Below are 490630 nucleotides of genomic sequence, written 5' to 3'. Positions count from 1 at the left end.
GCAGGTGAGGAGGCCACTGGGGTGGCTGGTAATTAATTGCCAGCCCAATAGAATCTTAGCAACGACATATGTGGCTAATGAGAGCTGCCACCACCGAGCAGTAATTACCACAAAAGTAAATCACGAAGCCTAATCATCTCTAATCACTTATTACCATGCACTCTACTACTCAACTAAGCATGCATGCCTGGTGACTGGTAATTTACTGTACTCATAGTAATCATGTATGCAATCCCGATGGTGGTAAGTGGTAGGTGAGTAATTGCGGGCCACTACGGTGGCTAGTAATTAGCTGCCATCCTGGTGGCATCTTAGCCACCACATACGTGGCTGATGATGGCCACCACCACTAGGTAGTAATTACCACAAAGGTAAATCATGAAGCCCAATCACATCTAATCACTCATTACCATGCACTCTAGTACTCTACTAGCCACCACAGACATGGCTGATGAGAGCCACCACCACCAGGTAGTAATTACCACAACAGTAAATCATGAAGCCTAATCACCTCTAATCACTCATTACCATGCACTCTAGTACTCTACTGAGCATGCAAGCCCAGTGACTGGTAATTTACTGCACTCATAGTAATCATGCATGCAAGCTTGGTGGTGGTAACTAACAGGTGAGCAGTTGCAACCCGATGCCATCTTAGCCACCATAGACGTGGTTGATGAGAACCACCACCACCGAGCAATATATTACCACAAAAGTAAATCATGCAGCCTAATCACTCATTACCAGGCACTCTAGTACTCTATTGAGCATTCAAGCCCAATGACTAGTAATTTACTACACTTGTAGTAATCATGCATGCAAGCTTGGTGGTGGTAACTAGCAGGTGAGTAATTGCAGTGGCTAGTAATTAATTACCATCCTGGTGGAATCTTAGCTGCCACCATAGATGTGGTTGGTAATCTTAGATGCCACCACCTCTAATCACTCATTACCATGCAAGTTAATACTGCCACCTTGAATTAATCAAAATTCGAGCCAACCACCACAATGCTCTCACCTTGACAGTTCCTTGTAGTCAGGCCACAAACTTAAGCTTCCCCTATTCCATTACATTCACTATTTTGTCTTCTATCCCTCTCAACTGTTTCTTTCTCCCTTACACTTAGATTGCAAACTTAAGCCTCCACTATTCCATTTCCTTCACTATTTCATCTTCTATCCCTCTCGACCATTTCTACCTCCCATGCACTCTTCTTGCAACTTTTGTCCCTCTCGTAATGGACCCTCCACAGTCTAGGAGCTCCTCACTCGCTCTTCAAAAGCCCAATTTGGATGCTCTCAGCAACTTCACCAGGTTGGGATAGGAACTAAACATGAATAAGGGACAAATAGTGTGTCAAGGTTGGAAGATTACTATCAGTGAAAGTGTGATTGAAAATGCGCTAGGCATTCCTGGAGGCAATTTGCAAGCACACTTCTTCGAGAAGCAGTGGAAGAGACAGGATATTCTAGATGTATACCCCAATGCTCAAATTAGTAAAGATGGTGGAGTCAAGCTTTCTAGCTTGCAACAGAGCTCCAAGATGTGCTAAAGAAGACAATGCAATTCTTTCCTGATATGAGAGGAACCGTGAAGTTTTGACAGGTTCAAGCAGCAATAGAACAATTGAAAGGACGGGATGTATCTTTCTCGAGAGTGATCTCCAAGAGTGTAATAACCAACCTAAAGAATTGTGTGGATGGCAAATCCCAATTGTCATCTCAGTCTGCTAGATTTGTAATGCACCTGATGACATCTACCCTCAAAAGGGATTTTTGAGCAATACTATAAGATGTCTCAGAAGGTGACTTTTCTACAAGAGAAATCCATTGATGCAGCAAAGGCAGTGCAACTTGAGAAAAATCTCAGGAAGGGTGCAGAGCCAAGGTAGAGGAGGCAGAAGTGAGGGCCTTTCAGGCACGAGAGCACACCGAGGCTGCTGCAAAAATGGTCGACATGGAAATGTATAGAAGAGAAGAAGCAGAGAAGTGCATCAAGGAGCTCCGAGATAGGCTTGAAGAAGTTAGAAGTGATGCGGACATCACAGACAAGGAGCTAGCAATGATGCAAAAGGAGCTTGAAGATCAAAGAGCTGAAAAGGACGGTCTTTACAAATGGCTCTACAACATGCAGAATGCATTGAACATAAAAAAAGACCAGATAGAGGAACTGAAAAGGGAGAATGCAAAAACCAGAGCAGTGATGCAGGATCTACGAGAAAGCTTCAAGGCCATGAAGGATGGGGCAGAGAGTAGCCGAGGTGGAGAAGACAATGAGGTAGCTCTCCAAGCTAGGAAGGATGCAAAGAGCAACCACGGTGAAGCAAGTTGCAATAGTCAGAGTGGGGGTTTTTTTTTCCCGAAACACTGTTGGAAGTTCAAAGAGTAAGCTACAAGACCCTATAGCAAGATTACAATAGGGTTGTGCACAAGCTTGCAGTAGCTTTTGAAAGTTTTGAAAAGTAGTCCTTCATCGTGAGAGATTTCCAAACTAGAGTGGAAGTCTTGGAAACGGCCCATGTTGATGTTTTTGAGCAATTTGAGAAGCTTCAGGAGAGGCTGAGGGAATCAGATGAAGCTATTATATGGAGTGAGCAAAGAATGGAGGAGAAAATCTATAGCCTTAGGATGAGGGAGGAAGGAATCAAGAAGCAACTTCATCATGTACAGAGTAAGATTGTGGTATTGACGGCTAGTTAAATTGGATGCCTATCCTACTATGCAGCAGCAGGGTTCGAAATGCATGGTCTACCATACCCCCATCATAGATGACTGCATGATCCGATGGCCTACGTGCTACCACCCTGTGCACGTTTTTTGCTTCAGGGTGTTTGTGCATGCAAGCTCAGTATGTAAAGAATGTCATTTGCCATTGTCCAAGTCATGGATAGATCAAATGTGCATGCCTGCTACAGCTATCTACGATGAGAAAGTAGATGTTGTAGCTCAATTTGCCATTTGGGAAAAAATTGCAAAAGACAAGGAGCTGAAATTGAAGAAGGCCAAGCTCAAGCCTGACTGCGAGGAAAAGGAACCTGAAGGGAGGAACCAATCCCCTTCAAGAAAGGAGCAAGAAGGGCTGAGGCTGCAACAAAGAAGCTCAAATTAAGGAAAGAGGAAGCAACATAAAGGGAGAGGTACAATTGTCATGATCCCCTATGACGTACACACTACAGAAACAAGAAAGTTTTCTTGTTTTAATCAGTTGGTTGTTTGAAAATCCCCATATGATGTGCAAACCACGAACTCCTTTAATTTTCTCGCAATCGTGCCGAATTCTCCTTTGCACTTCTCCACTTTCACTTCATGGAACACTCTACATACTACACTATTCTTAAGGCTTTGTTTACTGTATATTGAATGCGTGCCTGTGGAGAGGTTGGTTGTAAGCCATGTTACAGCATCATGGGCATCATTGAGTTTTTCTTGAGGGCATGTTAATTGGTGTTTAAACAGAGCTTTCTTAACAATAGCACCACATCTATCATGTTCACCCTTGCCATGCCTAGACCCAAAGAAATTCCACATCATGTCTAGACCACAGTCAGGGATTTGAACCTCGAGAAAAAGTAGAATCCACGCACTGATTAAATTGAGAGGCAACACCATCTGACCACACCCAATGTTCTTTTATATTTTCTACATGGGGTTTTTCCTTTTTCAGCCATTCCCAATGCAGTAGAAAAGCATGCTACACAAATCAGGTGTCATGTTCCCTATCATCTGAAATGTAAAAATGGTATGTGCATTGCACTGACCTGGACTCCTGTGAGTCAGCAAGCAGATTAGCGTCAGTCGTAGAAGAATCAAGCAAATGACTATATGTGATATACACAAGAATTGTTATCTCCTCGTTCTACTAGTGAGCACTTTGTATCTCATCTTGTTCTTGAAATGAATAATTTTCATCAAAATCTATGACAGAGGCAATAGTATCATGGGGGAAATTGGCAAGGCATGTCCTAAACTGCTTATCTTGCCAGCTCCCTTGGCTGAGTGCTCTTATGCAATAGTAGCCATCTCTTTTTATCGGATCCTTCAACATTGACATTTTCAAATCTCCTCCATTTTAGAGCAACATGGTTGTCTTCCATTTGGATAGACATAGAATGTCTTCTTCTTCAGCTTCAGACTGCAATGCTTGCATGTGCCATGAGTTCATTCAATGCGGTGCCACTCACGGTCTCCCTTTGGACAAACCACTGGCTCCCAAAGAGACATTAGGCTACAAAACTTGCTCTCCTTTGCAACACATGATGAGGATCCAAGTGGCCTATAGACTGCACATTCATCGGGGAGACATGGGCATCGATTCCCATGGAGCAATGCTCCAACACGGCTAGATCTCAAGTCATTCATAGCTTGCTAGTAGGCTAGGTCAAAGTCTACGTGTGTTTTGCAACAAGCATTCCTATCTCTAAGTTTCCTAATGATGTACTAGGTCTTACAGGGCTTACAATGCTCAAAGCTCCTCTATCCAATTGAAATATCAGAATTCTGATCCATAAATTTGAGATACAACTCTGTCTTGCTAACCCAACATGTGGGAACAACAGAACAGTGAACCCTCTTTTAAATGGAACAATAGTACAGTGAGCCCCTTTTTTGCACTACTAAAACAAGAAAAAACACAATACATGCAAAAACATGGTCTAATTAAAGTATATAATGAAGCAAAATAATTTTCAACCACCGTGCTAGTTTACGAGATAGTCACAATTTCAACTACAGCTAGTTTTGGATAGTCATAATTTCAATCACCGGGCTGGTTTAGGACATGTTTAGGACAGTCAACCACTAGGCTGTTTAGCACACATTTAGGACAGTCACAATTTCAACTACTGGGCTGGTTTAAGATAATCACAATTTCAACCATCGAGCTGGTTTAGCCTGATAGTCTCAACTTCACATATTAGACAATAACAAGTATATTGCTTTTCATTTTTGAATTTCACAATTAGAAAATAACAATATATTGCTTTTCATTTCTGAATTTCACAATTTCAATCAATAATTGATGTTTGTCTTGAACTAGCACCAGACTAGTTTAGGACAATCAAATTAAGTTCAAGCCATCCCAATCTACAAACTAAGTGGTATATGACCCAAATAGCAAGAAATTAAATTTAACTAATTTAAGTACTAAGAAGCACAATAACTTTAACCACCGGGAACATCAACAACTAATGTCTATTCAACCACGCTGGTTCAGGACAATCACATCGCTGGTGATTGAGTTGAAGTAACCACAGTTGCATGATGTTCCAACCACTAGGCTGGTTTAGTAAAATAACAATAAATTGCCTTTTTGATGCAAAATATATTGTTGTTAAGTTCTACTCAACCATGCCACCGGGCTAGTCAACTCTACTAATGTCCATTCAACCACACTGGTTTACGACAATCACATAATTGCTGATTGAGCTGAACCAACCATGGTTGCATGATGTTCCAACCACTAGGCTGGTTTAGTAAAATAACAATATATTGATTTTCTGTTGCGAAATATATTGATGTTAATTTTTTGCTCAACCACACAACCGGGCTGGTCAACAACTAATGTCTGTTCAACCATGCTAGTTTAGGACAATCACATACTGGTGATTGAGCTGAATCAACCTACGATTGTGTGATGTTCCAACCACTGGGCTAGTTTAAGACAATCACATCTAGTCCAAGCCTAGTTTAAGAAATGAAAGAAGTAAACTATCCCAAAGCTCAATCACAAACAACCACCAGGCTGTTTTAGGCACCACTGACCTACGTTGTATGATGTGCTCCTCAAACACCTTGCATCCCGTCTGCTTTTTACAAAAGTCCTTTCTATTTGGAGAAACTCTCATATTTTTGTACCAAAACATCGTCATTGTAGCTTTGACTTTCACACTTAGGCTATCTCTCCTTTTCATATGCTTTGTTAAAGCCCACAGACTTCTCAGATCGGCGTATTGCTTCTGCACTACGTTCAATTATTGGAGCCACGATGGTCCTTCTAATTGACAACATCTTCGACATTGTGCGCCCAAGCCATTTCTTCTTTGTTTCAGGGGACACCAACATAGCTAATGTCACCCTCTTTGCAACTAGTTGATCTAAGCTATGCACCCCTTTCACTTTCTGTAGGCCATTTCTGAAGTTATAGAGCATCGCCTCTTGGGCGTGCATCTCCCGAGGTGTTGGTAGGGTTGTTACTCTGCAAACTTTAGGGTACATGCTAAAGCTTGTGAAGACTCGAGATTGTTATTCACCTGAATGGCCTGATGTTGCTACCTTGAATGCTCCCACCAATCATAACACCACAGCTCGTGTTCTTCACTCCGATGGCAATGATCGAATGCGTGCACACTTCCTGCTGCTGCTCTGTAAGGAGCCTTCTTTCTTCTCATTGTTTCTCCCTTCACAAATGTTGCAAAGGTGTATTCCATTGCCATTTCAATAGTGTGCCATGGCAATTGTTTTTTTATTGGACGTTTGCTTATAGAGAGCTTATAGAAGTTATTGCACCGCCACACCCACTCAATATTACCATCTTGAATGACACCCTTCTACATAAATCAGATAGGTTGACTCAATGGCATACATACATCAATCATCCAAATGATAGCCATGATTTCTATAATACTACAGTAGAAAGTGATGACCATAAAGCACTAGTAGGTGGAGGGGGCACTTTGGAGTTTTACTAACATAACTCAATAGGGAAATGCTTCCCATTTTGTGATAAAGTATTGTGTTGATCATATTGTGCTAGTGATGTCTAGTTATGCATACTATGGCCATCCATGAAAGAGTATAGCTCATGTCTGGGCCAATATAGTATATGTGAAAGTTATAAGGAAGGGGACTATGACCCATGCAAGATTACAAAGGAGTTAAGGTCACATACACTTAGAGCCTTCTGTTATTCTTTTTCATAATGCTAATGAGGCACAATAATTTGATACAACGTACTATGTAGATAAAGGCTACTTATAAGAGCTAGTTATGTTCCTCCTTCACATGATTTTGCATGATTTAGGTTCATTCTTTAGTGTTGCTAGTCGATTGATTACATTCTTTGCATTTCTATCTAACTGGTTTAGGTTCATTCTTTGGTGTTTCTATATGATGAAAAGTGGAAGCAAGGCTCATGTAAGGATTATTTTGATGTAAGGATGATAAAGCCTACTTATAAGAGCTCGTTAAGCTCCTCTTTCACATGATTTTGCATGATTTAGGTTCATTCTTTGGTGTTGCTAGTTGATGGATTTAGATTCATTATTTGTTTTTGCTATCTAACTAGTTTAGGTTCATTCTTTAGTGTTGTTGTTCGATGAAAAGTGGAAACAAGGACTCAAGTAACTTGGTGTACTCTCATAAGAAGATAACTTGGTGTACTCTCATAAGAAGATGTCTCAACACTTGATAGCATGGCTCTCAGATTTGCAAGAACTTTATTATGATGAAAAATGGAAGAAAGGGCTCATGTATTTTGGTAAAGCCTCATACAAATACGTGACCCTCACTTTTTGTAATAATTTTATTATTTGGTATTGCTCCCTTGGTTCCACTTAGCTCAACTATGAGGCTTCTCGCTTGTGGGTCGATCACCTTTGACCTTTAGTAAAGTTTTTGGGAAATGATTCCCCACTACTTTGCCTACTTGTCAGCTCTTTGGAATGTCCTTTCGTTGGTAGTATCGTAAAGTCTTTTAAGTGTTGAGAAGATTATTAATCAATAGTTTGCACTTATTTGGATCTCTAAACTAACACTCCACCTCATTATCTCTTTGTACAATAAGGATTGTAGTTGATATTTGCTCACAAAGGCTCTGCATAACTCTATAGTTGGTAAATCATTATGAGATTTCTACTGTGTAAAAATAAATACATAAAACATCTACAACTTATAGCCATATAATATTATAGTCTAAGCTTGATAAAGTTATGTTTAACATTTCAATGTTTACCCAACCAAATAAAAAGGAACTCAGAGGGAATTCACCCCTTTAATGAGGATAGTATTCAATTAAAAAACTAAATTTCTCACATGGAACCCAAAAGAAATCCACCCCTTCAATGTTGATATTTCCTGATGAAACAAATCTACATTCCTCCTGTTTCATTTATTATTTTTCATTATATGAAAAAATAAGACTATTTTTAAGCATAGCATTTTGAGGACACTTTATCAAATTAATATAGAAAAGTAAAAGGCAACACCAATTTGAGGTACTGATACATTTCAAAAGAACATCAAATATTTTGTGGATTATAATACATGGTACACATGCGATTTGTTTTTACTTGGGTTTTGAAGATCAAAATAGTGTATTTTCATTAACTTTTTTGGTACACATGCGATTTGTTTTTACTTGGGTTTTGAAGATCAAAATAGTGTATTTTCATTAAATTTTTTTGTGAAGTAGTTAGTGTCCAAAGTAGAGCACACATTGATACATCAACTTTGTACTTTTCCCTTACTCATTTTTTCACTTTATAATATCCCTTTCTATACTTTAATATTGTGTATGCCTTTTGATGTTTTTAAAGGAGTACTTTATGAAACTTGGAGAGAAAGAAAAGTAGCCAAGAGGGCAATTGGGGACCTTATTGATGTCATATCTACTTCAAGGTCATCACTCTTGATGGAATTTATCTATTAACTACCTAGCTCTAGCCCTGACCTTAAGGGGTTCATGCACATATTTTATTTTCATTGTAATACAAATTAGGGTGTATTAGTCATCTCTTGTGCACTCCTCTCTCTCTCTCTCTCTCTCTCTCTCTCTCTCTCTCTCTCTCTCTCTCTCCCCTCCAACATGGTATCAAAGCCACTCACGCTCTATCCTTTGTAAGGAGAGTGTAAGCCCTTGCCTTGTCAAGGCATACTTATATAAGACTCTTTCTAATATGCATCAAATACATTATATGTTTACAAGAGCTCTTTGGTTTACATGTTTACGGTTCGGCTTTCGTCCACCTTGGCGGCAAGCTGGCATCTAATTAGGGCTGCGGTCATCCTTGCGGTCTGGGAGACCAAGAACCAAGCTGTGTTCAAATCCCTTCACCAAAAAGAGCAAAGAGCCTCACGCATCATCTCGAGAGTCACAGTGAAGCTATCATATTTTAGCCTTATCATCGCTCTGATAAGGACTCGATAGTTAGTGAAGCACTTCTAGATCTGCAGTCTACCATGAGATCTAGATAGAATGTTAGCTGTAAGCAGCGCAGGTCCAGGGCGGGTAGCCCATCTAAGACCAATTTTTGTATCGACAATCTCTTTTTGTGCTGGTTAACCATCCCCTCTAATAAGCTTGGTAATTTTTTGTTTATTTAAGAAAAAAAAAGAGCTCTTTGGTTACTTCATTTGTTATCATACATATTTCAAAAATGAGAGCCTAAAGATATTGTCAAACAATGTGTTCTTAAATATGTATTGTGAGAAAAAAAGGTATTGTGAATGAGGGTGACGAATCTAAAGGAGTACTTACATGAGATCAACTAAGTGACTATCAATAAATGCATGTGTGTGTGCACACACGAGGGCATGCACATGCACCATCAATATAATGGCACTTCATGATCATTTTCAAAGATCTTCAAAGTTGAATATGCACTATCTCCTTCTAAGTCTTGTTCAAAAGCAAGGCATTGACTTCCCTTCCAATATGGTATATTATATATGAAAGCATAGTGCCATGCTAATGTGAAATTCTTGTAGAATTAATGGGAGCTTGCATTTCAACTCATCACAATGATGTCCCAATTACATGATGATGACATTGGTCAAATTTTATACATCTCCCATTGAGTGCGAGTGCGCTTCTTTGTCTCATATGGCATCCTTGGTCATCAAGCTTGTATTGCGTCTAGCACCATTAGACCATGTTCTTGTCTAAAATTCTTAAAGAAAAAAACTAGACCTCATCTTATGATATGTAGATGAAAAAAACAAGGATATTCTCACCATCACATGGGATCCTCACAAGGGAATTGGGAAAACCTTGTAGGTGAGACAATATTACGATGGTGATGGCATATGTAGGGTATGCCATGAATAGGATGTCATAGGATTAATGTTTGTATCATATATAGTTGCTCCATGTTGAGTTGGGGTAGTGTACCTTAGAGAGACACCCATACTTGTGGTGGTACAAGCTTGCATTTAGACTGGACACAAAACATGGCCCACTAAGTGTAAAGTGGCATCGTCCCTTGCAACCACTAGACCGCGTTAGTGTCCGAATTCTAGGTATAAATATTTGAGGAGCAAATGTTTGCACTAAAGTCAAAATTGTTTGAACTTGGCATTAACTAGGCCTCGATCATTGGACAAGTGTTCTAGAATCATACATTCAATATGGAATGCAAGGTGCAAAGCCTTAGCTTAAAAAGTCTAAGGTGATAGTGAGACAAGGGAGGGCCAAATATTCCAACAAAAATACAAAAGGAAATGGTGATACTAAATAGGTTTGCAAGATCTATAGGAAATCTATCAATCAGTTTAGGGTGAAGTGTGGAAAGGTGAAGGAGGTGTAAGGTATAACATATTAACTTCTACGAACCTTATGTGAGGCACTAATGCTTCATGGTGTTTGGGAACTAGTAGAGCCAAGTCTGAGAATATATGGAGATGAATACTTGAGGTTGAATATTCTTCTAAAGATAAGATCTTGCCTTCCCAAGTAGTGGGGTCCTTCATTCATTAGTGTACAATCTATGAAATCAAAGCACGCACATGTGCATGCGTGCACACACACACACACACACACACACAGATACTAAGAGAGTTAATATATAGGTCTATCCAAAGATTTCCTCCCCCCTCGCCCCCCAAAAAAAAAGAAATCCCAAAAAAATGAGGAATAGATTAGAAAATCACACTAACCAAGTCCAAGGCTATGCTAAAGCATTACCTTCTAGTAGAACAGTTGTTCCAATAATGAGGAAAGAAACTTAGAATTGTATTTCAAAAAAGATTGCTAAGCTTAGTAATATAAACATGACATTCCAATTAGATGTTTAAATTTTCTTAATGATTGATAAAGACTACTAAACTTACTTGAAACAACAATTGATCATTATATATTTTTGGACAAACATTATTTTTATTGTGAATGTTCTTCCCCCTTTGCAATGGCTATTTGCCATCTCCATCAAATTGCCTTGCTTGATTGTTAGTCGACAAGGTGACACTTGATGAGCTTAATAAGTACATCTATAGTTTCTACTAATGTTTGTCTTAGCAACATGGTATTTTTTGTATATTCAACGTGGAACACCACTCTTGCTTTTGGCAGTATTAGTGGAGTATCAATGGACCACCCAAATCATGCTAATGCTAGTATACAAAGCATTTTATACACTATCTTGCTCTATCAATGCTGTCTTACTATACTGCATTCTCCCCATTTCTTGCTTGATATCTATTTCCTTTCTTTTTTCGCATTGCTGTTCATATCCTATAATTCTTGCAAAAAATAACATTACACAAGACAAAATGTACATTATTAGAGAGGTATGGTGGTGAAGTTAAATGAAAGTTCTCTTATTGTAACTAGAAAAAGCTATGGATGTGGACTTTCATGAAAGTTCTATTATTAGAATAGCTACCAAATAGACAGGGTAAACCAAAGTTTCCCATAACATTGGTTGATGCATGTAATTAGCAAAGCAAGACAACCTATCATAGAACGAACAAGTGCATACATAAACAAATAGGAAAACTCAAGCAAAGAGAGAAACTGATAGCAAAAATCGAGCAATGACAAATCGCTCAAGCATGTATAAGTAAACAATGAGTTGAAACCCAAGCTCGGTTGCTAATACTCATGTATAAGTAGACTGTATAAGTAGACTATAAGTTAAAACCCAAGGTAGTTTACTATTACTCATGTACTTAAAAAAAAAAAACTCATGTACTTTGAATTTTGTTCAAGTTCTTCATCATTTAGTGACAGGATCCCTGCGCTTCAACAAATGCCCCCAAGTCAAAGACACATGTCTTAGTTCTAGCGAGGATCGCCACCCTTGGTGAACATGCTGCAAGGGACTAGTCTTTAGTGGTTCCACAACCGAAATCCTGGCAACTGACAGCTTTTCCATTTGAGCTTGGACCTGAAGTTGTGAATTTGATATAGTATATGCTATGGATGAAATATCAATGTTAATATACTATATATATTCTATGGACAATATATGAAGGCTAGTATTTTTAAGAACTTAATATAATCCACAAAAACTAAATGAATTAAAAAAAGGCTAAAGTTTTTGTTCAAGATCATACAATTGCCTTTACTATGAGAAAAACCTTAACTTACTAGTGAAAATGTAATTGTTCAATATCGACCCTTGTACGATGTGGACACAACATGATGAGGAACCCCTCCTTTCCCTTGTAAGATGTAGAAACAACATAACATAGTGTATATGAAAATACATCTCAATAAAGGAGATTTTTTACAAATCTTCCCACATTGTTGCGTGATGAGGAAACCCTCCTTGTGGCGAAAACTTGTGCAAGCTGCTTTGTGAATGTCACTATCATTTAAAAGGTTCATTCTTGGGTTGCATTTCAAACTTTTGTGTTTCCTTTTAAAGACAAAATGCTCCTAAATTCATCAATTTGAAGCGTTTCTTCTTACTTCTCCACTCTCTATATCCTCATCATTGGTAGCGTTTCTTCTTGGTTCTCCACTCTCTATATCCTCATCATCACTCTCATCATCATCATTGGGGTCAAAATTAAGGTTCTTCATCTACCTCCTCGTCATTTATGTTGAGTTTCACTTCATCGGTCTCTTCCTCCTTATCATTTACATTGAGAACCCTTAGATCTTTCTCATATTTTGTGGTCACACGAGCTTGCACATCATAGTATGTGTAAGAAAAGTCAACGTTATGATTGACATGCCATGAGTGTTTGGTGCTGTCCATGGCGAAGGGAGCTGCCACGGTGCCTAGCAGCCAGCCACCACTATATGGAGGATAGTGCTCTCTCTTGTGAGGTTGCATTGCCACGATGCCTAGCGGCCAGCCACCACTATATGGAGGATAGTGCTCTCTCATGTGAGGTTGCGTTCCATAAGGAAAACGTCAATGTAATGCTATCATTAAGGCCTTGTAAGGAGCCTTGTGTAGTGCTATCAGTAGGGCCTTTATGCAAATCTCTTTAATACCTTGTGAGAGGGCCTCCTTGTGTCCTGGCTGAGGTTGGGGAGGTCACTGGTTTAGCAGGCTAGGAGATCCATCCTTGTGTGTTTGCTGCAAGAGGCTAAAATTACCCTGACGTAAGATTGCAAATTGTTTCAGCTAATTGCTAACTGCTTTAGCGAATATGGAAGGAGATTGGCCAATTAGAGTCTTCCAGCATTGGAATGCTAAACCAACATGCCTGCAAACAACCTTGCTAGGCTAGAAGTCCAATGCCTGGAAAATTGATCTCCATCATTGCTATCAACCATGGGGACGTGGATTTTAGCTGCTAGTGGGCAACGCATAGCCCTACTCTAAGCACACCAAACGTAGAAACTAGTGGGGCTAGCATAGCCCTACTCTAAGAGGAAGTTCCCGCGCTGTGCCAGCAGAGCGAAAATGCCATGTTTTGTCAAACCTTTGCCATGCTCAGAATGTTCCCACCATGCACATTTTAGGCCATAGTTCAGCTATCGCACCGCTTGGGTGGAGAGTGACTCCTAGTGGGCATTTCGGGGCCAACGGTAGAAAACACCAATGAGCTGCTCCTAAACATATCTTGAGACTTGGATGTTAATGATATGTCAGAAATCCTTCAAATTTGGGCGCGAGAGGAACCTCTCCACTCATGCTCAAGGTTGTGAATTTCGCATTCTATTATTGAGGTGACTTGTTGCACAAGTAATGGAAACAAGAAAAACGCGGGGTGGGGTAGTTAGGGTCCCGTCGTCCTGTTGGCTGCCAGCTGTCAGAGCCGGTGCAGAATGCCAAATTTGGGGGTCCCGCTGCGAAAGCGAGCCACCATTTTAGCGGCACCCCTAGATTTTGGGCTTGAGCGGTGATTGCTCTGCGACGTCACCTTCCATCGGCAGAAGTTGGGTTGATTGATTGGGCTGGAGAGGCTGGACGAATATTGTGATTAGAGGAGGGAGCCGCAGTAATTAGGAGAGCATTGGAATTCGGGATTCTGGGAAGGGGCGCGGAGTTGGGTTGCGGGCAGTGGCCCTGGTCCCTGGGCAGTTTCGGGAAGGGCTTGTTTGGAAGTTGGGGGCAGGGGGAGACCAACTGTCCGAGAGAGCACGCGCAATGAAGCGCCAGGGTTCCTTGCGACAAGGTTTTACGACTGATTGAAGCTGGTGCCGTGCGTGATGAATTGGCAATCAAGGAGGCGTTATGCGGAGAGCAGCGGGAGGGAGATAGGTTGGGCACACGTGTCTCTTTCGATAGCATTCCGTCAAGCAGATTCCTACCGGAGGCAATTGGATTTAGGGGCACATGTGAGCCTGAAGCTCATCGGACCCTATCGGAGCTACGGGGACATGTTAGGATTGAAATTCGATAGGTGAGAGAAGCACTCCTATTGGATAGCCGCCTCTTGCCGGACCCTGCGTGCCTGTAGTCCGTTTGCATGAATCCGGCATCCGATTGCCTTCCGGTAGGCTTCCGACTACCTTCCCTGCCTGAACCACCCCAAAAACGCTGCATGTGCCCAGGGTGAGAGGAGGCGATCAAAAGAGCAGCAAGGGAGAGGGTCAGAGGGGGAGACTGAGTATGCAGGGGCGAGAGAGGAAGCAGGGGTGGGGAAGGAGGAGGAACACAGAGAGAGAGAGAGAGAGAGAGAGACAGGTAGGTGAGCACTGAGAGGCCGAGGAAAAGCTCAGGAGTAGATTGATCAATAATATGTGCGATTGAGAGGATAGGGAAGAAGAAGAAGAAGAAGAACATGCACAGGGGAAGAGGAAGAGCTTACAGAACAGAGTAGTAATGAAATTTGAATGGAGGTGGTATCCAGGTAGCCTTATCTGTATTATTGTCATCTATCTTCTTTTATCTGCCGTTTAGTGCTATCAATAAAAAATGTGACCAGTATTCATGAGTTGCTAGCAGATCATCATCCGCTTCTTCATCTTCTTCTTTTATCATCTCCACAGTGTCTTAATTACTCACCCTCTCCACGGCAATCGTGCCTCCTACACACCCCCAAAAACACCTCCTATATTTTACAGCTACCTCCCATCTCTTTTGTCTTTCCCACCTTTCCTTGCTTCTGCTCCCTCTCCCCCCTTCCTCGTCTTCCCGCCATGCCTCTCCTCTCTCCCCTCCTCACCGAAATCCTCATCCCTGTCGCTTCCCTCATCGGCATCGTCTTCGCCCTCTCCCAATGGTACATCGTCTCCTTCGTCTCCGTCGACCCTAACTCCCTCGACGATTCCTCCAGCCAGTACCTCCTCGAAAAGGAAGAGGAGGGCGTCTCTTCCTCTGACGTCGTCGCTAAGTGTTCCGATATCCAGGATGCTATCTCCCTCGGTAAGTCTTTTTTTCTCACTAGAACAGCTCGAGAGTAAGGTAGTTGGTTGCTTTCTGTTCGAGGCTAAGGATCGCTGTAGGATTCCGGCCACATTGCTTGCTCTGGGAGGCCACCTCTGCTTGTAACCCTTGGTGCGATTGGCTCCGATACACGGCATAAAGATACTTTCTTGCTGCCTTGCTCTGTCTCAGCAAGCTTCGAATGATTGTTGAGGGGTGTTGTTGCTCTTTCTAGCTCCATCTCCAAGGTTTAAAGGGTTTTGTTCAGACATTTTGTGAGTAGCCGAGTTTTGGCTGTCCAAGGGGTGAAGCTCTTGCTGCACACATTTATTCTGGAAGGCCGCAGCTTGCACTAGTTATCTTATCATAGCGATCCTTGTTTCCTTGATGTAGGTGCGAATTCTTTCCTACTGACGGAATACAAATACCTCGCTATTTTTCTGGGATGCTTTGCCATCATCATTTTCTTGTTCCTGGGATCGGTGGAGAACTTCAGTGTGACTCCGCAGGCTTGCGAATATGATACCACGCAGTTATGTGCTCCAGCGCTAATCACTGCGGCGTTTACGACGGTTGCGTTTATCCTGGGTGTTTTGACGTCGGTGTTGTCAGGCTATCTTGGCATGAGAATTGCAACCTATGCCAACGCCCGAACCACATTAGAGGCCAGGAAGGGCGTAGGTAAAGCTTTCATCACCGCATTCCGATCTGGATCGGTAATGGGCTTTCTGCTGGCCGCGAATGGACTTTTGGTTCTCTACATTGCCATCAATCTGTTCAGGCTGTATTATCAAAATGAGTGGGAGGGACTCTTCGAAGCAATCACTGGCTACGGGCTTGGTGGATCGTCGGTAGCTTTATTCGGAAGAGTTGGGGGAGGAATTTACACGAAAGCTGCAGATGTGGGAGCCGACCTGGTGGGAAAGGTCGAGAGGAACATCCCTGAGGACGATCCAAGGAACCCTGCGGTAACAATTCGTGAGCGAATGCTTCGTGTTGTGTTATTTCCATAGACAAATTTGCCGTTGAGAGACTGGAATTATCGTGGACGTTTGCTCTTCACAAGGTTTCGATACTCGGTACTTATCTTCGTTTCATCCCGATACGCAGGTCATTGCGGACAATGTTGGCGACAATGTTGGAGACATTGCTGGCATGGGTTCCGACCTGTTCGGTTCCTTTGCCGAGTCTTCCTGTGCAGCTCTCGTTGTGGCCTCCATCTCCTCTTTTGGGACTACGCATGATTTCACTGCCATGTGCTTCCCTCTTCTCATCAGTTCCATGGGCATTATCGTGTGCTTGATCACAACCTTGTTTGCTACCGATTTCTTCGAAATCAAGGATGTGAAGCAAATCGAGCCCACGCTCAAGAGGCAACTGATCATCTCAACTGTTCTGATGACTCTTGGCATCCTTCTTGTCTGCTGGCTTGCTCTGCCAACTTCGTTCCACATCTACGATCTGGGCAGCACTCCTAGGCTTGTGCAGTGGTGGTAATGCCTTCTGTATGCCTTGTACATATCGTTCCTGCCAATGTTATTTCTGTGATGCATCCTTTTCCTTAAGATTGCTCAATGCGGCTGTGATCCAGGGAATTATTTTTCTGTGTTGGCGTTGGACTTTGGGCTGGTTTGATCATTGGCTACACAACTGAGTACTTCACGAGTAATGCGTACAGGTATCTCTCACGTCTTCCATAACAGTGAATTGGTTCGCTTTGGGCTTTGAAGCTGTTAAGGCTGATGTGATCAATCTGTTTCGCAGTCCTGTGCAAGATGTGGCAGACTCGTGCAGGACAGGAGCGGCTACCAATATTATTTTTGGGTTAGCCCTTGGCTACAAGTCTGTCATCATTCCCATTTTCGCCATAGCTGTTGCAATTTACGTGAGCTTTGCTCTGGCTGTATTCTACGGGGTCGCGGTGGCAGCGCTCGGCATGCTGAGCACTATCGCTACCGGTCTTGCAATTGATGCGTACGGGCCAATCAGTGACAATGCCGGTGGCATAGCAGAGATGGCCGGCATGAGCCATCGGATTCGCGAGCGCACCGATGCTCTTGACGCGGCCGGTAACACCACAGCTGCAATTGGAAAGGTATAGGCTCTGTGCAGGCAGGCTTTTGGATCAATCGAGACCATCTTGCAAAAAGCAGGAAAATTTGTGCGAACCTAAGCAGATATGGTGTTATGCCCATTTATGCAGGGTTTTGCAATCGGGTCAGCTGCGCTAGTGTCGCTGGCTTTGTTCGGAGCTTATGTGAGCCGTGCCTCCATTTCAACGGTGGACGTGCTGTCGGCGAGGGTTTTCATTGGTCTGATCGTCGGAGCGATGCTGCCGTATTGGTTCTCTGCTTTAACGATGAAGAGTGTGGGCAAGGCAGCGTTGAGCATGGTGGAGGAGGTGAGGAGGCAGTTCAACACCATCCCTGGCTTGATGGAGGGTACGGCCAAGCCGGACTACGCAACTTGTGTGAAGATCTCGACGGACGCGTCTCTGAAGGAGATGATTCCTCCCGGAGCTTTGGTCATGTTGACGCCGCTGATTGTAGGCATTCTGTTCGGAGTGCAGACTCTAGCGGGGGTTCTAGCCGGTGCCTTAGTCTCTGGCGTGCAGGTATGGCAAACCGTGGGTGTGGAAGTTTATGGTTTATGGAGATTGTGTTGAAAGCGTGTTCAGGGAGGATGATTGATGTGTGCAAATCTGCAGCTATCACGAAATTTGTAGGAGGCTTGCACACGAGGTCGAGCATTTATGGCCGAATCACTTGAGTTTTACAGGCTCAACGTTGATTGTGGTGCAGAATCCAGATCACGCTTGCATGTTGTGGGTGCGTTTGGAAAGTCGGCTGCGGATAAGGATGCATCGCTCTATTAGACTTTCGTGCAAGACTGGGATATTTGTGTGTGAGTGAGTTTTGGGACAGAGAGCATCGTGTTAGATGCTTGTGCGAATATATAGGGATCTGAGAGTATATGCGGTTGTGAATTGCGTTGCAGATCGCGATTTCTGCGTCCAACACAGGAGGAGCGTGGGACAATGCGAAGAAGTACATAGAGGTTGGTTTTCCATTTAAGTCTGATGCGGGGGGGATGGTTATGGGAAGCCATAGCCGTGCAGCAGAGAAGCAAGCAATGAGAATTGGGTGTTTGAAGGGTTGCTGAGAGAAGAAGTGGTTGTTGTGATGCAGGCAGGTGCGTCGGAGCATGCTAGGACGCTGGGACCGAAGGGGTCGGACGCGCACAAGGCAGCAGTGATCGGGGACACAGTGGGTGATCCCCTCAAGGACACTTCAGGCCCCTCGCTCAATATCCTCATCAAGCTCATGGCTGTCGAGTCCCTCGTCTTCGCTCCTTTCTTTGCTGCCCACGGTGGCCTCCTCTTCAGGATCTGAAATCAAATTGCAGCAGCATCATCATCTTCTTCCTCATCACCAGCTTCTGCTCCTCACAGTCCTCCTCCCTCGCACCACATTTTCTCCTTCTGGCTTCTCCTCACCCGACTGTCTCTCTCCCTCTCTCTCTCTCTCTCTCTCTCTCAAATCTCTTCCTCTCTCCCTTTTCTTTGGACAGTTTTCTCCTCCCTCCTCTCTTCTTCATCAGCATCGGGAAGCCGGAATCACGGCCCTTTTTTCTTCCCCTTAGGAATTTGAGGTAGGTGCTTGAGAGATAGCTCACTTGATCCCCCCCCCCTCTCTCTCTCTCTCTCTCTCTCTCTCTCTCTCTCCCCCCCTCTCTCTACCCCAATTTTGTGCCATCTTTCGAATTGGCAATTCTTCTTTCTTTTATGCGGACCACCACCATTTCATTGAATTCTAAAGGGCTTCTTCTATGGTGTTAGTTTTTTTAGCATTCCTTTTTGTGCGTGCGTGTCAGTTTTTTTAGCATTCCTTTTTGTGCGTGCGTGTGCGTGTGTGTATGTGAGGAGAAAGATCTCTTAGGCAAGAGCACAAAATTCAGAGTGGACTAAGTTTCCATTCCCCTTGTCCCTCTCCTTCTCCAAGAATTAAAGATCTCTTATACTGCCTTGGCAAGGACAAAATTTAAAGTGACCAAAGTTTTTTACTCCTTTGTTTGAATTTTAAACTAAAGTTGAGTAGGGGGACACATGAGGGTCTTAAATCCATGGCCTCCTTCATTTGCCAATTTTCACCCTTGAAACCTATCAAAGCGAGTTCCAAGATTCTAGGTGAGGTTTGTCTCAACTCCCAAAGAGTCTTAGTGACATGGGATTCATACAACCATTGTTAATGGTTAGATTCACTAACCCTAGATTGGATAGTTAATATGTTTGAATCTAACTCATTGAAGTTTTATTAAGCTCCCTAAGCTACTTCAGGTAGAGCATATAACCTACCTATCCTTGAGATAAACAATTTCCTTCCATATGCCAACGTTTACTATATTTGAAAGGAGCTTTGTGGTGGAGCCATATATAGATATGTCTAAGCCATTTCATTTGATCCCTTCATTATGAAGGGGTAGGCATTTCATGTAACCTATAAATCATTAAGATGTATAATTTCTTTTCCATATGCTAGGTTTCTTACAGTTGCCAGGTGTTTGGTTGGAGGTTTATTAATCTAACCAAGTGTATGTGCCAAGCCCACCTCATGGGACTTGAAAGGGGGGGTAGGATTTCCTTATCTAATAATAGGTGCTTTGTTGAATGTGAGTTTATATAAGGGTGTTTACACCCTTGCTTGCCCATGGGCATGTCCAAGGCTCATAGACAAGGAAGATTTCCTTGTCCATAGTGCACCCACGATGGAGATTCAGTAAATGCTCCTAGATTGTGGTTTTGGGATAGCATGAAGCGATTTTGGGATAGTTTGAAATTGCAATGAATACCCCTAGTTTGGTTAACTAACATCTCAAGACATGCTTGGAAACTCTTTAAACATAATAATATATTGATGTGAGTCAATGTCAGGCTACTCATCTTTAAGAATAGTAATTTATTTTTGGTATATATATATGTACACAAGTCAGGGGTATGTATAAACTCTGTTCATGGGATTTGAATTACCTAGCGATGGGTATGTATAAATTTTGCGCATGGGATTTGAATTGCTTAGTGTCAATCGGAAGGATCATGATTATTGATTAATTAATTATTATTTGTATGGTTGCTTTTCAGAGTTGCTTTATGTGGAACCTTTAGACAATCCTTGAAGCTATTGATGTAGGTTTAGTTATTAACTTGAAGGCTCTCATTATCATATATAAAGCTCCTTTTTGAAGTTGCTTTATGTGGAACCTATTGACAATTCTCGAAGTTATTGATTTGCCCATGAGTAGAGATGTGATTCAACTTTGGTTTGCAAGACTTGATTTGGCACATAATTGCTTTAAAACCATGGAAAATGTAGATTGCATGTTGCAAACCCAAGGAAGAGAGGGGGCCCAATAGTATTGAATCACTTGGTCCTTAATAGATGATCATGGAGTTTTAGGCTTGTAAAAATATCAATTGAATGTCAAGCTAGATTTATGGGTGTCAAATCCTAGCTAAAGCCATGTGGTTGTCATTACACCACATCGTTCTTATGGATAGTTTGATCTTAGAAGTTCCGAATGTGTGAAAGACATGTTAAATGATAATTGTCAAGCTGGATTGACGTGTGTATAAACCTTGTTAGAACCACATGGTTATGTGTCATGACACCATGTCCTTATTGGTGATTGTTTGATCATAGAAATTCCCAATGCGTGAACTACATGTCTTATAAATTCCCATGATAAGTGCTCTAAGGATAAATGTGTCGCAATACCACATTCAACTGACTTTGAACTACATTGGTGCTTTTGTTCCATGGGGACATAATGGTTTACTTTGATTGGAGGCTTATGTTTGGGCAAAGGTTAATTTATTCAAATCTCTAGTTAATTTTTTACATCTATATAGCTTCAATTTTTTGTTTTGAAATTCACCTTACATGTTAAAGAGTGTAAACCTTACCCAACTAAAGAATTAAACCCTTCTTTTATCTCTATATATTTGAGACCTACCACGAAGCTATAAACTAATATAATATATGTATTAGAAACCATACAACTTATAATAACCCCTCTCCCCTTTATTTGTTCCCTCTTCTCCTTAAGGAAACGTACTTGGCACCTTCCTCCCTCTCTTTATTCCATGCCCCCCTTAGTTTAATCATGGACTTGCCCATTTGATTTCACTCTTCTTTTCTCCACAATTAATTAAAAGTATATTGGCATGAGGAGAATTTTGAAAGTCTTGAATAAAGAGTCTTGATGTTATGTCTAATACATGAAAAAATGATGAGGCATCCTACATAGTGCGTTGAATAGAAAAGTTTGACTTTAGAAAGATACAGTAACCATGGAAAAAAAATGATAGGTCAAAGATCACGAGCTCTTTGAAAGATTTGGTTTGCCTCTTGTTGCTAATGGATATGGATCAATTGGGTGGTGAGAAGAGAAATATCATGAATAATCCCTCTTTGCAACCTTGACAAAGTCTCCCACTCTTATCAAGGACCACGAAGAAGATTGCCAAAAGCCAATCACAAAAAAATAACACTAAAGGAGAGGAAAAATGAAAAGAGTTCGCTAGAAGAGGAAGGTTGCAATGTAGCTTTGCCTATAGCTTCTTGAAAAGAATGAAGGATGTTAGAGAAGTGGGATCTTGTAGGGATAAAGGTTGACAAAGTTTGTCACAATGAGTTAAGGTTAGGATATGAGAGAAAGGCGCATGTCTCTTGGGTTTGCATCCTTTCTTGGAATTTAAGTGGGTGTTGTAACAAGTCAAAGCAAAGGGGGTGATTGTTTGTGATTAGAAAGTTGAAGCCTAGCATTTTTCTTCTTCAAGAAGTTTAGTGTTGTTGTAAAGATAGGGTATGATTTTCATGTAACTAATTGGCATTTGAAGTGTTTGCCAACTGTCTCAGTGGGAAAAGGGTTGGCACTATTGAACTTTTTGGCTTGAAGAAAAATCAAGATGGCTTATTATTAGCCATTTTGCTCATCAATGAAAGCTTCACCTTTAGAAAAGCTTGCATCTATGTCCCTAATTCACCTCAAGACAAAAGACACTATTGGAAAAGGGCACTGCCAATATGGTACGAATTTTAACATCCCATTTTTCAACACAGATCATGGAGTTATTCCATGCTTTAGTTTAGTTTACAAACAAAAGCCATTCCATCTAAGGAATCTTGTCAATGTAATTGGGACACTAAAAAGCCACATGATTGGCACGTGCTTGAATAGGTTGGAGATGGTCAAAGTTTCCCTCAAAAAAGGCCCCATAAACATTCGCACTATTCCTCTTTTGGGAAATAGAATCGATCTAGTCTTCCTACTTGAAAGGTAGCTTCTTTTTTGTGTTGTTACAAGAGAAGCTTCCATTCTCACTAGGTCAAGTTCGGCAAGGTCGATCAACCTTTGATTAAGGTAAAGTGCATCCCACATGTCTCAATCGAAGTTTGAGGTAGTTGTGCTTTGATGCGAGCAATCCCTAAAGTTCTTTATGATGTCCCAATCGTCACCCAAGATCCCTCTAGCATCATAAATATAGGCTTGGGTTGAAGGCAAGATGGGGGCTATGACGGCCATAAAAAAATCAACCCATACAACAAAATCCAATGCCCCAGGAGATCTTGTCACAGCCACCCTCTTGGTAGAAATAGAAGTAGCCATATAAGAATGGGAGTTGGATGACGTCGATCGAGCTAGGGTGAAAGGTAGACAGGCTTGGTTAGCCCAGGGGGACTGCTTGTCGAACACATTTTTCCAATCAGTCAGGTAGAAAAGTAGAGAGTCGATTGATCGGGTGGTACGAGACAAGGAGTGGGTGTTGGAGGTCAATGAGTTTGTGTAGGGGATTGAATGCAGATTAATTGCACCTCAGAGATAGATGTTGGCAAGATCGTTCTAAGTTGAAGAGCTATCAAGTTGTGATGACTTCAATGTCGAATTCTTTCGTGCTTTTAGGGACATAATGACCTTGAACCTATCAAGGATGGTAAATGCGGCAATAGAGAGAGGATTCTTGTCCATCGACCTGATGAAATTGTTCCCTAGCAAACAAAGAAGAGTTAAGATTGGTGACTAGCACCCAATAACAATGTTTAATACATCATATTTTTGCCAAGGCAGTGGCCCTACGGATCCGAGAAGTGTGTGTGTCAATGGTTGATAGAGACTAGAATGGGTTCGTCAAAAGACGGGATATTTTTGAAAACATCCTAAATGTTTCTCTAGCTTTAGGCCACTAGCATGGGCTACTGTTTGTTTGGTAGTGTGGGACTTTAGGAACCAACATGTGTTCAAACATTAGGTAGCCTTAGAGCATAGGAAGTCAACCAACTTAGCATTGGTGAAGGTAAACTCTCAAGATCTCAACATGGTGAAGGCAAACTTTCAATATCTCAACATGGTGGTTAACTCTAGAGACTCCTTGGTGAGTCAGGTTCTTTTGGAGATCGGAGTTTGGCTACCTCACGTTAAGTTGCTAGTAGCATTAGCCAAGGGCATGATGCCCACTAGTTAGGTCAAACAAAAATAGACCATTACGAAACGAAGCCTTGCATGGGAAAAGAAATCAATAGATACAAATGGTTGTATAGCCTTGCATAGAGTCAAATGACGAAAGTAAGTCTAAATTACTTATAAATTATATGTAGACACTTATAACTATGAAGGAACATTCATACATTAAAAAATACATGCTAGGATAGCTTTTACTTCTGTCGTTAATAAATGCAAGAAATGTATGTTTTAACTTGCTTGACAAAAGCTTATGAAAATCTTTTATGTAAACTCATTTTTTTATTTCTAGAAAGCAATCATATGATGGAATTGTATTCTTATTGAATTTTAATAGTCATATCTATCATGAAGACTTAAGAGGACATGTGGTGGTGGGGATGCGTCAATTTTATGAGCAAAAACCTATGAGCAGGTTTATCCGAGCGTGTTTTTCAAGAGATTTTTAAAAATGTTTTTCTTTAGGAAACATGGTTTTTACACTTTTATTTTCACTAGAACTAGATCTCTTTATCATAAAAATATACAGACTAGTCACTCATTCATTTTTACACAATATAATTTTCTTATTTAGAGACATCCCTTTGTACCCCTGTTATTACCTTAAAAAAGTGTTGATTCCTTTAAGAAACATTCCTCATAATCACTCTCAATGTAATAATACTATGCATATATAATTACTTATTAACACATTTATATCATATGGCAATATCTTTTTAGTGTTTTTATAGCATATTTATGGACATGTTTCTAAAGAAGTTTAAATTACTATAAATAAGTATTAACTTGGGCTTATATATCACTCTCATAAAATACATGTAATATTTAATACTATATATGAAAGATTTTCCAAAATATAACTCCATAGATGTGCTCAAATGGGGTGTTCCAATCAATTTGAGTGGTTGAATGACTATATTTGGACATTGGATATGAAAGTTATGTCACTTTTAAAAGTGCTGTCCAAGGTAGTTTCGCCAGCGAAACTACCTTGGGAGACTTGCTTCAAAGGGGTTTCGCTGGCGAAACTACCTGGATGGCTTGCTTCAATGAGTTTTCTTTGAAGAAACTCTTTCATGAAGATAGGTTGAGAGAGGGTTTTCAATGTCACTCCCTATTAAGTAAAAGTTGTAAGAAGGATTATAAGGAAATTTTCATAGAGAAGTCTACTCTACATGTGGGTTTCTTCAAAAGCCATCCCATTATGCTCTCACCATTCCTACAAATTCACCTAAAGATTTTTGTATAAAATAGGAATTGCTATAATACTTTGCATATTTCTAAGTGAAACTATGTTTTCTTCTTATCGATTTTTGCCATATTTATGCATAGTTGGAAGCTTTTTTTTTCCTTCGCTCGGACGCTCGGAAGATTTCGCTCAGAAAATGCTCGTCCCCTGGTGGTGGTAGTCGATGAGTTGTTCAAGACACGATTAATTATACAAGTTGAAAATTTGAGGTGGATGCTTTCATAGTTCGCTCCCCTCTCATGTCTTTCCATCAAGCATCTAGTGATCATTTTTTGACTTTGATTTGTCTTAGCCTTGATCTACCAAAATATTAGATAAATACATCTACTTTGTATCACTTCTGAGCCATATGAGTAAATAAATCGCATTTTGATTTGTTAACATGTGAGCACATGTAATGGTCCCTAGCACCAAAGTAAATAAACCTAATCTTTATGTGGAAGTAAAAGATGTTAAGGATGGTGTAAATTGCACCATACCTATAGGGCAATAAGGGCAAACCCTAACCCTAAGGGGTACTCATATATATATTCATGTTTATGTTCAACATATACACTGCTCCAACAGACATATTAGGCGCCCATAACCCTATAAGCAGCAAATGTGCCAGCTCATGCCAAGCTCAGCTCTAATGACTCACACATCAAACGACCTCGAATGGAATATTGAGAGATTTTGTCGGCATCTCTATGTTGGCCAGCCTTACTATAGGCACGTGGTAGATAAGTTTGCACTTGGGTTAGGTCCACTTGACCCTAGGTTGGCCAATTACCAAAATTTGGCCAAGTGGCACAACCTTACTTGCATGCCACATCATCATGACCCTACATCTACCATGTCATCAATTGCAACCCTAGTGCCACACCACATCATTGCCATGTAGATTGACCTGCCACATTACTAGTCATGTCACCTCTTCATCCACATCATCATCCAGTTGCCACATCAATCCTTTTGCCATGTCACTTTACCACGTTGGTAGCCATAGTACCATCCTGCCAGCTCAGTTGCCTTGTCATTTAGCACAGCCAGCAATGCCATGTGGCACACCCTCATGCAAGGCACACTTACCTCTCCACAGGCACACCTATCCTCTCCATGTGAACACACAGTCCATGTTAGCAGGCCTAGTCAACACACAGCACCACATCGACACATTTTTGGAGCAACATGTGAACACACACTACCACATCACGCTCCATGCCACCTTGTCATTTTGATCACCCTCTTGGCATCAAAATTTGGCCATCCTTCCGAGTGCCATAGCTTTTGATCTAGGTGGAATTTGTATGTGATCCAAAACACAAAGATGATCGCCAAATCGTGATCTACACGTTGAGCACCTCATATCTACATTTTTCATTTTCCACAAGTTAGCATAATTGAATCCTCATCATCGAAACAACCTCTTGATCCTTTGTAGCATACCCATCACATAAAATGAACGAACTAATATTCATTTTGCTGCATTTAATGCTTCAACGCGTAGTCTAGTTATAGACTAGTGCATACATAGAGGAGATAGCTCCACCAAGCCAAGTAAGCCATTGCCACATTACCCCATTAGTTTTTCCACTGACGTCAGCCCCATCGGATCTATTGTCGATTACATGTTCACACATCTGACACCAGTTCAGTACTCTTGGCATTCAGCAGTTCATCACACAGTGTGACACTCGGTAGAGTTATCCCTTTCTTCAATTTAGGATTGTTGCACATTTGCACACACACATGCCACCCATGTACAATCATATTTATTGACTATTTTCGGCATTGGTTCCTACACATATCCATTAGCCTTGTAAAACCTCTTGGCTACTCTTGACATTCAATTGTCATCACTTTACTATAGGCTTGATCCTTGGCACATAGTTATTCCTCCATCACCTGACTTGGTTTTGATAGTTCAATGTAATCCCCAAGTGGAAGCTTTCACATAGTGTTCTCATGCGTAGACACTCGCCTGTACATGGGTAAGCCTCTTGCACAAAGCACCAGACCGCCTCCAGCATGGATTTATTCACATCACACAATTATTGATACAGAAGTCATGACTCTGGATGAGATCTGTGAGTCAAAAGAGAACCTACTTTGACGATTGATTGCCACAGGGTATGTTCCAATTTAAGACATATACTTAAGCCTCATTGGCCTTGGGAGATTGGACATAGGTGTTCCACATGCTAGCATGGATGAGCTTACAATTTTTGATCATGTACATTCGATGGTAAGCCCTCAGCATGAGACACATTTGATGGTAGGCCCTCAACATGAGGCAGTCCCATCTACATCAGCACAGATTGATTCTTATGATGCACAACCATCATTTTCATGCATGGATTCGGCTCCATCTACTGTCGTAGGAGTTCATTATTGATCATGTAGTTTTTTAGCAGGTAAATCCTCAATATGAGGCACTCATATCTATAGATCGGCACATCAGTCTACAAGACATTTCAGCATTAGCTCCGTTATGCCACATTGCATCGCCCTTTGATCTAATGATCACCACCTTGTTCGAACAGCAGATCACTCCTCAGCATGAGGACATTATGCATTAATGTAGTCCTATCCTAGTGCAATGGAAATCATCAAGTTCAGCCATAGTGCAACTTGGGGAACCTCAGCGTTTCAACATGCACTTATGGCTATAGTATACAGCCCTTACTTGATGCAAATTAGTGGTTGAGCAAACTCACAAGGAGAGTTAACATGTGCCATTCTAATCGATGTGAGTTTGTAGATGATGGCATTGGCGCCAATCTCATTGGTGTCAATCACATGGAAATTGGCACTAGTGTCATTATCTAGAACCCAAATTAGAATGGCATTGGTGCCATTCTCCACGTGACTGCTGACACCAATTAGATTAACATCAGTGAGATTTGCACTAGTGCCAGTGAGTTTGTGAAGAATGGAATTGGTACAAATCTCAATGTGAGAGTCAAATAAATCTCTTACATTTTCCCTCTAACCCATGTGATTTTCTAGATGATGGCACCGATGCCAATCTCACTGGTGTCAATCACATAGAGATTGGCATTGATGCTGATCTCATTGGTGTCAGTCACATGGAGATTGACAACGGTGCCATTCTCTAGAATCTAAATTGGAATGGCACTAGTGCCATTCTCCATGTGACTGACACCAGTCAGATGCACCAGTGCCAGTGCGTTTGTGGAGAATGGCATTGGTGCAAATTTCAATGTGAGAGTCAAATAAATCTCACATTTTTCCTATCTCCATGAGACGGATAGCAGTGAAATTGGCACCAGTGCCATTGTCCACAAACTCGCATGGAGATTGGCACTGGTGCCATTCTAATCCATGTGAGTTTGTAGATAATGGCACTAGTGCCAATCTCACGGATGTCAGTCACATGGAGATTGGCACAAGTGCCACTACCTAGAATCTAAATTAGAATGGCACTGGTGCCATTCTTCTTGTGACTGACACTAGTGAGATTGGCACCAGTGCCATTCTCCACAAACTCACATGGAGATCGGCACCGATGCCATTCTAATCCATGCAAGTTTGTAGATGATGGCAGTGGTGCCAATCTCACTGGTTTCAGTCACATGGAGTTTGGTACCAGTTACATTCTCTAGAATCTAAATTAGAATGGTGCTGATGTCAATCTCCATGTGACTAAAACCAGTGAGATTGACAGCAGTGAGTTTGCATCAATGCAAGTTAGATTTACACCAGTTCTAGCCATTCACAAACTCACATAGAGATTGGCACCAGTGCCATCCATGCTCCACAAACTCAATGTGAGAATCAGATAAATCTCTTAAATGTAAATCATTCATTTTTCCTAGTAACAATCTCCATGTGACTAACACCAACGAGATTGGCACTAGTGCCATACTCGACAAACTCACATGGAGATTGGCGCCAGTGCCATTCTCTAGCATTTAAATTAGAATTGTACCGGTTCCATTCTCCATGTGACTAACACCAATGAGATTTTTTTCATATTTTACTTTAGGATGGCATTGGTGCCATTTAGATTAGATTGGCACTAGTACCACTCTCCACAAACTCAGATGGAGACTGGCACCATTGCCATTCTAATCCATGTAAGTTTATGGAGAATGGCATTGGTGCCAATCTCCATGTGACTAACACCAGTGAGATCGGCACCAGTGTCATTCTCTACAAACTCACATGGAGAAATCCACTGGGGTCAATCTCCATTTGAGTTTGCGGAGAATGGCCTTGGTGCAAATCCCAATGTGCCAGTCAAATAAATATCTTATACATAAATCATTCAATTTTCCCGAGTAACAATCTCCATGTGACTGACACCAATGAGATTGGCACTAGTGCCATTCTCCACAAACTCACATGGATATTGGCACCAGTGCCATTCTCTAGAATCTAATCTAGAATGGCATTGGTATCATTCTCCATGTGACTGACACTAGTGAGATTGGCACCAATGCTAGCCATTCTCCACAAACTCAAATCGAGATTGGCACCAATGCCATTCTCCAGGTCGTCCTTAAATGAGATTGGTAAACATGCCAATCTAATTCAGATTTTAGAGAATGGCATTGGTGCCATTCAGATGAGATTGGTACCAATGCCATTCTCCACAAACACATAGAGACTAGCACATTTTTCACTTAGAATAGCAGTGGTGCCACTCTACAAGTGACTAACATAAATTGTTCCCATTTTTTCACACAATTTTTTTGGCATTTCAAAGTTGAATTTACCTTAATCTTTAAGTTGAATTTCTTGCCATAATCTACCATATACATTGATCAAATGGCACTAGAAGAATGGTTTTTCAACGCTAATTTTCTCATTTTGTGCAATATGGCACTATGAGAATGGCACTTCACAGCTGAAATTCACACATTCTTATTCTATATTATGCCCTATATATTGATAGGATGTCACTAGAAGAATGGAAATTTAAAGCTTTCTTCTTCGATTGCCTCTTCTGTGTAGTGATCACATGACAATAGGGGAATGGCATTTCACTCATCACAATGGCACAGTTGCCAATCTACATGTGAGTTTAGGGTTCTTAGTGGCTCCAATGCCATTCTCTAGGCCCTAGTATGAGATTGGCACAAGTGCCATTCTCCTTAAACTCACATGGAGATTGGCACTGGTGCCATTCTAATCCATGTGAGTCTATAGATATTGTCAAATTGACAAATGTACAAGAGGCATGTTTCTAATTTGAAAGGAACAATTTCTAAATTTTTTATCTTAAATGAATATTGGTATCATGTCAAGAACTTCTATGATGTTTTATGAATTCCAAAGGTCTCCAACCCTTGATGACATTCAGGGTTCCTACATAGATACTCATGCATTCACAAAATTATAAAATACTTAACACACTCCAGTGAAAAATTGAGCATCATCCAAAGATCATTACATCATCACTATGGTATTTATTTATCAATCTCACTGGTCCACGTTTTTCCATTCTCTCTATGAGATTAATGGAGCATTAAATGATTTATACATCCACATTAAAAAACCACATAAATGAAGTCAAGCATTTTCTAATGATCTACTTTTCTAATCCATTCAAAATGACATGAATAAAAGTTGAATTAAAAGGAACCCAACTGATCAAGGTTCCTGCAAAGATACTCATGCGTTATTCCTATGTAACATATATACACACATATACATACATACATACATACATACATATGTACGTACGTACATACATGTTGAACATTTCATGATTTATTCATTCAAATTAAAAAACCATGTACATGAAGTCAAGCATTTTTTAATGAGCTACCTTTCTAATCCATTCAAAATGAAATGAATGAAAAGTGAATTCAAAGGTACCCAACGGTTGATCGAAATCAAGGTTCCTACACAGACACACACACACACACACACACACACACACACACACACACACACATACATATATATAGACATATATATATCAAGGTTCCACTATATATATATATACATGGAACAATTCGTGATTTATTCATCAAAATTTAAAAAACCACGTACATATATATTGAAATTTGGATTTTGTCATCCAAATTACAAAACAACGGACACACACACACACAAATATATATATATATATATGAATTTATTTCAAATTTACATATGAAATTTGAACCGAATGTTCATAATTAAAATTCAAAATTTAAATTTAAAATTTGAAACTAAGAATTCAAACTTTGAAATTCTAAAGAGTTTGAAATTTGAAAGGAAGAGAGAGAGAGAGAGAGAGAGAGAGAGAGAGAGAGAGAGAGAGAGAGAGAGATTAGGCACTTGGAAGGGCACGCAGGATTGCCAAAGGCACACTCGAAGTTCCCAAGGCGCACAACTCTCAAAGGGTGACTTCCCAAAAGCCCACAGATTTGCTCCCAAAAGCGCACAGAGAGAGAGAGAGAGAGAGAGAGAGAGAGAGAAAGAGAGAGAGAGGATTGCCAAAGGCACACTTGAAGTTCTCAAGGCGCACAACACAGACTCAATTCTCAAAGGGTGACTTCCCAAAAGTCCACTGATTCGCTCCCAAAAGCAAGGCAGCCTGAACGTTGACTTACTTCTCCCAAGGGCACAAGTCTCTGTCAATTTGCTTCTCCCAAGAGCAATAGGTCTTGTAGAGGCTGTCTTCACTGAAATCGTGTAGAGGCTGTCAACGAGCATGGTCGATTCACCAAAATCGTGTCAAGGAGCGTGTTTGCTGGTCGGTTGTAGAGACGCTAGAGCGAAGACTGTGGTTTTGCAGACGAGCTCAAGGCTGGAGTTGGAGTGGTCGCAGATTACTCGAGGAGGGTGTAGACGAGCGTGACGGTTTGAGGAGGTGCAGACGAGCGTGCAAAGAAGACGGCTCAACGAGGGCTCTTGCCATCGTCTTGTAGACGAGCGTGGAAGAGGAGCAGCAGACGAGTGCACAAGCACGGAAGAGGAGCCGCCAAAAGTCTAGTCCATACGAGGAGAAGAGCTGCGCCGAGTCACACAGGCCGAGCAGAACAGTTAGGGTTTGTGAATTTTTACATAGCCTTATTTACTAAGTAACTAATTAACATATTAAGTAATTAATTAATATATTAGTTAACTAATAAATTTTCCTACCATGCACAGAGTGGATCAATCAACTGACCGAAGGCTACCTTCGACATTTCGTTTGAGTTAGCTAATTAGTTCTCATCTCCATTCTTCTCCTCTCCCCTCTTCATATTTTGTCATGGTATCAGAGCTTCCTTGTCTTCCTTGTCATGGTATCAGAGCTTCCTTGTCTTCCGCTGAGACATTGAGATTCTTGAGAGTGTGAGAGAGATTGTGAGATTGAGAGTTCTCTTGAGTGATTGTGAGATCCTTTCCTTCACTTCCGTTGAGAGAAAATTCCGTCCATTTGGTGAGATATTTCCGTTCATCTCCTTCAAGAGTTTGTGAAAGATTTTTCGTTCTTCTGCGAGAGAATTCTATTCTTGAGAGATTGAGAGATCTACGGTGAGAGAGAGTGTTCTGCTTCCTTTGTACTTGGAGTAAGAAAGGAAAGATAGGGAGTCTTATCTCTGCAAAGAACAAGTAAAGCTTTAGTGAGATCTCTCTTCGAAGAGAGAAGAGAAAGAGTTATGTTTGGAGCTCAAGTCCTGCGAGACTCCAAGTCTCTCATGTAACTGGAGAGCTCCAATTGCTTCGACTCCTCCAACACAGCTTCATCTGCCAGAGCCTTCAACAAACAGCTCCAAGGCTCCAAACGAAGGCTCTTCAACGGACTACAGCATAAGCTCATGAGCGAAGGCGGACCAGCGCAAAGCTCATGCACAGCACTCATGTAGTAAGGCCATTGCTCCGCTTCTCATCTTCGCAGAGCAAGATAGAGCGCAACAAGTCTGGCTACTAAAGTCATGTCTGGCTCCAACCCGAAGGTCTCCTTTAATAAAGCCAAGACTTGCTTGTCTTCTACGACAAGCAAGGCGACTGCTCCATCAACGGCCGCTCCTACAGCGACACGCTCTCCTCCGAAAGCTCCCAACGTCCTGCTCTGCTGCAACAACTTCGCAACCAACGAGCGCCTCCTGTAGCTATCTCCAACGCGAGCGACGGGCCTCCTCCAAACAGCAAGCCTACCTTCCAAGCGGCTCTCACACTCACACACAAGCCGGCCGCTCCTACAACGACTACGTAGCTCCAAAGCCCAGTGTCTTCAACGGTCGCTCCGCACAACAACGGGTTCATCGCGGGCTCACGGGCCACCTCCATCGCCATCTACGCTCCAAGAGCTCACGATCGGCCGCATGCGCGATCTCCAAGGCTCTCATAGCCATCACAGCCACCAACGGCTCCTTTCTGCAGGCTCTCTAGCCATAGCGCGCACGTAACAACTCTTACACAAGCTCCAACAAGCCATTCTATGCATGTTGTAGGACGCTTGTAGACGGAGAAGACGACGGAATCTCCAAGATTCCGTCAAAATCTTGGGTAGATTTTGGTGCCTCGCGTTTCGACATGTGGCAGATAGAGTTTTGCCACGTGGTAACCTCACCTCTAATTGCCACATCATCAGGCACCAGGATGTGCCACGTGTAGCTGTCTTATCCTCTGCCACGTCACTATTACCACGTCATCAGTCTATCCACACTACCACATCAGCATTGACACGTCAGCAATCCACGTCACCAAGCCACATCATCAGGCCACATCACCAAGCCACGTCATCAGGCCACGTCATCAAGCCACATCATCAGGCCACATCACCAAGCCACGTCATCAGGCCACATCACCAGGCCACATCACTAGGCCATGTCACTAGGCCACATCACCAGGCCACGTCATCACTGCCACGTCATCTTTGCCACATCAGCAGTGCCACCTCAGCACTGATCCCTGCAGGCACAGTCCCTTGCCAGGCACACTGTGCACACACTGCATGTGCACACTCCTGCCACCTCAACACAGAGCTTCACTGGCACACCTCTTGCTAAGCATAGTGCCACATCATCACTGCATGTGACTCACAGTGACACATCATCATTGAGCACCATTTGCACTCCTTTTGCCCCTCCACCTAGATCAAGTCATATCTCTTGATCCAGGAAGAATTTGAGGGTGCTCCAAAAAGGAAAGTCGCTCGTTTTTTCGTGCTCTACGTGCTCGTTACATCACGCGCACATTTCGGCGCAAGTTACACTCACATTCGTGCCTCGCCGACAAAACCACTTCCTTCATGCACATTTGCCTCTACATCGACGCATCTGACCCAGCACTTAAAAAGAACAAAAGAAAAGGAATTATTTGCTGCTCTTTCATCGATCAACGGTTGGTTTAGATCTAGATCAGAGTAGACTAGATTGCCATAGAGGGGACGCTTTGAATTTCCCCAAGTTGCCAATCTAAGCCATGCCCGAAATTCCTGACTAGTACCTACTCGGAGTCAGTCCATACGCTCACATCCGATTTCACATCATTACATTACCTGAAACCTTACGTTCATCAGTTCAGTGAGCAGACTTCAGAGTTCAGAGGCATTGCAGATTGATTCAGTGGGCAGATATCACTTGATTTCACACACACATGCCACCATTGTAAAGCCTATTCGGCTATCTCACGGCATTGTGCACATCATTTTCAGCCTTGTAAAGCCTCTTGGCTATTCCGGGCATCATTGCCACAAGCCTTGTAACACAGATCAGATCTTATATACTGCAGTTCTATCTTCACCGACGGTACAGAGATTTCACTTGGCATCTTCAGTGTATTTGCAGTTGATTCATACAGAGTTTTTCCAGGACACTTTTTTGAGTACATTGTTTGCACCATGTCGACTAGCAACCTCAATCTGGAGGCATCTGTTAAGTTAGACAACTCCAATTACGGTACATGGAAATACCGAATGGATACCATTCTTGTGCTTCAGGACAAATGGGAGTATGTCGATGGATCTATACCTAGACCATTGGCCAATCCAGCCACCAGTAGCTCTACTCCATCTGTTGTCACAGCACCAGCAACGGGATCTACATCGGGATCTACATCTACACAAACAGTTTCCGCACCAGTAGCAGATCCTACCATTGCCCGAGCTCAAGCAGAATGGGATTAGAAAGACAAGTATGCCTATCACCTGATCAAGCAGAATGTGCAAGATGTCATGCTAGGACAGCTCAACACAGTCAAGACATCAAAAGAAGCATGGGATATGTTTGCAGCTCTCTACGAGTCCAAGAACACATCCAGGATTCTCACCCTGAGAAACCAGATCAACCAAAGTTTCTGCAACAGCAATGAAACTGGTCATGCTTATGTACTCCGCATCAAAGACTACAACAATCAACTTGCAGCAGTAGGAGAGACTATGAATCCCACAGAAATGGTTCAAGTAATCCTGAATGGACTAGGAGAAGGATATGAGAATCTAGTTCAGAGTATTGCCATCCAACGGCAAATTCCAACACTAGAAGAACTTCAGTCAGTTCTACTTGGTGAAGAACTCAGGACTCAGGCCATTCAAGCACGTAAAGGTCATTCTAATGATCAGGCATTCACAGCTTCAGACAGAAGCAGAGGCAAAGGCAGAAACAGAGGTAGATCATATCAGAAAAGTGGTCATCATCAACAAAGTCAAAATCAGCATCAGCATCAGCATCATCCTCAGCAACATCAAAATCAGCAAAGAGGAAATCATTCCAACCGAGGAAGATTCCAAGGATGAGGGAATGCATCCACCAATGTGTCAAACATCCAGTGCAACTACTGTCACAAGTTTGGATACTATGAAAGAGATTGCCGCAAGAAGCAGTATGACCAAGGCGGTCAATCCAGCAGTAATCGAGGGAATTCCCGAGGAAGAGGAAATCATCGTGGTGGACATTCTAGTCACAGTCATTTTGCAAATGAACATGGCAATATGTTTCTTGCAAGTGAGGAATTGCATCAGACTGATACAATGCACCTAGACACTGATTTCAATCCCAAAAAAGATTTCAGCTATCAAGTCGAGCAAGTGGAATAGGATCCTTGGTACATCGACAGCGGTGCATCATCTCATATGACAAATAATCAGGAATGGTTCACAGATTGAAGCCATTAGAAGGTCAAAAGAATGTCATCTACACAGCAGACAATACACCGAATCCGGTTCAAGGGACAGGTGTTATCCCTATGAACAATTTCACTGGTACAAAAGGATTAGTCAAAGATGTGCTCTATGTTCCGAAGCTCAGCAAGAACCTTTTGTCAGTAGGTCAAATGACAGAACACAAATACAAAGTCATCTTCGACGGTGATGAATGCCCTATCAGAGACAAGTCCAAAAGAGGTCAGCTAGTAGCAAAAGGTGTCAAGGAAGGACACTTATACAGGATGCTAGCTACAGTACCAGATAAGCATGCCATGTTAGTTCAAATGCAACAGATGCCACTATCTGCAAAATGGCACAAGAGATATGGTCATGTCAACTTCAAGTACTTGTTAGATCTCAGGAATTAGAATATGGCAATTGGGATTCCGAAGCTACAGTTTCTTGGAAAAGTTTGCGAAGCATGCTGTTTTGGCAAACAAAAGCGAACCAACTTTGTCAGAAGTACCTCTCGTGCACGAGGTATTCTTGATTTGATTCATACAGATGTATGGGGTTATGCCCAGACCCGCAGCATCAATGGTTCACTTTATTACTTGACCTTCATCGACGACTACAGCAGATATTGTTGGGTCTACTTTCTGAAAGAGAAATCTGAAGAATTTGCCAGATTTCAAGAATTCAAAGCCATAGTAGAAAACCAAACAGGCAGAAAGATCAAGGTCATGAGATCAAACAAAGGAGGTGAATACATGTCTTCAGCATTCATGAACTTTTGCAAAAATCACGGCATTCGAAGACAATTCACATGTGCAGATACTCCTCAGCAAAATGCAAGAGCTGAAAGGAAGAATGGGACTTTAGCAGACATTGCTAGAGCAATGCTTAGTGAAAAGCATCTTCCGAATCAGTATTGGGCAGAAGCAATAGCTACAGCTAACTACTTGCTTAATCGGCTTCCTACCGAACCGATACAAGGTATGACTCCTTATGAAGCATTCACTGGACACAAGCCACGCATTGGGCATCTCCACATATTTGGTTGCATAGCATATGCCCACATACATGATGATCATCGCAAGAAATTGGATGCGAAGTCACGCAAATGCATCATGGTTGGCTACAGTGAAGAAAGCAAAGCATACAAATTGTATGTTCCCATCAACCGCAAAGTCATTATCTCCAGAGATGTAATCTTCGATGAGGAATCAGAATGGAAAACCTCACCTACACAGGAGATAGAAGCATCGACTTCTCAGTCATCTACAGAACAGGTTGATGAAGAAGAGCAAGAATTGCCAGCAACACCCCAAGCAGCGCCACAGCAGCTCAGACGGTCTACTAGGGAAAGCAGACCACCAGCCAGATTGACATATGCTCAGAAAGGCAAAGAAATTCAGGTGGAAACCACCAACTATGCTCTTATGACTACCATCATGGCTACAGAAGAACCAGTGTACTTTGAAGACGCAGTAGACAAGCCCGAATGGCAAACTGCTATGAATGAAGAAATGGATGCTTTGTATAAAAATAACACTTGGGAATTATGCGACCTTCCACCAGGAAAGAAGGCCATAGCCAACAAATGGGTATACAAAGTGAAGTACAATCCACATGGCAGTATTCAGAGATACAAAGCCAGATTAGTTGCAAAAGGATTTGCACAACAATATGGCCAAGATTATGATGAGACTTATGCTCCAGTAGCAAAGATGGATTCCATACGGTTCTTGATATCACTAGCGACACTCAGTAAATGGAATGTGTATCAGCTCGATGTCAAGAATGCATTTCTCAATGGTTATCTAGACGAGGAAGTCTACATGCAACAACCAGCCGGTTATGTTGAACCAGGAAAGGAGAACAAGGTTTGCCATCTCAAGAAAAGTCTCTATGGCTTAAAGCAAGCACCAAGAAGTTGGTACAGCAGAATTGACCAGTATTTTGCTGATCTGGGATACGTGAAGTCCAATGCAGATCATACTCTCTACTACAAAGTTCAAGGGGAAGATATTACTATTGCACTTTTGTACGTAGATGATCTAATTGTGACAGGAAGCAAGGATAGCTTCATCAGAAAACTAAAACAAGACTTATCTGTAGAGTTCGACATGAAAGATCTTGGACTTATGCACTATTGTCTTGGAATTGAGTTCTGGAGAGATTCAGATACCACATTCATGAGTCAGCTCAAGTATGTTGACAGTCTCCTGAAGAAGTTTCATATGGCCGATTGCAAGATTGCAGCCACTCCCATGGAACAGAGTTTGAAACTTACTAAAGATTCAGAAAAGCCTACAGTCAATGACAGATACTACAGGCAACTCATTGGATCTCTTATATATCTGACAATCACACGGCCAGATATTTGTTATGCAGTAAGCTCACTAGCACAGTTTATGGCAAATCCAAAACAGTCTCACTGGAATGCAGCCAAAAGAGTCTTGAGATACATCAGAGGTACAAGACAGTTTGGGATAGAATACAGAGGAAGTCATCCACGGTTGCATGGATACTGTGATAGTGACTATGCTGGAGATCATGAGACTAGGAGATCGACATAGGGATATGCATTTTTCCTTGGTCAAGGTGCTATATCATGGTTGTCAAACAAACAACCAACTGTTTCTTTGTCCTCGACTGAAGCAGAATATAGAGCACTCACTACAGGTGCATGTGAGGCTATATGGCTCAGAAGACTATTGTCAGAAACAGATTACTTTGATGAGTCAAAGCCAACAACAATATACTGTGATAATCAATCGGCTCAAGCATTGGCCAAAAATCCAGTATATCACTCCAGGACAAAGCACATTGATGTCAGAGAGCACTTCATCAGAGAAAGAGTGTTACTTGGTGACATCACACTGCAGCATTGTGATAGCAAAGAAAATGTTGCAGACATCTTTACCAAACCACTCGGTAAAGAGCTATTTGAGAAACACCGACTAGCTCTTGGTTTGACGCAGAGGAAGGACATTCCCATTAAAGGGGTGTGATGGAATGTAATGCTCAGTCCTTCTTCGATTCCCCAGAATCATCATCTTGAGGGAAGGCCTACTTCATGATGTTGATCTTGAGGGAAGGTGTTGAGAGTTCACGCTTAACATCATGTGATCATGTGTGCATAGCACCATCACATGATCATATGTGCATAGCACTAACCTTATAGAGTGCTATAAAGGAAAGGGTTAGATTCCCTAACCCTAACCCTAAAAGGGTTTGTATATATTCTATTTTTTCAACTAATTCTAGTGTACAGTTAGTCATTTGTGGTGTGCTCTCTAGCTGTGCCCTCTCTCCTCATCTCCACTCTTCTCCTCTCCCCTCTTCATATTTTTTTATAGTTAACTAATTAACTAATAAACTAATTAGTTAACTAATTCACTTATAAACTATTAGTTAAGAAACTAATCCGTTAACTGAATTAGTTAACTGATTAACCAATCAGTTAACTACTTAACTAATTAGATAACTAATTAACTAATTAACTAATGAACTAATGAACTAGTTAACTAGTCACTCAACTGACCAAAGACTACCTTTGACATTTTGTTTGGATAATTAGTTCACTAATTGGATAATTAGTTAATTGATTAGTTAATCAATTAACTCATAAACTAATTAACTTATTAACTAATTAACTAGTTACACACACACAATTAATAAACTAATAAATCAAGTAGTTAACTAATTAACTAGTTAGCTAATTAATTAACTAATTAAGCTTTAATTAACTAATTAACTAGTTAGCTAATTAAATAATTAATTAGTTAAGTAGTTAACTAATTACTTAACCAATTAACTAGTTAACTAATGAACTAATTAACATATTAACTAATTAGTTAACTATACGAAGAGTAAGAGACTTGGGTTCCATGATGGGGGACATCAAATGTTTTAGTACGTCATTATAAAAGCGTCACACCTTAATCCAAATGCACTTGGGGTTGGGGATAATTATTCAATGGTTATAAGTTCTCATACGGAGCCCTAGTATCAAAAGGTGTTGTTCTCCACAAACCCACATGGAGATTGTCACTAGTGCCATTCTCCATATGGGATTATGTAGAATGGGACTAGTGCTAATCTCTATTGGAGTCTAGGATTATTGCGAATGGCACTGGTGCCAATCTCTAGAATCTATGCCCCGGTGCCAATCTCCATTTGAGTCTATGATTATGGAGAATGGCACTGGTGCCAATCTCAATTTGAATCTAGGATTATGGAGAATGGTGCCAATCTCTAGAATCCATGCACTAGTGCCAATCGCCAATTTGAAGTAGGGATTATAGAGAATGGCACCGGTGCCAAATTCTATTTGAGTTTGAGATTATGGAGAATGGCATTGGTGCCAATCTCGATTTGAGTCTAACAATTTTCAAGCCCACATGAAAATTGGTACTAGAACCATTCTCCACGAACCCACACAAAGATTGGCACCAGTGCCATTCTCCACAAACCCACATGGAGATTGGCACTAGTTCCATTCTGTATGTGGGATTATGGACAATGGTACATGTGCCAATCTCCATGTGAATCTGGCAATTTTCGAAACCAGATGGAGATTGGCACCAGTGCCATTCTCCACAAACCCACATGGGTATTTGCACTAGTGTCTTTCTCCATTTGGGATTGTGGAGAATGGCACTGGTACCAATCTCCATGTGGGTTTATGGAGGACGGCACCCTTGTCATTCTCTATAATCCCGGATGGAGATTGGCACCAGTGCCAATCTCCATGTGGGTTGGAAAATGGCACCACTGTCATTCTCTATAATCCCAGATGGAGATTGGCACCAATGCCTCTCTCCATGTGGGTTGGAGAATGGCATTGGTGCCAAACTCTGTATGAGTCTGAAAAATTTCAGATTTCTCTATGAAGAATGGCATTGGTGCGAATCTCCATGTGGGTATATGGAGATTGGCACTAATGCCATTCTCCACAAACTGACATGGAGATTAGAATCTCCACATTTGGAATTTAGAGAAAATTTTACCGAGTTACCAAAATATTTAGGAAAATAATTCATGCTTTCATGGAAATTTTGTTTAGACCCATTCCTTGATTTGGAGATTAGCAAAAACCCGTATAGGGAGTGGCACCAATGCCATTCTCCATGTGGGTTTGTGGATAATGGTACTAGTGCTATTCTCCATAAACCCACATGGAGATTGGCACTAGTGCCATTCTCCGTAGGAAAGCCAGGCTCAGTCACTAGTACCATTCTCCACATGAAGGTTGGCATTAGTGCCATTCTTCCCCTTGCAAGAACTACTGTTGTTCTCTCTCTTCCAAGCATAGTTTCATTATACCTTTTCAATGAGATGAATGACACTAGTTCCACCACTATTTCCATTCTGCCCTTTGCAAAGGAGGTAGATTGGCATTCTTCCATTGCAAGGGGGCATGGCACTACTGCAAAAGTGTCTATGAGTGTCTTTCTTCATACCTCATATTGAGAATGGCTTAATTGCCATCTTCCAGAACCTCAAAGAGAGATATGGGACAATGGCCCTAATGCCAATCCCTAACACCTCATGGATAGAATGGCACTATAGCCATGCTCCACAACCACACACTGTCAATGATTTTGGACTTGTCAATTCAACATGTTTGGGATTGTCTTATGAAATATTATGGTTGTAATTTGTTCTAAATTTTATTTTGTGTAATCTTAATGGCAGAGGATGGCTATTAGATGTGGAGACAAGGTCATGATGATGGTGGGAAATGAAGTAGTTGCAATTGGTGCAGTATGTGTAATAGATCCAAAGGAATACTATAGTGGTGTGAAGACTGGGGTAGAAAATGTGTCGGTGATAGTGGAGAAGTCTATCAATAGTGACACGCTCTTGCCATTTCCCACCACGGATGCAGTACTAATAGATGAGGCACTCTAGAGTGGTCTAAGACCTCTTTGAAACATGTTAATGATTCTTTAGATGTGAGCTAGTAGTTCGAGGCTGCACCAAGTGAGCCTGAGAAACCTTATGTTAAGGCAATTCCAATTCCTTCATTGGAGACTGACAATCACATTTGTGAATCTTGGAAAGAGAGAAAGGTTGTCTTGTGGGATGAGAGAAAAACAAAGACCATGGGGGAAGGTGTGATCTTGTACATTTTCTTGAGTGACTCTTTAACTATCTATTGGGTAATGATTGCATTGGTGTGGGTATTGAGAAGAAAGAAAAAAATACACGAAGTGCCTTAGGGTCTATGCAAGATATAGGCTCTCTCAATCTAGTTAAGTGGCCCATCAAGAAGATTACCTTACTTGATGGAAGCCCATTGCAATAATATGTGCCCATGGACCAGGTTGTTGGGATGGATGATGTGGTCAACGACAACCAAATGTTGAAAAATGATGCTCCAGTTTCAAAGAAAAAAGGTACGCTTTCATCAATAGGGTGCCTAAGCAAAGAGAGCCTCCAACGTCAATGTACAAAATGTTACTAGAGTTGGTGCATCAAGTTTCTTCCATCGATTGTTGTGGGAGTAGGTGTTGCCAACATGCTGAGAGAGACATCTTAATGTCTGTAAGGAAGAATTTTTGGGGTAGATCCTTGGAGTCTTGAACAAACTTTATATACGATGTGTTGGCATTATGACTCCAATGGGAGGATATGCTACAACTTTAGGGTAAATGGTGGGAGGATATGCTACAACTTCAGGGTAAATGGTGGGGATGGGTGTTGCAGAGCATGGTATGAGATGCATGGAATCCCTAGGGAATCATTTTATCGATACAGGAATCAATTCAAGAGTGGCGTGCAACTATATGTGCATGGGAATACCAAGACTGTGAGGAGGAATAGGGAACACGTAGGTATGGGTAGGGCTCTCATTCAAGACTTTGTGGATAACAGCACGGAGCATATGCCTCACAAGAGTAGAACCATGTTAGATGGTTCTAGAGAGGAAAAGCACATGATACTTGACGTATATAAGAAGATAGACATCCTGCATGAGGTCAACGATTCGCTTAATCCAGTGGTTATGAGGCCCTATCCACATCCACATTTGGCAGGATTTGGAAATCAGACTTAAAAAATGTAGCCCTTGCTAAGACGAGGGAATTCTCTAAATGCAACTTATGCAGTCACATCAAGGCTCAATTAGTAGCCCCACAAAAGGTCAAGATCAACACAATTTGCTGATGGAGGAAAGGAAGATGCATATGATACAACAACAAAGTTGCAAGAATTTGTACTGTGCATGGTGTAGGTACTTTGAGATGGATCCACAAAAATATATATGCATAATCCATGATAAGATGGACCAAAAAAAGACGGAGATTCCAAGACTTCGGGTGAGGTCCAAGGACACCGACTCTGCATGACCATTACATGTTCACCCATTAGAATGATTACCCATGGGAATGGACACAATCATTATGGACACTTCACCCTCAACGGTTTGTGCCAGCCATCTAACCCCAACCTAACAATTGGATCACTCTCAATTTGTTTGTGAAACCTCAAGAGGATGGATATGCATGACCTTAGAGACCCTGCTACTACTGGTGAGATTCCAAGAAGCAGTGTTTGCCTTCTGAATGCTCTGTTCTCAAGTAATATTTTGGACTCCCATTACAGTTCTGAAGGTGCACAACTTTCCACAAGGGGATCTAGTTTGTGTGAAATTATAGATGCCAACATCACAAATGCAAACCTAGAGACTGTATCAGATGGTGACCCAAAGTCTACCATGGATGCCATGACAACGTCCATTGTGAGGGCTGTAGACACTGCAAGAATTTGTTGCCATCACATACACACAAAAACCCACCCTCTTAAGATGGAAGTGTCGCTGTTGAGCCACCATACCGAAAGTTGCTAGAGAACTTTCTACTCTAGCTAGATAATTGGATTTGAGTACAAAAATAGATACTTGTTTGCATACCTTCCTCTTCTTGTCGCATGGGGCATTTTCTAGATAGTTCAATTGGGCTTCTTGATGGTAGGGCACACACATGAGGACTTTGATGCAATGTTCAATAGGTTCTTTGAGATTTTGTGAGTGGGACAAACGTTCACTTTCCCTCATCTGATGGATACGTCCAAAAAATATACATCATCTTCACTAACACGATTTCTTCTTACATGGGTTCCTAACTTTAAGGATTATGTGGATGGCTACCTATATAATGGGCAAGAATAGTTGGTCATGCAAAGCCATTACAATTTTGGTTTTTCATGCAAGGTGACATACCTATGATGTAGTACAAGGTGCATCCAAAATCATTGAATTGGATGCCCATTGAAGGGGGAATTGAACTGTGGAAAAAAGATAGCGAGGGACGGCCATTGTTGCCAACAGGTTGTCTGGTTATACGACCAATGGCTGAATTTGTGAGAGACCACTTGCAGTAGTATCAGGGATAAAGGATTACATTAAGTTTTGGGAGAGAGGTGCAAATGGAAAGAATGCATCGTATGAGTCCTACATTAGGTCAGTGATAGACTGCTAGAAAAACATGATCGGTGAGCTCAAACACGAAAACATCTCAAAGACGGGAGTGTATAGAGGTTTTTTACCAAGAACATAGTCGCCTAATGAGGAGGAGGATATGGATGCTTGCATTAAAGAGTTTTGAGTCTATGAGGAATGGAATGATCACTATTGCAGGCCTCTAAAAGATAAGTCGAGAGAGAGCCGAGGGAAGAGTTTAGACCGATGGTGGACATTAAGCAAGGTGACTTTTGTCTTGGTGAGTCCATCAGACCCTGTATGCCGCATATGGCTTGGGGTTGCCGTATCAAGTGTCGAGATGGATGCTGCTTCTCCTAGCTTCAAGAAATTATTAGTCCATAGAGTAAGACAAAGGTCCTTAGTGACGCAGATGCCTATGTTGACTGTTGGAACAAGTATTAGGCGATGAATAGGTTGGATCCATAGGTATGGGAGTGTATTGATGCAGTGGTCTGGTCGTGGACATCAAAAGCCATAAGTCGACCCAAGAAGATTAAGATTCCACAAAGTGTATGTATCAAAGCATAGGAGAGCTTGCTTGGTATCAGAGCATAGAAAATGGTGATGATTTTCTCCTTGTTGATCTCCCAAACTTCCAGTGTAGTATGTTCTCTGATGTGATGTTTCTCAATTGTTGTGATCTTATCGATGCATATTTGCATATTATTATATGACAATTTTTAGAACTTTTCTTTCACCAACAATTACTTTGTTTCTAGTGGTTCACTTCACATGGTGTTTGTTAACACCACCAGTTGCCGTTTATTAACACCTCAAGTAAATTATCCATGTTGTCCCCAAACAATGTTAATTAACACCACCATGTGGTGTTAATAAACATCGTTTATTAACACCACGAACAAGATGATGTTCAAACTCTTCCACAAATGCTCTGTTCCGGTTCTTATACCGAATGAAGGTTTCACAACCATGAAGTTTTCCATCATAATTGAAATTTCAAAATATCAACAACATTTTTAATATTGGCATAATTCTCTGGATTAATACAATTTCCCACAATCAATGAGAATTTTCCCAAATTTAATGAAACCTTTCCAAAATTTAATGAAATCCACATAATTTTGAAATTCACAAAATGCAACTTTTGTCCCACTTTATCTAATACGATGTTCAAATGATTGGGGGAATTTTGGACTCAAAAAGAGCCTTTTGGATTAGGCCCTTAAGATTTTTGATTAGCAAACCATGGTGCCAATAGGAAGGCTTGGCATTAAAAGAATGGACCATTGGCCCCTCATTGGTGGAGAGACCTCCCTTTGTCCCCGTTACGCTCCCTCTTGCCCCTACCTCTGCTAAGTCTTGTTTTCTTTTTCAAAATTGGCAAATATTTTCCACCACTTTGTCTAGCTTGAAGAAAATCTGCAATGTTATTACGCTATGGTGGTATTGCTATTGTCATTTCCTTGCCCATTGAGCCATATGAATTCTTAGCTATCTTTCTTCTTTGTGCACTCTCTCCCATTCATCCAATCATTGTCTTTTATATGATTGACTTCTTGTCTTCTATCTGATTCTCCTCTTGCCTCTGGCTGTCTCTGAGGATTTGATTGCTACCCTTACTCTTCTTGTTTGCCATTCCTCCTTCATTCAAAGTGCTTTTTTGTCTCCTCCTCCTCCTCCTCCTCCTCCTCTCTCCTCTTTCATAATTCTTCAAGCATCCTATCGTATGCTTTTATTGGGGTCAGGAGTCCTATCCTTGCATCAGGTAGTCTTCCATTCTACTTTGTTCTCACCATATGGGTGATGATAGGGCTATGAGGGATGGAGATTTATAGTAGTAAGGAACGTAATGGTACAAGAAAGTACTATAATATTGAGATAATGAAGGTGTGTGTTTACCTTTATATAGAGCTACATTTATTTTGAGCTTCATTATAATATGACACCCCCCCCCCCCCACACACACAAAACCCCCTTTGGACTTAAAACTCTTTGATAATTATAGCCCCATGTTAGCTCCCTAGTGCTTGAAACAAAGATTAAAATTTTCAAAGAGGTTTGGATTAACATCAATGTACATTTTGTTTGGCAATCCAATGCTTTCTCAAATCACTTCTGGTTGCTGAGCACCTTTTATGTTTTTGGGAAGCTTGCAAAGATTTCCATGGATACTTCCTTTTACTCATTTGAGTTAGACAAATTGCTTGAAGGACCCAGTTGTACCATGATAGAACCACTCAAACATTTCACAAAGTGCATTACTTCCATCAACCCCACCTCCGTGCCACATACTTTTAAAATAAGCACTTTGAGTTATGTATTGAAACTTCTCCATCAATTGGGCACTCCAAACATTCAACAAACCATATTTCTAAAGGAACCATGATAATGAGCATAAACAATGTGTTGCATCCATAGGATATTACATGAGGTAAACATCAAAGAAATAAATTTAATTGCAATTAAAATTAAAAAACACTAAACTTAGATCAAACACACAATGTAATGAGTAATGTGTGATTCACCCTATTCAGGCCCTATCCATCAACCATGATGACTTTATAGCTGCTTCTCATTGTTTATGGAAGGCTTTCTCAAAATCTTTACCCTGGTGTCCAATGCTTTCCAAAGATGTACTCTCAAGGTTCTCACATGAGGACCAGCTTCCAAATTAGTGGTGCACTGATGTTAACTTTGTGGTAACAAGGGCTAGAAGCACAGTCTAGAGCAACAAAAATGAGATTGTTGTGTGTGTGGAGTAGTAGCATAGTTTGGCTTGTAATACCTTGAGCTTGAAGTCAGAGTGAGGAATGTCATAGAATACAAATAAACAAAGTACTCTCTAGTGAATTACTTGTAAAATCATGATCTAGTGAGAGAAAGGCTAAAGTAGAGAGAGAAATACTAAAAGCCTATACTTTTTAAGGTCTCTTGCAAAAAGGTGTAGAGACCCCAAGAGGTCTCCTACAAAAAGTGTAGAAACCCCAAAAGGTCCCCTACAAAAGAGGTCCCACCCTTGAGGTTTGTACAAAAGTGTAGAGATTCCTACCCTTGAGGTCTCCTACAAAGTGTGTAGAGACCAATGTACATAAATATCTCTCAATGGAAAGAATCTCCCACTCTTTGGGGTTCAGTGTTCAAGTTCACTTATGTGTTCATGTGATTGACCTCCATTGCGTCCATGCTCCCATACACTATCATTTCCCACCATGTCCTTGTTTGCCTTAGGCAGATGCCCATCACCCATGGGAGTATTTGGATGATGCAAGCGTGACATCGGAGACATCTATAAAGTACAACAACAACATCTTCAACATTGGAAGGCTATACATAAACTGCTGATGCAACGAGGAGAAATTGAAAGATAAATCCCAGTCTCTATGGTTTGACCATGCAGTTTGGTACATAGTGAATAACTTGACTTCCTTCTTTCTTGGAAGACCACTAAAGCTACAGTTAATTCATTTTTACTATTTATGAAGACATCGGGCATGGTCTTATTTGGCAAGGCATCTATCACATTCATGTATATCAGGGAATTGATGTGTATCCATCACATTGATGTATATCAGGGAATTGATGCTCACAATAGTGAACAACTTGGCAAAGAGCCCTTCTATGCCCCTAATCCCCCATCCCTCCCCGGGTGTGCTCTTATGGAGAGAAGATATCTAGGGACAGTATTTCAACAACTTTAGGGGTACTAGATCCTTAGGGAAAGGGGGCAGATTTTAGCAAATGAGGGGAGGCTTTGGAAGTAGCATAAATATACATCCAGCACAATCACCACTCCCAAGGAGAATTGAGTGGCAACGTTCTTTTGAGATTTTAGTCCATTTGGACATAGGAAACACTCAGGTGAGACCATAGAGGTGGCAAGACTATTTCTATTACTCAAAGCGCCAACATCAGGATGCCAATGAAGCACCTACTCTATGATGACATGGATTGATTGGCTATAGGTATGTTCTACACCCTTTGTCAGAGTTGTCACAACCCTCCCTCATGGAAACTTATCCTTGATAGGTCACCGAAAAAAGAAAAGAAAAAAGATTATGATTCTGAAATTTGATAACCCCCTTATGGATTGTTTTTCAGTAAAGAAATTGATTGGCTGCTTCCTCCTTAAAAAATATCTCCCTAATGTGAACTTTATATTGAATGATATCTCTATTAGTTGGATTGTTAAGAGTAACATTGGGAAATTATTGATGAAACCTTGGCTCACTTTTAGGGAAAAAGGGGACCTCCCTTGCCATTGTTTGAAACTGGAACGGACCCGCTTTGTTAACCATACTTAGAACCACATAGCATTGTTGGATACAAATTTGATTCAAAGTGAGAAATTAAGAGATGAGATACGAAAGGGCTTGAACCACATCCCTAAGGAACTAATTAATATTGAGGGGTTACTTAACACTATAATGGATGCTTGGCATCAACTAACCATGTTTGTGGAGAGATAGTACATAGACCGATTTAACCATCTTACAATACCATTTCAAGAACATAAAAGAGCATTCTTGAAAAGCTTGATTGATTCCAAGTTCCCTAAAAAGGTACCCTTCATCACTCTTACGATATAATGAGCAATGTTGAATGGCTTAATGCCAACCTGTTGATCACTTCTACATAGAAATCAGCCTCTACCCCGGCCTTTATTTGCAAAAAATTGATAATTTATCTAACGAAGGAGAGATTGAGTAGCACAGACTTTGCACAGGTCCAAGAGGGCAATATCCTTAACCAACTGGCTAAGGAAATACTGGACTTCCAGGTTTGTCCATAAATTAAAAAATACTCATTACCTTATTTGATGTGCACATACAAAGCACAAAAAAATTCTTTTAGGTGGATAACAAATGCCCATGCTTGCATCTTCTTTGAGATAACAATATTTATTGATTCAACCCTCAAAGCCTACCTGTTGGAACCACTGATGGTGGGGGCCAGTGCCACAATACAGGATCATAACATCCAGGATTTAGGAGTACTCTCCAAAGCATTCTAGATTGTGAAATCAGTATATGATATAAAGATAAACTTGCCACAAAAAATAAGCTCGGTATTTATAGTAGGTATAGGAAAACATCCCCTTAGAAGGGGAGGATGGATTGATTCAAGTCATGCAACAAGTGATTGCTTTAGCCTTCTCACATGCTAGTAAGAAGTTCATTGGCCTACGAAAGAGGCATGAACCCTACTAGCATATTCGGAAAAAATGTGGCAACCCCTCAGTCTCAAAATAGGAGTTGGTAAAGATTAATACCTGGTTACTCACCAATATGCACTTGACCTTAGGAGAGATTATGTTTAAACAAATCTCTGGTATCCCCATGGGGTTTGCTTGTTCTCCACTATGGTGTAACCTTTACCTCTACTGGTTCGAATATAACTTCACCATTAGCTTGTGGAAATTAAATCAGAGACAAGACCTGGAGAGATTTAAACACTCGTCAAGATATATGGATGACATCATACTAGTAAATGTGCCAAGCCCTGGGTCCCTTAACCCGTCCTCATCAAGGCACCCCCTCAACCCTTACTAGATTTACCCCTTGGAATTCTTGGAAATAAAAGAGACAAGAAGGATGTATGCAATTGAACCCCTTAATGACCCCCCTGGAACAAAGGCCACATTCCTTAATATGGCCATGACGGTGACAAACCACAAGAATGGGGTGGCGGTCACAAGCAAATACGAGAAATTGGAGGAGTTGGACTATGAAGTATGCCAGTATATATAGGCGGATGGGAATAGACCAAGATCCTTTGCGGAGAAGGTCATCCTCTCTCAGGCGATACCGATAATTTATACTCAGAGTCAGGACTTTAATGCCTTTCTACAAATCAAGAAACTCATAGGGACGTTTGTTGGAAACGAATTCAAACTGAAGAGGAGCTACGGGATCATCATGAAATACTTGGAAAGAGACTTCCCAGGTAGCACGGTGAACACTTGGAACATGATATGATGGCTGGGTACATCCCTTGCCTTCTTGATAGCATGATAACCTTTAGTGGGGCAACAGTACGACCCGATAATATGATGATGGATGGATAGTTGCCCACACTAGATTATGAGGTCCAGACCCATTGCGAGATTGAGGTACGACAAGCAAAAACACACGCACGCTCACACACACGCACGCACACACACTTGATTCCCATGGAGAATGAGTGCATGGTTATGTGTGCAAATAGGCCCAATACACACTCACATAGGTCTACAGGACAATGACACTTAGGTATGGACATGCAGAGAAATCAAAGCCTCTGACTAGGTATACATACTTTTAATGAGGGGGACGAAAAGGAAGAGCATAGACCAGAGATATTGACATGGGAATGATTATGTTAGCACCCCCCAATAGGATTTATGGACAATCTTTGGAAACTTATGACTACCCCATAATGAGGGGGAGTCCTTGATACACAAGGCTAATGTTATACGAGTTAGCCCTCCCAATTAACCCTAGTTATATTAATTGGCCTGCATGGCCAATGGGCACCTCCTACGTATAGACACATGGGATATGGAGAAATAAATATGTAGGCATATGATAAATACATATTTACCAGAAAAGGACAAAGAGTTACAGCTTGCTTAGATCCATGAAAAATCTATGTACCTTGGTACCCTATGTGAGGGACCAAAGGGAGTGTGAAACACATTCGAACCCATTGGCCGCGAGCCCTTAAAGGAGATGTTGTAGATCACCTTGAGCCAAAAAGGACCCATTTAATGCATACACCTTTGCCAACGACTACACAAATGAAGGAGGCTTTGGATCCCTTTGATCCTTCCCACCCTTAGTTCTCCCACCCATAGCATTGGTCAAATCCATTAAGGAACAAGAAGAGCCACGCCTTGCCTCGACCCACAAGCCAGTGTTCCCCAAAAATATTTTTGGTTGCACAATGAAAAACCTGCAATCTCAAAGTTTGTAGGTTTTTGGATCAACCTAGTCATCACAAACTTGAGATTTTATGATTCGCCCTTATGAGAAGGGAAATTTGAGCACTTAAATAGCATTAAAATTTTACCCTTTGTCATTAAGGCCTTTGAAAAACTTCATCCACATATCCTAAGAGTTTAAAAAATTTACATTTATGATTTTATAGGAATTGTAGATAATATTGAAGTTATGGAAATGTGAATGGACATGTTACAAGAAGGAACACACTTGCTCATACATTCGTGAAAATGTAGATGAAAATACATTTAAGAAAACATGTGGATACATCTTCATTGAAAAAGCACCAAAACAGCTCAAGGATCCATGATATACTTTCATACCACTTCAGAATATGCATTCTACACGTTTTTGCTGCATTGCGCCATAACTGTATAGCCGGCATAAAATCAAATTCTGCTAGAGCTGGACCTTCAATTGAAATCTACATAAGAGCATCCAAGTCCTTGGTTTCGAATCTATTTCTCAACTTGTTTTTAATGATGTTCTAAATGTTGAATCCCCTTTCACAAATAGCTGTGCTACTGCATTGCAACATTACAATTTCTGCAACTTGAAGAAGCATGGGATATTTCTCACGTAGCACCTCATTTCTACAAATGAAGCACCACGTATCTTTCATCATTTTGCCTTTCCGATCTGATGCTACTTGTATTTTAAAAATATGAATTCCCTCTTCATTGCATCATTTCCAAACTGTTGTACCAACACTCCTAGTTCATTTCCTCCATAGATTTTTAGCTTGAGTTGAAGGAAATGTGGAGGGTGCAAGAATTTTAAAGCTCTCTAACACATGATTTTTAGAAACCGAGCTTTGCAAGTTACTTTTGACTTCATTACAAAAATAACATTGAAATTCAAGAGTTTCAGTGAGATCGTTGCCAATAACACACCTATCAACTCTTTTTCCATAATAGATCTCTCTTTTCAAAGACCTGCGCATAGTACATAACCATCCATCTTGACCGCCCAAACTTAGGAATAGAAGGGAATCCATAACCATCATGACCTTGCATATTTATATTGATGTCTTTCGGCCCCATAAACTCCATCTCTAGGAAAGTGAAGGTCGAAGCCACAAGGCTAGGAATTATTGTAACATCCACATGATACTTTTGAAAGGCATATGACAAGCTTGCAACATGATCCATCACGTCACCCAAAAAATGCAACATGTACATAAACTTGAAGTTTGTTTTTTGGCCTGCCCAGAGGAAAGGCTATAGTGATCGGTTGGTTTTGGTGGAGATGATAAAATGCTAATTTTGACGTGCTCATTGATTGTAATTTTGTCCTCATCCAATTGGTGCTTTCTATTTTTCTCCCCCTTTCTCTCTCTTGTTCTCTCTCTCAAGTTCCAGGGCAGGCCTTTTGAATGTATTCAACTTGTTGGCCTGCCCTGAGGAGGGAAGGCTTTAGTAAAGGCTACTTCCCTTCGGAAAGGAAAACGACGTGGATTTTTGCTATCTTGGTCCCCATTTTTTTCTCCCGCTTTCTCTCTCTCTCTTCTTCTTCTTCTCTTCTCTCAGCTTCCAGGGCAGGCCTTTTGAATTTATTCAACTTGTTTTTTCCCCAAGAGGGGCATTTTGCAGATTTAAGTCTGGTAAACCCAAAATGGGTTTCTCTGAATGAGCATATATGTTGGCGACGATTCCCTGTCGCGATTCAAGCTATATGAAATTCATGGGATTTCTTCGTCGCTTGAGCCGCTGTACAATTGCACACAATTCTCTTTGCACAGTTCGTAGGAATCATAAGCCAAATTACATCTACTTGTCTGACGAATCACACGATCGTAAGCCTACCAGAGGTCGATTGATCGACAGTTGTCAATTTCTTTCCACGTGGGGTGCAGCATAAAATGACGAATCAACTCCCTATTGAATTTGCAATCTCAGAAACCCCGTTATCCCTCTTTGCTGGATCGTCACAGCCTGAAAGCCTTGGCTTTGATACCAATACAACCATTCCGAGCTCTTCTAACGTCATCGTCAATTGCTTGCTGGTTGCTAATATCATAACTCCTTAACCCTCACACATTAGGGCCCAGAACCAACAAGCTGGACCCCCCGTAGGTACTTTATTTCACAGAAAGAAATTTACAGAGTACACCTTTTTGCAGTTCCAAGCTGATAACAAACGTGAGAAAGACTGAAAGTACAACGGAGAGAAACTCCTTTTCTGGGCGAGTGCCAAGGGTCTAATTTGTAGCCACTATTTTAACACATGCCTTGGTTAAGTCCTTCCAAGCCTTCTAACTTCCATGGTCACTTGCTTTGGTAAGGTTCTTCCTTAGCTCCATGAAAATAGGGTATTTAGACCCCTCTTGGTACCTGCATCAATTTAATGAAGCAAACCACCGTGTCACCCATTAACCGTTAGCTTTTGATGCAAAAATAATCTATAGACTAATCCTAGTCTCTGTGGTCTTACTTCATGTAAGTTGCTTTGATTAAGCCCCACGACTGTGAGAATTGAACATGATGGACAACCCTCCAACCTCGTATGTGGTAGCCTCAACACCTAAACTGTACTCTCATATGCAATTCCCTTGAGCAAGGCAATGGCTCTGTCCTCAGTGAAGGTTGGATAAACAAGTGTTTTTGTCAATAGCTAGAGCGTTGGGCCTCTCTGCAACCTCTAGACTCATCCATGGCTACCATAACCACATGAAGAGGCTAGCTAGTGGATCCGTCTGCAAACCGAGGTACATGCAACAAGGAAGCCTGATGGAGAAAGAATTCAAGAAAGATATAGATGCAGGTCAAAACAAGAGCAGGAATGATAAACTGTCAATAGAGGCAGATATACATGACAATTCAAGAATGAGGTGCTAGCTAACATAGACATGGTGATTGGTAGTAAACCTTGGAATGGGTCTCGACCTTAAACGACCAACTCATGAGCCTTTTAAGAACATTGCACAGCTATCTCAACCAAATCCTAGACACAAGCATGAAGTAAAATTATGAGCATCGACCAAATTTGGATTACGTCGCAGACCTTATAGTGAAGAGCATATCTTAGTTGCAGCTATAAGACTTACTTTTACTAAGGCATCATTTTCCATAACTGAGTAGGAAAGAAAAGAAACAATTGTGGCATAATTGTACATGACCATCTCAAGGCAACTTAATTATAACCAAACCTCTCCAATCGAGGTTGGAACATCTTGCTTGACTAAAGTCAACCATCTTGGCCTAAACCAAGTCTCCCTGACCGAAGTTGGGCCTTGTTGACAGAAGTCAAGTGTCTTTGACCGAAGTCAATGCTTTAACCGCTTACAAGAACTCTGACCATAATTATAACTAAATGAAGAACTCTTTAATTATGATCAAATAAATGGTCAGCTTTGTACTTTACTTGGATATTTACAGCTTGGTAACATTGGCCACCGCCTAAGGAAATATAAATATTTCTAACAAGATTGAATCACAACTCTCACTCTTTAGACTTCATTTTGTATCCTAGGTGCAAAATTGATGCGAGTAAAAATTCAATTTCCAAGTGCTTTTAAAGATTTGTTACAACATATGAATGATTGACTTGTTACCCAAACATAACTCCTTTGTAGTTAGCCACACCTAGTTACATGGTGTTTTGTGATTGCACACTCGACCCTTGTCGTTGGCGTAAACCAGTATAGAGTTATCTAATCCCATTCTCTGCAACATAAATGTCTAATGCGGACATTAAACCCTTTGATAAAGAGGGTACATGTTGGAAGTTACTTTCTAGAATCAAACTTTTTTTTAAGGGGCAAAAAGGAACTTTTATATTATGATAAGAGAGGAACTTTACATCCAAAAAATAAAAGTACTCCTAATCAGGATAAGCAGTACAAACTAGGCTAAAGTATGTCATCCTCTCCTACATAAGACTGCATATATAGAGCCATAGGCTTCCTCCATCGCATCTAGTAGTCTCAAATCCTCCTCCTCCGCTGCCTCAACCTGCAGCTCAGCTCCTTTGCTTCTACTAAAGACCATCTCATTTCTAACCTCCACATCGACTTGATTACCACCACTCCGCATATTTGCCACACTTCATGGAGTAGATGACTAATCCCTTTATATTCTAGAAATTAAACATTCTTGATCGAAGGTAACCCAGCAGACCTTAAATTCTCAATTATCATTGCCATCAATGAGAACCTGCCGGAACGTGCAAAAAGCCTGCCAATTGCCGGACATGCTGACTTCCCACTTTGGAAAGCAAATAGCTTGTTTCCAATATAAATTTCACTCCTTGGTAAGGTGATCACAGACCATGTTGCATCTACAGAGTCATTAGCCAGAAAAGGTACTAGGTAATGCACATTTGAGGTATTGAAAACGTTCAGGTTCATATTATCCCTGACCAAAACTCGTTTCAAATCTACTGTTGCAGATAATGTGCACACAATATTGATAACACATTATTGCACTCAGGATAATGCCTTTTTAACAGGAAGATACATGAATGATTTTTCTTCACATTCTCAGCCAGGAAACCCTGCTTTCCTTCACAAAAGTTGTGGCAGTAGACCAAAAGTTGTGGCACATTGAGACCAAAATTGTGGCACTAGACCAAGAAGACATTCTTAAGTACTATTCTGCATACATGGAAGCTGGTAATCAGCTTGGCTCTGATATTATAGAACAATGCCGCGCTATGAGTTGTAATGTCCACTAATGCAACAAAGGAAGTCCCTTACAATTTTTGGACCAATGTGAAGACTGGCCGTCCGGTCTGATCAAATTTGTCACATTTAACGAGTAGTTGATCGCCCAAATGAAAAGTTGATGAATCAACTCCCTGCAAAAACACAAGCAAGTAGATTCAGCTCAAAATCCAACCATATTAACACAAAGCTACAAACAAGTACATTCAAAGATGATATATAGAAAAACACTTCAACAGCTTGTAAATCTTTTATCGGTTTGTACACTTAAGGAGGCTAGAAGCCTGTATAAGCTTAAACATATTATCATTTTCAAACATGTGTCAACAATCAGTCTGATATCACGTTAGAGACATCACCTTGTATTACACTAACCCTTTGAACAAGGGTCACCTATGTGGACAAAGTGCCAGGATACTACATACCACCTTTCTCGCTTCAGACATTACAAGTAGATAAAGAAGCACAAACAAATCTGGAAAATACACAGCCAGAAGAATGGACAAAAGACCATGTATAGATATGTAGAATCAAGTACAGAACCTGCCATGAATTGAACCACCATCTGCTGCAAATAAGAGCACAGGTATCATGCATGGCACCACCAAGGACTCCGTACGCTGCACCTTCTAGTGTGGAGCTCACGCTAACTGCCATGTGACTCTCGAAGACCTCAGTTAGCTGTTCAAGGAGAGCCCTGCTGCTCAATATGATACATTCCCTAACGTATAACGTGTTCCATATTCCCAATTCTACGATAAATCATGGAGCAGGCACTCAGATTATCCACCCAGCCGATTCTCGGTGGTAGCAAACTCTCAAAATGCGATCTTACGTGAAAGCTCCTGCTTGCAAATTCCACCAAGCCCCAATTCCCTAGATGGATCTAGTATGCCACATGTCTTCATTCTAGGGTACCTCTTAAATGCATCTTTACTACCCCTCTCTTGAGATATCAATTTATTTATTTATTTTTTCCAAAAAAGAGACTTCTATTAAGTATTAAAGAAAACCGTTAGAGCAATCTCCATATGGGAATACGGGATACACCATGCAACGCATGAAAAGCTAGCCAAATATGCCAAGAGGAAATGCTAGCCAAAATCTCCAAAGAGGTGTCCACTGAAACATGTGAAGCTCTGAAAGGAATATGTGGTACATCCTGAAGAGAGCAGGGCTCTATCACCTGCCAGCGGATCGAGAGTGCCCAAGAAGAAGACTCACCCTCATAAAACACATGGGGCTCAGTAAGGGATAACCATGCGACCGAGCCCCAAGTCATGAAGAAAGGGAAAGTATGAAAAATGCTGAGTATCCGAGTAACTCCTTTCCAAACAATTCTCCCTTGATTGCAGTCCCAAAGGCAATGTCGCACTGACTCCTCTATAGAATGACAACGAGGGCAAGTGGGATCAGCCCCAAATCGTGATCTCCACAGGTTCACTGCAATCCCTCCATGAATAGAAAGCCAAAAGAAAAGAGTGATCTTTCTATTTCAGAGGGATTTCTAGAGCCTCCTCTAGAAATTCCTACGCAAATCTGCGGTGATGAAGCAGCTATCCCAATGGGGGGCTCTGGAGGGAATCCAACCTCTACTGCTCAGCTGAAATCTCCTGGCATTACCAACCGTGAAATGAAAAAAGGGAATCCCCCTCTCTCGGTGCCCATGATCTATCCACTCCCACTCTCCTGGGTCCCACTGCAAGCACCTGATAGGTGCACCTCCATATAACCACAACCTCCAGGATTCCAGGGCCAAGAGCAGAGGGTCGGGGTCTAAGTACCACTGCAAGCCTGCTCCATGGTCCACAAAACCAGCAATCCTGATAGGTTGAAAGGCAACCTCTAGAATAATATCATCCGTTGATCTAGAGAGTATACCTCCATTCCCAATGTCAAAGACTAGAGCATCTTTCCCGAGATCTCGAAGAGCGATCACCTGTAGAGGAACTGTTGTCCTCGAAAAAGCTCCCATCCAAGTGGTGGAAGTAATAGGCATCTCAATTGTCCATTCCACTGGGATGGCTGTATCTATCTGCTGAATCCTGCATGCTACCCCTCTGAGGTGACTCAGGGAATGTAGCCTCTGATCAAAAGCCTTCCAAGTGCCTACTGTGTAGGTGGGGCCTCTCTCCCATCTAGACCACTGCATATAATGGAAAGTGCCCAGTGGTCTGCCATGCTCATCAAGTATACTATCGTTCCAAATGATCGGCTGCCTATCAATCTCTTCAACGGTAGAGGACCGAACCCTTCGAAGAGTGTTCCTGAAGCTCCCCCAAGCTTTTAGAATGGCAGTCATGAGAGGAGAGGCAGGAGACCTGAGAGAGGCAGAAGTAAAAATCCAACAAGGACTGTCCACCTAATCATCTCCCAAGGTAGGTGTGCAAGCCTGAATGCGTCCAAAAAAGAAATCCTTCCAAGGTTCCTGCCCAGGCATGAGTCCCCTCACCACCACCTTACAAAGCAATGCCCTGCACTGCAAGTCCGGGTCAATGATATTAAGGACCCCTTCTCATGTAGGGAGAATAATGGTCTCCCAGGCCACCCTCGCTGCAACATCTGCCATGCCATCAAGTCCACTCCATAAAAAATTCTTGACTGGTCTAATTAGCTGAGTGATGCAATCCCTACCGGCACCAGCAAGAACACACAAACCAGGCGGTGGCCAAGAGAACCTGGTTCACTACCACAACTCTAGAGGAAAGGTAAAGTTTGGCTGAGCTCCAAAAAAGAAGCTTTTTTCTTATACTTTCTAGTATTGGGGCAAACTGCTGTGTTGGAGAGATGCCCAATCCTACCTGGCATCCCAAATATCTGACAGGAACACCCCTCTGAATCCAGGAAAAGCCAATGTCAACTCCCCATCCTGGAGTGTCCTCATAACTGATCCAAAAGCCAAAGGATTTATGCCAATTAATGTGTGCCCCTGCAGCTGAGCAAAAATTATCCAAGGCTGTCCGGAAAGAATCAAGTGACTGTGAAGAGGCCTCAATAAAAATAGCAGTGTCATCAGCCAACTCACAGTCAAGAAGCTCCTGCTCCTGTCTCAAGGGCAATCTCAACCCATAAAGCTCAGCCTGAGATCTAAGGAAAATACTCATAGCTTCTGCCACAAAAAGAAAGAGGAAGGGGGCTAAAGGGCATCCCTGACGAACTAATCTGAAAATCCGAAACTTGTCACCCTTTACCCCTCCAATCAAAACTTGGCTGTGGGCTGATCTATAAAGGGAGGCCACCCCTCTAATCCATGCATTTGAAAATCCAAATCGTAGAAGAGTGCCCTCAAGAAAACCCCAATCTACTCTGTCATAGGCTTTCTCAAAGTCCAAAAGTAGAACTGCCAACCTTTGCCCGCTCTGCATAGCCCACTCTGTGGCTTCCCAAAAGGAAAAGATATTATCAAACATGCTCCTACCACGCACAAAGCTTGTCTGAGTATCATGGATGAGGTCTAGAAGAAGGGGCTGCAATCGGATGCCCCTAGCCACATTTCCACACTAAATGCATTTAAGACCCCTAGCCTTAGACATGTCACCCTCATCAAGGACCTTGACATTAATCCTTTTGACCATTTACATGAAGCCCAAATAAATATAATACAAACATTGATCCTTTAAAGAAAAATGTCCATTGACCCTTCCGAGGTCATGCTACCTCAACTTGAGCGTAACATTCCTTCTCTCTTCAGGCATCAGCATCCTCGATGATAAAGTCTGGGAACACTCTCTGAAGCTGGTATACGGATACCCAAATAGCTTATGATAGAGGTAAACCATGCCATGCAACCAACACCGTGGGTATCTTCCGATTGCATACTTGCATTGTTCCTCAGTCCAGGATTCAACTTGGTTTGCGTCCTACATTATCCTATATCTTCTGAAACAAAACAACACCCTCGATTAGTGAGTCACCTGCATGCAAAAATTTCTTTAAACGAGAAACATGAAACACTGGGTGCACCTTACAACCCTGTGGTAATTCTAATTTATAGGCCACCTTGCCTATTCTTTTTAGAATTAACCATGGCCCATAATATCGGGGTGATAATTTAGCACACTCTCCGGAAGTCAAAGACTTAGAGTGTGAAGGAACTCTGAGAAAAACTTTTTCTTCTTTCTTAAATTCTCTAACGGATCTGTTTTCATCCGCATATGCCTTAGCTCTATCCATAGCTTGGCGGATGTTAGCTCTCCCAAGTGCTAGCATCTCCCGCATATGAACCACAAAGTTCGGGGCACTAGGCACTTTCTGAGGTTCTCCAATTGTAGTTGGATTTGCTGTAGAGGAATGCTTTCTATCATTGTAGGCAAATTCTAACAGGGGCAACCACTTATCCCATGTATGTTGCCTCAATGACACATATGCTTTAAGCATATCCTCTAAAATTTGCTTGATTCTTTCCGTCAGACCATCCGTTTTTGGACGATCTTTACTACTCATTCCTAACTCAGTCCTTAGTGCCTCAAACACTGCAGTCCAAAAATCACTCGTAAATTTGACATCCCTGTTTGACACTATGGATTCGAGTAATCCATGCAAACGAAATATATGCTTAATAAATAAACCCGCCACGTGCGAGGCACTAACAGACTCTCTAGTTGGAATGAAGTGAGCCATCTTGGTAAGACAATCAACTACCACAAGAATAGAATCGTATCCACCTTGTGTCATAGGTAGACCTACAATAAAGTCAATGGAAATGCTCTCCCACCTATCTAGTGGAATTTCCAAAGGCTGTAAAAGTCCGGGTGGCTTCACCCACTCTACCTTACTTACTTGACATGAAAAACAACGTGTCACATATTCATGAATATGGTTTTTCATTTTTGGCCAAAAGAAATCTTGCTTCACAAGATCATACGTTTTCTCGACTCCTCCATGTCCCGCACATGGGCTATCATGGCATTGTTGAATGACTCTCTGCCTGAGATAATTCTGATTAGGTACTACTACCTTGCCATTCTTTTTTAGCATACCATCTCTTATGGTATATCTTGCATAAGTTTGGCCTTTTCTAGATGCCAGGTCACCCTTTCCCTTGGGTTTAAATACATGAGCCTTAGGCCGAAGACTCTGAACAAAGTCGTCCACCTTTTGAGTTTCTTTAATCTCGGTCATTAGAGCACTCTCTAATACCGTGAAACTCATATTATGCATAATGTGTAACAACGCATCAGCAACTTTATTATCCTTCCCTCTTTGGTGCCGAATCGTCAAGTTAAACTCCTGCATGAGTTCTGCCCACCTAGCTTGGAGGCCCCTCAAGTCAGGTTGTTTACAAAAATGTTTCAGAGTATCATGATCAACATCAATATAAAACTTTGATCCATATAAATAATGTCTCCATGTTTTCGGAGCATGGATAACACAACATACAACTCTAATTCATGAGTTGCCCAATTTCGTTGAGAGGGAGAAAGCTTCTTGCTTTCAAAGGCTACTAAAACTCTGATCCATATAAATAATGTCTCCATGTTTTCAGAGCATGGATGACAACATACAACTTTAGTTCATGAGTTGGCCAATTTCGTTGAGAGCGAGAAAGCTTCTTGCTTTCAAAGGCTATTGGCATCGGTTTCAAGGAAAAACGGTTTCTCGGGATCAACTATTTTTAATACCGGTCTTGAGACCACAGCTTGTTTTATGGTGTTAAAACTTTCCTGTTGATTCTGTCCCCATAAAAAAGGTACTTTATTTGAGGTCAAATCAATGGCGATACTATTTCGGAATATCCTTTGATATGCCTTCGATAAAATTAGACAAATCCCAAGAATGATCGCAAAGCGGTCAAACTCTGAGGGATAGGCCAAGTCAATAATGAATCCTAAATATTCAAGTCTTATCATACACAGTACAGTTTTCTTTTTATTTACATAAAGACTGGCTTTCCTCAAAGTATTGAACACTATTCTTAAGTGTTTGTGATGCTCAACAATATTTTTGCTAAAAACAACAATGTTGTCAATAAAATGTACTACAAACTTTTCGATATACGAGCGTAGTAAATCGTTCATAAGCATGATGAATGTAGCACGAGCATTGGTAACTCCAAACGGCATTACCAAAAACTCATAATGTCCAAATCTGCTTCTAAAAGCGGTTTTATGCACATCCTCGGCTCTAATACGAGTCTGATGGTAGCCACATTTAAGATCTATCTTATTGAAAATTATGGCCCCATGTAACGCATCTAGCAGATCATTAATCCGAGCCATCGGATACTTGTGCTTAACAGTGATATTATTCAATGCTCTGTAATCTATACAGAGGCGAAAAGTATCATCTTTCTTTTTTTTTAGATATCATTGGCGAAGCAAAAGGTGAGAAACTGGGTTGAATCTGCCTCAGCTTGATGTATTCTTCCAGTTGTCTTCGTACCTCCGCTTCTTCGGTAAAACTTAACCTATGGGGAGGTCTATTTACAGGTTCTATCCCCGGGATTAGTTCAATCTTATGCTGAACATTCCGCTTTGGAGGTAACCCATAAGGTAACTCATCCCTAACACAATAAGAGAACTCCTCTGCTATTTGACCAGCCAACTTGGCCATCTCTCCATTTTGGGTAACATCAGTGCTAGACGAAGGACCATCAATCGGCTCTACCGATGCTGTATAAAGAAACAAAAACTCTTGAGCTTTAAGAACTTCCATTACGGAAACCAATGGTCCTTGAGGTATATCTTTTTGACCTCGTGAGACATACAACACATCATTCATCTTGAATTGATAAATGTGCTTTTTTCAATCTATGGCTGGATTCTTCCTAGAATGCCAAGCCTTACCTAGGGCTATATCTGCGTGAGCAAGCTTTGTCATTTCAAAATCAAGCTTGTCTGTATAGTCCTGAATTTGAAGTTCCAACTGGGTAACCCTTTGGCCCCATACTCCAGTTGAACTTCCGTTTGCCATTCTGACTGTGTATGCATAGTCAGACGGGCTAGTCTTTAATTTCAGCCTCTTTACAAGCTTGGAGTTAATTACATTGTGCGTTGACGTTGAGTCAAACAACACAATGATGTCATGATTGGCTACTTGCCCCTTCATCTTAATTAACTCCGTATCGTTAAAGGCTGTATACCCCGTTGCTGCGAGCTTTGATAGAATATTATCAAGTGCATTGTTTACAAGCTTAGCAACAGATAGCAACAGACACACATAACAAAACACGTACTGACCTTTGAGAAGATCCCGCTAGCAGAATTCTCATCTGTTCTGCTTTGGAAATTTTCTCAATTTCCATGTCGCATTTTGAGATCACCATCTCAGCCATCCAACGATCCTTGTTTCATGGGCAATCTTTCCACTGATGAGGCTGAAGGCATCCAAAACACAAGCCTCCTCTCCTCGCTTTTTCTCTTTGCTCTGGGTTCAAAGAAGACTTTGACCAAGCCCGGGCTACCATTGGTGTAACTTTTCTTTTCACTCCAATGGTGGTACTTGGTTTAGAAGGAGTCTCAACTGGCTTCGCTTGCTTGGCTTGACCACTAGGCTGTGAGGCACTCCTTTTGCTAATCCACTTCTTCTTAAACCCAGTTTTCTGCGGGTACTCATACCGAGTCCTAACCCGCACAAACCCACTTGGTCTGTTCCCTTTGGCATCCTCATAGTTTAGGGCTATGGCAATTGCTTCATCTAGCGTGTTTGCATACTTAGCCCAAACTTTCATCTTGATCCGATCGTTCAGTCCAAAGATGAAATATTTTACCTCCACCGACTGAGGTAGAGGTTCGTAAATTTTCATTACACTTTCTCTGAACTTATCAGTGTATTCAGCTACTGATAAATTTCTCTGACGAAGGTTTCAATACTGATCCCAAGCTCGGGATGCTTTGTCTGGAGGTAAGAAGTGTTTTCTAAGTTCTCTTTTAAACCCCCCCCAAGTAGTGGATGCCACTCCATCTTTCCGCTGTTTTATCCACCACCTATCTGCTGCCTCATTAAACATATGGGTGGCCTCGCGGATTTTCTTCATGTCATTCCCGATTTCACAAATGGCGAAGGCCTCGTCCGATTTGTGTAACCAGGTCACTATGATATCGGAACTACGGTCAAACATCCGACTAGAATACTTTTTTGGCCTATAATTGGCAATATTAGGCGCCTTAGCCCTCTTAGGCTCGACCGTATGAACACTGGTTTCAGGCTCCATTGGAGATTTACCCTTCTCTTCAAGAGATGGTCTAGCAGACATACTATGATCCATTTTTCTAAGCTCGGATTGCCCTACATTTGCTTGCAATTATTGAGCTAAAATATGTTGCAAGGCATCCTCCAATAATGCAATTCTACCAGATAGTGTATGACATGTTGGGCACGACACCGGTGGGGTCGGCCAGGCTCTCGACTCTACGGGATCCACTCTAGAAGCTTCTTCTTCCACTTCCATTTAAGTTGATTGGTTTTTTTTTTTTTTAAAACACCGCCTAAAATTGTATTTACAAACTGCTTTTCAATCTCACAACCACAAAAGGTGTCTAAACAGGCATAACCATCAACTAAAAATAGCTGAGAACCAAGATGAATATCTTTTCCCTATACTAGGGAAATATCTGCAATCTCAAATAACTCAAATAACGGGGGCAAATAAACTAGCATGTACCACAACAAAATTTAAAAGGCATAGAAAGCTCCTTGGTTATATTTCAACTGCATGAAGAGATCAACTTGTCCCTGCAAGCCACTCCAATACTCAGTCGAACTCCTTGAGCGAATTCATGCATATAAGCAGACCCACAAGACCAGCCTCTTCTCTATTCTAATTATGTGACGTCGATTTTGCTCTAGCTGACCAGCAGGTCTTCATGAGCATAGTCTAGATTTATATTCGCGACTAAATGTAACCAACCTCCCCCAAAAATATTTCACAGCCAACGCACGTAGCTCTGCTGGCTATTTGAAAATTTCACAACTCATTCCTCTGACGCCCCATCAAAGAAGCGAACACCAGAAGCAAGGTGCCGGCGATGTAATGACGTAGAGAGTAAATGCCTTTCAGTTATGTCTCTTCGAGATTACAATGTGCTAGATAATGAACACAAATTGAAGACCGCGCAATCACTACAGGCGCAATTTGATGTAGATAATTCGTGAATCATAATGTCACCACACTCCCTTTGTTGTCAGGATCCGATGCAAATAATGCATGCTTAATTAGTGTGAGATTCAATGAGCAGCATGGACAATTCTAGACGCCGCTTCAAACAAAGACTCCGTTTCTTCTTTTTTTTTTGCCAAACCCAAAAATAATCACCATCAACCAATAAGCGTGGATGTGGTATATTGATTTCTCCAGCCTGGACCACCTGATACGCTTCACCAAATCGCACCCTCTTTTCTCATCGCTCAGTCAGAAAACGTGCCGCCTATCTCAACGCAATCCTTTCGTGATCTGGATTCGCCCCTTTCACAAGCTTAATTGTGGACTCCCCAAATTGTTACCTAATTTTTACGGTATGATGCCAAATGATACATTCCCTAACGGCACTCAGATTATCCACCCAGCCAATTCTCGGTGGTAGCAAACTCTTAGAATGCGATCTTACGTGAAAGCTCCTGCTTGCAAATTCCACCAAGCCCCAATTCCCTAGATGGATCTAGTATGCCACATGTCTTCATTCTAGGGTACCTCTTAAATGTATCTTTACTACCCCTCTCTTGGGATATCAATTTATTCACTTGCCCCTAGGCACATTTCCACACTTAATGCATTCAAGACCGCTAGCATTAGACCCATCTAGTCAGTCACCCTCATCGAGGACCTTGACATTAATCCTTTTGACCATTTACATGAAGCCCAAATAAATATAATACAAACATTGATCCTTTAAAGGAAAATGTCCACTGACTTCCGAGGTCATGTTACCTCAACTTGAGCGTAACACCATACATTTCCAGTTGCTCCTTGGCTGTGTGCCAACCTGCACACTAGAATGCCTTGGATGCTGGAACTGAAACTTAGCTAGCTATCTACCACACATTGGCTGACCTGCTGGCCGACTACGGGAAGCCCATGGGGCATATGAATGGACCATCTGTCATGGGCATCTACAGCCTGTGGCATGGCTACATATGTGGCAGTTCTGCAGCACAGCAGCCCACAGCAGCAAGCCTCAGCAAGGACAGGATGACATCAACGTGTACAGCAGCTGACATTAGCAGGACAAGCCAGGACTGCACAGTGCAGCTCAGCAGTATGGTATGGCTGTCTGTAAAGGGGGCTTCCATGTGGATGTGCAGGAGGTACCCAACTGTCACGTGGCAGCAGCAAAGAGCTAGTAGGGTTCTCAACATCATAGTCCATGGGATTCCCCACACCCCTCCTCTGTCATAGATGCTGATACCTTTGTGACCATTATCTTGGGGGTGCTAGAGCATGGCATTGAGGGGGTTGGCGAGTAAGACAAGTTCACCTTCTTGCAGACTTCAATGCTAGAATTTAGACCACTAAGCATGGACCAAGTATTTACATTTATATACATTACCATTGGTCTCCCTAAGGACTTTCTATCGCTGATCCATCCGAGGTCTTGCTCCATTCAAAGTGCAACATAACATTCTTGCCCTTTTCAGGCATCAGCATCCTCCATTCCAACTGGTACATAACATTCTTTCCCTCTTCAGGCATCAACGTCCTCGATGATGAAACTTGGGAATGCTCTTCGAATCTCGTAAACAGATTCCCGCGTAGCCTAAGATAGAGATACTGCAAACCTTGGAGGACCTAGAGTCAGGAGAACTATAGGCAGAGTCACCAACCATACGAATTGCAGATCAAGAGCACTCTAATGTCCAATCCAAATTGTACATAACATTCTTTCGCTCTTCAGGCATCAACGTCCTTGATGATGAAACCTGGGAATGCTCTCGGTATCTCGTAAACAGATTCACACATGGCCTAAGATAGAGATATTGCAAGCCTTGGAGGACCTAGAGTCAGGAGAACTATAGGTCAAGTCACCAACCATATAGAATGGAGATCAAGAGCACCCTAATGTCCAATCCAGCAAGGAGCCAATAGCAGAAAGGACAAAACAGCTTGTATGGCTGAGAGTTTCATTGTATAATGTTTCAGAAAATTCATGCCAAGCAATCAACACCATAGGTATCTTTTGCTTCACACCCCCCCCCCCCCCCCGGGCGGGTCTAGGATTCTTGCTGGCTTGTGTATTGCATTTTCCTGTAACTCATGTAACATAAACAATTTCATCAATTAATGAATCAATTGGTTCAGAAATCGTTTTAACAAAGAAACATGAAACAATGGATGCACCTTACAACATTGTGGTACTTTTAACCAGCAACCTTGCCTACTTTCTCAAGAATTAACCATGGCCCACAATATTGGAGTGATAGCTTAATGCATTGTCATGTAGCTCAGGACTAAGTGTGCGCAATGTCATGTAGCTAAGGACTAAGTGTGCAAAGGAATCTTAGCTAAGGATCTAGTGTGCAAAGGAATGCATTGCTGATGAACCCAACTACTAGCACACATTGGCTTATTCACACAATCCTCGAACAGAGGATCCCAATAACACAAATCACTAGCAGAATAGCAGCGGCATAAAACCGCATGCTTCCCAATTTTAACCACCTAGGCCAACATGCTCTCCATTGGCAAGGCCTTCTGTTCTATCAACGTTCACGAATTGGAACTATAACCCGCCTATTGTCCGTTGCACTTTGACGGCGTTCAATTTCTAATCATCCATCTACCGGTTATCCATTATACAAAATGCATCTCAAACCATGACAATCCCAACGGTTTAGTTCGCCACTCTAGCATCAGCCCTCAATTGATCATTGGTGGACTAAGCCCAAAGCCTCACACAATTATACGTGTGATCAACAAAAACCCTTCCATTGACCAGCTTGGCATTCTGATGCCAATTTGTAACACTCAAATCTCTTTGTACCTGAAGATATTCACAAGTTTCGAGACAATCTCTCCACCAAGTCATAGCATTCTTTTTGTGTAGACCCAGCTTGGGTTCTTCTACCTTAATCGTGACTCTCTCACCATTTTTCTTTGTAGCGCATAGCAAAATACATCCCATTTCCTTAGAAAGCTCTATAGTATTCTTAGCTGCTTGCTAGGTCCTAAACCTTTTCCAAGCATTTATTAACCTTTTGCCCCTTTGGGTCTTTAAATAATTTATTGACTTACCCCCAAGTGCATGACTAACAAATTTACCTACATTACCATGCACGGAGGTTCCTAGAGTCTAGCCACTGGAACCTTGTCATCAAGGACCTTGACACACAAATCTTTGACCGAACTATTTAAAGACAACATAGCAACTAACTATTTATATCTATATGCATTACCATCTCCCGAAGGACTTTCTATCACTGAGGTCTTGCTATATTCCAAGTAGAACGTAACACAACTAGTATGCATACTGCACAAAACATGTCCAAAGAGATGGTTAACGCCATTCATGTGCAACAAGGGTTCTTGGTTCCGTCTTTGGATTCTACATTTATGACTTAAAAGCAAATGAGTATCCTCAAGGACACATTGGGAATGCTGCAAATAGAAACACTTGTTCTCACCTTTCATATGCCTACAAGGGCAACCTTGGTAAAATCAATAGCACGATCCTCAACACTAATGAGAGCTAAATCTACTAGTAGAGAAATCCCATCATACTTCTATTCAAAGGGCATTAGCATTATCATTAGCTTAGGGAGGGGTAAGCTCTTTTCTATAAGCTCCCTAACCTAGGCTAAATAGGATATCTATCCCTCTAGCTCTTACTTAAATTTACAAAACCTATTATAATCATGTTGAGGTTTCAATCTAGAGCATTAGGATGATGATAAGGCTTAGGAGGAGGGGAGGCCTATAAGATTATGCCACCTTTTGACACTTCATGGACGATGGAACATGCCTCTAGTTTTATTGTGTTTAGAGCATTTTTTGTTTTCCATATTTCACGTACTTGACTCTTGAGTCTTGCTTACTTGTATTGAGAGTCAAAGCCCAAGGTATTGGATTGTGGCAATGTACAATGTGAGCCATTACATGTGGACCAAGGCCTCCTTTTTTGTATCTTGTATATTTATATACTCTAAGATCTACAAACTAACTATGACATTTCTAAGCCATCTCGTCCAGTTGTATTTCACAGAAAGAAAGAAAGAGCGAAAGAAAGAAAGTTTATTAAAGTCTTCGAAAGACCGATGGGTCTAAGAGACCGTGAAAAACCTAGTACAAATGAGCTATGTGGTGGAGCTACTAAACGAGCATCCACACCATTGCAAAATACAAAAAATGCAGAATGGTAGTACTAAGTCCTAGGTACAACAACATAGTCATGTTAGTGGTTGACCATATATCAATCTCATTATCATTATCAGGACATCAAGGTAGATGGGGCTATGGAGGCATGCAATCGGTGATAGAGTGTTGTCAGCCACTCAAAGGTGCTGCCCTAGCACGTCTCTTGGTCATAGCTCTGCGTCTAACCAGGGCTACAGTGACCCCTATCGGTCAGGCTCCAACTCTAAACAGGGAGGGGATATCTCCAAGTGTGATTTGTGTATCAACCCTTTGTCTAAGCTGTCGGGTCACTGGCACCGGGTCATGGTCATGTCGAGGCCTCGTCTCGTGCGGATTCATGTGATGGCTGGAAAAAAACCACCAATGAAGAAGTCGACTCCTGTCTCTGTGCTCGAAGTATCCTGTTGCAGTGTCTAAGTACCTCATGAATGAAACCTGTCAAACATCGCTGGTCTGGGTAGAAGAGGAATCGGGCCAGAATCCCGCAGCTATCTCTGAAGAAGCAGTAGAAACGCCCTCGGATCTCATAGTAAACAGGACACCTGAAGATGAAGTGCTCCTCTGTCTCAACCTCTTGCATGTCACATAATATGCATATGCGCCTCTCCCTGGGTAGTCACTCTGCTCTACCGCTTTGGATATGAAGTCTATGAAGAGACCCGGAACTGCCCAATAGAGATCCTCAGTGAGTGGGGTAAGTAGATCTGTGTGTATCCTCGGGGGTCCATGAAACCCTCCTCTGTGATATGTAAACAATCATCTCTGTAGAAGCTAAGCTTCATTGGGAGTTCAACCACGTCCGAAATGTGTGTAGCAAAAAAGGAATCCTCACGGATAACCTGGTTGACCACGTGTGATAGGAGGGGAGAAAACAAAGCATCCATACTGTACTGGAAGGGAGGTAGACTATCCATGTGGAGCCCCAGTCGCTCAAACCATCTCTCAGTGCGTGCATACTAGCACCTCTAGTCCCCTCCTCCTACAAGTGCCATAGAAGAGGACAGTGCTAGCCATGGTAGCTTGCTATGTCCAGAGGTGTAATCCCCATACTCCCTAACTTGGTACAGATACGTGATGACCTGAAATGCAGCATCTAGCTGTAATGGGGGTGTGACCTAAACTCAACCTAAACGATCTGGTGAGGAACGGATGGCTTACCACGAATCATCTGTGATAACACGAGAACCTGTAGCCGCTCCACACGGGCCCACTCTGTATCTGACAAGTATGGCCCTCAGTATGGGCTGTTGTACAGACCGAGGAGTCGAAAAGCAACCCCTTGGTCCGTGGATCCTGAAAGTGCAAGCGGAAGCACTGTCTCTCTAGTCTGGCCAATGAAGCATATCCTCTGCCCAAGCGTGTCTGCATCGCGGGTCTCATAGTGAAGATGGGTCTAGAAAAGACAACCCCAAGATAAGTGTATGATGAAACTATCTCAACAGGTGACCCATCAAATGTAAACTGCTCCTGGCGCATGACGGCTCGAGATGTATTGAAGATCATAACCTTGGTTTTACCCAGGTTGACCTTCAAATCATGAATTTTCTTTCAAGTCAAGACTTTGGCGTGTTTTGGAAAAGTATTGACTCTAGAATATATGTTGACATTTGACATGAGTCATGACTGAAATGGGAAGTTTAGAGCTGTAATACAGTTTCTTTTATTTTATATTTTGTGAGACCCTGATGTCATATGTTGTGGCATTCATGTTTTGGTCAAATTATTCTTGAAACTTATCACTTTCCTTTGTCAAGTTTTAATATTTATAATGTATTTCTGATTTTGAACACCGGAATTTGGATTATGGATAGATCACAGCTGATGAACCTTATAATCTAATGTCTGGACCTCAGATTTAACATTGTTGATTTTTGAACCGTGAAGAATTAAAGAACATACAAACTTTGAAAACTGTAAACCTTAAAACTATACAATGCAAATACTGCATTATTTCAATCTGTTCTCTTGAGACGCATTGAAATGTAACAAAGAGATGTCAACATAATTTGAAAGACTGTCCATCCTTGCTCAAAGAACAAACCGTGACTGACCTTGTCAAAGAAAAATTTGCCAAGTACTCCATTACTCATCCGCAGAACAGCGCCCAATGCTTTGACTTGATGGACATGCACTAGATATTCAGAGCCAACCTCAACTGCTGCTGCTTTTCTTAAGATTTTAGCTTTCCATTCTGATTTTTCCACTTCGAGATTCTGTAAAATTCTCTGAGATACCTCTGACCCATCTTCACCCTTGTGTGCTGACATGTCTTTCCCACTCTTTCCATATTGAGATTCATTTTCATTCCTGCATTTTTTGACTGATGTCAAAGGAATACCTTTAACATCACCATCGGCAACTGGAATTTGTGTCTGATCATTCTTAGAACTCTGCACACCTGAGTCTGTTGCTATATTCTCATCAGGCGTCTGATGTAGCAGCACTGTACGTTTTATCACATCTATTTTGGAGAGAACATTATTTTCCTGAGTTGGCTTTGGTTTTCCTCCATTGCCCCTAGCACCAAGAGATGGGAATTCATACACTACAACTTCACGCTCAGTTCTAGATACAGCTGTTGATCCTTCAACTGAAACAGCTGTTTCTGTTGTTTCTTTTATGGACACTGCAGGTGCAGTTGCTTTCAGTGACAGTTTCAAATTACCACGCACATCCCGTCCTATGCACATGACTTGTAGTTTCTGCCCTACTGAAAGGGCATCAGAAACTCGAGTAACCTGCCAAATAACAATCATCGTCATAAAGGAACATAGATAAAGTTCAGTACAGAGGCCTCCACAAATTTGAAAAAACATGATAACCTTACCTTTTCATGGGAAAGTTCAGAAATATGAAGCAGACCCTGCTGTCCTCCATCTAGCTCCACAAAGGCACCAAAATCTTTTATAGTTACCACTACCCCATTGTACATGTTTCCAACCTCTATTTCTTTTCCCACAGTCGACTCAACCTAAAGGCAAAGGGCAAAGCTGCAGATTATTGAACACCTTAAATAAGACAGGAAGACATGAACTTGCTCTGTTTTGAGCCATTTCTGATGTGACTCTCCACACACCAACCAAAACACAAAAGAGTCACGTGGCTGCAAAAAAGAATCACAACGAACTTGACATCCTAAAGAAAGCTTCCAGCACAGCACATTATGCTACTGCACTAACAGAACTAAGAAAATCAGATATGTTAAGTAGTATCTATGAGGAAGCGACCAAAGACCAATGCATGCTAATCTTCAGTCTGCTATTTTCAATGCTTGAACCTGTTAAGAGACACAGTCCAGTCATAACCAGGGAAAAGATCCCAGAATCATGTCATCCAGAATCCATGAAATCCTCAGGACTGATGCACTTTGCACTCATGATAACATATTAGGATTCCTCAAATAGCTGTTTTCCAACAAAAAACTAAGCTTTCTTCAGAGTATTGTGTGATGTGATATAATCCTCCACCTTGGTTGCCTTTTAGCTAGACTCTTTTTACAAGTGCAGAAGGGCCATTTTGACAATCACATGTCTTGTTTGGAAAAATTTACAGATTCCAACGTAAACAATACTACAAAAAACGATGCATGCTTCCTTCAACCGTTTTCAGAAAGGATTTTCACACATTCAGTATCTCTTTTTTTCCAAAAAAAAGAAGACAGAAATCTTACTAATGTCTTCAAAAGATAGAGCGAAAAAACCCTGATAAAACAAAAGCAAAGGCATGGGGTCACTACACGGGCAACCACACCCAAGGCTGTTGTCTTGAGAGAAGAAAATAAATACACTGTGTTTTGCCTGCGGGAGAATACCCAAATGCAAAGCACAAGAGGGAGACAAGTCCCTGGCAATTGGCCATCCTCCAAGTGATGGGACCTGTGTATGATGTCTATCGACCCAACTCTGCTAAGGGGCTTTAGATCTGGCGAGGGCTGGCACTATCAAGTAATAAAATCAGAAATGGAACCCTGCTGCTGGTGCTCCGCCTGATCAGTGTGTATGGGTCCCTCCCTCCTCTATAATCTGTGGGAGGTAGCTCGTTGAAAAGCACTACTGCTCTCTCCACAAGTCAAATAGTAAAGAAGAGATGTATATGGTTGTCGAGTGTTGGTCCACACAAGGGTAAGTCTGTGGAGTAGTACTTTCTGGTTCTCTACTCCACCGCATCCCTAACTGCACCTAGCATGAGTCAGTGGAAAAGAAATCTGTGATCGTCCTTTGGCTGGGCTCTGGCGGGCCCTCCCAGGCTTTGTTCTACGCTCGTAGACAATAACCTGTCGTTGGGTCTCGAGGAGGAAATTGCAATACGTCATTGATCAAGATGGACCGATAATCTCTGAATGGGCCAGAACCGCTCATGCCTAAGGGTGCAGTCCACAAATTGGATAGTACACAGGCCTCTAAATGCAATGTGCTTCTCTATCTTGACCTCTTGCATATCACATGAAGTGTAGATTCGTTTCTCATGTAGCCCTGTCATGTCTCAATATGTAGCCTATGAGAAGATCCTCGGGACTGCCCAATTGAGATCCTCAGTGCATGTGGGAGATGGATCTCATTATCGCCCGGAAGATCAGTAAAAGCCTCCTTCGAGATCTGCATGCAGTGATCTCTGTAGAAACTGAGTTTACCGAAGGATCATGGGGTGCTAGCAAGGTCTGTAGATGTGAAGTTGTACAAGATCATCTCTGATGAGCTGGTTCACCTCAGGGTGGATGGAGCCTCAAGACTATACTGAAACAATGGTAGTTTGTCCATATGGAGTTCCAGGCCTACAAACCATCTACGAGTCTGAGCATACCAACTCCTGTGATCACACTATGCCTCTAGTGTAATAGAGGAGGTCACAGCCAGACATGATAGCCTATGCCATCAGGATATCTGGTGCTGAAGTCCCTAACTCTCTGAAGACATGTAACCACTTGAAAAGCTGCATCAAGCTATAGAGGGGAGCCCCAGCCTCTGCTCACAGAATATGATGTGTGATCACTATTCAATGGCTTACTATAGATCATCCAAGCAAGAAGTAGAATCTGTAGTCTCTCGATGCAGGACCAATCTATCTCGAATAAATCTGTCCCCCAAAAGGGACTGCTGTACATCACAATGGGATGAACAAGAGAGTAAACCAGAAGAGACTTGGTTCTGCGGTTCTAAAAATGGGACTGAAAACACTTACACTAGAGTCTAGTAAGTGTGGCATACCCTTTTCTCAAATGGACCTGCATTGTCGGTCTCATGGTGAAATTAGGCCTGAAAAAAGGGCCCCCAGGTATATACACCCCATCGAAGGTAAATTGTTCTTGATTTGCAACTGCTTGGGATGCGTCGAAGATCATCACCTTAGTTTTAAAGGATGACCTTCAGATCATGCGTCTCACAGAAAGTCTAAGGTGCATCCATGTGTCACTGGAGACCCTCGACTAATGAGAAGAGTAAAACCGCATTATCTACACATAGGAGAACCAAGGACTCGAGCTCATCAATGTATAGGCCAAACAAGGGCCGTGATAGAGGACAACCTTGTTTCACCCCAACGGTACTCATGATCTCCTTCATCCACCCAATCAATGTCCTGACTCTACCTGTTACCCGCTCATATAATGTGTTGATTGCCCAGATGATGTTTTAATAGTAACCTAGATCAAGTAGTCGTCTGAACTCGGCCCGCAACGTTGTGCTAAAGGCTTTGCGAAAATCCACAAAGCAACAATAGACTCTCTGCTTTTGTGATCGGGCCTCGTCAATGGTAGCTCTTAGAGTGAAAATGTGGTCGACCATAGCATGATTTACTCAAAAACTTACCTACCCTAGAGCTCCAAATCCCTCACACTCCACGAGCAAACTAACTTGAGTGTCAAGTGTTGATGCATAGTCTTGGACATGACATGTCCGATCATAAATGTCCTATAGTTTTACAAGCTCATGGGATCCCCTGCCTTATGGGGTAGGACAATGGTGTTAAGGATCAAGTGTAGGGAGGAAACTAGTGCCAACGGCCTCTTGGAATAGGCTTGTTAGGATTAGGGCTAAGAAACTAACTCCATGTGCAATGTACTCTATGCATAACCCTCCATGATCTTTGGCTCAAGCTATTGCACAGCTTGAGAGTTTCGTGTTTGATACAGTTGGTGGTGAAAAGTGTGTTAGAATGTGAAGCCAAGTTGAGTCAATTTGGTGTGTTCTAGTGTGTTCTAGTATGAGTTCTAGTCTAGTATGTCCTATGGATGCCATGTGTCACATTGAGAGTTATCCCATATGCAAGGTGTTCATATGTGTGTGTGTGTGCTCTATAAGTATCAAGCTACAAGCTCTTTGGTCTACATGTGAGTACTTTCATTTGGGTTCATTGCTCTAGTCATTTCATTTCCATTTCATTATGTCTCTATTTGAGTATCACTTCCTCTCTCCCTAGCCTACCCTCTCTCTCTCTCCCTCTCCACCATGTGCCTTCAAAGTGAACAGTAGGTAGGGAGATGAAGGGATGCCCCTGTGACTCAGCATCATCACCAAAATCAGTTAGGAAAATTAGAATCGAGTCGCGCTGAAGATCAATGATCGATATCAAGTGGCCTGAGGTCTTGGCGTTGAAGTCTCCAAAAAGGAGAATGCTTGAAGTCTCCAAGAAGGAGAACTTACCTATGGCTTGAGAAGTCTATGGTATCTTAGTATATGGACGTACACGAAGAATATATGAGGTCTCCGAGGAAAAGTAGCATATTATGAAGAATGTGTCACATGAGGATGTGCTCCTAATCTGGATCATAGAAATCTGGCGTGTGGATTGCGTCACTCCACCGAGATCATCCCAATGGCACACGATTCATATAAAACTATGATGTTGCCTGATCCTCGTACCCCTCATGTCTCTCTAGTCTTGTCATGATAGGCTCACTTCCATGTGTAACATAGACTGATGGCTCTGGGTTCTGGTGAGTCTCTATGTACAATATCTCGTCCTATGTGTGACTCTGAGAAGTTCCTAGGCTCTGAGCATAAGGTTCCATTACAGCTCGAAATGGTACAACTTAGGGTTTCAGTCCTTTGAGTCTCACGGAGGAGGGAGCAAAGTCCGAAGATAAGATCTCAAAAGGATCTTGTAGGCCTTGTCCATTAGGGAATATTTGTCCTATCCTCTCCATTGGTGATCAAGCAAATCAATCCCTGAGAAAAGGATGATGACATTTGTCTAGATTAGATCCCAATGCTGCCTAAAAGACAAGTGTAATGCCATCCCTTGAGCATTTAAGCAAACAGGCCTTTAAGGCAAGCATCTCCTCATCCATTTAAAGAAATGGCCTCCTTTGCCTGGAATAGCTGCCCATAGATGGAGGTGGTCAACTGCAGGATCTCCTCTAGGTGTAATTGCCTTTGGCCATCTCATCCGTCAAACGTTGGGTATGTTTCCCTACTCATCTTCGTCCAATGGTCAAGAAAAATAATCACATCATCTTGCCTAAAGGAGAATCTCAAACTACCTGCTTGAAGTCTCCAAGAAGGAGAACTTACCTATGGCTTGAGAAGTCTATGGTATCTTAGTATATGGACGTACACGAAGAATATACGAGGTCTCCGAGGAAAAGTAGCATATTATGAAGAATGTGTCACATGAGGATGTGCTCCTAATCTGGATCATAGAAATCTGGCGTGTGGATTGCGTCACTCCACCGAGATCATCTCAATGGCACACGATTCGTATAAAACTGTGATGTTGCCTGATCCTCGTACCCCTCATGTCTCTCTAGTCTTGTCATGATAGGCTCACTTCCATGTGTAACATAGACTGATGGCTCTTGTCCTATCCTCTCCATTGGTGATCAAGCAAATCAATCCCCGAGAAAGAGATGATGACATTTGTCTAGATTAGATCCCAATGCTGCCTAAAAGACAAATGTAATGCCATCCCTTGAGCATTTAAGCAAACAGGCCTTTAAGGCAAGCATCTCCTCATCCATTTAAAGAAATGGCCTCCTTTGCCTGGAATAGCTGCCTATAGATGGAGGTGGTCATCTGCAGGATCTCCTCTAGGTGTAATTGCCTTTGGCCATCTCATCCGTCAAACGTTGGGTATGTTTCCCTACTCATCTTCGTCCAATGGTCAAGAAAAATAATCACATCATCTTGCCTAAAGGAGAATCTCAAACTACCTGTAAGCTGGTAATCTCAGCCCTTCTCGAGCTCCTCATGGAGAGAGAACTTACTTCTAGATACCATGCTTAGCTAGAGAATCTCCAAACAAGAACTGCCTTGTGGCGTTGTCCTTTGTAAACTCAAGTTGATGCAAGAAACTTGTGAGCTCGCACTAGAAGGGGGTGTCTCTGCAAGCTAGAGCATACATATTCAAGATCCCAATTCAAAGTTCCCCTACCATCAGCCCCCATCCCAGTAGATGTCCCCCACTAAGCTCATCCTTGTACAAAGCATCAAGTGCCAAGGCTGAACTAAGGAAGACACATCCACCACCCCATAGCTCGATATTGTTTTTTTTTTTTGGGTGTTTTGGGGTTTGTGGAAGGGGGGGGGGAGGGGGGGGGCGGGGGGCTTCTCTTGCTACAGAGCACTTGCCTTTGGGTCAGGCCCTCCATGGGCAAGGTGTCAAAAAGCTCCTCTCTATCCAATCAGCCCTGATGCTTGGGGGGGGTTTCACAACCCCTTGCTTAGCATCTAAAGGAGAATATGTCGAGGACTTCTCCTTTGTTGGCTCTTTTCAAGCATTCTTGGCTTCATACATGAATCTAGTCCAAGCCTTGGCTTTGTGGGCTGTAGGGGTTTGAACTTGAGGAGGGCTTGTGGATGGATCTTGTTATCTCCCCTATCTGGGGAATAGTCACATCGGCACAATGGGGCCTATCCCCAAAGAAGATCTGTGTCATAACCCCTACTTGGAGAGGTCATTTAAAATCAAGGACAGCTTTTGGCCAAGTGATCTATCTATCTACAAAGTAGGCACTACCCTAGTAGACTTAAAAACTACACCGGCTTGTGATGGACCTATCTATTCATGGTCGCTTGAATCACCTCCTGAAGGAGGAAGTCGGGGACCTCATCAACTAGGTGAACCTTTTGTACTCAGTCATCAAAGAGGTCAAAAGCCGTTATCTCACGCATTTAGTATCTAAGATGATAGATTGCCGAGATCTATTTTATGCATCCCATTTGCAAAAAGATTTTCACATGTAGTGACCTTCTAAACTAGCATATTGGTTTCATGTAAACCGTTTACAAAACCTTGAATTGTGTTGATTCCATGAGAAAATTATGGCAAACTCGTCAAAGCTATTAAAAAAGTCATTTTCGTTCTGGATGAGCCAATAAATGCATATGAGAAAACCTACCATGTCTTTTGCCTGATCAAAGCTGGCTTGGTCTTTTGCTATTACACACACCCTACCCTCGTCATTCACAGTGAGTCGGACACCTGTGAATACAAAGAAATGTACAGTCAAAAGTTGTTCGTTTCCAGAAAATGCAATCTTTGCATGCAATTACCATCAACCATTTAACGTGCAGAAAAAATGTTCATGAGAAAGCTTATCAGTAGCATTCCTAGCTGCTTCCTTTAAATGCAAAAAAATATAGCAGTAGAAAGACTGCTATCAGACATCGATACATTCTTCTTTGAATCTCCCAAATGGATCAAGTTAGGCATACAAATCACTCAATTACTATGGCTACATAAGCTCGATACATCATATCTTTATCAAGCATCCATTGCCTTGAAGAAAATACCTGTGACCCGCTGAATGTTTTTCACATTCGTCCCCTGTGGGCCAATCAGACGCCCAATGTGCTCCTTTTGAATGGAAAAATAGCCTGGCACGTTTGAAGCTAAACAGTTATTGACAGATGCTAGCAGCAATAAATGTCTGAAATTACCAAAAATTTTGCCAAATAAGTTTCGTACCTATTAGATTTAAAGTTTTCTGTTAGCAACTCTATAGCAGTTACTTAGCTAGGCTTTGCCTATTCAGTTCACAGTACAGAGTATGATCGCGAGTTGCTCGATTATAGGTATATACCAGTACATGAACTTGAATGAACCCACTGAAGTACCAATTGCAACACAAACGTGGCATGGCCATGAAGTGCAGCGTCTACCTTTGCGTGGAGCATTCTCCTTTTGTTCAGAGTGTGGTTCTCGAATTTCTTGTTCCATCATGTTAAGAATATGCTCCCGTGCAACACGAGCTGGTTCTAGGGCCTCACAGAGAATCTCTAACGGAATACCAGCTGGTTTTATGTCTAATTGTATTGCAGTTATCCCAGATCTGGTGCCAGCAATCTTAAAGTCCATGTCTCCTACATGATCTTCAAGCCCCTGACAGAAACAGAAGCATCGTAGTAGTCAAAATGTGAAGAACTCCGTTGATGGAGTACATCTAACAGACAGCAGTTGTAAAGTCTCTCATTTGAACCATCCAAATAAAATGCATGCAAGCACTTGTCTGCACTTAAGAACATACTTCTACATTTGATTGCTATTCACATAGAAGCCATGCCTTTGCCAGTTTGCAGAACCAACACATAGATCAGAGTCCACTTGCACAAGAAAAGACACCTAGGGGGTCCCCAAGTGGATGCTAATTCTTTGCACCGTACGTGTGGCACTATGTCAAATGTCCCTCTACAATCTGACCTAGTTCTAATTTTAGGGTTTCCTACGAAACCCGACGTTTCTTTATATCTTTAAGTTGTGTGCAATTCATTTCATCATCTGAAGCTTCATCCAAATTTATGTGTTCTCTCTCTGATCTAAAAATTTCACATATGATTTCAAAGCCTCTCTCCCATGGCATCATGCCCTTGTGAATCCCTAGAGGTGATCTAGAGGTACGAAAAAGAACCACGAGAAGTTCCATTACTCCAAACTCGAGGCACACAACTAGCACAAAAATGCGAGCACTCACACAGCTTAGGGCAACAAGCACACAACCTTCACATCGAAGAAAAGTCCAGTGGCACCCAGAATTATCATGGGTGGAAGTTCAAAATGAAGATGCTATGCATAGGAAAGAGCTTCTGGAAGATTGTCAAAGACAAACCCAAAAAGCCACTTGCAGATGCCATAGCAGAACTAATTGCAAAAAGATGGACAAGCATTGTCTTTGTCTATTCTCACTGCAAATATTACATTCTCTCTCATTACATTCTCACTCATTACATTCTCACTGCAAATATTACATTCTCACTCATATAATGAATGCGGAAACTTCAGCACGAGCATGAAAGACAATGTGACATAACTTCAACGTGAACAATGCAGGTAGAGCATCGAAGCTCAAGGGACAGCTTCATTCTTCGAGAATGAGAGAGAGAGAGAGAGAGAGAGAGAGAGAGAGTCTATTAAGAAGACCAAAAAGCGTCTATGAGACTAAAAGAATATGATACAATGAACTGATGGGTGGAGCCATTAAAGGGGCAGCAACACCCAAGACAAATACAAAATCCATAATCCATAGTCGTGCCCATAACGGTGTCAGTACATAAAAGGGGAAAAACACTCTCTGAGTTGAAGTCAGCGAGAGGTGTCAACCCTAGGACGGGAACACGTGCACGTGTGTGTGTGTGCATGTCACCGGGGCGTGAAATTCAAAGTACTTTAATGTACTACAAGACCATGACAACTTTGGTTTTAAAAGTCCAAGCGTGGGCTTAATAATGTGTAATTAAACGCGGCATGGTGCCTAGCACATAAGCGTAATTAATCCCTAGGCCCAAAGGCATTCCAAGAAATTAAAACAGTGGTTGTTGGAAAATGATGATGTGGCATTTTTAATGGGCCCCCTAGAGGGCCATGTACCTTCAGTGGCCCCCCTAGAGTTCCAGGTGGCTCTAGTGCCTTCTACATGCTCCTTTGCCATTCCTGGACCTTCCTGGGCCTCACATGTGTGGTTTTCTCTCTCATCTTCTCCTTTTGTTGAAAATTTGGACTGGTTTTTCAGCCTCCTTCAGCTGAATTCCGTTTTTCTTCATAACTCCTCACCCGTTTGGATTCCTCGACTTCCGTTTGGCCCGATGGCTTCCCCTCTGCCTCCCCTTCGTAGTGATATGCTTTTCCCTCCGTGCATTTGGTAGAACGGGCAGAGCTGAGCACTTCTTTTGCTGGTCGAATTTGCAAAAGTGGCTTTTTCTGGACCTTTTTTGTTCTACCGCCTCCTGGGCCTCTCCTCTTGCAAAGCTACAGCTTTCTGTTGAATTTCGAGTGGTCCGATGCGCTGGATGACTGGTTTTCCTCAGTTTTGGAGGACTTTCCGATGATGAAACTTCTCCAAAACCTTCTCAATGCATTCCTCTCTGAAGCACGCTTCTTTTGAGCCCAAGAACTCCCACTTCTCCGCGACAAAAGTGCTTCTTTTCGCATTTTTCAGTGGAATTCTTGCTGGTCGGCTCTTGTAAATGCTCTTTCTTCATGCCTTTGCACTCCTCTTTGGCTAAGAATGCAATTGGGCATTGGCTACTATGTCCTCTTGGCGATTGAGGACTTGGTTCGAGTTTTCAGGGCTTAGTGAGTTGTGATTTTGCTACTGCAATTTCTTTTTGCCATAAGCTATTGGTTGGCCTCGTGTGCCGCCTCTTTCTTGGCTCACAGGTGCCCAGGCAGTGCTACATGAATCATTCTTTGGTTGGGTACTTTGCTGATTTTATTTTGGAGCTTTGAAAAGCTTTGTGAATGCCATCTGGAAACTACTCAAAGAGAGTGCAGCTGGGGTGCAGTGTGATTGCATCTAGACAGCCAATGGAATTGCACTCGGAAAAGAGAATGCCTTTGGGTTGAGCCTATGGGTTAAGTGCACTTATGTAATGGTGTTCTATGCTTGAAAGCCTTGCGAAGGCTTAGTGAATTGGGGCTGCATGCTCAGTTGCAGGGAAGGTCTCCCAGATGCAACTTGTAATCATTTCACTGTGAAATATAAAGAAATACCAAAAGGGGCGCCACGGTGTTTGGGGCCAATTGGGTGCACTTATCTATGTCTGTTGAGCAGGGGCATTCTAGCCTCCATCCCTTTTTCAGTGGTTTTGTTTGTGAACAAATGGGTAAATGCCAAATGGTGATCATGCAATGGTTAATGGTTGTGATATATGCTTTGTGAGCTATAAATAAGTGCTGAAGTGATTAAAGGTTTAGTTCCACTACCCTCTAAGTGATTAGAGGCCGATTTCATTTGTTCCGTTGCCGGGACACCACACACTCTTTCTCAAGAGGTGAGCCTCGGTAGATTGGTGGAAGGCTATCTTTGCTGCACTTTTTGACAGCTGAATATTACAACCATAAACATGGTGAGTACCCATGAGCAAGAGAGCTCCACAACTCCTCAAAGGAGAAGGCAGGAAAGCCTTAATGATCCAGCTAGTGTACAGCTGCAGGGAGCACAACAAATGCCTTTTGATCAGGCCACACATGAAGCTACAGCTGAGCTCAACGGTGATACTAGTTCTAGCAGTGAATCAGATGATGCTACTATGTTGAATGCACAGCTTGCAAGTGCAGTGACTGCTTTGACTCAGCTGGCTCAAAATTTGGCTCAGATTGTGCAAACAAATGCCAAGAAGAAGAAGAAATCAAGAAAGCACAAGCACGGAAAGAGTGAGTACACACATGCATCAGCTTCTCATGGCGGACCACACACTCATGCATCAGTTTCCCATGAGGGACAGCCATCAAAAATGACTCAGAAAGTGACTTCCAAGAGAGAGGAATCGCCCAAAAGAGCACTTGAGAAAGAGGTACAAAAAGTACATCCAGTGCAACAGTATGAGCAGCCAGCACAAGGCCTTGGTTTGGGTATTTCTACTCCTCAAAATAATAATATGCAGTCCATAAATGTGGCTCAACCACCTCAGCCATATTTGAGGCAGCAACCTGAATATTTTGGTACAGATTCTATCTTTGATGCTATGTTGATTTCACCGCCAATTGGGCATAGAAAACAAGCCATGTATGACAATGTGGGAATGCAGCCAGGCATGCAAGCCACAGCATATGCTCCCATGCCTAATGTTCAGCCAAGCATGGCTCTCCCTAGTGAAGGGAATGCTGCAAATATACAGCCATCTTTGGGACAGCCAATATCAAATGTATATAAAGAATTTAAGGATGGTGGTTCTCATGTCAAGTTTGATACATATAATGGAGTACAGAACAGGTACAAAGCCCTCACATTCCTTCAACAGTTTGATGCCGCATTCTTGGGGGTTTGTTTACAGAAGCATCCAAGATGAGGAAGGTTGCCACATTTTTGAAAGGCAATGCACTTAAGTGGTACACCAACCTTATGCTTCATGGAGATGCACCTGCTACTTGGCTGGAATTTAAGCAAGTGTTCTCTTCTACTTGGCTTACTCCAACTTTTGAAGTTGAAGTACTTTCACACTGGCATGACTTGTCATACAAACTTTGCAAGAATCTTGATGATTACACCAAGAGGTTTTGGGATGTTTTGCTGCCATTGAGCTCTTACAGGCATGTTTCTTTGAAAGAGCAAATAGAGAGGTACTGTTGTGGATTGCCTAGTGAGCTATGTGATTATTGCATCAAAACCAAGGTGGGTTCAATGACTCAATTAATTGAGAATGCAAGGACACCATATGCATGGATGCAGGAGAAGAATTTGGGCTTTATGGACAGCAAGAAAGAAGACAACAAACGGGCTGCCAAACACCAGGATAAGGACATCAAATCTGAAAATAAAAATTATGGCAAACGACCGTTTCAAAAGGGAGGAAAAGCCCAATTCAAAGCTGGTCAAAGGCGTGGACAGCCTAATAAACAGCCCCGTACCAAGTTATCTGATGAAGAGAAAAAGTCACTCATGGAGCAAAACAAATGTTTTATATGCAAAGGAGAGGGACACCGCTCTTATGATTGCCCATTCAAGAAAAGAGACAGGTCAGATGATGATAAGAATGGTGATAAACAGGCTGATCGGAAGGGCAAAAAGCCTAAACCTTCTGCAGGACTACTTCCAGATGTGATTGGGAGTTTGCCACATGCACATGATGAAGAGGAAATGAAAAAGACTGAGATGTGCAGAGCATGGGGAAAAATCAGAAATCAGAATTGTTTGTTTTTCTTTGATTTTGGGGCAAAGGCAAATTTCATAACTCCTGATATGGCAGGAAGGCTTGGCATCGAGCCTGAGGAAATGGGGCCATCCGGCATGTGTGATATGGCCAACCCTGAACTCAACACACCTGTCACTCCTATCATTGGCAAGTTGAGGATGCATATCCAGGGATATCAGGATGCAGAGGACTTCTACATTATGCCTTTGCCAGAGTGTGATGCTTTGCTTGGGATGCCTTGGATGTACAGGGTGGGGGCTGATGTGCAGATGAGAAACAAGAAGATTTCTTTAACTCATAGAGGCAAAAATCATGTACTTGATGTAAAGTTGAAAGGGGAGTCCATCCCTGTAGTTTCAGCTTCTTGTATTTCCAATGTAATAAAGCGTCATATTTCAGTGTACTTGATTTTTGTCAAAGAGGACAGCCAACCAGTTCAGGAAGGCTCTACTCTTTCTGCTTTAGATAGAGAAAGGGCTGCTTTTATTTCGGATTTTCAGGATTGTTTCTCAGATGCACTTCCTCAAGAATTACCTCCCAAGAGGCCCGAGGATCATCAAATTGATATAATTCCAGGAAGCTCACCGCCTAATATACCTCCCTATCATGTCAGTAAGGCACAACAGGAAGAGATAATGTCACAAGTGAAGGAACTCTTGGAAAAGGAATTAATACAGCCAAGTAATTCTCCTTACTGTTCCCCTGTGTTGCTTGTGCAAAAGAAGGATGGCAGTTGGAGAATGTGTATTGATTATAGGGCTTTGAATAAAGTCACAATTAAGAACCGTTTTCCAATTCCACGCATTGATGATATATTGGATCGGTTGGAAGGTTCCTCAATGTTCAGTCGTATTGACCTTAAAAGTGGATACCATCAGATAAGGATATGGCCTGAAGATGTCTACAAGACTGCCTTCCGCACTTCATTTGGCTTATATGAGTTCCTTGTGATGCCTTTCGGTTTGACTAATGCACCTGCCACTTTCAATAGAATGATGGATAGAATTTTTAGAGCGCACAGAAAGTTTGTGGGCACTTTCTTCGATGACATCATTGTGTTCTCTAAAAATGAGCAGGAGCACAGGAAACACCTCACTATTGTGTTTCAAGAGTTGAAAAGACACAAGCTATTAATAAACACCAAGAAAAGTGAGTTCTTCATGCATGAGATTCATTTTCTCGGTCATATAGTGTCAAAGGATGGAGTCAAGATGGATCCTGCAAAAGTTGAGGCCATAAGGAGTTGGCCAATTTTGAAAAATCTGCATGAAGTCAGAAGCTTTCTGGGGTTGTGTTCATACTATCGGAGGTTTATAAAGTACTTTGCAGAAATTGCTTCTCCCTTGCATGCTTTACAAAAGAAAGCTGTACCGTTTCAGTGGGGACCAAAGGAAAATGCAGCTTTTGAAGAGCTGAAGCAAAAGTTGTGTTCTAAACCCGTTATTATCTTGCTAGATCTTGCAAAACCCTTTGCTGTAACTTGTAATGCATGTGGAAACAGCATAGGAGGCACTTTGATGCAGGATGGCAGAGTGGTTGCATATGAGAGTAGAGTTCTCAAAGATGCTGAATTGTACTTGCATACATACGAGAAGGAAATGTTAGCAGTGATACATGCTTTGACCACATGGAAACATTACCTTCTTGGAGCTGATTTTTATGTGCAGACAGATCATCAGTCACTTAGATATTTTCTCACGCAGAGAAAATTATCTGAAAAGCACATGAGATGGGCTAACTTCCTCTCAATGTTTCATTTTCAAATTGTACATGTGCCGGGTAACAAAAATGTCATGGCTGATGCACTTTCCAGGAAACCACAGCCTGAAGCAGTCTCCAAGAAACCCAATGTTTCAGCAGTGAGCATTGCTTACAACAATGTGTTAGATGTGATGAAAGATCAGTATGTTAATGATGCTGATTTTTCAACTATTTATAATCAGCTTTCTCATGGTCAAAGGCATGATCACTATATGTTGAAAGAGGGTTTCATTTCGATGCATGGACGACTCTGTGTCACTGATTAGATGTGACAGAAAGTCATAATAAAAAGTCATGCTCCTCCATATGCAGGACGTAGGGGAATTACAGCAGTGGAGCGATACTTTTATTGGCCATCTTTGAGGAAAGATGTGGAAGAATATGTGAGAACATGCATGGTTTGTCAGAAAGTAAAGTTTGACAGGTAGAAGGCACCTGGGTTGTTACACCCTTTGCCAATTCCGGATAGACCATGGCAACGCATAGCTATGGATTTTGTGTTTGATCTTCCACGTACTCCTACTGGACATGATGGATTGTGGACAATAATTTGCAGGTTTAGCAAACAAGCCCACTTTGTGCCAGTAAGAAATAAAATTACAGCAGATCAAATGGCCAAATTGTTTTTGCAGCATGTCTTCAAGTATCATGGGATGCCTGAATCCATAATCAGTGATAGAGATCCGAGGATGACCAGCCTCTTTTGGAGAGGACTGTTTGAAAATATGGGCACTACGCTGAATTTTTCGTCATCTATTCACCCTCAGTCTGATGGACAATCGGAGCAGGAAAACTCTACCATCTTGGATATGTTTAAATCCTATGTCTCAGACCACAAAAGCAAATGGGAGCATTATTTGCCTTTGCTGGAATATGCTTACAATAATACGGTGCACACATCCACAGGTAAAGCACCTTTTGAAATAGTGGAAGGTGCCAGGAAGATACCTCCCATTTTGCATACAAAAGAGAAAATCTTCGAAGCTGATCGTTTTGTGGAAAGCCTTGAAGAGGCTTACAAGAAGATCAAATATGCCTTGCAAAGAAGTCAAGACAAGCAGAAAAGAGCAGCAGATAAGCACCGCAGGAAATTGGTATTCACAGAAGGTGATTGGGTTTTGCTGCGTTTTCACAAGGCAAAGCTGAAAAATAAGAAAGGCAAGGAAAGGTTGTACACAAAGCTGAACATGCGTTACTATGGTCCTTTCCAGGTTTCTGAAAAGATAAACGAGGTAGCTTACAGGCTGAAGTTGCCTCCGCATTGGAAGATACATAATGCCTTTCATGTGAGCTTATTAAAGCAATATCATGGAGATATTCCCGAGGATGTAGTCCCATCCCCATCTTGTTGCATAGCACTCGCATGGTGCTTTGTATGCTATGCCAAACTTGATGCCTGCAAACACCTCTACTAAAGTACCTTGAGTATGGAAAAAATCTTGTTGGCCACTAAGCCAAGATTACAAGGCCCTTGAGGAATTTCAATTAGCCTATTGACTTGGGGTCTCCTCTATTATCTTAGCTAGAGTGAACATGCCTTGATCATGGAAGGTCCCTTCTTGACGTCTACAAGGGCTTCTCAACCTTTCTTCCCTCAAGGCTTTTATAGCCTTCTCTTATACAATGTCTTGCTACATCGCACAAAATGCTTCTCCTCTATAAGAGAGAGTGACAAGATGAGGTGCAGCCTGAAGTGGAAGAACAGGATGAACTTCTGGTCCCAGAGCAGATTCTGGCACACAGAGATAGAAAGCTCAAGGGTAAAGTTATCCGTCACTACTTGGTAAAATTTCAAAATTACCCATCACTTGATGCGAAATGGATGGAGGAAGGTGAACTGGTAGATTCACCTGGGATATTGTAGCTTTACCTTGATGCTTTCTAATTAGAGCCAACTGCGGTCTGGGCTCCTACAGGTAGTTCAGCAGAGCGAGCGTCTGGAGCATTACCTGATGTTCGAGAGGGGGGTAGCACCTCCACTCCCTCAGTACAGACGGGCTCACTGTGATTTCATGAGGTCGCTTGATGACACTGTATGTTTCATCCGAGATACTGAGCTGACAGTATTTCTGCTGTGAGACTTCATGATATTGATGCATCTTGACTATTGATCACCGAGGATCACATAGATTTTGAGCAGTATATATGGATGGATGCATGCCTCTCCTAGCCATATTTTCAGTGTCTTTGTATACTATAGCTGCGGCTTTCTTGTATACTCTTTTATGCTATATTTCATGCTCGCTCTTGTGTTTTGGGGCAGCAAACTGTGGTTTGCTGTTTCAAGAGAGGGGTATGTCACGGGGGTGTGAAATTCAAAGTACTTTAATGTACTACAAGACCGTGACAACTTTGGTTTTAAAAGTCCAAGCGTGGGCTTAATAATGTGTAATTAAACGCGGCATGGTGCCTAGCACATAAGCGTAATTAATCCCTAGGCCCAAAGGCATTCCAAGGAATTAAAAGAGTGGTTGTTGGGAAATGATGATGTGGCATTTTTAATGGGTCCCCTAGAGGGCCATGTACCTTCAGTGGTCCCCCTAGAGTTCCAGGTGGCTCTAGTGCCTTCTACATGCTCCTTTGCCATTCCTGGACCTTCCTGGGCCTCACATGTGTGGTTTTCTCTCTCATCTTCTCCTTTTGTTGAAAATTTGGACTGGTTTTTCAGCCTCCTTCAGCTGAATTCCGTTTTTCTTCATAACACCTCACCCGTTTGGATTCCTCGACTTCCGTTTGGCCCGATGGCTTCCCCTCTGCCTCCCCTTCGTAGTGATATGCTTTTCCCTCCGTGCATTTGGTAGAACGGGCAGAGCTGAGCACTTCTTTTGCTGGTCGAATTTGCAAAAGTGGCTTTTTCTGGACCTTTTTTTGTTCTACCGCCTCCTGGGCCTCTCCTCTTGCAAAGCTACAGCTTTCTGTTGAATTTCGAGTGGTCCGATGCGCTGGTTGGCTGGTTTTCCTCAGTTTTGGAGGACTTTCCGGTGATGAAACTTCTCCAAAACCTTCTCAATGCATTCCTCTCTGAAGCACGCTTCTTTTGAGCCCAAGAACTCCCACTTCTCCGCGACAGAAGTGCTTCTTTTCGCATTTTTCAGTGGAATTCTTGCTGGTCGGCTCTTGTAAATGCTCTTTCTTCATGCCTTTGCACTCCTCTTTGGCTGAGAATGCAATTGGGCATTGGCTACTATGTCCTCTTGGCGATTGAGGACTTGGTTCGAGTTTTCAGGGCTTGGTGAGTTGTGATTTTGCTACTGCAATTTCTTTTTGCCATAAGCTATTGGTTGGCCTCGTGTGCCGCCTCTTTCTTGGCTCACAGGTGCCCAGGCAGTGCTACATGAGTCATTCTTTGGTTGGGTACTTTGCTGATTTTATTTTGGAGCTTTGAAAAGCTTTGTGAATGCCATCTGGAAACCACTGAAAGAGAGTGCAGCTGGGGTGCAGTGTGATTGCATCTGGACAGCCAATGGAATTGCACTCGGAAAAGAGAATGCCTTTGGGTTGAGCCTATGGGTTAAGTGCACTTATGTGATGGTGTTCTATGCTTGAAAGCCTTGCGAAGGCTTAGTGAATTGGGGCTGCGTGCTCAGTTGCAGGGAAGGTCTCCCAGATGCAACTCGTAATCATTTCACTGTGAAATATAAAGAAATACCGAAAGGGGCACCACGGTGTTTGGGGCCAATCGGGTGCACTTGTCTATGTCTGTTGAGGAGGGGCATTCTAGCCTCCATCCCTTTTTCAGTGGTTTTGTTTGTGAACAAATGGGTAAATGCCAAATGGTGATCATGCAATGGTTAATGGTTGTGATATATGCTTTGTGAGCTGTAAATAAGTGCTGAAGTGATTAAAGGTTTAGTTCCACTGCCCTCTGAGTGATTAGAGGCCGGTTTCAGTGCATGTGCGTGTGAGTGTCCTCGAAATCTTTCTTTCGGAATTTACATGCACATAGACAAAGTCAATCTATCATGAGGGTCAGGAAACCTGACGGTCTTTGGACCCAAACTTTATCTCAGCTAGAAAAACAATGTTTGGATCATTTTCAGCTTCTTTTTTCTCAGCCATCTTCTTCTACACCTCAGGTTGCATTGGCTCGGAACAGATTTATTGAGCCTGTTTCTCCTATTGTTTCTTTGCAAAAAGCTTCAATGCTGGAAATGTCTTTCTCAGATTTTGAATTGGATGAAGCCCTCAAGCATTTGGGTAAACATAAATCCCCTGGCTGGGATGGTTTGACGGTTGAATTTTTTGTAGCCTTCTGGGCTGAATTGAAGGGTCAAATTTTGAAGTTCATTAATGTAGCCTGGCAGCATCAACATCTTCCCTCAGCTTGGAAGCATGGTCTGGTTAAGCTTGTGCCCAAAAAACCTCTATGTGAGACAATGGATGACTGGAGGCCCATCACTTTGATGCCGGTTATATACAAACTTATTGCTAAAATGTTGGTACATCGGATAAAGGATATCCTTCATGATGGACTTCATCCCAGGCAATATGGTTTTGTTCCAAGACGACATATACATGACAATATCTCTAATACTCTCATCACAATGGAATATGCAAAATATTCAGCTCAAGATGTTTTGGTCATGCAGGTGGATGTGGCAAAGGCATTTGATACGGTACAGTGGGATTATGTCTCTCAAATCATGTTTAAACTTGGTTTTGAACCAAAGCTAGTTAATGTCATATATTGGCTTTACTCAGATTCCACTGCACAATGCTTTATAGGGAATCATTTGTCTGAGTCTTGGACTCTGGAACGATCATTTCGACAAGGATGCCCTCTCAGTGCCTTGCTCTGTGCCATTGCTTCACATCCTTTGCTTCTTTACATGGATCATCTGATTGATACTGGACAGTTAGTGGGGCTTCAATTTCTATATGTTAGCTTCTGCTATAAAAACTTCATATCCTACAGTGAAAATATTTATACTCCTTTTTGTAATACACTTGCAGTCTTCTATGATGGAAGCGACAACTTGGAATACAAGAGATTTTGGAGTGTTTCAAGAAACATGGATAGGATTATTGAATTTTGAAGGGTTGACTTGGAATGAATAAATAGCTTTGATTGTTTTATTTGAGGCTCCCTGAAGTAATGAAGCGAAGGATTCTAAAATTCAGTGTTATTTGATTGAGGAAGATAGACTTCTCAAATATGCAACACGAGCTTCATTGCGAATCTGATATAGAGAAGCCAATTTATCGCAAGCATCCTTTGCTGTCCTGCAAGACCGGATGTGTGGAATAATGATTCTCTTGCATGATAAAGCAATGCATGAATGTGCATTTGCATCTCTTGCATCCCATCTTGACTGTTCTTGAGTTGGAAGAGCAGCAGCAGGAGTGCTAGAGGAAGAGGCATCAAGAGGAGTACCCCCTGCAGAACAACCAGTAGTAGAAACAACCACTGAAGGATTGGTTGGCCTCAAAACAGCCCCAGAAACAATATTCCACAAATGCTTTGCAACAAGAATATGTTTCATGAGATAAGACCACATCGGATAGTTCGTGCCATCCAACTTATCATCTTCACGAAGAACTCCAGATAAATCTTGATTGTTCCCAGCCATAGCAATTGTGATAACCTGTAAAAGACCTGAAAACCCAAAAGCCTCAAGGCTATCATTGCAATACGCTGGCTGTCCCAAAAATGACAGCAAATATATGCAAATTTCTGACCCAAATCAAAGGGCAAATGCAGATCTGACCCAAATGTGACTGTGACAGACAATGTTCACTGCAAAAACAGCAAATTTGGCAAAAGCCCCAAATTTATTGAGGGCAAATAGGCCAAAAAGAGGGCAACTGTAGAAAAGCCCCAAATTTTGCTGAAATTTTTGCAAATGTGACCCAATGTATGCAAATCTGACCCAATGTCCTACAAATGTAACTGAATGTCCTGCAATTTGACCCAATGTACTGCAATTTAAACAAGAAATTGCAGACTAAATCCCAAAACTCCAATATTCTTGCAAGAAATTGCAATCAAAGGAGGTGAAAGGAAATGAAAGCCCCAAATTTTCCAATGTCCTGCAAATCAGCAAAATCCCCAAATTTCAGACTGATGGTATGAAGTACGGTGGCTGTACGACTGATCTGTACGGTGGTACCACTGTAGGTACGACCCTGTACGGTGGTTGTACGGAATAGCGCGGAGTACAAGTATGGCGCAAAGTACGATGCAAGTACATGTGACCACGGCACATGTACGGCACAGAGTACGGTGCAGAGTACGACGTCGACGGATGTACGGCGACCTTCGATGCACGGTGCCGATGGGTGTACGACGACCTTCAATGTAGATGTACGATGACGACGCAGAGTACGGTGCAGAGTACGGCGCCGACGGATGTACGGCGACCTTCGATGCAGATGTATGGGTGATGCAGGTTTGCTCACGTACGGACTGCACGACGCAGATACTATAGGCAATACGGTACAACACTGAAGGTACGAGAGATTGTGGAAGCTGGACGCCTGAATATTGGACAGCAACTGAAGAGCCTCGAACAGGCTGGGAATTTGTGGACCAGCAGGGCAGAAAACTCTCCAATGAGCAACAAAGGACTCGGGGCTGAGGAGAGCTGGAAGGCTAGAGCAATACCTACTCTGATACCACTGTAGATACGAAACAAAGAGAGAGAGAGAGTGCATGTACAAGACAAGTCGATAGAGAAGTCACGTCAATCTTAGATAAAAAAGAAGAAACACAAGTACAAAGTACTTGTACCTAGACCTAGGACTAAGTGTCCTAGGTGTCACATAGGACTAAGTGTCCTATGTGGCCTAGTAGGCACTAACACTATAAGTGTCTACACTTATGCCTACAAGGCACATACCATGGCCTATAGGGCATCACTAGAACCACCAGAAGATGGCCTACACCACTCCAGGTCCTCTAGGTCCACCTCTGTCTCCTCCTCGCCCTGCAATGAGCCTCTCGGTCCCACCCGATACAAATGAGACTGGGGGGAACCAAGAGACTCCCAAAAAAAGTGTATCTGGAGTGGTATTCCTATCCACGAGAACTGTCTTGATCAGCAATGGGGGTCCAGGGGTTCTGTAGTCCCTCCCACCAAGAGTCCAGGATTGCCTCCTCAATCTCCTCCATCGTGATATCTGCTCCTTGAAGGTAGGAGAGGGCCTGTCTGCGGGCCTCTGTCTCTCTAGGAAGTCGTCTCCAAGTCCCAAAGGATTTGGCCAATCCCCTATCCTACTGTGCCTATCTGATATGAGTCCGCTGCCCTGGCATGCATCCCTCCAGGTCTTTAACATCTGATATGAGTCCGCTGCCCTGGCATGCATCAACGGAGAGGCCTTTCCTGTCACCGGAGCCTCGAAGAAGATCCACCTATAGGACTGCTGCCACTGCCTCCCAATGCGAGGCGTGTTTCCAAGAAGCCTCCACTAGAGTAGGAGCTTCCAGGGTTTCGCAACTGGAGTAAGGCCTCTCACAACCAACTTGCCTAAGAGAGCTCTACTCTGCATCTTTAGGTTAGTAATGCCAAGCCCCTGCGTCTGTGGCAGGATCATTGTTTGCCAGGCCACCCTGGCTCTAGTGTTGTGCATGCCATCCGATCCCGACCAGAGGAAGTTCCGTACTATGCGCCGTAGCTGCCTCAAAAAGCCCCGATGAAAACACCAACACGAGGCGATGTACCAAGCTGTGGCTAGGAGTACCTCGTTCACCACTACTGCACGACCCAAAAGCGATTGTTTGGCAGAGCTCCAATATAAGAGCTTCCCTGACACTCTCTAGGACCAGGCTGAACTGCTGCTCTACCAAAATGTCAATGCCTACTTGGCAGCCCAAGTAACATGATGTCACTCCTCTCGGGATCCAACGAAAGCCAAAATGATCTCCCCAATCTCAAACCTCGTGGGTGTCCTCTGAGCCCGTGAAGAAACCAACGGATTTGGTCCAATTTATGCAAGCTCCGAAAGCCTCGCAAAAATAAATGGCTAAGGCCCCTCTGACCCTCTCCAAGCTAGCCACAAAGCCATCCACATAGAGTGCTGTGTCATTTGCAAACTCGGAGTCAAGGAGCTCCTCCTTCTGCCTGATCGGAAGCTGCATCCCTGTAATACTAAGAACCTGGGATTGCAGAAAGTAGCTTGAGGCCTCTACCACGAAAAGGAAAAGATAAGGGGCCAACGGGCGGCACTACCTCACTGAGTGGGAGAGAGGGAAGGCCTCGGTTGTGTGGCCCCCAATAATCATCTTGCTGGAGCTGCCTGCATAGAGAGTTGATACCCCTCTGATCCATCTCTCTGAGAACGGATCCTCTGCATGGTCCCCTCCAAGAAGGACCACTCCACCTTGTCATATGCCTTCTCGAAATTGAGGAGAAGAACGACAAGCGGTTGCTCCTCCTCCCTGGCCCAGTCCACTGCCTCCCAAAAAGTGAAGATGTTATCCAAGATGCTACGCTCGTGACCAAAATCGATCTGCGTCTCATGAATGATATCTGGGAGATGGGATGTCAGATGTAGACTCAAGACCTTAGCCAAGATCTTGTTAGCTGTGTCTAGAAGGGTAACCGGCCTCCATTGCCAAATGTCTGATCTGTCACCCCCCTTCGGAAGCAGGCATATGCCACATGCACCCCTGCACTTGGGTGCAAAGTGACACACTGGCTACATCGACAAGTGCGTAATAGTTCCCTAATAGGAGATTTTGTCGTATGTTGTGACCCCTTTGTGAGCCCTTGTTTAGTATGGACAGCATCATTGTCTCAGTATTGGCCGGCGTTGCCTCTCAGGTCTTTGGGTTTGCTCTACGTGTGCATAGTGAGCTCTCTCGAAGAGCGTTCTTTGTATTTCTCAGTTCTCCGAGTATAAAGCAAATTCTCCCCTGATTGGGGGAGGGGGCCCTTAGTGGGTACAGGGACCCAATCGGTGTCGATTCTACTCTCTCTTTACCCTCATCTCCTTTCTCTCTCTATGGGGTACATACAACTCTAATTCCTCGCTAAAGGTTTAAAGGTCTTGTTGTGAATTACACGATCAGATTACCATTGCATGTTACATTGGTATCAGAGCTTCGATCCAGCTTGACTACCGCAAGTGTATGGTTGTGTTGAGATCCGGAAAGGACACACAACTACCACACTGATGCCTCCTTTACGGGGCTGCAAGACCAGAATGGTCAACTTCAAGGGCATGGGGTAAGAATCCGAAATCTCCAAATAGTTCCAAAGTCCTAATCGCCAAAACTCACACGGCAAAGGCCTCCCAGCACGCATGCGAAGGCCCATGGACTCATCAACATGACCCTGCTCCCCAGGACTAGGGGAAGAGGAAGCTAAGTCCTGGCTGCCTTGAGCGTTGACCTGCTGCTGCTGAGGAGAGGTCAACGGGGGAACCTTTGCCTTGCTCATGCTTGCGGAAGCGGGGTCACTTCCACTAGCAAGCTCTAAGACTTGGAAGGACCGTGAATTGCACAAAGGGAGCTGCCACACTAAAGAGCAAACCACCAAGAAGCTTTGGCACTTTCTGAGAACTCGGGACGCGCTTCAACTCTTCTTCTTCTTGAGGGGCTGGCCAAACTAATGGAAGAAAGCTTGAGCTAGCCGTACAATGCCAGCCCCTAGACCACAAGCTGCCTGCACAAGTTGCCTTAAGCCTCTTTTGGTCGATAAAGATGTGTCTTGGAATCGGTGAGCACCAAAAGGAGGGCTGAAAGACCCACAGTGTGCTGGTCCTGTTCAACAGCAGTGTCTTGTGAGCCAAATGGCGAGCTGCAAGGCGGTGGAGTGCGTGTTGTTCAGGAAGGGGCGGGCTGGGAGAAGATCTCGACAGCAGAAGTCGTGCTGCTCCTAGCGGCAGCCCTACTATAGCTATGGTGGTTGGCAATCGTACGGTGGCCACAGCCCATATGGTGGGCTGTGGTGGCGGAAATAGAAACGAGGAGGGGGTCGCAATAGCAATGCGCCCCCTCCAGTCACACATTCATGCACTCAGCATCGTCACAGACAGGCCGGAATACGCAGGAGCCCGCGAGGGCTTAGACGGAGAGGTTGGAAGAGGGGGGAGGTGCAGTGGAGAAGCAGTTTGCAGGTACCTTCACAATGCGACCAGGGTTGCAAGCCCGACTAAGCATGAGATATGCCACACTTGCTAGACTCGAGCAGTAGTGCTTTCACTCTCATTTCTAGGATCCCTAGACCAAGACTTTTCTCTTTGACTCTTTGGTTCGCCCATCAGGTACATATAGAATCTCTTTTGGGGAACAGCCCTATTAGAGACAGATTTGCATCGAGTGGAGAGACTTGAGATTCTCTACTTTCACAGATGATTGGCAGCAAGCCTTCAGTCCTACATCAGATAGTCCTACTTAATACTTAAGGCACACCAATGAGAAAGGATAAACAAGGTTGGCTTCAAACGGAGTATAAGGCAACTGATGTATCTGAGGATCCAGAGACTCAACAGGTTTCCAGTCTGCTCGGTACTTCGAAGGTACCAGATTTGCTGCAGGTATTAAAAGATTTCATCTGCTAGAGTGATGATACTTTTTGCTGCCCAAAAATTGAACTGCAAATTATCTTAATTCTATGGTGCACAATCTTCAAAACCACATGAATTTAGTAATTATGGATTGGAACCCCTGAAAGTAGCTTCATCTCAAACAATCATCTTCAAAACTTGTTTGCATCCTTGGGAAACAGAAAATAATGAGACTTTCCTTACCAAAATATCTGTCAGCAATCTGTAATCCTTAATCTTGCCAGTTATCTCATCCACATCTGTGACCAGTCCGATTGAAACTCCAGCTACATGCCCACGAAGGGGAACTCCCGCATCCATCAGCGCTAGACTCCCTGAAATTATTATCAAGGAAAAAAATGCCTTGTGCATGACAATTAAGCAAATAGTCCTGACAGCCTAGGAAAGCAACATATAGAGCATACAATACATACTCGTTCATCAGGAAGCTTAAAAGAAGAACCCCTCATAAGCAAGCTTTAAACTGTCAAAGTGTTAACTGATTGGTTAACAATATGCCACCGCTGGTTAGTGATGTGATTTGATGGACAGTGGCAAGTATATAGACCAAGGATTGTGTCTTAGAGCTAGATGGGCCCAAGAGGATGGTAAAAGAATGAGAGGAGAGAGTGGTATAAAATGATTAGCGTTGGCCCTCCCTTCAAAAGGTGACTTGTATAAAAGGCCAAATGGTTGACTTTGGTCTTCATTGTTGTATGCACAAGTTTGGAATTCAAGCCCCCTCTTCTCTTTCAAGAGTGTCTTTGGGTGTTCTCTTGTTTCCTTTGTAGTGCCTTTGTGTTTGCCACTCCATCCCCCTTCATTCTTCCCTTCCCCTCTCCCATCTCCCCTTCTCCCTCTCTATTTTCCCATCTCCCCTTCTCCCTCCCTTCTCCCTTCTTCTCCTTCCCATTTTCTCTACGATGGTGTCAAAACACTTTCTAGTGTCGAATTCTAAAAACCAAGAGGTCGTGGAAACACATTGCAACAATTCGGGAGCCACTTGAGTGACACTTACGGACGGCTCGTGCTGCAATATATAGTCCAATCTATTACAAGGCTTGTGGCAAATGATTCCGGGAATAGCCAAGAGGATTTACAAGGCTCAAAATGATGTGCATAAATAATGCCAGAAAATAGCTTGATTAAAGGCCTTACAATGATGGCAATGTGAAGTGAAAATGTGCCAATAGTCTGCAATGTGCCCACTGATACAATGTGCCCACTGAAGACTGCTCACTGATCCAAAGATGGTAGGGTTTCAGAAAATGATGTGCATAAATAATGCCAGAAAATAGCTTGATTAAAGGCCTTACAATGGTGGCAATGTGAAGTGAAAATGTGCAATAGTCTGCAATGTGCCCACTGATACAATGTGCCCACTGAAGACTGCTCACTGATCCAAAGATGGTAGGGTTTCAGAAAATGTAATCAGTGTGAAACCACATGTGAGCATAGGGACTTAGGAACTAGTCGGGAATTTTGGGCATGGCTTAGATTGGCAACTTGGAGAAATTCAAATCGTCTCCATTGCTCTCACAAGGAGTAGCTTAGAGTGGAGGCTCCATCAGCATTCCTTCAAGATCCCCACAACACGTGAGTCACCGTAGAGACTACACACAAGGCAGAAAATAATTCCAATCCCTCGCCCTAACAATGATGCACTGATTTCTGGACGAGTCACTTTTATCGGAAAGTGAAACTAAACTATGAAGCTAGTTGAAATCTATCTTTGGATGGAGACACCTTTATGCTTATCAATGATTTAGCTTGATGCTATAATCTTCAACCTTCTTCCACTTGTCAACAATTCATATGTGGATCAGTTTCACCGATTATATGTCATCATAGTCAGAGCATATTTGGATGGTTGATGACATCAGGAACAGATGTGATACTACTTATAAGCACAAACAACCATGTGGAGATCTGGGAGGGTGAAACAGTGATTGATTAGGAAAGTCGCTTCTCATGCCTCTTTCAAGGTATGGTCTATGGGTTATGATTGAGTCTCACTAAGGATGCACGTCAGTCCTGTAAGCTGGCAATCAAGTACTGCCTCACTCTCTTAAGTCGTAAGGGTAATTTTCTTTGACAAGGTTTCCTGTGCACTTTCCTTCGCTACCATTAAGTGCACTTCACCTATTACTGCTGTATCCCAACCCAGTAGGATATGATGTGGAAACTATGGACACAACAAGAGGGATTTGTTGCAAAGTGGAAAATTTTGTTGCAGATTCTTTTGGAGACCTTATAGCCTGAAGATTAGAACCTACTCTTGCCAAATGTCTTTGTCTTTTTTTGCTTTTGTTTATGATCTTTAGAATTGCTTAGTTCAGACCTCCTGCCTGATACATTATCTCCTGCTATTCTTTCATAACCATAGTACATAATCATGTGGATAAGAAATTCATTCAGAAAACAAACCCTTCAGAGATCCTTGGTCGGAATTGGTGAAACTGAGTAACAAAGCTGAAGTAATGTTGGCCTTGGTCAGACCAGTGAATTATTCCCCATGTACAAAAAAAATACAATTATTGTTACAGTGTGCATCAGCATCAAATATAAATCACAGTAAAACAGGGGGTATACGGTACTATGGGGCTGGTGCCTGATATTCAGGATGAACAGAGTTGCAAGAAGATAGCTGTAGGAGCCCCCCTTTGGGCTCCTCGGGATACCATATTCTTAAATGAAAAACAGATGGGAATGGGTACTACAGAAGTTAAAAAGGAAACTGCAGATGTGGTAGGGGTTTCAACCCTCTTTGGCTAGGAGGAAGTTCGTATTAAATCACTTTCTGTACCCCTCAGTAATCTATTGCTGTCTTGTTGGTCTCCTTTAAAAACAAGAATCAACAAACTTAACTCTTTGTTTAGAGTGTTCCTGTAGGGAGGAGATGTTAATCACAGAAAGATTGCCAAAATGAGGTGGGAGTACTGTACTATACCGAAGCATGAAGGAGGATTAGGCATTGTTGACTTGGAAAGGTCAGCAGCTCGTTTCATGGGAAAATGGATTTTAAAAGCACTGCAGGAGAAGAACATAGGGTGCTCAAAACTGATCATAAGGCACTTCAAATACACTCATCCCATTAGGTGCAAGAGTTGGATAGGGTACCCAGAACCCACCTTGTTTGGGGGAGAGCCCTGCAACAAATGTTCAGGACTTGGGGAAGCAATGTGGAACGTATGGCAGATGTAAAGACATCATACACGCTGGAAGGGGCTTTCTAGGAAGAACAGGTACCTTCACTGCTATATTGTTTCATGGAAGGATCATGCTCTCTAGAATAGGGACCTCAAGCATGCAGTGTACCTCAACAAAAAGGGTTTTACAGTCTCGGGTGATGTGTGGAACAGGGAGTCTTGTAGCTGGTTTAATGTGTTCTAATAAAAAATGGAATGTGCTTGTGGAGGCAGCTCAATTACTTATAGAGTTCACTTCGTATGGACAGGAACATTTAATCCCAGTTCCTGTTTTCTTCAACTCCAATGGAATTCACGATTGTCTTACTAGAAAGTGGGGAGAAGGGATTTGTCAGGGGTGTGGAGAGAAAGAATCACAAAATTTGTGAGAGGTCAATGCAAGAGAAACATTCGTGCCTTCTGTGGCGAATAATCCACAAAACAGTATGGAAAGGCAGCAGAGCTGCTGCTTTGACAAATAGAGCTGTCGCACTATTTGTCAAAGGTGTCAGTTGTCCCTTATTTATTCCTTAACTGTAAATGTAAAAAAGTTTGTTCCTCGTTTATTCCTCAACTGAAAGGTTCTAACTTGTTGTGGCACAAAGTTTGTCAGTAGGTCAGGTACATGCCCACTGCTTGGTGATAAGCCACCTAAGTTGCAGGGGGAGTGGTGTCATTCAAGGTCATGTTTTACGGGCTATATGGCTTCAAAGGAATGCTATGGGGTATAATAATAAAAATCTGGATGTTTTGGTATTAATCTCTAGTTACTGCTGTCCACAGGCCCGGAAGAATATAATCCAAGAGCGTGATGCACAGATTGAACAGATCACTGCCAGTCTTAAGAAAGATGTTGCTCTTGTGTGTGCTCACCTCAAGGTTACAAAGGATATCTGGAACCTCGTGGCAGACATTCATGGTTCGTTTCAAAAGCAGTAGAAACACCTGGACACATTTCCGAACCAGAACTAAAGATAGTGTTCTCCCAGGCTGCTACAGTGTTTTCCCGGGTTTTGGTGCTTCTCTGGGTTATGCTTGGTATGTTATCTCATGGTGCACAGTGCTGGGACATATCTGGCATTTTGTGAATCTGAAAAATGTGGGCTGAGGATCCCATTGTGAAAATTCTTTTACAGCTATCAATAAAAACACCCTCTTTGTAACACCCCCCCCCCCCAAAAAAAAAAAAAGTTCCTGGGTCTATGCCACCTTCACAAGGTCATGCATCTCCTGGCATGTACATAACATTGCATAATTTAACATCAAGAAAAAGGAGATATCCAACTTGATGCCATCCCAGCACAAGAAACTTTGAAAATGGAGGACCCTTTGCAGTCACCTGCAATTCCAAACTACAAAATATATGATACCTTAGAAAGTAACATGCATGATAAAATTCATCCACCCTCCCCTCCCAGCATGCACCAAAAACATTTCTTTTAAAATGGGGGGGGCGGGGGGGGGGGGGTTACTTCAGACATAGAGAGCGCTGATCTTGCCTTCTTCCTAAGTTTTTGCCTTCATAAATATTGAGTACATCTGCATAGTATAATAGCAATTGCATAAATGCGCTTGAAGTAATGAGATTGACATTTTAAACCCTCCCAAGCTTTGGGCTCTTAAAAGATAACCTCAGCAATGTAGCTGAGGAGGCCAAATAATTATTTTTGGGCTGCAACTTGAATGTACACATCATCATCCGGAATCTGCATGCAAAACACTTTAACATGAATATACTACGAACTTATTGATACATGCACATGTTGCTATGCTTGTTGAGATATGTATGTCTCTTTCTGAGTTTGCAAGGCAGCCTCTGGTCAGAATATTTTTTAAGCAGTCCACTAAAACGACTTTCCACAAGCCCTAAATCCCGACCTTAATAGTGCCCTGCCCTCACACGGAGCAGGGATCTCTCAAAAACATTACAGATACTGGTTTACTAAAGGAGACACCTTTCATTCCTCTTCCATCTTCATGAAGGCATTGTTCCTTAAGCAGCCATGGTAGCATGTTTTTCTTACTTCAAGCATTTTCTCAAACTTCCCCAGCAAGAGTACGAAATATATGATGCTCAATTTAGTTTACCAATGGACAAGCAAGAAAAAAAGTATGAAACAAATTCTGAAAATTTTAGTTAGACCCTTGCTTTTGTTGCATAGAAACCACAACATGCCCTTTCCAGATGTCATTGGGTTATGAAGATCGCCATTCCTCACTGCTCATTATATAAATGTACATAGTCAAAACACATAATTTTAAAATGAACCAGTACAAGCCACACAAGAGTATACAACATGTAACACATGTTATAGATATCGAGGACATATCTTTATTACGATTTCTATTACACTTGCTGAAACAGAACTATGAATTCACAGCCTCACAATATACAAGGACCCAAAGGAATTTTAAAAAAGATGAATTGTAGCAAGCAAAGCACGACTTAAGACCTCAGCAGGCCCCACCAATACGCACTCACTCTGATGAACCCAACAGAGTTTGACAGAGCCCTTTGATAAAGGACAACACAGATGAGAAGACTACTAACCTCCACAAACTGTTGCCATTGATGAGGATCCATCTGATGCCATTACTTCTGAAGTAACACGAACACTATATGGAAAATCCTCCTCTGGGGGCAAAAGGGCAAGTAGAGCCTTCTCTGCAAGTGTGCCTAAATAACCCCGACAAAGATGAAGGACTCAACCAAATATCAAAAATATTTAAAAAGGGTTACAGAAACCGTAAATCTACTATGAAGATTCTTCCAAAGACATGCATAGAAGAAAATGTCTCTAATTCATACAGAAAGACAGATTTTTGGTCAGAAAATAAGCATCCCTAAAATAGACCCAAGATGATCAGAAGTGGAATCGCAAAAAACACAGCACAGTTTTGAATAACCCCCAGAGATTTCTACCAAACTACCTATCCTTATCTACCATTCTCTCTATATACACAGACATACATACATCTAGATTTGCACCTCTCTTTCTCTCAACCTTATCAATGTGAGTCTTTCCATTTTGGTCTATTGCTCATTTCCATTTCCTTTCAATTTTATTATGTTTCCATTTGAGTATTATCTTCTCTCTCTTTTCTTTTCTTTTTAAATAAAAACTTTTCTTTTTTAATTTTAAATCTCTCTTCTCTTTCTCTCTCTCTCTCTCTCTCGCTCTCTCTCTCTCATCGCACATTGGCAGCGCTCGCCATCTCCCGCTTTTCAATGTTGCCAGTTTCCCGTAATTAAACATGGCCGACACCGTCGAGCATGTTACAGAAGCAGCAACAGCAGCAACATCAATGGCCGCCACGACCGATATGCTGCACTATAGTAGAAGAGGACTTGCATCTTCTTCAAAGGACAGCGCAGTGCCTGCACTTGCCGCACTCCCAGTCGCAGGTACACCGGTTTCAGCTCCACTATCTCATCTTCCGCCCAGCGCAGTGCCCGCACTTGCCGCACTCCCAGTCGCAGGTACACCGGTTTTAGCTCCATTATCTCATCTTCCGCCCATAGCTACTTTGTACCCGCAGTTTTTTTCACCCCTCCCCTCTTAGGTTCCTTCTTCTCCTACCCCTTCTCCACCCTTTTTGCTCCCCCTCTCACAGCCCTCTGTCACCTCTTCCCCCCCTTTGTTGCCTATTTTACCTACTTTGCCAGAGGCTCCCTCCTCCTCATCCTCTCTACAGACTTTACCCATCCCCTCCTCTCCATCCCCGGTACCCGCTTTCTCTCCCCCTTTCCAGCCTTCTCCTTCATCCCCGCTACCCACCTTACCGGTTTCCCCCCTTTCTCCCTTTCTTTCTCCTTCCATGCCTTGTGCTGTTTGTCCTTGCCGCCACATCCTACCAGAGCTTCAGCACTTTGAGACCCACCTCCGAGCTGCCCTTCAGATGCTTCACAGGAAGGACGAGACCATTGCTCTACTTACAGCTCAGGTTGCATCTCTTGCTGATCGAGTGACACAGCAGGATCGGGAGATCTTGTCTATTAGGACAGATCTTCAGGTCTTACAGGCGACTCATAGGACTCTTGCTGGAGAGATTCATGGACACATAGAGCGAGTGCAGCAGATTGAGACTCGCGTTCAGCACATAGACACATCTCCCACTACAGCAGTAGCAGCGGTTGAGGAGCGTTTGACCTCCCTTCAGACAGAGGTCCAGAGAGCCACAGAGTGGGTGGATGTCGTCCGCCGTCAGCCATCACAGCCTCAAAGATCGACTGTATCAGCTACATTGGCCGAGTCACAGCAGAGGGCCACAAAGGCCCTCAACATTCGCATTCGTGGTATCTTGCCCTCGGCGACAGAGTCCACGATGACACAGGCTGTGACCTTTGTCTCTCAGACACTGGGAGTACAGGATCATGGCATAGTAGGATCATATAGAGTCGGGAGGGATCGAACTAGAGAGCAGCCCCTCATTATCAGATTCAGAGATGCCCAGGCACGTCTAGCTGCCCTCAGGAGGAGAGGGACACTCAGAGACCACCCACAGATTTCCATGGACGAGGATCTGACTCAGATACAGGTTGAGGAGCGCAAGGCGCTCATGCCTTAGAGAGATGCAGCCCGAGCTCAGGGCAAGTGGGCAGTGATCAGGGATGGCAGACTCATCACAGGCACTTTGAGGCGTGCTCCCACAGTGCTTAGAGATGACAGACCAGCAGATATAGCCCCACCTCCACCTCCTGCTACGACCGCTTGATGGGACAGGGCCCATGGGACACACCACCCGTCAGATAGTCTACGCATCGCTGTATGGAACTGCAATGGTTCTTTTACAGCACAGCCAGGCAATCTACCGGGGGCATTCTTTGGGAGAGATATCATCTTTTTCACGAAGACACACGAGAGTCCAGAGAGACCTTTGCCACGAGTGACAGGGTATACATGGAGATCTGCCTTCAGGCAGCACACCCGAACATTTGGAGTGAGAGGATCTGGAGGAGTGGCCATTTTGTACAGAGAGCATCTCGATCGGATCATCACAGTGGAGAGAGCGGATTCACATGCCCGATTCTTGTGGGTACGCATCTGCCGCAGAGCCCCTCAGCGAGATCTTTTTATTGCAGTTTGCTACATCCCCCCGGCGCAGTCGATCTATTCTTTTACTGGACCAGGCCAGTCCATATTTGAGGATCTCTCAACGGACATTGCAGATTTTTCACATCGCGGAGAAGTCATCCTTTTAGGAGACTTCAACGCGAGGACCTCAGACAGACAGGCCCTCACTTATGACTTCATGGAGGATCCAGTCATACTCCCAGCATTTCACGATGATAGCCTCTGTCGGACTTCATCAGACTGCACAGTACAACCCACAGATCAGGGACGTCAGTTACTGGAGCTCCTCACCTCGCACAGTATGGTCATTTATAACGGCTTATCCAGGTGGCCACAGTCTTCCATGCCTACATTCTCTTCTGCTTCTGGGCGTGGTACTAGCGTGATCGACTACATCATAGGTCCCCCGACTCTAGTCCCTTCCATCCATAGCCTTACTGTTAGCCCCTTCATGCCCTCTGCCGACCATGCACTCATCCACTTTACTTTGACTAATGTCTCCCATGACCCACCCCCCCCCTCGTTATCATGACCGCCAACCCTATTACGAGGTTCATTTCGACCACCAGTTCGATGATGTATATAGCCAAAACCTCAGCCGCCTACTCCGTCCTCATCTATTAGATGCTCTACCATCCACGCAGGACCGGTGGGAACTTGTACATACTTCACTCGTTTCTGCCGCTCACATGTCGTTCCCTGCCACATGTCATTCGTCTAGTCCCCCACCGGTTGGTCTTGTTCCTTGCAATGGTTGGTATGACGAGGAGTGTAAGGAACTCCGCAGGAAACTTCACCTTGAGACCAAGGAGAAGTCTCTCCTCCTTGCCGAAACCAAGAGAGACTACAAGTGGTTGGTTAGGCGCAAGAAACGCCAATTTCTAGCCTGGAATGAGGAGGAGCTGAGAAGCTTGCTTTTCAGCTGTGACTCCAAGGAATTTTGGAGAAAATTCCTCCGCTCGAAGTCTCAGAGCCCCCTCACAGATCCACATGTCTGGTCTGCATACACTTCAGCTCTATACGATGTTCCAGATCAGCCAGCCATCGATTTATCCCATTCCCCTAGGCCAGCTTCATCTAGTCTCTTCACACCAGAGAGTGTCCGTGCAGCAGTCCACCGATTGAAGAACGGGAGAGCTAAGGATCATGATGGATTGCAAGCGGAGTATGTAATCCATGGGATTGATGCCTTAGATTTTGTTCTTTCCCGTCTCTTCAATGAGTCTGTTTGTACAGGCCTACCACAGTCCTGGTTAGGCAATACCATAGTACTTATCCACAAGTCGGGGGACCCTATGGAGCCGTCGAATCACAGGACCATCATGATTGGCCACGTTGTGGCCAAGATCTATGCATCAGTTTTGGAAAGCTGTATAAATGACCATGCCGAGATGACAAGACTCAGAGCCAGAGGGCACGCTGGATTTTGCAGGGATCATTCGACACTTGACCACATCCTCACACTCAGGGCACTGGTAGAGGAGGCGAAGTCACGAAGGCAACGGCTTTATTGTTGCTTCGTGGACTTCAGGAAGGCATTTGACACAGTTCCGCGATTCAGATTGTTTCAGAGAATTCGCCAGATGGGCTTCAGTGGAGAGATACAGTGGGCTATCATGGCTTTGTATGAGAGGGTCACTGGTCGGGTTCGGACACGTGAGGGGCTCTCAGAGGAGGTATGCAGCACGATTGGGGTGAAGCAGGGTTGCCCGCTCTCTCCTACTCTCTTTGGATTATATATTGATGAGCTAGAGATGTTTATACAGATGACAGGCGGTGTGGGCTCTACTCTCTCAGGATCCTCCATTCCTATCCTCCTGTATGCGGACGATGTGGTTCTCATTTCCTCTACTGCTCAGGGCCTCCAGGCACATATTGAGGCACTCCACAGGTTTTGCCAGGACAGGGGGTTGACCGTAAACCTTGGCAAGACCAAGGTTATGGTTTTCAACACCTCTGATCGTATTTACAGCACGGATGAGTTTTGCTTCACATATGACGGACAGCCCATTGAGCTTGTTAGAGAGTACACTTATTTGGGGGCAGTTTTCAGGGGACCGGTTTTCACCATGACATATGCAACACGAGATAGGATTAGTAAAGGGTATGCTTCGTTGGCTCATCTTGAGCGTCAGTGTTTTCAGTCCCACTTTCAACATCCCGATACGAAATCCTTGCTTTTTGATACATTGGTGAGACCAGCTGTGATGTATGCAGCTCCTTTCTGGGCAGGAGACCTCGGCGCTGCAGATTGGAGACGAGTAGAGAGGTTACAGATCATCATGTTCTCTCGGCTCATTAGGGCCAAGGCTACAGTTCCGCACGAGATCATGCTAGCAGAGTTTGGAGCTACTCCCCTTGCATTGGATGCAGCGTTTCAGTCGGTCATGTATTTGCGTAGGGTTAGGGAGTTTGGAGACTCAGCAGCAGGCAGAGCTCGGTTGCCATGGTTAGCACTTGCATCTTCTATGGAGTTGGCACGATTTGGGGCCCGATACTGCTGGTACTTCAGACTCACTAGGTGGCTCACATCTCTTGGACTAGACATGGATAGACTGCCTCCCTTCCGATACAGCATAGATGCCCCTCATCTCGAGTTGACTCACCACGAGCTTAGCCAGGTCACGAGAGCAGACTTGCTGCAGCTTCATACGTATCGCACTTGGATTTATCCCACGCAGCTTCCGACGAAGATGGCCACATATCGTGACCACTTCCTTCGGATCTCAGAGGATGGATTTGTCATTCCACCAGGCTATATAGGTATCCACATGTCCCACTCACTGAGGATTGCCCTTGGCCAGCTTAGAGTCTCTTCGCATCAGCTCGAGATAGAGGCTGGTAGGATGCGACGCATGGAGGATGGACGGCGACCAGGCCGAGAGACCAGGATCTGCCCTTGTTGCACCATGGCCCTTGTTGCACCATGGGAGAGGTGGAGTCAGAGGAGCACTTCATTTGCAGATGCCCGCTATATTATGAGCTCAGAGGTAGATTCCACTGTCTCTTCACGGATGGCTTTGGACCTCTCTCACGAGTGATGGACTACGAGGATCAGCATTGCCTAGCTCTTTATGTCAGGGAGGCCACTATGCTTCGACGAGACTACCTCAGAGACCATCAGCACAGACCAGAGCGTGATAGAGCCCAGCCTGATAGAGCTCAGGCACACGCTATACCAGAGGACAGAGACCAGGAGGAGCACGAGGAGGTCAGAGCTCACACAGGACACATGCCTCCACCCTGTGGATGTACATATGAGATGGTTTGTAGACGCCGCAGGATCTTGTTACATAGGGGACGTACTCGTCGCTTCATCTCCAGACGATCCAGGATGATGGCAGCTTTTCGGAGGAGACTTACTCATGGAGATCTCGCCCCACCAGCCGCTCACCTCACCTTTGCTCAGATTTGTACTCTCATAGCAGGAGGCAGAGTCGATGGACAGGATTTTCAGTATTATTTTGGTTCTCAGACTCCGTGACACCTGGACTTGTATCTTTGCATTGGCATATTGTACTCATCCCTCCATTTTGCACCCAGGGGCGGTTTCCTTGCATCTAGTTTACTTTGTATTTAGGCTCAGATTTGACATTATGTACTTTCACTTGCATTGTATTGCGTAGCACTTAGATGATATTCGACGATGCCTCTTCTTTGTGGCACGTTGATTTTGTGCTATCTTGTATGCAGAGTTCTTGATGTCCCATGGGCCCATTTTGGCCTTTAGTGGACAATAATACACTTTCTTTCTTTCTTTCTAGATACATACATGTCATGTCTAAGATATATGCATCACTATTTGATACAAAGGTCAGTCGATTCGCAGAAATGCGGAATAGAGAAACAGGCCGGAACCATGGAGTACATGCTCACACTCAGGGGTGTCAAGGCCACGGCATGGAGACAAAGGGTCTATTGTTGCTTTGTGGATTTCCACAAAGCCTTTGATACAGTACCGAGAGCCCGCCTTCTTAGACGATTACAGAAGCTAGGGTACGACCAAGAGATCATGTGGGCTGTTATGACACTCTATGAGAGGGTTTCACGAAGAATCCAAGCATGAGCTGGATGGAAAGAGGAGATCGTGAGCACTATTGGGGTCAAACAAGGGTGCCCACTTTCGCCAACCCTGTTTGGCCTCTACATAGACGAGAGCTCGCAGCTTTTATGGAGACACTAGGGAAGGCTTCATGCTCTCTCGCTGATTCCTTGATTCAGATCTTGTTGTATGCAGATGACATTGTGTTATTATCCTCTTCTGCGGAGGGCTTCGAGAGACACTTAGATGCATTACAGTCATGTCGTGAATCGCATGATTCGAAGGTCAACCTTGTAAGGTCAAGGTCATGATCTTCAACACATCTTGAGAAGCTATGCACAGAGAGCAATTCAATCAATTTCGATGGATCACCAGCTGAGATTGTTTCATCATACACTTTATCTTGGAGTTCTCTCTTCTGGTCCTATTTTTAAGAGAGACCGGTGATGTAGGCCCGTTTGAGCAGATAATATGCTTCGTTAGCCAACCTAGAGAGGTAGTGCTTCCACTCAAACTTTTAGGACCCTCTCCTTTTCGACTCCTTGGTCCGACTAGCAGGCATGTATGGTAGCCCTTGTTGGGGACCAGATCTCTCAGACACAGAGCAAGCATGGATAAAGCGTCTCCAGGTTCTCATGCTATCGGAGATGATACGCAGTAAGCCGTCAGTTCCACCAGATCATTCAGACTGAGTTTGGGTCATCTTGTCACAGCTTGCGATGGCATCCTTCGACATAGATTGAGAATGAGATTTTCTCAAGCTTCTTTTGGCAAGCTTTTCTGGCTGTTTGGGATCTATCCTAGACAGCCAGATTTTGAGTTGTTCTTTACCTGGGTTCACTACTGGGCACTCCCACGGAGTCTTTGGTGATCCAATTTTTTCGACTTTTGTTTTCTTCCGTTGTTCTTTGCAGCAATTGCTCTTCGATTTTCTGCAAACTCACTACATGTATTTGTCCTACATGGAGATTTTCTCTTGATGTAATATTTCGGCTTACCAGTTTTTTTTTCTTGGATAGATATCTTGTAATATAAAGCATTCAAAGTTTTCACTTTAAAAAAAAGTGCATGGTGTGAGGTACGTGTGAGTTTTCTGTGTGTCTTCCTTGTCCTACGGTCACTCTGTACAGCCTCCATACAGCTCTTTTGGGCTCCCGTACAGATATTGCACGTGCAATCAAGCCTTCCGTACGGGATTTCGTACCTCTGCCCTACACAAGCACTCAAGTCTTTCTTGCAGCGTATGTCGGTACACGTTCAGCGTCCATACAGTACATTGTCCGTACGCGTGCTGTCAGGCCCTCTGTACAGGACGTCGTACAATTGCTGTACATACATTTTTCTGTCAGGCTGCTGCTTCCATACAGATTGTACTTTCCGTACTGTTTTGCGGTCAGGGTTTTCTTACAGTTTGTTGTCAGAGTTTCTATACAATTTGCTGTCAGAGTATCATACACTCTTTTTCTGTTTTCTTTTTGCCTTGGTTCGCAACCCTATGTGGGTTTTGGTCCGTACCAAATGGGTGCATATGAGTATGATAAAACTTTTCGAAAGGAAACCAAATGTTGCCCTCAATGATTGTCAAGGCAGATGCCTGATTATACAATGTCTCATTCAAGGATAAATTTTTGAATTTGCCATGGTTTATGCGCCTCAATCTTCTTGCAGTAGAGGCTTAATTTGGGCAGATATGCAAGGTTATCCCTGGAGACAGCATGCCTTCATTCGTGGGGATTTTAATAATGCTCCTCATCACAGTGATAACACTTCTGGTCATACTCAGCTGTTGGCTTTTGAGTGTCATCTTTGGTCAGATCTATTACTTCAGCTTAGTCTTGTTGACCTTTGGAAAGAATCGCAGCCCATGCTGCCGGGCTATACTTTTCAGCATAAAGCTCAGCCATCTTATCGGGCTCATCTAGATCATTGATATAGGGTTAATCCTCAACACTATGATAATCTCAATGCTAAATTATGTGTGGATTATGCATTTATGCATTTTGATCATGCCCCTTTGTGGTTGAGGATCTCTCTTCATGATATGCCTGCTGATCGGCTTCCACAAAGAAGACTACTTATTGTGAATAATAGTTATTTTGAGCATGAGACATACAAAACCATGGTTCATGATGATGTTTAGCCCCTATCACAACAGTCTCACATTGGTATTGATTATGCTTGGGAAGCTTTCATTGTGAAAATGCAGGCTGTTATTCGCAACTATGGCAAGAATTACATGAAGACCTTGAGAGAGAGTGTTGCTCATGCGAAAGTTACGTGTCAGTCTTTGACTGACCTGATTCGTTTTAGAAATCTCTCTATGGAAGAAAATCAGCTTTTATGTCAAGCTAAATATTGTCTGCAATTCAATGATAATAGGAAAATATCTAAATGGGAAATCAAGGCTCGACAGAGGGAAAGTATGAAATGGGAGTTTATAGCTCAGACTATGCTAGCTTTGGGTTTTAGTCCAAAATTGCAGCATATTATCTTTTGGCTTTACACTGAAAGCAAAGCCGCATGCATCTTATCGGGTGATATTTCTAAAGCTTGGACACTCCATTGTTCAGCTTGCCAGGGCTGTCCTCTGAGTACTATTTTATATGCTATAGCCACGCATCCTATGCTTCAACATATTGATCATTTGGTGGCGACTGACATGCTAAATGGTTTGGAGATTTTTGGAAGTCGCCCTTTGGTTGCTCAGACTTATGCAGATGACTCTTTTTTTATGCCACAGAATACTGAAAGAGACCTATCTTCGCTTATGTAGGCTCTCTCTGTGTATGGGCTGGCTGCTGGTCTTCATGTTAATTTTCAGAAAATCTCGCTTGTTGCCTTTGCATTCAAAAAATTGGCACACTCTGGTATGCTCGGGGGAAATTGTCCTGCACACTCAGATGGTACACCATCTTGGTTATCCTCTGGGTTGGATGATAAGCCGTCATCAATAGATTGACTAGGTTCTTGCTAGATTAAAGAAAAAGCTGAAATATTGGAGGTTAGCTACTTGGCCGTTGCATGTCCAGCTCTGAATCGTTCGATCTATTTTGGTGGCCTACATTCAATTTTATTTGCCATTGATATTTTTTACCAAAGGAGATCTTATAGCTTTTATGTGCACCATCATGGAAATTTTCTGGCAGTCAAAGCATGGCAGGAAAAGCTTACGCTTGCTTCCAATACAACAGTTATGTTCACCAAAATTGCATGGGGGGTTGAATATTCTTAATATTCGTGTGCACATTCTAGCTCATAAGGGGAAAATGATGCTACAGTTTCTACATGGTGATCACCCTTGGGCTGCTATGATGCGCTTTTTGCTTCTTCAAATCACTACTCCTGCTTTTGGTTACTAGCAACCTACTCAATGGGATTTTCTCAAAGCATCTACTGGTCCAAACGCTCATATTTTCTTAATTCAAAAGGGATCTCTTCTGTGGCTGATGTCATTCATGATGATGGCACTCTTCTATCTTTTCCTCTGGTTGCTGGCAAATATAGTTTAGGAATGCATTATCGCCCTCTATGGCAGGCCATTACTCGGATGATTTTCCCTTTTCAGTCAGTACCGCCTTTAGAGCTGCTAATAGGTATTTTTATGCCGCGTCTTGTTGGGGGTTTTCCCATCTGGATAGCTTCTTTCTTGCAGACATATTGCTTTGGCTATTTGTCATCGATCTTTAGCTCTGCGCGAATCTGTTTCTCATATTTTCTGGCATTGCCCTAAGACACATGACTTCTTGGATATCCTTCAGTTGAGATTGCAACTGAGATTTCCTCACGCTTCTTTTGGGAAACTTTTCTGGCTTTTTGGCATATATCCTCGACGGCCGGATTTTGAGTTGTTCTTTACCTGAGTTCGCTACTGGGCACTTTCGACCCTTTGGAAGGACAAAAATCATAGGGTCTTTGGTGATCCACTCCTTTCAACTTTCTCTTTTTTCAAGCACTCTTTGCACCAATCTTTCCGGGATATTTGCTCTCTGTAATATAAAGCATTTAGAGTTTTCACCCAAAAAGAATAAAAAATGTGTGTGTATGTGTGTGTACCTCGGTTTCTACACCTCAATTTTCTCGCAATAGAGGTTTAATTTGGACTGATATGCAAGGCTACCCTTGGAGACAACATGCCTTTATTTGTGGGGACTTTAATAATGCTCAAACTATCCATCCCCTCTCGCAACAGTCTCGCTTTGGTATTGACTATGCTTGGGAAGCTTTCATTGCTAGGATGCAAAGAGTTATTCGCAACTATGGCAAAAATTACATGAAGACCTTGAGAGAGAATGTTGCTCATGCTAAAGTTACATGTCAATCTTTGACTAAGATGAGGCATGTTAGAAATCTTTCTATGGAAGAAAGTCAAATTTTATGCTAGGCTAAACATTGTCTTGAATGCAATGACAAAAAAAAAATCTCTAAACGGGAGACACGAGCACAACAGAGGGCTTTTTTGGATAAAGGATGTTCATCCAAAGCCTTTTTAAAGGTTTACACTATAAGAGGCACTCTCAAAGTATTTGCAGGGCCCTTCTCTTGGATGGTGTTTGGACTTCTTCTCGAGCACAGCATGTTGCAGCTTGTGTTCATCATTTTTTTGCTCAATTTAGGAAAGCTGATTCTGCATCACAGGAGGTTATTCCAGCAAGGCAGAAATTATTACAGCATGTCACTCCCATTGTCTCACCAGCACACGCTTTGGACTTGGAAACTCCTTTCATTGAAAGAGACTTAAGTGATGCTGCTAAATCATGTGGTAGATGGAAATCTCCTAGCTAGGATGGTCTCATTATTGAAGTCTCCTTTGCTGCAAATGATAAATAGTGCTTGGCAAAATCAATACATGCCGATTCTTGGAAGAAAGGGCTTGTAAAGCTTCTGCCTAAGAAGCCAATCAGTGAATCCTTGGCTGATTGGAGGCCTATCACTCTGATGCATGTTATTTATAAGATCGTCACCAAAATGGTGGTTGATCATATCAAATAATATTTGCATGATCGCCTTCATCCAACGCAATATGGTTTTATTCCTCGTAGGCATATCATTGACAATATTGCAAATGCCTATGTTGGGATTTAGTATGCCAAGTATACGGAGCAGGATGTTCTCTTGTTGCAAGTAGATATTGCAAAGGCTTTTGTATAGCTCAGACCATGCGAGCTTTGGGTTTTGGATTTTATCTACCATTGATCTTTTTTACCAAAGGAGATCTTACATCCTTTATGTCCATAGAATAATGAAAAATAAATGGAAAATAATACAAACAATCCAAAGAGGGTTTCTCATTAAAAAGCTAGCGGTCCAATTATGCTCATAGAAATAGGAATGATACCAATCAAAAGGAAAGATTTGTGTCAATGTATAACCTACCTTACAAGGTAAAGAAGATGGATGCAAGCAAAATCCTGCACAAAGCCATGGGAGAACAAGATGGCACAGAGAGGGGCTCAACTCGATGGAGATGACTCCATAAAAGACACAAACTTGAGAACATATTTGAAATAATACCGTATGACTCCAAAAAAACACACACTACAATCAATAAAATATTAGATATTTTTATAAATTTACTTTCAAGCTGCACTTTTTTTACTTCATTAAAGAATTTATCTGGGTCAAATGAAGGCAACAATCTGGGTGTAAAGATCACTCAATAAGCCTAGCAATTTTCAAAGGGAGTTTTCTGGGGGGTGGGAATGGGTATTTTTACATTACAGAAAACATTTCTTGTTGCATCCCTCTATTCTTTACCACGTGCACTTTCTCATGCTCTGTTAGGCATTCATTTTTGGCAACATGGATGTATATATTGAAGTATGTGCAGCCACCACCATCAATCAAAGTCAGAAATTCTTAAATTTGGATTTCTCAAAATGGATGTGTTATACCATGGCCAACCTCGCGCCGATTCAAGCCCATAGATTTGCCAACTTCGTTAATACAGAAAGGAGGGAAACTGTAATGCACCATAAAACGTTTCTTTGGAGGTCCAACCAATGAATCAAGCTTCTGTGCATCTTCTGGAGCACCGAGTGTAACAGTGCACAACACCTGTCAACCATCAGAGATTCAGCACAGCAATAAATTCTGCCAAGGAAATTAACCAAAAATGACTTCAACACAAAATCCGTGCCATCACCATCAAGAGGAAATATTTGAACAAATTCGCTTGTAGGGCAAGTTTGCAAACTGAGCCTCGTTGTCATTCATGTTAGAAATTCAGTTACTAGTTACTTCTTTCTTTCACAACACACCACGAGACTGGCAACAACATTCATGAGATGATATAAAATCACAAAATGACCTTATTTTCATAAACTACAACCACTCTGTATGGAATTCCAGCTCATCCTTACAATCATTGAAGACACAAACGCCACAAGACTGCTGCTTTCAACCGAGGACAGTCGGGAACCCTCACATCAAAGGACTCTTCTAAAAACCACAAGCGAAGCAAGGACCTAGCAACTCTGTCAATAATCAGCAAAGCTCCACGGTCGACTCTCATCAATTATCAGCCCTCAACCACTGCATATAGTCTCGGCAAGATATTGACTCTTCCTCACCACCATGAGCCCTAAACTCTCAAAGCCATGGAAAGTTGATTGGATCACAAAGAAACCACCACAAGATCTCCACGTGATAAACATGCAACTGCCATGTTGCACGGCTTGAGGGTCCCCCAAGAGCCACTTCACAACACCCCCTTCTAAACCTTAGAGACATGGAAACGTCCACACCATGATCATTCCCAACAATCCCCCCTTGATCTGAGGGAACAAAAACAAATGTTTAAAAATACACCCAAATAATGTAGAAGACACCTGAACAAAAGACGGCGCCTGTCCACAGAGAGCTGAGCTAAACATAAAAGAAGAACAGATCAGGAAAAAGTGGCCATCCACATAGGACAAGACCAGAAACATTAGGTCAAAGAAAAGATCTGATATTCTGCCCAATCATCTTCTGCATTCGAAACTTCATCAGCAACTGCAACGAGATATTAAGATTTGCCTACAGAGAGCAAAAATCCGCAGTACCATCAGGTGCAAAGGGCCAAATCTGAACAAAGAGATTGACCAAGATAAAAAGCTGTCTGCAACCATCGAAAGAAGCAAGCCTTTAGAGAATCTTTATCAACAAAAGATCTGTTTGCAGCTGTCAAACAACGAAGCTTTCAAAAAATCTTCATCAATAGCTGTCAATGCACTTGTAGACCCATCACACTTCCACTGCACCAAGACTCCTCACACCTCACAGAATTCTTCCACTCTGACTTTCTACAACCTCAACCGACTGCTCAGATTGTCCAATACCTTGCGGTCTCTCAGCTTCTCCAGTACCTTGCAGCCTGTCAGATTCTCCATTACCTTGCAGTCTCTCAGTAACTTCCCCTCGTCACTCTGATTAGAACAAGGATGCTCTGACACAAAAGTTAGCAATTCAGACATGAATATTGTCGTTAACAGTTAGACATGAATATTGTCGTTAACAGTTACTTCTTTCTTACACGACACACCATGGGAGAAAATCCTTCCTTGATTTGAGGAGGGGGCAAAAACAACAGTTCCCTTGTGGTGGGCTGCCAAGCTACAAGCCCTACGGGAGCAGGATTCTCTAAAAAGCAAAGGCCGGGGCGAATAAAGGCTAGGGATATGCCCGCTTGGAGACTTAGGACGTCGGTGGTCAATGGAAAGGTTGAAAAAAACACCCAAATAATGTAGAAGACACCTGAACAAAAACTACGCCTGCCCACAGTTAGCGGAGCTAAACAAAAAAGAAGACCGCATCAAGGAAAAGTGGCCATCCACGTAGGACAAGACCAGAAAATTTGTTGGGAAAGTTCATAGCCAAGGTGTGGAAACACTAGGCCTAGAGTGAGTGAGTGTGAATGTGTCCTTAGTTTGGTAGGTGAGCCACTTGGGCCACTTGTGTGTAGGTTTTTCCTTTCTGGGATTCAAGGGTCATAATATTAGATCTGATCCTGTGTGGTGTGACATCATCAATGAGGTGTATGTGTGTGAAGATAAGGCTATCCTCAGCCTATAAAAATTAGGCTCCATGTACTCGCTATGCATCAGTCGATCTCCATCACTACCTTTGCCTCAGATATGCATTCTCATGTCGTCTCATCTTCATTGTTATTTAACTCAGCCATGGAGCACTTCCATCCTCCATAGCTTGAGGTCCCACAATTGGTGTCCGAGCTTCTGCAAACATGGTAACATGGCCAGCGGGTCAGAGGGAGCTAGCACTGCCGGGGAGAGTTTTCCTTCAGAGTATTATCAGTCGACCAGCAGTAGTTGTTTCTTTCTGCCTATTGGAAGTATTGCAGCTGCTCCACGTTTTATAGGTGAATCAATGCTACAGACTGATTGTTGAAGGCTTTCTGAAGCTATTATGCTGTCCATCATTTTCCCAAAGTAGATTTTACAAGGTTTTTATATGCTGCTGATCGTCGATGCCATTCTTGCTAGTAGTCACTGGTCGATTTGTTCTCTAGCTATTTGTAGCTGCGACTTATGTTGCCAAGAGCCTTCCTAAAGGAAGTTGTTTACCGCCTGGATAGTCTCTTCTAAGCTATTATCTCTTGGTTGCTGATATGCTAAAGATCTAAGCGTGGTCTTTCGCCATCAAGGATGTCACTTCTTCTCATGAGGCATATTCTTCCGAATGATGCGGTTCATTGTACTCTGCATCGTTTTCTAAGAGAGGACATTTCTCAAAGCTCCAGGCCTTATTTCTGCTCGTCACCATTGATTTATTCAACTCTATTCCACACCAATTTCTCCTAAAAAGTAACGGTTTATCTGATGTTGTCGTCGAAACTCTTTCAAGTCTCTTATTTGACAAAGTTGAATCTTCTCAGGCTTAGAGTTCTTTGCAATCTCTCTAACTGCTGCGAAGTAGCCGGTTACTCAAAGAAAAGGTGTAAGGTTACGTGAGATGGTGAAGACGATGAACCCAGAGATGTATTCATCTTCAACGTTTTTGTTTTTCTCTATGTTTTGGTGAAGGTTTTGCAAATAGTCTCTACAATCGACATGTGGTAATCTCATCTTTGGCCCTTTATCTTCTTCCCCTGGCTAGTTGATATGTTAATAGCCCGTCAACCAACGGATGATTGGGCTGTTTTTAAAAGGAACCATTTTTAGTAAGTCTTTTACGCATTTGGTGGCCGTTTGACAATTGTTGATCTCTTTGTCAAAGCGGTAACGGTGGCAAAGTATGTATGAATTAGGTTGTTGATTAGCAGAGTCTTGGAACCATTTTTAAGTCTTTTACGCATTTGGTGGCCGTTTGACAACCATTGATCTCTTTCTCACAACGGTCATAGTGGCAGAGTATGTATGAATTAGCCTATGGATTAGCAGAGTGCGCCATCAACCAGCTCGAATCGTGGCAAAATCCTTCGACGAAGTCTCTCTCTCCGGTTTTACTAAACTCTTCTAGATCCTGGCAAAAATCTAAGATCCTTTGATGCTGCTTGCTACAATTTGAGCTCATCTTCAGGGACTTATGACTAATCTCTGTTTCATGTTCTTTTCCAAATATTTCATAACGCTAAGGTTTTCTGAGACCATTTCAAATCATGACACGTGGCAAGTTCTAAGGCCTTACGTCCAAAGTCCAACAGCCAAGATTAATGCAACACGACTTATTGTTGAAGGTCACACAGCTGCACTTGGCTGAGCTTCCTATCTTCAACATTACGCTACCCTTATCAACGACTTGCGATATATCAGGATCTTGACTCTTCACTCTATTCTCATGGCATCACTGACTTTACCGTAGCACCTCTCCCTCCAGGGGCCAACCATACCTATCTTTTCTTTAGCATTTCTATCCCCCGCCGCACAGCACTTTCTACCTCGTTGAGCTCTTACTCCACTTACCATGATATATGCTTTGATCGCGATCACTCACCTACTTACTCTGGTTGTCTATACATTCTTCTCGCATACATTGACTTTATACCCTTACTAGAAGACCGTGCTGCCCTAGTCACTCGCTCACTACACGAGGATGCTCTTCACACCTTCCCCCACACCACCCGTCCACCACCTCCTGGGACCGTACCCTGTAATAGCTGGTACAATGATGAGTGTAAGGCTTTACGCTGTCAGCTCAAATTCGAAACAAAAAACAACCTTCCAAGCGAATCAGCGATGCTACGCGAGTACCGCCGTCTCGTACGCAAGAAGAAACTTGACTTCGTGCATCGGAACGAGGAGGAGCTACTGAACATTCTCTTCAATAACAACTCTAAGGACGTCTGGCGAACATTTCTAGAGGGATGGTCCTCCCCACCACTCACTGACACTCAGGTGTGGTCTGATTCTATGATATTCCAAATCAGCCAACCCCTAACCTATCACATATGCCACGCCCCACATCCTCCACCCTCTTCACTAGGGGGGGGTAAAGGATGCCGTAATGAAACTTCATAATGGCCGAGCGAAGGATCATGAGGGACTATGCACTGAGTTCATTGATATGGGATTAACCTCCTAGCCCCGAGCTTAGCCAAGCTATTTAATGAAGCCGTTTGCTTGGGGTTTCCACGCACCTGGACCATCAACACTATCTCACCCATCCACAAGGCAGGGGATCCCATGAACCCGGAGAACTACAGGACCATCATGATTGGACATGTCATGTCCAAGATTTATGCATCAGTACTTGATTCTGAGGTCAGCAAATTTGCGGAGTGTCGAGGACTCAGAGCAGCGGGACAGGCCGGTTTCAAGCGCGATCATGGGACCATGGACCACATTCTCGCGCTCAAACTACCCCCTTTCCAGTACAACATGGATGCTCCTTTCTCTCCCCTCCTATCACACGAGGTCAACCAAGTTATCCGTGAGAATCTACTACAGCTACACACATTCCGGACTTGGTTGGGCCCGAGTGATCTTCTAGTGAAGCTGGGCCTCTACAGAGATCACTTCTTACATATCACAATGGAGGGTTTCACTGATCCACTAGGATACACGCAGATTCACCTACCCCACTCGTTGAGGATCTCCCTTGGGCAGTTCCGAGCCTCTTAACACAGACTTCGTATCGAGAGTGGCCGAGCAGAGCGGTTACCTAGGGAGAGGCGCATATGCACACTGTGTGACATGCAAGAGGTTGAGACAGAGGGGCATTTCATCTTTAGATGTCATGTTTACTATGAGATCCGAGGGCGTTTCTACTACCTCTTCAGAGATAGTTCTGGGATGTTAGCTCATGTCCTCTCCTACCCAGACTAGTGATGTCTGGCTGGTTTCATTCATGAGATGCTCAGACACTGAGATAGGATACTCCGAGCACGGAGATAGGAGCAGACTTCTCCCTTGACTCATACCTCTCAGAGCTCTATCACAGAGTTCTTTCAGCCAAATCACATAGACCCCCATGAGGCGAGACCTTGACATGACCGCGACCCGACAGCTCAGACAGAGGGTTGACTCACAGATCACACTTGGGGACATCCCCTCCTTGTTTAGGGTTGGAGCCCGACCGACGGGGATCACAACCGCCTTGGTTAGACGCAGAGCTACGACCAGAAGACGTACCAGGACTGCACCCTTGAGGGGGTGACAGCGCTCTATTGCTGACCTCATGCCTCTGCTTCCACAGCCTCATCCATCTTGATGTTCTGTTGGTGACGATGATGATGATGATGGTTATGATGGTGATGCCGACGATGATGCTGAGATTAGTATATATATATATATAGTCGGGATATGACTATGCTGTACTTAGGACTTAGTACTACCATTTTGCATTTTATTGCATTCTGCATTGGTGTGGACGCTCGTTTAGTAGCTCCACTACCACAACTCATTGTATTCAGGTTTTTTCGCAGTCTCATAGACCCATCGGTCTTCCGAAGACTTTAATAAACTTTCTTTCTTTCTTTCTTTCTTTCTCATCGAGTGGCATTATCTTTGATGAAAATTTCCAAGGAATCGGATTCCATACATGGTGGTAGATGAAAATGCAACTAATGCTTATACAGGAAGGCCTCTAGGAGGTTGTATCTCAAGAAGATGATGCAGCTTCCAACCCACATCCGACAAAATGCAATCACAAGGCCATATCCATTATTGGGCTAGGACTTGTTGATTCTCTGGTGCACCACATCGACTTCAAGTCCAAGGCTAAGACGATTTGGGAAAGAATTGAAGGTATTTTGGCAATAAAATCACCAACTCGAACGTGTCTTTGAAAGTAAAATTTTATAATCTCAAGATTGATGATGGTCAAGAATTAAGTGATCATTTGGCCAAGTTTTGATCACTAGTTCAACAATTAGCTAGTATCAAATGTGAACCTGCTGATGAAGACAAAGTAGCTTTGTTAATTAAAAGTATGCATTGTATTTTCCGTTTGGAGCATACTTCAGAAATATTGTGTATCGCAGTCACCACTTATGAAGATCTTGAAAAGAAAGAAGGAAGATCTAAGTGCCAACAGCTTAGACTAGAGTTCAGCTTTAAACTAACTGAAAGAAAGGTAAAAGAATCCAATGCAGATATTGTAAAAGTTGGGACACATTGAGGCCAATTGCTTCAAGAAGATGGAAAAAGAGCAAGAGAAGTATTAGGCAGATCTTGTAGCTGAAGACTAAGCATGTTGCTACTGCTCAACTCAACTTAATAAGAATGATGATCCTTTCTGAGTTGTCAATTATCTGCTTGATTCAATAAGGGTACTTTGACTTGGGTAGCCCCAAAAAATTATGTATTTTCTTATTGTGTGAGAGCCTAGTTCCAAGCTTTGGATTTCTATCTTTACCTAATTAAGAGTAAGGGAAGGTGACTAAGTTATGTTTTCTACCGCCGGTCACAAGCTGACTGAGAGGTTTGCAGCCAAAACATAGGAGGTGTTGGACAGTAGGACATGTTCTTTGCAGCACTGCGGTGATGTGGTCTTACCACCTTTGCTTCGATTGGGAAAAGCCGTAGCCAAAGTGTGCGCCTAGAGTGTGTGAGTGTGAATGTGCCCTTAGCTTGTTAGGTGAGCCACTTGGGCCACTTGTGTGTAAGTTTGTGTATTCTAGGATTCAAGGGTCATTATCTCAGATTTGATCCTATGAGGTATGACCTCATCAGCAATGCCACAAGAAAACTTTCTAGAATTTACTGGCGTTTCGTCTAAAAATGCCTAAAAATTTACATTTGATATAAATTTTATATATTACATAATACACATACGTCTTAGATACAGACATACACACTAAGCACTTTGAAAATTAAAAAGATACAGCCTACAACCTACAAATGACAGCCCACCGGCAAAGAGTCAAGTCTCGACCTATAGGCTATAATTTACAAAGACAATGGACATAGATCTTACTGGTTGCAAGTGCATTATGCATATGCCATGGCCCATATTTTAAACAGTAAACTTTATACTTCAAAATCAAGATTCATCATGATTCATTCAACTTTCAAAGTTCAAGTTTAATGTTTAAACTTGAATTTTTAATGCCCATTTGAAGTTTGAACTTCAAAGATTCAAGATACACATTGCGAAAGATGGTCCAATGGAGCAGATTTCATTCCTCAAGCTCAAGAGTCAATCATCCATTCAAAAGACAACAAAATGTAATACATGTCTGATGTCATAACGATATATTGTATACATAATTCATGAAACCAAGCCTTGAAGACCTACAGGCTACAAGCTAGCTGCTACACTCTAGTCTCAAGAGCTAGGGGAGCCTGAGACCCCGGCTCCTCTCCAAGATCTGCTGCCTCATCACTATGATCAGAAGATTAATCTGCAGCCTTTGCAGAAAAAGAGAAAGTATCACACCCTTGAACCAACCTGTGCCTCACACAACTGATCGAAGTCCTTTAAGGTCATGGTGTCTGTCAATGCCGCCTCCTCCTCCTGCTCTGCCTCAAATTTGCCTTGACGTCCTCAGGATGACTATGCAAGAACACATATATGTGATTCCCCTCATGAGGCTCGTGCTCGATGCTCCTAACCACAAATCCGAGGAGTTGCCTGCTATGAGGATCTCGAGGCCATTTGCTTCGCCTTCATTACTGTTATGCTCAAGTTGAGGTAACATGACCTCGGAAGGGTCACTTGACATTTTCCTTTAAAGGATCAATGTTTGTGGCAACATATTCCTATGTTGGTGGATAGAGATATGAGAGCCTCACTTGATGCACGCTTCACCAACATAGAATTCAGGACTGCTCTTACTGCCCTTCATAAGGGTAGTTGTCCAGGGTTAGATGGACTTACACCTTTTTCTTTTGGGCTTCATGTAAATGATCAAAAAAGGAATAAAGGTCAAGGTCCTTGGTGAGGGTGATATGGCACTAGACTAGGTGGATCTAAGGCTAAAGGGACCTAAATGCATTAAATGTGCCTAGGGGCAAATGGTTTCAATGATATCCCAAGAGAGGGGTAAATGATGCATTAAGGAAGGACCCTAAAATGAAGACATGTGGCATACTAGATCCATCTAGGGAATTTTGGGGCTCGTTGGGAATAAGCAAGCTGAAGCTTTCACGTAGATTGATTTTTCTGAGAGCTTGCTATCACCGAGGTTGGCTGGGAGGAAAATACTTGTGCATGTGCTTGTGATTCGACGTAACATTCTAGGAGCAAACATAATTTCGTATAATATTTGGTATCAGAGCACAGATTTGATTTCTTGTCGAAGAAAGGAAGGATTGCCAGCGATTTCCAGTCGAGATCAAGGGATTAGCTGCGCAATCTTGTGGGAGATGCTGTCGCAGGTATTGGAACTCTGGCTTTTGATATCCACGTTACGTGATGAGGGGTAGCGCTGATGAGCAGCGCACAACCAAAGTTACTGTGTGGTCACTGTGGTGATATTTACGGCATTAATTGTTCATGGACGTCATCGCAGCGTTGGTCACGGTTTGGTGCTCCTTCACATCGCGTGAGGAATTTGGTTAGTTCTGAAGATTGGGCTCCTTGGCGTCACAGGGGCTAGCTGTTGTCATATTTACGTAGTAACTGGCTGGCGAAGCAAAATACCAAAGGTGGAGCATAATAAATTTCCAAAACCTCGCACCTTATAACTTGACCCGTGATAGAATCTTGTCCACGGTATTTGAGCGTCTGCAGTGTGTCTCAGCAATTTGTGAATCAAGGGGCTGTGTGATGCCCAAAAGTGACGACGAATAACGCGAACCACGGATTGTATTTCGGCATGATATGTTCACGGACGTCAAACCGAATGATGATTGCGTGACTTGAGTGTGATGCGACGTTTTAATTAAGAAGGGATTCAAACACTTGGCATACGAGCTACGCGTGTAAGGAAGCTTTCCACCACCTATTGGGCAAAGGAGGCAAAGGAGACTTTTGATCAGTACCAACACGCTCGAAACTTGGTGCTTCTCATCGGTTGGTGCAGTAAAGGGACCCGAGATGTAAAGGCGAGCACAGTGTGTACGATTACCAAGGGTTCATGTGTCATTTGGTATAACGATGGTGAGCAAAAGACCGCAGCTACACCAGCGATGATCGCACCACCCATGAGACCAGCCTGGCGTGTGTTGTTTGCGTGGAGATACCAGGGGTCTTTCGATTCTTTTTTCCCTCTATTTTATTTTTGGTTGAATTTCTAAAGCTTCGAGGTGTGAGCTGGATTGGGAAAAAAATTATGCCTTTGGATTTAACGACTTGAGGTTTCTTAGATTGCAAGAGTTTCCCTAGTATAGGAAAAAGCGGATTTGGTTACAGTGTGATTTCCCTGGTTAGCTATAAATTTGGAAGTTGGACTCGTGATTTGTAATTACAGTTTCAAGCAGTGTTTTATTATTTATAATTAAAAAAAAAAAAAGCACACCCATTGACTTAAATGGAAGTAGAAGAAGAAGCTTCTAGGATGGATCTCGTAGAGTCGGGAGTCTGGCCGACCCCGTAGGTGTCGCGCCCAGCAGGTCATACACTATCTGGCATAATTGCAATGTTAGAGGATGCCTTGCAACATGTTTTAGCGTATGTCTGCTAGACCATCTCGTGAGGAGAAAGGTAAATCTCCGATCGAACTGGAGTCCAGTGTTCGTACGGTCGAGCCTAGGAGGGCTAAGGTGCCTAATATTGGCAATTATAGGCCAGAAAAGTATTCTGGTCGGATGTCTGACCGTAGTTCCGATATCATTGAGACCTAGTTACACAAATGGGACGAGGCCTTCGCCATTTATGAAATCAAGAATGATATGAAGAAAATCCGCGAGGCCACCCATATGTTTAATGAGGCAGCGGATAGGTGGTGGATAAAACAACAGAAAGATGGAGTAGCATCCATGACTTGGGAGGGGTTTAAAAGGGAATTTAGAAAACACTTCCTACCTCCTGACGAAGCATCCCGAGCTTGGGATCAGTATCGAAACCTTCGTCGGAGAAATTCATCAGTGGTGGAATACACTGATAAGTTTAGAGAAAGTGTAATGAAGATTCATGAACCCCTACCTCAGTCAATCCAAGTAAAAGATTTTATCTTTGGATTGAATGATCGGATAAAGATGGAAGTTCGGGCTAAGTATACAAGCACGCTAGATGAAGCAATTGCTATAGCCCTAAACTATGAGGATGCAAAAGGGAACACACCAAGTGGGTTTGTGCAGGTTGGGACTCAATATGGGTACCCAAAGAAAACTGGGTTTAAGAAGAAGTGAATTAGCAAAGAAAGTGCCTCACAGCCTAGTGTTCAAGCCAAGCAGGCGAAACCAGTTGAGACTCCTAAATCAAGTACCACCATTGGAATGAAAAGAAAAGTAACACCAATGGCAGCCCGGGCTTGGTCGAAGTCTTCTTTGAACCCAGCGCAAAGGGAAAAAGCGAGGAGAGAAGGCTTGTGTTTTGGATGCCTTCAGCCTATTCAGTGGAAAGATTATCCACGAAAGAAAGATCGTCGGATGGCTGAGATGGTGGTCTCACAATGTGATGTGGAAATGGAGGGAAGTCCCAGAGCAAAACACATGCAGATTCAGCTAGCGGGATCTTCTCAAAGGTTAGTACCTTTTTTGTTATGTGTGTCTATTGCTAAGTTAGTAGCTAGTGTCCCTGATAATATCCTGTCAAAGCCCGCAGCAACGGGATATACAGCCTTTAATGATTAAGATGAAAGGGCAAGTAGCTAATCATGATGTCATTGTGTTGTTTGACTCAGCGTCAACGCACAATGTTATTAACTCCAAGCTTGTAAAGAGGCTAAAACTGAAGACTAGCCCATCTGACTATGCATATACAGTCAGAATGGCAGATGGAAGTTCAACTAAAATATGGGATCAAAGGGTTACCCAGTTGGAGCTTCGAATTCAGGACTATGCTGAGAAGCTTGATTTTGAAATGACTAAGCTTGCTCATGTAAACATAGCCCTGGGTAAGGCTTGGCATTCTAGGAAGAATCCAGCCATAGATTGAAAAAAGAACATATATCAATTCAAGATGAATGATGTGATGTATGTCTTACGAGGTGAAAAGGATATACCTCAAGGACCGTTGGTTTCCGTGCAGAGCGGGTGAAGCCACCTGGACTTTTACAGCCCTTGGAGATACCACTAGGTAGGTGGGAGAGCATTTCCATGGACTTTATTGTAGGTTTGCCTACGACACAAGGTGGATATGATTCTGTCCTTGTGGTGGTTGATCGTCTTACCAAGATGGCTCACTTCATTCCAACTAGAGAGTCTGTTAGTGCCCCGCAAGTGGTGGATTTGTTTATTAGACATATATTTCGTTTGCATGGATTACCCAAATCCATAGTGTCAGACAGAGATGTCAAATTTACCGGTTATTTTTGGACTGCGGTATTTGAGAAACTAAGGACTGAGTTGGGAATGAGTAGACAGGATCATCCACAAACGAATGGTCAAACGAAAAGAATCAACCAAATTTTAGAGGATATGCTAAGAGCACATGTGTCATTGAGGCAACATACATGGGACAAGTGGTTGCCATTGTTAGAATTTGCCTACAATGATAAAAAACATTCCTCTTTAGGGTTTAGTCCGTTTGGCGAGCTGAACTATGGTTATAGACCAGCGAATCCAACTATAGTTGGAATACCTCAGAAAGTGCCTAGTGCCGCGAACTTTGTGGTTCAGATGCGGGAGATGCTAGCACTTGCGAGAGCTAACATCCGCCAAGCTATGGATAGAGCTAAGGCGTATGCGGATGAAAACCGATCCACTAGAGAATTTAAGGAAGGAGAAAAAGTTTTTCTCAGAGTTCCTTCGCACTCTAAGTCTTTGACTGCAGGAGAGTGTGCTAAATTATCACCTCGATATTGTGGGCCATGGTTAATTCGAAAAAGAATAGGCAAGGTAGCCTATAAATTAGAATTGCCATAGGGTTGTAAGGTGTACCCAGTGTTTCATGTTTCTCGTTTAAAGAAATTTTTGCATACAGGCGACTCACTAATAGAAGGTGTTATTTTGTTTAGGAGATAGAGGATAATGTAAGACGCAAACCAACAGGAATCCTAGACCGAGGAACAATGCAAGTACGCAATCGGAAGATACCCACAGTGTTGGTTGCATGGCATGGTCTACCTCTATCAGAAGCTACCTGGGAATCCGTATACCAGTTACGGAGAGTGTTCCCACACTTTATCATCGAGGACGCTGATGCTTTAAGAGGGAAGGAATGTTACACTCAAGTTGAGGTAACATGACCTTGGAAGGGTCAATTGACATTTTCCTTTAAAGGATCAATGTTTGTATTATATTTGTTTGGGCTTCATGTAAATGATTAAAAAAGGAATAAAGGTCAAGGTCCTTGGTGAGGGTGATATGGCACTAGACTAGGTGGATCTAAGGCTAAAGGGACCTAAATGCATTAAATGTGCCTAGGGGCAAATGGTTTCATTAAGGAAGGACCCTAAAATGAAGACATGTGGCATACTAGATCCATCTAGGGAAGCAAGCTGAAGCTTTCACATAGATTGATTTTTCTCAGAGCTTGCTACCACCGAGGTTGGCTGGGAGGAAAATACTTGTGCCTATGCCCGTGATTCGACTTAACATTCTAGGAGCAAACAGAATTTCGTATAATAATTACCAGTACCATCTGCAGAAGTGTACCTCTCAAGCAGACGTAGGTTGGCATTTACATACACCAACCTGTTGAGCTGCTCCACGCTCAACCTAACATAATTTATGAAGTATAAAGAAGTCAATTCTCACAACTTAAGAGTTATTTTTCAAAATATAACTTACAATCTATATTTACTAACTAAGCAATTAAGAACTTACTTGGATCTCTTCCTGGTATGTATGTCTGTAGACTGTACATATACTCTATATCCCTCAGCTAGACTTGATGTGCAATCTTGTGAGAGGATGCGAAGAGCTAGAATCTGCAAGGAGGGATTCAAAATCCCATATTTTTTCGACCAAGTAAGAGCCAACAGCATGTTGCCTCTTTCCTTGGAAATTGCATGGCAGAAACGACCCATGTCATTGCGGAACTCCACTATTCACTTCTATTGCCATTTGTAATACAAAAAAGACTATAATAATTAGATAATATAAAACAATCAATTATTAGATTCTAGAATTTAACAGTGAGCAGGCTACAGTAACTTACTAACTTGCAAACCATGCTAGTAGCTAATCTTGATTCTTAAATCACCTCACCTATTCTGAACCGATGGATTGCATGCTTTCTCCAAGTATTGGGTCCATCCACTCACAAGAACACAATCATTCCATTTAGCAGACTCCTTCTACAAGGGATGGAGCATATGACAACCTGGATTGGCCTATGAAACCAATCCCATCTCTTCCTCTAGATTCCTAATATGTAATCTTTCCTAAAAATTTACCAAAAGAGGTGTCAGGACTTAGTAACAAGTATTGCAACTTACAAGTTAGAGCTTGTTACTTAGCACTTGCAAGCTACAAGAACTTTATTTTCACCTCCTCTATTCGAAGACACGACAATCCTTGGTGGCTTTTCAAACCTTCAGCATGGACTCATATAGCATGCCCATAGTACAACCCTCATGGTCGAAGAATCTAAGCACCAAATATAAGGGCTCTATGGACATCTGAGCGCAAAGGGCTTCCTGCCAAAACTGATTGTCGAAGACAATCCTCTCTACATTCCAGTCCAGCCAATCTGAGTTGGTCATCATTCAACAAAGGCTCTCTTTGATCTGAACCAGCCTAGGAAAATTAAGCCCTTTGTGAGTCCTTGGTGAAGAAAAAAATTCCAAGAGAGAATGATAAACAAATTTAAACAATCAATAATTTTATGAATTGAAATTTGAATGATGATTCAGCCTAGGAAAATTAAGCCCTTTGTGGGTCCTTGGTGAAGAAAACAATTCCAAGAGAGAATGATAAACAAATTTAAACAATCAATAATTTTATGAATTGAACTTTGAATGATGATTCATGATTCAAATTTCATGTCTGCTAAGAACCAAGAAAATGTAGACAAAGTGTGTCTTTGAGGGTATCACAAGCTGCCACTTGCAAATACTTCTTCTCAAGGAGACTTTCTAATCTCATGTATTTAGAGCCATTGTTGGTGATGGATTGCACCACATTGTTTTCACCAACCTCCTTGATGGCTGCCTCAATATGACCCCATGTCCACTCTCTGGTAATGTGAAGGTCGGAATGTGAAGCATCAATCACCCTCAAGAAGATGCTGCCCACACAACAAGTAACCAAGATATTAATCATATGTCTCCTATTTGTGCCACTCCATCTGTCGCCAAGTATGGTGCACCCATACCAAGTCCAAGCTTCCTTGAGTCCCTCCATGTCTATCTAAATTAATCTCATCTTCTTCTTCAAACTTGTGGCGTGGAGAGCCTCAAAACTAGCATGTGTAAGGGATGATGTAGCTACCAGAGCATGGTAAAACTTATTGTAGGCAAGAGTCCTTGTGACATTTAAGGGAATATTGCAAGCATAGAAGAATTGCTCCTATGCAATTTCAGACTCTTGCTTCACGGGTGGTCTCCAAGCAGCCTGTATATGAGTCTCTCTCGGAGTGATAGCTACTTGACCCCATGTCCTCTTGGCAGGAGGCTGTGGAGGAGCTGATGGCATAGCGGACAGCCCAACTGACATGGATGCCGATGGAGTGGTGCCATGTAGAGCCTAAATAGAGACACTCCCATGCACTTGTGATGTTGATGCACATGGGCTCCCATCCTACTATGAGTGTGACATGACCGAACCCTGCACATCCCCAGTATCTGGCTGGGATGATGTGATAGTGACCGTTGCCACTATGCCCAACTTATGCTGCTCAATCGACACATTAGCTTGAAGAACCTGATCTGTGAACACAGGATGGAGCAGCAACACCAAATTCGATAGAGGTACCTCGATGTGCCAAGAAGATCCCTTCTAGAATGGCATGTCAAGGACCTTTACCCTGGCGCTCAAACTCGAGGGGCAGATCACGTCAATGTCTCACCACAAAACTTGCATACTAACCTCCTTGTGCCAGATGTGCCATATCTCTTAATAAACAAGATATCTTGCCACACATCACCTTGTGCTTCCACCAGCACGTCTCGAGGCCATGGAATGGATAATGGGATGAAGAAAGGCTTAGAAGTGTTGGAGAGGGAAGGCAAGTAGAGGCCAAAGCAAGGGATTGCAAGGCTAAAGGCTGGAGCAAGGGTTGGAGAGGATAGAGGAGGCAAGTACAGATATGGAGAGGCTAGAGCAAGGGAGAGGTCGGAGAGACTACAATAAGCCAATACTAGCTAGGCTGTAGGGGAGTGTACGAAGTGATAGCCAGGTCATTTGCCATGTAGCTATATGCCGAGTTTGTGCTTGGTCATCGGGTAGACTACCTTAGTACCCATCCAGGATCAGGAGTGGGACATGGTGAGATGGGGCATCAGGAGCGTCAGATTGTAGGTGTTCAGCATCGATGCGAGGCACCAGAGCTGCACACTATCCCTGCACTGGCATTGCAAGCTGTTGGAGCATGGATTAGGGGCGATGTTCATTCAGTGGCCTCATCCTTGCACGACATGGTCTCTGCCCTATCGAGATCACTTTCGATTCTACCTCCCCCACCTCCCACATTTATGGAGCCTCCCACATCTACACCACCTCCCACATCTACACCACCTCAGCATGAGTTGGAGACTCGAGACGCACGGATTGCACAGTTGGAGGCATTGTTGGCTAAGTCTAGGGATGAGGTTGGTTATTCTGATTATTTTAGTTTATTTTTTTGTTGCGTGTTTTGAACTGAAGTTTTTTGGTTAATTCTCACCATGTGCGTGACATGTTTGCATTGCAGGCACATCTATTGCGACAAGATATGGAGTCTCGTGTACGACTGTTGGAGGTAGATTTGGAGGAGCATAGGGACAGTCATTCTTCCGCAGGCTGAGGGTGGCCTGGGGGTTATCGATCCAGAGCTTCAGAGTCAGGCCTTGTTATGCAGGCAAGCGCGAGTTGGAGCAGAGATCTAGCGCTCAAAACGATGAGTAAACAGAAGCATTGAAATTTGGCCTCAGGATTTTGTATAAGGCGTTTCGCCCAATCCAGCAACATTTCGGCCGTTTCACCGAAACATTTCTAGAAGAAACGTTTCTACACATTTCAGTGACCCAAAATGCGTTTTTTGGTCACACTGCTCATCAAAGAGGTGTATGTGTGCCAAGATAAGGCTATCCTCAGCCTATAAAAATGATGCTCCACGTACTCACTATGCATCAGGCAATATCGATCACAACCTTTGCCACAGATTTGCTTCTTGTCTCGTCTCATCTTCATGTTAATTAACTCAGCCATGGAGCACTTCTATCCTCCATCGCTTGAGCTCCCACAAAATATAGGTCACCCACATAGTACAAGACCCAAAGTAAAGATCTGATATTCAACGTGCCCAGCCGTCTTTTGCATTTGAAACTTCATCAGCAACTCCAAAGACATATGAAGATTTGCCTACGGAGAGAAAAAATTCGCAATACCATCAGCTAGAAAGGGCCAAATCTCAACAAATCGATGGACCAAGATAAAAAATCTGTCCCCCACAACCATCGAAAGAACAAAGTCTTTAGAGAATCTTCATCAACAAAAGATTGTCTACAACTATCAAACAACAAAGTCTTCAAAAAATCTTCATGATGAACAATCATCACAACGCACTTGCAGGCCCATCACGCTTCCATTGCGCCAAGGCTCTTCACACCTCACATACTTCGTCCGCTTCGATTTTCCAAAACCTCAACCGACTACTCAGATTATCCAGTACCTTGCTATGTCTCAATGTCTCCATACCTTGTAGTCTCTTAGAAACTCCACTCGTCACTCTGAACCTGATGCTCTGATATGAATCTTAGCAATTCAAAGATTAATATTATCGTTCACAATTGCTTCTTTCTTTCACAACACACCATGGAATAAAGACTAGCAACAAGATTCCCATGAGATCATATAAAATCACAAAATGACCTTATATTAATTGATAGAGTGCAAGGACTCCGTATGGACTTCTAGCGTGTCCCTACACGGCTTTTGTCTTCTTACAATTATGGAAGACCCAAGACTATTGCTTTCAACCGAGGACAATCGGGAACCCACACATCAAAGGACTCTCCTAAAGACTATAAGCCAGGCAAGAGGACCTAGCAACTCTGTCGAGCAAAGCTCAATGGTCAACTCTCATCAATTATCAGCCCTGAACCACCACATATGGTTCATCAATTATCAGCCCTGAACCCACACTCCTAAAGACTATAAGCCACGCAAGAGGACCTAGGAACTCTGTCGACAATCAGCAAAGCTCCATGGCCAACTCTCATCAATTATCAGCCCTGAACCACTGCATATGGTCTCAGCAAGATATAGACTCTTCCTCACCACCATGAACCCTAAACTCCCGAAGCCACGGATAGTTGATTGGATCACCAAGAAACCACCAAAATCAGCTAGTAAAAAATTATTGGAAGGCCTAAGAGACAGCCACTGGCCAGTGCTATTATTTAGCGCTTTCACCTCTCCTCTTGTCAAGGTATTAGGGTTTGAAGAATAGCTTTTGCTTTTACATTCCTGCTTTAATTTCTTGAGATTGTAATATACATCTACTTTTGAAAAAGAGATGATTTTACTACTACTGTTGCTTCAGAAGCACAAGCTAAGTGGATAGATCATGGGCACCAAGAGAGGGGGATTCCCTTCTTTCGTTTCACGGTTGGTAATGCCAGGAGATTTCAGCTGAACAGTAGAGGTTGGATTCCCTCCAGAGCCCCCCATTGGGAAAGCTTCTTCATCACCGCAGATTTGCGTAGAAATTTCTAGAGGAGGCTCTAGAAATCCCTCAGAAATAGAAAGATCACTCTTTTCTTTTGGCTTTCTATTCATGGAGGGATTGTAGTGAACCTGTGGAGATCACGATTTGGGGCTGATCCCACTTGTCCTTGCTGTCATTCTCAAGAGGAGTTAGTGCGACATTGCCTTTGGGACTGCATTTTTTGCAAAAAGAGACTTCTATTAAGTATTAAAGAAAAACCGTTAGAGCAAGCTCCATACGGGATACATCATGCAATGAAGCTCAAGAGCCAAAAAGAAAGGATTGAGGCTGATAGTGCCATCTCAATCCGGTAGAAACCTCCGAGAAAAAGGGAGAACCTCTCCAAACTCAAAGAAATATAGTCCTTCTAGAAGAGGCTGCCCGTCAAGGGCCCTGCATGCTAGCCCATATGGCTATCAAAGTGTGAACCGTGTCAGACCAAATACCCGTGAAAACCTGTAATGGGTGTATCTGGGTGCCATCCAAATGTGCCAAGAGGAAATGCTAGCCAAAATCTGGCTCTCCAAATGTGCCAAGAGGAAATGCTAGCCAAAATCTCCCAAGAGGTGTCCACTCAAGCATGAGATGCTCTGAAGGGAGTAAGTGGTACATCCTGAAGAGAGCAGGGCTCTATCACCTGCCGGCGGACCGAGAGTGCCCAAGAAGAAGGCTCACCCTCATAAAACACCTGGGGTTATTGGGATAACCATGCGACCGAGCCCCAAGTCATGAAGAAAGGGGAAGTGTGAAAGATGCTGAGTATCCGAGTAACCCCTTTCCAAACAGTCCCGGTAAGAGATAACCATGCGACCGAGCCCCAAGTCATGAAGAAAGGGGAAGTGTGAAAGATGCTGAGTATCCGAGTAACCCCTTTCCAAACAGTGCGAGGACTGTTTGGAAAGGGGTTGCTCGGATACTCAGCATCTTTCATACTTCCCCTTTCTTCATGACTTGGGGCTCGGTCGCATGGTTATCCCAATAACCCCAGGTGTTTTATGAGGGTGAGCCTTCTTCTTGGGCACTCTCGGTCCGCCGGCAGGTGATAGAGCCCTGCTCTCTTCAGGATGTACCACTTACTCCCTTCAGAGCATCTCATGCTTCAGTGGAAACCTCTTGGGAGATTTTGGCTAGCATTTCCTCTTGGCATATTTGGAGAGCCAGATGTACAGAGGCCTTGGATGGCACCCAGATACACCCATCACAGGTGTTCACGGGTATTTGGACTGACACGGTTCACACTTTGATAGCCATATGGGCTAGCATGCAAGGCCCTTCACGGGTAGCCTCTTCTAGAAGGACTATATTTCTTCGAGTTTGAAGGGTTCTCCCTTTTTCTCGGAGGTTTCTACCGGATTGAGATGGCACTATCAGCCTCAATCCTTTCTTTTTGGCTCTTGAGCTTTTCATGCATTGCATGATGTATCCCGTATGGAGCTTGCTCTAACGGTTTTCTTTAATACTTAATAGAAGTCTCTTTTTGCCAAAAAAAAAAAGAAGCACAAGCTAAAGCTAACAGCAAAAGGTGATTTCAGAAAAAGGCACTTAGAAAAACATTCCAATTGCAATACCATTATGGTGGAGATCAGGTCTCTGCAACTACAGCACGTAAAAAGGCATCTCCAAACATTGATCAAAATCAACATGAAAATTTTTAAAAACTATCTTCATATAAAAAGTATAGTGGCTAGCCACAAAGACCTACTAAACCATCATTGATGCTTCCACTTGCACATTATAGCTATGCATATAAGGCATCCCAGAAAACAGCAATCATGAGAAACACACCAAAGTGCAATACTCATCTCTTAAACAGGAAATACTGCTCATTTGGGTCTAGTTGATGTGAAAGAACAAAATAATAACAAAACTTGGAATGCATACACGACAAGAAACCTCGAAACCTACCAGATGTGCATGCATGGGCAAACATACTGAATACCGAATTTTTAATGCCTTTAAACTTATATTTATCAGTGCAAGATAATAATCCTACCAAGCATATGGAATAAAAAGTGCCATAACACATGATGCATCATCGAGGGTAATACAACCCAGGGTACAACCTACTCTTACATGCAAGCCCAGTAGAGAATTAACCTTTCTAATGTTGGAAAAAAATCAGATGTGAGCCCCAATAGAAAGAGGGTACTACATGGTAAAAAGCCCAGGGCACAACCTATCTTTACATGCAAGCCCAATTAAAAGCAACCTTTCTAAAGTTGAAAATTAGTAGATGTGGGCCCAATAGAAACAGGGTAGTACATGCACTTTTATTCATACTCAGTTCTGACATCTGCACATAAGCTGCATTTTACAATAGCACACAAATCTCAAAATATAACTCGTTGATGCCCATCTCAAAAGCATACTGACCACTTTCCTTCAGCATTCGAGCATAGAAATGCTATGTCTAACACACTAAAGTTTGAGAAAATCAACTTAGGACATCAAGTTGATTCTTGCAAGACAACCTTAGCATAAACCAAAATACAAGCACTTAAAGCATGAAGGGTGCTTAGAAACCTATCAACCTCCAAGGTCCTTTTTAGGTATCAACAAACAAGGGATGTAGTGCAAAAAGCTTACCACTGGCACACTTTAAATTACCTGTGTATTTCCCCTTGAAAATAAAGAAGAACCATGCAATGGGACATAAAGACCGGCTTCACATTGCACGTCTCGCACATCATTGAGGTTTCTTCCATCAACTCTCTCTCCTTTTTCAAATATGTTCCTGCGTACCACCTGCAATTTGTTGTCAAGTTTTATTCACCCAATATCGGAGCTTTTAAAAAGAGCTCTCAAGCAAGCAGACACTACTGATGATCCATGAAAAGGGGTTGAATAATCCCGCTGTCATAGAAGGACATAGGCATAGTAAGTCAACAAAAAAATAAACACAATCTAACATTATACATAAAATATGATATTATGCTCTCTTATTGATCATGCATTTACACTGCGTTAGCCAATAGGTAGCAAAGAGAACAAGAAGGTGAGGACAACATCAATAAGGGAAGTGAAAGCTAACACTGACCCACAAGAAGACTTATGGTCAGCAAAAAGAAAGCAAGGGACAATATCAAGGAGGATTTGAAACATGAAAAAGCTAAGGATGGACTCCTCAAAACTAGAGGCATCAAGAAGGCAAGGATGAATAAAACATTGTTGCCAAAAGAGAAGAAGTCTGACAATAAATCATCTGCACGTGAGGTCATCTGAAGGCAGCACAAGCACTTGTTAAACCATGAGGCAGCAGCGCACCTAAACAGGAGGTCTTGGCCCCGCCGATCCTAGCACAATTGTTTGACCATGTTGTATGTCATGGCTTCCCTCCTGCTTGGAGTACCACCGCCATTGTGCCGATACACAAAGCAAAGAGATCCCATGGATACTAGGAACTACGGCATTCTCATGATTGGTCACATGCCTGCCATGCTTTATGGGTCGGTACTAGAGAGAGAGATCAGCTCCTACACAAAGGCCCATGGGCAATGAGCACTGGGGCAAGCTGGTTTTAGAAGACGGCATTCCACTCTAGATCATATCTTCACTCTACGGCCGGTCATTGAGGAGGCAAAATCGTGATACCAGAAAGTCTACGCCTGCTTTATAGACTTTCGAAAGGCCTTTGACCCGTCCCACGATCTTGCATGATAAACAATTATAGGAGATGCAGATTCCATATGTCATGTTTTGGAGGGTGATGAGTCTGTATGAGTCAATCAAAGGGAGAGTATGTGCCCCAAGAGGCCTGTCAAGCTAGGTCAAAAGTACGATAGGAGTGAAGCAAGGATGACCCCCCTCACCAACACTACTTGGGCTATATATTGAGGAGATCACAACATCCATTGACTGCCTGTGCCCCCCCCCCCCCCCACACACACACACACACAGACACAGAGAAAGAAGAAAGAAAGAAAGATATATTAACGTCCACAGGAGACCTCGCGGCTCTATGGGACAAAAAAACACACACCAAAATCATCAACATCAGTTAGAGACTGAGAGTCTTTGGGGGAGTATATCAGCTCAGCCCCAGTTTATTTAGATGCATAACTAGCTACTAATTTTATCCTAGAAAAAAACGGCTTAAGAAACATCAGTTTAAGATGGAGAGTCTTTGGGTTTAGATTTGAAATCACGGATCAAGGCTTGTCCATCCCAAAAACTGAGAGTCTTTGGGGGAGTATATCAGCTCAGCCCCAGTTATTTAGATGCATAACTAGCTACTAATTTTATCTTAGAAAAAAATGGCTTGAGCAACATCAGTTTAAGACTGAGAATCTTTGGGTTTAGATTTGAAATCACGGATGAAGCCTTGTCCATCCCTATATACTGCCCTTTTTCCATCTTTGCATGCATCCTTCACTTTAGTAAGTTCAACATTCCTTTGATTGAGCTGATTCGGGGTAAGCTCCTCAAATTTCCATACGTGTGTGCCTTTCAATTTGTTTGTCTGTCAGAGAATCTTGACTCTACCTGCCCTCTCTGTGAACTCAACTTGTACTTGCGTTCTCTTCTGAGAGATCCAACTGATATCATCCACTCTATATGTGGTATCTCCTTCTTGAGACTTGTGATCTTCTCTTCTATTGTGTATCCCTCCGTAAAATTATCCACAGGACATCCCATACAATCCTTTGGCAGCCCCCCTATGTGCAATCTCTTCTTGTTTTTTGCTATGGCTTCCTGCTGCTCTTTTACCTCCGTATATAAATCTGCTTTGTTGGTTTTGTTGTTGGCTAGAATAGCCATCTCATGCTTGGCTGAGCTGAGCTGAGTGGTGATCATCTTTTCGACCGTGGAGACAAGTGTTTGTGCTGGTGGAGATGAGCTGCATTTTTGTAAAACTTCAGCAATGATTTCCTGCTTAGGTGGTCTATTAGATTGGGTCAAGAGCACGATCGGAGTGAAGCAGGGCTCCCCTCTCTCACCGATTCTCTTTGGGCTTTACATTGATGAGATCACTTTCTTCATAGACCGCCTAGGAGGTGAAGGATCACTACTGGCCGATCTCATGATACAGATATTGCTATGCGCCGATGACATAGTCCTTATCTCATCCTCATTAGAGGGGTTGCAGAGACACTTGGAGACCCTAGAGGTGTTTTGGAGAGAGAGAGAGACCTGACAGTCAACCTTGGGAAGACCGAGGTTATGGTCTTCAACACCTTATATGTTTTCCAACTCCTTCACTTTCTTCCCGAGAGCTGCTACTATAAGCCCGAGCTCTCTTACTTCCCATGTTAGGTAGTAGATCTGCTCCTGCGGGTCTGGTCTAGGCCTTCGCTTGAAATGCAATGCATAAGGGCTGGGCATCGCTGCTACATCGAAATAGGAGGGCTTGTTGAGGGGCGTTGGTGCAAATAGCTTCGTCTTCAGAAATTCCATGATGCCTGCTTTAAATGCAAGAGCCCTTTAGCTTGAATTAACCCCTCGCCAAGGGGCTCAGCTCGGCCTGGGGTGGTTCTCCCACGAACTGCTACTGATGCACAGGGTTGGAACGAGTTGGAGCGGAGGTGGAGCGAGTTGAAGCGGATGTAGAGCGGAGGACTAGCAGGGGTGGACCGGAGGTAGAGCACGAGTAAAGCGGAGGTGGAGAGGGCTGGAGCGGAAGTGAAGTGGGGAGAGAGAGAGAGAGAGACAGAGAGAGAGAGAGAGAGAGAGAGAGAGAGAGAGAGAGAGAGAGACGTCCACGGAAGGCCTCACGGGCCTATGGGACAAAGTACACAAAAAAATGAACTCATACGAGCCTCAATGGGCTGAAGCAAAGGGTACGCTAGGACCCTTGCTGAGTACTAATCTATGCTAATAGAATCATAATCATAGAAAAAGTCAACTACAACTGCATAGTGGGCCATATCAATCAATCTATCCAACCGTTGGGACGAAACCGAAGCTTGGTATAGTGATGGCTCTCGAGTGGGCTGCGAAGATGTCTCGTATCTGCGTCTGTCGAGCTGTCTCGCGTTGCAGTGGGGGACGCGGTCTCCTCACTCTCTAGACTCTCTAGAGTGACCCCTCGTCTCTGTCAATCTCCCCTAAGGAAAGCTATGATAGGTCGGACCTCAATGGAGTGTACTCTGGGAGCTCTCTGTCGCACATGTGGCCTCTGGGTATACGCGTGCAGACCCGCTGCTCTCTGGGTATACGCGTTGCTCTCCCTACCTCGATCCTCAGCTAATGGGACGAAACCCGCATCTGACCAATGGCAATCCTCAGTGCATGGGAAACTCCTCTATCCTCCAGATATTGGGGTCTGATGATGAATCCCTCCTCTGATACTCTTAGGAAGTGGTCACAATAAAACTGAGTCTTGGTTGGGAGCTCCTAGTCCTCCCCTCAAGTCCGGGATGTGTGAAGCTGGAGGAGTTCTAACCGTATGATACGGTTGATCTCATCTCGCAGGATCGACTCAGGGGGTGCATCCATGATGTACTCACATGGGGGAAGCCTGTCCATCTAGATACCGTGCCTGGCAAGCCATGTAGATATGCATGCATATCATGTGTCTGCCCCGCTCTCTGCGAATCGTCTGGATGACTCTAGGGCCAACCTCCGAAGTCTCCAATAGGGTAAGTCCCAGACTCTGTGGATGAAAGTCACTGTCTGGAAGATGGCATCAACTTGCAGAGGTGTCATGGCGAACTCTGCCTGTACTATCTCAGGGCCATCACTTCATCTCAGAGAAAGAGAGAGAGAGAGAGAGTTGATGATTAACCTTGGCAAGACAAAGGTTATGATTTTTAACACCTCAGGGCCATCACTTCATTGGCATAGCGTCACCTACCAAGGATACCCCTATCAAGATTCAAGGGGCAGTCTTTGCCGGCCAATCTTCATGATAGCCAGGGCACCTCTTACATGAGGGCAGGGAGCTCTGGCTCAAATGGAGCAATACTGCTTTCAGGCATGTTTTCAGCGCCCACCGACGAAGGGATGGCTATTTGACACACTAGTGAGGCCGACAACCGCGTTACAACAAGATTGACACACTGGTGTTGGCCTCACTAGTGCGTCAATCTTGCCTGTCACACTGTGTCAACCTCACCACTAGATTGATTCCATCTCCCAGACGGTTACTTATCTTTACAAGGTTTGGGCCTAGCCTAAACATGAGGGCAGGGAGCTCTAGCTCAAATGGAGCAATACTGCTTTCAGGCATGTTTTCAACGCCCACCGACGAAGGGATGGCTATTTGACACACTAGTGAGGCCAACAACCATGTTACAACAAGATTGACACACTGGTGTTGGCCTCACTAGTGCGTCAATCTTGCATGTCACACTGTGTCAGCCTCACCACCACTAGATTGATTCCATCTCCCAGACGGTTACTTATCTTTACAGGGTTTGGGCGTAGCCTAAAGGTAGGCTTCCAAGGGCGGCATTGGTGTCACCTCTACAACTAGCTGAGAGTGGAGCTCACATGGCCTGGTATGTACGCATTTCCAGATGGCTTGACAGACACGATATTTAGATGGATCGTCTCCCCCCCTTCCAATACTTCTTGGATGCTCCTGATCCCTTGGTCACCCGATTCTACCGTGACCATTGTTGGAATTATCGCCATAATTCATGGCAGTGACCAATGTATAGTCAATAAGTGGGTTAGGGGCACTTTTCTCTGCTTTGCTTTCATTTGGTATCAGAGCAAGCTCCTGGACCTGCTCTTGCTCCTGCCCGTGCAGCCCGCCATCGTACCTCCATCCGTACAGCTCCACGTTGCCCCCCTGCCCGTACAACCCACGTGTGGGATTCGTCCGTACACGTTGTCCTCGTCCGTACATTTTTCGACCGTACAACAGATCACGTGCCCACCGTACTGCACCGTACAGTCGTACAACTGCACTAGGCCTTCCATGTGGAGACGTACGTACACACCTCAAGCTACGGTGTACAAACTATAGTACGGGTTGTCAGTCCGTACTTTGGAGCGAACGTCATTCCGTACACTTGGAGCAGCCGTCATTCCATACTTTGGAGCAGCCCCTCAGCTAGTCTGTACAACTGCCTCGTCTGTATAGTTGTGTCCCTCTGCCTCGTCCGTACTGTGTATGGATTTCCATACCTGCAAGCGTGCTCCAACTATATGTTGTACGGTACTTTTCAATACCTACATCCTACGTTGACGGGCAACGCCGTACATTTTCGTACATGCACGTGCAGCGCCGTACAATCCGTACTTGCGCATCTGCTACAGCAGCGTTGCTGCTATCTGTACAGGCTGCTTGTGTACCTATAGCTCTTGGAAGCAAATATTTTGTACATGTTTTTGGAGGGTATCCTTGCAGGTTCCCTTTGCAGATGGGCAGATTTAGTCACATTTGTGAATTGGGCTTTTTGTCAAATTTGGGGCTTTTCATGGATTTGCCCCAATTTCAGCTCAATCTCTCTACAAAATTTGGGGCTTTTGTTTTTGCACTACAATTGTCTGCAAATTTGGGGCTTTCACTCCCTCTTTAGGGTGCAATTTCCCTGAAGAAATTTAGGCTTTTGGCATTCGGATGCAATTTCGCGATGTACTAGCAGTTTGGGATTGTTGCAGGCAGTTTTGGACTCAGTTTAAGTGACATTGCAGACATTTTCAAATTTTGCAGTTTTTGGGCATTTGCAAGACATTTTGGGTGCATTTTACGCCTCTAATTAGCTTTGACGAAAAGCTGTCATTGTGGACAGATTTTTTGGCAATTTTGGGTTGTGCATCTGAAATCCCAGAAAGGGATATTATTTTCACTTTTGCTGCATTTGTTTTTCTTTGGCAGTTATGGCCCAGAACAATCCCAATGAAGTGTTTGGAGTGCTCACACAAGAGGATAAGTTGGATGGTACCAACTACTCCTTATGGAGTTTTATGGTACGCAATATCTAAGTTAGCAAACACTTGTGGGATTATGTCAATGGGGATGAGACATGGCCACAGAATGTGGTTGCACCTGTCAGGTGGAGGAAGGGGTAGAGGACAAGCTCAGGGCAGCCTACACATCAGCATAAAGCTGATTCTGGACAGCCTTCTAACAAGGCTAAGAATGATGTAGAGAAGCCCAAGAGAAAGGGTGTTTGTCATTATTGCAAGAAGACGGGTCCCTACATAGGAGAATGCAAGACAAGAATTGCCAAGGACAACCAACTTAGCGGAAGAAGACTATGACTTTTTGACTTATATTTTTGATTTTCAGGTGGCTGCTCCGGAGATTACAGCCACACCTGAGGATGACTCTTATGCTTTTCTGACTTGCAGTTATGATCCTTCTAAGGATTCATGTGCTTTCAATGTCAATAAGACATTCAATAATTCGTACTTTGATAGTGGTGCCACCAAACATAGAACTTCCAAGAAGTGTTTGTTTGATTCTCGGCATCCATCACCCGCTAGAAAAAGGGTGTCTTGTGCAAATGATTCTTCTTATTTAGTTTGTGGTATTGGTGAGGTTGTACTTATAACCACACATGGCACAAATTTCAGAATGATGCACTTGCAATTTCTTCTCCCACTGCTACTATGCAGAATGCGGAGTTATGGCATGCTAGATATGGGCATATGAGTTATGGCAGCTACACTTCAAAAACATTATATGGTTGATGCTTTGCCTCCTTTGCAGTCACCTCCCCCTCATGCCTTTGAAGGGTGCATACTTGGGAAGATGCACAAGTTTCCCTTCAAGGTTCGAAAAATACAGCTCATTCATAGTAATGTCTGTGGTCCCATGAGGAGTCCTGCATTGGGTGGTTATCTCTATTATGTCACATTTATTGATGACTACTCAAACTACACTTGGGTCTATGGTTTAAAGAAAAATCAGATGTGTTTAAGCATTTTCCACACTTTGTGGCAAAGGTTGAGAATGAAACAGACCCAATTCAGCCACCGGCTAATTTAGTTCCTCCACAAGTAGTAGAAGATGCTATCAGGCAAGAGATTACACAAATACACGCAGCCAAATCTATTCCCAATTGGTTGCTCCAAACTCTCAGGGAGAGTAAACTTGATGCTCCTTTGCCTGGCAGAACTCGTAGTGCAGCAAGGCATGAAGGGGGGGCTCTTCCTGTTGAATCAGCTCATGCAGGTACTCTTCTTGATGAGCAAGAGCCTAATACTTTTAAAGAAGCTAAGGACAATGTGCCCTGGATGAACGCCATGCAAGATGAGTTGCAGTCCATTGAGAAAAATCAGACCTGGAATCTTGTGGATTTGCCAACAGGAAAGAATGCCATAGGTACCAGATGGGTTTTCAAAGTAAAAAGAAAGTCAGATGGGTCCATTGACAGGTACAAGGCACGCCTGGTTGCAAAAGGCTATGCTCAGAAGAAGGGCATTGATTATGAGTAGACATTTTCTCCTACTTCCAGGATGACCACTATCAGATCAGTTATCGCTATGGCTGCACATTTTGATTGGAATGTTCATCAATTAGACATAAAAACAGTTTTTCTTAATGGAGACTTGTTGGAAGAGGTTTAAGTCAAACAACCTCCTGGCTTTGAAATTTCGGGTAATGCACATAAAGTTTGCAAGCTGAATAAAGCTTTGTATGGGCTGAAACCAGCCCCACGTGCATGGTACTCCAAGATTAACACCTTCCTTACAAGCAAGGGGCTCCATAACAATCAAACTGAAAGTACCCTCTACATCAAGAAGGATGGGGGGATAATTTGGTCATCATTCTTTATGTAGATAGCATGCTGCTCACAGGGTCACAAGAAGAAATAATTGTAGATTTCAAAGCTGAATTTAAAGCTACATTTGACATGTCAGGTTTGGGCATGTTACATTTTTATTAGGGGATCTAGTTTATACAAGAAAGACGTGGCATTCTTATGTCCTAATCCAAGTATGTACAAAAGCTCTTGGATCGGTTCAACATGCAAGATTGCAAGCCTACAGCCACTCCCATGGAGCCAGGGCTGAAGCTTACTATGTATGATGCAAGTGAATCAGTAGATGCCACATTCTACGGTCAGGCTCTCGCATGCCTCGTTTATTTGTGTAATACACGGCCCGATATTCAGTTTGCAGTATCACAGGTGAGCAGGTATATGCACAGCCCAAAGATAGCACATTGGCAAGCTGTAAACGCATCTTCCGTTACTTGCAAGGCACAAAGTGTTACACGAGGGCAAGGTGCTCTGTCGTCTTGAAATACTATGCTTTCAAGCACACTTCTAGGACCCCTCAACAAAAGGATGGCTATTCGACACATTATTGAAACCAACGGCCATGTACGCATCACCATTCTAGAGAGGTGATCTATCAACGAGACTGAGTGGCAGCGCTTCGAGAGATTGCAAGTGACTATGGGATCTAGGATGATTCAGAGCAAGACCTAAGTCCCCAACAACATCATACAGGCAAAGTTAGACATAACACCGCTCCAAGTTGATGCCATCTTTCAGACAGTCACTTACCTCCACACGGTGTGGGCCTTACCTAGAGGGAGATTACCGAGATTGGCACAAGAGTTGTCTATACAACTAGCTGACAAGTGGGGTTAGTATGGCTTTGTATGCACAAATATCCAAATGGTTTCCCAGCCAGGGCATCTAGATGGACCGTCTCCCCACCTTTCAATACAGGGATGAGATCAACCATATTATGCGGTTGGACCTAGTCCAACTTCATACTTCAGATGCTTTTTTTTTCCTTTTATATTTTTCCTTTGGGGGGGTCATGTCCTAAGAGCATCAATGGATGGAGTGATTATCAGACCCGAGTATTTGGAGGACAGACAAGTCTCACATGCTTTGAGAATCATCATCGAACAGATGTGGATCTACTTGCTTGGAGTACCACCACCATTGTGCCAATACACAAAGCAAGGGACCCCTTGGACACTAGAAACTACCATACTCTTATGATTGGCCAAGATTTATTGATCAGTGCTAGAGAGAGAGAGAGAGAGAGAAAGTTCATTTAAGTCTTCGGAAGACCAATGGGTCTATGAGACTGTGAGAATCCTTATACAAACAAATTGTGAGGGTGGAGCTACTAAAACAAGCATCCACACCAATGCAAAATACAAAAAGCCGGAGCTAAGTACTACATAGTCATGTTAGAGTGATCGACTACACATCAGTATCATCATTATCATCATCAGTTCATCCAGGTGGATGAGACGGCGGGAGCATGAAGTCGGCGATAGAGTGTTGTCGGCTACTCGCGAGTGTTCTCCTAGTCATACCCCTGTCGGTCGAGCTCCAACTCTGAACAGAGATGGGATATGTCACGAGGGTGTGATTTCTCGCGCATGCATGTGGGCAAGACCCTGGGAAAACAAGGAACGTGGTTAAGGGTTGCTTGATGTGCTAGAACCCCTAGCAATTGTGCCTTGGGGGAAAATGAAAGGTCTAGGGCCAAGAGGAGCCCAAAGAACCTTGGTTTGGTCCCACTAGAGGGGGCAAGGGGAAAATGAGCTTTAAAGTTGGTCATTGGTTGGGGCCAATCTATCTTTGTCTTGGTACAAGGGCACTCTAGCTCCCAATCTGTTGGTTATACTTTTCATGAATTGTTAATGTACCAGTGTTGACCAGTTACTTGTTAGTTTTACTGCCCTTTAATTCATTGCAGGCCGGTCTCATGGTTCCGTTGCCGCGACATCACCAACTTTCTTAAGGGGGTGAGTTTGTGGTTGCTTTGGTGAGGACACATCACCGTCTTCTTTAAGAAGGTGAGGTTGTGGTCGTCTCTCTTGCAAGTATTGCTTGCTGTAGTTGTGTTGCAGCAAGGAGAATTCAGCAAGTATGTCACACAGTGACAAGGATTGGGATAGCAGACAGGAGTCTGCTCAAGATGGACAATCTTTGTTTGAGGGAGCTTCTATTGAATGCTGATAGGTAGCCATATGGGCCTATGCCATTGAATGGACAGCCAATAGTCACGCCAAATGGACAAGGTGCTCCATTGAACCAGTTTCTTCATGGTCCTAGTATTGATTTGCATGGCGAAGGCAATGGTTCTCAGCATGCAAATCAGGGACAGCAAGTCATTCCGCATCCCTTAGTGCATCCAGGATATTTTTGTGGTGGTTCAGTGTTTCGAGAAGTGGCTGGCCAAGTTGGGAATGGCCAAGGAATGCTTGGAAATCACCCTATTGGTTTTTAGCCTGGAATGCAAGGTATGCAAGGGATTATGCTTGGGGGTATGCAAGCCGGATTGCAGAGAGTTATGAATGGAAACACTAGCATGCAGCCAGGGATGCAAAGTGGAATGCATGGCATTATGGAGCTCTTGCAGGTATGCTTGGTATGCAGGGCACTGGGCCTGGTATAGCAAACCCTCCTATGGGTCATGGCAATGTTGGTCACGCTTATGCTATCCATTGTGATGTATGTGGGAATAGTATTGCTGCAATCCTCATCCAAAATGGACTGGTTGTTACCTACGAGAGTAGAATGTTGCAAGATGCTGAAAGAAATTTGCAAGCATATGAGAAAGAGTTGTTGGCTGTGGCTCTTGCTCTCTCTGCATGGGAGCATTACTTGCAAGGGGCTCATTTCACTGTGCAGACAGATCATCATACCTTGAGAGAGTAGGTTGCCTGAGAAGCATATGCATTGAGTCCTAAGTTGGATGCAATGAAGGACTAGTATGAAGAGGATGGAGAGTCTGAAAGGCATTATGATTAGTTGTCTGATGGACAGCAGCATTTGCATCATACTCTCACACATGGATTCCTTCATATGCATGGTTGTCTCTGCTGTTACAAGCAGTTTGGGCCTAGCATGCAGGGCATCAATGTATTGATGCTCTATTGAAAGCAGTTGAGACTTTCTTTGGCCAAGTTTGTGACAAGAGATGGATGCTTTGGTAAGGATTTGCACCGTATGTTAGCAGATCAGTGATGTAGCTTACGGTTTGAAGATACCACATAAAACCGGCCTCTAATCACTTAGAGGGCAGTGGAACTAAACCTTTAATCACTTCAGCACTTATTTACAGCTCACAAAACATATATCACAACCATTAACCATTGCATGATCACCATTTGGCATTTACCCATTTGTTCACAAACAAAACCACTGAAAAAGGGATGGAGGCTAGAATGCCCCTGCTCAACAAACATAGACAAGTGCACCCGATTGGCCCCAAACACTGTGGCGCCCCTTTCGGTATTTCTTTATATTTCACAGTGAAATGATTACAAGTTGCATCTAGGAGACCTTCCCTGCAACTGAGCATGCAGCCCCAATTCACTAAGCCTTCGTAAGGCTTTCAAGCGTAGAACACCATCACATAAGTGCACTTAACCCATAGGCTCAATCCAAAGGCATTCTATTTTCCGAGTGCAATTCCATTGGCTGTCTAGATGCAATCACACTGCACCCCAACTGCACTCTCTTTGAATGGTTTCCAGATGGCATTCACGAAGCTTTTCAAAGCTCCAAAATAAAATCAGCAAAGTACCCAACCAAAGAATGACTCATGTAGCACTGCCTGGGCACCTGTGAACCAAGAAAGAGGCGGCACACGAGGCCAACCAATAGCTTATGGCAAAAAGAAATTGCAAGAGCAAAATCACAACTCACCAAGCCCTAAAAACTCAAACCAAGTCCTCAATCACCAAGAAGACATAGTAGCCAATGCCCAATTGCATTCTCAGCCAAAGAGGGCATGAAGAAAGAGCATTTACAAGAGCCGACCAGCAAGAATTCCATTGAAAAATGCGACAAGAGGCACTTCTATCGTGAAGAAGTGGGAGTTCTTGGGCTCAAAAGAAGTGTGCTTCAGAGAGGAATGCATTGAGAAGGTTTTAGAGAAGTTTCATCGCCGAAAGTCCGCCAAAACTGAGAAAAATCAGTCAACCAGCGTGTGGGACCACTCGAAATTCAACAGAAAGCTGTAGCTTTGCAAGAGGAGAGGCCTAGGAGGCATTAGAAACAAAAACGTCTAGAAAAAGCCACTTTTGCAAATTCGACCAGCAAAAGAAAAGCTCAGCTCTGCCCGTTCTACCAAACGCACGAAGGGAAAAGCATATCACTGCAAAGGGGAGGCAGAGGGGAAACCATCGGGCCAAACGGAAGTCAAGGAATCCAAACAGGTGAGGAGTTATGAAGAAAAACGGAATTCAACTGAAGGAGGCTGAAAAACCAGTCCAAAGCTCAACAAAGGGAGAAGATGAGAGAGAGAACCACACATGTGAAGTTTAGAAGGCCCAGGAAGGTCCAGGAATCGCAAAGGAGCATGTAGAAGGCACTAGAGCCACCTGGAACTCTAGGGGGGCCACTCAAGGTACATGGCCCTCTAGGGGGCCCATTAAAAATGCCACCTCATCATTTCCCAACAACCACTCTTTTAATTCCTTGGAATGCCTTTGGGCCTAGGGATTAATTACGCTTATGTGCTAGGCACCATGCCGCGTTTAATTACACATTATTAAGCCCACGCTTGGACTTTTACAACCAAAATTGTCACGGTCTTGTAGTACATTAAAGTACTTAGAATTTCACGCCCCCGTGACACCACATCTTTGTAGTATTCATAATGCTTGAAATGTGAATCTTCTCAAACCTTTCCAGGAGATGTGCTAGGGGATCTGCCTCCTATGTGTAGCCAGAAGTTGAGGGACTTGACGAGATCTTAGTTCCAGAGTAGGTATTGGCACATAAGGGAAGTGGATATAAGAGTGGGTGATCTGGCACATACACCTAAGTTGTTTCAGCTTTACTTGGAAGCTTTTAGCTTGAGCCACCTTCGGTTGTTTTTCTTTTAAGCTCAATGAAGCGTAGGTTTAGAGCACGGCCTGATGCTCAAGAGAGGGGTAGAACCTCTGTCTCTTTGTTACAGACAGGCTCAGATATCTAAAGGTCGCTTGGTTACATTATCTGGTACTACTTGCTGACTGTATATCTGCCTTGGGACTTCTATGACCAGTATACTAGTCACTATGAGCTTTTTGCAGTGTATATGGATTGCTACCCTAGGCTCTCAACAATCATATATGCTATGCTAGTTTATGATACATGCTTGAATGATGGTATATTCACACGTATTTCAGAATGCAATCGATGACGCTTGCAATGTTTCACGAGAGGGGTATGTCACCACAGCCTGATTTCTGGCACATGCATGTTGGCCTGCATGTGGACAGGACCCTGGGAAAACACAGAGCGTGGTCAAGGGTTGCTTGATGTGCTAGAACCCCTAGCAATTGTGCCATGGAGGCAAATGAAAGCTCTAGGTCCAAGAGTGTAGGATCGATAGGCAAAAGAGAGAATACAAGGTATAAAAGAGTTGATAGATGAATAGCCGTCACGTCAACTAGAGTATTAGAACTGTAGGATCGATAGGCAAAAGAGAGAATACAAGATAAAAAAGAGTCGATAGATGAACAGCCGTCACGTCAACTAGAGTATTAGAAAAGAAAGAGTACAAAGTACTTGTACCTAGACCCTAGGACTAAGTGTCCTAGGTGTCACATAGGACTAAGTATCCTAAGTGGCCTAAAAGGCACTAAAACTATAAGTGCCTATATCTATGCCTACAAGGCACATACCATGGCCTATAGGGCATCACTTGAACCACCAGAAGATGGCCTACAAACCCCCCTCCATGGGACGGGCTGAAGTATTCTGGAAACATTTCAGAATACCTGGTATTTTTGGATCATGGTGGCACATGTTCATCCAAAAGGATATAGCCACCTATGAATGTACAAGGGATGTCAAATCATGTAACAAAGGGAACCAAGTGTAAAGCCTATCTAGGGACAAGGAAGTGCCTTTGTAAACATATCTGCTATGTTGTCCTCTGTGGGAAGATAGGACAACTCTATGTCTCTTGTTGACAACCGCTCCCGAACATAATGATAGTGAACTTCAATATGCTTGGTACGTGCATGAAACACTGGGTTACGCGCAATGGCCAAAGCACTTTGGTTGTCAGTGTAGACAATCGTGGAGGATGTCTGGCGAATACCAAGATCTGTAAGTAACTATCGAAGCCAAACACACTCTACTGTAGCAGTGAAAGCTGCCCTGTACTCAGCCTCACAGCTAGTTGTGGCAACTGTCGGTTGCTTCTTGCTGAGCCAAGAGATGCATGAATTGCTAAGCAAAAAACAATTGCTAGTATGTGACACTCTGGTGTCGGAACAACCTGCCCAGTCACTATCCGTGTAAGCATGCATGGTAAGTGAACCCTGATCACCATAGAAGAGGGCTAAATCCTGAGTGCCTCTGAGATATCGGAAGACTCTCTTCACTATCTGCCAATGCTGTGAACTGGGCATGTGCATGAATCCGCTGAGCTGAGATACTGCATACTCTAAGTCAGGTCTGGTGTGACATAAAATAAATAAGGCATCCGACAGCCTGCTGATAAAGAGTGATATCACATGATGGGCTCCCATCATTAGCTGAAAATTTGAAGCCAGTGTCCACTGGAGTAGAGATTGGCTTGCAATCCTCGAACTGAAACCGATCAAGGAGCTGTCCAATATACTTGGACTGAGACATCATGATACCCCCCTCAACATGAGCAAACTGAATGCCCAAATAAAGTGGAGCTGTCCCATGTCTGACATTTCAAAAATCTGCTGCAAATCAGACTTGAAAGCTGCAATATGCTGAGTATCTAGCATATCATCCACATATAAAATCAGCACTAAAAAATCAGATCCACTCCCACTGACACGTCCCAGCACTCCTAAAACCCCTGATCTGCAAAACAAACACACACAACGTGAGAAACTGAGCAGGCTGCTCACCACCCAACCATGACATCTACGGGATGTGATCCCGAATCAGGAGATGTCCCCTCCGAGCCACCAGCTGAGCTACTGGCACGAACTCCCAATCAGATCCAAACCAGCCTGGTGTCCCATACCACCAGGTGGCGCTGTGAAGCCTGGGATCTGCCACTGGGCCTAGGGCTACGCTAAGATGCAGGCGCGCGTCCGCGACTCAATCTTGGATTAGACCTAGCACCAGGGAACAAAACTTGCTCCCATTGGCACACTGAGAACTGAACCCCCTGGGCCCCTTTTATAGACTCGGGCCCCGAGCGCCAAAAATAGCGAAGACCCCAAACTGGTTCGTACCCTTGCCACTCAACACGAGAATCAAGCCTGCCTAGCTCTAAGCCTCCCCAGGCTACCTGAGCTAGTCTTGTGTACCCAGTACACGTCAGATACCAATCCGTGCACATGACATACTCCCCCTCCTCTAAGAACTCACTCCTCAGTTCGCTAAAAAACTCGGAAATGTTCTCTGGAGGTTTTGTAATGTCTCCCATGTTGCATCCTCCTCAACACGATCCTTCCACTTGATCTTGTATTCCGTGATAGATCGATTACGAATCTGTCTGTCACGAAATTCAAGAATACACTCAGGTTCGTGTGAAATAAAAGTCAAATCTGTAACTTCTATTATCTCGTGAGGAGAAACAAGTTGATCATCCACACCCAAGACTTCTTTCAGTCTACTGACATGAAAGACTGGATGGACTTTAACGTCCCTATCTTGGGCACTTCTAATAGACTCCTTAGCAAACTGCAACATTTCCTGCATGTCTAGCAAGAAGTTCTTAGCAGCATCATTTTGAATTCCTTTTAACCCAACCATAACTGGTGACTTAGGTTGAAACTCGTACATAAGCATAAAAGGACTGTAACCAGTACTAGAATGCTTTGCATTGTTGTAAGCAAATTCTATCATAGGTAGATAATCTTCCCATGAAGACTGTCTCTTAGATACATATGCCCGAAGCATGTCTTCAACCAACTGGTTAACCTTCTCTGTACTGCCATCGGATTTGTGCATGATCTGAGGAACTCATGCTTAGAGTAGTTTCTAACTTCTCAAAAACAAGTGTCCAAAAGTTACTTGTAAACTTTGAGTCCCTGTCACTGACTATGTCAGATGGCAAACCATGCAGCTTAAACAAGTGGTCCACAAACTCGTGAGCCAGCTGAACAGCTGAAATAGTTGTTCTAGTAGGTAAGAACCTAGCCATTTTTGTCAAACGGTCTACTATGACCCAAATGGATTCATGACCCTTGCGTGTTCGAGGCAAACCAGTAATAAAATCCATGGAAATACTTTCCCATTTATTACTTGGAATCTGTAATGGCTGTAATAAACCCGCGCTTCTAAGGCGTTCTGCCTTAGTAACCTGACAAACCCGGCAACCTACTACATAGGTCTCAATAAATGCACGCATCTTAGGCCAATAAAAGGTATGTTTCACAAGAGACAGAGTCCTATGTATACCCGGATGTCCAGCACTAGGAGCATCATGACACTCCCAGAGAATCTTGGATTTAAGGTCCAGAACATCTGGCACACGAATCTTTTCATTCCGGAACAGCAAGCCGTTCCTAATCATCCACTGACCTCCCGCCGCCTGTACCGTAGGTGGCACAATCCCTGAGTCTTGGTCAACCATGGAGCTCCCATCCTAGACTCTCTGCCAATAAGAATTGAAATGATTATCAGTTGCGTATAGCCCTCTCAAGGATTGAAATAGGTCTGAGGATATTTCCGTAAATGACAGAGATTTACAAACTTAACTCGACTTAAGGAATCCGCCACACTATTCAAGGAACCCTTACGATAACGTATTTCAAAATCAAAATCTTGCATTAATTCTGCCCATCTAGCTTTCCGTCCCCTCAATTCGGATCCATCACACACATACTTAATTGACTGATGATCAGTCAATACAAGGAACTTTGAACCATACAAGTAGTGTCTCCAAACCTTAAGGGCATAAAGTTCCTTTTCTAGTGTGGGCCAACGATATTGGGTGTCGTCTAGCTTCTTACTCGCGAAAGCTACAGGTCTGCCCTCTTGGAATAGAGCTGCCCCAATCGCATAATCACTCGCATCGGCCTCTAAAACATAAGGCTGGGTAGGATCGGGTAATGCAAGAACGGGTGCTTAATTCTGCCCATCTAGCTTTCCGTCCCCTCAATTTGGATCCATCACACACATACTTAATTGACTGATGATCAGTCAATACAAGGTCAAACCAAAAGGTAATACAAGGAACTCGTAGTGACCATACCTAGTTCGGAATGCGGTTCTATCTATGTGTTTAGCATAGATACAGATTTGGTGATAACCCGTACGCAAATCAATCTTAGTGAAATACTTCGCTCCGGCCAAACAGTCTATCAAATCATCGGAACGAGGTAGAGGATATCGATTCTTAATTGTCACTTTATTTAATCGTTTATAATCTATACACATTCTCCAAGTGGAATCTTTCTTCTTTCTTAAGAGGACAGGTGCCCCCCAAGGTGATTTACTTGGGCGAATGTAGCCCATATTCAGGTAATCCTGTAGCTGTGTAGCTAACTCATCCTCCTCAAGCTGGCTCATCCTATAAGGTGGTACACTAATAGGTTGAGCCCCTGGGACTAAGTCTATGCGATGATCGACTGCCCGTTCTAGAGGTAAACCTTCCGGCAGTTGAGCAGGGAATACATCCTGAAAACTATCTAACAACATTCTCAATTCACAGTGTTCAAACACACTTAAATCATTCATGTTAATTACAGAGACAACAAATGAAGAAAGCGGAATCAAAACACACTGATAGACATCATAATGAGAAGTGTTTATATATTCCGAAGCTGTATCGCAGATACAATAGGTCCCTGAGAAGAGGGAATTTTATCACACTGAATACAAAATTGGGTGTCCTTATCTATAAAAGAAAGTGTATGCTCCGTCCATCCAATCTGAATATTGTGGGTTTTTAACCACTCTATTCCGATTAACAAGTCTACATGCTCCAGGTGCATAACATAACATGTAAGAGCCCCTGTGTAAGCTTGAATCTGGATAGGAAGCGCTTCAACCTTGCGATCCCAAAAACTGCTTTCCAGCTGGAAGCTGCACCTCATAGGTGTGATCACTAGGTACCGTGGACAGCCCCATCTTCTGCACAAATTTGTAATTAACAAAGTTGTGAGAGCTGCCCGGATCAAAGAGAATGTGAACCTGTTGGCCCCTAACTTCTCCATAAACTCGGAAAGGATCATGGGAACCAAACAACGAAGTATTGAAAGTGCAATTACAAGAAAGTGGGCAGGTAATGACATTTACTGAAATACCTGTCATCGAAACTTGGTTCGCTCCCTTGGCTTTGGTACCTGGACCCGCCTGGAGCTTCGGTCCGAGCGCTAACTTTTGATTCTTGCCCTTTGGACATTCATTCTTGGTGTGGCCCCGCTCCTCGCAGTAGAAGCAACGTCCTTCTTTTTTAAGCTTCAAGGTGCGAAGGAAATGGGCTCGACCATTCTTTGCCTGAGTCAAGTTTTTCTTGGAGGCGTTGTCCGTAGACTTCGTCTCCCCGGTACCAGTCGTAGGTTGAAAGAACTTGCATTTGTTCTTTCCACTTGTGTCGGAAACTGTAGTTGCCTTTGCACCGGCCATGGTATCATCATAAATATGTGCGTAATTCATGGCCTCTTGCAACGTTGTACATTTGTTGTTCTTGATTTGCAACTTGTACAAATCTGGCAAACCATCCACAAAGAAACCTAACAAGGTCACTGGATCCATCTTTGTGGCCCTGGTCTGCAGATCTCGAAACCTTTGAAGATAAACTTCAAATGATAAGTTCAGCTTTGACATATCGAGGGCTTTAAGCTTGCCAACGATATCATAATCGTCCTCCTTCTTCAGGAACTCTTTCCTGAAAACCCCTTCGAAATCTATCCATGTCTCTGGCTTAGGTTGGAGTTCCTTCCACCATAGCAACGCCTTTCCTGACATGAAGCCGGCTGCAAGCTGGTTTTCTTTTCATCTGGGTACGGGTGGAACTGGAAGTATACCTGCCACTTGTGTAACCAAGTGTCAACAACCTCCTTAGTTCGAGACTTTTGATCTCCTGGAAAAGGGTCTGGAGTTATGTTCGGACCTAGCACTGAAGCCATGGCATCCACATGCGTGAGTGCCTGCACAGTGCTAGCCAGAAGGGTGAGAGTCGCCTAAATCCCTTGGAGTTGCTGTGTCAACCCCGTTTGATTCGCATTAACCTGCTCGAATTTTCCATCCAGAGCAGTGGTGAATTCACTTAAGGCCTTCTTCGTAATCAGATCGTCATAAAGACCCTAGTCTTCCTCTCCCACAGGAGTGTAATCCAAATCCTGATCTCCCATGGTGAACTCGGGATTTGCAAAATCAGACATATCTGAAATCTGATTTGAAACGAATATAAACTGAGAGAAATAACTGGGGGAATCAAAGCTGAAAGGAGAGTGGAGCAAAAAAAAAAACCATCCCAAGAGATGCTGACGAAAGAAGATGCTAAAAACTGGCGAACAGCGGCGCAAATATCCCCGAAGTTCTTCCCTTGCTGGATTCGCTGCAGGCTGCAGTGTACGAAAATCTGCAGCAATCCCTACGGTACGGAATCCTCCTGTTGGCCGTACTGACGCAACAGTACGGATGCCTGTCGCGGCTGTGCGGTTGCTGACGCGATCTGTATGGATGCTGACTCGGTCCGTACGGTTGCTGACGCGATCTGTACGGATGCTGACGCAGTCCGTATGGTTGCTGATGCGATCTGTACGGATGCTGACGCAGTCCGTACGGTTGTTGACGTGGGTTGTACGACAGCTGACGCGGGTTGTACGAAATCCTGATGGCGCAATCGAGTCGATGGGCAAGGAGGGCTTCTCGCACAAGGCTATGGCTGAGCTTGGGACCTTGCCAAGTTATATAGGGAATAGGGCAGCTAATCTAGGAAGCTATGCTTCCCGGAAAAGCTCACCCTCCCAACTTTGGAGGGTGGTGCTTTTTCGAAAAAAGCAACACCTTCCCTCAGAGTGGCTGCACCCTATTCCAGCCCCTTGCGCATCACCCTGCCCTGGCCGAAACTCCTTCCAGCCATGGCGCACCACACAGCCACACGCCTCTGTGTCCTCTAACCCTACGCAGCCCTGACCAGCCTCGAACTCCACGCCTGCCACTCAGCTCCTCTATCGCCTCTCCTACCTGCACTCTCCTAGCTACGCCTCAGCCCTCTCCCACCTAATCCCTTCAGCAATTCCGAATCTTGCTTTCTCTTTCTCCTACCTTTTCCCTACATCCTGACCACCCTGATAACCCATGAACCAACCAAAACTTGCAGAGCAAATTTCGAATTTAGGGCATACTTGGAGGGAGAAATCGTCCAAAGTATTCGCATCAGAAATTCCTACCTCAGGAGTTGGCTCTGATACCAACTGACACGTCCCAGCACTCCTGAAACCCCTAATCTGCAAAACAAACACACACAACGTGAGAAACTGAGCAGGCTACTCACCACCCAACCATGACATCTACGGGATGTGATCCCGAATCAGGAGATGTCCCCTCCGAGCCACGAGCTGAGCTACTGGCAAGAACTACCAATCAGATCCAAACCAGCTTGGTGTCCCATACCACCAGGTGGCGCTGTGAAGCCTAGGATCTGCCACTGGGCCTTGGGCTACGCTAAGATGCAGGCGCGCGTCCGCGACTCAATCCAGGATCAGACCTAGCACCAGGGAACAAAACTTGCTCCCATCAGCACACTGAGAACTGAACCCCCTGGGCTCCTTTTATAGACTCGGGCCCCGAGCGCCAAAAATAGCGAAGACCCCAAACTGGTTCGTACCCTTGCCACTCAACCTGAGAATCAAGCCTGCCTAGCTCTAAGCCTCCCCAGGCTACCTGAGCTAGTCTTGTGTACCCAGTACACGTCAGATACCAATCCGTGCACATGACACCCACGGACATAAAGAGTGGGTTCTGTGGGGCTATTCTAAAAACCAAGAGATAGTAAGTGTGCATGAATTTTGGCATACCGTGCCCTGGGTGCTTGCTTCAAACCATAAAGGGCTTTTCTCAGCCGCCCTACCTTGTTTTCAAAATTAACAACCTCAAAGTTGGGAGGTTGTGTGACATAGACTTCTTCTTGCAGATCCCCATGTAGAAAAGCAGTCTTGATGTCAAGTTGGTGCACTTGCCAATGGTGATGGGCTGCAATGGCAATGACACATTTGATGGTAGTAATCCTGGATGTGGGAGCAAATGTCTCCTCAAAGTCAATGCCTTGTTGTTGGGCATGCCTTTGTATCGATCTATACTGCCATCATCTTTCCTTCTTAATTTGTAGACCCATGGAGTACCAATGGCATGCTTGCCGAGAGGGAGATCTACTAATTCCCATGTGTCATTTTTGGCAATGGATTGTAACTCAGCTCTCATTGCATCCATCCACTCTTTGCTGTCAAAAGCATCTTTATGGCACAAAGGCTCTTCATTGCAAGCTGTAGCAAGGAGTGCAAACTCAAGAAAGTGACCATGCATCTGTCTATTCCCTAATCTTGTCCGGGCAGCAAAACGCTGATCTTGTTTGCTGTCCCTCAATGTATCAAGAAGCCACCTGGGAACTTGCCTTTGCTGTCTACTGACAGCACTTTCTTCAATCACTGCATCATGAATAGTGGGATCATTTTGTGCTGGAAGAGAAACTTGCAAATCAGCATGGGGTAGTGGCTGATCATTGCTTGTTGGAGGACCTGCAGGAGGCTCATGTTGCTGGTCAAAGTCTTCCTCTGAGGAAGGCAGAGGTAACCAAGAGTCAAAGGCATCAAACATGTCAACATCTGGCTTAGCTTTGCAGTCCACAAGAGGAGAAGCTAAATGTTCAGCAAAGATTACATCTTTACTGACAATAATCTTCCCAGTATTTGGTTGGTATAACCTATAGCCTCTGCTCTCCTGGCTATAACCAATAAATATACATTTGATTGCCTTGTCATCAAGCTTATGTCTCAACTGAGATGGTACATGAACATATGCAAGAGACCCAAAAACTCTCATATGTGAAAGTGAAGGCTTCCTGCCTTTCCATGCTTCATAAGGTGTAACAGTCTTCAATGCCCGTGTAGGTGATATATTCAGCACATAGTTGGCACACATCACTGCATCAAGCCAAAATTTATTGGGCAAAGACTTGGCCTTAAGCATGCATCTGGCCATCTCCATTGTGGACCTGTTTTTCCTTTCACAAACACGATTCTGTTGAGGAGTGTAAGGAGTAGTGCATGAGTGAACAATGCCCCGTGAAGACAAAAATGCATCAAACTCCTTTGACATATACTCTCCCCCCCTATCTGTCTTGAGGGTGACAAGCTTGCATCCTCATTCATTCTCAACCATATTCAGCCACCTTTGAAAGCATAAGAACACTTCAGATTTGACTTTTAAAGGATATACCCAGCAATATCTTGTGAAGTCATCAATGAGAGTCATAAAATATTTGTACCCTCCAATGGCAACTATCCTCATTGGGCCACAGACATCACTGTGCACTAGCTGCAATTTCTTTTGTGAGAGTTTTGGACAATTCTTTTGGAAAGGAAACTGATGCATCTTACCCAAAAGACAACCCTCACAAACATATTTGGAAACTGTGAGAGTTTGAGGTACATCATTTGTCATCTGCTATGAATGTAGCTTTGCAAGAGCTATATAATTGAGATGACCCATTCTCTCATGCCAAAGATGAGTTTCAGCAAGCTGTGAATCTGAAATAGCAAATGCTTCAATAGAAAGTGCAGCTGAGTGATGATCAAGGTGATAAACACCCTTTTGCAAAGTGCCAGTGAGAACTATGGCATTGTCATCATGAAGATCATAAACTAGGCATCTGTAGCCATTAAAAATCACTCTGAAACCTGAAGTGGCAATTGCTGAAATTGAAATCAAGTTGCCTTCAATTCTAGGCACAAAAAGAACATTTGTCAGAGTGACAGGATGGCTTGAAATGGATGTAAGCTGCACATCTCCAATTCCTTTTACAGCATAGGAGGCATTATTAGCACATGTGACAGTTCCCCCTCGAGGTGCATTAGCTAAAGAATGAAACAACTGTCTACAAGATGTGACGTGCTTGGAAGCACCACTATCAAAATACCAAGACTGAGCATCATTAGCTACTAGTAAAGAGTGCATCAGCTTTGGAGGGATCAAATGAGCAATGGACAGCCCATGCCCAATCATCCTGGAGAGCATGTGCATGTGAAGCATCTGCTGGCTCATGGGATTCAATAGCATGTGAGGCATTAACTGTCAATCCTGCTTTCTTTTTCTCCGAAGCAATACGCTTCCTGCATTCTGAAATGTCATGTCCAGGCTTGCGACAATAGTTGCATCTTTTCTTCTTTGACTTATCTGCTGTATTTTTAGATGCATGGGAGGAATTGCAACTGCTATGTGCAGATTTAGGCTTGCCCATAGGCTTGGAAGCCTTGCCTCTTCCTGTCTGCTGTGAAGCAAATGCATGATCAGGAATAATGGCTTGTCTATTAGCACGTCTTTGCTCTTCCTGCAAAAGCAAAGTAACTAGCTGATCAAAAGAATAGTGGTCTGGATTACCCATGGCCACCTCAAGGCTATCACTGCACAGAGCTGGCTGTCCAAAAAATGACAGCAAATATCTGCAAATTTCCAACCCAGATCAAAGGGCAAATGCAGATCTGACCCAAATGTGACTGTGTTAGGCAATGTTCACGGCAAAAACAGCAAATAGGCCAAAAAGAGGGCAAATGTAGAAAAGCCCCAAATTTTGCCGAGATTTTTGCAAATGTGACCCAATGTATTGTAATCTGACTCTATGTCCTGGAGAAAAGACTCAATGTCTGAAAATCTGACTCAATGTTCTCCAGTCTGACCCAATGTATTGCAATCAAATAAGAAATTGCATATCAAATCCCAAAAAAATAGCCTCAAGGCTTGCAACTGCAAAATTAGGACTTGCTGTCCACAAATTGACTCCAAAAGTGCACCTGTCCCAAAGTATAGACCTCAAGATGTAGGCTTTCACTGTAGGAAGATAGGATAACAGAAGCCCTCAAAAGGCCCAAATTTTGAGAATGTCTGCAAATGATTTCACACGTGCCAAATGTTGTACCAAATCTCGGAGCAAGTACAATGCAAGTACAGCGTACAGCGCAAGTACTGAACTAATGTACGAAACAGTACGAAATCCAATGTATGGCTGTACGGATGCATGATGTACGTCTGTATGAAAACACATTACAAGACAAGTACGCTGACTGTACAGAGTGCAGGTACAGAGAGCAGTACGGAGCTGTGTACAGAGACGTACATAGTGCAGTACGAAAACATGTACGGAGACTGCTGTACGATTGTACGGCAATGCAGATACGAATCTGTATGGCTGTACGGCGGCGCAAGTACGGAGCCGTACGATGGCTCAGATATGGGAGTTGTATGACTGTAAGTACGGTCGTCCGTACAGCCGTACGGACTGTACGGATGAAGAAGCAGAGAAGCTGAAGGGAGCTGGTGTGAGTCTGGGGGCAGGAGACGAATCTAAACGTGGCTCTGATACCACTGTAGGTTCGATAGGCAAAAGAGAGAATACAAGGTACAAAAGAGTCAATAGATGAACAGCCGTCACGTCAACTAGAGTATTAGAAAAGAAAGAGTACAAAGTACTTGTACCTAGACCCTAGGACTAAGTGTTCTAGGTGTCACATAGGACTAAGTGTCCTAAGTGGCCTAAAAGGCACTAAAACTATAAGTGCCTATATCTATGCCTACAAGGCACATATCATGGCCTATAGGGCATCACTAGAACCACCAGAAGATGGCCTACAACAAGGGACCAAAGAACCAGGAGCAAAATTAAAACCTTGGGAACAAATGAAGACATGGGCTGCCACAAGGCATGCCCGTGCAACTTAAAAAAGAAGAAATGAAAGCCTTGGAACAACGTAGGGGCTGGCCGATGTGAAGAGGAGGGGCGTGAAAGCTTGAGGAAGAAAAGACGCACGAAAACGGAAGGAAAGACGGTGCCATGAGCTCCACAACAAGTAGAAGGGCTGGCATACGGAATTCGGCGGTGATCCCAATGCAGGGCCTAGGCTGCCGTACGGCCATTTGGATTGTACGTACGCCGTGAACCTTGATTGCTGGTACAGCTATATGGAAGAAGGCAGCCTTCCTTGCTTGGACTCTACAGAAGGGATTTCTCACTGCTATGCGGGCTGCTTGACAATCATTCACTGCAGATTTGCAGAGGTGCTTCTCAAGGAGACTCTCGAAATCCCACAGGAATAGACATGAAGCAAGATAGATTCTGAGTGTAGCTGCCATCAGATCCGCATTAGAGCTAAGGACGTGCATAAAAATCGCTTTTAGAAGCAGGTTTGGACATTATGAGTTTTTGGTAATGCCGTTTGGACTTACCAATGCTCCAACTACATTTGTCAAGCTTATGAACGATTTACAATGACCATATATCGGAAAGTTTGTAGTATATTTTATTGACGATATCCTTGTTTTCAGCAAAAAATATTGATGAGCATTGCAAAGACTTAAAAATAGTGTTCAATACTTTGAGGAAAGCCAGTCTGTACGTAAATAAAAATAAAATTGTGTTTGTGCATGGTAAGACTTGAATATTTAGGATTCATTATTACTCCTAAGGGGGTGGAAATGGATCCAAAGAAAGTGGCCGCGATACTTACTTGGCCTATCCCTTAGAGTTTGATCGCTTTGCAATTATTCTTGGGATTTGTCCAATTTTATCGAAGCATGGTAAGACTTGAATATTTAGGATTCATTATTACTCCTAAGGGGGTGGGATTGGATCCAAAGAAAGTGGCCGCGATACTTACTTGGCCTATCCCTTAGAGTTTGATCGCTTTGCAATTATTCTTGGGATTTGTCCAATTTTATCGAAGCATGGTAAGACTTGAATATTATTACTCCTAAGGGGGTGGGATTGGATCCAAAGAAAGTGGCCGCGATACTTACTTGGCCTATCCCTTAGAGTTTGATCGCTTTGCAATTATTCTTGGGATTTGTCCAATTTTATCGAAGGCATATCAAAGGATATTCCAAGATTGTATCGCCATTGACTAATTTGACTTCAAATAAAGTACCTTTTATATGGGGACAGAATCAACAAGAAAGTTTTGACGCCATAAAACAAGCTGTGGTCTCAACACCAGTGTCAAAAATAGCTCATCCCCAAATAGTTCATCCCCAAAAACCGTTTTTCATAGAAACTAATGCAAGTGGCAATGCGGTAGGAGTAGTTCTCCTCCAAGAGGAAAAGCAAGAAGATTTCTCCCTCTCAACAAAATTAGCCAACTCATGAATTAGAGTTGTATGGCATTGTCCATGATTTGAAGACATGGATACATTATTTGTATGATTCAGAGTTATATGTTTGTGTCGATCATGATATTTTAAAACATTTTTGTAAACAACCTAGCCTGAGAGGCCACCAAGCTAGGTGGGTAGAACTCATGCAAGAGTTTAACATGACGATTTAGTACCGAAGAGGGAAGGAAAATAAAGTTGCCGATGCGGTGTGCCGAGATTAGAGAAACTCCAAAGGTGAACTCATCCAGAGCCTTTGGCTTAAGGCTTATGTGCTTTAACCCTGGGAAAAGAATGATTTGGCATCCAGAAATGATAACCTTACGCAAGATATACCATAGTGGATGGTATGCTAAAAAGAAATCGCAAGGTAGTAGTACCTAATCAAAATGATCTCAAGCAAAGAGTCATTCAACAGTGCCATGATAGCCCCTGTGCGGGACCTCCAGGTGTCGAGAAGACATATGATCTCGTAAAGCACGATTTCTTTTAGCCAAAATGAAAAAACATTTTCATGAATATGTGACATGTTTTTCATGTCAAGTGAGTAAGGCAAAGCGGGTGAAGCCACCTGGACTTTTACAAAATGGAAATACCACTAGGCAAGTGGTAGGGCATTTCCATGGACTTTATAGTGGGTCTACCTACTACGACACAAGGTGGATATCATTCTATCCTCGTGGTGGTTGATCTTCTTACCAAAATGGCTCACTTCATTCCGACTAGGGAGTCTGTTAGTGCCCGCATGTAGCGGATTTGTTTATTAAACATATATTTCTTCTGCATGGATTACCCAAATCCTTAATGTCAGACAGAGACGTTAAATTTACTATATTTTTTTGGACTACAGTGTTTGAAGTACTAGGGACTGAGTTGGGAATGAGTAGTGCGGATCCTCCACAAACGGATGGTCAGATAGAAATAGTCAACCAAACTTTAGAGGATATGCTTAGAGCATATGATTCATTGAGGCAACATACGTGGGACAAGTGGTTGCGACTTTTAGAATTTGCCTACAATGACAGAAAACTTTCCTCTATAGGAATGAGTCCATTCGAGCTGAACTATGGTTAGATACCAACAAATCCAACTACGGTTGGAATAACTCAGAAATTGCCTAGTGCCGCGAGCTATGTAGTTCAGATGCAGTAAATGCTAGCACTTGCGAGAGCTAACATCCGCCAAGCTATGGATAGAGCTAAGGCGTATGTGGATGAAAATAGATCCCCTAAAGAATTTAAGGAAGGAGAAAAAGTTTTTCTAAGAATTCCTTCACTCTTAGTCTTTGACTGCAGGAAAGTGTGCTAAGTTATTGCCTCAATATTGTGGGCAGTGGTTAATTCTTAAAAGCATAGGCAAGGTAGCCTATAAGTTGGAATTACCACAGGGTTGTAAGGTGCACCCAGTGTTTCATGTTTCTCATTTAAAGAAGTTTTTGCACCTAGATGACTCACTAATCGAGCGTGTTGTTTTGTTTCAGGAGATAGAGGATAATCCAAGGTGCAAACTAACAAGAATCTTGGACCGAGGAACAATGCAAGTATGCAATCGGAAGATACCCACAGTGTTGGTTGCATGGCATGGTCTACCTCTATCTAAACCTATCTGGGAATCCGTGTACTAGATGGGGAGAGAATTCCCAAATTTTATCATCGATGATGCTAATACTTGAAGAGGGAAGGAATGTTATGCTCAAGCCGAGATAACATGACCTCAGAAGGATCCGTGTCACGGGGACGTGGTGGTGATGGTGAAGTGTCCAAACTAACTGTCACTGAATTTAGCCTAGGGTGCCAAGACACGGGCCTTAGTTAATGCCCAAAAGGTACCTATGATTTCATGTGCAATAAGTGCAATCCTAGTGCTATTAGAGTGGTTTCAATTTCTAAGGTATTGCGCTTCAAGTATATGGTTAAAGGAATCAATGTCAAGGTCCTTGGTGAGAGCGAATTGACATTGACTAGATGGGGTCCTAAGGTCAGGGGCCTAGGTGCACCGAAATGTGTAATTGCCAAGGGGCAAATGGAATTAAATGATACTCCAAGAGAGGGGTAAATGGTGTCCCAAAGGATGGACCTAGGAATGTGACATGTGGCATCCGGAACTGTCTAGGGACTTGTGGGCTTTGTGTACAGCGTGCAAGGTGAAAAAAAGGTGAGAGACGTGCATATGATAGCTTGCTGACATAGAGGTTGGCTGGGAGGAACATTTGAGTGTCATCGCTTGTGAAATTTAAAGAATCGTTATGTTGTTTGTTTCAATAGAGGAGATTATGAGCGCTATTGGGGTCCAACAAGGTTTCTCGTTATCACCAACCCTATTTGGCCTCTACATAGACGCGCTCTAGACCTTTATGGAGACACTAGGGGGGGCTGAATGCTTTTTCAATGGTTCCTTGATTCTGTATGTAGATGACGTGGTGCTATTATTCCTTTCTATAGAGGGCCTCCAAAGACACCTAGATACGTTACAGGCATTCTATGAATCACATGATTTGAGGGTCAACCTTGGTAAGATCGAGGTTATGATCTTTAACACATCCCAGCATCTATGCATAGAAAGTGGTTCACTTTTGATGGATCCCCATTATTTCATCATACACATATTTATAATGTCTCTTCTCTAACCCCAATTTCACAAGGAGACCACCAATGCAGCCGGTTTGAGTAGAGGATATGTTACATAAGCCTAGCTCGAGAGACATTGCTTCCACTCACACTTTCACGACGCTCGAACCAAGGCTCTCTCCTTCATCCGACCAGCAGGCATGTATGGCAGCCCTTGTTGGCAGTCAAGTCTCTCAGATGCACACTAGGCTAGGGTAGAGCGACTTTAGAGGTTCTCATGTTATCGCAGATGATCCGCAGTAAGCCTTTAGTTAACCACCAGATCATCCAAGCTAAGTTTAGGTCATCTCTGCTGCTGCAACTTCAAGTGGCAATCCAAGTTATTACATATTTGTACCGGGTCAAGGAGTACAGCACTTGCACCTTAGGGCGACGTAGATTACCATGACCATCACTATCCTCCTCTATGGCACTAGCGGCTTACAGTGATAAAAAATGCTACTATGCGCACAAATGCAGGTGGTCTGACATATTGGGGCGCCGCATGGACAAATTATCCCCCTTTCAGTACAGCATTGAGGCTCCATCTATCCCCCTCAGATATCACGAGGTCAAACAGGTCATACGTGAGGACATCCTATAGCTACACACATTCAAAACCTAGTTGGCACCGAGTGAAGTGCAGCGTCTGCAGGGATCATTGCTTGCGCATCTCTGCGGAGTCATTGATCTACCAGAGTACACCCGGATCCACCTCCCACATTCACTAAGGATCTCTATCGGACACTTCCACGTTTCATCACATTGACTCTGCATTGAGAGTGGATGAGCTGAGGACATACCCAAGGGAAAGTCGCATCTGCACCTTGTGTGATCAACAAGAGATTGAGTCAGAGAAGCACTTCGTGTTCAAATGCCCTATATACTATGAGATCCGAGGCCGCTATCATTCTCTTCAAAGACGGCTTCAGACTCCTCTCCTAATTCTTATCCTATCCAAATCAAAGATGCTTAGCAACCCATCCATGAGGCAGTTAAGTATAGAGAGCGCTATTGAGATCGCAGAGATAGAGGGCTAGACTTATTGTAGAGCATGAGTATGAAAATCTTCCAGCTAGATCACATAGAGATCCAGGGCGAATGACACAACACACTCGACAAAAGCAGACACACAAATGATGCTTGGGGACATCCCATCCATGTTCACGGCCCCAGCATGACCGACAAGGGTTAATGTGGCTCTTGTCATATGTAGAGCCATCGCCAAGAGGCCATGACGACCCACATCCATAGATAGTTGCTAGCATTCCATCTCTAACCTCATGCAAGTAGAACCCCACCCATCACCGGGCCCATCATGATATATCACTCCCCGTTTATGGCCTCCACTCACGTATCTAATAAATTGATGATGATGATGATGATAATGATGTTATGACTATTAGTACTTAGCATTGAGCATGAGTGATGATTCTCGTTTAATAGCTCCATCCTTTGATGTTCTGACTATGTAGTAATTAGGATTTAGCATGGGTGATGATGCTCCTTTAGTAGCTCCACCCTTTCAGCTTGTATCATATTTCTCTTCGGAAGACTATAATAATCTCTCTCTCTCTCTCTTTGCGATTGAGAAGGGAGCTAGAATGCATCAGCCCAGACATGCTACAGTCTGTACCCTTTGTGACATGCAGACAGTTGAGACAGAGGCACATGTGGCTCTACAGTGCCCCCAATATGCACATATCAGGGAGGACTACCAGCAGATAATGGAGGACTCCGCTCAGCTGACATCAGTTCTCTCTACTGCCTCTCCAACAGCATTGGGATCTTTTGTCACTCGTCTTTTTACCTAGCGTCAAGAACTCATAGACTCCTGACCCCTCTCCTTGAGGAGACTCTATTTTACATTGTATTGAGACGGGTCCCAAGGGTCATTTTTGGCCCCCCGAGGACGTTAATAGACTCTACTTCTACTTCTCTCTCTCTCTCTCTCTCTCTCTCTCTCTCTCACACACACACACAATCAATCAATCAATCAATAGTTGGTATGACAATGAGTGCAAAGCGTTTAAGGAACGTTGGTTCTCTAAGATCAAGGACAACCCAGTTAGAATCAAACTAGGAAAGAGTATTGACGCTTAATATCATGGAAGAAACAACGGTTTCTTACCCGCCATAAACAAGAATTCTTAAGTGCTATTTAGAGTTGCGACAAGAATCTAGATGACTGAAGGAGCATATCCTCTCACACATACAAATCCACTCACCCAACATACTTGAGCATCCATTTATACAAAGGTCTGCATACTGAGTACCTGTCAAAGGCAAACTCAGCAGTGACAAGGCTAGCACTAAAAAAGAAGGCTAATAGAAAAGAAGTGCATTCTCTTTGTTCAAGCTACAACTTCTTGTGAAGACTATACAATTTCAATTTAGTCTCTCCCAAACGAGTATTTCTAAGCAAAAAATGCTAAGATAATCTGGCTGATATGGCAATGCACTACTTAAGATAGAAAGAATTAATCGCAATATCAACAAGCTACAACAGGATGAAAACTTCACATTGTGAAATTTGCATGTCCGCTAATATGGCGGAAACACATCAAGATAGATCTAGGAACATGCCCAAACTCATCCTCTAAACACAAAACACACATACAGTCTTAATCTCATGACAATCACTCACAATGTTGAAAACCATAACTTCCATCATGCATAGCTGGGACTAGCTGCCATGACATCCCCATCAACATCATCAATCCCCAACGATGGGTGTAGACCATGGTCTAAACATATGCTCTCACCCATACATATCCACACACATACTTGAGCATCCATTTATACAAGGGTCTTCGCGCTGACTCCTGAGTTTCTATCATCACTCGGGAGGTGAAGAGCAAACTCAGCCATGAAAAGAAGAACTCTAAAGAAGAAGGCTAAATTAAAAGTAGTTCATATTCTCTTTATCCAAGCGACAACTACTTGTGAAGACTATACAATTTCATTTTAGTCTTGTTAGAATTATTGGTATATTCTAGGCAGTGGCCAATGTAATGTAATAAGTAGGTTAGGGGCACTTTTCCCTCAATCATTGAGGTTCAATCCCTAACTATGGTTAGTGGATAGGATAAGGGTTTTGTCACTTAAATAAAACTTGTACTTTCTATCTCTTCTATTCAAGCGTTCAGCTCACTCTTGCTCTCACTCTTGCATTCTACTCTCCCAAATCTCACGTTTGATATTAGAGCAGGTTCTTCCTGCCCGTGCTTCAACTGCTCCCGGTACTGCCTCTTGAGCTCCAGCTCCCGCTCCTGCCCGTCCGTACAGCTGTACTCCTTGCAGGTGTTTTTGGCAGGCATTCTTGCAGATAGCCATTGTTTGGCTTGCATTCTGGGAGCGCATTTAGGACTTTTGTAGTTTTTGCAGATAATTGCAAAATTTGGGGCTTTTGGTTGATTTGCTCCCTTTCAGATGCAATTCTTGCAAAAATTTGGGGCTATTGCATTTTGGATGCAATTTGCAGTTGAAAGATCATTTGGGAGATTTGCAAGCAGTTTTGGACTCAGTGTGAGTCAAATTGCAGACATTTGCCACTTTTTGCAAATATACTTTGTAGATTTTTGGGCATTTGCAGAGCATTGTGGTGCATTTCAAGCCTTTGATAGACTGTGAGAGCAACTGTCATTGTGGGCAGAATTTTTTGGCAGACTTTGGTTGTGCATTTTACATCCCAGGAAGGGATTTTACTTGTCTAGTTCGCTGAATTTTTGAATTTTCTAATAAAAATGGCTCAGAACAACCCCAATGAGGTGTTTGGAGTCCTCACATAGAGGATAAGTTGGATGGCACCAACTACTTGTGGAGTTTTATGGTTCGCAACATTTTGGTTGGCAGACATCTCTGGGATTATGTCAATGGAGATGAAGCATGGCTACACCTGTCACTCCTACAGCTAGAGGCAGGGGTAGAGGTCAAAATGCAGGACAAGTGATTGGAGCAGCAGCTGCTACTCCAGTCAAGTCGGATGGCACCAACTACTCCTTGTGGAGTTTTATGGTTCGCAACATTTTGGTTGGCAGACATCTCTGGGATTATGTCAATGGAGATGAAGCAAGGCCAGAAACTGTGGCTACACCTGTGACTCCTACAGCTGGAGACAAGGGTAGAGGTCAAAATGCAGGACAAGTGATTGGAGCAGCACCTGCTACTCCAATGGCTCCCATAGCAGAGCAGAAAAGATGGGATTCTAGGGATGCACAAGCTCTACTTGTTATGTCTCTTTCTATCAAGAGGTTCATTATTTCTCACACTCGATCATGCAAGACCTTGAAGGCAGCTTGGAGGATTTTACAGAGCATGTTTGCAGCAAGAAATAATACCATAGTTTCCTTCCTGAAGAGAGAGCTATCTCGTACACATATGGATGAAGGAGATTCCATGAATGGTCACCTCACAAAACTTCAGGATTTGAGGAAACAGTTGTTGAATATGAAGGGATAGAGAGAGTGAGAGCAAGAGAGTGTGAGAGAGACAAAAGCTTGGAAGCTGTAGTTGCACAATAGAGTGTAAGAAAGTACAACACAAAGTAGTGTAGATAAGGTTTTGTCATAGTGACAAAACCTTAGTAGTCACTAACCATAGTTAGTGAACTAACTGCAGTTAGGGGGAAAAACCTCTAAAGGAGGGAAAAGTGCCCCTAACTAACTTATTATATTACATTGGTCACTGCTGAATTATAGATATAATTCCAACACCCCCCTGCAGTGCCAATGTCATGTACAAGGCTGATCAATCACCAAACGGATATAAGTTCAGGGCACTGCGAAATGCCTCAAACTTCTCACGTGGTAGTGCTTTGGTGAAGATATCTGCAACGTTGTCATGTGTGGACACAAAGATCATACTGATCTCTCCTGCATGTAACTTCTCTCTGACGTAGTGATAGTGAACCTCAATGTGCTTCGTGCGAGCATGAAACACTGGATTCTTTGCCACGGCAATGGCACTCTGACTATCAGTGAGAATTGGAGAAGGACCCTCCAAAGACAGATGAAGATCAACAAATAAACGTCTCAGCCAGACACATTCCACTGTTGCTGTGAAAGCTGCCCTGTACTCAGCTTCACATGATGAGGTAGCCACTGTAGATTGTTTCTTGCTTAGCCATGAAATGCAAGATTTTCCCAAAAAGAAACAATTGCCACTAGTGGACTGCCTAGTGTCATAATCACCAGCCCAATCTGAATCACTGTAGGCATGCATCTGCAAGTCACCCCCCCTGGGAAATAGTAAGCCAAAAAACTTGGTGCCTTGCAAATAACGGAAGATGCGCTTAACTGCCTGCCAATGCATAGTTTTAGGGCTGTGCATATACCTGCTCACCTGAGATACTGCAAACTGAATATCAGGCCTAGTATTGCAGAGATATATGAGGCATCCAACAGCTTGACTGTAAAGTGTGGCATCAACTGATTCTCCTGCATCATGCATTGTGAGTTTCAGCCCCGGTTCCATAGGAGTAGATATGGGCTTACACTCTTGCATGTTAAATCTGTCCAAAAGTTTCTGAACATACTTGGACTGAGACATAACAGTGCCACGTTTCTCATGAGAGAACTGGATCCCCAAATAAAAATGAAGCAGCCCCAAATCTGACATATCAAAATGGGTCTGCAAATCAGTTTTAAAATCTGCAATTTTGTCATCATTGGACCCTGTGAGCAGTAAGTCATCAACATAAAGAAGGATGACTAATATTTCCCCCCCATCCATCTTGATGTAGAGGGTGCTCTCAGTAGGACTATTGTGCAGCCCCTTGCTGGTTAAAAAGGCATGTATTTTGGCATACCATGCACGAGGGGCCTGTTTCAGCCCATATAAAGCTTTATTAAGCTTGCAGACTTGAAGTGCATTTGCTGTAATTCCAAAACCCGGAGGTGGTTTGACATACACCTCTTCCAGCAAGTCCCCATTTAAGAAGGCTGTTTTGATGTCCAACTGATGAACATTCCACTCAAAATGTGCAGCCATTGCAATTACTGATCGGATGGTGGTCATCCGGGATGTAGGAGCAAAAGTCTCCTCATAATCTATGCCCTTTTTCTGAGCATAGCCTTTAGCAACCAGCCTGGCTTTATATCTGTCAATGGAGCCATCTGGCTTCCGTTTGACTTTAAATACCCATCGTGTGCCAATAGCATGTTTACCCTGTGGCAAGTCCACAACATCCCAAGTCTGATTTTTGGCAATGGACTGCAACTCATCGTGCATGGCATTCATCCAATGCACATTACATTGTGCCTCTTCAAATGTGGCAGGCTCCTCTTCATCAAGGAGAGTACCTGCATATGCTGATTCCACTGAATTAGCACCTTCCATGTGCCTTGCTGCACTGCGAGTCCTGCCAGGTAACGGGGCATCAAGTTTACTCTCCCGGAGAGTCTGTAACAGCCAGTTTGGGACTGTTTTTGCTGCATGTATGTCTGCAATTTCTTGCTGTACCACTTGTTCCACTTCCTGTGGAGGAGGCATGACATCCCGTGGCGAAACTGAAGCATTTGAAGGTTGCTGTAAATTCTGATTTGGATCAGAAAAATCAGCAGGGGAACCCAAAGCAATGGGTAGCAACCCTTGAAGTACATCTTCTGAAGGTGAAGGCATTTGAAAATCAGCCTGAGTGTAAGCTGAATTTTCAGAAAATATCACATCTCTACTTACAATGATTTTGCGTGTAGCAGGATTGTAGAGACGATACCCCTTGCTTTCTGCACTGTATCCAACAAATATGCATTTGATGGCTTTATCTGACAATTTGTGCCTAAATTCAACTGGCACATGTGCATAGGCAAGGCATCCAAAGACTCGGAAGTGATCCACTGAAGGCTTCCTGTCATTCCAGACGTCAAAAGGAGTTTTTGTTTTTAAAGCCTTAGTGGGAGCCCTGTTCAAAATGTAATTGGCACACATCAAACCCTCTAACCAGAATTTATGAGGCATGTGTTTGCTTTTCAGCATACATCTGTCCATCTCCATGAGGGTTCTATTTTTCCTCTCAGCTTTGCCATTTTGCTGAGGGGTCAGCTTGACTGTGAGCTGATGCACAATACCTTTTTGTTTGAGGAAAGCATCAAATTCTGCAGATAGGTATTCCCCACCTCTATCCGTGCGTAATGTCTGTATCTTGAGCCCGGTTTCATTTTCAACCATGGCTGAAAAGTGTTTGAACACTGTGAACACTTCAGATTTCTTTTTCAGCCCATAAACCCAAGTAAAATTGGAGTAGTCATCAATAAATGTGACAAAGTAGAGATGACCACCCAATGAAGGAGTCCTCATGGGACCACAGACATCACTGTGTATAAGCTGCAATTTGCGAACAGCTTTAACTGAACCATCCTTCTTGAAGGGAAATCTATGCATTTTACCTAAAATGCACCCTTCACAGGCATGTGGAGGAGGTATCTCAAGAGGTGGCAATGCATCAACCATTGAAAATTTGTGAAGTGTCATCAAGCTGTTGTAATGCATGTGGCCATATCTGGCATGCCATAATTCTGCATTTTGCATGGCAACTGTAGGGGAAGAAATTGCCAAAGCATGAGCTGCTCTTTTCTGAAAAATATCAAGCTGAAAAAGCCCACGCAGCAGAGTACCAGATAACATTAAGGCATAGTTAGCTTCCCTGTCCCGGACCGCACATTTGTCATCCTCAAAGATGACCTGAAATCCATCTCTGTTAAGAGTGGACACTGAAAGGAGATTTTTGGTTATGCCAGGCACATATAAAACATCAGAAAGTCTGAAAATTGAGCCATCAATTGCAGTGAGCTCAACTTCTCCTGTGCCACGTACTGAATATGAGGAGTTGTTGGCACAAGTGACTTTCTTACCAACAGGGGGTGGATTCAAAGAAGTAAAGAGACACTTCCTCGAAGTGATGTGCTTGGATGCACCGCTGTCAAAATACCATGTGTTCAGTGTTTCATCAACACTGAAAGCAGATGCATCTGAAGGAGAGTCAAAACTGCAAGTCAAAAATGCATATGTATCATCACTGCAAGAAGTTGTACTATCCCGATCATCTGGAACAGCCAACCTAGAATCAGAAATGCAAGATAAAAAGGCATAATCTTGACCAACAAAGTTGGCTGCAGCATCCCCACTGTCAGATGCACAAGGGGCTGAATCTGAAACAGCCATTCCTGAGCTGTTTTTCTTTTCCTTTGCAATCCTTTTCCTGCATTCTGCTATGTGATGACCTGGCTTTTTGCAGTAGTGACAGAAACCCTTCTTTTTGGGCTTGCTTGCATCACTTTTAGCCTTTTGTGAAGGCTGTCCTGACCCACTGGAAGGCTGATTTGCTGCTGTTTTTGCCTGTCCCTTTGTTTTTGATTTGAATTTTGAGAGCATGGCTTGTTCACCTGCACGTGAAGCCAAATTTTTCCTGGTCTGCTCTTCCTGAAGCAGAAGTCCTATCAGCTCATGAAAAGAAAGAGGATTTGCACCCCCCCTCAATGATAAATTCAGCGAAGTATGAAAGCTGAGATAAGACTCAGGAAGAGAATTCAGAGTGGTTGTAATCATCTCTGAATCAGGAATAATTTCATCTATATTTAACAACTGCTCTCTGAGATCCTGTAGCTTAGTGAGGTGGGCTGACATGGAGTCACCCTCCTCCATATGTGTATTGCTTAACTCTCTTTTTAAAAAAGATACCCTGGCATCATTCCGTGCTGCATACATGCTTTCCAAAATATCCCACGCTGCCCTGGAGGTCTTACACGACCGGATATGCGGAATGATTGATCTTTTCACTGAAAGAGAGATGCAAGACAAGGCTAAGGCATCCCGTGAATCCCATCTCTTTTGCTCAGGAGTATTAACTGTAGCTGCACCAACAACTTGTCCTGCAGCTGCACCTTGTGCACGACCTCTTCCACCTCCTTGGTGAGGAGGGGTAGCAGGTGCAATATCTGCTGGTCGGATTTCATCCCCATTGACATAATCCCATAAATTGCGAGAAATCAGAATATTACGTACCATGAAACTCCAGAGGGAGTAGTTGGTACCATCCAATTTGTCTTCCTGAGAAAGACCACCGAACTGAAAATCATTCTGATTTTGATGGGCCATATCTGAAAAAGGAATTGAAGCAGATACAAAGCTGAATTCCCTTACTGGGAATAAAATGCACAACTCCCAAAAACCACACCCAAGCACGAGCTGTATATGCAACTTAGATTTCTGCACTTGAGCTGTCAGAAATCTGTCCAAGCATAAAACACTCTCACAAATCTGCCAAAAGTGTTCCAAACACTCCAAGAAAGGCAGTATGTACAGAATACTCCAAAAAATGCTCTCCAAACACAAAAGCCCCAATTTGTGGCTAGAAATTGCAGCCAGAAAGGGGTAAAAATGCCAAAAGCCCCAAATCTGCAATTTTAATACAAAAGCCCCAAATTTCAGACAAATCTGCAATTTTGCTCTTGTGATAGCTTCAAACTTGCCCAATGATTGCAATGGCTTCAATCTGTAAAATGCCCCAAATGTTCTTGCAGAATACTTAGCCAAACAATGGCTGTCTGCAAACTTAGCCTGTCAAAGATCACTTGCCAAAACAAAGATGACCTGCCAAAAATCACCTGCCAAATCTCTTGTCCAAAACCAAGAAGATCCGTGCTGCTGTACTGAAGCAGATGCAGTACAGATTGACGGCGAAGTACAGATTGCAGGTATGGCGAAAAGCAGATGCGGTACAGATTGACGGCGCTGTACGGTGTACGGCCACAGGGTACGGCAAAGTACGGCACAGATGACGCAGCTTTTCGCAGGTACGGCGAAGTACGTCTGCAGGTACGGCGAAGTACGACTGCAGGTACGGCGAAGTACGACTGCAGGTACGGATTTGTACGGAACTGGTACGGAACAGTACTGCAGCAGTTTACGAACAGTTTCGGCGCTGGTACGGCGGGCGAAATCGTACGGCAGGCGTCAGACTTCCGTACAGTCGTACGGACTGTACGGGCAGATTTGCGTAGGCTGAAAATCGAGGCTGAGATTGAAACTTGAGGGAGCAAGGAGCACCAGGCTCTTGGACCTGCTCTGATACCAAATGAAGGGATAGAGAGAGTGAGAGCAAGAGAGTGTGAGAGAGACAAAAGCTTGGAAGCTGTAGTTGCACAATAGAGTGTAAGAAAGTACAACACAAAGTAGTGTAGATAAGGTTTTGTCATAGTGACAAAACCTTAGTAGTCACTAACCATAGTTAGTGAACTAACTGCAGTTAGGGGGAAAAACCTCTAAAGGAGGGAAAAGTGCCCCTAACTAACTTATTATATTACATTGGTCACTGCTGAATTATAGATATAATTCCAACAGAATATAGATGAGGTTATTCTAGATTCAGACATGATCACTACCACTCTAGATTCTCTTCCTGAGTCTTATCTCGGTTTCCACACCTCGCTGAATTTGTCATTGAGGGGGGGTAGCAATGCTCTCTCTTTTTACGAGTTGGTAGGACTCTTATTGCAAGAAGAGTTGACAAGAAAAAACATGGCAACACGGGCTGGCGAGCATGCCATGCTTTCTAAGTTCAAGCCCAAAGGAAAAGGGCAGCAAAAGCAACATGCAAATCAGCCCACACATCAGCATAAAGCTGATTCAGTACAGCCCTCTTATAAGGCTAAAGGTGATGCAGATAAGCCCTAAGAGGAAGGGCATTTGTCACTACTGCAAGAACCCAGGTCATTACATTGGTGAATGCAAGAAGCAAATAGGTAAGGAAAGGAAAAGGGATTCACGTATGGCTATCTCAGATGCATCACCTCCTAGTACACATGATGGAGGGGATGTTACAACCAACTTTGTGGAAGAGCACTATGCCTTTTTATCTTGCATTTCAGATTTTCCAATGGATAGTCTAGTTACTACAGCCACTCTTGAGGATGACCCGTATCATGTATGCTTTCTTGACTTGTAGCTATGACCCTTCAAAGGATGCACTTTCAGTGTCAATGAAAGAGAATGACTATGCTTTGATGTTGTCTGGCACTTTGTATCGGGGACTTTTTCAGCTTGACATTTATGAGAAAAGGTCCAATCTTGCACTTTCAGTGAGCGACTCCCACTGCTGCGATGCAGAATGCGGAGTTATGGCATGCGAGATATGGGCACATGAGCTATGGCAGCTTGATGACACTTCAAAAGCATGCTATGGTTGATGCATTGCCTCCTTTGGAGTTACCTCCTCCTCATGCATGTGGGAGATGCATCCTTGGCAAGATGCATAGATTTCCTTTTAAGAAGGATAGTGCAATAAGAGCTAGTCGTAAATTACAACTCATACATAGTGATGCCCATGAGGACACCTGCTTTTGGTCGTTATCTCTATTATGTTACATTCATAGATGACTTCACCAATTATACTTGGGTCTATGGTCTAAAGAAAAAATCAGAAGTATTTATGCATTTCAAACACTTTGTGGCTATGGTTGAAAATGAGACAGGACTCAAGGTGCAAAGACTTCACACTGACAAAGGGGGGGTTCACACTGACAGAGGGGACATGTCTCATAAATTTGAGGCATTTTTGAAGGAGATGGCATCACGCATCAGCTTACAATGAGGCTTACACCTCAGCAAAAAGGCAAAGCTAAGCGCAAAAATCACTCTCTCATGGAGATGGATAGATGCATGTTTACCAGTAAGAAGTTGCCTCACAGGTTTTGGCTGGAAGGCCTTGTGTGCCAATTATGTTTTGAATCACAAAGGCTTTGAAGACAATCACTCCCTATGAGGCTTGGAATGGAAGAAAGCCCTCAGTGGATCAATTTAGAGTTTTTGGTTGTGTTGCATATGCCCACATGCCGGTGGAGTTTCGACATAAGTTGTCAGATAAGACACTTAAGTGTATTTTCGTTAGGTATAGTGCACAAAGCAAAGGCTATCGTCTCTACAATCCTGCTTCTCGCAAGATTTTTGTGAGTAGAGATGTTATTTTTTCAGAGAATTCGGCACATATACATGCTGAATTTACTATTCCAACTTCTTCAGATGATGTTTTTGAGGGGATGCTTCCTATAGCTTTTGGTTCCCCAGCTGAGGCTCATAATGAAAATCAAAATTTACAGCAACCTCCTCCTAATCCACATGCCACATGTTGATTTTGTTCCTGCACAGAGTGTGGATGAAGTTGTTAGGCAAGAGATCCAAGAGATACATGCAGCCAAAACATTGACACTCAGAGTGGGCATCTCCCGGATATATGAAAAAGTTCTATGCCGATTGAAGCAATCTCAGGGACTATCGACTGCATTTCAAAGCAACATGGGAGTCAAGCAAGGCTGCCCACTCTCACCCACTTTATTTGGGATATGCATTGACAGGCTAGAAGAACTTGTAAAAGAAGCTATGTCAACAGAAGACATACAAGACCCCAAAATAGGAGTGTGGGTAATATTGTTACTGCTATATGCAGATGATATAGTTCTTTTTGCATATGATCCCGACCACATGCACAAACTATTATAGATATTGAAGACCTTTTGTCTAGAGAGCGGGCTGCAGGTAAATGTCAACAAAACCAAAATGATGGCAATGTGCACCATTCAGCCTTTACATCCCCCAGAACACATTGGCAGGCTATAAAACGCATCTTCCATTATTTGCAAGGCACAAAATCTTAGGCTTAATGTTTCCCAAGGGGGGTGACTTGCAGATGCATGCTTACAGTGACTCAGATTGAACTAGAGAATGTAAAGCTGAATACACGGCAACTTTCACAGCGCCAATTGAATGTGTTTGGCTGCGTCGTTTGTTTGCCGATCTTCATCTCTTATTGGAGGGTCCTTCTCCAATTCTCACTGATAGTCAGAGTGCTATAGCAGTGGCAAAGAATCATGTGTTTCATGCTCGCACGAAGCACATTGAGGTTCATTATCATAATGTCAGAGAGAAGTTGCATGTAGGGGAGATGAGTATGATCTATGTGTCAACACATGATAATCTTATAGACATCTTCACCAAAGCACTTCCACATGAGAAGTTTGAGGCATTTTGCAGATGCATGCTTATAGTGACTCAGATTGAACTAGAGACTATGATACCAGGCAGTCTGCTAGTGGTAATTGTTTCTTTGTGGGCAAAGCTTGCATTTCTTGGCTGCGCAAGAAACAATTTACAGTGGCTACTTCCTCATGTGAAGCTGAGTACAGGGCATGCTCGCACGAAGCACATTGAGGTTCATTATCATTATGTCAAAGAGAAGTTGCATGTAGGGGAGATGAGTATCATCTATGTGTCAACACATGATAATCTTATAGACATCTTCACCAAAGCACTTCCACGTGAGAAGTTTGAGGCATTTCGCAGTGCCCTAAACTTATCTCCTTTTGGTGATTGATTACTACTTTGTACACCACATTGGAACTTCAGGGGGTGTTAGAATTATTGATATATTCTAGGCACTGGCGAATGTAATGTAATAAGTAGGTTAGGGGCACTTTTCCCTCATTGAGGTTTTTCCTCCTAACCACAGTCCAATCCCTAATTACGGTTAGTGGATAGGATAAGGGTTTTGTCACTTAGACAAAACCCCCCTCTTTCTTGTACTTTCTATCTCTTCTATTCAGACGTTCAGCTCACTCTTGCATTCTACTCTCCCAAATCTCACAAGTCTCTCCCAAACAAGCGTTTCTAAGCAAAAAATGCTTAGACAATCTTGTTGAGAGGGCAGCCCACGCACCACTTAAGATAGAAAGAATTAATCGCCATATCTGCAAGCCACAACATGGATGAAAACTTCACAAGGAGAAATTTATGTGGCCACTTACACGGCGGTGAACATATATCTAGATGAATCCCAAACTCATCCTCTAAAAACACAATGCATAGCGCAGTTTCAATCTCATGGAAGTCACTCAAAAGAGGAGTAATTCCAAAGAATTTTGGATGAAGCTGTTGGAGAAAAGATCACCATGTCCTATAATCGGCAACATGAAGAGGAAGTGACATATAACTCAAATTCCCAAACAATCTTGAAATTTTACAATTAAAGCATTTAAAGAACTATAGAACAAACTAACAGAATGGCTTGCCTATCAACTACTTAAAACTACACCGTAATGACACACAAATATCCACAATTTTCAATAGGCATTAACATTAAGAAGAATACATTTTGATTTCTAAGTGTCAACACCAAATAAACTAAGCATGTATAAAGAGAAATCCAAAAGCTTACCTCCTTCCTAACTTGATCAAATGCTAGAGGTAACATTTTTAAACTCTTTTCATCCCCCTCATCCTTCAGCATGATCTCAACTTCATCTTGAATATTGTTCAATGCTTTACCTCGCTCAAACTACAAGTCACAATGATTTCAAAAGTAAGGAAAAGCAAACACACATGCCTAGGAACTTACAAATCACTTCATACAGACTCACATGGCAATCAACTCAGCTACCACATTCAGTTGCTTATACAAGCCTTTCCCTTTCTCTCACATACCAAAATCAGCCATCATACACATGCCTACCAAGCCAAGGAGCTTGTAAATCAATTCATATAAACCACACGGCACTCAGCAAGCATACCAAACCAACAACCAAAGTAGGAAAAGAAACAAAGGCACATGCATGTGGTCGGACGCACACATCATGTTTTGCATTCTACTTGTCTTACAATCGCACCATCATACTTGTAAAATTTGTTGCATAGCGACATCTTCCAAAAGGGTTATGAGGCCTTTAGGACTTAATTAGTAGGGAGAACTTACTATGCCATGCAAGACTCGATTAAGCCATATGCCATAATATAAAGTTACAGAACTCACACAAGATTTTTATATAGGTGGGTGTGTTGAAAGTCTCCTACAAATTTTTTACCTGAAATGGTTTTTATATATGAAGACAGGGAGAGACATGATTGTTCTGCAAATCAAATTGTAGTTTGCAAATGCATCCTTGTCTAGATTAGACTACTTCATGTGGTCTTCTAATACTGTAGTGAGTCATCCCACACCATAGTGTGCAACGTTCATGTTGTTTACAAAGTCTATGCTCAAAAGGTCCAAACCATTCGGGCTTCCAAAAGCGACCAGGTGGATTATGATTCGTTACTTACACTTTCTTCAGAGCTCATCATGGACACAAGCAATCAGAAAGGTTGTCAAGTTGCACTTGTATATGCGAGGTGAACGCCAGGGATCTCATAAGATAGTCAGCTACACAAAAGCCCCCCCCCCCTTTCCTCCCAACCCGTGTGGGAAAAAAGTGAAACCAACCGAGGAGGGCCATCAATCCAAACCAATATGAATAACAAGACATTGTATTATGTCCATGTCCAAGAATGCATGCCCATAAGATTTTTGGTCTTCCATAGACTTTCTCTCAATGATTTAGAGCAATGGGGCACGCAGGTGTTCAAGCAGATCATGCTACACTAGACCAAGTCTTTACAATGAGAATTGTAATTGAGGATGTATGAGCACGAAAGAAACGAGTTTATCGTTGCTTTGGGACTTTCGACAAACCCTTTGATACTATATCATGAGCCAGACGATTCATACAACTACTTGACCTAGGATACAATCAAGACATCATCTAGGCAATTCGGACATGGTATCAACAGAGTGAGGACATTGACTCATGACCAGGAATGAGTTCTATGCCATGATCTTCAAGTCTCTCAGGGGGTAACTCCCCTAGTAAAAGATTCAGAACAACAATCTTTAAAGTTTACAAGAAACTGAAATTTATCTTTATCTGCCTCATTCATTTCAGCATGCATTTCAACATCTCTTTCTTTTATTTAAACCATATACACTGAAATTGCAGACCTTATTGCTTTTCCAACTGAAACATTAGATACAATGGGGATGGTCTCCCCTCTAACCACATGCTATGTTCTACCCCTATGTACAAGCTCAAGCACTCTCTTCGGAAGGCTTAGCTTCACTGCCTTGCGATGGAACCAAGGCATACCCAAAACCACATCATGATGTTTTAGATGGGAAGATGAAGAAGTCTTCCTGATCAACATAGTTTTGTACATGAAGACGGAGCTTCCCTATTAAGGGAGAAGCTTCCCACAGAACATCGGGTCAACATCCAGAGCCCTACCCAAATCCTCCGTCTTTATCCCCAGGCTTAGGGCTAAATCCTCTGAGATGAATTTATCTGTAACCCCGGGATCACAAACAATATGAGCGCCTGTTGGTCACTTATCTTGCCCTAAGAAAGTAGCAACTCTCTTTCCTCTGGATTTGTCACTCTGCCCAAAATGTCAGGAATTCCTCCTGCCATTGGCTTTTGTTGTTCTGGTGGCTTTCTCTACTCCCTAGAACCCGAAGATTTCTCGGGGCAGTGGGCAGCCACATGCCCTTCCTTTACACACCTAAAAATTTCCCCTCTTTGCAAAAAACGGCTATCTGCTCAGGGGAAAACTAGGGTTTACCCTTGAAGGCTTTTGGTGCTTCGTTTCCCCTCAGCTTTTGAGACTAAAAATCCCTCTTTTGAGCCTTGGGAAACTCCATTTTCTTTAGCTGAGGTGTGGCTGGCTTTTTCTTATCTGTTGTCCCAGCAAAAAGAGAAGGCACTATGGTGGATCGTGCATGTACATTAAGCTCGCCACAGTGGCTGCGTCCATGATATCTTGTATGCCTGTATCTTTGGAGTGAGACCAAACCTTACTTTTTTACCTGGGTCTTCTTTGAGACCTTCTTGAAGGGAGTAATTTGCAAATATGCATCCCAAAATTTCTGCATCCCATATGCAGACTATCCTAGGGAAGGCGGACATGGTCTCTGAACTGCTTGGGCATGAACTATATGTAAAAGCCTATCCTGAAACCCTTCCCCTTCCTTGGAGCAGTGCCAGCTCTAGCCTGTGCGCTCCACCATGCACTAGCCATTGCTGTCAGGTGCAAACTAACTATTTGCAGCTTGGAGGACTCGAAAAAATTTCTCAGTGCCAAAAGCTGCATCAAATTGCCTAACGGACTGCATGGCTTTTTCTGTCTGGCCATACTGGCCATTAAAAGTTGCAAACCTAACAGACTTCCCATCGTCTTTAAACTCCTTGGTCTTTGCTTTCTTGCTCTGGCTTCTTCTTCTTTTCATGCTTTGGCTTCGATGATCCACAAGAAAAATATGATGATGAGGATGAAGAGGTAGAGCTGGAAACGCTTAGCCTAAAGAGTTGGTGCAACTCAGCGAGAAGAAATCATGGCCCAAGTGCAAGACTTGTTGTCCAAGGGGATGATTCAGCCCAATTCCTCTCCATTTTTCTCCCTTGTGCTACTTCTACAAAAGAATGATGGTTCATTTTGTATGTGCGTTGACTATCGTGCATAAACAAAATGACCATCAAGAACAACTTCCCAATTTCGCGCATCGATGATGTGTTGGACCAATTAAATGGAACGTCAGTTTTCAGCAGGATAGACTTAAAGAGTGGTTATCACCAAGTCGTGATACAACCTCAAGATGTGCACAAGATAACGTTTTGCACTACTTTTGGGATGTATGAGTATCTGCTGATGCCTTTCAAGTTGACATATGCTCTGGCTACTTTCAATAGAATGATGGATCGTATCTTCCGACCTTATAGACAGTTCGCGGGAACCTTCTTCGCTGACATCATTGTTTTCTCTAAGTCCGAAGAAGAGCACGAGGAACATCTTGCTACTGTTTTGCAAAATCGCCAGCTCTATGCAAACAGCAAGAAGAGTGAATTCTTTCTGGAAGAGATCCACTATTTGGGGAATATAATATCCAAAAAGAAGATACGGACGTATCCGGCAAGCCATTTAAGAATGGCCGGAGCTGAAGATTGTGCATGAAGTCCATAGGTTCCTAGGCCTGTGTTCTTACTACAGAAGATTCTTCACGACCTAACCAAGAAAAATGCAGCTTTCAGATGGGGTACTCCACAGAAGAAAGGATCCACCACACAAGAGAAGCTGACCACAGAGCCAATTCTGATAGTTCCTGATTTGGATCAGCCATTTGATGTAGATTGTGATGCCTGTGGGGAGTGTGTTAGGGCTCCATTGCATCAGAATGGTCATGTAGTGGCCTTCGAGAGTAGAGACTCTGGGATGCCAAAAGATATTTGGGAATCTATGAGAAAGAGTTGTTGGTTGTGATTCATGCCCTCCATACATGGAAGCATTATCTTTTGGGTGCAAACTTTACAGCAAAGACTAATCACCAAAGTCTGAAATATTTCTTGACTCAGAGTAAGTTCTCCAAGAAGCACATGAAATGGGCAAACATGCTATCAATGTATCATTTTCAGATTGTCCATACTCCGGGAGCTCAGAACAGAGTGGCAGATGCCCTGTCTCAAAGACCCCAAGTGAAAATGTAACTATTGCTTATCATAGGGATCTGGAAGACATGAGGAAGCAATATGCTAATGATGCAAATGGTAAGATTTTACAGCAAGTGCAAGAGGGTCAGTCCACCAGTCACTATTCCCTAAAAGATGGGTATCTAATGAAAGATGACAGCCTATGCATCACCCAAGAGGAGATGAAAAAGATTTTGGAGGAATGCCATCCACCTCCCTATGCTGGGCATAGAGGAATTACCGCAACTCAAGCATTACAGAGGTATTTATTTTGGCCAGCGATGCAGAAAGATATACATCAGTTTGTTACATAATGCCTAACCTGTCAGAAGGTCAAATATGACAGACGGAAGGCACTTGGCCTACTTATGCCTCTTCCCGTGCCTCAGGCTCCATGGGAAAGTATCGCAATGGATTTTATTTTTTATTTGCCAAGATGAAAGTCAAGGAATGATGGGATTTGGACTATCATTGATAGATTCAGCAAGCAAGCTCATTTCATTCCAGTACACAAAACTATAAAGACAGATCATATGGCTAAGCTTTTCATGGCATAGATCTTCTTCTTTCCGTCCCTCAATAGATGGTCAGAATGAGGTAGCAAATCCTACAATGTTGTATTTATTGAAATGCTACATGGCTGACCAAAGTTCACGTTGGGAAAAGTACCTACCATTGGTGGAGTTTGCATATAACAATACAGTTCACAGCTCCACAGGAAAGCCCCCTTTGAGGTCATCATGGGAAGGTGATTCTGCCACCTATCCTGAGGACCAAAGATTAAATATTTGCAGCTGATCAGTTTGTCAGAGACTCCAAACAGCTTTCAGCCAGCTCTGGACAGCAATAGAAAGGTGTCACGAAAAGCATAAGAAGGCTGTAGATAAGCATAGGAGACAATCAGATCTCAAGGAAGGGGATTGGGTGCTTTTGAAGTTCGAGAAAGCTAGGCTCCGTAAACTTAAGGGCAAGCAAAAAGTGTATGAAAAGTTATCTTACTGGTACTATGGCCTTTTCAGAGTCAATTAAGAGATTAATAAGGTTGCATATAGGTTGGAACTGCCAGAGCATTGGAGGATTCACAATGCCTTTCATGTGAGGTCCTTCAGCTAACAACTTGTGTATTATATTGTACACAAAGGCCCCTAGGGCGAGGAATTTTACAGGTATCTTGTAAATTTCAAAAACTATTCGGCATTGGATGCCAAGTGGATGGATGAAGACATATTGTCTGGTCATCCACAGCTTTTGAATATTTACAAGGAAGCTTCTCAATTGAGGTCAATTGAAAAAAAGCCAAAGAGATGTCACCAAGTTGTAAATATTCCAAAGTTAAAGTTAGAGAGAGAAAGAAAGAAAGAAAGAAATTTTATTAAAGGTCCACGGAAGGCCATACATGGCCTATGGGACACAAAATCATCCGAAAGGAAAATACATCATCAACGATGCGCCAACTAGGTGGCCTCATCGTAATACCGCTAAGATGCCAAAAATGGCTACAAAAATCCTAGATACAAAATGAAATGAAATAGAGTACCAAAATTGCCTAGATACAAAATGTAAAATATGAAATATGAGGAACATCGTCTTCCCTAAGGGGTCTGTGATCCAAAGAAATGATGGAAGTCATGGCCATCGACCATGCCTCCTGCTATGAGTGTGAAGATCTGGGCAAGTGTCAAATGGGCTGCTGGCGGTGCCAAGTCTCCATGGAGCAATCTCCTCCGAAAATCTGCCATCATCCTCCGTCGTCTAGAAATAAAGCGACGGGTACGGCCTCTGTGTAAGATCATCCTGCGGTGCTGCCGGATCATGTCATATGTACATCCTCGGGGTGGAACCATCGGTGCTCTCTGGCAAGATGGGCTATCTCTGTGCTCATGATCCTGCGCCTCGTCCTGCTCCTCATGAATAACCAGGTCTCTGGCAGGGATGCGACGGTGCTCTCTGAGGAATCTCTCTCTGTATCTGGTGATCTCCCTGATGAACAACGCTAAGCAATACTGATCCTCATACTCCATAATCCGAGAGAGAGGTCCAAATCCGTGCCCAAATAAACAGTGAAATCTGCCACGGATCTCATAATATAAAGGGCATCTGCAAACAAAGTGCTCCTCAGTCTCCACCTCCCCCATAGTGCAACAAGGGCATATCCTAGTCTCTCGCCTGGGTCTATGTCCGGTAGCTGTACGACGCATCCTGCCGGCCTCAACGTCTAATCTGTGGGAAGATACCCTGAGCTGGCCCAAGGCAATCCTGAGTGAGTGCGACATATGAACGCCGATATATCCTGGGGATATGATGAAGCCATCCTCTGAAATCCTGAGAAAATGGTCACGATATGTGGCCATCTTCGTAGGAAGCTCCGTGGGATGAACCCAAGTGCGAAACGTGTGTAGCTGCAACAAATCTGCCCTGATAACCTGGCTGAGCTCATGTCGAGTGAGAGGGAGGCGAGGGGCATCTATGCTGTATCGAAATGGTGGCAGCCTATCCATATCCAAGCCCAGCGAGGTGAGCCATGTGGAGAGTGTGTGGTACCAACAAAAAGTATGACCTCTCTCCGCTAACATCTGCGAGGATGTCAGTGCTAGCCACGGTAATCGTGCTCTGCCTGCTGCTGAGTCTCCGAGCGCCCTGATCCTATGCAAGTACGTAACTGACTGAAATGCTGCATCTAGCGCTAGGGGTGTAGCTCCGAACTCTGCGAACGTAATCTGATGCGGTACCGTGGGCTTCGCTCTGATCAATCTGGAGAACATGATGATCTGTAACCTCTCTACTCGTCTCCAATCTGCAACCCTGAGATCTCCTGCCCAAAAGGGGCTAGCATACATGACTGCAGGTCTCACCAGCGTATCGAAAAGTAAGGACTTCGTGTCGGGATGCTGAAAATGTGACTGTGCACACTGCCTCTCGAGAAGAGCCAAGGCGGCATACCCTCTACTGATCCTATCTCGTGCTGCATGCGTCATGGTGAAGACTGGACCTCTAAATGTGGCACCCAAATATGTATACTCCCTAACTAGCTCCACCTCCTGCCCATCAAATGTGAAAGAGAACTCGCCTCTCCTATAAACCTAGTATGACGTGTTGAAGACCATGACTTTGGTCTTCCCAAGGTTTACAGACAACCCTCTGTCCTGACAAAAGCTGTGGAGTGCATGGAGATGTGCCTGTAAACCCTGCTGGGAGGAAGAGACTCCAAACAGCTTTCAGCCAGCTCTGGACAGCAATAGAAAGGTGTCACGAAAAGCATAAGAAGGCTGTAGATAAGCATAGGAGACAGTCAGATCTCAAGGAAGGGGATTGGGTGCTTTTGAAGTTCGAGAAAGCTAGGCTCCGTAAACTTAAGGGCAAGCAAAAAGTGTATGAAAAGTTATCTTACTGGTAACTATGGCCTTTTCAGAGTCAATTAAGAGATTAATAAGGTTGCATATAGGTTGGAACTGCCAGAGCATTGGAGGATTCACAATGCCTTTCATGTGAGGTCCTTCAGCTAACAACTTGTGTATTATATTGTACACAAAGGCCCCTAGGGCGAGGAATTTTACAGGTATCTTGTAAATTTCAAAAACTATTCGGCATTGGATGCCAAGTGGATGGATGAAGACATATTGTCTGGTCATCCACAGCTTTTGAATATTTACAAGGAAGCTTCTCAATTGAGGTCAATTGAAAAAAAGCCAAAGAGATGTCACCAAGTTGTAAATATTCCAAAGTTAAAGTTAGAGAGAGAAAGAAAGAAAGAAAGAAATTTTATTAAAGGTCCACGGAAGGCCATACATGGCCTATGGGACACAAAATCATCCGAAAGGAAAATACATCATCAACGATGCGCCAACTAGAGAGAGAGAGAGAGAGATTGTTTGTAAGAGTGAGAGCGCTGAATTCAAAAAAGTAGCGCAAGAAATCGAAGTAGGTGTTGCACTCAGTCCCCTGTTAGATAGTACAGGCAAATTTCGCCATGACTCCTCTCCAGGTTGATGCTGTTTTTCAGACAATGACATTCGTCCATAGAGTTTGAGCCTTACCCCCGAGGTTGGCACTAGCGTCATCTAGACGGCTTGGCACTACAGTATGGTAAGCACGTGTAACCTCATGGTTTGCCAATCACGGTTTCCAAATGGATCAGCTTCCCCCCTTTCAATACATCATGGATGCAACGCCCGAGCTAATCCCACAAGATGAGATTACCCATATCATACGGTTACAGTTAGATGTCCTCTCATTTAGGTCCACCCACACACCTTGTTTGTATTAGGATTTTTCACACTCTCATAGACCCATCATTCTTTTGAAGACTTTAATACACTTTATCTCTGCCCTCCGCCTGCAGCTCTTGTTGCAGCTCCGCCGCCCTCCCTCTCTCGGCTCTGCCCCACTGCCCTGCCCACCTGCAGCTCGCTACCCTGTCTGCTCTCCTCTGCTCCCTCCGCCTACAGGCCCCCCTGCTCCCTCCCCATCTTCAGCTCTTGCCTTTGTGCCCCCGGCTACCCCCGTCTTGTTGTCTCCTCCCCGCTGGCCACCCCCCACGCCTTAGCCTCTAGCCTACCCCCCCCCCCCACCAATGCAGCCGCCACAACCCCCGCCACCTCTTCCTTGACCTCCAGTCCCAGCCCTAGGTGTGCCTCCCGGCATGGCAGGTGGGGGGCTCGTGCTCCCACTCCCGCTCTTGCACCAAGGATATAGAAGTCAGTCCCACCTGTGTTAAGTTCTCATGTTATCACATGGATGATTCGCGGTAAGCCATCCGTTCCTCACCAGATCATTCAGGATGAGTTTGGGTCATCCCCATTACAACTAGATGCTCCATTTCAGGTCATCACGTATCTTTACCGAGTCAGGGAGTATGGGGATTACACTTTTGAGCACAGCAGGCTACAATGGCTAGCACTGTCCTCTTCTATGGCACTTTCAGCTGGAGGGGACCAAGGACCCTGGTATGCACGCACAGAGAGATGGTTTGAGCGACTGGGGCTCCACATGGATAGACTCCCTCCCTTCCAGTAAAGCATGGACGCTCCGTTTTCTCCCCTCCTATCACACGAGGTCAACCAGGTTATCTGTGAGGATCTCTTACAGCTACACACATTCCGGACCTGGTTGAGATCGAGTGAACTCCCAATGAAGCTTAGCTTCTACAAAGATCACTGCTTACATATCATAGACGAGGGTTTCATTGACCCACCAGGACACACACAGATCTACTTACCCTACTCACTGAGGATCTCTCTTTGGCAGTTGCGGGTCTCTTCACATAGACTTCGGATTCAGAGCGGCAGAGCAGAGCACCTACCCAAGGAGAGGCGCATATGCACATTATGTGACATGCAAGAGGTTGAGACAAAGGAGCACTTCATCTTCAGGTGTTCTGCTTACTATGAGATTTGAGGACGTTTCTACTGCCTCTCCAGAGATAGCTATGGGGTTTGGGCCCGATTCCTCTCCTACCCAGACCAGAGGTGTTTGGCAAGCTTCGTTCATGAGGTACTCAGACACCGCGAGAAGATACTTCGAGCACGGAGACAGAAGCAGATTTCTTCCTTGGCTGATCCCTATCAGAGCTTTATCATGGTGTTTTTTCAGCCAGCTCACATGGACCCCCATGAGACGAGGCCTCGACATGATCGGGATCCAGAGCCAATGACCCGACAGCTCAAACAAAGGGTTGACACACCGATTACACTTGGGAATATCCCCTCCCTGTTTAGAGTCGGAGCCCGACCGACAAAGGTTACTATAGCCCTTGTTAGGCGCAGAGCTATGACCAGGAGACGTGCCAGGGCCGCACCCGTGAGTGGCCGACAACACTCTATCGCCGATTTCATGCCTCCATTGCCTCATCCACCCTGATGTCCTGATGATGATGATGATGATGATGATGAGATTGATATATAGTTGACCACCGAAATGACTACGTTGTACTTAGTACTTAGTGCTACCATTCTGCATTTTGCATTCGTGTGGATGCTCGTTTAGTAGCTCCACCACCACAACTCATTTGTACTAGGATTTTCACAATCTCATAGACCCATCGATCTTCCAAAGACTTTTTTTTTTTTTTTGGGCAAAGAAAGGAACCTTCTATTAATGCTTGAAAGACTTCATATAAAACAGCAGCCCCGAAGGTGCTGAGTATGAAAAAAATCGGAAAAGGCTGAAAGAAAAGAACCAGCCTGTTCCAAATAAACCCAGCTCACTGCCTAGGGGATCTCTCGTATTGGGGCTAACAGCCAAGTGGGGGAACTATACATCTAGCGAATCCCTCGCGTAGTGAAGATGTAGAAAACTCCTGCAGGCCAAGCCTTGTAGAATCCAGCATGCCTCTCAATAGTCGCTCTAGAGCCTGGAGTCCCACGCTCCCAGGTGGAGTGTAGAGTGTAGATAATATCCTGCCAGATGGCGACCATGGTAGCCGAGGGTGGAACTGGATGCTCACCCATCACGAGACTTAGCGAGCCACCCAAATGTTCCACACAGTGATACTGGCTACCACCTCCCAAATGCTGTCCTCTGGAGGAGAAGGGGGAGCTAGGCTATCAAGAGGGATTGCCTCATGGAGCGCTATCCTCTGAATGCTGTATCCACTAGGCTGGGGAGATCTCATCAATCTAAAATGCGTGTCCTCCCTCAATCAACCAGGCCACCATCCCCCAGGTGTAGTCCCTCTAAAGACAGAGGCATACGGGTCATGCTCCTGCGGGCTCCCATCCAGATCCTCGCTGCTCTTCGATAGCTCCAAAGGCCACGTGTCCTCCCTATATCAACCAGGCCACCATCCCCCAGGTGTAGTCCCTCTAAAGACTCTGCATACGGGTCATGATCCTGCGGGCTCCCATCCAGATCCTGGCTGCTTATCCTGGCTGCTTACGATAGCTCCAAAGGCAGTGCGGTATCCTCTCTAGGAAACCAGCTGAGCAACAATGGCATTGCCCCTCCACTCGCATCTGCTCCAACCACGGTTTGATGGGCAAGCCTCCGTGGGCGGCCAACCAAAAGAAGTAGGATATCTTCCTCGCCCGCAAATTGAACCATAACCGCGTCCAAAACCTGGAACGAACATCCCAGGGCACTCTCTCGGTCCCCCAATGCCGCTCCCCTGAGGGGGTCCACCTGGAAGAGTCCATCTGGAGCCTCTTGTTAATCCGTGTGGTGTAGGAAAAGAAGGGCACCTCGTCCATCTGATCAGCAAGGCCGCTTCTGGAGGGTCAGAACCACTCTCCCAGATCCCAGTGGACCTCCCTCAAGGGTCTACCCTCCCACAGCCAGAGGCACCATCTGGGGGCATTGCCCCTCCACTCGCATCTGCTCCAACCACGGTCTAATGGGCAAGCCTCCGTGGGCGGCCAACCAAAAGTAGGATATCTTCCTCGGCCACAAATTGGACCATAACCGCGTTCAAAACCTGGAACGGCGGACATCCCAGGGCAGGGCACTCTCTCGGTCACCCAATGCCGCTCCCTCGAGGGGGTCCACCTGGAAGAGTCCATCTGGAGCCTCCTGTCAATCCGTGTGGTGTAGGAAAAGAAGGGCACCTCGTCCATCTGATCAGCGAGGCCGCTCCTGGAGGGTCAGAACCACTCTCCCGGATCCCAGTGGACCACCCTCAAGGGTCTACCCTCCCATCCTGCTCTGAGATACTAGGAGGGTCAATGTGCCACTCCTTCCCCAAACGTCCCACCACTCTGATCATCTGCCAGTGAATCCCATCAAGACTCCCATCCATCTCAGGGTCTCTCTCAGTGAGCGGATGAAGTAGGCCTCCAGGTCCTACACAGAAGAAGCCGAGGTGCGTGCTGCATCACTGCATCATCATCCTCAAGGGGACACCAGTCCGAGAAAACTGCCCCAACAAAATGCTATCCCTCCAGACGCGAAGTCCCTCCCACCAAGACTCAGGGATGGCTAGGTCAATCTCTCATCCGTTGCCCTGCCTCTCGCAGATGCGCTACGACGCCAAGCCTCACCTCTACCTCCATGGGTAATCTACTCCATCTGCCAAAAGACCCGGCTGGACCACTGTCCCACTATGCCCAATCAATTGTAGACCACCTTCTCCCGGTCGTATTGATGCCCTATGGGCCCTGGTATGTGCCTTGTAGGCATAGTTATAGGCACTTCAGTGTTTAAGTGTTTTTTATGCCACATAGGACATTTAGTTCTATGTGACACCTAGGACACTTAGTCCTAGGGTCTCTTTCATGTACTTCATACTCACTTTCTTTTCATTATTCTAGTGAGGTAGCTTTCAGCTTTTTTTGCAGTGTCCTTGTACTTTGCTTCTCTCCGTACTTTGACCCTACGGTGGTATCAGAGTCTTGCCAAGCTCCTGAGCCTTGCTTAGCTCCCTACTCCAAGCTCCCACACCTGCCCATTCAGTTGCTTTGCCATTCAGCTCCCACATCTGCCACTTCAGTCATACACCTGCGCTACGTTCCATCGTACAGCCGTACAGATCTGCCACTTCAATCGCACAACTCCCTGCTGGTTTGCCGTACATGTGGGCAGCTCCGTCGTACAGCCCTATGCTGTTTTGCTGAACGTGTGCGTAACTCCATCCGTACAGTGTACGGAATCTTGTACCTGTGTTGACGTGCTTCTTCCCACACGTGCGCATTTTGTACTTGCTGGTAGCAGCTCCCACACGTGCGACCATACCTGCAAACAGCCCGCCCCTTCCAAACTCATCCGTACAGTCAAGAACCCCGTATAGTACAACGACCGTACTTTTGCACATGCCCTTGCTGTATCCACGTCTGTATCTGCAATTCGTTTTACATACAGCCATACAGTGGCTTTCCTTGCTTGGAGTACAAGGATCTCTTGCAGATCTTCTCTTTGCAGGTTTCGTGGTGCACAGGTTTTCTTTGCAGATTTTGAAGTGTGCAGGCGCATTTGGGATTTTGGCTATGATTCAACCAGATTTTTGGGGCAGACTTGATCAGATTTGCATATCAATTTGCGGCTTTTGGAAAATTTGCAGATAAATCTGCAGATTTGGGGTTTTTCTTCAATTTGCCCCAATTTCTCCCCCAAATTTGGGGCTTTTGCATTTGGGCTACGATTTTGCAGGAGAAAAGGTATATGGCAGATTTGAAGGTATTTATCCACTCATTTTGAGTGAGATTTCCGACATTTGCCATTTTGAGCAATCTATTTTTGGCATTTTAGCAGACATTGCATTGGCATTTGCAAGGACATTTTGTCACCTTTCCTATATTTCAGCAAAATTTGGGGCTTTTGGTCATTTGCCTCAATTTTGATATTTTTGCCCTTCTAGAAATTGGGGCTTTTGTCAATTTTGTTGAAATTTGCAGTGACATTGACTTGGTATAGTCAATTTTGGGAATTTGACGGACCTGCATGCAGGAGCATTGAAATTGGCAACAAATTGTAGGACATTGCAGGACATTTGGTCACATTTGAAAAGTTGTAGCTTAATTTGGGGCTTTTCCACATTTGCCCTCTCTTTGGCATATTTGCCATCTTCAAGAATTGGGGCTTTTGCCAAAACTGACACTTGCACTTGAAGTTGCAAGATCACTTGGTCAGTGCATTTTGACTTGTCCTATTTGCAATGGCTGGCAACAATCATGATTTATTTGGCATTCTTCGTGAAGATGATAAGTTGGATGGCACCAACTATCCGATGTGGTCTTATCTCATGAAACATATTCTTGTTGCAAGAAATTTTTGGAACATTGTTTCTGGGATTGATCTGCTGAGGCCAGCCAATGCTGCAGTGGCTGCCCCTAATGTGGTCCCTCTACAGGGGGGACTCCTCCTGATGCTTTATCCTCTAGCACCCTTGTTGCTACTCCTCCAGCTCAAGAACAAACAAGATGGGATGCAAGACATGCAAATGCACTTTTAGTGCCTTTTATGCCACATAGGACATTTAGTCTTATGTGACCACTGACACCTAGGACACTTAGTCCTAGGATCTCTTTCATGTACTTCGTACTTGCTTTCTTTTCATTATTCTAGTGAGACAACTTTCAGCTTTTTTTGCAGTGTCCTTGTACTTTGCTTCTCTCCGTACTTTGACCCTACATCAATGTGAGTCCGTTGTCGGAGCATACACCCCTCTTGATCTCGGATCTCTGGATGCCACATTAGGGGCTGACGCTCAAACTCCTCTCTGCATCTAGGCGGAGCATGAATGCGACCCTCTGCATGAATCCTCTCTGCATCTCTGCCAGACCCTGTGAAGGCTCCTCAATGCATCCTCTGTGAAAGCACAAGCAACAACAGGTGATATACTAGGCCGTGGCAAGAAGGACTGGGTTTGCCACTAAGGCACGACTTGCTAGGGAGAGCTTGGCCGAGCTCCAGTAGAGAAGCTTGAGCCGAACACTCTCAAGGACCGGGGCGATCTGCTACTCAGCTGTAATGCCAATGTCAACCTGGCATCCAAGGTATCTCACTGTCTGGCCCCGCGGTATCCATCTGAAGCCAAAGTCACTCCCCCACTCACAAATGTCATGTGTCTCCTCAAAGCCCATGAAGAAACCTATGGACTTTGTCCAGTTGATCCGTGCACCCGAGGCCTCGCAGTAGATAGCCAGGGCTCCCCTGACTCTCTCCAAACTCGTTGTGGTGCCCTCAACATACAAGGCCGTGTCATCTGCAAACTCAGAGTCAAGCAGTCCCTTCTACTATCTGATTGGGAGCCTCAATCCTACGAGGCCCGCCACCAGTGATCTCAAGTAGTAGCCCAAAGCCTCCGCCACGAACAAGAAGAGGAAGGGAGCGAGTAGGCAGCCTTGGCGAACCGAGCGAGAGAGAGAGGAAAGGCCTCGCCCGTGTGTCCTCCGATAAGCATTTGGCTAGAGCTCACCGCATAAAGCGCAGAAACTCCTCTGACCCCCATCTGTTTGAGAAACCCAATCTCCGCATAGTACCCTCCAGGGAGAACCACTCCACCCTGTCATAGGCCTTCTCAAAATCCAAGAGAAGGACGGCCAACGGCGGTGACTCATCCCTGGACCAATCCACTGCCTCCGAGAACGTGAAGATGTTGTCGAGGATACTCCGCTTGTGGACGAACCCCGTCTGTGTGTCGTGGATGATGTCAATAAGATGGGGCCGTAACCACAAGATCAAGACCTTGGCGAGGATCTTGTATGCAGTATCAAGCAGAGTGATCAGCCTCCACTACCGGATGTCTGACCTATCTCCCCCTTTCGGGATCAAACAAATCCACCCCCTGCTCAGGGACTGAGGGAGGGAGCCCGTGGCTCTCTTAGAGTCCTCCTCCGCCTAAGGGCGTGCGCTTGTAACTCCTCACTGCTCCTCTGGATCGCATCGGCCACCCACGAAGCTCAGCCCTCGCATGGTGTCATCTCTGACTGCTCCCAAATCCCTGCCACCATGACCTGCTGGATCTCTTTGTCCTACAGGAGGTCCTCTAGAGTGCGGACCCCCTTCTAGGAAAGACCTTGACGGGGCTGATCTAAGTGAAGTACCATCGGAGAGTGGTATGACATCATGGTACCTACCAGAATCTCGATAGAGCTACCTCTGTGCAGTGCCCAGTCCCCAACGTAGAAACAGTCTAGTCTCTCAAGCAGTCCATCATGTCTCCTCTGTCCGAACGAGAAAAGGAGGCTGCCAAGTATCCTGCTGAAATCTGGCTCTCACTACAGGTCTCTACCACTGATCATGAAAATGAACTGCTCCCAGGTGCTACGGTCTATTGCTAGCATCTCAAAGAAGGAGGCGTCACCCTTCTTGTCTTTCCAAAACTCCAGGTTGTTGAAGTCCCCTCGAACAATCCAAGAGTCTACATCCGGAAGACACTCTAACGGCCTCCTCCAAAAGGCCAAGCGATGCTGTTTGCACACTGGGGCATACAAGTTTAGGATCCCAATCTTGGACCCTCCCGTCCTAACTCCCATCCAAACTGCCTGTCATGGGATAAGCTCGCCTTGATCGTAGACCTCTGGAGCCAAAGTCTGTGAGACCGAGATGCAGACCCCTCTACTCCGTACTACTGCAGGGGAGGCAGCAAGGACGGAGTGCGGTAGGGGAGGTGAAGGGCTGTAGAAGGGGACGGAAGGGGCGAAGGGGGCGGGGCAATAGGGCAGCCATGGAGCAGCGCGGTGGCTCAGCTATTTTGAAGACTTTAATTAACTCTCTCTCTCTCTCTCTCTCTCTCTCTCTCTCAGCCTCTCCTCTCCTCCCCTCTCAGCCCTTTTCCCTCAGCCACCCCTCACCCGCTCCACTCAACCTCTCCACCTCAGCCCCTCCTCACTCACTCAGCCTTTCCACCCCCCTCTCTCCCTCTCTCTCTCTCTCTCTCTCTCTCTCTCTCTCTCTGTACCTCTCCGTCCGTACAGGTCGTCACCCGTCAGCCCTTCGCCTCAACCAGCAGTTACCTCAGCAAATACACTAGCCCTAACTTTGAGTTGGGTTAAACCCCCAACCCAACCCGGCAGCCAAATGGTGGAGATTCGAGAGGCTAAAAGGTGACTATGGGTCCAAGATGATTCAAAGCACGCCTTCGGTCCCACATCAGATCATCAGGTATAGTTCGCTATGAAACCACTTCAGCTTGATGCCATTTTCCCATAAGTAACATACTTTCATATGGTGTGGGCCGTAACTAGTTGATTGTTGGAGGTTGTTGACGTTGCCATTAGAATCATCTGGACGACTAGCCTATAAGGGGTTAGCATGGTATGGTATGCATGCATATTCAAATGGTTTAATAGACATGGTATTCAGATGGACTGTCTTCCCCCCTTTTAGTACAGCCTAGATGTCCCATCCCCCTAGATACTGCGAGATCAAATCAACCGTATCATACGGTTGAATCTACACTCTAGTTCTATACATCATGGACTAGGGGTGGCAACCAAGATCCGGTTCGATTCAAATGGTTTGATAGACAAGGTATTCACATGGACCGTCTTCCCCCCTTTTAGTACAGCCTAGATGTCCCATCCCTCTAGATACCGCGAGATCAGATCAACCGTATCATCTACTCCAATTCTATACTTCATGGACTTGGGGTGGCAACGAAGAGTTCCCCACCAAGATCTGGTTCTACCAATTGGCCAGTCTCTAAGACTGTCAATGGATGGAGTGATTACCAAGCCCCAGTATCTAGCGGACAGATGGGTCTCACATGCACTGAGGATTGCCATCCGGTAGATGCGGCACATTTGGTCGTCCCGCCCAATTGAGATTTTAACAATTTTCGTCAAAATAAAGGGTATGAAATTTGACGATGGATTTCAACGTTCTACATATTTTTATTTTGATAAATATTAAAGACATGCTGTCTTTTAAATTTGATAAACATGATATACATGTATACCCTATGAATATAAGTGTCAATATCTTACGATGTTGTTCTATAGTGTGAAAAGTGAAAACATACAATAACCGGCAACAATCAAGTTCACATAATAAGTAAAAAAAATGTGGTGGCATTCGCTTCTCTAACCAAAAACCAATTTTGTGCTCACTTTATTAAAAAAGCCAGTCAATTTCAGCAGAAGACCTCATCATCCCAGGAAGCTGACCTTTCCATACGATGGATTGCCCATGACAGCTCCAATTGCCACTTCAGCCTTTGACCTAATATTCTCCAACAATGTTTTGTCCACAGCCATGGTCTGAACAGATCGTTTTTTATTCTGTACTTTGGATGCCAACCTCAATTGGGGCGGGATAAGCTTTGTTGCCTGCTAAACAAAAAGACTGTAGATGACCAACCTCTAGTTCATAACAGCTTAGAATTGGGGAGGAAATAATTTTAATTTCACAACTAGATAGCAAAAAATCAAGTCAATAGTACAACAGCAGTCCCACCTCTGCATGCGCAAGACGAAAAGCATCTTTCAAGTCATTATTGGAGATTTCACGAGCCTGAGTCTCCATCATTATTGTTTTGTCCATAGTGCAAGCATACACAAGATTGAGGTCACTCAATGTGAGCTGCAAGATACATTTAATTCTCAATCAGACACTACATCGGCTAAAGAGAAATGCTTTTGCGTTAGCTTTAGAACACTTAAAACCCCTAGGTTATAAGAAAACAATAAGCAGAACACTCCAGCGTGGATAATAGCCTGTCACTATTGTTCTTTAGATAAATAGTGCTGAGAATATAAACATCCAGTAGACAAATGACCTATTACATAAATATATTGCACAAAAAGGACAATAAAATACTTTAACAAGCACCATAAGGGTTTAGAGGCAAGAGAAATCGGCTTACTTCATCCATATCAGGATTGATCACCAGCCTTCCATCAACACGTCCAATTCTCACCACTCCAACTGGACCATTCCAAGGAATATCTGAGATCATTAGAGCAGCAGAAGCTGCATTTGCAGCCATCACATCAGGATCTTGCTCCCCATCTGAGCAAAGAACATTGGCCATGACCTGCACAATTGAAGCATAGAATCAATCAGCTTTGTTTACCTGGCCAAGAAATGGGCGTGTATTGTCTTGTCTACATGTAGAGCACATTGTCTTTCAATCGTTTTTAAAAAAATGATGTGTATGTTGCAAAATCAATTTTAAAATAGCAAGCATTCACAACTGAAGACCTTAGAGTTCAACAAATAAAGAATACACAGAACAAATGAAATGCTAGCAGAGTAATTTGTTAAAATAATAAAATTGCTAGAACCCCATGGAAAAGTTAATGACCAAGCAAGATGAGAGGAGTCAAAAGCAGCGTCACAAAATTAACCACCTTGCAATGGTTTGTTTACTCCAACTTCAGAAATTGGGATTGCAATGTGATGACCTCTCTTTATAAGATAGTATTATGTATTCCTTTTCTCAAAAGTTGTCTAGCATCATGTCAGTGCGTCTGATCATGTCAAGATTGCATCCAATTCCAGCATACTGAGCCCATGAGGGGCATAAGTTCAGTCATGGCCATTCTTCTTTCTTTTTTTTGCAAAAGAAATTGAACTTCTAGTAAGTATGCCAAAATATAAAAATAAGATCCTATACGAGCCTCATACACAATCATCCAGAAAAGAGATGAGGCCATCATAACCAATCCAGGGAGTGGCAATACCATAAAAGGGCCTATGGCTGTATGTCAAGAAAAGACTACGGTCCACTCTCTCATGAAAGAAGCTCTCTTGGCCACTGCAGTAAGCCTGAATCCTACACCAAGTAGCCATGAGGGTTCGTAAAATACCTTGACAAATTAATGCCTGAGAGACATGAGTCTGAGTCCCGTATAAACGTTTGCCTCTGAAAATCTGCCATGCCGTAAGCATGGGTATGATCTCTAAAGCCAAGGCAACAGAAGGAGATGAGGTCTTTTCATAGATATTGGTACTGCATCTAGGGTGATATGCTAAGGGACCCCTCTCTGAATCAAAATAGCCCTGTCTGAATCTTCTCCCTCATGTAGCATCTAAGGACCTCACGATTTAAGCCATCTTACAGATCCCCAAGCAATGTAACCAACCAAGTCTGTGATGCCCTACCAATTCCTCTGGGCCTATTTGCAACCCCATATATCTTGATTCCACACAAAAATGTATGTATCTACATGTTGACTGAGAGTCCATGATAAAAGAGCCAGAAGAACATGGAAATTTCTCTCTTCCGTAGGATCTCCACACTTGTCTCCGTAAAAAGGCACGAATGGGTAGTGTGATGGCAAAGATCCCCCAGTGTGCTCTCCGGGTGGATATCCACTAAAGGCTCCAAATTTGAGCTTCCTAACTGTGTATTCAACCAATGAGATTGGGGAGATACTGCATCAATCCATTGCCACTCTGTTGAATCCCATGGTAAGTGCTAGACACAATATCCATCATAAAGCCAAAGAAGCAATGGATTACGTCTAAGGAAAGAGGAGTAAGGGTCTCTGTACTAACAAGGATGGGAGAGTTGGTGCTTCACGCAAGCTTTATCTGGTTCATAGTGATGTTTGTGGACCCATGAGGGTTGCAGCCCTTGGGGGTTCTACTATTTTTTTTTATGATGTCACCAGGTACACTTGGATTTTCACATTGAAATCCAAATCTTTCTTCATCCTTCAAGCACTTTATTGCCTTGGCTGAGAGAGAGTGGGCTGCACATTGCTCACCTTAATACAGACAAGGGGGGGTGAATACATGTCGAATGAGTTTGCTGTTTTTTTGGCTTCCCGTGGCATCAATCATCGATGCACGGTGCCTTATACTCCTCAATAGAATCTGGTGGCTGAGCGGAAGAATAGATCAATGATGGAAATGGCCAGATGCATGTTGAAAGGCAAACATTTGCCTAATAAGTTGTTGGATGCCGTCATGTGTGCAAATTACATCTTGAATAGATGTGCTACAAAGGCATTGCAGACTCTCACACCTTATGAGACTTGGACGGGTCGTAAGCCTCGCCCTTCCCACATGAGGACTTTTGGATGCTTAGCTTATGCTCATGTGCCTTCACAGAAACACACTAAGTTGGATGATAAAGCTGTCAAGTGCATTTTTTCTTGGATATAGTTCAAAGAGCAAGGGCTATAAGGGCAGATACATCAGCTTGATATTAAGACAACTTTCCTTCATGGGCATTTGCAAGAAGAGGTCTATGTTTCCCAACCTCCTGGCTTTGAGGTTGAAGGTTCTAAAAGCAAGGTATGCTGCTTGAAAAAGGCCCTCTATGGATTGAAGCAGGCACCTTGGGCTTGGTATTCGAGGATTCATACTCATTTGCTCACACTTGGCTTTTAGAACAGCCCTACAGAGGCTACCCTTTACATCCGCAAGCGTGGGACAGATTTGCGGATTTTAGTCCTTTATGTGGATGACATGCTCAGCAAATTGCAGATTTTAAACTTGATTTGCAGCAGACATTTGCTATGTATGATCTTGGTCTTCTACACTACTATCTGAGCATCCAATTTGCTAGCAATGAGGGGGACATTTTGATAACACAATCCAAGTACATTGGACAGCTTTTGCAGCGTTTTCAGTTTCAGGATTGTAAGCCAATATCCACGTACACTGGACAGCTTTTGCAGCGTTTCAGTTTAGGGATTGTAAGCCAGTATCCACACCATTAGAGACTGGTTTTCACTTCTCAAACTGAAAACGCTACAAAAGCTGTCCAATGTACTTGGATTGTGACATCAAAATGCCCCCCTCACTGCTACCAAATTGGATGCCCAAATAGTAGTGCAGAAGACCAAGAGCCATAGTTACCAGGGAACCGGAACGTTTCAAAAACTCGGGTACCAGAACGCTGATAAGGAAAAAAAGAAAAGACAACCAGGAATTATGTACTTCACCATATTAGATAGTTGAGCCTTCATAGGGCTCAGCTGCAATGTGGGCTCGTGGATGATGAGCTTATGAACCAGATTCCACAGTATGTGTCTTTGTAATAGGCACCGAGACAAACCCTCACAAAAAAAACTGACTAAGCATGGATCACACAGACTCAAAGAGAGAGAAAAGACTACACAGCCCGAAACAGACTGAACTTAGAATTGAACTTCCCCCCAAAACTCAAAAAACAGTCAGCCTCAGAATACTATGAACCCACAGCCCACATGAAGGCTATCTTCGTGACTCTTCAAGATATCAACCCACAAGCTAATCTTATCATATCTTTCCCAAGATCATCATCGAGCACTAGCAATGATGCAGCCCGCCATCTCTAGAGATTCTATTAGTTGACATCTTTGCAGCAACACCCGGCACCCGCCTGTGGCCAAAGGCCTCACTATTTCCAGCTTTGAAGCAACTGAGTGCTCACACCACAATTAGCCAACTCGTGCACACATTGCAGCACCTTCTTACTCACACACAACCTCCGTCCAAGGACCTGCAGCCAGCAGAGATGACGCCACAGCCATATAGCTCCTTCCAAAGCAAACTGCCCGCATAGTCATCCTCCTCAAATCCAGCAGCTCCCAATAAGAGCAATAGCTAGTGCTCTCCACGTTACTCTGCTACAACTCGTCTCTCATCTCCACCTTCACGACTTCTCTCATGCTCATAGAGCTCATGGAGCTCACCCCTCTTCAAGGTCCTTCAGCCTGTGTAGTAGTGACGCCTTCCCCACGAAACCAAGAAGCGCATGGTGCATACTCTCTATCGCTCACAAGCCTCTGCGTCGCTCTGAACCTCCAGCTAGTAGAAGCACGTCAAGCAAATGCCACATAGTTTGCTACAAGACTCCAACCAGAGCCAGCTGTGCCACAAAGTTCGTCAACACAAAGCACCTGGAGCCCATATACTCGAACTTCCTACAGTCGAAATCCCACACCCGTCACCTACACAATCACCACCGCAGCTTCCTTGGCTCACAAAGCTCTCTTCGTCACTCACACACGATGTCTTCATGCACAGGTTTCAACTTCGTGCTCACGCACGACCTCCCATCAACAACTGCGAGCCTCTCCAACCTCTTTGATCGTTCCCCGTCTGCTCCTTATTGCACTCCAGCCTCTCCCATATCTCGTAGCCCTTCTGCTCTCAGAAGTTCCTACACCCGTCGTCTGAGCTTCCCCGGCTGCTTCATAGCCTCCCTTCGTCCTCCACACAAGCAACAGCACCTCTGGCCTGCAGCCTCCTTATCGCACTCCAGCCTCTCCCATATCTCATAGCCCTTCTGCTCTCAGACGCTCCTACACCCGTCGTCTGAGCTTCCCCGGCTGCTTCATAGCCTCCCTTCGTCGCGAATCCTCCACACAAGCAATAGCACCTCTGGCCTACAGCCTCCTCCAACTCTTCTGAGCTCCTCCTCATCCACACAGTCGCAACACGCGCTCCCTTTCTAGAGCTCTCCAGCTCGTATCATATAGTAGCCTCCTTTCACGTAGCATGCCAGCTCGTCGTCGAGAAGCATCCCTTCATCCATCACGTAGCCACCTTTGCATGAGCAGGATGCCTTCCCCATTAGTCCAGCCACCTCAACCTAATCTGCCACCTCATCAGTGACATTTTACCACTCTCAAGACATTTCTCCCCAAATCACATTGCACATTTTGAACCTTTAATCAAACAATTGCCACACACAATAGCATGCACATTAAAGCTTGCATGCAACCCCGTACACACACATGAAAAGCCCTTTGACATGGACACCATAACATATCAAATTCATGTAACATGCAAGTGCACATTGACTTAGGAAAATATAAAAAAACCCTTCATGACTTGACTTTACATGACCCCAAAAACATTTCACTTGATCACACACTAGACACCCTTGCTCTGGAAGTCTGGTACAACCACATTGCATTTCATCATTTCCCATGAAGTCCCTACAAAACATACTTTATTGTCTCAAAAAACTATACATCAGTCCATAGTCCATCACGCTTGTGAAAGAAAAATGCACAAATGACAAAAGCCCACACCTACCCTAGATGTGTACAACTATGTGCCTACCCACAGCTATTTACAGTGCTCAAAAACTTGATACAGATTTTGTCCTATCATTTTGCCCATCCCTCAGTCTGCAGACATTTATGTCTTGCAGATAGGTGTATATAATATTTGCATTTCTTCAAAGATATCCTCATCCATGAGGTCTTCTAGCTTGTCTGGTTTCATCACAGTAGGTCCACAGCTGCGTATACTCATGATCCTATCTTTAGTCTGAAGCCATTGACTCTATTCTTATGCTGCTGACCATGCAAATCCTCAAGTTGATTTGATCCATTTTTGAATTTCTTCGTCACACGAAAAGGTCCATCCCATTTGGTCACAAATTTCTTCTTGAAGATAGAATCCACACTACTGTTGTATCTCAAAACTAGATCACCCTCCTTGATTTTCTTATCCCTGAATTTCCTGTTTGCTCTATTTTGATTCTCCTCATGAATTAAAGCATAATGTTCCACCGCCTTTTGTCTGTCTAGTTGTGCTTCCTGCAAATCCAATAACCGGTTCTGGAAAGTAGAATTTGAATCCTCATTAATCTTCATTAACATCTGTAATGCAGGAATTTCTACTTCCAAGGGTAATAGAGCTTCTTTCCCGTAAACAAGATGAAATGGTGAAAACTGGGTGCCTTCTTTTATTGCAACTCTGTAAGCTCATAAAGCCCAGTGCAAAGCAAGATCCCACTCCTTCTCATAGGTTCTCATGATCTTTCCCATGATATTAGTACACACACCATTAAATTTTTCATTCATCCCATTACATTGAGGGTAATAGGGACTTGCATATCTGTGTTTAATCTTCAGCTTACCACATAATAAATCCATCAGTTCACTCCTGAAACATGGACCTCTATCAGAAAGCAATTCCAGTGGTACACCAAATCTTCAGCAGATATCCTCATACACAAATTTAGATACAGATTTTGCATTGACAGCCTGTACTGCTAATGCTTCAGCCCATCTCGTCAAATAATCCACAGTTGTCAGCATATAACAATTTCCCCTGGCTATCATGGCTAGAGGACCGATGGCATCTATTCCCCATTTCTCAAAATATTATAAGCAAGCATAATATTTCTGAGTTCTGGATGTAAGATCCTCTTACTCATAGGCTGACACTGTAGGCATGACCTGCACCAATGTCTTATGTCTCTCTGGAGGGATGGCCACACATATCCTTCTGTAAGTATTTTCCTCAGCATGATTTTGAAAGCAAAATGTCCTCCACATACTCCCTCATGATTAGCTTGTAGGATATGAAAAACTTCCTCATGCCAGGGAATTCTTCTGAGCACCAGATCAGCCCCTTTCATGTAAAGAACATCATCTATCAGACAATAATATGTACAGCTTTTAATAAATCTGTATTTTCTTTGTTTCGGAACTTCTTCAGGCACTTTACCAGTTAACAGGAAGCTTTCCTCACAAGCTAATGTCTCCCTTCAGTTGTCAGCATATAACAATTTCCCCTGGCTATCATGGCTAGAGGACCGATGGCATCTATTCCCCATTTCTCAAAATATTATAAGCAAGCATAATATTTCTGAATTCTGGATGTAAGATCCTCTTACTCATAGGCTGACACTGTAGGCATGACCTGCACCAATGTCTTATGTCTCTCTAGAGGGATGGCCACACATATCCTTCTGTAAGTATTTTCCTCAGCATGATTTTGAAAGCAAAATTTCCTCCACATACTCCCTCATGATTAGCTTGTAGGATATGAAAAACTTCCTCATGCCAGGGAATCCTTCTGAGCACCAGATCAGCCCCTTTCATGTAAAGAACATCATCTATCAGACAATAATAAGTACAGCTTTTAATAAATCTGTATTTTCTTTGTTTCGGAACTTCTTCAGGCACTTTACTAGTTAACAGGAAGCTTTCCTCACAAGCTAATGTCTCCCTTCCTTTGTATAAGGATTCCAGCACTCCTACTGCATCAACATAAGCTGCTGTAATTTCCTGCGCAGCATCATGTGCATTTACATTCTTACCTCTTTCAATATGCTGGAGTGTCCAGGCATCCAATTGATTTAACAGTTTCTTCACCGCGCTTATCCATCTCTTCAAATGAACATGCTTAACCTTCCAGACACCTAAAATTTGCTTCACAACCAATAGAGCATCTCCCTTAATCATGAGTCTCTTAATACCCAGACTAATGCATACTTTCAAACCTTCAAAGAGGGCTGCATATTCAGCTTCATTATTACTGCTGGCTTCAAGCTGAATTCCCATTTTCCGAATCTCAATTCCTCCAGGATCATAAATGACATTTCTCCTGTACTTTTCTTTAAACTTTTTTTGTAAGATCCATCAAAGTGTAAACAAATGCATTCTCTAGTACTTTTTCTTCATTCATGTCAGTGTTCTTCTCCACATCTTCAACTAAAATAGGTCCTTCCTTATAGGTGAGGAGATCAGCCAAGGAAGCTCTGGTAGAGTTCTCAACCAAGAAGGTAAAAGAGTACTCCTGTAACTCTACTATCCATTTAATCATGCTCCTGGAGATGTTTGTACTATTCAACATATGAGGCAGTAGTGAACATGAGGTGAGAACCACAAAAAGCCTGGACAAAAGATAAGACCGAAATCTCCTACAGGCATACAAGAGGCTAGCTAGGATCAATTCAGCCATTGAATACTTCCTCTCTATTTCACTCTTCACCCTACTGGCATAGTAGATTGGCCTCATATATCTGGAACCCTCTCCCTGTTGCAAAAGAATAGCACCAATAGCATCTGGTCCCACAGACGGATTCACATAAAAAGTCCTGGAATAATCTGGTGGCTTTACACTTGAAATATGAGTCAAGGATTCCTTAACTGCCTCAAACACCTCTTCACTCTCTGTCGTCCATTTTAGAGGCTCAGATTTTACCACCTGCTGAAGAGGATACAAAATCTGAGATAACATATGAATAAATCTCGACAGATACTTCACCTTTTGGAGAAAGGTATGCAACTGCTTCGTATTCTCAGGAGAGGACAGCATAACTAAAGCTTTTACTTTACCAGGATCCGGCTCAATCCCATTCTCAGATACAATATGCCCCAATATTTTAATGCTGGTCCGAGCTAACTAAGTCTTCTTAGGATTTAATTGACCATCATTATTATCAATCTCATAGAATACTTGATCCAGCTTTCCACAGTGCACCCTTCTTCCACTGTACACACAGATGTCATCAATCAACACTTTACAAAATTTATCCAGGAAAGGGGATAAAATCAGATCTGAATTCTCCTGATAGTGCGAGGGGCCGTTGCTAACTCCAAAAGGCATTTTCCTGTAACAAAAACAGCCCCAGGGGGTAATGAAAGTAGTCTTTATTTGATCTTCCTAGGCTATGGCTATCTGGAGGTACCCTGGATATCCGTCACACAAGTTGTACATTTCATGACCCGCCACTTTATCAAGAATATCATCCACAAAAGATAGAGGATAGTGGTTTCTCTTTGTCACTGCATTCAGAGGTTTGTAATCAACACAGACTCTCCATTTGTCTACACCTTTTGGCACTATGACCACAGGATTTATCCAATCACAGTGAACTACAGGATAAATTATTCCTGCCTTGAGAAGCTGATCTATCTCTTCCTTCAGCACATCTCTCTGTTCCGGGCTTAATCTCCTTATTTTCTGAAAAACAGGTTTGGCACCTTCCTTCAGCACAATCCTCAGAGGCTTCCCTTTAAATCCCCTGATCTCCTCATAAGAGGTGATAAACAAATTGGGGTATTTCTGCAACATCTTCAAATATTCTTCTTTCTCCTCAACATTGAGATCAGGATTCAATGATCACTCAATCAACACCTGGGTTGATTCATGAGAACATTTGGGCTGCATTAAATCCTCGATAACCTCAAACCTATCCACCTCTTCCTCACTGAACCCTACTGCTCCCACAAAATCCACCTGTGAATCCTCATCTTCCAAATCCACCAATGCTATTGTTCCTTCATCACTTTTTGAAGTCACCGAACTCTCATCCTCACTGCTGGTTTCACTTCTCTCTTCCTCTTCACTTGCTGAATCTGAAACTTCAGCCTTGCTTACCATATCGAAATTCAATTTCTCCCCATTTGTATGTACAGAAAAGATTCCTTTTTGCCAATTCTGAATTGCACCTACCTTCCTCAACCACGGCCTTCCAAGAATCAAAGGATAGGCTCCCAACCCCGCACGCATCACACAACAATCCACTCAACATGAAACACTGAATGCCTCAACCTCCAGACCAGGTACTATCCCTAAAGTCTTCACCTTAGAGTTGTTTGCCATTTTGATGCGATAACTAGACGAGCGGGATATCTTCAGTCCTAATCTTTCCACACAAGCCTAGATAATCACACAAATCTGTGCACCTCCATCTATATAGGCCTCTCCAAAACCCTTTCCTTTATGCCAGGCTTCTACAGCAGGTAAAAGATCCGGCAACTCTGAGACAGACATCAACTTAATTGTACCTTTATGAGAGTTCTTCTTTGCTGGATTTACAGCCCGCCTCCATTCTTTTTTAAGTTTTGGGCATAGACCAATCATTTGAGCAAATGTAATGTCCGGTTTCCTCGCTCAAAGATCTTCCACCAAATCATAATCTCCCTGCTCCTTGCCCATGGGATAATCTGCAGTTCTGTACTTCCTTTTGGGCTTCCTGCTCTTCTTCTTTTGGTAGGTCATCATCTCCTCAGACTGCTTCCCCTTCTTTGCACTCGGACCAACCTCCTCTTCTCTATCTCTCTTCCCTAATGACATGACATCTTTAACTTCCTCCAACTCCAACAAGCCAAATGTAACTACCTTACCTTTCCCTTTCTCTTTTGCAGTGGGGCTTTACAGATTGCAGAGGTACTAGGCTAACCTGCATCTTTTACTTTCTACACTATGATCATTCACCCTATTATTTAACCCTGTTGGCAATGGATAAACATCACCTCCAGCACGAGGAGGCTTATCACAGTGTGTGTTGTAATGTCCCCACTCTCCACAATTAAAGCACTGGGGGACACAAGGTGCAAATGACCCTTGGCCTCGTCCTGCTTGCCACGGGCTTGAATTACTTGAAGAAGGCATGCTACCTCTGCCATAACCACCCGATGATCTACCTCTTCCCTTACCGTTCATCAAGTTCAAACTCAAACTCTTCATAAGCTCCGACATTTCATGAATTTCTTCTTTTATATTCTCCTCCTTCTTGACTTCAGGCTTCTGTATTTATGGCTTCACATGAGAGAATTTCAGGCACATGTTGAACCATTGGCATCTCCTGCATCATTTGTGACAATCTTATCTGCTTCCTCTCCTTCTCTTTTGCTACCCTGAGAGCATCCTCATAAGTGACCAGCTCTTTACATTCAATCTCTAGCCTAATCTTCGGCTTCAGACCAGCAACAAACCTATCCTTTTTTATGACTCTGGGAGGAACTTTAGGTAATAAGGCAACCTGCCATTTATTCCACAACACAGTGAACTTACCAACATACTCATCCACTAACTGAGTCAGCTGTTGCTGCAATAAACATAGCTCTCTCCAAATGCCATCAGGATCTCTAACACACATAAACCTATCCAGGAAAGCTGTCCTCACCTCTGGATAAGTCGGGTTTCTGTGAGCACCCTGATCATCACGCATCCTTGCAGAGAAAGTTTGCAGCCAAGTTCTCGCTTCTCCCAACAAACAAAAGGATAGAATCTGAAGAAGGACTTCTGGAGCATTCCTATCTTTAATAAGAGTTGTGAACTCCAAGCACTCTAAAAACCTCTCTGGATCTTCATTGGGCAGCCCGTGAAATCGAGGAAATTCATGAGCCATCTCTCCTCTTAACTAACTTATCTCAAACACACTTCCAACCAGAAATACCACCTAACCTCTTCTGGGAAGAAAGCAAAAATAATCACTCTACTAAAGAAAGCTTACCCTGCATCTGACTGGCATTCTTCTTCCTAAGAGCAATCACTTTCAAAGCCTTTTGAACCTTAGCATGGAGACATATCACCCGAAGTTCAACATCAAGGCATCTATCTCTCCTGTGTCCACACTCCCCACATAACTCACAATGAATCACTCTCATGCGAGGCCTGGTCTTCATAGTTTCAATCCCTAACCACACAGAAATTCAAGCAACATTCCCTAGCCAATTCTTCTGGGCCATTTTGTCTTGAGTACCCAATCTCAATTCAAAACTCCCCCTGTCCCCAACAGGATCGCCAAAAAAGATGATCGGGAAAAAAAGGAAAGACAACCAGGAATTATGTACTTCACCACGTCAGATAGCTGAGACTTCATAGGGATCAGCTGCAATGTGGGCTCGTGGATGATGAGCTTATGAACCAGATCCCAGAGTATGTGTCTTTGTAATAGGCACCGAGACAAACCCCCACAAAAAAAACTGACTAAGCATGGATCACACAGACTCAAAGAGAGAGAAAAGACTACACAGGCCGAAACAGACTGCACTCAGAATTGAACTTCCCCCCAAAACTCAGAAAACAGTCAGCCTCAGAATACTATGAACCCACAGCCCACATGAAGGCTATCTTCGTGACTCTTCAAGATATCAACCCACAAGCTAATCTTATCATATCTTTCCCAAGATCATCATCAAGCACTAGCAATGATGCAGCCCGCCATCTCTGGAGATTCTATCAGTTGAGGTCTCTGCAGCAACACCCGGCACCCGCCTATGGCCAAAGGCCTCACTATTTCCAGCTTTGAAGCAACTGAGTGCTCACACCACAACTAGCCAACTCGTGCGCACATTGCAGCACCTTCTTACTCACACACAACCTTCGTCCAAGGACCTGCAGCCAGCAGAAATGACACCACAGCCATATAGCTCCTTCCAAAGCAAACTGCCCGCACAGTCATCCTCCTCAAATCCAGCAGCTCCCAATAAGAGCAATAGCTAGTGCTCTCCACGTTACAACTCATCGCTCATCTCCACCTTCACGACTTCTCTCATGCTCATAGAGCTCATGGAGCTCATGCCTCTTCAAGGTCCTTCAGCCTGTGTGTCAACGTCTACTTCCTATTCGTCGTTACTCAGGCGATAAAACGGCCTTACTGTCACGGTCTTCTTACTCACGGGCGATGGCTTTCTTTTCTTTCCTCCCAGCCAACTCTCAGGGACCCGATGCGTGATTATTCCTTAATCTCATCGTTAATTCCTTCATCCTTATCCCTGAGACCCACAATTCCCTAGATAGTTCCTGGCCACATGTCTACATTTTAGGCCCTTACTTAGATGCATCCTTTTTCACCCCTCTCTTGGAGTTCCTTTAAAAACAATTGCCCCTTGGCAATTTGCACATTTAGATGCACCTAGGCCCTAGCCCTATTAGAACTACCTAGTCAATGCCATTACGCCCTCACCTAGGACCTTGGCAGTTACTTCTCTTGACCATATAATTACGCACATTAACTATTACAAAAGTTGGTCATCTAAGAGAAAATGCCCACCGATCTATCCGAGGTCATGCTATCTCGGCTAGAGCATAACATTCCTTCCCTCTTCAAGCATCAGCGTCCTCGATGATGAAATCTGGGAACGCTCTCCGTAACTGGTATACGGATTCCCAGGTAGCTTCCGATAGAGGCTGACCATGCCATGCAACCAACACCGTGGGTATCTTCCGATTTCGTATTTGCATTGTTCCTCGGTCCAGGATTGTTGTTGGTTTGCGCCTTGCAATATCCTCTATCTCCTGAAACAAAACCACACCTTCGATTAGTGAGTCACCTGTATGCAAAAATTTCTTTAAGCGCGAAACATGAAAAACCGGGTGCACCTTACACCCCTGTGGTAATTCTAATTTATAGGCTACACTGCCTATTCTCTTTAGAATTAACCACGGCCCACAGTATCGAGGTGATAACTTAGCACACTCTCCTGAAATCAACGACTTCGAGTGCGAAGGAATTCTGAGAAAAACTTTTTCTCCTTCTTCAAATACTCTTATAGACCGATTTTCATCCGCATACACCTTGGCTCTATCCATAGCCTGGCGGATATTAGCTCTCGCAAGTGCTAGCATCTCCCGCATCTGAACTACAAAGTTCGCGGCACTAGGCACTTTCTGAGGTACTCTAACTATAGTCGGATTGGCTGGTCTATAACCATAGTTCAGCTCAAACGGACTGAACCCAGTAGATGAATGTTTCCTATCATTGTAGGCAAACTCCAACAATGGCAACCACTTGTCCCATGTATATTGCCTCAATGACACACATGCCCTCAGCATATCCTCTAAAGTCTGGTTGACTCTCTCCGTCTGACCATCCCCACTACTCATTCCCAAACCAGTCCTTAGTGTCTCAAATACCGCTGTCCAAAAATGACCGGTAAATCTGACATCTCGGTCTGACACTATGGATCTAGGCAATCCATGCAGACGAAATATATGTCTAATGAACAAATCCGCCACCTGCGGGGCACTAACAGACTCTCTAGTCGAAATGAAGTGAGCCATCTTGGTTAGACGATCAACCACAAGGATAGAATTATACCCTCCTTGTGTTGCAGGTAGCCCTACAATAAAATCCATGGAAATGCTCTCCCACTTACTTAGTGGTATTTCCAAGGGCTGTAAAAGTCCGGGTGGCTTCACCCGCTCGGCCTTACTTACCTGACACGAGAAACACCGTGTCACATATTCATGAATATGCTTTTTCATCTTTGGCCAAAAGAAATCTCGCTTCACGAGATCATATGTCTTCTCGAGTCCTGGATGTCCCACACACGGGCTATCATGGCATTGTCGAATGACTCTCTGCCTGAGATCATTCTGACCAGGTACTACAACCTTGCCATTTCTAACTAGCATACCATCCCTTATGGTATATCTTGCATAAGTTTGGCCTTTTCTGGATGCCAGGTCATCCTTTTCACTTTCCCCGGGTTTTAACACATGAGCCTTAGGCCATAAGCTCTGGACAAACTCGTCCACCTTCTGAGTTTCTCTGATCTCGGTCATTAGAGCACTCTCTAATACCGTGAAACTCAGGTTGTGCATAATGCGAGACAACGCATCAGCCACCTTATTGTCTTTTCCTCTTCGGTACCGAATCGTTAGATTAAACTCCTGCATGAGCTCTGCCCACCTAGCTTGGCGGCCCCTCAAGTCAGGCTGTTTACAAAAATGTTTCAGAGTATCATGATCTACATCCACATAAAACTCTGAACCATACACATAATGTCTCCATGTTTTCAAAGCATGGATAACAGCATACAACTCCAATTCATGAGTTGGCCAATTCCTTAGAGAGGGAGAAAGCTTCTTGCTTTCGAAGGCTACTGGCCTTCCCTCTTGAAGGAGGACTGCTCCTACCGCAATGCCACTTGCATCGGTTTCTAGGAACAACGGTTTCTGGGGATCAACTATTTTTAACACCGGTCCTGAGACCACAGCTTGTTTTATGGTGTTAAAACTTTCCTGTTGATTCTGTCCCCAAATAAAAGGTACTTTATCTGAGGTCAGATCAGTCAATGGCAATACTATTCCGGAATATCCTTTGATATGCCTTCTATAAAACTGGACAAATCCCAAGAATGATCGCAACGCGGTCAGACTCTGAGGGATTGGCTAAGTTAGTATCGCAGCCACTTTCTTCGGATCCATTTCTACCCCCTGTGGAGTAATTATGAACCCTAAGTACTCAAGCCTAACCATACACAGTATAGTTTTCTTTTTATTCACGTAAAGACTGGCTTTCCTCAAAGTACTGAACACTATTCTTAAGTGTTCACAATGCTCAGTAACACTTTTACTGAATATCAAGATATCATCAATAAAATGTACTACGAACTTTCCGATATACGGACGTAGTAAATTGTTCATAAGCATGACGAAGGTCGCTGGAGCATTGGTAAGTCCGAAGGGCATTACCAAAAACTCATAATGACCAAACCTGCTCCTGAAAGCGGTTTTATGCACATCCTCGGCTCTAATCCGGATCTGATAGTAGCCGCACTTAAGATCTATCTTGCTGAAAATCACGGCTCCATGTAATGCATCTAGCAAATCATCAATCCGAGCCATCGGATACCTGTGCTTAACAATGATATTATTCAATGCTCTGTAATCTATACAGAGGCGAAACGTATCATCCTTTTTCCTCTTTAATATCACTGGCGAAGCAAAAGGTGAGAAACTTGGTTGAATCTGCCCCAACTTGAGGTATTCTTCCAGTTGCCTACGCACCTCCGCTTCTTCAGCAAAACTCATCCTATAGGGAGGTCTATTTACAGGTTCTACCCCCGGGATCAGTTCAATCTTATGCTGAACTTTCCGCTCTGGAGGTAACCCATAAGGTAGTTCATCCCTAAAACATTCAGAGAACTCCTCTGTTATAAGCTTAGCCAGCTTGGCCATCTCACCACTTTGCGTAACATCAGTGCTAGTCGAAGAATCATCCACCGACTCTACCGATGCTGTGCAAAGGTATAAAAACTCTACTTGAGCCTTTCTGATTTCCATCACGGAAACCAACGGTCCCTGAGGTATATCTTTTTCACCTCGCAAAACATAAAGCACATCATTCATCTTGAATTGATATACGTGCTTTTTCCAATCAATGGCTGGATTCTTCCTAGAATGCCACGCCATTCCTAGGGCTATATCCGCATGAGCAAGCTTGGTCATTTCAAAATCAAGCTTCTCAGCATAGTCCTGGATCCGAAGCTCCAACTGGGTAACCCTTTGGTCCCATACTTCAGTTGAACTTCCATCTGCCATCCTGACTGTATACACATAGTCAGATGGACTTGTCTTTAATTTCAGCCTCTTCACGAGCTTGGAGTTAATCACATTGTGAGTTGACGCTGAGTCAAACAACACAATGACATCATGACTGGCCACTTGCCCTTTCATTTTAATTAACTCCGTATCATTAAAGGCCGTATACCCCGTTGCTGCGGGCTTAGATAGGATGTTATCAGGTGCACTCGTCACTAACTTAGCAACAGATACACATAACAAACAAGGTACTAACCTCTGAGAAGGTCCCGCCAGTTGCATTTGCATATGTTCCGCACTGGGACTCTCCTGCATTTCTATGTCGCATTCAGATATTATCATATTAGCCGTGCGACGATCTTTATTCAGTGGACAATCCTTCCACTGATGTCGCTGAAGGCAGCCGAAGCACAATCCTTCTTTTCTAGCTTTCTCTTTTTGTTCAGGGGTCAACGAGGACTTTGACAAAGCCCGGGCTGCCATTGGAGTTATTTTCCTTTTCACCCCAACGGTGGTACTTGTTTTTACTGGTCCCTCAACCGGCTTCACCTGCTTGGTTTGGCCACTTGGCTGCGAGACACTTGTCTTTGAAACCCATTTCCTCTGAAATCCCCCTTTCCTCGGGTGCTCATACTGAGTCCCTGCCTGCACAAATCCACCAGATCTGCCTCTGGCATCCTCATAGTTCAGGGCTACTGCTATAGATTCATCTAGTGTAGTCACATATTTAGCCCGAACTTCCATTTTGATCTTGTCGTTCAGTCCATAGATATAGTCTTTTAACTGAACCGACATAGGGAGAGGGTCTGTTATTTTCATAACACATTCCCTGAATTTGTCAGTGTACTCTGCCACTGACAAACTCCTCTGACGAAGATTTCTATAAGCATCCCAAGCTCGGGATTCTTCATCAGGTGGAAGAAAGTGTTTCTTGAATTCAGCTTTGAACCCTTCCCAGGTGGTTGGAGCAACTTGATCCTTCTGTTGCTTTATCCACCATCTGTCCGCTGCCTCAATAAACAAGTGTGTGGCCTCGCGGATTTTCTTTAGATCAGATCTAATCTCACAAATGGCGAAGGCTTCTTCCCACTTGTGCAACCAAACCTCGATCACATCAGAGCTGCGCTCGGTCATCCGCCGACCAGCGTACTTCTCCGGTCTATAATTAGCGATATTAGGCACTTTGACCCTCGCGCTCTAAGGAATGTACACTGGGCTCTGGCTCTGCTGGAGCTTTGCCCTTATCAATCCTAGACGGTCTAGCCGACAAGGCTTGCACCATCTCCCTAATCTCATTTTGACCAGCATTCACCTGAAGCTGCTGGTTCATAATCTGCTGTAAAGCATCCTCTAATATCGAAATCCTACCAATCAAAGTAGGTGCTGCCTGATGTGACATCTGTTGTGTAGACTGTACTCTAGACTCACTAGGATTCACTCTTGAATTCTGTCCTTCTGCTTCCATAGATTCACAGTGGAAGATGGGGTTTTTTTTTTTTTCTTCCTTTGTTGGGGGGTTTTTTTTTTTTTTTAATGAATTTCTTTCTTCTCCTCTTATGCGAAACTCCAAAAGTACAGCACTTCAAAATCCCTTCCTGTACTGGAACAAACTACTGCAAACTGAAAACTTGAAATATATATCCTAAAGGGAAAAAGATGCCCCCTGGATATCCTTGAAGCTCGCAAGAAAAAAGACTCTGCCCTGTTGTATATTCGGTCTGTCAATCTACTGCAAACTGTAAAGCTTAGCTGGAACGTGTGCCGGCGAAGCTCATTTAATTAAAGTTTTCCATATCAGCTAATCGCTGCCATGTATCCTTCTACAGCACATTTCGTAGCGGAATTTTCAACGCTCTTCCTCAAGCTCCTCTCTTTGATTTAACCATCGCATCCTTTACCACGGCGATGGGTGTAAGTGTTCCTGATTTCTGGTACGCCTGGAAGCCTCGCTTTGTGACTTTGCCAATTTACTGCGACAATAGGCTCCTTCAGCGTTATAACCTCTGCGTCAAACTCTACGCCTCACCTACACCGATCGTCTATTGTCCGTCGAACAATACTTTATCATCGCTTCCTACTCCGCTATCCCGCTCTCTTGCTAGGATCGCCCGAGACTCGCTCTCTGCAACTCAATGTTACGTTACGTTACGTTCCTCACCCGTGGCCCCTTTTCTGCTAAAGTTTTCGTTAATCGATCTTCGAAACCAAAGATTCGACGGGTGGCTGTGACAATCCTTCGCCTTCCGTACCACAACGTGAACACGTTCTCTATCGACGCTGGTCTGATTACGCAGCCTTCCCTTCTCTTCTTAACCTCAGCTCTGATACCAAATGTCAACGTCTACTTCCTATTCGTCGTTACTCAGGCGATAAAACGGCCTTACTGTCACGGTCTTCTTACTCACAGGCGATGGCTTTCTTTTCTTTCCTCCCAGCCAACTCTCAGGGACCTGATGCGTGATTATTCCTTAATCTCATCGTTAATTCCTTCATCCTTATCCCTGAGACCCACAATTCCCTAGATAGTTCCTGGCCACATGTCTACATTTTAGGCCCTTACTTAGATGCATCCTTTTTCACCCCTCTCTTGGAGTTCCTTTAAAAACAATTGCCCCTTGGCAATTTGCACATTTAGATGCACCTAGGCCCTAGCCCTATTAGAACTACCTAGTCAATGCCATTACGCCCTCACCTAGGACCTTGGCAGTTACTTCTCTTGACCATATAATTACGCACATTAACTATTACAAAAGTTGGTCATCTAAGAGAAAATGCCCACCGATCTATCCGAGGTCATGCTATCTCGGCTAGAGCATAACACTGTGTAGTAGCGACGCCTTCCCCACGAAACCAAGAAGCGCATGGTGCATACTCTCTGTCGCTCACAAGCCTTTGCGTCGCTCTGAACCTCCAGCTAGTAGAAGCAACTCAAGCAACTGCCACATAGTTTTCTACAAGACTCCAGCCAGAGCCCAACTGTGCCACAAAGTTCGTCAACACGAGGCACCTCGAACCCATATACTCGAAGTTCCTGCGGTCGAAATCCCACACCCGTAACCTACACAATCACCATCGCAGCTTCCTTGGCTCGCAAAGCTCTCTTCGTCACTCACACACGATGTCTTCATGCACAGGTTTCAGCTTCCTGCTCACGCACGACCTCTCATCAACAACTGCAAGCCTCTCCAACCTCTTTGATTGTTCCCCGTCTGCTCCTTATCGCACTCCAACCTCTCCCATATCTCGTAGCCCTTCTGCTCTCAGAAGCTCCTACACCCGTCGTCTGAGCTTCCCCGGCTGCTTCATAGCCTCCCTTCGTCGCGAATCCTCCACACAAGCAACAACACCTCTGGCCTGCAGCCTCCTCCAGCTCTTCTGAGCTCCTCCTCATCCACACAGTCGCAACACGCGCTCCCCTTCTAGAGCTCTCCAGCTCATATCATATAGTAGCCTCCTTTCACGTAGCATGCCAGCTCGTCGTCGAGAAGCATCCCTTCATCCATCACGTAGCCACCTTTGCATGAGCAGGATGCCTTCCCAATTAGTCCAGCCACCTCAGCCTAATCTGCCACCTCATCAATGACATTTTACCACTGTCAAGACATTTCCCCTCAAATCACATTGAATGCACATTTTGGACCTTTAGTCAAACAATTCCCACACACATTAGCATGCACATTAAAGCTTGCATGCAACCCCGTACACACACATGAAAAGCCCTTTGACATGGACACCATAACATATCAAATTCCTGTAACATGCAAGTGCACATTGACTTAGGAAAATATAAAAAAACCCTTCATGACTTGACTTTACATGACCCCAAAAACATTTCACTTAACCACACACTAGACACCCTTGCTCTGGAAGTTTGGTACAACCACATTGCATTTCATCATTTCCCATGAAGTCCCTACAAAACATACTTTATTGTCTCAAAAAACTATACATCAGTCCATCACGCTTGTGAAAGAAAAATCCACAAATGCCAAAAGCCCACACCTACCCTAGATGTGTACAACTATGTGCCTACCCATAGCTATTTACAGTGCTCAAAAACTTGATACAGATTTTGTCCTATCAATGGGAACGTTCCAGAAGGGGGAACGGGGCTATGGATTGAAGCAGGCACCTCGGGCTTGGTATTCGAGGATTCATACTCATTTGCTCACACTTGGCTTTCAGAACAGCCCTACAGAGGCTACCCTTTACATCCGCAAGCGTGGGACAGATTTGCTGATTTTAGTCCTTTATGTGGATGACATGCTTGTGACTGGGACACATGCTCAGCAAATTGCAGATTTTAAACTTGATTTGCAGCAGACATTTGCTATGTCTGATCTTGGTCTTCTGCACTACTATCTGGGCATCCAATTTGCTAGCAGTGAGGGGGGCATTTTGATGTCACAATCCAAGTACATTGGACAGATTTTGCAGCGTTTTCAGTTTGAGGATTGTAAGCCAGTATCCACACCATTAGAGACTGGTTTTCAATTCTCAAACTGAAAACGCTACAAAAGCTGTCCAATGTACTTGGATTGTGACATCAAAATGTCCCCCTCACTGCTACCAAATTGGATGCCCAGATAGTAGTGCAGAAGATCAAGAGCCATAGTTACCAGGGAAGCAGAACATTTTGAAAACTCGGGTACTGAAACGGGAACGTTCTAGAAGGGGGAACAGGGGAATGAGAATCTGAACGCCACATCATATGACACGTCATCAATTTATATGGATGGAGGGAGGGAGTAGATGGATGGAGGAGTAGTTGGATGGAGGGAGGGAATAGATGGAAGGACGGAGGGAGGGATGGAAGGAGGGTAGGAGGGAGCAGTAGGAGAGTTGATGGATGGAGGAGTAGGCAGGAGGGAGCAGGTGGAGGTCGAAATGGCGCAGAAATGGCACGAAAAACAAGGCCGCCAGTCGCAAAACGGCTATAGGCCAAAAACCCTAAACCCGGAACGTCAGGTTCTGGGTACCTCGAAACGGAGTTCCGTGGTAACACCCAGTCTGGAACGTTCCAGACAAGTTCCTGTTAGAATTATAGATATAATTCAGCAGTGACCAATGTAATATAATAAGCTAGTTAGGGGCACTTTTCCCTCTTTAAGAGGTTTTTTCCCCTAACCGCAGTTAGTTCACTAACTATGGTTAGTGACTACTAAGGTTTTGTCACTAGGACAAAACCTTATCTCTCTCTCATTGAGTTGTACTCTTCACACTCTACTATTGCAACTCAGCTTTCAGCTTCCAAGCTTCCAGCTCTCACTCTCTCTTGCTCTCTCTCACTCACCATTCTCTCACATTTGGTATCAGAGCGGGTTGACCCTGCTCTCTGCTTCTTGCCTCCAGCTCCAGCCTAGCCCGTGAGCTCCAGCTACAACTTAGCTTCGCTGCAACACATATCGTCCGTACAGTCCGTACGACTGTACGGAACCTGCATGTGGTTTCTGCACGCCGTAAAGATCTGCTCACCGATCAGCACCCTACTGTACCTGCGCGCCGTATAGATCTGTGCCGTACAACGCCGTACAGATCTGCTCGCTGTACCTCGCTGTCCGTACTCCGTACAGTTTCTGCCATCCGTACTCCGTACAGCTCCCGCCGTCCGTACTCCGTACATTCGTACGGTCATCCGTACAACGTACGAATTCTGTACCTGACAGTTTCGTACACTGACAGTTCCGTAATGTCAGCTCACTGTCCATACACTTATGTTGCAGGCATTCTGTGCAGAGTTTTACTTCTGCAGGTACTCGAGCAGTTAAATTTTTGGGCAGGCTTTGTTTGCAGATAGCCATTGTTTGGCTGTATTTTTCGAAATACATTTGGAGCTTTGACAGACACATTACAGATTTGGGGCTTTTGCAGACAGATCTGCAGATCTAGTCTGAAATTTGGGGCTTTTCTTCAGAAATTGCAGATTTGGGGCTTTTAGTAAATCTGCCCCTTTCTGGTTGCAATTTCAAGCCACAAATTGGGGCTTTTGTGTTGGGAGAGCAATTTCTAGAGTTTTCAGTTCATACTGCCTTTCTTGGAATGTTTGCAGCACTTTTGGCAGATTCTGGAGAGTTTTTGATGCTTGGACAGATTTCTGACAGTGCAAGTACAGAAATCTAAGTTGCATTTACAGCCCGTGCTTGGCTGTGTTTTTTGGGAGTCGTGCATTTCATTCCCAGTAAGGGAATTCAGCTTTGTATCTGCTTCAATCTTTTTCTCAGATATGGCCCATCAAAATCAGAATGACTTCCAATTCGGTGGTCTTTCACAGGAAGACAAGTGGATGGTACCAACTACTCCCTCTGGAGTTTCATGGTACGCAATATTCTGATTTCTCGCAATTTATGGGATTATGTCAATGGGGATGAGATCCGACCAGCAGATATTGCACCTGCTACCCCTCCCTAGCAAGGAGGTGGAAGAGGTCGTGCACAGGGTGCAATTGCAGGACAAGTTGTTGGTGCAGCTACAGTCACTACTCCAGAGCAGAAGAGATGGGATTCACGGGATGCCTTAGCTTTGTCATGCATCTCTCTTTCAGTGAAAAGATTTATCATTCCGCATATCCGGTCATGTAAGACCTCTAGGGCAGCGTGGGATATTTTGGAAAGCATGTATGCAGCTCGGAATGATGCAAGGGTATCTTTCTTGAAAAGAGAGTTGAGTAATACACATATGGAACAGTGTGACTCCATGTCAGTCCACCTCACAAAGCTACAGGATCTCAAATAGAAATTGTTAAACATAGATGAAATTATTCCTTATTCAGAGATGATTACAACCACTCTGAATTCTCTTCCTGAGTCTTATCTCAGCTTTCATACCTCGCTGAACTTATCATTGAGGGGGGGTGCAAATCCTCTCACTTTTCATGAGTTGATATTCAGGAAGAGCAAACCACGAAAAATTTGGCTTCACGTGTAGGTGAACAAGCCATGCTCTCAAAGTTTAAATCAAAAACAAAGGGACAGGCAAAGACATCAGTAAATCAGCCTTCCAGTGGGTCAGGACAGCCTTCCCAAAAGGCTAAAAATGATGCAAGTAAGCCCAAGAAGAAGGGTTTTTGTCACTACTGCAAAATGCCAAGTCATCACATTGCAGAATGCAGGAAAAGGCTTGCAAAAGAGAAGAAAAACAGCTCCGGAAGGGCTGTTTCAGATTCAGCTCCTCATGCATTTGACAATGGGGATGCTACAGCCAACTTTGTTGGACAGGATTATGCCTTTTTATCTTGCATTTCAGATTCTAGGTTGGCTGTTCACGGGATAGTACAGCCACTTGCAGTGATGATACATATGCATTGTTGACTTGCAGTTATGACTCTTCTACGGATGCATCTGCTTTCAGTGTCAATGAAACACTGAACACTTGGTATTTTGACAGCGGTGCATCCAAGCATATCACTTCTAGGAAGTGTCTTTTTCCTTCCTTGCATCCACCTCCCGTTGGTAAGAAAGTTACTTGTGCCAACAGCTCATCATATTCAATATGTGGCACAGGAGATGTTGAGCTCACTGCCATTGATGGCTTAATTTTCAGACTTTCAGATGTCTTATATGTGCCTGGCATAACCAAAAATCTTCTTTCAATGTCCACTCTTAACAGAGGTGGATTTCAGGTCATCTTTGAGGATGACAAATGTGTTGTCCGAGACAGGGAAGATGACTATGCCTTAAGGTTATCTGGTACTCTGCTGCGTGGGCTTTTTCAGCTTGATATTTTTGAGAAAAGAGCAGCCCATGCTCTTCCAGTTTCTACCCCTACAGCTGCCATGCAGAATGCAGAATTATGGCATGCTAGATATGGCCACATGCATTACAACAACTTGATGACACTTCAGAAGTTTTCCATGGTTGATGCATTGCCACCTCTTGAGATACCTCCTCCACATGCCTGTGAAGGGTGCATTTTAGGCAAGATGCATAGATTCCCCTTCAAGAAGGATGGTTCAGTTAAAGCTGTTCGCAAATTACAGCTTATACACAGTGATGTCTCTGGTCCCATGAGGACTCCATCGTTGGGTGGTCATCTCTACTTCGTTACATTTATTGATGATTACTCCAATTTTACTTGGGTTTATGGGCTGAAAGAGAAATCTGAAGTGTTCACGGTGTTTAAACACTTTTCAGCCATGGTTGAAAATGAAACCGGACTCAAGAAACAGACATTGCGCACAGATAGAGGTGGGGAATACTTGTCTACAGAATTTGATGCTTTTCTCAAAGGCAAAGGTATTGTGCATCAGCTCACAGTCAGGCTCACCCCTCAGTAAAATGGCAAAGCTGAGAGGAAAAATAGAACCCTCATGGAGATGGACAGATGTATGCTGAAAAGCAAACACATGCCTCACAAATTATGGCTTGAGGGTTTGATGTGTGCCAATTACATTTTGAATCGGGCTCCCACTAAGGCTTTGAAAACAAAAACTCCTTATGAGGTCTGGAATAACAGGAAGCATTCAGTGGATCACTTCCGAGTCTTTGGATGCCTTGCTTATGCACATGTGCCAGTTGAATTTAGGCACAAGTTGTCAGATAAAGCCATCAAATGCATATTTGTTGGATACAGTGCAGAAAGCAAGGGGTACCGTCTCTACAATCCTGCTACACGCAAGATCATAGTAAGTAGAGATGTGATATTTTCTGAAAATTCAGCTCACACTCAGGCTGAATTTCAAATGCCTTCGTCTTCAGAGGATGTCTTTGAGGGGTTGCTACCCATTGCCTTGGGTTCCTCTGCTGATTTTTCTGATGCAAATCAGAATTTACAGCAACCTCCAGATGCTTCAGTTCCGCCACAGGATGTCTTGCCCCCGCCACAGGCAGTGGAACAGGTGGTGCAGCAAGAAACTGCAGACATACATGCAGCAAAAGCAGTCCCAAACTGGCTGTTACAGACTCTCAGGGAGAGTAAAATTGATGCTCCGTTATCTGGCAGGACTCGCAGTGCAGCAAGGCACATGGAAGGTGCTAATTCAGTGGAATCAGCATATGCAGGTACTCTTCTTGATGAGGAGGAGCCTGCTACATTTGATGAGGCAAAGTATAATGTGCATTGGATGAATGCCATGCACGATGAGTTGCAGTCCATTGCAAAAAATCAGACTTGGGATGTTGTAGACTTGCCACCGGGTAAACATGCCATTGGCACACCATGGGTTTTCAAGGTCAAACGGAAGCCAAATGGGTCCATTGACAGATATAAGGCAAGGCTGGTTGCTAAAGGCTATGCTCAGAAAAAGGGCATAGATTATGAGGAGACATTCGCTCCTACATCCCGGATGACCACCATCCGATCAGTTATTGCAATGGCTGCACATTTTGAGTGGCATGTTCATCAATTGGACATAAAAACAGCCTTCTTAAATGGAGACTTGCTGGAAGAGGTGTATGTCAGACAACCTCCGGGCTTTGAAATTACAGCAAATGCACTTCAAGTATGCAAGCTCAACAAAGCTTTATACGGGCCGAAACCGGCCCCTCGTGCATGGTATGCCAAAATCCATGCCTTTTTTACCAGCAAGGGGCTGCACAATAGTCCTACTGAGAGCACCCTCTACATCAAGATGGATGGGGGGGAAATTTTAGTCATCCTTATTTATGTCGATGACTTACTGCTCACACACTCCAATGAAGACAAAATTGCAGATTTCAAAGCTGATTTGTAGACCAACTTTGACATGTCAGATTTGGGGCTGCTACACTTTTATTTGGGGATCCAGTTCTCTCATGAGAGACGTGGCACTGTTATGTCTCAGTCCAAGTATGTTCAGAAACTCTTGGACAGATTTAACATGCATGAGTGTAAGCCTATAGCCACTCCCATGGAGCCGGGGCTGAAACTCACAATGCATGATGCAGGAGAATTAGTTGATGCCACACTTTATAGTCAGGCTGTTGGATGCCTCATATATCTCTGTAACACTAGACCTGATATTCAGTTTGCAGTATCTCACGTGAGCAGGTACATGCACAGCCCAAAAACTATGCATTCGTAGGCAGTTAAGCGCATCTTTCGTTATTTGCAAGGCACGAAGTCTTTTGGCTTGCTATTTCCCAGGGGGGGTGACTTGCAGATGCATGCCTACAGTGATTCAGATTGGGCTGGTGATTATGACACTAGGCAGTCCACTAGTGGCAATTGTTTCTTTTTGGGTAAATCTTGCATTTCCTGGCTGAGCAAAAAACAATCTACAGTGGCTACCTCATCATGTGAAGCTGAGTACAAGGCAGCTTTCACAGCAACAGTTGAATGTGTCTGGCTGCGACGTCTATTTGCTGATCTTCATCTGTCTTTGGAGGGTCCTTCTCCAATTCTCACTGATAGTCAGAGTGCCATTGCAGTGGCAAAGAATCCAGTGTTTCATGCTCGCACGAAGCACATTGAGGTTCACTATCACTACGTCAGAGAGAAGTTGCATGCAGGAGAGATTAGTATGATCTTTGTGTCCACACATGACAACGTTGCAGATATTTTCACCAAAGCACTACCACGTGAAAAGTTTGAGGCATTTCGCAGTGCCTTGAACTTATATCCGTTTGGTGATTGATCAGCCTTGTACATGACGTTGGCACTACAGGGGGGTGTTAGAATTATAAATATAATTCAGCAGTGACCAATGTAATATAATAAGCTAGTTAGGGGCACTTTTCCCTCTTTAAGAGGTTTTTCCCCCTAACCACAGTTAGTTCACTAACTATGGTTAGTGACTACTAAGGTTTTGTCACTAGGACAAAACCTTATCTCTCTCTCATTGAGTTGTACTCTTCACACTCTACTATTGCAACTAAGCTTTCAGCTTCCAAGCTTCCAGCTCTCACTCTCTCTTGCTCTCTCTCACTCACCATTCTCTCACAGTTTCGAGGGGTTCCAGGGTTCCCACTTCTTTGGAACGGTGTTCCACGCGTTTCGGATGTGGGGACGGCGTTCCCTGGTAACTATGCCAAGAGCAGACATAGCAGGCATTTTGATGTTACAATCCAAGTACATTGGACAGCTTTTGCATCCTTTTCAGTTTGAGGATTGCAAGCCAATATCCACACCATTAGAGATTGGTTTTCACTTTTCTTCTAAGGATGGCAGCGGTACATGTGATGTCACTCTCTATCAACAAGCAGTTGGTTGTTTGATTTAACTATGCCATACATGACCTGATCTACAGTATGTTGTCTCACAGTTGAGCAAATATATGCACAGCCCATCTATGCACCATTGGCATGCCGTGAAGCGTGTTTTCAGATATCTTAAAGGCACTCAGCATTTAGGCGTTCTTTATGGGGCTGATACTTCACTTGACATGCATGCACTGATAGCGATTGGGCTGGTTGTTCTGACCCTCGTGTGTCACATGCTTGGTACTTCGTGTGTTTCTTGGTTCAGCAAGAAGCAGAGTACAATTGCTACTTCTAGCTATGAAGCTGAGTACAGAGCAGCTTTTACAACTACAATGGAGTGTGTTTGGCTTCGGAAGCTACTTGCAGATCTTTGTGCATGTCAGACTGCTCCTACCATCATCTTCACTGATAGTCAGAGTGCTTTGGCTGTTGCACAGAATCTAGTTTTCCATGCTCGCACAAAGCATATTAAGGTTCACTATCACTATGTCAGAGAGCAATTATCAGCAAGTGATATTGAGTCGTCTTATGTTTCCACTGAAGACAACTTGGCAGATCTTTTTACGAAGGCTCTACCTCGACCTGAGTTTGAGGCTTTTCGGCAAGCTTTAAACTTAGTACCTTTTGTAACTTGATCTGTTGGACTTTGTAAAGTCATAGGTTGCTATATCCCTACCAGACAAACATGTGCAACCATGACATTAGATATTTAAGTATCCTGAGCCATGTCCAGGATACTTCAGCCCATACCATGGAGGGGGGCTTATAGGCCATCTCATGGGCTATCCATAGATGCCCCTTATACCTTGGTATGTGCCTTGTAGGCCTAGTATTAGTCAGTTAGGCCTTGTGGTTACTATATCCCTACGGGACAAACATGTGCAATAATGACATTAAATATTTCGGTATCATGAGCCATGTCTTACCCTTTCTACCCTCAAATCTGGTCTACCCCCTAAAGCTAATCAAGAGGTATAGCTGGGTCAATCAACAAAGAACATCAGAGGATGCCTTGCACGTCATGAGTGGGCAGGCAGCGCAGCCCTCTGAAGACTCTCCATGCACCCACCGAGTCTCAGGGGAAACCCGTGAGAGGATGCTCTAATGTTCAGAAAGGAGTCCTCTAAGAACCAACTTACCTAGCAAGGCTCCCCCTTCTTATCAGAATCGATAATGTTGAGGCCTCCGCCATGTCTAGGTAAGACAATAGTTCTTGAGGCCACTTTGATTCTCATGTTATGTGTGCCATTTCATTTGGACAAAAGATAATTCCGTACCAATCTCCTGAACTTACCAATAGAAGATGTCAAGAGCATCAACAGAAGGTGACGTACCATGCAAAAGCTACTTAAACATGGTCCATAGGCTACATCTAGGGTTGTGAAGCTCCAATAGAGTGATTCCCTTGTGATGTTCTCCAAAACTGGATCAAACTATTTGGTGGGTACATCCACACCTACCTGGCATCTCAAATATCTAGAAATAGTACCACACTCTATCCATCTGACACCAAGCTCACCTCAATATATAATTTAAGAGCACATGCCTAGCTTGGTTACAATAGAGATGAGAACACACTTGGAACACGAGCTTAGGACGGCAGTACTTGCTTTTGTCAAAAGGCAAGTGTTCAGGTCATGGTGGCATTACTCTTTCTTTTTCAATACTCATTGGGATTCATTAGGGCTGCCATCACTTCAGCCTTTCACTATCATGCATCCCTTTCTCTCAGCCCTAGGGATCCATCCCCATCTCATCTCTAAAGGAAGGGAAATAACCATCATTTTTCAATGGGGTTATTACCCTTCTTGGCACTACCTACAAAATTGTGGCCAAGAAAGTAAATCTCGAACTCCAATCCCTTTCCTGTTAGATCTCATACATAACAGACAAATAGACTTTGTACACCATAAGAGCATCTTTGATATTATCTTCTCGTTTTGGCAAGGAGTTAAATGGGCATCCTGAATTGTGAAGGAGGGCTGAGCCCAGCTCAGAGTGGAAGACAGAAAGGAATAGCAAACATAGCAGTGATGGACAGACCTAAGCTAACTCACCTAACACCTGCGATTGATTGACGGACCAATAATAGGACTAGCCTACATTAAGGGCATCCACGCTTGCACAACCAAAGGCAATCGCACAAGCTCCTTCTAGTGCTATGGGCATACCGCATGTCATAGAAAGTGGAAACCAACTAGACCCCCTTCAGCTTAGCCTTTGGGGTGGAGGCAGTTATGCCGAAGGAGTATGTGGTACCTAGCCTGTGCATTGTGGTGAAGGAAAGGCTTGCCAAGAATGACCTAGCCAAGCACCTAATAGAACTTGATAAGCTTGATCAAACAAGATTGCGAGCCACATATTGCCTTAAGGCTGCAAAGCCTAGACACAAAAAATGGTTCAACCGCCACAAGCTTACAAAAAAAGACCTAAACAAAGGAGACTTGGCACTCGTTTATAGCAATCAAAACACAAAGAAAAAGCTTAAATACATGGGCATGTTCCCTACCGCATAGTGGAGATTACTCCACAAGGCGCATGTAGGATAATAACAATAGATAGAGTTGAGATGGATGGCTACCTCAACGACAGCAAACTAAAGAGATACTATGGACCTCCCACCCTATAGACCCTTCAAGACATCCATTGGAAAAAGAAACTTAAGGCCAAAGTAACAAGAATGAAATGCCAGGCCATTGAAGAGGCCAAAGACCATAACACAAAACTAAGGCACCATTTATAAGGCTACCCTAGAAACTATAGATAATGCTGAGGATATAACAGTAGATCTCGCTAAGGTGTGGATGATTTAGACTTGAGACGCACTTGTCAACTTGGGTGCGAGCCATCTTCGTATCATAGGAGGTATGGGAACAATTGCCACCATAGGTACCTCTCGTCGTCTCTAGTCCCAAAGAAGTATGTGCTATAAATGGAAAATATATGCATGCCCTAGGACACATAACAATCAACGCTACAATAAATAACCATGTTGTCCGAGCACATTTTTATGTTTTACCCGCAGGATCTATCAAGGAATAGGTGATACTAGGAAGAGGGTGATGTTGTCGGAAAGATTGCTGGATCCACTGGCACCGACACATGGTCATCCTCACCCATGGAGGTCGCACCTTAGCAATCCTTCTAAGTGAGGAAACTAAGAAGGAGATAATAGAACCAGCCAAAAATCCCTCCCCCCAAGGTGTTGGCCCCTTTGAACACAAGGATGCCTAACTGCCCAAGGCCATACAGAAACTAGGGTCATCAAGATAGACAACCCAGCAAAAGAAGGGACTAGCTGCAATCCCCCACAATACACCCTTATATAGATATAAGAACCCCTAAAAAAGGTGAAATTTAAAAAATGCATAGTTTCTAACAATTAAGACATGAAACCACACAATAAAAACCTTATAGTCTAATAAAACCTAGCTAAGTTAAAGGGAAAATAAGAAGCATTGTTGATGCTTAATGATATTGGAAAGTGTGGATTCCTTTTCTCATAGGCATGTGCATCCCCTGTCTCTGCATATTATAAGATTAGACTCAATGTCCTTGTCCCTGCTGTATTTCTCTTGCACTATGCATTGGCTCAATTGTTGACATGTCTTTGTATTGATTGTTCTTGCACGCATCAAGAGAGTTGATTAGAATCAATGTCCTTGTCCCTGCTGTATTTCTCTTGCACTATGCATTGGCTCAATTGTTGACATGTCTTTGTATTGATTGTTCTTGCACGCATCAAGAGAGTTGATTTCCCAACTTACTCGAGTTTATTATCTTTCCCATTACAATTCTTTGCACACCTAAGTCCAGCCTAGCGTAGGCGGTCATATACATCATTGTCTAGCCAGAACGTTGTAGTGCAAGTAGCAAAGGAGTCGCAGAAGAACAGCCGTCACGTCAAACTTGGATTATCCAAAACTAAAGAGTACAAGGTACAAGTACCTACACCTAGGACTAAGTGTCCTAGGTGTCACATAGGACTAAGTGTCCTATGTGGCCTAAAAGACACTAACACTATAAGTGTCTTTATTTGTGCCTACAAGGAACATACCATGGCCTATAAGGCATCACTAGAACCACCATAGGCCTACAACCCCCCCCCCCCATGGGATGGGCTGAAGTACTTTGGAAACGTCTTAGAATACCTGGTATTTTCTAGTCATGGTGGCACATGTCCATCCAAAAGGATATAGCCACCTACGAATGTACAAGGGATGTCAGATCATGTAACAAAGGGAACCAAGTGTAAAGCCTATCAAAAGACTTCGAACTTGGAACGAGAAAGTGCCTTTGTAAACATATCTGCTATGTTGTCCTATGTGGGAAGATAGGACAACTCTATGTCTCCTGCTGACAACCGCTCCCGAACATAATGATAGTGAACTTCAATATGCTTGGTACGCGCATGAAACACTAGGGTACGCGCACTGGCCAAAGCACTCTGGCTGTCAGTGTAGACAATAGTGGAGGATCTCTGGCGAATACCAAGATCTGTAAGTAACTGTCGAAGCCAAACACACTCTACTATAGCGGTGAAAGCTGCCCTGTACTCAGCCTCACAGCTAGACGTGGCAACTGTTGGTTGCTTCGTGCTGAGCCAAGAGATACATGACTTGCCAAGCCAAAAACAATTGCCAGTATGTGACACTCAAGTGTCGGAACATCCTGCCCAGTCACTATCCGTGTAAGCATGGATGGTAAGTGAACCCTAATCACCATAGAAGAGGGCTAAATCTTGAGTGCCTCTGAGATATCTGAAGACTCTCTTCACTGCCTGCCAATGCTGTGAACTGGGCATGTGCATGAATCTGCTGAGCTGAGATACTGCATACTGCAAGTCAGGTCTGGTGTGACATAAATAAATAAGGCATCCAACAGCCTACTGATAAAGAGTCATATCACATGGTGGGCTCCCATCATGAGCTGAGAATTTGAAGCCAGGGTCCACTGGAGTAGAGATTGGCTTGCAATCCTCAAACTAAAAACGATCAAGGAGCTGTCCAATATACTTGGACTGAGACATCATGATACCCCCCTCAACATGAGCAAACTGAATGCCCAAATAATAATGGAGCCATCCCATGTCTGACATGTCAAAAATCTACTGCAAATCAGCTTTGAAAGCTGCAATTTGCTGAGTATCTGGGCCCGTGATGAGAATATCCTCCACATATAAAATCAGCACTAAAAAATCTGATCCACTCCCACGGACATAAAGAGTGGGTTCTGTGGGACTATTCTGAAAACCAAGGAATAGTAAGTGTGCATGAATTTTGGCATGCCATGCCCTGGGTGCCTGCTTCAAACCATAAAGGGATTTTCTAAGCCGGCATACCTTTTTTTCAGAATTAACAACCTCAAAGCCAGGAGGTTGTGTGACATAGACTTCTTCCTGCAAATCCCCATGAAGAAAAGCAGTCTTGATGTCAAGTTGGTGCACTTGCCAATGATGATGGGCTGCAATGGCAATGACACATCTAATGGTAGTAATCCTGGATGTGGGAGCAAATGTCTCCTCAAAGTCAATGCCTTGTTGTTGGGCATACCCTTTTGCAACAAGAAGGGCTTTGTATCGATCTATACTGCCATCAGATTTCCTTTTCAATTTGTAGACCCACCGCGTTCCAATGGCATGCTTGCTAGAAGGGAGATCTACCGATTCCCATGTGTCATTTTTTGCAATAGATTGTAACTCAGCTCTCATTGCATCCATCCACTCTTTGCTGTCAAAAGCATCTTTATGGCACAGAGGCTCTTCATTGCAAGGTGTAGCAAGGAGTGCAAACTCAAGAAAGTGACCATGCTATCTATTCCCTGATCTTGTCCGGGCAGCAAAATGCTGATCTTGTTTGCTGTCCCTCAATGTATCAAGAAGCCATCTGGGAACTTGCCTTTGCTGTCTATTGACAGCTCTTTCTTCAGTGGGTGCATCATGAGTAGCAGGATCATTTTGTGCCGGAAGAGAAACCTGCAAATCAGCATGAGGTTGTGGCTGATTATTGCTTAGTGGAGGGCCTGCAGGAGGCCCATGTTGCTGGTCAAAATCCTCTTCTGATGATGGCAGAGGTAACCAAGATTCAAAGGCATCAAACATGTCAACATCTGGCTTTGCTTTGCAGTCCACAAGGGAGAAGCTGAATGTTCAGCAAAGATTACATCTCTACTGACAATAATCTTCCCAGTATTTGGTTGATATAACCGATACCCTCTGCTCTCCTGGCTGTAACCAATAAATATGCATTTAATTGCCTTGTCATCAAGCTTATGTCTCAGCTGAGATGGTACATGAACATATGCAAGAGACCCAAAAACTCTCATGTGTGAAAGTGAAGGCTTCCTGCCTTTCGATGCTTCATAAGGTGTAACAGTCTTCAATGCCCGTATAGGTGATCTATTCAACACATAGTTGGCACACATTACTGCATCAAGCCAAAATTTATTGGGCAAAGACTTGGCCTTAAGCATGCATCTGGCCATCTCCATTGTGGACCTGTTTTTCCTTTCAGAAACAGGATTCTGCCGAGGAGTGTAAGGAGTAGTGCATGAGTGAATAATGCCCCGTGAAGACAGAAATGCATCAAAGTCCTTTGACATATACTCTCCCCCCCTATCTGTGTTGAGGGTGACAAGCTTGCATCTTGATTCATTCTCAACCATATTCAGCCATCTCTGAAAGCATAAGAAAACTTCAGATTTGGCTTTGAAAGGATATACCTAGCAATACCTCGTGAAATCATCAATGAGAGTCATGAAATACTTATACCCCCAATGGCATTTGTCCTCATTGGGCCACAGACATCATTGTGTACTAGCTGCAATTTCCTTTGTGAGAGTTTTGGACAATTCTTTTAAAAAGGAAATTGATGCATCTTACCCAAAAGACAACCCTCACACACATGTTTGGAAATTGTGTGAGTCTGAGGTACATCATTTGCTATCTGCTGGGAATGTAGCTTTGCAAGAGCTCTATAATTGAGAAGGCCCATTCTCTCATGCCAAAGATGAGGTTCAGAAGGTTGTGAATCTGAAATAGCAAATGCTTCAATAGAAAGTGCAGCTGAATGATGATCAAGGTGATAAAGCCCTTTTTGTAAAGTGCCAGTGAGAACTATGGCATTATCATCACGAAGATCATAAACTAGGCATATGTTGCCATGAAAAATCACTCTGAAACCTGAAGTAGCAATTGCTGAAATTGAAATCAGGTTGACTTCAATTCCAGCACAAAAAGAACATTTGTCAGAGTGATAGGATGGCTTGAAATGGATGTGAGTTGCACATCTCCAACTCCTTTTACAGCATATGAAGCATTATTAGCACATGTAACAGTCCCCCCTTGAGGTGCATCAGCTAAAGAATGAAACAACTGTCTGCAAGATGTGACATGCTTGGAAGCACCACTATCAAAGTACCAAGCTAAAGAATGAAACAACTGTCTGCAAGATGTGACATGCTTGGGAGCACCACTATCAAAGTACCAGGACTGAGCATCATTAGCAGTAAAGAATGCACCAGCTTTGGATGGATCAAATGAGCAATGGACAGCCCATGCCCAATCATCCTGAAGAGCATGTGCATGTGAAGCATCTTCTCACCTATGGGATTCAATAGCATGTGAGGCATTAACTGTCAATCCTGCTTTCTTTTTCTCTGAAGCAATTGACTTCCTGCATTCTGCAATGTCATGTCCAGGCTTGCGACAATAGTTGCATCTTTTCTTCTTTGACTTATCTGCTGTATTTTTAGATGCATGGGAGGAATTGCAGCTGCTATGCGCAGATTTAGGCTTGCCCATAGGCTTAGAAACCTTGCCTTCTCCTGTCTGCTGTGGAGCAAATGCATGATCAGGAATAATGGCTTGTCTATTAGCTCTACTTTGCTCTTCCTGCAAAAGCAAAGTAACTAGCTGATCAAAAGAATAGTGGTCTGGATTACCCATGGCCACTAATCGAACGGTTGTAGCAAACCCTTGATATGTATCTGGCAGTCCATTCAATGTGGTACTAGCAAGCTATGAATTTGGCACCACCACATCAATGTTGGCAAGCTGTTCCATGAGGTCCTTGACCTTTGTCAGGTATGCATCCATAGACTCACCTTCATTCATACTGACTTCCTGTAATTGCGTTCTCAAATATGCAATACGAGCTTCATTGCAAATCTGATAGAGAGAAGCCAATTTATCCCAAGCATCCTTTGCTGTCCTGCAAGACCGGATGTGTGGAATAATGATTCTCTTGCATGATAAAGCAATGCATGAATGTGCACTTGCATCTCTTGCATCCCATCTTGACTGTTCTTGAGTTGGAAGAGCAGCAGCAGGAATGCTAGAGGAAGAGGCATCAGGAGGAGTACCCCCTGCAGAAGGACCAGCAGTAGAGGCAACCACTATAGCATTGGCTGGCCTCAGATCAGCCCCACAAACAATATTCCACAAATGCTTTGCAACAAGAATATGTTTCATGAGATAAGACCACATCGGATAGTTGGTGCCATCCAACTTATCATCTTCACGAAGAACTCCAAATAAATCTTGATTGTTCCCAGCCATAGCAAATATGATACCCTGAAAAAGACCTAAAAACCCAAAAGCCTCAAGGCTATCACTGCAAAAAGCTGGCTGTCCAAAAAATGACAGCAAATTTCTGACCCAAATCAAAGGGCAAATGCAGATCTAACCCAAATGTGACTGTGACAGGCAATGTTCACTGCAAAAACAACAAATCTGGCAAAAGCCCCAAATTTATTGAGGGCAAATAGGCCAAAAAGAGGGCAAATACAGAAAAGCCCCAAATTTTGCTGGAATTTTTGCAAATGTGACCCAATGTATGAAGATTTGACTCAATGTCCTGCAAAAGTGACTCAATGCATAGCTTCAAGGCTTGAAAAAGCAAAAGTATGAGTTACTGTCCCAAACTCAAAAGTATGAGTTACTGCTCAGTTAAAATTAAGCTTCCAACACAAAAGCCCTAAATTTTTGTTGACCAAATTTCGGATCAAGTACAACTGTACGGATGTCAGTACCGTGCTTGTATGGAACAGAGTACGATAGTTGTACGAAACTGTACGGTAGCCTGGTACGTGCACACGTGACTATACGGAGAAGCAGTACGGAGTATGCACGATGTATGGATCAGGTACGACGCAGTGTACTGAATGCAGGTGTACGGCGATGCAAGTATCCGTACGTGAAAGTACGGAATGCAATGTACGGCGACACATATATCCGTATGTGATAGTACAGAACGCAATGTACGGTGACGCAGATATCCGTACGTGACAGTACGGACGTCTGGTGTGCAGGCTGTACGGTGGCGTAGGTACCACGTAGTACGGCTGTACGTCGATAGTACGGAACACACAAGGGTACGGGAACCTTGGACAGCAGTTGGAGAGCCTTGAACAAGCTGGAGCAGGAACAACCAGCAAAGGAGCAGACTTCCAATGAACGATAGAGGGCGGCTCAAAGGGGCTGAGGAGAGCTGGAAGACAAGTGTAGAACTCAGCTCTGATACCACTGTAGGATCGGATAGAAGAGAGAGAGTGTAGGTAGCAAAGGGGTCGCAGAAGAACACCCGTCACGTCAAACTTGGATTATCCAAAACTAAAGAGTACAAGGTACAAGTACCTACACCTAGGACTAAGTGTCCTATGTGGCCTAAAAGACACTAACACTATAAGTGTCTTTATTTATGCCTACAAGGCACATACCATGGCCTATAGGGCATCATTAGAACCACCAGAGGATGGCCTACAAACGTGCGATTAGATGGTTGCCCATGATGTGCGATTAGATAGTTGCTCATGATGTGCGATTAGATGGTTTCTCGGTCATCAGAAAATTCTAACAGTTTGATATGTTCTTACAGTCTATCTCCAACTTAATGCTAATCTGAGCACAACTCTCCATATGTACATGTGTGCAAAGGTTCATGGACACACTTTGCCATAAATTGATTCCCAAAGAAATCTAATGCTATGGACCAAATTGGATTGTGTTAAAATGCTTCAGTAACCAATAAAATTTTGTTCAATGTAAGAAGACCATCAACTTCGTATTAAACTGCCCATGGTTGACACGTACGATCACGTTCAATGCGTGCCGTTTGATATTAGTGCGGTACTAAACAAACTAAAAAATCTTAGGTGTACGTCCAATGGTACGTTCAATACACAAAAAAAAAAGGGATATTTTAGAGTTTTAGAGTAAGTTGAAACACAAACATTCTTGAAAGTTGAAACACAAACATTCTAGAATCTAGATGTTGCATAGGTGCAATTTGCAAAACTTAAAAGACCGAAGATATATCATGATTCGTGACATAAAGTAGTGAGTACAAAAAGGGGGACCAAGGTCTAATATGGATGGAAAAAGTTTTACAAAAACCTTTACTACTACAGGCAAGAGCCTAGGGCCTAGGTGTTGGAATGGTCACCTCCCCATCTGTAAGCCCCCATATGAGGAAAGCATGGGGGAGGGAGACCTAGGGCAGTACCCCACAGAAAAAGAGAGGAAGGGGCTGCCACATGGACAGCATCATGGCTGTCATGAGGGCAGCACACCTAGAGGAGACCCCGGACAGGTGGCGCAACTGTACGAAGCAGTACGGAGGGTGTGCAGACCCGGGACAAGTGGCGCGCAGCTGTATGGAGCAGTACGGAGGATGTACAGACCCGGGACAGGTGGCACGCAGCTGTACGGAGAAGTACAGGGCTGGATGAGGCCTAGTGGAGCAGCAAAAGAGGCTGCCATGAGGCTGGGCCCTTGCCTTGATAAGAGGGCCAAGGCCCTAGAAGTGTGGGCCCAAAAGGCCCCGGGTTGTGAGCCCTTATAGGGCTGGACCAGCCACAGTCTGGTCAGCCAGTTTGCTGCAGGCTGGTCGGTTTTTTGTCAGCCCCCCTTGGGGCCTATAAAAGGAGAGGCTTTGGGCCTAACATCCAACATTCAGCCAGAGCAGGAGCAGACAGGAGCAGCCAGAAGCCACTCCTTTGGGCTTCACACACAGGGGGTGAAGGAGAGTGGAAGATGAGCTGCAGACTGAGTTCCCTAGAGGCTGGACCTTGGCTGTCTTCTAGGGCAGCAAGGTGTTGTGATCATCATATTCTCTGGAGCACCCAACCACCAGCAGATTGAAGCAGCAGGAGGACCTTCCTTGGGCCTACATCCAGGAGGTGAAGGAGGCACATAGAAGCTGCAGACAAAGCTGAGAAAGGGCTGCCTACCTAGGCTGATCTACAGGCAGTAAGGTAGAGAGAACCATTCTGGACGGAAAGTCTACAGACGCTCGAGGTGGAGCATGCGGGCTCGAGTCTAGAGATAGCCAGCAGATAGGAGAAGTACCTTATGGTAAGATCAGAGGACCACACCATTGGTGGGACTCTAGATCTATCTCTTTTGTATTGTGTTCATAGTTTTGAACGGAAATATATTATTTTGGTGGTTTCTCTATCTGGCTGGTTCATTGTCTATTGATGAGTCTGCACATCTATTTTATGCACATAAGTTAAGAAGTTTGTGATTCCACATCCCACACCACACTGTGTGAGCTCCTGGGCATTACTATCAGTCTTCCGCTGTGCATACCCTCTGTTGGGTAATTTTTTTTTAACACTAGGCCCTAGGTCCTAGCCTCTAGGTACTCCCATCATTGTCAAATCCAAGACTATGATCACTCTCACTAGAGGATGATGAGGATCCATGAGACCCCTCACCATAGTCACCCTCACTAAGAACATTCATCATACCCTGACTCTCTAGCCACAGGGGTGTCCTCAGCAACGGATGTGGTTGATATGCTCCCGGAGCCGTGCCTCACATAGGTTTAGGGAGTTGATGGCACGGATGTCCTAATACGGGCTGTGGATGCTCTGCTACCACAAGTGCCACCAACTGGAGTGGTGACCCTTCTCCCAATGCGAGTGCGTGACACTCATCCATCTATCTCCTCTAGCTCCAAGTAGAGGTCCCTGAAAATCTAGTCCTGCTCTGGATCGCGCTCTCTGGTAACACTTTTAAGCTTATCTGCCGATAGCTTGCACTCATCCACATTTACCTGAAAATTTGACGTGTGGACTGTAGTTAGAACTTCCTAGTATGGAAAGCAAAAATGAGTTTACAATATAGGAAGTTGAAAAGTCTACCTGTCTAGCCATAGGCATCTCATGCATATTGCGCAACATACGTAAGTTAGAGCAACAATAAATAAGCCGCTCCAATTGTTTTGTGCTAAGCTTGTTGCATATCTTTGTGTGAATAAGAGAGTAGGTAGACCAATTCCGCTCACACGCACGAGAGGAGCAATCCTAATCTACATCAAGATTCAAACATTAATGTTAAGTAAACGATTTCAAGATTGAAGAGCCTAGAGGTATGAATTTATATATTAGAGTGTAACATGTTCTAGCTTTAGATTTCTAATTACTTGTGTAAGAACCCTCATAGCTACTTTTTGTAGATGGGGCAATTGGTACCCAAAAGACTCCCACCAAAAAAGAGGTTTGACCAAGGAGTCCCTCTTCCAACACACGGTAGAAGCAAATCCGGTTCCCCTTTGGTCATTGTAGTTAATAAGTTCTTGAAGAAATGCACCATGCTTGTCCTCATGCAAGGCTTTAGGAAGATATGCATCTCTATCAGAGGCCAACTCTGAGTCCGTAAAGAGAGAGGGGGCTTTGAAAGCGGGATGCATGAGGGCAGCAAAACCATGGATGGGTCATTTCATCCACTTCCACCTCTTGTTGACATGAAAGAGGATATCATCCCGCTTTGGTGTGGTATTCAAGATATCACTAATATCCAAGCATAATGATAAGTTAGAGTCTAGACTCAAGAGATTATTAATTAACATTCAAAATCAAAGAAACAAGATTCGATATTAGGATTGTAGGTTTATAAGTTACCATGACGGACTAATATCCGTATCTAGAACGGTGGAGGTGCTAATCTCGACAATGGCTTCTTTCATGAAGTGATGGAGAAGCCCCAAAGTAGCCCCCTCCATGTCCAACATGCGTAATACCTTGTACAAGGGTGTAATGGCAATGACAATGGCCTTCACCCCTTGCCAAAAAGACTCTCTTAAGCAAAGCCGCTGAATGTCTTTCGCATCTTGTTGAGTTGCATTCGACTCTCCTTCAAGCCATTCTTTATATTCATCGGACACGACCGTCTTTTGGAGCTTGTTTTGAACATCATAGAGCCGCTCAAGAAGTAGCCACATAGCAGCAAATCGTGTCTTTGATGGCTTGTTGAGCTCCAAGTCGGAGTAGATGCAAAAGATGGCAAGAAGCTTATTTTTGGAGTTGATGAAGCTCACAATGGAGCAAGCATCACTCACAATGGTCTTTACCCAAGGCAATTTACCAATGTCCTCCATGAGAAGGTTAAGGCAATGACTAGCACATGGAGTCCAAACTATTGCGGCAAACTCCCCTTCAAGCATGCAACCCATGGACCTACAATTGGAGGCATTATCCATTACGACTTGCACCACATTTGGGGGACCAACCTACATGACAAGTTTCAGCTTGTAAGATTCAAGAAGAAGAAGTAGATTTACTTATGGAGATCAAAAAATATAAGAAGCTAGCTGCTACATGACTCTCGAGTCTCAACTTACCTCAAGTATAGCATCCCGAATGTGACGATAGATAAAGGAGGCGGTGGTTTTTCTTCCCTTCTCTCCTCCATCCACAACCCGCAAGAAGTATGTGCCAGGAGGGCAAGAGACAAGAATGTTGATGATGCCTCTCTTCTTTCTATCATACGATCCGTCGGAGAGAATGGAGCATCCATACTTAGCCCACCCAACATGCACGGGCTCGAGAGATGTGTTGATTCTCTCCCTCTCTTCATCTAGATTCTTGGTACGCATGTCATTGTAGCTACCTCCATCCCACCCTTCACATAGACCAACCGAGGCTATGGCTTTCACTATTCTTCGCCACCGGTCACATCGAAGCACATGGAAAGAGAGATTGCACTCAATGATGGTGCGTGCAATCTCTATTTCAGCTTGTCTTTGTCGCTCCTTCAAGAATGACAATGGACCGGAGAGGCCACCCGTGGCTTGGGCAAGAGTGGCTTGCCTCCTCCTTGGTATCATTTGTCTTCGTTCTCTTTGATGCCGTACCGGAGGACATAGTAGCCCCAGCGGAGGCAACGGAGACGGATTGAGAGACCTCATCCTCCACTTCGGATGAGGAATTTGTTGGGATATCTCAAGGTGTATGCCTCAGGCACACCTTATGTTTCTATGTGTGAGTGCTAGAGGCACAGTTAGGTGCCCACAAGCACAGTTAGGTGGTGGAAAAGCCACATAGGATGATTGAGTGAATCTAGGAGCAGATTGAGGAGATGATTGTGTAGCTTTGAGGTCATCAGTGATGTCAGTGACCTTGTATGAGGTGCCTACTTAAGGACCTCTTTCTTCTTCATTCTATAAGCAAGTATTCTGATTTTGTGTCAACTCTACTCTTTCCTTTCAGTGTTCCAACATGGTATCAGAGCCATTTGATCCTCCTTGAGCCCTAGTTAGGTGCCACATCATCATCTTCTTCTTCACCTTCATCTTCCACCTTCCCTTCCAAAGTCGATTTTGGAAGTGAAAGTTCTCTTCAAACCTGCATTCTCAGCATCTCATCCTTCAGGAGAGTCTTCCCAAGGGCAGGGCGAATCTGCAGAACAAGCTACACGACTTATCTCGCCATCTTCTGGGCGGCATTGTCTCAGGAAGCCGCGACGATCTTTTTCCTGGTTCTCACTGTGGAGAGCTACATTGTCGATTTCCTCTCAGAGGGAGCTGGGCGACATCACGACCTCCCTGCTCATCAAGTCTGAGCTCTTTTGGAGCAGTATTCGGGTAGTTCTCGTCGAAAAACCAGTCAATATTTCCTCTACAATGCTGGGCGACGTGGCCGTTTTTTGCGCGAATCCTTTCTGAGGGAGAAGCTCTACCTATTTACCTTCCTCTCCAGTATAAAAGCCCTCTGAATTCCGACCTTTGCATAACGATTTGAAGCAGATTTCTGAGTTGCCTCTTTGGCCATGAAAGCTTGACTATGCAAGTCTAAGTTTGACCTTGGACAGTCAAAGTTTGACTGATAGTTTGACCAAGATTTATTTTCAGTCTGCTATGCTCATTTTTCTAGCATCTACTTGGTCATTTCTTGCTTAGACATCTTGCATTTCAAGATTGTTACTCTTTGAAAAGACTACCTTCATTTTCATTTTTCAACCTGTCAAGGTTGTGGGCCATGTGGAGTAGAGCTTTTTGGATATAGGAAGGTATCTAGACCTAACCCAGATCACATTCCCTTGGGCTCTTGGAGAGAATTTGAATTTGTGAAGAGAAATAGCACAAGAAATCGTTCACTGCCCTGAGCTGCTGCTCCTCCCCGTTCCCCTGCTGCTCCCCCTCCCTCAGCCCGTCTCTCTCCCCCCTCAGCCTGTCCCTAGCCCCTCCCTGCTGCTCCCCCCCCTCCCCCCCTGCTGCTCCGCCCCCTCCCCCCCTGCCTGTCCCTCGCTCCCTCCCTCTGCTGTCCCGCCCCCTCTCCCTGCTGTCCCGCCCCCTCTCCCTGCCTCCGTCCCCTCCCCCCTGCTGCTCCGCCCCCTCTCCCTGCCTCCGCCCCCTCCCCCCTGCTGCTCCCCCCTGCCCCCTGCTGTCCCGCCCCCTCTCCCTGCCTCCGCCCCCTCCCCCCTGCTGCTCCGCCCCCTCTCCCTGCCTCCGCCCCCTCCCCCCTGCTGCTCCCCCTCTCCCCCTTGCCTCCGCCCCTTCCCCCCTGCTGCTCCGCTCCCTCTCCCTGCCTCCGCCCCCTCCCCCTTGCTGTCCCGCCCCCTCCCCTGCTGTCCCGCCCCCTCCCTGCTTGCTCTCCCGCCCCCTCTCTTCCTCTCACTCCTCCCTTTCTTCTCCTCTCCTTTCCCCTCCCTCCCTCTCAGCTTGCCCCTCTCCCCTCTCAGCCCCAGCCCCTCTCCTCCTTCCCTCCCCTTCCCCCCTGCTTCCTCTTAGCCTCCTTTCCCCTCCCTTGCCCCTCGCAGCTTTTTTGGAACGGAAGGAGCTTTTTTTTTTCTGTTCGAGTCGGCCTCCTCACCTTGATTGGCGATGGATTCCCCGTCAGCCAATCCTACTCCATCTCCACCGGCCGCGAAAACTATCACTTTCTCGAAAGACGAGTTGCAGCAGCTCAAGAAGGATGTAGAGATTGAGTGCTCTACCACTTTGCTAGCACGCATCTTCGGGTCTCACCCTTCCAGATCCCAAGCCAGAGACTGGATGCTTGCGGCTCTCCCCCCAGACCTCGCTCCTCGATTGGTAGATGTTCGCCTTCTGGGACGAGGTTTTTTCCAGGTTGTTTTTGACACTCCAGAGGCTGCGAGCACTGTGCTCAAGGCCGAGTTTTTACACCTGGGACACAGAAAGATCTTCTTTGAAGCCTTTCACCTTGGTTTCGACCCAGTAGAGGCAGATAAGAAGTTCTTCTCGCTCTTCATCAGGTTCCCCGGGCTTCCCCAGGTTTACCATCGACTTCTTTCTGTTATTGGGGAGCATTTTGGCGCAGTTGCTGAGATCCCACCCCTCCCTGGGTTGCCATTGACTGCAGCAGAGGCAACCAAGGCTGATGGGGTTCCTAGAGTTAGGGTCCTTTGCAAGGATCCTAACCTCGAGATGGACCACGTCATGATACAGCGCCCGGATGGTTCCTTTTTTCGCCAGAGAGTGGAGATTTCAGGCAGGCAGGACCAGTGCAGGATTTGCAGGACCTCGGGACACTTTGCCAGGGATTGTCCCAGGAAGAAGAAAAGGCCTAAGAAGCCCTCTGGTACAGCTACCGCCTCAGGGCATCGACAGGGGGGACAGGGGGGGGGATTAGACCCGGCACTTGCCCCTAGACCTCGACAGAGGGGTGGTACAGGTCCAGCTCCTGCTCCTCGTTCTTCACGTGGCGGTCCTGCTCAGTCAGGTGGTGGTACAGGTCCAGTACCTATTCCTCGGCCTCGTCAGGGAGGTGGTACAGGTCCTTCGCCTGCTCCTCGACCCCCACCTCCCTCAGGCACACGCGACGCTTTACAGTGGGTTCCAGTACGTGTGCAGGTCCCTCCTTCAGTTCACGAGGATACCTTAGTAGACTCTGCTTCACCTCGAGCTGTCCTTCCTGTCTCACCTTGCATAGTCCGAGACGCTGAAGCTTCGACCTCCTCCCCAGTTGCAGCTTCTTCCTTAGATCCAGCACTGCCAGATGTTCCTCTTGAGGACGGAGAGATTTCCGCGACTGGGCAGACACCGGGTAGAGAGCCTTCCTCACTCCCTCCCTTGGACAGGGGGAAGCTACACTGTTGATCCTCTTCCCTCACAAGGGATCCTTCGTACTCCGGTGTCTGGATTGCTCCACAGGAACTCGTTTTCAGCCTTGGCAGAGAGTTCAGATTTCCCAGAGGAGGAGTTTGTGCCCGCTACTTTTGGGGAGCCAGTGGTTGGATTTCCTATTGACAGGGCTTCTTCTTCAGGTGCCAGGATTCTTTCCCCTATTGACTTTCCTCCACTGGGTTCCTTCCCTCCTTCCTCGAGCAGGAGGTCTCCCCCTGTTGAGGGGTTTGTTTCCGCCACTAGGTCGGGTAAGGTGTTCCACTCTACATCCTCCCGTCGATGAGGATTATCAGTTGGAACATACAGGGCCTAGGTGGCATCCCACATCGCCGCCGTAGACAGCTGATCCGGGATCAGCTACATCCAGGTGTTACTGGGGGTCCCATTGATATATTATTTATTCAAGAGCACAAGCTGGATTAGAGATTGTGCCAAGTCAGGCAAGTTGCTTTCAGGACATACTTTTTGGTCGCCTGCATTGGGCACTAGGGGTGGCACTACTATTTCAGTTTCGCATTCGGTTCTCCCCTTAGTTGTTGGGCACGGAGTCATTATCCCCTCTAGAGCTCAGTGGATTATTCTTTTGATTGGAGGGCGTAAGGTTGGCTTCCTCAACCTATATGCCTCCAACATTAGAGGGGAACGTGTCCTTATGTGGAAGACTTTGCTCTCCTGGGCCCCCATTGTGGATTCTTGGGTGATTGGAGGTGACTTTAACATGGTCGAGTTACCTTCAGACAAAAAAGGGGGTAGAGAAGGCAGACTTCACTCTTTGGAGAGAGCAGCTTGGGATGCCTTCCTTTTCCATTTCTGTGGCAGAGATACTTGGTGTGATGATGCCTTTCTTATTCAGCCACAGTCCCTCCTGTTCTCTTGGTCGAACAGGAGGCAACAGATGCCTATTCATGCACGCATTGACAGATTTTATGTAGATGACTGGGCACTAGACAGAGGTGGATCGGTATGCATTGCTGCGGGGGTTTCCACCTCAGACCATTTCCCTGTTGTTCTGGCTATCTCAGAGCCTCACTTGAGAGGCCGATCTCCCAGCATCAGGATTCCAGATGCCTTTTACACAGAGGAGGACCTTACAGAGGCAGCCCTACGGATATGGTTTGCTCATGTCCAGGGAGGGCAGCCACATCCTTCACATTTAGCCGCTGCCCTCTCTGGTATTAGCGACTTTTACTGCTCAGTTGCTTCTACCAGAAGACGAGATATTCTCAGACGTGAGATTGGTGTTCGCCAGCAGTTAGCAGCTTTGCAGAGGGAAGAGCAGAAATGGCCTTCAGATGCTTGGATTCAGGAGCGCCTTGCTGCAGCGAGGGCTCATCTGCAGTTATTGCTTGATCAGAGAGCAGAGTATGCCTTTCATGCACGGGAGTCCTTCTGGATTCAGATGGGTGGTAGAGTCAATAAACACTTTTTCTCTACTCTTGGCCCTAGACATAGTAGAGAGAGTGTATCTCAGCTTATTGACTCACATGGGGTTTTACAGACAGAGCCAGATGACGTCTTACGCATAGCTTCAGATTTCTATGCCACCCTCCTTACTGCTGATCCTGAGACACACGATATAGAGGATGCTAGACAGGCTATTTGGCAGAGTATCCCAGTGTTGGTGAATCCGGATATGCAGGTTCTACTTGACGCACCTTTCACCAACACAGAGTTCAGGACTGCACTTTCAGCCCTTCACAAGGGCAAGTGCCCAGGTTTAGATGGCCTCACCCCGTCTTTTTTCATTGCATTTTGGGATATGATTGGAGACTATATTACTTCAGCCATGCAGGCCATTTGGGACTCTGGCGAGATGCCTGAATCGCTTACAGAGGGCCTCATCCACCTTATCCCAAAAGGAGGTAGCAGAAATTTATTGTCCCAGTGGAGGCCTATCACACTTCTGGGGACTTGTTACAAGATTCTGGCCAAGGCTATCAGCCTCCGATTGCAGCCACTTCTCCCTGATCTTATCCACGACACTCAGACGGGATTTGTGCATGGCAGAAGTATTTTTGATAACATTTTTTCTTTCTGGGAAGCTTCAGAGTGGGCCATGCAGAGTGGCCAGAATCTTGCCATTCTACTGTTGGATTTTGAAAAAGCTTATGACAGAGTAGATTGGAGTTTTTTGGAGGGCACCCTTCTACGCTTTGGATTCACTGATGTTTGGATCAGAGGTGTTTCCTCTTTGTACAGATCAGCCCATAGCCAGGTACTTATTGGTGGGGTAAGGGGTGAGAGATTTCAGATTTCGAGATCAGTCCGTCAGGGATGCCCCCTTGCTCCTTTCCTTTTTTTATTCGTGGCCGAAGCTATGAGCATCTATGTTAGATCTCAAGCTGACATCTTTGGGCTGAGACTTCCTATCAGAAGAGAAGAGGAGCTGCTTGACAGTGAGTTGGCTGATGACACAGCGATTTATTTGGATGCCTCTCCACAGACATTGACTTCTTTCAGGACAGCATTGGATTTATTTTGCTTGGCGGCAGGGGCGCAGATAAATTGGCATAAATCCAATGGCTTTTGGATCAGTGATGAGGACACTCCAGTTTGGGGACTTGACATAAGGTTCACTTGGGTTCAGAGGGGTGTGCCTATCAGGTATTTGGGCTGCCAGGTCGGCTTGGGTATTTCTACCACGCAGCAGTTTGCTCCCGTGTTGGAGAGCATCAGAAGGAAGCTTCTCTTTTGGAGCTCAGCCAAGCTGGATCTTGCCTCTAGAGTTGTGGTGGTCAACCAGGTCCTCTTGGCCGCGGCCTGGTTTATTTGTTCATGTTGGTGCCGTTCTAGGGACTGCATCATTCAGCTCAGAAGACCGATCAGGAACTTTCTCTGGAGTGGGCTTGATGGCACAGCAGATGCCTTAGCCAGAGTGGCTTGGGAGACCCTCATCCTCCCTACACAGGATGGGGGTCTCAATATTATTGATCCAGATTTACAGTGCAGAGCCTTACTTTGGAAGATAGTGGTGCGAGGACTTATGCCAGGACAGGAACCGTGGAAGGACTTTCTTATCAGCAGCATACAGAGGTGCACACCTTCCTCAGGAGGAGACTGGATGAGCAGTGTTAGATGGATCTTCACCTCAGCACACCTCAGATCACCTTCATCCCCTCTCATGGTTGCCATTCTGAAAGCTTGGACTAGTTTCAGAAGCTCTCTTCGGAGGATTCCTCCTTCCTCCCGGGAAGAGATTGATAGGCAGCCCATCATGTGGAACGACAGTATTTTAGATGATCGTGGCAGACCTCTGGGTGCCTCACCCTACATGCAGTGGGCCAGGTGGGAGAGGGGACCTGCTTCTTCTTTAGGATCTTGGAAAGCCTTCCGTAGGCTTCCAGAGGAAACCAAGTCAAGGTTGACAGGACATCTCAGAGGGAGTGCAGGGAGGATCTTGCAGATTGAGACAGCCCTTCCAGAGGCTTGGATAGACACAGATGATTTGCCTCTCACTACCTCCACTTGGGCAGGTACTTTCTCGAGAGGCGGGGTTCCACTTCAGGTCTTAGCCTTCCGAGATGCACAGGAGGATGCTTTGGTTTTCAGTGTCCAGGATGGTGGCAGATTGCTCAGATCTACAGATGATATATTGCTTGAGTCTGCTTTTCAGCCTATCAGGGTCGTAGGCCTTTTGATGCAGGGATCAGATTCAGAGTGGTTCTTAGACCCTGACCCCCAGTTACTCTCCACCGGGTCTTGGAGACTTTGGCTCTATGGAGGAGTTCCCATCAGGTATTTACAGTGGGACCCCGGAGAGTGGGAGTGGATTGACGCGGGGCATCGAGAGAAGACCATCCCCTTCTTTCATTACACGGTCAGTAATGCCAGGAGATTTCAGCTCAGTAGTAGAGGCTGGAGACCCTCCAGAGTTCCTCATTGGGAGACTTTTGGTATTACTGCAGATCAGCAGAGGTACTTTTGGAGGAGGCTCTGGAAATCCCACAGGAATAGAAAGATCACTATCTTCTTTTGGCTTTCTATTCATGGAGGGATTGCAGTGAACCTTTGGAGGTCCAGATTCGGAGCCGACCCTACTTGCCCTCGTTGCCTTTCTGCTTCGGAGTCTATTCAGCATTGCTTATGGGATTGCAGACAGGCGAGATTGATTTGGATGGGGATAGCCAGGATCTTCAGTCACTTTGCCCATTCCCCACTCTTTATGACTTGGGGCTCGGTGGCTTGGCTTTCTCTTACAGGACCTCAGGTTTTCTATGAGGGACTTGACTCCTCCCGGGCCATTTCGGTTCGACGTCATCGGGTTGAGCTCTGCTCGTTGGATGTGGTTCCACACCGTCCTTTTACAGCTGTACATGCCTCTGTGGATACTTCTTGGGAGATTATAGCGAGCATAGCAGCCTGGCATATATGGAGATCCAGATGCACAGAGGCTATGGAGGGTACTCAGGTTCATCTCTCGCACACATTGGCTAGTATCTGGACAGACATCGTACACATTCTGATGGCCGTATGGACGGGTATGCAGGGGGACTCCCGTGCAGCCTCAGCTAGGAGGGTTTCTTTCTTCAGGGAATGGAAGGATTCTCCTTTCTTCTCTGAATCTACTACAGGGTTGAGATGGCACTTTCAGCCTCAGCCTTGGTTTCTTTCCACCTCACTCTGAGGGGGTTTTTTATTATCCTCATGATTTCATGATGTATTCCGCTTTGAGCTTGCTCTCGCGGGTTTTTGTTCTTACTTAATAGAAGTCTTTTTCATGAAAAAAAAAAAAAAAAGACTACCTTTTATTGCTCATATTTCACCTGTAAGAGAGAAGACACTACCCAATACTTGGGTTAGAGCCTCTCATGGCTTGCTTATGCCAAATATGTAAAAAGCCAAAACATCAAGCAATGTCTTGTTATGCTACAAAGGATGAAAATGCCAATTTGACTTCCTTGTTGAAGATTGCCAAAACAATGGTTGCCAAAAAGGAAGCAAATACAGAGATCTACACTCTCATGGCACTTTTATTTGACTCCAAGTACAAGAAAAAGATGAAGGTCAGATACCTAAGATATGCTTCTCTACACAACTATGGAGATGACAAGATAATTGTTCTCATGAAGGATATGACTTTTAGATCCACTTGTTCTATCATAGTACCATCTTATAAGGCACTAGACACTGCCCATGTGGTAAGACCTTGCCTTGACATGGATATTTTGCCTCCACAAGATGAGGCATCCCATGAAGATTATGCATTTTAAATCATCTCTATGTATGCTCCAGATCTCTCTTTTTATGTCAAGGTACTCAACCTGGATAGTCCTCCAAAATGAATGAAAATAAACTATTGTGTTTTGTGTGTTTTGTAAACACCTCTGGTCACTTTATGATGTAGGCCATGTGTATGTTTTGTTCCATGGTACCTCCTGCAGACATTGTGTGCATGTACATGCAGGGGAGATAACCATTGGAAGGTCTTTCTGTATCCCTTTCTGTTTACCTTACACCCAAGGGAACCCTTGCTAGCATGAGAACCTAGCCATAGATTTATCCTTGACCACCATGAGATGGCATGAGAAACTATGAGACTAGATGTATCCTTGACATAGCCTGAGGCATTTCCTTGGGGAGGGGTTTGTTGGGATATCTCAAGGTGTATGCCTCAGGCACACCTTATGTTTCTATGTGTGAGTGCTAGAGGCACAGTTAGGTGCCCACAAGCACAGTTAGGTGGTGGAAAAGCCACATAGGATGATTGAGTGAATCTAGGAGCAGATTGAGGAGATGATTGTGGAGCTTTGAGGTCATCAGTAATGTCAGTGACCTTGTATGAGGTGCCTACTTAAGGACCTCTTTCTTCTTCATTCTATAAGCAAGTATTCTGATTTTGTGTCAACTCTACTCTTTCCTTTCAGTGTTCCAACAGAATTATCCGGGCACACCATCTCCTCTAATGCCATAGAGGTCTTCTTCCTTCGCTTCAAGGGTAAGTACTTTTGACAACAATCTTGAAAAATGTCATTGGGAATTCCCGTGCATGGTCCGCATTGCCCACCCAACTTACACAAACGGATAAGAAGACAGGTCACACCACTAGTTTGGGCCTTGGGACAATACTTGCAACTCCACTTACAAACATTGGACTTCTCTTTCACTCTCTCAAAGTAAGCACAATGCAAGGAAAAGGCCTCATGAATAGTTGGTGGCATTGCGGGCAACGCGAGAGAGAGAGAGAGAGAGAGAGAGAGAGAGATGAGTAGGGAGAAGGACAAAGAGGCTTGAATCTTGATGCTTGGAGAAAGGGAGAGAGATGGAGATGGAGAGGGAGAGAGATGGAAATGGAGAGGAGCTTGATGGAGAGGGAGAAAGAGGGAGACGGAGAGGGAGCTTGATGGAGGGGCCCAAGGGAGATGGAGAGGAGCTTGATGGAGAGGGAGAGAGAGAGAGAGAGATGGAAAGGGAGCTTGATTGTGAGGCCCAAGGGAGATGGAGAGGAGCTTGATGGAGAAAGAAAGAAAGAAAGAAAGTTTATTAAAGTCTTCGGGAGACCGTGAAGGTCTATGAGACTAAAGACAACTGATACAATGAGCATAACGGTGGCGGTCTCAAAACGGGCCAGCCAACCGTTTCTACAAAACAGAGGTTATGAAGGACGTCTAGTCCTGATACAAAAAATATGTGTCTACCTCCAGATGATACAAAAAAGAAGGGGGGGGCACCAAAATGGGACAGAGGGGGGAGATACAATATATATGCGCAGGTGGTGATCGTTAGAGACCAATTATAGAAGGGCCGTCAAATGGGAGGCCGGAAAAAACCCTGTGATAGATGATTGGCCTCTGACGTCACGCGGCCTACGTCGAGCTCGGTCGTCGGGGGTGGCGGGTGGCCCTGTGGATGAGGGCAACGGTAACCCCGGTGGGGCGGGCAGAGAGCAGAGACGAGATGTCATGGACCCGGATGTGTGAGTCTGTTCGCTGGCGCAGCTGTCGTGGCTCTGGCTCTGGCTCACGTCCGCGTCGTTGGCTAGACTAAGGAGAGGTATCGCGTGTCTGGAAGAAATCAGTGATGGGCCACTGGGTGTCCTCACGCTGTGTGTGCTGCTCGTGTCGCCGTGCTCGGAGAGAGGTATCTCGGTGGCGAGTCATCTCATGTAAGAAAGCGGCTAGGCATCGCTGATCTGGGAATTGCAGCATGTGTGGGAGGGGGCCGAATCCATCGCGGAAGAGGCAGTGGTACCGGCCTCGAATGGCATAATAGATAGGACATCTGAAAGCAAAGTGCTCCTCCGACTCGATCTCCTACAAGTCGCAAAGTGGGCAAAGGCGGCCCTCTCGTGGAGAGGGGGAGAGAGAGAGATGGAGAGGAAGCTTGATGGAGAGGCCCAAGGGAGATGGAGAGAAGCTTGATGGAGAGGGAGATGGAGATGGAGGGGGAGCTTGATGGAGAGGGAGAGGGGGATGGAGATGGAGGGGGAGCTTGATGGAGAGGCTCGAGGGAGATGGAGAGAGAACTTGATGGAGAGAGAGAGCTTGAAGAAGAGGGAGCTTGATGGAGATGGAGATTGATGGAGATGGAGAAGTGATGGAGAAGGGAGATTGATGGAGAGAGAGAGCTTGAAGAAGAGGGAGCTTGATGGAGATGGAGATTGATGGAGATGGAGAAGTGATGGAGAAGGGGGGGATGAAGAGGGAGGGGGAGCTTGATGGAGAGGGAGGGGGAGAGGAGAGAAAGAGGGAGATGGAGATGGAGGTGGAGAGGAGAGAGGGAGAGGGAGAGGGAGATGGAGAGGGAGGGAGAGGGAGAGGGAGAGGGAGAGGGAGAGGGAGAGGAGGCGGGCTGCTTGATGGCTAGGGAGATGGAGAGGCAAGAGTGCTTGGTGGAGAGGGGGAGGGGTAGGAGGGGTATATATGCAGGTTTGGAGGAGAGGCTGGCCCCAACAGTCAAAAACAGGCAGAAAACGGTCAAAAAAGGGTCAAAAAACGAAAACCCTAATCGGCCAAAACCCTAAAAAACAGGCGATCATACGGAATGTACGAAACGTTCCATACGTTGAACGTAGGCAACCCTGAAACTGCCTATATAGGGCTTCTCAAGCACAACCATTGTTAGACAAGAGGATACACTAGCAACTTCTAGTGTGATCGCTCTAAGAACTCGCACACTATCTTGAATTTTGCTTCATCTTTCTCCTTTATACTAATGCCATATTTGGACCTATGTTTTGCCAAGCTGGATGATTAGTATTGTGGGTGATTCCATGTTAATACTAATATTGCTAGTGTTACTGATGTTAGCATAGCTGGATCGGTATGTATTTATATCAAGCCTAATTGTGTTGGGACAAGTGGTGTGATGATTCATCAATTGATTGTTGTAACTAGCACAATTGGCAGCTTGAGTACAAATGATAAGTTGGATAGCAAGGAATGGAGATGGTGAAGATGATTGATCGAAGTATCAAATGGTTAGCAAAGACCATGGAATAATTCATTTCATCAATTGTCAATGAGGGCATATCAAGTCCTGTGGCATTTTAAGCTCGTGGAGCTATGTTGAGAAATCCCTCCAATTGGAAAAAGGGATACTTCTAGATGTACTATGATTGCCTCCTTTCTTTTTGAATTAAAATATTATAAATACTCCAAATTGGAAGCAAGAGCCACCATAGGGGGAGAACATGGGAGCCCATGCTAAGTCATTCTCTTCTCTTTCTCTTGTTCCCTTCTCTTTGTTCATGATTCTTGCTAATTCACAAATTTGTGATTACTTGCTATGGATAATATTCTATTTTTAGCTGTGATGACTATGGCAAAGTATACCATAGGGTTGCACTGGACGCGGTGGGGGTTCTAGTGAATGCTTTGCGTGGTTTAGCTGGGGATGCCTAACTAAACTGTAATTTGTCATGCTAGATGGTCAGTATTCTGGGTGATTCTAGGTTAACACTGATGCGCTAGTGATACTGGTGTTGCGTTTGATTATTGTACTTTGAGCGCAATTATATTGGGATTGATTGATTCAAAAATTCATTCAATTGATTGTTAAAACTAATGTGATTGCGGCTTGAGTACAGGTTATGGAGCTAATAAAGAGGATTGGAGTTAGTGCAAGGCTATCGATTGAAATGTTGCACAGCACATATACTACATGGCCATGAGCCAATTTTTGTACCTCCTTAATATGGGCAATATTTTTTGTTAGAAGACATAAATCATTTTCCGATAAATCAAGCCCAAAGAGGCTATGTAATGAAGGTTTACACAAGACAAACATGGGAAAGATGAATTGCATTTGAAAAATACGAGTGATAAAGTCTATTTGAAATTTGGGGGAGATGAGATGTGTTTCGAAAAGCCTTTGAATAATGACTCAAACTGGGCTTGATGGCATTCCGCTATAGAATGTGATTGTAAGTGAGTTGCAAGATCCTACTACGTGGGTCCCGAGCAAGTTCAGATTGAATCTCCAAAAGTGCTCCCACCTGTGTGCTTTTTTGGTAGTAGAAACTTGGCCACTTCAAAGTGCAAGTGCAGAGTGTATGACCTTATCTTGCATATACCCTTCAAGGATATGACAACACTAACCGTAGAGGAAGATCAAGGGCTCAAGGGTAAAATTCACAAGATCTTATAAAAAGCAATGGAAATCAACAATCGAAAGGAAAGAAAGGCACTATTCATATTAGGTAGCTGTTTTGTAAGGAATTTGGCCATAATATAAACATCTGCTCTCACATACAAATCCACACACACACATACTTGAGCATTCATTTATACAAAGTCTTTGTACTGAGTTTCTGTCGGCACTCCATGTGAGAGAAGGGTGAGTGAGAGAGAGCAAGAGAGAGTGAGAGCTGGAAGCTTGGAAGCTGAAAGCTGAGTTGCAATAGTAGAGTGTGAAGAGTACAACTCAATGAGAGAAAGATACGGTTTTGTCCTAGTGACAAAACCTTAGTAGTCACTAACCATAGTTAGTGAACTAACTGCGGTTAGGGGGAAAAACCTCTTAAAGAGGGAAAAGTGCTCCTAACTAGCTTATTATATTACATTGGTCACTGCTGAATTATATCCATAATTCTAACACCCCCCTGTAGTGCCAATGTCATGTACAAGGCTGATCAATCACCAAACGGATATAAGTTCAAGGCACTGCGAAATGCCTCAAACTTTTCACGTGGTAGTGCTTTGGTGAAAATATCTGCAACGTTGTCATGTGTGGACACAAAGATCATACTGATCTCTCCTGCATGCAACTTCTCTCTGACGTAGTGATAGTGAACCTCAATGTGCTTCGTGCGAGCATGAAACACTGGATTCTTTGCCACTGCAATAGCACTCTAACTATCAGTGAGAATTGGAGAGGGACCCTCCAAAGACAGATGAAGATCAGCAAATAGACGTCGCAGCTAGACACATTCAACTGTTGCTGTGAAAGCTGCCCTGTACTCAGCTTCACATGATGAGGTAGCCACTGTAGATTGTTTCTTGCTCAGCCAGGAAATGAGGAATGATAAATCTTTTCACTGAAAGAGAGATGCATGACAAAGCTAAGGCATCCCGTGAATCCCATCTCTTCTGCTTTGGAGTAGTGACAGTAGCTGCACCAACAACTTGTCCTGCAGCTGCACCCTGTGCACGACCTCTTGCACCTCCTTGCTGGGGAGGGGTAGCAGGTGCAATATCTGCTGGTCGGATCTCATCCCCATTGACATAATCCCATAAATTGCGAGAAATCAGAATATTGCGTACCATGAAACTCCAGAGAGAGTAGTTGGTACCATCCAACTTGTCTTCCTGTGAAAGACCACCGAACTAGAAGTCATTCTGATTTTGATGGGCCATATCTGAGAAAGAGATTGAAGTAGATACAAAGCTGAATTCCCTTACTGGGAATGAAATGCACAACTCCCAAAAAACACAGCCAAGCACGGGCTGTAAATGCAACTTAGATTTCTGTACTTGCACTGTCAGAAATCTGTCCAAGCATCAAAAACTCTCCAGAATCTGCCAAAAGTGCTGCAAAACACTCCAAGAAAGGCAGTATGAACTGAAAACTCTAGAACTTGCTCTCCCAACACAAAAGCCCCAATTTGTGGCTTGAAATTGCAACCAGAAAGGGGCAGATTTACTAAAAGCCCCAAATCTGCAATTTCTGAACAAAAGCCCCAAATTTCAGACTAGATCTGCAGATCTATCTGCAAAAGCCCCAAATCTGTAATGTGTCTGTCAAAGCTCCAAATGTATTTCCAAAAATACAGCCAAACAATGGCTATCTGCAAACAAAGCCTGCCCAAAAACTAACTGCTCGAGTACCTGCAGAAGTAAAACTCTGCATAGAATGCCTGCAGCAAAAGTGTACGGACAGTGAGCTGACAGTACGGAACTGTCAGTGTACGGAACTGTCAGGTACGGAATTCGTACGTTGTATGGATCACCGTACGAATGTACAGAGTACGGACGACGAGGCTGTACGGCGGCAAGGTACGGCGAGCAGATCTGTACGGCGCACAGGTACAGTACGGTGCTGGTCGACGAGCAGATCTGTACGGAGTACGGACGACGAGCAGATGTGTAGAAACCACGTGCAGGTTCCGTACAGTCGTACGGACTGTACGGACAATATGTGTTGCAGCGAAGCTAAGTTGCAGCTGGAGCTCACGGGCTAGGCTGGAGCTAGAGGCGAGAAGCAGAGAGCAGGGTCAACCCGCTCTGATACCAAATGTGAGAGAAGGGTGAGTGAGAGAGAGCAAGAGAGAGCGAGAGCTGGAAGCTTAGACGCTGAAAGCTGAGTTGCAATAGTAGATTGTGAAGAGTATAACTCAATGAGAGAGAGATAAGGTTTTGTCCTAGTGACAAAACCTTAGTAGTCACTAACCATAGTTAGTGAACTAACTGCGGTTAGGGGAAAAACCTCTTAAAGAGGGAAAAGTGCCCCTAACTAGCTTATTATATTACATTGGTCACTGCTGAATTATATCTATAATTCTAACACTCCAGAGGTGAAGGGCAGACTAAGCCATGACAAAGGCTAACACTAAAGGAGAAGGCTAATAAAAAAGTAGTCCAAAATCTCTTCATTCAAGCTACAACTGCTTGTGAAGACTAAATGATTTCATTTGATTCTCTCCCAGGCGAGCATCTAAATCTACCTGATAGGGCAATGCACCACTCAAGATAGAAAGAATTATCGCAATACCAGCAGATTGCAACATGGACGAAAACTTCACAAGGTGAAATTTGCATGTCCGCTAATACAAGCTTCCCCAATTCCAAGATCGTGAACGATATCATACTCATTCACTAAGCCGAAGATCACATGGATGCAAGCAACTACCGGACTCCTGTGTTGTGCCAATTGATGGCCGAGGTATATGGGTCAGCTCTTAAGATACACATCATTGAGTACACTTAGAGAGTGAACATGCAAGCGATTAAGCAAGGAGGCTTCAAATGAGACCAATCCACACTAGACCACATCTTCACCCTTATAGCCATCATAGAGGAGACCAAAATAGAAGAGTATATTGCTGCTTTGTGGATTCCAGAAGGCCTTCAATTCAGAACCACACACCTGCCTCATTGCATAAATCCGGCCTTAGATCTCCCACAAGATGTTACATGGGCAATCGTGGCTGTATATGAGAGTTACAAGCAAAGTAGGCATGACACAGGGACAATCAGCGCAGGTAAGCAACTACATTGGGGTGGAATAGGGATGTCCCCTATCCCCCATCCTATTTGGTACGTACAATGATGAGCTGACCTCTTTTGTCGATACACCAGGAGAAGAAAGCTCAACTTTAGCATAAATTGCCATACTTACATTGCTAAATGACGACGGTGATGTTCAAATCTCTGACACACCAGGGGGAACTACACATGCATTTGACAACACTGTAGACCTTTTATAAGAGTCAAGACATGAAGGTCAACTTGAGTTCATAATCTTTAATACCAATGACGCTCAGCATGAACACAAGACATTCATAATTGCAAACAGTTTAAGCGTACATATAACTACATTTCATCGTATAAGATGATAGTGTAGGAACTACAATAGTAAATTCATTCATACACACTACACGTCACATTATAAAAATGGCTCCGAAATCTTTGCCTTAGTTGCAAGGAGGGGATTCCGAAGGCAAGGCTACTGCACATGGCTGCACTCTGAATAAAGGCACACCCATCATGGACGTTAGATGGAATACTAGTAGATTTATAATACAATGACTCTTAAGATGCTGACCATATTCAGTGTGTATCATATCAGAGGATAGTGAATTTGCTGCAAAGAACAATAACCCTGGCACTAGCAAGTCATGTACTAGTGAAATTCAAAGAAAATAAACAGACTTGTGATTGCTCCCTTTTCTTTTCTTACACTAAAAAAGCATGTTATCTTTATTTAAAGGTCAACCAAACAAAGTCAGAACACTGATCACATCAATGAAGAACAAATTTTGTGAGACAAACCTGGCTTTCATAATAATATCCTTTCGGAAATAGCGGTCTTATAGATCGATCTATAATCCGACTAACCAATAGCTCACGTTCCTTCGGTGCACCTTCTCTACGCATGAAATTGTTGGGAATTTTCCCTTGTGCATATTGTTTTTCCCTATAATCCACCTTTTTTCAAAAGCCAGTGTCACTCCTTTAGTCCAAAATCATCCCACACCTCCCAAAAAAAAAGACAAACACATAAATACCTCTCTCTCTCTCTCTCTCTCTCTCTCTCTCTCTCTCTCACACACACACACACACAAACACACACACTTTTTTTTTATAGTAAAATCCAGTGCAGTATATTTATATTCTCATAAATTTACAAGATGGGAAGTCTCCAAAATGGAGAGTATCCCAAAGATCAGAAACATAAAAAGAAAAGCTCTATGCAAGAAGCATGTATATCACCCTCATGGCTGGCATCATATAAGGATTGCCGCAATGAGGCTCGGAAAGATTCATATGACTTGTGAATCTGCCGACCCAAGTATGCCAAATTATGCTCACTCCAGATTGTCCAAAGAGCCCAATATCTCACCCATGAGAGAAATAGTGAGTATTGAGACAAAGACCTCATAAATCTACCAAATAACCAAAAATGTTTCCCAAATCTGTGACTCGGGAAACGGAGCCGAAGATGATCTGAAATTCTCCCGAGGAGGTTCCTAGAACACGGGCAGTGCCAAAGCAAATGAGGGACAGTCTCTGAAGGAGCCTGACATCATAAACATGTGGATGGTGCAATGTGACGTTTGGCAAGTGTGATTCCCACTGACAATGTGCCGGTCATGCATCTCCAAAGAAAAAGTCTTTGTTTCAAAGGCATTTTACACTTCCATAATATCCGGAGATTCTTCCGCCACCATGAGAGGGGCTTCCTGATATGCCACAGAGTATTAGCATATTGCTGAATCCATGAAGCACACTGAAGAAGCCTGTAGGCTTTGATGGAGGTCAAGGCAGGCAGAGGAACAGGATGAGAGCATGTAGCAGAGGGTTGCAATTGCCAATCCATAAGCCTGTCTGTGTCAACCACAGAAGGAACACGTAGAAGAGGATGTAACAAATCAGCAATTTTCTTCCATATCGACCTATGATGCATTCCCAATGCAAAGGAAGCAGTGGCCTGAGGAAAAGATAAGACATAGCCCTGATCATCTACCACATCATTTATGTATCTAATTCCCAATTTCATGAGATTATATGTCCGAACAGGTTCCTGTAAAGCAAGTGGAATGTCAAAGATGGCACTCCAATGAATACTTTCTTTCCTCATTGAGTTTGTCCCCGAGCAATTATCGGGAGCCCATTTGACCTTAGAAAGTACCTGTTTCCAATCAAGTATTAGAGCAGTTGAGAAAGGACAGCCAGGTATCTTCCCTACAAATCTCCCAATGACAACCTCCCAATGATCAGTAGTCCAATGACCATAAGCAGATGTCCTCATGTTGACACACATGGATGCTATCATACAAGTCCATGGCTGTTGTTGACGGAAAAAAGTATGGAGCATAGTCGCCTTCCTTGCAAGTACATGATATCTTATATTGAGAACATTAAGTCCACCATGCATCCTAGGAGAGCACACCACTTGCATCTTCATCAGTCTCAATGCTTTCACAGCTGTTTTTGTCCTCCATAACATCTCCACAGCTTGAGACATAAAGGCTGAAATATCTCTAGGGGACCAATGCAACAAAGGCAAAAAGAACAGGACATAGGACATTACAATGGACTGTACTATTCTGAGCCTGACATGGAGTGGCCACGTAGAAATTTTCCAATATTCCAGTTTATGTTGAAGTCTTTGGAAGATCCATTTTAACTGCTACTTCCTGGTGATATGCCATCCTATAGGATATCCCAAATGCCTGACTACATCTTTGGAATGCACCACCTGACCTGGCCAGAGAATAGAATGCCAGTCACATTGTTTCAGGGGAAGCAATTTAGATTTGTCAAAATTGACATGCAATCCCGCTGCCAATCCATACAATGATAGTGTGGTCATAAGCATGTGAACTTCCCGGGGAGAATTCTGTGGCATAAAGAAGGAATCATCAGCATATGCATGTGCCAAAAAAGATGCAGCCCTAGTGATTTTAAGACCAGTCATCTGTCCTGTGTCTGTAAGATGATCAAGATACATCAAGAGGGGATGGGTCGCAATGACATAAAGAGAGCACTAAGAGGGCAGCCCTGTCTAACTGATCTACCCAATGTCCATGACCAAGATAGATGACCCCCAAGAATGCACTGAGAAGTAGAGCCAAAATAAAGCCAATAAACTGCATTTGCTATCTTGGGACCAAAGCCCAACTTTGTCATGATTTGAGAGATAAAATCCCATTGAGCTGTGTCAAATGCCTTAGCAATATCTACCTGCAATATGAGCACATCTTGATGCGAGTACTTAGCATATTCAATTGCAGTCAATCCATTGGAGATATTGTCATGGATTTGTCTTTGCGGCACAAACCCATACTGATGAGGATGAAGGCCCGCATTCAATATCCTGTGAAGCCTATACACAATCATTTTGGCAATGAGTTTGTAAACTATAGGCATCAAAGTAATAGGCCTCCAATCTGACATATGGTCACACAGATGTTTTTTGGGCACAAGTTTGACTATGCCATGCTTCCAAGGGTGCGGCAAGTGATTTTCTTGCCAGGCAACATTGATCATTTGCAAAAGGACATCTTTCAAATCATCCCAAAAAGAAATATAAAATTCCACCGTAAGGCCATCCCAGCCAGGGGACTTGTATTTGCTGAGGTGGGACAATGCATTATCAAGTTCTGTGCCAGCAAAAGGTCTCTCCAATCTAAGAGCATCATCCATTTCCACTATCTCATAAACATATTGAAGAAATTCAGTCCTCGCTTCAGTCATTTGATTTGATGGGGAACCAGGAGCAGAGAACAATTTCTGCTTGGAGATCAGAGAAAGAATGCGTCCAAGAGCCATCTAGCTTCCTTACCCTTAGACATGAGATTTTCTTTCGAGTAGCATGCAGGTCCTGGAAGAAGGCTTTTGATGAGCAGCCCTTATCCATGAGGGGCTTCATTCTTGCTCTAATCTGCCATTTGTGCAATTTCCTCTGATCATTATCAGTCAGTTTGATCCGAGCATGTGAAAGGGAATCATTTTCTGATTCAGAGAGAGGCCTTAAATGTGAAAATTCAGTCAATTGTTGTGCTGTCCTTTTTGCCCACTTAACCTCATTCCTCCATTTAGTCATATGCCAGTTTCCATACTCCCTAATGACATTCTGTATACGAGATACAAAACTGTCCCAAGCATAATCCATGTCCTCCTGAGCATGCAAAGGCAAGGGATGAATTGCAAGTCTGATCATTTGCTGGAAATAGTGATGTCGGAAATAAGCCTGATTAACATGCTATAATCTACTGGAAAGATGTGGCAAATCATCCAGTGGCATGCCAAGTTGCAGATTCATCCATAATGGGGCATGATCGGACAAGCCCAATGAGAAATCTATGAGGAGATGAGGGCTAAAATCTGCATATTGTTGTGGGTAAAACAAATACCATCTGTCAAGCCTTGCCCAGTATGTAGTAAATGCATTATGATGAAAAGTATATCCAGGCACTGACCCTTGGAGAAGCAGCCATAAATCTTCAGCCTACACAGAAAGAAGCATGCTATCCCATTTCTACCTTTCCGATGATAGCATATGAGATCTTGAAGTGGTGTTATCTCTTGGCAGAGGGGAATTATTAAAATCTCCACAGATAAATGCATTAGATCTCCATGGATATTTGCTTAAAGAATCCCATAAAGAAGCCCTCATGGTAGAGGGGAATTATTAAAATCTCCACAGATAAATGCATTAGATCTCCATGGATATTTGCTTAAAGAATCCCATAAAGAAGCCCTCATGGTAGAGGTCTGGAAGGCATAGACTGATGCAAACTCAAGAATATCACCATTGACATTACATTGTATGACCAGCCATCTGCCACTGCTGTCATTGAAGGCTAACTGAGGCTCCAGCTCATGTCTAACCATTATGCATACACCTGAGTAGGTAGTGGTACCAGCATAATATATATCATAACTGCCAAAGTAATCATGATGACCAGCCTTAGAGTGTTGATTATGCTCTTGCAAACAAACAATATCTGGCTGCATTTTATGTACATAATTCCAAAAAAGCCTCCACTTTGAGACATTGCAGAGGCTCTGTACATTGTATGTAAAGCACTTAAGTGTTTGATGCATGAAAGAGGTATATACAGAAAAGTATAAGTATGAAACAAGATATCAGAGAGACAAAGCCTCTGCCTGCATGGGCTGCATGCCTTCATGATCCATGAAAGATATAGCATTCTCCCCTTCTTCAGAATCACATATGGGGATGCCCTTCTTCAAAACCCCCACCCAATTTTGAAGGACAGGAGCTGAAGTGGAAGCATGTCCTGGTGAGGGAGAAGAAGCATCCCATTGACGAGATTGAAAGGGGCGTTGCTTCAATACAACCACCTTCTTAGGCTGTTAAAAACCATCCCGATCTGTTCCCACAGATTCATCTTCTCTTTTTCTTTTTCTTTTCCTTTTCCAGCAAGTGATTGCACCTGATTGATTGGTTTGGCATTCTTTGCTCCATTTCTATTTGCTGTCTTAGCTTGCAAATTCTCATTCTTTTCCCGTGTCTGGGGCGGTAATGCATTGGGAGGGGGCTGATGTAGAACCATTGGGCATTCAGAGGCTAGGTGCCCAAACTTGTGGCAGGCAAAACAAGCTCCTGCAAACACACCCCATTTCAATTCAAAACACTTTTTTCCCAATTGCACTCCCTCAACTTCCACTGCAATAGAAGGAGGGGTGGGTGAGTCAGTGTCCCAGAGAATGCAGAACCTGTTGCGGTTTCCCATAGGGCGTGGAGGACCAATGACCTGTCCCAAAGTAGCAACCAGGCCAGGCAATTCTTCATGCATATAGTCTGGGAAGTTAACAACCTCAACCCATACGGGACAATGATGTCATATAAGACTTTGATAATCCTTGTTTGGGGACAAAGGCATAGCATGTACCATCTGCTTCCCGTAAAAAAAAGGGGAGAAAGCTCAAGTAACCTCTGCTTGCATAAAGCATCTGATAAATGCACCTCATAAAATCCTCTAGATGCGAAATATACTCCCTCTACAAAGCATCCTCCAAGGATGGACTTAATCCATTGTGCGACATCACTGGCTGCTGGGATTCTTCCTGGAAAGAAAATTATAACCGCGGTTTGAGATAACTTCCGGAGAGGATTCACGAGGGAGGGCAATTTCAATTTGTACATGACCTCTAAAACTGGTTTGCCCCATTCCTGTCGTGACTGCTGAAAGTCATCCTTGAGGGTATCAAACACTTATTGAGCTTCCATAGTAAGTTCATCATCTTGTGTTGCAGGCTGTGAAGGGCGGCGCTTAGCATCTGCAGATCTTTCTTTTCAAGCATATGTACTAACATTACGGCAATGCAGACAAGCGGGAGCTGCGTTCAAAGCTGTGCAGAGGTAAGCCAACCTTATCGTGGGTCTTCGTACTGCCGTACGAAAACCGTACGGTGGCAAAACCAAGGTTATGATTTTGAACACCTCACGGGGAGCACTCCACCAACACAACTTCACTTACCGAGAGGAGCAAGTGGATATCATTCAATCTTACACCTACCTAGGGGCAATTTCGCAAGGCCAGTCTTCACGATGACCCACGCTGCCAGGGCACGACTTACATGAGGGCAAGGAGCTCTAGGTCAACTACAACGGCAGAGGCCGACATCCATGTACGCCATAGTCACCAAGGAACGGGAACGTTCCAAAAATTTGGGTGTCAAAACATGAACGTTCCGAGAAGGGGGAACAGGAACCGGAACGCCACGTCATACACAACACGTCATCATATGACATAAAACTATGCATGAAAATGAAACAAACTAACATTTGTACAGTTTTAAACTTTCTATATAAGCTCTAAAATACCCATTTGAAACTTTCAACAGCCCAATATACGTACACAACACGTCATCATATGACAAAACTATGCTAGAAAATGAAAGAAACTAACATTGTACACTTTTAAACTTTCTATATAAGCTCTAAAATACCCATTTGAAACTTTCAACAGCCCAATATACGTACACACACACACACACTTTTTTTTTTTTGGGTGCTTTATATTACAAGGTGGCTATCCCAAAACTGGGAAGCTGAAAGATACATAGTTGGAAAATACATCGAGAGAAAATCTCAATGTAAGACAAATATACATCATACTCTATATAGTGAGTTTGTAGGCAATCAAAAAGAGATTGCTGCAAAGAGTGACGAAAGAAGACAAAATTAGAAAAACTAGGGTCACCATAGACTCTATGATTCCTATCTTTCCAGAGAGTCCAAAGTACCCAATAACGAACCGAGGAAAAGAACAAGTCGAATTCCGGCCAATGAGGATGAATCCCAAAAAGCCAGAAGAACCTGCCGAAAGTATACACACGCGCACACTTTTTTTTTTGTGAAACTTTTTTGGCTTTATATTACAGAATCACTATCCCAAAACGGGATGTGGGAAAAATACATCACGAGAAGATCTCAATATAAGATAGATACACATCATGATCTATGTACTTTGTTTGCAAGCAATCATAGAAAGATTGCTGCAGAAAGTGCCTGAAAAAAGAAAAAGGTGAAAAAGTAGGATCACCAAAGACTCCATGATAGTACACACACACACACTTTTTTTTTTTGGTGAAAAGATTTATCTTTTATATTACAGAGTCACCCCCCCAAAGCAGGATGTGCTCAAGTACATCAAGAGAGGATGTCAACTTTCAAGATATGACAAATATACATCATGATCAAAAGTCTCTGTTTGCAAGCAATCAAAAAAAGATTGCTGCAAAGAGTGGCTTAAAAAAGAGTATAGGGGGAAAATGGGATCACCAAAGACTCTATGATTTCTATCTTTCCAGAGAGTCCATAGTGCCCAATACCGAACCCATACAAAAAACAAATCAAAACCGTGTCGGTGTGGGTGAACCCCAAATAACCGGAAAGATTTTCCAAAAGCAGATTTGGGAAATCTGGTTTGTAAACACAGGTGCAGCAATCCCAAAAAGTCACGTGTGTGAGAGCAATGCTAAGCATCTCGTGGAGCCAAGCATCTGTGACAAACAGGTGGAGCAACATGTCTGTGTGACAGAAACTGTCCAGATGGAAGAACTCCTAACCATATTCTCCAGAGAAAAACCTGTTGTCGAAGTGAAATTTTAGATTTCCAAATCCCTCGCAATCTCCGTCGCCACCATTGTGCGGGACGAGGGACGATTCATATGCCAAAGGTTGTTTGCTCGCTACAAAACCCAAGGCAAGGGCTGAAGAACCTTATCAAAAGAAGAAATTGTTATGTGAGACAGCTTCAAGGGACGACATGCCGACCTTGGCAAATGAAGTGTCCAGTCTTGAAGCCGATCCTGAATTTCCAAAGGAGGTATTGGAATATAAGGTTGAAGCATATGAGTAATAAGATACCAAACAGGACGGTAATGCATGCCAAGACTGAATTTTGCAGCAGCCTCAGGAAAAGAAAGAGGGGTCCCATCATCATTAATCACATCTGCCACAGAATGGATCCCCTTAATACTCAGAAAATACGAACGTTGAGGCTCCTACAAAGCCAACAAAGGGGAAAATGCTCTCACCAATGTATGCTTTCAGAACGTAAACAGTCGAGTGAAGTAGACTTGATTCCGAAGAAAGTGTCGCGTGGGATTACTTGGTCCCCAAATTTTGAGAATTGCCCTGTAAATGATCCCTACCATTCCATTCAAACTGAGATAAAATATGTTTCCAGTCCATCGATAGAGCCTAAGATAAAGTACCAAGGAGTGGGCTGCCAATAACCAAAGACGGGGGTACTAAGTTGAGAGAGCAAATGATGCATCATGGCAGCCCATGGCTGAGAACCTTGCATAAATTGCAGCATCATTTTGCTTCTATGAGAAAAAATATGTACATGAAGTTTCAGAATATCAAGTCCTCCATGCATCTTGGGAGAACATAGATGTTGCACCGAAAGTAACCGCAAGCTTTTTTTGCCATGTTTAGAGCGCCAAAAGGCTTCCATAACCAGAGAGATGAAGGCTGCAAGATGCCCTTTGTTGAACATGATCAAGGGCAAATAAAACTGAATACATGCCATAAGAATGAGTTGAACAATCCGTAGCCTGACATACAAAGGCCATGTGGCAAGTTTCCAGTATTCAAGTTGCTTCTCCAGTTTTGCCAAAACCCAATCAGATTGCTATCGACGAGTAAACATCCAACCAAGAGGATAACCCGAATGACGAACCAGCTGACTTGGTTGGACAATTTCACCAAGCCATAAAAGAGAATGCAATTCCTTGAAATGCAAAGATAACAATTTGGATTTGTGAAAATTAACATGAAGGCCAACAGCCAAACCAAAAAGAGAGAGTGCTTACACGCGCGCGCACACACACACACACATATATCTTTGTAAAACTAGAATATATCCAATCCTACAAATTTAGATTTTTTGTTGTTCTAAAGTCCAAAAAACTACATAGAAAATAAAAGAGAAAACGAAAGAGAAGAAAAAAGGTAACAAAAACTTTTTGAAAAACAAAAGGAAGACATACTTAGCAAGCAAAGCAACACTTATGTCGTCATCAACGCCCAAGCATAAGTAGCTATAATGGGTTTCTAAAAACCAATGGAGTCTCTTGGGCAAACCTAGTGCTTACTAAAAAATGTCCAAAAAAAAAAAAGAGAGAGAGAACAAGAAAGGAAGAAGGTGACTAAGCAAAAATAAACGATTAAAACAAGAAACAAAATCTTAGTCAGAAGGTAGTACGTGCCTTGTACAGAAGTACGGACTGTACGGAGGTACGGCTCCTATATGGCACTAATGGTGCTAACGATGGCGGCGAGGTGTTAACGGCCTTGACAGGCTTGTACGGAAGTATTGTACGGCGTTGATGACGATTGTAAGGAGGTGTTGACGGCGCTGATGACGACTGATGGGCCTATATGGAGGTATGGAAGTACGATCGATTGGGGAGGTATGGGCTACGGGAGAGAGATACGAGAGAGAGAGGTACGAGAGAGAGAGAGAGAGAGAGAGAGAGACATCTCGCCTCGGTCGATCTCCCCTGAGTAGAGCTGAAGAACCTCGATCATATGTGCTTTGGCTGCCTGTCACGTTGTGTATGGTCTCTGTGTCCCTTGTCCAACGGCTGTCCTCCTCTGGCTAGCTCGTCCTCCTCTACCTGAGAGAGAGAGAGAGAGAGAGAGAGAGAGAGAGTCTATTAACTTCCACTAGAGACCAAAAGGTCTATGGGACAGCAAGAAATCCTCTAGTACATCTGCTTTAGGGAGGGCACATGGCAGCTCCCAAGGAGTGCAAAAAACAACTCTCATTATTTTAGAGTGCCTACAAGATAGTTTAAGACTGAGAGTCTTTTGGTTTTGATTTAAACTCTCTGATTAGGGCTACGCCTTATCAGTAAACTGCCCATTTTCCATCCTTCCTAGCAGCCCCGACTTTAGCTAATTCTGTTGCCTTATTCTTCAATCGAGCTCGTGTAAGTTCCTCAAATATGCATATCTTGGTCCCTTTCAACTTGTAAGATTGTCGAAGGAGCTTGATTCGTAAATCTCGCGACTTAAGTGTAAGGATAGCATGTCCTCTGAGTGTCGGATATTAGTTGCTCCGTCATCATCATCATCATCATTATGATCCTCAACCTTCCATTCAATATTAGGCATGGCTGCTTTGACATGTGCTAACGTCTCACTTAAAGAGTCATCAGCTTTGAACCATCCTTAAAGCAGCCCCCCCACTCTAATCTTCAATGCATTATTGCGTCTGGCTTTGTGTTCTTTGATCTCTTCTTGGATATTAGTCTTGTTTGCCTTTGTGGCGTACTCCTCAATCACTTCTTTCTTGATTGATTGTACTTTAGTGTGAAACATATCTTTGACGAGAGAGAGAGAGAGAGAGAGAAGGGGGAAGGGGGGGGGGGGGGAGAGATTTATTCCTGGTTATGGTCTCTTTGTAGGCCATCTTCTCCCGGTTGTATTGATGCCCTCTGGGCCTTGGTATGTGCGATGTAGCTTTAGTTATTGGCACTTAGGTCACCTAGTACTTTTAGTGTCTTATGACACCTAGTATCAGTGGTACCACTAGGACACTGGGTCCTAGGGTTCTCTTTTATAATACTTTGTACTTTCATTTTCATACTACTAGTTGATGTGACGGCTTCCATTTCTTGCTCCACTCTTGTGCATCCTTTTGCTTCCGTGAGCCTATAGTGGTATCAGAGAGCACTTCCTTCCTGGACCTGCTCCCTACTCCTAGCTTCCTGCTTCTAGCTCCAGCTCCCGTACAGCTCCGACGCGACCCCCTGACTTGCTGTTGGTACGATTCCGTACGGCGCGTCAACTGTCAAAATTTTTTTATTTTTTCTCTGTCCGTATGATTCCGTACAGCACACAAGAGCATGTCCGTACAATTGTATGGATTTTCACAATGTCTGTACAGTTGTATGAATTTTTATACTTCGACGGCCGTACAATTTTGTAGCGGCTGTACATTTCATACATTCCGTACCGTCCGAAGCAGACATTGTAGTATATTGATCTGTAATTTTTTGGTGACATTTGAGGCTTTTGCATTCGGGCTACGATTTTGCAGGTAGATTGCAGAGTTGCAGACAATTTGGGGCTTTCCTGAATTTGCCCCATTTTTGGCTCAGTTTTGCTCTACAAATTGGGGCTTTTGGGTCTAGTGCAGGCAGATTGCACAATACTTTCAGATTTGCAATGAATTTGGCAAGAAATTGCAAGCCATTTGATCACATTTGCAAATTACAGCTTATTTTTGGGCTTCTTCAGATTTGGACAGCAAGTTCTATTTTTTGCGGTTGCAAGCCTTGAGGCTATCTTTTGGATCACTTTGTTAGTGCTTTTTGACTTGTCCCATTTGTAATGGCTGGCAACAATCATGATTTATTTGGCATTCTTCGTGAAGATGATAAGTTTGATGGCACCAAATATCTGATGTGGTCTGGCTGCCCCTGCTACTGGTCCCTCTGCAGAGGGTACTCCTCCTGATGCTTTATCCTCTAGCACCCCTATTGCTGCTCCTCCAACTCAGGAACAAACAAGATGGGATGCAAGAGATGCAAATGCACATTCTAGAATTATCCCCTTAGTCCCACATTTCCTAGAAGGGCTAAAGGCTCCATTAAAATACAGTTTGAAAGCTGTTGGCGGGGTCTCCAACTCTTCATTTAAGTCTTCCTTTGCCTTTGTTACTTCTTCTTCCTTCTTACCTGTAAGGAAATCTGCAAGAGAAGCTCTAGTAGTACTTTCTGTAATAAAAGTGAAAGAGAACTCTTGAAGCTCACAAATCCACTTAGCAAACTTTCTAGCAGGATTGGGTTTGCGAACCAAAAATTGTAAAGCAGGTTGAGATGTAAGGAAGAAAAAAGGGCGAGGAAGCAAGTATGACCTTAACTTCTTCACTGCAAAGACCAAAGATAAACCTTCTTTCTCCATTTTACCGTACCTCTTCTCAGCCTCCGTGAGTTGCCGACTTGCATAATACACTGGTTGCATGCATCCTTGCTGACCCTTCTGAAGTAGTATAGCTCCCACTGAATGAGTTGACACACTTGGATTCACATAGAAATCATCCTGCCACCTAGGAGGTTGCATAATTAGCCTTTGGCTCATGCATTCCTTAAGCAAACAAAATGCCTTATCTTGCTCTAGTCCCCATTGGAAAGATACATTTTTCTTTGTTAATAAATTTATAGGATACATCTTTTCAGAAAACATATCAACAAAGCGCTGGTAATACTTTGTTTTACCCAAAATGCCCCTCACCTCTCTGACATTACTAGGTGGTGGAAGGGCCATGATTGCTTGTACCTTCTCCGGATCCATCTCTACACCTTCCTCCGAGATAACATGTCCTAACAAAGCCACCTTCCTGGCCAAACGGCATTTTGCAAGATTAAGGCAACCTTTTGCATCATCAATACTTTTCAATGCAATCCTCAACTTTTCCAAGTGATCCACACGGCTTGAATAAATGCAAAAATCATCCAAAAACACTCTTGTGAACTTTCTCAAGTAGGGTGCAAATACCTGGCTCATGAAGCATTGGAAAGTTGCTAGTGCATTAGTTAAACCAAATGGCATCACCCTACATGCATATACCCCCCATGGTGTAACAAATGAAGTCTTCCTTTGATCTTCCTCACAAATCCGAATTTTGAAGTATCCGGAGTACCCATCACATACTGAATATATTTCATGGCCTGCAACTTGATCCAATATCTCATCCTGAAATGATAGAGGAAAATAATCCCTCTTTGTGCATGCATTCAGAGGGGGCGAAAGTCCACACAAACATGCCATTTCTTTCCTTTTGTTGGGAGTAACCACCACTAGAGAAACCCACTCTGAATTCTCAACTGGAAAGATAAATCTAGCTTGGAGCAAGTTAGTTACCTCCTTCCTGAGCACTTCTGCTTGTATCACTCCCAACCGTCTAAGCCGTTGCACCATTGGCTTGCTTTGAGGCTTCAAGTCAATTATGTGCTCCACTAAGGTAACTTGGTGCACCTGTGAGTAACTATTTGCAAACAGATCAGGAAACCCATCAAGCATTTCTAGGTATTCATATCTTTCAGTACCTGTTATAGTCTCATTAAGAAGAATCTCATTTTGTAGCTTCAGTGAAAGAAGCCATAGCTTTAGTAGCCATCTTATTAGCTTGATGATTATCTTTTCTTTGAATATGTACAAACTTGCAAAACTCAAAAGCTTCCTTTAACTCCATCGCTCTTTTCTAAAGATCTTGTAGATTAGGACTCCGTGCCTTATAAACACCTTTCATTTGTCTAATGACTAGGTGAGAGTCCCCTTTAACCTCTACCTCTTTCACTCCTTCCTTTAGGCAATCTTCTAATCCAAAGATCAATGCAGTGTATTCAGCCGCATTATTTGATATTGCTTCAGGAAATTGCCTACCCTTTGCGCATACCTCTTTTCCTTCTGGATCAAATAGAATTATCCCCTTAGTCCCACATTTCCTAGAAGGGCTAAAGGCTCCATTAAAATACAGCTTGAAAGCTGTTGGCGGGGTCTCCAACTCTTCATTTAAGTCTTCCTTTGCCTTTGTTACTTCTTCTTCCTTCTTACCTGTAAGGAAATCTGCAAGAGAAGCTCTAGTGGTACTTTCTGTAATAAAAGTGAAAGAGAACTCTTGAAGCTCACAAATCCACTTAGCAAACTTTCTAGCAGGATTGGGTTTGCGAACCAAAAATTGTAAAGCAGGTTGAGATGTAAGGAAGAAAAAAGGGCGAGGAAGCAAGTATGACCTAAACTTCTTCACTGCAAAGACCAAAGATAAACCTTCTTTCTCCATTTTACCGTACCTCTTCTCAGCCTCCGTGAGTTGCCGACTTGCATAATACACTGGTTGCATGCATCCTTGCTGACCCTTCTGAAGTAGTATAGCTCCCACTGAATGAGTTGACACACTTGGATTCACATAGAAATCATCCTGCCACCTAGGAGGCTGCATAATTAGCCTTTGGCTCATGCATTCCTTAAGCAAACAAAATGCCTTATCTTGCTCTAGTCCCCATTGGAAAGATACATTTTTCTTTGTTAATAAATTTATAGGATACATCTTTTCAGAAAACATATTAACAAAGCGCTGGTAATACTTTGTTTTACCCAAAATGCCCCTCATCTCTCTGACATTACTAGGTGGTGGAAGGGCCATGATTGTTTCTACCTTCTCCGTATCCATTTCTATACCTTCCTCCGAGATAACATGTCCTAACAAAGCCACCTTTCTGGCCAAACGGCATTTTGCAGGATTAAGGCAACCTTTTGCATCATCAATACTTTTCAATGCAATCCTCAACTTTTCCAAGTGATCCACACGGCTTGAATAAATGCAAAAATCATCCAAAAACACTCTTGTGAACTTTCTCAAGTAGGATGCAAATACCTGGCTCATGAAGCGTTGGAAAGTTGCTAGTGCATTAGTTAAACCAAATGGCATCACCCTATATGCATACACCCCCCATGGTGTAACAAATGAAGTCTTCCTTTGATCTTCCTCACAAATCCGAATTTGGAAGTATCCGGAGTACCCATCACATATTGAATATATTTCATGGCCTGCAACTTGATCCAATATCTCATCCTGAAATGGTAGAGGAAAATAATCCCTCTTTGTGCATGCATTCAGAGGGCGAAAGTCCACACAAACATGCCATTTCTTTCCTTTTGTTGGGAGTAACCACCACTAGAGAAACCCACTCTGAATTCTCAACTGGAAAGATAAATCTAGCTTGGAGCAAGTTAGTTACTTCCTTCCTGAGAACTTCTGCTTGTATCACTCCCAACCGTCTAAGCCGTTGCACCACTGGCTTGCTTTGAGGCTTCAAGTCAATTATGTGCTCCACTAAGGTAACTTGGCGCACTTGTGAGTAACTATTTGCAAACAGATTAGGAAACCCATCAAGCATTTCTAGGTATTCATATCTTTCAGTACCTGTTATAGTCTCATTAAGAAGAATCTCATTTTGTTGCCGAAGACTAGTGTGATCCACCACTTCCTCATACATGGTTGAAGATGATTCTCCTTTTGAAGCTCCATTTCCTTGATTGTCCCTCCAATCAACACTAAGGCAAAGATCAAACACCACTCCTTCCACCTCTCCTTCTGAGATGGACTTCTCCATTAACTTCTCCATCACGCTTCTTGGTTCTTTGTTTCTGTGGCTAGCTTTTATTACCTTGCGGGCCCCACAAATCCTCCCATAGGTTTCAAAACAAAATATCATTTTTTGTTGTCACATCGCGGGGGCCCTAGGAAGAGTTCTCTTTTCTTTTTAACAGGGGGGAAAGATGTGACAAAAAAAAATGATATTTTGTTTTGAAACCTGTGGGAGGATTTGTGGGGCTCGCAAGGTGACAAAAGCTAGCCACGGAAACAAAGAACCAAGAAGCGTGATGGAGAAGTTGGTGGCAAGAGATGGCTACTCTCGTTGGGGCTACTCTCGTTGCGGCTTGACAATCTTTTGATGTCGACTACTTTATTTCGTGTAATCATTAATGTGGGTGACACTAATTAGAATAATTAGTGAAAATGATTGCAAATGTGATCATGAGTGGAGTGCATCATTGTAAATACCACGGGTATGAATTATAAATACCTTGATATAGGGATAGAATGGTCTGGGAGATATATTATTTGCTTTGTAATTGGGAAATAGAAATGAGTCATATATTTAGAGTGGGCCAAAAGCCTACACGGACTCAATAATGTACTAAAATAATAGAGAGTGCACATGGAGAGCATGTGGAGGGCATGTGGAAAAGTGTGGAGGAGTGTGGAGTCAAAAGGAATCCTTCTAGAATTCTTATGTGGAATGTGGAGGATGTTGACATGTGGAAAAGAGGAGGGTCCTCTTGGGCTCCATGTGGGAGGACTATTGATTTTTCTACTCAAAAGGATAAAGAAGCATCTTGTGATGGGACACTTGTCAAAATCCTCCTAAAAGGACAATTGATGGTGACCCATGCTCTTATGTCACGAAGAGGACTCAAAAGGATAAAAAAGCATCTTGTGATGGGACACTTGTCAAAATCCTCCTAAAAGGACAATTGATGGTGACCCATGCTCTTATGTCACGAAGAGGTGAAAGAATCTATTGCGAGCAAATGTAAAAGGGTGAAGGGAGGTGAGAATTGCACTATAAAAGAAGCCCTCCCCTCTCTCTCAAGCATCTCATTTTCTCCTTGTAGCCTTGCCGTTGCCTTGTATCTAGCTACCTCTATGCCTCTCCTTTCCCTTGAGCCTTAGTCGCTCTCTTCTTTGTAGTTCTCTCCCATTGGGAAGCTTTCCTGGCTTCCAGAACCAAGATCTTCCCTTCTTTTCTCATTTTCTCATATTTTTTCCCTCTTCGCACGGGAGCTCCGTTGGTGCTCATGTATGGCTTGCTTTGGGATCTGTTCTGAGGGAATTCTCTATGCTTTAGGGCAATCTCATTCTAATATGTACTGTGGAAGCAACCCCTTCAGTAAGAGAAATCGTTATCTTTTCCGATTGCTCAAGTCGGTCATGGACTGTTTTGGTACCCTGTTGTAAAATGGCCATAACTTTTTGGTCCCTACTCCGTTTTGGTCAAAACCTATATCAAAATCTTCGTCTCTTTGAGCTCTATCCATTTATGTCTTTACTTCCATGTTCTGATTTACTGAGAAAATGTTACAGTTGCAGAACAGGGTATACTTGGATTTGGGACAGTTTTAAGGTCTGTTACTAAAATGGTCTTAACTTCTCATCTCTTGTTCCATTTTTCGTGAACTATATGTTAACATTCTTGTCTTTTCAAACCCTACAAGCATGTGTTCTTTGTTTTGGGTTTTGAGGGTCAAAGGAAGAGCTATTCCCATGCTATCATAGCTGTATTTTTATTTCCAATAATTGTGGGTTCTCTTGTGTTGAGCTGTATCAAAATGATGCGACCCAAGAACCCCATACGTCAGAATGAGCCCTACCAATTCAGCCCCTTCACTTCCATCCATGTAGTTCTTAGTATGAAAATTTTCTTCCAACAACGGCTTGCTCTTACATTCGGCGCTGAACACTTGGCAGAAATCAATGCTTCCCCTCAACCTTCCCTCTTTCCCATGTTTAACTATGATCTCACCTTTGATGTTTATATCTTATCTTGCTTTGATTCGTCTAGTTTCCTTTCCCTCTTGTTCTTTTGACTCTAAGAAGGGACTAGAATTAAGTCTTCAAATTCTGTGTCATAGTAGTATGAGGGAATCCTCATTGAAATCTAACAGGCCCACCTGTCTATTCCCACTATGTGCATTGAAGTCACCAAGGTGGAGAGTGTCCCCGTGTCTGGAGAACTCTGTGATGTCATCATGAATAGTCTCATATGGGCTGTGCCCGTCAGTGGTAAACACGAATCTCAGGTGCCGTGCATGCTTCTCTCTTCGTATCATAGAGAGGAGTGGCCTCAGATGTGATCTGAAGAGAACAGCCACACGTTCGGATCCTCGTACCCCACTATCCCTCCTCAGCTCCCTCCTATGAGTAGAGTCCAATGTGTATCGTGTCACTGTGGGTAGCCCTCTCTCTGGGCTCTCATGTGTCTCGGTGTAGAAGATCACATCTTTGTTACTGTATATCTCCAAGAACCCCCCTGGGTCGAACTAGAGGATGCTATTATAATTCCACTCTGCATCCTCAATTTGTTTTGCATACTCGCCCCATTGTTCAGACACCGTCATGTGCTGTCCCCTTGTCCTGCATCTCATACTTCTTTTTTGCCCTCTCTCGAATGATCACCTTGCCATCTTTGTAAACTGCCCATTTCCCCTCGTCTTGCAACCATCACCTGCACCATTCCTTCCCTTCTATGCTCGTGCTGAAGGAGTGTGAGATCTTCATCTAGAAAGATCTTGGTCCCCTTCAATGTTGCCCGTGTACTCATGAGGGTGGATCTATCTGTGGCTGTTTGTAACTTTACAACCAAAGGCCTCATCGGTGCATTTGCTTTACCCACTCTCCAGGTTGATTTACAAGTAAGGTTTACTCCCATCTTGTCAAAAAGGGTTTTGGCATCTGACATGGGTGCAGGAAGCAAACAACAAGCTCGAGCAAAACGTAGTACTGCTCAGATAGATTAGAGGAAAATACAAAGGGTGGTCTATATGGCCCCCAAGTCAACCATATGGTTAACCAAATAAGTCAACTCATAGAGTTGACCTGACCTACAAGGTTCATACTAAGGCTAAGAGCTAACAAACCCCCCTCCATGGTATGGCTGAAGTATCCTAGAAATATCTAAGGAATACCTGGAAACTACATTATGGTTGCACATATTTGTCCCAAAGGGATATAGCAACCTATGATATGTACAGAGTGATCCCTCACCTAACAAAAGGAGCCAAGTGTAAAGCAAGTCGAAATGCCTCAAACTTGGGACGTGGCAAAGCTTTCGAGAAAAGATCTGCCAAGTTGTCCTCGGTGGGAACATAGGACAACTGTATGTCTCTACTAGACAGTCGCTCTCGAATGTAGTGATAGTGGACTTCAATATGCTTTGTGCGCACATGAAACACTGGGTTTCTAGCAACCGCCAAAGCCCTCCGGCTGTCGGTGTAGATCGTAGTAGAGTCGGGCTGAATGGTATCAAGATTTGCAAGTAAGTTGCGAAGCCAAACACACTGTACTGTAGCTGTGAAAGCTGCTCTGTACTCAGCCTCACAACTGGATGTGGCAACTGTAAGCTGCTTCTTGCTGAACCAAGAGATGCATGAAGCTCCAAGCATAAAATAGTTGCCGCTGTGTGACACCCTAGTGTCGTCACATCGTGCCTAGTTGCTGTCCGTGAATGCATGAAAAACAAGTGGGGCCTCTGAACCATAGAGTAAATCCAAATGCTGCGTGGCCTTCAAGTATCGAAAGACCTGCTTCACTGCTTGCCAATGTTGCGTACTAGGCTTGTGCATGTATGTGCTGAGCTGGGAAACGGCATACTGAAGATCAGGCCGGGTATGACAAAGAACCAATACCCTACTGAGAAAGGGATGCATCAAATGGCGGACTTCCATCCTCGGAGGAGAAATGAAAGCCATGCTCCAATGGAGTAGAAACTACTTGGACTGACTCATCATTATATGCAAATTATATGCCCAAATAATAGTGCAACCGGCCCATATCTGGCCCAGTGATAAGCATGTCATCCACATATAAAAATCAGAATTAATCGGTTGGGCTATTCTGAAAGCCACGGGCTGTCAAAAATGCATGTATCTTCACATACCATGCCCGAGGTGCCTGCTTCAAGCCATAGAGGGCTTTTCTGAGCCGGCAAACCATATTTTCAGAACCTAATTGTTCAAAACCAGGTGGCTGAGTGACATAGACCTTTTCCTGAAGATCACCATGAAGGAAGGTAGTCTTGATGTCCAGTTGATGAATCTCCTAATGCCGATGAGATTCCATAGCAATAACACACGTGATAGTAGTAATGCGTGAGGTGGGAGCAAAGGTCTCCTCAAAGTTAATCCCTTTGCAACCAAGCGGGCTCTATCCAGGCGCTGGGACGAAACCGAAGCCTGGTACAATGATGGCTCTTTGGTGGGCTGCAAAAATGTATCATATCTGCGTCTATTGATCTGTCTTACGTTGCGGTGGGGGGCGCGGTCTCCTTGCTCTCTGGATGCTCTGGGCTATGTCTAGAGTGACCCCTCGTTTCTGTTGGTCTCCCTTGAGGAAAGCTGTGATAGGTCGGACCTCAATAGTGTACTCTGGGGGCTCCTTGTCGCACATGTGGCCTTTGCGCCCCTCTCTCGGTGGTATTGTGCCCGCTGCTCATTCAGACTGCTCTCGATCTTAGCAAAGCTTTTTAATGAAGCGGTTTGTTTGGGATTTCCACACACTTGGACCATTAACACTATCTCACCCATCCACAAGGTAGGGGATCCCATGAGCCCGGAGAACTACAGGACCATTATGATTGGACATGTCATGTCCAAGATTTATGCATCAGTACTTGACTCCGAGGTTAGCAGACTTGTAGAGTGTCAAGGACTCAGAGCAGCAGGACAGGCCGGATTCCGGCGTGATCATGGAACCATGGACCACATTCTGACGCTCAGATGTATCATCGAGGAGGCGAGGTCACGGAAGCAGAGGGTTTATTGTTGCTTTGTGGACTTTCGCAAGGCATTTGACACGGTCCCGAGAGCCCGCCTCATACGGCGCCTACAGGACTTGGGTTATGACCAGGAGATCCTTTGCGCTGTCATGGCACTTTACGAGAGAGTTTCTGGCAGAGTTCGGGCAAGATCCGGGTGGATAGACGAGATCATGAGTACCATCGGGGTCAAACAAGGGTGTCCTTTGTTGCCTACCTTGTTTGGCCTCTACATTGACGAGCTTGAGACAGTGATGCAGACACAGGGGGGTGTAGGTTGCTCTCTTGCGGGCACGCTGATCCAGATTTTGCTCTATGCAGATGATGTGGCTCTCTTGTCTTCCTCAGCAGAGGAGCTTCAGAGACACCTAGATGCACTACAGTCCTTTTGTGAGTCTCATGATTTGAAGGTCAACCTGGTAAAACCAAGGTCATGATCTTCAATACATCTCGAGCCATCATGCATCAGGAGCAATTCACATTTGCGGGGTCATCTGTTGAGATAGTTTCATTATACACTTATCTTGGGGTTATCTTCTCCGGTGGACCGAGCTTCACTATGAGACCCGCGATGCAGGCACGCTTGAGTAGAGGGTATGCCTCATTAGCGAGGCTAGAGAGGCAGTGCTTCCGCTCACACTTTCAGGATGCACGCACCAACGGGTTGCTTTTTGACTCCTTGGCTCGCCCAGCAGGGATGTACGGCAGTCCTTGTTGGGGGCCAGACTTGTCGGATACAGAGTGGTTCCACCAGTAGAGCGGCTACAGGTTCTCATGCTATCACGGATGATTCGTGGTAAGTCATCCGTTGCTCACTAGATCATTCAGGCTGAGTTTTGGTCACCCCCTTTACAGCTAGATGCTGCATTTCAGGTCATCACATATCTATACCGAGTTAGGGAATATGGGGATTATACCTCGGGGCGTAGCAGGCTACCATGGATAGCTCTATCCTCTTCTATGGCACTTGCAGCAGGAGGAGATCAGAGGTGCTGGTATGCACGTACAGAGAGATGGTTTGAGCGACTGGGGCTCCACATGGATAGACTACCTCCCTTCCAGTATAGCATGGATGCTCCGTTCTCTCCCCTCTTATCACACGAGGTCAACCAAGTTATCCGTGAGGATCTACTACAGGTACACACTTTTCGGACCTCGTTGGAACCGAGTGAACTTCCAGTGAAGCTTAGCTTCTACAGAGATCACTTCTTACATATCACAGCGGAGGGTTTCATTGACCCACCAAGATACACACAGATTCACCTACCCCACTTGATGAGGATTTCTCTTGGGCAGTTCCGGGTCTCTTTACATAGAGTTCTATTCGAGAGCGGCAGAGCAGAGCGACTACCTAGGGAGCGGCGCATATGAACTATGTGATATACAGGAGGTTGAGACAGAGGAGCATTTCATCTTCATGTGTCCTGTGTACTATGAGATCCGAGGACGTTTCCACTACCTCTTTAGAGATAGTTATGGGATTTTAGCCCATTTCCTCTCCTACCCAGACTAGCGGTGTTTGGCAGGTTTCATTCATGAGGCACTTAGACACCGCGAGACGATACTCCGAGCACGGAGACAAGAGCTGACTTCTTGCTCGGTTGATCCCTCTCAGAGCTCTATCACGGAGTTCTTTCAGCTAGATCACATGGATCCCAACGAGACGAGGCCTCGACATGACCGTGACCCAGAGCTCGCGACCCGACAGCTCAGACAGAGGGTCGACACACAGATCACACTTGGAGACATCCCCTCCTTGTTTAGAGTCGGAGCCCGACCGACGGGGGTCACAGTAGCCCTGGTTAGACGCAGAGCTACGACTAGGAGACGTGCTAGGACCGCACCTCTGAGTGGCCGACAACACTCTATTGCCAGCTTCATGCCTCCACTGCCTCATCCATCCTGATATCTTGCTATTGCTGGGGATGATGATGATATTGATGATGATGCTAAGATTGATATATAGTCGACCATCGACATTTCACAGGATTTTCACTGCCTCATCCATCCTGATATCTTGCTGTTGTTGGGATGATGATGATGCTGAGATTGATATATAGTTGACCATCGACATGACTATGTTGTACTTAGGACTTAGTACTGCCATTCTGCATTTTTTGCATTTTTTGCATTTTGCATTTTGCATTGGTATGGACGCTCGTTTAGTAGCTCCACTACCACAGCTCGTTGTATCAGGATTTTCACAGTCTCATAGACCCATCGGTCTTCCGAAGACTTTAATAAACTTTATTTCTTTCTTTCTCATATTGGCTAGCTTCTCTTCCTCCACTCCACTGTGTCCGGGGGTTGACTCAAATGTATAGAAGTCTGTGACGTGCCGCTGTGCCCGATCAACCCTCTATGTCCTGTACTGGTTTGACCATCCCCTACTGCTCTCTGATCTGTTGTAGAAGCGCCTCCCTATGTTGCCGCATCTCCATCAGATAAAGCCCGATACAGACCTGGTCATGGAAATGGATCAGTCGTGACAAAGGTTCGAAGCCACTCCCCTCTAGGTAGAGAGAGAGAGAGAGAGAGATGTATTAACGTCCGCGGGAAGCCTTGCGGGCCTATGGGACAAAGTGCACAAAAAAAAAAGGGACTCATACAAGCCTCAATGGGCTGGAGCAAAGGACGCGCTAGGGTCCTTGTTGAGTACCAATTTATGCCAGCAAAACCATAATCAAGCAAGTACAAACTGAATCAAGTGAATCTTAGAGCTGAGACTCAAAAATCGAAGCTCGGCACAGTACCTGAGTCTGTCGAGCTGTCTTGCGCTGCAGTGGGGGATGCGGTCTCCTCGATCTCCGAACTCTCTGGGCTATGTCCAGAGTGAGGAACGCTGAGATAGGTCGGACCTCAATAGAATGTACCGGTAGAAAAGTACACTAGTGTAAGGGGTCCATTTAGTTTTTTTATGTTTTAATTGAGAGAGAGAGAGAGAGAGTTTTTATTCCTATTTTTTATTCTTGTTTTTTGGAGGGCATCGCCAATAGTGTCGCTTTCTTTCCTACAACCCTAGGCTAGGCTGAACCCCTAGCCCAACTTAGGGGTTAGCTTCAACAAGGGGGTTCCTCAAACTTATGCCTGCCAATATGGAGTTTCCCAAGACTAAGCTGTTTGCCTCTACCCCGACCAATAAGCCTTCATACTCCTCCGTTGCAGCCACACCTAGTCCTTATGCGTTGATATTCAAAAGAAAGATTGGATCAAATCCACAGGAACAAATTTACTACCTAAAGCAAGAAGTTAAAGAGCTCAAGCTTATGGTTGCATCTCTTGGAAGAAAGGTGAAGGAGATGGAGAGTAAGGACAAGCAGGAGATCATTGAAGAGGTCACAGAAAAGTGCAGCACCTCTTCGCCACCACCAACACTTGTTTCTACGGTCAAAGAGATGATCAATACTCAGGTTAGCTCAGCCAAGGAAGAGATGGCTATTGTGGCCAGCAATAAAATAAATAGAGTAGATCTCTATGCTGAAGAATCACTTCCTTGGGAGCAACTCTTGTGTCCATCTCTCTCCTCTTTCTCTTCCTCTCAACAATTATTGTCCGGATGATAGCTCGCTTTGGCCGGCTGGATTCATCTCGACAATGAACTTTCCAACGAGCTGTGATCACACAATGTTGATCTAAAACATCTTGGTTCATTACATCGTGATTGCTGTTATATGTTTTCCTGTTTCGTCTTTTATAGCCTATCCTCCTTTGATAGCCTGATAGGGTTTCTTTTTTTTTTTTTTTTCCCCCGAAAAAACAGTGCTGATTATATTACTTCGAAAAACAAGATACAAGGGGTCAGTTTTGCAGCTGACAGGGCTGCGTTCACAAATCGGACGCAGCCCTAAGAGGAAACAAAAAGCTCTCTCTCACGGTGGGATCAGTTGGGTGTGAATAAACAACCAGAGAGGCGGTGAGTAGCGCCACTGAAGGCCCTGAGATGTATGCTCGAAGAAGAGGCCCTGTGTATCCCAATCTCAGAGGAAACGTCTCCGCTTCTCCCGGCCAGCCCGGGAGTCCCCCTGGATCTGGTCCCAGTGGCCTCTGAGCGTGTGGATAACCTCGCACCAGATGTCGGCCATGACCTGGGCAGTCGAAAGAGAGGTACCTCCGAGGATCTGCGCGCAGCGCGAGGTCCAAATGTGCCATCTGACGATGCTGCCAATAATCTCCCAGACTGGCTGCCTCACCTGAGATCCTGTGTCCACCTCTGCCAAATGCTGCGGGATGCCCTCAAGCGGCCCCCAAGTCCCCTGTGTGATAAGGAACATAGGGTCCTACGGGCCTGCCTCGAACAACTGGTGATAGCCACGTGTGGTGCTGCACCAGCAGAACGCGCCCCAAGTGATCAAACCTAACTCCGGTGCTGCACGAGTAAGGATCCCAAAGGCTCTCCTCCACACGTCCTGGGCGCGAGTGCAGCTCCAAAGGCAGTGCTTTGGTGATTCCTCGTCCTCATGACAAAACTGACAGAGTCCTTCCTGACCAATCTGCCGCAACCAGCTCCCCACTGGAAGACCCTTGTGGGCGAGTAGCCAAAGGAAGTAGGAAATCTTCCGCGGCCGCCAGCTCTCCCACAAGGCCTTCCAAAAGGCCTGCAGAAATAGCCTGGAAATACCCTAAGCATACCAACTGGGCCGCTGGGTGGGCGGTTTGCTCTGCATCCTCCCGAGAATGCTCCTGCCCAGTTTTCGTGCTGTAAGCGAATAAAGGGGTCGGCCCCTGGTCTGCCACAACCTCTGGCCATCTCCACTCTCCTGGGTCCCAGTCAAGCTCTAAAAGGGCCCGCCCCTCCCAAAGCCAGAGGCGCCATAACTGCAGCTGATCCTACTCTACACTAGGATCGATCCGCCAAACCTTTCCCACAAGGCCTACGACACGAACCCTCTGCCACGAGAGAAGGGAATCGATGAGCGCACCCTCTCTCCTGAGCCGGCCATCCCCCAAAACGACGAAGAAGGAAATAGAGGTGTCGTCCAGCCGACCTGCAACAACCAGTGGGATGCCGCGAGGGGTGAACTGTCCAAGCCAGCGGGCATCACCAAGCATGAGGATCTGGATCTCTGGTGGGACCAACCATCCGACAGGAATCGCTCCATCTATCTCTGTACGCCTCGCCTGAGCTCCACGGACTCCCCCGGCTGCTTCCGCTAGAGCAGCAGTCTCTAAGTGTCCCTCCAAACTCGAAGGGACCGGGCGGGCCCCCGCATCCAGCCGTCCCACGAAATATGCGACCTCTCCCCCAGCTGAAGGCCCGAGGCATCTCTGACCTGATCGTTCCAGATGAGCGGCTAGCAGTCGATCTCCTCCTGACTGCTAGGAGGCGACTGGAGGAGACAGAGACGAAGTCACCTCCAAACCGTGAGCAGGCTACGAATGAGCGGGGAGCGGGGGCGGGTAAGCGGTGCAAAGGTGAAGATCCACCTGAGGGACAGAAGCCACTCTCCTCCTCGGAGCGGGGTGCAAGAACTGATCCCCTGCTGAAGTAACATCTTCCACGTTTGCCCCCCCGGGGTCAAACCGCGGATAACTAACTTGCCCAGCAGGGCCTGACTCTGAAGCTCTGGATCAATGACCCCCAAGCCACCCTCAGCCTGCGGAAAAATAACTGTCTGCCACGCTACCCTGGCTCTGGTATCACTGAGACCATCCCCCCCGGACCACAGGAATATCCAAACCATCCTCCTGAGCTATGCCACGCAGGATCTCGAGAAGCACCAACAAGAGGCCACATACCATGCCGTGGCCAGGAGGACCTGATTGACTACAAGAGCACGACCTACAAGAGAGAGCTTAGCAGTGCTCCAAAAAGCCAACTTCTGTCGTATGGAATCTAGCACCGGGAGAAACTGCTGAGCTGGCGTGATGTCCAGGCCGACCTGAAAACCGAGATATCTAGTAGTCTCCCCCGCGGGATCCATCTGAAACCCAGAAACCTCCCCCACTGTGAGCAAGCCCCAGGGTCTGTGAGAAAACCAACTGATTTGTTCCAGTTGATTTTCGCACCGGCTGCCGAACAAAAGACCTCTAAGGCCAGCCTCACCCTCTCCAGTGTCATCTCATCATCCTGAACATACGGCGCCGTGTCATCTGCATACTCCGAGTCCAGGAGCTCCGTGTCCTCCCTGATGGGAAGGCGAACACCCCGAATCCCTGTCGATCTCGCACGAAGATAGTGTGACAGCGCCTCGGCGAAGAAGAGAAACAGGTAGGGAGCAAGTGGGCAACCTTGACGCACTGATCTCTCCAATCGAAATCGCTCACCCATCCTGCCGCCGATGATGACCCTGCTGGAAGTTGTCCTGTATAACGCTGAGATACCCTGAATCCATCCCACTGGGAATCCAAGTCTCTCCAAAGTACCCTCCAGGAAGGACTAGTCCACTCGATCGTAGGCCTTCTCAAAGTCCAGAAGTAGGATGGCTGAGTATAACCCGCTGTGTTGAGCCCACTCCGTCGCCTCTGAGAAGGTGAAGACATTATCCAGGATACTGCGATCCTGGACAAAGCATGTCTGAGTGTCATGAATGAGGTCAGGAAGTAGTGGCCGAACTCTGGCGCTGATCATTTTGGCAAGGATTTTATAGGCAATGGTGAGGAGAGTGATCGGGCGCCACTAACGAATCTCCTGCCGATCTCCCCCTTTCGGGATGAGGCAGATCAATCCCGAAGAGAGGCTTTCTGGCATATGTCCGCTGCTGAAGATCTTCTGGAGGGCTGCAAGGAGGGGCTTATGGATCTGATCCCAGAATGAAGTGAAGAAAGCAGAGGGCCCACAAGCCGATTTTGTGCCTGAAGAGGCTGATTTAGCAAGCCAACTAGCTTGCTCAAAAGGGCTCTGCTTCACATCTCGGAAGCAATGATGCTAAGTCCTCTTGTGCCACTTGGGGTAGCAACGGTGGAGGAGGAGGGAGGGGGAGGGAAGGAGGAGCAAACATGGAGGAGGGAGGGAGGGGGAGGGCAAGGGGAGCAGGCGTGGAAGAGGGAGGGAGGAAGGGGGAGGAGGGAGTGAGGAGGGGGAGGGGGAGGGGGAGGAGGGAGGGAGGGAGGGGGAGGAGGAGGGAGGGGGAGGAGGGAGTGAGGAGGGGGAGGGAGGGAGGGAGGAGAGAGGAGGGAGGGAATTCAAAATTTGAATTGGGTGTATAGACGGGCGTATTGGTGTGGGGGGCCGAGAATCCCCCCTCCTAGCAGAGGGAAAGACAAATATATTTTAGCGTTTACATCTTTTACGCAACGACGTAGAGATTGGTCCCATCTATCTCGTGCGAAATATTTCACCGCCAATCAAATCTTGGATCCCTCGGCTATGTACCAAGGATTCCACCAGGATCCGCCTCAAGAGATGAGAATTCATTCCGACTAGACATGTTATAATAAAACACAAGCCGGTATGCACATGTAGCCCTATAGTGCCCCAGATATGCACATATCAGGGATGATTACCAGCAGATACTGGTAGACACCACACAGCTCTCATGAGTTCTCTCCACTGCCTCTCTGGACAGTGTTGGAGTCTTTTGTCACTCGTCTTTTTTCGTACCGTCAAAAACTTGAAAACTCTTGACCCCTCCACATCTGAGGAGATTTTTTGTACTTAGGATTAGGTCCCATGGGTCATTTTTGGCCCCCCAAGGACAATAATAAATTCTACTTCTACCTCTACTTCTACTTCTCTCCTTTGTAGATTGTCTAGGTGGAGAGGGTTCACTTCTGGCTATATTGTTGTATGCAGATGATATAGTCCTCATATCATCCTCAACAAAGGGACTGAAGAAACATCTAGAGGCCAAACTTCAAGACCTCACAAGCAGTGTCCCGTCACCATAGCTTCACATACCGAGATGAGCCAGTGGAGATAGTGCAGTCTTACACATATTTGGGCGTAGTGTTCACAGGGCCAGGCTTCATGATGACACATGCAACTACAGCACAACTCACACAAGGACGAAGGGTTGGCTTTTTGACACCCTAGTGAGACCGGTGCCATGTATACAGCACCTTTTTGGAGGAGTGACATTTCAACGACAAAGTGGAAGAGATTTGAGAGGCTACAGGTGACCATGGGATCTAGGATGATTCGGAGTAAGCCCTCGATCCCCCATCGTATTATACAAGTAGAGTTCACCATGACCCCTCTCTAGGTTGATGCCATCTTTTAGACAATGACATTCCTCTAGGTCTTACCCCAGTGGAGATTATTGAGGCTAGCATTGGAGTCTTACCAGGCGACTGGTAGATAGCAGTGTTGACACAACATGGTACCCATGAGTATCCACACAATTTGGTAGCCACGGCATTCAGATGGAAAACTTCCCCCCTTTCAGTACAGCATGGATGCACTACCCGAAATGATCCCACGAGATGAGATCAACCGCATCATACGGTTGGACCTCCTCTAGATTCACACGTCTCGCGCTTGGGGGGAAACAAGAATTCTCCACCAAGATCCAGTTCTAGCATTGAACTAGGGATCGCCATCGGATAGTTGCGAGTCTCGTCACATCAGGTGAGGATTGAGGCAGCGAGAGTTGCACGAAATACCCAAAGAGCAGAGGATCTGCAAACTATGCTCGATGGGGGAGGTCGAGACAAAGGAGCACATTCTATGTGCCTGCCCACTCTCCTATGAGATTCGAGGGCAATATCACTACCTCTTTCAAGAGGGCCTTGGCTTTGGTCCGCTTACACAGCTGATCCATTTTCCCAACCACGTTTGTGTTGGGCTCTATTTGATTGAGATGCAACAACACAAAGATATACTAATGTGACAAAGTAGAGAGCAGTAGGAGGCGAGGCCACCGAGCACAGACACGTGTCGCAGTCTTCTATGCATTGAGTCAGCTCTTGGGGAGGCTGAGGGAGAGGAGCTTGATGAGATGGATTAGCAGTGAGATTCACCGCCACGATGCTACTAGACGAGAGGCACACACTCCACACACAGCACAGAGAGTGACCAGAGCACGCATGATCAAGGTCTCTGGTCTATCTCAGCCCTCCTCAAGGGAGACCCCCAGAGACGAGGCGTCACCCTTGACGTGGCTCATCGGAAATAGAAATCAGGGAGGCCGCGCCGTCTGCCACCTCAAGAGATAGCTCGACAGACACAGATATGAGAGCTCCTCACATTGGAGAGCCACCATGGCGCCTGGATATGTGGAGCCTATGCGTGTTCTCGGAGCGTTAACTCTGAGCACCTGATACTATTTTGCTATTTTGCTCACTAGTTTAGCACTTCAGCTTTCAGCAAGGGCCTTAGTGAGCCCTTTGCTTCAGCCCATAACAGCTTGTATGAGTTACTTTTGGTTTTGTACCTTTGTCTCACAGGCCCGCGAGGCATCCTGTAGACGTTAATACATCTTTATTTCTTTCTTTCTCTCTCTCACATATGAATGAATGAAAGAATGAAAAATGAATAAAATTATTTAAAACATTAAAAAACTAAAGGAGCTGCTTACCCTTGCGCACCACTTCCTACAACGCTGATATGCTATAAGCTGATTCTTGGATTGGAAGCAGTAACGTAATCTTCAAATTCTAAACTCTAACAAGTGGAACAAAACAGTTGTACAAGAAAGCTAAAGTGCTATTATGAAATGTCAAAAGGTTTTTTAATGGACAACTCCTATAACCAGCCTCTGACTGAGGCCTGCTGCATGCTCGTGTCTACATGTTACGGTTGCTGTCTGCAACCCTATCCTGCTGCAGAACAGCCTCAGACAGAGGACTGTTGCAGTCACCAACCCCCCTAGATCTACCATCCCTATCTCGTCCTCATATGGGGGCTCAAACGTGGGGCAGTGATCTCTAACAAAGACACACCACATTTAAATTTTCCACTTCTTGAGGAGCTGAACAGACAGCATTCATGCTCCAACGCTCATACTTTCCTTTGTGACATACATAATTAGACATAGGGAGAGCAATTGGGCTCATCCCCAATGTAGATGAGACACCTTGCACTTTCCTTTAGTCTCATAGCAAATTTGCCATCTAAAGATGTTGCTTTCTTTCCTTTTAAAATGTGAACCTTATACCTGATTTGGCATGAGTTACATTTCCACCAAAAAACGCACTAACTAGCCCAACAAAAAAATGAATGAAATTCAAAGCAAAATGGAAACCACCATAACGCAATAAGGAACCTCAAGCTCACAGCCTACATTTACTAGACACTAATGTGTAAATGAAATTCTTGGGCACCTGAAGTGGCATAAAACTTTTTCCCTCATCAAGCCTGGTTGCCCCAACAACTGTTGCTAAGACTTTAGTATCCTTGATGCCCAACACAACTGCACCTGAAGCAAAACGTGCCAGCTTTCCGGTTTCGAACGTAACTAGATCAGGACCCACTTGTCCTTCCTCTTCAAAAACTTCACCTTTCGCTGAACACATGTCATCAAGGGGGAAAGTGTGTTAAAAACAGTTCTGCTGCTGAAACAACCCCCCCCCCCCCCAAAAAAAAAACGCACTTGGAAACTTTAATCTCTCTCTCTCCCAATAAACCCAGCAGTTGGATTCCTTTCCAGCAGAAGGCACACACACACGCGCACACACGCATGCATATATGCATTGACATAGACAACTTATAATGTGAAAGCAAGGTAAACCATGCAACGACAGTCATCAAATCCACCATCCCATAGCAGGAACAAGCTACTAGAGTACACCCACTAACATAATCAGCATTTAAATCAACCTTCTACATCAGCCTTGCTCTACCAATGTGTGCAGGAGAGGTGGATGTGCACGAAAGCAAGGTCAAGAAAGAACTATAAACTTATTTGGCATATATCAAACAGTGAAATGGCGAAAGGTATTTTACATCCGACTTAAGGGAATACGAGGCCAAAAGCCCCATACAAATAAAGCAGATGGAATATCAAACAGCTGGCCAAACGTTGCAAGCCTGTCTATTTGCTTGGAAAAAGTGTTCTCTGTGTACTCCCTTCCAATCAAATTATGACCAAAATTTGATTTATAGATGTATTTTTCTTTTGGAAAATGACTTTGAAGAGACTTGCAGCACAAAGTAGAAGATGATGCAGTAGTCCTTGGTGCTCTTATCAACAACAGACAATGAAAAACCTTGTTGCTCTTAAAGCCCAAAAAAGGCATTTATATTATACTTTACATCATCAATTTTTTATTACAAAATCTAAAAAATGGAAGCAATAGAAAGCCTTTGTTGAAGAATAGTTATATGTACCACAGACTTCCACATGCTTAAAATGCAACAAAGAGCAAACAAAAGACGTTCAATAATTCTAACCTGGGAAAACTCGCCAAGAGGTCGGTTCTTCCACGACTATTTCTTGCCATTTCATAGATGCACCCGTCAAACATCTTCTTAACTCCAAAAAACACTGCACCTGATGAGAACAAGACTAAAGTGCTTTAATAAACCCTTTCACCATCTAGATCCGCACATTTACATGCTCAAAGCCATAATTTGATCCCTTCAATTGTAATGTCCATGTTCAAGTGAAAGGGACCCAAAAAAAAGGAAGGGTGAGAACAAAAAGAACTGAAGGGGGGCATGCTATATGAGAACAAAGGTATAGGATGAGTCGAAACTATACCAAGAAGGAGGGAGAAAGAAAGAAAGAAAGAAGAAAGAAAGTCTATTAAGAGTCTTCGGAAGACCAAAAAGGGTCTATGAGACAAAAGAAGCCAATACAATGAACTAATGAGTGGAGCCACTAAACGGGCATCAACACCCAGGACACATACAAAATCCATAACCAAAATCCATGATCCATAACACAAGTGCCCTCCAAGGAAAGAGGTCGCTCTTCCACTGCCCTCATGCATCGAAGAGCAAGGCATGCGATTCGTTGTTGCCCAGCGTTCAAAGATGGTTCGGCAAAAAAATCCCGCAAGAGAAGATCCTGAAGATGGACGAGGCTCCGGTGGACCGGTTGCTCAACCTGATGGAGGAAATGGAGCAAGTCTATCACGTAGTGTTTCCACTAATCGCATCAACACTGGATTGTTAAATGACACTGCAAAGTGGTTGACTATGCATTAGTAGTGGGTGTTCGTCGACGGCACCCGCCCCCAATTGCCTCTTTGGAGAGTTGGGCACGCTTGAATCGTGTAAAAGAAGGGGTAAATGTTATTAGCATCCATTTGATGCGTAATGGCTTTATAATTTCCCTGTTCAATAAGCTTGAGATGGCTAAGACTGTCGTGAAGAACGGCACCTAGACTATCAGGAACCAGCCTTTATCCTTTGAAATGTGGGACACAAATTTATCTCTCGACATGCCACTACCCTCTAGGCACTCTTAGGGTTCATAACCATAAGGTTCAATCTAATGATAGTCACTCGTAAGGTTCAAAACCATAAACTCCATCACGCATAGCAAGGACTAGCTACTATGACATCCAGAGGAAGCCCAAAACATTACTTTTGGGAAGGATGCTAAACTCCTAGAAGACAGACTTGAAGCATGCCCTCAGGCTCAATAAAAAAGGAATTCAAACTGGGAATGTCTGTGGGATAGGGGGAGACAGTTTTGTAAAGGAGATGGTCTTCTCCAACTGGAATTCAGATTAAACACATTTGATCTATTTTGTATCAGGAATAGACTGCAGGTATGGGATAGGGATTCCCTGGCTTGGTTACGAGGGAGGCAAATGTCTTTCTCCAAATGAATTTCACTGTATTGGCTCAAAAGAGCTATTCCCTATTCCCCTTTTCTTTCAACCTGTCAATTTAGCAGGAATTCTCAACAGGAGGTGGATAAGGCATGAGGAAATGAGTGTTTGGAAGAAGAGATTCTGCAAAATATGGGAACGTGGTATTCCAGAGGAAGCAGTCATGTCTACTATAGCTGACATATTGCGTAAGGAAGTATGGACAGGGAGCAGGGCAGCGCCTATAGGCAAAAGTTCTGCAATCTGTCAACAATGCAATAGAGCATCTGAGGATGTCTCACATCTTTTTCTAAATTGCAAAATGTCCCAACTGGTTTGGAACAGGGTTAAAGTGATCTGTGGCTATTGCCCCATTGATTCCTCCGTTGTTTGATTGGGGGAGTCTCCTCCAAGGTTCCAGGGAAGGTGGCAAGAACTTAAAAACCAAGGTCTGTTGTTTATTAGGTTACAGAGAAACGCAATGGTTTTCAAATATATTTTTATTGATGCTACTAAACTGACTGCTCATTGGTTAAGTTTTATATTGGTGAAGCAGAGGCACTTCTTGAGAAACTTACTAATAACCTTAAGAAAGATATGGATTTGGCTTGTGAGCTCCTCTGTTACCAAGAATGTCTGGAATCTGTTCCAGGAGGCAATGCCCAAGAACCAGATAGGGGAGAGAAAAAAAAGAGTGAAACTTTGTCGGTGTGGTTTTTTAGCTTGTGCCTGTGGTTTACGAGTTACCAAATGATAATACATGGTTATGTTATTGATTCCTCCAGCTATGGAGCAGTCCTTACAGAGGAGAAGTAAATATTATGAAAACTTTTTTATATATCAATAAAATAACCCTCTTTTTCTCGCCCCAAAAAACAATTGCATTCATTACTGAGTCAGGAGCCTACACTTGCAAGGTGATGCCATTTGGACTTACAAACAGACACTCGACATTCCAAAAGCTTACGGCTAAAATCTTCCAAGACCATCACACAGAATCCATGGTAAATATTCATCGATGACTTAAGTCTACACCACTCAGGAAGCACAGCTAGTATCTAGTAAGGTATTTTGACACTGACAGGACACCTATATACCCTTAAGGCCTACCGAATGTATTTTCAATGTAAGGTCAACAGTATTGCTTAAATCTATATTGCTTGAATCCTACCACTATACCCTTAAAATCTACCAAATGTGTTTTCAATGAAAGGTCAAGAATATTGCTTGGTCAAGCAGTAAAGAAGGTATAATGACAAAATGCTCTAAGAAGATGCCCGAGCCCAAAAGTCTTCATCAACTTTGATACTTCAGTAGCTTTATCAGCTTCTTCATTAAGGACTTCGCAGATTGACAAACAATTCTATGAGTAGAAAAGTTGGCAATGGCAAATGGCCTTTGCATGGACTGAAGCAAGAGTTAACAAACCAAGCAATGCAATCCTCCATTTGCGGCAACTGCGATGGAATGTCATATTCATGTGCATCTGGATGCTTCACACTTTGTGATCGGAACAATCTTGGAGTTACAGGAGTGTAAGTAGACTCTCAAATCTACTATGCTAGCAAAATGCTAATCCCTCCACAATTACAGCACAACAAAACAAGAAACACTCGGTATGGTTTATATTGTGCAAAAAGCTCAAGCACCCCATTATTTTTTTAGTGGATCAGCAAGCTGTACTATATCTCATCAAAAGAATAGTCATCCAAGGATGGTCAATTAGATGGATGATCTTGCTACATGAGTTTAATTTCAAGGTCATTTATAAACATATTGGGATGATGCCGTCATCGAATTGTAATCGTTTCATTATATTTGATTGTCGACACTAGGTTACTTGGGTCAACCAGGATTGACACTTGTGTAACCAGTGTTCAAGGACCCATAGCTCTAGGTCGAGGTGTCTGATTTAGAAAATCATGCTAGTTAAGCTCAAGTATCTAGGGTTCTCTGATGTGGCACACTGTATATCACACTAGGAAATCTCAATTAGGGTTTAGAATTTCTTACACAGCTCTCACTCCTTTGTATTTTGAAGTGTGTGCAACGCACTTCAGCTTCACTCTTCGACCACGTTTTCTCTTCTCTCCATTTCTATTCAAGATCACAACACCCTCTCAAAGCAGTCCCACGTCAAGTGCACAAATTGTTAACCTCCGGATCCCATGAGAGAGAGAGAGAGAGAGAGAGAGAGAGAAAGCACGCGAACCAATGCAAGAAAACCAGCAAGCATCTGTATTTTCAATCTGCACACAACACAAGCAGTTTCATGCAACTAGAAATTGTGTTCCTAGCCCTTGGCTTGCATTAGCACAGGTGGCTACGACACCTAGCTGCACAGTGAATAATTGGCAGCATATCTCAGAGCATTTGGGCCTTCCAGCAGCCCAACCAAGGGCCAGCTGGGTCGCCTTGGTCAGCATGTATTGCTGACCTGGTCCGGTCCGACCAGTCAAGTCGGTTGACCCAACCAGCAGGTACTGGTCAACCAGCTGGCCTGTTTCAAGCCTATAAAAGGGGCGGATCTGCCCCTTGTTTTGGCATTCATTTTTCCAACCTCCAGCCTTTGTTTCAGCAACTTGCAATGCCAGTTCAGGACCAAGACCAGCAGCAAATCGCCTCCACCCAGATCGCAATTAGTGGCAGCATCTACATGCAGCAAGCAGCCGGTTTTTGGTCAGCAACCAGTTAGCATTCTTTTTTAGTAGTATAGCTCATTTTCCCACAGTCGCAGCTAGGGGAGTTTTCCAGCTCAGTTTTGTATGCCGATTTGGCACTCATGTACAGACAGTTGTTAGGGCATTTTCACCAACATCATAAACAAAGCAGTGTACAATAGTTAGGAAGATCTCTGTTTTCCTTCATGCTTGAGTTCTCCTTTTGCACTCATCTATTTCTGCACAGCAAGTCCCCGCATGCTACAATTACAAGGGAAGAACGCTTGCAACTATAGCCTTCTACAAGCTGCAATTGCTGCAGGCAAGGAATATTTTGTTGCATGGAATATATCCTGATCCAATACAAATTTGTGCAGGTCCACATGGAATAACAACAGACAAAATTTTGAAATTTGCTACACAGCTTAATGATTTTTGAATTTTTTAAGAAAATATGAATTCAGATGTGTAGCTCTATATAGACCAATGGCAGACAAAAATCAAAAATTTGCAACACAGCTTCAATTATAGGTAATTTTCACCTCACATGACCTTCTTTCAGCTCCATTTTGCAATTGCAGCCCTCAAAACAGGCTCATTTTGGCCTTTCAGCTCACACATATGAGAGACTTACAGAAAATCCAAGGAAGACAGAAAAAGACAGCTTGTTTTTGCTGTTTTTAGTCATACATATGGCCATTTTTCTTCAGCATGTCAATTTTTATTTTTATTTTTATTTTTCATAAAGAAGTATGAAAAATCCCCAAGAGCAAAGTGCTCAAGGCAAGAGTACACCATGGCTAACATGAGAAAAACCTGAGAGGGTCAAGCCCAACTCAACAAAAAAGCCCAGTAATAATCCAGGGCTGAGGCTTGAAGTGCCGCCTCAAACCTATAGTAGCCTCCAAGAAGGACAGCCTCTTCACTCCCTAAGAAAGATAATCCTCCTAGCAGAAGAAGCCCTAGAAGACCCCTGCATACTTGACCAAATGACTATCACATAGAGCCTACTCTGTGCATCTCAATCTCCAAATAGTCTAGGCTGGCATGCTTGCTATGATCTCCGAACATGTATCCACCAAGGCTATAGGGAGAGGAGGGAACAGCATGCGGAGAGCATAGCCCAACCAAACGACTTCGAACCACAAAAGCCCAAGAGGAGCTATACATCTCATAAAACACCTGAGGCCCAGATAGAGAGAGCCAAGCCACTAAATTCCAGGTGATGAAGAAAGGGGAGGGAGCAAATCTACTCAAAAGCCCACCAATCCCTTCCAAATAATCCTAGCCTGTCAACAATCCCATAGGCAATGATAAAAAGACTCCTCAGCAGAGAGGCAACACGGGTAAGAAGAAGTCCCAAAACTAGACCACCACTAATTTACTACAATCATCCATGAATAGATATTCGAAAGAAAAGAGTGTTCCTGAGACACCTCCAGGGCCTTCTCCAAAAAAATTCTGCAAACTTGTAGAAATCTGAAAATCCCCCGGTGAGAGGCTTCCAACCCCTAACACTAAGCTAGAACCTCCTAGCATTGCTAATAGTGTAGTGGGAGAATGGGAGGCTCTTCTCATGTTTTCCTGCATCAATCCACTTGCACTCCGTGAGATCCCACTGCAAGTATTACATGGGGATAACCCATAAAGCCAAACCCTCTAGGAGCCCATAGGTATTAGGGATGTCCTTCAAACTGAGGTATAAATACAGGCCACAAACCAAACAACATTGCTCCACATGACCCACAATCTTGACCGACTGAAAGCATGCATCCACGAGGATATCCTCCCCCATGGACCTTGATAACCTGCCCCTTGACTGCACATCAAAGACTTAGGCATCTTCACCTAAATCTTGCCGGAGACGTATGACTTGAAGCAGGATGCCAATCCTCGAAAAATCCCCCATCCATCTAGCACGAGTGTGCCTAACATAAGCATGTTCTCTCTCATATTTAAGGACCCAACCCAAGGGTAAGGCTGCATAAATCTGCCCAATCCTCGTTCTACTTCTTCAACAATGACTAACCATTCGAATTCTGCATTCATTAGGAAGGTTTTTGAAATCCTTCCAAGAGCCCAAAGAGGAAGCAAGGCCCCTCTCCCAAAGATCCAAGGCATCTTCATCTAAATCTCGCCGGAGACCATAGCTTGAAGCGGGATGCTAGTGCTCAAAAAAGGCCCCCATCCATCTAGCACGAGCGTGCCTAACATAAGCATGTTGTCTCTATCTTTAAGGACCCAACCCAAGGGTAAGGCTGCATCAATCGGCCCAATCCTCCTTCCGCTTCTTCAACACTGACTAACCATTCGAAATATACATTCATTCGGAAGGTTTTTGAAGCCTTCCAAGAACCAAAGAGGAAGCACTGCCCCTCTCCCATTGCATGTAACCAGAAACGCCAAGGGGTTTGCCATGATCATCAAGAATCTAACCATTCCACATGAGAGGCTTCCTATCAATCTCTTCCCACAAGGAGAGAGGGATCCTCCAAAGAGGATTCTTTAAGCTGCCCCAAGCTTTCAGGATGCCAAAGGGGGGAGGAAGGCATTCAAAGGTGAGGTGTGCAGAGATAAAGATCCACTAGGGTTGTCCATCATCCAAACAGCACCTAAGGAGGGTGTATAGGACCCAATGGATCAAATAAAGAAATCTTTCCAAGCACAAAGTCCCCTCAGCACCAACTTGCAAAGCAAAGCCGTGCACTACAGATGTAGATCAATGATATTAAAGGGCCCTTCCTACACCAGGACAATCAAAGTCTTCCAAGCCACCCTGGTCTAGCATCTGCTAAATGCATCAAGTTCACTCCATAAAAATTTCAAGATCAGTGTTTTGAGCTGGGTGATGCAATATTGCCCTACAGTACCACCAACAAGAACAAACAAACCAAGCTTGGCCAGCCGTACCTAGTTGACAACTACCACTCAATTTTAAGTCTAGCCAAACTCCTAAAGAGGAGTTTCCCCCTAATACAACTCCAACACAAGCGAACTAGTGCGAGAGAGAGATGCCCACACTAACCAGAGAGCCAAAATTTCTGACGGAGGCACCCCTTTGAATCCACATGGAACCAAAGTCACCACCCCAATCTGGTGTGGCTCCTCACTAATCCAAAAGTCAGGGGAAGTCTCAGTCCAAAACATCTCAAAAATATGCTCATGGCTTCAGCCATGAATAAATGAAAAGAGGCAAGAGGACATCCCTGGCGGACTGCTGATCCTGAAATGTGAAATATCACTCCTAATAAGTACCTAGTTACAGGCTGATCTAATACAAAGACGAAACCCCTCTAATCCAAGCATCTATGTCTAAAAAACCAATGCAGCAAGTCACTCTCAAAAAAACTCTATCATAAGCTTTCTTAAAATCCAAAAGTGGGATCGCCAAACCTTGGCCACTATGCATAGCCCATTCCAAAGCCTCCCAAAAAAAAAATGTATTATCAAAAATGCTCTAGCCATGCACAAAACTAGTCCGCATATCGTGAATACGATTGGGAAGAAGGAGCTACAACCACAATTTGATTGCCTTTGCAAATATCTTATATGCAACGCCCAAGACAGTGATGTGCCTCCAATGGGTAACCAAACCCCTACTTGGGATATGAATGCATCAAGCATAGCATTAGTGTCCCAAACGCTCTGTAGAGCTAAGATGATATGATCACCAATCATGTCCCAAAAAGTAATGAAGAAAGAGGGGATCATCCCATCTGGACCAAAACATTTGCCCTTGGGAATGATAAAAAGAGCAGTTCTAAATTTCTCGATTGGTGAAAGGTGCATCAAGTAGAGCCCTCATATCTAGTTTCACCAACCTAGGAATAACCTGGCAAACCCTCTATATGACAGTATCAAGATCTGACTACAAAACCTTGTAAGAGTCAATCAACTAAGAAACATTTTCGCCCGACTTGTACTTGCATCTATAAATAGCCCAGACCAGGCACCTTGTTGCCGCATGCCAATCTTGCTCCAGACACCTCTATGCAACCCCGCTCCAAGCTGCTTCAACACCTCCAAACTGGCTCTATTTGCTATGCAAGCCTACAGTCTGCCATGGCCTGGCAGCCCTGCTTACCAGTCCATGCATACTTTCTTTTGCTCCAGGCTGGTGCTGACATCACCGCAATTACCTAACAGCTGTCCTTGCTGACCACCTCCCACAGTTGGCAACCATGTGGACAAATCCTTCCGCCTAGATCTGCCCATGTGGCATCCAAACTCTCAATCCCCTATTCCTATCTTGGTGTCCCTGTGCTCCTCATATGGGGGCTTATAGGTGGGACAATGGATTCTAATTTCCAAATAAGCCACCCTAGGCCCACGAGCAAGAAGGCTGTGCTAAGTAGAAAGGGACCAAAATCCATAGAAGAAGAATCCTGATCTGCCAGAACTCAAATCTAAAAGTGTAACATCCCTAACCACAACCCATCTCTGTCAAGAGGCAACAAGGGCCAAGGGTGCAATGAGGGCATCCTATGGAGAGCGGGAAGGCAGTCAAAGCCTTCCGCACAGACAAAGGAGGGGCGTTCACTTCTACTGAGTTTAATGGATTTTGCAAGAAGCACGGGATCAAGCGACAACTTACTACAGCTCGCACATCTCAACAAAATGGCGTTGCTGATCGAAAGCACAAGACCGTCACAGAGACAGGTTTGACCATGTTGCGAGGGAGAAATCTTTTGAAAGCTTACTAAGGTGAAGCCATGAACACTGCCATTCACATCCTCAACAGAACCAAGACCAAGGCAGTTGATGATAAGACTCCATATGAAGCTTACTATGGTAAGAAACCAACCATATCTCATTTACGGATTTTCAGTTGTAATGCATGTGTTTATGTGCATAAAGATGAGTGAACGAAGCTTGATCCCCATAGCAGAAGATGTATCTTTGTGGGATACAGTGAAGGATCCAAGGCTTATCGCCTTTACGACCCAGTGAAGAAGTAGATCCTTATCAGTAGGGACGTGATCTTCGAAGAGTCAGAGCCCCAGATTGCAGAAGAGGTTCAAGAACTTCCGACATTACCCCACGCAAGGTCACCATCAAGGAGGTGGAGACAACAAAATAACCCGAGGAGGAGGAGGAGGAGGACGAGTAGGATGTCCTAGTGCCGGCTCCAAAGGCATCTCCAACAAAGGAACCTCCATTAGAGAAGAAGCTACCTCAGTGGTATTTGAAGGCTTTAGCAGACTCACGGGTCACTGACATTCCTGAGAGTAGTTCCAGAGCACGGCAGTCTCAACGCAACGTGAAGACTTCCTCTGCGACCTATGCTATGGTGGCTCAGCTTAAGAAGCCCAGATCCTTGGAGGAAGCGAGCGATATCCCAAAATGGAAGCATGCTATGCACGCAAAGATGGACGCCATTTTGAAGAACAACACTTGGGATTTCGTGGACAAGCCGACCAAGCGGAAGGTAATTGGTACCAAATGGGTGTACAAGCTTAAGTTCAAATGCTTGGACAAATACAAGGCTCGATTGGTGGTGAAAGGCTACGCACAGTCAAAGGGACTTGACTTCCATGAGATCTTCGCCCCCACAGCTAGGATGGTGATGATACGCAGTGTTGTTGCCTTAGCTACTCATCACAATTGGCCTATTTTTCAGATGGACATGAAGTCCACATTCTTGAACAGAACCCTAGAGGAGAAGGTATATGTGGATCAGCCACCAGGATTGATCTTATCCTTACAGGAGACCACTCCAAGAAGATTTCACAAGTCAAGAAACTTCTCATGGAGGAGTTTGAGATGACAAATCTGGGGATTCTTCACTACTTTCTTGGTATCAAAGTCAAGCAAGAGAAGAGCAACATATTCATCTCTCAAGAGAAATACTGCAAGGAGTTACTGAAGCGGTTTCAGATGGAAGACTGGGAGGTGGAAACTCCCATGGAGGTTGGTCTGAAGGTGAGCATCCATGATACGTCTCAGCCAATTGATGCATCACAATATCGACGGATGGTGGGAAGTTTACTTTATCTCACCAATGTTGGAAAGGTCACCTCCCCATCTATAAGCCCCCATATGAGGAGAGCATGGGGGGGGTGAACCTAGGGTTTGAGGGAGTGCCACACGGGCAGCATCCTGGCTGCCATGTGGGTGCTAGTTAGACAACAAAGAGTGAATTACCTGGAGACATCAGCATGGCTGCGTCAGAAGACACCTTTGTGAAAGGGAGATGGCAGGGACAGGATGTCTTGGATCTGCCCTGGCAGAAAGGATCTGATGAGAAGCATGATTGTGGCGTGGAAGAGGCGCTTCAAGGGCTGTCTGTACGGGCTGGAACAGGCCCCAAATAGAGGCGCACAGGTGGTGCTGACATCAGCAAGTGTACGGAGCAGGGTACAAGGCTGTGCAGACCTAGGACAGGTGGCGCTGACATCAGCATGTGTACGGAGCAGGGTACAAAGCTGTACGGGGCTGTATGAGGCCTGGTGGAGTAGCAAAAGAGGCTGCCATGAGGCAGGGACCTGCCTTTATATAGGCTGGGCCCTTGCCTTGATTGGAGGGGCAAGGCCCTGGAAGCGGGGGCCAAAGGGCCCCGGTTTTAGAGCCCTTAAAGGGCTGGACCAGCAGCAGACTGGTCGGCCAGCCTGGTCAGCCAGTATGAAGCTGACTGGTCGGTTTTTTGTCAGCCCCCTTGGGGCCTATAAAAGGAGAGGCCCTGGGCCTCATTTCACATCGAACTATCCAGCAAGTTCATGAGCAGACAGGAGCCGCCAAAAGCCACTCCCTTGGGCCTCACGCTGGGGGTGAAGGAGAGTGGAAGGTGTGCTGCCGACTGAGTTCCCTAGAGGCTGGACCTTGGCTGTCTTCTAGGGCAGCAAGGTGTTGTGCTCATCATATCTTCTGGAGCAGCCATTCACAAGCAGTTTGGAGCAGTGGAGCAGCTATCTTGGAGCCTACATTCAGGAGGACCAAGGGGACCTGTGTGCTGCAGACAAAGCTTGGCAGGGGCTGCCTACCTAGGCTGATTCACAGGCAGTAAGGTGGAGAAGAACACACTAGACAGAGAGTCTACAAACACTCGAGGTGGAGCACGCGGGCTCAGGGATCTAGAAGTGCTTCACATCTAGTAGGAGAACCTTTTGGTACTGTATCCTGTCCTACTTTGTGGATGGACGGAAATATAAAGAGTTGCTTCTATATTTGTTTCTGAGCATTGTCTATTTACTGGCTAGCACATCTATGCACATAAGTTTAAAAAGTTTGTGATTCCACATCCCACACCACATTGTGTGAGCTCCTGGGCATTACTATCAGTCTTCCGCTGTGTGTACCCTCTCTTGGGTAATTTCTAACAACCAACACAAGGCCAGATTTCTCCTTTGTAGTAGGGCTACTCTGTCAGTTCTCCGCTAAACCCAAGAAGGCCCATTGGGACGCAGGCATGAGGGTGTTGAGGTACTTGAAGGGCACATGCACCTATGGCATTACATACAGCAAAGGTGTCGAGCCAGGTGGATTCTGTGACAGTGACTGGGCAAGTGATGGTGACACCAAAAGATCTACTACAGGGTACTGTTTCAGACTTGCATCAGTGGACATAAGCAAAAAACAACCTTATGTTGCCCTTTCATCGACAGAGGCAAAGTACAAGGCTTCGTGCGCTGCAGCATGCGAGACGTTGTGGCTCAGGTGAATCCTAGAGGACATGGACGTGACTCAAGAGGATGCGCCCATGATCATGTGCGATAACCAGAGTTGCATAGCCATCATCAAGAACCCCTTGTTCCATGCACGGACAAAGCATATCGAAGTCCATTACCACTTCGTACGAGAGCTCATCACCTCATTTGATGCATGGGAATCGGCCCACAGTTGTGTCATTGAGAGGGGTGTTAGAAATCACTGACCCCACGCGTCAGCCCTCGATTTGAGGGGACAAAGGGGCAGTAGATTGTAGGGGGTAGTCGGCCCATTTTGGTCGGCTGAATTGCAACCACATCCTATGTTCCTTGCACATAAGGCAAATGGTTCATATAATAGATAAGAAAGTAGACATACTAGGGCACAAGGCAAATGGTTCAAATAATAGAGAAGAAAATAGAGAAATATTAATAAAACAAAGGGCACCCATTAAAGGTCTAAAGCTTATAAATTTTACACTCAATATTTCAAATTCAAAGTTGAGAAAATAAAATTCAAATACTACTAAAAAGTTGCTATATCTTGTTAAGGAAGGAAAAAACAATTAGTGTTCGTGTTAGCTAGGCTTAGGTGTTTGTCTATCTCATTTGTCTCAAGGATAAAGATAGGACAAAAGGAGAAAATAACAAGTTAAAGGACAATAAATAGATAAATTTAAAGTCACTTGTGTGCGTGAGTGCGTGCATACGTCACAGAGAGAGAGAGAGAGAGAGAGAGAGAGAGAGAGAGAGAGAGAGAACAAAAGCTCTTTACTCGATGGAAGCCTCGAGACGAACATATACCTTTGTAAGACTAGAATAAGTCCAATCATAAACGAAAGTGAGGGATAAATGTGACCAACGCTCAGGCAGGACGAGCTAAAAGCAGCCCAAAGCAGCCTTACACCAAAGAAAGCACGCTTGATCTAGGGCGCTACCCGAGCACCTAGACTAAAAGCATTGCCAGCAAAATAACCAAAGGAACAATGAACGGCTTTGTCCAACTCACGATATAGAACTTGGAAAGCAACTTTCACTATACGACTAGATGGATCAAGGCAAACAAGCCAAGGCATTAAAGAACAAATCATCCTTAAGGATCTTTCATCCAATCCCATTTTTTTAAGGAGTTGAGAGTTGTATCCCTCCTTTTTGCCTTTGTCCATTGTGACAGTACTTTTCTATTTGCATCAATGGCCAGCAGCAAAGATGATCTTTTTGGGATGCTTGGGGCTGATGACAAGCTTGATGGCACCAATTACCCCATGTAGTCATACATGATGGGGCATGTGTTGGTTGCCAAGAATCTATGGCACATTGTTTCAGGTTCTAAGGCCAGACCTACACATAATGCAACTGCTAGTGCTCCACCTTCTACCTCTAGTGCTACTTCAAGTGATGGGTCTAATGCTTCTTCTAGAGCCTCCTACACAGGTACTTTGCCTCCTACACAGGAGCAGATTCAATGGGATGGTTGTGATGCCAAAGCGCACATGCCTTGATTGCTCTTTCAGTCAAAAGGGTTATTATCCCTCATATCCGGTCTTGCAAGACAGCTAAGCAAGCATGGGATCAGCTTGCATCCTTATATCACGTGCGAAATGAGGCAAGGGTTGCAAGCAATTGAAGGACTTGAAGCTTGAATAGGGTGGTAACATGGATGCCTATCTTACTAATGTGAAGGATTTGAATGAGCAATTGGCCAATATTGATGAGATTATGCCCGATTCTCAGCTTGTTTCTAGTACCCTTGATGGGTTGCCTGATTCTTATTAGGGCTTTGCTACTAAGCAAGTGGCAATGCCAACCATTTCTCTTTTCAGGGCTTTGCTACTAAGCAAGTGGCAATGCCAACCATTGCTCTTCTCCTGCACGAGGAGCAAAGTCGTGCAAATCCCAATGCTTCTATGGCTAGTGATCAAGCCTTTTGCTGCCCAGCATAAACAGAAAGGCAAAGGCAAGGTTTCAGCTTGTAGACCCCCTCATCACATGCTGGTCATTCTCATGGTGCCTCTTCTTCGGGGGATAATAAAACAAAGAAGAGATGTAACTACTGCAGGAAAATTGGGCATGATATCTCTGATGCAGGAAGCAGATTGGATTGCATATGAAAAGAAGAAGAAAGAGTCCCGTCTTGCAGTATCTGGTTCACCTAGTGCAGAAGATCGACATGCGTCAGCTAATTTTGCACAAGACCAGCATTGGGCTTTCTTGGTTGAGTATAATCCTGAGCTTCATGATGTTCATGATGCCTGCATGGCCATTTCAGATGTCCATGATGCTTGCATGGCCGTTTCAGATGTTCATGATGCCTGCATGGTTCTTTCTATTAGAAATGACCCAACACAGGGTATGCACAGCGGAAGACTGATAGAATTGCCCAGGAGCTCACACAGTGTGGTGTGGGGTGTGGAATCACAAACTTACGTAAACTTATGTGCATAGCATAGATGTGCAGACTCATGAATAGACAATGAACCAGCCAGATTGTCATGACAAGAGAAATGATTATTTAGTTAATTAATAGTCATTAGAACCTTATTATTGTTAGGCGCCAATTTGATGGTGCGGTTATATGTTTGTTTTTATGATCCATCAAGCGGTGTAAATAGCACTGCCAAAACTATGTAACATTGGCCAATGATTAGTAATAAAGATGTACACACACGTGGCTAGGTCCTAGGGGCAATAGGAAAGGGAAAGGGTGCATTAGAGTGCATTGAATGGTAGGTGCATGGGTCATAGGATAAGGGTAGGTGTAAATGGGAAGATGGAACTTGAGTGATCTCAAGGGACATTAATGAAAGGGTATCACCCTTTCATTGGAAATCTCTCGTAGCATGCTCTCTACCACATTGAATTCATCCGTCATCTCTCTCCCACCTTGCATGTAGGTCGAAAAAGAAACAAGTACTCTCACGAGGGCGCTCTTCCCCATTCGAGGGCCAATCGGCATTCAAATTCTGCATGCATTACACACATTTGCATTTTTGAAAAGTGTGGATCTTCACATTTGGTATCAGAGCGGTGACGATCCACGAGCGGGACGAGAAGAGGGCGACAGTTGCAGATGACAGAAGTCGCAAGAGAAGTTGTGGAAGAGGATCACGACCGACCGATCTCCGAGATTCTGAGACAAGGGATTTTTTTGAAAAATTTTTGTCTTGAACGGTGAACGGGGTGTCCTCACGAGGTGAATTGCGCCCCCCCCCCAATGTGAACGTACCCTTAAAATCCTTAAATCGTGAGGAAAAGGGATTCCCCGTTCTCCCCAACAGAAAGTCGGATCGGAATAAGATTTCAAGGGGGTGATCCACCCATCAAGTCCCCCCTATAACGGTATCTAGAGCTCCAATCCGCTCAAAACAAGTAGCCCAAACTGAGCGTACCGGTTTACAGCAGAAATACAAGAAGAAAAGCTTGAAAGAGAAGGGAAAGGAGGTCATTTTAAGTGTCTTCTCAACACAAACGAAGCGGGAGTCGGATAAGTACCACCAACTCTACAACACTTGACTTTTGCTGTAAAATAAACCTCTTTTTTTTGAAATTACAGCAAGACATTTTCTCTCTTGTATTACTAAAAGGAAAGAATGGAAGGGGAAGGGACATATAACAATGAACTTATTCCTTTTCCTCCATTACCCCAAGGAGAGAGAGAAAGAACACCTTCACCCCCTCTTGAAGAGGATGGATTAGGTGAGAGTTATACACATCTTGAGTATGATAACCCACAAATAGATTTAAAGCAGTCTCTCCTTCAAGAACCTCTTGATAGGGAGTTCTCCTTTCGTAATGAAAGAAGAAATGAGACTAGCCAAGAACAAGGTGATGAGTTTACGCCTTCAACTCAAAACCCAGTACACATGGATAGTACACATGGATTATAATCCAAGTGCAAGAGGAAGAGAGGAGACTCATGTTGATAAACTGATTTTCCAGCTTAGCAATATGATTGAGCAGTCCATTATGACAAGATTAGGGACTAAGAGGACTTCAAACTTCGGGGATGAAGAGTTGTGTACCCCTTCTAAGAGGTCCAAATTCCAACCACGAGAGAGAATTGAGTTCCCCAAATATGATGAGGCAAGGGAGGCTCACAAAATCCTCAATTGGATTCGCCATTTTGAGCTATACTTTGCCCATCAAGACAAGACCGAGCAAGAGAAGCTTGCTCTTGCCACATTGCATCTGCAGAAGGATGCTCTAATGTGGTGGTCCTTGTCACAAACAGGAAAAGAGCCTATTCATGAATGGGCTAAATTCGTGGAGCAACTGAAAGCCACTTTCATGCCACCGAGGCATGAAGAGAACCTAACCTTTCGTTGGGAGAGGTTTAGGCAGTTCGATAATGAGAGTAATGCAGATTTTACAGCCAGATTTTGGAAACTCTCTCTAGAGTTACCCGAAAAGAGTGAGGAAGATAGGAGAAAGAAGTATTTAGCAGCTTTAAGCCCAAAAGTAAGGTACGAGGTTGAAATGTTTAACCCGACCACGCTTAAGGACCTCACTAAGCTGGCTGAAATAGCCGAGAGGAAATTGAATCCTCGTAAACCCTTCAATAAGGAGGATGGGTCATCATCTAAGACCAACAATATACCCACTTTTAGGAAACCAAACCGGTTTAATAAAGGGAAGGGTAAAGCTCTTGTAAGGAATGTGAACAGCCAATCACGTCCTGGATGGGTGCCATTTCCTTCTATGACTGACGAAGAGAAGAGGAAGTTGATTAAGGAAGGAAAATGTTTCGGGTGTAAGAAACATAAGCCAGGGCACGTATGGCATAAGTGTCCCGTTCTCTTGGCTAAGATTGCCAAGACGAATTCAGGGGAAAGCCAAGGCATCCAAGCAGGAGGGTGAGGCTTCTACCTTGTCACCCTCGAAATCCACTGTGACTATTGAGCCAATAGTGAATGCTGTCCATTCAGCCAATACCTTTGGGCCTCATGATCTTTTTAAGGTGTATGGATTTGTGAATGGACAGAGTGTTAGAATTATAGATATAATTCAGCAGTGACCAATGTAATATAATAAGCTAGTTAGGGGCACTTTTCCCTCTTTAAGAGGTTTTTCCCCCTAACCGCAGTTAGTTCACTAACTATGGTTAGTGACTACTAAGGTTTTGTCACTAGGACAAAACCTTATCTTTCTCTCATTGTGTTGTACTCTCACACTCTTCTATTGCAACTAAGCTTTCAGCTTTCAAGCTTCCAGCTCTCACTCTCTCTTGCTCTCTCTCACTCACCATCTTCTCACATTTGGTATCAGAGCGGGTTCAAGAGCTCCATGCTCCCTGCTCCCTTCAGCTCCTACTCTTTGCCTCTAGCTCCAATCTCCCCGTACAGCTCCAGCTTCAGCCTGCATCATCTCGTCCGTACAGTCCGTACGACTGTACGGAATCTCGCCGTACAGCTCCCGTACAACGCCGTACAGCGCCGTACAGCTCCCGTACAGCGCCGTACAGCTCCCGTACAGCGCCGTACAGCTCCCGTACAGATTCGTCGTACAGCTCGTCTGTTTGATTGTACATGCGCCGTTGCTTCCGTACTTGCCGTACCAGATCGTACGTACAGTACCGTACCAGATCATACGTGCAGTCACTGCTTCCATACTTACCGTACCAACCGTACCTTCTGTAGATCTGCGTGCAGATCTTCAGTACCACACGTGTGGCAACAACCTGTTCATCTGTACAATCTGTACTTACAGATCTGTATCTGCAGATCTGCACGGGGTTTCCTTCATTTGCAAGTGTTCTTTGGCAGGCACATCTTGTAGAAAACCATAGTTTGGCTCAGTTTTTTGGGAGTACATTTGGGGCATTTTGCATGTTGCAGACATTGCAATCATTGTGTAGTTTCGGAGCTACATCTGGAGCAAAAATTGCAGATTTTGTCTAAAATTTGGGGCTTTTGCAGACAGATCTGCAGATCTAGTCTGAAATTTGGGGCTTTTGTTCAGAATTTGCAGATTTGGGGCTTTTAGTAATTTTGCCCCTTTCTGGTTGCAATTTCAAGCCACAAATTGGGGCTTTTGTGTTGGGAGAGCATTTTTTGGAGTATTCAGTTCATACTGCCTTTCTTGGAGTGTTTGAAGCACTTTTGGCAGATTTTGGAGAGTTTTTTGATGCTTGGACAGATTTCTGACAATGCAAGTACAGAAATCTAAGTTGCATTTACAGCCCGTGCTTGGCTGTGTTTTTTGGGAGTTGTGCATTTCATTCCCAGTAAGGGAATTCAGCTTTGTATCTGCTTCAATCTTTTTCTCAGATATGGCCCATCAAAATCAGAATGAGTTCCACTTCGGTGGTCTTTCACAAGAAGACAAGTTGGATGGTACCAACTACTCCCTCTGGAGTTTCATGGTACGTAATATTCTGATTTCTCGAAATTTATGGGATTATGTCAATGGGGATGAGATCCGACCAGCAGATATTGCACCTGCTACCCCTCCTCAGCAAGGAGGTGGAAGAGGTCGTGCACAGGGTGCAGCTGCAACAAGTTGTTGGTGCAGCTACAATCACTACTCCAGAGCAGAAGAGATGGGATTCACGAGATGCCTTAGCTTTGTCATGCATCTCTCTTTAAGTGAAAAGATTTATCATTCCGCATATCCGGTCGTGTAAGACCTCCAGGGCAGCGTGGGATATTTTGGAAAGCATGTATGCAGCTCGTAATGATGCAAGGGTATCTTTCTTGAAAAGAGAGTTGAGTAATACACATATAGAAGAGGGTGACTCCATGTCAGTCCACCTCACAAAGCTACAGGATCTCAGAGAGCAATTGTTAAACATAGATGAAATTATTCCTGATTCAGAGATGATTACAACCACTCTGAATTCTCTTCCTGAGTCTTATCTCAGCTTTCACACTTCGCTGAACTTATCATTGAGGGGGGGTGCAAATCCTCTCACTTTTCATGAGTTGATAGGACTTCTGCTTCAGGAAGAGCAGACCAGGAAAAATTTGGCTTCACGTGCAGGTGAACAAGCCATGCTCTCAAAATTTAAATAAAAAACAAAGGGACAGGCAAAGACATCAGTAAATCAGCCTTCCAATGGGTCAGGACAGCCTTCCCAAAAGGCTAAAAATGATGCAAGTAAGCCCAAGAAGGAGGGTTTTTGTCACTACTGCAAAAAGCCAGGTCATCACATAGCAGAATGCAGGAAAAGGCTTGCAAAAGAAAAGAAAAATAGCTCACGTATGGCTGTTTCAGATTCAGCTCCTCATGCATCTGACAGTGGGGATGCTGCAGCCAACTTTGTTGGACAGGATTATGCCTTTTTATCTTGCATTTCAGATTCTAGGTTGGCTGTTCCAGATGCTCGGGATAGTAAAGCCACTTGCAGTGATGATACATATGCATTTTTGACTTGCAGCTATGACTCTTCTATAGATGCATTTGCTTTCAGTGTTAATGAAACACTGAACACATGCTATGTTGACAACGGTGCATCCAAGCACATCACTTCTAGGAAGTGTCTTTTTACTTCCTTGCATCCACCTCCCGTTGGTAAGAAAGTCACTTGTGCCAACAACTCATCATATTCAGTACGTGGCACAGGAGAGGTTGAGCTCACTGCCATTGATGGCTCAATTTTCAGACTTTCAGATGTCTTATATGTGCCTGGCATAACCAAAAATCTCCTTTCAGTGTCCACTCTTAATAGAGGGGGATTTCAGGTCATCTTTGAGGATGACAAATGTGCTGTCCAAGACAGGGAAGCTGACTATGCCTTAAGGTTATCTGGTACTCTGCTGCGTGGGCTTTTTCAGCTTGATATTTTTGAAAAAAGAGCAACCCATGCTCTTGCAGTTTCTACCCCTACAACTGCCATGCAAAATGCAGAATTATGGCATGCCAGATATGGCCACATGCATTACAACAGCTGAATGACACTTCAGAAGTTTTCAATGGTTGATGCATTGCCACCTCTTGAGATACCTCCTCCACATGCCTGTGAAGGGTGCATTTTAGGTAAGATGCATAGATTCCCCTTCAAGAAGGATGGTTTAGTTAAAGCTGTCCGCAAATTACAGCTTATACACAGTGATGTCTGTGGTCCCATGAGCACTCCATTGTTGGGGGGTCATCTCTACTTCGTTACACTTATTGATGACTACTCCAATTTTACTTGGGTTTATGGGCTGAAAAATAAATCTGAAGTGTTCACGGTGTTTAAACACTTTTCAACCATGGTTGAAAATGAAACCGGACTCAAGATACAGACATTGCGCACGGATAGAGGTGGGGAATACCTATTTGCAGAATTTGATGCTTTTCTCAAAGGCAAGGGTATTGTGCATCAGCTCACAGTCAGGCTGACCTCTCAGCAAAATGGCAAAGCTGAGAGGAAAAATAGAACCCTCCTGGAGATGGACAGATGTATGCTGAAAAGCAAACACATGCCTCATAAATTCTGGCTAGAGGGTTTGATGTGTGCCAATTACATTTTGAATCGGGCTCCCACTAAGGCTTTAAAAACAAAAACTCCTTATGAGGTCTGGAATGACAGGAAGCCTTCACTGGATCACTTCCGAGTCTTTGGATGTCTTGCTTATGCACATGTGCCAATTGAATTCAGGCACAAGTTGTCAGATAAAGCCATCAAATGCATATTTGTTGGATACAGTGCAGAAAGCAAGGGGTACCGTCTCTACAATCCTGCTACACGCAAAATCATAGTAAGTAGAGATGTGATATTTTCTGAAAATTCAGCTCACACTCAGGCTGAATTTCAAATGCCTTTGTCTTCAGAGGATGTCTTTGAGGGGTTACTACCCATTGCCTTGGGTTCCCCTACTGATTTTTCTGATGCAAATCAGAATTTACAGCAACCTCCAGATGCTTCAGTTCCGCCACAGGATGTCTTGCCCCCTCCACAGGCAGTGGAACAGGTGGTGAAGCAAGAAATTGCAGACATACATGCAGCAAAAACAGTCCCAAACTAGCTATTACAGACTCTCAGGGAGAGTAAAATTGATGCTCCGTTATCTGGCAGGACTCGCAGTGCAGCAAGGCACATGGAAGGTGCTAATTTAGTGGAATCAGCATATGCAGGTACTCTCCTTGATGAGGAGGAGCCTGCCACATTCGAAGAGGCAAAAGATAATGTGCATTGGATGAATGCCATGCACGATGAGTTGCAGTCCATTGCAAAAAATCAGACTTGGGATGTTGTGGACTTGCCACAGGGTAAACATGCCATTGGCACACGATGGGTTTTCAAGGTCAAAACAAAGCCAGATGGCTCCATTGACAGATATAAGGCAAGGCTGGTTGCTAAAGGCTATGTTCAGAAAAAGGGCATAGATTGTGAGAAGACATTCGCTCCTACATCCCGGATGACCACCATCCGATCAGTGATTGCAATGACTGCACATTTTGAGTGGAATGTTCATCAGTTGGACATAAAAACAGCCTTCTTAAATGGGGATTTGCTGGAAGAGGTGTATGTCAAACAACCTCCGGGCTTTGAAATTACAGCAAATGCACTTCCAAGTATGCAGGGTCAACAAAGCTTTATATGGGCTGAAACAGGCCCCTCGTGCATGGTATGCCAAGATACATGCCTTTTTGACTAGCAAGGGGCTGCACAATAGTCCTACTGAGAGCACCCTCTACATCAAGATGGATGGGGGGGAAATATTAGTCATCCTTCTTTATGTCGATGACTTACTGCTCACAGGGTCCAATGAAGAAAAAATTGCAGATTTCAAAGCTGATTTGCAGACCAACTTTGACATGTCAGATTTGGGGTTGCTTCACTTTTATTTGGGGATCCAGTTCTCTCATGAGAGACGTGGCACTGTTATGTCTCAGTCCAAGTATGTTCAGAAACTCTTGGACAGATTTAACATGCATGAGTGTAAGCCCATAGCCACTCCTATGGAGCCGGGGCTGAAACTCACAATGCATGATGCAGGAGAATCAATTGATGGCACACTTTACAGTCAGGCTATTGGATGCCTCATATATCTCTGCAACACTAGACCTGATATTCAGTTTGCAGTATCTCACGTGAGCAGATACATGCACAGCCCAAAAACTATGCATTGGCAGGCAGTTAAGTGCATCTTCTGTTATTTGCAGGGCACAAAGTCTTTTGGCTTTACTATTTCCCAAGGAGGGTGACTTGCAGATGCATGCCTACAGTGATTCAGATTGGGCTGGTGATTATGACACTAGGCAGTCCACTAGTGGCAATTGTTTCTTTTTGGGTAAATCTTGCATTTCCTGGCTGAGCAAGAAACAATCTACAGTGGCTACCTCATCATGTGAAGCTGAGTATAGGGCAGCTTTCACAGCAACAGTTGAATGTGTCTGGCTGCGACGTCTATTTGCTGATCTTCATCTGTCTTTGGAAGGTCCTTCTCCAATTCTCACTGATAGTCAGAGTGCCATTGCAGTGGCAAAGAATCCAGTGTTTCATGCTCGCACGAAGCACATTGAGGTTCACTATCACTACATCAGAGAGAAGTTGCATGCAGGAGAGATCAGTATGATCTTTGTGTCCACACATGACAACGTTGTAGATATTTTCACCAAAGCACTACCACGTGAAAAGTTTGAGGCATTTCGCAGTGCCTTGAACTTATATCCGTTTGGTGATTGATCAGCCTTGTACATGACATTGGCACTGCAGGGGGGTGTTAGAATTATAGATATAATTCAGCAGTGACCAATGTAATATAATAAGCTAGTTAGGGGCACTTTTCCCTCTTTAAGAGGTTTTTCCCCCTAACCGCAGTTAGTTCACTAACTATGGTTAGTGACTACTAAGGTTTTGTCACTAGGACAAAACCTTATCTTTCTCTCATTGTGTTGTACTCTCACACTCTTCTATTGCAACTAAGCTTTCAGCTTCCAAGCTTCCAGCTCTCACTCTCTCTTGCTCTCTCTCACTCACCATCTTCTCACACAGAGAATAGTGGTTCTCCTAGATGATGGATGTAATTATGACTTAGTAAGTGATAGATTGGCAAAATTACTCCATCTTAAACCGGAACCTATAAAAAACATGTCGCTTTCAGGAGCTTTTAAGGGACACAATGAAGAAGACACATCCATAGTACGGAATATTCCTTTTCGTATACAAAAATATAGAGATCGAAGGGATTTTCTAGTAGCCCCTTCACAAGACATTGACATGATTCTAGGTAAACCATGGCGGTATGATTTTAACCCTGCTATTCATCCTCATACTCATCATTGTTGCTTTGTACATAAGGATGAAAACATAAGGATCGTAGGGGATTGGGACGTGTATACAATTCCATTGATTACTCCTACCCAAGCGAAAAGATTAGTCAAAAGAGGGGTAGATTGTAATCTTGTATATATACGGGATTCACGAGATCTTCATATCTCAAAAGAAGATCGGAAGAGAAATGAGTTCCTTAGAGCTTATGAGGATCAATTCTCAAGAGATGACTCATTCGAATTGCCTATGGAGAGAGAAGATGATCATGTCAAAGACTTAGAACCAGGAGCTTCTCCTCCATGTAGAGCCCCATACAGGATGAACAGGATAGAAATGGAGGAGGTAGAAAAACAAATTGAAGATCTGTTGCAAAAAGGCCTGATTCGACCAAGCAGTTCTCCATTTGGAGCACCTGTATTATTGGTTAAGAAGAAGGATGAATCATATCGTATGTGTATAGATTACCGTGCTTTGAATAAACTTACGATTAAGAACCGATATCCGATTCCAAGAGTGGATGATTTATTGGATATGCTTAAAGGTGCTAAAGTTTTTAGCAAATTGGATTTGAAAACTGGTTATCATCAACTTCGTATGAAAGCTGGGGATGAACATAAGACTGCTTTTCGCACTCTCACTGGACATTATGAGTTTTTGGTCATGCCTTTTGGCCTAACTAATGCTCCAGCCACTTTTAGTAGGCTGATGAGAAGGGTTTTGCGACCCTACTTGGGAAAATTTGTCATAGTCTTTTTTTACGACATTTTAGTTTTCAGCCATATGAGGAAGAGCATAAGGATCACCTTGCTAAGGTGATGGAGCTCCTAAGGAAAGATCGATTGTTCCTAAATACCAAGAAGAGTGAGTTCTTCAAGACAGAAATAGAGTATTTGGGACACATTGTGTCTGCTAAGGGAATTCGGGTTGACCCTAAAAAGGTCAAGGCCATAATTGAATGGCCAATACCCAAAAACATACATGAGCTGAGATCCTTCCCAGGGATGTGTAGTTATTATCGCAGATTCATTAAGAATTTTGCACGTCTTGCTTCCCCACTAACAGATTTGTTGAAGAAGCATTTCTTGTATGAGTGAGGAGAGGTTCACCAAGTAGCTTTTGAGAAGCTTAAGAGGACTTTTGATTAAGGAGAAATCATTAGGAGCAATGGTTGAAGCTTACCCTTTAGATGAGGACTTCGCTGACATTTATGGGAAGATTCAGCGTAATGAGGTCGGGGATTTAGAGGCTTATTCCATCGTGGATGGATACTTATTTTTGGGACGTGCCATATGTGTACTCAAAACATTTCGGTATCTAGTCATGAGTGAGTTACATGCGAGTCCATATTCTGGACATAGAGGCATTAGAGGGACCATTGACAATATTGAGAGATACTTCCATTGGCCTAAACTTCGCAAAAAAGTTTCGACCTTTGTTCAACAATGTGACGTATGTCAGCGCATTAAATCTGACACAAGTAAGACTGCTGGTCTTTTGCACCCTTTGCCTATTCCCTCGGAAAGGTGGGAACACATTACAATGGATTTTGTGTCCGGTTTCCCCAAGGTTGGTCAGTTTGAACAAATTTTCACTGTTATAGATAGGCTGAGTAAACAAGCTCATTTTATTCCCTGTAAAAAAGAGTTGTCTGCTCCTGAAACAGCAACGTTATTCATTAGGAAAATCTTTAGGTTACATGGGTTACCAAAATCCATTGTATCCGATAATGACCATTTCATTAGCAACTTTTGGACAGCCCTATTAGAGAATCTCGGAACCAAACTGAAATTTACTACAGCCTTCCATCCTCAAGGAGATGGACAAAGTGAGAATGCCAATCAAACCATAATTACTTTACTTCGAGCTTATGTCCATGACCAACCTAGAAGGTGGCCAGAGTTCTTACCCATGTTAGAGTTTGCTTATAATAACACTGTACATACTTCCACCAAGAAAGCCCCATTTGAAATCATCTATGGGCAATGTTTACCCACTCCAATAACACACTTGGGAGAGCGAATTTTTGCTGCTGACCAGTTTGCTGAGGATATGTCACAGGTTATTGAGTAGGTAAAAGAACATATTAAGAAGGCCCACCTTCAACAATCCAAGGCAGCCAATAAAAGAAGAAAAGAAGTTTATTACAAGGAGGATGATTGGGTTTTATTGAAGATTGATAAAAGAAGAATCAAGTCAGTGAGAGGAAGTACAAAACATGTCAAGCTAGCACCGAAGTTTTATGGTCCATTTCAGATTTCAGCAACTTTATATCCAGAAGAAGGATCCAGAGTGTATGAGCTGAAGTTACCAGCCCACTGTCGTATGAAGAACATCTTTCATGTGAGCAATTTGAAGAGATACCATGGCAATACTTCTGCGTTTTTGGATACTCAGCATCAAGAAGAACCTGAACTTGAAGATGGGACTGAAGTTCTTACTCCGGATCAGATTGTGTACGATAAAGAGAAGAGTACTCCTAGAAAGAAGAGATATATGTATTTACTGAAGTTTAAAAACCAGCCAGCTAGTGATGCACAATGGATGGAAGAAGAGTTCTTTACACATTTTCCACAGATACTCGCAGATTACAAAGAGGCGATGCAATGGCAGAAGTAACAAGAGAAAGTGCACGTAAGAGGAAGAGACAAGCAATAATCTAGAAGAGGACTTCTGCTCATTCAAGCAGGAGGGAGTGTCATGACAAGAGAAATGATTATTTAGTTAATTAATAGTCATTAGAACCTTATTATTGTTAGGCGCCAATTTGATGGTGCGGTTATGTGTTTGTTTTTATGATCGATCAAGCGGTGTAAATAGTACCGCCAAAACTATGTAACATTGGCCAATGATTAGTAATAAAGATGTGCACACACGTGTCTAGGTCCTAGGGGCAATAGAAAAGGGAAAGGGTGCATTAGAGTGCATTGAATGGTAGGTGCATGGGTCATAGGATAAGGGTAGGTGTAAATGGGAAGATGGAACTTGAGTGATCTCAAGGGACATTAATGAAAGGGTATCACCCTTTCATTGGAAATCTCTCGTAGCATTCTCTCTACCACATTGCATTCATCCATCATCTCTCTCCCACCTTGCATGTAGGTCGAAAAAGAAACAAGTACTCTCATGAGGGCGCTCTTCCCCATTGGAGGGCCAATCGCCATTCAAATTCTGCATGCATTGCACACATTTGCATTTTCGAAAAGTGTGGATCTTCACACAGATATAGAAGACACCAAAATATATTTCCATCCAAAGCTATGGACACAATACAAAAGAGAGAGATCCAAAGTCCCACCAATGGTGTGGTCCTCTAATCTTACCACAAGGTCCTCCTCCTATCAGCCCGCTATCTCTAGACTCGAGCCCGCATGCTCCACCTCGAGCGTCTATAGACTATCTGTCCAAATCACAACACCTTGCTGCCCTAGAGACAGCCAAGATCGAGCCTCTAGGGGACTGTCTGCTAGCACACCTTTCACTCTCCTTCACCCCCAATGTGAGGCCCAAGGGAGTGGCTTCTGCTGCTCCTATCTGCTCCTGCTCTTGCTGAATGGTTGGATGATGAATGAGGCCCAGGGCCTCTCCTTTTATAGGCCCAAGGCCTCCTGCAAAAACCGCCCAGGGGAGGGGCAAAATAGCTGACTCAGTCAGCCCCTCCCTGGCCGACTTGTCTGCCACAAAATTCCCCTTTTGGGGCTCTCGTTTCCAGGGCCTTTGGCCCACACTCCAAGGCATTAGCCCTCCTTTCAAGCCAGGGTCCCAGCCCCTTCTGTCTGCCTATATAAGGCTTGGTTGGCTGGCTCCAACCAGCCCAACCAGCACCTCCAAGATGGCCGACCCTCCTGCTGGTACACCCGCCATTAGTGCGCCTCCTTGCAGGACATGTTGCAAGGGCTTTAGCCCTCCTTTCAAGGAGCAGGTCCCAGCCCCTTCTGTCTGCCTATATAAGGCTTGGTTGGCTGGCTCCAACCAGCCCAACAAGCCCCTCCAAGATGGCCGACCCTCCTGCTGGTACACCTGCCATTAATGCACCTCCTTGCAGGACATGTTGCAGGTCATGAACCTGCCCACATTCTCTACCATGTGTGTCCGCCATGCAGGCACCTCCAGCCTGCTCATCTGCTGCAGCATCTCCATGTTAGAAATTACCCAACAGAGTGTACGCACAGCGCAAGACTGATAGTAATGCCCAGGAGCTCACACAGTGTGCGTGTGGGGTGTGGAATCACAAACTTCTTAACTTATGTGCATAAAATAGATGTGCAGACTCATCAATAGACAATGAACCAACCAGATAGAGAAACCACCAAAATAATATATTTCTGTCCAAAACTATGGACACAATACAAAAGAGCTAGATCCAGAGTCCCACCAATGGTGTGGTCCTCTGATCTTACCACAAGGTCCTTCTCCTATCTACTAGTTATCTCTAGACTCGAGCCCGCGTGCTCCACCTCGAGCATCTGTAGACTTTCCGTCCAGTGTATTCTTCTCCACCTTACCGCCTGTGAATCAGCCTAGGTGGGTAGCCCCTGCCAAGCTTTGTCTGCAGCACACACGTCCCTTGGTCCTCCTGAATGTAGGCCCCAAGGTAGCTGTTCCACTACTCCAACCTGCTTGTGAATGGCTGCTCCAGAAGATGATGATCTCAGCAACTTTCTGCCCTAGAAGACAGTCTAGGTTCAGCCTCTCCCTGGAGCTAAGTCTGCAGCAACACCTCCCTCCTTCACTTCCTGTGTAGAGGCCCAAGGATGGTGGATATGCTGCTCCTTTCTGCTCCTCCCAAAGCTGCTTGGTTGGATGTGAAATGAAACCAGAGGCCTCTCCTTTTATAGGCCCTCAAGGGCCCCCTTGAACCAACCGACTGGCAGCCCCTTAGTGGCTGACCAGTCTGCTCAAAACCGACCCATTGTGGGGTCCACTGGCAAACCCAGCAGCCCTCCCCATGGGCTCACAAAACTAGGCCCCTTCAGGGCCATTTGCAGGGCTGACCTGCCACGTGGCATTGCGCCACTGGCCAGGGCCCTACGCCCTAGATTCAGGGCCTTTTGCAGGCCTCACACCTGCCCATAGCCTTTGCCATGACTGCGCCTCTCTACTGCAGCATCCTTGCCTCCTGCCAGGTCTATACCAGCCCCCTACATCCCGTACCTTCTCCATACTGAAGCGCCGTCTGCCCTTGCTGGAAATCCCTGCGCAATCAGGCTGCTGCAGGTCCCTGATGTCCATGTGTCTGCCCCGTACATCAGGAGCTCCACGACTTGCTAGGTACCCTTCTTGCTAGCCCATTGGCCATGTCTAGATAGCTGCCCACATGGCAGCCCGTGTGCTGCCCATGTGGCAGCCTTTACCTTTTGTGTGCTGCCCACATGGCAGCTCATGTGCTGCCCATGTGGCAGCCCCAATATCCCCTGGTCTACCTCCCCCATGCTCTCCTCATATGGGGGCTTACAGATGGGGAGGTGACCTTTCCAACACCCCCTCTCACCGACACATCCAGGCCCAATGCCAACACGTCGATGAAGATGCTCCAGTAACTCCCTGGTCGTAGTCCTCTGGAACTTTTTGATGTCGAGATCTTTTCCTGGCTTTTCATCCAGTGGCTCCTGCTCCACCAGGTCTGGTTCCGCTTCCGCACACCATCCTGGTACACAGGTCCATCTTTGGTAGCACCTCCTGACACCACCATCTTCAATCACGTTCCTGCCTTTGAACTCGAGCAATCCAGCCATTACGATCTTCCAGTTGTCCCCCTCATAATGAGTGAACAACCTGGAGTCTTCCAGGCACCATGCTCTGAGGGTCTGTTTCAACCCGTCCTTCCTTTGGCAAGGTCTGCAACAAAAGTACATCTCCAGATAACCTCGGCCGAGGACTTTAAATGCACCTGACTGAACCTGAGTCACCCTCCTTCTCGCAAGGGCACAATCCTCCAGTTGTGGAAGTCGATTCCCAAGAGCGTCTGAATTAGGGTCGTCCTTCAACAAGGTCCCTGCCTCCAAGCTCCCACACCTGTGAGCCTCCTACTTGGGCTCTGATACCACGTTAGAAATGACCCAACATAGGGTACGCACAGCGGAAGACTTATAGTAATGCCCAGGAGCTCACATAGTGTGGATGTGGAGTGTGGAATCACAAACTTCTTAACTTATGTGCATAAAATAGATGTGCAGACTCATCAATAGACAATGAACCAACCAGATAGAGAAACCACCAAAATAATATATTTCTGTCCAAAACTATGGACACAATACAAAAGAGAGAGATCCGAAGTCCCACCAATGGTGTGGTCCTTTGATCTTACCACAAGGTCCTTCTCCTATCTACTAGTTATCTCTAGACTCGAGCCCGCGTGCTCCACCTCGAGCGTCTGTAGACTTTCCGTCCAGTGTGTTCTTCTCCACCTTACTGCCTGTGAATCAGCCTAGGTGGGCAGCCCCTGCCAAGCTTTGTCTGCAGCACACACGTCCCTTGGTCCTCCTGAATGTAGGCCCCAAGATAGCTGTTCCACTACTCCAACCTGCTCGTGAATGGCTGCTCCAAAAGATGATGATCTCAGCAACCTTCTGCCCTAGAAGACAGTCTAGGTTCAGCCTCTCCCTGTAGCTAAGTCTGCAGCAACACCTCTCTCCTTCACTTCATGTGTAGAGGCCCAAGGATGGTGGATATGCTGCTCCTTTCTGCTCCTCCCAAAGCTGCTTGGTTGGATGTGAAATGAAACCAGAGGCCTCTCCTTTTATAGGCCCTCAAGGGCACCCTTGAATCAACCGACTGGTAGCCCCTTAGTGGCCGACCAGTCTGCTCAAAACCGACCCATTGTGGGGTCCACTGGCCGACCCAGCAGCCCTCCCCATGGGCTCACAAAACTAGGCCCCTTCAGGGCCATTTGCAGGGCTGACCTGCCACGTGGCATTGCGCCACTGGCCAGGGACCTACTGCCCTAGATTCAGGGCCTTTTGCAGGCCTCACACCTGCCCATAGCCTCTGCCATGATTGCGCCTCTCTGCTGCAGCATCCTTGCCTCCTGCCAGGTCTATACCCGCCCCGTACATCCCATACCTTCTCCATACTGAAGCACCGTCTGTCCTTGCTGGAAATCCCTGCGCAATCAGGCTGCTGCAGGTCCCTGATGTCCATGTGTCTGCCCCGTACATCAGGAGCTCCACGACTTGCCAGGTACCCTTCTTGCTAGCCCATTGGCCATGTCTAGATAGCTGCCCACATGGCAGCCTGTGTGCTGCCCATGTGGCAGCCTTTACCTTTTGCTGTGTGCTGCCCACATGGCAGCTCATGTGCTGCCCATGTGGCAGCCCCAATATCCCCTGGTCTACCTCCCCCATGCTCTCCTCATATGGGGGCTTACAGATGGGGAGGTGACCTTTCCAACACTCCGCCTCCTGTGCACCTTTATCAAGGGCCTGTTCCAGCCCGCACATCCACGACATGCTGCGCCTCTACCAGGCTACTATGTGCTGCCCACAGAGGCTACTATGTGCTGCCCACATGGCACCCCGTCTGCCTTTTTTCCTGTGAGGTGCTGCCCATGTGACAGCCCCCTCTCCACCATGAGTCTCCTGCCCACATGACAGCCAAGATGCCATGTGGCAGGATATTCCATCTCTGGTCCACCCCCCCGATGCACTCCTCATTTGAGGGCTCACAGATGGGGAGGTGACCATTCCAACACTTTCGTAGTGGTGCTAGCAAGCACATCACTTCCTGCAGGAAGTTATACAGCTCACTAGAGCATACATCTAAGGGGGGGAGTGTCACATGTGCCAATAATGCATCATATACCGTGAAAGGTGTTGGGCAAGTTGCTCTTACTTCTCTTTCTGGTGGTCTTGTCACTCTAGAAAATGTGCTTTATGTTCCAGGCATTCGCAAGAACCTCATTTCTATTTCAACCATCGCTACATGTGGCTATCAGGTTCTTTTTATGGTGTTCAGTGTGCAGTGTATGATGCTACTCATGCCTTTACCATGGTCTTGACTGGCACATTGACTAGAGGTCTTTATAGACTTGATGTTGGAAAGGTCACCTCCCCATCTGTAAGCCCCCATATGAGGAGAGCATGGGGGAGGGAGACCTAGGGCATGTGCCCAAAAGAAAAGGTAAGGGAGGGGGCTGTTACATGGGCAGCACCTCATAGGGAAAGGACAGCCAAAAGGGGCTGCCACATGGGCAGCACATGAGCTGCCATGTGGGCAGCACAGCAGCCTGGCAGAGGCGCTTCAAGGACTGTCTGTACGGGATTGAACAGGCCCCTAACAGAGGCGCACAGGAGGGTGGACTGAGGTGACGTGGCGCAGCAAAGGCGCACACGTGTGGGCATGACAGGGTGCCAGAAAGGGGCACAGCAGAGGCGGGTGTACCAGCAGCAGGGTCGGCCATCCTGGTTGGGCTGGTTGGGTTGGTTGGAGCCAGCCAACCAAGCCTTATATAGGCAGACAGAAGGGGCTGGGACCCTGCCTTGGAAGGAGGGCTAAAGCCCTTGGAGTGTGGGCCAAAGGCCCTGGAAAAGAGGGGACTAAAAGGGTCTGTCTACAGCATATATTCCTACAGACCAGGTTCGGCCCAAATAGATCCTAAAAGTCGGCCAGACTGGTGGGTTTTTGGGAGGGCCTTGGGCCTATAAAAGGAGGCCACCAATGAGGGAGTGGCAAAACTACTACTGGCAGCGGCCGCTCTGCTGTTGGCGCCTTGGGGGCGTTGTTGGCTATTGGCTTGCTGCTAGGGCAGGCGGGGAAGGCGATGGGAGCAATGAGCTGAGCAGGCTGAGAGAGAGAGAGAGAGAGAGAGAGAGAGAGAGAGAGAGAGCAAAACCAGCCCTATATGCTGTACCTACTGGGATAGGCAAACTCCTCTTTGTCATGTGTCTTCCCTTTAGGCTTCAGTAGCCACATTGGGATGAGCCTCTTGCTCTCCCTCCTTCCACTGCAGTAGGCTCTTCTATCTGAGTGTAGATCTGCCCCTTTGTGTGCTCCTCGAAGGTCCGAAACGGTTGCAGACTGAATGCTCCTGATCACAAGATCTCCCTCTGCTCTTCATCCTCAGTGGTAATCTGCCGGCTGAGAGACTGGATAGATGGAGAAGGCAATTGCGTCTCCTTATATAGGGAATAAACCTCCTCAAATCTGGTCAACCTGCAGTCTGCATGCCAACCCAGATCTCCTGACCTACAAGGGCCTACCAGCCCTTTTGACCCCACTAGCTCTGCATGCTGCTGTCCAATATGGCAGCCCTACTGGCCAACCTGAACAGGCAGACCAGCAGCTGCTCTTGGGGCTATAAAGCCCCCAATCCTGGCCTCTCTTGCTGCACATTTCCCTAGCCTGTTGTCCCATTTTTAGGGCACATGGTGTTGGAGCTATAAAGCCCCACCAGTCCTGACCTACTGCCCCCATAGGAGGATGCGGGGCAGTAGGTCAGGGCTAGTGGGGGTAGGCAGTAGCATATTTTGTAGCGGGCACAGTGGGTTTTAAATCGAGGCAGAAGTGTTAGAAAATACCCAACAGAGGGTACACGCAGCGGAAGACTTATAGTAATGCCCAGGAGCTCACACAGTGTGCAGTGTGGGTGTGGAATCACAAACTTCTTTACTTATGTGCATTCAATAGGTGTGCAGACTCATCAATAGACAATGAACCAAACCAGATAGAGAAACCACCAAAATCTATATTTCCGTAAACAACTATGGACACAATATAAGACAGATCCAGAGTCCCACCAATGATGTGGTCCTCTGATCTTACCACAAGGTCCTTCTCCTATCTGCTGGCTATCTCTAGACCGCGTGCTCCACCTCAAGCATAAGTAGACTTTCCGTCCAAAGATCTCAGCACCTTGCTGCCCTAGTAGACAGCCTAGGCTCAGCCCCAAGTGAGCTCAGTCTGCAGCAACTCTGGCCCTGCTTTGCCTCCTGAATGTAGGCCCAAAGATCAGGCTTCTGCTGCTCCTCTGTCTGCTGACTTGCTGGATGCTGAAATGAGGCAAGAGCCTCTGCATTTATAGGCCCCAAGGCATGGCAAAAAACCGATCAGTCTGTCCCAATCTGGCCGACTGGACAGACCCGGTTGGCTGGCCCAACCGACCTGGTTGGCTCAGCCCAACCAGCCCTTTAAGGGCTCCAAAACCGGGGCCTCTTGCCCCACACTTCTAGGGCCTTTGGCCCTCCATTCAAGGCAGGGGCCCAGCCTATATAAGGCATGCCTACTGCCCACTGACAGCCCCAATTTGCTGCTCCACCAGGCCTGCTGGTACTGCCCTCTGCCAGGCTCTTCCCAGCCACGTGTCCTGCGCCGTACTGCCCCGTACATCCTGCTGTCCTGACCCGCCTGTACCGCGCCATCATCAGGGTCTGTTGTAGGCCCTTCACCTGCCCACTACCCTCGCCATATGGCTTGCCATGCTGATGCCATCTGCAGGTCGCAATCCTATGAGGTGCTGCCCGTGTGGCAGCCCCCTCTCTTTCTTCTCTCTTGGGCACATCCTGCCCTAGGTCTCCCTCCCCCACGCACTCCTCATTTGGGGGCTTATAGATGGGGAGGTGACCTTTCCAACACCCCCTCTCACCGACACATCTCGGCCCAATGCCAACACGTCGATGACGATGCTCCAGTAACTCCCTGGTCATAGTCCTCTGAAACCTTTCGGTGTCGAAATCTTTTCCTGGCTTTTCATCCAGTGGCTCCTGCTCCACCAGGTCCGGTTCCGCTTCCGCACACCATCCTGGTACACAGGTCCATCTTTGGTAGCACCTCTTGGTACCACCTCCTTTAGTCACGTTCCCGCCTCTGAACTCAAGCAATCCATCCGTCGCGATCTTCCAGTCGTCCCCCTCATAATGAGTGAACAACCTGGAGTCTTCCAGACACCCTGCTCTGAGGGTCTATTTCAACCCGTCCTTCCTTTGGCAAGCTCTGCAACCAATAAATATTTCCAGATAACTTGGACCATGAACTCTCGCTGAGTTCTCAAGCAGGTACTCTTCTAGCTTCAGTACTCTTTGTCCATCACCTTCTAGCAATCTGCGTCCGAGATTGGAAGAAGCAATAATACTTCCCCTTTTGCCTTCGAAGAAGGCCAATTCCTTCCAATCTCGTATCACCTGAGACAAATGAAGAGCAGAGTCTCTCCACAGCATGCTATAAAGGCTCAAATGCAAAATATCAAATACATACCAGACTGCTGTACTGCCTGAATGTTCACTCTAAAAGCAAACTCCCATTGAGGCACCCACCAAGCGCTTGTGTAATCCTGTACTGTCCCCTTCTAAACTCCAGCATCCATCTGACCATGAGACCCCAGGGCCCTCCATGGAATCCACCCTCGTGTTAGTGTCGACAGCCACACACCTGGAAGGTACCAAGTGCACCATGCTGTCCTTCACCTTTACAAAGACATCTGACTCCTCGTCGACCCACATCTCTATGTCAGACATCCTCACTGTGATTTCTGGATCAACATATCTGACCTCGGTAACTCTGGGTGATGTCACCAGGAACAACTCTTTGATTACCACATTTGCGTTAGCCTTTCCCTCTGAATCTGAGTCAGCAGACTCCTTTTTGTTTTTCTGATCCGCCTTTTTCTTTCTGCAGTCCTTTGCAAAATGTCCTGGCGTATCACAGTAGAAGGACTTCTTCTTATGCTTCCTCTTCGAAGTCCCCTCGTCGTCAGAGTCGTCTTTCTTGGACTTGCCACCGTTAGGCTTGCCCTTGTGTTTAAGACACTAAGGACTGAGTTGGGAATGAGTAGTAGGGATCATCTAGAAACGGATGGTCAAACGGAAAGAATCAACCAAATTTTAGAGGATATGCTTAGAGCATATGTGTCATTGAGGCAACATACATGGGACAAGTGGTTGACACTCCTAGAATTTGCCTACAATGATAGAAAACATTCCTCTACAGGGTTCAGTCTCCATTTGAGCTCAACTATGGTTATAGACCAGTAAATCCAACTACAGTTGGAGTCCCTCAAAAAGTGCCTTTGCCAGCGGAATCCTTCGCCAGCATCGCCGTGTCATCTTTATCCTCATTGTAGAGCTTCTCCCGAGCTTCCTCCTGTAGCAGTAATGGACCCAACTCCTCGAATGTCAGAGGTTTGGTCCTCTGTCCTGCTGTCACAGTCGTAACAAAGCTCTTGAAACTCTGAGGTAATCTCCTCAGTACCATCAAGGCCAAATGGCATGACTCTGTCTTCTGACCAACTGCTGCCAGCTGATCCCTCACCACCTTGACCTTCGTCAAATGGCTATGTACCGTATCTCCTTCTTCCATATCAAGATTGTAGAGTTGATGCTGAAGAAGCAAAATCCGGGAGGTGTTGTCCGTCTCGTATAGATCCTTTAGGGTTTCCCACGCCTCTACTGACATCTCGGCCAGCTGGATATGCGGAAGAACGAAGTCCGCCGTAGTCCCTATGATTATTGCCAGGGCATGGGCATCTCTGTCTTCCCAAGCTTCAAGCTCCTCTCTGTCTACTGCCATGACTATCTCCCCTTTCCTGTCCACCATGTCCTCCGGCTTCGACTCCACTCCCGTGGTCAGCTTCCACAACTTTCGAGCCACTAAATGACTCCGGATCTTCACTTTCCAGATCGGGTGATTAGTCCCGTCCAATTTCCCAGACTCTCCAAAGTTAGGATAGTGAAAGAGAGAAAACTGGGGGAGGAGGAAGGGAAAGCAGGGGCTGAAGAGGCTGTAGAGGTCGACATCTCTGCTGTTTATACCACACAGCAAAGTCAACCAAACTTAATTTTAGTAGACCAGAATTCTGAACGCACCTGACTGAACCTGAGTCACCCTCCTTCTCGCAAGGGCACAATGCTGTAAAATCTCGCCAAAATCTGCATCTTTAGCATATTGCTCCCTCATGCCTTCCAGGTCCTGATGATAAGCAATAGTCACATTGTTGACCTGGGGTCTTCGGGACAAAGCATCTGCCACTCTGTTCCGAATTCCTAGAGTATGGACAATCTGAAAATGATACATTGACAGCATATTTGCCCATTTCATATGCTTCTCGGAAAGTTTTGTCTGAGTTGGAAAATATCTCAGACTTTGGTGATCTGTTTTAACAGTAAAATCTGCACCCAAAAGATAATGCCTCTATGTATGGATGGCATGGATTACAGCCAATAACTTTTTCTCATAGATTCCCAGATATCTCTCTGCATCCCGCAATCTCCTACTCTCATAGGCCACTACATGACCATTCAGATGCAATGCAGCCCTAACACATTCCCCACAAGCATCACAATCCACATCAAATGGCTGATACAAATCTAGAACTATTAAGATTGGCTCTATGGTCAGCTTCTCTTTGAGTGTGGTAAAGGTTGTCTTTTGAAAAATTCCCCATCTGAAAGCTGCATTTTTCTTAGTAAGATCGTGGAGTGGAGCGGCTATATCCGCAAAATGCCTAATAAATCTTCTGTAGTAATCACAATCCACATCAAATGGCTGATACAAATCTAGAACTATTAAGATTGGCTCTATGGTCAGCTTCTCTTTGAGTGTGGTAAAGGTTGTCTTTTGAAAAATTCCCCATCTGAAAGCTGCATTTTTCTTAGTAAGATCGTGGAGTGAAGCGGCTATATCCGCAAAATGCCTAATAAATCTTCTGTAGTAAGAACACACGCCTAGGAAACTTCGAACTTCATGCATAATTTTCAGCTCTGGCCATTCGTGAATGGCACGAATCTTTGCCAGATCCATCCGTATCCCATCTTTGGATATTATATGTCCCAAGTAATGGATTTCTTCCAGGAAGAATTCACTTTTCTTGCTGTTTGCATAGAGCTAATGATTTCTCAGCTCTTGAAACACTATAGCAAGATGTTCCTTGTGCTCACGTGGAAGTGGATTCCCAAGAGCTTCTGAATCAGGGTCGTCCTTCAGTAAGGTCCCTGCCTTCAGGCTCCCACACCAGTGAGCCTCCTACTTGGGCTCTGATACCATGTTAGAAAATACCCAACAGAGGGTACATGCAACGGAAAACTTATAGTAATGCCCAGGAGCTCACACAGTGTGCAGTGTGGGTGTGGAATCACAAACTTCTTTACTTATTTGCATTCAATAGGTGTGCAGACTCATCAATAGACAATGAACCAAACCAGATAGAGAAACCACCAAAATATATATTTCCGTCCACAACTATGGACACAATACAAAAGAGACAGATCCAAAGTCCCACCAATTATGTGGTCCTCTGACCTTACCACAAGGTCCTTCTCCTATCTGCTGGCTATCTCTAGACTTGAGCCCGCGTGCTCCACCTCGAGCGTAAGTAGACTTTCCGTCCAAAGATCTCAGCACCTTGCTGCCCTAGTAGACAGCCTAGGCTCAGCCCCAAGTGAGCTCAGTCTGCAGCAACTCTGGCCCTGCTTTGCCTCCTGGATGTAGGCCCAAAAATCAGGCTTCTGCTGCTCCTGCTGCTCCTCTGTCTATTGACTTGCTGGATGCTGAAATGAGCCAAGAGCCTCTGCATTTATAGGCCCCAAGGCATGGCAAAAATACCGACCAGTCTGTCCCAATCTGGCCGACTGAACAGACCAGGTTGGCTGGCCCAACCAACCTGGTTGGCTCAGCCCAACCAGCCCTTTAAGGGCTCCAAAACCAGGGCCTCTTTGTTAGAAATGACCCAACAGAGGATACATGCAGCGGAAGACTTATAGTAATGCCCAGGAGCTCACACAGTGTGCGGTGTGGGTGTGGAATCACAAACTTCTTTGCTTATGTGCATTCAATAGATGTGCAGACTCATCAATAGACAATGAACCGGCCACATAGAGAAACCACCAAAATATATATATTTCCGTCCAAAACTATGGACACAATACAAAAGAGACAGATCCAGAGTCCCACCAATGATGTGGTCCTCTGATCTTACCATAAGGTCCTTCTCCTATCTGCTGGCTATCTCTAGATTCGAGTCCGCAACAGCTCTAGATGTGCTGCCCACATGACAGCCAAGATATTGTCCATGTGGCAGCCCCATCTTATCACTCAATCCCTTCTGGCTCTTGTCCACATGACATCCAATCAGATGCCCATGTGACAGACACTCAAACCCTAGGTTCACCCCCCCCATGCTCTCCTCATATGGGGGCTTGCAGATGGGGAGGAGACCTTTCCAACACCCCCTCTCACCGACACATCTCGGCCCAATGCCAACACGTCGATGACGATGCTCCAGTAACTCCCTGGTCGTAGTCCTCTGGAACTTTTCGGTGTCGAAATCTTTTCTTGGCTTTTCATCCGGTGGTTCCTGCTCCACCAAGTCTAGTTCCGCTTCCGCACACCATCCTAGTACACAGGTCCATCTTTGGTAGCACCTCCTGGCACCACCTCCTTCAGTCACGTTCCTGCCTTCGAACTCGAACAATCCAGCCGTCACCATCTTCCAATCGTCCCCCTCATAATGAGTGAACAACCTGGAGTCTTCCAGGCACCATGCTCTGAGGGTCTGTTTCAACCCGTCCTTCCTATGGCAAGGTCTGCAACCAATGAATATTTCTAGATAACCTGGACCATGAACTCTCGTTGAGTTCTCAAGCAGTACTCTTCTCGCTTCAGTACTCTTTGTCCATCACCTTCTAGCAATCTGCGTCCGAGATTTGAAGAAGCACCAATACTTCCCCTTCTGCCTTCGAAGAAGGCCAATTCCTTCCAATCTCTTATCACCTGAGACAAATGAAGAGCAGAGTCTCTCCACAGCATGCTATAAAGGCTCAAATGCAGAATATCAAATACATACCAGACTGTTGTACTGCCTGAATGTTCGCTCTGAAAGCAAACCCTCATTGAGGCACCCACCAAGCGCTTGTGTAATCCTGTACTGTCCCCTTCTGAACTCCAGCATCCATCTGACCATGAGACCCCAGGGCCTTCCATGGAATCCACCCTCGTGTCAATGTCAATAGCCACACACCTGGAAGGTACCAAGTGCTCCATGATGTCCTTCACCTTCACAAAGGCATCTGACTCCTCGTCGACCCACATCTCTATGTCAGACATCCTCACTGTGATTTTTGGATCAACATATCTGACCTCGGTAACACTCGGTGATGTCACCAGGAACAACTCCTTGATTACCACATTTGCTTTGGCCTCTCCCTCTGAATCTGAGTCAGACTCCTTTTTGTTTTTCAGATCCGCCTTTTTCTTTCTGCACTCCTTTGCAAAATGTCTTGGCGTATCACAATAGAAACACTTCTTCTTATGCTTTCTCTTCGAAGTCCCCTCGTCGTCAGAGTCGTCTTTCTTCGACTTGCCACTGTTAGGCTTGCCCTTTCCTTTGCCAGCGAAATCCTTTGCCAACATCGCCTTGTCGTCTTTGTCCTCGTTGTAGAGCTTCTCCCGAGCTTCCTCCTGTAGCAGTAACGGACCCAACTCCTCAAACGTCAGAGGTTTGGTCCTCTGTCCTGCTGTCACAGCCATAACAAAGCTCTTGAAACTCCGAGGCAGTCTCCTCAGTACCATCAAGGCCAAATGGCATGAGTCTGTCTTCTGACCAATTGCTGCCAGCTGATCCCTCACCACCTTGACCTTCGTTAAATGGCTATGTACCGTATCTCCTTCTTCCATATCAAGATTGTAGAGTTGATGCTGAAGAAGCAAAATCCGGGAGGTGGGGTCCGTCTCGTACAGATCTTTCAGGGTGGCCCACGCCTCTACTGACGTCTCGGCCAGCTAGATATGCGGAAGCACGGAGTCCGCCGTAGTCCCTATGATTATTGCCAGGGCATGGGCATCTCTGTCTTCCCAAGCTTCAAGCTCCTCTCTGTCTACTGCCATCAGTATCTCCCCTTTCCTATCCACCATGTCCTTCGGCTTCAACTCCACTCCCGTGGTCAACTTTCACAACTTCCGAGCCACTAAATGACTCCGGATCTTCACTTTCTAGATCGGGTAATTAGTCCTGTCAATGACTCTGGATCTTCACTTTCCAAATCGGGTAATTAGTCCTGTCCAGGTTCCCAGACTCTCCAAAGTTAGGGATAGTGAAAGAGAGAAAACTGGGGGAGGAGGAAGGGAAAGCAGGGGCTGAAGAGGCTGTAGAGGTCGACGTCTCTGCTGTTTATACCACATAGCAAAGTCAACCAAACTCAATTTCAGTAAACCAGAACTCTGAACGCACCTGACTAAACCTGAGTCACCCTCCTTCTCGCAAAGGCACAATCCTCCAGTCGTGGAAGTCGATTCCCTAGAGCTTCTGAATCAGGGTCGTCCTTCAGCAAGGTCCCTGCCTTCAGGCTCCCACACCTGTGAGCCTCCTACTTGGGCTCTGATACCATGTTAGAAATGACCCAACAGAGGGTACATGCAACGGAAGACTTATAGTAATGCCCAGGGGCTCACACAGTGTGCGGTGTGGGTGTGGAATCACAAACTTCTTTACTTATGTGCATTCAATAGATGTGCAGACTCATCAATAGACAATGAACCGGCCAGATAGAGAAACCACCAAAATATATATATTTCCGTCCAAAACTATGGACACAATACAAAAGAGACAGATCCAGAGTCCCACCAATGATGTGGTCCTCTAATCTTACTACAAGGTCCTTCTCCTATCTGCTGGCTATCTCTAGACTCGAGTCCGCAACAGCTCTAGATGTGCTGCCCCCATGACAGCCAAGATGCTGTCCATGTGGCAGCCCCATCTTATCACTCAATCCCTTCTGGCTCTTGTCCACATGACATCCAATCATATGCCCATGTGACACACTCAAACCCTAGGTTCACCCCTCCCATGCTCTCCTCATATGGGGGCTTACAGATGGGGAGGTGACCTTTCCAACACTCTTGCCCCACACTTCTAGGGCCTTTGGCCCTCCATTCAAGGCAGGGGCCCAGCCTATATAAGGCATGCCTACTGCCCACTGACAGCCCCAATTTGCTGCTCCACCAGGCCTGCTGGTACTGCCCTCTGCCAGGCTCTTCCCAGCCACGTGTCCATCGCCGTACTGCCCCGTACATCCTGCTTTCCTGACCCGCCTGTACCGCGCCATCATCAGGGTCTGTTGCAGGCCGTTCACCTGCCCACTACCCTCGCCATATGGCTTGCCATGCTGACGCCATCTGCAGGTCGCAATCCTGTGAGGTGCTGCCCATGTGGCAGCCCCCTCTCTTTCTTCTCTCTTGGGCACATCCTGCCCTAGGTCTCCCTCCCCCACGCACTCCTCATTTGGGGGCTTACAGATGGGGAGGTGACCTTTCCAACAAGAAGGCCAGCACTTGGGGTTGTACACAACAGCATTTTTCTGGGGGCAAAAGGATAGCTCAAGGCGCCCTGACAGGGGCATTGAGAAGTTAGATTGCCCTTGTCTGCACCAGACACCAGATTGGCCCTAAACTTAGCACCCTTTCGGCATTTCTTCATTTTTTATTCAAAAAGCATAAAAAATACAATAAAACCACTCTTGTGCATCCGACCAAAAGCAGCCAACTGAATAATGTGTCCATTGGCACTTCCGTCCTGCTATGCAAATGGTTCCAGTTACAGAAAGGCATCCTAGTCCAATATAGTATTCCATAGCGAGCCTTCTTCCGTATTTGGCCGATGAGTTCTAACCTAGGTGCTCCAAAGGAGTCCTGGTAGAGGACAGTGGCCAGCAAAACAGCCAACCCTGGCTGTTCCTGGATTACAAAAAGGTCAGCTGAAGCAAGGCAAGAGACTTTGAGGTTCTAAGACAACTATAGAGCTGCTGGGAGGCAAATAACTGATCAAAGGGCTCTGGAAACCCTGGCAATAAACAAGTAGGTGAATTGATCTGGAGCAGTTCCGAAGCAGTCTAGGAGTCAGAATCAGCAGCAACAGCCCTAACGAAGGGTGAAAAACAGCAAAAACGATTTCCTTTTGGCACCCCTCAGGTCCGTGGCAGTCCAATCCTGAAAGGTGATTTGAATCTAGTAGCAGTCTGGCACCCTGAATGCTTGCAACCAAGATTTCGTCCAGTTTTGAGGCCCAGAGCAGCTCAAACAGGTGCGAATTTTTGAAAACGACCTGTCTGGTGACTCTGGAGTGGATCTGGAACAATGAAATCAGGTTTGGCAGCCCTAGAAAGCCTCTGGCAGGTGCGACTCAGCAAATCCTTCCACTTGGAACAAATCGACTTGTTCGGAAGCTCCAAATTGCCTGGAATAGTGCAATTTTGATAGGCATCTGGCCTGGAAGGCTTTTGGAAGAAGTACGAATCAGATTTGGGGCTCTCGGAAGGCATGAATAGAAGGCATGCAGCAAAAACAAACTGCTCTGCAGGCTCCTAGCACAAAAACGAGTTCTTTTTTGAGCTTCTAGCAGCCTTGGCAGCCAACCAACAGGCCTCAGAAAATCAGCAAGGCGATGTGATAGAATTGCCCTGGAGCACTTTCCCAGTCTGTGGTGTGGTCCAGAAACAAGCCTCGAAGCAAATTTCAACTATTTGCCTTGTCCCACAAGCCAGCTTGCCAAATGTGGCTCCAAGAGGTATTTTTAGCTAAAGGGATTTTTACCCCTCTCTAACCTTCGATTCCTTGCCTTGGCCCATGGAATTAATTACACTAAGTGTCCTTTGAACTGTTTTAATCAATTGGAGGCTGGGTCAATCATTGTAAATTCCTAAAGCTTAGAAATTCACGTCCCCATGACATCCATGATCCCTAGGTTCTATTCTCTCATCAATCACTGCAAGCTGCTTCGTAATCTCTCGATTCTTGTTGAGATGAGAGGAGAGTGCATCTCCCTCATTGCAAGACCCGGCTTGCGTTGCCCACTTGAAATGTGTCTACGTAAATTTTCTAAGCTTCGGCTGAAAGTCTTTGCACTCATTACGTGGCTGAAGAGAGTGAACGTGACATTGCTTAGCCATCTTTTGTCATCCGATCCTCAAAATTCTTAGCATCATTGGGGAGCTTTTCTTGCATGCCCTCAACTTCTCTAACATGATCCATTTGCAATCAAGATCATTTTCATGGTGTATTGTCAATGCTGGATAGTTCACTAGTGCCAGTGAGCTTTTCTTTGGCTATACCTACAAAGAAAAGCCTCCCCCCACGTTATTGTTGTTGACCCTAGCATCTCCGATGACCACATTATTCTTCAGCAACCAATGGCTCTCTTTTTTGGCAAACAGTTGAGATTGCAGGTTGATAGGAGTAGTGCCGGGTTTGTAGACTCGTTGGAGGGCAATTCGCTAGAGATTGCCCAAAGAAGACGACTTTAGGTGGTGTCTCCCATCGATAGGATGCACTAATTGCACCCTTGGCCCTTGTTGCCCCTTGACAGAGATGGGTTGTGGTTAGGGATATCAGACTTTTAGATTTGAGTTCTGGCACATCAGGATTCCCTTCTCCGGATTTTGGTCCCTTTCTACTTCAGCACAATCCTCTCGCTCGTGGGCCTAGGGTGGCTTATTTGGAAATTAGAATCCATTGTCCCACCTATAAGCCTCCACATGAGGAGCACGGGGACACCAAGATAGGAATGGGGGATTGAGAGTCTGCAGTGTGTGCATCAACTTTGGATGCCACATCGGCAGATCTAGGTGGAAGGAATCGTCCACATGGCTGCCGACTGTGGGAGATGGGCAGCAAGGACAGCTGTTAGGTAACTGCCATGATGTCAGCCCCAACTTGGAGCAGAAGAAAGTATGCATGGACTGGTAAGCAGGGCTGTCAGGACCATGGCAGACTGCAGGCCTGTGCAGCAAACAGAGCCAGTTTGGAGGTGTTCAAGCAGCTTGGAATGGGGTGGTATAGAGGCGTCTCAAGCAAGACTGGCATGCGGCAACAAGGTGCCTGGTCTGGGCTATTTATAGCTGCAAGTACAAGTGGGTCCAATCTGCAGACTGGTCAGTTGGTTTTCCAGCACCTCCAGCCCTCTATATAAAGCCACCAGCCTTGGGGTCATTGTATCCAGTCAATATAGGTGTTGTGCCTCACAATAGGCTGTCCAGAAGTGCAGTGAGGAGGTCAAACATCCATTGTTGGTGGGCTAAAGAATGCACAGCAGTCTGCAGCAGCAAGAAAGGTCACTCAGTAGGCAGTCCAGCCGCAGATCATTTGAGGGATGAAGAGCAGGACATTGCAGGATCACAAGTTCGGACTGGAAGCAGCCCTTACCACTTGGAGCAGTTCTTGGTGCATACCTACAGCTAGTAGGATAGCACATGTCTGCGGGAGGGTGTTGTCCAAGGAACACGCAACACAAAGGTCACTGAAGCTCACTGAAGGGCATGCAACCAAAAGAGTGCAAGGACAGAAGTAGGAGCAGAGTTTGTGTTCACCATAGAGCATCCAAGGCGGCGGACTGCTGCATGTTTGGCATCTTTGCTGAAGATTTCTGTATATGTGTTTGACTCAGATTTGTGCTATATACATTCTGATGCATTTTGTGAACCCCTCTACCACTGTATCTCTCTTGGGTTTGGTGTTTGTGAATTCTATCTTGTGGTCACATAAAGTTGAAGTTTTGACTTACAGCATTGCCTTCTCTTCTCTAAGACTCTTCCGTTGCACATAACATAGCCTTCGAGGTCCCGTACTTGACCAACAACTTCCCCTCAAATGCAAACCGGTGGTTTCTAAACTCAGACAATACATTGATAATAGGTAGTGTTGGAAGTGAGTTCCCTCCCCCTACAAAATTTTCTCCCAAAGGAACTATGGCACGGACCTTAAAGACACCACTTTCCAGAGGAGGTGCACTACTGTGCCTATCTTTTTAAGGTGACGAAGAGGTGGCAACATCTTCAGACTGCTTCTTCAGAGAAGAATGCTTGCTTGCTGAACATACAGAAATGGAATGAAGTCAGTCAAACAATATCTTTGTAGAGCGCAAAGCGTGTCACATTTGCGCATTCAAAGTCACACTTAATACTCAAGAATCAGGTGAAAGAAAATTATCACAGCCGAGTTGCCAGAAAATGAATTCAATCAAAGTTATGCTCCCACTAAAGACAGAAACAAAGTCCAGGGATTTGGACTTCACTCCAAGTGTTGCACTCAATTAATAGAATCTTCAAAATCAGGAATAAGTAATTTGAAATTGCGCTGATAGACTGACTGTTTCACACAAGCATCCATATATTATAATCTCTTTAAATATATAAACATATATAAACTGTAAAAGCAGCCAGCATAAGTTGTGCAGTAGGCACTCAGTCGTCGGTTTTTAAAAGAATAGCCTGCAGATTCGAATAGTGATTAAGGTACAGTGTGGAACAGAGTACGGTACATGAAGTATAGCATTTCAAATGAAAAGAAATGTGGAATACCTTCTTCGTAAGCATATTTGGCCGCTGCATGGAATGCTTTCTTCAAAGATGTTTTTGCACTCTTTGCTATTGGAGATTGCTCGAGGAGACTTCCCTGCTTGAGACACTTGGAGGAGGTGGCAAAATTGTCAGAGACTGTATGGCGAACGTCAGCAGTGGGGGCAGTGGTGGTGATAATGGAGAGGTTCGTGAGGGAGAAAGGAGGTGGTAATGGAGGCAAGCGACGTGGTAGCGATGGAGGAATGGGTGGCGTTAGGATATCTACAGATGATGCTAAATGGAGCGAAACAAGAAGAAGAAGCAGAAGCCGAAGCAGCAGCAGCAGCAGCAGCAGAAACAGCTGCAGCTGGAGCAACGGCAACTAGAAGGAAGCGAGGGTGTGTTTCTATGAGTTCCTGGCCGCCTCCCAGGCTGATGATATTCAGTGGCGGCACCAGTTCTGCATGGCCAAACTAGTCTTCTGAGGCGCTGCGCCCGGCACTCGAGGCCCCCTCCGTATGACTCCATGACCCCCTCCTTAGCAGCTAAGAGGTGAAGCTTGTAGTAGCGGCCCTCTACAGACTTGCCCATGGCCGTGCCCGGAAATTCGGCTTGCCTAGCTAGCATCCTAGCTACTATCGACAGCGAAGCCTTTGATGCCACCTGTCGTACACACATTGCACTTGGCCACCTCTTCGATTTCCCATCCACCCCGTTGCCCTCAACCCCATCATCAACTGCTTCTCCGAGCAAGGCGTGCCCAACTGTTTTGCGATGCATAGCTATCTAGATGCACTCGTTTTTCCCGTTGATGTGACCTCCTCCTACCACCATCGCAAATGGCTCCCCTTGCATGGTGATGCAATGTGTTGTTGATGCCACTGGTCACTTCCTTGACATCTGAATTGGGTGGGCTGGGTCCCTCCTTCCCATCAATATCCTTGTAGGGACTCGTCTCTTCTCTCATGTCCAAGAGTCCCATGAGCAGAACCATGGGCCCACCGTTAATCTCTTGAATGTTATCCCTATCCCAGAATACATCGTTGGTGACTCTGCCTATCCCCTTCTCCCTTGGTTACTCACACCCTATGTGGTCTCCTCATCTTCACCAGCTCATCTCCTCTTCAACGGTGTGTGCATGCTAGCATCAATCGTGCCTTTGGCATGCTAAAGGCACACTAGTAGTTGTTGTCCACGGCACGGGGCTATTGTGAGTGGATGATGTGCCCTTCATCGTCGCGACTGCTTGGATATTTCACAACTTTCTTATCAATAGTGACGAGCCCATGCTAGCTATGCAGGAGTTACCTACACAAGATGCATGCCACATTGCACATAGGGACAAGTATGTAGAGACCATAAGGGATGCATTGGCTAACCATCTGAGCACTATGGCTCAACTTCGGATGCAGTTGCCGTGAGCCTTGTTGGCTGACCATCTGAGCACTGTGGCTCAACTTCGGATGCAGTTGCCGTGAGCCTTGTTCACACCTGGAAAAGCTTCCTCCATAAGTACTAGTTTTGGCAAGTACTAAATACCAAATTTGGCTTAAATAGATTGCAAATTGGCTCTCCTTCCTCTTCTTCCTAGAACATAGACGATCTCTTATCCTGAATTCATCTTGTACATCCCATGCACTCCCTTAACCATGAAGCTATAGCTAGATAGCGCATGATTCTCGTAGCTCAACTGCTTTGCACCCTTCTCGCTTGATCATAGCTATACTTTTGTTATGCTAGAGGAGGATTGGAGACCGGATGAAGTTGTCCATGTCTTCAGAAGCTGAGTGTTGGGTGATCCATTTGTCGCTATTGCTTAGTAGTGTGGGTGTTGCCACATGCGAAATTTTTGCTTGGTAGGCATGTCATAACTTTGGCTGCTGCCTCTGCTTGCGCTGAAGCTTTTTCCTTGGATCTCTTTTTTTCTTAACCCTCTACCTACAAAGAGATTCCTCAGAGTTCCCCCATCGATCAAATATCTATTGCAATTCTTGCAAAAGTAATGGGGCTGCGTTAGGCTATAACTATTATAGTAGTGAAATTTCGTATTCCTAAAATCACAACATGGCAATCTCAAAGTTGATTCGGATGGGTTTCAAATGATGATCCGGCACAAGATGAGCACATACAAGCATCTCGGTATGAGAGGGCTTCAATCCGTGCCCTTGCAAGCCCAACAGATGGGGTGAGTGGCATGGCTCTAGGCTACCGAGATTGATACCCAAATGCTATGAAATATTGCACTTTAGTTGAGGTTATTAGCCAAGCTGCTCTAAGATGCCGGTGTCATGAATGCATACAGGCTTTGGTAGGCCTTGTGACTAGGGAAGCAACTCCGTCAGCTATTGGACAGTGATCGTGTGTGGGGGGGTGGTGAAGTTGTCTGCCTTGATCCATCTAGTCGTTTGGTTAAATTTGCTTTCCAAGTTCTACTCTGTGAGTTGGACAAAGCCATTTGTTGTTCCTCTGGTTATCTTGCTAGCAATGCTCTTAGTCTACTAGCGCCCTAGATGAGTCTCCTTTCTTTAGTGTAAGGCTACTTTGGGCATTTGCTAGCTTTTCCTACCCAAGTGCTGGTCACATTCATCCCTCGCTTTCATTTTCACCCGTCCATTTTGAGGCTCCCATCCAATATAGAGCTTTTGCTCTCTCTCTCTCTCTCTCTCTCTCTCTCTCTCTCTCTCTCTCTCTCTCATGCATGCACCCATGCACACAAGTGACTTTAAATTTAAATATTTGTTGCCCTTTAACTTGTTATAATCTCCTTTTTGTCCTATCTTTATCATTGAGACTAATGAGCTAGAGAAACATCTAAGCCTAGCTAAGGCAAACACTAATTATTTTTTCTTCCTTAACGAGGTACATCAACTTTTTGTTTTATTTGAATTTTATTTTGAATTTGAAAGATTGAATGTAAATATAAGCTTTAGTGGGTGTCCTTTGTTTCTTTAATATTTCTCTATTTTCTTCTCTATTATTTGAACCATTTTCCTTGTGCCCTAGTATCTCTACTTTTATTATATGAACCATTTGCCTTATGTGCAAGGAACATAAGACATGGTTGCAATTCAACCAAAGTTTGTAAAAGTCAAAGTCATTTAGGGATGTGTAGTAGTGGGTTTGGATTAGACCACATGGTTTCAATTCAATAGAATGTTTTGTCTTTAATGCACATTGATGAAGGGTCTTGGAGGAAGGGAGTTTGTTTGGCTCGAGCACATGGTGTGAAACTGACATTTTATTTTACATATATGAACATTCGTGGATCACTCATAGGCATCACATTCTTTATTCCATCCTAATTAATAGCAAGATTTATTTCCTCAAAGTCACCAATAATCAAGAGACCCTACCTTGTAATGGAACATGAAATTAGGAATTTACTTGTTTTTAAAGATTTTTCCTTAGATGCCCTACCTTGTATTGGAACACTGATCATGAATTTACTTATTTTTAAAAAATATATTAGAATTTCCCACCTTATTTAAAATCCATATAGATGGTGTTATTTTTTTCAATTTCCTTCATTCAACTCTTAAAATGAATAAAAGAATATCTCTAAGCTATTTAAGATATATTACTTTTGTATTTTTGTTGAAGACAGTTACAAATTTGCTTATAGTCAATACTCAGTAGTATCATTGCTTACTTGTTATGTGCCCCTTTGTAATGTCATAGGGAGCATTACAAAGCATTTATGCTTCATGTTTGTGATGTCACTGTAATCAACTTTACTCATTTTCTCTTTTGATAAAGAGGAATCACAACCTCCTTGCCTTAAAAATTAGCACATAAAACAATTAAAGTCTCACAAATTCGATTGCCATAGATATTTGAATCTAAATAATATACAAAAGTAAAAGTTGACAAGGTGACAAACAAGAGAGCATATAAAGGAGGTTAAAAATGTTGCTTCACACTTGGTCTACAAAAGAAAAATATTGGATGTTATTGTACTACTATTGGCCTTTTTTCTCTTCACCTCATCCTGAACGTAGAAGTTTCCACCTGCAGCCTCGCTTTTGCTTGGCTGTTGGTATAGCCATTTACAACCATGTGGTATAGCTATTTAGAGGCATGTCTAAATTCTATGATTCACGCTGCTGAAGCAAGTCTAGACCATGACTTTGGATGCTGTGTTTCCTATTTGTTTCTTTGGCTCTTGTAGCTCCCCTGTTGGTGGATTCGATATCAACTATATGGTAAGTCTTGCATTGGTAAACCTTACTTTGGCTGGGATGGATCTGCTTAACAAAGTTATTGGTTTTGATTGTTTGTATGAGAAATATATACGTATTTGCACACAAAAGAGCATATAATTACGTTGTCAAGAAATTAGATGCTATTGAAGTGATAGCTAACGGCCTATTTGATTCTTGTCTTGGTACGATTTCACCCACACAACACCAACCTTGTATTAGAATGACATCTAACACCTACATCCAAGTGATGAGTAGTTCCTACATGCTAAGTATTTCCACACAGTACAAGAGATGGCATCTTTAATTCCAAGCACCTTGTTTACCCACCAAGCAATGTGCGTGCATTTGGGCACCTAACGTCGAGGTCATTGGTCCATGGAGGGATGAGGTGCAAAGACTATCAACAAAGGGGTAAATTTGTAATCCGTCTTACAAAAGTTAGTGGGAGAGGCTACAACTAGAGGTAGGATTGGTCTTCTGGAAAGGAAGTAGGGACGTAGGTCCCATCGATCCATTGTTGAGCAAGCCCTAATATGCATCTACAAGAGCACTCTTTTTACAACTAGGAGCTAGGGTTGGTCTTGTGACAAAGGAAGTAGGGTCATGGATCCCATCGAACTAAGTGGAGCCATTGATGAGAGAAAGTCCTACATATGCATGTAGAGGCCATGCTCATTTTGAGAACTCCTTTTTACCAAAGTTTGGCAAATTTTTTGATTGCCATACTTTTGATCCAAATAAATTTTGAAGTTGTTGTAAAAATAAAAGGGTACGGCCTTTCATGCTTTATACACTAGTCACCTCATATGCAAGTTCTAAACTTCTCCCTTCATATTTTTATTCAGCTTCATGATCAAAACTGCCTCTTGATTGACCGCCGCAATCTCTTCAGTAACTATAGATCGGCACTATCATACCTTCGGACCAACACCTAAAAGGAACAAGAAGATAAAATCCTTTGTTGCATTTAAAAATCCCAACTAGTTCATAATAGCATCAGTTCCATCACATCTATCATTGATTTCATACTCATATATCTGACACCACCTTAGTACTTTTGCTAGTGTGAGAAATATGGTGACTCATGTCACAAAGTGGTCTATTATTTTGGCTACAAGACATAATGTGCTTTTCACTTCACATGCCATCCTTATAAGCCATCTTGCTGACTGTTTCTAGCATAGTTCTTGCTCATATTAGCATTGTAAAGCCTCTTTCCTATTTCCAACAGTTGCCATTATCTTATTACAAGTTTTGATTTTCTACATGTAGTTGTCTCATCATGTCTTGGATCAAACATTCACTGAGAACCCCTATCATATCCATGTAGGTTGGACTCTATTTTACAAAATACATTGTTTTAAGAGGGAGTATTATAGATTGGGTAGGTTGAGCATAAGCCTCATGTAGCAGATCAATTTCTTAGCTTTTAGCCCATGCTTAGGTTTATAAATGCACATAGTTCAACCTTTTTTTCTACTTTCTCAAGTAGCAAGCCTACCCCGATGAAGCATCTTAGTTCTTCATGGGTAAATCTGCTCAACAAAATATGGGTAAGACTCTCCAAAGATCCTTGGAGAGTACCCAACACACATTTTGATTATAGTGATTATATTCCAGTCATGGCTCCATATGAATCTATGAGTGGGAGGTAATGCAAAATACCAAAGGCAAGTTTTTTAGAACACCACACATGCACATTGTTGATACACAATGCTTTTTGGTGACAAATGTCATACTCTTAGTAGGGCTACATATGCTTTTATATGAAAACAGAATGAAAATAAGAACATGAGGAATTGATGTATTCTATCGGATGAGAATATGATTGTAAGAAAACCCTAAAAGTCCCAAGCTTGAGGTGCCTCTTTAGGATGACATTGTTAGGCATCTTGAAATTTTGAATCATGCAAAGCGCAATCCTATAAAGGGAGGTCAATTGGATCATGGGCCATGGATGAAGAAAATCGGGGGAAGATAGAGTAAGAGCTTTGAGAAGTGATTGATCAAAAGAGTAGAGGGAGAGTTTGAGATTGGTTTGAGGCTATTGATTAAGAGCTCAAGGAGCTTAAAGTATGTGAGCCACGAGAATGTTGGTTGGTCATAGCAATGGGATGAGGGGGTGTGCCATATTGGATAGGTCTTTAAACTCCACCAAGCCAAGTAAGCCATTGCCATATTTGTGGGGGTTAAAGACCATCGTGCCTTAACTCTAGTTATGTACAATACTCAAACACATATATATGGTTGACATAGAAGATTATGGTGTTCTGCACCCACCCAAACTTGTGTGGCTCTCTCTCTCTCTCTCTCTCTCTCTCTCTTGCTCTCTCTCTCATTTTGCTTCCATTATTGAGATCTCTCAACTGGTATCAGAGCTCGGGTGTTCTAGATGAGCTCGAGGGCCGAGTGTGAGCCTGGAGCCCAAAGTCTGCTATTGCAGCTTTGTGGGAGAAAAGAGAAGCTTTGTTGGGTGACTTTTCTTGCATCCTGGTGTGCAGAGACCTTGCAAAAACCTTTGGAAAGTTTCCTGAGTGGTTTTTTGCAAGCCTATAGGTGGTTTTGGAGAAAAAAGACGTTTTTTGAAGATTCCTCTATTCCTTTTGACGATTGAGAGTCTAGAATGACTTGCAAAGTGTGTTGGAACTCAAGTTTGAAGCAACCATTTATAGATCTACCAGTTCTGGTGGACTCAGGAGGTCCTAAAACTTTTGTATTGCTCATCATTCGCACTCCAATGGTGTTTGGAAATAGATCTATTTGCAAAAACGTTTTTTGGTCTGTATGTTGGACTTGGTGATTGGGACCACGGTTTCTAAAACCGTCTATTCCATTGCATTTCGGAGGCCAAAAAATCCCTACCTGTCAGTTCTTGCACAATTCCATGGAGATTTGGAGAAGTTTAGTCTCTCTGAGACGTCGAATTGACTGTTTCTCTGTCAAAAATCCATTCAAAGGTTCAAACCTTTGATTTTTTTATTAGAGGTCAATTGCAAGGGTTGACACCTATTTCCCATTCATCAGTTGGAATTAAAGAGTTCCAGCAGAAGAAAGATATTTGCAAATTTTATTGATGAGCTCGATTATGCAGTGCCATATTTTGAGGCATCCCAGGTTCTATTTTCACTAGTAGTCATTGCCATGAGGCCGTGATTTCTTGGATACACCTTATGTACATCATTGTGGTTGCAATCTGAGCCATGTGTGCTCATTCGTGGTTTGCATTGGTTTGCAGTGGATGCTTTACAGGCCATTTAGATGCACTGTGATCCTCATTGGATGCCCTAATAGGCCTAGATTGCCTTGTGGAATGCTATATTGATGGACGTTTAGCACACACATGCTATTTTATGCTGAGGAATAGCTTTGACATAGTGCAGTTGATGCACTGATAGTGCTATGCTCTCTTGGATGAGACATTATTGATGCTTATGCCCATGGATGGTGTTTATGGTTGAGCTACTTGGCTCTTATTGGCATTGGTTTGCCATTGTTTTGTCATTGCAGATTGACATGTTCTTTTGGGCCAGATTTGCTGATATGGATGCATAGTATATGCACATGAGTCAGATGCATTTTGAGCTTTGAGTTTTTGGTGATATTACCCTCCATTGTGGCAAACATATTTAGTTGTACCTAGTATTTGGTGTGATTTCTCTCTTGCAGGTACTAACATTTGGAATTTTGCTTTATTTGCATCATGGCATCCTCTTCCATGTCTGAAAAGGAGTTTTTCAGCATTAAAATTTTTTATGGGACACACTTTTCTTTGTGGAAAGAACATACAATGGATGTTCTTATTCAAAAGAAGCAGATTAAACCCTTTGAAGCTAGCGTGCAGATATGTCTGAGGATGATCGGAATGAGTTGGATGCATTAGCAAAGTCTACTGTTAGACTTCATCTTGCAGAGTCAGTTTATTTCATAGTAGGAAATGAGCAGACTACAAAATATTTGTGGAAGAAATTATGTGCCATGTATGAGAAGGAAACTGCGCCTAATAAAGTTTACCTCATGAAGAGGTTGTTTGAGTTGTAGATGAAGGGTCTCCATTGATTCTCACTTGAATGAATTTGATATTATTTTTAGCCAGCTTCAGGCTTAGAGATGAATTTTGATGTGGAGACTAAGGCAATATTCCTCCTGTGTTCATTGCCATCCTCATGGGATACCTTCCATACAACTATCACAGTAACTTTGCACTTGGTGGAGTATTGAAGTTTGATGATGTTGTGGGTAGCTTGTTGGCCGAGGAGATTAGACGAAAGTCTATGAATGGCAATAAGCAGGATGCAGCCTTAAATGTGCAAAGGGGCAGACACAGTTCAAGGGGAAGTCCCAAGAAAGAGGGAAGTCTCGTAGCAAATCGAGGGCACAGAACATTGAGTGTTACTATTGTGGCAAGAAGGGCCACATGAAAAAGGATTGCTACAAGCTGAAAAGACAGCAAAAGGATAAGAAAATAATGCAAATTACAGTGCAAATAAGAAGGAAGAGAGTTCAAGGGAGGAAAGTGAAGATCAAGGAGATCAATGCAATTATTGCTGATAATAGTGAAAATAACATTCTCTTCATGTTTAGTCTACCTGCAGAGTTACTTAGCACTTCACATGATGCATATTCCTAGGATTGGATTTTGGATTCTGGTGCTATATTCCATGTTACCCCTCATAGGGAATGGTTCTCCACTTATGATAGTGAAAGGGTAGGTTGTGTGCATCTTGGAAATAACTATGCATGTGACATAATGGGAGTAGGTGACATAAAGTTTTCTTTTGCTAATGGGTCTGCATTTGTTTTGAAAAATGTGAGACATGTGCATAAGCTTATTAATAATCTCATTTCAATGGGTCAGCCAGATGATGCTGGTTTTCAGACCACATTTGGCTTTCAGAGTTAGAATTCAAAAGGGCTCTATGGTTTTGGCAAGGGGTGCCAAGTGTGGGACATTATATCCCTTACATGTATCAGGGGTGTCTGATCATGTTGTTGCAATAACTGAGCAACCAAGTACTTCTCGGTGGCATTGCCAATTGGGGCACATGAGCCAGAATGGAATGAAACTCTTATGCCATTTGGGTCATGTACCGTATTTGAGTTTTTATGGCTTTGAATTTTGTGAGCATTATCTCTATGGGAAGCAGACAATCATCCTAAAAAAGAAGGGGAAAGAAAGAGCTTAAAAAGCTTGATTTGGTGCATTTAGACGATGTATGTGATCCCCTGCTTAACAGTCATTAGGCAGGGTTGAATACTATGTGGCATTCATTGATGATGTAGCTAGGAAAGTGTGGGCTTATGCTATAGCTCAGAAGAGCGATGTGTTCTAGGTATTTTAGAAATGGCTTGCTTTGGTTAAAAAGCAATTAGGTAGAATGCTTAAATGCCTACGGACTAACAATGATGGAGAGTATCTCTCTCATGACTTTTAGCATTTCACTATTACACGTGGGATCAAGAAGGAGCTCATGTCCCCTCGTACTCGAGAGCAAAATCCAATTACAGAAAAGATGAACTACACCATTTAGGAAAGGTTGCAATGTATGCTTTCCAATGCAAGTCTTTCTGGTGATTTTTGGGGCTGAGGCATTTAAGATTGCAGTGCATGTGATGAATAGATCACCTAGTAAGAGTTAGATTGGTGGATTCTTGAAGAGGCTTGTGGAGTAGCAAGAAGCCCTCTTTACTCTCATTTGTGTATATTTGGATGTGAGGCATATGCATATGCCCCAAAAGAGCATATAAAGAAGCTAGATCCTAAGTCTAGGAAATGCATCTTTATAGGTTATGGTGAAAGTGAAGAGATGGGCTATCGTCTCTGGGATCTGGAAGCAAAGGAGATCATATGGAGCCATGATGGGTCTTTAATAAGAAGAATATGCATAAGACACCCATGAGGGATTTGGAAATGAGAAGAATTACTTTTCAAGATGTGAATCCACCTGCATATGTTGATAGACATCAAGTTGTCCACGCATCAAGAATGTTCAGGAAATGGTGCCACCAGGAACTCCCATAGGTACACAAGCAAGGGCAGATGATAGATCACCTACTGGTGGAGCCAAATGTGGCTGATATGCAGGTGGGACAGCAAGCTAAAATTCCCTTGAGAAGATCAACTATAATGTCTAGACTGCCTGATATATTTATTCTAGGGGCAGATTGTGTGATGCTTACTGATTGCGGGCAATCTTCTTGCTATAGAGAGGCTATGATGCGTGAGGATCAGTGCAAGTGGGAGTATGCTATGCAATCAGAGATGAGTTCACTCATGAAGAATAAGACTTGGGACTTGGTTTCTTTGCCACATGGAAAGAAAGCGTTGCCATGTAAATGGCTTTACAAGATGAAGGTCATAGGTGATGATGTGCCTAAGTAGAAGGCCCATTTGGTTGCTAAAAGGTTCAAGCAAGAGAAGGGTGTGGACTTTGATGAGATTTTCTCTCCGGTTGTGAAGATGACCATAATTAGATGCGTACTTAGACTTGTGGTAGCAAAGGATATGGAGCTTTGCAGATGGATGTCAAGACAACTTTCTTGCATGGGGATCTGCATGAGGAAATTTACATTGTACAATCGGAAGGCTTTGAAGAAAAGCACAAATAACATTTGGTTTGGAAGTTGAAAAAGAGTCTCTATGGCCTTAAGCGAGCACCTAGAGATTGGTATTATAAGTTAGATGCTTTCATTCGGTCCTAGGGTTTTAGAAGAAGTGAGATTGATCACTTCCTCTACACTAAAAGGGATAAGGATAATAACCTGATACTCTTGGCAGTTTATGTGGATGATATGCTACTGGCTTGCAAGAACACTTATGAGCTGAATGCATTGAAGACCAAGTGGCATAAGGCCTTTGACATGAGGGATTTGGGACCTGTAGGTCATAATCTTGGTATGCACATCACGCGTGACTGAAGTAAGAAACTCCTTTGGCTTTAAGAGAAGGAGTATGTTACAAAAGTGTTGCAGCATTTCAATATGGAGGGGGGGAAGGCGATAAGTACTCCATTGCCTCCATATGTGAAACTGAGTCAAGTAGATAGTACCAAATCAAATGAGGAGACGGCTATGAGGGCCAAGGTTCCTTATGCATCAGCGGTTAGGAGTCCTATGTATGCTTCATTCCTCAGCATGAGGACATTATGCACCAGTGCAGTCCTACCCCAATGTAGTGGGGCATCATCAAGTTCATCCATAGCACAATCTGGGGAACCTTGGTGTTTTAGCATGCACTTATGGCTCTCGTATGTAGTCCATACTTTGATGCAGATTAGTGGTTGGATCCAAGACTACAGATTTATCTTAACATCAGCATTCGGCACCTCATATGCCTTAGGGATATCTTATGTTTTCTTAGTTGTATTTAGGCTTCTAGACCTTTTCATTGGTAGCTCTACCTTGAGCCTATGACAAATGCTACATCCCATGCCGATGGATTTTTAGCCATGCACACATCAGATCATCATCTCATGACAGTTGAGCATACATGTTTGACACACCACCATAACTTGTCAATCCTTTGGGCCTCTTTATTAGCAGAGCAGTGTATTATACTTGCACATTCAGCCCCAAATTTTCAGCCCTTGGATCACTCTGTCCACACCAACTATGCAATCTTCTACGACCCTGCATCATATGATAGAGATTACTCTACCGCAGCATACCTTTGACATTGCTATCAGTTCTCTTGGGTTGGTGACACCCTTTGTTTGTCACGACCTACCAGATCACATCTTCATGGCTACATCAACTAGATTCACATTTAAATGCCTCTTCTACAAAGCATCTGCACAGTTCATGATACATGACATGTTCAGCTTTGACATGTTTGGTTGTAGCCATACACACCATTCTTCATGCAGTCATATTTTGATCGACCAATCTTTGATCCAGACGGGCATCTTACTCTTTGGATTTTCTTCCTCTTCCTTTTAGCTTCTATTTTGGGCTTTGTTCCCAAAGGCAAAGGATAACCTACAACTTAAGAGGGGGAAATGCACAATATGTACAAGAGGATCTAGTAAGTCTCATCACCAATATTTAGTTAGCTTGCTCCAACATCCAGCATGTTTGCATGTAAAGTGAATTCAAAACTTGTCTATAATCAAGAAAATCTTGTAGAGCTACCCTTAATAGAGCGATTGAAAAGGCACTCCATCTTCCTATCTTAACCAGATTAGAGATGCCTAGTGGCTTTCATTCATGAGGTCATTAGGCATAGAGAGTATTTGCATAGGATACATAGGCTGCATCAAGGTACATAGTCACACTCCACTCAAAGCATCATCATGGAGTTAGTTTAGCCAAATCACATGGACCAACATATCCTAAGTGGCTAACAGGGCCAAGATCAAGATCAAGATCAAGCAACATGATAGACTCAAATGGGTTCATGCATAGATCATGCTTGGGTATCTCTCTTCCATGTTCAACAAACATAAAGCATGATTGATGGGGGTGACCATGGCAGTTCTTCAGTCTTTTGAAGACTTTTATAAACTCTCTCTCTCTCTCTCTCTCTCTCTCCCCCCCCCTTCCCCCCCCCTTCTCTCTCTCTCTCTCTCTCTCTCTCTCTACCCCTCCCCCCCTCCCTCCCTCCCTCCACCATAGAGTTTTATGCACTATAGTTGGAGAGCATCGTGGGCCTAGAACATTTAGTACTAGATTACTATTATTTCTTCATAACTTTAATTGCCCACCTCAGATTACTATTATTTAGTAAAATGCCAAGATTTGATTATGCTAATCTAGATCGAGTGACATGAATAACAATTGTGTGTAGGCATTGAAGCCTGCAGTCCCACAATTCATAGTGTACATGCTCTAACGTGTTATGTTTGTGGATGGATGCAGGTGAGTTGGCATACCTCTCCATCAGGTTTGCATTAGAAAATCTAAGGCATGAAGACACCCTTGTTGTTGGCAACTTCGAGGAGCACTCTACAGCAGATTTTCTCCAAGTATTTGCTAAATATAATTAAACTCTCTATTGGAGACGATTCATCTCAATATTATTGTACTTTGCAATGTACTGACATATATGTGAATATAATACTTGACTCCCACTTTGACGCCTTGTTAAGAGGAATGGTATGATATGGATTATTCTCACTTATGTGGTATTGAGAGGCTGGTTATTAACTAACTTCTATCACTAGTTGTTTGAAAGGGCAATAATAGATGTTTGAAATTGATTTACTTTGATATTGAAAACTAGTCTAGTAGTATAGTAGGATAGATGTTTGATAGGTTAAACACACAGTAGTATATCCATTGTAAGATAAGAAAAATCTTGCGATTGATGGCTATACTTGGATTGACTTGTTTTGGCTGATTGAAGTTTCAGGTCGGATAATGGCACGAGGAATAGGGGGCCAACCCCTTTCCTTAGTTGCTACGCTCTGATGCTTGGACCAACATCAAGTTATTGGACGCATCCATTGCCCATGATATGGAATATTTATAAGGAGATGCTATTCCTCTTCATATATTTGATATTCACATAAAGTCTCTAGATAGTAGAGGTAATTTATCTAAAAATGTGAAGTGTTAGTTATCATTAGAAGCATGTTATTTTGATACTTGGTACTGATACCCTCAACCAACTGGTCGAGCATCTTTCACTTGATACACTCTACGAATGTCCTCGACCTAGTGGTCTAAGGACTATTCCATAACTATGAAAACTTGGTCACCCTCCACCGACTAGTTGGAGAGAATTGATATTTTTATTTACTTTTTACTTACAGATCTAAATCCACTACATACGGTAATCGATAGTAAGTTGCCCCTGGAAGAAATCACTATTATACTTATTTTTTATTCTATATAGGGCAGTAGTCTGACCCGATCCATTGTGATGGGTGGACTGCTGCCCTTACTTGGATTGTGTGTCGGACCTGCTGGAATGCAGTCGATGGGAAACACACACACACACACACACATCCCCTTGGAGACCATGGTGTCCTCTAGCTGGTGGTTAGGTGATGGTGTATGCTTGAACACTGGATGCATTTATATTCAATGGGAGAATTTTTATTGGAATATAATGTGGTATTAAAGGTGAAAGATGCATGGGATATTTATATGACCTTGGATACCAAAATATCCATTAGACCACCACTTGGATCCATGATATCCCTTGAACCATTATTAGAGAGGACTAAGTACACTTGAATGAAGTTAGTTGGGACCACTGAGAAAATTCATGGTGGGTTAAGAAAGGACACATGGCCTTATGAATGGAGGATGGTCCAAAATCTTATGACAGTTTCTGCCAATAGGAAATAAAAGGATTCCACGAAGTACTTGCATTGTAATTAAGTGACTAATTTTAGAGGGAACAATACTCTATTACTTGGCACAAGGATGGAGAGGAGAGAACTCCCACATAGTTCATGGAGACTTGAATAGTTCGCCCTCCTCCCAATGTTCTACCGAGATTGGCATTCACCCAATGCACATACGCTTCCCAGTGTAGAGGACTGTCATGATTTGAAGGAGCATGGAGCAAGCTATGGGAGATTGTGAGGAAGAGCACTCGAACTATGTACCCTACTCATACTCGTATCATCTAGTGACTTACTAGCTACGACAGCCAAGGAAGCGGAGGACCCTTGAATGGTGGAGCTACCTAAGGTAAGTCGCCACTTGAATGTGATACGTAGCTAGGCTGTCTGAGAGACCTTTGACATACCAAGAGAGTGGCGGGTCTCTACAAAGAATGGAGATATGACTATGTGAGTGGAGTGACACACCACTCTGCTGTATATATATATTTTTTGTTCATTGTGGGGCGATTGTTGGGATGGAACCTCTATTATGCTCCTTGACTATGCTTATATAATCAACTGGGCGAATACATAAAAGACAAGCGACTATCTATAAAACCGTTCGGGCTCTAGGGACAGAGATTACGACTATGTCCAGCAAGTTTTTATGACCACTATGCAAGTCTCCATTCGCATTTTAGAGCTCCATTTGGATTACGGGTTTGGCTCATGCTTCATTTTGGAGCTCCATTTTAGACTATGTTCGACTCATGCTTCATTTGGAGCCCCACGTATGCATTGAATCTTGATGTAGAGATATATATTTAAAGGTCTTATGGGGAATCTTCTTGTAAGAGAAGTTGTGAATATGGTGACACTAAGGTTGGTTGGATAAGGTGGATCCAGTAGATGGACATGGGGACATTAAGCCTAATTGGTGGTATTTATATTGCAAGGTCTAGTAGGTAATGGTGTGAAATGGCAACCCTCACTTCGGGAGTATTTCCTCACCCTCACTTTACTAAACACTTCACTTCACTTTACAAAACTTACTAGAATTTTGGAAATTACTTGGAAAGTGAATGTAATTGTTTTATAATATAGATTTTTTTCACACTCTTGAGTATTGTATAGAAAAACTACATGACCATTAGTATTGTTATGGAGCTACCTAAGGTGAGTCGGCATACCTCTCCATCAGGTTTGCATTAGAAAATCTAAGGCATGAAGACACGGTGTTGGCAACTTCGAGGAGCACTCGACAGTGGATTTTGTCCAAGTATTTGCTAAATATAATTGAACTCTCTATTGGATACAATTCATCATGGTCATTGTACTTTTTGCAATGTACTGACATATATGTGAGTATAATAATTGACTCCCACTTTGACACCTTGTTAAGAGGAATGGTAGGATATGGATTATTCTCACTTATGTGGTATTGAGAGGTTGGTTATTAACTGACTTCTCTCACTAGTTGTTTGAAAAGGGCAATAATAGATGTTTGAAATTGATTTACTTTGATATTGAAAATTGGTGCAGTAGTATAGTAGGATAGATGTTTGATAGGTAACACACACACACAATTCCCATGTCTTATAATGCACACTCATGATGGCCACAAAAATTGCCCCCTCTTGAACTCCCACTCTAATATTGTTGAATTTTGGTTTTTCCCCCTTAGATAACCCCTTTTTTTTAAAATTGGTTAGTCCTTTTCTTCCCCAAAGTAAGCCCTGTAAACCTTCCCTTTTTTCCCCTCCATGTGCTATCCAAAACTAGTCCCCCTTAACTAATCCTTTATCCTTATAAATTGTAATTTCACCTTGAATTGTCAATTCTCTGCCTCCCTCTTTTTAAGAAAGCCCCTCTTTGTTGCTACCTATTTTATGCTACCTTAGCTACCCTAGCCCCCTTAATGTTTTTGTTTTAGTATTTAGACTATACCTCGCTTGAGTAACTGTCACTTTTGATTGTAGACATTAAAGTTGTTGAAATCATTAGATAGGCCTAAAAGGTTGTTTGGAGAAGCATAAAGGAATTATAGTTATGAGTGAAAGGGATTTGACTCACATTCTTTATCCCCATCCCGTTTTATTCAATAATAGTTCTATTTCCACCCTTCTTTAAGGTGTATTTTTTAGCTTACTATTTCCCCCCTTTTAATACTTTCCCCTTTCCTCCCCACATGCAATTCTTATTTAGTCCTTTTTCTTTAGTTAAGATGTCTCGAATTCTTAAAATTTTATTTGTGTTTTTTACATTTATATTAAAGATCACTATACCTTCTAATACCCGCCAATTATATTAAAGTTCACTATACCTTCTAATTCCCACCTTTCCCCCCCTACTTGTTGATGGGATTACTACACCTCCCCACCCTAACCTCAACTCTCCACAACTCCCAAACCCTTACTCAAACAAACCCACCCATTCCCACCTCCTTCCCTTAGTGCAGTTGTTACCACCACCCTCTTCTTTATGGTTGGCATGATAATGCCACTGCAACAATGGCTTACACCTCCCCACCACCTTGTTGGACCCTTAGTGCCACAACACCTCTCCTTATCTCATTGCAGCAGCTCGCTTCTCTGTATTGACTCTATCCTCTCTTCCCTTCTATCAAGGACCTTATAACCTTGTTCCCTTTGTCTATTTCTGCATTCTATTTTACGTAATAGATCAGACCCAATGGTCTCCAACTATGCGGCTCTTTCACGACCTTGAGACTCTATGCCTTCTCCTTTCGCATTGCAGCTCCCTTGTGCCAAGGATGACATATTCACATGACTTTTTTGTCTTTGCTTTGGTTAACGCTTAGTCCTTATCTTCCTTTGTTGGGCTACTCTCTTCGACCACCTCCTTAATGGCTGCTTGCCTTCATGTCACCTCTACAATACTGCAACTCCTTTTAGGTAATCCAATGTACTTTGGATGGATAGCTTCTCGACCCCCCCACTTCTCTGGAGCTTGTTGTGCCTTTGCCTTTTCCTCTACTGGCATTGGGTTCACCACTCCTGAGCAGCTTGTCTTATGTACTCCCTTCATGCTTTCATACTGCTTCTTCCACACTCTTAGTTTTACCTTATGTTTGCTTGGCCTATACCACCTTTGACGTGCTCTTCTCCCTAAGCAGTACCAACTGTATCATGGAAGTGCTCTTCTCCCTTATGATTCAGCTAGATCCTTCACTAGCTTTGCATTCATGAACCCTTGGGCTCTCACCTAGTTTTATGTTCTTTGGTTACTTAGCGCTTGTAGTCTACCACCCTTATGTACTTCCCAACCTCCTTGTTCGGTGCTCAATATTTGGCTTGCATGGAAATGTGTGGCTTGCTTGGAAACCTCTTGTATTTTTTGGCTCTGTCATGAGCTTCTTGGCAACCATTGGTAGTAGGTGATGCTTTCTTATTGGTGCAGTTGATAGCACATGATTTCTTGAGCTCCTTGCTTGACCCTTTGTCAGAGATGCTCCTTACAAGGTATTTTATATTTGGGTCTCGACTCAAGACACACGCTCCATGCTCATTCATGGCTCCATGATTGACTCTAGTCATGGGGACATCTTCTTCTTCTTGATGCAGTGTTATACTTTTCAGGACTAAATCACATAAACTCAGTGCGCTTTCTCGTACTCATGCTTCTCCCTCACATTTCTTGGTGGTCAACGCCGCTATAACATGTCTCTTTTTGGTGGCCGCTTGTTGTGTTTTATATATATATTATTTCTTACACCCTTTTAGTTATTTACTTTTCTCTACTTCTTTTCTCGTTGGCCTCATATATATATATATATATATATATAAAGGTTACCTTCTTCTCCTTTAAATCTTGTAGGCAATTTATTGTAATTTTTAGTTAATTACCTCTACACTTTTTAATTAGATTGTCTCTTGTTCTATTCACATTTTTTAATGTTTCAAAAAATTACTAGCTTCCATTTTAAGAGCTTACATGCTTAGTTCAATAGTGAATTTTGTTGTAGAACTTTTCCTTCATTTATTGTGCCTAAGCATCTATTTTAGTCTTTAAACATTGATTTAATTTTTTCATTTTATGGCTTATATTTGCCTTTAGTAAATATTTTGCCTTATTCAAACTCTTCTATTCAATTTTCCTTGCTACAAGTTCTCCCTTAATTTTCTTACAAGAAAATACCTTACTTTCCTTTAATTATGTAATTGCCTTTAATTATGCAATTGCCTTAATCGGTTAATTATACCACAATTATTTATGAAAATAAATTGATTGAAAAACCATTATTTATAGAAAATTTTAAAACAAATTGTTTTATTTCCTCTTAAGTCTTAAAAGTCTTTTGGCTAGAAGTCCTTGTTGTGCAATCATGAGTGGTATGCCAGCGATAATTATTTTTTCTCAAAAGGGTGTTGCCAACCCCCTTTTATCTATAAATATCATTAATTTGTTCTCTTAAGAAGGTGCTTCATCCCTTGGTATATTTAATGGTGTTTCTTCTTATTGTCTAATGATGTGGACTACCCCCAATGTGCTTTGTTGAGGGTGTGGATTACCCCCCTTGGGTTTTTGCTCTAATTTAGAATTTCACATTCAAGCAATTTTTGTACATTTTAGTACTCTAACCTATTTCCAACCATTTCTTCGCTCTTTATGTACATAAAACTTTTTTATCATTCTTAACTCCTTATAATCGATCTAGTTGATTCATCCTTCTTATAGGATCTGAAAGGTTAGGTCAAGTTCTTAGGTAAAGTGATAACAAGCCAAGGAATACAAACATTACCTATCTACTGAAGCTCAACTTTATTGTTCTTACAAATGGTTGGTTTGGATGGTGGCAGGTAAGTGGACCCTAACCTCGAAGCTTGGACTACCTGATGGATTCGACACGTTTGTACTATTTCTTTGCTTAAATTTACAACCTCAAGATAAAGAAAAATTCTATTGGCGATCCTACTACTTAGATCAAAGTTGTCAATTTTGGTTTTCTTAAAAATTTCAATCCATTTATTACATGCAACTTTTTATTATTATCCAAATGATTGAATTAATTGTATGGTTCATTTATTGATGGGATTATTAAATCTAAACACACACACACACACACACACACACTTTTTCACTGGGTCATCTCTTTACACACACAAACCCCCCCTCCCCTAAAATTAATATCCCCCCACTAACTAATTATCCTACCTAATGTACCCCCTTGTCTTGTTTACTTTCATTTATTCTAGTCCTCTATGGCTCTCTTTAAACTTAGAGCCAAACCCCCACATTGCACACTCTTTGTTATTAACTACCTAAGTGGTAGTTGACCACCTTCATGCAGGTCTTGCTTCATTTCATCTTTGTTATTTTTTAAATTTTAAATTAAAAATTCATCTTATCTACATTAGGCCATCCCCCCCTTTTCTCTCTCTCTCTCTCTCTCTCTCTCTCTCTCTCTCACTTTTAACCCCCTCTAGTTATGATCCTTGACTTATTGAATAATAAATTTAATTTAATTCTAATTGTAGTTACTACTCTTGCATAATCTATCCCTTGCCAAAAACCCAACCTTTTCCCCTCAACATAGTCCTTCCTCAACCTAGTCCTTCTTACTTGGAATTATTGGCCCCCTTTATATATATATATATATATATTTTTATTTATTTATATATAAGTAATTAGTTAACCCCCTTCTTAATTAACCCCTGTTAAAATTTTACCAAAAACTTAACACCTTGCCACTGCCCCACATTCCCAAGTGAATGGCATTGCCATCTTTGACCTAACTACCAACTCATGTTATTCTTTGCATGGCTGGCCTTCTCCTCGCCTTTATAAGATTTCTCTCTTGATTCTTCACTATGGTCTTGTTCTTCTTGTATGCTCTCTCTATGCCCTTCACCTCCCGCTCTTGATCTCGTAGCCTCCTTCACACATGTTGTCGGTGACTCCTCTGTGATCTAGCAGTTCTCCTCCCTCATGCTTATCTCCCATCGTAGGCTCTTCCTGCCTATTCAGTGAGCTTCAGATCAACTTCTCCTCCTTCTTGCTTACCTCACAACGTAGGCTCTTCCTACCTATCTCTCCTCCGCTATCCATTTCTCTCACTGCCTTACAAGCTCCTTCTCTACGGATCCCCAAGCTACAAGAGTGCTGTCTGATTCTGCTTCTTGACTACCTCTTCTAGTTCGCCACCTTTTTCTTCTTACTCAACGTCGCCTTGGCTGCCTATAGCCCTTTGCCATCTGGTCACTTTGGCCTTGCTTGGAGTGTTATGCTCGCAAGTGGATAGTGCTCTTCTTTACATTGTTTCCTCCTACCCACTGCCACGATTACTCCCTTTTTTTTTCTTCTCTATTGCATGGCTACTTACCTGCTTGTAGACTCTTTGTGAGGACAAGCTTAAAGACTTGTCGCAGTCTACTCCTCCTTCCCCTTCACATTCGGATTGTAGTCACTCAAGCTCACCTCCAGCCTCTTCTTGCGTGGCCAAGTCAGAGAGTGTTTTGTATTTACTCATGGCTTTTAATCTATTAAAAAAAAACCTTATCAGTAAGGTTCTAGTCAACCTTTAAGGTGGTTGACCTTTTCCCTTCATCTACCCTCTATATTTTTCCTAATTCCTTTGATAATACAATTGGTTACAAGAGTGCTAGTTAATACACTCACACATAACCTTAGCATTTAACTTTTAGTGGCCTCTTCTTTTCTTAATGTTGTCTAACCTTTCTTTCATTTTTTATAAATCCCCTATCCCTTTTTCTACTTTATGTTTTTTATGGAAAATTTCTTTTCACTTTTCAATATATCATTTATATTTTTATTTCATTATTTCCTCGATTCCTCTTTTCAATTCCATTATTAAGTGAATACATATATATATATATATAAATACATCCTTCTACTTTTTAGGTACTCCTTTTATTTTTTCTAATTGGTTCCTTATTGTGTTGTGCTCTCCCTAAACTATATTTAAACCTTTAGCTCTAGCTCTTAGTTCATAGTAGTAGTTTCATTCTTTTTGTTTAGTTGTGCTCTATTTTATATTTTCTTCATTTATGTTAAATTAATTATTTGTCTTTCTTTCCTTAACTAGCTTTCCTCCCCCCCCTTAACTAACATTTTATTAAAAAATTAAAAGAGACCCATATATAACCTTTTTGTCCCTTCTTTTTTTTTTTCTTTGTCTTTCATCCCTTCTTAAATTTTTGCAAAATTTATCATTTATTTATTCATTTAGTCATTTATAATTTCATTTAGCCTAGTTGAAGCGACTATATGCAAGTATGCCTTAGCCTGGGCTTTCATTGCCTGTATACTAAGTATGATTTTATTATAACTGCTTTCATTGTTTAAGGATTTATGAATTCATTATAACTGCTTCTTATGGTTAAGGATTTCATGTTTTTTAAAAATAAATGTTGAGATTGACTAACCTAAGGGATTGGATTATCCCCCACCTCAATTTTTTCTTTGAAAGGGTGTGGACTACCCCCTGTATTGTCTCACACACTTTGGTGGCAGACTAATGATCGATTTATGACACTGCTTTTACATACTACATGGTATTTTGCAAAAAAATGTCTAGGTGGATGTCTTTGTTGCTAGGTACAGAAATAGCATGCCAGGGAATACAGTCATTTCCTATCTACCCAATTGAAACTATGATGTTCTAACACTTAGTTTTTCTTGGATGGTGGCAGGTAAGTGGACCCTGAGCTCGGTGCCTGGACTACCTGACAGATTCAAAACTTTTTTTGTAATTTTTACTTTATCTACACCCATATATTAATACAATGTTTTATCCACTCTTATTTGAGCTTTGTGTGCCGTGTTATTAAAAGGTATTATTTTTTAAACACACACTCACACACACACATGTGCATGCACACACGCACTCGCGTGTACATGCATGCACATATGAACATGCACATTCACACACATGCATACACACACACACATGCAATGGTGGCCAACTATAGGGGGCTAACCACCTATGGCCTATGTTGATAGACAATAGGTGATGCACGTGGGGGAATCAAATGTGGGAAGCACACTCTAGTGGGTGAATGTCAAAATTGCATGAGTTACCACTACTCCACTGAGTAGTATCAAGTTGAGAGCTAGGAGCTTGAGCCCCCCCATGTGCAAGCTGTGTCCCTTGCCCCTTCGATAATACTTCTTGCACATGCGTCCAATTGCACTTTAAACTTATATGAGAAGATGAATATGGTCATGCAAATCTTCAAGGCATGTTTTTGCCTTACTTGTGTAAATGTGATATAAAATGCAATACTTTAAGATATTATAATAAAACACTATTTTTTAATGAAAGGAAATACTATAATTTCTAGGCTTAAGTAACATTAAAACTTATTTATTTTAAATATACATGACTCCCACATATAGGTAACAGCGTTGAAGATATAATATCTTCTTCTTATCATAAAACTAAGGTGAGATTATTTTACAAATTGTCTCACCAAAAATACATGATAATAATGAAAATCAATGCAAATACACATAATTTGCCAACAACACACATAATAATGAAGTAAAGTATAGGTATTTTTGAACATTTTAGTATAACATGAAGTACTATAGAAAAAATGGTCACTTTAGCACTTGTGTATATGGTGAAGTCATCTAACACCGAGTCAAAAAATATCATTAACTTCACATTCATATATGTCCCCATTCTACATACTCTTTCTATAGTATTGGTACAGTCATTTGACACCAAGTCAGCAAAAATCATTCACTTCACAAGCATATATGTCCCCCCCAAAACATAGCCTCTCATCCTCACCATCCTTCTTGCAAGGTAAGTAGATGGACAATCATCTTAGACATCCACATTTGCAATCTCTCTTGGGCCATACCTTGCAACCCCATAAGACATCTGACAATCTCATTGAACCCTTCTATGATTGTCAACACTTTCTACAATTCCCCTTTGTAACTTTGGTCTTGGGTCTACATTAACAACAATCCACTAATCATACCCACAGTGGAAATTGTTGGTTTAGATTAGGGAATTAAAAGGCTACTTGCAGACCCCACATTTATTAGAAATTTGGAATTCTACTTGTAATGTGCACATTATCTATGAGCCTGTGAAAAATCATCATACACATGGGTGCACGTAACCACAGATGTATTCATATTAGCTAAGGATGCATGGAAAGAGTTGTTAATAGTATAATTATAAGAATTTTTAATAGTATAATTCTAAGAATTGTTAATAGTACAATTCTAAGAGTTTATGCATAGCTTGAATCATAACATCAGTTGGACAATTAAATGTTCTACAATTGTAAACATCAATTTGGACATTGCATTATATGAAAATACTTTTTTGCAAAGAACTACACTGTACCTCTACTAAGGATTATAGCTATTTACAAGACACATACCTAATATTTTTGAAAAGGCCTAAAGGACAAACAAAGCCAATGGATTTTCTGAATGTTGTCTTCACAAGGTTTTTGCAAAGGTCTACAGTGCACCTCTAATGAGGATTTTAGCTTTTTACAAGACACGGACCCAATATTTTTTAAACTCAACCATTGTCAATATAGCTTCTTTGAAATTTATCCCCACAAGGTTTCTACAAAGGACCATAGTGCACCTCTACAGATGATTATAGCTATTTGCAAGACACAAAACCAATATTTTTCCAAGGGCCTAAAGGCCAACCATTGCCAATAGCTTTTTTGAAATTTTTGTTTCTAATTTGAGAAGAATACATGTACGCATAGATTATCCACAAGACAATGGTATTGATAAATGTACATGTACCTACAAAGTATCTACAAGACTACTACATTGAGATAAATACATGTACTGTTATGGATAAAATTGTCTAAGGAAAAAGGCAGTAATATGTGTGTGTGTTTGTATGTGTGGCAATAGTATAATAAAATACGGTGTGCATAGGGCCCAGGGTTGAGGTGGCACGGCATGACCATGTGCCACCCTTCCACGTAAGAGGACCCATAAGGTGTGTTGTACATAATCCATGGTAGTAATATTATAAAATGTAAGGTGTCATGGCTCCTCCATGTGCCACCCCTCCACCTAGGCTGCATTTAGTGAGATATGGCTCAAAGTCCATGGGAGGCCACTCAGTATGTCACTAAGTGGGTTGAAGCTATCGCCCTCCCCGCTGCAAATGGTAAGGCAGTTTCAAATTTTGTATTTGAACATATCTGCATAAGGTTTGGGATACCCATGGAGATTGTCTCTGACCATGGGAGTCCATTCTTAAATGAAGCAATGGAGTTACTCATGGATCGCATGGGTATTGATCATCACACTTCTAGCAGCTATTATCCGGCATCCATGGGTCAAACAGAGTGGACCAATGGCCTCCTTTGTAAAACCATGGGAAAAATGGCCACAGGGAATAGGAGCCAATGGGATCAGAAGGTCACTGAAGCTGTGTGGACTTACAACATCACTCATAAAACATCTATAGGACACTCATTTTGAGTTAGTGTATGGTACTGAGGCAAATTTACCACTAGAGATAGAGATTCTAGCATTGAGATTAGCACAGGAACAGAGGATGACAGAAGATGAACATGTAGAGGCCAGATTGGTACAACTAGAGAAGTTAGATGAAACCCGACGCTTACACTACACCAAAAAGACTCGACAAAGGCCCGCTTGGATGCTAAGATTCGCAAGGGATGGGAAAGACACTTTGCTGAGGGGGATGTTGTGCTATGCTTTGATAATAGATTGGACCACCAAATGGATAAGAAGTTTCTGCCACTGTGGACTGGTCCATACAAAGTCATCAAGGAACGTAGCAATGGGTCTGTACAAGTTCAGGAGCTGCATGAACCATATGGCAAGAAGGTGATCAACAAGCATTACCTCAAGCCTTTCTTTGTGCGTGATGGATCCAGGCATGGAAATGCTGTGCATTCCCTGCCTGGGGGGGGAACTTTTATGGATAAAATTGTCTATGGAAAAAGGCAGTAATATGTGTGTGTGTTTGTATGTGTGGCAATAGTATAATAAAATATGGTGTGCATAGGGCCCAGGGTTGAGGTGGCAGGGCATGACCATGTGCCACCCTTCCACATAAGAGGACCCATAAGGTGTGTTATACATAATCCATGGTAGTAATATTATAAAATGTAAGGTGGCATGGCTCCTCCATGTGCCACCCCTCCACCTAGGCTGCATTTAGTGAGATACGACTCAAAGTCCATGGGAGAAGTAATATAAAATAGGTGGAGATGGATATTATATTGGGTATTCCCTCCATATAGGATAGGCCCATGTGGAGGAGGTATAGAAGGTCCAAGAGAGCAAGTTAAATAATGGGAAAAGTAGGATGAGGTGGCAAGATTCCTTGTGCCAACCCTCCACTTGTCCTCCTAGAGGCTTAAACATATTATAAAATTGGGAAGAGACCAAGGGAGTATCATAGACTTGAGATATGGGGCTTGATTTATGTGGAAAATTGAGGCAAAGGGTTGTCGCACACAATTGAGAGTGCGTAACCGCCTAGCCCACATGGGAGACTTTTCCACACACACCATGCATGTGGGAGGATGCATTAATTGGGAGAGACCCCCTCTTTTGGCTATAAAAGGAGGGGGCTATTCCTTGATGAGACACGCTTATTCTTGTAAAGCCACCTAGCTAGTACTTTGATATTTCCCTCTCATCCTTTCTTTCAAATAAAGCATGGTCCTCTTCCCTTGATGTCTCCATCTTTACATTCCTCCTCCTATCATGTACATGCTTCTCTTCGCCCTCTCCCTTTCCCCTTGTGTCATAGTCTCCCTCTTCATTCCCTCCCCTTCTAATTCCTTTTCCCCTCCCATGATAATGTTTTGCCCTCACGATCTCCTTTCCTCTATGGCCTCGAGCGTCGCCATGCTTAGCCTCAGCCTCTTGTCCTGATTTCTTTTTCGGCTAATAGTACCCACAAAGTATTTACAAGACTGTTGTACTAGTATATTCCCAAACACTAAGGGGAAGATTTTCTATTCTTTTGTCAATCTTGCTCTACTCATTCGATAGAGGGTTCACAAAAATCAAACAAAGAATTTGTTAGAGATATTTGTCTTTGCACTCTTCACGACTAAGGAATGCCTTTTTTTGAAGAAGTGTCATGGGATGTATGCCTTGTACCTTTGTAGCAACCATAAATCTAAAATAGTCTTTTGGCTGACCCTCCATAAACTCTGATATTTTTCGAGGGAACTGCGCCAATTCCATGAAGCATGGACTTGTCATCAGTACCAGCTCGTCATCTCTTTGGGCTCCATTGTACTCAACCAACCAGGTTATAGGGACACAATCTGTTCCCCCACTTTGGGCACTTGACCCTACTGCAAAATTAGAGCTTCTTTGTGGAACGAATAGTTTAACAGGATACATTAAGGTCTAGCAGTATAAGCTTCTTGGGAATGGGTCAAAGGACACCACCTACTCACATTTCAAATGCATAAATGAAAAACACAAGCCATTAATCCAAAAAAATGAAAAAGGAAAGCAAATGAAATAAGATAAAGAATAGTATTTATTGAGGAACAAAGTAATGGTTACAAAGGTCAATGGATATGGTTACAAACACATGTTCATTAACTGTGTCACTACACTAGTCTTCTTATTCTTGTGGGTGGTGGCAAACAAAGTACCAAGTGGGAGGTCATCGGTGGATGCTCCTAGTCCTTCTAGAGTACTATCAGTTTCAGGCTGCACGTCACTAGGGGGAACTCCTTCTACAAGCATAGATGCCTCAATATCAAACACTACATCCATAACATCCTCCATCTCTTGGTCCTTCACAAAAGAGGTTCTTCTCCACCCCACGGAGTGCTATGACTCAACTGATGGGTGTTGATTGAGCAATATCACTTGTATTTTCAAAGTACGGAACCAATGCTTATAGAATAAAACTTCCAAGCATAGTTTGCCTTGAGTTTTTAGAGGAGTGTGCTACTTTATCAAAATGTTTATGAGGGGATTTTGCCCAACAACAAGCTCACCACCAAGTTTGCAAAGTGCTTTGCATTTGAAAAATGCAAGCAACCAAAGATGACCCAAAAGGGAACCAAATTGCTTAGGCAATTTTTGGTGAAATTTTTAAAGATGGTTATGGCGTACGTGGGTGGCCTTAATAGGAAGTTGGACAATTGGAGGAAGGCCAACAGGCTAGTAAAAGCTTACTCTAGTGTAGGGAGGTCAATGCCCAATCAAAGATGACCCAAAGGGCACCGAATTGCTTGGGCAATTTTTGGTGAAATTTTCTTGAAGATGGTTATGGCCCAAGTGGGTGGCCTCAATAGGAAGTTGGACAATAAGAGGAAGGCTAACAGGCTAGTAAAATCTTACTCTAGTGCAAGAAGGTCAATGCCCATGTAGGAGACTCCATAATGCAAGCCTTTGCATGTGAAAGAGAAGAAGTTCAAGCCACCTTGATAAAATATGTAGAGCTCATGGAGGCAATGCGTACGAGTGTAAAACTCAAAGAAAAAAGAGATGTTTTGCTTTGGTTGAAAGGTGCTTCTAGTACAGCTAAGTTGTTCTTATCAAAGCTGGAAGTGTTGAAAAAATAGATGGCTGCAATATAGGCATTGCCATATCTCGACTTGGTGACCACAAGAAAGCTCAGTTGGTATGTTGTGTTGTCTTGTGTTTAGAATTTGTGGAAATATATGTGTAAGATAAGGTTGTCTTGTCTTTGTCTTGAAAAATTGTATTGTCTTGAAACTTTGTGGACATACATGTGTAAGACAAGGTTTAATGATCTTTTTTTTAATGTAGGTGGGAAACACAAGAAAGAAAAAGTAGATGTAGTGGAGCAAGGTCATGAACCTCTGGAAATGTAGAGAGTGCTAGACATATAATAGAGAAAGGAGAAAAAGGTTGTCCCTTGCTTGCCAAAACTACTGCTCCCATACCATCTATCGAGCCTAGAGCATGTAAAAAGCTTTGGAGTAGCAAGATCCTTAATGCACCTTCCATGATGATTTTAAGGGAGGATGTAAAAAACATTCACACCACATACAACACACTCTTTGAGCATGTGAAAATCTCTAGAAATGCAATAGATCCTCCAATGCACTTGCATGAGGCAAAGTTTCACTTCTATAATCTCCACTTTGGAATGAAGATTTTGTCTTTATGCATCTACTTGTTCTCTCTCTCTTTTTGTAATGAAAGCATAGTTCTTATTGTGATAAAGGACACTATTAAGCATGTCTATTTGCTAATATGGCTCACTTATATAGGAACACGGCACACAAAAAGGTCAAGGTTCCAAAAATTATAGCAAAACCAGAGATTTATAGGGTGCCACCTGCAGTCGTGACACCTCCAAAGTTTCAAGAAGATTATTGGAAGGGAAAGCTACCCCTTATCCTCAACCTTAACAATGTATTAATGAATACGGTTGACCCTAGAAGGGCTAATCGTCCTCCTAATTTTGGGTTAGATGTTGTAGAGTGTATTAATGATGGTTTGGCGAAGCACTATCTATGAAAAGATGCACATTAGTTCCTAGTTGTAGCAAATGCATATGCAAATGTGTTTATTTGGAGCATTGCAAAGCTTGCCATGTAGAACTCAAGCTAGAAAAATGATTTGCAAGAACAAAAGGTTTGTTGTCTGGGTGGATGGAACAAGAAAGTTGTTTGAATATTGATTTCAAATTTCCACAAGGGAAACCTATATTTTTTAAGCATCTTAGACATTTTTGAAGTTGTACTCATAGTTCGATAGAACCAACACTTTGTTGGTGGATGACTCTACATAGAAGTGTAGGGAGAATCCCCCTAGCACATATATGATAGTCCCAAGGATGGAGGACCAGTATTCCATAGAGCTATGGGGTTTCATGATGAGTGACCTCGCGCCATGGTTGCATAAGTGGCTGGTATTAGTTGATCAGGTGGAAAGGGCATCAATGAGCTCATTGAACGCACCTACACAGGCTGAAAATTAGTTTATATAGGATTCTCTTCTCCAAGGAGGAAGAATTTTACCTTATGATGAATGGTTGAACACAAAAAAGACTATGGAAAAGGCTAGGCAAAGGAAAAATAGTAGTTGAGGGAAGATTATGTACCACTTCTTATACATTTTTGTATAGATCACCTTTTACGATCTAAACATGGGGAAATTTATATATACTATGGAACTTAGTTGTAAAAATCATGTTGCAGCTATAATGTAGAAGGCAGTTGTAAAAATCTACACTACCCTAAACTGATGAAAAGCATGCTATTATACAGGTTTCCTTCAACCTCGGGTGATAAAACCTCAAAAGTTTTTCCTCTCCTAGTATGGGATCCATATCAAATTTTATGGCCCGCACTAAGTGTGTGTTAGATATCAATGCTCCACTCTTGTGTAACTATGTGGGAACCAACTAACTCTACTTGTAAGCCCCCCATATGAGGAGAAGGCATTTGAGTATCTCGGTTATCCGATAGGTCCTGGTTTGGACACCAGATGGGGGCCACGTGTGGCCTGATGGCTGGACGGCTTCAGATAGAGTTGGCACACTGCCAATTAGGCTACATGCAAGTGCAGGAAGGCATCCTTTGACTAACCGCACTGAGGGTAGATGGAGCATTTCCCGGGGTAGCCCACTCTCAGGTTGCGGGGCCCGTTTGGAGCCTCAGATGATATCGGATGGCTCTGGGCCGAATGGGCTCCGTAGGTTAGTTGCTCTGTTTTGAGCACCGGTTCTATCGTATGGTCGGTGGCCTATTTTGGGACCAACCCCCAGTCGACCGTTTTGGGCGGACTGGGTCGGACACCTAATTGAGCCTAACCGACTATGACTGGTGGCTATATAAGAGCAAGCCCGTGAAGCCCATTTCATTACTGGCTACAGCAACCCTGATTCCTTAGCATCTAGCCTCTGTCTTCTACTGTTTCCAGCATGCCATCGAAGCTTCTTTCACAAGAGCGCATGGTTGGGAGGCAGCGCCATCTATTGTATCAGTTCTACAATAATCAAATTTTTGATTCTCCATACTATCTTGTTTTCTCTCTTGCGTACGAGATCTTGTTATCTGTTGAGCACAGATGTTGTATTATTTTCTTACATGGTATCAAAGCTTGGACTCTAGCAAGAAGATTTGGTAGTGTGTTTTCTGTTTGCGAGCAGATTGTGAGAGATGGCCCAGCCCGCAAGACTGCGAATCCCACCGTTCGGCGAAAGTGGAAAGTTGGACGGCTCTAACTATCCACTCTGGAAGTTCAAGATGAAAACCATCCTAAGTGCATACGAGCTTTGGGACACTGCTATTGGGGTGGACGTGAGGCCAGTTGCGAGACCGGATCCAACCAATGCAGGACAATAGATAGTACCAACTGCGGATGAGATTCTTGCATGGACAAAAAGAAATGTAGATGCGATGTGTTCTATTATCTGCAGTGTTAGTGATTCCATCATGGCATTAATTCAACATGTCACCACAGTAGAGGAGGCATGGACGGTCTTGAAAAATCAGTACGAGACCATGAATCAAATGCAGATTCAGAATTTGGAGACTCAACTCACAAACGAGAAGTTGTTTGAGTCTAAAGCGGCAGAGAAGTTCATCACTAGGGTGAAGAATCTGCACGATTAGATGATTGCGATTGCCATCACCATCACCAACAAGAATCTAGCACGAAGGTGCATATGGATTCTCCCACCAAAGTACGATGGTCTTGTTACGGCACTGAATACGCAGAACAGAAATCTGCCCTCAACTTTGAGGATTTCAGCGCGATGCTTCTGGAGGAGGAGATGCGTCAAAAGATGAGGACCGGAGAAGATTCGACTTTCTGGACTGGATCAAAGAAAGGTAAGGATAAGGACTCTCATAACCCATCTTCTTCTGATGATAAAAAGAGAAAGAAGAAGATCAAGTGCTTCTATTGCAACAAGGCAGGGCACAAGCAGAATGAGTGTCAAAAGAAGATTGCAGATGAGAAGAACAGAGTAAAGAAAGAGTCCAGCAACAGTGTGCAGGCAGTACCAGTAGAGCTGTTCATCGCAATTGAGAAGACTTGCACAAAGGCAATTCATGTACATGCGGATGAACCGTGGATCATTCACAGTGGTGCATCATGCCACATGACTAATCGGAAGGATTGGTATACCTCTCTACAGCCAATAGGGAATAACATCCTGGTAGCAGTCAATAATGATGCAAAATGTCCAGCAAAAGGAAAAGCTACGATTGCTCTAAAGTCAGATGGAGTTGTAAAACAGTTGTCTGATGTTCTTTATGTGCCAGATATCAAGAGAAACTTGTTGTCCATTTCCACGATCACGGATCAGGACCTCAAAGTTCAATTTGATAAGAATGGTGCACAGATTCTGGATCTTCAAGGGAAGGTCATTGGTAAAGGTACACGGCACAACAACATTTACGAACTCTCAGCTTTCAGTGCTCGAGCGGATGTGAAGAACACTAAGCTATGGCATGAGAGGTTTGGTCATCCAAACCTTAGTTCTTTGAAGGAGATGCATAAAAGTGGAATGATTGCAGACCTACCAGAAATTTCAAATCTACCCGATGTATGTGAAGCTTGCATGATGGGCAAGCAGCATCGGCATCCCTTTCGTAAAGAGGCCACTAGGGCAAAGGCTCCTCTAGAGCTTGTTCACACAGACCTCTATGGAAAGATGGAGATGGAAGCTTTGGGTGGTTCCTACTACTTCATGATGCTGATCGACGACTACAGTAGAAGGATATGGATATACTTCTTGAAGACTAAAGGCGAGGCTTTTAGTAGGTTCAAGGAATGGCATGTAATGGTCGAGAAAGAAACGGGGAGGAAGGTGAAGAAGTTGAGATCAGATAGAGGTGGAGAGTTCACATCACCTGAATTTGAAAGCTACCGCAAAAGTCATGGAATCAAGAGGCAAAAACCCCCACCATATACATCACAGCAAAATGGAGTAGCAGAACGCAAGATGCGCGTCATTTGTAAAATGGGCTAGAGTATGATGAAAGGGAAAGATTTGCCAAAGACTTTCTAGGCTGAAGCATGTAACAATGCAGTTTACATCCTGAATCATAGCTACACGAAGGCTGTGAATGGGATGACTCCACTGCAAGCCTTTTCTGGTAAGAAACCTTCATCTGCACATTTCAGAGTTTTTGGATGTGATTGTTTTGTGCATGTCCCTGATGCTACTAGGACCAAATGGGAACCAAAGAGCCGGAAGTGTATTTTCTTGGGCTACAGTGAAGAGGTGAAGGGTTACCGTCTCTATAACCCTATTACTAAGAAGGTAATTGTAAGTCGCAATGTGGTCTTCTTAGAATAGCCGCATCAATTAGAGGAGGATGCTTCCTTCCCAGACAACCAGGACTAGGATATCCATCCAATACCAACCTTGGCCATCATGGCCCTTTCCTCATCTGATTTGGGACTATCTGTATGACTCAGTTTCACATATGGAGGTAATGGAGTACTCACTGCCTTCCCCCCCTCCATATTGAAACGTTGCAATACTTTTGTAACATACTCTTTTTGTGAAAGCCAAAGGAATTTCCTACTCCGATCACGCGTGATGCGCATACCAAGAATATGACCTGCAAGTCCCAAATCCTTCATATCAAAGGCCTCATGCAACTTGGCCTTATATAGTGCCAAGATTATCAGGCTATTATCCTTAGCCCTTTTAGTGTAGAGGCAGTGATCAATTTCACTCCTTCTAAAACCCTGGGACCGAATGAAAGCATCAAACTTCTGATACCATTCTCTAGGCACTTGCTTAAGACCATAGAGACTCTTCTTTAGCTTGCAAACTAAATGCTCTTTGCCCTTTTCTTCAAAGCCTTCCGGCTGCACCATGTAAATTTCCTCATGCAAATCCCCATGCAAGAAAGCTGTCTTGACATCCATCTACATAAGCTCCATATCCTCTGATGCCACTAGTCCAAGCATGCATCTAAGTGTGGTCATCTTCACAACCGGAGAGAATATCTCATCAAAATCCACAACCTTCTCTTGCTTAAACCCTTTAGCAACTAAACGGGCCTTGTACCTAGGCACATCATCACCTGTGACCTTCATTTTGTAGACCCATTTACATGGCAATGCTTTCTTTCCATGTGGCAAAGAAACCAAGTCCCAAGTCTTATTCTTCATAAGTGAACTCATCTCTTATTGCATAGCATATTCCCACTTGCGTTGATCCTCACGCATCATAGCCTCTCTGTAGTAAGAAGGCTCCCCGCAATCAGTAAGCATCACATAGTCTACCCCTGGAACGAACCTATCAGGTGGTCTAGACACTCTAGATGATCTTCTCAATGGCATTTCAGCTTGCTGTCCCACCTGCATATCAGCCACATTTGGCTCATCATTTCCAACAATAGATGATCCATCATCTACCCTTGATTGTATACCTGTGGGAGTACTTGGTGGTACCATTTCTTGCACATTTGGTGCATGGACAACTTGCTGTCTATCAACATATGCAGGTGGATTCACATCCTGGAAAGTGATTCTCCTCATTTCCACATCCCTCATGGGTGCCTTATGCATCTTCTTCTCATTGAAGACCACATCATGGCTGCGTATGATCTTCTTTGCTTCTGGATCCCAGAGACGATAGCCCATCTCTCCACTTTCACCATAACCTAGAAAGATGCATTTCCTAGACTTAGGATCTAGCTTCTTTCGAAGCTCTTTTGGCACATGTGCATATGCCTCACACCCAAATATACGCAAATGAGAGTAAGAGGGCTTCTTTCCACTCCATGCCTCTTCAGGAATACCACCATCCAAACTCTTACTAGGTGATCTATTGATCACATGCACTGCAATCTTCATTGCCTCAGCCCAAAAACCACCAGAAAGACTTGCATTGGAAAGCATGCATTGCAACCTTTCTTGAATGGTACGGTTCATCTTTTCTACAACTGGATTTTGCTCTGGAGTACGAGGGGATGTGAGCTCCCTTTTAATCCCACGTGTATCACAGAAATGCTGAAAGTCATGAGAGAGATACTCTCCGCCATTGTCAGTCTGTAGGCATTTAAGCATTCTACCTGACTGATTCTCAACCAAGGCTAGCCATTTTTGAAATACCTAGAACACATCACTCTTCCGAGCTATAGCATAAGCCCACACTTTCCTAGTTGCATCATCAATGAATGTCACATAGTATTCAGCCCCGCCTAATGATTGTGTAGGCATGGGACCACATACGTCTGAATGCACCAAATCAAGCATTTCAAAATCTTTCTTTCCCCTTCTTTTATGGGCTGATTTAGTCTGCTTCCCATAGAGACAGTGCTCACAAAATTCAAAATCAGAGAAACTCAAATGCGGTACATAACCCAAACGGCATAAGAGTTTCATTCCATTCTGGCTCATGTGCCCCAACCTGCAATGCCACAAAGAAGTGCTTGGCTGCTCGGTTATTGCAACAACATGATCAAATACCCCTGATACATGTAAGGGATACAAAGTCCCACACTTGGCACCCCTAGCCAAAAGCATAGAGCCCTTTTGAATTTTCCAACTCTGAAAGCCAAAAGTGGTGTGAAAACCAGCATCATCTAGCTGACCCACTGAAATAAGACTCTTGGTCAGCTTAGGCACATGTCTCACATGTTTCAAAACAAATGCAGACCCATTTGCAAAAGAAAACTTTATGTCACCTGCTCCCACTATGTCACATGCATAGTCATTTCCAAGATGCACACAACCTGTCTTTCCACTATCATAAGTGGAGAACCATTCCCTATGGGGAGTAACATGGAATGAAGCACCAGAATCCAAAATCCAATCCTGGGAATATGCATCATCTGAAGTGGTAAGCAACTCTGCAGATAAAGTAGACATGAAGAGAACATCATTGTCACTATCATGTGTGACTGCATTGATCTCCTCGATCTTCACTTTTCCTTTGTCCTCCCTTGAACTCTCTTCCTTTTGATTTGCACCCCAATTTGCATTCTTTTTCTTATCCTTTTGCTCTCTTTTCAGCTTGTAGCAATCCTTTTTCATATGGCCCTTCTTGCCACAATGGTAACACTCAATGTTCCGTGCCCTAGATTTGCTACGTGACTTCCCTCTTTCTTGGGTTTTCCCTCTGAACTGTGATCTACCCCTTTGCACATTTAAGGCTGCATCCTGCTTGTTGCCATCCATAGACTTCCGTCTAATCTCCTCGGCCAATAAGCTACCCACAACATCATCAAATTTCAGTACTCCACCAGGTGCAGAGTTACTGACAGCTGTACGGAAGGCATCCCATGAGGATGGCAATGAACATAAGAGAAATATTGCCTTAGTCTCCGCATCAAAATTCATTTTCTGAGCCTGAAGCTGGCTGAAAATAATATTGAATTCATTCAAATGAGAAGCAATGGAGACCTCTTCCTTCATCTGTAGCTCAAACAACCTCTTCATGAGGTAAACTTTATTAGAGGTAGTTTCCTTCTCATAAGTGGCACACAGTTTCTTCCACAAATCTTCTGTAGTCTGCTCATTTACTACTGTAAAATAAACTGACTCTGCAAGATGAACTCTAATAGTAGACTTTGCTAATGCATCCAACTCATTCCAATCATCCTCAGACATATTTGCAGGCTTAGCTTCAATCCCTGCCAAGGGTTTAATCTGCTTCTTTTGAATAAGCACATCCCTTATTTGTTCTTTCCACAAAGAAAAGTTTGTCCCATCAAACTTTTTAATGCTGAAAAACTCCTTTTCAGACATGGAAGAGGATGCCATGATGCAAATAAAGCAAAATCCCAAATGCTAGTGCCTACAAGAGAGAATCACACCAAATACCAGGTGCACCCAAATGTGTATGCCACAATAGAGTGAAATATCACCAAAACTCAAGGCTCAAAGCATCAAAAGATGCATCTGACTCATGTGAATATACTATGCATCCATATGAGCAAATCTGGCCCAAAAGAAAATGCCAATAAGTGCCAAATGACTTAAGCATAAGCACCGTCCACTGGCATATGCATCAATAATATCTCATCCAAGAGAGCATAGCTATCAATGCATCACCTGCAATGTGTCAAAGCTGTCCCTCAGCATAAAATAGCATCCATGTGCAAAGCGTCCATAAAAATAGCATCCCACAAGGTAATTTGGGCCTATCAGCGCATCCAATAAGGACCGCAATGCATCCAAACGGCCTATAAATCATCCACTGCAACCAAATGCACACCACGAATGAGCGCACACACTGCTCAAACTGTAACCAGAGTGATCTGCATAAGGTATGCTCAAGAAATCATGGTCCCACGATAATGACCGCTATTGAAAATAGAGCCTGAGATGCCTCAAAACATGGGCGCCATTGCATAATCGGACTCAGCAAGAAAATCTGCAAATATCTCTCTTCTGCCAGAACTCCAAAATCCCAACTGATGAGTGAGAAATGGGAGTCAACACTTATCCACTGCCATGTGGCATAAATCTAAGGTTTCAAAACCTTAGAATGAAAAATGCATAATAGAGAGACGAAATCGAATACACAGAGATCTATAACTCTTAAAATACTCCACCGAATCGCGCAAGAACTGACAGATAGGGGTTTTTGGGCATCCGAAACGCAATGGGACAGACGGTTTTGGAAACCGTGGTCTCAATCACTGGGTCCAACACACGGACTGAAAAACGTTTTTGGAAACAGAGCTGTTTGTAAACTCCACTGGAGTGCGAATGATGAGCAACATAGAAGTTTTAGGACCTCCTGAGTCCACCGGAACTGACAGATCTGCAAATGGTTGCTCCAAACTTGAGTTCGATCACCCGGGCAAAAAACGCAGGAACTGACACAGTGAGTCAGAAATCCAATGAAATGATCCCAGATTCAAGAATGAAGGTGTTTCCAAGCTCCTGAAGTGAAGTGGATACCAAAAGCAAGCAATAGTTGCCTCTACAAGTCAATACGGAGTCTCTGTCATCGAACGGAACAGGGAAAAGCTCAAAAAACGACTTTTTCTTTGAAAGCTCTTAATAGGCTCTCAAAACCACTTCGCAAAGCCAAAGTGACTTTTCCAAAGGTTCCTCCAAGGTCTCTGCACACTCAAATGCAAGTAAAGTCACCCACAAAGCTTCCCACAGAGCTTCTCCTTCCTCCCACAGAGCTTCTCCTTCCTCCCACAGAGCTGCTGAGCTTCCAGCATTCACGCACGCTCAGCTAGATCACTTGGGCTCTGATACCAGTTGAGAGTGCTCTCAACGGAAGCAAGAACAGAAGAAGGAGAGAGAGAGAGATAGAGAGCCACACAAGTTTTGGTGGGTGTAGAACCACCCTAATCTTCTTTTTCATTCATTTATATATGTGTTTGAGTATTGTACATAACCGGGGTAAAGGCACAGTGACCTTTAACCCCCACAAAAAATAAAGGGGTAGGGGAAGGGTGAAAAAAGGGGGACTATTTTGTTATCGTGACAGTTGTAAGGAAGGTATCCCATGAGGATGGCAATGAACACAGGAGGAATATTGCCTTAGTCTCTACATCAAAATTCATCTTCTGAGCTTGAAGCTGGCTAAAAATAATATCAAATTCATTCAAGTGAGAAGCAACAGAGACCCCTTCCTTCATTTGTAGCTCAAACGACCTCTTCACAAAGTAGACTTTATTTTCTTTTCATAAGTGGCACATAATTTCTTCCACAAATCTTCCATAGTCTGCTCATTTACTACTATGAAATAAACTGACCCTACAAGATGAAGTCTAACAGTAGACTTTGCTAATGCATCCAACTCATTCCAATCATCCTTAGACATATCTGCAAGCTTAGCTTCAATCCTTGCCAAGGGTTTAATCTGCTTCTTTGGAATAAGCACATCCCTTATCTTTTCTTTCCATAAAGAAAAGTTTGTCTGATCAAACTTTTTAATGCTGAAAAACTCCTTTCCAAACATGGAAGAGGATGCCATGATACAAATACAGCAAAATTCCAAATGCTAGTACCTGCAAGAGAGAAATCATACCAGATACCAAGTGCACCCAAATATGTTTGCCCAATGGAGGGTAATACCACCAAAAGCTCAAAGCTCAAAGCATCAAAATGTATTTGACTCATGTGCATATACTATGCATTGATATAAGCAAATATGGCCCAAAAGAAAATGTCAACCTACAATGACAAAACAATGGCAAACCCAATGCCTATAAGAGCCAAATGCCTCAACCATAAACACCATCCACAGGCATAAGCATCAATAATGTCTCATCCAAGAGAGCATAGCACTATCAGTGCATCAACTGCAATGTGTCAAAGCTATCCCTTAGCATAAAATAGCATTTTTTGCTAAATGTCCCATCAATAAAGCATCCCATAAGGTAATCTGGGCCTATCAATGCATCCAACAAGGATTGCAATGCATCCAAATGGCCTATAAAGCATCCACTACAACCCAATGCACACCATAAATGAGCACACACGGCCCTAGAGTGATCTGCATAAGGTATGCTCAAAATCATTACCTCAAGGCAATGGCCACTACTAAAAGTAAAACTTGAGATGCCTCAAAGCCACTATAACTTTTGCATACACTGCATCAATGACATGACTTGCACTTTTTGTGGCTCAAAGAATACTTCAAAAACTCACTTTGGGTCTAAATAAACCTAAGTCAAAGCTTGCAATTGAGCTGTAAATGAAACCTTAGAAGCCTAAGGTTCAATAAAAAAATACCACGTGTTAAAAAATCTAAGGTTGGAACCTTTGAATGGATTTTTGATAGAGAAATAGATGATTTGACATCTTGAAGAGACAAAACTTCTCTAAATTTCCATAGAATTGTGCAAGGGTTGATAGATAGGGTTTTTTAGGCCTTTGGAATGCAATGGAATAGACGATTTCAAAAACTGTGGTCCCAATAACGGGGTCCAACACATGGATTGAAAATTTTTTAAGCAAACCAATCTATTTGTAAACACTGCCAAATTGCAAACGATGAGCAGCATGAAAGTTTTACGACCTCTTAAGTCCACCAGAACTGACAAATCTACAAATGGTTGCTTCAAATTGAGTTTATTAAGCAAAAATTTGGTACAAAAGTGTCAAAATACATCGGGTGGCTCTGAGGTCAGGTCCACCTACTAGCAATGCTAGGTGTTAGACCATCATATATTTCAATTGGGTAGGTAGGTAAGCATGTATTTCCTAGCTTGTTGTTGGTTTACCTACTAGGAACATAGACATCCGTCTAGATTCACAAGTAAGAAGCATATGGTTTATTTCAAAAATATTTCAAAAATACAATGTCATACATAAAACAAAATGATTGTCTTGGTGTTACAAAATCAGCAAAGGGATTAGTCCACCACTATGTGTGTTAGATAGTAAGGGGGTAAGTCTACACCAGTTATTAGAATCCTAAGCAAATGAAAACACACTAAAGGATAATCATCTTGTTGAGTGAAAACATCCCCTCTACATACAAGCACACACACATGTGTGCACATGTGCGCGTGCATGCACACGCACACACACACACCATTTGTTTAGCATCCTTACCAAGTTAAAGGTGAGATACTTAGGCATAAGAAGCTCCTCATTATTCAACTATTCAAGGACATTATTCTTTCTTTCCTGCCCCAACCTGTTGCACAAATCACCAAAAATTGTAAATTATTGTTTGCATTCAGCTAAGATTTATAATTTAGAGTCTAGGGTTTAGAGACTATATTTTAGGGTCTAAGATATAGGTTCTAGGGTTTAGGATCTAGGCTATGGGGTTTAGGGTTTATAGCTTTGTATCTAAGGTTAAGAGTTTAGAATATAGAAAGTAAGGTCTTGGTTTAGGATTTAGCACCTAAGGTAAAGAGTTTCGAATGTAGAATCTAGGTTGACCGATTTAGGGTCTAGGTGTAAGGGTTTAGGGTGTAGCATCTAAGGTAAAGAGTTTAGAATGTAGAATCTAGGTTGAACAATTTAGGATCTAATGTAGAATCTAGGTTAAACAATTTAGGATCTAGGTGCAAGGGTTTAGGGTTTAGGACATAGGGTTTAGGGTAATTTTATATAGTAAAAAATAAGTAAAACCTACAATCTAAATCATGCCAAAGAATGGTTTGATACTTTGCACAAGCCTTAAAGTAAGTAAGTTTAACATTTTTACAAAGTATCATACCCATCAAAAACAAGTACATAGGCTAAAAAGCACATGGACGTATTTCTCAACACTCTTACACGATGTATGCTAAGAAACAAGAAATATGCATTTCAAACCACATACTAAATGATATCGTTTGGGTATGGTAATTTTATATAGTAAAAAATAAGTAAAACCTACAATCTAAATCATGCCAAAGAATGGTTTGATACTTTGCACAAGCCTTAAAGTAAGTAAGTTTAACATTTTTACAAAGTATCATACCCATCAAAAACAAGTACATAGGCTAAAAAGCACATGGACGTATTTCTCAACACTCTTACACGATGTATGCTAAGAAACAAGAAATATGCATTTCAAACCACATACTAAATGATATCATTTGGGTATGGTAATTTATAGAGGCCCTAAACTAACATAGTTTAAAGCTTATGCAAAGTATCATATCCATTGGAGATGGGCACATAGTCTAAAAGCAAACTGAGTGCGCAATGTTTTTCAACACTCATGCATGATGCATGGTTACAAAACAGGGAAATATGCATTCCAAACAACTCAAATGATATTCGATGAGTATGAAACTCTGCACAAGCCTTAAACTAAGAAGATCATATCCATAAGAGTCTCTAAGTTGAATAACTAAAAGTTCATGGATGCATTTCTTTTAACACGTAGCTTAAAAATTCATTCACTACTTCTGAAGTAGTTATTGATTTTGTACATACCCTTTAATTTATGATATACTTGTACTTCAATTATTTGAAGGAATATTGTTTTATTCGCAAATTAAATTTTAAATATGTTATTTTTTTAAATAAAATATTATTGGACTCTAGCTCTTATTTTATATCAATAATATAAAATTTAAATTAGTTAGTTTAATATAGCTCTAATGTATATGCTAATTATTTTTTATTTAATTATTAGTTATATATTTATTTTTTTATTTTATATAGATAATAAAAAAAATTCTTAGAAATATATCATATTTATATAATTGTATAGACTATACTATGTTTAAATATAATGTTTAATATATTATTTTATATTATTATATTATATTATAGATAAATAATATTATTGATGTAGCATTTTTGAAATCCAAATAAAAAAGCCTTTTCTAAGTTGTTGTGTACGTTATTAAGGGAGTTTTTCAAAAATATTGTAAAATTTGAAAAAGCGCAAAGGATTGGAGCTATTGCATATGCAATAGGTTAGGAGAGTCTTTTGAGAAATCTTTTAAAAACGAAAAAGCAAAGCAATTTTTGAGGTTATTGCTCATATAGGTTGGAATTTAAAAAAGCCAAGGTTAAGAGAATTCTTTTAAGGTAGGTTGGAATTCTAAAAGGCCCAAAAAATTGAAGTTGTTGCATACACAATAGGTTAAGAGTTTTTTTTTAATTAGAAATTTTTAAATAGAAATCTTGAAAAGTTTAAAAAACTAAAAGCAAAGAAGATTTTTGAAGGTGTTGCTCACATAATAGGTTGGAAGAGATACAAAAATGTTTTTTTAAAAAATTCAAAAAAATTGATAGGTGAAAGATGTTGCGTACGTAATAGGTTGGAAAGCTCTTCACCTGTTTCATGATTTTGATTAATTTGTTGATTCATGCATCAAGTCGACATGAAGAGAGAACCAAGAAAAATGAAGAATGAGCTCCCAAATGAAGGAGTGTCTTATACTTATACTTACTCTAAAAAGCCTAAAAAGCTACTCTAAACCTGATTATAACCCACTTTCCCTTAAAAAGTTGCTCTAAACCTAATTATAACCCACTTCCCCTTAAAATCTCAACCTCCCCTTAAAGTTTGGGGGAGGGGGCTAATGCCTCCCCCTTAGACCCCCTTAGGCCCCTTGCGCAACCCCCCTTGGTAGACCCCCTTAGGCCCCCCCCCTTAACCCTCCCTTAGTCCCCCCCTTAACCCCCCCTTAGGCCACCCTCACATAAATTTTAATTTAATTCAATTTAATTGTAAATTAAAGATTAACGAATAATTAAAAAAGCACATTTATTTTAATTTAAATTTAAAAATATTTTTATTAAAAAGTATAATTAATTAATTATTTACTTATAATTTAATTTTTTAAATTAATAATAATTATAATTAAGTTTAATTTAATTCTTTACTTTTAAAATTAATTTAAAAAAATAATAAAATTTTGATTAAAATCAATGTAGTTTTTGATTAATTTAAAATAAAAATTAATGAAATAATTATATTAAAATTAATTAAACCAATAACATTTTAGTTAAAATTAAGTAATTTGATTTTTTTTAAAATTTTAAAATTTTTTTAAATATCTAATTACTTTTATTAAAAGATTGACTACTTTTAAAGTATTTTAATTAAGAAATAATTTAATTTTTATTTATCTAAAAATATAGAAAATATATGCATTAAAAATTAAATGATAAAAAATAAAATTATATTATAAACTTAATAACTTAAAAATTATTTGAAATAAAATATAATCAATTAATTTTACTTTAAAATAAATTAAAATTAGGTAATTAAATTTATTTATGAAAAAATAAATTTATGTATATTTTTTAACATAATGTAATTAACTTTGATAATATTGGGGTTGAAAATTTACTAGAAGATGATCCTCAGTTGAAGGAAGTCACATATGTTACATATGCTTATTTAATGATGACTCAAAATATATTCTTGAATCCGAAAGGTTGAATCTAGTTCCATTGACTAGAAGGAAAAACTCAACTCTTTTTGAGATGCTAACAAAGGCAAGGCCTTGTGTTATGGATCAGATGCAGCTCGCCACAAACAATAAAGGGAAGGAGACCTACCACTGAATAGAATATGAAGCAGACTCATTTTTACTGATGCTTGAAGGGTGTAGTGAATGATCTGTAGGACTTGAAGAATCCACACATTGGCCTTTAAGTGGAAGGTTGTGGGGTGTATGTAAAATACTCAAACACATATATATATGGATGACATAGAAGATTAGGGTGTTGTGCACTCACCAAAACTTGTGTGGCTCTCTCTTCTAGCTCTCCCTCTCTCTCACCTTCTTTTGTTCCGCTTTCGTTGTGTTGAGATCTCTCAAGTCCTCCTCGACCAAGAAGATCAATTAAATAGATATAATGTTCAACTATAAAGCGACCCTCTTATAGACAGAAAACATAAAAATGTCACTTTGTTTGGCTTAAACCCTTCTTGTTGCATCCTTTTGGACTATTGTTGGGCCGAATGCATATCCCACAATCATGTAATTCCACAACACCACATCTCACACTGCTAATTGCGGGAGGTATGCAAAAAGGTAGACTAAGGGAAGCAAGAAACAACATAGATGGATGCAATGAAACTCAGAAGGCAAATGATCGAATGAATGATGATGATCCACTAGTTATCCTTCCCATAAGTAGGCAACCTGGTTACAAGCCAAGAAGTGGCTAAGGAGTGGGGGCGAGTCTCTACCAAAGACTCTCCCGTTGGACTAACCACTAACTACAATTGAATTGAAGACTCACAAACCCCCCCTCAATCTAGAGTGGGAGGGTGATGATGAGTCCAATGCCTGTGCGGAGGAAGATGAATCATTCCTTTGCAAAGGGTTTGGTGAAGAGGTTTGCAAGCATGTCTTTTGTAGGATAGTATTGTAGGTGGAGGTCACGAATGAAGTGATATTGGATATCATTGTATTTTCTCCTTTTGTGAAAACATCCATTCTTGGAGAGGTAGATGCACCCATTGTTGTTGTTAAGGAGTGTGGAACTATCAAAATGTATCCCAATTTTGTTGGTGATGGAGATGAGCCAGACATGTTCTTTGCTGGTATGACATACGGCCACTCGGTATGAAATTCCAATGGTCGTGGTGCCTTTGAGGTACCGGAGGACACGTTTGGCAACAGCCAGTCAGTGTTGCATACCGGGATTGGACATGAATTGGGGTAATTTGGTGACAACCATTGAAATGTCAGGTCTAGTGCAAACCATTCTGTACATTAACGAACCAACCAAACTATAGTAGGGGATTGATTGCATTTGCAGGAGTTCGTCTCATTAGTGGAGGAAGACATTTTGGTGGTCAACTTGAAGTTGGGATCCAAAGTGGTAGCAATGGGAGCGCAATGTGTCATTTGAAATTTGTTGAGGAGAAGTTGAATATAGTGTTATTGTTGGAGGAATGTCTTGCCGCATTCTTGATCTCTAGTGACCTGAATATCCAAGTAGTAATGAAGAGGGCATTTTCCATAATGGAGAATGTAGAGTGAAGGTTGCCTTTAAAGATGTCCATGTGAGGGAGTATCATTGTAGGTGATGATTAAATCATCGACATATAGCGCGATCACCAAAAATAATGATAAAGATGTGTAGATATACAAGCTGGGATCATGGTAGCAATGTTAGAATCCATTTTGTAGGAAGTAGGCATGGATTTTCAAATGCCATGATTAGGAGGCTTAGGCCATATAATGCTTTCTTGAGGTAGTAAGTTGTGCCAAGAGTATGAGAAAAGGTTGGAGGTAGATTTCTTCAGATAATTCAACGTGCAAAAAAGAAGTCTAGACATCCATTTGGAGAATGTGCATGTGGACAATGGTTTGGTTGAAGTTGCATGCAGAAGTAAGAATGAAGATGTGGTATATAAGTTATGGGCAATGGACATGAAGTACATGTTGAAGCCTATACCAGATTAAGTGCAAGGATCTGCAGAACTACTTGATGCCTTAAGATTAATCAAGATAAATTGGGATGGTTTGCATAGTGTTGTTGTACCTGCACTAAGTGTGCCAGTAGTAGTACCTACAATAAGTGTTCCACTAATAGCAAGTGTGCCGTCGATAGCATCTCATTCTAAGGTTGTACCCCCCACAACCACCATAGCATTAAGTACCATTACTCCATCTCTAGCTAAAACTACAAGAAAGCGAGCAAGTCACAGGATGAACTTCCACAGCTATTCCAAGAAATAGAGCAAAAAGGACTCCAGCTCCACAGGTAGACCGATGGAGTGCAGGTTATTTAGCATGAGGCAAGCAGTTAAATAGTGACAATAAGGATACAGAGGAGGAAGAACATGCCTTTGCAGATTTTTTTGTAAGCGTGGAAAATTTACATCCTCCTGAAGACGAGGGACATATTTGGGGATTGGTACAATTCCTCGTCATAACACCGCTCATTGATCGAGCTTCCTTGTTCACAAATCAACGGAAGCTAGATGTGCATTTTTCATGCTAGTTGTATGAAGAGACTAGGAATGCTTGAATACCATTTGCAGGCAATGTCACTCTCTGTCCAATGAAGTTTGTGAGTAGGCTACCACTGAATCTTCATCAAACTTTCCACCTTTCAATCCAAGATCTTGATGATCTTCTTTATGTAATCACATGAACAGGATCTTTCTCAAATGTAATTACATTTCAACTCCTTTTCAAGGCACATGCTATCACTGTGCCCGAACCTCATGCATTCTCATTTGATAATAGATCGAGTATCCATGCATTCTCATTTGATAATAGATCTATGAGTTGATTAATGAGGAGTTGTGGTTTCTGATAAGTATTTACTATCTCCCCATTCTTATCCATTGTCACATGCCTGAGCTTTAGCTGGAATAATAAAATGATCTAAAGTGTTATAAGTAACAGATTTTGGGAAATTGCTATGACCTAATTTTTTCTTTCCATCGATAGACCAATATCCAATTGAGATGTTCTCTATAACAGAGGCGAATTGATGGCCTTTCATCTGCCTCACATTATGTTTCATCCTACATCATGTAGCAAAAATAATGTTTAAATTTATCAAAAGGCAAAAACAATACACTAACAATTAACCAAAAAAAATCTTTGCATTATGTTGGGAGCACTCACCAGTAAAGGTGGTATGTCGCACATTTATCGTTGATGACACTCATCACTGCCCCGAATTGCAAGTCTGAATGAAAAATTACAACATGCCAAAATGTTGTCGTTGCCATCCTCATGAATTGGTCAAGCAAACTCATTAGCTCCTTGGCTTTATAAGATACTCCAAGAACAAAGTAGTAATAATCATTGCCTTTTTGGCGATCAAAAGACTCCTTCAGAATCATTTAGATCCACCAGTACAATGAAGTTGACAACTTGTGCATGGGATTTTTCCTTCATCCTGTTCTTCAAATTATCAAAGCGATACCTCTTATGGGCAAAGGCCAATGTTGTCATCAATAGGAGATCTAAGAATGTGATCAATGTGCAAGAAAAATGTTTGATGATCTACAAGATTATCGCGTTGCACCTTTGCACAAACTCCGTTTTGATATGTATCTGAAGTACCATCTCCTATTTCTACTCCAGGTAATTATAGCTCACTACCCTTTTTTATTTCTATGAAATCTCATGTCCATCTATTCTCTTTTCTCACCTTTGATCCCTTTCCTAACTTAATCTAATTCCTAGCTTGTGCAATAGCTGGAGTCTCCACTACCATCTTCATATTTATAGGAAAATTTTACCATTTTAGGAAAATTTTCTTTAGTTGAAACCCTAATCCCAACCTTGACTTTTGTAATGTGGTGTATAAGATTCTCCAAGGTCCACCAGTACAATGAAGTTGACAACTTATGCATGGGGATTTTTCCTTCATCCTGTTATTCAAATTATAAAAGTGAAGAGAATGAATTAAACATACCTCTAATGGGCAAAGGCCAATGTTGGGATCAATAGGAGATCTGAGAATGTGATCAATGTGCAAGAAAAATGTTTGATGATCCACAAGATTATCATGTTGCACCTTTGCACAAACTCCGTTTTGATATGTATCTGAAGTACCATCTCCTATTTCTACTCCAGGTAAATATAGCTCATTACCCTTTTTTATTTCTATGAAATCTCATGTCAGTCTATTCTCTTTTCTTATGTTTGATCCCTTTACTAACTTATTGTGATTCCTAGCTTGTGCAATAGCTAGAATCTCCACTACAACATCTTCATATTTATAGGAAACATTTACCATTTTAGGAAAATTTTATTTGGTGTCGAAACCCTAATCCCAACCCTAACTTTTGTAATGTGGCATATAATTTGTGCCTTTCATTGTTGCATGGCACTTTTGGGTCATCCCCGTTGAAACTGAACAAGATCAACATGGGAGGTTCGTTTGACACTACTTCAATCTTAATTTGTTTTTCTCATAGTTCTAGTGGTTCTTCCTTCCCTATGGTGGATGTATCCTGTACTAGTGCTGGAACCTCTTGTACAACCTTGGATGTGTCTCTCACTCCTTCACCTAAGCATGATGATCATCTGAATCTTGACCTTCAAAAGTCTAGCTATACAAGAGTGAGAGCTCATACATTGCTAGACATTGAACATCTTAAAGAGACCTGCAATACTCTTTGTCATAGTAGAATGTTCTTGGATTTGGGATTGTAAAATTAAGAGAGTTACATAAAAAATATGTACAAATGAATAAAGATGATCAAAACTTGTATTTAGCATGGTCCGTAAGACCTAGGTCAAACAAGATGAAAAAAACTAAGTTTGAGTAAACTTTTGTTTCAAGGATAGTTTGTCACAAAGCATATAGACTCACACATTGTCTTGAACACACTATTCAAAAAATTTGGACTTGTGTAAAGTCCAATTTCAAAACTGGACTAAAGAAAAGTCCAAAAATCACTAATACACTACTAATGCAGTTTTTAAAGCTAACTTTAAAAACCAAAGTTTAGTGAAAATACCACCTTTTTGCTATTACTACACTCCTAATGCAATTTTAAAATATTAACCATATATTTCTATATTTCAAATTATGCTAAAGTCAAAAAACTTTTCATGAACATTGTACTTTCTATCAATTCTTAAGAATAGATGACCAATTCTCTTAGAGAGGTGGTGTACGTATACACCTTCTTGGTGTAAAAATACACCCTTAATGGAAGACGAGTGGAAGACCAAATCTCTTGGAAAGGTGGTGTATATATAAACCTTACTGTAGAAATACACCCTTGAGTACAAAGTCAAATTAATAAGAATTCTGCTCCAACAAATACCAACCATGCTCAAGGAATTTCTCAATCATATTGGGAGCCTTGGAAGCAACTTTGGGAGCCATGATTCTATGCAATTAAACATATAAAAATGTTTCCCAATTATGATATCACACCAAACCATAAATTTGTTGTGCCCATCAAAAAATAGATCCTTATGCAAAATGAAGATTTCTTCAAGAGAATTCAATCCCTAAGTATATAACAAAGACAACTATTTGATGACAAGATGATATGGAAAAGGATTCAACCCTCATAAGAAATATGTCTCTTGCTAAATAGGTAGAGCAAGGACAAGAAAGCCATGCCTCCTCCTTGTAGTTCCGCCTTTCCATTTCTATTTGGACATCTGTTTCTATGGAGAAGTGGTGTTGTTCACTTGGTTGATGCTAGTATTATTTTTATTTACATGCAAGACTATTGTATATGCAAGCCCGTGTATGAACTCCCCAAGTTGGTGAAATGTTTAAATACCTAACTATCTTTTACCGGTTTGAGTTGATTTGAATCTCCATAAAAATGGGCATCCACATCTCCAAAGTATTTTGTATGATTTCTTTTGAAGGTTCTCATGTGAAGGTCTACAAAGTCCAAAGTTCCATCTTCCTACCAACAAAATCTTATCTAAGACAAGTATAAAGATAGGTGAATGCATCCAGCTCAACTCTTTGCAGAGAGATCAAGTTTTTGGCATGTATTGGTAAGTGCAATGCAAAATGTATAGTGGTGTTGTTGATGTTGTCTTGATGTTGTAGGATTAAAGTGGGAAATCTTAAATGCCCCTTAAATGCAAGGAAATAGGAAACCAAAACACATACTTTACTCATACAATCTTTGAATACTAGATCATTAGCAAAATATATGCAAGATGGAATTCAACCCCTATTCAACCACACTGCAATAATATATTAACACAATAGGAACACAAGTAGAACACATCTGGATCAACATACCTGAGGAAGACAATGAATATGGAATAGAATACACATACTGGACAAATCACTCCATAACTTACATATACTTGTAACATTTATTTGTCACCAAAGTATAAACATATCATTTCACTTGCTCCAACAAATAAGGATTAAACATTAAAAAAGGAGATTGCATTTACTTTGCAAACATGAAAAATCTAGCCTTCATAATAACATAAGAACCTAAGAGTATACCATAAAAGTGGACAATAGTGGTACCATCACACAAGCAAGATCAATAATACAATTTTTTAAAAAAAGTACACCATTTAAAACAAATACACACCAAACAAGCGGTACAGGACTCCTGAGAGATCAAAGAAACAAAACGTGTTAGATAATGTGAAAAATGAAGAGCATAACATTTGCAAACAACTAACCAATCAACAAACTAACAATATACAAAACACATGTTATTAAAATGAACCATTCCATCCGTTCTCTTTTCACAACTCCTTAATTATAACAAGGTGAATGATATATCTATCAGTTAATAGGCTTGACTCTGCGTGAGTGCAATGCCAATGCGGTGCCAATAGAGAGCATAAAATTTGAGGCCCCAGGGTGAAGGAGATTTCCCATCTCAAAACCAAAACCTTTACTAATAAGTGAGTATTTTTGTTGGAATTGGTTCTTATGTTGTGGTTCATAACATTTACAAAAGAAATGCAAATGTAATTAAATGCATTGAGCTCGAAATCTAAGGCATAGAAAATATGACAATCGAATAAATATTCAATAAATCTGAATGGTAACACAACTACTTTATCGTAAAACCCCCCCAAAAAAAGAGAACACCCAATTAGGCTCGTTTTATCTATTCTCTAAAGTATTGTTGGACAAAACCCAACACACATATCACTCTCCTTGAACAAAATTCTCTACACAGCATTATCTTACAATGCTAATCTCATGGCACCACCCCATGAAAGTAAACATTCATTCAATCCGTAGACCCCGCCACAGGTTATGGTCAACAACCTGAATGGCAATAACTATGTAAATCATCATCAAAATATGCCAACGATAGGAAATAGGAAATCGTCACACAAAATCATCAACACTGTTAGTGCAAATGTTTTTGCCAATAGCTCGAATGCAACGAACAACAAATCGTTAGAAGAAATCGTCAAAAACCCCAATATTTTTGTATAATTCTATGAATCTGCATGGCAAAAAATAAAAGCAAACGAAGGAATTGGACTAATGAACGATGTAAAATATCACAACATAATGCATCTATAGATGCGAAAAATAGCAAGCACGTCTATAAGCGTTGATAGAGTTAATGAAATTACGGGCGTGTCTATAAGCACAATTACACAAGCATCTAAAATTATGATTATACATGCATTTGATAGCGCGTCTGTACTATATAATAGACACATTTAGATGCATTTATAAACGTGCAACAAAGTCTAAAATTTTACTACTAGCTGATAAATATGCATCATGGTTTGCCAAACATTGCCCATGATTACCAAAACACCTAATTTAATAAAAATATCAATGCTATGCATGTATCACACACCATAATATGATTTTTCCAAATGCACATATGCAAAAATTAAGTGAGGTGAGGAGAATGAGACAATATATAACATAATTTTGCCAATATGTAAGAAATTTGAATGATACAATGATGGGCTACGGTTCCATCTCATCCTCAATGAGATCAACCACTACCAAACCATCTACTTCAATATCCAAACCAATGTGGAGATCTACAAATACATTTAGCCACTACTACTTGCACTACTGTGCTCATCAAAATTAGCATCACCAATGGCAGGTTCGTCCTCATGGGTAATGGCCTGAATATCTGTATCTCCTATCTCATGATCATCCTCCTCTCTTGTATCACGATCATCATCACCTCCATGGCCATGATCATCCTCCATACGCTCCATATTAGTAAATGTACTATACATCACTTTGGAACGTGGCATAATAGGTACGACGTACCACCACCTATTATTATCCACCATTGGTTGATAAACAACCTATTCAAACATAGATACAAGCATGTTAATTTCCTTGCGTTGAAGGTATCAAAGATATATAAGTGAGCATGTTTAAATATATGTAGAGTACATATTCACATTGTTGCGGTAGTACTAGTGTGTCCTTCTTGCTTTGCCAAAACTTTGCGGAGTCAATAGTTACAAAGCCACTTGTATGCTGTTTGATTGTTGCATTAGGGCCTCTTTTCACCACGTCCTTAAACCACGACATCCAAAACATACACAAAGAAGCGCCGAAAGTCAACCTTAATAATATCTTGGATTATGCCACAATACTCATCCTTGGATCCTTTGACTCCCTCAAAGCTAGCAATGATGCCGCAATCTTGCATGTGTCTCTTATCATCAATCTGTTGTGTCGAGAAATGCTTGCCCTCACACCATATATAATTGATCATAGTACACTACACCAAGACAAAATCAATTGAATAAGCAATCTAAATTGTTGAAAGCTCCTACTTATGCAAAACATCCTATATACCAACCTTTTGCATGCATCGTCTAGCATACTCCCATTCTTCCATTGTGATATGCATCCCCCCTTCTCTCTCTCCTCTCTCCATTTTGTCAAGTAGCCAATCGACATGAATATCCTTTGAAAGTGCTCTTAGATGCTCAGGGTATGGCACACAAGATTCATGGTGTGTGTATGAAAGAGGGCACTTTCTCCTTGTCTTCTTGGAGCCTTTGCATCCTCATATCTTGTCACCCATCTTTTCATCACATCACTATTAAGCATGCAATTGAGGTTTATATTATTAAGCAACTCCCTGTCCATTACTTTGCTCGGTCCTTTCTCTTGAGGCACAATAGAGGTCATCCTTAGGTCTTTTTCATCTCTCCATAGTCGTGGGAGAGAGCTATCCACATAGACAAGAAAATAAAAAATATATACAAGTGACTCTTGTACCAACCAACCCTCGGCCATGCTACCTTCGAGCCTTGTATTTTGCTTCACGAAACCCTTCAAGGTCTTCATGAAGCGCTCAAGGAAGACAACCATTGTGCATGTACAATGCCGTATATAGCAATTTAATCCACCAAATGCACTATGAGATGTAGTTGGCTTGTGAGAATAGAATGTGGAAAGGTCTCCTCCACTAAACAAACCACCTCCACAGACATAACTTGAGCATCCTCAAGCGTGGTGGGATCTATTTTCTTTGAGCTCACATTTACTTAGAAAGAAAAATGTGCACCATATTAGCAATATGAAAACCTTGCATCAAGCTCACCCACATTCTGTATAGTGTGACGTATCTCACAAGCTCACCCATCTTGTAAATACAATCCTTCACGTCCTTTGATACAGAATGAGAAATGCTAGTAGGTAGTATGAACTGAACACATGAGTGATGGTTGATTAGTTACTTCCAAACTCACAAAATTGGAAGGAAAAAGAGATTATGCCAAGTCATACTTACTTGGAGCATCTTGTGTCAAGTCATACTTACATGGAGCATCTTGTGCCAAGTCATACTTACGTGGAGCATCATGTGCCAATCATGAGACTTCAAGCCGTATAATTACTCTGCACCTCTTTTCTTGTTCTTTGTGAAGGCCCCATTCAATCACCTCATACATCCAATGGGAGTACGAACTGTAGTGATAGTCCACTTCAACACCACCATCTCTTTCTTTGATAAAGTCCATGGTGCATGGGGTAAAAAGACATGGTCTCTCTTGTGGCCAAGCTTCACACATCCTCCCTATGGTGCATAAATTCTCCCTTATGCTCAACATATGACAATAATTTTCCTATAATATCCTACAATTATATACTGTTTAGACTCAACAATTACCACTATTCAAGTCTAATAAAGTCTATCTTTAAACTCCTCTTTAATAATGCAACCACTTTTCCTTTCATTCAATGTGGTTATGCCCCCTTGTTTTTAGGGAGATGGAGCACCTAGAGGTTGGCAACTTACTTCTGTGGAGTACTTTCAAGCTAGGAAAGTCTCACTTCTATATTAGAAGAGGTTGCTTAGGAATCATACCATGACTTCATTTATTGTGATACTAAATGCAGCTTCACTTTTTTGGAGAGCTATGAGGCTTCGAGCACACTTATATCTTCTCAAGGGGTTGTGGATTCATGTGCGTGTTAATGCGAGTAAAATTTTCTATGGTAAAGTAATAAAATTTTCTATGGTAAAGTAATGGAGTTGTTAAAATGCTCTTTATAATTATTTCACAAGCTATCTTTCCTCTCGAAAAGAGTTTTCTTTGGATATTTCGTATTGGCATTGATATTTGCAGCATTATCTTGTCACAACTTTTATGACTAGCGAATTTCTTCCATTTAACCAACATATTTAAGCAATTATCTTCATTAGTGACAGGGGTAGAGAGCTTTTAACGAAATGGTTGCTACACTTTCCCACATGTTGCTTATTATCTTTGGGGTGTTTTGGAATAGCATAATATGCGATGCAAAGATATGGACGTAAGCATTCAATAGATGCTGGTTTTTTTTAATTTTTGCCAAGGAGGTAGTAAACGAGGAGTATGAGTGCAAGTGATACTTTGTTTTGCATCTGATCGAACAGCCTACGTTATGATCCAATGACATTCAAAATGACGATTGTCAATTGCTAAGCATAGTACAATTGTTCGACACTCAAAATTTAGAGCAAGTCACTGAGCTTTAACTAGACACAGAAAATGATCCGAGTGAAGGAGGACGTGGTGCTTTATAATCGGAATGTAAATCTCCAGCTACATATTTCGGATATTGAACTCTCGCGATAACAGCGCATTTTGTGAGAAAACATAGATTGCAAGCTTGCAGCAACGATCATGCAGAGTTAAGGATGTTGAGCTTTATTCCCATCGGGCGCCGATGATATATCTCGGCAGAATAGTCTAAAGATAATATTTTCGGATACTGAACTTCACGATAATTGTGCAATTAGCTAGCTAAGTTGAAAATGCCACACTAGCTACATATCTACGGATATTGAACGACTCGATGATTGTGTTGTTGACGATTGCTCCACTTAATATCTGAAGACAAAAAGCAACGAAGTCGGTTGTAACGAATACTTCAATACATTAATAAAAGAGGTCAAGATGACACGTTACAAGTGCACTACCCCTACAGAAAATTTGTTACAAGAAGAGATCTTGATGCAATAAAATACGATAATTTCCATTAAGCCATTTTAACACTGTAAGCGAAAATACGACCGAGATAGATGGAAAGCAAACATAAGACGTTCCATTTTGGAGTGCCCTAGTATCAGATAGGCAATCAATGGAACGCAATCGCATTAGCTCCATGGAATGTAATCGACAAAAAGAACAGAACTAGTTATTCAGAAAATAATGGCTTTACACAAGCGTTGCTCCTAGGAGTCATTGCAAGCAGCTTCACACGACAGACACGAAACAATAAAAACTAAAGCCCGTCTTCGGGCACCTAGACACCCTCGTTGTATTGCTGAAACTTCTGGGCCTGCTCAGCAGCGGTCTCCGGAGCATCCAAGGCATTGCTAAACTGCGTGACAACGTCGGCAGTCGAAAGAGGAAATCCGGAAACCGTGTAGGCATTCAACAAAGACGCAGTTCCTTCTCTAGCCAATGCGCTCATGGCATCAGGGCTGGACGTTTTCAAAGCACCTAGCAGCGTCATTTTTCCGCCGAACAATTTGCCAGCCCGAGCGCCGAAGATTTTAGCGATGCTGGAGAAAAGAGAGAGAATCTTTGGGACTCGGCCGGGATTCCCCTTCCAGAAACTGTACAGGAAAACGACATCAATTTGTCAGCTCACGTACACAGGAGAAATGCTTAAAATTTAAACATTACATTCATCCGATCAGTATTCGACATCAAGATTCAAGGGTTATTCAAGTCGTGATCACTGAAAATTTCTTAGACATCAACAGACGCGCTCAGAGATATGGACGACCCGTATTGTTTCCCAGACAGTGGCAGTGCACAAAATCTGGACTGCTCATTACATTCTTTGGAAATAACTTCCAGTGAACTTCTCATTGCTCATTATTAAGGAGTTGCTACTCCGACTCAAGGCCCTACGAAACAGTTACTAGTTTAAGCCTCATAACAACGTAGGACCTTCCGGAAGCTTAAACCAGATCATAATCTTAATCACCATGCGATACTGCTAAGAGCTTGAAAACCTTGGCTATGAGGCTTAAAATGTAACCTTCTCATAGATAAGAAAGTCTAGGAAGGGCTCCACCTCAAGATTTATCCCGCCAACCATGCTTATGTATCTGTTTACAACCGTAAAAGAGTGAAAATGAGAGACAGCAGCGGCTGCTCAAATTTACGACAACGCCAAGTAAGGACCTACATTGTTAAATCATTGTATGCAATGCCTACTACCTACTACGCATCGAAGTAGCGCAGAAGAAACGACCCGCAAACTTACTAAACTCCTTGCAAAAACCAAGCAGCAACGTGGGGAGCTGAGAGCGAGAATTGAAGCGGAAAAGGAAAAGTTTCTGAGGGTAAGAGATTCTAAGAATTTCTAGTACTCCCCACCGGGTTCCAAACTACATGGTCGTTCTCGAGGCTCAGCCCAACATCCTTATGCATCCTTTCCACAAGTTAGAGCTGGCGGACGGGCGGGGGGGAGGGAGGGTACCTGGAGGTGCCACAGCCGGAGCGGGAGCCGTAGCCACCATAGCGACCGGAGGGGGAGGAGGTGACGGGGGGGATGGTGACGGGAGAAGGGGTGGAGGAGGAGGGGGTGGAGGTGGAGGGGGAGGGGGTGGAGGATGTGGGGGAGGAAGGGGTGGTGGTGTAGGGGGAGGAAGGGGTGGAGGAGGAGGGGGAGGATGGGGTGGAGATCATGGGAGTGGGGGAGGAGGAGGAAGCGGGAGAGGAGGAGGAAGGGGGGCGGTAGTTGAGGCGGCGGGAGGATTTGCGGGCGGAAACCGCCGGGGAGGCCAAGGCGATGAGGAGGAGCGCCAAAATCAGGGTGGCGGAGCGAGCCATGGCTGAAAAAATAAGGTGGCGCCGGAGAGGTTTCGAGCACGCTTGCTTGTTGCAATTTGGAACTTCGCGTGCTTCTTAAAACCCCTCCCAGCTGACAATACAGCTCATCGCCACGCTGGCCTTTGTCCCCACCCCTCCCCCGACACGTGGCCGCCGCCAACCCCCACTGCTTTGGGTTTAATTTTATCCGCTCCTTCGGCTCTTTATAATTATAACTAGCCCTAACGGGCCTCTTTCTACCCCCCCCAGCCTTTGTACGGGCCGCCATGTCGGACTCCGAACCGCCACCTGGGTCATGCCTCTCAGGTGAGGCCCACCCGTCAGCACTGCGCACCTTTCTCACCAGTTGTACGGCCTCTCCCGGTCTCCATGCGGTACACCGCCTAGTCAGCGCCCTGACTGGGGCCCACCCCACACTGGATTCTGGAATCTGGCGGAGCCCTTTTTTTCCAAAAAATAGTTGTTTTTATTCGGCGGCAGTTACTCCTCATGCCACCTGGCGTCCTCCGACGTGGCATCCCGGCAAACGTAAAATCCCCGCTGGAATGAACATATTATTCTCTCTCTTGTTTTCTTCTTCTTCTTGCCACCCAACCCAGCAAGCTGTGTGTCGCATGTACGCAGTGCGCACAGCACACAAGCTTCGCATTCAAGCGTCTCCACATGCAGGCATTCAAACAATATCAGATGCTCTCTGTCAGGTGGTAGTTGCCAAAACTTTGTCCCTGTCCATTCTTTCATCTTCCCTGCATTCATTTGCGCTTTATTTTCAGCGTTCCTCTCATGATCTTTAGTTATCGGTGGCGTCACTTACAAGTTACTTTATGACGTCGAGCTCACATTTAAAATGGAGGTTGATCATCCGCCTGCATCACCGGGAAAAATCTGCTCTCACCTGGAAGCTACATCCTCCTGATTCCTGAATCCTGGACGATGATCGTCACGGCCCGATGTCTTTTAAGGTGTTTCTGCGGTCAAGACACCAAGCATTACATTTTTGGAATAACGTCGAGAGAAAGTGTATAGAACTCTCATCGTACGGGAGTCCATGCTATCCATTTCTTCTGTTTGTTCACAAAGCAGCTTGTTTCACCCATACATCCAAGTTTTACGGTCCTTTCCCATCTCCGCTTGCAAGCATCGACCATGGTTTTAAAACTTATCACGTTCGATGATGATGATGATGGATGATCGGGGAATAATAGCCTACAGCGATGATAAAACCGGCGACACACAAGATTTAAATGTTTGCCTCTATTTGAAGCCTTCGCAGCCCTTCAAAAGATGACCCTTTCGAAGAACGGTGCGTTAAAAATATAGCATTCACGTCACAATGAAAAGGATAAGGTGTTCCTTACATTATCAAACGAAGACCGTTGTGAAAGAGAATAGAGAGGGAGAGAGAGAGAGACTTAGCACTACATATAAAAGACTTATGAGTCAACACTCCAAATGAATTACGAGAGTTAGTCCTTAATACTAGTTGGCTTACAGGAGCCTTGAGAAAAGAAATTGCTAGTAACTACTACATACTAACAAGTTACAACTTAGCCTGCTTAACAATAAGTTCTAGCTTTGGTCTACTATCTCCTATCTGAGATCTTTGATTGCAGTGTGCCCTGCTCACCCAAATCTTGCATTAACCATAGGTAAAAGCTTCCTCAGAGTTGCCCTTGGGTCTTTATAAGAGCACAAAGTCCAAATGCTTCCAGTGGGGCATTTCAACTTTGCATTGAACTGCCTTAGAATACCATGCCTCGCAAAAGAATCATGCTATTTATGCGAACATCAGTTGCTCCTTCATTGCATGAAAACTAGGACCTCCAAATTGCTCTACTAACATCGACGTTTTGCCTTAATTTTAAGTACGTTCGTAGGGGATGTGAAATCTCTAGTCGGTTTCCACCCCTATACATGCCAAATGTTGTTGCATGGCCTTCATTCTACACCTCCCACCTTCATGCAATGCCACAGACCACCCCCCCCACAAATTAGGCTAGGGAGCTCTACGGACATAGAGGGATCACAACACTGGTAGGCTTCCTGCCTTGATATAATGCTTTTGTCAAACTATCAAACAATGGTATAATTGCATAAAACGATAGCTTAGGGGCTTAGCATATTAGGGGAGGAGACTTCTACCTTCTTGCAACTATGCCAAGGATACAAATTAACCAATTCATTGATTTAACCCACACCCTCAAAGGCAAAAGTCCTCTTAATAGTCAACTAGTTTGCCTCCAAAGGATGGAAGGAGGGACCTTGCACCATTTTTAAAGAGGAATGAATCCTCCTTAGCAAGTGAAAGTGATTTAGTAGCTCTTCGAAATCAAGGAAAAACATATATGGATTTGTGATTAGAAGGGAAAATATATCCAGTAGATCCACAAACTTGTCAAACTCCTCAATTCCATGGATTGACTAGCTTAATAAAGTTTCTATGTAAGGGTGAGAATGGTTTGTTAGGATATTGTCGAAGGTTGATTGCTCATGGAGCAAGTAGGCTTCATAGCCAATATCAATCTTTGCTTAATGAAACAGACAAAAGGATTGCAATACATGTTGGAGGCTTGGAATCAACATTTGGTATCATCTATGCAAGCTACAAGTGTTTAAATGTTTGCTGTTCAAACATTAGATGCTCAATTAGTAGAGAGCACTATAAATGCAATTCACTTACAAATGCAAAACATAGCTCTAAAGGATGAGATCAAAAAGTTAGGAAAAACATTATCATTCATGAAGGATACTCCAGTGGGTCCAAGACTACATAAGTGAAAATTGCATCCAATGGATGAAATATCCAAGAAAAGTGGTGACTGGAAGCATCGAGTGAGAGCTTGTAGGAGTGTTTCAGAACTCATGTCTATCCATGATGAACACTTTGGTGCTATGGGTGAAGTGTTTACGAAAAAAATTTATACAACATTAAAAATTCAAAAGTCTAAAATCAGAGATAACATTTAAGTCAATGAACAAAATTGTGGAGCATTTCAATGCAACTAATGCACATGGATTTTGTGATACTGCAAGGATAAGTATAAGGGCATATCGGCTCATATTTAAGAGCTTAAAAATAGCATGTCTTTTTGTGGGAGAAAAAGTTAAAGCCCCACTTCCTAAACTGACTGATGTTGATAAGGCCATGCATGCACTCAATTTAGGTGTTCTTGATTTAGTCGGTGAGCCCCAGCATGTATGTAGTACATTAACTTTGAAAACAAAGTTTGGAGAGTCTAATGAATTGGAATTGACAGTCAACAACAACTTTATGATGGATGTTTGAAAAGTTTTGCAAGCCATGGTGAAGTTTTATGATATGTCTATGGAGGAATGCAATGGTACTATGAAGATTGTACTAAAAGCTTGATGAAAGTGAGGTGGTCAAAGGTCAAAAATTAGAAAGAGTTAGTTTGACAATGATGAATAGAATACTAGACCTTGAAGTTGAGCTTAATGATGCAAGACATGTTCTGTGTGCAATCAAAACATGAGATTTGGTGGTTGGATGCCTTTGAGGTACAATGGAAATTTGAATTCTAATGCGGTAATGTAAAAAGACTTATAATATTTTGAAATAATATGTGAGGCTTTTTTGCACGTGCCGAAAGAGTCACATTCAATTTTGAAGTGGTTTTTTTACCAAACCGATATCCCAAGTGTGATCAAAGGTCATAACAATGGTGAGATGCTTGAAGTTGAGGGCTATGGATCCTATTGTGTAGAATGGCATCTAGCTGCTAACCTCAAGACTATTAAATGTATGTTTGATGTGCACATGGAGCAAATACAAGCCATCCTTGTCCACTGTGCATGCAAATGAGACTACCTGCAAAGGGTGGTGAAAAGAATCAAAAGAAATGGGCTTCTGAACTTGCAGACATAGATCAAACTAAGGCACCAGATTGGGATGTTCGAAGGAAAGATCCATCATGGAGCCCAATTCTTGCATGCTATTATGAGAATAATTGAAAAGTTGGTGCATTTGGTCATCATTGTTGCATATAACTTTATGCAAATAATGCTGGCTGCATTTTGAGCCATGTGCGCTCATTTGTGGTGTGCATTGGGTTGCAATGGATGCGTTATAGGCCATTTGGATGCATTGCAATCCTTGTTGGATGCACTGATAGGCCCAGATTGCCTTGTGGGATGCTTTATCGATGGATGTTTAGCACATAGATGCTATTTTATGCTAAGGGACATCTTTGACACATTGCAGTTGATGCACTAGTAGTGTTATGCTCTCTTGGATAAGACATTAGTGATGCTTATGCCCATGGATGAGGCTTATGCTTGAGGCATTTGGCTCTTATTGGCATTGGGCTTGCCATTGTTTTGTCATTATACGTTGGCATTTTCTTTTGGGCCAAATTTGCTCATATGGATGCCTAGTATATGCACATGAGTCAGATGCATTTTTATGCTTTGAGCTTTGAGTTTTTGGTGATATTACCCTCCATTGTGGCAAAAATATTTGGGTGCACTTGGTATTTGGTGTGATTCTTTCTTGCAGGCACCAGCATTTGGGATTTTGCTTTATTTGCATCATGGCATCCTCTTCCATGTCTGAAAACGAGTTTTCAGCACTAATAAGTTTGATGGGACAACTTTTCTCTGTAGAAAGAACAAATAAGGGATATGCTTATTCAAAAGAAGTAGATTAAACCCTTTGAACGGATTGTAACTAGTCCTGCAGCTATGTTTGAGGATGATTGGAATGAGTTGGATGCATCAAAAAAGTATACTATTAGACTTCATCATGTAGGGTCAGTTTATTTCACAGTAGTAAATGAGTAGACTACGGAAGATTTGTGGAAGAAATTATGTGACACTTATGAGAAGAAAACTGCCTCTAATAAAGTTTACCTCATGAAGAGGTTGATTGAGCTGCAGATGAAGGAAGGGGTCTCCATTGCTTCTCACTTGAATGAATTCAATATTATTTCCAGCTAGTTTCAGGGTCAGAAGTTGAATTTTGATGCAAACACTAAGGCAATATTCTTCTTGTGTTCGTTGCCATCCTCATGGGATACCTTCCATAAAACTATCAGTAATTTTGCACCTGGTGGAGTACTAAAGTTTGATGATGTTCTGGGTAGCTTGTTGTTCGAGGAGATTAGAAGAGTCTATGGATGTCAACAAGCAGGATGCAACCTTAAATGTGCAAAGGGCAAATCACAGTTCAGGGGGAAGTCCCAAGAAAGTGGGAAGTCTTGTAGCAAATCCAGGGCACACAACATTGAGTGTTACCATTGTGGCAAGAAGGGCCACATGAAAAAGGATTGCTACAAGCAGAAAAGAGAGCAAAAGGATAAGAAAAAGAATGCAAATTGGGGTGCAAATAAGAAGGAAGAGAGTTCAAGGGAGGAGAAAGGAAAAGTGAACATCGAGGAGATCAATACAATCACTGATGATAGTGAAAATGACATTCTCTTCATGTCTAGTCTACCTGCAGAGTTGCTTACCACTTCATATGATGCATATTACTAGAATGGATTTTGGATTCTGGTGCTTCATTCCATGTTATTCCCCATAGGGAATGGTTTTCCACTTATACCAGTGGAAAGCTGCATCTTGGAAATAACTGTGCATGTGACATAGTGGGAGTAGGTGACATAAAGTTTTCTTTTGCAAATGGGTGTGCATTTGTTTTAAAAAATGTGAGACATGTGCCTAAGCTGACCAAGAGTCTCATTTTAGTAGGTCAGCTAGATGATGTTGGTTTTCAAACCATCTTTGGTTTTGGGAATTAGAAAATTCAAAAGGGATCTATGCTTTTGGCCAGGGGTGCCAAGTGTGGGCCCCTCTATATCCCTTATATCAGGGGCATATGATCATGTTTTTGCAATAACCAAGCAGCCAAGTACGTCTTCTAACTTTGAATTTTGTAAGCATTGTCTCTAGGGGAAGCAGACTAAATCAGCCCATAAAATAAGGGGAAAGAAAGAGCTTGAAAAGCTTGATTTGGTGCATTCATACGTATGTGGTCCCATGCCTAGATGGTCATTAGGTAGGGCTAAATACTATGTGACATTCATTGATGATGCAACGAGAAAAGTATGGGCTTATGCTATGGCTTGGAAGAGCGATGTATTCTAGGTATTTCAAAAGTGGCTGGCTTTGGTTGAAAATCAGTCGAGTAGAACGCTTAAATGCCTATGGACTGACAATGGTAGAGAGTATCTCTCTCATGACTTTTAGCATTTCTGTGATATACGTGGGATCAAGAGGGAGCTCACATCCCCTTGTACTCCAAAGCAGAAAAGATGAAAAGGAAAGGTTGCAATGTATGCTTTCCAATGTAAGTCTTTCTAGTGGTTTTTTGCCTGAAGCAATGAAGATTGCAATGCATGTGATCAATAGATCACCTAGTAAGAGTTTGGATGGTGGTATTCCTAAAGAGGCATGGAGTGGCAAGAAGCCCCCTTACTCTCATTTGCATATATTTGGATGTGAGGCATGTGCACATGTGCCAAAAGAGCTTAGGAAGAAGCTAGATCCTAAGTCTAGGAAATGCATCAAGTTTCTGGGTTATGGGGAAAGTGGAGAGATGGGCTATCATCTCTAGGATCCAGAAGAAAAGGTCATACGAATCCATGATGTGGTCTTTAATGAGAAGAAGACGCGTGGAAATGAGGAGAATCACTTTTGAGGATGTGAATCCGACTGCATATGTTAATAGACAGCAAGTTGTCCATGCACCAAATGTGCAAGAAATGGTGCCACAAAGGTACTCTCATAGGTACACAATCAAGGGTAGATCATGATGGATCATCTATTGGTGGAAATAATGAGGCTAATATGTAGGTGGGACAACAAGCTGAAATTCCCTTGAGAAGATAAACTAGAATGTCTAGACCACCTAATAGATTTGTTCCAGGGATACACTATGTGATGCTTACAGATTGCAGGGAGCGTTCTTGCTATAGAGGGGCTATGATGCGTGAGGATCAGTGCAAGTGGGAGTATGCTATGCAATTAGAGATGAGTTCACTCATGAAGAATAAGACTTAGAACTTGGTTTCTTTGCCACATGGAAAGAAAGCATTGCCATGTAAATGGGTCTACAAGATGAAGGTCATAGGTGGTGATGTGTCTAATTACAAGGCCCATTTGGTTGCTAAAGGGCTTAAGTAAGAGAAGGGTGTGGACTTTGATGAGATCTTCTCTTTGGTTGTGAAGATGACCACACTTAGATGTGTACTTGGACTTGTGGCAGTAGCAGAGGATATGGAGCTTATGCAGATGGATGTCAAGATAGTTTTCTTGCATGGGGATCCACATGAGGAAATTTCCATGGTACAACCAGAAGGCTTTGAAAAGAGTCTTTATGGCCTTAAGCAGGCACCTAGAGAATGGTATCAAAAGTATAATGCTTTTATTTCAGTCCCAAGGTTTCAAAAGAAGTGAGATTGATCAATGCCTCTATACTAATAGGGCTAAGGATAATAGCAGATACTCCTAGCACATTATGTGGATGATATGCTATTAGCTAGAGCAAGAGCGCTTATGAGCTGGATGCATTGAAGGCCAAGTTGCATGAGACCTTTGACATGAAGGATTTGGGACTTACAAGTCATATTCTTGGTATGTGCATCAGCATGACCGGAGTAGTAATATCCTTTGGCTTTCACTGAAGGAGTATGTTACAAAAGTATTGCAACATTTCAATATGGAGGGGGGGAAGGGTGTAAGTACTCCATTGGCTCTATATGTGAAACTGAGTCAGGCAGATAGTCCCAGATTAGATGAGAAGAGGGCCATGATGGCCAAGGTTCCTTATGCATCAGTGGTTGGGAGTCTTATGTATGCTATGATAGCTACTAGACTGAACATTGCATTTGCAGTGGGAGTTGTTAGCTAGTCATATGGCTAATCCAGGAAAGAGGCATTGGGAGGTAGTTAAGTGCATCATGAGGTACATGAAGGTACCAAGGAGATGTGTCAAAATGCAGATCGTACTAGCCTAATCTATCACTTAATGAGCATAAAGATCACGGAGGATCAAACCAAGTACGAAAAGCCATGGGGAGAGAGACAAGAAGTATGAAACACTCAATCTATTCCAATGTGCTTATATCAACAATACATGATAGGCCTCTTATATAGAGAGTGCCCTTTAAATAGTCAACACTTGTGGGATCCTTTGATCCACATCTCTCCTTGTGGATATCCTTGATCCATATCTCCACATCATGTAGTCCACATCCTAGGGTGGCTACTTTAATTCTTTCCTATACCATACCTTAGCCTCTAATTCATGTGCTCATAGCACCATATCTCAATACCTCCCCTTGGTGCCATGATTCATTTGGCTACTGCAAGGTGGTCAGATGTGAGTTTACATTCCATCACCTCTCCTTAGTGTATGCATTGCTACTTAAGGTGGCCAAGTGTGATTTTTACATGTCATTACCTCCCCTGAGTGCTTTTATAGCTACTCTCAAGTAGTCAAGTTTGAATTACAAACGTGTGGGCAAAAGGTGGCAAGGTTTTTGCTTTTGAATGCTTGATGTTGATGGCATTCGCTTCTTTGCTTGATGTAGCTTGATGCATGATGCTTTGTTCTTCCATGTGCCTTAATGCTTTATGTGTGGATGCCATGTTTTGTGCTATGGTCATCTCATGCACTTGTGCTTTTGGCATGCTTATGACAGCGATGTGTGCATTCATGCTTTGATTTGTCATTTGTTGCAAAGATCTTACCAATTGATTTCTTTCAATATTGGTAGTGTCTAATTGTATATAATGATTTTGATCAAACAGGCATGTAGAGCTAGAAAAGACGATCACTTTTCCTTTTTGGAGTGTGAGCAAATTCTTCTTGGATTGGAAGTTACAGCTTGTCGAAGTTTTGATCAAAAAGGAACCTTTGATGATGTGGCTTGGCTGTTCACATGCAGCTTGCAGGACTGTGCTTGGCAAGGGGCCCTATGCCACGTGGTTATCTTTTGACTGAACTGAATTTACCCAAGTTTAAGAAAACTTCTAATCTTGACATGTGTCATAGATGACATGGCAGAGGGTGAGGTAACTTAACCGTGCATAGTTAACCAAAGTTAAAGACATGAACCATGGTTATTTGTTATCTTTGCCACATGTCAATTTTCTAAGAAACTTAGATTTCTAAGGTAAGGTATTCTTCGTGGCTGAGGCACGTAAGTGATGGCACGATGTGAAGAAGCTTGGTGAAGTCTTTTCTTGGAGGCGGTTGGTCATCCACGAGCTTGCAGATCCATGGATCGATGCAGGAGGCGTAGTTTATGAAGGCCAAGCTCTGGTCAGCAGATATTGGAGTTGCATCTGCTTAGCGCCACTTGGTTGCGTTCGAAAACAGGTGCCAGTGAGTCTCAAGGTCATATGCGACCTTTGCATACTGAGAAGGCAAAGCTATTGTTGTAGGAGTCGTAGCTGCTTGTGTGAGCTTTGAGTTCGGATGGCCTTGGAGGCTTTTGTTCATGAAGACAGCAGCAGGGTTGCGTGCTGTTGACGGCTGCTTACAAGAGTTTAGTGAAGTGGCGCGGCTGAGTGTGTGGTAGGAACACTGAAGTCAATGAGAGGCTCATTGGAGACAGGGCTTGAGTTTGCTGGGTGTGGAGCGATGCTCTACTACGACTGCGATCTGCGATTCATGCAAGGCAGGGGTGACCGAAACCGTGCAGGTTACAGAGCCTCCAGCGTACCACAGTCCAACGCAGCTAAGGCTTAACAGCGAACCTTCTACAGCGACTTGACTCCATAGGCCTGCAAACCAATGGATAGCAAAGCCTCCTCGATGCCATTGACGGATCTACTTAGCTTCTCCAGTCGCGAGACCACCAACTTGCCAGCCTTCAGGCTCTCGGCACCCGATACTCCAACAGCGCAAGCCTCCTGACTCCAAAAGCACGGTCGACTCTCCAGCAACAACTGCTCCATCAACAAGCTGATTAACGAGCGCCATCAACGAGCTGATTAACGAGCACCATCAACGCCTCGCTCCAGACGACTCCTACAGTCAAGCTCTACAACCAACCACTCTCATCAATGCCATACGAACAGAATCTTCAACGATGTCGAAAACTTCAAGATTTCATCGAAATCATCAAGATTCCGGTGCCCTACAACACAACACGTGACTCGAATGCCACGTCATCTTATTTGCCATGTGGCAGATAAGCACTTACCTTAGTTAGCTGACAACTAACCCCAAGCTTAGCTGATGGTCAGAGTTTAGCCACATGGCAATTTCTCTTATCTTGCCACATTAGTAGACACGTCATCAGTGCTAGCCAGCTCATCAACCACATCATCATAGCCACATCAGCTGCCATGTCACCACTACCACATCATCAGTGACACATCATCTACCATGTCACCTGTGCCACATCATTTGCCATGTCATCTGCTGACATCATCATTTGTACCACCTCAGTTGTCTAGTCAGCACTGACCTCTGAAGGCACACACAATGCTCCACAGTCACTTCATGTGACCACTCCTGCCACCTCAGCACAAGGCTCCACTGGCACACCTCTTGCTGGGCACAGTGCCATATCATCACTGCATGTGACCCACAGTGACATCATCATTGAGCACCATTTGCACTCCTTTTGCCCCTCCACCTAGATCAAGTCGTATCCCTTGATCTAGGAAGAATTTGAGGGTGCTCCAAAAAGGAAAGTCGCTCGTTTTTTTGCGCTCTACGTGCTCGGTTACATCACGCGCATATTTCGGTGCAAGTTACACTCACATTTGAGCCTCGTCGGCAAAACCACTTCCTTCACGCACAGTCGCCTCTGCATCGACACATCTGACCCAGCACTTAAAAAGAACAAAAGAAAAGGAATTATTTGTTGTTCTTTCATCAATCGATGGTTGGTATAGATCTAGATCAGAGTAGACTAGATCGCCATAGAGGGGACGCTTTGAATTTCCCCAAGTTGCCCAAAATTCTCGACTAGTACCTACTCGGTGTCAGTCCATACACTCGCATACGGTTTCACATCATTACATTACCCGAAACCTTACGTTCATTAGTTCAATGAGCAAACTTTAGAGAGTACAGAGGCATTGCAGATTGTTTTAGTGGGCAGATAGTACTTGATTTCACACACACATGCCACCATATTCGGCTATCTCACGGCATCATGCACATCATTTCAGCCTTGTAAAACCTCTTGGCTACTATTCCCGGCATCATTGCCAAAGCCTTGTAATACAAATCAGATTTTATATATTGCAATGCTATCTTCATCGATGGTTCAGAGATTTCACTTGGCATAGTCAATGTATTTGCAGTTGATTCATACAGAGATCTTCACGACACTTTTGAGTACATTTCTTGCACCATGTCTACGACTAGCAACCTCAATCTGGAGGCATCTGCTAAGTTAGACAACTCTAATTACGGTACATGGAAATACCGAATGGAGACCATTCTTGTACTTCAGGACAAATGGGAGTATGTCGATGGGTCTACACCTAGACCAATGGCCGATCTAGCCACAAGTAGCTCTACTCCATCTATTGTCACGACACCAGCAACGGGATCTACAATGGGATCTACAGCTACACAAATAATTTCTGCACCTATAGCAGATCCTGCCATTGCCCGAGCTCAGGCAGAATGGGATAAGAAAGACAAGTACGCCTATCATCTGATCAAGCAGAATGTGCAAGATGTCATGCTAGGATAGCTCAACACAGTTAAGACATCGAAAGAAGCATGGGATATGTTCGCAGCTCTCTACGAGTCCAAGAACACATCCAAGATTCTCACACTGAGAAACTAGATCAACCAGAGTTTTCACAATAGCAGTGAAATCGGTCATGCTTATGTCCTCTGCATAAAAGACTACAACAATCAACTCGCAGCAGCAAGAGAGACTATGGACCCCGCAGAAATGGTTCAAGTAATCCTGAATGGACTAGGAGAGGGATATGAGAATCTAGTCCAGAGTATTGGCAGTCAAACGGCAAATTCTAACACTGGAAGAACTTCAATCAATTCTACTTGGTGAAGAACTCAGGACTGAAGCTATTCAAGCACGAAAAGGTCATTCTAATGATCAAGCACTATCAGAGACAAATCCAAAAGATGTCAGCTAGTAGCAAAAGGTATCAAAGAAGGACGCTTATACAGAATGCTAGCTACATTACTAGATAAGCATGTCATGTCAGCTCAACCGCAACAGATGCCACTATCTGCAAAATGGCACAAGAGATATGGTCATGTCAACTTCAAGTACTTGTTAGATCTCAGGAATCAGAATATGGCAATTGGGATTCTGAGGTTACAATTTCTTGGAAAAGTTTGCGAAGCATGCTGCTTCGACAAACAAAAGTGAGCCAACTTTGCCAGAAGTACCTCTTGTGCATGAGGTATTCTTAATTTGATACATATAGATGTATGGGGTTATGCCCAGACCTGCAGCATCAATGGTTCACTTTATTACTTAACTTTCATCGACGACTATAGTAGATACTGTTGGGTCTACCTTCTAAAAGAGAAATCTGAAGTGTTTTCTAGATTTCAAGAATCCAAAGCCATGGTAGAAAACCAGACAGGTAGAAAGATCAAGGTCATGAGATCAAATCGAGGAGGTGAATACACGTCTTCAACATTCATGAACTTTTGCAAAAATCACGACATTCGAAGACAATTCACATGTGCAGATACTCCTCAGTAGAATGCAAGAGCTGAAAGGAAGAATGGGACTTTAGCACAGTGCTAGAGCAGTGCTTAGTGAAAAGCATCTTCCAAATCAGTATTGGGCGAAAGCAATAACTACCGCAAACTACTTGCTTAATTGGCTTCCTACTAAACCGATACAGGGTATGACTCCTTATGAAGCATTCATTGGACACAAGCCACACATTGGGCATCTCCGCATATTTGGTTGCATAGAATATGCCCACATACATGATGATCATCACAGAAAATTCGATAAGAAGTCATGCAAATGCATCATGGTGGCTATAATGAAGAAAGCAAAAGAGATGTAATCTTTGATGAGGAATCAGAATGGAAAACCTCACCTACATAGGAGATAGAAGCATCGACTTCACACTCATCTACAGAACAGATTGATGAAGAAGAGCAAGAATTGCCAACAACACCCCAAGCAGAGCCACAACAACTCGGACCATCTACTAGGGAAAGCAGACCTCCAGCCAGATTGACATATGCTCAGAAAGGAAAAGCAATTCAAGTTGAAACCACCAATTATGCTCTTATGACTACCATCATGAAAACAGAAGAGCCAGTGTACTTCAAAGACACAATAGACAAGCCAAAATGGCAAACTGCTATGAATGAAGAAATGGATGCTTTGTATAAGAATAATACTTGGGAACTATGCAACCTTCCACCAGGAAAGAAGGCCATAGCAAACAAATGGGTATACAAAGTGAAGTACAATCCAGATGAAAGTTTTCAGAGATACAAAGCCAGACTAGTTACAAAAGGATTTGCACAGCAATATGGTCAGGATTATGATGAGACTTATGCTCTAGTAGCAAAGATGAATTCCATATAGTTCCTGATATCACTAGCGACACTTAGTAGATGGAATGTGTACCAGCTCGATGTGAAGAATGCATTTCTCAATGGTTATCTAGACGAGGAAGTCTTCATGCAACAACCAACAGGTTATGTTGAACCAGGAAAGAAGAATAAAGTTTGCCATCTCAAGAAAAGCCTCTACGGCTTAAAGCAAGCACCCAGAAGTTGGTACAGCAGAATTGATAAGTATTTTGCTAATCTGGGATACATGAAATCCAATGCAGATCATACTCTCTACTACAAAGTTCAAGGGGAAGACATTAGTATTGCACTTTTGTATGTAGATGATCTGATTGTAATAGGAAGCAAGGATAGCTTCATCAGAAAATTGAAACAAGACTTATCTGTAGAGTTTGACATGAAAGATCTTGGACTTATGCACTATTGTCTTGGAATTGAGTTCTGGAGAGATTCAGATAGCACATTCATGAGTCAGCTCAAGTATGTTGACAGTCTCCTGAAGAAGTTTCATATGGCAGATTGCAAGATTGCAGCCACTCCCATGGAAAAGAGTTTGAAACTAAAAATTCAAAAAAGCCTACAGTCAATGACAGGTACTACAGGCAGCTCATCAAATCTCTTATACATCTGACAATCACATGACCAGATATTTGTCATGCAGTAAGCTCACTAGCACAGTTTATGGCAAATCCAAAATAGTCTCACTAGAATGCATCCAAAAGAGTCTTGAGATACATCAGAGGTACAAGACAGTTTGGGATAGAATACAAAGGAAGTCATCCGTGGTTGCATGCATTCTGTGACAGTGGCTATGCCGGAGATCATGAGACTAGGAGATCAACACAGAGATATGCATTTTTCCTTGGTCAAGGTGCTATATCATTGTTGTCAAACAAACAACCAATTGTTTCTTTGTCTTCGACTGAAGCAGAATATAGAGCACTCATTATAGGTGCATGTGAGGCTATATGGCTTGGAAGATTATTGTCAGAAACAGATTACTTTGATGAGTCAAAGCCAACAACAATATACTGTGATAATCAATCGGCTCAAGCATTGGCCAAGAATCTAGTATATCACTCCAAGACAAAGCACATTGATGTTAGAGAGCACTTCATCAAAGAAAGAGTGTTACTTGGTGACATCACACTGCAGCATTGTGATAGCAAATGTTGCAGACATCTTTACCAAACCACTCGATAAAGAGCTATTCGAGAAACGCCGACTAGCTCTTGGTTTGATGCAGAGGAAGGACATTCCCATTAAAGGGGTGTGATGGAATGTAATGCTCAGTCCTTCTTCAATTCCCCAAAATCATCATCTTGAGGGAAGGCCTACTTCATGATGTTGATCTTGAGGGAAGGTGTTGAGAGTTCACGCTCAACATCATGTGATCACGTGTGCATAGCACCATCATGTGATCATATGTGCATAGCACTAACCTTATAGAGTGCTATAAAGGAAAGGGTTAGAACCCCTAACCCTAGCCCTAAATGGGTTTGCATATATTCTATTTTTTCAACTAAATCTAGTGTACAGTTAGTCATTTGTGGTGTGCTCTCTAGCTATGCCCTCTCTCCTCATCTCCACTCTTCTCCTCTCCCCTCTTCATATTTTGTCAGAGGGAGCTCCTCACTCTTGTGCTACTCCTTGTGGGAGCATTGCATAGTAAAGCCTTCACTCATGTCACTCAAGTGCCTACTAGATCATTGTAATGGGGTTTCCATCGAGAAGGAGGTGAGAAAGAGAGAGGGGATGGGGAGGGAAGAAGGGAAGGGGATGGATAAGAAGGAGAAAGTGAAGAGGCATTGTGGCAAACTAGGAGAGCAAGAAAACCTCAATCTCAACACATGAGCAAGAAGAGAGTTTGTATTTCTCAAAGGTTGCATACAACAACGAAGACCCAAGTCAACCACTTGGCCTTTGTTCATTTACTAATGAAATCTATATCAATCAGTAAAGGACAAACACAGGCATGAAAGTACTTGACAATATTGATTCAAACAATAAAAGATTTCATCGAAAAAAATAATGATAGACCAGAAGATATCATACACTACTAAGGAGCTCCACTCACCTGCATCCATCCACATAAAAGTCATGTTAGAACAAGGAACTTTTAAAGTGGGACTACAGGCTTCTCAACAAAGCTCCACTTGTTATCGATGTCACAGTACCATACAGAACTTTTGGGTAGATAAAATTAACCTTAGCTTGTGGTGCATCGTGTTATACACTGACAATAGGTTCAACATCATCCAATAGCTTCATGTTGATAGAGTATGGAAATGCTCTCTCAATAACACACACCTGAGGGCCAACCCTCTTCCTTGTACCACTCTCTCTCTTTTGTTACAACTACTTGGGCCCATATGTCACCAAGGCATATGCTGATTCTCTCAACCTTCTCTCTGTCTTCAAATGGCTCTTGTCTTATCCATATACAAGATCCAAATGGCTCTTGTGTTATCTTTGCCAATTTAGGAGATCCCGGTGACTACTTCAAAACTGAGCCATTTTTGGCTCAAAACCTGTAGGGTTTGGATGGGCCAGATCTATTAGCATGCTCAATGGTTGTTAACATGCCCCCCTTCCTATTGCTAAGCCATCCTTGGATCAACCATGTTGCAATAAGTGAGTGGAGGAGCCGTCTAGAGTACTACCTCGCAATCCAATGCTCCCACAAGGAGTAGCATAGGAGTGAGGAGCTCTGTTGACACACTTCCAACATCCCCACTACATGTGTGTCTCCGCCAGACAACACCTCTTTGGCACCATTGCCGGGGAGATACAAGGTATGATTTTTGCATTTGTTTAGCTTCCTCTTGTAAACAATCCATTGCACATGTCCTTAGGCCTTGTGAGTGGAGATTAGGAGTGAATTGGAAGCGGAAAAGAGCAAAGAAATAGTGATTTTGGAGTAGAAAATCTTACTTTCAACTTTCTATCCATAAAGCCATTTTCATGCATTTTGAGCTTGTTTTTTATTGTTTTTGGATGTTTTTTTATAGAATAAGGTAGCTAGAATGATTGCTAAGCTAGTTGTAGTGTCAAATCCAACTAAAAACACTTGAGAATAAAGATTGGAGTGGAATTTTGAGGTGATTTTGAGTGCTTAACAGTCTAGAAACCACTCGTTTGTGTGCCAAAAGTTATTGTTTTGTGATGTTTTTTGTTTGTGGTAGTAGGTAGTTTAGGCCCTTAGCAACCCCCTTATGCACACAACCTGGAACAAAACTTAAAGAACCACTAGGAATCATTAGAACAGAGTCAATGACACTGTGTGTTCCCAGACATTTCCTATCCCGATGACCCATCGCATTAGCTCGCTATCCCACCGACCTGGCATAAGTAAATCATCTAACTTGTTGGCCTCATAGGCATTAACCCGACACCATAACCATGATCCCTCTGATTGGTGCCATTCTGATATCCCTCTGAGGCAAGCTATTTTGCTAGTAGTTAACCCTATGACCTGTGCCATCTTTCCATCCCATTAACTTGAGTTATTTCGCTACCCTTTGCTTTGACATTAACCTGTTGACTTGGAGGCATACTAACCCCAACCCAACCCACCAAAATGTGTCATTTACTATCCCATTGACTAGTACCTTGAGGCTTACCCTCCAACCTGGTAGCATAGAGCTAACCCTCCGATCGAAGGGATAGCTATGGGAGCAAATTCTCTTATAGAAAATATAGAACTAGATTTGAGGTAGGGTGTACCTTTGCATGGATCTCATAAATGTACTTGAGGTCCAAGAGAATTTCGTCCAAGGAGCCCGAGCGTGATTATAGCATTTTGAACTACACGTAGCCCACCCTTTGCCCCAATTTTGGGTCAATTCCTAGGTATCATTTGTGTTAGGTCCCCAATGTAGTGATCCCTCGAGTTCAAATGAGACTGAGAGCTTGAAAGGGTAAATGCAAGAACCCACTGGATTGAGGGCCTCCGAAGCCCCCTACACCAACATAGCTCCACCTCATTCTCCTACTCCTTTTGTAGCCTCCAGATTAAGGAGGACTATATCCAACATGTTTAGATGGCTAGGCCAAATGGATTCAGTAGAAATGGAGAACCCTTTTGCTAGTATGCCCATAGAATGGGGAGGCCAGTGACAACCAGCAGCCCTTGAGCCACAGGCAAGGAGGACTGAGGTCGTTTTTGTAAACTCAAGACCCATAGACTTCACTAGGCACCTTGACCCAAAGCACAGGGAAGACGAAGACCCATGGATGAGGGACTTTGCAAGACAAAAAACCATGTCCTAGAAACTCACAAGACATCCAAGATGAAAACCCTTATGAACCTCCGACCTTCCAGGTGCCCCCAACATTCACCGTTAAACCACAAGCCATTGGCTACATGCCCTTGCAAGTTCCACCCTATAGACCAATGCAAGGAGCATCCACACAGATACCTAGTAGCCCACTCCCTCAGAGAGTCTGATAGTTTACTCCCATAGTTACAACCTCAATGTTTGGGGGAGTAGGCCTTACAGCCCCAATGTCGGCACTGATGAACCAATGGATCCCGCTACCAAGACACCACCTATACATCCTATTAGGCCCACAATAGTGCCGCATCCTCAAGCTTCCCAAACAATGCTATAAGATGAGGGGATGCCCATCTTGGTGGGTGCAATAGGAAGGGGGGCCGCTCCACCCCCGATTGTACCCGTATTTCTAGCAAGGGACACTAATCCCTCTAGGAGTTGACCCATAGCCATCTCTAAGATGATAACTAAATTTCTCAAGGAAGGAGATCCGATCTCCCATGTGGAGCGATTTGAGCAAATATGTGAAGCATTCGATGCTCCCAAAGATCTAGAAGTGGTTAATGCATTCTAGCCTCAGCCTAGATGGCAACGCAAGCCAATGGTATAGGGCCCTCAGCCCTAAGGAGAAAGTCAACTGGGAGGCACTGTGGAAAGCCTTCATTGTAGGATTTGCTCCCAGTGGTCACAAGTGGAGCCCGATTAATCAATTTTATGAGGTGAAACAAAATGAGAATGAGTCCCTTCAAGACTACATTGCTAGGATCAAACACCTCAAATCTTGCTATGAATCACATGAAAGGATGAGTGACAAGCAACTGTTGCCACGCTTCCTCATTGGATTGGTGGACTCAAAGTAGCATAACCATTTAATGGATATGGACCCCACTTCCTTTATACTCTATAGCAAGGTAGCCATCCATATATGAGATAATATGATGGATAAGGACGTTAAGGAAAATACTACAACTCTGTCCGAGGTATCACAATTGGTAAGGTCTTCAAGTATAGAGCCTATCAAGAAGGTTGATAAAGAGTCTAAGGGTTTAGATATGGGTGAGTTGGTCTCTAGTCTACTAAATTAGTTGGGCCAGTAGTGGAAGCCAAGAACCTCCAAGGAAACACTGAGTAACTCCCACTTATTCTCAAGAAGAGACAATGTTTGGTGTGGGGTATGCAATGGCAATCACCCCTCAAATGAGTGCCCGCACCTCAGAGCAAGGCAAACCCTCTATTGTGCACACTGCTATAGATGGGGGAACCATGACACCTCTCAATGCGAATTTTCCAAAGGTCTTTCCCCAATTGATCCACTACCCAAGGCCCCAATTGGCCTTGATGGCCCACCCAACAAGATGGATGCACAAGGAGACCCTCTACCAAATACAAGGCAATATAGGGCACAATATGCTTCATTATTGCCACCCATACTAGGTCTACAACTACCCCCACCTCGTATAACTCCAATCAACCAAGTATTGGTGGAAGAACTAGTTAATGATTGGAAAGATCCTGAGCATGATCACGGTCATCTCGACTATCATCCTTATGAGGAACGAAGCGGCATATAAGTCACTATCTTTTGCATGAGGATCAGCATGTCCCAGTATATCAGACAGTTTCTATGGCCTCGAGGGCAAGAGACATGAATTCCTTGGCACGAAGGCCCTCAATCCAATGCTATACATGTCAAGGTCCACACCAGGCAAGTGAATGCCTGTATAAAGGTGCAACAAACCCTCCTGTATCATGCTTTAATTGCCAAGGGCCACACTTTTTAAAGGACTATCCATACAAGGACTGACCAGTGGTCCCATCCACAACAAGTCCTACACCCTTGTGCACTGGATGCTGAGTGGAGAAATTATTTAGGGATTGTCCCCTAAAGAGGCTAGCAACTCCAACCACCTGCTCAAGAGCACTAGCGTCAATTTACTAAGCATTGAACAAGGTCAAGTAGCACTGGTGCCCTTGAAAGTCATCACAAGGATGCAGGCAAAGGGCCTAGGCAACAAAATGAAGAAGTAGGCAAGGAATGACGAGACTTCCACGTCTCAATTTCCTGAGGCATACTAACCACTACAAACCAAGCCCAAGAAGGTCACCAGGATGGGCAAAGAAATGAATCAAGTGCTTATCCAAGATGGTTCAAATGAGGAGATAGCCACCCTCACCACCTCCTCCACACCCAAACAAGCCCCTTCCCTAGATGATCCTACTATGCCACCATATCTGGATGTAAACAAACCAGTGTGGGTCCAAGGCCTCACATCTCCACCTTCTCATAAGGGAGCTTATTCAAACCCAGTCTTAGAGAAACAATGCTTAATAGATGCTCATAACTTGGTACGAGAATGCCAAGAGAAAATCGATCATAGACTCAAGGTCAACAAAGGGCCATATACCATCCACCTTGACCATCTAACCACTCATAGGGGAGCGAAGGCACTTAGGGTGCCAGAGAGAGTGGAAGAAGAGGAACCCCCTAGCTCTGATAACTCAGAGGTTTTAGACTTGATCCAATGGATGTTTCAAGAGGACCCAGTGCTACAGAACCTAAGAGAGGAGGATGACCTCTATAGCTTTGAGGAGCCACTATTGGTGGGAAGAAAGACCTCCTAGGAACCGTGTGATATTGGTGGGTTAGCGGCCTTCCTCCCCACAGAGGTCAAGATGCCAATTGCATCCTTGTTAGGGGGGAATCCTACCCTCTAGTGAGACCTCTCAAGTTGGATGAACAGGCAAAAATCCTAGCCCAAGGACATACCAACCCCAAAGACAACCAACCACAGGAGGAGGGCCGAAACCTACCTAAGGTTCCCATCCATAAATTAGGCCAATAATTCAAAGGTAAGACACTAATGCAGCTATCCCCATTATCTACTAGAATCAAAAGGTTGACGCCATCCTAGATGGGGGAGTACGTGTGAATGTCTGTATCAAAGAATAATAGGAAACATGGGAGAAACCTTCCCTCGAGCAAACCCATCTCGTAGTAGTGAAGCTAATCGACAATGGAACTATTGAACCCCTAGGATTTCTCAAGGGCATTAACATTAGGGTGTTTGGCTTCATGTGCCCCATTTGATTTGTGGTTATGTACTTCACCCAATAGTTTGGTTATGAAGCCATCGTAGGTAGGCCCTTCCTGCGAATGTCTGGACTCATACATGATTGGTGCACAGGCAACATCTATTTATACCATGAGGAGCAAATATGCGAGTGGACCTATGCACATACAAGGCCCACTCACTATCAGGACACCTATTTGCTATAGAATTTGATGCAACGGACAGGACAGCATCCCTAAATCTATTCCAAACTTGTGAGATAGAATGCGATGGGAAGGAGGCAGATGAGTTTTGGTATGCCCCTCTTCCTGAGCTAGAGTTCTCTCAAAATTGGATGCACATTCTGGCAAATATTGACATCCCACAAAGAATAGGGTTCCAAATAACAACCCTTGAGCATGAAGAGTTGAATAGAGTGGTGCACCTTTGAATGTTTAACATGCTCAAACCCTGTGTAGTGCGCAAGGAGGAAGTGTGGGTCAAATCAGACCTCCATTGGCTAACATATGTGGGGGCCACTACTAATCAGCATGAGTTTTCCTCCAATTGGGGATCTCGATTGAGTAGAGTCACTTCTCCAATTGGCTTCATGAATGCCATGGAAGAGCCCCCTTCAAGTTTGAAGCTTTGAAGTTCCAAAAGCCCGGAGGCTTCCACCAGGGGCAAGGGAGAAGCCACCCAAAAAGTGGAGTAGGAGGAGGAAGAAAAGTATTTGCGATAGGTTCCTTCTCATTATAAGGCCTACATAATAGAAGACCACACAATCTTACACAAACAGGCCAAGAGAACCCAGGAAGAAGGTTGCTTCCAAGGATATGATGGCCCCTGGCCAAAGTTGAGTGAACCTGCTGGCACCGAAAGGGGGGGCCAGTATACATAGTAGATGACCTCACCCCCAAAAAGGAGTAGTCCTTAACTGCCCTCATTTGAGAATACAAGGATTGCATGGCCTATAAGTATACATACATGAAGGGTGTGCCTGTTGAAGTCTTGCAACACACTATACCCATGATAGATGACATCAGGCCAGTGCGATAGTGCCCCTATCCTATGAATCCCAAATATGCACTCATAGTGAGGGAGGAGATCCAAAAACTCATAGATGTGGGATTCATCTATGAGATAGAGTATAAAGACTGGGTGTTGCCCATTGTGATAGTCCTAAAGAAGAATGGAAAAATCCGAGTATGTGTGGACTTAGAAAAGGTCAATGCTGCCATAAGGCATGACTAGTACCCATTGCCTTTCATGAAACATGTTCTAGAAAGAGTAGCTTAGGAAGGAAGCTTATAGCTTCCTAGATGGGTTTTCTAGTTACAATCAAGTATCCATCACCCTAAAAGATCAACATAAAGCCACCTTTGCAACGAATGGGGTGTGTATGTGGCCAAGGTGATGATATTTGGACTCACCAATGCGCCCGCCACATCTCAGCATGGTGGCTGATGATCAGTGCCTTCAAGGAGTGCTTAAGAGACTTTGTAGAAGTCTTATTGGATGACTTGTGCATGAATTCAAGATGGGATAATCATCTGAAATACCTGAAGCTAGTCCTTGAGAGGTGCAAGTTGTACCAGATATCCCTAAATCCTCTCAAGTGCCAATTTTGGGTCAAACAGAAAGTGATTCTTGGTCACATAGTGTCCAAGAACAAGATCTCCACATATTACAAATTCCATGAATTATCTTTGTAGAAATTTACCAGAAAAATATTAAGCTACCTCATGAAACTGATGGGGGGAAATAACCTTGTACTCATAATAGTGTTTGATGCAGAACAGATACCATTATGGTACACACTCATTGTATTCCAACTAATAGAGAGACTTTGTTTCCTAGCAAAGCATGCATCAATGGTCTTCTAGTAGTGCAAATGGTACCTAATGGACATGACAATTTGAAAGGGATTTGACTAAATGATTTTAAGGCCCATGCAAAGTATCATGGCCATCAAATAGCATTTGCATGGCTAGAAGCCCCCCTATGCCCATGTGTGATGCATGGTGAAATACAAGGAAATATTCTTTCTTCACCATGAGAATGGTACTGGATGGACATGATACTTTGCATAGGCCTTAAAATAACCTATATTAAGGCCCTTACAAAGTTTCATGGCCATCGGATCCCATTTTCATGGCTAGAAGGTCATCAAGGCATCTTTTCCTATGCCCATGCCTTGATGCATGGTGACAAAAACAAGGAAATATGCATTCTTCACCATGCAAATGGTGTCCGATGGGAATCATAATTTGCACAAGGCTTAAACTAAGTGATTTTAAGGATGCATGGTGGAAAACAAAGAATATATGGTTTCCTCACATGAAAATGATACTCAACAGAAATGATACTTTACATGGGACTTCTCTACATCAATTTGAAAATGGATATCCACCTTTTTTTAATTTTGAGGGGCTTGCATGATTTCATATTCTTTCCACCTAATATAATATAAAATTGACATCAACCAACAATATACAAACATGACATGTTTCAAAAAAGTATCAAACCAAGAAAAAATGAAAACATGAATTGCATGCAAAATCTAACGATTGAGATCTACAAGTTCAAAAAAAATAAAAAACTTATCATCAAACACCATACCTCATAGGGATCTTTGAAGGAAAAAAGCGATCAAACTTGTCCTCCTCAATGGTCCCTCTTGTAATCCAGGTTGTCGAAGTTGATGGAATTTTCTCCAAAACTAATTATATGCTTCCAAACAACTCATTATCTATTTGAAACCATCTTCTATAAAAAAAACTCAACAGCAAGAGGGTGAAAGCATGCTACAGTGTATGTATTATTGGCAAGAATGTGGTAGTACTAAGTAGTGTGCGATATGGAGAGATTTCTTGAATTGAGGTGCATTAATATATTTATTGATTACAGATTCTCATGCACAAGATATTCTCACGTATGCACTCTCATGCTCATACACACATTTTCATGCACTGCATCTCCTCTCAGGTGTTTCACTTTCGAAACTGCACTTCCACTTTCAAACTTTTGAACTTCTAATTTCCAGCTTCCACTTTTGTACTTCTGAACTTCTGATTTAAACCTCGAATTTTTTTGCAAGACATTGCGGGTCGCTCTCTCATTGGGTACTCTCTCTCTCTCTCTCTCTCTCTCTCTATTTGTTCTTCTCTTTCCCCCCATTCTCTATTTGTTCTTTGCTTTTCCTCCATTCTCTAAATGCTTTCCCCCCATAATTCAATATTCGGACCTGCATGTTGTTGTTGCTCTCTCTCTCTCTCTCTCTCTCTCTCTCTCTCTCTCTCTCTCTCTCTCTCTCTCTTTGTTATTTTACTCTGTTTCATCTTAGTGTGAGTGCTAGTACTAAAATGTTACTCTCTTTACAGTAGCTGAAGACTACCATGTCTCCAAAGAAGCCCAAAGACATCACATCTCCCGCCTCCAAGAAGCCCGATGTCCTTTCTCCAAGAAGAAACACTCCATCCAGGAAGTCTACAACCAAAAAGAAGGCAAAGGCTATGGACAGCAAAGCGGCTTCTATTTCAACTCCAACTAAAGAGAAGCCAAAGACTAAGGACAGCAAACCAATAGCAATTCCAACTAGAGTCGGCGGTCTTGGATGGAGATTTTTCCTGAGAGCGAAGCCAAACTCATATCTGGAGTTGGACACTTGGATCTGAGAAATACGGGGAAACAATGACAAAGAGAGTAAGCGTGGCTTTCATATAGGTCGACTTAAGAAATCATTGCTGAACAATTTTATGAAGATTTACTATAGGATTTACAATTCGAAAACAATCACCAACAATGAAGATTTACTATAGCTCAAGTTTTTTGAGCAATGTGTAGCATCTGATTGAGAAGCTCCCAAGTCAAGGTCCTGGAGTTCTGAATCCAACACCAACACACCATCCCACCATCCCACAGGCTTTGTAGCAACTAGCGACTATGAACGTGAATATTGAATGTCCTTCTCTAAGACAAATAATTTCAAACATCACACACTACTAATTAACACCAAATAGTACTATTTAGTCATAACGAATATTCTATTTAGTCATAATGAGTATTCTATTTAGTCATAATAACTGACTTGAAAGAGAAGACAATACTATTTTGTCCTATCTTTATTCCTAGGAGTGATTTCTCAAATATGGTCTATACTATAAACGTATTAAGTCCCCGGTGTAGTATTTAGTACTGTGATTCTATGAAATGTTAGCTTTAACATTTGAACAATACTAATATTATCCCTGACAATACTAAATAGTTGTAAAGAGTACCAAATAATAGTGTGTAACTTGGGCTTCGGTGAAAGAAGGAAGATGCACCTCTATGAGCTCCAAGAAATGGATGGGATGTATTGCATACTTTTTTGGGCCAAGCCTGTGCCTGCAAACATCCTTCTTGTTTGGGGAAACCCTGGTGTTGTCTTTCCAGAATTGGACAATACATTGAACAACCTCACAACTTAAGGAATCCTGTCTATGCTTTCGACCTCCATCTACCCATTTGAAGAAAGCTTGTTTTATGTCCACACGATGTTTCTTCAGATTTCGTAATTGAATTCCAAGGGCTTTAGCTACTTTGCTATCACTATATTTTTTAAATGTTGAAGTGTTAGCAATCATGTGGAGAGCTACTCTCTTCGCAACTAACTTATCAACACTTTCTACTCGTTTCACAAGACTCAATGATGTCTTTAGATTATGCACTATTGCCATTGATATGGACTAGCTTTCAAGTTTTGTCTCATCAACAACCTCTTGCATATCTAGATGTTTTATAAGACAAAATGTCAGCCTTCGTTCTCAAGTCCAAGTTCTTTGTGGTATGCTTGAAATGTCACACAACTATTAATGTCAAGTGTCTCATGTTCCTTTCGGAGCAATGCTGTGGCACTGCATTGAGCGAGTTCCCTTCATGGTGTGGCACTTCTAGTGCGGAATTCTCCATCCTATGTACAACCGTATTTCAATGGTAAATCATAAATTAATGAATGACACAAGAAGACAATACGTCAAAACATGCATGCTTAATCTTACTGTATGAGAAAGTCATCCTAAGAGAGCGAGAGAAAGAGAGAGAGCGAGAGCGAGAGAGAGAGAGAGAGAGAGAGAGAGAGAGAGAGAGAGAGAGAGAGAGAGTTGTAGAATCACTCAAACATAACTAATTTTTGTGCCAAAGAGAACATACGGTCCAAAGTGTGAGAGCTTCAATGAGAGAGAAGGGGAGAGCCAATTTGCATAGAGAATGGAGAGAGCCGGTGAGAGAGAAAGAGCAATGGACCTCTGGGAGAGAGAGAGCAATGGACCTCTAGTGAAGATGAGTGGAGATAATTGCAGGGATAGAGATAGGACTTCACGAGAGAGAGAAGAGAGTCAACTGTCAATGGTTTCAAACACATGCGAGTGATTCCACAAAAGAGAAGAGAGTCAATTGAGAGTAGATTGTAGATCACGGATTCCTCAATGTGTGGGGAAATCATCCTCGATTGAGAGTGGATTGCAGATTGTAGATCGTGGACTCCTTGATATGTGAAAATCTAATCAATTGTCAGCGCCTTTAGTTACACAATTTAGTACTATATCTATGCTAGAACCTTTGCCAGAAAGAGTACTTTTTTAGACACCGTAGCATGCTTTCACCCAAGAGTGTATCTTTTAAAACAAACAAATCTTTCTTCCTCTTCAAATCATTTATTAAAAGAGAAAAACACAATTGCGAAAACAAACTACAAATTAACTACTTCTTCAAAGTTGCATCATAAAGTCTCATTATTTTCATTGTCTTGCATTGTTCTAAAGGTTTTCTCACATGAATCTCCATGCAAGTTGCTCTAATAGACCCTGATTTAAGTTGAAAACTAAAAACATTCTAAAACTACATGAATGAATAGTACCTGATTCTTGGAGCAAGGTTCTTTGAAAAAAAAATGTGATCAAACTTGTCCCTCCTATTGGTCCCTCTTGTGTTCTAGGAATGTTGAAGTTGATGGTTCTTGCTTCAAAACAAATTATATGCTCCCAAACATCTTGAAATCTATTTCAAGCAATATTTTGTAGAAAACTATTGATAGTAAAAGTGGAACAGACTCATTTCTCATGAAATTTCTTACAAAACAAACAAATCTTTCAATGTTTTCAGACCATGTAATAAAACAAAAGAACACAACTACACAAAACGAACTATGAACTAACTGTTTCTTCAAAGTTACATCATTAACAAACAAATATTGTCATAATCACTGTGTTGCATTGTTCCAAAGAATATCTCACCTGAACCTCCATACAAGCTATTTGGATAGACCCCAAACCTTCACAAATGGTTTGAAATCATGCACCCTTAGAGATTGCAATAGGAAAAGTGACTAGTATTGAGAGATGGGCAAAAGAAAATTTTATTTTCATGCATTAGCAACTGCAATGCCTAAAAGTCAATCTTCTTTGATCCTTTCTCAAAGAATCTCGTCCAGTAACTCCTTCTAAGCTCCCAACACCCTGCATCCTTCATGGTTTGCTCAGAACATTGATTGCATTGTCTTCTTGAATGAAATAATTTCAGATCATGGGAGAATCTCAAATGAGAGAGGAAGTGGCGAGATTTGAAAGAGAAGCACCCAAAATAGAGAAAGAAGAAGGTAGGTTGAATCTCATTCAAAAATCTTGAAAGTTTTAAAAGAATGAGAGTGAAATGGGAGGGAAATGCAAGTAGAGAAGAGAAGTGACGAGATTTTGCATGAGAGTCCATCCCATGAGAGGCAGAATATAGAAAGAAGCTTCCCACTTAGAAGCAAGCAAGAAATTTGAAAAGAGGGTTGAAGCAAATAAAAATTTGAAATGGTGCTCAGAAATAAGGGGGAAGGAATAGGAATGAGAGAGAATGAAAGGAGTGTGGTAGTTGGATGGGAGGATTTGGTTTCAGGTCAAAATAGTACAAGTTTGGTTGAGAAACTAGGTTTCTCAGTTTGGTTATAATTAAAAAGCGTGATGGGAGAGTTGAGATAGTAAGTGGGTGCTCCACTTGGGCCATTGAATAAAGAAAGAGAGAAGTCAGGCCACTTCCAATATTCTATCGCCCTCCACCAGCCAATATTCTATTGGGTTTTATTGACCTTATTCTTCCATGTCACCAGCCCAAGGGCTCCCTTACATGGCCCTTTTTGAGTCTAATTTTTTTGTAATGGCTTAAAATGGAACATCAACAAATAAATATGTTGGAAGCTAGCACTTCCAATACACCGCCTTCTAAAAACTAGGAGGAAAAGTGGTTGTATCAATTTTAGTCCCCTTATACTTTGGCACATTTCCTTTGTCTTTATGATGGAATTAAGGTGTTAAATTCGATTTAGTCACTACAAAAATAATGTATTTATTCTACCTAAATTATATAAGTTATCAAATTATCATTCCCATCAAATACCTTGTAAATTATCATGCCCATCAAATACCATTTTCATGGCTAGAAGACCACCGAGGCATATTTTCCTATGCCCATGCGTGGTGTGTAGTGAGAAAAATAAGGAAATATGGTTTTAATTATGCAAATGGTATACTTTGCACATGGCTAAAAGACCACCGAGGCATGTTTTCCTATGCCCATGTGTGATCCATGGTGAAAAACAAGAAAATATGGTTTTTTTACCATGCAAATGGTACCCAATGGGCATGATACTTTGCATGGGGCTTAAAATAAGTTATTTTAAGACCCTTGCAATGCATCATGGCCATCGGATACCATTTTCATAGCTAAAAGACCACCGAGGCATGTTTTTCTACACCTCTTCTACGCCCATTCATGATGCATGGTGAGAAGCAAGGAAATATGGTGTTGTCACCATGCAAATGGTACCCAATAGATATGATACATTTCAAGAGCCTTAAACAATTGATTTAAGGCCCTTTCAAAGTATCATGGCCATCGGATACCATTTACATGGCTAGAAGACCACCTAGGTATGTTTTCCTATGCCTATGTGTGATGCATGGTGACAAAAACAAGGAAGGATGGTTTTTAGCAATACAAATTGTATCTGATGGCCATGACACTTTATGTGGTCCTTAAAATAAGTGAGTTAAGGCTTGTGTAAATTTTCACGTCCATCAGATACCATTTCCATGGCTAGAAGACCACCAAGGCATGTTTTCCTATGCTCATGCATGATGCATAGTGAAAAACAAGGCAATATGTTTCTTCACCATGAAAATGGTACTCAATGGGCAAGATATTTACAACAAGCCTTAAAATCACCTATTTTAAGTATTTATCAAAGAATCATTCCCATTAGATACCATTTGCATGGCTAGAAGACTACGCAAGCATGTATTCCTACGCTCATGAGTGATGCATAGTGAAAAACAAGGAAACATTCTTTCCTCACTATGAAAATGGTACTTGATGGGCATGATACTTTTAAAGGCCCTTAAAATTCCTTAATTTAAGGCTTGTGCAGAGTATCATGTCCATCAGGTAACATTTTCATAGCTAGAAAACCACCATTTAAGGTCCATATTCCTTTTTTTATTGCACCTTGCATTACTGAATTTTCGATAGGGCAAGGCTTCTAGCCATGCAAATGGTACCCAATGGACTTGATACTTGGTATGGCTCTCAAACTAAATTATTTTAAGGCCCGTGCAAGGTATCATTCCCATTAGACGATTTGCATGGTTAGAAACCTTATCGAAAATTCAATGATGCAAGGTTCAGTAAAAAAGGGATACGGAGTCTAAAAAGGTATCATGCTACTCCAAATGTAATAATACCTAACATGAATCTTTAAACCATCATGAATTACAAGATTTCCAAAAAAATTCCCACTTTATCGATGGATGCCCAACATGCCTATGGTAAACCAATGTCATGGACCCATAGTGTCCCATTGCATGCCACATAGGATTTTCTTAAAAAGCAGACATATAGAATTATTTTGTAGAAAAGATTCGTTACAATGCTAGGGCCCTCAGTGACCTAGAGACATATCAAAAATTTTTCTATTATGGGTCATGGAGCCATGGATTTAGCCTTACCCTATGAAAAATTTAGTCAAATTTGGTGTAGTAAATTAAAAAAGGATACAGACCCTAAAACAAGGTTCCTAGGCTGAACAAAATTTCACAATCGAGTACATGTTATCATCTTATAAACTCTAAGAGAAACATTAAAATTTTGAGTCTAATCAAACCCTAAGAGTGCTCTCAACGAAAGCGAAACGGAAGAGGGTGAAAGAGGGAGAGCTAGAAGAGAGCCACACAAGTTTTGGTGGGTGCAGAACACCCTAATCTTCTATGTCATCCATATAAATAAATATATGTGTTTGAGTATTGTACATAATTAGGGTTAAGGCATAGTGGCCTTTAACCCCCACAACCTCCCAGTTCAAGGCCAATGTGCCTTTAAGTGAGAACAGCTAGTGAGCATGTTATCCAATGCCCATCAATACATGACAATACTCAAACTGCTAACTAGGTTGACTCTTCATTAGCATATCTATAGGGTTATCATCTGTATGAACCCTAACAAGCTCTATGTGCTTGTCCTCAATTACCTCCCTCAATGTGTTTGGTCTTTGCATGAAAGTCCGAATTTTGTGCTAGGTGAATAGCACTCATGGAATCACTATGCAATGTTGGTACAGTTGTATGAATCCCCAAATCTCCCACTAGCCAATCAAGCTATATAGCCTCCTTGCAACCCTCTGTGGCTGCAACATACTTGGCCTTTGTGGTAGACAAAGAAACACAATTCTGTGCATGTGCAAGACGTCCACGCCATTGCACCACTTGCAAAGGTGAACACATAGTCAACAGTGGATCTCCTACTATCCACATGCCCTGCATGGTTTGAATCTATGTACCCAAGTACATGCATCTCTCCTCTGCCAAGGCAGATGCACATCTTGTTGAGATATGGTGCCATGAGCACATGAATTAGAGGCTAAGGTATGGTATAGGAAATAATTAAAGTAACCACCCTAGGATGTGGACTACATGAAGTGAAGATGTGGATCATGGATATCCACAAGGAGAGATGTAGATCAGAGGATCCCACAGGTGTTGACTATTCAAAGGGCACTCTCTATATAAGAGGTCTATCATGTATTGTTGATATAAGCACATTGGAATAGGTTGAGTGTTTCATACTTCCTGTCTCTCTCCCCATGGCTTTTTATACTTGGTTTGATCCTCCGTGATCTTTATGCTCATTAAGTGATAGATTAGGCTACGATCTACAATTTGACATGGTATTAGAGCTCCCTTGCCTTCTGCTTATGAGAGTCTGAGAGAGTGATTGAGAGATTAAGAGTTTGAGAGAGTGATCGAGAGGTTGAGAGATTTTTGGGATTTTGAGAGATTACTTTGAGTTGTAACACTTCTTGAGAGAGAGCTTCTGTCAATAGTCTCCACGTCTATACAGCACCTGCATGTTTTGCATATTGACCTCAATTCGATGGACTCAGTGTGCAAATTTGCTCGGAATTTCAAGGCGATGAATCTACCTCTGAACATTTTTTATGTAAGCAAACTACAACCTCAGGTGGAAACAAAGGTCTGATCATGCACACACATTGAGTGGGCACCCATAGCCAGGCTCATCCACCATAGCCACCGAGCTCCCTTTTCTTCACGAAATCCATCCATTTTATCCATTATGCCTCTCCTTTCGCCTACGGCTCTAGCTTCTACTATAGCTCCTAAGCCCAACTCCATCAACATGCCCCTCTGTCTTTGCTCCCTTTTGCTGAAACCTGTGTAACTTGCAAGCATGTTCTCTACAATCCCCTTGCTACAATGGTGAAAGAAGATGGTTCAAATGGCCATGGTTTCACGCAGCCAATAGAGTAGACCAAATAAGAGCCATATATGAGCCCCTTGCAAGCTTGACTGGATCAACTTGCTCACACATGGGCCCTTCTAGTAGGCCTCTCCAAATCCATCCAAAGCCATTACTCCACTCCGTGTTGATGGCCCAAATCCATACCTATACCATAGATCTGTTGAGCCAATATTCCATTCGACCTCATTTAACCCATATATCAACCGATCTCCGTCTCCTTTTGAATTTCTTTGCCATGATCGTGGTAGCTTTCCTTTACCCACATGTCAGCCTCTAATGTTGCACCAGGCTGCCTTATGTCTATACAACTGCATCATCTCATGTTTATGCTATCCAGATGTTAGCCTATATGCTTGCCATATGGGAGCCTAAAATGATGTTCTACTCACGTGGCATCTTCATCTCATGCCCATATGATATCTCGTTTAATCCTCCAATCATATGCAGATTTCAAATCCCTCTTTTATCTCCTTTGGAGGCTATATCTGTGCCAATAAACTATGTACTCAAATACCCCTGCAATGAACTATCTACTCAAATACCCCTCTCAATGTCAGACCGTGGTCTCAAAAAAATCTGATAATGAATCCACTCCATCTACTTCCTTTTAGAAGCTCTTGGGAATAGATGGAAAGTTTTGGCAAAATCCAATCATACATTGCACCTCCATGTCTAGATTCATATCATCCTTGAAGTCTAGATACTAGGGTCACATTGTGGGGCCAAAATCATTGAATGGCAATGAACCTGCTCCATCTACTTCATTTCAAAATCTCTCAATAATAGATTGAAAAGTTTGTCAAAATCTAATCTGCATATCTACATACATTACATCCTCATGTCCGACTTCGTCATCCTTGAACTCTAGGAACCAAGCTAGTGCACAAATACAATAACAATACACTCACCTATGGATGGCATTGCCAAAGTTCTACAACCACCATAATCCCTAAAATGATCCTCCATAAACCTTGGAACTACTTTTAATTGTCTCTAGGCCCTCTTAGACATAAGCTTTGGATGCAAGCTTTGAATGAGCTTTGATCATGTTTGAATCTTGAGCACACCAAGATACCAAACAATCGTTCCAAACCACATGTCCTCAAATGAGCCTCACTCATGTTTGAATCTTGATCCCCATCAAGGTACCAAATGACACACTCTAGATCACATAGTCTTCAGCCAGGCTAACAAATTTGTCTAGCATCATGCTTCTAGTCCTCCATGACAAATATTTCATGTCATCTTCACACCATCACAAGCAATTCTATAGAGACTTCCACACCAAAAAGGTCCACCAACTAGCAAAGGGCTCTAAAAATCATTTCTAAGTACAATTTCTTATAAAAAAGATTTATTGCTAAGAGATATCCTCCTATGCTTGCTTGCAATAATCTCTTTCTAGATGCCCACATGTATCACAAAGTAGTATTGAATCCCAGAAGAAAAGATGTCCAACAAAAAAGGAAAGGATGAAGTGAAGGCCAAGATGAGACAAAAAATGAAGGATAAACCTAGCCACATCTAAAGTTCAAGCCATAATAAATTTTGATATCAATAGAGCTGATGATAGAGGCACACTAAGTGGTCGTAGAGGAGGACATTCAAAAGTCATGAAGTATAATCTTTCTCAAAGAGAAACTTGATCTCCTAGGCGTCTTGTATAGCTATCCAAGGGGATGACTGCTTCAATTCCATACACCAATTGGAAAGTTGTAGATCCTATATTGACCTTGAGTGTGGTTCGATATGCCCATGAGGCTACATTTAGTGTTTTGCATAGTACGAATGTAGGTGAGACTCTTGGCATGAAGAATGTGCCAAGGTTGATGGGTGAGAGTACTTAAGAAGCTTGTAGTCATTTTTCAAGGGACATCATCGTGAGGTTAGGAATTGAAGTGGTTGTGGATGAATGTGATAATGGTTGCATAAGTAGTAGAATTCATATAGGATTGCAATGTGTTTTCATGAGTAGGCGAGGAGAAGAGAAGGAATGCTTTTTGAAATTGAGTCCAAGCAATTGGCAATGTATGCACTCGTGTACAAACTCACATTCCATCCATTGTTCTATCTGGTAACATTCAAGAGGGTTTACGAGCACGGTGAATGATACCATGATGAGCAATCACTTCCATTAGTCCATTTAGAAATAGATATACTCCTTCATGGAGCCAGAAGCATGGGCAACTTGAATGCATGTTCGAGTGAAACAAGTCATAGTGTTGGCCACAAATTGTAGCCCATGTTTTTGGCACTCTTATTATGGCCAATGTTTTGGCAATCTTGTTAGGCATTGCTATACTTGACACTCCCATTCCTTCTCTTCTCCTCACCTACTCTTGAAAACACATTGCAATCCTTGGTGAATGCTACTACTTGTGCAACCACTCTCATACTCATCCACAACCACTATGCAATAACTACAACTTCTCTATATTCATTCCAATAACGATGTTGAGACCGTAGCTAGGAGACACCATCGAGGTTTCTAGGAAGAACTTCTATTCATTGAGGGATCCTGGTGGTAGGGCTAAGGCTATGTTATAAGCAAGGGATTTTGGCTATAGTGCCAAGGATATGTCACGTAAATTTTGTTCTTCAATGGATTCTAACTATAGGACCAAGGCTATGTCACAAGTAACGTGATGGGAGATGGAATTCAACAATTTCTTCTTATTCCTATCCAAATGAGTCTAGTTGAGGATATTGGAAACTTGCGTCTTGCAATAGATTGTCTCGAAGACAATCAAGGAATCAAATAGAGTGAGAAAGGCTCCTAACATATAACATCAATGAATCAAGTGGAGAAGCTACATGGTAGAAAGCAAAAAACATATTGGATGGGAGCACACCTATGTGCGTTGATAAGAGGTGATGAATGGATTGAACTGGCATAGATTACCAGGAGATTACCCATGAGCATCAGTGAGTTTGATAGAAGAAGCAACCTAGGTGAGGCAAGAGACAATCGACATAGGGCAAGATGGAAAAGGTTATTGACCTCACACATTTAGATGATGAAGAGATCATGATCTAGGCACCACCATTCCAAAACACCAAGCTCAGACTAGAGCTCATACTTTTTTGGACCTGGGGAGTTTAAGTATAGGTAAGAGAGATTATATCTTCTTTCTCTCTCTAAATACCATTGACCATTTTATAGCTCTTGTCAAGAGCAATGAATTACAACATCCAAAGGCAAATAAAATAAGGGTAGTAATAGCTGACAACCAAATGCTCATCCTGGGTACCATGATGAACATGATGAAGACCAAATGCTCATCCTGGGTACCATGATGAACATGATGAAGCCCACAATAAACAAGAAGATGATGGCTTCTAGACTCTATGTAAAGACTAGTAGTACACAATGTCATAAAGTTGGATGAAAATGAAGTGTTTTAGCTATTAGAATAATGTGATTCTTGCAGCTCCAATATGGAATGACGAGATGAATGGAGCAAGCAAGCAACATTGACACCAAGAGGACATCACTTTAGTAACAGTCAAGGACGATGATAAGCCCCTAAAGTGAAGGTGTCCAACAACAAAGTGAAGGACAAAACAAAGGACAAGGTAAAACACAAACAAACGACAAACCCATCCATGGCCCAAAGTCCAAGTTGAATGGAGAAGAGCCACAGTGAGCTCCGTGATTGATGGAGTTGGTGTAGAAGTGCATCAAGTGGCTAGAGATGAGGGCAGCCAAAAGTCATAGAGCCATTTTGCGAATAGTTTTGGCAATAACTTGAAACTTCTTTCCTAGAAGCCTTTATGACATCTCTTGATGTTTAGAAGCTTAGGAACAATGTCCAAAAACCAGACGTACTACACATGCAACCAACATACCTAGCTAGATGACAACACGCAACATGCAAGACACCTGAGGCAACATAAAACATGCAATGACACAAATATTCATCCAATAACACAAGGCCCAAGATCAATCGCCTGATTGTTTGCAATAAACTCAAAAAATAAACAACAAAAGGAATACACAACCCCACAACCACATAGGCATGGAACTTGACAAATCCACAAACAAGCTATCTCATACTCACACACCCCAACAACAACGCTGGAACCAAAACATGCAAAAACCCCACCCTACATGAACACATAGGTGGCCAGAACATGCATCAAGATGAATATCATAGCACCATATGCGATGACACAAAATAAGCATTACACATGCAAGACACAAAGAACTAAGATACACTCAAACTCACGTGAACCAAACACAAATCGAGACAATCCTACCAACACACACTCAGACAACCCACAAGCCTCACCAACAATCTACAAGTCAAAACATGGTGACACCCACTAACGAAAAGCAACCCAACCATAAGAGAGACATTATTATTAAAATACCAAAAGGCTTGCAAGACAAAAATCTAAAATACATCATGCATATACACCCCATGTAGGGGAACTAGAGGTGTCTTGCATAGAAAATGTTAAGGAGTTGCGCTAGGATCTCTATTGGGGTGTCTCGCATAGGCAATGCTAGGGCTTTAGGCTAGGGTCTCTGTGGAGCCTTTAATGTGTCTAAAACATGTCAGAAAGATGCATCTATTGCCCTGTACCCTCCTTTATGACTCTCACTTGGGGATGCCATGTAGTAGTTTTCTATGGAATAATCAGAGGGTGTGAGGTGGGTAGACTTAGTCCAAGGTTTGCTATGAGCAACTCTAGTTAGGGTCCCATCTTTGAGGTTTATCTTTGTCACCCCTTGGCCCACTAATCACACTTGGGGATGCTATGAATCAGGTTGGCAATGCGAGGCATCAATGAGGGTACTTCGGATGAGAGAGAGTCTACATAAGATACCTTATGAATATTATAAAGGTGTGCACTATGAGGATACTCTAGGGCATATTTAGTTTGAAATGAAGGGGCACTTTGATCTTTTGTTTGCCTTAACAGTACACACAATATATTCTATATATCTAACTTTGCATTATGGAGATCATGCTTATCATAGACTGAGGTACCTAGCTCATAGCGTGTTTTTGTTTTTTTGTAACTGACACAACTCTTCTCTTACCCATCCATAGCTTGGGATTACTACTTAATGGTGTGCATTTCCCCCCAAGTAACTCACTTAACTGGTGTCCTTATCAATATGTATTTTTACATTTTTAGTAGCTCACTTAACTCAACTTCCATCTTGTGACTGTAGGTCCCCATAGAGAACTTGCATCCCTTCCGCTAGGACTTGCATTCCAAGAGAACTTACATCCATTCCATTAAAACTACAAGACTTGACTTGAACCCAAGACTTTACCACATACAATGCCTATTCCGATGAGCTCGAGCCTTGGCTTAACCTCTAAAGACACCCAACACCTAAACCAATAAGCTGAAGCCTTAATATGTGCCCCTACTCAACTTTTATTCAAAATTCCCATTAACTAGTCCGCATTGAAAATCGTAGTTGCCTCTCCTCCCTTGCTCTTCACTATGGCCACCCCAAAATTCAACCATGGCTGTAGCACACCAACCCAGAGAACTCCTCTCCTACCCCATGGGATGTTGTGCTGATCCAATTGGGCTTTCGAAGATTTTGGCTTGTACAAGGGATTGCCGAGCAGGAGATGCCTATTCTAGTTCGCCTTTGCCACACCCATTTGGTGAACTTAATTGAATTTTGCACCAAGAGAGGAAGCATCTAATTTTGGTAATCCAGACTATTGGAAAGTAGAGCTACTCTAATTTTGGTAATCTAGACTATTGGAAAGTAGAGCTGTTCTATTATCTTTCATAATTCTAGCTACATCTCGCATTGATTCATTGGGCTGAGGGTTAATATGACAACCATTGATCTATCGAGATGATTGTTCACAAATGAGAAGATGCTAGGCATGCAAACAAAGTTTCTTGTAGAGCTTTATAAAATTTGCATAGCTTTGTAGGACTAATCATTCCTTTGAGGGCACAACTGCATGAGGGCACTGACTTCGAGTATCTTGGGAAGTGTGCATTTGAAAAATGGAATAAGATGAATGAGACCCTCAGTGAATGAATCATGCATAATAGTAGAGTCCAAGATGCCCTGTAGGGCTGAGGTAATGTGGTCCCCAATCATATCCCAATAAGAAATAAAAAACAGGGGTGTAGAGGGCAAGAAGTGCGATGCTAAATTTTAGATTGGTAAAGGGTACATCATGTGAAGCTCTCATATGAAGGTGCAATGCTAAATTCCAGATAAGTGAAGGGTACATCAAGTGAAGCTCTCATATCAAGGTTCACCAAAGCTAGAATATCTTGCCAAACTCTACATCTAGCATCATCCCTAGATGGAAAGACTTTTGGTAGATCAACTAGTGCATATAAGGGGTGGTATGCATGAGGAATTTGAGAGTCCTAAAAAACAAGGAGTGGATCTATGGAGCAAGAGTGTAGCATAGTTAATTCGGCTTCCCACAATTTCGACAAAGACAATGAGGCTTGTCAAAAGAAGTGCGGATGAGAGTACCAACAATACAAGTAAGGTAAGGCACATAATGCAACTTCAAGCAACGTTGCACTTTCCACCTTCAATTTAACTCTAAATCTCAGCTTCAATCAACTCGCCACCTGATCCTATTGAGGGGTTCAATACCCACACTCATGCACATGCTTAACCCACCGAGCCAAGCCCATGGTCATAATATACAAAATATTAAAAAAAACTATAAATCTACTGTGTAAGATTTCAATTGAGAAAAGGGTAAAATCTATTTGCTCCATTGACATCATATCCACTAGATTTATGGTTTTTAGTTGAGCATAGGGTAAAATCTCCTTTATGATTAGAGCTAGATATTAGCAAAGTGGAATTCGAGGATTCCTATGTTAATATGCATATCTTTTGACAGTGTTTGATGGCTAGGGATGACGAGCGAAAAAGAAGTACATGGCTCGGAACTCTCTGTTTTCATTAGGCAGTTAGCTTTATTGGGTGATAAAGGAAACTTGATGATTTGCTCTACAGGTGCTAATGTTTCATATATGGAAGCTCAAAAGTGAGTCAATTTTTAATAAAAGCAAGGATTTTGGTTCGTTTAATGAGGAAATCACTCAAGACTTGACTAAGACAGTTGAGTATTTTGCAGAAGTGTTTTGCCAACAGAAGGCTGCTATTAGCCAATGAGACTTTCTGTTGCTACCTTATTGTCTTATGTGGTTGTTGTCTCTTTTTTTTCTTTTCATATAGCTAATTATTTTTTCCCACACCCACCCATCCCACCCTCACACCCCCGTGGTCCTATCAAGGGGTACACTACCCTAGACCGGTTTGATGCACGGTCCACAACACTCATCCAGGCCCATCCCGTCCTCCAAGATTTGAACCAGTGACATGAGGATTGGAAATGCAATGTAATCCAAAAGCAATATTATCTATCTAAATATAATTCTCCCCTTTTTATAGGGAAAAAAGGGTAAAATCTTGTGTATACTTCATCTATATATGATAGCTGTTAATGAAGGTTTAATCTAAAAAGTTTTGCAATGGTGAATAAGGGGATTGCAACACATGCTGCAACCACTTCAAAGTGAGTTGAATGAAAGATCAAGGGAGTTGCGAGCACATAAATCAATCGCTACAGGGTTCCAACTAGTGTTCACGAAAAATCACGGTTTAGTGTCAAGTGAATGGAAGAATTTTGATTTTGACCGAAAGAAAACAAAATTGAAGGTCGCATAAACCTGCACTTTTTTTAACGGTAGGCAGCCTAGGAAGATGTTTGGGTTTTCTCACACTCCCTTGAGCCACGTGTCATGGATCTAAGCCCTTGATTTGGTTTCATCTTATGCCCTTGATTTCATTTGATGTAAAAGCTACGCTTTTGACTAAAGCACTAAAAGCATATAGGTGCTTTTCACAATAACACGTCTATATAAATATTTCAAACCTATTCGATTTGAAGAGATGGTCTACTTGATTTGCAAGTTTGGCTTATTGGCATGTGAAGCTTTGGAGAGCCTCGCGATGACCTTATGCTCTACTCTCACAAGCCTAAAAGCTCGACTTACTATAGTGATAAAACTCCCATTTTCCCGAGGTTGGAGAGGCACGTAACGTTGGCTAAGTGGAGAGTGAGAATGTTACGTGCTCTACTTCAGACTTCCTCTAATGATAGTTGTCTTTTTGTGTTGTCTAGAGTCTACTGAATGATCTGAGAATGTTGGAATCATCCCGCTCAAGGACACACGCACATCCTCTCAAGGTCACATTGGCAAGTTTTTCGGATATTGTCTCTCGACGTTCAACTATTGACATTCAGGTAATATGCTCTTTTCTTACCTATTCGTGAGACTTACACGTGGCGCTAATATACTGGGCGTTTATATTCTCGACGTTATCTTGGCACCTAAGGAAAAATCCGTTCCCTTGGATTATAACTCTTTGGGGAAGGAAGCGCGCTGCCTCCCCGCCCATACTATGTGTGGTTATAATAATTATATATTATATATTATAATATAAATATTTTTAATTACTGGTCCATTCAAAATTCTTGTTTTTAATGTGAATTCTTACAACATTCCTCTCGTTTAATGCATGTTATCGACGCGAGGGAGCAAAGGAAATCCCAGATGGATGTAAGATTGAAGGATGACTACACCTTTATTCATACGGTTGTAGTCCATGTAACAATATTGTAAAAATTGCAATGAGGATCAGTTATTGTATTGCCTTATTCATGCATTTGTTGGACTTCAGATTCCAAAATATGGACATCACAAAATCAATAATAAATCACCACCCGTGACATTTGCAAGGAGGATCGAGTCTTAATGGACCCTGTATCGTGTCTCATGTCCACTATTTTACTCATTCTTTATTTTCCTTAAGAGTTGATAAAATATAAGGATTCAGCTTCAATTTCGAGTGAGAAGTTACTTCTCATGCCGAGTTTGCAAATTATGAAATGTGTGAAAACCTCTAAATTTATGAAATTCTATCTCCAAGTTTGTGAGCTTGGACGTTTTTTGAACGTTTACCAAAAAATATGTTCTGTGAACAACACTATATCACGTTTTGGGAAGTTGCAAAATTACTCAAGTGGCGTTGAGAATCAAGCAATCGCTACAGGATTCCAACCGCGACATCACTTTTGGAAAACTGCAAATTCCTCAGTGGCTTTGAGAATCGGTCGAGGTGAAAGACCGAGCTTCTTCTTGTTGCTCAGAGCTTGCAACCACGAAGAAGAAGCGACGAGAAAAAACGACGGAGACGAAGATGAACTTTGAGAGGCGTGGAGTGCGCCAAATAAAGCTTTGGAGGCGCTTCATCATTGTTGCTTGAAAAGTCTCGACAATGACTGTGGCATCTTTGCCCTACACATACACCGTTTGTGGAGGACCTGTGCACCGCCATTGTAACCATCTGCGAGTTAGGGTTGCCAGCCATCCCGTAAATCTTTGAAGAATCGGTAGCCTTTTGGGAGCTCAGTAGCAACTTCGGCTCATTCTTCTCTGTCCCCCACACTTTCAGCTGGCCTTGCTCCATCGTCCCATTGCGGCGTGGTTCCTGGACGAATTTATTGTCTAGATAGTGCCGCAGATTGCAAGACACTCACGACGCACTCATTGCTTATTCCTTATTTGTAAAAGTATCAGAGTCAGTGCATTCAACATGCATTCCTCGCATTTGCTTATAGAGGATCCCCTACGGCTGGTGTCCCTCGTCGAGCCATCCAAGTCTGTAAGATCACTGGACTTTCTTCCAAAACAACGTTCAAGTCTGAAAAGTTTATGCTCGTTTCCTCCTCGTGTGAACAGTTCTCACCAGGAATAATTTGTAACTTGACTATCCTGATACTTGTCTCCATTGCAGCTCTCTTCTCCAGCATGGACGAACTTGACTGGAACGCTTGGGCCAACATCACGCTCAATAGGAAAAGCGGAGGCACGATCGAAGTCCCGGACGTCAGGTATCTTAGCTCTCAGGAATTCATCGGGTACTAGACTCGTCAAGCTCTCAACATATTTATAATATGTCGCTCAAACTATTTCAAAGCTACTCAAGGTCTGTTCGCTCAAACTATTTCAAAGCTACTCAAGGTCTGTTCCCAGTAGCGCTTTCGAAGGACCAGTTAAGATGAAACCTTAAATGAACTTCAAACTCAGCTTCCATAATCCAATCGTAGCCCTTCCATAGATGGCTAGAAACTAAATCGCAGCAACAAAGGACAAATCCCAGCCCGCACTTCAAAAATGCTTCAACTTTTGGCTGGGAACTTCAACAAAGAGCTGCAATTGATATCGCAATAGAGAAGCAAGACGCCATAAGGGTTACCCCCCTTAAGGTCTTTATTACAAAGTGGCTTCCAAGGGAGCAAACTGAAGGTTCTCAATTTACAGACTAGGCCAGGCAACTAGAAAGCACAAAAGCTGGAGCCTGCTTAGCGCTTGCAGGGCCTTATTTGCTTTTGGCTCTAGTGGGTCCTTTTTTCAAATACTTGTCTTGGTGCTTTCCCCCTTAGGTCCTATACATGTGGTAGCGCCACATGGTAGGCCATATATTTTTTTGTTAGAAATAACCACAACAGAGGGTATATGCAGTGGAAAGTAGATAGAATAGCCCAGAACTCACGTAGTGGTGTTATAGATGGAATCCCAAGCTTCGATACTTAGTGTGCTCAACATAAATGTGCAAGCCAGGAAATAGATAGTGCTCACAAGACAGATATAGAACCAACAATAGATCTATTTCCATTCAATGGACACAATAGGAAACAAGCCGAGAGTCCCACTAGAACGTGGTCCTCTGTCCTAGCCGAAATGTGCTGTCCTCCTACCTCTGTGGCATTCCTAGATCACTCAGCTTGCATGCTCTTGTGGAGCTTGACTGAGCTTTGTCACCGTGCCTGGGGAGTGAATGCTTCCTTGATCCCTGCACCTTCCTTGCACCTTGCTGGCCTGGAAGACAGCCAAGGACGAAGTCCTTCTCTTCAGGTCCTCCTGGATGGAGGCCCAAACCCTGCTGATCTGCTGTTCCAAACTACTCCCTGAAGGCTGCTGAAATGAATGAGATATGAGCTCCAAAGGCTCCCCTTTTATAGGGCATGAAGCCCTTCCATATGAACCGATCAGAACTGGCGGAACCCCCAGTCTGTGGTGGCCAACCCTGGTTTGTCCGGAACCTCAGCTTAGGTGGGCTGCTGCTCAAGCTCAGTCTGCAGCTCCTTCAGGTTCACCTTCACCTTTTGTGGATAGGCCCAAGGGCCCCCTTCTTGCTGCTCCTATGTGCTCTGAGAGGGCTGCTGTAGATGATGAATAATGAGGCCTAGGTGTTAGAAATCAACCAACAGAGGGTACGCACAGTGGAAGACTGATACAATAGCCCAGGAGCTCACACAGTGTGTGGTGTAGGTGGAATCACAAACTTCTTAACTTCATGTGCTTCACATAGATGTGCAGACTAGTAAATAGACAATGATCCAAGCCACCAAAGCAATATATTTCTGTCCAAAGCTATGGACACAATAGAAAAGATAGATCCAGAGTCCCACCAGATCGTGGTCCTCTGATCGTACCAAAAGGTACTTCCATTATCTGCCAGATATTGCTAGATCACTGAGCCTGCGTGATCCACCTCGACCGTTTGTAGACTCTCCGTCCAAAGACCTCAGCACCTTGCCGCCCTAGAAGACAGCCTATGTTCCAGCCCTAGATGAGCTCAGTCTGCAGCACCAGTGGGACTCTTCTGCCTCCTAGATGTAGGTTTGAGGGTGAGTCTTTGCTGCTCCTGCTGCTTCTTAAAACTGCTGGCTGCTGGACCTGTTATGCCACCCCAAGGGAGCCCTTTAATAGGGGAAAACCCCCTCAAAACTGACTGACTGGCCAGGCCTACTGGCCGACTTTGCTGCCCCCCAAAACCAACCAGGGGGCTCTCCTTTTGAGGTGCTTTTGGCTGCCTATTTTGCAGGCTTGGCCAGCCCTAGCCAGTCGACCTGCTGGCGGCAGGGTGCAATGATGATGTGGCAGCTGTGCTTAGCAAGGGGTGTGCTTGTGGAGCCCTGTGCTGAGGTGGTAGGTATGGTCACATGTAGTGTGTGCACAATGTGCTTGCAGAGGTTTAGTGTGCCTGCAGGGAACAGAGATGATGCGGCAGTGATGAGGTGGACGCTGCTGATGTGGCAGTGCCATTGAGAGGGGGTGTTAGAATGTCAGTGTCCCCACTTGTGAGCCCCCGATTTGAGGAGACAATGGGGCAGAGGACAATAGGGGGATGGAGGATGACATACCCGGCTTTATGGAGGCAGCACCTTGTTTGAAAATGCCAGCAGGCACCGGGGGGGCTGGAGCAGCATATGGAGGACACTTGGGCTTGGCATCAGCAGTCCAAACGGCCCACAAAGGGGCCTATTTATAGGCCAGCGGACCAGACCAGCCTGGTCTGGTCGGCAACATATAGCCCCAAATAACTGACCAAACAGGTCGGCTAGGGGGCCCAGACCTAGTTGGTCTCTTGATAGGGAGCCGACTCCCTAATCGGCCAGTTTGAGGGCTCCAGGCATTCCTATATAAAGCCCCCCCACTCCCCCTCATGCCTCATCACCAGCACTGACTGCCTTGCACCCGGCAAGCGTCCTAGGAAGAGAGGAGAATGCTCAGCCATTTTGTAACAGCATCCCTTTGCTGTTTTCACTGCTCACCTTTGAGCTTTTGTCAGCCCACACATTGTGGAAGAATATATATCTCTCTCTCTATCTCTTTGATTGTTGTTTGAGCTGCAGTGTGAGGAGTGAGTGATTCTGTCCTCTACTTTCCAACACTCTCTTCATTCCTTGATTGGTGCTAAAAGTGCTGAAACTATCAGATTGAAAGGGAAAATTAATGGCAGGACTATTCACATGCTTGTGGATAGCGGTAGCACTCATAATTTCATCAATTCTAAGACCTTACAGAAGGTGGGACTGATTGCTATTGAGATTGATCATGGTCTGAGAGTAGAGGTGGCAAATAGACAGCATTTGGTCAGTAAATTTTGTTGCCAAGATGCAAGGATCAAGCTCTCTGAGGATTATGATTTTGCTGGGGATCTCTTGGCATTGGATATGGGCTCAATTGATGCTGTCCTATGCTGTGATTGGCTGAAATCCTTGGGCTAAATCAGCATGGACTTAAATGCCTAGTCACTCAGCTTTGTTCACATGGGAAGATCTATAATTTTGCATGGTATTGCAACCCCGAAATTGCAGGTCATTTCAGCGAAGTAGTTGGCCAGAGAACTCAAGAGAGAGTGTGCCATCTATGCACTGAATTTGTCAGTTTCTCAGGAGGGTAGCATTTCCCATGTCGAGGATTGTGATAATGCAGAAATTGCTCTCAGAATTTACAGATGTGTTTGCCGATATGCCTTCACAGTTGCCTCCATGAAGAGATGTTGATCATGCCATAGTGCTTGACCCTGGTAGCAAGACAATTAATAAGGCTCCGTACCGTCTCTCGAAGGTAGTGCAAGAATTGCTTGATAAGAATTTTCTCTCTCATAGCACTTCTCCTTTTGCATCCCCAGTGCTCCTGGTGAAGAAGAAAGACGGTTCATACCACATGTGCATTGACTACAGAGACTTGAATAAGGCTACTATCAAGAAAATGTTTCAGATCCCTAGGATAGATGAGAGTTGGATGAACTCAAGGGTCCTTGAATTTTCACTAAGATTGATTTGAGGTCAAGCTACCATCAACTTAGAATGAGAGAAGGAGATGAGCACAAGACAACCTTTTGCACAGAAAGAGGTTTATATGAGTTCAAAGTTATTCCTTTTGGATTGATCAATGCACCGGCTACACTCCAGGCACTCATGAATAAGATTTTGCAGCCTTTTCATTACAAATGTGTGCTGGTTTTTTTTTATGACATCCTCATTTACAGCAAGGACAAGTAGGAACATATCAGACATGTCAAACCAGTCCTGGAAATCTTGGAAATCTAAAGCGAGGAAATGCACCTTCATGGTGGAAGATGTTGAATATCTTGGCCACATTGTAAGCAAGGATGGAATTGGGTGGATCCAGCCAAGGTAAAATGCATAAGGGACTGGCCACAACCATAAAATCCCACCCAACCACGGGCATGCTGAATTTAAACTTCATAATGGGTTGTTGTACCGCAAGGACAGAATTTATCTTGTGCCAGATTCAAAGAATAAACGGCTGGTTTTGCAGGAAATGAACCATCTCCTACAATAGGACATGCTAGTATCACTAAGACATATGAATGCCAACAGAATAAGGTGGACAGCCAGCTAGCTGCTACCCGCAGGTCTCTTACAGCCTCTCCCTATTCTTGAAGGCAAATGGACTCATATCACCATGGATTTCATCACAGCGTTGCCTTCTACAGAGAAGGGATGGGATAGCATTTATGTGCTGGTGGACAGAATGGCAAAACAGGCTCATTTCATACTTACTAAGATCTGGTATTCAGCATCACAGGTAGCTTGGCAATTTATTGAGCATGTTTTAAGCATCATGGCTACCCTCAGGAAATTGTCAGTGACAGAGATGCAAAGTTTATGGGTCACTTTTGGCAAGAGTTATTCACAGTGATGGGTACTCTCCTCACACCTAGCACTGCTTACCACCCAGAGATGGATGGACAGTCAGAGAGGGTGAACAAATGGGTGGAGGAATACTTGAGGCACTTTTGTCATGATACACAGAACTCCTGGGATAAGTGGCTGGCTTTGGCTGAATTTTGCTACAATAGTACCAAACACCTTTCCATTGGCATGAGCCCCTTTGAAGCAATGTATGGATGCAAGGTTGGGGTGCCGCCTTAAATGGCAGACATAGCTGCGAAAAATCAGCAAGCAAGGAGTGACTTGGAAAGAATGGATGCCCTTCTGCAATTGGGTGAGAAGAATATGCAGGATGCCCAAGCCAAGCAGAAGAAGTATGCAGATGAACGCAGGGGGTATCTATCTTTTGAAGAAGGGGATTATGTGCATTTACGCCTCCATAAGAACGGTTATGCCTCGCTGAAAGGTAACACCAATACGAAGCTTGCTCACAGGTATTATGGTTCCTACAAGATCATCCACAAAGTTGGAGAGGTGGCGTATGAGTTGGAGCTACCTAGTACCTCCAAGATTCACAATGTTTTCCATGTGTCCTTGCTGAAGCCGCATGTAGGACAGCATGTCCAAGTTCTTCTTGAGCTACCACCTAGGGATGAGGGGAGAGAGAGAGAGAGAGAGAGAGAGAGAGAGAGACATCTTCTGCATTGCATGTAATCAATCCTCTCTCATGAATTATTCTTATTTACAACATACCATTAAGCAAAGTCAAATTGTATGAGTGGAAGACTAGGAAACTTGATAGATAAGGAAGTGACCCATCCATCCTCCTTTGTTGGGTCGAACCCCAAAAATTTTGTGGGCAAAATTCTATGGGAAGGGATGGCTGTAATGAAGGGGGCTAATTTAGAGGCCCTTTAGGGGGATTTTAGGTGGGACATGTGGAGGGACTATATAAGTCTCCATCCACCATTCATTGTAGGACCTTTGATGTGACATCTAATCCTATCTACTCCCTCCTCCTTCCTCCTACATGCTGCCTACTCTCTCTCCTAATCTCTCTCTATCTCTCTCTTCCCCTCACTCTTCCTCTCTCTCTTTTCCTCTCTCTTCCTCTCCCTCTACCTTCTTCCCCTTCATCTCTCTCCCTCCTGCCAATTCTACTTCTTTCTCTAATCTGCCCTTCCCCCTTTCATTGCAATCTAGACCTTGAAAAGGCTTATGATCAGTTCCAACATTTTCATGGGTCCATTGATGATAAGCTGTCCTAGCTGAGCTTAACCAATGTCAGATTTTAAAAATGATTACTGGGCTGTCGTGTAATGACATCGAGTATGCTAATTGAGTATCAGCCTTTAATGCTTTCCCTTAATGCTCAATTTGAGTATAAGCTACTCTCCCTTAGTGCTCAATTTGAATCCTGCAGCCCAAGCATGTCTCTGCACCATTCAAGCTTCGTGCCACCCAATGGCTTTGTGAAAATATCAGCAACCCACTGATTTGTGGTGCAAAATATGAGATTGAGCTCTTCTGATGCAAGCTTTTCCAAGATGAAATGAAACTGCACTTCAATATGCTTTGTCCTTGCACGAAACACATGATGCTTCCTTGGACCCACGACTCTTTCAAAGCTTGTTGTGGATGATTTTTTGCCAAACACATATAGTGTCTGTTGTCAACCAGGTCGCTTTATGTACTGCCATGCTGGCTGCTTTGTACTCTATTTCAGTGGAAGACAAGGCAAGTGTTTGTTACCTGTTACTGCTCCAAGTAATTGCACTGGAGCTTTATCTTCTTGTAGATTTTCTATCATCCATTGAACGTACCAAATTTACATCTGTAAAGTGATGAAGATTAATGTCATCAGCATTTTCCTATGAAAGCCAAATTACCTTGTACCCTTAAGATATCACAGTGTCTTTTTGGCTGACTCGTTGAGGTCTTGTGTCTTTATGGACCGCATAACTGATATCAGGCCTTGTAGTGGTTAAGGAGATAAGGTTGCCCATAAGCTGCCTATGTAGAGTGGCTTCAAATGACCTGCATGAATCAGTTCTACTGCTGCAATATACACACTATTGGCACAGTTATGAGATCCACATACAAAATAATGCACCAAATTATTTCCTTTTCTGAAATAATATAGATTTGGATCAGCAAAACTTTTCTTGAATCCTCTCTGAAGGAAATATATGTGTCCTTGCATACCATGCCATGGGTGCTTGCTTTAAGCCATAAAGAGCCTTCTTTAACGTATAATATAGATTTGGATCAGCAAAACTTTTCTTGAGTCCTCTCTGAACGAAATGTATGTGTCCTTGCAGACCATGCCATGGGTGCTTACTTTAAGCCATAAAGAGCCTTCTTTAACCCATACATAGTCTGCTCTTTTCCTTTTTGTGCAGAGCTCTCTACTGTTCTGCATACACGTCTTCTTCCAAGTAGGCATTCAAGAATGCTGATTTGAGATCCATTTGGAAAACAGGCCAGCTTTTTTGTGTGTTCTGATAGTGCTGCATTTTTCCACATTTGAAAGGTCTTAGAATAGTCAGTACCTCACGGAGACATTATTTATATGGCTTCTACTTTTGAGGATGAAAATGGAAATGTATGTCCAGGATTATGTGGTAAAATGTCAACAATGCAAAATGAATAAGGTGAAACGCTTTAAGATTGGAGGCGTGTACCAAAGGTTGAATTTCAAAGGCTTAATTAAGTAAAAATGGGCAACTACCATGCATAATATTATATGTAATAATATATACAATGCCACATCATACTTTTTTGTATTGCTTTTCATGCATACAAGTATGCCTTCTCAGAGTACCTGAGTATGCTGTGTCTATGAACGTGAATGTTCTTTCATATTTATCATATGTGTGTGTATGTGGATAATAATCTTGAAAACCAGTGTTGTAAAAAAACATATTTCATTCGTATCGAATGTTGGGATGTTTCTAAAAGTCATATTAGCCCTCCATTAAAAAAAAAAAAGACTAGAATTTAGGGTTAATTTTCTGACCATATTAGCAATTTTTTATATCATGAATGATTAAGCTACTAAGAAGTCTTAACTTTAAAAAACCTTGTTAAAATCTAAGTTCCCAGCGTATGAAAATGCTCTTCAGCAACCACTAGAAATGGCTAACAATATAATCCAAAATAGTTGACTAAGACTCATACATCATACATATAATCACAATACCTTCATATGTGCACATGTGAATGCATGTTTGTTTACTTCTTTCTATATGCAGGTATGTATGTATGAGTATATGTATATAAATAGATGGCAAGCTATTGTCACTACTTTTTGATTAGCCCATTCCTCTAGTGCTACCCTTTGTAATGGTCTGACTTTGCCCTTTATCCTTGGGTGTTATGACAGAAACTCAGTACAAAGACCTTCATGTAAGTGAATACAACGAGCAGTGTGCATGCGTGCGCACACACCCAGTCATTCCTAGACAGAGCACACCCAAACTCATCCGCTCACATACAAACATTTCCATACGTGCATGCACACCCACATGCAAGAAGTATTTGTTTTATTATTAAAGGATGATGTTCGTACAGTGATCTACATCCATTTTTGGAGCTGATAATGTGAGTGGGGATGTCATATGTGCTACTTCTTGCTATATGTGATAGAGGTTATGATTTTCAACCTTGTAGTTTTATAGATTCATTGATTAGTGTGATTCGATTGTGACTTTAGCTAAATTTGAGATACTAGCTATTGGGGCAGTCATGCATCATTTTGTGATTTTTTTACTTTCAAGTATGTGAAGCATGCATCTATTGGTATAGCATAATATTTGGGTTTTGGTGAAACTTATCCTCTTCCACGATAGGATTTGCTGTCCTTGAACTCTAAAATTTTGCAGATTTTAGTTTTGGGGGGTCGTCTCTTCAAAAGATTGTAAGGTACACAAGAGCTCAGGCAATCAGTACTGACAGTAAAGAGGTATGGATGCTGCTTCTTTTGAAGTTTTTTTTCCGAATTAAATTGTCTTATTGAAGTGTGGACAAATTGAGATGAAGTTATATTGTTTTTAATCAATCACAACAATTGTAAATAGAAACTCTTTCTTTAAGTAAGAAAATTGTGGTAACATAGACAAGGAAATCAGGAAGTTGTGTCCGCCGTTTTCCAATCATTATTTGCTGTTCTGCATTCCTGGTTATACCAGTTGTTGCAGGGCATGCCTATGCTCCTCCCCTTGCTTTTTAAATGCGGATGTTTCCTGCAGTGGTGTTGTCATGCATTTAGCTCATCCATTTTGTTGTTCCTTCATAAATTGAGTTCTCAAATGTTTTCCGTTCCATGTTGTTGACCTTGGCATATCCCTTCTCCATTTGGATTTCAATTGCTTCTTCTGGGATATTTCGGTCATGATGTCCTTCAACTAATTAACTTCTTTGATGAGCTGAGTAATTTCATTCTGCAGTTTGGCCATTGCATCATATATCTGCCCTTTCACTGACCTGTATCATGGGGAGGCGGGGGGGTGGGAAAACAAGGCTCTCGTGTGTGAAGGAGCCTGCACTACAACCTCTGACTTGTGACTTTGCCGGTGGTTTGTAGGGGGAGTAGTCCAAATTCACTTGGCGCCGAACTAGTGGCATAATTGGCTCGATGCCTACCTTGATGGCCCATTGCATCAAGGAGGCCTTGACTCCAAGCCTATCCGCGCACTGCTGTAACGTCAAGTATGATGCCTGCTTAAGTTGGACCTCAGGACCTAAGCGAAGCACACAAATAGCTACTCCCAAGTCCTGCCTATCTGCAGAAAAACCCAACTGAAAAGTGGTGGTCTTCCCATGGGAGACCCACAGTTCCCTCCCCTGCGGGCCTAGCCACTCCTCCATCATGCTGAACCTCTGCTGCCCCATCATCAGATCAAACAGCGTGCGGGTCCACTGCTCCTCCCCACTAGCTGAGAAGTGAAATCCCTAGAAGGGACGAGTGCGAGAGCCGTACACTCCTATGGAACCCCCTTTTCGGGGCTGGAAAATCAGGACTGACACCTCCAGAGCAAGCGGGTATCTGTCCGGAATCTCTAGGTAGTTCCACGGTCCTAGCCTCCAAAACTCTTTGGGCAGAGGATGACCAGGGCGGGGCTTAGGACCTGGAAGCTGAGAAAAGGGCCCCGATGACCTTGATTGTGAGGAGGCAGAGTCAGGGCTGGGAGGCGGGTGGGGGGGAGGAGGTTGTTGTAAGGGGGCGGGGGGGCCGAGAAGGAGAGGCAGGGGGGGTGGGAGGTGAGAGTAACAGTAGTTGGGGGGTTGGGGGGGGGGAATCAAGGGGGGGTAGTGGGGGGCGACCTCGAGAGGAGGGGGCGGGGGAGGCAGAGGCGGAGGGATCTCCGAAGCCAACGCTGCTGGGGCTCCAGACTCCCGCTAAACGGGAACCTGGGTACTCTGCTTTGCTGTCACCTGCAGGTCCGAGCGGAGATAAAAAAAGGTCTCCTCCTCCTCCATTTGTGTTTGGTCCGGGGACTCGGCAGGCACCTTTCCCTTCGCCTTCCCTGTGTCCTGGGGAGAAGAAGTCTGCGCCTTCTTGTGCTCTTTAAGTCTGACTCTCCTCCTTTTGTTTTTTCAAGCTGATTTGGAGGGCTTCTTTTTCTCCACCTTGGTACAAGTCCCTTGGGAGGGCTCAACCCAAGGTGTTTGAGTCTGCTGCTGCCTTGCTTGTTGCTGGGGCCTGGCCGACGGATGGCGCTGAGCCTCCCTATGCTCCTGTCTCTATCGAGGGGCCCTGCCTACCAAACAGTCCCGTGCCAGGTGACCCATTTGACCCATCTGTCTGCACCAAAGACACTGCCCGGGCAAGCCAAAGATCTCCACACGCTGTTTGAACTCGCCTCCATCTAAGGTCTCCAGGAGGATCTCCTCTGGGAGGGACTCTAGATGCTCTGCAATAACTTGGAGGCAGGGGACCTCGTCGTCTGCCACTATTGAAGCCGTTGTCTGTGGTGGAGATGCTAGAACTGTGCTAAAACAATTCCCTATGGAAGGAAGAATAGATCTGTACTCCTTCGGCAGCCCTGGGAAGTGGAGCGTCACTGGGAATCGTGGCACGTGATGAGTCGAATCCATGTCCTCGACTGTGAAGCCATGGTACCAAGGAAGGAGGTAGATGACATGAGGGCCTAGTAGGATAGGGCTTTGCTCGACAAGGGAGGCCGTGGTGTCGGGGAAGTTCAGTTGCATGAGGAAGACTCCTCTCCCATAGATCGTGACCTCCTGGATGTGGTCAGTCCCTAGGGCTAAGATCGCCTGAAGCTGATCCCTGACCTGTTTCCTTGACGGGGTGAGCCCAACAATGTGACCCACTAGGGCCCTGTCCTGCAAAGCCTCTACTTCACACTTGACCTGCTGCTTGTCTTCCGAAGAGAGCATAATCTTAACCATAGTGGGGGTTGAAGGTGCTGCCATGTGAGCCCTTCTTGTTAGACCAAGGGTCATTGTCAAGGTCAATTCTCCTGAGAAACAAACACTGCTGGAGCTGTGAAGCAGAAGCTGCCTTGTCCTTTTGCTATGCTGATTTTTTGACAGTAAAAGGACTGATGGATGGGTGGAATCTGAAGGCAAAAACTGACTCTGCAAATCTCTTTTTTCCTTTTTTTTTTTGTGTGGACAGTAACTGGATGAGTAACCGATTGGTTACACTAACCAGGCTAATTGGCTCTGGTTTGGTTAGTCTGTAACTGAGCTCTAGAGTAGTTGGACTGATCTCAGTCTGGTTACACTAACCAAACGGGTCTAATTAGGTCAAGCTAACTGGACCAGGGTTAGGTTATTGGGTACTGGTTCAACTAACCAATGTCAACTAACTAAGGTCAATCAACCCAAGGTTAACTAACTACAGTTAAGTTAACCAGGATTGCCCTAACCACAGTCAACCACCCTCAACTTCTGCAGAGCGATGGAGAGGTGACGGACGGCGACGATCTCTACTTCTGTAGAGCGATGGAGAGACGACGGACGGCGACTGACACTTGGTCCTATTGCGCCACCACCAGGCAATAGAATGTAACATCGTCAAGAAGTTGGGACATTCAGTCCTGCAAGGCAAGAGACGAGGATGACGAAGAAGAAGCTCCATGGAGCGGCCAACTACTAAAAGATTCGACAAAATCACATCGAGGCTTCGTTGTTGCTCCCAATGATGGATTTGGCTCGCTCTGAGTTTGGAGAGGAGCTTGAACCCGTCCTTTGACGACGCTCCCGAATATAGAGCTCTGAGCCAGAGGTTGTGCATGTATGTTTTACTTGCAATAGTTGGGATGAGAAGCGGGCTACAGGCGTTGCTACATGCCGGCTGAGAGGTAAGCTAGAGACGTTGTTGAGCCTAGTAACTCCTTCCATCGTCATTAGCGAGCACCTTCTCCCGGACTGGATCTCCACCTTTCTTAGTTACGATCACAACCTGTTAGGAATATGGTGTTGCCCACGAGCTCCCATTGGAATCTTTTAAGTCTGAGGTGAGCCAAGCTCTCGCGTCACAGCTCACCATCCCTGGAGTCAACTAAGATCTCTTAGCTAGCACCCGGCACCCGCCTAGCCAAAGTTTCCTTGCCTTCTTTCCACCTTCTTACTGGGGATTTTATTTGTTAGCCCCAATGGCCCAGGCCCTGGCATGTGTATACGCTACACAACCAAATGTACGGAAATAGCCCACATTGGGCTTACAACCAAACGATGCTTGATAAGATGTCATGACCTTAAGAGCCTTCGTGGAACACCTGTTTAAAATATGATTGAGTACATGATGGCTTCCATCCAAAATTTGTGTGGCAACCCTTTTGCTTTTAGCATACATCTCCCCACGAAAGTGACCGATTTTTACCGATTTTTTCTTTCACCCTTTCCATTCTTTTGAGGAGTATACCTCACCGTAAACTGCTGTGTAATGCCCTTCTCGGTAGAAAATTGTTGCAATCATGTGGACATATATTCCCCTCCTTGATCTGAACGGAGGGTATGCAACCAGTTTTAGATTGATTTTCAACCAAGGCAACAAAGTGTTTGACCACATTGCAAACTTCAAACTTCTGCTTAAGAGCAAAGACCCAAGTTAAACATATGAAGTCATCTATGAATGTAATATAATAAAGATGACCTCGAAGAGACGGAGTGCGCATGGGTCCACAAACATCGAGGGAAAACGATGTGTTTTACCCAAAATACAGCGCTCACATATTTTGTTTGGAGGAGACTCCAAACGAGGCAAGAAATCAACGATTTTAAGCTTTTGCGATAACACAAGGCTGCCATAATTTACATGCCCAAACCTGACATGCCATAACTCTGCATCTTGCATGGCAGAGGTATAAGCCACAAAAGCTCATCCTCAAAGGTTACTTAGTAACCTCTTCGAGAGAAAGAAGGCAGAAGGTAAATTCTTCTGAATCCCTGGGACATACAAAACATCCTGGATGGAAAGATCTGAACCATCCACGGTTGTAGTCCATTTGCTGGTGGCGGCGAGTAATTGTCCTCCCCAAGGGGTAACCAAGATGACGCTCCAACTGTGTCCCAAGGCCATAAGATATGCTAATCACTTTTTTTGGGTGAAAATATTGATGCTTTATATTACACAATAGCTTCCCATGAATGGGGAGCTCAAAAGTACATCAATAGAAGATCTCACTATATGACAAATATATTATTAATCTATGTAGTGAGTTTGTAGACAAATATACATTGTAATCTATGTTGTGACTTGGCTGACCTACACACACACACGTGCGCACGCGCGAGCGCACACACACAACACACACGCATGCACATGTATGTATGTACACACACATACATATACATATATACATATATACACATGGTACATACATACATACACCTTATGTGTGTGTGTGTAGGTCAGCCAAGTCACAAAGCTACAAGCCCTATAAATAGCCCTTGGAGGGGGCATTCATTCATTATTTATTGGCTGCAATTTGGTACCTCACACATTGGATGCAGGCAGAGGTCTAGGATCAGTACAAGAGCAGTACCTCACATCGGCTGCATTGTAGAGCAGCAAGAAGGTTTGACGGAGCAGTATATAAGAAGCCCATTGAAGCTCCATAAGAGCACATATGCTGACAGAGTTTTGGATGTGCCAGGAGGAATTATAACATAGTTGTGAGGTGCCAAGGGTCCACATCTAGGCAGCACTCTATCTACTAGATGGTGGCACACTGAGCACACCTTTTGTATGAGTACATGTTTACTGTGTCACTCTATTGTGCTTGGTTCAATATCTGCATCTGCATCTATCTCTATCTACTTGTGTGTGCACAACGGAAGGGAGTGAGATTCAAATTTAGCACTGTGTGTTTCTTGGGCTACGCTGTATACACTTTCTTCTGCTGCGGAAGTGTGGGTTACATTCGTCTCTGTTTTCTAACACTATATACATACATATACATAGCCTATCCTTAGGGTTTGTTTTTGCATGTCTGGTCCTTGATTTGATTTCTGATTCCCTTGGGGCAGGTAGGCGGTTCCTCGTATAATTTAAATTTAGACCGTGTGCTTTTAGGGAGGAATTTTAAATTTATATGTGATAGTGGATGTGTTATCATCTTATACTGGAATATCTGCATCTTTTCCTTGATTTAATGGTTTTAACACGCGCCTTCAAACTCATCTCCAACCTCAGGTTGTGGAAGTTTCTATCGGCCAAAGTTTCCTTGATCAAATCATTCATTTTTATCGGAAGCCATTTCTATCAGAAAGTGCTGTCACAGAATTGCTGAAGCGAGTAAGTTCTTTCAGATTTCTTACAGAGTGCCCCCTATGCATGCTAATATCTGATTCCGAATGAATCACCTGAACCAGTCAAAACCATTAGCGAAGCCTGAGAGAGATCTATATGCATGTGCTTACATTGATTCTTGTTATTGTGCAGGTTCAAGAGAAAGTGTCTCCCAATATCTTTTCCATCAAGACAGAACAGGTACTTACATCACCATTCTGGTTCACGTTTCTGTGTTGAGTTCTTTGGAAGGGAACTTCATTCACTGTGTTCTGGCTTCAGTGCTTCAACATTGCTTTGAGCTCAGTCATTTCTGTGGAGAAACTGGAGGCACTTAAATGGTTGCTAAAAGAGACTTTTGAACCTGATCAATTGCAAGCTGAGAGCACTCTGGATGCCGGTAGTGCTTGTTATTGTACAATTTATTCTATTAAAGTGATCTTTTTCTTACTTAGCTCTCAACTTAAATTCTATTAAACTTCCTTTGCTGACTATTGGCACTACTTTTTGGGTGTGCCAGGTAGTTCTGTCTCATATGTAGTAGAAGTTGGTCCACGACTATCTTTCACAACTGCTTGGTCTGCTAATGCTGTCTCAATATGCAAAGCTTGTGCACTTCATGAGGTCATACGCATTGAACGGTCTAGGAGATATTTGGTGTGCATAAGTTCTGATGATCCTCCTTTAGACGCCAGCCAGCTAGAGAATTTTGCGGCATTGGTGAGTTACAAACTTATAAGGCAGTAGGTAACAAATCTAAGGTGCTGGCCTTGTGATTGCTAGTATGTATTGCAACTAACTGTGGCTGCCATGGGCTGGAGGCTGACTCCTGGTGCACTTTTTTTCAAGCACAATATTCTTTGGTTCTCATATCATACTTTTCAATACGGTAGCTTTGGTGTAAGGACTCAGCAGGGGTCTAATTAGTCTCTTTAGGATCTATTTTTTTAAAGTACAGGTGCTCAGTTTTCTTAACCTTCTAAGGATCAGTGAAATTGACTTGTATCTCCATCTATTCAGATTCATGATAAGATGACGGAATGTGTATATCCATCCAAGCTCACAACTTTCCAAACCCATGTGGTTCCTGAACCTGTCTTCCAAGTGCCCATCATGGAGGTAACACGCATTCAAAGCTCCAGATCAAATAAAGACAAGTAGCTAAGATAAGGGTTAACTCCATAATTTTGTTAGCTTATTTTCTGGATTCTTTACATGGTACCAACCTGGTTGCAAGTATTTTCACACCGAGTATGCTTAAATCTTTTGTACCTCAAGAAAGGACGGGAAGCTTTAGAGGCTATCAACAGAGAGATGGGACTTGCCTTTGATGACTTTGACCTCAAGGTATTGAATCTGTAGTAGTTGTTACACCTTGTAAGATGAAACAAGAGTAATGTGTAAAAGAAAGTAATGAAAGCTTAACTGTGCTTGACCCATAAGGCGGCAAACTGATGTTACATAGGAAATTCCCATTCTTTTGGTAATGTATGTTTTGCTTAGATCGCTGGTCGCAAATTTGCAAAAGAGCGGTTTTAAATGTGTTCGTCTTATTGTCCAGCATTGTAATAAGTTATAATGTGTAATTGCTGGATACTCCGATTTCATGTGAGTGGATGCAGTATTATACAGAGCTTTTTCAAAACGACATCAAGCGCAATCCAACAAATGTAGAACTTTTTGACATTGCACAATCCAACAGTGAACACAGTAGGCATTGGTTTTTCAAGGTAAGGAGCTGCATTTTGCATTCTGCAAAGACTACATGGAAAGTAGTGTCTTATGTTTTCTATATCCATAGTGAAATAAACTCCCTTGATGAATTGCACTATCAGCACATGTTTCCATCGCCATTTTACTTGATCTGTTTGCACAAAATGTTTTTCTTCATCGCTGCTTTCTCGTGATGTTTCAGGGTGAACTCGTAATTGATGGGGAACTTGTTCCAGATTCCTTGATGGATCTGGTGAAAGAGACGCTTAGAGCAAACACTAATAACTCTGTCATAGGGTTTAACGATAATTCAAGGTGCATTGGAGTTTGATTCATGCATTTCAGCTCTCAGGAAAACACTCATGCATATAGATGTTTACAATTGAGATAAGTATTTTTCAACTTACTTGGGTATCGATGCCCCATTCTTCTTTTACCACAGTGCTATTAGGGGCTTCCCGGTCCATGTCTTACGTCCACGGATTGCTGGTTCTCCTTCGTCTCTTGAGATGTTTAACCGTGAATTTGACATACTATTCACGGCTGAGACACACAACTTCCCTTGTGCAGTACGTATTTCCATTTTGTTTTGCACAGCAATGTTCTACCAAGATATGTTTTCCGAATCCATTTTGTATGTTGATTTTACAATGGCTTTGAACCTTTGGTCTTTATTCATATGTACAAATTTCACAGGTCGCACCTTTCCCAGGTGCAGAAACAGGTGCTGGAGGCCGTATACGAGACACACATGCAACTGGCACAGGGTCATTGGTTGTAGCGTCAACTGCTGGTTATTGTGTCGGAAATCTTCACGTAAGGCGAAACAGTGGTCTTGTTTTCTTGTTTATGTAGACTTTATTATCAATCTGTCATCTACTTTATAATGTCTATTTTTTTGACGCATGTTGGGAAGGATTTGTATTGAGTATGCATGAATTTTTCGTTTTATGAAAAATTTTGATTCATAAGATTGGATATATTGTAGTCTTATGAAGGTATATATGAATTTTTTGTTAAATCAAAGGCAGTCCGTTTGGTCTGCAGCTTGAGGGTGCTATCACCCCATGGGAAGATCCAAGCTGTGTCTACCCAAATAATTTGGCACCTCCTCTCCAGGTCTGTGTTTCCATGCGAGATTTCTTTTCTCCACACGATCATATCTTTTTAAGATGTAACAAGTTCAATCTATCAGAATTCTTTTTAAATAAAGAAATAGTACTTATCATTTTACTGTTATTCTGCTAGCTTGAGTTCGTGGAGCTATATAGATATATTTTTCAGCCATATTAGCTGGCTCAAAGATTTACACCTACTAAACATTTATGGAATGTCAGTCATCATCTTATATTGTGAGGATCCTTTCCTACATCATTGGTATGCGTTCCCTATATATGCCAAATCAAAACAGTTTGTCTCTACCAATAGTTTAAGTTCATATTTAGAGAATGCAGGCTAATTTTTGTTTAACCTTCCCCCTAAGGGCTAGCCTTTACTGTGTGCGCCCACTATCTCCAAAAGTCTGAGCAGCTTGTTGCAACAGTCTTTTTTGGAATGTTGGTATTGCCTACCTTATAGAAGCAATTGTTGCACAATTAGTTGTTTTTAATTGATGTGCTATTCTAATAGATTATCATGCTTTTTAATCTTTGGAACTGCAAACAAAAAATCAAACTTTGAATGAATATCTCACGGGTAATGTTGAGGTTTTTCTTTTAATTATTTTTTTCTTATTTTTGCCAATGAGAGGAAAAAAATGGCGTAATGATGTTTGGCCTTTGGAACTGCAAACAAGAATACATAATACCATTCATATACATTTGCACATTTAGCTGGATGTTGGCCATATGAATCATTGGGGTTCTGCTTGCAGATTTTGATTGATGCAAGCGATGGTGCATCGGATTATGGTAACAAATTTGGAGAACCCTTGATCCAGGTTAGGGAGTGTTTTGGAAGGCTGTAACCTGCATGCTCCACTGTTGCACTTGGTGTCTTTCTTAATTCAATTTTGACTCACAACGCCCTTCATCTATCTGCAGGGCTTCACTCGAACATTTGGAATGACATTGCCTAGTGGAGAACGGAGAGAGTGGCTAAAGCCGATCATGTTCAGTGCTGGGATTGGCCAGGTCTGTTTGGGCGCCCCAATTGAAGCAATAAGATGGTCAAGCTCACATGCAAAGTAACTGAAGTATTGATGGATACTTACGTTTGTAGATGGCATTTTATCATTGGTTTATTGAGGAAATGTGGACCTTTTCCAGATTGATCATGAACATGTGAAGAAAGGGGAACCTGAACTGGGCATGCTTGTCGTCAAGGTCTGTTTTCATTTACAATCTATCAGTAGGTTTCAAGTACTAAATGATTCGACCTTTTGCATCAATAGATTTTGTTATCGGATGCGTTATAAGACAATTTTCATGTGGGCTTGGACAGATTGGGGGTCCAGCTTACAGAATCGGTATGGGAGGTGGGGCAGCCTCCAGTATGGTAAGTGGCAACACTTACGTGGAAATTGCAATGTGTTCAGTGGCTTATGTATAGGAAGTATGTCCCTCTACTCATTGAAAAGTTAAAGTTGGTATTAGTATTAGTGTGTGTGAGTGGATAAGGGGTGAATTGGAAGAGCCCTAGAGAACGATCAAAGTATGTAGTATGGGAAAAGCAGGGGGGAGGGTTTGGGTAATTATGAGAGGGGGAAAGCCCTCCTCCAATGGCAGGAAGACAGGGGAGCGGGAGGGGAAGAGAGGCAAGAACGGGGGAGACCGGCTAGTAGGGAGGAGGCGGAGCAGGCAGCGTTTTCTCTCAGCTTCTGCCGTATTAGCGGACATGCAAATTTCACCTTGTGAAGTTTTCGTCCAAGTTGCGGCCTGCTGGTATTGTGATAATTCTTTCTATCTTAAATGGTGCGTTGCCCTATCAGCTAGATTTAGATTTAGATGCTCGTTGGGGAGAGACTAAAATGAAAATGTTTAGACTTCACAAGCAGTTGTAGCTTGAATGAAGAGATTTTGGACTACCTTTTGATTAGCCTTCTCCTTTAGTGCTAGCCTTCATCATGGCTGAGTCTGCCCTTCACCTCCGGAGTGCCGACAGAAACTCAGTACGAAGACTGTGTATAAATGTATGCTCAAGTATGTGTGGGTGTGTGGATTTGTATGTGTGAGAGCATATTTTTATACTATGGTCTACACCCACTGTTGGGCGCTGATGACGTCAGTGGGGATGTCATAGTAGCTAGTCCCTGCTATGCATGATGGAGTTTATGGTTTTCAACCTTGTGAGTGACTATCATGAGATTGAAACTGCACTATGTTGTGTTTTTAGAGGATGAGTTTGGGAATGTTCCTGGATTCATCTAGGTATATAGTAGCAGCCTCCCTCTGGTGCCTGAGAATGGGGCTGACCCTCAGCAAAGAGGTAATCCAAGAAGGGGAAACACATTGACATGGAGCATCTTAAGCCAAATAATTCGCTGGCTCAACCTCCACATGCAAATTTTCCTAGTCAGCCATCGCTTCAGCCCCTACATGAGTCTGTTGACAAGACATGCCAGTGAAGTATGATCACCACAGATGCCTTGTGAGAATATTATGATCACCACGAATGCCTTGTGAGAGCACAAGAGCATATTTTTCAGTTACAGCAGGAGATTGAAGAACTTAAGCTTCGATTATGATCACCACGAATGCCTTGTGAGAGCACAAGAGCATATTTTTCAGTTACAGCTGGAGATTGAAGAACTTAAGCTTCGATTGTGAAAGTTCAAGAAATGGAAAGTACCGGTAAGCAAGAATTTATAGCAAAGGTGATGCAGAAATACAATACACCTCCTGCATCTCTCTCATATGATCAACATTCTGATGAAGTCAATGAGCAAAGAGACGACAGCAGAATTGGAGGGCTAAGTCAACAAAGTCGATCTCATGAGGAGATTATATTACGGAGCATAAAGGAAGATCCGATAATGCTATGTCTCTAAGAATTGGGGTTTGCCAGACGGATGGCACGGTCGAGAGTGGGACACAACAAAAGTAAGGGGTCACATGGTCAAATCCATTGTAGAGGGACAAGGTAGAAAAGATAAGGGTCCGAGCACAAATTAAAGGGCATGAAGTTAGATATTAGAGGAGCTCACTCCGAATGATTTAAAAAAAAGCCACAGAACTCAGTGAAGTAAGGGAAGCTAGGACGGAGGGCAGAAGGTCTTTTACAGAGAGGGGAGAGGGGAAAGCACCCATCAAAGACTTAAAGCCTCAAACCCAAATTCTGTCCTGAACTGATGTAATGAGATAATTGTGGAGATGCTTTATGCACTCCTATATTGTGGATTTGATTGTTTTAGTCTGTGCTTCCAGATGGGACAATTGTGAGGCAATCTTCGAATGCCTTTTTTGCTGGCTTTGCCAATCCACCTGCTTTCATGTTCTGTTTCACCATGCTTTAGTGAAACTGGTTTTAGTGTAGAGCTTTGTATCTGCAGACAGGGATTTTCTCTGACTAGCAGCTGCCAGTTTTTACTTTGTCCACAGCTTGTGGATATGCACTCTTTCATTTTGTTCTTTAATCGTACATGTTCAGGTCAGTGGTCAAAATGATGCAGAGCTGGACTTCAATGCAGTTCAGAGAGGAGATGCAGAGATGGCACAGAAGTTATACCGTGTGATTAGGGCATGTGTGGAAATGGGGAAAAGTAATCCTATCATAAGTATACATGATCAAGGTGCTGGAGGCAATTGTAATGTGGTGAAAGAAATCATATATCCTAAGGTGAAGGACCAAAGATACCTTTGTAGACTTTGTTTTGTGGATGCTTACAATGTTTTGTGTATACTAGCTGCAGGCTAACAGGAATCTCTTTTTGCATAAATGATGGTCTTTTAGGGTGCAGAAATTGATATCAGGTCAATTGTGGTTGGTGACAATACCTTGTCAGTGCTGGAGATATGGGGTGCTGAGTATCAGGAGCAGGTGAATATGCTTCATGCGGAGGCTCAATTGATCATATTCTTCCTCCTTGAGTTATTTTAAACTAACCTTTTATCTTGGTGTTAGGATGCGCTGCTGATCCGGCCTGAAAGTGAACACCTTCTACGTGCTATTTGTGAAAGGGAGAGGGTTTCCATGGCTGTCATAGGAACGATAAGGTTTTTAATTTTTATATTCTCTTTGTTGCAAGCTAGGGATTTTGAAGTGCAGGTGTGGTCATCCTGCTATTTTCTCTGATTTTGCAGTGGTTCTGGGAAAATTGTCTTGGTAGATTCAATGGCAAGAGATGAAGCTGCTGATAGTGGTCGTTCTTCCCCACGTCATGCAGTTGACCTTGACCTTGACAAAGTAAGTGGGATCTACGTTTAGAAAGCAGTCTGTCTATCCAAGAAATTTTATTATCTTTTTAAGCCTGAAGGGCAACCTTGCCTGTGCAAACGGGAGAACTGAAGCATCATTTTGGGTATTGAAGTTTCCCTTTTCTGATCTTTTGTAGTTTGGCCTTCTAGGAAAGACATTGTATTGGGTTTGACAGTTCAATTCAAAAGTCAGTTTATTGACCTTGCTTTACGGTCTTTTCTACTTCTTATTGTCAACTAGTTAAGTGCGACTCCAAAACTCCCTCTTCACAGCACAAGCACTTACAGCCCGTCTTCTACACATCTCCTCACCCATGGCTTCATACTCAATCGAACTCTCTACATGACACAACACAAACCATTTCTCCTACCTAATCACCCAATGCAACTAAAGTCTCACTCGTTTAAATTAAATTTCATTTATTTACAATGCTTGTTGTGGAATTCCCATCCTTTCTTTGTTCTGACGAGAGTGCTCTTGCGTCCTTTGGATTGCTCCTTTGTCTTGCAGATTACTCTTTTGTTGTGTCGACTACTCCCACTTAATGTGTACTTGGTTGTCTTACAATGAGTATGCTTGTCAAATTGCCATAGGCTGTGCTTGCCATATTCTACAATTTTTCGAAATCAAGTAGACTTGACCATCTAGCATGTGCTTGCCACTTTGGTCATGTGCTGACTCTTGTCCTTCTTTGAATCTTATTATTTTTGAATGATTGTGTTTGCCACTTTTTCCGTCTTTGGATATATTCTTTGGCTCAGATCTTTGTGCAAATTGCCATATGCGGCTTGATCCTTTCTTGCCTTTTTTGTCAATACAGAAATTGTTACTTTGATGGATTTGCTGTCATTTAATTGTTCTAGTCCTTGTAAGCTCAACTGAAGAACATACATTAAGATAGAATTTGACCTACGTGCAGTTCCACTGGCTGAATTTGCAACTCATAAATCTGTTAGGATAATGATCTCATTTGTTGTCATCATTTTCATTATATTTTTTTGTCAAACATGAGGTTCCTTTGGTTACTAGGATTGAGACTTGTGAACAGTGTTCAAGGGTCCCGTAGCTCCAGGTCAAGGATTCTGATTTAGAATGTGATGTTAGCTAAGCTGAGGTATCGAGGGTCCTCTAGCTTATGGGTCAGTTTTTTAAGGACGATACATACACACGGCACGCCACATGTCAATCTAGGATTTAATCTCACTCAGAGTTGAGGATTTCTTACAGAACCCTCACTTTCTTTTTACGACCAAGGTGTGCAATTAATTTCAGCTTTGCTCTTCTACTGTGCTCTCTGTCCTCTCCATTTCCAATCAAGTGGTACCAGAGCCACTTCCTGGAGCAGTCCTACGTCAAGTTCATGTGCTTGTGAACCGCTGGAGGTGATCTGAGAGAGCAAGCCCAAGGAAACCAGTGAGGCCAGGCCACTTACATCTACAGCCTTCTGCAAGCTGTATGGACATCTGCACAGTAGTTGCAGTACTCAAAATGAATTTTTTTCTAGGTAGCACACATCTTGCGGTGATTTTCAAAAGTTGTTAATTTTGCGTGGGGGAAATTCACACACAGTTCTGTACAGTCTGTAAGGAACCCTAACAATAGGCCGAAAATCAGAATTTGGCAAAACAGCTCCAGTTATAGGTGATTTTACATTGGGTGGCCGTGTTTCATTTCTAATTGCAGTTTCAGACTTTAGAATAGGCTCATTTTGGTGTTTCAGCCCACACATGTGAGATACTTGCAAAAAATCAAAAGACAGCTTGTTTTATTGTTTTTGGCTGTGAACGTGGCCGTTTTTTACTTTAGTGTGTCAATTTTGATTATGAGTGCACACCTGATTGCTAAACTAAGAAGTGCTGTGTTTTACTATTTTTGGGCACTCTTTTCATGAGGTATGAGGGGAAAGGCATCTCTATTTGGTGATTTCAGCAAAACTCACGTTAGGGTAATACTTTTATTATGGTACTATTGTGTCATTTCACATCTCTTTGTGTAGTCATTGCTAGCATGTCTAGCGTTGAAGAAAAGCTCAGTGGCACCGGGGACTATTTAATATGGAAGTTCGCCATGGAAATGATCTTTGATTGGCAAGTTGAGGGCGTGCAAGCAAATTTTAGGCCTAAATTTTGAGTGCCTTTGAGATATCTGAAGACTCTCTTCATTGCCTGCCAATGCTATGAATTGGGCGTGTGCATGAATCTGCTGAGTTGAGATACTGCATACTGTAAGTCAGGTTTGGTATGACATAAATAAATAAGGCATCCAACAGCGTGCTGATAAAGAGTGATATCACATGGGGGGCTCCCATCATGAGCTGAGAATTTGAAGCCAGGGTCCATTGGAGTAGAGATTGGCTTGCAATCCTCGAACTGAAAACGATCAAGGAGCTGTCCAGTATACTTGGACTGAGACATCATGATACCTCCCTCAACATGAGCAAACTGAATGCCCAAATAATAGTGGAGCTGTCCCATGTCTGACATTTCAAAAACCTGCTGCAAATCAGCCTTGAAAGCTGCAATTTGCTGAGTATCTGGGCCCGTGATGAGCATATCATCCACATATAAAATCAGCACTAAAAAATCAGATCCACTCCCGTGGACATAAAGAGTGGGTTCTGTGGGGCTATTCTGAAAATTAAGGGATAGTAAGTGTGCATGAATTTTGGCATACCATGCCCTGGGTGCCTGCTTCAAACCATAAAGGGCTTTTCTAAGCCGGCATACCTTATTTTCAGAATTAACAACCTCAAAGCTAGGAGGTTGGGTGACGTATACTTCTTCCTGCAGATCCCCATGAAGAAAAGCAGTCTTGATGTCAAGTTGGTGCACTTGCTAATGATGATGGGCTGCAATGGCAATGACATATCTAATGGTAGTAATCCGGGATGTAGGAGCAAAGGTCTTCTCAAAGTCAATGCCTTGTTGTTGGGCATACCCTTTTGCAACAAGACGGGCTTTGTATCGATCTTTGCTGCCATCAAATTTTGTAGACCCACCCGGCACCAATGGCATGCTTGCCGGGAGGAAGATCTACTAATTCCCATGTGTCATTTTTGGCAATGGATTGGAACTCAGCTCTCATTGCATCCATCCACTCTTTGCTGTCAAAAGCATCTTTATGGCACAAGGGCTCTTCATTGCAAGCTGTAGCAAGGAGTGCAAATTCAAGAAAGTGACCATGCATCTGTCTATTCCCTGATCTTGTCCGGGCAGCAAAAGGCTGATCTTGTTTGCTGTCCCTCAATGTATCAAGAAGCCATATGGGAACTTGCCTTTGCTATCTATTGACAGCTCTTTCTTCAATGATTGCGTCATGAATAGTGGGATCATTTTGGGCTGGAAGAGAAACCTGTAAATCAGCATGAGGTAGTGGCTGGTTATTGCTTGGTGGAGGGCTTGCAGGAGGCTCATGTTGCTGGTCAAAGTCCTCTTCTGAGGATGGCAGAGGTAACCAAGATTCAAAGGCATCAACATGTCAACATCTGGCTTAGCTTTGCAGTCCACAAGTGGAGAAGCTGAATGTTCAGCAAAGATTATATCTCTACTGATAATAATCTTCCCAGTATTTGGTTGGTATAACCGATAACCTCTGCTCTCGTGGCTGTAACCAATAAATATGCATTTGATTGCCTTGTCATCAATCTTATGTCTTAGCTGAGATGGTACATGAACATATGCAAGAGACCCAAAAACTCTCATGTGTGAAAGTGAAGGCTTCTTGCCTTTCCATGTTTCATAAGGTGTAACAGTCTTCAATGCCCGTGTAGGTGATCTATTCAGCACATAGTTGGCACACATCACTGCATCAAGCCAAAATTTATTGGGCAAAGACTTGGCCTTAAGCATGCATCTGGTCATCTCCATTGTGGACCTGTTTTTCCTTTCAGAAACAAGATTCTGCTAAGGAGTGTAAGGAGTAGTACATGAGTGAATAATACCCCGTGAAGAGAGAAATGCATCAAACTCCTTTGACATATACTCTCCCCCCCTATTTGTGTTGGGGGTGACAACTTGCATCTTGATTCATTCTCAACCATTTTCAGCCACCTTTGAAAGCATAAGAAAACTTCAGATTTGACTTTTAAAGGATATACCCAGCAATATCTTGTGAAATCATCAATGAGAGTCATAAAATATTTGTACCCCCCAATGGCATTTGTCTTCATTGGGCCACATACATCACTGTGTACTAGCTGCAATTTCCTTTGTGAGAGTTTTGGACAATTCTTTTGAAAAGGAAATCGATGCATCTTACCCAAAAGACAACCCTCACACACATGTTTGGAAACTATGTGAGTTTGAGGTACATCATTTGCCATCTGCTGTGAATGTAGCTTTGCAAGAGCTCTATAATTGAGATGACCCATTCTCTCATGCCAAAGATGAGTTTCAGCAAGCTGTGAATCTGAAATTGCAAATGCTTCAATAGAAAGTGCAGCTGAGTGATGATCAAGGTGATAAAGCCCCTTTTGCTAAGTGCCAGTGAGAACTATGGCATTGTCATCACGAAGATCATAAACTAGGTATTTGTAGCCATCAAAAATCACTTTGAAGCCTGAAGTGAAATTGCTGAAATTGAAATCAAGTTGACTTCAATTCCAGGCACAAAAAGAACATTTGTCAGAGTGACAGGATGGCTTGAAATGGATGTGAGCTGCACATCTCCAATTCCTTTTACAGCATATGAAGCATTATTAGCACGTGTGACAATCCCCCCTAGAGGTGCATCAGCTAAAGAATGAAACAACTGTTTGCAAGGTGTGACATGCTTGGAAGGACCACTATCAAAGTACCAGGACTGAGCATCATTAGCAGTAAAGAATGCATCAGCTTTGGAGGGATCAAATGAGCAATGGACAGCCCATGCCCAATCATCCTAAAGAGCATGTGCATGTGAAGCATCTTCTAGCTCATGGGATTCAATAGCATGAGAGGCATTAACTGTCAATCCTGCTTTCTTTTTCTCCGAAGCAATGCGCTTCCTGCATTCTGAAATGTCATGTCCAGGCTTGCGACAATAGTTGCATCTTTTCTTCTTTGACTTATCTGCTGTATTTTTAGATGCATGGGAGGAATTGCAGCTGCTATGCACAGATTTTGGCTTGCCCATAGGCTTGGAAGCCTTGCCTCTTCCTATCTGCTGTGAAGCAAATGCATGATTAGGAATAATGGCTTGTCTATTAGCTCTACTTTGCTCTTCTTGCAAAAGCAAAGTAACTAGCTGATCAAAAGAATAGTGGTCTGGATTACCATGGCCACTAATCGAAGGGTTGTAGCAAACCCTTGATATGTATCTGGCAGTCCATTCAATGTGGTACTGACAAGCTGTGAATTTGGCACCACCTCATCAATGTTGGCAAGTTGTTCCATGAGGTCCTTGACCTTTGTCAGGTATGCATCCATAGAGTCACCTTCATTCATGCTAACTTCCTGTAATTGCCTTCTCAAATATGCAACACGTGTCTCATTGCAAATCTGATAGAGAGAAGCCAATTTATCCCAAGCATCCTTTGCTATCCTGCAAGACCAGATGCGTGGAATAATGATTCTCTTGCATGATAAAGCAATACATGAATGTGCATTTGCATCTCTTGCATCCCATCTTGTCTGTTCTTGAGTTGGAAGAGTAGTAGGAGGAGTGCTAGAAGATGAGGCATCAGGAGTAGTACCCCCTGCGGAGGGACCAGCAGTAGAGGCAACCACTGTAGCATTGGCTGGCCTCAGATAAACCCCATTCCACAAATGCTTTGCAACAAGAATATGTTTCATGAGATAAGACCACATCGGATAGTTGGTGCCATCCAACTTATCATCTTCACGAAGAATGCCAAATAGATCTTGATTGTTCCCAGCCATAGCAAATGTGATACCCTGAAAAAGACCTGAAAACCCAAAAAGCCTCAAGGCTATCACTGCAAAAAGCTGGCTGTCCAAAAATAACAGCAAATATCTGCAAATTTCCGACCCAAATCAAAGGGCAAATGCAGATCTGACCCAAATGTGACTGTGGCAGGTAATGTTCACTGAAAAAACAGCAAATCTGGCAAAAGTCCCAAATTTATTGAGGGCAAATGGGCCAAAAAGAGGGCAAATGCAGAAAAGCCCCAAATTTTGCTGAAATTTTTGCAAATGTGACCCAATGTATGCGAATCTGACCCAATGTATAGCCTCAAGGCTTGAAACTGCAAAAATATGAGTTACTGTCCCAAACACCAGTTGAAATTGAGCTCCCAACACAAAAGCCCCAAAATTATTGTTGACTTGAGTGATGACGTGGCACAATGTGACAGTCCTGAACTTGAAATTAACTGAAAACTTCAAATTTTGGAAGGATTTCAGTTGTTAACCTTGTCAAAAGTATTGTATTGACATGTTGAAGGTCCAGATGTCAAAAGCCCTAAATTTTTCGGTTGGAAATTAGGGTTTGACAGTAAAAAACTGTCAAAAAACAGTAAAGACTGCAAGAAATTTAACACGTGCCAAATGCTGTACCAAATCCCGGAGTAAACACAATTGTACGGATGCCAGTACGGTAACAGGTACTATGCCTGTACGGAGGTTGTATGATGCTTGTACGGAGGCTGTATGATGCCTGTACGGAGGTTGCACGAAGCCTATACGGACGATGTACTGAATGCAGTATGAAGCAGATAATTGAATCCAACGTACGGAAGTATGGATGCAGTTATGAGGTAAGTACGGTGTAATGAACAGGTAAATTTCTGGTACGCTGTACGAAAACTATACAACACAGTATTGTATGTAGGTACGGACGTACGGAAGGTGCAGCGCAAGGGAGCACAATACGGCACAATACTATATGCAGGTACAGATGTACGACGCCGGTACATTGTATAACAGCGGATGTACACCAATGTACGACGAGTGTACGGATCGCAGGTACGACATTGAGCAGGTACGAGCAGCTGGTACAAAAAATGTACGGGCTGTAGGGGGACAGGAAGCAGATCCGGGCTCTGATACCACTGTAGGATCGGTTGAGAGAGAGAGAGTGAAGGTAGCAAAGCGTCACACACGTCTTAGCCGTCCTGTCAAACTTGGATAGTGAAAATGAGAAGTACAAGGTACAAGTACCTAGACCTAGGACTGAGTGTCCTAGGTGTCACATAGGACTAAGTGTCCTATGTGGCCTAAAAGGCACTAACTCTACAAGTGCCTATATTTATGCCTACAAGGCACATACCATGGCCTATAGGGAATCACTAGAACCACCAGAAGATGGCCTACATGAGCAGCCAGTCACATGTAACGATTAGCAAGATTAAAGGCACATATACCACATGATGGTGATGTCTATTTCAAGCCACAAGCTGCGGCTTAGGCATTTGATGACGATCCAGATACATTTTCATGTGGGACAACAAAAAAAATCTAAATTTGTATGATTGGACTTATTCTAGTCTTACAAAGGTACATTTTCATGTGGGACAGATATGCAGCCATGTACAAGACAGCTCTTTTTTTTTTTGGGGGGGGGGGGTGTTTGCAAAGAAAAGAACCCTCTATTAATGCTTGAAAAAATCGAAAAAGGCTGAAAGAAAAAGCCGGCCTGTTCTAGAGAAACCCAGCTCACTGCCTAAGGGATCTTTGGTACTAGGGCTAACAACTAGGTGGGGAGACTATACATCTAGGGAATCCCTCGCGGAGCGAATATGTAAAAAATTCATGCAGGCCAAGCCTTGCAAAATCAAGCGCGCCTCGCGACAGTCGCCCTAGAGCTTGGGGTCCCAGGCTCCGAGGTGGAGCAAAGGGTGTAGATGATATCTTGCAAGATGGCGGCCAAGGTAGCCGAGGGTGGAATTGGATGCTCACCCATCACCAGATTGCAGCGAGCAACCCAAATGTTCCACGCAATAGTACTGGCTACTACCTCCCATATGCTGTCCTGCGGTAGGAGGAAGAGGAACGAGGTTATCAGGAGGAACCGCCTCATCGAGCTCTATCCTCTGAATGATCTGACCCTATATCTGGTAAGCTGGGGAGATCTCATCAATCTGGAATGCGTGCCCTCACTCAGTCAACCAGGTCACCATCCCCCATGTGTAGTCCCTCTAAAGGCTCTGCATACGGGTCATAATCCTGAGGGCTCTCATCCAAATCCTTGCTGCGCTACGACAGCTCCAAAGGCAATGAGGGATCGTCTCCAGAAAAGAAGCAGAGCAGCAATGACATTGCCCCTCCACCCGCATCTGCTCCAACCACAGGCTGATGGGCAAGCCTCCTTGGGTAGCCGGCCAGAAGAAGTAGGAGATCTTCCTTTGCTGCAAATTGGACCATAACTGCGTCCAAAACCTGGAACGGACCTCCCGGGGTACTCTTTGGGTCACCCAATGCCTCTCCCCCGAAGGGATTCACATTGAAGAGTCCATCTGAAGCCTCTTGTCAATTTGTGTGGTGTAGGAAAAGAAGGGCACCTCGTCCACCTGCTCAGCAAGGACGTCCCTAGAGGGCCAGAATCACTGTCGCGGATCCCACTGAACCTCCCTCAAGGGCCTACCCTTCCAAAGCCAGAGGTGCCATCTGGGGGGCATCCTGCTCTGAGATACTGGGAGGATCAATGTGCCACTCTTTCGCCAAACGTCCCACCACTCTGATCATCTGCCAATGAATGCCATCCAGACTCCCATCCATCTCTGGGTCTCTCTGAGTGAGTGCCTGGAGTAGGCCTCCAGTTTCTTATACCATATAAAGAAAGTAAAGACTAATGATAGCTGAAGAAGAAATTTATATCACCAAAGGAACTCAATACAAGATAAGAGATATCTGAGAAAGAAACTGTGGAGGGAGCAAACAACAGTCCTCTAGAACAGCCAACTGAAGTGGGCTCTGCACTAGCTCCACTAGCTGGAACTGAACCAGATCTGGGTCAGGAACCTATTGCCAGAAGAGCAAAGGTTTTGCTGCAGATCTGGAGGAAATAATACAGCAGTAGAGAAATAAGTCGATGCTGATCTGGAGCAGCAGCAGGAGAGGATGATGAAGCGGAGACAGAGGAGGCAGAGATGTTGGAGCTGAAGCAGAGGAGGCAGAGGATGCTGGAGAGTATGCAGGAGTGGAGGCACAGACGGCAGAAATGTTGGAGCGCAGGTGTGCAGCAGCCTGTTCCAACAAGAGGTTTCAGGAGGAACGGGAGTAGGTGCGTCATCAGCAGGGAGAATAGAGGAATTTTTTAGAACATCTCTTTCATCGAAGACCACATCACGGCGAACCAAAACTTTGTTTGTGCGAGGATCAAATAAGCGATAAGCTTTGGCTTCCGCTGAGTAGCCAACGAGAAGTAGAAGTACAGCACGAGTTCTAGTTTACCGCGAGTATCATTGGGAGTATGAGTGTACGCGCGGCATCCAAAGATGCGGGTATGAGAAATAGATGGTTGGTTTCCATCGAAAGCCTCAAAAGGCGTCATGTTCGGGATGGGCTCAGTAGGGCAACGATTAAGGAGATAGACAGAAGTGTTCACGGCTTTTGGCCAAAGACGTTCGGGCAACTCGACTGCAAAAAGCATGGAGCGTGCCATGTTCATGACTGTGCGCTATCTCCTTTCGACACGAGCATTTTGGGAGGGCGAATTGGGAGATGTAAGATGGCGTTGGATACCATGCTCGTGAAGGAAGTGAGTGAATTCATGGGAAATGAATTCACCACCATTATCACTACGAGCAATCCCAATAGGCTTCCCCGTTTGATTCATGACCAATCGAGCCCAAGTAGCAACGAAGGAAAAAGTGTCAAATTTCTCTTTCATGAAGAACACCCATTGATATTGAGAGTAATCATCCACAATTAAGAAGAAATATTGTGAGCCATTCAATGAAGGAACATGAGATTTGCCACTAATATTGAGGTGGATTAGATGCAATATCTCACTGGCTCGAGAAGTGGAATGAGAAGGAAAAGGAGTCGGCTTTGTTTGCCTAATTGGCATGGACGGCAAATATCTTTGGCTCGCAAAAATTGAGGTAGGCCGTCAATCAAATGATCCCGAGACATTTCATATAAAGAGTCATAGGACAAATGTCCGAGACGATAATGCCACAATCGTTCTGTGTCAGTTGGATCTTTCAGGATAGCAAGACCATGAAACCGATGAAACTCAGAGCTGGTATTGGAAGGAGTCGCGAGAAATTGTGTCATGAGGTACAGACCATGAGGTTGGGCTTCGCCCTGAGCTAAAAGGAGTCCCGATGTCTCATCTATGATTTTGACATGCATCTTTGTAAATAGTACCGCGTGGCCAAGAAGGCAAAGTTGATGGACGGAAAGAAGATTGACCCCTAATTGGGGGACATAAAACACTTGATCCAACTGAGCAAGATTGGGGCCTTTGTCGGTATCAAATGTGATTGAACCAACGCCACGAATAGGAGCGACAGAGTTTATGCCACAACGGACTCCCCCTGTTGCCGGTTGGCGAGAAATGAAGAGATCACGATGAGGGGTCATATAATGAGTGGCTCCACTATCCACAATCCAAGGGGCTTTAGGGCCACATGGAAGAGTATGAAAAGCTGATCCAGATATGGATGGGGAGGAGTCAAGCTCAGTGATATGGATCAAGGCTTGAGAATTGAAGTCTAGAGAATCTCCAGTGGACCAATCAGACAGGCCTTTGGGAGTGATGAAGGGAGGGGATGGGGTGAAATGATTAGTGACATGGCCCTGTGGTCTCCAAGGGCCAGCGTTAGGTGGAGGAGGACCACTCCTAGGGCGCGAACGAGGTGGCAGAGGAATCGTGGTGGGGGGCTGTGGGAGAATGCCTTTGGCTTTGGAGCAACATTCGTCATCAACATGCCCAACTTTCTGGCAATGCTGACAAAACCGGTTCTTTTTGGGAAGGTTGTGCCATGCAGGTTTAATACCAGAGGAGTGATTGGAGTCAGGAGTGGGAGAGGGCTTCCCGGAGCTGAGTTGATCTTTATTCGTTAAGCAACTACAATCCCCACTTTAGGGGCAAACATACCACTTATCAGCAATCCCTATTTTAGGGGCATTAAGGCCAGCCAAAGGCACAAAAGGCACCAAACAGGCCAGCCAAAAGGACAGCCAGCAGGGCCAAACAAGTGGCCAGAAAGGCCAAAAATGGCCGACCAGAACTGGCCGACCAGCTGGCCAGCCCACCGACCTAGGAACTGACCGACCAGCTGGCCGACCTCCTGGGTCAGGCCTATAAAAGACTCCCTACCCCCTCACTCTCAAGGACAGGACTTGCAGCTGCTCCTCACCACCTCCATCCTTTGCTGCAGCCCCTCCTGCTCCAGAACTGGCTATTAAGCCTGCCCCAACTCATTCTCTGCCTCCAGTTCTGCCCCAACTCCTCTGTCTCTCTATTCCTCTCCTCTAGATCTAGCTCTGGACCTCCAGCTGCTGCTCCAGATCTGCTCCTGACTGCTGCCTGACAAGCCTCCACATCTCCTCATCCTCTGCTGCTCATACACCTTCAAATCTACGGCCAGATGAGCTGCTTTTCTTCATCATCTTCGTCATCATCGAGCTACACGGATGACTTGAGGTTCTTGTATTCAGTTTTTCATATTACCGACAGGCACTATGTTTTCTAAGTTCCGTTCTTTCGTTGTGTCTGAGTATCGTCTATTTTGATTGCTCCATTGCAAACCCTATCGTTCCTCTATATGGTATCAAAGTCATGGTGATCTAAAGACCCCAGATTTCTGGTGATCTAAAGATCCTGCTTCTTCATGGAGGCCATAGGTACGGGGAGCATCACTCCTATGAACATATCAGTTTCCTCTTCATTCCGCTGCGCACTACGGGAGAGAACTCCATCTTCTACTCCACCATCTTCTACTCCCATCCCTCCCTCCCTTTCTAACCTCCATCTTCTACTTCCATCCCTCCCTCCCTTTCTTACCTCCATCTTCTACTCCCATCCCTCCCTCCCTTTCTAACCTCCATCTTCTACTCCCATCCCTCCCTCCCTTTTCGGCTTCAGGCTTGACACTCCCCATTCCTTCGAACAAGGAGGTCATGATCCTTCACCTCTACCAGATCTCCATCGGCATCGACTTCAAGTTCTCCCTAGGCGGGACCCTTTCTGTTCAGATGTGTCTTGATGACTGTTGTTTCGAATCTTCTACATGCATGGATGTGGGGATAGACTCCTCTCTCTCGAGGTCCAAGATCGGGCACACACTGGCTCACTGTTCAGCTACGACCTCTTCCTTTGGCAGAATCCCACCATCTCTGGATTATCAGTGGTGCTACGAGATATTTGTTCTTTACCTTTGTTTTTCCTCCACCTTTCGGCGGTGAGAGGGGGTGGCTTATTCTCTCGCACTTCACAATGTTCTTATTTCTGCTGATCATACGTGTAACTCAGGCACTTGAGGAAGTGAACAATTCCCTTGCAAGGGCAGTCCTCTTGTGACCTTCTCTGCATTTTTGTATTGCATCTCTTGGACATTTCGCAGGGATAGCCACCACCACCATCAACATCTCTACATAGCACACAATGTCTGCCCCTCCAAATTGGCAATTGAGAGGGGGTGTTAAGCAACTACAATCCCCACTTTAGGGGCAAACATACCACCTATCAGCAATCCCTATTTTAGGGGCATTAAGGCCAGCCAAAGGCACAAAAGGCACCAAACAGGCCAGCCAAAAGGACAGCCAGCAGGGCCAAACAAGTGGCTAAAAAGGCCAAGAATGGCCGACCATAACTGGCCGACCTGAACTGGCCGACCATAACTGGCCGACCAGCTGGCCAGCCCACCGACCTAGGAACTGACTGACCAGCTGGCCGACCTCCTAGGTCAGGCCTATGAAAGACTCCCTACCCCCTCACTCTCAAGGACAGGACCTGCAGCTGCTCCTCACCACCTCCATCCTTTGCTGCAGCCCCTCCTGCTCCAGAACTGGCTATTAAGCCTGCCCCAACTCATTCTCTGCCTCCTCTGCTCCAGTTCTGCCCCAACTCCTCTGTCTTTCTATTCCTCTCCTCCAGATCTAGCCCTGGACCTCTAGCTGCTGCTCCAGATCTGCTCCTGACTGCTGCCTGACAAGCCTCCAGATCTCCTCATCCTCTACTGCTCATACACCTTCAAATCTACAACCAGATGAGCTCCTTTTCTTCATCATCTTCGTCATCATCGAGCTACACGGAGGACTGCGTTTCGCTCCCTCTGTTGCTATCTTTTCTACAGTTTCTCTACATGGAATCATCTTTCTGATTCGCCTCAGCCACGGTCCTTGAGACACGACGACTTGAGGTTCTTGTATTCAATTTTTCATATTACCGACATGCACTATGTTTTCTGAGTTCCGTTCTTCAGTTGTGTCTGAGAGTATCGTCTATTTTGATCGCTCCACTGCAAACCCTATCATTCCTCTATAGGTCTTACATTAAAAAAAAACGGGCTGCTTGCTGCCTTGCTGCATCATCATCCTCAAGGGGACACCAGTCCAAGAAAACTGGCCCAACCATCTGCTGTGCATCCACACGCGAAGTCCCTCCCACCAGAACTCAGGGATGGCCAGGTCAATCCCTCTCATCCACTGCCTTGCCCCTCGCAAATGCGCTAAGGAGACAAGCCTCGCCTCTACCTCCATGGGTAATCTGCCTCATCTGCCAAAGGAGCCGGCCGGTCCACTGTCCCACTGTGCCCAACCAACGTGAGTCCGCTGCCCGATTATATGCCCCTCTTGATCTCTGATCTCTTGGTGCCAAATAAGCGGTTGACGGTCAAATTCCTCTCTACATTTGGGCTGAGCATGAATGAGGCCCCCTGCTAATCTTTGCCAGACCCTATGGAGTCTCCTCATCAAGGGGGACTCCTTCCTTGTAAGAGGGGCCTCTGAGAAGATCCATCTATGTGAATGCTGTCACTGCTCCCCAGTGCGTGGGGTGTTCCTGAGAAGCCCTCGCTGCTGTAAGAGAAGCTTCCAAGGCTTTGCATCTGGGATGAGGCCGCGAACAACCAACTTGCCCAAGAGGGCTCTGCTCTGCATCTCCGGATTAATGATACCCAAGCCTCCCAATGCATGCGACATGATCACTGTTTGCCAAGCAACCTGGGCTCTAGTATTCCTCGGGTTGTTTGATCCTACCCAAAGGAAGTTCCGAACCAACCGTCGAAGCTGCCCAATGCACCCTTTGTGAAAACACTAGTAGGAGGCGATATACCAAGCCGTGGCAAGAAGGATTTGGTTTGCCACTAAGGCACGGCCCGCTAGGGAGAGTTTGGGCCAAGCTTCAATAGAGAATCTTGCGCTGGACACTCTCGAGAACCGGGGCGATCTGCTGCTCTGCTGTAATATCAATACCAACCTGGCATACGAGGTATCTTGCTTTCTGGCCCCGCTATATCCATCGGAAGCCAAAGTCGCTCCCCCACTCTCGAATCTCCTATGTCTCCTTAGAGCTTGTGAAGAAACCTATGGATTTTGTCCAGTTGATTTGCGCACCCAAGGCCTAATTATTGTCAAGATGAGATCATCCATGCAGAGAATCACTATTATTCTATTGGCCCCTTTTGCACCGATGAACTTCGAGAAAGACCAATTTGCGAGTAGTTGTCGATGCAGTGGTACCATTCTCTGGGGCTTGTTTCAACCCGTAGAGCACCTTCTTAAGTCTGCATACCATGGTCCTCTTGGTTTGAAAATCCTATGGCTGCTCTGCATAGGCTTCCTCCTTCAAGTCTCCATTGAGAAAAGCAGACTTCACATCCATGTAGATGGGCTACTTGTAGTGGGTAGCTATTGCAATTTTTGTCCAAATAGTCTTCATGCAAGTTGTTGGTTCTTCCCCTCGGTTTGTTTAGAAATTGTTGACTTTCTTTCCCATCAGTTTTTCCACCTTAGCCCTCCATCCTTCAAATTTCTTAAGAGCTTGTGACTTCTTACATGGACTATATACCCAAGTTAGTCTACTGAAGTCATCAATCAAGGTAAGAAAGTATTCTAATCCGGACGTGATCTGGTAGGCATGGCCTGTTCCCCAACTGCTGAGAGCTGGTCCTGTTACAAAGCCATATTTTATCCCCAAGAATAAAGAGAGAATATTTTATTTTGACTTTTGTCAAAGGCTATTGACTATGGTCAAAGAGAGCAGACTTCAGTCAAAGTGAGTTGACTTCTATCAAGTAGAAAAGTTTCTATCTTTTTGATTATGTTTAATTAGTTGTATGGTGGGGACGCACATAGAGGACTAGGATTATTCTAGAGAGTTAGAATGTATGCATTGGCTAACCGTTAATGGCAGGTGAAAATGTGCTTGGTGGTGAATATGTTGTATTGTTTTATCCCCTCCCCTGCATTTCAGCCCCTTTCTTGCGCTTTCTTCCCACTCCTAGTTGGGCTGAACTCCATGGCCTAGACCAGGGTGTTAGGTCTCATCTTGGAGCTCTTTTCAAGTCAATTTCACTCAGGTACCTCACTGGTCGTCGTTCTGCTCTAGATAATCGAAGTTTGCTGCTGGTCTAGATTGGTTTCTACACAAACAAAGAATCGACCATAACTTTGCGAGGTTTGCTCAGCTCACTTTGAAGTACAAAGCAAGTTTATTAAGATGAGCTGTACTTTTCTCTTTTGGGTCGAACTAAAAAATGGTGCCGTTGGCTCATGTGTGAGAGTCGCAAGCAAAGGGGGTCTTGGGACATTGCCATTTTTCAATGGCTGACAAGAAACTTTCATATGTTGCAACATTAGCTTGACCTTTGCTTAACACTAGGCAGAATGAGGTCATTCCTTCTTTGCAACAACAAGTTTTCCTTCTAAAAAAGAACAACATTGAGTTGAAGGACAAGTTTTAGGAGCTAGAAGAGAGAGAAGCAACCTTCATATGCTGCAACATTCTTAGCTTCACTTTGCCTAACACTAGGCAGAATGAGGTCATTCTTTTTCTGCAAGCAAGTTTTCCTTTTCAAAAAGGAGAACATTGAGCTCAAGGACAAGTTTTAGGAGCTAGAAGAGAGAGAAGTAGCCTTCATATGCTGCGACATTAGCTTCACATATGTCGCTTCACATTTCTCTAATACTAGGCAGAATGAGTTCATTCTTTTTTTACAACAAGTTTTTCTTCTAAAAAAGGAGAACACTAAGCTGAAGGACAAGTTTTAGGAGCTAGAAGAGAGAGTAAAAGTGGCTAAGATGAAACTGGAAAAGCCAACTCCCCACTTTGTTTTAGATGATGAAGTTGTTATCTTGCAATGATGCTTGAGAAGCTCAAGGGAGAGATCCAAGAGAAGCTCAAAGGAGAAGTAAAGAGCTCCTTAGATGTACAGATGTCTACTTGACTGCAGAAGGATGTCTACCATAGTTACGCTGAAACGCGTTTCAGAGCCCAGCCAGGCCTGAAACGCCGTTTCAGAGACGAGGCGTTTTCTGAAACGCGTTTCAGGGCCCGAAACGTTTCGGGACCCTGAAACGGGCTGCCAAGTCTCCAATGTCCTGCGAGATGCGCCGCCAGCCCCGTTTTCTGCCTTTCTGCCTCCGATTTTTGCCTCCTTCCACTCCTTCAGCCTCATAGTTCATACTCTCTCCAGAGTCCATCCATCCTCAAGGTTTAGGGGCCCTCCTTCAGCCCCATTCACTCCTTTCCTCTCCTTTCTCTCTTGCAGCCTGCTTCAGCCCTCCATCATCATCTTCTCCCCTCCAGCCCTCCTTCAGCCCTCCTTCAGCCCCCTCTTTCAGCCCTCTCTTTCATCCTTCTGTTCCCTCCTCTTTCAGGCCCCACTTTCAAGTTTCAGGCTTCAGCCCTCTCTTTCAAGTTTCAACCCTTGGCTCTCTTTGCAGTTTCAGCCCCCCTTTCAAGCAACAAGCTTCCAAAGTTCCATGGCTTCAAGACACCCTACCCCCTGAGTCTCTTTATACTGCATGGCATCTACAAAGGAAGGCACAGGTAGATGCAGCCGTGGCCCGTTTCTTTTACTCGAATGGGATTAGTTTCAATGTGGCACGGTCTACTTATTTCAAGGAGATGGTGACTGAAATTACAGCCTTTGGGCCCACATACACCCCTCCCACTTTGGATGCATTGAGGGGAAAGCTTCTAGAGGATGAGGTGAAGGCAGTTAATGAGGCCATTCAGCCTGTTAAGGAGAAATGGCATAAGTATGGGGTCACTTTGGTAGCAGATGGCTGGAGTGATGTACGTAGTCGATCACTAGAGGGTATTTTGGCATATTGCAGAGGATCTTCTTTGTACATACACTCCATAGAGTGCGGAGTACAACAAAAAACAGCAAATGTTTTGATGCAGATGTGGGCAGATGCAGTGGAGTATGTGGGCCCGTCTAATGTTGTGCAGTTGGTTTCAGATGGTGAAAATACCAATAGGGCTGCAGGTGCATTATTGGAACAAAGGTACCCCCATATTCAATGGAGTTCTTGTGTTGCCCATTGTTTGAATAATTTGTTGAAAGACATTGGCAAATTACCTTGGGTAAAAATTGTAATTGATAATGCAAGAGAGATAGTTGGGTTCATTACACGCCATCATTTTTCTCTCTCTTTGTATCGCACCTATGCAAGGAAGGAGCTTTTGAAGTATGCAGAGACAAGGTTTGCATACAATTATGTGATGCTTCGCAGACTCATTGAAATGAGACCTGCTCTTAAGCAGGTTGTGGCAAGCCCACAGTGGGATGCATGGCCCACTTCAAAGCAGGCTCTTGGGATATTGGTGTACGATTTGTGCATAGGCAGCGATGACTTTTGGGCTGATGCATCACACTTGTATGACTTGTGTAAGCCGATTGTCTTGTTGCTAAAAAAGGTTGATGGAGACATGCCTTTTATTGGCAAGGTATATGAGGGGATGGATCGCATGATAGAAAATATCAGAGTGTTAGAGAAAGATCCCCACAGGTTGAAAGAGCTGGAGGAGTTGGCTGTGACTAGGTGGAATCAGTACTACTCTCCCATTCATGCGGCTGCATTTGTGTTGGACCCAGAGTTTCAACACAAGGCAACTGCACAACAAAGTGATGCAGAGGTGGTCCGTGGTTGGAACCTCACTCTTCAGAAGATGGTGCAAATGCCAGAGGCTCGCCGGACAGTGAAGGACCAGCTCGCCAATTACCGCAATAAGGAGGGCATATTTGGATGGCCAAATGCCCAGCATGACAGGTAATCCTAACTCATTTAAATTCTTAAATTTTACTATTTAATGATTCATAATTTTCAGATTTCATGAGCTTTGCCATATATCTGAATTTTATGATCTTTCAAATTTCAGATTTCGAGTTGGGTCTGTTACATGGTGGGAGGATTATGGAGCTGATTCCCCACAGCTGCAAGCGCTTGCCATTCAGATTCTCAGCCAGGGTTGTAGCTCCTCCTCTTGTGAGCGCATGTGGAGCAACTTTGCCCACATCCATACAAAGAAGAGGAACCGTCTCAAAGCACACAAGGCGAACGATCTTGTCTTTGTTAATGCAAACTTGCGTTTGCTTAACAGGATGAGACAAGAGTACACTCATGACAAGTTCATTGGTTTTCATAAGCCTGATGACACCCTCACTGATGATGATGAGGAGGGGGAGGATGATGACGACGACGACGACGATGAGGAGATGGCAGTGGAGGAGGAGGAGGAGGAGGAGGAGGAGGACTCTTGAGCAGCTGAGCTATCTAGATTCGAGAATCTACATTATGGATTTTGATCATATCATCAGTGATGTAGCGGTTGGCCTTAAGGCTTAGAGCCTAGGCTTTTGGGAATCTGAATTTTGTACTTTTGACTCTTGAGTCTTGAGTCTTGACAATGAGACATAATAATATATGAATCATACATTATATTGCCTTTGGCATTTTGTAACTTGTCAATCTTCAGCTTTTCTCATTGATTTCAGATTTTTCATTTATATTTGTAATATGTATTATGTATTGCTCACTGCTAAGTTAACTTCTAAGCTCTAAGTTCTAAGTTATAATTTGTAACTTGTTCTAACTTCTAACTTCTAAGTTCTAACTTCTAAGTGACATTGTGCCATGTGGTAAGTATTATGCACTATATTTTAACTTTTAAGTTACAGGTAGGCTGTAGGCTGCAGCATTCTAAATGTGTGTGTTCTCATCTCCAAACTCCCTTTTCTAAACCTCCCTTGCTGACGTGGCGTTTCCCTGTTTCAGCCCTCCAAGAAATCCCGAAACGTTTCCGTTCCCCGTTTCCCCGTTTCCGTTTCCCCTAACTATGATGTCTACTTTGACAAGAAACTAGAGGAGCAGCCTTCTATGCTGCAACATTAGCTTCACCTTTGCCTAACACTAGGCAGAATGAGGTCATTCTTTTTTTGCAACATCAAGTTTTGCTTCTCAAAAAGAACATTGACCTGAAGGACAAGTTTTAGGAGCTTGATGACAGAGTAAAAGTGGTTGACATTAAATTGGAAAAGCCAACTTCCCACTCTATTTTAGATGATGAAGTTATCTTTAGCCAAATTGAAGAGATGCTTGAGAAGCTCAAGGGAAAGATCCAAGAGAAGCTCAAAGGAGAAGTAAAGAGCTTCTTAGATGCTTAGATGTCTACTTGACTGCAGAAGGAAGTAAAAGAGCAAGTTGAAAGACTGCGCAACTCAAGGATGCTCAAGCTTGGAGGTTTACAAACAACTAGAATTTAGTAGAAGACTCTTTGAAGAGACTCGTGAAATTACCAGGCATTGAATGGGCAGATTTGGAGTTTGAGATTAGTTAAGCACGTGCAATCCTTACTTTCAAATCAAAATCTGAAAGAACTCAGATTATCAGACAATCTAATAAGCTGAAAGGATTACGAGTGTGGATGTTAGAGGAACTTAGAAAAGCTCAACTAAAGATTAAAACCTCAGAGCTTGCAAAGGTAAAGGTGGCTAGAAAAGAAGGCAAATGGGCTGTCTTTCGAGATGGCAAGGCGGTGGTCCAAGACTTCAAAGCTAAATGAACAGACTCTTAGTCTATAATTGATGTTTGATCTCCATTTGTTTTCTTTTGTTCTTAGTTCTTTTTGTTCATCTTTACTGGTTGAACAAGTTGTAATCAGAACTTAAGGTTATTATCTTTTCTTTTGAGGCATAATACAAAACATTACTTTTTTTCTTAGAAAAAAAAGGGCTTGGTGGTGTTTTATTTGTGGCAGGTGCTTAGAGAGGGATAAAATCCCCACATTTTAAGGGGAAAAGGCATGGAAACTTGATGTCCAAATTGCCAAAGGCGACCACACGTTCCATATTGCTATTTTTAGCAAGATTGCCATGATTGGAATTCTTGACGCCTTTACTAGTCTGAAGGACGATGCTCTATTGTATCTGGGAATTTCTCTAGCTTCCTTTTGGCGCTCTGCATGAGCTGAACTTTGTAACAGACTCTTGAACTCTGGAATACAAACCTTCGGGGGAGGGGGAGGGGGGGAACCCTAATTTTGGGCCCCTTCTACTGCTCCTTCCCCCTTTCAGTTCTCCTAACCCCCGAGAAGCAATTCGCTGTAGTTTCCTCTCACAGGAAGTGATTAGATACATGTTTTCCTGTTTTCTTCTGAAATTCAAAATTTTTATTAGTTAATATCTACTGCGAATTGAACCAGGTTGCATCAGAGCCGCCGGGGGGGGGGGGGGCTGGCCCTTTGTGTGTGTGTGTGTGTGTATGTGTGTGTGTGTGTGTTCTGCCCTATCCTCCTCTATGGCCTTATCCGTTGATGGGGACCAGCGATGCTGGTATAGTCGTCTTTCCAGTGGGTTCACCCGACTGGGCCTCGACTTAGACCGGTTGCCTCCTTTTCAGTACAACCTCGACGCTCCATCTCCTCTCTCCCCCATTGACCAGGAGGTCAACTGGCTCATTCGGGCGGATCTGCTCCAGCTCCACACCTGGCGGACATGGTTTCTTCACTCCGAGCTTCGTGTGAAGCTCGACTTCTACTGCCGACACTGCCTCCAGACCTCACTGGAGGGCTTCATCACACCTCCGGGTTACACACAACTTCATCTACCACATGCGCTCCGGATCTCCCTCGGTCAGTTTAGGGTCTGGTCACACCGATTACGGATCGAGAGTGGACGCGCAGAGGGTATCCCACGAGAGGACCGCCTTTGCCCACTTTGCGACTTGCAGGAGATCGAGTCGGAGGAGCACTTTGCTTTCAGATGTCCTATCTATTATGCCATTCGAGGCCGATACCACTGCCTCTTCCGCAACGGATTCGGCTCCCTCCCACACATGCTGCAATTCCCGGATCAGCGATGCCTAGCCGCTTTCTTACATGAGATGACCCGCCACCGAGATACTTCTCTCTGAGCACGGCGACACGAGCAGCACACACAGCGTGAGGACACCCAGCGGCCCATCACTGACTTCTTTCAATCACAGGATACCTCTTCTTAGTCTAGCCGACGACACGGACGTGAGCGAGAGCTAGAGCCACGACAGCTGCGTCAGTGGACAGACTCACACATCCAGGTCCATGACATCTCGTCTCTGCTCTCGGCCCGCCCCACTAGGGTTACCGTTGCCCTCATCCACAGGGCCACCCGCCACCCCCGACGACCGAGCTCGACTAGGCCGCGTGACGTCAGAGGCCAATCATCTATCGCAGGGTTTTTTCCGACTTCCCATTTGACGGCCCCTCTATGATTGGTCTCTGACGATCACCACCTGCACATGTATACTGTATCTCCCCCCTCTGCCCCATTTTGGTGCTCCCCCCTTCTTCTTTGTATCATCTGGAGGTAGACACATATTTTTTGTATCAGGACTAGACACACAGTCCTTCATAACCTCTTTTTTGTAGAAACGGTTGGTTGGCCCGTTTTGAGACCACCACCGTTATGCTCATTGTATCAGTTATCTTTAGTCTCATAGACCTTCACGGTCTCCCGAAGACTTTAATAAACTTTCTTTCTTTCTTTCCCCCTTTAAGTTCTCATAGCCCCCAAGAAGCAATTCGCTGCAGTTCACTCTCAGAAGAAGTAATTGGATACATGTTTTCCTTGCTTTCTTCTGAAATTTGAATTCTTTATTGGTGTACATCTGCTGCAAATTGAACCAGATTGCCTCTAGTTGTGTTCCACTGCTACGATCTCCTCTTATCTGCTGCGAATTGAGATCTTTGGTTGCAAGTTCACTAGGAAGTGCTGCATCAGGGTTTCCAGGCTGATTAGCTGATTACAGATTCGTTTTTAGGGTTTTCAGGCTGATTACAGTTTCGTTTTAGGATCTCCAAGCTGATTTCAGTGGTATCAGAGCTCAGCTTCATCACTGTCTCTAGTGGTGATGATTCCTAGCTGAGAACAGCTTGCATGCAGGCAAATTACAATCCAGGAGAGAGGACAGGTACAGGCAAGGTGCAACAAATCTGATTTGTTCTGGTTTCAGCAGAGGGAAGACACCTTGCTATAGTTGTGAATCATTTTTCTATCGATTCTGTGCAGGCAGCACAGTTTGGGGAGTGATTTGACTTATGCAGGTGTCTGAGCTGCTTGGCTTGTCTTTTATCTCTACTTTAATTTAGGAGGCTAGCCAATTATAGAATCCATTATTGGAAGGAATTACGGTATTCCTTCCAATAATGGATTCTATGAATATGCTCGACTTGAATCTAGCATATTCATATCTGAAAACCATGACCACAGCTTCGTCCAAGCCAATGGCATACTTGTCTTTTATCTCTACTTTAATATAGGAGGCTAGCCAATTATAAAATCCATTATTGGAAGGAATTGCGGTCTTTGATCTTGAAACCTATAACGATTCACAAAATTTATCAGCAAATTCTAGCCAGTCATAAGTCCTTGTGCCTAAGATATCTATAGTCATTCGGAGTCCTTGAAGCTTTATCAATGATATAGATTGTTTTCAAAATTTTAATTTGAAGTTCCCATGTTGTAATGTAATGCCATTTTTTTCCTATCTTTTATTTGCTATGAACATGAGCTAAAGACATCACTTCCAAAAAATAACCAGCCGTTAGTGCTGGATTGAATCTCAAGTGCAATGGTAGCTTGTCAACTACGCAACTATCATCAAGGTTGGCATTTGAAACCAATCCTTTATCTATCATTGGTGTGTTACCCAGTCGATAACAAGATCTAATTCTTGTTGCCACAATTTGATAGCTGCATTAAAAATTAAGGTTTACTGCTTTGCTTTATATATTCTACAAAAAGGATTTTGGTATTTGGGAGTCGAAAATGGCAATGTTTGATTCTATATATTTGACTTAGGTTGTATTATGAAGTCCGTCATGTAGGACGAGCAGCATTGTAATTTACTAGACAAGTCAATGGAGTTCCTTGCATCTTCATTCTTGAGGGAGGGACCCTGCCCGCATCCAACCTAGTGCACAGCTTTCTTTTGTCTCCCTTCTCTATGCATGATAAAAGAATGAAAAGAGAAACCTTTTTGATTGGGTGATATTTGTTGATCTTAGGTATCTCCCTTTTGTGATGGAAGTCATTTTATTGAGCATTTTTCCCATTGATCAAAGGTGAATCTGCATTAATTGTTATTGCCATTTTCTGTAAGAGCATGCCCCAAGGAGGAAGCACTATTTAGATCTAGTGAATCTTGGATTGGCTTGATAGTTGTCCATTTTTTGACCATTAGGTGCTGGGTGACATGCCAAGGAAGAGGTTTGAATTCAAGAGAATGCAAGTTGTAACGGAATCCTTTGATCTTGCACCTGGAGTGACTGTTATGGATGCTTTGAAACGCGTTTTGCACCTGCCATCAGTCGGGTCTAAGCGCTTTTTAACCACAAAGGTATCGGAATCTAATAAAATCCAATCAGCCTTTAACAATTTGAATTTGGAGCTTTCAAAATTCAATGATTTTTACAAGAAGGATCCTCTGGTTTGAGCTTGTAATTTAATTTTCTTCCTTTTTGCTGGGGGATAGGTTGACAGGTGTGTAACTGGTTTGGTAGCACAACAGCAAACGGTGGGCCCTCTGCAGCTCACACTCTCGGATGTGGCAGTAATTGCTCAGGTGTGTTACAAGCTTGTGGAGGAGCGATTTTTATGAATTAAGAGTACATGTCATCAAATTGTATCACAGCATAATGCTAGGGCAACCTTAAAGATAGATTGCTTATCATCTGCACAGGAATTGAAGAATTCATGCAACTATTCACAAAATAAATTGCAAGATTGTTTGTTGGCTACCATAGCAAAATTTTTAAAAGGATGAGCATCCACAGTATTTGCTGCAGAGTAATGGGTTTTTGAAGCCAGTATCATTTGTAATCGTGGAGATACTCTAATGCCAATGTCTGAAATCAAAAAGTGACGTCCTTCGGCAATAGGTCCTGCTTCTATTTTGTGAATTAGTTCTCCAGCCTTCCATGTATCTATCATCCCTTCATTTTTGGATTCTTGCATGGGATGATTTACCTGGTTTAACCAAACAGGTGAAGTAAACACATGGAAGGCAAGAACCTACCCTACAAGGACCTATTCTTTTCCCTTCTTCAAAAATTAATACATTTAAAATATAATGCAATAAGGTTGACTTGGAGAAATGGAACGCAACAAGGATACATCACAGGGATTGATTGAAGATCATTGTTACTGGTAAAGAGGCTAAAAAGGGAATCTGCACTGGACTCAATGCTGGAAGGCAACAACTTAACCCCCCCCGCCCCCACCCCCCGTGCCAACCCCGGCCTCTTTTTTCAACCAAATGCCTTTCAAAATATTGACTTGGAGAAGTGGAAGCAAACAAGGATACACCACAATGATTCATTGTGACTGCTGAAGAGGCTTTTGCTGTGGACGTCAGTGTATGAAGGCAGGCGACCTGCTCACTGAAAGGGTCCAGTAGGATATAATGTTCAGAATGAAAGCTTCTTCAGTCACTAAACATCGTTTCACCACTTGCCAATGGTGCTGTCAGAGATTATGTTTCTTTGCGTGCCATGTTATTATTTCTGCTTGATATTGAGCTTTCATATTCTACACAATGTAGGATATTCTGAGACTTAACATTTCATTTAATGGATCCTACAGTTCAACCTGCAGCCAATACTTGCATCTGTAGCACCTTGATGTCATAAAATATGCATATCCTCAGGATTTACCTGTAATCTTTCATTAATTTGAATTAATTGGTAGATTGAATAAGCTCAATATGTAGGAAGTACAAAGGACATCTCTACACCAATGTCATAAATCTGATGAGAGAAATTCAACTAGACTGAAGAAATGCCATGATCACCAAAGACTAGAAAGCATCTCTTTCTTATGCTGTACTGAAAAAAATGCATCACATGAAACTGAAAACATGCCCTGATAATTGAGCAGGGAGAAAAAGCTAGAATCCACACCGTTGGCCTGCAATACAAAATAGCTGTTAAAGAGTTCTATTAGGAACTCTAAAGCATCAAAGAATAATAAAAGACCAAGTGAAATAAGTTTATCCCTTGAACTAGATGCACCTTTGCACAATAAAAGGGTCTCCCATGATACATGACCCTATGCAGTCTACTCCCTGGTGCGTTGTAGCGACAGGATTGTGTGTGTGCTTGTACTGTCAAGTTAATGAAAGAAAAACAGTTTTATGTGCTCATGTTCCTTTCTGTATTACAGACTTATACAGGATTAACTGGTGGTGCATGTGCTATTGGGGAACAGCCTATCAAGGTTTTGATCTTTACTTTTAATTCTATGCTGCTTGGGCACTGCTGGACATGTAACGAATAACTCCTTTTGGACTTGTTCAAATCTCTTTCAGGGGCTTCTCAACCCAAAGGCGATGGCTAGGTTGGCAGTTGGAGAAGCCCTCACGAACCTTGTATGGGCCAAGGTATGTCATGTTTGGCTTGATTTATAAAGGGGGTTCATGTTTGTTCCAAATGGGTGCTTGACAGGTGTGCATTGAATTTTCCAGGTAACTGCACTGGAAGATGTTAAGGCTAGTGGTAATTGGATGTATGCTGCTAAGCTGGATGGTGAAGGAGCTTGCATGTATGATGCCGCAGTGTCTCTTCGAGACGCTATGATTGAGCTTAAGATAGCTGTTGATGGTGGGAAGGACAGCCTATCCATGGCTGCTCAAGCGGGTGGAGAATTGGTGAAAGCTCCAGGCGACTTGGTGATAAGTGTCTATGCAACGTGTCCAGATATAACAAAAACAGTGACACCTGACTTGAAGGTAGAAATCGTTCTTTGTCCCGTAAGGGGCGACTGCATGTAGTGTCTTGTTGACCTGAGCTAGTTAACGTTCTAAATTTGTAAGTTGCAGCTGGGAGACAACGGGGTGCTTTTGCACATCAATTTAGCAAATGGCAAGCATCGCTTAGGTGGGTCTGCCTTAGCACAGGTCTTTGACCAGGTTAGTTCTGGGCTCTTGCTACCTGCACATTTTCTCTCGTTGGAAGAGTACTCTTCCTATGTTCCCGTCATATATGTTGACTTTTCCTGCAGGTTGGCAATGAGTGTCCTGACATAGAAGATGTAACTTATCTTGGAAAAGCTTTCAAGGCCATACAGGTAGAAAAAAACCACTGATCTCCCTGAGTTTGACTTCTGCTCTTCGCACTACCCTCATCTTGAGTTGCAATGATTGTTTTACAGGGTCTGCTGGACAAGAAAGTTATTTCTGCTGGGCATGATATAAGTGATGGTGGAATAATTATTACCTTGCTGGAAATGGCTTTTGCTGGAAACTGTGGCTTGAATGTTAGCTTGCAGTCATCTGAGGGCATTCACTCTTCAAGGCTTACACCATTTAAAAATCTCTTTGCTGAGGAATTAGGTCTTGTAATTGAGGTTAGTTACGGGACTCTGACTGCTAATACAGTATTCAAGGTTGCTTTTGTTATTAATGTAGCATGCTGTCTATTTGCTTTCAGGTCGAGCATTGCATGCAGGATGAAGTAATATCCGAGCTTGCAACAGCTGGTGTTTCTTGTAGTGTTATTGGCCATGTTACGTCTTCACCAATGATATATGTAGCTGTGGATGAACGTGAATATGTACATGCGTCTACCTTGGAGTTGCGGGACATGTGGGAAGAGACGAGCTTTGCTTTAGAGAAGTTGCAGAGATTGGAAGCATGTGTAGAAGCTGAACAACAGGGACTAAAATCCAGGCGTGTGCCCACATGGAGTTTATCTTTCACACCATCAAAGACAAGTGAGAAGTTCCTGAATTGTGGAAGCAAACCCAAAGTGGCTATTATCAGAGAGGAGGGAAGTAATGGAGATCGGGAAATGTCAGCAATGGTTCACTCTGCAGGTTTTGAGCCTTGGGACATCGCTATGTCAGATCTACTATCAGAACATGTCAATTTAAAAGACTTTAGAGGAATTGTTTTTGTGGGGGGTTTTAGCTATGCAGATGTTTTAGACTCGGGAAAGGGATGGGCTGCTACAATCCGTTTCAATGATAATCTTCTGCAACAGGTAATTCCTTTGATTCTCTTGTCTGTGTTATAAATGCCGTGTGGAATGGATTCCTAACAAAAGAAAGTTTATTGTGAATGCAGTTTCAAGAGTTTTACAAACGGCCAGATACATTCAGTCTTGGTGTGTGCAATGGATGCCAGCTCATGGCCCTTCTTGGTTGGATTCCTGGTGCGGATGCCAGCAGTTCTCTGGGGGGGGTTGAAGATATTTTGCAGCCACGTTTTATACATAATGAGTCTGGCCGGTTTGAATGTAGGTTTAGTTCTGTTCGGATTGAAGAGTCACCTGCTATAATGTTTGAAGGTATGTCTGGTACTACGATGGGCATTTGGATTGCCCATGGTGAAGGGAGAGCTTTTTTCCCCGATCAAACAATTCTTGACAAGGTCTTAGATTCAAATCTGGCCCCTGTTCGATACTGTGATGATTCTGGGGAGACAACAGAAAAGTACCCATTTAATCCTAATGGTTCACCTCATGGGATTGCTGCCTTATGCTCAGTAGATGGAAGGCATTTGGCAATGATGCCCCATCCTGAGCGTTGCTATCTTATGTGGCAATACCCTTGGTATCCAAGGGAGTGGATTAATTTAGATCCAGCAGGTCCTAGCCCATGGCTTCGTATGTTCCAAAATGCACGAGATTGGTGTGAGAGACATGACTTGATCACCTGAGGTTTATGTGTAGGAGTTCATGGAAAGTTTCAGAACTTCAGCACGAGGTTATGAAGTGCATATTGCACTATTATCACTTCTCCTGACTAGATGGTTTTTAAGGTGCCAAATACATGGTGCAGAGTAGGAAAAGAGTTCTAAAAAAAGAGTGTGTGTGAATGAGGCAGAGGCTTTCGTCAGTTTTTGACCCTATGCAGTCACCAATTACAAGTCGAGTCACCATCACACGATATTACAGAAAGATGTGAGAGAGGTGCATCCTTTGCATTTATTAAGTGTTCACAACGATCAAAGTTATTTGTAGAGATGAGCCTCTTGGGTTAAATTGTAAGGGGTCTTAAGGTCCTGTTGGACTCTTGTATGGGCACTGTCAAACCCTTCAGTTTGAGGGCAAATTTGGGCTACTACAAAGGACCTGAAATTTTGCAAGGACATTATCGAGTGTGTTGAACTTGAGGGCAGATTCCTGTTATTTGGAAAGTTACACTGCATAAGCCTTATTTGTACTGGCCCAGTAGAGTATTTTGAGGCTCTGAATCAAATGTTCTAATTTATTGGAAAAGGTCTCTGCATGCTGAAGAGTTCTGCACTGGCATCCCTGGCATGGACCATCCCTCTCCTTATGTTTGTTGCCAGCATTCATTCCTGCCTGGCTAAGGCCATCTAGTAATGTGTCGTATGTGGCACTGAAAGGAGCATATATGGGGTCAAATATCCTCCTCCAAGAGTCTTAATAGAAATTTTGGTCAAATTCCATTGAAAGGTATATGTATGGGTTTAAAACATCTTTCTCCAGGGGTGTTATATGTATGTTCACCTGCACGTGAAGCCAAGTTTTTCTTGGTCTGCTCTTCCTGAAGCAGAAGTCCTATCAACTCATGAAAAGTGAGAGGATTTGCACCCCCCCCTCAATGATAAGTTCAGTGAGGTATGAAAGCTGAGATAAGACTCATGAAGAGAATTCAGAGTTGGTAGTAATCATCTCTGAATCAGGAATAATCTCATCCATGTTCAATAATTGCTCTCTAAGATCCTGTAGCTTTGTGAGGTGGATTGACATGGAGTCACCCTCTTCCATATGTGTATTACTTAACTCTCTTTTCAAGAAAGATACCCTTGCATCGTTTCGGGCTGCATACATACTTTCTAAGATATCCCACGCTGCCTTCGAGGTCTTACACGACCGGATATGCGGAAAGGCATTGGTTGGTAGTTGGATTGCGATATTTTGGGAAAGGATCTTTTGTAGCTAGGTTGGGATGGAAGAGGCTGACCACATTTAAGAAACTTGTAAAGAAATCACCTAAAATTTCACCTAGCCTAAAGCATTCCTGCCTGGCTAAGGCCATCTAGTAATATGATGTAATGTGGCTTATATCTCTTCAGTCCATGGAAAGGAGTATGTATGGGATGAATACATTTCAGGTCATGAATTCGATGAGTCATTGGTAGGTAGTTGGATTGCATTATTTTGTAAAAGGATCTTTTGTGAGCCATTTTCCTCACTTAAGGCTAAGCTAGGTTACACTAAAGAAAATTGTAAAGAAACCACCTAAAATTTTACCTAGCCTAAAGCAAAGTAGATCCAAGGATAAAACAATGTAGACGAAGCAATGCTTGTTGTTTATTGTTTCGCATGCTTCATAGCTCGGCATAGTACAAGGTCTAACAATTCTTTGAGGAAGCTCTACCTGTCATGATTCTTTAGAATGTAGGTCACTCTCTTGTATTGGTAGTTTCAATATGCATACCCAAGACTTTAAGAGAGGGCAAAAAATTTATTGTAGATCCCACTATCAAATAGGAAAGGAAATTTGAGATACTCCTCTAGGGAGATTTAGTTAGGAAGTGAGAATAAGGCCTTTGAAATATTGTAGCTATAGATGGTAAAAGGTTATTCATGAGTTTTGAAATTTGTAATGTAAGAATTATAAAATGTTTTATTTGTGTGGTCCATATTTTTTGTTGATGGGACTATTCAATAGATGAAATTTCCAGGCACATGGAAAAGAAAATTTGCCAGATAAATCATGGCAAAACATAAAGAACAGGACACATAATTGGTCAGGACATAGAAGTATAAAATGCCATGATCGATTGGTTGGAATTTCGCTAAAAAGAAGAGTTGGGGGTTTTAGAAAAAGGTTCCCTTGGCTTAGCTCTGAAAAAGTAATGTGTGGCAGTGCTATGTTATGAAGAAATTTCCATGGAAGTAGTATTTGTCTCATATGCCTACTTGAAGCAAAACATTCAATACAGCTAAGTTGGTCTACATGTATGCATTAATGTGAGGGTGTTGAATATGTTAGTGTGACTATGTATTCATGTACATTCTCCAAGTAAAACATATCTTTAAACTTGGAAGGCCCACCCTATGTCGGGAAACTGTTCGCAGATGAGGCAGACACCACTCAGTGGACAACATCAGTCGATGGGTTTCAAGCATGCAAGATGTTTTTGAGAAATTGGAAACACAAATCATGAGCTTCGATTCGAAGATGCCAGTGGTAATGGTGCCACTCAATATGATTAGTGTGCTAAGGGCATCCAAGGAGAGGAAGGGTGACTTCAAAGTGAAGTCAAACCTGCATTGGCTTAGGTACACGTCGGGGCTATGACTACTCATCATGGAGGTCTGAAGGAGGTGGTGGATGTTTTGCTAAGAGAGTATGGGAACAGATGGCATTGAGGATCCAATGCAATATTTAAAGAGCGAGAGGCTGATGGTGGTATCTCTCATTGATTGGCCTTTGTTTAGTTGGATTATGAAGATTGCTCTTTGGAATGTCAAAGGCCTTGTGTGGAAAATCTCTTAAACCAAGGAGCAATGCATATACTCAAGCACCTATGTGCTTTAGAAATTCTATGTGATGATGAGCGTCAATGTTTAGACACTTTGATGTAGTTCTATAAGTTAATTGGATCTTGTTTTAGTGCTTATAGTTTAGATTGAGATTTGGGAATCATTGACAAACTCTCCACATATGTAAATGAACATGTACTTAGCTGACTTTGGAGTTTTGGAGAGCTCAAACGTATGGTTGAGCTTGGGGATCAAATTTTCTAAAATTTTTATCATTATTATCATTCATTCAATGCAATATGATCACATGGCAATTATTCTAGAGTAGACATGATATGTCAATCATGGATTCATGGCACATTTCACAAGACAGTAAAGCTAGTGCCAGGGATGCAAATTTCATTTCAAGCAACATGGACTATATTGAAACGGTATAGGACATTCTTTAAGTGAATTTTAGAGGACTAAAACTATTCATCTTTGATAGCAAATGGCTCAAGGTCGTGTGTAGAGAGGCTCATGCTACATTGGGGAAAGATTTAGATGGTTTTTTTTGCATTGATTCAACAAAAATTTGGGACGATTTTATTGACACATTTTGTTCTACCTATGCATTGTGAGAAAGTATGCACTTTCCATCATATGGATGCAACTGTTTTACACATGCATTGTGAGCATGTGAGTCATGTGATTTTTCTCTTTAACTCCAACCCCATTTCATTGACATGGTATGTGATTAGAATAAGAAAACCATGGGTTTGAAGATGTAGAAGTGAAGCACTCCATATAGGAACGGAAAATAGACGACATGGAAGCTAGTAGAGCTCCTGCATGTGATGTTACAAGAATGATGATGTTGAGAAGAATGGTCTCAACATCCTAAATACCATGTCCTCATATTGTTAATAGTGCAAGGGTAGAGTTGTGTAGACTAAGATCCATATTAGGGAAAATGGGGAACAAGCCCAACCCTATTCCCTGATGTGTGTATTCCTTATTTTTTAAATAGAGATGTACATTATAGGGTTTTATGGTGTACTCCCTCACTCTCTCTCTACCTCTGTCTGCACTTTCCTTACTTCTTGCTATCATTCCACAGCGTCAGATTCAAGAATGGAGTGATAGCATGCATTTGTATTTCCATGTTTAGAGAGGAAAGAAGTGCAATCAAGATTGAGATGACACCTACACCAGCAATGCATAACCTATTCCTTGAGCTTACACTTCATTCCTCAACAATTTGACCGCAAGAAAGATTTTGCATCAACACCTCAAGGAGTACTTGCCTAGGGTAAAGTAGCTCAAAGAGACATCACCCATCTTGCAATCACTCACCTTGACTACGGATTCCTACATTCCTAGAGCATGTCGCTTGCAATAAAGGTTGTCCAAGTGTTGTGATAGCAAGAATCAATGCCCGCAAGTGACAAATACAACAAGAGCAAAACAATTACATGAGAATGTAGCCAAAAGAGTATTGAGATGCATTAGAGGCACCAAAGAATTGGGAGTTGAATATAGAGGTAGGTATATTAGGTTGCATGGTTATTGCAATCTTGACTATGCAAGAGATCATAGTACAGAAAGATCGATGCAACGCTATGCCATTTTCCTTAGTCAAGGAGCAATTTCATGGTTATGGAACAAGAAACCAACTCTTTCTTTGTCATCAACAGAACTAGAATATTGAGCTCTCACAATAAGAGTATGCAAATCTATATGGCTTAGAAGGCCATTGTCAGAAACTGACAAAGCATATTGATGGTTAGAGAGAATTTCATTAGAGAAAAAGTACTACTTGGTGAATCACACTACAATATGATCATAGTAATGATAATGTTGCAGATGTCTTTACCAAATTGCTTGGAAAGAGATTTGTGAGAAACACCAATAAGCTCTTGGTTTAACTCAAGTGAAGGACATTCTTATCAAGAGAGAGTGATGGAAAGTAAGGACCAATCATTTTTCAAACCTCAAAATTATCATCTTGAGGGAAGGATAACTTCATGATGTTTATCTAGCAGGAAGGTATTAAGAACAACAATCTCAACAACCATGTGTACATTTTAATAGTGGTGTGCAAGGGTGGAGCTGTATAGACTAAGCTCTACCTGAATAATAGTAGTGTGCAAGGGTGGAGTTGTATAGACTAAGCTCCACATTAAGGTAGGTTTAGGTAAAATGGAGATCAACCTCAACGCTATTTCTATGTATATATACATGCACATTTATTCATAGTGTTGTACATTGGGCTTTTATGGTGTCTTGTTTCACTAGCACTCTCTCCCTCTCTCACTTTGTTACACTAGCACTCTCTCCCTCTCTCCACAATTTGTTAGGTTTCTATGGTGCACTATTTCACTAGCACTCTCTCCCTCTCTCCACACTTAGAGGATACTTTGAGCTCATATGAGGAATTCACAGATGACTATGACTTGGAAGGTTTACATTTGAATTCACAAGATGCACAAGAGAGTGTGTAGGAGAGATGCCTATCACACCCCAAAATAGTTAATGCAAAGTACTATATGCTTGCTCATAGGTACTATATGGGTTTCTACAAAGTCATCAGCTTGGGCTTTGCTATGCCAAAATCTAGATTTTAGTTCTTTCCCAAAACAACATGGTTCAGACACGCTACTTAGAAAACTCAAATCTAGTAATTCAATTACCACATTGTCATTTGTCAAGTGTGTTAAAATTTTTGAAATCAACATGCCCATATCTTTCACGCCACAATCTTAAAAGTGGACTATTTGGTACTGTGGATTTATACCATGTAATTTTTTGAAGTTGACATTCCCATACCTTTCACGCCACAATTTTAAAAGGGGACGATTTGGTAGTGTGCATAAATACCATGCAAAATTTCAATTGTCTTGAATAATATGTCTTCTCTCATTCCATTTATGGAAACCTAATATCCCTTTCCTTGATTTAACATTAAGGTGCATTAGTGTCATTAATGATAGTACTTAAACATATAATTCAAACATAGAACTTTAAAAATCATAATGAAGGTTGCAATGCTCTTAGAACTTAGGTGGCAATGTTATCCCTTGCTTCCAAGATGCCATTATTTAGCACTTCCACCTTTGGATCCAACCCCCCTCGCTAAGTATTTGTTGCTATCATTCCAAAACATTAGTAATACATGTATTTGTGTTTCCATGTCTACAAAAGAAAGCAGTGTAGTCAAGATTGAGATTGCACCTACATCAGTAATGCACAACATATTCCTTGAGCTCAGCTTATGGATCTCTTTGGCAACAGTTCATTCCTGATCAATTTGACCACAAGAAAGATTTTGCATCAACTCCTCAAGGAGTACTTGCCTACTGGAGAGGAGCTCAAAGAGGTATCACCTATCTTGCAATAATCACTCACCCTAACTATAGATTCCTGCAATCAAGATTATCCACCTGCTATGATAGCTCAAATCAATGCTCACAAGCATCAAAGACAACAAAACCAAAACAGTTACATTGAAATGTCGCCAAAAGAGTATCAAGGCACATCAGAGGCACCAAAAAATTTGGAAGAGGATGGTGGACCCAACGCTATGCGATTTTCCTTAATCAAGGAGCAATTTCATGGTTATCAAACAAGAAGCCTACTCTTTCTTTGTTATCAACAAAAGAAGAATATTGAGTTCTCACAACAAGAGTATGTGAATCTATATGGCTTAGGCTATTGTCAAAAACTACCTAAGGACAAAGCATATTGATGGCCAGAGAGAATTTCATTAGAGAAAAAATGCTACTTGGTGACTCACTATGCAACATCATCATAGTAATGATAATGTTGTAGACGTCTTTCCCAAATTTCTTGGAAAAAGATTTGTGAGAAACACCAACAAGCTCTTGGTTTGACTCAAAGGAAGGACATTCCCATTAAGGGAGAGTGATGGAAAATAATGCCCAATCATTCTTCAAACCCCAAAAGCATTTTGAGGGAAGGGAAACTTCATGATGTTGATCTTGAGGGAAGGTATCAAGAAGAACAATCTCAACATCATGTAAACCATGTGCGCATACTGCTAATAGTATGAAATGGTGTATTTGTATAGACTAAGCTCCATATTAAGGCAAGTCTAGGGCAAATGGAGAATAACCTCAACCCTATTTCTAATTGTATATAGGTATGCATTCCGTCATAGAGTTGTACATTCTGTTTGTATGGTGTATTGTCTCACTAGCACTCCATTCCTCTCTCCACACTTTGTTAGAGGATATCTTGAGCTCATCCATGTAGAGAGGTTCCTATCACACCGAAAAAGAGCTATTGCGAGGAACTATATGCTTGCTCATGATGCTATACGGGATTTAATGAAGTGACTAGCTTGGGTTGTATTCTTCTCAAATCTAGATTTTAGTTCTTTCCCAAAACAACATGGTTCAGACACGCTACTTAGAAATCTCAAATCTGCTAATTCAATTACCACACTTTCCATTTGTCAAGTGTGTCAAAAATTTGGAAGCTAACATGCCCATACCTTTCATGCCACAATCTTAAAACGGGAATATTTGGTAGAGTTCATTCATACCATGCAAATTTTCAATTGTCTTGAATAATGTTTCATCTTTGATTCCATTTATAAAAACCTAGTATCCCTTTCCTTGGTTTCAAATTCAAGTCCATTACATACCTAACAAGAAAAGAGGACAAATCTACAAGCATTATTAATGATAAGTTCAGTATCTTATGCCATATATAGATTGCCATAGATGGGATGAGCACCATGTGGCCTTATAGTCAACTGCCTATGTCGAGCTAAGATCTTTGTATGGCGAGATAGTCGATGGAATGTGTTGAATATAAGGCTCCTCATTTCTAAAAAGAAAGCGTATAATTACCTCTATCTTGGTCTCACCTTGTGTAGTAATCACAAGAAATTGCATCTCATGATGTCACAAAAGAGTGCAACATAATGATCATCCAAGTAATCAATGATGTGACTAACATATAGAGATCCATAATCAAATAGGTAGTGATGTTTCCTTCAGAGCTCATAGTACCAAGGTATTCATCAACACATGTTCCTTTGTCTCCACCTCTTGCATGGTGCAAAATAGCCTAAGATCCTGAGGAGGTCATGTGGCTTGAATCTCTAACCCTACCTCGACTTAACATCAATGGAAGGATGTACTTACACCACCACGATGGGTAAATGTAACGATTCTTTTAGTACAATGGTATGGCTCACAAATCTTTATGTTTTAGGTGTGGTTGCTAGGATGCCCCATATACTTTTATTGATTTCCTAAATTTTATCAAAGGAAAAAGGAAAAAAGGAGAGGTTGCATTCCTTATATTGAAATACTGCAAGTCAAAATTTTAGGCCCCCATGAAGAGAGAATTATCCTCTCAAGATCACCCTCGACTCCCCTATATTTTAACATCCCTCCTTCTCTTATTTTGCCAATCTTACTTTCTCCACCTCCTCCCTTTTTTATTCCCTATAGTCCCTACCTCTTCTTTTCTCTCTCTATGGCCACTCATGGCTTCTTCCTTGCTCTCCAACTCTGCCTCTCATACTTCACTCCCTTGACAGTTCATTTTAGTTCTCTCAAGGTTTCTTTTGTGCCATCCACTTCCCTTCCCATACTAAATTCCCCCCTTGAACATTGTCAAGGATATGGGATAATGCTCAACCTAGTACACACCAAAAAGTGTATGAATCTAAGAGGACTCAATGTACCCAGAGAGAGAGAGAGAGAGAGAGAGAGAGAGAGAGAGAGAGAGAGAGAGAGATTAACATCCACGGGAGGCCTCGCAAGCCTATGGGACAAAGTTCAAAGCACACCAAAAGGGGGAAAAGGTCATACAAGCCACAAACGGCTAGAGCAATGGCGCACTAAGATCCTTGTTGAGTACTATGCTAAAATAAAGACCTCAATAGCTCAAGCAAAGTCAAGTACAAAACATATCATGTGCTATCTAAAGTAGGCTGAGAGCTAGAGTTGGAACTCAGATCCAAAACCTGGCACTATGGTGACTCATCGATGAGCAGTGAAAATGTCTTGGATCTACGTCTGTCGGGCTATCTCATGCTATGGTGGTAGAGGGGGGCGTGGTCTCCTCAATCTTCTCTGCACCCGCTGAGCTATGTCTAGAGTGACCCCTCGTTTCGGGCAGTCTCTTGTTTGAGGAAAACTATGATATGTGAGACCTCAAAAGACCGTGCTTTGGTCACTCTCCATGTCACGAGTGGCCTCATCAATTCTCTCTCGATAATCCAGACTGCCCGCATATCAACTAGCTCCTCCTCCTCCACCCCACTGTGTATGGAGCTAACTCAAATGCATAGAAATCTATGACTTGCCGCTATGTTTGGTCAGCCTCTATGTCCTATGGTCTGGTCGTCTCTTGCTACTCTCTGATCTATCATAGTAGGGTCTCCCTGTGTCGACACATCTCAAGGATTTAGATCCCAATGCAGACCTAGTCATGCATGACCAGTGAATCAATCGTGATAGTGGGCCAAAGCACTTCCATCCTTATAGAGATAATGGTATTGCCCTTGGATCTCGTAGTAGGTTGGCCAGGTGCAGAGAAAGCACTCCTTTGTCTCAATCACTCCCAATGTGGCATGCAAATCCATTGCTCTCTAGGTATACATGGTGCTCTCCTTGTCTCAATCCTTAGCTGATGGGATGAAACCCACATCAGTCCGGACACCAATAGGGATCCTCAGTGTATGTGAGACTCCTCTATCCTCAAGATACTAGGGTCTGATGATGAATCCCTCCTTCAAGACGCTCAAGAAGTGGTTGCAGTAGAACTGGGAACTCGGTGGGGAGCTTCTGATCTCCCCCCCAAGTCTGAGACATGTGGAGCTGGAGGAGATCTAACTGTATGATATGGTTAATCTTATCTCATTGGATCGACTAAGGGGGTGCATCCATACCTTATTGAAAGGGAGGGAGCTTGTCCATCTCAATCCTATGTCTACCAAACCATGTGGATATACGTGCATACCATGTGTCTGCCTTGCTCTTAGCTAGTCGTCTCGATGACTCTAAGGCCAACCTCAGTAGTCTCTAATAGGCTAAGTCCCAGACTCTATGAATGAATGTCCCTATCTAGAAGGTGGCGTCAGCCTATAGTGGTGTCATGGCAAACTTTGCCTATACTATTTCATGTGGGATTTAGGGCTTGCTCCAAATCATCCTAGATCCCATAATCACGTGTAGCCACTCAAATCTCCTCCACTTTGCTATCGATAGATCGCAACCCTAGAAGACATAGAAATCGATTGCACTAGCATATCGAAGAGCCAACACTTCCTCAGTGGATCCTGAAAATATGTATGGAAGCTCTGTCTCTCCAATCATGCTAGAGCACCACGTCCCCATGTGAGTTGTGCATGAGCTGCATGTGCCATAGTGAAAAGGGGTCATGTGAAGATTGCTCCCAAAAATGTGTAGGACTGCACTATCTCCACTGGCTCATCCCGATAAGTCGAGTTGACAAAGCATTGCATGTAAGGTGTTAAAGACCATAACCTTCGTCTTCCCAATGTTGATTGTCAGGTTTCTCCGCAGAACACCTCTAGGCCCTCCAAATGTCTTTGTAGTCCCTTCGTTGAAGGATGAGATAAGGACTATGTCATCAACATATAGCAATACCTGTATCATGAGATCGACTAGTAGTAGGTAGTGATCCTTTGCCTACTAGGCAGCCTATGAAGTGATCTCATCAATGTAAAGCCCACAAAGGGTCTGTGAGAGGGGGCAGCCCAATCGTACTCTCGACCCAATCCGATAGACCATCTGGGGGCACAAACTTTGCCTCTGACCGACTCATACAGGCCCCATCACCCCCCATATCAGTGTCTTTGGGATCTGTAGCTCCTATAGTCTCTTGATCATGTGGGATCGTGGGATGGTGTCAAAAGCCTTCTGAAAGTCTACAAAGCATGTGTAGAGTTTCTAGTGTCTAGATCTCGCCTCCTCAATTATAGCCCTAAGAGTGAAGATGTGATCTAGAGTAGAAGTTGTGTATCCGTGAGACAAAGCTAGTGGGCCTAGCAGCAGATAGCCTAGTAGATAGCCATGCAAGAAGCAAGCGAGTCTTCTAGAAGATGGCCATCTATGAAGACCATTATAGATGATCAAGTTGTGGATCGCCCCAAGCTCAAGTAGATGTTGACCATATCCTGTCACCTGTGGGGCATCTGCAAAATGCCTCAATATCCAAAGCTTAACTGCATCTAGCTCCAGGACTATGTGTGGATCTCTGTCATCTGTGAAGTCAAGCAAGCCCACCCGTCCATTTCCTGTCCATGCATTGAAATCCCCCAATAGGAGGGTGTCTCCATGTTTGAAGAACTCTGTGATGTCATCAAGGATCATCTCATATGGGTTGTGTCCATCTATAGTGACCTCTCGCATATAAGATGACGGGTCTCGAGGCAAGTAGCACACTGCAATGAACATAGGTCGAGGATCTAGA

General features: G+C 43.4%; 5 protein-coding genes and 1 pseudogene across 6 annotated transcripts; 3 read left to right on the top strand and 3 right to left on the bottom strand.

Moving 5' to 3' along the window:
• Positions 1-14377: 14377 nt before the first annotated feature.
• Positions 14378-19311, top strand: LOC147901149 (pyrophosphate-energized vacuolar membrane proton pump-like). The gene is made up of 8 exons (XM_087375802.1): positions 14378-15482; positions 15876-16450; positions 16593-16975; positions 17074-17160; positions 17247-17577; positions 17686-18096; positions 18480-18539; positions 18671-19311. The coding sequence occupies exons 1-8, from the start codon at positions 15257-15259 to the stop codon at positions 18872-18874; spliced, it is 2277 nt and encodes a 758-aa protein (XP_087231928.1). The 5' UTR covers positions 14378-15256; the 3' UTR covers positions 18875-19311.
• A 36146-nt stretch (positions 19312-55457) lies between these two features.
• On the bottom strand, positions 55458-332214 carry LOC147901147 (polyribonucleotide nucleotidyltransferase). The gene is made up of 18 exons (XM_087375929.1): positions 331827-332214; positions 286686-286785; positions 285617-285798; positions 255593-255748; positions 197802-197972; positions 197393-197518; positions 197104-197265; positions 179458-179577; positions 136139-136276; positions 115147-115309; positions 102690-102815; positions 97155-97285; positions 79737-79956; positions 79368-79451; positions 78974-79056; positions 72467-72610; positions 71691-72377; positions 55458-56488 (listed from the first exon to the last, which is right to left on the bottom strand). Exons 1-18 carry the CDS (start codon positions 331854-331856, stop codon positions 56384-56386), a joined length of 2928 nt encoding a protein of 975 aa, XP_087232055.1. The 5' UTR covers positions 331857-332214; the 3' UTR covers positions 55458-56383.
• LOC147901148 (uncharacterized) lies at positions 236778-239850 on the bottom strand (annotated as a pseudogene).
• A 54428-nt stretch (positions 332215-386642) lies between the features above and the next one.
• On the bottom strand, positions 386643-388353 carry LOC147901146 (uncharacterized). Its single transcript, XM_087376295.1, has 2 exons — positions 387964-388353; positions 386643-387088 (listed from the first exon to the last, which is right to left on the bottom strand). Exons 1-2 carry the CDS (start codon positions 388314-388316, stop codon positions 386773-386775), a joined length of 669 nt encoding a protein of 222 aa, XP_087232421.1. The 5' UTR covers positions 388317-388353; the 3' UTR covers positions 386643-386772.
• A 40657-nt stretch (positions 388354-429010) lies between these two features.
• PUR4 (purine biosynthesis 4) lies at positions 429011-480081 on the top strand. 2 transcript variants are annotated; one of them, XM_087376221.1, is made up of 32 exons: positions 429011-429680; positions 429813-429909; positions 438393-438472; positions 444176-444277; positions 444425-444472; positions 444554-444671; positions 444792-444991; positions 445292-445390; positions 445550-445618; positions 445894-446001; positions 446187-446299; positions 446427-446553; positions 446681-446800; positions 447032-447103; positions 447858-447923; positions 448027-448116; positions 448252-448308; positions 448427-448480; positions 450572-450760; positions 450875-450961; positions 451046-451137; positions 451225-451327; positions 474898-475053; positions 475189-475278; positions 476877-476930; positions 477022-477093; positions 477178-477441; positions 477532-477621; positions 477714-477779; positions 477864-478058; positions 478142-478693; positions 478777-480081. In XM_087376221.1, exons 1-32 carry the CDS (start codon positions 429612-429614, stop codon positions 479368-479370), a joined length of 4293 nt encoding a protein of 1430 aa, XP_087232347.1. In that variant the 5' UTR covers positions 429011-429611; the 3' UTR covers positions 479371-480081. The 2 variants fall into 2 exon arrangements, with proteins under 2 accessions (XP_087232347.1, XP_087232348.1); XM_087376222.1 differs by lacking the exons at positions 429011-429680; positions 429813-429909; positions 438393-438472; ... (2 more) ...; positions 444554-444671; positions 444792-444991 and having other exon boundaries at positions 445291-445390; positions 445554-445618.
• LOC147901145 (uncharacterized) lies at positions 468299-469453 on the top strand. The gene has a single exon (XM_087375677.1). The coding sequence runs from the start codon at positions 468299-468301 to the stop codon at positions 469451-469453; it is 1155 nt and encodes a 384-aa protein (XP_087231803.1).
• Positions 480082-490630: the final 10549 nt, after the last annotated feature.

This window comes from Dipteris shenzhenensis, chromosome 6, assembly GCF_047967505.1.
Source record: "Dipteris shenzhenensis isolate YYH24624 ecotype China chromosome 6, Dip_SZ_1.0, whole genome shotgun sequence".
NCBI lineage: Eukaryota > Viridiplantae > Streptophyta > Polypodiopsida > Gleicheniales > Dipteridaceae > Dipteris > Dipteris shenzhenensis.
Note: the sequence above shows the minus strand (reverse complement) of the source record. Positions and strands in the feature narration are given on the sequence as shown.

Bases quoted from the DNA above. Each gene is read 5' to 3' on its own strand.
- LOC147901149 (XM_087375802.1), top strand. From the start codon at position 15,257: ATGCCTCTCCTCTCTCCCCTCCTCACCGAAATCCTCATCCCTGTCGCT. The intron at 17,161-17,246 runs GTATCTCTCACG...TCTGTTTCGCAG, and splicing joins TTCACGAGTAATGCGTACAG to TCCTGTGCAAGATGTGGCAG. The intron at 18,540-18,670 runs GTTGGTTTTCCA...GTTGTGATGCAG, and splicing joins ATGCGAAGAAGTACATAGAG to GCAGGTGCGTCGGAGCATGC.
- LOC147901147 (XM_087375929.1), bottom strand. From the start codon at position 331,856: ATGCAGCGGCCAAATATGCTTACGAAGAAG. The intron at 197,973-255,592 runs GTTTGTCTCACA...TCAATTGTGCAG, and splicing joins GATATTATTATGAAAGCCAG to GTCATGGCCAATGTTCTTTG. The intron at 72,611-78,973 runs GTAGGTTTTCTC...CTTTGCCTTTAG, and splicing joins TTGATCAGGCAAAAGACATG to GTTGAGTCGACTGTGGGAAA.
- LOC147901146 (XM_087376295.1), bottom strand. From the start codon at position 388,316: ATGGCTCGCTCCGCCACCCTGATTTTGGCGCTCCTCCTCATCGCCTTG. The intron at 387,089-387,963 runs GTACCCTCCCTC...TTTCCTGTACAG, and splicing joins TCCGGCTGTGGCACCTCCAG to TTTCTGGAAGGGGAATCCCG.
- PUR4 (XM_087376221.1), top strand. From the start codon at position 429,612: ATGCATTCCTCGCATTTGCTTATAGAGGATCCCCTACGGCTGGTGTCC. The intron at 444,473-444,553 runs GTACTTACATCA...TTCTGGCTTCAG, and splicing joins TTTCCATCAAGACAGAACAG to TGCTTCAACATTGCTTTGAG. The intron at 448,481-450,571 runs GTAAGTGGCAAC...GTACATGTTCAG, and splicing joins GTGGGGCAGCCTCCAGTATG to GTCAGTGGTCAAAATGATGC.
- LOC147901145 (XM_087375677.1), top strand. From the start codon at position 468,299: ATGGTGACTGAAATTACAGCCTTTGGGCCCACATACACCCCTCCCACT.